Source organism: Amblyomma mixtum, chromosome 3 (genome assembly GCF_055824585.1).
Source record: "Amblyomma mixtum isolate Tamu chromosome 3, ASM5582458v1, whole genome shotgun sequence".
Taxonomy (NCBI): Eukaryota; Metazoa; Arthropoda; class Arachnida; order Ixodida; family Ixodidae; genus Amblyomma; species Amblyomma mixtum.
The window spans coordinates 89,652,603-90,173,616 of NC_143014.1; the positions used below are offsets into that span (position 1 = coordinate 89,652,603).

A 521,014-nucleotide genomic window follows, 5' to 3' on the forward strand; every position below is an offset into this window, starting at 1 on the left:
AGCCAGGCTTTCGAAACCAAATGACGAGCAAGCATGCCTGAGTATTTTGGAGCTCGCCTTCACCTGAATTTCTGTTACGAAAATGATGCCGAAAGCAAGACTTGAAAATTTTCAAAGCTGAGCTGACTATTTACCAGCAGTAACGCAAAGAAATAAAGGTACGTATTATGTTTTATTGGGCGCTGGCACGCTCTACTCCAGTTGCTTCTTACCATGTGTCAGGAGCACAATTTTTTCTCTGGGGTGCGGTTGTTTCCAAAAGTTTTCTTTTGCCTTTGGTTGGGGACTTAAGAAACAAGCGTAAGGCTGTTTGGGCCACGAATTTTCACATGTTCGATACCGACAGCGATAACAGTCACGGGATGTGTTCGAAACACCCTGACACTTGGTGTACGTACAACAACCTCCTCTCGGGTACTCGCCCGTATTATCTCTTCAGTGTTGGTCAAATGTTTAGGGGAATCCCCCAAGGTGGAGTAGATTTGTAATAAGGGAGTAATTACTCATTGACATCCACCCGAGCGCAGCCATACGGCTACAAAGTAAAGCTATAGAGCTTTCTCACAAACTTCCTAGTTAAAGAAAAATTCGTCCTGGTCCGGGGTTCGAACTCGGGACCACCGCTTCATCGGAGCAGTCGCTCTACCAATTGAGCTAACCGGGACGGCAAGCTTATGGTAGGGCGAGAGCGAATTGACCAATAACTCGAAGTGGGAACAGTGTTGGTCAAATGTTTAGCCCTTATTACATGTTTACTTATTAAATATTTACTCCCTTATTACAAATCTACTCCACCTTGGGGGATTCCCCTAAACCACTGGTATAAAACTTTCCCGGCTTTGTAACCGGTGGCAGAACATGTTTGTACGAGGCTTTGCGAGAACACCGAGAGGCTGCGAGAGCCTGGACAACTTCAGTTTACGCTGCCTACGAAGTACATGGCTCTTCCATCAATAAAGGGCACGATATTATCTACCAATGGCTAACAGGACATCGCAGCATCGCAGGAAATTGCCGCGCGAGCTGCTCACCCCGATGGCGTTTTTGTGTCGATCATCATTTCAGGAGCAGACGCAGCGGGCAGGCTTCACACACTTGCGCGTGAGATCACGCTTGTCTCGTGAATTCCAGCCAGTTTTCGAACTCGCGTCTACAGTACCAGGACCCTGACCTGAAGCTCCGGCTTCCACGACGTGAGGAAACTTTGCTGTGTAGCCTGTGGCTTGGTGTAACTTTCACCAATTATTACTTCTTTGTTATTAACAAGGCTAATAAGCTTACATGTGCTATCTGGGGGTCCGAAGAGACTATGCCCACCTGCTCTTTTTTTCATGCCCTGCATACAGTACCGAAAGGCAGAATCTTCGCCGTGCGCTGGAGCGTCTAGATCCATGCCCACTGACGGAGATGAAGATTTCAGATACTGGCCACGGTGATCGTCGGCGGTGAAGGCCTCCCGGGCACTGCGTCGCTTCTTGAGAGCGCCGGGCCTGACTTCGCGTACTCACTTCACTTTCCTATTACTCCCTCTTCTCCTTCATCTTTATATCCTCTAATCCCTTTCCCCTGTGCAGGGTAGCAAACCGGTTTCTTCTTCCTGTTAACTCCTCTGCCTTTCCTCCACTTCCACTTCATCCTGCCTACGAACATTTCATGGTGGAGCTGCTTCAAAGAATGAATTGAATTCTTTGAATAATGCCATCATAAATGGGCTCTTGCTCTCGCTACTTGTGCATTAGGGCGGCTCCACCGTTATCACTTAGGTCTGGGTGGTCGTCGTTCATTTGATCGCCGACTGCTGTCATAAAGCACCGTGCCCGAGTCGTTGTATGCGAACTTTTCTTTAGCGGTATACTACCTTCGCCCCTGTCAGAGAGGCGGCGAATAAGAAACATCTCCTTAGGCTGCTAGGTGCAAATGTCATGCAGTCGACATTGTAGTAGGCACTAAATTGTTAGAATCCACAGTTATCCCTTGAGACCGTGGGTGTAAACAGTGTCTTAGGTTTTTACAGAGGTATAGCATGGTTACAATAATTTGGGTGCAAAAACTTGAGTAAAATATCTTTTTTTTTGCTTCATTTCAAACATTTGGCTGCTTGCTGGCCAGTGTCCGGCACAAGCAAAATTGCGACTTCTTCCTATTTAAAAGCTCAAGAAGTTGGAAACGATGCCACTTTGACCATGCAGACTTGATGACGTACATGTTTTAAAAGTTTGCTGTAAACAGCTTTCTACGGCACAAAACCTTCTTCCGTGGCTGCAGCTCCTGCGATCACAGCAGCTAATATATTTGGCAAATTGTTCATCGCCGGGGATCGGGAGGTAATGTAGCGCGATCAGTAAAAATAGGCAATACAACAGCTTCTTGGCGCCGTTTGTAAATTACCTAGAATGAAAACAACGAATTATTTTACCCTTTGTTTTAACGGGACGAATAACTTCTCCAATGAACTCATTTTGGGCTGCAGCTTTGGAGTTTGGAGCTCGGCAGCTCCAGTGCCACCTAGTATAAACTCAGTGATTCAAAAACAGCACTCCTGAATTATACTATGGGAAGAGTCCACCCTGCCACCTACCAAATACTGACCCAGAACCCGCCCTCCTCCTGCAGCACTGAGCTCGTGCTCCTGCAGCACTCTGGAAACCCCGGCAATGGGGCTGCCAATTCTTTAGCCTGAGGGTCTAGAAACCGGACACAGGCAGACCTAATGGGGGGTTTCTCAAAGGAGCATGCGTGTACCTTCGCTGAACTCATTGCGAATGCTCGTGCCGAAAGGCAAATATACCAACCCTCCGACTCTTGCCTCACTACCAGGGAGCAACACCTATGGCGCCGTCTGCAAACGCCAGGGTGTCGAACCGGCATTTTTTCGGGTTTGGTTCGGGTTCAGGTTCACGCCTTTCGGGTTCAGCTCCGGGTTCGGCTCCACAGGGCCATTCCGTTCCGGTTCGAACCGGTTCGGACCGTCCCGAACCGGTTCAAACGGGTTCAAACGGGTTCAAGACAAAAAAATAAAACACAGATAAGTTTCAGTCAACCCTGCTATGCATTTTTATTTTTCTGGCACATCGGTATACAAAATAAAAAATGCAAAGATTTGCTTACCGTTACGAGAACATAAAAGAGTGCTAGTTGGTAAGAGTTCATGCTTAAGCAGCGCAGTAAACAGGACAAAATGACGACTGGAGACGACACAGACGCTGAATAACAACTGGTTATTACGTCCTCGGAAAAGTGTTTGAAGGCGCCAGACACAGTGAACAATCCAAAAAACAGAAGAACAAAGATGAAACTAAAAAACCATACGGCGCATGCACATCATAGTCAAGTCTTTTTCAACGAAATATGAAGACTACATTCCACAGTAGGCAGCACTCCGCTATCTCCTGGGCCTCACACAGTTGCCAAGAGAGCCTGACTCTCTACCACCAAATTGGTGGTTGGTGAAGCAGCACGCTCATCTGCTTCCTTCCCGATCATAAAGGCCTCCACCATCTCTCTACGAATTCGATCTGGGTGAATAATCAGGAGACTTGTCTTTCTAAGTGGGGAAGCAATGAGCATTTGTTCGAACATCACAGATGGCTGAAAAAAGTAGCGGTGTCGTACAACTTGGCTTTGCACTGCAGCGAGTGCAACGATTGCTTCCCCCAGTAGATAAGACAAGTGTCCTGTTTAATAACCCTGTTTGCGTATGTAGGGAGTTAGTCGAGGCCTATGTGATCAGGAAGGAAGCAGATGAGTGTGTTGCTTCACCATCTATTAGTTTGGTAGATAAGGAGTCAGGCTTTCTTGGCAATTGGGTGAGGTCAAGGAGATAGGGGAGTGCCGTCTACTATGGAAGATAGTCTTCGAATTTCGTTGAAATAGACGTCATGAATCGACTGTGATGTGCATGCGCAGTATGGCTTTTAAATTTTAACCTTTCTTCTTCTGTTTTTGGGGTTGTTTCCTAAGTACTGCGCCTTTATATACTTTTCTCAGAACAAAATAACCAGCTGTTAGTCAGCGCTCGTGTCGTCTCCCGTCTTCCTTTTGTCGCGTTTACTGCGTTACTTAAGCATGAAAAAACTACTTAATGCGACATGCTCTCACTTTACCCATTTTACTTATTGTCCGCAGCAAAGACGAATTTGCGGCAAGTGCCGCAAAATGAAATAAACTCGAAATTAATGAAAATCGGCTATGCGTATAAATCCACCTTATGAGGTGTAAGGCGAAAAGCCGGTGGATTTTGCGTCTACAAGACCCTCCTGCTTGAGCAGTTTGGGAGACCCCTTCGCGCGAGTTATAGGTCTCCCTTGAAGCTTGAGTCAGTTGGCACTTTCTTGTACGCAGTGTACTTACGTGGCCCCAAGATTGCCGCCGCACGCGCCCCCTACGTTCCCGCGCACTAGTGAAACGAAACTGCCATGTATCGGTACATACATACCGACGGACACCTTTCCGTCGCCCCGAAACCGACTTGCCAGTCCCCCCCCCCCCCCCCTACCTTAATAAATGGTAAGAAAATGTGCGAGAATCCCTCCACCGCCAATCTACCTCCCAACGAGAGCCTCGTGGGAGCACAGGCTCTCCCTAACATCCAGAAATATATTTTATGTAAATCACCTATTCGACATCGCCTTTGCGACCCACGTTATATATCCCGAACCCCTATAGCTCAGTATCTTCAAAAACACAGCTAATCGTGGCTTCTCACTATAGTACAGTGAGAAATTACGACATTGACTTATTATGATGACGTCAACCTCCTCTCTTCTGATAAAAATAGTATCATAAAAAAAAACACACGCTTGGATGGGTTGAGAACGCTTCGTTTTTGCACGGACACAAATTGTCAACAGCCTCGCCGCAGTGGCTCAGTGGTTACGGCGCTCAGCTGCTGACCCGAAAGACGTGGGTTCGATCCCAGTCGCGGCGGACGAATTTCGATGGAGGCGAAATTATATAGGCCCGTGTGCTGTGCGACGTCAGTGCACGTTAAAGAACCCCAAGTGGTCGAAATGTCCGCAGCCCTTCACTACGGCGTCTCTCATAGCCTGAGCCGCTTTGGGACGTCAAAATCCAATAAACCAAACGAAACCAAACAAATTGGCAACATGTTTGTTGCGACGTTGAGCTGCAACATTCTTGCAAGTGCAGCATTGTGCGAGGAAGGAGATATACTTGCACTATATTGAATGTTTGCGACTTCTCCTGGGGCGCTATCAAAGGGAACCTTCGCGTCAACAGAATTTTTTGCGCCCTTGATAGAGTGATAAAGAGTGGTTAATCTGGCGTGCACCATTTGTCCACGAACTTGTTTCAGGCATTTATTTTCAAAACTACAAACAACCCCTTTCTGGCAGCTATGCTTAATAGGCGACTAAGTGCTCGCCTATCTTTTCTTGACATGCTCGCGAGAAAACCCGCGTCGATGGCCTACGAGGGCAATCATTGCCTATGCGTTCGCCAGCTCGGCAAAGCATCCCGACTGGGAGAAGCGCGGTGCGCGTGAGATGGGGGCATCGTCGAAAGCGAAGCTACTGACCGTGGTCGCGGATCAACTAACAGCAGCGATTTGATAATTTTGAAATCCTTGCTGGCCATGCCGGTCACGGAGTATGCATAGCCTGCCTAGTCGTCTCCATCTTTCGCGCCGCTACCATGTGCAGGCATTGTCATACAGCGGACAGTGCAACGGATGCATTCTGCGCCACAAGCGCTGCGCTACTTTGTCGCTGCATCAGTCCAGGAACGACAGAAGAAGCTGGAAACACACGTGACCAGAAGCATGCAGATTTCTGGCAACGCTTCGTTGATCCATAGCCGACCAGATGTTTCCTCGGATAACTACGTTCCTACGGACCACAAAATCGCAGAAGCGCCTGCTCTGACGGAGACGTTGAACACCAAGTGCAAGCTCTTCCTACTGCCAGGAATCTCATTTATGTGGCCGCCCTGCCACCAGTTGCTATGCACATTTCATCAATGATTAGTTACACCCATCCCTAAATTTGATAGTTGGCAGCAAGGTGTCGACGAGGATTAAATGACCCCCTAGATAGTCTGGAAAGAGCAGCGACAGGCTGTGCTTTGCACAAGTATGCACGCATAACGTAGTTTTATAGAAATAAACCCCACTTTTTGCACCCTTAGTATTTTTGGCTGTTGTACGACAAATCCACTTGCTACGAACATCAGATATAACGAACGGAAGCCGCGTAACTGTCAGGTTCGTTATGAATGGGCTCGACTGTAGTTTCAATCGGCCACAAAAACCTTTTCCATGCTTCAGACATGGACTTTACATGTTAAGACGAACCTTCGCGCCAAAGGGACGTTTGTGCCGTGGTCAGTGCATTTCTACCTGTGCTAGCAACGAGAGACAATTTGAGAAATAAAATGATATTTCTGTCGTGATGCTGTGTTTTTTTCGGACATACTTAAGCAGTCTTTTAAAAAAACCCTTGACGTCATAGATTTCTTTAAAACATTTATGTCTGCGATGAAAAACTCCGGAATTCCATGCGAACTCTTCGTGTTGATGGACCGCTTAGCGTGTGGAAAACCCGCATGACGGATGAACACGCAGAACCGCCGCGTTCAAAGAGGTCACTGTTCAGACAACGGTGCACTTTAACACAGGAGGAATACGCTGCGCAAGTTCAAGCTCCTGACTGGTTCCCCTTTCTTGACGTGTGCACCGTCTGGAATTTTCATGTGCGGGCAGAGAAAGGGAGTTAAGGTGGCATGAGGCCTTATGCCGAGATCGCTGAATTCGACGGGGTCAAGTAAGGCATGAGGAGGGTCAGAGAGGTTCGAAATATTCCATGCAACAACCATAAAAGGAAGCCTAGAAGATAGCCGAGTAGCCTAAAGCATCTGTAAAGAGAGTTTTCTGTTGTGCCGCCATTGGTACGAATCCCACTCGGAGTCAGAGTATAGAGTATGCATACTCTTTTGCTTGTTCTTTTTACTGCGTTAACAGTATACCTTGCTTTCCCAAAAATAACCGCACTGTGTGTGTGTGTGTGTGTGTGTGTGTGTGTGTGTGTGTGTGTGTGTGTGTGTGTGTGTGTGTGTGTGTGTGTGTGTGTGTGTGTGTGTGTGTGTGTGTGTGTGTGTGTGTGTGTGTGTGTGTGTGTGTGTGTGTGTGTGTGTGTGTGTGTGTGTGTGTGTGTGTGTGTGTGTGTGTGTGTGTGTGTGTGTGTGTGTGTGTGTGTGTGTGTGTGTGTGTGTGTGTGTGTGTGTGTGTGTGTGTGTGTGTGTGTGTGTGTGTGTGTGTGTGTGTGTGTGTGTGTGTGTGTGTGTGTGTGTGTGTGTGCGCGCGCGCGCGCACGCGTGTGTGCGTGTGCAGCCTCCATCCTTGATGCACACTCTTGTGGGCGCCCATCCGGGCATTGACCGGTAAAAATCCACTTCAAAAACTTTCATCCATCTCTTCACCCCCCATCACCCATCTGTACCCCATATAGGCGAGGCAGATTGTTGTGAAGGTTCCACGTATTGAGTTACCCAAGGGTTCCACGGAAAAAAAACGCCAACAAACAATCATAAGTCTGTCGTGTCAGACACTGAGAACCGGAAGTATGACAGCGAGAAGTAGATATAAGTCGCCAGACAGAGAATTCAAGATCGAGCAGTGCGAGAACAGCGGATGGAGCCGCGCGCTGGCGACTGGCAGCAATTTTTTTTTCAGAAGCGGAACGATTTCAGCGAATCGGCATAATGAAATCAATTCATAGCAATTACATTTATTCGCAGCAGTATCTTTTTGGGCGTAATCACTATCGCATGCCAGCGAGAGCATATATTTCCGCATTGCCATTTTGATTATCCGGTATTTAATTTTTTTTATTAGTACATCTCCACCGTTGCCATGGACCCGCCTTTCGTTGCTTATTTCCGTCGCGTGCAAACAAGAATATGCGGATTCTAAAAAAAAAGAAAAGAAGCTGCACCAATTTATACATCCTTCTTTTGGTAATACTAGTAGTAATATCCCGGGTTTAACGTGTCGAGTAGACATTGAGGCTATAAGATAGACGGTATAGTGGAGTGCTCCAGAAGAACGGAGATCAGCTGGGGATTTTCGGCGTGCTACAGAGCACGCTGGTTTTTGTATTTTTGGAATCAGCAGCCGATCTCCACAGCCATTGAGCCATTTTTTTTCTTTGTTGCCCTACATCGTGAGGGGTTTTATTTAGAACCTGCTGTCTGAGACAATGAGCGCCTACAAGTGTTAATGTTACACTACCCACTGCGGTGGCACAGTTGTTAGGCGCTCGGTTACTTATTCGGTGTACCCGGGTTCGAACCCGGCCCCGGGGGCCACATTTCGACGGAGACGAAGCGCAAAAGGCACCGTGTGCTGCGCGAGGTCAGTGCACGTTAATTGGCAACTGAGCCACTTTTTGAGAATTTCGCGATACTCAAGGATTCAAACCCATATAGGCTGTAGGTAAAACATGCAATTTTTTTTCACTGCCATTTAAAATAGTCACGTAATTAACGATTAATTTTTGCACTTCTCCTCAAAGCAATAGAGGAGTGCAGGGAAGTTCAATGTGACATCAGGGAAGGTATGACTTCAAATTACCGCTGCCGTCAGCCACGCCCTGCCGTGCCTCGTTGGACGCTGCCAAACAACGTTCGGCGGGTTTTGCCTTCGGTGGCTTTGGTTTTTTCCTTCAAAACAGGCGTTTATGCGTTGGAACTGTACCGACACCTTCGATGACGTCATCATGCGCCCCCCACTTAGCGTTGTGCGCTGCGGAGAAGCTTGAAGGCCGTCGCAATTTTAATTGGTGATTACGTAATCGTTTCAAATGCCAGGCCAGAAACATCGCATGCTTTACCGGGAACTTTCACACATTCTACACTTTTAAGCTCGTCGATTTCTAAAATCTATGCAGTTGCTCCTTAGGGATCCCCAGCTGGTAGGAATTATTCCGGAGGCCTCCCCTACAGCGCCTGTTTCTCTTTTTTCTTTCACTCACACCTTCCTCCCTCCCTTACGGCGCGGTCCAGGTGTCCATCAGGAAGTGAGACAGTTACTCCTCCATTTCCTTTCCTCAAAAACCACCATCACAACGTTGTTGGATTCTCGCGCTAATATTTCATCTATTTGTGGCAAATGACGCAAATAAAAGGAAGGCATTCTCAATCGGTGCTTAACTGACTATAGACACCCACTTTTATAGCGTGTTTTCTCCTTTCAAACGACGCCATAGATATTAGAATACATGGACCACCGTGTAGTATTCGCCTGCTGCCACTAAATAATTTATAAAATAATTTTTTCTCCTATGCTGTCCCGTTTTCATCAACCGAATGATGGCTGTGACGTGAGTTCAACATAAGGTCACGTGAGGCACAGGAAAACTAATACAAACGCTGATACATTGTTTTGACTCACTATAGCACTTAAATCAGCCGGCTTCAAGACCTATATTTACAACAAACGCCGTATCAGCAGTTATATTGCCGTTTTATTGAAATTCACGCGACCTAATTTCTTCTACATGTCACAACCATCGTTATGTTGGTGAAACCGAAACAGGGTCATGAAGAAATTCAAATATAAATTATTTATTATGCGTTGGTGAAATACCACACGGTGCTCCGTGTACACCAATGTCTAACGCATCGTTTCAAAGAAGAAAGCACGCAAGAAAAAATTTGATGTCTACAGTACTTTATTGAGTTAGAGCAGTCCTATCAATTTCATTAAAGATTTACGCAAATATGTAAAAGGGGAGGAATAATAGCTCAAGATTTCACATAAACCTGAAGTACAAAGAATTGGCGGTAGTACATTACAGAAGCGTCAATTAGGCTTCTTCCCAGGCACCAGACTTCCTGTAAGTTTGCTGTCGCAAATACTGGGGACCATTTTCGCACTTCCCAGCGCAGACAGCTACGAGTTGGTAAATCTATGCGCTAGACCATCTCATTTTGTCCGGAAACAAGAAGTATGCCGAGATGCAAAAAAAGTGGGGCTGAACCGGGTCCCGAACCGGTTCGGAACGGTTCCTTTGAATAGTTCCGGTTCGGGTTCAGTTCCAAGATGGCGAAAAAATTATGGGTTCGGTTCGGTTCCGGTTCCGGGCGAAAATTTGGGTTCGGTTCCGGTTTCGGGTTCGGTTCCGGTTCGACACCCTGGCAAACGCGGACCATACCTACTCTCTGCTCTCTCACTACCGACCTATCCCACCTTCCTGCCCTCTGTGCAATGCACAGAAGGCAAACCTGACTCATATCCTCCTGGCCCCTGTCCGGCTTCGCCTCCACCCGGGGGGCTGGTGTCACTCCAAACATGGCAGAACCGGGAGACCTGACGACGCTCCACGGATCCGGCAAGACAGAAGATCGTCGCCAGCCGCGCTGCCATCGTCACGGACCTTTTAGGCATGAACGTTTGAGCTTGGTGGGGTCGTGCGGGGACCCAGGGGTCCTCGGAGGCCCGAATTCCTGTACAAAATAAAGGTTTTTCTCTCTCTCTTTCTCCGCTGGTCTCGTACTTTGTTTATCCGGGGTCAAATGCTTAGGAAATGGGTCTCACTACCCATCTTGAGTAGACGAAGAATATCTCGTGCCATGACGCTCTTTAGCCAAGCTGCCGTTGCGCCATAAAAATTAATCACCATCGATTGTGGTGAAAGTTGCAGCGTCTATGCTAGACAATAAGTTCCTTTGACTATGGTAAAGGCGAAAATGGCGCTATCAGTGGAACAAGGCTACTTTCAAATGGCATTCATCGTCTACCAGTTAGCGCCTAGTTCAAGAGGACAGGGGGTCGCGCTCCCGCTTTTTCCCAAAACACTAAAAAGATGGGCTGGAACTCCACTACGGAGGAAGAGCATGTTGACTACGCACAGTGTGGCCTTTGCGCAGGACGTTCTTTGGTGGGTTGTATCGTCGCATTCCTACCTGAATGGAATGCGAACAACGGGAAACAGGCGCGTCGAGTATAACGGAGTGTTCGTGGTCGTTCTTTCCGACGTGTGAAATTGCATGCCTTGCGCGCCATTTACTGAGACAATCTGTTCATATTCATTCACGAATGCCAGTCCGGGTAGCTGTTGCCTGTCCGTCAGAGAAGTTCCGCATTCTGTTTTTGCCCGCTAAGGGGCGTAGGAATGCAGCGTGCGCTTTGTGCGTTGGAAGCGACGGGTTTTCAAGCTGTATTGGGATGTGCGGACGTGTGGCCTCCGACCGTGCACGGCTACGACATTCTTGTAGACATCCGGACGAAATCACACAGTGGCAGGTATTCGGCGCAATGCGTGCATCGCAATTAGGTCGCCGACAGCCATTTAATGTTGTCTCTTGAGTACATGATGACAAAGAGAAGAAAAAATTGGCAGTGGTTCAGCTCTGGTTACACAGGGTAAATTGCGTTAGCAATGGTGCGCGCTTTCTTCTGGCGATTCTTTGGCGCGTTGCCTTCGCCTGGTAGCAATGCGGCGTTCGTGGGCAGTCAGGTATTGAGATTAATCGGTAAGCGATGACGTGGAACCACTCTGCGAGGCAGAACGTTGTCGCCGAGCGGCATCCTTAGCACGACGGTTTCCAAGACGTTCTTCACGCTGTTCTGGCGTCTCTTGTGCACGTTGTCGCTTTCTCGCTTCTTCCTGTCACTGCCACTTCTCCTTAGGGGACTGCATAGCAAAGCATTCACTGCAAGGCAAGCGCGCATTTATAGACGCTTTATAGCGCGAAAGCATGGGCGCCGCCATATTTGGTCAAGTGACCATTCTGCCACGCTGCCAGGGAGTCCACAGAACGCCATCGCCCGTACCGCTGTACGCCTTGCTCGTTGGTAAATTGGTTTTTGAGGAAAAGAAATGTATCTGCCTCGCATATCACGGTGGACACCTGAACCTCACTGTAACGAGAAGGGAGGAAGATGGGAGTGAACGAAGACACCGTATTCACTAGACGCGCCTTTGTTCATTCCAAACCATCGAGCTGGCATGGCGGAGTGGTTAGCGTGCTCGTCTCGCACTCCGGAGACCCTGGTGCGAATCCCCAACTCGCCCAATTTCCTACTCGGTGTTATTTATGTGGTCTGACTAGAAATTAGGCTAATTGCTTAACTATTATTGCTGAATTAATCATTATTTATCATGCAATTATCATAGAATGCCTTAAATCGCGTTCCAATATCATTCGAATGCCATCGATGCACGGCGCGACAATGCTGCTAACGCCGGCTTCGAAGGCCAGAAGTGGTGGACCTCCTAGTGGCGTCATCTGTTGTAGACAAAGGCAAACTGCTCGGCACCACTGCCGCGTGGCGCAGAGTTTCTTACTACAGTAAGAAACACTATGGCGCGGCGCGCCGCCGGCGCTGCCATCTAGCGGAGCGCGGCTGAAGCAACGGCGCGCCACCTGGTCGGCGCAGCGGCTGTTCAAGGTCATCCGTCCCTACTGACCGGGGCTACGCGACGAGGTGAAACCTACAGTAGTATTGCTAACGCAATAAAAGTGAGTCACCTTAGGCGTTTCAAAACATGAAGGCTTCAGTAGCGTCGACGTGGAAGGTACACAACAAAACTCCAACAAACGCCTCGGGAAGAATGTGCAATTCGTCAAGTCCTCCCTCGCCGGTCACAATTGCACTTCGCCAAATTGTCCTCTCTGGCGACTTCAACGCTGACGTCGCGAATTACGAGCAGTTCATCGTCGACGTCGCATCAGGGGATTTACCTCATAGAATTAGTACAGTATTAACACTTCTTCTTGGGCGAGTTGGTGGATACTTGATTTGAAGAAAGTAGCACCAGAGCATGCAAACCACGAAAAGACAAGGACGAGACACAAAGCGCTAACTCACAACTAATTTTATTGAAACCAGGCAGCGCCTTTATATGGCGAAGTTTCACTGAAAAAGAGGGAGGAGGGCAGGAAAGGTAAAGATTTCAAAGCGACCATCACAGCGAGCACACATGAGCAAGCGGTAACCAAAACAAAAACAAAAAAGTTAACAAAGATTATTTAAGGGCGGCATCTAAGAATTCGAACTCGGATGAAAAAAGTGAAACAGATGGGGTGCTGACACACCTCTTGCCAAGTTTCCTTATGTGAAAAGCCTCCAGACATTCACGTGCCTTCTTATCTGCGCTTTTGCCAAGAATCTTAGTCTGACTGAATCGTGCCTCGCATCCGTCGCAACCCATAATATGCGCTACCAAATGTGCATATTTATCCTTTAAATCTGATAAATTTCGGGCATGTTCCCCCAAGCGCTCGTTGATGCAACGCCCAGTCTGGCCAACATAGGTCTTCCCACACGTTAAGGGGATAGCATAGACCACTCCTGCGGAACACATAATGAATGGAGAGTCGTGCCTTATCTGGCAACCCCGCTTTCTTGAGCTGCAAATACGGGGGCACAGCTTTTTCAGCTTGTTGGCGGATATCCATCAGGTGTTCGCAAAAAAAAAATAAAGTCGGATACTTTTCTAACAGACCTCGTATAAGGAAGGGGCACAAGTCTCGTAACAAATAAATATTTTCGTTAAGCTAAATGAGGCAAATACTGAAGACAAGGTTCAAACACACAATACATGATTAAAAGAGAGAACAGGAGAAATTTTAGCAGGAGGGCTATGCGCAAAATTATGCTAAAAACAATGCGTATTATAGGATATTATAACACTATGGGATGCTCGAAAATGTATTGCCTGAAAGATTTCAGGAACGAAGTTAGAGAACGCGATGATTTAATACAGGAGGGAAGTTCGTTCCGTATTTTAATCATGGTGAAGCTGATAGAGCGAGACTTTGCATTTGACCGCTGCTAATTTCAGTAATTATGAGGATGCCAAGTTGTGCACTATACCTCCGCCCAAGAAAAAATTGTTCTGGAATGCAAGCGTTTCTCATGCCCTACCTCGTATACCTCGCATATGCATAAAATAGCGAAAATGGTCGAAGAGTTCTACACAAATCTGTACAGCAGCCAATGTAATCAGAACTTTATTGAGAGAGGCCGTAGCGAACAGCAGTGGGACTTCCCGCCAGTAAAGCAAGATGAAGAAAAGAAAGCAATGAAAAGGCGGAAAGCTGTTGGTGAGGATCAGGTAACAGCAGATCTCTTGAAGTACAGAGGGGAAATAGGGCTAGAAAAACTAGCCAGCCTCTATACGCAATGCCTTATGACTTGGAGCATACCAGAATCTTTGAAGAATGCTAACAGTATGTTAATTCATAAGAAAGGCGACGTCAAGGTCTTGAAAAAATTACCGAGCGATCAGCTTACTGTCCGTTTCCTAAAAGGTATTTACTAAGGTAATCGCAAATATAATCTGCACAACCTTAGACCGCAATCAACCAAACGATCACGTATGCTCTCCTAAAGGATACTCGACAATAGACCATAATCCCACTATGAATCAAGTGATAGAGAAATGTGAAGAATTTGTGGAAACCTCAGCTGTCATGCAGGCCTTGTGGATTCAGGGTGTAGAAGAGTGTTATGTGCAAATATTGGAAGATATCTATAACGACTGCACAGCTACCATAGTCCGCCATAAAGTCAGCAATAAAATTCAAATAAACAAAGGTGTCAGGCAGAGAATCACGATCTTACCAATGCTATTCGCCGTCTGGTTGTAGGAGGTATTGCGAGGCCTGAATAGGGAACAGTTGGGGATAAGAGTTAATGAAGAAACCTATGTAATTGTGATTCGCTGAAGACATTGCCTTGCTAAGTCACTCAGGACATGAACTGCAAAGCATGATCACTGAGTTAGACAGGCGAGCAGAATGATTGGTCTAAAAATTAACACGAAAAAAAACCAAAGTAATGTTCAACAGTCTAGCAAGGGAACAGCAGTTACAATTAGTAGCGAGGGGCTGGAAGTAGTAAGAGAATATGCCTACTTAGGGCAGGCAGTGACCGCTGATCTGGATCATGAGAGGGAAATAACTAGAAAGATAACAATGGGGTGGAGCGCATATGGCAGGTTCTCTTAGATTATGAATGGCAATTTACCGATATCTATCAAGAGAAAAGTATACAACAGCTGTATCTTATCGGTACTCACCTATGAGGCAGAAACGTGAAGGCTATCGAAGAGGGTTCAGCTTAAGTTAAGGCCAACGCAGCGAGCTATGGAAAGAAAAAGGATAAGGGTTACATTAAGAGATCAGAAGCGGGCGGAATGGGTGAGGGAACAAACACGGGTTAATGACATCCTAGTCGAAATCAAGATGAAGAAATGGGCTTGGGCAGGGCATATCGAAGTCAAGATAACCGCTGGTCCTTAAGGGTAACGGAGTAGATTCCAAGAGAAGGCAAATGTAGCAGGGAGCGGCAGAAAATTAGGTGGGCGGATGCGATTAAGAAGTTTGCGGGGATACGGTGACCGCAGCAGGCAAAGGACAGAATTAATTGGAGAGACATGGGAGAGGCCTTTGCCCCGCAGTGTGCGTAGTCAGGCTGATGTTAATGATGATGACCTCGTATATGTTATAATTCGTTGGTTTTCAGCCGTCTCGCTTTACCTGCGATTCCCGTGCACTTTTTGTGCGCGCGCTGTCCCGAGCAAAGCGAAATAGCCGCTGTCTTTTTCTAGCGTGAGTAGAACACCCGGGGACACAATAGCCCCTCTTAGCTCGATCCCCGAGTGCTACATCACACACGGAACATGAGCTCACTTCAAACAAAGGGGCCTGGGCCGCTGTGAAAATCTGCCCGCTTTCGCCTCGGTTCGCGTAGACAGATATATAATTATTAACATTCCCTTTGCATCGGGGTGGTGACATGTTTCACCTAGCCATTAATTCTTAGAGTGCTCAATATCTTCGAATTAATCAACTGACAATTTTCTCTCGTTTCTGAACTGCTCTCCTGACCCTTTTCACCAATCCTCTGGTCGTCTCTTACTTGTTTCTGCTTTTCTAAAATTGAGCATGTCCTGGCTATTCCGAAACTGTAGTGCTTCCCGGTTTCCTGCGGCGGCATCGTACACTGAGGGTTGGATGGTCTTACACTGGATAAGAATATGTTGTACCGTTTCCCTGTCTTGCATGCAACAACAGCAAACGTCATCCGTGGTGTCATATTTTTGCCGGTAGCGTTTTGTACTCAAGCGCCCAGCCCTAGCCTCTAAAAATAAACCACTCCCTTTGAAATTGTCAAAAAAAAAAAAAACTTTCCCTTTTCATCTCAGATTTAGCCGTCCTGTAGAGCTTCGAAGTCGGCTTATCCAGCAATTTCTTTTGCCTGTGAGTATTTTCTGAGGGTCGCACTTTCTGCCTTAAGGTTGTTTTACAATCGGTTTCTTCCCTTTGGCATTTGTATTTATTAGCAAGCCATGTAGTCATTCCCCTCTATGTGTACTGCATCGGTATAAGTACCTGAAAATTTTTGACGCCAATCGTTTCTCATTTATATGCCTCAACGTTATATGCCTCAACTGCACCTTACTTTATTGCCTCACGCGCTTCAAATATTGACCGCCCCATGCAACACTGAACTGCTTCCATGTGCCCCGAAGGCAAGCCTGCCGACTATCCTCTGCTTTATTTCAAGTGCCGAATTTGTGGCAGAGCCCAAGCACACCACAGCGTTTGCAAACGTCAAGCCTGGTACTCTTGCGCCTTTCAAATTCCCCGAATAACTTCATGATTTTTATATTCCCAGAACGCGCGGTTCTTCATGGCAGCGGCGTTTCTTTTTGCTTTCTTTATAGTTTCTTCCTTTTGGTCTCGCATGTAGTCTCTGCAATCGTTTATCCACATACCAAGATACCTGTACGCCTTAACTATAGGTAAGTTTTGTAGCGTGATCGTACCGGGTTCATCATTATAAACCACGACTTCCGAATATTCAGCGCTAAATCTCAGTTCCGGAGCCTTCGCGTCTTTTTCGCTGATGTCTGCCAAGTATTCCACGTCTCTCGCACCATCTGCTAGAAGAACGATGTCCTCGGCATATATCAATCCTGATATGCGACTTGTCTCCAGTTCGTCCCTTCACCATCACGACACAGTAAACCCTAACCGGCTTGTTTCTATTTCCCGTTCAATATCCCGGATGTAGAGCATAAATAGGAGTGGCGATAAAGGAGGTCCTTGCTTAAGTTTATTTTTTACCGCAACTTTTTCTTCACCTTCCTTTTCCTGCCAATCCACAGCTACTGTGTACTCTTTGTAAATTTCTTTTAATAATCAGTGTTCCACTGCACAAACCGTCCTTTTCCAAAATTTGCCATAACGCCATCGACAGTGGTCGTTCTTCGCTTGCAGCAATTTCGATGCATTGTGTGACTGCGAACCCCCGCAGGGAGTAATTACTAGTAATTACTCCCTTATTACAAATTTACTCCACCTTGGGGGATTCCCCTAAAACATTTGACCAACACTGTTCCCACTTCGAGTTATTGATCAATTCGCTCTCGCCCTACCATAAGCTTGCCGTCCCGGTTAGCTCAGTTGGTAGAGCGACTGCTCCGGTGAAGCGGCGGTCCCGGGTTCGAACCCCGGACCAGGACGAATTTTTCTTTAACTACGAAGTTTCTGAGAAAGCTGTATAGCTTTCCTTTGTAGCCGTATGGCTGCGCTTGGGTGGATGCCAATGAGTAATTACTCCCTTATTACAAATTTACTCCACCTTGGGGGATTCCCCTAAAACATTTTACCAACACTGTTCCCACTTCGAGTTATTGATCAATTCGCTCTCGCCCTACCATAAGCTTGCCGTCCCGGTTAGCTCAGTTGTTAGAGCGACTGCTCCGGTGAAGCGGTGGTCCCTGGTTCGAACCCCGGACCAGGACGAATTTTTCTTTAACTACGAAGTTTCTGAGAAAGCTGTATAGCTTTCCTTTGTAGCCGTATGGCTGCGCTTGGGTGGATGCCAATGAGTAATTACTCCCTTATTACAAATTTACTCCACCTTGGGGGATTCCCCTAGAACATTTTACCAACACTGTTCCCACTTCGAGTTATTGATCAATTCGCTCTCGCCCTACCATAAGCTTGCCGTCCCGGTTAGCTCAGTTGGTAGAGCGACTGCTCCGGTGAAGCGGTGGTCCCGGGTTCGAACCCCGGACCAGGATGAATTTTTCTTAACTACGAAGTTTCTGAGAAAGCTGTATAGCTTTCCTTTGTAGCCGTATGGCTGCGCTTGGGTGGATGCCAATGAGTAATTACTCCCTTATTACAAGTTGTCTATCTACATCCTTGTCTGGATCCATTCTGCAGTTCTTCCGAAACCTCTGCTCTTCTGTCCAACCTTGTAGTTGAGCTTTCGAGCGTTACCGCCGCCTTTCTTTTCCCGATTAGAGGCGCCTTGTTGCGCGTCGCAGACTTTCTTCACCCTATTACAGCCGCTTCGGTACACATCGCACTTTCTGCACCAGGCTGTCAGGAGTTGCATGCTTTGTCGACCAGACCAGAAGCACGCGCGCCGAGGACGCAGGCCCGGAAAGCTGAAAGGCGTGTGTTAAAACCTGCCAGGCTGCATCAAAATTTGCCTGGCGTTTTCCCCAGAGCTTGATGACAAAGACGTTTTCCAGCGAGGCAGCCGTATTGTTTGGGCGCTCTCGCTGGTGAGTATGTGAAGCTCTCGTCGCTGTATTTTTTTCTGTTTGCTTATTTGATCTTTATGCCAAGAAAGCATTCTATCCCCCCCCCCCCCCCCCCCCCTCAACTTCTTTGCGCCAGCTCATCCTGGCGACGTACCTACATCCAGCGCGTCAGTAAGCGAAGGAGTCGTGGCTGCCTGACGCCGACGAAAGGAGCCTTTTTTCCCCAATTGCGGTTCTTTTCCCCTTCCTTTTTGTATTGCTTTTACACGAACCACTACTGGGAATAAAAGCTCCATTTTGTTGGCACAACGCAGTCACATCAGTTAAATTCGGCACGCGGGTTTCTGGGTAGGCATGCCCTAGAGCTTACTTTTTTTTTTTGCCTCTTTTGATGTCAGCAATAGGGATAAGAGCTTGTCGGCATTGTTCACTCCTCCGGGTCTTTCTGGGCGCTTAATGTCAAACGTGATTTTCCCACTAGCCTAGACCCATACCTTAAAGAGATATCTATTGCATTTCCCGACAACTATCGAATGAGGCGGCAATCGAGCGTTTCTTGGCAAATGGAGCGGACGGTTCCGCGGAAGAGAGGAAGACGCTCTGTGTTTCTGCGACTCCTCTTTGTTAGTTTAGCCTGTCGGGGATAATGGGATTCAAATGAAGTGAATATTAAGGACTGACTTGGTGACGTTTCTTTGTGAACCAGTCGCTTTAAACTTTTTCCTTCATGTTTTGAAAAGAGAAAAATAAACATTTCCGTTAAATTTGTCCTGGAATAAGGCTACTTAGCAGCTACGAATCACCAAGACGTCGTAGTCAACACTGTCCAGAGGAAACCTGAAAAGTGTGCATGATTTTGTTGCGGAACAAGCCACTGAGGGAAGTAGTTGAGAAAATATGACAATTCGGTTACAGACGCGACCTCGGCTGACAATCCCAGGGCGGCGTTGAACCGTTTGGAAGAGAAATTTCTCTTTACTGCGTGGAGTTCTCCACATATGGTGCGATAATAAAACACGTTGCGGAGCTAGTTGGTGATGCATTTCTTTTCTCCCAATTTAAACAGCGCTAACTTTTCAGACGAATACACAGATAGACATGACAGGACGGGCGCTGTCAGGACAGCATCCGTCCTGACAGTGCTATCTGTGTATTTGTGTGAAAAGTTAGCGCTGTTTAAATTTGAAGAAAATAAATGCGATAATAAGGCAGAGAGATCCCAGAGAATGCGAAAAAAAAGCGGGTGTTAGCTACGCAAAAAATTGGAGGGAACACTTAAACTCCGCCTTAAGGTAATGACACGATAGCTTAATGGGTCAATGCCCACATATGCAGAATTGGTCATTCCCTACTTAACATTCATAGATCCCTGGGAGTCCTCACACCGCTCCTGGCGCAGTGGTGCAGCGGTTAAGCGGTGCGCCTCTGCCCTGCGACGGCAGGTGCTGCCACCGGTGGGACTTTTGCGATCCAGGTTGCTCTTCCCGAGCAAATCAGTCATTAATTTAAGTGCCGCCTGCCACGGTGCGCAGTTCGATCAATATCCGGTGGGCAGGTTGGGACGGCGCCACAAGGTTACGTTACCTAGGTGACCAACCTGCCTCCTAGGTAGCTTCTCTAGGGATTTTTGTGGATTTTCGCTTACGGTCAACTACGCCGACGACGCCGGATTTTCTGCGACACCAGATCCTTAGCACTATCCTGTACATCCAGTATTTGTATCCTGTATCCTGTATTTGGCAAGTACATCCTCCGCCCTGCTGGCATGCCGGAGAAACTTGGGGCCTTGTGAACAATTCTTATGTTCGATCAACAAATGAAGCATAATTCCACGGAATTCAGCGAACCTGATACTCTATATTGCGACTGTACTTTTTCAGTGCAACCAGTGACTGGAGAGCACAGCAGTCAGTCAGAACTTTTCGATTTTCGCGTAGTCGGAGCGACTGGGTCATGCATAAAACACACTCAAAAGTTTCAGAATATACTGCCACCAGCGATACAACTATGCACGACCTATTTCCAGTTCAGTCGCATTATTGCAGTTTCCACAGAACCGCACAGAATCTGCGCCACACTCACAGCGCGCTGTACGCGACCGGCGAGTGGGACCCAACATGTCGCCGAGAGGGGGAAACGGCGGCGCGGGGTGGTACAAAGGGTGCGCCCACCCTGAAAGCGAAGGCGAGTAAGACGTCCAGGCACCCTAAACAGCCTAACCTCTTCTCCGCAGGATGACGGGCTACTCGCAGGCGGAGCGCCGTGCCACTTTTGCTGTGTGATTGCGGTTTTGGCGAGCTGCGGATCAGGCTGAAAATATGCAGGCTGGCATACAGTCAAGCCTGACGCGTGAGTTCTTAATCCTCTGCGAGAAGGGACATGAGGAAAGTTAGGTTTATTGTCGCGAACGGGATGCATCAAGCTGGAGGAGCTAACGGAACATCCTGTTATCATATCTACCGCAGTGCTCAACACAGTACATAAATTGATGAAAGCCCGGAGGCCCTGCATTTAAAGCCACAATACGTGCCCTATGCTCCTTTTAGTTTCGTTCAGCGGGAAGGTGATTTCTCGGCTGTGTTGATTTCAACTCTCGAAATTTCAAGGAAATGTATCACCTAGTTCACCATAAATTATCGCAATTCTTTGCATTTTTTGTTTTTGCTTTATTTCGGGACGCTGCCTCTGCCGAACGGGCACGCGAAGGCGCTAAACCAAGCGCAACACCTGTCGCCCCAGAAGTGAGCGGGCGGGACGGGTTAAAATCACTTTAGGAGGGTAGAGTACGGGCGCCTAGCGGTGGCATAAAGCTAACTCGCTTGGAGAAGCTGCCATAGTGTCTGCGGATCGTGTGCAGGCTGTTCCAAAGAGTACGCCGCCGCCGCTCCAACCCGGGTGTTCAATTCAAGTTCTGGTTCGAGCTAGTTGGTTTATGTCGAACTGTTATAAATAGCGCAAAGAAGACGTTGACTAATAAAAGGAACACTTCAGAATCAGAATCAGAATTTTTTATTAGTCAATCATTTGAACAATGTATAATGATATGCAGAAGGAGGTTCCATAGTCGAATGACTGAAAGGCGACCTCCTGTTAATAATAACATTGAGTTAATTAAACTAAGCGCAGCATTTTAAGAATGAAACATGATGCCGAATTAAGACACAATACAAACATTTGTAAACAAATAACACACCTAAAGAACATAAACAACAAAGAAAAAGAAAAAAGGAAGAAAATAAAAAGAAAAAAGAAAGAAACAAAAAGAAACTAATGGTCAACTGTCTGCTATCAAGAATTGTTTCAAGGTCTGTTTAAAATTAAATACTGAACGCGAGTTTTTAACATTCAGAGGTAAGGTGTTCCATAGTGAAATCGATGAATACTGAACAGTCTGCTTGCCATAGTTAGTACAAACTTTGGGCAGGAGGAAATTGTTATTAGAAGCAAACCGGGTAGTGTTGGAATTGGTGAGTGTGGAAGATAAAAACTCAACTGTTGGTAATTGGTTGTTGATGATTCTGAAGAACAATATACCTAAATGAAATTTGATGAGCTCTGAAACAGTTAGGCTATTGTTCATATGGAGCAAAGATCTGGCATTAGTAATGAACGAGCTCGATGTAAAAATTCTTATAGCTTCGTTCTGGATTCCCTGAGTTGATGCAAGGTGAGAGCTGTAAGTACGAGGTCTGTTAGAAAAGTATCCGACTTTATTTTTTTTTTGCGAACACCTGATGGATTTGAAACAAGCACGCTTGCACCAGCCTACCTTGAACGTCCGTGCGCATGCACAAATTTTTTCCCGCCTGCCGATAGCGTCAGTCACTGGCACGCAGCGTTTTAGTGAGGCAGTGCGCAGTGCTCTCGTCGTTTTTTTATTCCAAGGAAAATGGCGGAGCGACAGGAGCAGCGCTACTGCATCAAATTTTGCCATAAACTGGGCGACAGCCAAGTGGAAACCATTCGGAATATTCAGGCGGCTTTCGTTGACGATGCTATGAGCAGCACACAGATTAAGCAGTGGTACAATTGGTTTAAAGACGGCCGCACATCGGTGCAGACAGAGCCACGCTCCGGTCGGCCATCAACATGCCGAAATGACCAGGTCATTGCCGAGCTGAACGCTGTGGTGATGCGGGTCCGTCGTGTGACTATCCGAGAAATTGCGGAAGAGGTGGACATCACCAATTTTTCTGCCCATTCCATTATCACCGAAGATTTGGCGATGGAGAGAGATGCGGCAAAATTCGTGCCGAAGCTGCTCACGGTGGAGCAAAAGCAGCTTCATGTTGAAGTCTCACAGGATATGCTGGATTCCACAAACAGTGACCCCGACTTCATCAACACCATAATCGCTGGTGACGAGTCTTGGGTGTACAGGTACGACCCGGAAACCAAATCCCAGTCGTCACAATGGAAGCATTCTACGTCACCAAGACCAAAGAAGGCCCGCCAAGTGCGCAGCAATGTGAAGGTCATGCTGGCTGCTCTCTTTGACTCCCTCTGTGTGGTACACCACGCGTACGCACCCCACAGGGTCAAACAATGACCAAAGAGTACTACAGGGGTTTCCTCCGTCGCCTGCGTGGTGCTGTGCAGCGCAAGAGACCGGAGTTGAGGTCAACAGGAAAGTGGCGCATCAATCACGACAATGCTCCTGCACATTCCTCGCACTAAATTCACACTTTTTTCGCGAAAAACCAGACTGCTGTAGTTCAGCAGACTCCTTACTCTCCTGATATGGCCTCCTGTGACTTCTGGATGTTTCCCAAAATGAAGAGGCCATTGAAAAGAGCGCGGTTTCAGACAAGAGAGGACATTATGGCTGCAACGACAGCTGAGCTAAACTCCATTCCGAAAGGGGCCTTTTCGGAATACTTCCAACAATGGCAGCACCACTGGGAGAAGTATGTGGAGTCCCAAGAAGACTACTTTGAAGGTTATTAGGTTTCCAACGCTCCAGTTATGCCAGTTTTTTTTCTTCGGCAAAAGGTCGGATACCTTTCTAACAGACCTCGTATTACCCCAGCATGTTAAGCCATAAGTGATGTGACTATGTATAAATGAGTGATATAATGCGATCAATGTGTTAAAGCTTAAGTAGGGTCATGCTTTGATAAGAATTCGTATCGCAGGTGCCATTTTTTTTATTAACATAAGTAATATGGTCATGATACTTCAGATAGTTATCGAGGTGTACACCAAGGAACGTAGCAGTGTTAGAGGGAAATATAGTTTGGTTAGCGATATTAATAGATGGAATACAGGCTAACTTTCTTTGGTGGGAGCTGAATACCATGAATTTTGTTTTAGAGGTGTTAATTTGAGGCATATTATCGTTATACCACCGAATGATATTTTGTAGGTCAATGTTTAGTTTAGAAATGAGACGAGAGAGGTCATTATCGGAGCTAAATATAGTAGTATCGTCTGCATATAAAATGCATTTTGAGGATGACAGATAATTAGGTAAGTCATTAATATATATAAGAAACAAAAGTGGACCTAGAATGGAACCTTGAGGTACACCTATATTAGTAATTTGAGGCTTAGAAAAGATGACTTACAGAATAATGATTTACAGACAGGAAGGGCGCTGTCTACCAGCTAATTTATTTAGCTAAATGGGCATATTTTATACGTACAACCATCACCTGTGCACATCTATCACAAGGTCAGGCGGTAAACCTATACTTTTTCCGTGTAGTCATTGCTTATTTACAACACATGCCACACTTCTACACAGCAAAAAGCAAGATAACCAATATAAAACCGACTCATAACCTGGAATAAAGAACAATCGTATGTATCTTAGCCAGGCTGTGCGTTAAAAGAGAAAAAGAAAATGGCGAAAACAAAAAAAAAACCTGTGCAGACAGTTAAATTCACTGTAAGAAAGCAGTGTAAAAAAACCGAAAAAAAAAAATAAAAACAGTTCCGGCTGTGCGCTTTAGTGTGGTGTAGTCATACACCGAGAGAAGGCATAAGCACCATTTCGTAACGCTCGTCCTGTGTTGCGGGATGCGCTTGTTAGTAATCCCGCATTCGTTCCAGAGTCAAGGCGCACAGCTCAATTTTTCAACAACTGCTGTCATCAAACGTACATCAACGTTTTTGGAAGGCCGCACTTTTATATGGGCCCTTTAAGTGTTTTCTTAGGATTGTGTGAGGTCCACCTAAACGTAGAGAGAGCATATTGTTAGAAGCACACCCGCGACGTTCACAAACATTACTTAGCTGCCAGATTACACAAACCTGTTTTAAAACTTTTTGTCTAACCTAGTTTTAGGCGAAAAAGAACGGTATCCAAGGTAACGAATTCAGATTAAAAAGAACAAGAAAACTTATATTCTCGAATATCGGTGTTACTAATGTAGTTAAAATAACACAAACTGAACAAAGGTTGAGGAAGAAGCTTGAGTCTGCTAGCCAATGTTTCGATTAGAGGACTTGTTTTCGTCTGGGCAAAGCGTTCATCAATGGCGGGGGCTAAACGGGGCCTGCGCACCGACGAGGAAGCCCCGATGAGAGGCAGGAGGGTGTGATGTGGGAAGGGTGATGGTATGGGAAATGTAAACTTGAAAATCGTTGAAAAGAGGATTAGTCCGTTTGACCTGAAAAACTGCGATAAAGGAAGTGGCCAGCTCAGCAGAACGAAATCCCGGGGATGGGGAGCTTGTCAAGGTAGCGAACGTGGACTTGAAAGGCTGTGTGTCCAGGCATAGAAGCTGCGGCACGTTGAAGGGCAGGTACTGGTTAGGTTGACCCAAAATACTTTAATAAAACTATTGAGCAGAACTAGATAACGGTAAATAATAAAAATTAAAAAAGGAGAGAGAGAGGGAAAGTAGTTAAGTTTAGCCACGCTCACAGTTTTGGACAGGATTGAGCTTAACCTATCCTGCGTCGCGTATGTCAATAGCTCTCGTGCCTATGAAGTTCACAAAGATGCTACGATGGCTCGCCCGAAGGAGAGAAAAAAAGAACATCGTATGGGTTGCATTTGGTGTATCTGAAGTGTGTTTTCTCGTTAATTAAACTATTTCAAGAACTTCTCTGATGGCTTCGCAAATTGGCTCCTTGGCTGGAGATTGAGTGCTTGCAGCGCAGACTATATCATAAAATATATCACACTTGTCGGGACCAGAGATGATAGCATGTTCTTAGGAAACGTTCAAAATATTTTGTTTCTTGCAGAGTTGTACTCACGACTGATAATTGTACACATTTTCGCTTGTCGTTAGTTCATGTACTCAAGGACTCCGAGAAGACAAATTCATTATCATCATCATCATGATTATCAGCATGACTACGCCCACTGCAGTGCAAAGGCCCTTCCCATGTCTATCCAATAAACCCTGTCCTTTGCCAGCGGAGGCCACCGTATCCTCCCAAACTCCTTAATTTCATCCGCTCATCTAACTTTCTGCAGCCCCCTGCTATGCTTGCCTTCTCTTGGAATCCACTCCGTTAAACCTTAAAAACCAGCGGTTATCTTGCCTTCGTATTACATGCCCATTTCTTCGTCTTGATTTCGACTAGGATGTCGCTATCCCGCGTTTGTTCCCTCACCCACTCCACTCGCTTCCGATCTCTTAACGTTACACCTATCATTTTTCTTTCTATACCTCGCTGCGTTGTCCTTAACTTAAGCTGAACCCTCTTTTTTATCCTCCACGTTTCTGCCCCATAGATGAGTACCGGCAAGATACAGCTGTTGTATACTTTTCGCTTGAGGGATATTGGTAAACTGCCATTTATGATCTGAGAGAATTTTCCATAAGCGCTCCACCCCATTCTTATTCTTCTAGTTATTTCCCTCTCATGATCCGCATCAGCGGTCACTACCTGCCCTAAACAGTTGCCTTGCCCTAAACAGGTCCCTACCTGCCCTAAACAGGTCCCTAAACAGAGGGACAAACAGTTGCCTTGACGGATGAGTGATAAGTTCCCCCGCCAAGCAACCATAAGTCCGCCTCGTGCGGCATAAGCCCAATTTGTGGCCCTTTTTTTCTGTAAGGCGCAGCTTTTCAATTTCTCAAGTTGGCGCAGTGCCACTGAGCTCACGTTAGAGCGAACTCGTTTAAACTTCATCGAACTCTCCAAACTCCGTTGAACCTGTAAAGTCTGAACTGAATCACGAACCACCTTTGCAGGCTGATGGTGTTCGAAACTGGTTTTGCCCCCGAAAGGACACAGCGGGGTTTGCGGAGCCTCTTCCAAGCGCACACCCCTGAAGAAGCCGACCTCCGATCTGACGTTCTTTTCGCCTGCCACGATGAGCCCACGTCTGGCCACTTGGGCTTTTCACGTACGCTCGCCAGAGTGCGGAACATGTATTACTGGCCTGGACTTTCTGCTGATGTCAAACGATACGTTAAAAGCTGCCGAGAATGCCAGCGCCGGAAAACGCCCCCACTTAAGCCGGCGGGTTTTCTCAAGCCCGTTACTACCCTCGTGCTCCGTTCGACCAGATCGGCATGGACCTCCTCGGCCCTTTCCCCTTGTCGCAGGGCGGCAATAAGTGGATCATAGTTGCTACCGACTATTTGACTCGCTACGCCGAGACCAAGGCGATCCCTCGTGGCACAGCTTCAGAAGTCGCAGAGTTTTTCATGCACAACATCGTCCTGCGACATGGCGCTCCTTCGCACGTGATTACAGACAGAGGGACGGCGTTTACAGCGCAACTAATCGACCACATCTTTCGGCTGAGCTGCACAACACACCGCAAGACCACGGCCTACCATCCGCAGAGCAATGGCTTGACCGAACGATTAAACAGGACCCTTGCGGACATGTTGTCCATGTACGTAGATGTTCAACACAAAACTTGGGATGAGGTCCTGCCGTATGTCACCTTTGCCTACAACACCGCCCTGCAGGAAACTACGCGCTTCTCCCCGTTTCGCCTTGTGTACGGACGCGAAGTCCAGAGCATGCTTGATGCCATGCTCCCGTGCCCAGAGGATGACCAACTCGCCCCAGACGCCCAACAGTTTGCCCAACGTGCTGAAGAAGCCCGTCAGCTGGCCCGCGTGCACATCGGGCAACAGCAGAGCTCGGATGCGCGCCGTTACAACCTTCGCCACCGACAGGTTGACTACAAACCCGGTGACCAAGTCTGGGTGTGGACTCCTGTTCGTCGCCAAGGCTTGTGTGAGAAACTGCTCTCCCGCTATTTTGGCCCTTACAGAGTGGTACGGCGTGTGAGTGAGGTTAACTATGAAGTGGTTCCGGGCGGTGCTGCGCAATCGCGACGCCAACAGCCCGACTCTGACATTGTGCACGTTGTGCGGCTTAAGCCGTACTATACACGGTGACGCAACCGTGCTGATGTTTTCGCGCGCTTCAGTTGCGGCAGTTTGCTTGTTTTTTTGTTTATTTTTTGTTTCACCCTTACGTCGACAGCGACAGCGCTCTTTTTTTTTTTCCTTCATAAGGGGGGAATAATGCCACCTAGTATTGCCAGGTGGCGCATACGAAGTAGGGCGATGACGACGAAGTAGGGCTCGTGCCGTGTGGAGTCTGTCGCTGTTGTTGCCCCAGCTTGCCTGGCCTTCCCTTTCGTGCCTGCTAATAAAGCCCCAGCTCGTCAGGAAGTACGTTACAATATACATATTCGCTTACTACTTCCAGCACCTCGCTACCAATTGCTAACTGCTATTTTCTTGTTAGACTGTTGAAAATTACTTTGGTTTTCGGCATGTTAATTTTTAGCCCCACTATTCTGCTCTGCCTGTCTAACTCACTGATCATGCTTTGCAATTCACGTCCTGAGTGACTTATCAAGGGAATGCCATCAGCGAATCGCAGATTAGTTTGGTATTCTCCATCAACTCTTATCCCCAACTGCAAACAGGCGGTGAATAGCATCGGCGAGATCATGTATCCCTGCCTAACACCTTTCTTTATTGTAATTTTCTTGCTGACTTTGTGGACAACCATGGTAGCTGTGCAATCGTGATAAATATATATCTTCCAATATTTTCACATAACACTCTTCTACACACTGAAATCCGCAATGCTGCATAGCAGCTGAGGTTTCCACTGAGTCAAATGCTTTCTCGTAATCAATGAAGGCTATATATAGTGGTTGGTTATATTATGCGCATTTCCCTATCACCTGATTGACAGTGTGAATATGGTCTATTGCCGAACATCCTTTACGAAAGCCTGCCTGCTCATTTGTTTGATTGAAGTCTAAGTTTGTCCTGACCCTATTAGCGATTTCCTTAGTAAATACCTTGTAGGCAACGGACAGTAAGCTGATCGGTCTGTAATTCTTCAAGTCCTTGACGTCTCGTTTCTTATGAATTAAGATAATGTTAGCGTTCTTCCAAGCTCTTGGTACGCTCGAGGTCACAAGGCATTGCATATACATGGTGGCTAGTTTTTCTAGCACAATCTCTCCTCCGTCCTTTAATACATCTGCAGTTACCTGATCCTAACCACCTGCTTTGCCCCTTTGCATTGCACCTAAGGCTTTCTTTACTTCCTCCCTCTTTACTAGCAGGATGTCCCATTGCTGGGTTCTACTGTCTCTCTCAGTAATGTTCTTAGTACATTAGCTTCTGTATATATTTTTGTACTCAAATTACATGGGCTGAAAATTAGATCGTTAGTGCCTTACATATGAATTCAACAAATTTCATTTTCAGTGGTATAGGGGATCCTTACAAGTTTTCGGTGCACATTCCCAACGCTGCGTATGCTCTCCTGAAATTTCTGAAGCTTCCGGGATAAGAAATGAACCGTTTTGCTAGACACTCGCAATGTTGTTCGTAATAAGCTTCAAAGCTGTTGTATAATTTCTTTCTTGCGCACTGGTTGCAAATTTTTTCGGTATATTTATTATTAAAATAACAACAGATTTAATTTTTCTATTTTTTTCTTGAGTGCGCGAGGATTACGCCCGCATTTTGCACGTCTTGATGCATGTGCGTGTGAATGTGAGTGTTATAGGGTGATTGCATGAGCGCATGAAAATTTGTCAAAGGAGGTGCGTTGCTAACGACTTCAAATAAGTATCGTCTGGAGTTAGCGTAACACTCTTTATTTTCTGCTGGTATTCACTGATGTAATTATACTTTTTGCCTGAGTGCCTTTTTAAGTGTGACACATAGCTGCGGTGTTGGGAAAATAATGAAAACTATATCTCTTGGATTGCTGCTCGAGGCTGTGTTCACATTGAAAAAACTTTGAGGGATATCATACTAGCGTGTGTATTTATATTCGACCATTTGTCGGCAAACCTGTGTCTACTAACACATTTTATTAGTTCCTATTCTATTCCTTTCTCTGCGGACCACTTCACGCTACTTCAGTACGGACGTTTCATCAATCCACGTAAAATAAAATGGCCGATGTTATCAGATGGTGCCGGTATAGACATGAAAAAAAAAGTGCGCAAAGAAGTTGTCGAAATGCTTTTTCGAGTCTGTTGAACAGCTCGTCATAGGCATTTGTGCTATGCTCTGAATTTCAGCTTAATTATAAACAAGCTTTTCGCACCCGAGTCCCAGGTTGTCGCTACTCTACAAAACGTTTCCACATTTTTTCTTTCCTCACCCTGTAAAGCTTGCTTTCTTCTGAGCCACACTGAAAGCGGTGAAGCCAAGAAAAGTGAACAGAACCATTCACAAATATTTCGTATGGGTGGCGCTTATGTGTCTTGCAGACAACTGAAAACAGTTGGCTAATAGGTCCAAGAGGTGTTTTACTGATATTAAAGATTTGCGAGATATTTTGAATTCTACTGCCAGCTACGACTGACCATTTAGCACAAAATGCGTATACCACCTGCATTATTCAGCGCCCCTTCCCCCGTCTCTTCCTCCAAGCGCATGCGCGCCAAACAACAAGAAAAAAAAGCCCGTTGCAATCAAAGTGCAAGGCTTGACAAGTTTGTGCGACATTATCAAGGACGTGAACGATCAGCGCCCTCTTTCTGGGCACCTTTGTTCGTCCATGTCCCTGCACTGTTCTGATAAAGCCGCTCTGATATAATAGGCACACCTGTCATATCGCATCATAGTGTTGTTGGAAGCCGGGCCTAACATTATATCACATCACTGACATTTTACTGCGTGTTTTAGGGAAAAGTTGATACAAACAAATAGGCATATATATCAGGAATAGTAGCACATGTTTACATTATTGCTTTATTTCTTTTCGCTCGACCACTTGGATACGCCGTAGTTTGCGCAAGAAAAAGAAATTGAAAAATTTATAGCTTTATTGAAGCTGTAATTTCATTTCCCATTTTTTTTAGACAATTCATTCTGGAAACTATTATACACATGGTCTAAGAGAATAACTGATAACATTGTCCACTGCTGGCATGTATACTTAGTGTAAATTTTATTTGCACTTGAGGTCGAAAAAATGGTAGTTTCATGAAGTTATTGTAAGTATTTTGAGTTAGTCTGCACGTATACTTCTCATACGCCATCATGAGCAGCAGAACGAAGACTATTTACTATCTTCTCCGCGTGGGAGGCTGTATTGTTGCAGGCGACAGCTCGGCGGACAACCTGAAAGCTTCTCAAGAACATTGCAAGGAGTTAACTCGTCATCGGCGGTAAAAGACGATTAGGAACCAGTCGAATCATTATAGCTGAAAGCACTTAGTGTGACTGCTTAGTTAGTCATCGGAACTTCAGGGGTAAAACCCGGCCGATGTTTCGATAGTGCCTGGCCATAATTCCTTTTTTTTTTTCATCAAAATCCCCGAGATTTCAAATTTAGTGAAGAGCCTCTTTTACAAGTTACTGTTTTCAGCGACTTAGATAATTTTCTTCATCGAATCCTGTTGAGGCGTATTACAAACGGCAAGCTTCACTAAATAATGAGGATGCATTTAAGCGAACGGCAGCCTCCTCGTTTAATTGCCGGCGGCTGAAGTATAATTTATTATGAATGAGAGATGATGTTTACTTTCTGCCTTTCAAATCCTCTGTAGGTTTTGAATGCCGGGAGTTCCGGCCATGTCCCATCGCCGCGCACATAGTGCCTTGAGAACAATCTTTCGTTCATTTCATGGCAAAAACAAAAGGAGGGAGAATATTTAGCAAAGGAATCCAAAGGGAAAGCGAGCGCCAGCGAAGACACTCCGTATACGTATCTGATTCGGAACAATCACATTCTATCGGGTTTGTTTAACAGCGTGTGTATACAGCGTGTCCCAGCAAAGTTGCTACGAGCACGTGTCCTCCCCGTACCACCCCTTCCGCCATCACAGCCGTACCGCAGGGTGTGTTCTTAGCGAGGATGGACGTGCGCGCCTATGGACAAACACTAGACACGTGCGACCCTTCGTTTTCTCAGTCGTCCCTTGCGAACAGCGCGTCTCCCAACCGTCTTGTTTGCAGTCAGCAGGCAGCTCACTTCTAAAGAGAACGTCCGGCTCTACGTGAGTCCCGTCAGAAAAGAGCAAATAGGACAACCGTGGACTCGTTTATTTACGCTCGCGTCGGTCATCTTTCATCCTTTCCGGCTCGTCGATTGGCGCTTCCTGTTGTGTCGGAGCTGTGCCGGGCATGGCCGTATTATGTAGCCGCCGAGCGTCCGATATGCCTCACCCCCTCCTCCGGCAGCAGTGGTGGATGCATTACGCCACAAAGATCAGCATCGCGCAGCATCAATCGCGTGACGGCCCTTGGTAATCAACTTTCGCTCCTGGCGAAACGATCCCTGGGTATTGTCTTACGAGAAAGGGCAATTATTATCGCGGACAGCGTTCATATCCCGCTGTATGCTAGGAACTTCACCGGCATTTCCTCGAACATACTGAGATTCATGTGTCGGTGCTGTCAGCTAGCGAGCTAAAGGAGGCAAAGTCAACGTACGCGTCAGCGGGTCAATGTTCGGGTATTAGTTGAACATTCAGCATTAAAGAATGTAGCTTTTCGATACCAGAGCTCCAAGAAGCTCAATTTGGTTCGAATGCCAATAGGCTGCAGCAGAGAGAAAAAAAATCCAAGCGAACATCCAAGATGCCTTGTGTTTCAGTTCTACCACAATATTACTTAATGCTCGCTTATCTGATAATGACGTTATGTGAGCTATCTTCTCAACCGCGAATGACTGCACAGGTAATGTCGAAAGTCCTCCGGCCGCACGGTTTCCTATTGAGCCATGTTGTGGGCAGCTTATTGCATCCCTGAGGTTCTTTCGTTCTTGCACAACCTGGCGCCCGTGATTTGCTCGGCTTGGAGCGTCACATGCGGGAGCGAGTGTATGCGCGCGCCGAAACAACACACGAGTAGAACAGGTGGCGCATGCGCAGTAGGGCAGCTCAACGCTCGTGATAAACGGGAAGCGCACGGAACACAGCTTTTTGCGGACTGCCAAGCTGGCTAGAAGAGATGCGTCTTCCGTTCGAAAACCGCAGGTTGCAGTCGGTTGCGTTGCGGGCTTGGATGGACGCGCTTACTTCCTAGATTATATATGTTCAAGCGACTACGACCCACTTGAATACGCAACCAATGCTCCGTGAGAGTAACAGTGACGCGTGGCCCCAAACCTTTGACGGCTGTGCTAAATGATTCCCGTAACGAGCGCGAGTTTGCTTTCGTTCCGAAGGCAGGGGTGGCTCACTTTTCACTCCGATGAGATGCTTTATTTCTGCGGTCGAGTCCAACGCAATGCTAGACCACGCGATGTTTTTCCTTTAATGCCTAATCGTTGTCGACAGATGGTTGTCAGCAGAAGGTTGCCAGCAGAGGTGTCACGCTTTTTCTAGTCAGACCAGAAAAAAAACCTCTGTGCACGATGAGATTCGAACCACCATTTTTTAGTTCCGTAGCCGAGCGTGCTAATGGCTACGCTGCTTCCTGCCAACGCGTATGTAGTTCTCCTTGTCTAGGACGCTGGAGAGTGTTTGCAGAAAGGCGTCGAATCAGACGGATGCATCCCAAACGCCCTCCAGTGTCTCCAGCATTTAAGATTCGCAAACAATTGTGTACTTAACATCTTTACCACACATCAGTGACACAAGCAGCAACACCGCGCTAAAGGCTTTCGCCTCACCGTACTTTAGGTCTACAAGTGCCCCCCTGAATTTTTGTTTCGACTGTGAAAAACCTGCCACAAAGCTGTTATGGGTTTGTTTCGTGCCTCGTCCAGTGAGGCAAGGCTCGCCGCCACCCAGACCTGGAATGCGTAATCATCAGTCTTTTGTAGCACTGTAAGGGTTCCACTATTAGGCCTCATAAGCAAACCATACGTGCTCTGCGCGTGGCACGCGCAGCGCACGCCGTGACCCATGTGACATCATTTTGGTGGTTGCCAACGAGCGGCGCGAATCCGGCCAACATTGCCGTGTACAGCTAGCGCCGTAATTAATATAACAGCGAAGAATGGAAATAGAAAGTGGAAGCTACTGATTATTCGCTGGTATACGCGTGTTTCTTTTTTCTTTCGTGTGCATCTTCCTTTAGGAGCGGGTTTTCTAAACCTACACAGGTTACGATTTATGCGGCTGGAAAATAGTCGCCATGCAGTGGTTTTTGAACGGATTAAGCGTGTGTTATAAAAACCGGCTCGTGTGTACCAGATGGGGTGTTTACCAGTCGATGCTGCCAGTTCATGCATCGGTAAATTAATGCATTTGGACACTAGGTGTTGCGAAATCGGTGGATTCTGCGATTTTTGTTAACTTCCCTGGCCTATGATGAAGGCCTGCGGTGTTGCATATTTCCGGTGTTGCATATTTTCCGCGCCTGGGTGCCAATGCGGACAACAAGCTGATACGACTGAGCGCTGCGGATGGCATTTAGTGCCCTATCACAAGGATTTCAAGGATTTTAACGTACTCTAGGCGTACGTAAGAGAACCGCCAATGACTGAGTCGAAGCCAGTGGCGGAGCGAACACCTCATTACGTGCTACAAGTAGGCCCACTGGACAGCCCAAAAACATTGCGCACGATGGGTGACAGCAGAGAGGAAGCAGATAGGGAAAGGTCGACTACAAAATCACCTGGATTGACATCCTAAGGTCGACGACGACAACACGATGAACATGAAGGTGAGAGGCGAAAGGAAGGTATAGGAGGCATATGGACGTTCAATACATCAGCTCGCAGCCAGAGTTGGTCAGTCGAGCTCAGAGAACGCAGCTTTGTTTTCACTGTCCTGTGGGCTTCCAAGGAGTGTGGTCGTTGGTCAGGTATCTTCTGCTGAGACATTGGCTAGTTGCTTCCGCTGCTGCCATGAACAATTACTGTCTCTCTGCGCTGTACCTGGGGCAGCAGCAAAACAGGTGGCTTGATGTTCTTCTGGCATCCATAGATATCGCAAAATGCTACATTACGCCGGATTATTCTCTGTTGGCGGAAGAAATGACGAAGCTACATTCCTCAGCTTTTGTGACTGCCATTCATGAGACCATTGCTTTTTATTGGCCACCCGAAGGTCAAAGCCCCGGGCTATAACAGAGCAGCCAGCTTAGCGTTAGGCTGTTTTTCTCCAAAGCGGCATCAAAAGTGAACGGTCGCAGGAATATAATAGAGGAATCAGACGGCCAATGCCGACGATTTAAGCATGAACATTCTTCTACAGTCAATGTGCTTGGAGAGAATAGTGTGCCTACGCTCGGTTGTGGTGGTGTAAATGTGCAGGTGCGATTGACCTTTCAGTGGCCGGTCGGTAATTTGTCCGCTCTAGTCAGCAGTGCAAAGCAACGATATGGATAGTGGGCGCCACCTCGCCTCTCGCATGCGCGCCCTTTTTTCGCATACTAGCACTTCGAATAACGGTTAGTAGATGGCGTCGTCTGTCCCACGCTACGAAATTATGCGCGTCAGGCGCAGAGACGCCTCTGCACGATCATTTTCTGTTTGTGGTGTTTAAACGTGCTCACACCTGAATTATTTACATTTTATCTTGAGTTCTGAAAGTGAAGACAGAAAATGACAAATGGGCAGGTGTCTCAGACGCTCTCCGGCGAATTTTACCGGTTCTTTTGCATGTGTCTCCCAGCCCTCGCCATGCCGTTCAACGCGCGTCACAACACTAATGCACTACCGTTGGCATGCTTCCTTGCCTGAGAAGAAAAATGAACGTGTTTTCTAGAGCATTTTTAAAGAGAATATTACAAAAGGAGAGGAATGGGAGGTGAGAAACTGCCGCGGGAACATTTTCCTGCAGCGACGTGCTGGCGGCGCGCACTGCTCTTGTCGTTTCGTGCGCGCAGCGAAGCTTGCTGCCGGTGACTTGTGTATGTGTACCTGCTGGAGGACGACGTCAATAAGCTTCTCCTTAGTGAACTTGAGGCCTGCTTCTTTGCGGCGAGTCGCTCTTCTCCCTGCGGGGTGCTATGTGCGCTGCAGCGGTGCCTTCCTCGCGCTTTCCCACCTCCTCGGGGTGCGTGAAGCCGCGGTGCCTGGTGGCTTGTGCCTGCTTGACCTTGAAAAACCGAAATTTAATTGAAAACCAAAGTGATAACGTACCGAATTCGCATTTGGCCTAACCGCGCAAGTCTGTCATTTTTTTGCTCAGCTATTCTTTGTCCGGCGTCCTCTCTTCTCCTCTAGAAGTGGAGAGAGGGTAAAGGGACAGCGGGAGAGCCGGATGGTTGGCTGTGGGCAGGTGGGAGAGCCGGATGGTTGGCTGTGGGCAGGTGGAAGCAGACAAACCCCCTAAACAGCAAATGGCACATCGAAGCTTCACACAGACGCCGGCATTGACGTCGCCGCACAGTTTTGGCCTTCATGGCTCTCCTAATACTACCGCATTAAAGCGACCATACAGAGCAAAAAACCAAGAAAAAATTTAGGGAGCGAGAAACTGGATTGATGCGCAGGAAATTCGATAGCATTCTTCTTTCATTCGCTAATTTATTTCTGTTCTGATTATATTCCAGTTCTGAGTTCATCGTCTTTCACTCGTCAACTTCTCCAATTCTGATTCTATTCCATTTCCGACTAAGCAACTATACACAAAACATGTCACGTTGTTAGATCGCGGCGACTCCTCATACCACTACCAGCACAGTGACGCAACGCCACTGTACTGGCTGGTGGCTCTTTCAAGCGCAGCCACTTGTGGGGAATAGACGATATGCGAAATTGCTTGGCGGTTCGGCAACACCGCGCCCACAACTTCCGGTTTCCATCTTGGCTCGGTCGAGCTCGTCGAGCTGGCGCATCGTTTGCTGTGCGTACTTTCTACTTGCGAGGGGAATTTCAACAGGCAAGCTTCAGCTGCTGCGTTGTTTTCACAGCTGATCTTTGACCAAATGTAGGTGCTTTCAATAAGCGCCAGCTTACTCCTACCGCGTCCTCAGCTTCGCTTGAAGTCTGGCGCTGATGATCGCAATAATCGGCACTCGAAAGTGGGTTGGAAAGTCGAACCGTGACCGTGTGCTGTTGTCGTTTTAATGCTCGCATTAAAGCACCAGTTCAAGCATCACGCATTATCATGGCTATTTTATTCCCAAGTGGACGCGAATTCATCTGGTAGGGTAGCGAGCGGTTATTTTGCGGTGAGTGCGCAAGTATGTTGACCAACTTCTGTGACAGTGCGAACTTTCGTTCGCGCCGACGACAGGAGCTTCGTGCATAGCAGTATAATCACAGAATACCCTCGGCCAGCTGCGTAATTCGATTCCTTTACTGTAATGTGCAATGCGCATCCGCGGTTTCAACGTCACCATTTCAGAGCCCGGCGTCGGTTGATTTTCGCCACAATTCGTTGAATCCGCGTCCTGCTTAAGACGCAGTCAGTCGACATTAACGAGAGGAAAGTAGGCATGCACATATAATTCAAAATATTGTAAGCAAAGGCGCAGCTTTTTTTTTTTTTCAGATAAGCACTGAGCCACCGCGGCGGCTTGATTAGAGAAAGATGCTACAGCTGTAGGTGCATGCACGGACTCGATACGCTGGTCAAGCTGTGTGTGCAGGGGCAAAATTAGCATGTTCGGTTGCTTCCGAAACTTAATTAGCTTACTCCCAAACTTGGACAAATGGCTTTGTTGCGAAGCAAGCTGTTGGAGCTTGCCACAACGATAATAAAATCTGATGGCTTGAAGCGTTTTCAGAACACTGTTGCACGTACTTTCTAGCTTAGAAATGCGTCCCTCCTTCATAATAAAGTAGGTATATTATTCGCTTCTTTTTTTTTTTTAGATTTTCGTCGCTGCAGATATCGAAGGTATAGGAAGCCTCAAGAAATAAAGAATTCGCACCTCAGTTTTTATACGTAGGGTGTATTGCTTCACAAAGACTCCTTAAAGCGCACAACATATGCGTATGGTCCAGAGAGTTTGCTCGCCCTTGTAAAACTAATTGAACACGGGAAAAACTAAACCGAACACGTAGCAAACTTAGCAGTAATCGGCATATGGTTCTTCGAGTGAACTTAATTCGCCACGGCACGAGCGATTGGCCCGCTCAAAAAAATTACCTTCTCTGTTACGTTGTTCAAGTATGCGTCTATATATATTCACGCCCGACCGAAGAGTTGATAAATGCACGAAATCGGCTTCTAATTTTGATCAGAGACAACAAAGGCTGTGGTCCTTATCTTAATTTAAACTCAAATCACCTCGAGAGATTTGTCAAAAATCAGCGCAGAAAGCGAAAGCTGCGCACTGATCCGCGTGCTGACACATGATACCTCGCATGGCGTTTTGTGTTACTAAAACGTTGGGACCGAGTAAAGAAAAAATAGAAAAGCGAAAAGCTTGAACGCACCTAGTTCTGGCACGCATCGTAGTGTCTTTTCACAGTGGAGAGGGTAGCGCAACACTGCATCGGCATTTTACTTTTCAAACGAAGCGCAGCCGTTTTAAACCAACGCTGGGCAGCGGTTTCGTTTTCTGTACCGTACCAACATGGAGGACTTAGTTCTCGGAGCGCCGAGAGATGGCGCTGCGCATTTCGCATATCGTCTATTGTGCGACTAAGCTTGCTCTTCCCTAGGAAAAGAAATAGCTCCCAGAAGCCTCATTTTGACAATTATATTTCTTCGGCAGGCTGCGCAGATATTTTGCACGTAGGCCTGCTGTTGACTTGAGTTTTTTTCTACTCGGTCATTTTCGTTTTTGCTGAGTAATTCTTCGTCTGGCGTCTCCCTCCTCTTCCTTACAAGTGTAGAGGGGCAGGGGTAGGGGGAGAGGGGTACAGATGACAAAAAAATTTTAGCGTCTAAGAAGACTAAAATTTAAGTTGATAGGTGGAAAGAGGCCAATCTCCCTAAACATCACCTAGCAGGTGGAGGCTTCACACAGGCGCCGACAGGCGCTTTCGCCTTGATGACCCTCGAAATGCGGTCCCATTAATATGTGACTACGTTGTGGAAGGATTGCTGTTCCAGGCTGCATATACGCTAGCGGAATCACGCACACTGGACTAAAGGTGACGAAAGAAGAAGCCTTATCGGTGGCACAGTGGGGCTGTAGCGATGATATACTTATAAAAGCAAGCAAGAAAACAGGCACCAGAACAAAAGATCACGATGCATGCAGATTGAGACAAATAAAGCATCAGCTCGTTTCAGGAATGTAGTAAGCGTGGAAAAGTGCCGGACTAAAACAACTGATAAAACAAAACGGTCGCATTTCGGTGTCTGGCGACGAAAGAGAGACAGTTGTCGCACCATGCTCCCGTGTACAGAACGTGAAGTCGTGTGCACTGCTCCAGTTAGGTAAGACGAGGGGAAAAAAATGTTCCAGCTCATTGCCGGGTGTTTTTGTCGTCAAGTACCCCAACCTGCTGGTAAACGTGCTTCGGCAGGCGTCCAGTAATGGGAGAGACTAACGGCTGAAGCAGAGTGTAGTGAAATGTGAGCTCGAAAATGGGAGCGGCAGCAGGTGGCATTACTTACGTACCTAAGGCGGAAAATATTAAGCGGGAACGAAAGCGTGATTAGTTTGACGGTGACGTTTCTCCTAACGCCAAATATTGCGTTCCGGTCTGGGCCAAGGACTACGCAGAAATATTTTCACATTAAGGTGGCTGCCTGTTATAGTCGCTAAGTAATAGGCATTGCAGGGACATGAAGTTTCAAGTAGTCGACACAAATTGAAGGTGAGCGAAGAGGCCCTGAGCGGAATAGCATTATTTAAGCCTCTAAGTAGTGTGATAATTAGGACGACGACTCGCACAAAAGGAAGACAATAGATTTTCGCTGCGGGCGCTGACGCACTCAGATGTGGGTACTATGTGGGAAGCGTAGCGAGAGACTGCTAAGGGGATCAGCATTGTGAGTAAAAACCGGAGAGGTAAAATAAGGGAACGATTTCTGCAGATGCTTGTGAGGTGCGTGAACATGGCGGAGTAGTAGCAAAGTAGTAAAGCACGGGCGTTGTTAAGGAGTCCAACTTGACGTGAAACAAAAAAGGACACACTCACGTGTACAAATTTGTCTTTGAAACACAGGAAAACGATTATCAATTGGTCCTTAGCCCGGAGAGCCTGGCTAGGCGTCACTACAGAAAAATAAAACAGGAGATTTTCAGGTTAGACGGACGAATTGCTGAAGAGCAAGACAGAAATAGAGTGACAGAGGGAAAGGAAAAAGGCCCACACCGAGAAAAACAAGAAAAAGAAAGGACTAAAAGAAGAGGGAGCGGGGGGGGGGGGGGGGGGCAGTTTTTTCTTGGAGCAGAAGCGAGAGGAAGCAGAGCAAAGCCGGACAATTGGCTCAACCGTCCAAACGCAAGTTTTTAAACGTCCTGAAGCTGTTATTTTATTTTTGCGTGACAAAAAAATGTATATTAGGTATGTACACGCGTAGAGTGGACAAGCATTTGGGGTCTTCGTAGTGCGATTATTGTAGTAAAAAACAAAACACCAACGAAGAATATTTTGCTAACGCATGACAAAGCCAGCATCGATTAGTGCTCAGTTTTTATGTTATTTTCTGAAACATTGATCAGGATTAAAATAAGTGAAAGCGGGTTCGCTAGCTTAGGAAGTACGCGCAAGCTCATTACTCTGCGCTTAAGCGAACAAAAAGGAGAGTGGACGGCGAGCACATTGTTCCGACGCTGAGCAGTGCAAAAGAAGGGCATACACCTAGGAGTGGTCGGCACAAGGGAACTAGCCAAAGATAACAAAAACAAATGTAGTTGAAACAGGCAGTTGGCTAGGGAAAAGTTAACTATAATGACTCGGCAAAAATGGCAAATTAGGAAGGAATTTAGAGAAATAAAAAAGGAGATGAGTGGTTGCGGGCGTAGAACTGGCAGAGGGAGGATAAAAGGAGAAAAGTGCAACAAGGCACGATGGCAGTAAAGCCGGGCGCGTGTCATCACAAAAGTGGCATGCCCATGGGTTTTAAGAGCGGACTGGCAAAAACAAAATCATATAAAATGACTGGGAAAAGTATTGAGATGGCAAGGAGCAACGTACCATCAGAAACGATTTAGAGGTCATCACATTAGGTCGTAGTAAACTCGGCTAAAGCGCCCAAAGGTCTTATTTTTCAGACGAGATGAGAAAATTATGCAAGTTTGGCGCGGTTCTTCAGCTGCTCCTCCCTGCACCGTAACTTTCACGGGTAGGAAAGGGAGGCGAAGTGACTTCAAGAGAGCCTGGCCCGGAGGCTCGGGAAAAACGGCAAAAGCTAGGCTTGTCAATGCTAGTATAGCCTCAGAAGCATCGATGAGGGGATGCTCGCTCGAAGCCAATGGACGTAGCGAGTTAAGTATGCTCAATGAGAAAGATTTCTTGAGATAAAAAGAATAAGTTGGGACAAAATTTCAGCACACGTTAGATGTGCTTTCGAATCACGTCTAGAGGTATTTAGAAAATAGGGGCAGAATGAAAGAGGAAATTTACCCATATCAAAATATAACACAAAACGCTACTGATGCATCATATTGGCAAAAAGACTACGAATGCAGACAATGCAGACAACAAAAGAAATCAGAGTTAGCTAAGTAAACTGCTGGGCTCATTGCTACGCTGCTTAAAAACAGAAACAAAAATAACAAAATGGATGTACACAAGCCTGCGCGTCCGTGCGTTTGTTTTTGCTTGCCCTGCGTCTTTTTTTATTTACATGTACACAAAAGGAGATGCTGGTGCCTGACTGAGACGCCGGATAATCCTTTTAGGATAAGAGAAGAACGTAAAGCTCAACAAAACACACCTACAACACACACAGTTCATAGCACAGATAATACAATCCATACGCCAGAAAGCTAACATAAAATCGAATATATTTATTTATTTATTTATTTATTTATTTCTTGTACACCTCAATATGTACACCTCAGCTTATATACTATAAGCAATGATAAGTCATAAATGCAATAAGCGATAAAGGATCCAAACATACAACAAATGAAAGAGAAACAGTAAAGAACAACACTAATAATGACAGGGCAATGTACTAGTCACATGATCGTAATACACTATATTGATTTCCAGGAAATCCATGATTATGTAACATGCAAGTGAACACTGGAAAGCTCGAGCAGAGCCAAAAAAGTACAGAATATACTCAAGCAACCAATCTAGTAACTCCCAAGGATGCCGCTGTCCTCGAGAAAATATTTCAGCGACATATGACTGCCCGTTTCTATAGCCAATGCGTCGGCCACGGAGCTAATATATTTTGAAGACAGAACGGTCCCCCTTCAGTGGTGTCCTAAAATTGTCGTGCCCTGGGTAGTCCAACAAGAGATAACTTGCATACTCGTCCTCGTGAGCACATACACATCGTGAGTTGTCTGCACGCTCAATTGTATGTAGAAAGCTTTCCATTTAGGCTGCTCCCTATCGTTAGTGGTCAGTGAGAGTTTCCAGAATGGTATTCAGTGGTAGTGGGATTCTAAACAGTGACAGGATGTCGATTCGATAGTGGTTAGAAGCTGTGTAATTTGTCCCGAACCACTTTCTTTCGCTCATACCACCTAGAATCGATATTAAAAGACTGCGAATTTTACATCTCGACACTGACAGTCTAGAAGTAGTAGCACTTGCAAGAGCTTGTGTTGCCGCTGCATCTGCCCCTGCATTCTAGGAATAAGGCAGTCTATTGAGTGACGACGAAATGCGGTTTCGTTTTTTCCTTCAAGAATTCAAGTATTTCACGAACAAACCTAATTGTCCTCAGTACTGAACCGGCGCCGTCGATGTATTTTAATGCGGTCAGTGAGTCGCTGATTATTACCCACATACGTAGATATCCTATGTATACTATGAACTGTAGTTCCAAATAAATAGCTGTCGTTGACGCTATTGTGCGGGCCAGTGTTAATGCGCGTCGTTCATTTATCTCTGGAATTGCAATTGCAGACGTCGATAGATTCTTATGATTTAAGCCATCAGTATATACACGAATGTGAGCAGGGTACCACATGTATTTTTAGTACAGGGCTAACCAGTGAGCAGCAAGTGCCGTCATGCCATCATCACGGACCATCCAGTTTCCGTAGCGCTGAAACTAACGGGCGTCTTTCATGTTGGAACATTACACGGAAAATGTGCCGGCAAGGCTCAGTTATTCACAGCACTTGCAATGGAGGCTGCCCTGCCTCTGCAATAACCAAAGAGCTAGTAGTGGCTTGCTTAACACTGTTGCGGTTGGGACGCGGCTTCTATCCCAGCGCTGCCATCTCTTGTTGCGAGCCGACTTCTATCGTACCCAGGCCGTCCATTTGTGAGCAGGGTCCGCAGTACGAGACGACGATGAGGGGAATGCGACGGACGAAGCAGCCGGGAGCTCTTAAATAGCGTTTTCGCCTCTAGTTCCCGCCTTTTTCCGCGCTGCTTTTGAACACTGGTGCTGAAGCTGAATGGTCCCATGGCTGTTGTTGGGGGACTTCTTTCTTCCGCTGTCCTTCGCGAATATCTGGCGTGAATCAGACGCGAACGCAGGCCGGTTCTTGGAGCCGCCTCGAGCCTCCAGGAACGGCAACACGGAGGTTGTCGAAGCTAGGCCATGGGTGGTTCGGCGAAACCACAGCTGCATGAAGGTCAGGTGACGGTGGGCTTCTTAGTAGAAGCGGTCCCTCGTGACTTCCGAGACGTCAGCTAAGTGGGTAATTGGTCTCTTCGCGCGCCAACGCAACCCGGATTAGAGCAGGGTCACAATAACACTCGAACACTCGCGAAAGTCCCCTGCTATCAGCCTGTGTAAGTGCTGTTCCGAGTTTCGCGAAAGTCCGTGCACCACCGGCGCAGAGTACGCAATTTTTTACATATGAGGGCACTGCTCACTTTGAGCAGAGATGATGTCGGACTGTCCCTAGATGAACTAGCAATTCCGCGAAGCACATTTACCACTGTGTTCTTCTAGAGTTTTTACGTGTGCACCTAAAGACAGTTCGTTCACGGTCAAGTACTACGGCCAGAATACGGTGCTGCTTACCAGTCATCTACGGTGCCCTAGACACAGGCGGAAATCCTTTAACTGCTTTCGAGTGAAAGGCAGAACTGCTCTTTTTGCACATAAAAGCAGCATCCCTATTCCTTTTAAAAGACTGTCTATGACGTCTAGGCCATCTTGTAAGAGTAGTTGGATGAAGTTCGCAGTAGGGTCAGAAGCCCAGATTCAGACATCAGCGTACAGAGAACACTACAAACCAGGTTAGAGCCTTAAATCCGCTATCCCGCAGTTAAAAAGAAAAGGGCTCAGTGCGCTGCCTGCGGAACTCCGTGCATGAGGCCATGCTCTACACTTTTTCCCTCAATTGTCTGAATGAATCTTTTACTATCACTGAGAAGTCTAGAAATCCACAGCGGCATCTTGTTCCACTGGTTCCGTCATGTGCTGGACGCACAGCACTTTGTTGGCACAATGACTGCTAAGGTTAGACGTCCGCATTGTTATAATTGATTGCTACGAATGAGATGAAGATCTCGCATCGTGAAAAACAAATGAAGTTAATTCTGTAGCTTTCAGACAGTTTTAAGCAAAGTGGACTGGTGAATGGAAAACCAAATAGCGGTTGCCAAATGCTTTTTCATGACAGTAAATAGAGCTTAAGAGGCACCATTTATGGAAGCATTATTTACCTAGTCATCGTCGCTGCGACGGTGACAAGGTACTTCTAAAGCGTTTTTTTTTAGTGGAGCGCTCGGCTGTATTGTAACCGCGATAGAACAAAGGCCGTTCTTAACGCATCTTTGGGAACGCAGTCGATTCGATGAAGCTTAGTGCAATGTATAGAGGCGTAAAGCGCATTCAAAGCAGCGACACGTAAAAACGAATGAGGAAGCTGAGCGTGAAACGGAAATATTTGCGACACTTCCATTGCAGCACCTATATACGGCCCTGACTTATGCGCAGTCTTTGAACCCGATCACAGGGATGAACGCTACACTATGGTTTTGCAGTGGTCGTTGAGTTGTCTGTATACTGGACGTCATGCCGCTGTTACAGTGTCGATTATTTTACGCGATGATGTCTGATCGCGCTCCCATTCTTGCACCGGAAAGCACAAAGCGTAAATTTTCCGCTTTACGAAAAATTTAATCAGCGAACAACTCATTGTTTGCATCCAAGCTAGATATACTTTTGAAATGCATAAGGGTTGAAGCTAAACCCTCCTGTTTTTTTAAATAAATGCCTCAGCATGCCAAGCGCTTCACACACGAAGGAATTAAATCCAGGTTTGGTTTGAGGTTTATCGGGGTTGAGCGTCCCAAAGTGACTCAGGCTGAGGGACGCTGTAGTGGAGGGCTCCGGAAATTTAAATAACCTGGGGTTCTTTAACGTGCACTGACATCGCGCAGTGCACGGGCCTCTCGCATTTCGCCTCCATCAAAATGTGACCGCCACGGCTGAGATCGAACCGGCGTTTTCCGTGACAACAGCCGAGCGCCATAACCACTGAGCCACCACGGCGGCTAGTCCAGGTTTCTATCAGCAGTGATACATTTATTTTAGTGATACATTTCGGATGAGGCTGACTGAGGTACATCAGTTGTGCTGGTGTTTCGTGTGCCTTCATTCATTTCCGCTGCATTTTCGGAAATGCAGTCGGTGAAACAAAAAAAAAAGATGAAGATTTTGTCAAGTTTAAGGTTGGTCAAATGTTTAGGGGAATCCCCCAAGGTGGAGTAAATTTGTAATAAGGGAGTAATTACTCATTGACATCCACCCAAGTGCAGCCATACGGCTACAAAGGAAAGCTATACAGCTTTCTCAGAAACTACGAAGTTTCTGAGAAAGCTGTATAGCTTTCCTTTGTAGCCGTATGGCTGCGCTTGGGTGGATGCCAATGAGTAATTACTCCCTTATTACAAGTTTAAGGTGCTGTGAAACACCTTTTGAAGGGAGCATGTAAACTCGCTCAGACGCAACAATGTCTCGTTAGAAACACCTGAAGCAAAAATACTTTTCTACACGCAGCAGAGAACCCACAATCGCGCGGAAAATTTGGCAGTCCTATTCGGGATATTTCGATGCTCGCGCCCTGCTCCCTCGCATGTTCCTGCGTAATTTTATTCAGAGATGGCTATAGGTTATATTCTTTCAGGCGTCACGCAGCTATCATGGCCGCGGCCAGTCAACCGTGCTACTCCGTCAGGTCAGGAAGCTCCGCTTTTTCCTATTACCACACTTTTATCAAAGAAAGGCTTACAGGTTTTTGACTTGCATGCGAGAATGTGATCACCCAGCGATCCGCCTTGCCCGTTTCTGTCGTTGCGAGCGTGTTCCATTAGGCGCTCGTTCAGATATCTCCCCGTCTGGCCGATATAGTGTTTCCCGCATGACAAGGGAATTTTATACGCAACACCTTCATCGCCAACACCTTCATCGCGCGTGACGTAGGGCTTCTGGTGCCTAGTTGCGCATCCGCGCGCTTTGTTGGTGTTCGTTTCTCCCACTTTGCACAACGTTGCAAGCTTTTTCGGCGCCGAGAACACGACGGTCGCATTCGCTCGTTGACCAATTCTTTTCAAATTGTGGAAAATCTTGTGCAGATATGGTGACACAATAAGATTTTTCCGTTCACGAGGAACCGATTTGGGTGACATTGATTTTCTGGTTTCATTTTCTTAACAAGTTTTTCGGCGACAAAAGCTTGAACATGGGCGGGGTACCCGTCATTAGTCCGCCTCTTGGACTGCTCTTGATTTCTGGAGATCATTTTGAAACCATAAATTGACAATACCTCTTTTTACAAGTTTTGAATGAGCGGAGTGATATGACAGCATTGGCTTGTTGCTACGCGGCTGGTAGGCCCAGCATATGTGATGAGCGTGAAAGGTGAAGTTAATATCTAAAAATCTAAAGGAGTTATTAATGGGCAATTCGGATGTTAAAACAAGCGCTTTAAAATGTTCTTTCATGATAGTTAAAATGCTATGAGCCTTTTGCTCAAGTGAGCCGTGGTCACACTTAACAAGAATAAAAAAGTAATCAACAAATCTAAGGACTTCGATTGCGTCCAAGCTTTCTAGGTGGCTATAAACAGCCTTGTCAAGTCTGGATAAAAGCAGATCACTCAGAATTGGCGCTATGCACGACCCGATGCATATCCCTTCTTTCTGAAGGTAGGGTTTCCCTTCCCAGTTAATGAACGTTGACTGCAAGTAAATGACTAAAATTTCTAAAAAAACTGCTCGTCGACACACCCGCCGAGTTCTGGAAAGCAACACACCCGAACTCATCTATGCACTCCTCTACACAGCACAGCACCTTGTCGTTCGGCAGCGATAAATATGGATCCTTAACATCCACAGAAAATGCAACAATGCTGTCATCAGAGTGCGACCGAACGAAGTCTAAAATTTCGTCAGATTTCTTAACCATAAAAGCGTCGTCAAGCGGCAAAAGGTTAAGTTTGCTTTGTAAGTACATTAAAACTGTTTTTTGCCATGTGCCAGTTTCAGAAATGATCACCCTGAATGGTTTTTCCGGTTTATGGGCTTTTGCACTGAAAAACACTTTTAAAAATCTTTTCGTGCATCGCCTATTTCTTTAGCCAGCTTGGTAAGGTTTAACTTGTTGCATAGCTTCTTCGCTTTAGCTTTCACTTTTGACATCATTATTTCGTTGCGGCAGTTAAATACAGAAGACACGGCTTCGTCAGCCTTGGACTTGTAAAGTTCACAGGATAGAATCGCAAAACCACCTTCTTTGTCAGCAGGCAGCACGACCAGGTCCTGTTCTTTGATGAAGGACTCGACGCGCTTGAGGGGTGTGTATAAAATTCCCTTGTCATGCGGGAAACACTATATCGGCCAGACGGGGAGATGTCTGAACGAGCGCCTAATGGAACACGCTCGCAACGTCAGAAACGGGCAAGGCGGATCGCTGGTTGATCACATTCTCGCATGCAAGTCAAAAACCTGCAAGCCTTTCTTTGATAAAAGTGTGGTAATAGGAAAAAGCAGAGAAAGGGTAACGCGCGAAATTATTGAAGCCGAAAAGATAAATAGGTCATAATGCTCGTGTGTAAGCACACCTTCCATGCTCCTTTCAGATAAAGAGCTCGTTTTTCTAAGGAATTGATACTGTTGGCACATGTTATTCCTGTTTTCTGGTGTATAAATGTGATGCTCCAGGAGAATAAAATCTGTTGGAAGTTAGCGCTCGTGGTGTTCGTCTCTCGTCTCTTGTGTCCTCGTCTTTTGCTGCTCTACAGTGTATTGGAACTATGTACCAACAAGCCCAAAAAGCCACGCTACTTTAACTAACAGGGGAGGGCGCTCGCGTCGCAGCGACACTAGAGCCACGGATGGTCTGTTTGCTGCGCGCGCGCGGGGGAGAGACTGGCCTCTTCTGCTCGGCACCGGGGAAAGCGCGCGGACGTGTCGCTCGCCGCTTCGCTCTTCGTCGGCGGGCGAACTCGTGGTGGAAACATGTTCCCGTGAACCCGTCCCGTCCGGCCTCGGAGTTTTCCCCTTGCCCTAGTGTGGGCGAACATTCGCTCGTAACCGTGCTGGTGAGTCGGACGTCCTCGATTCCTCAGCGTATTTTGTTGCTAGCTGGCGTTATTGTTGTTGTAGCAATAAATGCCTTGTTTGTGTCAGCCAGTGTGTCGTTCCTTTGTTCCCTCAGAGCATGGCCCGCCGTGGTGGGCATGCGCCCGGTAGCGTACGCGACCATGGGGGGGGGGGGGGGGGGGGGGGGGGGGGGGGGTCCGCGCTGTTTTTAACGGTGTCAGCCGCGGTTAAGCGGGGAGAACGTATTTATCTCCCCTATTTAAAACCCCACACCCTTTGAGCGTCCAAAAAGGGACGAGAAGGGAAGGATCCTGTATTTGTACATAGTGCATATTGCTGCACTGCTACTGACCTTCCTTACTATCACTCCCCCCCTTTCTTTCTTTCTACCTGTCCTTTTATGCCCACTAGCCGACACTCAAGTGCTTCGGGTTTCGATGGCAGATGCCACGGATAGCAATATCTGTTCCCTCTATATTTGTTTTTATTTTTCTTGACAATAAATAGCCACTGTCCACAACAACAAAACGCTGGCATTCAAATTTTTAATGAATGCAACTCAGCTTGTACAAAACGCATTAGAAAAAGTTCTTTACTGAGGATATTCGTGAACTGGCGTCCTTTAACATCCCAGAAATACCGCACATTTAGTGAAAGCCTCTTTCAGAGCCCCGTTAGTGAACACGTCTTGAGAAGACCTGATTAGGCTAACTCTGCCATCTGGTTGCATTAAAATATCTTTTTGACAGCGAAGGATCCTTACATGTCAAAGTTACGCCTACACTGCGAGGCAAAATGTAGCAGACGACTTCAGACTAAAATCCACGCGGTTTTTATCGTTCGCCAGTCTCAATATACGGGCGTATCTTGAATTTCGCCCACATCGGAATGTGGGCTGCGGCGGCTCTGACTGAATCTGCGAGTTCACGCAGAGCAGAACACTGAGCCACCGCAGTGTTATTGCTCTTTAGAGTGTGTGACGTAAGGTTTAGCATCAAAGCGCTGGAAAATGAAGTCCTTAATTGAGAAAACGAACGCCCACATATGTGCGGGATATGCATTTATCGATAAAACTTTCTCCACAACAGAAATAAAAAATATGTCGTTACTGCAAGCTCAAACTTTCCCACATATGCAAAAAAAAAAAAATGTAAAGCACTTTTTTTAACCGGTTGAGCACAAGTAGGCGTCATACTTCTCGCAGCGTGCATTGGACCTTGAAAAACATCCGGAAAGACTTTCTCTGCGCTTTTCTGATGCGGAAATAATCGGCCCCTTCTTGGTTGTTTCCTCGAACTAGCTGGACATTTTTACTTCTTATACCCTCGGAAATGTGTGGGAAGAGCCGGGACACGGCGATGTTTGCCTTAGGGTCCAAAATAAGTTTTCTTATTGTGCTCCCACAGGCTTGTGTGGGCAGGGCGGGAAAGGCTTCAGCTGGTTTTACAAAACGTAAAGTTGCCTCTCGAATGCTGCCGCTAATCCTCTGTTATAAGCCATGTCCAAGGCAAAAAAAACTGGCAATAATCGTGTGCTCGAGGCAAACTATAGCCACTGTATACCATTATCTCCCGAACTTGTTCGTGAATGAAGCTTCACTCACACCTTACGTACGCACTGCATTCAGTGCTGTAATATGCAATGGGGGCTGTCCGAGCGGTGCCACCATTGTATCGCCCACTTCCGGCAGGTAATTTAGGCTAATGTCAATGTATTACCCTTTGTTCGCATGACAATGCAATTATGGACGGCGTTAAAAGACAATGCCTGGATACGAGCGGCGCAGGTTAGCGCAGCTGAGTCTGTACCAGCATAGGGTGGTTCTGATTACGTGGGAAAAGTTATAATGTTAGCATAGACGACCATATATTCGCATAGAACTTCGACATGGATATTTCTCTATATTCCCCGCTATTCACGGCTGACGTTGTAGGCATTAAGAGAAGCAGATGAATGGAATGGGATAGGTTCCAGTCATTGTCCGGGTGAACATAGATCTCTGAAGCACTGAAAAGAAATCGGCTGAAGACTAGGGGAAAATGCCTCTGGGATATTATGTCCGGCGAAGAAAGGAGCTCTATAAATCCTCGTCGCTATTTGTGAAGAGGTAAATGCAGGCCTGGGAGCGAAATTGATCACGAAAAAAAAAAATTCCATACAAGTAGAAGTCCACGTCAAGCCTCGATTTTAAGAACTAGATTGACTTTCTTTTCTATGTTCGTTTACTATTGCTAACGACTTAGTTCCAGTAACATAACGTTGCAATTAAACCACTTGATTTATGCCGCCGACTGATTGCGTCAATGGAGCTAACTTTTTGGGAAATCAGCGGTTATTAACAACTCACGGATAATAATAGATGATACGCTCTTCATAGCGAGTATATATAGCATTAACACGTAGGTATGCGGCAGGTGAATGAATGGTCCGGTGTAGCATGTTTATGAAGTGCTGTAATGCCGTCTCCATGGACTTGTTATTTGCTGCTTCCAGACTGCTGCCAAGAAAGTATATGCTGCAAAATCTTGTGCCTCCGGTTATAAAAGGTTGTCTCAGCGAAAGTTCCTCATACGTCGTTGGTTTCGTGGAAGTTTAAAAGTTTATCCTTGGAGCTTATGCGTAATCCTTTGGAAAGGTTCAATGTATGGTGGACAGGTTAATTTCTTGCTCCTCTACCCAAAAGAAATAATTTTATTAGATTCAGTAACGTTGACGTTTAATGTGCACTTGAGAGAAGGTATCGCGTTGGATAAATTGAGTCTCAACTGCCACTGTATTGTGTTTCGAACTGAACGCGATGGCCAATTTGTTATGGTAACTGAATAGAAGACCTCAATATCGAGTCAATTTATTATCGAAATGTATAATTGAGCCGACTGAATTAAATGTTGCATTTATTCGCAAACTGCAGCTTGAAACACAACAGGGAAATATCGAGCCCGTTAAAAAAAAATAAAAATAAACGTAGCCTTTCACGATTTTATGCTTAGCCGAAGGGAGACGGTGGAATATAAGCCAGTAACTAGAAAAGTATTTAGAATGGAATGTGCATGTATGTGGGTGATTAATGCGCAGCTCATGGGCGCAAATAACGCACAGGAAAAAATCATAGGAAGCTTCATTACGCCGGCATAGCGGAGCGAGTCGCAACGCTGACGCAAAGAGTGCAATGAAACTCTAAGCCTCTGAGTAGGGATACCTGTTGAACAAAGAAAATTGGAAGGCAAAGCTGTCGTTTTACTGCCATCTATTAAAAATAATGAAAGCTGCAAAGGATCGAAGGGAAACTCGAGCAATTTGGAGAGTTCAGGTGCACGTCGAACAATTAGTGCAACCCGAGTGACCCGGGAGTATTGACAAATTGGCGGCGCCGTCGCTCGAGTCTTGGGGACCTGAAGTTCTCGACGTTCTCGAGCGAGGGGCAACTTGGGAAACGTTGCTTCGCGGGTCGACCCGGCAGATTAGGTAGGCTGTTTCAGAGTCTCGCTTTATTTTCTGAAGCTGTTCGATGCCTCTGGGGCCTCGCTTCGCGTCCGCGAAGGACGTCGCCTACGCTGGGGGTTCCCTGCTAGACGGTACGGGCGTTACATCTTAAATAAATATTTATTTCCTCGCGAAACTATTGAAAGAGACGTTTTCTTTTAAATGCGCTAGAATTTTTTAGCGATTTGCCCTCATTTATGTCTGGTGAGGAAGCCCAGAATGATTTCGTGTGATTATGCGCAGTGACACGGGAATCAAGCTCGAGGTTTATGCGTCATAGGCGGGCATGCTAACCACCTCATCTTCTTAAGCATGACGTGCTTTCAGCTCGAATTTCCGGCAAGCTCGGGTGAACATTGTCCTGATGTCAGCGCGAAGTTGACGCCAAGACGGACACTGAAATCGAAAGCCTAGAAAGGCAATTTTTTTCTTTCTAAACTGCATTCAGGAGACAAAAAATAAAGGAACGTTGTCAGTGATCTAAGAAGAATTCGAACCAACGCTGGCGCAAGTCAATGAGCTGAGTTTCCCTGCGCTTTAGACCACTCGGCCATCACCGGGTTTTTTTTCTTTATTAGGCCATCATCGGGTTTTCGTTTGTTGTGGTCATATTTATTAAACTGGTTAAGACAACTGCATAAGAATAGAAGCGACTATATGCAAACGCTACTTACAAAGCAGCCAACTAATGCCATACGATATGAACTAGCATAACAGAAAACACAACCAAACACAACTAAACACAGAACCGCTAAAAGGGAGGCAAGGAGAGACAACGCATCAACAGTGGCAAGCAGCCCACTGGAAAGTCGCTTTTGTCGGTTGTCTTTTACAGGGAGCATCATTTGACTGAAATTTTTTTAGGGGGAAATCACAGTTGAAGCACTGCGCTCCAACGTGCCCATTTTCCAAAGGCTGTGAAGTTCAATTTAAAAAGTCATGTCAAAGGGTTCATGATGATGAGGAGTTTCCACCAGATATCGAATACTGTCGAAATTTAAGACGAAGTTCATCTTCAGTGTCTTTCCGAGGATGTTCCAAAGCAAAACAGCATTATTGAATTATTACAAGTGTGTTTTATACGGTTGCGGTTGCGGTGCAAAGGCGATGTTAAAAGGGGAAAAAAATGCATTTTCTCCAGAGCCGTTTTTCTCCGGAGTTTCTCCGGAGCCGTTACTGCATTTTTTTTTTGTTACGGTGATAACATTACGTGCACTAAGCACTACTGTAAAAACGGCTATTTGCACATTAATTACTTCTACATAAACTAATATTGTTAACAATTAAACTATACCTTATTCTTTAGTGCAGAAGGGTGTCACGTAAGCACCCAGAAAAAAAAAAACACGTATTTATCTCTCGCAAAATAACATTCACAGAAAAAAGCGAAAATCGCGTTCTGAAATAAACATCGAAAAAAAGGCCGCCTAATTTTGAATGAATAGAAACCAAAAAGTCTAACTCCTAGTTGTGAGGGAGCGGGAAAGAGCACCGGGGAATCAGGGCAGGTTCTCCTTCAAGAGGACGACAATATGGGCAGGGCAGAGTGGAGGACAAAAGGGAGGCAGATGCGGGAAGCATTTTTGTCCGGGGCTTGGTATGTAAGGGCGTTTGTTCTCCTCTAGTCAACATTCTGCGCATATTTCTGTGTTCAGTGTATCTGGATGCGTTTTTTTATTTACAGAGAGTATGTATCGGCTGAGTTATGATTAGTGCCTTCGTTACTCTTTTGAGTTCTTTTATGACTGCTAAGATGCTTGTGCTTGCCTCCACAACATGGCGGATATCGTAGAGCCCTATGACAAGCGGGTCCGGGTAGTCCGATACCTATTCACGATCGCGCTTAGCTCAGCGTGTGTCGGGCTAGTAGCTGTAGTACCTGCTGCTTTATAGCACACTTTTCTATGAACAACGCCTCCATATGCTATAAACGTATGCTATACACGTTCCTCGACGTATGTCAACCAGTGTTGGAGTTCTCGGCTTGTCTCACGACGGAGTTAAGTCGTCTTGTTCGTAGTTATCGTCGCGTATGCTCATGGACGGGAGGGAGTCTGCGTGTTTTTGCGCTGTTCTCTTCACACTCCTGCCGTGTGAAAAGGTCAAGGTTGAAGGATGTGAACTGTACTATGTGTGGTAGTTACAGACAGCGGCAGTTGCTAGCGACTAACTTAGCGTGCAAGAAATTGTGGCACTGTGAGTGCGGGTCTAGATGCTTCGCGAGAGCACAGGCAGTATTCACAGCCGCTCTGACATAAAGGAGAAGGGCACGCATCGTCATCACCGCTGTTGTCATTCTTCACCCGTTTGGACTGCACTTTGCAGTGCTCGACCTCACAGTGCTGCAGCTGTACAGTGTCCCTGGATGAGTCAGGATTTATGAAGCATCTCTCTGCGACGAGATACAATGCAGTTTTTTGTTCCTGTTATCTATTGCAGCAACGAAAGGCTTCATTTATAGAAGTGAGAATCCATTCCAGTACTACGTGGACAGACTGAATACAGAGGGACCACCTAGTGGCGTTCCTGTGCACTAGCTAACACAGCGGGAAACAGCGCACAAGCGGGATGCGATAACATCGTACATTGCTGCCTCATTCACTTGAAGCTCTGAAGAGCTTCTTCTTGGTATCGACAACTAAAATGGAGGCAATAATGCAAAATTGGTCCAGAGTGACAACCGGGTCGAGAAAAAGTCACGTCGTGCTTTCAGCTACTAGGGAGTGACAAATGACAAGTCGGCTACATTGGCAAGCACACGTTGAAAAAGACGATGAAATGCTCTGCAATAGTTTGCTTTTTTACCGTGATAGCTGTTAGTACGCACCACGCAAAAGAAGAGTAGTGCAAGGGGGAGTTCGTGCATGGTTTTGTAAAAAGGCGAAGCGCAGACGAAGCGCCTCGTTTTTACGAAAGACTTTGTGGTCGCTACCACAACGGCGAGCCTATTTCCTCATCACTTCTGTCACCAAGTGAGCACATACGCGACAGATACGTCGTACATCTGCCAGACAAAGAACGTTGGAAAAAAGAAAACTGTCTGGGCCAGTGGCATTGGCATTGCTACTGCGTAATTCTACTCCATTCCTTTTTTCAGTGTGCTAGCGCCTGAGCTTGCACCACCGTTGACTCACGGCAGCCTCAAAATGGTACAGAATTTTTTTTTTTTTTTTGGGGGGGGGGGGGGGGGGGGTATCGAGTATCGTTAAAATGCACAATGCACTAGAAATGTATCTTCAATACCGATACTCCGGTACTTTCATTTTTGGCAAGTGATATCTAATACCGATACTCAAAATGTATCGAAGATACAGATATCTTCGATACAACCCATGACCGACCATACGCAGCGCCATCGCTTCGTAGTGCGTCTGCTAGTTCGATCAGCACCGCGTAGGGGGAGCCACGGTCGAACAGAGAGAGCAGGAGCGGTGACACAGGAGGGGGAGAGAGGTGATGGCCCTACCTTTGTTCATTGACGTGTGTTAGGAGGAAGGAAAGTGGCGCACCACATGATGATCTAGCACCGACTAAACTTTCAATGTCGTAGTGCTGGCTCCTTGTCGTCACAAGGTGAAGGCTGGTGTGCCAGGGGTAGGAAACTCCGGTTAGTTCCGGTTTCAACTGTTTCAGCGCAATGTATGACTGGAGGTGAAGTTGCGCTTAAAATTGAATTATTCCTGCCCACGCACGTAACGCGATGAAGCTGCGGCCGTGGCTAAATTGCCTGAGTGACCCGGCTATGAAGCTGCTTTTTTTTTTTTTGACGGCAGTGGTGCGAATCTCGCTCAGCGATGAAGTTTTTTTTTTGTTTTTCTGCTGGATACCGTTGTCATGACGGCGATACGACGCTGTAGTTGGCTCCCCTCCGGCCATGTGAGGAGTTGGCGCTGACGTCTGTATTTGTTTGTCAATGGTGTATATGAAAGTTTCCTACCCCTGGTGCACCTCGTCGGCATGCGCGTGAGAAGGCGCGCGCGAATTTGCGAACTCGAGACCTTCATACGGCTCGGGAGTGAATGAGTCTGCGAACGCAGCTTTCGTGGTTGCCCGCTTTTCTTATAAACCTGCCGACCCGCGCCTCCTCTTGCCGCGGCCGTCTCCAGATAATAACGCGCAGCATGTGACTAGGAGGAACGGTTCGGACTGCACTTCGAGTCAGTGTTGTACACACCTACCTCCACCCCATGACATCACGGAGCGAGCACTACAGCCTTGAAAGTCTAGTCGCTGCTGGTTGAGCGGGGCAGAACTGAGCACGGCGAGTCAGCGCGGCAAGGCGAAGCACCGTTAAAGTTCGGGGCAACGGGGAGATCTAGGTCCGCCAACGCGTTACGAGCGTAACGTCAAGGAGCGAAACAAGCACCACATGCGCGAACACAGCAAATGTCGCCGAGTTCAGCACATCCCGTAGCACAGCGTAAGCGTTGTCAGTTTTTATGAAGACTTGAATTCCTTCGTGCACATTCGTTCGGAACGTTTCTTGTTCTCTCTCAGAAATACCTTTTTTTTTTTTGCTCTGAAATTCCTGCCGCTTGTCTGAATGTGGCATGTGGTTAATGAATAGGGCTGCCAGAGGCAATTTGTTCTCGTAAGCGCTTTTCTATCTGAAAAATTCTCGCGTCTTGCAGGGAGTAACTTCTGCTATTTGGGGGGTGTTGCTTAGCATAAATTTGCTAATAGAGCATGTACAAATGTCTTAGAATCGATAAAAGATTTACTTCCATGAAAGTTGGAAACAGCAGTGGCCTAGGTCACTGAACACATACCCTTCTTCTGAGCAGAAGTCCTTGACGGGCAGAGTTTTATCTTACAAGTGTCGCGTTCTTCATAATGACCTGAAAGGCATGGTATTTCATGGTCAGAAAGGCTTATCAAATGTTCTGCTCGCACAAAAAGATGATCTATTCCCGCCTGTCAATCATGAATGCATGTGGGTAGTTTGACTATTTGTTGCAGACTGTAACATGATATGTAAATCGAGTTTAACTCACTCATGTAACTGACAAAAGATATTAGTTTATGACAAAAAACAAACTAAGTTCACTCCCGAAGCCCAAAGTCTCCACTGAGGGATAGCTTATGAAAAAAAAAATGTCATAAGGTATGGGCTGAAATCCCGCAAAAACTGTGACTGAAAATAGAGCGCTCGATATACATATAGCTAACCATAAGAAGAATGGTCCCCAGCAAGCAACCTATGACTAATGGTCTCTATTCGATCAGCCTGAGGAAAAAGAATAAACAAAAGAGATGCATTTACCTTTATCCGAACAGCCACTCCGCCTCCCCTAGTCCATTTGTCACAATGAAAAGCACGATGAAAAAGGTGAAAATGTGGCTATCAATAATATTTTATCGAACCAAGCATCTGTCGTGAACTAGCGTAGGCGTCTCAAGCTAGTCACATTTGATTACGATGCTGCGGGCATTAATATTTAAGGCTCACAGTTGATCATTACCAAATGCTATAAAGTCAGTCTTTTATCTAGGTCCACACTTCGTTTAACGTTAATCCAAGTGATATTTTTCCTTGGTGATTTTCATCTACGTCGCTGCCCATTAGAAGCTTGAACATTTCCTGGGCTTGATTCAAAAATCGCTTTTTACGATTATGGTGGTTCGTTTAAATTTGTGAGCGCTGGATGAGTCATTTCCTTTTGTAATCTCTTGTTTAAAATTTCACTGCGGAGCTTAGATGAAGCGATGATTTCTTCTGGCTGACTTGCACGCGACTCAAGCTTCACAAGAAAGAGTCAGTACAATTTTGTGGCAGGCCATAGATTCTCTTTCGCCTGCATACGCTGGTGGTACAAAAACGAGTGAACTCAAAACTTGTTCTCCTGCCCCGTATATCCGAGATCGATGCTTCTGATGGGTTTACTACATGCTCAAGGTCGTGCACACGTGAAGCTCAATTTTTCTGGTCTGTAAATCGAACGCAGCCAGCTGCTATAGTTTTTCCGTAGCATTTCAGCCCGAAGTAAGTGATTCATGTCAAACATTCGTGGACGAAAATTTTGAAAACTGAAAAACTGTCAGGTAGTGGTAGAGAAATATTGAAGGTAATGGTCCATTCTTCCGGTATGTAGCAAAATCCTTTTTTTATAGTGTTTCCATCACAGCACTTAAGACTGCCATAGCAAACCAATGGGGAACGTTTTTGACGATAGAAAAAAAAAACGTTAATAGCAAAAAAATTCGAGCCTGCCAACGGGACATCTGCGGATGTATTGGTTGTTATAATGAAAGCTTAAAAGATATGAAGAAAAGTTGCGCTCATAAACTTTTTCGCGTTCAAAAATGCTTTTCTCCAGAAACGTTGGGGATAAAGCGCCTGCCTGCAACTTATTTTGTCGCGGAAAATATTGTTTCAGCGAACCATGAATGCTAAATCTCTCCGTGTGAAGAATGCGATATAAAAACTTTCCCACAGAGGGGATACAATATATTAAATACACATCATATCCTACAGTCGCATACTGTGGGGGAGCATGCGAGACCAGAAGGCAACGGCGGTCTCTTTCAATCACGCCGTAGTGAGCACCAACTTGCGCAAGGCGGGAGAATGGCTGCTATGGTCAACCTGCCCCTCGTTGATCCGCCGCGCCTGCTTGTCGGTGCGGTGGACGATTGCGATAGAACAGCACTAAAAGAAGAATAACGATTTCATTACTCCGAGTCAGGATACAATTAGAAACAAGGCGACAACCATCTCCTGAAAAGCTTTTTGTGCATTTGCTAACGCTGTGCTTTCACCGAGTTTTTTTTTGAAAGAACTTAATTTGCTAATGAACACTCGAACACTCTGTGTCGATGCGGTACCTGTTTGTGCAAGCGAGCAACGAGGTTCATTTGCATCGTAAATCAATACTTCGCACGTACCTCAAATGCCCGCACATACTGATGAGAGACTGCGATATTTTCCCTCGTGGAGTACAGCGCAATAGTTCTCGAAAAACCTGCCCCTCCTTCACGTACAACTCGGCACCGAGCCGAACTTCCAGGTGGCATATATCTGTGATTTACTACTGTACTGGCCTTCCACTGCCGTATCAGAGAGAAAATAGAGAGTTCATCTGCAGAAGAAATGGCGTGTGCTGTCTTTGACTACATTGAAAAAAAAATGCGGCCTAGTTGTTATAAAGTTGTTTCATCATGTGACTTAATTTTGTGGTTTCTTTGAAAGAGCACACTAATTCCCAAGTTTTTATATACCGTAGGCCGCGAACTACACCTTCAAATCTGCGAAGCAAGTGCTACTAGCACTAAGGCACTGCGTTCTGAACCTTGATGTGGGACAAGAAAGCAGGAAATCTCTAAATATTCAAAGCCAGAGGGGTTAGAGCCCAAGTAATGTACACGGCCTAATGCCATTCTGCCTCCGTTACAAGCACCGCGTTCTGGGGGTTTTGTAGTGACCGCAGCGTTTTCTCATTCAGCGGACTTAGCGCGCACGGTTGCCGCAGCCTCGGCCAAAATCTTGTTACTTCATTCGGCCCGCTCTCGAGAGTGACGCAGCCCGAATATGCAAACAAAGAGCTCCCACGAAATGCGCGTGGGGGGAAAGGGCGGTCGCACGCTTTGCCCTTTTCTCCTCCCTCTGCCCACCCACTGGCTTTTCTATTTCCGAATGCATGCATATATTACGCTCACGCTGCGCCTCTTGCCTCCGGTGAGAAGTGGAGCGCTTATAGCCTAGTGGAGGCACTGGCGAACAGACGCTGTAAGAGGTGGCTCCTCGCCAAGCAGTGATCGCAGCCCTGTTGCGCTAGTACCAGATACAGCAGGGTAGAGCAAAGCGCCTATAAAGAAAAGGAGGAGTGGCCGACCTTTTCCTCTGGCTACTCGCGCTGTCGCCCGTTTGCATTCGCTTACGCCATGCGGGAGGACAGCTTACTTCACTTCCTCTGCCCCGGGCCCTTGTCTATGCTTCGGTTGTCGACGGAGCAAGCAGCCAGGCGTGCTTAGTAAGCCGGCTCGTTTTACAGGCGTGGTGTTTCTTTCGCGTTTTTTCGTGGCTTATTTTTAACTCAAGGGGAACATAACTTTACTAGGCCGACGGCACGAATGAAATAAGCAGTAAAATTCATTATGCGTCTCGGATGCCGTGTGCCAAGGGTTCCTTGGTATCGGAGTGAGCGTGCTTTCGACCCGAGCCTTCACCGACCCGCTGTAGATAAGCGCGGTCTCGTTGCCCCGCCGCTGATGCTGATGCGCCGCGTTCGATCGCGAGCTCTTCGCGTATGCGCACCTGGGGACTTGTTCTCACAAACAACGCCTGGCGCGCCAGGCATTGCTTGCGCAGGATGCTCAGAAGTGTGCAAATGAACGCTGCTACTGCTTGTTTTTGGCGGGCTGACCCAGCGACAGATATATATATATATATGCAGAAAACCAAAGTAATGTTCAACAGCCTAGCAAGGGAACAGCAGTTCGCCATTGGTAGCGAGGTGCTGGAAGTAGTAAGAGAATATGTCTACTTAGGGCAGGTAGTGACCGCAGATCCGGATCATGAGAGGGAAATAACTAGAAGAATAAGAATGGAGTGGAGCGCATATGGCATGTTCTCTCAGATCATGAATGGTAGCCTACCAATACCCCTGAAGAGAAAAGTATACAACAGCTGTATTCTACCGGTACTCACCTATGGGGCAGAAACGTGGAGGCTAACAAAGAGGATTCAGCTTGACTTAAGAACAACGCAGCGAGCTATGGAAAGGAAAATGATAGGTGTAACGTTAAGAGATCGAAAGCGGGCGGAGTGGGTGAGGGAACAAACGCGGGTTAATGACATCTTAGTTGAAATCAAGAGGAAGAAATGGGCTTGGGCAGGGCATGTAATGCGAAGGCAAGATAACCGCTGGTCCTTAAGGGTAACGGAGTGGATTCCAAGAGAAAGCAAACGTAGCAGGGGACGGCAGAAAGTTAGGTGGGCGGATGAGATTAAGAAGTTTGCGGGGATACAGTGGCGGCAACTGACAAAGGACAGGGTTAATTGGAGAGACATGGGAGAGGCCTTTGCCCTGCAGTGGGTGTAGTCAGGCTGATGATGATGATATATATATATATATATATATATATATATATATATATATATATATATATATATATATATATATATATATATATATATATATATATATTGTTACGGGACGGCGGGCCCGCGCAGAGAAAGGCACAGAGACTCAGACACAGGAGACTCAGACATAACCGGCCGCGGCGATTCACCTTTTTTCTCTACGTCACGCGCTAGCGCCGCGCGCTCTCCCCTCGCGCTCGCCCCGCGCCTCTTCTTTATTTTTATACCGCAGCGCGCTCTTGGTTGCGAAGGTCGTATGCCGTTACATCTTTCCACCGGGGGGGGGGGGGGGGGGGGGAAGAGGTGGAAGATAAGAGTCTCTTCCAGTCTCCAAGATAAGAGGGGGAAGACACCGCTGGTGTCCCCTAGCGCGTGCTTCGCTTTGCAGGCGGCATCGAACTCGTCCCGATGAGCCCGGGCTGAGGTTCTTCGCACCGGCGCAGCTTGGTGCGCAGGAGGCATCGTCACGTTGTGATGACAGTGTCGTCTGACACGAGACGGTCCCGGTAGATCCCGGGGCTGCTTGTAGGCGACTCCTCGCCGTACGAAAACTGCGAGGGCTTCTCGCACCGCGGGACTTGGGATTGCGTTCACGGAGCAGCGCTCCACTTAAGGGGCGACATTCAGGAAGGGAGGCCTGGTGCTGGTACGGGAGGGCGGCACTAGGGAAGACGTGGGAGCCAAGTCGGGATCACGGTGGGTGCCGGAGACATAGCTCTTCATGTTGGAGACATGTTCCGGAAAAATGTGGTGTACACCGCGTGGTCGAAGCTCGGGGAGGTCTTCTAGACGGTACGTAACGGGGCCGAGCCGTGAAACTACACGGTAAGGGCCGCGGTATCGGGGCAAGAGCTTCGCGGCACGGCCAGTCGCGCGGATGGTGCGGCGAACGAGGACCAAGTCACCGGACCGAAAGGAGGGAGGTGGTGGTGCTGCAGCATTGGCCACTTGCGCACGCGCATGGGCCGTGAGAAGGTTGCGCTGAGCGTCGAGGCGGGCGGAACGAAGTCGTTGGGCGCAGTCAGTCGGTGACGCAGTAGGATGGCGAAGGCCCAACTGCGCGTCGAGAGGGATGGAGGGCGTTCTGCCATAGACGACTGAGAACGGCGTGACATGCGTTGTTTCTTGAGCCGCAGTGTTGAGTGCAAAAGCTGCAGTAGAAACAAAACGATCCCAGTTTGTGTGGGACGGAGCGACGTAGGAGGCGAGTATATCCGTAAGGGTGCGGTTGACACGCTCCACGAGGCCATTGCACTGGGGATGATTGACGGATGTAGTGGAATGCGCAATGCCGAAGGAGCGGAGGGCACGCTCAAATTCTTGGGACATAAAGCAGCTCCCGCGGTCCGTGATGAGGCGTTGTGGCACACCATGCCGAAGAACAAGGTGTTGTTCCACAAACAAGACGGCATGAGCGGACGACGTGTCGGGAACGGGCAGTGCTTCGACCCACTTGGAGAAGTAGTCGACCGCAACCAGAATATACCGGTTACCGGCGCGTGTCTTCGGGAACGGGCCCAAATGATCCAGTCCAACCAGTTCGAAAGGTGAACTCGGCGGCGAAAACGCCTGCGGGGGTGGCTTGGTTACTCGTGTGGATGACTTCCTGAACTGGCACGTCTGGCAGGACGCCACGTGTTCCTTGACGTCTCTGGACATATTAGGCCACCAAAAGCGCTCCGACACTCGTGCGTAGGTTTTGCTGCGACCAAGGTGACCAGCCGTGGGAGCGTCGTGTAGGCCGCGCAAGATTTGCGACCGCAGTGTTGCCGGCACAACTGGCAACCACACGGGTGGTCGACCACGGAACCACTTCACATGACATAAGAGGTTATCCTTCATTTGATAGACCCGGCGCAGTTTGCGGAGACCTGCGCCGACGGCGGTGCCAAGGGAGTGGATTATGGCAGCAACGTCGGGATCTTGCGCTTGCGCAGTCCTGAGGTCCATCAAAGCTGTCACGGAACAAGGGTGGCGAGAAAAGAAATCGGCATCCTGATGTGCAGAGCCGCGCCGATGCACTATGGTGAAATCATACTCTTGAAGTTGCAGGGACCAGCGTGCAATCTTGGCATTTAAGTGTTTGGCAGACTGCAGCCAAGTCAGAGCGCTATTGTCCGTGACGATGGTAAAGTGACGGCCGTACAAGTAGGGACGGAACTTCTCGACGGCCCAGACAACGGCGAGGCACTCGAGTTCTGAAGAGTGGCGGCGGCGCTCAACGTCGGAAAGCTGGCGGCTGGCATAAGCTAGGACTTTATGGTCAGCAGACTCGTCTTCCTGCAGAAGGACAGCGCCGAGCCCATCTTGGCTGGCATCCGTGTGGAGGACGATGGGGGCCGATTCGTTGTAATGGGCCAACGTAGGAGGCTCGAGGAGCGCGTGCTTGACGTCAAGGAACGCGAGCTGTCGGGCCGGTGTCCAACTCCACGCTGCATTCTTCTTCAGTAGGGCGGTCAACGGAGCGCTTCGCTTGGCAAAGTTGGGTATAAAACGACGGAAGTATGAAGCAAATCCGAGGAAACTTTTGAGCTCCTTGGCAGTGGTGGGAGCTTCGTAAGCCGTAAGCGCTTTTAGCTTCTCCGGGTCGGGACGGATGCCATGCCGGCTCACAACGTGACCCAAGTACGTGACCTCTGCGAAACCGAAGAAACATTTCTTTGGTTTTTAGCGAAGCCCAGCAGAGGTAAGGGCTTCGAGGACGAGTTTGAGTCGCCTTTGGTGTTCATCAAACGTGGCCGCATAGACAATGACGTCATCCAGGTAGACCAGCGCCATAGTCCACTTCATATGGCCTAAGACGCGGTCCATGAGGCGCTGAAAGGTGGCTGGAGCATTTGAGAGACCGAACGGCATACGGTTGAATTGGTAGAGGCCGTCGGGAGTCACGAATGCTGTCTTTTCCACATCATCGGGGTGAACAGGCACCTGCCAGTAGCCCGAGAGCAGATCTAGGGTGGAAAAATAACGGGCCCCCTTCAGGCGGTCAAGTGCATCGTCGAGGCGGGGCAGCGGGTACACGTCGAGACGAGTGATAGCGTTCAACTTGCGGTAATCTACGCAGAAGCGGAGTGTTCCATCCTTCTTGCGCACAAGGACGACAGGGGAGGACCAAGGGCTACAAGAAGGGGCGATGATTCCCTGGTCAAGCATGTCGCATACGTGCTGCTGGATGACTCTGCGTTCAGCTGGCGCGACACGGCGAGGTTGGTGATGAATAGGCCCACGGGTTTCGGTGTTTATCCGGTGTTGGGCCCAGGAAGTGCACCCGAGTTCACTGGCGCTTAGAGCAAGGCAACTGCGATGCTCGAGCAGCAAGGCCTTCAGAGAGGCGAGCTCCGCGCAGGTCAGGGTGGGCCCAAAGTTAAATGCGTCCCATGATAGGACCGCCGGCGCTGGAGTGTGGTGAGATGGTTTTTCATGCTGCAAAGACGCAACCGGTGATGCTGAGTCCAAGACTGACGCTGCACCCAATTGCGTGCCGGGAGTCAGCACGAGCGGTGCGCGGCCGATATTAAGCATTAACACGTGGGCCTCTCCATTGAGCACCGACAGAAGGCTTCGAAGGGAGGTCATCTCTCGGGCCGGAGCCGAACACCGGGTAGGTTAGAAAATCACATCCGCTGTGATCGGATTGTCAGACTTGGCATGCACCCAAGTTGCCGCACCCGGTGGCAGAGTCACGGCGGTCGCCACAGTCACGGTAGTGACGTCGACTGGCTTGACTCGACGTGGCCACTTCGTTCCGAGGTAGCGCACAGATCCTGAAGCACGCTTGGTCGCCGACACCAGGGACTGCCACAAGGTGACACCGACGCTGGAAATCCAGCTAAGCCAACCCGGCCCACACAGAGTTTGGCTCGCACGTGGTTCTGTGGTGGTAAAATTGAGAACGACTCCGGCTTGCTGGCACCACCCGCACCCGAGGATCACTGGCCAAATAGGGCTGTCCGCGACAACAAACTCGGTGGAGATGGTCTTTCCGAGTGCTGTCACGTTGACGGTAACACGTCCGACTTGCTCCACCGGGGCGCCGTTAAAAGCTACGAGCCGGGTTTTGGCGGCTGGAAGAAGCAGGTGGGGCGCGTTGACAATAAGCGATTTGTCGAGCACATTAACAGCCGCTCCAGTGTCGACCAAGGCCGCTACGTGCCGATCAAGCAGGGCGACGTCAACGAGCACGTAGGGAGCTTCCGTTGTCATCGAAGCCGACGAAAGAAGGGGACACGGCGAACTAAGGAGTGCGGGGACGGACTTTATCCGGGGGCACCGTTCCACCGAATCGTTTTCCGACGTCGGAGGGCCAGCACAGTCCCTCGCGTAGTGTCCCCTCAGGCCGCAGCGGAAGCAGGTCGTGCGGGTGTCATTACGCCTGCGTCGGGTAGAGGCCGCTGTGGGGACTGAGAACCGATGAGCCTGCACCGGGACGCTGTGCTCGGAAGACGGTGGCGACCCCCGCGTGGCCAGCAAAGTCGATTCCGCCTCGACGGCGAGCGCCATGGCGGCGCGGACGGACTCAGGACGCCCAGAGCGGACCAAGCGCTGCACCTCAGGGAGTCGGATGGCGTCGACGAATGCCTCGGTGCCGACCAGGGCCACGGCGTTCTGAGGCGCCCCCGGCAACGACTGCAGAGCCAGGCGTTCAATGGCGGCGGCGAGGTCCTGGTATGTCTCCCCGGGCTCTTGACGGCGGACTCGCAGGCGGTGGTACTGCACACGGGGGTGACCTGAGGCACTGTAGTGGTCGGCGAGGAGGCCCGCCAGGACAGTATAAGAGCCCAGCTGGTCAGGCGGCACGTTCTGCAGCAGCTCAGTCGCGCGGCCCCTCAGTTTGGCGACGAGCATCCGTGCCTTCATCTGCTCGTCCCAGCCTCTCGCCGCCGCAATACTGTCCAGCTGGATGCGGTAAGCATCCCACGAAATGGTGCCGTCGAACGTGGGCAACTCCACGACGGCCAATGATGCGCCCGCGCCGAGCACGCTGTTGGCGGCTACGACCGCAGGTACAGCGACGGCAGAGCTGGGTACAGCGGTGGCGGGGACGTCCAGAGGCACCGGACCCGTGTTCGGCTCGACTGGCAGAAGGCGACGGAAGTCGCGCCGGATCGCCTCCATCTCCCCAGCCTGGGCAGTCAGACGGGCCTCCCATGCGTCCATCCGCTGAGTAAAAATATCGAGGAGGCGCTCAATACCGGCGTCCAGCCGCTGCGGAGAACCGAGCCCCTCCGAGCGCCCAGGTGTAGCGATGCCGGCCGCGGCGTCGTCGGCGTCGTCGGCTGGTGGCGGAGTCCTGTCGACTGGCACGTCGGGGACTTGATTCTGGGAGCGGGTGAGCGGCATGATCCCACCGCTGCCACCAAATGTTACGGGACGGCGGGCCCGCGCAGAGAAAGGCACAGAGACTCAGACACAGGAGACTCAGACATAACCGGCCGCGGCGATTCACCTTTTTTCTCTACGTCACGCGCTAGCGCCGCGCGCTCTCCCCTCGCGCTCGCCCCGCGCCTCTTCTTTATTTGTATACCGCAGCGCGCTCTTGGTTGCGAAGGTCGTATGCCGTTACAATATATATATAAGATAAAGTCACCAGAAATTGAAGAACATAAGATTTAAATCACGACTTTCCGGCTGGAGGACCAGCCTTTTTCAAGGCTGGTCCTCCAGCCGGAATGTCGTGAATTATATCTTATGTTTTTCAATTTCTGGTGACTTTATCTTATATTAATCAATCAGCTGCCAAGAAATAATATATAACAAAAAGATAAACGCACTTGGTTGCTAAATGCGAAATTGAGAAACGCTTCATTTAGGTAAACATTTATTGGGAGTCGATGTTTCGGACAGAGCCTGTTCTCAAGGAAGAGAGAAAATAAAAGGAACAAAAAAGAAAAAAAAGAAAATACACAAACGCAACAGGGAGGGGAGAGATTAAATCTCCTCGCCCGCCACCCACGTCTGCGATCGCGGGGAGAAAATACGAAGAAAAAAAAGGGGGGAAAAAAGGCGGGAGGGAAGAATGGACGGCGGTCTGAGTCCTAACGTTGCGGCAGCAAGTAAACTAGTAAACAAAAAATACAACGATGCAAATGTGGAAAGGGCGGGGGACTTCCTCCATGCGCAACTCCTTTGGCAGGATGAGTCAAGGCTGGCAGAGTGGAATTTAACTAGACACATGTGGCGTGTAGACGCGCTCACATGCACACAGCCACAGAAGCAACAAAAAAAAAAGAAAAGAAAAGGCCGGAAACGGAGGCGACTTTGGGGAAGAAAAGTCGCGTGGGGCCACTTGAATGGCGGGAGTGCTTAAAGGGCCACTGCCCAGGGTCCGGACATTTTTGAAAAACAAGCCCACTGCATAGATGAGGCATCGAAGATAACCTCTGCAAAATACTAGAGCCATGCGCGCCCCGAAAAGCTGCGAAAATTCAAATCAAAGCCCGCTCGTTCTTTCCTTCAACAAAAACAGGCCCGGCCCACTACTCTGAACCCCATTGACGTCATGGGGGGTTACTTTCGCTGAAGGCACTCCATTGGTGCATCGTTCTGACTGACGGGAGAAGATTGGGCGTAGCCTTGGCGTCGCGTCGTCTGCACAACGCTTTCCGCAGCGCCTTCTGTTCTGGCTCATGCCTACAAACCCGCATGAAGGAAAAAAAAAAACTGCGGAGGGAGCGTGCGGCCGACAGGCTTGAACCCTTGCCATAAAAAGTAAAAAATAGTAAAACTGAGGGAGTTGGTTCGCCCCCCCTCCCCCCGCCGTGATCACCTCACGAGACGCTCTGCGTACGCGCTCCCTTCTCAGATTTTTTTCTTCTATGCAAGCCCCCCAAAACAAGGTTTTAATTACTAGTGCAGCAGAGCCTTTCCCTCGCTCGCCCACTTGACCGCTCCGCACACACACCGCTTATCTTTCGTGCATCTTGCGTACGCCTTGACTCCAATGAATGACATATGCTTTGGAGCGGAGAAAAGACACAAACACACAGAACACAAACACGCATGGAGAAAAGCAAACGGGCGGTTGCCGGGTCCGCGCTTCGCCGTGTGTTTCGAACACAACCGACTTCCGCCCCACCGCTCGTGAAACGGTGGGGAGGCCTAAAAGAAAATGAAAAGGTGGCTCGTTAACTGGGAATGACAAACAGATGTATGAAAGGATGCGCTCGCTAACAAGTCTAGGTGGTCGAGCCGATCGCGCCTCTCGATCGTTCAGTGTGCGGAGAAAATGCAAAAACCAAGAAAAGAATTCTATTGAAGGCGGGGCCATGACGTCGCCCTGTGACGCACTCCACAGACACCACGCCTCCGGCTTACACCGGAGAACGAAGGGGTGATTTTGCCTTGCCGAGCCTACTCGACGAGGAGCGGGAGAGAAAAATTTCGAGGAGGGAATGGAAGGAGAGGAGGCTCGCTCAAAGTGAGGTAGAGAGTGTTTGGTACGATGGGGTGGGCAGGGGCCCTTTAAGGTTCTTTGATTGCGCCGCGCTAGTCAAGATGGTCGAACGGGGGAAGGTAAGAGCGCGGTGTGGGATGAAGACATCGGTGTAAGCGTGTGGGAGGAAGCCTGCGAAGGGAGAGGAACGGTCGAGGCTTGTCAAGCCGGCACTTAAAGGTAGAAGAAAATTCAGGCAAAAATTGCTGTACTTAATAGTTCACGGAAAAACGGGGATTGATTTTGAAAGTTACTTAAAACAGCCCTTTTACGTTTGTCAACGACATGACCATTCCCGTAAAATTAGAGAGTACCGTACCAGGACGAACTTGTTTGCAAATTCATTTTTTGTTAAAACAGTGCAACAGTGGAACCGGCTTTCCGAAATGCAAGTGTGCTCTGCAAGTGAAGATGTATTTTTTGCCAATCTGTAACCCCCCTGCTATAACGCCTTCGGGCAAATGCGGGGTAACTCTTGAATAAAGAAAGAATAAAGAAAGTACTGGATTTGCAGGGGCGAATTGAAGACAAAGCGCCCATGCATTCATTAATGCCTTGGGCAATTGTTCCAAACTTATCAAGTACGACTCACGTTGCTCCCGTTCCCGGGTGTTGTTCCCACCCTGTAAGTCTGTTAATTTAAATGCGTCAAATGGGTGTTTTCTTCTCATTAATGTGTTTTGACAAGGGGAGGTTGGGTAGAGATAGGGCATGAGCGCGGTGGTTATTAAAGCGAATTGCTTGCTTTAATTGCTTTTTAACAGGTCGCTCCCAATACACAGTAATCGACAATCATCCTTCAGGCACTACTAACGTTATCTCTGGCGTTCCCCAAGGTTCCGTTCTTGGCCCACTTATTTTTCTAATCTTCATTAATGACCTTCCTTCCGGTGTTTCATCCACTATTCGGCTTTTTGCGGATGATTGCATCCTTTATCGTCGCATTGTCACTAACAGGGATCAACTATCGCTTCAGAATGACTTACACATAATAGAACGGTGGTGTTCCGACTGGCTTATGCAGCTGAATGTCTCAAAGTGCCAATTCATGCAAGTATCGCGAAAACGTTCCAACATCAGATCTGCATATTCACTCCTGTCAAACACGGTAACCCAAGTCCAATCATATCGGTACTTTGGAATCACTATCTCCAGCAAATTAACCTGGTCGGAACACATCTTATATCAAGCATCTAGAGCATCAAAATCACTTGGCCTCATCCGAAGATCCCTGTACCTAGCCCCTCCTTCTGTTCGAAAATTAGCATACGAAACATTCACCCGTACCATACTTGATTATGCAGCGGCTATATGGAATCCTCACCAAGCATACTTAATTAACACCTTAGAAGCCGTTCAAAACCGAGCAGCCCGTTTTATATCCTCAAATTACAATAGACACAGCAGTATCACCAGTATTAAATCTTCACTTAACATCCCGCCACTAGAGCTCCGACGGAAAATCGCACGACTCTGCCTCTTTCATAAGTTATATTACAATTTTCCTGATCTTCGTGACACATTATTACTAGCTCCCATCAGAACATCGCGCCGCCTGTTTAACCTCCTCAGCATTCAACGTATACATGGATCGACCTTGGCATTTAATAAATCTTTTCTTCCAACTGCAATAGAAAATTGGAACCTGCTACCGGACTACAGTGTTAACGAGCGCGACGCTACTAAATTTCGACAGGCATTAATTAATCACTGTACTGAATAAAAGACACTGCTCAAACTTCACCCAGTTACACTTATTCTTTTTCTTGTTGTTGTTGTTACCGCCTAATTCAGCCTTGCGCCCTTCATTATTGACCAACGTTGTATTGTGATGTATCGTTTTTCATTTTATTGTATTGCATTATGTTTTGTTGTATTAACGTATTATTCTCAGTTGCATTTGCTTTGTCCCCCCCCCCCCCCTTATGTAATGCCGCAACAGAGGCCTTTAAGGGTAAAATAAATGATGATGATGATGATGAATTCGTAGATGGTTAACTGTCTGCCCAATGTACTGCATACTGCGCACACTACATTCTAGGAGGTAGATAACGTTGGAGGAGTCACAATTAAAGTTTCCATTGGTTTTCTATTTCAAGCCTGAGGCTGTGCTTATTGCACAGCTTGTTGTTTGCATATGCTTGCAGACCTGGCATCTACATTTTGCGCAGGATCGGCACCCCAACCTCAGGTGGTTATATGTTTTTGAGTGTACTAGAATGTTTTGAATGTTTTTCGGTCGTCTGTAGACTACGTGAGGGGGAGTAGTGAAAATTTTGGTGAGGCGCTTACTTTGTTCGAGAATGTTGAAATGTTTTTTAAAGATTTTGTTTACTTTGGGGGATTACTTGTGAAGGTGAGTACCAAGTTTGCCCGGTGATCTGTTTTTTCACTGCGTCGATGTCCCTCTAGTATTTCCTCTCGGTTGAGTTTAGATTCCCTTTGAATTGCATCGTCGACAATGGCGGGGGATATCTTTGCTTGGTGAGGACTTCTCGCATGCGATTCGAATTCCTTACGAAGTCTTGATCTTGTGAACAGATTCTTTTAAATCGATGTGCCTGAGAGTATGGGATACTTGTTTTGGAGTGACGAGGATGACAACTTTGAAAGTGTAAGTATTGTTGACGGGCCGTCGGTTTTCTATATACGCTGGTGGTAAGTGAGCCTTCCTTTACCGAAATCTCAACATCTAGGAAGTTAATTGTGCTGTGGGAGTACGCGTGAGTGAACGATAAGTTGGGGTTGGCAAGGTTGAATTGTTCAATAAAATGTAGGAGTTCCTGCCCTGTCTCAATGCAAATGAAAAAAAGTCATTCAAATAGCCTTCGTATAAGATGGGCTTAATGAGAGAATCTTGCAAAAATCTAGATTCAATACTATGCATGAAGATGTTGGCGTAGGTGGGGGCCATCCTTGTACCGATGGCTGTGCCATTAATTTGTAAGTAGTTACAAATTAATGGCACAGCCATGGCCACTATCTATTTTCATACACTTTACTTGCGGCCGCGACGTTAGGACTCAGACCGCAGTCCGTTCTTCCCTCCCGCCTTTTTTTCCCTTTTTTTCTTCGTCTGCGATCGTCTGCGTCTTTTCTCCCCGCGATCGCAGACGTGGGTGGCGGGCGACGACATTTACTCTCCCCCCTCCCTGTTCCGTTTATCTATTTTCTTTTTCTCTTTCTTTTCTTCCTTTTTTATCTCTTTCTTGAGCCGTTCTTCTCTCCCGCATCGTCTGCTTGTTTTGGCTGATGTGTCGAACACCTGTACAGAAGCAAGAACCATGTAACTTCAGTCTTGAAAAAGGACAGGCTCTGTCCGGAAGCGTTTCTCAATTTCGCATATATACATATATATATATATATATATTCTTCGTCAGACATTCTGACGAAGGCCGTTCCACGGTCGAAACGTCAATGAATTGTTTCAAGCGTTTCAAACGTTGGTCTATGTTCTTACTACTACATACCGTGCCAAGATTTTCCCTTTGTTTGCTGCATTATATATATATATATATATATATATATATATATATATATATACCTTACCTCTTTTGTGCCCAACCCTATAAAAGGGGATGCATTAACAAAGTTAAATCACTCCTGAAGAAGATCGGTCTTCCGATCGAAACGTCGGGTCGAATAAATATGTTTCCTTTAACGAAGCGTGTATACTTCGCTATATATATATATATATATATATATATATATATATATATATATATATATATATATGTATATATATGAAAAAGCCAACAGCCACAGAAACCAAGGGATTTATTTATTTTGTGGTGTTGATCAATTTAGAACATTACTGAATATGTTAACACTTAAGGCTAATTGATTAGAAAGGCAGAAGAAGAAACAACCACATGCCGTCGGTGGGATCCGAACCCACGACCTCCGAATTACGCGTCCGGTGCTCTACCTCTGAGCTACGGCGAGAGCTGTCAAACCTTCTGCTTTCGGGGGTATTTATGTTTACAAGTAAACTAACCTTGAGAATGTTCATCAGCGCCACCCACGTTCATAAGCGGCGGACGTAGAACGTCCTGAGTTACCGCAGGTGTGACGTAGAACGTCATCTAACGGAGAGAGTGGAACCTGCGTGAGAACCCTCTTATGCTTCATATGGCGTCAAGGCTGCCAGAACCGAGGCCCTCGGTTCTGGCCTCGGTTATGGCAGCCTTGACGCCATAGGAAGCATAAGAGGGTTCTCACGCAGCTTCCACTCTCTCCGTTAGATGACGTTCTACGTCACACCTGCGGTAACTCAGGACGTTCTACGTCCTCCGCTTATGAACGTGGGTGGCGCTGATGAACACTCTCAAGGTTAGTTTACTTGTAAACATAAATACCCCCGAAAGCAGAAGGTTTGACAGCCGTCGCCGTAGCTCAGAGGTAGAGCACCGGACGCGTAATTCGGAGGTCGTGGGTTCGGATCCCACCGGCGGCATGTGGTTGTTTTTTCTTCTGCCTTTCTAATCTATTAGCCTTAAGTGTTTACATATTCAGTAATGTTCTAAATTGATCAACACCACAAAATAAATAAATAAATTAAAAATATCCCCTGTGTTCCTTGGTTTCTGTGGCTGTCGGCTTCTCCTCCCTCTCTCTCTCTCTCTCACACACACACACACACACACACACACACACACACACACACACACACACACACACACACACACACACACACACACACACACACACACACACACACACACACACACACGCACACACACGCGCACGCACGCACGCACATACTATATATATATTCGTAAGAGGATTTGCGTGTAACAGCGAGCGAGTGGCGAAGAGGTGCATCATAAAGTGTACTGGGAGACTCTGGCTTCTCTGTATATGACAAGGCACTTGGTACCCGGTGAATACGACACTGTGCTACTCAAGTACTCCAGGCAAAAGCTTGTGAGAAAAGAGAATGCCAAAACGCGAACCACAGGATTCAAAGCCTGTGTACGCGGGGAATACTGCAAGGCATCTACTCCGACTCCCAATATTCACGCGGAAATACCTTTCAGTCGCCGAATAGAAGAGATCTGCGTACCATATAGATGCACAGATATTCCATTAGGTTCGTTGAAACCAAAGAAGTACTGTCCAGACTATTTCTTCTGAGGAAACGGCGTTTCACGGTCTTTTTATTTCAGCCCTGAACAGAGGCTTGTCCATGAGCGAAGCATATTCACGGCCTCCTTGCTGGCACATTCTTATTGAAGTTTGGAACCAAATAATAAAAAAAGACACGGACAAAGAACTCGGCTCGAATAAAAAAGAAACAAACGTGCCCGTGGCACCCGTATTGCCGGTGGCAACACGGCGCCTATGTGTATCGATCTTTTCGTAACCACTTTTTGTGCCCTTGTCTTTTCTTCTCGCGTTTCTGAGCAGCGATAAGAATTCGATCATTATTTGGTTTGGGGGATTTGTGGGACAAAAGTCCTGCGGATTGTTCGCCACGGAAGGAAAGTTGGGTAAACATTCCAGAACAATTCAGTAGGTGGAAAAAAAAAAAGGGATCGTTTCTCACAGGTTCCTGGCAGGGGGCGCTTACTTAAGGCTGGTGCGTAGATCAAAGGGCCAGAGTGGCTATCGACAAGATTGAATTCAGGGCAGTCTTGCTTTATGCGTGATTATTAGGCACCACCTTGTAACACTGACGCTCAAGAAGCTGATTGAAGTGCGGTAGGCGCGACACTTCGTGCCGGAAGGTGAATCCCGCCACTGAATAGCAGAGATGACAGCACATAGAGAGAGGTGTGTGTAGGTCTTTGTAATTGCCCGCATTTCACATTAGGCCGATCATACAGAACTAGAGTAATTTTTTAAGCATGAAATGCTTTTAGCCCCCGTTGTCGGCAGTATGGTGACGTCACGCCGAGACCGAGAGCCATCATCCGGGCACTGAAATCCACTCATCCGGGCATTGAAATCCACTCATCCGGGCATTGAAATCCACTCATCCGGGCACTGAAATCCACTCATCCGGGCATTGAAATCCACTCATCCGGGCATTGAAATCCACTCATACGGGCATTGAAATCCACTCATACGGGCATTGAAATCCACTCATACGGGCACTGAATTCCAGTCATCCGGGCTCTGAAACGAGAACATCCGGGCACCGTACGAGACTTAACGAGATTTAACGAGACTCTGTAAGCCCTCCTACGCGACCAGCATGCAAGCGCCGGTTGGTCTCCAAAGGAGACAAAAAATAATTGCTGCCAGTGCCTTCTCAATGTTTATCAAAATATCAGTGGAGCTGTGGGTTTGATAATGCACGGAATTATAATTTTCGATTTCTAATAACGCGTGCAAAAAGCACATAAATGCCATGTTACACTTCGTTGTCATACGTGATCCGGGGGAGAAGCGCTGCGTTCAAAGGGCAAGGCATCGCGCCGAACGGGTGGTGGCGTTCCTCCCTTCCTTTACGGTGCGGTTCGGGTGTCCACCGAGATGGCAGAGAATTACTGCGCCATTTCCTTTCCTCAAAAAACCTTGCGTTCAAATGGCAAGGCATCGCGCTGAACGGGTGGTGGCGTTCCTCCCTTCCTGTACGGTGCGGGTGTCCACCGAGATGACATTAGGCCCGTAAACATTTCATGCTTACTCTACTCTCGGTTACGGGAGAGGCAGAGATTTTTCTTTTCTTTTTCGATAAGTTCTTTATCGTTGCAGCAAGTAAAACTCCCAACCCCGAGGCGGGCCTCGCAGTGCTCTGTATCAAATGATGAGTGAGCGTTTCTTAGAAGTAAACTTTAGTGCAGCTACCACCGTTGCATGCCAGGAAGCTAAAAACATGTGCTGCGTTTTATCTGCGAATATTCGACATAAATTGAATTCATTGGCCTGCTGCTAAGGACTTAGCGGGAACGCAGTCAAACAGACCGCCATATTAGGGTGATGGCTGTGATGGCGGTGATGGCTGTGGCAAAGTGGGATCGAAATATTACTCCAGCTCTATTTATTGCGAGTAGTGTTTGACTGTGGAGTATTGATTTGACTGCGGTTTTTGTGCGTCAATGTACGAAGAAGGAAAGAAAGAAGGAAAGAGAGAAGGAAATAAGGAAGGAAAGAAAGAAAGGAAGGAAGGAAGAAAGAAAGGAAGAAAGAAAGAAAGAGAGAAAGAAAGAAACAAAGAAAGAGAGAGAGTCTAAGAAAGGAAGAAAGAAAGAAAGGAAGGAAGAAAGAAAGAAAGAAAGAAGGAAAGAAAGAAAGAAAGAAAGAAAGAAAGAAAGAAAGGCAGAAAGAAAGAAAGAAGGAAAGAAAGGAAGAAAGAAAGAAAGAAAGAAAGGAAGAAAGAAAGGAAGGAAGAAAGAAAGGAACAAAACAAAGAAAAAGAAGAAAAGCAAGACGATAAGGTTGGAAAAGTAAACGCGCGTTTACTCGACTTGTTTTTCCAGCCTCATCGAGGAACCACTGTGCGGCTGATAAAAATACTATTTCTCCGAATAACCGCTTCCCCGTGACGACAGATCTGACCCTCCAGGGGGGTGGGGGGGGGGGGGGGGGAATTAACGCGGTGGCCGTGGGCGCCGCGCGTCTCGTGGGAACCTTCTCGCGGCTGTTGCCTGGACGCCCTGCTTATGTGCGGACAGACACAATCGTTCATGAAGCCGAGCTTGCTCTCAGTGAGAGGCTTGTTTGTTGCGCGTTCAGCATAGGGGCGGCGGCGCGCGATCCATTGTTTGCCCAAAGTTGTTGGGCGCTCGAGCCCAGCAGGAGGCCAGCAGACGCCTTGGAGCGGCGCGCTGCCCTCTCCTGGCTTGCAATAAATTCAATAAGTCTTGTTGGATGACTCTCGCGGCGACGCCTGTTTAAGCCAAGTTGATTGAAACTCCGGGCCCCCGGGGCACGCAGGGATGACACCTTGCTTTCGTCCGCCATCGCAGCTCCGATCTCTCCGCTGTCCCTTCCCCCTCGTGCCCTCTTATGCCCTTTCCGCCAGCTTCTGCACTCATGGAATTTTTTTGTTTGTTTATTCTACTACGCCGACACCGGCCTGCGTCTGCTGCGGCTGCTTGCGTGAGGTTATGTATGCGCGTTTTTATCTTTTCTTGTTTTGTTCGTTCCGAAATGCACGCTGTGCATGCTGTGGGTGTGTGGTGCTTACCGGGATGCTATTGCTGCGACCAGTGCTCCCAACCGACGGCCTCGATTCTGTTCACATTCCCGAGACTTTGTTATTTAGCCATGTTGAGGCATATCCAGGCGAAATCGGGAACTAACTATCAATAGTAATAATAGGTTGATGACTGAGAGGCATTCTCATCGTCCGCAATGCGTCTCAGGCTGTCCACGTTAAAACTAGAAAACGGCATATTACCTTCTGCCTCAGATGTTTCATAGCAGTATGGGTCATTTAAATATAGCCTTTTATTATAACTCAAGCTACAAAAAAAAAACTGTAATAGCATGACTGTTCTTTAAAGAGACTAAAAGCTTTTAAGCGGCTCGTTGTACTGTTTACTTCGTATCTGTTACTGCCACGTGGATTTATTTTACTTTGAAAGTGTAGTATGAAGCTCGGAGAAAGAAAAAACACACATATTGAGGGTTTTGTAGACACGTTTCGAAGTCTGAAAAAAAAAAAAAAAGCCTCGGAGGGTTACGAAAGGACGTGAAGCTCATAGTGCGTCTATCAGGTGCCTTAACTTTGCACTCAACTCCCTTTCTTCCGTTAAATGATGGGGAAGCATTTCTGGACGCAGCAACTGCGCGACGAAATTACAACGCCGAGTGCACACGAGCTGGATGATCCACGAGCGCGACATCAGTGCCGTCGCCCCTGCGAACGCATTCCATGTAGCAGGGTGGAAGGCGAAAAGAATTCAGCTTTTAAACTGCCAATAAAGGCATTTGCAACGAATATAAAAAAATTCTCCATTTAAGCTTAGTTCTAGTGGCCGAACATGTACTTTTTATTTGAGGGCAAAAACATCAGAGCCAGGGTAGCGACTTATTCCCCCAACGGCAGCTTCCCTTTAAGCCAGTGTTTTACAAAGCGCTTTTTTTGGCATTGGAATTAAAGGTTCCATAATTAATACACAATCCAAACGAAGAGAATGAAACTTGGTAGATTACAAACTCACGCATGATGGGCACGCGTACTTTGGCTTCTTTAACGTACCATCACTCTACTCCTTGCAGAGCCTGAGAATGGAACGGCGTCAGTAGAAGTAGCACTAAGTTATCGTTGTCGCCGTGTATGCTAACGTAGCGGTAGTCCCAAGCGGACCTTGCATGCATGGGAACCTCTGCATGGCACTCTGAAGTGTGTGGATGCGTGGAATTCTGTGTGGGAAAGCTATATTTATATTTAAAGAATTTAGCGTTAGGGCATCCACGCCCGCTCTAAGCCGTGGATACTCCCTATCTTTGCGTTTCATCTTTTTTTGTCCCCCTATTGACTTCCTCCTACCCGGCGCGGTGGCTGAGTTGGTTTGGCATTCGGCTGCTGATCCCAAGGTCGCGGGTTCGATCCGACCGCGGAGGTCGCATTTCACTTGTGGCGAAATACAAAAAAAAAAAATTGGCAGTGGCTTAGCTCTCCTATGTCAGGATATACGTAGCGTGAGGTGAGGGCGAGGTGTCCACATCTAGGTGGACACCTGAACCAGAGGAAAGGTGCATAACTGCCCTCTTGGAACAGTGGACAGGTGTGCGCTGCATGCGTCGGCATTGACAACGTTGTGCCAGAAACGCGGGGCTGTTGCCATAGGCCGTCGGCGTTCGTTGTGTTCATTGGCGTTGACAACGTTTTACACTCCGATCATTTTAAAGAAAAGAAGTGCGCATAATGGATCCCTGGGTCAGTGGACGCCTGAATCGTGCTTGTAGGTACGTGGAGTGATGAGAGAGAGATGTGGGCTGCAGGCATTGACAAAGGTGTGCCAGAAACGCGGCGCTGAAGCCATAGGCCGTCGGCTTTCATTTTGTTCACTGGCGTTGGCGTAGTCAACGTTTTACACTCCGATCATTTTAAGGAAAAGAGGGCGAGCGCGCACGGCGAGGCACGCCAGCTGTGCGTAGTGACGTCACTGGCTCCTCGCTCATGCGCAGTATGGTCATGCAAGAGAGCACGCGAAACGGCGAGACTGTGGGCAATGTAGCTCACGCTACAAAACGCTCGTGGGCTGTGCGATGTCAGTGAATGTTGAAGAAACCGAGGTGGTCTGAATTAATCCGGGCGCCCTCCGCTACGGCGTCCCTCAAAGCCCATGTGTGGGTTGGAGACGTTATAACCCACAGTAATTTATATTTTTAACTCTCTGCGTTCCTTCCTTCCCGGCGTGGTTGAGGTATCTACGTAAATGCGACATACGCCGGGCCTTTCCTCTTTTCAGAACTTCTTGCCTCATCTCCTCTTCCACCTTAGTGGCAGCGCATATGACAAGGCTACGATTAGTTCCAATATTTCTTATTATTGGAATTATTAGTAGGTCCTTTATGAAATGTAAATCTTAACTATAATATTGTGCGGAAGATTTTTCTTACGAAAAAAATGGTGAATAGCGAACTAAACGTTTAATGTGCAATGCCTCCTTCCTAGACGCTAAAAGTGTCGGTCAAAAACTTAAAACGTGTATGCCTGCAAAAACCGAGGAAAAGGGAACAGGTGGAACAGACGTGCAACGAGCTCTCGACAGCTGATGCGTCCGTCGGTTCATGCTTAAACCTGACCATTACCTACGCAAAAAGCTGATCTGCTGCCTGGAGAGAAGCTGTTCCTTCGTTTCCTGAAACTATGCAGCCGGTATCGCAACTCTCACGGATGATCTCACTCTTTGACTTTCAGTAAAGCGGAAGTTTGCAAGAGCCAAGCCGGACGACTATATCTTTATTGATACTATCTACATCGACTAGAACTATATCGATACTGAAAAAGGCAGATCAGAAAGGAACTGCTCTATGATAACTCAAGAGGCAGTGCCCTACTCTTTGAAGCTAGGTCAGGGTGTCTTAGAACGCGCAGCTACAAAAAGAAATTTAACGAAAAAGATGACACATGTGCTTTGTGTGGTAGATCTGTAGAAACAATTGTACACCTCACACTCAAATGTGATGATATCCATCCGGATGTCGATGCAGGCACAGTAGCTCTTCCTGAGGCCTTAGGGTTTAGAGATAACAATGATCATATAAATAAAACTACGATGGAAGTTATCAAAAAGCGATTGGAAGATTGGTGGCTCAAAAGCAGAGAGGTGACATAAGGTTAGAAGTGTAGGAAACCGTAGTGAAAGAAAGTGGCGAATTTTAGTAATGATTTACAACACAAACCACAATAAAAAGCCGAGCATGGTGGCAACTGCCACCACCCCGTTTCAAAGGGGACGCTCCTATCTTCCATCCATCACTCGATGACAACGAACTCTGCGCGCGCGGGGGACGTTCTGGTGCGCTTGCTCGTCTAGGTCAGGCTGCGGACAGAAGCTCTGTGTTCCTAAATAAATCCTGTACCGGCCCCAACTCAGCCGATACAACATTTATACGGATCTTAAACTGTACGGGTTTTAAATTATGTTATTTTGGGAAGTTTACTCGTATACTTTTGCTCCCCAAGCCTTCACTGAAGCAACAGTTTGTCTGAGCGGCGTATGGCTGACCGTAGAAAAGCGGAATCATATGTAGCACCTCTTTTCTGCATGCCACGGACTTGTTTGCGTGTCGCACGCCTCATGCCTCAAGTATGTCGTTGCCGGACTTTTTGAGTTCACTCTGGTACAGACGAGGGCCAGTTTTATGGATTGGAGGAAATACAACGGGGGCGTTGTGTTTCAAGCCACTTTCTTCAACCTGTGTCCCAATTCATGTACTTAGGACAACTCACCTCGCGGTCTTCAAATACGCCCACTTGACTGCTCATCGCCTTTAGAGCGATCTTCAGTAGTGTTTTGGCAACCGCCACCGGCATTGGCAATGGAAACCTAGCTGCCTTTCCTGACGCTTTCCTGAATAGGCAGGTTGCTCCGCAAATTTCTCATCTTGTGTCGTAAAGTGTACCACAAAATCGACAGCAGCAACGCCCTTGGCATGGAAATAGGTTAATGACTAAAGTACTGCACTGCAACTTTCAAAAATAAAAAAAAGAACAACAGTGAAAAGGCACGCAAGCGCTGCTTGTGTGCGCTCCTTGTTTTTGGGTCGTTTTTTTTTTTCAGTGTTGTGTTGTACTTTAGTCATGGATCACCAACAAGGCCGGATCCTTTCCCTAACAGGCTCATTGCACGCAGGAAAGGAGTGCTATATAGGATTCCATTCCTCTGAGCTCAGGAGTACGTTGGCCAGACAGGCTGTTCCTTGTATATGAAAGGCTCAAGAGCACAAATACGTGTGCACACTTCTCAACTTTCCCACTAGCGCGCATTCCGCCAAATAAAAATTCATAGAATAGTTCATGCGGACTTGCATTCCACCGAAGTCAAAGGATAAGCTGAATCATGAGGTACATGAAGCATACTGCATGATTTCGGGAAGTGTGCGGAAGGGAGTAAGTGCACCTTCCGTTTCGCAGTGCAGGCAGAGGTCAACTTCTCGAATAGGCAGTAATCATGTTTGCGCAGACACAGGATACTTATCAGTTCGTCGAGATTTCCTTGCGCTTGCGTTGACCCTCGAGCTTCTCTCTCGGCACTCAACTGAGTTGTTTCACTTTTTTTAGTATTTTTGTTCGGCATTTTACGTGTACAAACAGGAGGCGTCCCACCATAAACGTAACTGTTATAGCCTTCGCTCGCCACCCTTTTGTAGGTCCCATTTTGTTTTGTCGTCTTTGTACCGGTATTAACCGCGTTAGTATTACCCTTAAATACGTTATGCTACTCCAATTAGCCTTGTTCGAACCCTATTAATTCTTCACTTCTCCTATGTAAAGTAAATCCGCTTTTCGTGGTGTTTATTTTTTGAAAAACACGTGACGAGTGACAATGTTTGTGCTCCGTACCGAGCAATTCTGAACAAAAGCATTTTTCAGCAAGAAAATATGTATGAACGCAATTTTTTCATATCTTGTAATCTTTCTCTAAAACAGCCAATATGTCCTGAAATCTCTCCTCGGCAATCTTGCACGTTGTTTTGCTATTAATGTTTTTTCTATCGTCAAAACTCTTCGCCATTGGTTTTCTACGGCAGTTTTAACAACACAATGCGAGCGATGGAAAAACTTTAAAGGAAAGATTTTGTGACGCATACAAAGAATGGACCATTACTTTAAACGTTTCTATAACAGCGCCTTGCAATTTATATTACAATATTCAAAACTTTTGTCCAATAATGCAGAACATGACAAGCCGCCGGAAAATACTCACTAGTGCACAATAGCAACGTGGCCACGCTCGTTGCTCGTCTCAAGGGTTCAACCAGTCACGACGGCTAAGCTGCTGTGGTGTTCGGCTGCTTTAGTACGCGGGTTCAACCACGACCGCCGCGGCTGCATATGGATGGAAGCGAAATGCAAGAGAAACATCCGTGTACTGAGATTGTAGTGCACGCTAAAGCACCCCACTTTCTCGAAATTGAGCCGTTGCCCTGTATAATAAAGGTGTGCCTCACAGCTTGCACTGCTCCTTTAGAACATGAAAGTAAATTATTCAGTCGATGAATTGATTTAAGGTGCCCACTAACCTAAGCACAGCTTACGCCGAATTCGGAATTCGTTTTCAAGAAAGGCGTTTTGCGTACATAAATACTCTGGTTACGCTTATAAAACAAAAAAAAAAAAACACGTGCATTGTATGCTTGAAGCTGTAAAATTTTTCACACGCGCAAAAGCATAAGGTGCAAGGGAAGGAATATGCTTGTTTCATTTTATCTTTCGAAAGGTCTACTGCGAGATCATCTCGTTGAATCTGGCGATGCGAACGAGACACTTACAGGCTTCGAATTATGACTTTGTTCTTTCTGTGCCGTTATCGTGGTCAAGTAGCGACGTTGGTAGTGGTTTGGACCCGACGGGCAAATTATTGAGGAGGTTACAGTCCCATACCTGAGCATAGCATCATTATCTGGCTTGATCTAACACTGGAATGTCGCGCGCGCACTCACGCACACAAGAACAGACACATTTATATGTATGCGTTTATACGCTAGTGTTTCTTTCAATTTTCTGGTGCCCCACTTCACCTCCAGGATACATTGACCGCACGGGTGGCTCGAATCTGATCCGGAGGACCCCGCGGCGCATCGACCGAACACTGCAGAAGACCACAATTCAGGGAGTCGCACGAACTGGGGCCATCATCACCGGCAGAATAACCTGTCATCGATGGTGATGATTGTAACCCAAATCTGTCGGCACCATCTAGCTGTGCACAAAGATCAAGCCTAGACGAGCAAAATTGTGCAGTTGCATGAGCTACAAATAGCTAGAATGATTCAAACCAGCGTCCTTGCCATCCCAGGTCCTAATGATACCTCACGGCACGCCATCACGCCACCCACAGTCAAAACACACGCAAGGAAACAAGCGGCACAATGTATTCTGCCATTTGTTCATATCCGTCACTTGCGTGTTTGCGGTCGGATATCTTTCTTTAGACACAAGAATGAAAACGCGAGTTTTCTTTTGATTTTTGTGCTGCCCAAATGGTTCGGCCTTTGTGCACAGATGGACTTCTCCCTGCTCGCCTCAAATTTGTTCCTTCTTTTTGTATGTTCCTGAGGCGGCCTAGGAGATTCGTTGCGATGCCCGTGCCCGCGCACTGATGAAGTCGATCACGCGCTGTAGAGATAAGTATTTCAAGGACATCAAACGACGCGTGTCGTGCACATGCGCGTAGGTAATCAAATTACGCTAATTTGAATATGTCCATGCTTTTTGTTTCCACTGAAATAGCAATGAAGCGTCATATATGCTACTCAACAATGTGCGTTGAGCTCATTATGGCATTGCTCATCTTGCACGTGAAATATGAATGATTAGCAGTGGTGTTACGGAGGGAGATATTCGTTTGCTTGCCCTTATAAAAGGAAATTGGTTAAATTGACGAAAACATGGAGCTTTGTGGTAAGGCACATGTGTGCGTGAGTGTGCTCCAAATGCGACATGTAGAAGGCTGGAATAATGGTTGTCGCAAGACTGCACTTTTCACAGCTTTTGCAATGAGCGAGGCAGAGTGCGACGTTTGTTCTTCAGCCTACCCGTCGTGTAGCCCACTCAGAAGTCTCCTGGGCAGAGTGTACGGGGTCGCCGAAGCGAAGGTTCTGGCAGAGTTTGTTGGTCCGCTGGCACCGTCACAAGTAGAGAGGAATGGTCTGCTAGATTCATGAGAAAGGTTCAGCGTTGTTATGAGCACCTCTGCCCGGTGTAGTCAAAGTACGGTTTCTTCGTTATGCCAGGATAGTCCTGGTGTCAACTGTAGATGAGTCCTTACTGCTTTGAAGGACTCTGGTTGTAGTAACAGGGAAGCTTCGGGTGAACTGAACCGAAAGTGTTTTTTACAGTGGCTTGAGATGATACCCGTAGTATGCAGTTGTCATCCTGCCATTTTTTTTAGACAAAACTTGACAGAATCAAAACGTATTCTATTAAAAAGCGTCCAGCTAGAAATCTGTATAAACGAGGCTTAATGTAAAAAGGAAAATACAGCACCCGGTTTTCACATTTCTTCTAGAAAAGTTAGGTGCTTGTTCAGGCAAAGCTAAAGATTCAATCTTTTGTAAAATAAAGCGGAAAATGGACAGGAGAAATGAAAAGGTTCATGTCAGAGACGTTAAGGATAGATCCCGTGGATATGTTTTCAAAGCCCTCAAAGTTAACGCTAGCTTGTTGTTTATATACACTGACATTTACGATTCTGTGCGTGCGTGTGCCGGTTTGTGGAAGTCATGACTGGATTCAGAATCAAGAGCAGCTATAAGCCGTACACTTTCCGGAACGCTAAGATGGCATTACTAGAGATCATCAAAGGGAACTCAATATACCCCGTCATGGGTCTGCCATTGAAAGCCTCCGATTCGCGGTGGCTGTTCATCGTAATACGAACATTGATCCTGGAAAAGCAGTGACGGCTGACACAGGAGCACGCATGCTTAGGCACCAGTTAGCTTAGCGCAAACAATCGGCTATTTCGCCAGAACCAATCCGGTCGCCTTCGCTGTTATTAAGGGCAACTTTCGGTGAAGAGTGTTTGCTTTTCTCAGCGTCTCGATAATTCAGTTTACCTGGCGCGCTCAACGGGCCGTCGTAAGCAGGCGCCCGGTCCTGACAAGCCCCGAAGACGACGCCACCGGCGGACGACGTGTTTACCAAGCGCAGCTCGGAGGAGACCAATAAAAAGAAAAAGGCGCTTCAATCAAGCCTGCTTCCGCACCGCGCTGCTGCCGTAAATTCACCCTGGCTCCGACGACGAACACGGGTGGCGCACTTTGCCGCGATAATGGCTGCTGACACCATGGCCCCGATTATGCGAAAACCAGCGCTACGGGGAAAGCGGTTGTCGGTCGCTCTATAAGAGCGTGAGGTTTGTGTGAGCTTCAGGTTTGCTTGCCCGAGATACAGCCAGTGCGTATTTTGGTGCTCCAACGAAATGTGATCTGCGCTGTCAAAAAGAGAGAGAAAAAAAATGACGAAACCACTCTTCCCGCGGGCGTTCTTTGCTCTTTAGTTTTGCCTGTCTTCTCGAGCCTCGGGAAAGTTGTTTAAAACATTGTTGGAGAAGCGGATTGCTCAAGTCACAAATAAGGGCAAGTTAAATTGTCTGGAATGTCGGTGTATGTTCTCCATAAAGTGTGCGCCGAATTGTTGAGGAATGCCCCATAGTCTATTCATTTCGAATAAAATTGCAACAGCGTTTGTCAGAGCCGATATGCGTCGGTATGTATGGGCGAACATCCTCCTGGACGAACGCCAGAAGCAAAACATGCGCAGTGAAATTCAAGTGTCATCGTCAGCGGCGATACAGATTAAGATAAGGTGAGAACTAAAGCAAAATGGCAGCCTGTTTGTTACCGAAAAGACATGAAATAACAATAAAAAAACATGAAGCCACCTACTGGTTGCAGCATGAAACCTCAGTTCCTGACGGCGCCTGTATTCATGATTAGCCAAGAAGTCCCGCTTGAGGCAGGAGTCGTGGAAAATTATATAATCAGTAACATAGGTCATTTGCTGATCAATCCAGAAAATAAGGACCAGTGACGTGTTTCAGCGTATGTTTACGGATGAGAGGGGTATGGCATGGTATGGTATGACGGTATGTGGTGTCCAGCGTGTCCCGAAGCTGCACATGAGCTTGAAGCACAGCGTTGTGGATGGATGAGGATTAATTTAGGCAACCTGTAATTCTTTAAGGAACACTGGTGGGTATTTCAATCCAAGTTTTTTTCAATATAAAAATAGATTCTATGGGTTTTCAGGTGTTTCTCGCTATGCTGAAATAATTCGATTTAATAACTTAGGAACACCTAATTCCATTATGTGTTGGCAAACCGATAGCATTAGAATCTGTTGATGACATTTCCTGATGTGACTGATGGGGCTTGTGACACCCAGGTTGCTCTTCCCGAGCAATCCCGAGCTTTTCCCGCACACCACTTGCCGCCTGCCTTGGTTGGCATGTGGAGGCTTCACACAGGAGAATCTGGTTGGTGACGTCACTTCCGTCTAGAATGAAGGACAGCGCAGAAAAAGACGAGACACTTGAAGGAACACACGGCGAGCGCTTACTAACAAAGAATGCGTTTATTCAAACCGCTCAGAATAAATACGAGGTAAGAAAAAACAAGGCAAAGAAACTAAGGAACAATCAAAGATTAGCTGTGACACTCTAGAAAAGAAATTTCTTCCTCCCGTTAGCGCAAGCGATGGCTCACTGATACAGTGATCAGTCTTGGCAATGTGGTATGCTTCAGCAATTCAGGAGTGCAAACTTCTGGGCTAGTCGGTTCATATTGCATAGAAAGGGAACCAGCGAAAACAGACGCCAGACAAAAACAAAGAAGGCACACACCACAACGCTGGACTTACAACTGATTTATTGCGATGAAGAATTGCTCATTTTAAAAGAATTTCCTGCCTGCGCACATGCCCTACAGACAATACACATCGCGCACCACAAGGTGAAATGGCTACTCTAATGAAAAAAACTTGCACTCCTTTTCGGTGATAATCACGGACGGCTCACTGACGCATTTCTGCTTATTCTTTCTGATCATGAATGCCTCCAATAGCTCACGCTCACGTTTAGATTTCCCCCGACCTTATCGACCCGACCGAAGTTATCTTCAAAGGCTGCCAGGCCAGTAGAAGTGCAAACAAGAAAGTTGGAAGTCATGCCTTACTTCCACAAGACTTCACATGGTCTGAAAAAAGTGACTCAGAAGTTTGGTGTCACTATGTCATTTTCTGCTCCTTGCAAACTATCCGGTTTGTGCGCCCAAACCTCTGCAGACCAGCGCAGAACTGGTGTTTACAAGACGAAACACCAGACTATGTTCACCACATGCGCAGTGGGCGTGGTGTATTCAATCCCATTGTCATGCGGGAAAATATACATAGGCCAAACCGGAGCATGCTTGAATGAGCGCCTGAGGCAACATCGCACAACTTTGGGCACTGGCACAGGCAGCAATCTAGCCTTGCATGTCAAGGACTGCAAATGTTCTAGTTTTCACACTGCCAGCATTATCGGTCGGGGGAAATCTAAACGTGAGCGTGAGCTATTGGAGGCATTCATGGTCAGAAAGAATAAGCAGAAATGCGTCAGTGAGCCGTCCGTGATTATCACCGAAAAGGAGTGCAAGTTTTATCATTATAGTAGCCATTTCACCATGTGGTGCGCGATGTGTATTCTCTGTAGGGCGTGTGCGCAGGCAGGAAATTCTTTTAAAATTAGCAATTCTTCATCGCAATAAATCAGTTGTAAGTCCAGCGTTGTGGTGTGTGCATTCTTTGTTCTTGTCTTGCGTCTGTTTTCGCTGGTTCCCTTTCTATGCTTCAGCAATCTCCCGACTCTCTTTATTCCGATTAGTAAAGATTACTGATGTTTGGTCCAATAGGGCTTCACAAATTTTATCAGTTTCCCGGTGTTTTCGCACATGACATGCGAGGTGAGTGCCTGTGTCATTCTTTCTATCTCTACGGTGTTCATTGAGGCGCGTAATGATGAAACGACCGGTTTAGCCGACATACAGCGCACCGCATAATACAGGAATTTTGTAGACATTTTTCTTGCAGGGTACCATCGGCTTTACATGTCATATATCGCATTCTCTGCACGTGCTCGCACTTTCCTCTTCGGCGGCCTTTTGTTCTACCTCACGACAAACTCGCCTGAGTTTTTTCGGAGCAGAAAACAAAACGTCAACGTTGTAACGGGCAGCAGCCACGTTTTTAAGCCCATGAGCCGTGCGATGAATATAAGGTACGGCTGCAAATTTACTCCGTTCCCTATCCTCTGGAGAATGCTCGGATGGTCCACTGACATTTTTTAAGGCGGAAGCCTTTAATGCCTCGTCGTTGTAAGCAGGAGTTGTCGACAGAAATGTCAAGCTTTTCAATTGGTCGACATGGTTTTAACGTCACAGTGCGCGAATTTCAAACGGGGCCAATTGTACTTTGGCTAGTAGCCATGCAACCAATTAAAGGGATCGTATAGTGGTGCTCCAAGTAAGTGGGACTCAGTTTAGTTAATTTCTTGATTAACCAATTAGACTGATTAACATTTGTAGTAAGACCAGATAAATAAATAAAACAGAGTAGGAAATTGGTCGAGTTAGGGAATCGAACCGGGGTCTCTGGAGTGCCAGACGAGCACGCTAACCACTCCGCCATGCCAGCTCGATGGTTTGGAATGAACAAAGGCGCATCTAGTGAATACGGTGTCTTCGTTCACTCCCATCTTCCTCCCTTCCCGTTACGGCGAGGTTCAGGTGTTCCCCGAGATATGCGAGACAGATACATTTCCTTTCCTCAATAACCAATTTACCGAAGAGCAAGGCGTAGAGCCGAATGGGCGATGGCGTTCTGTGGACTGCCTGGCAGCGTTGCAAGACGCTGTCGAGTTCCTCTCTTAGAGGCGAAGCTTAACATCTTAACCACACATCAGTGACAAAAGCAGCAACACCCCGCTTAAGGCTTTCGCCTCACTGCACTTTAGGTCAACAAAGTGCACCCCTGATTTTTTACCAATTTTGCCATCTTTTCGTGCGCCCAGGAAATGACATACTGTGGATAGCCAGCGGTTGACAGTCGAGAGACCTGTGCTTCGACACTTAAATTGCCTTGACTAAATGGTTACACGACTTGAATAATGCTGCTCTAATGCTTGACTAATTAGAAATGCCATTCTTCACAAGTTTCGAGCGTCCTGAGGAGAAGTGCAGCAGTGGTTTGAGCGGAAAAACCGGCGTTTGTCGGCGTTGTGACAGGAATATCCTGATTGGTCGAGAGAGAGGGTGGTGACGTTAGAGCCAGGCAATTTCACTTTTAAAAATTGGTTGGTCAAGAGCTGGAAGTCCCTTGGCTCGCGAGTCTGGCACGCTACCTCTAAGCCAGCAAGGAACGCTATCGCGTGGTAGTCTTAAGGTAAACTTAAGAGTCCGCTCAAGTTTTTCTTTGCATTGCCAGCGTCCAGAGAGTGAGCAGGTGATGATAGCGTACAGAACAGAATTATAGCCTAAAGATATAAAACACTAATTTGGCCTCGTCGGCTAGGGGAATCCTGGTATAAGAGAGCTCGGGCGTAGCGGTGGGCGGCATCATTACCTCCCGCGTGTTCCGTGTGGCCTGGAAACCATATGATTGAGGCTTGACTAGGAGGACGTTTGGCTAAGAGTGTGAGACCTGATTTATTGATTAGTCCTTTGTTTTTATTTCTGCAGAAATTCTGTGAATCTATCAGTACATTAGGGTGTCGGTTGGTAGCTAGCGCTAGCGCAATGGCTGCCTCCTCTGCGTGAGGGGGTTGGACGTGCGCACTGACGCGCAGTTGATCAGTTTGCCCTCGGGATTCGTTACGGCGATGGTCATCCGCCCTTGGATTGGACCGACTGCATCCACGTAGAGCGTGTCCGGGCGGCTATCCCATTTCTTGCGCAAGCTCTGGCGTTTCTTCTCTCCGCGTTAAATGTGGGATGCGTATTTCTGGGGATTTAGTGGACATGGATCTTCTTGCGGATCGATAGCGGAAGTTTCGTCCGTTGGTCGACCGTGTCGGGTACGGTGAGGTGCACCTTACTTAGAAGGGTCTGGCCTGCTCGAGCGATGGCCAGGCGGTTCAGCTGTGACAATCTTTGTGCCTCCCAGATTTCTGGAGCGTGTTGTGGATGCTGAGAGACATGAGGCGCGATGTTGATGCTGTCTTTGGGAGACCCAGTGCCGTTTTGTAAGCCACCCGTATCACTGATTCTAGTTTTGCTATTTCTGACTGGCCGAGGCTGAGGTAGGCAGTCCCGTACATTATTCGTGAGACCACAAAAGCTTGCACCAGGTGAATTGTATCCCTCTCTTTTACGCCGTGGTGCTTGTTGCAGGTGCGGCTGAGCATCCTGGTTATCTGCTGCGTAGTAGTTGCGAGCTTTTTGACGGTCGTGGTGTTTTGCCGCCCTTGTGGCAGGATCTTTTTCTTCCTCCGGCTTCCTTTTACATTTGAAATTCGGATGGATATAGCTTGAAAATGTGTGCAACACCATAGCATGTGCAAAACTCGCATCGTGAAGCTGCTTAGGCTCCCTATTCTCGTCATGCGCTTACACTACGTCTGAAAGTTACAGTATCTTGTCCTGTTCTGCACTCAGCACCATAAAGCTTTCCGGCAAAGCCTTGCGTACTTGTTTAGGGGCAGCAGAACCTAGAAGAAAGTATGCAAAGCTTGGAAATGCGCAGTTCGTATTTTTACAAAGCTAGTAAGAAGTCGCCGCTTAAAAGAACGAGGGATGTGCGAATGCTGGTACTTTTTCTAAACCGAATCGAATACGAAGAGTATTGTTAATACACAGAACAGAATATGAATCTGATAGTTGAAAGGACCGAATCGAATACGAAGAGTATTGTTAATACACAGGATAGAATATGAATCGGGTAGTTGAAAGGACCGAATCGAATACGAGTTTCATGTCTGTGTTAGTATTCGTACACAACGAATATTCATGCCAAGCAGCGGAACGCTCGTGACGGCGCTATAAGTCATGAAGTTAAAGCTGTAGCTGTCGAAAGACGCAGCATTCATCATCATTAGGGGACATGCAACATGAAGTGAGAATATTACCTCTACGGCCGTCATGTCATACGCACAGGAAAAATTTCTTTTTCTACTCTTCACGACAGCGATGAAGTCAGCGTCAAATCTCAGAAGACGAGAAGATGTGGAGTTTTAACAATGGCCTCCATGATATCGGGAATGAAGGCACGGCTTGTTAAGCCTGGCTGAACACTGTCGTGTCGGCCGACACACCAGTGGATCGCGTCGCGGTGCTAAACACTCCTTTTCGCGCAGGCCGATCGAAGACCGAGCATGTTGTGTGGAGTCGCACTGCAGCTTGTTTTACGCAGTAGCGTAAGAAGCTCGTTCTGCTGAACTCCCGACGTTGTCCGTCATCCTGCGTCAGTCGGCGAAAATACCTTGAGTTCCAATTTAATCTAATGAATTGGCGGAGGGCCCAAAGAAGCCGAAATTGAGGAGGAGGTTCCTTTAATAGGGACATTTCAGAACATACAAGTAATTCATTTAAATAAATTAGCAGGCAATGGGGTTCGAACACAGGCCCACAGCGTGCCAGGTGGGCACGCAACGTATAGGCCAAGAAGGGTCGTTGGATCAAGTGTTAGAGGGGCACCTAGTGAACGCGTTGTGGTGTGTATTTGGGATGTGTACTGATGTCATAGTAATTGCATGAGTATATAGTGACGTAGAATGCCGTGGAGTGCAACACAGAGGAGAAGGCGCTATCGCATCTGCTCTCAAGGCGAAGCTTAAGCATCCTCCTAATTTTTGTGGAACAGTAGTCGAGAAAAAAAAAACACTGCGTGTCCTATTCGAACTTCGTGCCCATCGTTCGAAGACTATTCCAAAACTTGAAAACGCATTAAATTTCTTTGGAATCATTTTGAACGTGCACTATTTGATTCGTTCGTCGAATGTAGTATATTCGATTCGCTATTTGAAAATTTCAGTTATTTGTTATGACAAGAACTAGACATATTGGAACAACGCAAAATGGTCTGACGACAGAAGATCAGGGGTGAATACAACACGCAGCTGAATAGAGGCTTATTTGTACTGGACACCGCTTGGATAAGTGAGTAAGTACATGCTTATTTTAGGGGACGGCTCTTGTGCCTAACGTGATGACTTAAAAGAAAACAGTGATACACGAGTGTGTAACCCAACCACGACGTGAAATGGCATAGTTTGCCATGATTACTGGAGAGGTAGTTTTCTGTCTAAAAAGTCAAAATCTTTTTTTACTATGGAGTGCTAGAAGGCTTTACAACACACGTGCTGCACGTCTTGACGGTCCAGTATGTCTCCACAGGAACTCAGCTCAGCAGATTTCTTTGTTACTTCAAAACTATATCTAAACCAATCCGCCCAAATATTCGTTCTTCTGCCCTATCTAGAATGCTAAAGTATACCAGGAAGATGTACGAGACGTGTGTGGCAACCTCACCAGTGGTTTAGAAGTAAATGGACATTGCCTTTTAAGATGGGAGACTACCTCTGAGCTAATCTTGCGAATCTTTGGCGTTTCTCGTGTTTCGGATACGTGCGCGCGTATCTTTTTCTCTGTACAAATGATATGCTTTTAGAAATCTAGAATACTCCTTAATAAGAAATGTATGTGGTCTCATGTGCCAGTAATTTCGTGAATTTCACTTATAAGTAACCGTGCAGAGAATAAGGGAGTTTACTCAATTTTTTTTTATTGTGTAGGTAACAGGTGTTGCAGTTACCAAGAAGAAGAGCATCAAAAGAAATGCCCACTCGCGCAATTTCCAACAAGACTCTGTCATCGAAGAAAGTGCGGAGCGGCTGATGTGAACATAGCGTGCGTCGGAGCACGCAGCGCTATGGGGTGCATGCACACGATCAGAACTGCCGAAACTGAGTGTGCTAGCCATCGGTCTCAAGCACAATATCTTACAGCATTTTGCGCGGTTGGCGGAGTGCCTGAAACAACAACAAAAAAGGAAGCATACCAGAAAAACGAGCCCGAAACAGCACTTACATTGACCAACACATTTTAAATTCACACCTGGGAGGGTACCCTTCTATGCTGCATGGCTTTGATAAAAAAAAGAAAGAAACGTAATCTTGACGGGTTCAAACTCCTGCTGGAAAGTGTTTCCAGTGATTTCACTTTACGAGGCAAGAATGATTTAAACAGACTGTGTAACATGATTCACTTTCAACTTTTTGAAGGTGGTTTACAAGAAGAGGTATATATTGTGATCGAAGGATGGGCTCGTCACGCAGTGACGGCTGGTGGAGCATTTTTTAAGAAGAGTTAAAGGAGAAACTTCACAGCGAGGTGGCGTACTGAAGGCCCAAGTTAATTTTCGTGTTTGATATGCTTGCGGTTATCTTAGATTATTTTAAACAAGCTCCAGCGAAGTAATCGAATTGACGTGGCTTGAGTCTCAAACTTCCTTAGCACCTTCCACTCTTGAAGAAACGCATTTTTTTTAAAGTAGCCGTTTTAAAAAAGACGAAACATTAGAGAAATACCAATGTAGGTATCCACGCATGCGGTTAGCGATAGTAGAGAGATTTAGCCTAGCGCGATCCACGATCCGGTTCCGTGGAGCGCTGAGTGCGCATGCGCAGAAGGCGCCGAGGGTCATCTGCGGGTGCCCACTTGCCTCATGTGCAGGCGCTACTGAGTTCCCGCGTAAGCGAATCACGGTAGCGGATTGCGGATCGCGCTAGGCTAAATCTCACTCTAACTACGTATCCGGAATGAGGCGTCTACGACAGTAGGTTCGATATGAATGACAAAGTGAGCTTCTAATGAAAATTTACAAATTGTAAGGCAATGTTACTTAAATTGTGATCAATCTCTGCATATTTAAAACATGCATTGTTCTGCCCCTGTTAATAATAAGTGATTATCTGTTATTACCACTTAGCTACTTTAGTGAACACAAATGGGGAATGAGTGATATTATCATCATTACTTCGAAAAATAACTCGTTAAGCAGAAAGTAGGCGTATGTTACAGGAAACTAGAAACTGATAGCCGTTAATACAAAAAAGACGCAAGTACAAGAGACGCATTCTCAGTCTAGTTTAAAAGAGAAGGCTGGTATAGTTCAAAGAAGTTTCGCATGCAACCGTACAGCTGCTGCGGTGTGGAATTCCTTTTCTCTTGCTTCTGAGGCTACCAACGCCCTGTTCGGTGCAACAATCCCCTGACCACTGGACATTTCTTGAACAGTGAACAGTGCATACAAACATCCTCAATAAGACGAGCCACACAACGTAGAACGTATCACTACACTGAACAGTTTTTAGGCATTGTGCGCCTGGTGACATGCATGCTACTATTTCATAACGCTGAAAGTATGGAAAACAACTTCACCGCTCACGAGCGCCCAACGATCCGCATGCATCAGCCATCAACGCTCTGGTCCACCCGCCATATACCAGATAAACTGATCGAAAGCACGTGTTCCCAGCACACTCATGCACATTAGCGACACGAAAGTGGTGGGGCGTAACTTCACCTGGCGAAAAAATTACCGTACATTGCCGCTGTTGCCTAGAAACCTCACCGAAGTAACCGCAGCTGAACTGTGTTCTCACATCGTCACCCGCTGTTGGTGGACACCATTCGACCTCCCCCACATAGTTCTCGTAAGCGGCCATGTTCATGAGTAGGAAACTACATAGATCTCTCTGCTATCTTTAACTTGGCCTTGTTTATATGGACCTGAACGGGACGAATCAGGCATCAGGCTGAGCAAGACCACCCCATTCGAGAACTACACGTTTACATGAACTAGATTATGGCGAGTCAAGGCTGGCGCATCTGCAGCGACTCCCAGCGTCGAGAAGAGCTACTGCGACTGAGCAAAGGCGGCGTCCAAGATCGCGGCATACTGCTGATCGCTGGGAGGCGAAACGGTGTCAATACGAAGCCTATCTCTTGTTCTCCTCTCTCCTGCAAGTAATTCAACCTCTTGACTCGGCTGCGTTTACATGCACTTCGGTGGTCGGTTCGGGCTGAGTCCGTTCCTTCCCTGCAATTGGGCTGGCTTGGCCCGAATCGACGGTCGCTAAACACTATCCGCTAGTGCTTACAAGAGCTCGACTGGCCAACTCAACCCGACTTTGTTGCATTTATGTAAACACCCAGTAACAGCAAAGAACTGGAGATCGTCGATATGAGTTCGAAAAACCTTCACCAGGTTCATGCATGCGCCGGAGTATATCGCCGGAAGGAGTCGAACAGTCGAGTCCAATCACCTCAACAGTCGGGCAAGGTTGATAGTGTTGACTCGCTAGTCCTCTCGAAGAATTGCACATAATCCCATTTAGAGCTTAAGAATAGGATTATCTGCGCGGGAGAGCAGGAGCAGCAGCTGGCTCAATACTCGCGCCCTTGCGGCTCACAGGGCGCACCGCGAACGGCTTGAATTGGTAGCGAGTTCTAATAAACACCCAGCATTCTAGTTTGGTTTACCTTACTAAGTCCGACGCCTGACTCGATCAGCGCCTCTTTGGATCATGCATGCACGGCTTAAGGGTACTCTGTGGCAGTTTTATCTATAAGAAATCTTAAGTAAGCACGAACAGGTTATCGATTTCAAAAAGGTAGCAAGGGTACAAGTGCAACTACAGAAGCTGGGTGTCGTGAAATAAAGTAGAATGCAGCTTTACGACGACAAAAAGGGTTGAGGAGAAACAGCAGTTTTGAAGACCGTGAAAAATCGTTAAAGCACTCAAAAGAAAAAAAAATATCTGGCGGTTTAGCATTTTCAAAGGAAATATTGTGCGAAAACACGTTTTTTGCAGGTGAACACCACCACCATGCACGTCAAAGCGTGATTAAGGCGTCCACTCGCCGAGGCAGCTGGCTAGGCGTCTTTCCTTTCCTCAAAATAAACTGGTCGCTGCTAACGCCAATGCCAAGGAAACCAATGAACGCCGGCGGCTTACTCGCGGCTTACCGCGTTTCTGCCACAACGTTGTCAACGCCAACACATGGAGCGCACATCTCTCTGTCACCATCTCCACGTACCTGGAAGCGCGATTGAGGTGTCCACTGACTCAGGGAGCCAGTTATGCGTCTTTCCTTTTCTCAAAATCAACGGAGTCTAAACCTTCAGCTGGTTTTAGAAAAGGAAAGACGATTAACTTCCCAAGTTTGTAGGTGGACATCGCCGCCTACTTACAGCGCTATTTTGGTGTCCACTTACCCAGTGAGCCAGTTACACTTGCTACTCGGAGGCTTTAGACAGACACACACCACTGATACCCAGGGAGTGCGGCCAGAAGTGCTTGCGCACTAAAAATTGACAGGGCGACCTGATGCGAGGCAGCAGCGCTAACAGTTGGATTTACCTTTGATGATTAATTGGATGGTTATACTCTCATAAATGCTTTACTGGGTATGTGTAGGGAAAAGGGGTTCACGGTTGGGGTGAGGTGGGGAGGTTGCGGTGTGGGATGCTTATGGAGTGCAGCTGAGAGTGGGCGTAGGTGGGCTGGTGGCGGGTGCTTGAGGGCGCAGTTTGGTGGTTGTCACTTGTGCAGGGAGGAAGCCTCACGCACCGTGGCTTCACAGATATAGTGCCGGCATTTCCATCAAGCGCCATTGTTGCTGCTACTGCAATAAAAAAAAATGCAACTACATAGTGCAACGAGTGTGCTGAAACAAGGTGGGTTTATTTTGTGAGCTTTCAAGGAGTCGCACTGAAGTTGTTGCAACTATGGTGTACACCTGTAAAATGCATATCTCGCGGTGTCTTCAAGATTTCAAGGTCATTCATTGCGTTTACAGGCAATGCGATTTTATTGGTTCGCAAGGTCACAAGACCGTCTCGACAGTGGCACGAGGCAAGATGCAATGGCTACTATGTAATACTGGGCATCCCAGATCGCCGAATGCCACCACGCCATCTTGACATGTCTCTTTTTATTGCCTCGAAAACGAAACAGGCACCTTGCGCAAGACTGAATGAAAAAAAAAAAGAATAATTGCGTGCGCTTGCCATATTGTTTCCTACACAGGTACAGTCCATTCACCACACACTATAAGACGTAATGTTATAGCGCGCAGAGTGTTCTAGAAGCATTTCGAAGCGCTTGGCGGCGTCTTACTATCGCGCGTCTCGTTCAGCGCGGCAAACACAAAAACCTGCCGCTTTTTTGCACGCTCAAAAAGTAAGAGACGGACGCCAAGATTTCATTTCTGCATTAATAACCTAACGTTTCTCCTAAGAATAAGGGAATGCAGAAAAATTCTCGTTTAAAATGCATAGGGCACTTATCATAGCGATTCATAACTAAGCAGTTGTGTTAGTAACCAGAGCCAGTGGAGATTTACTGGATGCAGCACCTGTCTCAATTCTCACTGGAAACCCGAATCTCGTCGTAGGAGAAGCGATAAATTAAAGAACTAAACAAGGTAGAAACAAAGGAAGCCTCGCAGTGGAGGGGTCCGAAATAAAACATAGAGTTTTTCGTTTCGCCTACGTCGAAACACGGCCAGTGCGACCGGGACGTCAGTGCACATCGTCAGGCTCAGCATCAGAGGAGAGAGACGGAGAGAGAGAGGTGTGTGTGTGTGTGTGTGTGTGTGTGTGTGTGTGTGTGTGTGTGTGTGTGTGTGTGTGTGTGTGTGTGTGTGTGTGTGTGCGTGTGCGTGTGCGTGTGCGTGTGCGTGTGTGTGTGTGTGTGTGTGTGTGTGCGCGCGCACGTGCGCGTGTGTGCGTGGTTGCATCAAGAACGGAAAGAAAATGAAAGAAAAGTGTACGGGCTTATAAACTGACACGAAAATGGCCACTATCACTGCCTCGTGCCGAAAGAAGATTGAAAGAATCAAGAGGTGAGGACAGGTGAAAGCCACACGAATTTTTCCGTGTCCATGAGGCGTTCCTTGTTGAATGTATACGCAGTAGAATTTGACAAATAGTCACCTATCACTTTCTGTTCCCCTCTGTAGACTAAGAGATTCAATATTATGTTGTATTTTGTTTTTGTTATGTTTTGTATCTGTGTTGTTGCTGCTTGCCGAATTATTTTGGTAGACTGATCAGTCGGTCCCGCCCCTAGCCAGTCAGGCTATGGGACCTAACCAGTATTGAGAAGTTCAGTGGAATTTGAAAATGAAAGTGTCCATAAAAAAAAAGAAACGGTGGGAACAGGCTCGCGCCAAAGCGACCTGCGCTGAAACATGCACAATGGCTGCGGCCAAGTCAGGTACCCCTAAGTGCCTGCTCCTCATGCTGCACCCCCAGCCATCTCAACAAGCGAGCACGCCCTAACCGCTTAGTCAATGCGGTAGGGGCACCATCCTGTATCAGGGATTCAACTTAAAAACGCCAAAATACCTTTGGGAAAACCAGCATTTTCTCATCTTTGAAGCATGAAACCTTTTTATACTGCTGCCTGGCATCGGAGCCTTATTTAAGATCAGAATTTAAAAGCGATGCTAGTATGGGGACACCATAGTAGGCACGAACGAATGGATGGGCTCAGAATCCGCACGCCCACACGGAAATTGCGGGGTGTAGCCCAGGGACCGAATTATGGAACGCTCTCAATCTGAAGACAGCCTCAAAGCCCCGCTGCTATTGGTCGGCCCTCACCACGGTTAGGGCGTGGTCAGGGTCGACCTATTGGAGCGAGGCTTTGAGACTGTTTTGAGACTACCTTCAAAATGAGAGCTGTCCCGTAATTGCACCCCAGGAATGCATATCTGCATTAAAAGGCGAATATTTCACAGTACAAGTGTTTCAGTCACTGCTGATATTGTTGTGTAAAGCAAGGAATGTTATACATGCCTAACTACGCACGAAGAGCACGCGCGGAAGGCAGAGGCACACATTAGCAAAAAAATGCAAGGCCCCACCCCCTCGTTTATCTTGGAAAGATTGAAACTGACACTAGATTTAGAATTAGAAGGAAGGCCTTTACGTCGATAAAGTCCAACTCCATCATGCCACCTTGCAGGAGCTTTGCGAACACACCTGTAATCCTCACTTCCAATATAAAACGACTTCACTAATTCACATATTAGCTGACTGTCAGGCTTCAATACCATTTCATTCGGTTCAGGATAAGACGGCCGCCACTCCTTCGACAAACCATAACCAAATGTGCTGTCTCAGGTCTTTTCTGTGAGGCATGGTGCTCTTTGAAACATACTACTGGAGGAAAAAATCTCCAGGAAGCCAGAAAAATTATCTAGGCGCATCAGTGCTGCGTCTGCCACTATCACCAGATTTTATTAGCGCATATTAGAGCCCTTGAGTTCGAATTATACTCTCACTAGTGGGGGCTCGGGCCACTCCCTCGAAATAAGAATATGATTGCTATTCCCACAGGTCGTGGAGACTTCTGCCCCAGTTAGTACATTGTACCTAGAGGTAGGACTTTCCGGCTTTTATTTTTTTTAATTCGGCGGATCTTTCTCGGTATGTATTCAGAACACATGTTTCGTTTTTTTTTCGGTAAATAATCATTTCGACGAAGGAATAACTGACTTTTCTCAGTGATTTAATGTGGCAATCGGGTTTGGTCAGAAGTTACTTAGAATCTTTATCAGCGTTTTTGGGCAGCATGAACAGTTTATTAAGGCGAAAGCCTTTAATGCCTCATACTATCCTGACCAGGACGTGTTAACAAATATATCCGCGTGTCGGATGCATGCCTTATATGGGCATATGCCAATCAATAGCCAATGGACACTTAATCGGGTGCAATCGAAAGATATTGGAACACGATATAAAGGGAATTTTTGATTATAACATTGTACTTAATAATTAAATGACTAATTGGTAATTAGGAGTAGTTAAGAAGTGGCATGTGGGACTGTGCACTGCGCTTATACCTTAACTAACACTAATTAATCAGTGTACTAGTTAAGGTCATGTTAACTGTCACTAACCATACATTAACTAGTATCACGAAATGTGCAAGCCATGCTTAACTATCATTAACCATCATTAATAGTTAGATGTTTCATATACATTGGGTCGAACATTCTAGTGAGTTCAATCACTTGACGGGTCAGTGACCGGACATGATGGATGGCATTACAACAATGGTAAAGACCAATTAGCTTAATTAACCTTTCTAGTCAGACCACATGAATAAATAAAATCGAGTAGGGGATTGGTCGAGTTGGGGAATCGAACCAGGATCTCCGGAGTGCGAGACGAGCACGCTAACCACTCCGCCATGCCAGCTCGATGGTTTGGAATGAACGAAGGCGCGTCTAGCTAATACGGCGACTTCGTTCACTCCCATCTTCCTCCCTTACCTTACGGCGAGGTTCAGGTGTCCACCGAGACATGCGAGAGAGATACATTTCCTTTCCTCAAAAACCAATTTACCGTCGAGCAAGGCGTAGAGACGAATATGCGATGGCGTTCTGTGGACTACTGGCAGCGTTGCAAGACGCTGTCGCGTTCCACTCTTAGAGGCGAAGCTTAAAATCTTAACCACACATCAGTGACACAAGCAGCAACACTACGCTTAAAGGTGCACTGAAGAGGAATCTGAACTTGTCTTTTTGCCGCGGGAACTCGATCTACACGTTCCGAGCTTTCTTAAAAACTTCGATTTATTGGCCTGTGTGGCCGATTTTCCTAATTAAATCCAATTAACGTCCAGCTCCTGCCTTTTTTTTGAATTCTCCCTCGTACGGCGGGCGGAGTCGACGAACGCGTCGGAGTCGACCAACAAAGTGCCCCCTGAATTTTTAATGAGTCATTAACGGTAAAATGACGGTACTTGGAGCTTTGTTTGTAGAAGAAATTGCTATTGTCTTTTAAAAAGTAGCGCGTGTTAAATGAGACAGCCGGGAGACAAAGACGCAAGTGAAAATTTACTTCCGAGAGCGGCCCCGCCGCGGTGGCTCAGTGGTTATGGCGCTCGGCTGCTGGCCCGAAAGACGTGGGTTCGACCCCAGCCGCGGCGGCCGCATTTCTAAGGAGGCGAAATTCCAGAGGCAAGTGTACTGTACGATGTGAGTGCATGTTAAATGTACGATGCATGTACGATGTGACTGCATGGTCGAAACTTCCCGAGCCCTACACTAGGGCGCACCTCATAGCCTGAGTCACTTTGGGACGCTAAACCCCAATAAACCAAACCAAAATTCCTAGAGCTAAGGTGCATGTTATCGTTGTCAGGGTATCAGAAACTTTCCTTTGAGTTGAGGGGGCAGGATTTCAAGTTTGTTTTGCTATTTATTTTGTCCATTGCATGTTTTATGTAATTAAATTTTATATTCCTTGTTGATTTTTTTTGCACTCTTCAAAGCTGTATTTGTTGAGGCATGTAAAACTTAGAATGAAATGCGCAGCTTTATAATGATATATACTATTAAGAGCAATATGAGCGTGAACACATGAGCGCGTGCCCCATAGCCTCCAACCCTACCTGTAGCGATACGTGGCGGCTGCTTTAAGAAACAAAGTGGAAAGGGAGGTGCGTTCTTCCATTTATTACAAGCCGGCAACACAGCAGAACCCTTTCCACGATGTTGTGAAAAGCGGCCGCCGTGCATCGCCAGAAGGAGGGTTTGAGGCTATGGGGCACGCGCTCCCATGTTCCTTCTCACATTGCTTATCATAGTACAAACGAGTAGTGATTGGATGCATTGAAAAAGATTGCACATAGTTTGTTTAATTCTTCTAATAATGCTCATGAACAGGAGAGAGACAATCAACGACTTCTACTGGGACATGATTAGTGCATATTACTGAGATGAAATGCTTTGCGACTGACTACGAAGGCAATCAGGTAAGCCCCACTGTGCCTTCCATTAATACAGTACTACAATCGAAGCTTTTCTCAGAAATCTAATCAGGGTGGTAGCAGGCAGAGACTGGGGGCGGTACTTCCTCTAGAGAAATGTTAGGGTGGTGACCGACCCCCTTTCCCACTCCTGTTTCGGAAACCGTGGTCGTTGGGTTTACGCGCTAAATTCAGCAAGAGAACACGGCACGACGTGCTGTGCGGCCTGGAGGTAGCAACTGCCGCTGAATCGTCGCGGTAGCACATCTGCACTCAGTGACGGCGCCTAGGGAAGGCGAAGCGGCGCGGCCGCTACTCAAAATATTTGCCAGGCCACAGAAAAATCTGCCGAGTGCTTCGGTGAGACCATGTTGTGGACGATGTTTCATAATAGTGCAGCCCCCGTTGGACTCCTTCAGTGGAAGCCCACCGCATTTTGGTGCGAAAGCACCATTTCAACCCTGAGAAAGATCTTGGGGTGTTTGTGGGTTTGTGCCAAGTGAAACTAGTAAATAAAAATAACTCAAATAAATATATAACTGCGTCCGGGATTCGAACCCACGGCGGCACGAACCGATCAGCTTCGCTAGCCACTGCGCGAGAGCACTATAGTCTATCGCCGCAGCCGAACGAGCCTCGTGTTAAACTGCTACTCACTCTCGTGCTGTGCATTGCGCATCGTCGTCTTCATCAACTAATACTACTGTCGAACTAATATTCGCGCTTTGAGCTATGAGGTGGTAGTGGCAGAGAGATGTGCGTTGCATGCGTTGGCATGGGCACCGCTGTGGCAGAAACACGGCACTAGAGCAATACTCGTTGGCACTGTCCACATTGCTGCAGAAATGCGGCGCTGGAGCAGAGGCCGCCGCAGTACATTGGGTAAGTTATCATTGACGATGAAAAAGTTGAACACGTGCATAACTGGCACCCTGGGTCAGTGCAATCCTCAATCGCGCTTTCAGGTACGTGGCGGTGGTGTTCACCCGCAAAAAACTGTGCTTTCGCACAATGTCTCGGTTTTAGAAATTCTAAACTGCAAGCCATTTATGTTATTTTATTTTTTATAAAGAGCAGTGGCACAAAGGCATTATGCCTGCCCAGTATTACCCACCCCACCACGGATGACCTGGCGCCGTTCCTGACTGCGCTCTTATCCAACAATGCCACCATTGCATCACGCCCCTGGCTTGCCTACTTGGTTCATTTTCAATTTTGACTAAAGTCTCACTCAACAGCGAGCTAGCTGTGCCTTGTAGACCAACAAAAGTGACTTTTTTCGGTTAAAACGAATTTGGAGAACTGAATTCGCCGTACTTTTATCAATATTTTTCGGTTTAACCGAAAAGTCGAACCCCTAATTGTACCCCAAATATACTGGTGTAGATCGGAGTATCGCAGTGAAAGTTTGAAAACTGTTGAACTCTCATACTGAGATCCACGGTGCTTTAGTATGCCTGTCAAAACATAAAACAACGCAAAGGCATCGCGTGAAAGATTTGCGAAAAGAGCTTGATTGGTGAGCACAATAAAGACGCAATTATTATCCACTGTTGTCAGGACATGCTTACGGACCACATGAGCATCGATCAAATTTCATCAGTGCGTCCCTGGTTGCCCACAATTTGCTATCGAACCTTTGCTGGGCACATCCATTACGTGCTCGCAACCGTAACGGGCAGACAGCGTCCGCGCAACGCCTTTTGCACATGTTACGTTGCGCTCCACCGCTGCCCTTAAATAATTTAACACCTTGTGACGCTAAAGTGAAATAACTGCTGCCTGTGCATTTTCGAGCGTAAATATGCAGGGTGATCTAAAGGTCACAAAAGAGTTAAAAATTCGATAATTAGAAAAGTCTGTAGACACTACCGCGATGCGGCTTTCACAGAAATTGCCACAAGGATATGGGAACCGCAGCAGTGGCCTAATGGTACGAACACCCGCCTCGGGAGGTGCGGGGTTCGGTGCCACGTAGCGCTGGGCACTCACCGGTGACACTACTGGTATAAGCTTTCCGCTGTATGGTGCTCGGCTGGCTTATCTGGTGGAAATGCTTGGGAATTGGGTATTTGACCCTGCCTTGTGTAATGAAAACTACCTTGTTCCATGGCTCTCTTTGGCCAAAGCTGCCCTTGCGCCGTAAAAAAATAATCGTCATCATCAGGAGAGTATTTTTTTCAATAGCGAAAAATTTTCCAGCTGAGTAACACTTTCCGCCGAAAGGTGGTGCTACAGTTGTGTCAGTAGTTTGTGGTGAGGCGCTAGACCTCTGCCTATGGGCGATTAATGCAAATATTGTGGTAATAGCAGGTTTTCATTACTAAAAAAGAACTTCGTGTATTTCCGAGTGTTTCTTTGAAAACCGCATCACGCTACAGTCTATACTTTTTGAATTGTTTGATGTTTACTTTTCCCATGACTTTTGGATTACCTTGGACATTGCAGCTCTCGGAATTGGGAAGAAAAAGAGCCAATTTCTTCGTTTAAAATGGTTGTTTCTCTGGCTATTTTTTCTGGTACTGGGTTCCTTGCATAGTGTTAGCGCTGAGTGAACTTTGCAATTAGTCCGCGGCTTCCATACGCTGCTGCTCGCTGCATACCTCGTAAAAAGACGGTCGATTTCCATTCAAGTGAAGATAGTTCGGTTTTGCCAAGCTTGGCCACGTCTCGATGATATAAATAATGTGAACACGTCTTGATGATGTAAATAATATAAGAGGAATTGATGAAGCGGTAGCATGCAGAAAAAAGGTACTGGAATATTCGGAAGAGCGATTTTGTTTGCCTGATTGCGGATGTGAGCTCGAAGCCTTATCAAAAGAGTAGCACTCAGGCATATGAGCTTTTAGATTGATTGTGGCAGGGGCCTTCTTGTAAAACCCACGAAAGGGAAAGCTGTCGAGCGAAAGCAGCCCGCCGAGAACCCCTGAAAGCATCAAATAAAACATTTGACTAATCGAATCAAGCATAATGTTGAATCGACTTTTGAGCAGATACCCCTCGAGCAGCCTGAATGCCCGTACAATCCGCGACAGCGCCATACCTGGTTAGCAGCATCTAGGACACCTGCAAGTAGATCATGCCACTCGCATGCTTCGCACCCCTTACAAGATATAGTTAACGCCAGGGACTAAGGTAATGGATGCTGGAGGGGAAAATTTGCACCTGTATAGAAAACCTCTCGGTGAAAAAACGCTCTTTTTATGCGCCATACTTGGATAAACGCTCAGATAGCTCGAAAGCACCGCGATACCAGCAGTAAGAAGCCCTGTTTCTGCTCACAACTCATTAAAGTTTGTTCCCCGCTTGTGCGCTTCATTATTCACGTCCCGCGCTTTTCATCCACCCACTTTCCTCGCATGGTTCAGGCTGTTCAGTCATAATTTTCTAAAGCTCTCAGAGATCTCTCTCACTGTGGCCCCTCTACGGCAGTGAAGTAACGGTGCTTCGCTTCGATGCGAAACTTAAAAGCTCTAAAAGCTCAAGCGCCCTCATGCTAGACCTACATTTGGGCACAAAAATAACACTTCGTTATTCTTCACTGAGCAATCGTGCATGAACTGCCGGTATATAGTCACGATCCCAGCGTTTGTATAGGGTTACGCCGAAAGCGGGAAAGCTCTTCTTGGTCATTTATTTCGACCGTAGACAGCGCCGCCTGGAGACTGGGCGACAGCGGGGAACTCCGGAACCACGAGGCTTCTCTGGGCGCCGCTTGTGCAAAGCGGCTGCTTTGTGCTCCAGAAAAGCAGTTTCAGCGAGTGGAGCTGCGACGCGGCGTTCTCTTGACAGGCAGCGTGGTAGAGCTGTGGAGCTATCTTTCTTCCGGAGTGGCCTTTTCCTGCTTGCGTCGCTGGGAATGTTGGCTATCGTTTTTCCGGTCCCGACAAGACGCGCTCTCAGGGGCATTGCGATGCTTGAGCACTTTGAAGATAAGCGTGAAAGCGCTTCTTGCGAGCGCGCGTAATTCGGGTAAACCATGCGCAACGCGCGGAGCGGCTTCTGAATGACGCTGTTTTTAGGGAAGTATCGCAGTGGTTCTTTGCTTTACGCGTAGTTTTGTCCTACCCTTTAAAATAAGCGTAGTAGTGCATCTGACTTCTTTGTTCTGCGTGCCCACTGAAGCGTACGCGCCCACTTCGCCAACCGCACGCCCAGTAACTGTGCCGAAGGATGCGGTTGTCCGGAACTTTGCGCTTTAAGCAAGAAAACTTGCTATCAAGCTCTTTTCTGCGGTGACAGCTTGGCTCTCACAAACGCTAAAGTTAAAGAATACAGGAGAGCGTATTTTTCAAGCGCCAATACTGCGAACCGAATGTGAGTAGCGTTGTGAAGAAAGTTCGTGGGAATAAATGTCAGAAACACATTGAACCAAGCATTTTTGACACGAGCATTATGTGCTGCACGTAGTACTCTTTGCGGCAGATCATATTGTACTGCGCAGCACTTGCTGATAATATATCAATAACCCTGCGTTTGGTCCATGATGGCCTAAGTTGCTAATGTGCCCTAAAGCACAGGGCGTGATCTCAAGGACAACTGTTGCTTACACAGCGCAAAATACGTCCGCTGGTCAAATTTTAGTAGGTGATTTAAAAATGAAGTTCCTTGCACAATTTGAACTGGAAGCAGGATGCCCTAATATTTTAATCCAGCGCGTGCGACCTCTTGGCTCCTGCAGGCTATTCCAGAGTCGCATCGCATTATATTGTTGGTTTCCCATACAGCGCAAAGCATAAAAGCATACATTCCTGCATCTGCGCTACGGGTCCTAAAATGTGCTGACTGGCCTGTGGTTCAATTGTGATTGTAAAAAATTCGCGTGAAATCGCGTGGTGAACTCTAATGTGGTGTATTTAATTTGCAGGGCATTACAACATTTTGTAAAATATTTGCTGAAAGTAGTCTCGACGTACCTTGTCATTCACAGCTGGCGGAATCGTTGTACACAAGTGTTGCCCGTGTAATGATGCTCACAAGTATTTTTTGAAAAAAAATATTGAAGCCGCATGATGCTTAAGATCCCACAGATGTTCTCAGCGAGCTGATGCAGAGAGTTTATACTGAAGAACCATCTACTTCAACACTTTTTCAAAGTTTTTGGCCGAGTAGCAACCTGGGGAGCTGACATTTGTCGCAAAAGTGCTGCAGTATTGCAAGTTTGGGCCATTAGGTAGCCATCAGCAATTTGCTGGCAATTCCTGACAAATATAATTGCGCCCTTACTGTGGTACAGATGGGGTTGAACTGTTTTGCAGCATACCTCTCTATGTCCAGCCTTTTCAAGCAAAAATTCTGAAAATTGGCAAATTGTAAGGCACTGTTGTGGAAACATTGAAGATAATGGTCCATTATTCTGAGATGTAGCAAAATCTTTCTTTTACAGTGGTTCCATCGATCGCATCGAACAGTTCAGACTGCCATAAAAAAACAATAGGGAACGCTTTTGACGATAACAAAAACGTGAATAGAAAAAAAAATACAGCACTGACGTCGTGTGATCTGTCGATATATTGATTGTTGTAGTGAAATCTTATATGAAAAAATTGCGTTCGTGAACGGTTTTTCGCTGAAAAATGCTTTTCTCCACAATTGCTGGGTATGTACCGTCTTTGCATAAGTAGCCGGGCAACGGTTGTTTGTTTCTTAGCAGCGTAGCGAAGCACTTATGGCAACTCTTAAGCTCTAAATCTGTGTAAAGTAAGGTCAACTATTGTCCTCTCGTTCTGACCCATTTAGGTCTTTAGAAGAGCCGTAAAGGCTCCGTTATATGGTTGAGAAGCAAAAACCTGTTGCTTGGTTACTTTTGGCAAAGGGGTACTTCTCTCGGAGCAGGCTTGGAAGTACTTTAGTTGGAGCAGGCCAGGGTCTTTTCAAGTGGATTACTTTCAGCAGCCAACGCCTTCAACTTTCGGTTCGAAACCTTCCGTTCGCGGTAGCCGAAGGTGTAAAGTGTTATGCATGAGGAAGTTTTAATCTGGCAGCTGTTTAATTCTGTCCAATGTAATCAACGCTTATTGTGTCATGGACCCGCCACGGTGCCTCAGCGGATTTGGCGTTGGGTTCCTGACCCCAAGGTCGCGGGTCCTATCCCGGCAGCGGAGGGCGTATTTCGATGCCAGTGAAATTCAAAAAATGTCTGTGTTCTGTGCAATGTCATCGCACGTTAAATTACCCCCTTCGGTCTAAATTAAACCGGAGCCCTCGACTACGGCATCCTTCTTAGACTGAGTCGCTTCGGGATGGTAAGACCCGCAAAATCCTCTGTCCAACCCTTAATGCGTCATCAGAAAATCTGCGTGCGCATCAACCCAGTGTGTTTAAAGTTAATCATACCAGATTATAACCATTTCTTCCGCACGTCTGCAAGCAGCAAAATGCAAGCAGCACTTCCCGCGCTGTACTTTCGTACAGTTGCGAAGACACTTGGTTGTAGAGTAGCGAAAGTGATATTCACAGAAAAGCGCTACAGAATAAAAAGCGATTGAGGATTCTCCGTGTAAAGTGGCCGTCAAACCGTGTACCTTCAGCGTACAAATAAATGGAGCAAGGTACTGTGCAAAATGGTGACGTCCGGATTATTGGGAACACGGGAACGCGTGCAGTATCGCTCAGAAGTGACAATGGAACGACCACACGGAAGAACAGTAATGATGCTCAGCTGCACACGGTCAAGCCCCAGTGCACTTTCATGCCACAACACTGTTGTACGTTGGCGACCGCAGGTACCGGAACTGGACGTTGGTGGCGCTGCTTGCTGCATCGACATCCGGTATCCATCCGGATGTCGATGCAGGCGCAGTCACTCTTCCTGAGGCCCTAGGGTTTAAAGATAGCAATGGTCATGTAAATAAATCTGCAGTGGAAGTCAGCAAAAAGCGATTGCAGGATTAGTGGCTGAAAAGCAGAGATGTGGCATAAGGTTAGAATTGTAGGAAACCGTAGGTAAAGATGGTGGCGATTCTTAATGAGAATTGCCAACACAGTAAACAAAAAAAAATAAAGAAGAAAAGCTGAGCATGGTTGCATTTGCCACCACCCCGTTTCAAAGGGGGCGCTCCATCCATCCATCCATCCATCCATCCATCCATCCATCCATCCATCCATCCATCCATCCATCCATCCATCCATCCATCCATCCATCCATCCATCCATCCATCCATCCATCCACCCATCCACCCATCCACCCATCCACCCATCCACCCATCCACCCATCCACCCATCCATCCATCCATCCATCCATCCATCCATCCATCCATCCATCCATCCATCCATCCATCCATCCATCCATCCATCCATCCATCCATCCATCCATCCATCCATCCATCCATCCATCCATCCATCCATCCATCCATCCATCCATCCATCCATCCATCCATCCATCCATCCATCCATCCATCCATCCATCCATCCATCCATCCATCCATCCATCCATCCATCCATCCATCCATCCATCCATCCATCCATCCATCCATCCATCCATCCATCCATCCATCCATCCATCCATCCATCCATCCATCCATCCATCCATCCATCCATCCATCCATCCATCCATCCACCCACCCACCCACCCACCCACCCACCCACCCACCCACCCACCCACCCACCCACCCACCCACCCACCCACCCATCCACCCATCCACCCATCCACCCATCCATCCATCCATCCATCCATCCATCCATCCATCCATCCATCCATCCGTCCATCCGTCCATCCGTCCATCCGTCCATCCGTCCATCCGTCCATCCGTCCATCCATCCATCCATCCATCCGTCCATCCGTCCATCCGTCCATCCGTCCGTCCGTCCAAAATTTGCGTGGTTTTCTTGCTTGCTTAACGTCTCTTCGCAGCAAAAATAATAACCATGTGTATTGTCACGGAACATTAATATATCAATCTTTTTTTACTCAGCGTTTGCATTTAGTGTACCTTTGGACTACTGCTACTAATCTGTTAAACTGATCGAAGTATGCTAATGCAGCACAATTTGCCGTTTTTCAAAAAGGCTGCTAAGAGGTTGGTACAAGCTGGCAGCATAGTTCAGGCATTTATTTCATTCCTTTGAACAAGAAAAGTCGTCGTCAGCATGCCTTCTTTTTTTTTGCATTAGCACTTCGAATCTGCAATGCTGGAGATGCGTAAATGAAAAACGTAGGTGTGCGCACACGGATAGGAGCGCTTACGTTCAACACACTTTTGCTCAGCAGTAACAAAAAAAGGAAAGAAACTGCCTTTTTGTCAATTCATGAACCACTTACGTCAAGAAGAGCTCCATGCAAGTCTGTTAGTTTTTACAAGTGAAAGTTTGAATGTAGCGCAACCCACAATATGAGGGGTAAATACATTGTGCCTAAGTATCAGTAAAATAAGAGACGTAGACGTGTACACTACGGGGAACTGCTGCCCGAGAGAGCGAGAGAGAGAACAACTTTTACTGAAGAAAATTGACGAATATATCCTTTGTGAGGGAGACAACAAGAAGAATAAGAACGGGATGGAGCGCATATAGCAGATTCTCTCAGATCGTGAATGTCAGTATACCAATATCCCACAAACGAAAAGAATCTCATTCGCCCACGTAAGTTTCTGCCGCCAGCTGCCACGCTTGCCTTCTCTTGGAATCCACTCCGTCACCTTTACGGACCAGCGGTTATCTTGCCTTCGCATTACATGCCCTGCCCAAGCCCATTTCTTCCTTTCGATTTAGACTAGAATATCATTAACCCGCGTTTGTTCCCTCACTCACTCTGCCCGCTTCCGGTCTCTTAACGTTACATTTGTAATTTTTCTTTCCGTAGCTCGCTGCGTCGTCCTTAACTTAAGCTTTTCGTTAGCCCCTACGTTTCTGACCCATAGGTGAGTAACGATAAGATACAGCTGTTGTATAGGTTGGTTGGTTTATGGGGTTTAACGTCCCAAAGCGACTAAGGCTATGAGAGACGCCGTAGTGGAGGGCTCCGGAAATTTCGACCACCTGGGGTCAGTGCACGTTAAAGAACCCCAGGTGGTCGAAATTTCCGGAGCCCTCCACTACGGCGTCTCTCATAGCCTTAGTCGCTTTGGGACGTTAAACCCCATAAACCAACCAACCTATACAACAGCTGTATCTTATCGTTACTCACCTATGGGTCAGAAACGTAGGGGCTAACGAAAAGCTTAAGTTAAGGACGACGCAGCGAGCTACGGAAAGAAAAATTACAAATGTAACGTTAAGAGACCGGAAGCGGGCAGAGTGAGTGAGGGAACAAGCGCGGGTTAATGATATTCTAGTCTAAATCAAAAGGAAGAAATGGGCTTGGGCAGCGCATGTAATGCGAAGGCAAGATAACCGCTGGTCCGTAAAGGTGACGGAGTGGATTCCAAGAGAAGGCAAGCGTGGCAGCTGGCGGCAGAAACTTACGTGGGCGAATGAGATTAAGAATTTTGCGGGAATACGGTAGCCGCAGCTGGCAAAGGACCGGGTTAATTGGAGAGACATGGGAGAGGCCTTTGTCCTGCAGTGGACGTAGTTAGGATGATGATGGTGTCCTTTGTAGGAGGGCCTCCTAGTCCAGCAGCCGTTTGGAGGCAGCCTCGGACTGAGTCCGGAAAACCAGGGCGATTTGGCTCTCGAAGACCGCGCCCCGCAGGGTCTCCTCCCAAGATGATGCACTGAAGTATGCAGTCTCCCTTTTCCATTGCCTCTCCTTCCCCAACTCCTGCCCGACTGCAACACCAGCATGCACGATAAAGAAGTGATGCGTTTCGTGGCGCCGACGTCCTAGTGAAAGTCAGCATTCGAAACATGAATTTTTTTTTGTACTCACGATACAAGTTACTACAGTGCGACGCGTTTTGCCGACGACTAAGGAGGTTTGCACTCGGTACGGCCTACCTGCCCGGCATCACCACCTTCGACATTGCAAGAAAAAGAAAAAAAAACAGACGGTTACCGCAATGGCATAGCGAGGGGCCAGCAGTATTTATTTCGATAAATGGTTCAAGAAAGGATGATGCAGTGCGTAAGGAGTTTAGTGATGGTTGCTGTTTTGATGATATGTTCATGGTCAAGTATTAAATGAAGAGAATGAATATAATTGCTTAATTATAATAAGCCACGAAATAGACGGCACAATTAGAGAACGAGACGAGGAGCACAAGCGCCTCACAAGGCAACACAATAGTCAGTGTTTCGCCTTGTAGTAATTAAACACGCAGCACCAGTTAGTCCGGAAACATTTTCTTACTGGTGTGTACCGTAAAAGAAGAAAAAATTGGCCTAGTTGTAGATATGGCGTTATTTTAAGTGATTTAAGCGTGGAGGGACCGGGACCCGAAGGAAAGCTCACGACAAGACCAGCGGTGTTTCACAACCGAATATCAGTCGGGAAACAGCGCCGGTCTTGTCGTGGTCCTTTTTCTGTGCTCCTGTCCCTTCGTGCTCAAATCATTTAAAATGACTTACTGGAGTATTATTACATTTCGCCGCAGCTTTTGTTCGCTTTTTGCGGTTTTAGTTTGATGATGATGATGCTGATGGATTTTTATGGCGCAAGGGCATGTGTGACCAAAGAGCGCCAGGGAACAAGGTATTTTCTTCTAACTCAAGGCGGGGTCAACGACCCATTTCTCAATCATTTCACCCTAAATAAGCTGAGCCCCACACCTCAGGAAAGCTTGTACCCACTGTATATCACCGGTGGGTGCCGGGCGGCACTGGGGACTGGATCCCGCACCTCTCGCATGCGAGGGGGATGCTCAGACCACTAGGCCATCGCTGCGGCCTGCGGTTTCAGTTACTTGCGTCCTGACTGCCAGCTTTGTGGGTGGAGAAATGCGGGCATTTCGGTGTAACCGCGTTTAAATTGCGCTGCCTCTTGAGATCCCGACCGATGAAAGCGTTTCGTGTCGTCGAATAAGTTGGGTTGGGTTGGTTTCGAGAGTGGAGTCCCTTTATGCGACATCGACAACGAATTGCTCGTGCTTCACGACGTCGACGTCGAAGTCACCAAGGAGGACTACTGGCGAAGTGTGATCCATACAGGTGAGGGCGAACTTGAAGAATTTCAGGACATTTTTTTGAAACGCGTTTCGAGGCGTCTTCTGGTCACCACGCGGCCCACCCGATGAGGACGAAGGTAAGACATGCTGCAAGACACAGGCGGCGGAGGCGTCGTGCTCACGTGACCCGGTCAATCCTACGGGGCGACGAGTATGCGGAGACTTGGAACCGATCAGCCAAATCGGCAAACTCTGCAAAAATAAATTATGAACCATTTACCTCTCGAAATACAACGACTGCTAAGACATATAGTTACGAGAAAACTGCCCATGTGAGGGCGATGGCCAAGTCAGTGGCATAAGCGAAGCTTGTGGTACAAGAAGGCTTCGACTCACCGCCCGTTAGTCATAAGAACAACCCGGAGGCCGACGCTGCGACACTGCATGTACGGCTAGCTTATGAACTCTCATTTCACTTGCGGCGTTGTATCGGCGAAGAGCTTACTTTTTAATTTGGAATGACCTTTCGAGCAGTAATCGGTGGAGAAAATACACTTTCTGTGGTTAGTGTGAGGGGTAGTTGTAAAGTGCCGCATGCTGCGACTGTGACAATGCGCAGTGACTTTTAATGCTAAAGCATTCGATGGCTCATCGGCACGAAAAGTGGCGTTCGCCCGAAAAGTGGCATTACAAAACTCGCGATTGGTCGAAATGGTATGGCGCCAGCAAAGGCGAGAAGATGCATAATGTTAACCAGTAATAGTTAGTGCTAGTACTTGCAACTGCACTATAACTACAAAGGAATAGAAGAAAATTAGAGTAGAATCCACGGTACAAAACTTAAAAAACAGGACAGCGCGTGAGCGCGAAACAGTGAGACGAAGCACGTGCCGCAACCACCTGTGTTTGCGGTAGCAGACAGATGATAGTGGACGCATTTTTTAAATAGGTCTCGTCCAGTTCATGCCACACCGCGCCACACCACTCCGCTCCACTCCACCATGGCACGCCACCACGCCAACATGTCCCACCACCCCGCCACCAGGCCACGCCACACCGCAAGCACATTAAAACGAAAGCTGCAATGACGAGATGCAGTCGCTGTCGCAGTGTAAAGGCCGTTTATTTCTCATGCTTGCAGCGCCTAGCGATTTCCGTCGGTGCGGCGTCAGCGGCCTTTGATTCTCTAGGAATAATTTACGGAAAATAAACATCAAACATCTTGTGATGGCTTTATTTTATTTGCGTAACTTTCTTTGTTGAATATATCACACGCTTTTCTGCGAGGAAAAAAAATACTTCCGTAGGTTTTGCTCTTTCTGTACGCAACTACGAGCAGGCGCGTAGTGTTGTGCTCCGGCGCGTGGGCTCAGTGGCTTCCTCGAAATGGAGACGTCCACCGCCTCTACTTTGTTGCTCCTAGAAGAGCACTATCTTCTCCAGAAAAAGAGAATTGCGATAAAGGCAACAAATCGCGCAGTGGCCGATCTGGCGGACTGCCAATCGGACGGGGCGGTGCACTCCAACCGGTTGTTGACACTAATCGTCGGTGCCTTCTCTGGCTCTTGGAGCAATATTATTTTCTGAAGAAAAGAATTGCCCTGATGAATGGGCCCAGCCCGAGGCGGTGGTGGTCAACGCCAGTTCTGCAGAACCGAAAACAAGAGTCGGAGTTTTACACGGTGGTGAGTTCATGCTGCCAAACCAAAAACCTTTCGCAGGTCTTCCTCGTGTGCCTGTATTCTCGTACTGCAGTTGTTATGTGCAGATGTCCTTACTTATGCAAGGTGACCCAACGTATTTAAAAAAAAAAAACTTAAAAATGACTCCTGAGATTTTGATCTGCACTCACTTTCCCAGGAACCGCTTACAAAACTTCATGTTTCGCGAGAGCCGCTGTCATCACGAGCAAGGCTTAGAATTACGCTCAGACGCGCTCGCTGAAGTGCCGTGAACTTGCCGGAATGTTTTCGCGTTTTTTTGTTCAAACTGTTCTTTTAAGTTCACCTAGCCTATATGTCGTAGAAAGGTGCCATTTAGGTTTTAATTTGCATAACTGTCTGGTTCCAGCGTTATGATGTAACGAGAGCTGCAGAGAAGTACACTCTAAACTCTAATAAGACTATATTGGAGTAAAAAGGGAGTAAACTGTCCTCTGGTGCACTCCCTTTTAGAGGTAGGGTATGCTACCCAAGTTACAGAGTGCACTACGATAATTAAATATCCGGAATGCTTGTACTTGGCAACAGAGGCATATCCCACCGCAAAGCGTAGTATTCTGATGCAGTTAGCCATATGAGGAGGCTTTTAACTCGGCACCGGAGGTCCTGAAGCAAACAATAGAGGAGGTTGACACTTTGGTTACAACCTTCGTAACTGCTAGAACTTTGCCTGTTTTGAAAAGGAAATTTTTTTCCGTTGCCAACCGTAAGTTTTCCCTATTTTAGTGGCGGAAATCTACACCAAGGCTTGAATGGCATACCCTGCCCCTTGAAAGCAGTACTCTAGATGACAGCTGATACCCTTTTTAGTCATTTCGTGTTTAGAGTGCAGCCTCTCGCATCGACACTACAAGAAATTCACGGAAGCAGGTAAGAATATAAAAATCGTGGTTCTGCCTTTCGCTACAGAAGTTAACTGCACTCATTAGTAGTTAACTGTTAGTAGACTGCAGATTTCAGTGAATTATGCCACATTTTCAAACGCAAGGAGACAGATAGTGGTAGCATATGCAATGCGTCTTTTCTTCTTTTCTTTTAGCCTGTTGTTAAGACATGGTTCAGTCACGGCCGGTCGATGGAAGGCACCAGTTGCGGCCAGCTGCATCCCGCCGCCGGCAATGGAAGAACGCGTCTTCGCGGAGTTTACGAGTTGCGACCGCTGCAAGGGGACAGGTTGCCGGGATTGCCAGGACTGAGCGGGCGTTGCTTCGTGTCAGAGCGTGTCTTCCTCTTGCCTACCGTACTCGCTTCGGGCTTTTTGCATTAACCCATTAACCTATGTTTGCATTAACCCATTAATACTTTTGCGTCATACGTTTAAGGTGGTGCTCAAGTGTGCGCTCCAATTTCTTGTAGGTGGTCCGACTTTTTTGAAGGGCCGAATCGGACACCTCAAAACTATATCGAAGGTCCAGACACCGCGAACATTTCTTATCCAACAAACGTGTTCCTATTTTTTCCTAACATCTGTCAGAAAATGACAAACACGAATTCTTGGACCCTAGCTGTAAGTTGCATATTTGCGCCCCGTTTACCTTCACACAGTTTGCCAACAGTGATTCCAAACATTTTTACTCAATAGCGCGGGATGGTGAGATGTTAACACCGAACTTTGCATCGAAGCTCTATGAGGGAATGAATACACAGCGTGCAAACAGCGAATTCGTCACAATGGGCTACACAGCTTCGGATGGTTCCCAGGAGGGTAACATTTTTCTTCGAAACCTCCATGAACGGAATGCACGACCACACAGGGAAGCGCGCACTTCAGTCCTGTGGCTCATTAGTTTTCCGACGTACGCACAAGCACACATCCCTGTTGGGCAAACGCAATAATGCCGCCTTGCTGGCATTATTCCTAAACCGAGACACTATCATAACTTGAATTTGTGCTCTCATATTTAGTGAAACAGAGCTCTTACATCCTGAAAATAGACAGCGCCGATCATTGTTTTTATAGTATAATTAGGTTGTTTTTAGTTGTTTTTATAGTATAAATAAATAATATTTAGAGGCCCGTTTTCAGTAGGTTGTAATTGATAACACCCTATCTGACCCCAAGCATATTGCTGCCGGCATACCCCAGGGTAGCATACTCGGACTGCTACTTTTTAATCTCTACATTAATGATATCGTAAACATTGACCCTAACACAACATTTGTTATCTACGCTGATCACACCAGCCTATTTTTCAGAGCGCCGAGTCTGGAAATAGATGCTACGAGGTGCCAACGTTCGCTACACCACTGTTCACTTTCCAGTTCGCTGAATATCAATATAAACAAAACAAAAGCTGTGCTTTTTAGACCCCGGAATAAGTATGTTTCTGAGTTAACGTTATCAATCGGTTCATCAAAAATACACGTATCCTCTTCCGTTAAAAGCCTTGGTGTCACATTTCACGAGAACTTATCTTGGGATGTTCATGTCGATAATACAGCTGCCGAAATTTCAAGAGTAGTAGGTATCCTGTCCAAGTTTCGGTACAACTTTCCACAATGCATAAACAAACTTTTGTACGACTTTTTGTTCACCAGTGTTATAACTTATTGCTTCTTAGTCTGGGGCACAATCACTGTCTCCAATATTACAAAACTCCATGTACTACAGAAAAAAGCTGTTCGTGCAATTAACAACATTCCAAATGCTGCACACACCAAACCTGTCTTTGAGGCATTACACATTGTACCTATTGTGCAATCGTACTCTGTCCTGCTGCGTAAACAGTACACATCAAATATTAATCAAAGAACTGCATTTCTCGCTGATTTGTCTAGACTAATATGCAGAGAACGCCCCTACAATACGCGCATCGGAGACAATTGGTATTTACCGCGAACGCGAACTAACTACGGGAGACAAGCGCTGTCCTATAATATGCCGTCCATTTTAAACAATTTGTGAAAAACTGTAATTGGTGAAGAGTAACAACATATAGTTTTTTTCTTTACTGTACTAACTCAGCCTGCTGTTATGCCTTCCCTCTTGACGTGATATGTTTGATGGTTATGCGTTTTTTGATGCAATGAACGTGCTTATTTTTGATGCAATGTGCTTTTGTTTTAAATATGTCACAGGCATAACAAATACTGTACCGTTGTGTGATTGTGGGTTTTTGTGTGCAATGTAGTTGCTGTAGGGGGCGGGGACCTCCGTCAAGCCTCCATAGGCTTTTTGTCCCCGCTCCTCACATCCTTGATGTGAAAATAAACCTGATTGATTCCGACGCCTAGGGGAGAGCGCAGCATTCCAGCAATGGATGGGACTTCGGAACGTTCCCTTCGAAACGGGGTTGTGGCAATTGCCACCACGCTTAGCATTTTCCCCCCTCTATTTTCTTTGAGCACAAACAATTTTACCGAATAGCGCGGGATGACGAGAACATGCCAACACCAAACAGACGTCCCGGAGCCGTGGCGCCGGGGCGGTGGCGACGCGAACTAGGCGTCTCCAGCCGGCTTCGGGCGATGCTCCAGTCCGCACTGAGCGGCCACGCTTTAGGGGTATGCGTGGTAATAGAACCTGTTCTTCGTGGTATGCTTAGAGGTGGACTAATGATGATTTTGAGTTCGTCCTTTTATCGCGGGAACTCGATCTACACACTCCGAGAATGTTAAGAAACTTCGAACTGTTATCATGAGTGGCCGATGTCGCTATCAAATCGGATTAAACGTCCCGGTTCCTGCTTTTTTTTTACTCACCGCAGAAAGTAGGAGGGGTCAACCAATATTGTTGCCATGGCGAAAACGACGAGCGGGGGTGCCTTTCAGCCAATCGCGTGGTGGGTTGCCGCTTCGCCATTGGATGAGTAATACGCGGAGTGATCCTTGGAAATGTGCGGGTTGCTGGTTGGACTATGTTCAGCAGGAGCAGACGGTCGGGCGAATCACCGCTGCGGCAGCAGACGAGGAGAAAGCATAGACAGCTTGCTTCGGGATGGTTATTACGGGGATATCTTCTCTGAACCACAAATATGTAGGGATTATCAAACTATTATGTTGTGTCCAAAAAAGAGTAATAAAAATTACTTAGGGTATTTTCACGGATTATGGTATTTTCATTGGACATTGCAGAGTGATGAGGTTGAGACTCGAGAAAGCAAATAGTCCAAGCGTACTTTTACTTCCGTGGGCTTAATTTGCGGCCGTGTTGTCTGCGGCTGAGACTGCTTATTCAAGGAGACCCTCCAAAAACAAAATATGAGCGATAAAGAATTTTTCCACGACGATCTTTAGTCCACCCTTTAAGGCAGAGTGTTAAATCGATAGCGTTAAAGGCCCCGTTGTCCAGAAAATCTGGCGTCGGCGTTGGCGGCATAGGCATTGTGAGCGAAAAATTGCGAGCATAACTGGCAGGTGGTGCCCACAGAGCAACCTACGAGGCAGGTGGACCACCTAGCTAGGTCACGTGACCTTGCGGAGTCATCACAACCTGGCTACCTGACAGCAAGCAAACTGCCCACCGTGGCAGGTGGCCGTTAAGTTAATGACTTGTCGCTCGGGAAGAGCAACCTGGGTCGCACAAGGCCCATCGCTTGGAGCACCTGCCACCGCAGGGCAGTGGTGCATTGCTTAACCATTGCGCCAGGAGGGGTATAAGAACTCCAGGGATCTATAAATGTAAAGTAGAGAATGACCATTTTCATACATAGGAATTAACCTACTACGCTATCGCGTCATATCCTTAAGGCGGAGCTTAAGTGCACCCCCCCCCACCCCCTCATTTTTTTTCTGAAGAAATCTTTACGAAGTACTTTGCGCTGCATCGAAAGGTACACATTGTGTTGTTTGCTACTGCCAATATAAAACAGATCTTTTCTGTTTTAATGCGATAGGATCAGAAGCGCCATTGGGCCCAAATGCGTTGTCAGCCATAAAATTCGCCCATTGGCTGGAAGGATGTGACGTTTCTTCTGGTAAAGGCATCAACAGATGATGCGATCACAATGCAGCACCTAATGAAATGTTATGTCTGTGCATTTTGGTCCCCTCGATGGTCGAAAAATCACCGTCATTTTTAGCTGGAAGAAAATCAATCTTCGTAGCCCCTGCATAAGGCAGCTTTTGCTTTACCGTCTGTCATTTTAATCCGGAAAATAGAGCAAATGAATTATACACAGAATCGAATAAGGAGGTGTGGAAGCTTAGCAATTGTCAAATAATTTTTTTCCAGGTATTTGGCTTCCGGAATGTACATGCGATATGTTGCATTGAGTTCGGAGTAGGAAGATCCACTGTGTCTACCACAGTGCTGTTAACATAGCGACTGCTTCGGAGAACTTTGAAACCTCTGTAACTCAAGGTAGGTATTGTGTATTTATGCGCAAACAAAGCTAGTTTTTTTTTTTGTTGATGTATATCGAAGTCCACCACCTTAAAGGGCCTTGCAACATTATTCAACAAAGATGCGGTATGCCTGAGATTTCAAAGGACGTCGCTTCATGAATATTTTCCTACTAGTAAGAATATTTTAAGGCGTTATCTTTAACTGGCTGCCAACGCGCAGAGGAATTCTCCGGGGGTCGAAACTTCCTGACGAGAGATGTATGTGCGTAAAAAAACATAAAAAATTTGGGAAAAAATTTTTTCTTTCAGCTTTTTTCACTACCAATAAGGAGGGAAAAATTGGCAGTGGTTTAGCTTTGGTTAAAAATGGAGGATTGCGAAAGCAATGAGGAGAGAGAGAGAGGCGATGGAGAGCGCGCGGCAGCGGCGGCGTCCCCGGCACGATATTTTATGCCCCGCTACTGCCCATGCAGAACTGGAGAGCGCGGCGGCGGCACCTCGTGAGTCACCCGCTCAGCGACGGCGGCGGCACGCCAGCTGTGCGCCGTGTGACGTCACTGCTCCTCTCGCATGCGCAGTATGGCCTTTCGTCAGCTCCGCGAAATGGCTCGGCGACTCGCGTTGTGTTGCTTTCGCAACAAAAAACGGCCGAAATTTCCAGGCGTAGTTTTCTGCAAAATATCACTTGACTACGCACTGTAACATTTGGTCTAAAAGAGCTGTTTGGGAGTCTGCTAAGAATTTGCAGCTGTCTGCGCGGTGGCAAGGTCTTTGTAGCAACCAACCGTTGACGTCAGTCGCATGTTGCTTACCTCGAATTCCCCCATCGTCTGCGCCGTGTGAAGGAAACTAGTCGCAGTTCGGCAATGTGCATACGCATCTGCGCAGCAGGCTTGCGAGAGAACGCGTGCGAAAACGTTTGACTCAACGCGCACTCGAACTTCAACCTGGTGAAAAGCGCAACAGCAAGCGTTTCCCTATCCAGCAGTCACGTGCTTGCTTTACGTAAATTTTATTGTATGCAATATGTCAGCATCCTTTCCTGAAAATGCTTTGCAACACCTTTGCTGCGGTACAAAAAATAACTATTTGTTCATTTCCGATTTACAAAATAAATGTCCTTAATGAAACTGCGCGTTCTCGTTTCTTTTTTGAAAGTTTCGACATCGTCGGAAAGGGCTCGCCGTCGTAGGAAAGGGCTCGCCAACTTTCGAGCGCAGTTGTAGGTTGTCTGCTGCGTGTAGAAAGAAGTGTATTATTTGGCTCAGGCGTTCCTGGCCACCGTGATTGAACTAGTTTATATACTATGCTAAAACGGTGTTGCAGGGAGCCTTTAATATCATCAAATGTCCTTCCATCTTTGTCTCGCAAGTTCCCTTCCCCATGCAGAATAGCATGGCAGTGATTTTTAAACGACGGCTAAATCCTCTGCTTTTCATTAAAGGGTTTCTCTCTCTCTCTCAAATGTATCGTAGTGTACCAACTAAAAGTATTCCTGCTTGGATCGCTGAACAAGAAGTTGCATCACATTACGAGTGTTCGTAACGCAGAAAAATGAGGAGGAGCTCCATTCTCACGTTATTTTGCATCTCCTTTAACCCCTTGTGCCATTCTCAGGTGCAACTACAGCAAGGAATGAGTAATGTCGTCTACGGGCTGTTGAGCTGCCTCAATTCTTGCATCTACAACCTCTAGTTCAGCTGCGGTACTTGTGCGCCTGCGTGATTTCTGTGAAGCATTCTGTGGGCGCCTCGGGGCGTGTGAATGTGTTTGTGGCCCACCAGAGACGGCAAATATAGGCTACGGGTCATCAGGTGGGGAATTTCCTGACTGTATGCCTCTTTTTGGTAGCATTCCAATTCAAGGATTATCTCCTGAGGCCTGCTTTCCCCGGGCATGCTTGCTTGGTGTGCAGTTTGTATGTAGTCATGTCTCCTGCCAGTCAAAAAAATTGTAATGCAAATTGCCGCAGTTACGTCAAGATTCTTGGTTCTGGATATGCTAATGTGAACAGCGGACTGCAAAAGAAAGTTGAAAGCAATGCTTAGATCCCACATGACAGTTTCGTTCCCAAAGTAAATGCAAGCAAACTAGCTGTGCATGTTAGGTGCACAAATGAAACTAAGTCGAAATTAACATGATCTTTTTTTCAAATTTTGTACTGCGGTTTGTATCTTAGATTTCTTCGCGATCAATCCACGAGGCCACCTACGCATTTGAGTGCATAAATTTCGTGCGCTGCATGTATTACTGCAGCGGCTTTATTAACCCGCTAGCCCTTTGAGGCGCCATTTTTTTCACACAAAACAAATAATTCTCTTTATATACAGTATATTGAGGCTAGTAGTTTTCCAGCGCAGAATTCCAGGGGATGATGTTTTACAGGGATGTGTAAATTTCGCCCAAATTGTCATAATTAAAATGGAAAAATCGAACTGCCAGCACCTGTGACGTAAAGACAGGATGGATCACGGAATCAATTTCTGCTTCACAGGGGCACAGTACAATTAAAATTGTAAAAAAAAACGGTGTTCTTACTAGCGGCAAAATCTGTCTGCACAAAAATGAAAGACGACAGGCTACCTCGCTCACTGTTTCGCGGAGTATTATTTACTGCGTTCGCTGTAGGGAGTAAAAGACCATCTCATTTGCGGCAAGAAGGATCTTAAATTCACCTGAAACAGGCGCAACACACACCGAGAAAGAGCTGTGAGTTCGTTGTGTGCACAGTTGTATACAAAGCGCATTAAAGGGCTAAACCCACTCCGTGTAAAATCTTTTAATTTTTCTAGCTTCCTTCGGCAGATGTTCTTGCGGCATCACCAGCATGCCTCAATTTCAACTATAGTGGCTGCAAACGAAAGGTTCACGACACGAAGTTTAGGGTAAAGTTTTTTCGGAAGCCTATACCGCGTTTAAAACTATGAGCCCCTGAAATAAAAAAAAAGCCTAACATTTCAAAAGCGCAATCGCAAACTTCGAGTTATATAATTAAATAAGAAGCCTTCATTTAATTTCGCGCACAGATCTCTGCACTGAAGGTATGTAGGAAGTCTTAGCACCGCGTTGTCATTTACCGCTACTGTAGCGGCTATACTGACAGGCACTAGACGCACGCGTGAGGCCTGCACACGCCTAGTTACGTGGCGGCTGGATAAAGTTGAGGTAACGTGATACCAGTAAATTGAAACTTTCTTCAATGGAATGATGTGAGTTGTACCAGTGCATATCTAGCGCATGAAGGTAGCAGTCTACGGTAACGGTACTTTTAGCATAGCGCGCAGCGCTGCCGCCGCTTGCCGCGTGCCGCGCCCTGCCACTGATCATACGCTGATTGGTCCCGACGCGCCAGGCTAGCACGCTGTTGATGGGAGCGTGGCGCCATCTAGCGCCTGCAGGGCCAGCGGAAAGTATCCTTCGGACGGAAAGTATCGCAAAGTTCACAAAGTTCGCTTCAGTTACGGCTCCATGCTCTTCCTCCGGTTCGCTCCGGTTACCGGAGGATGCTCACTTGAGTTTGCCGAGAACGGGAGTCAAAAGCCAATTTCATGCTTAAAAAAAAAAGAGAAGAAAACGTTGCCAGAAAGAGCTCCACTTAATTAACTGGAGGCGGCTACCGGCCCCCATTCTGTTTGTGACATTGACGCCGATGACGCCACTTCAGCGTCGAAATGCTACTTAGCGAGATCGCAGGCTTAGGCGTGCATCATTGTGACCCCACTCCTTTCCAGTTGTAGTTTTCGAGGCAGACGTCATGACATCGGAGAGAAAGGGAAACGCTCCGAAGTTTACTACATGCGTATATGGACTGGCGTTGCGAACCGTTCCGAATTTCACGGGACAGTCCCGGCTTTAGAGCAAATGTCACGATGGAAGGAAGTGCATTAAAGGCACACGCTAAAAAACTGGCAGCGGTTTAGCTCTGGTTAAACCAGGTAAATTGCGTTAGCAATGGTGGGCGCGTTCTTCTGGCGATTCTTCGGCGCGTTGCCTTCGCCTGGTAGCATTGCGGCGTTCCTGAGCAGTCAGGTGTTGAGATTCATCGGTGACCGATTACGTGGAACCACCCTGCGAGGTAGAACGTTGTCGCCGAGCTGCATCCTTAGCACGACGCTTTGCAAGACGTTCTTCACGCTGTTCTAGCGTCTCTTGTGCACGTTGTCGCTTTCTAGCTTCTTCCTGTCGCTGCCACTTCTCCTTAGAGGACTGCATAGCATAGCATTCACGCCAAGGCAAGCGCGCATTTACAGACGCTTTACAGAGCGGGAGCATCGGCGCTACCATATTTGGTTGCGTGACCATTCCGCCACGCTGCCAGGGAGTGTACAGAACGCCATCGCCCGTTCGGCTGTACACCTTGCTCGTCGGTAAATTGGTATTTGAGGAAAGGAAATGTATCTGTCTCGCTTATCTCGGTGGACACCTGAACCTCACCGTAACGGGAAGGGAGGAAGATGGGAGTGAACGAAGACGCCGTATTCACTAAACGCGCCTTTGTTCATTCCAAACCACCATTCCAAACCATCGAGCTGACATGGCGGTTCTGTCAAAACAGGCAATAAAGACAAAAAAAGCTGGCATGGCGGAGTGGTTAGCGTGCTCGTCTCGCACTCCGGAGACCCTGGTTCGATTCCCCAACTCGACCAATTTCCTACTCTGTGTTATTTATTTATATGGTCTGACTAGAAATTAAGCTAATTGCTTAACCGATAACATTCGAATGCCATCGATGCACTGCGCGCCAATGCTGCTACAGAGGCTAGAAGGTTTTCCTAGTGTCGTGAACGGCCGCCGTTTCAAGGGGCCCCTGTGAAACCGGTTTGGATGCACAGCGTAGGCGGCGCTGCAGCTGCCAGGTGTGCGGCTTTTGGCGCGCTATGCAAGCCGCGCCGTTCGCCCAGCCTGTTGGCAAGTGCGCGCGGGCGATTTGTGACATTGAAGGCGATGCCACACATCACGCAATCACATGTGCATCCAAACGCATTCGAAAAAATGCGAGTAAACCTTGCATTTCAGCTGTTCAGTCAGGAGGTACTAAAGGGTATTTTCTTTTACCGGGACCATTTGCAAAGGGACAACGTCAGAAACATCGAACCGACAGAACGGTTTGTAAAACTAATGGAAAGACTAATTTTTATAATGTCATCTAGAATCCCATCAAAAGGCCTTCGTGCTGATTCAAGAAGTGCACAGTTTTTGAATGAGTTCATTGTTTTTCTCAAGGAATGGGAGGAACATGCTGCACAGTATGGTGGCGGCTTTTTAAGTGCAGGAACTGCCCTTGGGCTGCGTGTAACGCTGCAAAGCACACTGTCGCTTGTAAAATACCTGACCACGTCGCTGCACTTGTTGACTGCAAACCTAAGACAGGATGGAGAAAGTATTTGGGATTGTGCGCCAGTTCTTCGGTTGCAATGATCATCCAACTGTGGGGCAGTTTTTGATAATTATCAACAACCTTTCTTTCTACAGCCTCGCAAAGCCTCCAAAAGGAGCAAACGTACCTGCAGAAGTCGTGACTGCCCTCTTGCAACCATATGATGTTCCCAAAGAAAAAAATGAACGAATAACTGAACTTGTCGATAATTTACTGGATGGCGGAAATTTGGCTTCTGCTGCAGAGCTGCTCGAGGAGCACAGCAGCCTGAGCGATCATCAGGGCTGTGTAGACAAAAAAAGTGACAGCAGACTAATTTTTTATGTAGCTGGGTATGTTGTAAGAAAAATCCTTAAAAGATTTCCTTGCCCCGAATGTGCAAATTGTTTCAGCACTTCGCCTTTGCAAGCCGAGTCAAACAACAATGCCTCACTTACTCGAAATTTTGACCATGGAGGCTTAGTTTATCCATCAAGGCCAATTGAACAGCTCATAGCTAAGCTTGAGGACGCATTTACGGTGTTTTTCAGCCGCAATGAGCTACACGCAGATAGCACGGTCAGCTTTCTGCATTTTCTTCAGGGACGTGAGCTTCAAGGTTTGGGCTGCGCGGAGCATGGACGTCGAATTACGACAGAAGTGGTCAAGTTTTACGCCTCGACTAGGATGCATTTCCTTGTAAAGTCGGTAAACAAAGAGAGCGGCGCGCAGCGAGAAAAAAAAAAGTTGCTGAAAATGAGGCGCTGTCAGTAGCCTCGCACAGGGCACGTCGCACAAAAAAAGGCATTAGTACATTGTTGTCATGGAATCTTGTGTAATAAAGACGTTCCACCCTGCAATTTGTGCCGCTTCCTTTTCTCATTTTGGTATCATGTACAAAATGCGTTTTTACGCTTCTTTACGGCGCAGTAGGTGAGGCCCGACGTGACGCTTGCATTTGCTCCTGCCGCGGCACACTGTCGGTGTTACAGCTAGTCCGTGTCGAATCTAAATGAGAAGAGAACCTATGCCAGTGTTTGCTTAACACTTTAACGCTTGTCAAAGCAGTGATAGCAACCCACACACGATCAACCGACTGAACCAGCGAGCACTACCCATAGGGGCTTCTTGCGCCCGCCCGCACGCCAGCGGGCGGCAGCGCCATCTGCCTTGAGCATAGCAAGTTATTTCAGCTGCGCCGGCCCGGTCGCGACACTAGGAAAACCTTCTAGCCTCTGTAATGCTGCTAACGCCGGCTTCGTAGGCCAGGAGTCTCGGACTAGTGTTCCTGTATATATCTCGGACTAGTGTTCCTGTATATGCTCCCACAGGAACTCTAGTCCGAGATAGTGTTCCTGTATATGCTCCCGCAAGGAGCAGAGTTGCGCGAAGGTCCGCCATCATGTTCTAAGCTGTGCGGGAAAGCCCCTTTTTGTTTGTACAGGGGCTGCGCTCATGAGCTCGCTGCGTAGAGCGCTGGGGCTTTTTTTTTTCGTTTAATTGCGTACAAATTGCACTCGATGGCAAGCTTCTAAACGTAACGCTGAAAAGTAATCTATGATTTGCCGACGGTATGCACAGAGCATGAAAAAAATCGCCAAAGGCTAACAGCAAATCTTAATCATGACAAACTGACGAAGAAAGACTGGAAATGGCCTACGAGTTTTTTTTTTTTTTCTGGAACAAGTGATTTCAGATGAACAAGCAGTCCGGTTTCGGATGAGACAGCGTCTGTCCCGTCCTGTGTTCCTGTGTGCTCGTCTTAGGAACAAAAAGAGTATAGCGATGAATTACTTTTTTTCACAACTAGCACCGCCGCATGTTCTGTGTGAGTTCTGCGTCGAAAATACGAAAACGCATCTCTCTAGAACCACATTAAATAATTCTGCAGCTTGTTGCAGGCAAGCAGACTAAAGCAACGCCAATGCATTGAACAGCGAGTCTGACATAACGAAAAAATTTAAAACTCAATTGCTTGACCAACAACCTTTCACAAAATGTACCCCTTTGCTAAATGTAGTGAAATGATGAATCTTTAAATGACCTTGAAAGTACTCTTACACGTTGATATTATTAACTTTCCTCATTTTTATTAAAAAGCATTATCTTTTCACAAAAGTTAATAAATTATAATAGTTGTTTATTACTCTCGTAGGTTTTCTTGCCTGTTTCATTCTTATTGCTCGGAAAAATAATTTGACCTTCCGCTTTGCATTCTCGTACTTCGTAGATTCCGCTTAGGTCGCAGTATCAAAACATTTCGCGATTCCTGGATTTTTTTTGAAGCAGAGATTTGCTGTCTTCTAGCCGAAATTATTCGCGGCATCAAGATTTGCGAAACTTGTTATCGCGGCCCATTCTAAAAAGCCATTTCAGTCGCCGACGTTCCACATGGCACTGCGTAAAACGGTTTGCAGTTTCCAGTGCGGTTGCTGCAGTTTGGCGCCCTGCACCGTCATAGCTGACGACTGCGCCCGTCACAACCACTGCATAACACCAAACCTGACGCCGCAGGTGTGCACGGAAAATGTATGAAATGTAGCCGACAGCGCGGGCTCACATGAGGCGTCGAGCTGACAAGGGTTCGCTCGGCACTGCGCCTGTGAAGTCTGCTTCTCCGCGGAGTGTTGAACACTTGACGTCATGAAAATCACGTGATCGCCTCTCGGCGAATGGCGTTCGGAGCGGCGAGGGAAAACAGACGCGCAACTCTGCTCCCTGCGGGAGCATATACAGGAACACTAGTCCGAGATAGAGTTACTGTATATGCTACCAAAGGTAGCAGAGTTGCGCGTCTGTTTTCCCTCGCCGCTCCGAACGCCATTCGCCGAGAGGCGATCACGTGATTTTCGTGACGTCGTGTGTTCAACACTACGCGGAGAAGCTGACTTCACAGGTGCAGCGCCGAGCGATCCCTTGTGAGCTCGGCGCCTCATGTGAGCCCGCGCTGTCGGCTACATTCATTTGTTTTCCGTGCACAACTGTGGCGTCAGGTTTGGTGTTTTGAAGTGGCAGTGACGGACGCAGTCGTCAGCTATGACTGGGTGCAGTGCGCCAAACTGCAGCAACCGCACGGGAAACGGCAAAGCGTTTTACGCAGTGCCATGTGGAAGGTCGGCGGCCGAAGTGCGTCGGCGCCTCAAGTGGCTCTTGAGAATGAACGTCTCCTGTTTGCGGAGAATCTCAAATAAGGAACATATAAGGAACATTCTCAAATAAGGAACAGGCAACGAAAATCTTGTTTGTCTATATCTTTTACTTAGTGTCCTTTTATGGATACTAGTTTGAGCCTATACCTGTCGCTCGAAGCAGTATTTGTAGCATGTCACTGCATTAAAATTGTACAGAATTTACAGTCTGCATCTGCAACTTTTTGGCCCTTCACTAGGGCAGGCTCTGCTTACTCTACTTCTGCTTCGAGCCTTCTGTAGTGATGGTTCGAGGTGAAATATAAGGGACAATGAATGTTCAAGAAGCAAATTCCATGCATAGTTTTGCTGCATTTTGATGCCAGTCTCACCTGCATAAACATTTCATTTGCCTATGCAGCGCTGCGTGGCTTAGTGGTTATAGCTCTCGACTGCTGACCCGTATGACGCGGGTTCGATCCCGGCCGCGGCGGTCGAATTTCGACGGAGCCGAAATTCTAGAGGCCATGTACTGTTCCCTGTCATAACCTGAGTCGCTATAAAGTGAGAGATGTGAGGATAGGATAGGCAAAAATCGCATGTAAACAAGTGTCGTAAATCTTGATGCCGCGAATAATTTCAGCTAGAAGACAGCAAATCAGCCTATAACCTCGGCTTTAAAAAAATCCAGGAGTCGCGAAATGTTTTGATACTGCGACCTAAGCCGAATCTACGAAGAAGGAGTACAAAAATGCAAAGCGGAACATTAAATTAGTTTTTCCGAGCAATAAGGATGAAGCAAGCAGGAAAACCTACCACAGTAATCAACAACAATTGTAATTTAATAACTAAGGTGAAACGATAGTGCTTTTCGATAAAAAACGAGGAAAGTTAAATAATATCTACGTGTAAGAGTACTTTCAAGGTCCTTTAAAGATCCGCCCTATCACTGCATTTAGCAACGGGGTACATTTTGTGAAATGGGTTGGGCAAGCAATTGAGTGTTAATTTTTTCGTTATGTCAGACTCGCCTCGTTCAATGCATTGGCGTTGCTTTAGTCTGCTTGCCTACAACAAGTTGCAAAATTATTTTAATGTGGTTCTAGAGAGATACGTTTTCGTATTTTCCGCGCATAGCTCGTACAGAACACGCGACGGTGCTAGTTGGGAACAAAGTAATTCATCGCTATACTCTTTTTGTTCTTAAGAAGTGCACGCAGGAAGACAGGATGGGACAGACGCTGTCTCATCTGGACCGTAACTGCTTGTTCTTCTGAAATTACTGGTTCCAGAAAGAAAAAAAAAACTCGCAGGCCGTTTCCAGTCTTTTTTCGTCAGTTTGTCATGATTACGATTTGCTGTTAACCTTTGGCGATTTTTTTTGTGCTGTATGCACACCCTGGACAAATCACAGATTAGTTTTCAGCGTTACGTTTAGAAACTTGCCATCAAGCCATTCTATTTAAAGGAGAAAGAAAAGCCCAAGCGCCCTACACAGCGAGCTACGCAGCCCCTGTACGTACGAGAAGTGGCTTTCCCGCACAGCTGGAACATGATGGCGGACCTTCGCGCAACTCTGCTCCCTGCGGGAGCATATACAGGAACTCTATCTCGGACCTGCTAGCGGCGCCATCTCACGTAGACAGAGCAAACTGCTGGGCGCCGGTGCCACGCGGCGCGCCGACTGCGCTGCCATCTGGCGGAGCGCGCCTGAAGAAAAGCTGTTCAAGGCCATCCGTCCCTACCGACCGGGGCTACGCGACGAGGCGAAATCTACAATAGTATTGCTAACGCAATAAAACACCATGAACACAAACCAAACAGCTATCACACCTATAGCACCCACTGGTGTCTACTGTAGAGGGGTAGAGGGCTGCAAGCAACTTGCTTTAGCCCCATATTTCCATAGGCGTCGCACGCCACGCTTCTATTATGGCGCTGCAGGTAAAACTTTCCAGGGGCCTCATTTCAGACCGTATCACACGGTAGCGCTGTTACGCTAAAAACAGCTAATTTGCCCTGACAGTGGAAAACTTAGCTTTGCTCCATGGTGTCCCCTTTTCTGGAAATTTCAATAGAGAAAAAAGAGGCTTCATTCGTGTTATGTTTTGATTTTTCTTTATGTCCAAAGTGATGGTTTTATTAATGTGAATTATGGATTACCCTCTCGAGTGATACCTTTGTTAGCCAGGAAGTTTGCTGCAGCCCTTTGTAGATTGCTACGCATAACTCATTTTGGTCTTGTTTCCAATGGGCAGAGGAGCTGCAGCGGTTGTCTTTATGTATGATAGCTCCGGACGGCATACTGGTGGTGCACGACTGCACATGTTCATCTCACCTCTCAGGGATATGTGACAAAGTAGGAATGAAAGCAAAAGACGTGAGCAAAACTGTAATGTGCAGGATATAAATACATAGCGTCTTCCCCCCTCGCCCCCATTCTTGTTGTGCCCACTTGCTTAATTGACGGGTTAACAGCTCCAATGTGCGCTGCGCTGCGACAGAGACACGTAATAAAAGCAAGCGGCGCGCACTGTGTTACTGGGTTTTAGTTATTTTAGCTAGCTAGAAAGACCTCTGCCTTTTCTGCTGAGCTCTAAATCTCTGTAAGGCAAAGAGAACCCTTGTCCTCAAATTCCAAGGCCTCTTGATCTTTAGGGTAACTGTGAGAGCTCTACTGTACAAGTCAGAAGCAAATCATGCAGCTTGGTTACTTTTTGGCAAAAATGGTCTCCTTTGACGAGTTATATGAATTTGACTGCTCTTTTTGCCGCAACGAACGTGTGTTGTCCAGTCACTAGCGTGTTTAGAGAAACTTTCTGCTACGGCGCCCCTCGCCATATCACGCAGAGTAGAAAAGAGAGCAAGAATCTTTACCGGGATCCTGTCCGATGTGGCAGGTCTTCCTGAGAACTTCCAATTACAAAACGGAATTAAGAGGCGATTACAGTAGATATTCATTAAAGTACTGCGACCAAACGAGTTGTTTATCCTTCTTTTAAGTTACAATCCTAGATGCCGGTGAGGTGATCTGGAGTTGTTTTCTTCTTATGTCGAGTTACTCTAGGATGATGCTGAACTGGACGAGTTGGAATGTCTTCAGAGTTAGAGAAGCACAAACAGATGACAACAACAACAAAAAAGATGAATGCAGAGGCGGCGCTCTTGTGCGCATTCAACTTTTTTGTCCTCGTTTATTTGCGCCGAAGTCTAGCTTAAGGCTCTTTGTGGCCTCTCCGCTAACATAACGATCGAGGAGAGTATGGACTCGTCAGAACGGATATAGCCCGTGCTTGCTTGATATGCTGCGACGGTATGTGCATACTTAGTTATCACTTGGGCAGCGCTGCAAAGGGTTCAACCTTGAATGCTACCTAATGTAGAAAGGGCAGCAGTGAGAGGGATATTCCACGTGCTGCATTCCTCATAGTAAGGAATCCTGCACGAAGGGAAGCACAGTGTTAATAAATTAACTTACAGGGTCTTTTTCCCGTTTCGTGTGGCGCAGTAGTCAACAAGACTTAATATTAGATTCATTTCTTTCACGTCAGCTAAATTCTAACATGCGAATTTGTTTGTTTGTTTTTTTTGCCCGAACACTCTGCGCGAAGCGAACACACCGCCCGACTTCCCACTCAATTCATCAGGGAGTCCGGTCGAAGTACTTTCATTGGCGAGAGGTTTTTGCTAGGCTCTTTCAAATAAAAAGAGGATAGTAGTTAAATAAAGGGACAAAACGCGAAGAGTGCCGGTGATAAGAGCGACGGTAAGCTGTCGTGAAGTGCTACGGGTTGCCGGCGAGCAGGTGGATGAGTTACAGGGGTAAAGGGCGGATGAAGCAGGGATGAGAGAGGAAACGGCGCACCGGGAAGGTTATGGGCTCTTTTCGCTTAGGACCGGGCGCATGCACGTTACTTTTGTTCGTCGTAATTGGCTTGCATAGTTCCAGAGAAATAGCTCAGAAAAAGAAGAAAAAAAAACTGAGGCATGACCGCGGAATCTCGGATTCCACCCGTGTGACTGCGCCCTATCCTACAGATTAAAAGGAAAGCGGCTCGTACGTTCGCTTTTCTGTTTTGAACCCTGCAGCGGCTCTTAATTGGCTCGATTTTGCTCGCGCACTGGGGAACGGAGGGCGTCATCGGGAGCGATTTGTGCTCTGCCATCATTTTATCAGCTGCGTCGAGTGCTAGCGAGTGCTGCATCCGGCTCACTTCGTGCGTTGCATAGATGGCGCGATGTTGTTGACGGGTTCGGGCCTCTTGTTGCAAGAACGCCGGAAGTATTACTACAGAAGATTGTGCGGCTCTTCAGGAAGTTGCTGTCCTTGACAAAACAGGAAACAAAAAAAAGCAGAGGGGGCTCGGGAAGTTATTCATCTCCATTTTGTGAACCGTACAGATTATTAACTGATGAGATATCGATCTAAATTGGTAAATAGGTTTTTGAGGAAAGGAAACGGCGCAGTATCTGTCTCACATATGTCGGTGGACGCCTGAACCGCGCCGTAAGGGAAGGGAGGAAGGTGGGAGTGAAAGAAGACATCTTCCATAATCCTCTTTTGAAGGCAGAACACTGCCCGTGCGTTACTGGCACACCGTGGCCATTCGTTAACCGGAGAGTTAAACAGCACTAGCCCCTAACGTATTGAGAGCCCAAGCACTGTGATTTTCCACAGTGCAGAATGCCGAGAACACAAGCTGCGTCTGCGTCTTAGGTATGGATCAGCGGTGAGCGCTATTTTTCTTAAGTAATCCCCGCCCCAATTAGCGTCGTAAACTGTGGAGGCACCCATGAAACCAAGAGCCACTCGATTCACGACGAATTCGCCTTTTCGTGGGTGACGCTAACGACAAACTAAAGCTCATAAGCCCATGATTTTTTGTAAGTTCTTCTTTACCATGCAATTTTCTGAATCACATACTTTTTTCCTGAAGACTGTATGCAAATTTGTAGGTGTACGAAGCCTATAATATGGCTGCCGAGTTCAGTCGTGACTTAAGTGCAGTTTCAAAAAGAGCTGAATGTTCAAGCAAATTTTTTTTTTGCCTTGAAACTGCCAAAGTAAAATGAGGTTCGCAATCAAGCAGATTTTTTTTACTATTTCCTCCTACGATACATCGCAAATTACAAGGTGGTGCATCACATTTAACTTTATAGCCTTGCATTAAAGCAAGACTGGTGTTGCAGGCGACTAACGCCTCAGACTTGGTGGAACATCAGTGTAAGACTGCGTTTTCGGCCCTGTCGCGGCTCTGGCGTTCCTAACATTCGTTCGCACCTCCAAAGTTTGGGTCTCATAAAACTTCCAACTGCGTACGTGACCATGACGTTCCTTTCATCTGCATTTGCGCTACCTTGATTTAATGGAACAGTGAGCAAGCACTATGAATAAACCAGCTCGCGGTGGCAGGCGCAGTCCCTGCAAAGTGTTGCGCATCATTTTCGGGGGGAATACAATGTGTAAGCGGAAAACAAAGAAAACGTTTTATTTCTTAAGAAGGAAGGACACCATACGCCGTTACTTCCTTTCGATAAATGTCCTGGCGATTAATGTTTAACGGAATCTAAGTATTTCGCTTCTCGAAACTTTTCCTTCCTGTTTTCAGCGCCGTGTCGTCGAAGGGGCCATGAAACTGTCTTTCCGACCCATTCGTGCTCTTCTTTCAGCTGTCTGCCGCTCTTCACGGCCTCGGGGTTCCTTCTGTTTACTCTTACCAAATAAAATGACGTTATTGACTGGTTTTCGTGTCAGAGAGGAGAGCAGAGCACATGCGCGAGGGTAGCTTCAAAACACAAGATAAAAGCAGATAAAAAGGACAGACCACTTGGAGTATCAAGGTTGAGGAGAGATGGGGAGCTTCAAAGAGAAAGAAACTGCAACCGTCATTGAAGGATGTTTCAGTTTTTTTTTTGCCACTTTGCAGTTCCAGCCCCAATGTTGTGCTGCTAACATTGAACTAAACTGGCCTAATATAATCATGATGCAGTGAAACAAATAGCTGACCGTTGAAATGAAACTCAGTTTAGTCAACACCGAGTCTTTTCTACCTAGAAGCCTCTGCAAGCATCAACTACGCAGTTGGCGACACTACAGGCCAAAAACAAGAAATACTGCAAGTTGTTGGGTTTAATGTCCTGAAGCGACACGTGGGCTTTGAGGGGCACAGAAGCGGAGGGCTCAGAATTAATTTAGACCACCCGGTTTTTTTTTAACATGCACTGCATCGCACAGCACGCGGGTGCCTTTTGCGTTTCGCCTCCATCGAAACGCGGCCGCCGTGGCAGGGCATGAAACCGGGCTCTCCGGCTCAGTAGCCGAGACCTCTAATCCCTGAGCCAGCGCGGCGGGTTGGAGGCCCCTCAAGCTTGATGCTAAAGTTCCTTTCTGAGCAATGGAGAGCAAGCCTCCTCGGCTCGTGTCTCAGGCGAATCTCAAGATGTCATTTGGTACTGGGGAAATAGGCTGCTTTTAGAGGACTGTAAGGTCCATAATTTTTCGCTTAAAGCTGGAGAGTTTACCTACACTCAGTGCCACAGACCACGCGGTGTTCTCCTCAGCGTTAAAGTACCGTACAAGCGATTCAGAGTTTGGCTCATTTACTGTTACCTTGGTGAATGGTCTTTTCATATGTCTGCATAACTGACGCTGCACGGTGTGTTGTCAGTGTGGTGGGGTTTCGTTGTTATTTTTTTGGCTTTGGTATCTCTGACGGCATTGAAGCAAAGCCCTATTGGCGCCATAATGAAGCGTCCCTATAACCATTGGCATTGTCAAATACTTCTTGGTGTTATGTCCGTAAAGGTGAGAAAGCACGCCTTTAAAATTGATTGGAAAACATGTAAAAAAAGTGCGGCCATATCCGGAAAGGATGAAAACACTCATGCGCTGGCATATCACTTGAGGCAGAGTGTGCCCAAAGTGAGCCGCTTGCATTAAAACTTTCGGAGCTCCAACACATGACGTCGCTGTAGTTAGGCGAAATAAGATTTTTCCCGAGGAAAAAAAAAAAATCAATCTGGTTGCAAAAATAAGGTCCTAGAAAAAAAAAGGCTTTTTCTTTTTGATTCGAGTGCGCTGGAACTCGTTTGAAAGCGGTTGCCATTTCCTAAGATCTGCGCTGTCACGTTCCTTCGCAGCAGGCGATTTTTTTTTTTAGCCGAAACACTCAACTGCGTACAGAAGTAGCTATAGAAATGTGGAGAGGCCTCGTTTATTGATAACTTTCTTTTACAGTACCGCATAACTTGTTTCCTTTTTGCGGTGGGCACATAAAGGATTTTCGCCGACGCCGGCTTGCAGCCGACTTTTTGCGACCGGGCAAGTTTCCCGGAAGTGTCAGAAGATGAATGCCGGCATTGATATCTAGAAGCAATTCGTGCGAAACCTCGACTGCAACTTTGCTTTGTAAATTGACTGATATGCAAGCCAGCCGCGTTTTGGAAACATGCTCACGTTATGCCGCAGACTTATAACCATGGAAGCAATGAACCTGAAGCGCACCTTAATCAACTTGTTAGATTTGGTTAGTTTGTTTATGGGGTTTAACGTCCCAAAGCGACTAAGGCTATGAGAGACGCCGTAGTGAAGGGCTCCGGAAATTTCGACCACCTGGGGTTCTTTAACGTGCACTGACATCGCACAGTACACGGGCCTCTAGAATTTCTCCCCCAAAGAAATTAAACCGCCGCGGCCGGGATCGAACCCGCGTCTTTCGGGTCAGCAGCCGAGCTCCATAACCACTGCGCCACCGCGGCAGCAATCAACTTGTTAGCGGATCAAAAAAAAAGCGTTAAAGCATTACAAAAAAAAAATTGCTGAGGCTCAGCTTGGCTAAGCCTGGGGAATGCGAAGCATATTAGTGGCTGGGCTTGGTAATACATGGCTTTCCTTGGTTGAATACTTGGTCATTTTAATACAACCACTAGAAGCCTTCGTCGTGGGGGAAGACAACGGCATGGCTACAGCGGAACGCCGACTAACCCCGAGACGCGCGTTGGGTGAGCGCCTGGATTGCCACGGAAGCCGCGTCTGCCTGCCCGGTGGAGCGAGCGTTTCACCTACACCGAGTGTGAACGCGCGTTCGAAATGCGCGGGAATGGGCGGGTGTGACGGCTAGGGGTCCCACGGCGACGGCGTGAGTGGTAGCTCTAGCAATATGCTTCGCATAAAAACACAACCAAAAGGGTTCGGGCCCAGTTCCGGAACGTTTTTGGTGCGCGGAGTCGTGGTCACCGATGCAAAATTAGTAAACCTAACCGACATTTTCAGTCTTTTAATATTACGCAAGCGCTTTCAACCTCTCCATTAAGTTATACGACAACACGTTTTGTTCCTGTCCTTAAAGGCCGGCTCCGGAAATGTTTTTCGCTAGAACCGATATTCGAGGGAACCTTGCTTCCGTTTATGAACACATCTAATGTGCTGAATAAGTGTTGCCTGAAAGAGTTCAGCGGACAATACGCTGCACAATCGACGGGAACTTCGTGGAAACCAACTTGGAGCCCTTAGCCGAATCAGACCTGAAAGCCTCAGCAGTTCGTATGTGCGCCTCATTCTGCTATGTCGCACGATTCAAGACCATAGCCATTTAACTAAGAACGCGGCGGGCGACAGGATACGTCTGGCGAAGAGAGATATGTAACATCCGTTGGCGATTTCATTGTTAGAATCAGCCGCAAGCTTCCCGCTGGAGCAACAATAATGATGCCTTCAACTCCTTTCAGCCTTTAGGCCTGAGTGGAAACAGCCATGTGGAGCTGCCAGTCTATAGGCGTCTTTGATTAACTTGCACTGGAGTCGCCCTGAAACGAATGCGATGCGCACTGCATTCCACACCGATACAGTTATCGAAGATAAAATGCGCACCGGTGTGGTGCAGTGCGCACGGGTGTCGTTTATCGAAGACGCTGTAAGGAGAAAGCTCTGTTTCGCACTGATCAAGAAATAAAATAAAACAAAACAAAAACCGAACAAGAATTACGGCGGGGATTACGAAGACCTTGAGAACGTGTGCCTTGTAGTCCTAGCAATCCCATGCATGTGGCAAGCTGCGTATTCTTAAGGAGCACATTTTCTCTGCAGAATCAAAGTTATTCCGGAGTTTTGCCATTTTTTAGCTTTGTATTCAATGTGCAAAATGGATATTGTCCTAAAATACTGCAGAAACAAATCAGCTATAGTAGCCTAGCGTCGAAGCAGATGTCAAATGTTTTTTTTTTAATCCTTAATTCCAGCGTCAGCACGTGCGATTGTCCGCCTAAAATCCTGCAATGATTCCTGAAATCATATTCATATTGACTGGCATGGGCGCGTGAATTTTAGAAGGGGGCACAGCACACTATCACTTTACGCCCTGATTCGCATAAGATTTTGAACGAAGTGAAGCTAGCATTGCGTCGAAAGAGGGAGGGAACTTTATTTGAACAGACATTTACTTTCAAGGGTGGGCCCCTTATCTAGTAAGCACGAAATGAGCACCAAGAACACCTGGTGTGAGATCCATGAATGCGAATCCGGCATGTATCATTATTTGCAAATTATTACTTTATCCCAGAAGGCACGCTGGCGCAATAAAAAAGAAAGAAGCGCGCTTTGTGAGTTTGTCTGGCTCCGTCCGCAGCTCTACACCCTATATCCCCCCCAAGGCCGTATGTTGTACAGCACTACGTAAGCCGACTTACCGGCGACGGCTGATCGAGCGTGGCCGTTGGATCACGGAAGCCAACGGAGCCCCGGACTAAGGGTGAAGAGGAATCGACTGCACCCATTCTTCCCTCTCCTTGGGGGCACTGTTTATAAGGAGCGCCACCTTGACCGTACCCTGGTGCCGACTTACGAGACCTGGATTCGGCCACCGGACAAACCTTCTAACTCTTCAAGGGCGCTGTTAAAGTCGCTTCTGTCTTTCGCCATGACGTCGGCCTTTTGCACCGCCTGTAACCCACCTCTTCTTTCTCATTTAGGCTCAAGAACCACCCCTTCTAAATAAACATACCTTCACTCTCACTCTTAATATATTTTTTCCCTCATCTCTTGCTGAGAAAAAAGGAAGAGGAAACTGGATGTACGGCCTGAAAAAGAAGAAAAATATATCTACTCGCATACTCACCTTCACACGAACCCCGGTTCCTCCTTCTCGGAGTGAGAGGTTTTTATATAGCCGCCGCTATTGATGACCGCAGATGTCCAGACGAAGAGAAGTTCTCTTGTCGAAACGTTGGAGAGTGCACTGAGGATCCCATCCTCTTCTTGTCAGTTTGTGTTTGAAGAATTTCATCTTCTTTCCTTTCTTCTACTCTGAATCACCTAGAATAGCGTTTTATTTTAGATACCAAAAGAGGTTAAAGCCTGCCGTTCGTCGCATATTCCCCGTATTTTTGTGTTAGGTTTGTCGGTCACAATACTTTTCTTGATGTTCAGTGTAAAAAACAAAAACGTGATTTTATTCTACGATAGTCACTTCTTTCCAGGAATGGAAAGCGAAGAATTCTGGTTTTACATTGAAGAGAAAAGAGTTTGCCTCGGGATACCACCCCTGGTACTATTAAGCAGAAAAACAGCTACTGGAACTGGTGCGTGACGCCCTTAGCGGTTAATGTGCTCTGTTTGCCACAGGCGGCTTTAAGGAATGCTGAGACAACTCTATTAAATTTTAGTTTTTAGTAAAAATCACCCTATGGTTCTTTCTGGGTATGAAAATGCTTGTCCGGCATCAAAAGACGCGTTTATGCTGAGAACGCAGCCTTTAAATGTTTTTCTTTTTTTAAATTCGTGACGTTTACACCGAAACGGATTCCGTGATCCTCGTTTTTAAATGAACGTTCTTGCTCAGACACCGCAGAAAAAAGCGTGTCGACGCAAAGCAGTTTACATGCGAAATCCACCAGTGACGGCGACACTTGAAGTTAATTTTTTTATCTTTATCTTTTTTATCTTTTTATCACGTTTTCAGCGAATTCAGCCGTCTTTAATTGTCGTTGGAATGCGACAGTATATCAGTACACGCGAAATATAATTCGTCCTCACTGTCCCTTTAATTGAGAAATTCCAGCAAAAGGTCAGTTCACGGTTGGCCATGCCTTGGCTATCAACTCGTTTCCGAATTTGACCGGCCAGTGCCAAAACACGGGCGGCCAGAGAGGAATTATTACGGGGGAATTGGTTCGTGAATCTGGCCGCCCATGAGGCGATGCCTGTTGGAAATATCACGTGCTGCATGGTTTCGGAAAACCCCCGTAGGTAGATGTCAGCCACTGTACTGTGTGCGAAGTCGCTTTATGGCTTCCAAGATTGATATTGGATCTCCACCCACCCACCTCTCCTTCTATTTCCTGGTCGCATGCATGAATTCAATCGAAAGCCGAGCATTTCCACATTTAGTGGCCGCAAATTATCATGATGAAAAATTAGTTCTCAATCACCTTCTTGCTGAAACAATATGTCGGAGTTGGCGTAAGGAGGAAATGAGCATGCTGGAGCAACTATTGGCTAACGCCAATGCGAGAATTCCTTTTGTTTTCAAAAAGGCTTTATGGTTCCTGATAGGCATTGCTTATTAATATTTCTGCAAATCCTGGGCATGTTGTATGAAAGAAAAACATACTGAGGCTTATTTGTAACTGCCAGACGTTTATTTGCGACACATGGGTTGATAGAGGCTGTGAAGAAGGCAACACAATAGACAACAAATTACAAGAATCCAAGCAAACAATAAGCAGATGAGTACCTGAAAAATTCATTCGCCATAATGTCTGCCAGCGGTGTCAGCAGCAGGACCGCTACGACGCCAGGCTTCCAACGTTTTGGAAACAACAGGGACACAAGATTATCCACTGGACATAGACTCATAGGCAAGACGGTTGAGATATTCGCAAGAAACAAGAACAACCAATATAACAAGAATGTTATGAGCATGAATTTCAAACATTCTTATGGCGACATGCGTTGTCAAGGCCTATTAAATAATTTCTATAGACAGTGCTTGTAAATAATTGCTCTAAAACTTATGCGTACGTTCTCTGAACTGCTTCTGTAATGCCCTCAACATCACTGTGTGCCCTGTTTAAAAATGGTCAAAATGAAAAAAATTGTCCCGAGGCAAGGTTTATTCTTTAAACTAAAGCATAACCATAGGGGAATGGCGGACTAGAACGGGGACACACTACCATGTAACGCCTTATACACGTTATGTGTTGTTTTTCACTGCTTCACGACACTCCGAGTACAGAGAAGCTACCGTGACGCATCGCCATCGGTCTTTGTTCAGCGCTACACACCACAGTACCCAACGTGTATCGCACACAAACAAGATCACTAAGCTAACATTAACTTTTCACTGAGTGGTCAAAGGAAAGACGTATGGAAACCGACGCGAGACAAAATGTCTGATGCTGCGTACTCGGAGGGCTGCCATCAGATCGAAATTATGCTCTCAGCAGCCTCCAAATCAGCCATGCATGTTGGGACGTAGAGGGCTCACTCAGTTCAAATATTTTCAGATTCTCCACAAGTTTAAGTCGCCTTTATATTCTGTAAGGAGCTACTGCGTCACGCCATTTGGAGGCGCAATGTTTGACACATGTTGCCCAACCTCGGCGATATTTAGCGCCACAGCTTTTAACATATATACATCTGATCAACTAGACATTTCGGCCCAGTGGGGCACGCTCTCGTAATGCGCAAAAGCATCTAACTGTTCGGATGGTGGAATTTGTACGACTTGCTTTACTTCATTTGCTGTTCCGGAAAATGCTGGTGACACTTTCATGCTTCTTATTGGTCTGCCGGATGCTGCGACAATAAAAGTAAAAGAACACGCCATGGACGTCTTTGTGCAAACGAAAAATCTTGTTGCTCACCTGACCGAAACTGTAGTCGGACCATAGGGTTTTTCCCCTCTAGAATTTCTGGCTGGGCGTGTGAGAGGCTGGGCGCTTCAAACCTATAGGTTTGAAGCGCCTTGAATGCCATATCAGCCCCGCAGCTTAGTACATGGTCTACCTGCGGTCACGAACGCCGTTAACTCTGGGCTTTTCACAAAGACTAGAGATTCACATTCATTGCCCAGGCGCACTGACCCTAATGCTTGTAGCAAGCCTAATGCTTTCAAGTGGGAAATACCGCGTGGTTTAGCATTCAGCTTTGTGATGGCTGTGTAAACGCGTGCGCCACTTAGTTGATGTTAGGTGGAAGATTCTTATTTCTATTTTTCTCTTTCTGCAGTGCGACTAAGCTCTGGTCACCAAAATGTTAGGTCCTTACTCGCCTAGAGGTTTGCTCCCTTCCGCGGAACGCTTCATGTTCTTCGAAACCATCATGTTAAACCATCATGATAAACCCTACAACTTTGGCTATTTAGGAGGTGTGTTTTTATTCTTTTTCGTCGTAGATAAACAATAACTTCTGTTGGAACTTACAACTTTTGTACCTTCCTCATCTAACTCTATAATTACCAGGGCCACAAGTTCGCGACATACCTTTTGCAAGCCATATAATCGTTAATAAAAGGAGCTTGTATGCAAAGTTTAATGTGAACATGTTGACAGTAGCCAGAGCTATCTAGTTAAACTGTTTGGTGTCACTGTGAGGAAGCTGTGTGAAGAAAAAGCGGTCGCGAATGTGCGACAACCACCAAACGTTCAGAAATACCTCGTCCCTTACTTTTTGATAACATTTGCTGGAGGAAGACGTTCCATGGAGAAAAACTCGGCTATTGTGCCTGGTCCTTCGAGTTGGTTCTAGACCTCCGATATTTCTTTCACACTACTCGGACGAACTGTTGAAAATAGATCAGTTGCTAATTGTTGCTAACTGACGACAGGCACGTTGATTTTTCAAATTTTAGTAGCGTTAACAAATTTTAACATAGCTTTTTGAATGTGGGTAAATTGGCTAGCATACTGTAAAAAATATTGATTTCTCTCTTTGATTCATTCATTATTTGGGTTAAAAGCTAAAAAAATATATCAGGGAGTGCTTACCACTCCCTGCGCAGTAAACGACTAAGATGAAAGTTTGATTTAAGCTTTTTCACCTTCCAATTTCACTATTACGGCTAGCACGCGAAAGTTTTAGCGGCACAAGACTATCTGTTTATAATTCCAGGTCTTCTTGTAACATTTAAACCCCTTTTCGACCAGGCGAGTGCACTTCACTTATTCTTCAATCCAAAAAGACTGAAATATTCCCTCGCAAAGCCGAGTTAACAGCTACATTTGTAAATTATAGTTACGGTAATTTCGTTATAAATTCTTAGCTGCGCCATAAATGTAAGCACAACAAAAAGCTTAACAAATGCGATAATTTCTGAGACATGCGCCCTCTGAGAGGTAACTTTTAAACTTGTTTATATGGCTCGGGGAAGCAAATTGGCATGCTTTCCGGCAGACTGATAGCCACAGCGAGTATAGCAGCACGAAATGTGACGTGATATTTTTGCTGGTTCAAATAAACTGCTGGATGTGACGTTATGAATGTGAAAAATTTGTATGGTGCTTTGAGACGGACAATTATTAACTTAAAAAAAAATGTGTGGTATTGGTGGAGAGAAGTTACGAAACTTGGTAGCTGAAGTGAAAGTTTTGGCACCATCCAAAACAAAGTGATAACTTGGTCAAATGTTTCAGGGGAATTCCTCAAGGTGGAGTAGATTTGTAGTAAAGTGGTAATTATTCATTGACATCCACCCGAGTGCAGCCGTACGGCTACAAAGGAAAGATATGCAGCATCCTAGCTAGACAGCTTTTTAGCTGGAATACTCTGCTGAAGCGGTGCTCCTGGGTTCGAACCCCGAACGAGGACGAATTTTTCTTTAACTACGAAGTTTCTGAGAAAGCTGCATAGCTTTCCTTTGTGGCCGTATGGATGCGCTCGGGTGGATGTCAGTGAGTAATTACTCACTTATTACAAAGTGATAACTTGTATTCTGAAGAAACAGGAAAGGACTGTGAAAGCCGCAAGACGACCAATAGCTGAGATGTTAAGTGATAAAGCCCAAAGGGCCGGTACACTGCACAAGCCGATCATTGCCAGGAAGCCGAGGACAGAGGAGTTCGTACATGAGAAAGGCATAAACTCTAAAGAAATAACACCCATGTAGTACAAAGACTAGTAAGTACAACACTGCAGGCGTTGTGAACGCCTTTACTTTGCTTCGCACAAAGATTGAGGGAGCGAAACGCAACAAGCGTTATTTATAGCATCTGATGTTTGATAGTACAATGCTTTCAACACGGGTGGAAGGTGACATTGAACAGCATATCTCAAAAGGCTACAGTTTTTAAATAAAGATGCATCCGCGCATGAAACAAACGCTTTTGAGCTTATGAACCCTTATGTGAAAGGCATAATGTTGGAGATCATGGCTCAAGGCTTACTGAACAATATAACAGCCTGGCCGCTCTCAATAAAGGTTATCATTCAAACCTTTCACGCGTGTACGCTTTCCTCGCCACAGGTCAGTAAATACGTTTGGATACACAACGACGTTCATACCAATAGCTATGTACATGTGTTGAACGATAAATAGACTTTGTAAATACGCAGGAAACAAGATGTGTACGTGAGCACGAACATGCAAACATCACACAGCGGCATACACTGGTATATGTTACACAATACACTGCACGTATGGTAAATGTCTCTGAAAAAAAAAAGAGAAACATCTGTTAAACGAATTAGAAAAAGGAGTTGAATGTGCGCAGTGCATGTGGTGAAGAGATTAAGATGAGTTGACGGAATATGGGGTACCAAGTATTTTGCAACATAACAGGAAAAGAAGTGGCTGGCGTTGCCTAAAATGCCAACAGTTCTCTTTATATACATTTAAATAAGGAACTTTCTCACCCTTTTCATTGAATTCGTGAACCAGAAAGTGCGCAAAAGATCAACGTTAAGCAAAAGTTTACTGAGTGCCATCTATAACTGTAAGTATATGAAAACAGATCACGTGGAAACCAACGCTCACGTGATAAAAGTAGTAGATTGAGCTCGATGCTTACGTGTACCTTCGTAGGCATTATTTAACTTCTGGCAAGACAGAAGCAGAAACAAGAGCGAGCTCGATTTTGTGCGCTTATCAAAATGTGCGCTGTGGCTGAAGCACTACGGTGATTCACTCTTCTGTTGCGATTCACAAAAATTTGTGTCGAGAAAATAGTACGTAGTGGCGAAACTGAACAAAGTACTTTCTAGCTTTATAACGTGTCCATTCACGTTTCGCAGCCGATTGGATAAAACACGCCTTTTTGCAGCTGTTCCCTCATATCGTCTGGGTTTAGCTGCACTAGAGAAAAGATATATTTTGCAGCCAAAAGTTAGTGAAGGCGGATGTATTCTAACTTCTCAGTGAATCAGGCGTTAATTTCTTCAATACAGCCCTTAAAACAGATGTGCACAAACGTGCGGAAGATAGTAAAAACAGCTACCCCTTACTGCGCTCAGCTGTGCTTTCTGAACACCTGCACCTTTCTCTTCAGCGCTAGAGTTGGAATGAACTCTGAAACGCTGAGCATGAGCAACGTTGTGGCATACTTTATGTGTACTGGTTTCTCGTTTCTTTTAAAGTAACTGTACAAAATCAAAAATGAAGCAGGTTCTGTCTGGAAATAGTTTGATGACGGACACCGAAGAAAACATTATTTTCAACTATGTTTGTTCTCGACGTTTTATTTGATCCTTATTTGCCGTTTTAATCTGCAGGCAAGTTTCCATCGTTCGCTTGTCTACACAGTTACGCTCGAAAGTGCATTTTCAAAACTCCTCTTGCGGAAGATCGGCATATGGCTGGCCACCGCGCAAGCCTTATCCAGTCATGATACCCACGGGAAATGGGCAGGCTAGTGTACAACTGCAATTACACAAGAGTAGTTTTGTGAACCTCTTAACTTTTCCAACGCATGTTATGTTTCCTAAAGAAACAGAACCAAGCTGAATTGCAAAATTTGCGCAGTTTTGTCTCCCCAGGTCAGTGATTGGCCTAGGAATAAGTGTTGCGTTGTCATGATGCGTGGAATGCAACTAATCGGTACAAATGAGCTCAGGGATATGACATGTACACAAACCCGTATGGTGACCAGAACAGCTCCGGCTCCGTAGGGCGCGGTACCAACGGACACAGCCAAGCACGCGACAGGCGGCTAGAAGGTGTCCACAGACGGTCGCTATAGGACGGCCTCCTCGATGCTGTGCGAGCGCAGGCTGGCGTCCTCCTTGATCATGCGCCGGAGCCGGTCGCGGCGCCGCTGCCGTTTGCGAAAGTAGCCGGGGCAGCAGCAACAGAGCACGTTGGCGAAGGCCCGGCGAAAGTCTCTGCTCCAGCAGGCGTAGATTACGGGGTTCATGCCCGAATTGATCCATCCGAGCCAGGTGACTGTGGAGAACACGAGGTCTGGTTGCATGACGCACGCCTCGCCGCAGATTCCCATCAGGATGTTCGTGACGAAGAACGGCAGCCAGCACAGGATGAACACTCCCATGACGATGGCGAGCGTCTTGGCGGCTTTGCGCTCTTTGGCGAGCTTGGCCAGCTTGCGGCTGAGCGAGAAGTTCTTGACGTTTCTGGAAGTGCCGGTCACATTGTTCCGGTCGAAAGTCTCGTTCGAGGTCGAAAAGACGGCTTTGTAGTTGTTGGCAGTCTGCAGCATGCCTCCGCGGTGGATCCTGAGCGTCACGGAGGTGGACTCTTCGCCGTTGCAGGACTGAACCTGCTTGCAGCCGAGCTTGAGATTTCGCGTCTGCTCGGCGGCGGCTTTGTAGATGCGGTAGTAGGTGAACACCATGACCATTAGCGGCGCGTAGAAGGATATGGTCGAGGAGAACACCAGGTAGCCTACATCGTCGGTGAAGGCGCACTGGAAAGCGGCGGGCGGCAGCTTGGTCACGGCGCGCCACCAGGCGATGGCCGGAAATGAGATGAGCGCGGAACAGACCCACACGACGGCGATCAGGGTGGTCGCCCTGGCCTGCGTCATACGGCACGGGTAGCTGATGGGATCGGTGATGGCCCAATAGCGATCCAGCGATATGACGCAGAGGTTAAGGATGGACGCGGTGCTGGCCAGGACGTCTATGGAGTGCCAGACGTCGCACAGGTCCTGGCCGAAAATCCAATATTTGTTCATGATTTCGTGGATAGCCGAAAACGGCATGACCACGGCGCCCACCAGACAGTCCGCCGTCGCTAGTGATGCGATAAAGTAATTGGTCACGGTGTGCAGGTACTGCTCCTTGGCTACGGACACCATGATGAGCACGTTACCGAACACGGTCGCGAAACAAAAGAATCCCAGGAGCACTCCGAGGGCCGCGTGCTGGACGTGGACCGACTCTTCGGTTGCTGCTGTCGTGTTCGCGTTGCTCTCCTCCAGCAGCGAGAGGTTGGCGTCGCGCACGATGTCCAGCACCGTCCCGTTGCCCAGGACCTCCAGCTCCACGGAGGACGCGTTGCTGCCATAGAGCAGCTCCAGCAGGCTGTACGCCGGGCTGTCCCACGAGCCGTTCGCTTCTCCGAGGGCTGGCATTGCGCAGCTGGGCCTCCTCTCACTCGCTCATCTCTGGCTTCCGGCACGGGGTCGCTGCAAAACAAAAGCAAAAGAACAGTCACTCTCTGCCGCCGCGACTCCGGCTTGCATGGAACGCCCGCCTTCAAGCACAATGGCATCGACGCGCGCCGTGGCAAGTTTAGTGAACTGCTCCGTCTCTCTTCGCTCGCTTCGACTGGCTTAGAACTGGCATGTATGGTAGTAGCGCAATGGCTAGGCTGCGGTGTCTTCCTATGGTTTTCTAATCAATAATTCAGTCATTCCATGACTCGGATGGTCTATATGCGTTATATTCCAACACGTCGGTCCAAGCAACGTTGTTCACTGTAACGGACGCACGTTGCTGAGCACAGTTACGGAATAACCGAATCCTATATATGTACTGTGTTGGACGGCCGTTCATTCTTAAGGAGTGTACTTTCACTTTACCTTCACCCCTATTTCCTAAGCAGAACTTGCCCGTAGCGTTGTCCTGCGGCGTGCAAGGCGAACGGGCAGAGGAAGGTGCAGTGCGAAGTGTTGCATATTGCGTTTAAAATACTGACACTATTATTTTCCTTTTGCAGGTGTCGCATCCGTTGCCTGTTACAGAAAGCGTGAACAATGGGACGCGTTGTGCGCCTGCCCGTATTGTTCATTAGGGTGACGTGCACAAATGAACAGCCCCCTGCTAAGCTAGTTACCAAGCTCTTTAAATTGGGCCCGAACCCCACTTTACCCGATGGGAATTGTTGAGAACGTTTTGTGGGAACACCGCTGGTTTTGCTAGCTGGATCAATATATTCGATACTCGACAGAGCGCCTTCTAATTCCGGATGGGTGCTGAGAGATGAAATAGTACATTTTATTGAAAGCCTACGTCATCGGCTGCTTAAAACAGTGGTATTGCAGGCACAGTGAATAAAATAAATCATGGGCTAGAAAGAAGGATGCCGTATAAATTAGCTTGGTTGGCTAATGGGTTTCTACATGCCAAACCACTGCTGCGGGCTGTGAGGCACGCCCCTAGTTGTGGATTGCGGATTAACTTAGACTATTTGTGGTTGTTGAGCGCTCATAGGAATATCAAGTCACGGACGCTTTTGCACTTCGCCTCCTCGAAGCGAGGCCGCTGGGGCAGACATCCAACCCTCGACTCAGCAACCGGGCGCCATGACCCCTGAGCTGCCGAGGTGGGTACTCGCCTAGCGACAGTCACCTGCAGTTACTGCTTGCAGCGCTTCTTTGTCTTTGAGTTATGCCTAACGCTGTTCTTTTCTGTTTGCAAATGACAAAAAAAAGCTGCTGTTTGCACTTAAATGCTATTCCTGCACAGCTTAGAGCAATCTTGAGGGTCTCATGGCAGTGTGGATATTAGCAAAACACGACGAGCCTAAATTCGCCGTGATTTCAATACTCATATAGCTAAACTGCCAGGACATAAATAAAAAAAAGTTATTATATCACAGCATTTTTCACACACTAGACTAGAATTTCAGTAATTACTTGCTTCATCTATGTCGAGGCATTAGTTCAGAAAGTTCGCAGATGTCGGCACGGGCGGCCCAATTCAAAGTGCGTTGCCCTTTTAAGGCCGCAGAATTTTTAACACCCTGACGAATCTGGAGGCTCGCTTTCATCGAACCGATTCGGTGGGCGTCGAGGCAATCACGCGGAGAGGCTGTTCAGGCGAGCCCGGTCTGTGTGTGTCCCTCGTACCGCGGCTTGCATCATAGTGCCTTCGAAGATGCTTGGTGTTGCTGACGCCACTCCCTAGAACGGATCGCTGAACGATTGCGTAGGTATATGGCTAGTAAACGTGCTTCCGTTGCTGCAGACAATGCACATGCAGTTGCCCGGAAAACGGAACGCTAGCTAGGTACGGCCGATAACGGTAGAAGGTGATGGGGCATCAAACCTAGCCGCTATTGAGGCTCCTACATGCGACGCCTGCCTGACTTCATAACTGAGACGCCAGGCGCACGAAGACAGCTTGTGCAACGGACCAATAGGGACAATTTCGGCTGCAACGAAACTCCGCTGGCATTCTCTCCCCGTTCCCTTGCTACATCTCAATGCAAGCGCTGGCTGTCGAACACTGCTTACGTTCCCGAAAAAAAACAGCAGCTCGCTTACTCTCGGTTTTTACTTTCGACACGCTACTAAAAATGAAATAGACTTCATACTGTGCGATAACCCTTTCATGACATCGTGCAGGATGTGGAGGTCCTCAGAAAGGTGCGTTGTACCTACTACAGGATGGTGAGCTCTCAAGTTAGCCTAGACTTGAAGAGGGAAAGAAAGAACCTAGTGAAGCGGAAGGATATTAGCGAGTTAGCAATAAGGGAAAGTAGAGGAATTCAGGATATCGCTTCAGGACAGACATTCGCATTCAACTCAGGAGAATGACCTTAACACTCGAGCAATGAGCGATCATCTCACAGTTATCAGTACGGAGTGCGGGGTAGAAGTAGGCGGTAGGATGGTTCGACAGGATACCGCCAGGATCTCTCAGGAGACAAGAGATTTGATTAGGAAAAGCCAAAGCATGGCAGCACCGAACCCCACAGACAGAATAGAACTGGAGGAGCTATCAAAGTTAATCAATAAGCGCAAGATAGCCGACATAAGGAAGTTTAATATTGAGAGAATCGAGCATGCTCTAAAGAACGGAGGCAGCCCTATGGATGTGAAGAGGAGACTAGACATAGGCAAAAACCCGATGTATGCACTGAGACAAAGAGAGCAAAGTGATTAGCAATATATGAATAAGAGTTAAAGTAGCCGGAAGGTCTACGCAATCTATACTGTAGCCAATGTAATCAGGATGTGAATGAGATATGCACTGTAACACAGCAATGTGGCATCCCGCCAGTAACAAAAGAGGAAGTAAAGAAAGCCCAGGCAGCAATCGAAAGGGGTAAAACAGCTGGTAGGATCAGGTAACCACAGATTTGTTGAAGGACGAAGGGGAGATTGTGCAATTAAAACTAGTCACCCTGTATACGCAATGCCGTATGACCTTGAGCGTACCAGAAGCTTGGAAGAACGCTGGCACCATCTTAATCCTTAAGGAAGGAGACGTCAAGGACTTCGAAAATTAGAGACCGATCAGTTTACTGTTTGTTGCCTATAAATTATTTACTAAGGCAATCGCTAATTGAGTCAGGAGAGCCTTAGGCTTCAATTAACTAAATGATCAGGCAGCTTTTGTGAAAGGTACTCGAGAGTAGACCATATTCACACTATCAATTAGGAGAAAGATAAATGTGCAGGATATAACCAACCCCTATATGTAGCCTTCATAGATTACGAGAAAGCATTTGGCTCAGTCGAAACCTCCGCAGTCATGCAAGCATTGCGAAATCAGGGTGTAGAAGAGCCTTATTTTAAAATGCTGGAAAATATCGACAACGGCTACACAGCTATCATAATCCTCCATAAAGTCAGCATTAAAATTCAATTAAGGAAGGGCGTCAGGCAGAGAGACACGGTCTCGCCAATGCTCTTCACCGCCTGTTTACAGGAGGTATTCAGAGACTTTGATTGGGAACAGTTGGGGATCAGGGTTAATGGAGAACGTCTTAGTAATCTGCGATTCGCTGATGGCATTGCCTTGCTAAGTCACGCGGGAGATGAACTGCAAAGCATGATCAGTGACTTAGACAGGCAGAGCAGAATGGTGTGTCTAAAAATTAATATAGAGAAAACTAAAGTAATATTCAACAGTCTCGGAAGGCAACAGCAGTTTACAATTGGTAGCTATGTTCTGGAAATAGTAAGGAAATACGTTTACGTAAGGCACGTAGTGACTACAAATCCGAATCATGAGAGCAAAATAACTAGAATAAGAATGGGGTGGAGTGCATTTGGCAGATTCTCTCAGATCATGAATGGAAGTTTGTCAACATCCCTCTAGAGAAAAGTATACGACAGCTATGGGGCAGAAATTTGGCTGATTACGAAAAGGGCTGAACTTAAGAACAACGCAACGAGCTATACAAAGGAAAATTACAAGTGTAACGTTAAGAGACAGGAAGAGGGCAGAGTGGGTCAGGGAACATACTCTGGCTAATGACATCCTAGTCAAAATCAAGGGGAAGATATGGGCTTGCGCAGGGCATGTAATACGAAGGCAAGATAACCGATGGAGGGTAATCGACGGGATTTCAAGAGAAGGCAAGCGCAGGCGGTGGCGGCAGAAAGTTAGATAGGCGGATGAGATTAAGAAATTTGCAGGGATAGGGAGGCCGCAGCTGGCACAGAACAGGGTTAATTGGAGAGATATGGACAGGCCTTTGCCATTCAGTGGGCGTAGTCAGGCTGATGGTGAAGCCCAACGATAAGTCCGTAAACGTTATCTCATTAGATTGTCCCCAGAGGTGGAGCACTGAGAGGTGCTGCCTACCGTTTTTTTTTTCCTTGCAGCGAGAGTTGTACGGTCTACACAGCGTCGTTCAGACATTTCGGTGGGCTAGTTGGTTCGCACACAGTGAGACCGAAGACGCTCAGTGAGAGACGAAGAGCACGAGCTGTGCGCTTCATGATGTTTCCGAACCAACTAGCCCCCAAAAACATCTTATCGTAGTTTATTTCTGTTCGTCAGGCCTTTCAGAGCGCAGCCCTTAGGCTCCAGTTCGTGGGTTGAGCCGCGTCGCCACCGTAGATGTAGCGGAGACAAATAATAAATAAATAAATAAAAACGAACATTGCCGCGACTGCGAATCGAACCCACGGTGCCGCGAAGAGATCACCATCGCTGGTCACTGCACGAAAGCACTAGACTATCACCGCAGCCCAACACGCCTCGTGTTAAACTGCAACATCCTCTCCCGCTGTGCATTGCACATCGTCGTCTGCCTCAGTTAATACTGCTATCGGACTGAAATACACATTCTCGCGCGCTGTGCGTTGTGCATCGACGTCTTTATCAATTAATACTACTATCGGACTAATATCGTCGACAGACTTGCCGACGACCAAGCAAAGCAAAGCAAAGCAAAAAATGAGCCTACAGAGCCTGAGAACCTACAGAGCTGCGGACAAATTTCACATTAGGGAGTATAGTAATCTTCCTTAGAATTTTTTGTGGGGTATTGTCCTGAGAGCGCTGTGTATCGTCTCCTGTTTTTTGTTCCGCATTTGAGTCTTCGGTTGGGCTGTACGCTTCGTGATGCTACAGTACAAACACTTCAAAACTGAAGCGCCTCATAGCGGCCGCTGCGCGAGCAGAGGAACAAGGAATGGAGACTGAACAAAAAGGAAGAAGTGCCCGAGAGCGCATTTCATACATGAATACTGAGAATGCAGAGAAACCGGCCACGATATTATGTTCGGTTACAATATTTAAAACAACATGGACGGATACGATGGTCTTTAGTAGAGTAGAAATTAGCTTTCCCCGTGCCCCGAACCGAATTCGAGCCCACATCGGCCTCCTAGGCTGATACCTTAGGCCGCTCGGCCATTGCCGCCACGCTGCAAACGATGCCTCTAACCGGTACCTGTATGCACGAACCACGTCTATCTGCTCGACAGTAGTGTTGGCAACCGCTGAGTGACTTTGAATGATTCGAAAACAATCAAGTGTCTTCAGAATCGGAAATGAGACGCAGGTTTGACGCCAGAGAACAGAAGAGAAATGCTCGACAATGGAGTTATGAACGAGAAAGGGCCGAAAGCGTTTGTAATAAGGGAGTAATTACTCATTGGCATCCACCCGAGCGCAGCCATACGGCTACAAAGGAAAGCTATACAGATTTCTCAGAAACTTCGTAGTTAAAGAAAAATTCGTCCTGGTCCGGGGTTCGAACCCAGGACGACCGCTTCACCGGAGCAGTCGCTCTACCAATTGAGCTAACCAGGACGGCAAGCTTATGGTAGGGCGAGAGCGAATTGATCAATAACTCGAAGTGGGAACTGTGTTGGTCAAATGTTTAGGGGAATCCCCCAAGGTGGAGTAGATTTGTAATAAGGGAGTAATTACTCATTGTCATCCACCCCAGCGCAGCCATACGGCTACAAAGGAAAGCTATACAGCTTTCTCAGAAACTTCGTAGTTAAAGAAAAATTCGTCCTGGTCCGCGGTTCGAACCCAGGACCACCGCTTCACTGGAGCAGTCGCTCTACCAATTAAGCTAACCAGGACGGCGAGCTTATGGTAGGGCGAGAGCGAATTGATCAATAACTCGAAGTGGGAACTGTGTTGGTCAAATGTTTAGGGGAATCCCCCAAGGTGAAGTAGATTTGTAATAAGGGAGTAATTACTCATTGGCATCCACCCGAGCGCAGCCATACGGCTACAAAGGTTATTGATCAATTCGCTCTCGCCCTACCATAAGCTTGCCGTCCTGGTTAGCTCAATTGGTAGAGCGACTGCTCCGGTGAAGCGGTGGTCCTGGGTTCGAACCCCGGACCAGGACGAATTTTTCTTTAACTACGAAGTTTCTGAGAAAGCTGTATAGCTTTCCTTCGTAGCCGTATGGCTGCGCTCGGGTGGATGCCAATGAGTAATTACTCCCTTATTACAAATCTACTCCACCTTGGGGGATTCCCCTAAACATTTGACCAACACAGTTCCCACTTCGAGTTATTGATCAATTCGCTCTCGCCCTACCATAAGCTTGCCGTCCTGGTTAGCTCAGTTGGTAGAGCGACTGCTCCGGTGAAGCGGTGGTGCTGGGTTCGAACCCCGCACCAGGACGAATTTTTATTTAACTACGAAGTTTCTGAGAAAGCTGTATAGCTTTCCTTTGTAGCCGTATGGCTGCGCTCGGGTGGATGCCAATGAGTAATTACTCCCTTATTACAAATCTACTCCACCTTGGGCGATTCCCCTAAACATTTGACCAACACAGTTCCCACTTCGAGTTATTGATCAATTCGCTCTCGCCCTACCATAAGCTTGCCGTCCTGGTTAGCTCAATTGGTAGAGCGACTGCTCCGGTGAAGCGGTGGTCCCGGGTTCGAACCCCGGACCAGGACGAATTTTTCTTTAACTACGAAGTTTCTGAGAAAGCTGTATAGCTTTCCTTTGTAGCCGTATGGCTGCGCTCGGGTGGATGCCAATGAGTAATTACTCCCTTATTACAAATCTACTCCACCTTGGGGGATTCCCCTAAACATTTGACCAGCCGAAAGCGTTTGTAAAGCTGAAGAGTAAACGCGGCCGAATTCTACCCTACGCATCTGGCTGAGACTGATTCAAAAGATGCGACTGGCAGTAGGTATGACCCTACCTAGAATGCGCAAGTAAACTCAGGCGAACAGCAAGTGTTCAGGAAATTTCTCACAGCTATCATTGTAACCTACGCATCACGTATATGGCCGGCAATGTTTTTTTTTTTCTTAAATTCTTTCAGCAGAACCACTTCAATTTTGTCTCAATGAACTTCGGCCAGAGGGTTTCATCCCGGGGAAAGTTAACGGTGGCTGTCCTGTAATTTATGGAGAGAAGTTGATACCGAGCCTGTAGATATGCGATGCCATTTTTCTAACGCTGTTTATAGGACTAAGCGAGGATCCAGGGTCCGATCAAAGGATACTCTTCTTAGTTAGGGCGCTGAGCACTGTAATATGTGCTAAATCGGTCTCGCAGTCACGTGCTCTAACCCAGAAAAGCAGCTTGGGCTTGCTGGTATTACATGCTGAAGTTAACAGCGCAGAACGTAGACGGGGACACGAGACTAAGACACAACAAGCGCTGACTTCTAATAACGTTTATTTGAAAGATACAGGGGCTTCTTATAACCTTATGTATGAAGGCAGAGCACGCGTGAATGTGATGTTTACAGCCGCATGTCTGTGACACCTTTTATGCCTTCGTACAGATGGTATCACAAGCCTCTATATCTTTCATATTAACGTTGTAGAGAGTCAGCGCTTGTTCCTTCGTCTCGTGTACCCGTCTACGTTCTGCGCTGTTAACTCCACAGTGTTCTAATCGTCGACAGAATTGGCTCGGTCGTTTGGAAACAATTACTAAACTTCTCAGTTTTACTGTCCACCCGTACATTCTTTTTTGTGTGTGACATGCGTCTACTTTAAATTAAAGTCACCATCCTTGAAAGCTGTTTTTATGCCTTTTGTCGTTCCACAGCCAGGGCTATGGCAGGAGAAAACGCTGCTTTGCACATGGGCAGACGCCTGACTACGCCGTTGCCATCTGCGCTACCCCTTCTCAACTAGCACCAGCGGCGGAAATATCACCTTATCGTTGCCTCGCGTGGTGCTGTTCATAATATTTCGGAAAGTATAGTATAGCAACTCAGTGGCTTACGACGTCTAAGCGCTGCGACCAAACGTGGTATCAGAGTTATTCTAAGCATAGAGCAGATAAACCTGAAGGCGATAATATATCAGCCTTTTCATTATAGTATACTCAAAACACAGCAGCTCACCTGAGGACCTCAGGAGCGGCTGAGGAAATGAAAGTTCCTAGGCAGCTATTTGCGTTCTTTATTGCGACTAACACTAAGACACCCTTTATTCATGCTGAAAAACTACATGAAGTAGTTCACATATATTTGCCGAGACACCTTTCCTGTCTTATCGAGTTCTTTAGTTAACCGAGAGTTTTAACTTCCGAAAATTATCAATCTAAAACCGTACTTTTAAAAGTACTTCTGCTTACAACTACTTCCGGCTGTTATCTATAACGTATCTGTAGCGTTTCTTCGGGAGATTGCCATAGACTATAGCCGAGGTGAGATTTTTACGCAACATGAACTTCTTTCCTGCAATCAAAAGCCAGACCCTAAACTTCAAATATCCTATTCACGGCAGTTGGTAGCCCTTATGGAACAGGGAGAAGCGTGCATATGATAGGAATATTCAGGAATGCAGCCACAGTGTCAGTAGGAAACATGGCAGTCGTTTGAACTATAAAAGTGAGACACTGAAGCAGTTTCGGTTTTGAGGAGCTCAGTGACACGAGCGCGAGCAGAACAAATACAAATTAAAAGCACTTGAGCTACCAGTGCATGTTTTAAACTCTGCAGACTCAGGCATAAAAAAAAAAAATGTGCACTCAGAGTGGCAGAGCTTTTGCTGAGACTAGCGAGAGGTCTTTACAGTTAAAGCCAGGCGACACCGCTGGCGTTTACATGCTATGTGATGTGGTACACAGAAAGAATTCCAAAAGGGCAGCGATGGAAACTGCATGTATGCGACAAAGACTCCTTGGGGACGCAGTCACAAGCCAGAACAATATTAAGGTACAGGTAAACGTAGTCAAGCTGGAAAAGGGCTGAAACAATTTTTTTTTCACGTAAAAATGATGAGATGATATGATAGGAGCCAAGTTGCGCCCCTCAACGAGCGCTAAGTCAGCCTGTATACGTACTATCAGAGATGAAAGTAGCTAAACTTTGAAGGAAAGGGGGGGGGGGGGGGTTCAGTTATGGTTGTCTCCGGTGGCACATACTACTCTGAACAATATAAACATGCTCAACTTAGAAACTCTTCCGTTACTTACAAAACAACTAGCGAGCACCGCTTCCGCATGCGGCATATAGTTCTTAGCGCCTGTTGTCTGCGGGCTGCGGTGTGCGGCATGAAGGAATTTCAGTTTGGCTCATATATCGACAAGCCATCACGTGGCCGGCAATGTATACGTAGGTACCTTTTTAAGGCGGAAACTTGGGCTAGTTGGAAAGCGTTTGGAATCATATTTAGTAGGTAGGTAGTAGGTACCTTTCAGTACCTACTATCTATCAGTAGGTACCTTTCGCTGATATAACAGCGGGTGTAGCATAATGCAAGGCGTATCACCAACCTCTCATGCGCAGTCATGAGCACTTTCCAACTTCCTGGTGGGAAAAAAGAAAAAAGAAAGGAATTCGCTGTACTGACAGTTTTTATTAAGGTTATCGCGCATATCCCTGAGTCTCAAACGTCAGATTACGCTTGTGAGCGTTCATGATGTCAAATACAGACTGACAAAAAAAGAACAATGCAGATAACATGAACTATTCAGCGTTCAGAATGTACCGAGTAGAAGAGGTGATAACACGTTGGCGCGTCCAGTACACGATGAATTCTCACCACCAAGAGCAGCCTGAATCGAGCATAGGAAGGTTTATTGCCGGGGTTTGTTTGCCGGTATTTGACGAGAACACAGCCGCAAAATGTTATGCCTTGCCTTCAAAAAGTTAGTAGAACGGAACCGTGGAAAGCTGTGTATGTATATATACGCCTTTTTTTTGTTATGCGAACAAATTTGATTTAAAAGCGTGGCTACCATTCTGGGCAAAAGCATTTTTGAGCGGGAAACCGTGTATGAACACAATTTTTTCATATAATGTAAGATTTCACTATAACAGTCAATATACCCGCAGATCTCCGGTCAAAAGGCCACGATTGTTTTGCTGTTAACGTTTTTGAGAACTTCCAAAGCGTTCCCTATTGTTTTCTATGGCAGTCTTACCTGCTCTATGCAAGCGATGGACAAACTAAAAAAAAAAAACACTTTGCTGCATCGCAGGAATGGACCTAGCATGAATATTTCCATGACAGTAGCTTACAATTTTCCAGTATTAAAAATTTTTGTTCAAGAATGTTGGACATGCTAGAGAATGCTGACTATCATTGTATTTGTTAATAAAGTTTCAGGGGTGGTATAAAAAGGATAGTTTTGTCTTCGTGGTATGTGAGTTAGCGCAGCCGTATGTACTTGGAAGCCGACCTGGTTACTGCATGACGTACTGCTCGTCTTAATTTCTAGGAGTGAAAAGAGAATTATAGGGTACAGAGGGGGTAACCTTACATGACATAAATGTCACCAAGTGTCAGGTCAACATGCAAAACTGGCAATTTAATCGTAAATTTTAGGTAATGGGCGTGTAGCGCCGTCCGGCAATAGTCCGAATGCCTTTTCGGAAAGGATGAAAGTGTCAAAAGTGGTTTGAGATGCTGTCAATCAAAATAAGCGAAAACAGTTCAGCAATTAATAAAGCAACGAACAATACAGATATAAGTCATTTGAGAAAGAGGCTTGTTTCTTCTTTCTGAAAAAATGCCTTCAGCACAGGGTAGGTTTTGTGTGATATCAAGTCATATGTTGGCGCCAAGGAAGTATTAAAAATAAGCGACTAGAAACTACTTTACGCTTTCAACGGCTTAAATTTCAATGGCTACAAAATAAGCAGTTCATTGGCGCTATAACTTGAATACAATTTATAATCCATTGTAGTTTAGTGGCATCATTCAAGCAATAAAAAAATTACAAAACAGTTCTTGGATCTGCAGCTAGGAGACGTCCAACACATAAAAGTGCACAGATACAGGCAATCTTTATGAAAGAAACAAATACGGGCCTGCCCTTTAACAAATGTGTAGGGATAGACATCAATACAAACAATAGAAATACTATTTACAGATGCAGGTAGCGGAACACAGTTCACAGAGGACACATCGTATACTAAGTAAGAGCAAGAATACAACATGGTGTTCCGAGGAGGAACAGATCACGGTATGGAGGAGTAGCATGTAAAAATACAAATTGCCTTTAATAACGAGTACATGGTTTGGCATTGAATATTGGACAATAGTTTTTATACTCCTCGAGGAAATTCTGTCCAAGCCTTAAATCAACTGGGGTTTTATTTCGAACTTTAGCGCAAACACACTGTATGAGATGCAGTATGTGCCATTTTACCCCGATAGGAGAGATACTGGCGGCTTTCATTACTCCCTGACGTTTTTCGCTGAAGGGCAAAAAAAAAATTTAAGTACGGTCATTCGCTCATGTCGCATCCAACAGATACAGTAAAGGTAACGCATGAAGGTACGAAAATATTAAAATTATCTAGAGCAAGTAGCTTAGTCTAAGAAATGGCTGCCTACTTATTGGTGTAACCGTTAAACTACGTGTTCTATCGAGAAGATATTGATATTTGAGGCGACGCTAATATTTACGTTATAGTGACTTAAGATATCCTATAATTTCTTGGTAATTTCTTGGCAAATTTTTCTTTCGTAAACTATAAGCAAGACGCTAATATTTACGTTATAGTGACTTAAGATATCCTATAATTTCTTGGTAATTTCTTGGCAAATTTTTCTTTCGCAAACTATAAGCAAGCTACTCTGGCCAAGAATATTACTGGCAACGAAATTGTGAAGTTCTGAGGAAAAACCTATAAACCACACAACGTTTTTACTTGCACAGCTGGACGTCATGAGCGACGCATTTATTAAGATTTCTTAGTTGTAGCGATGAAAAAGAGCAGAGAAACAGCAACAGTACATTTTACGCGTCATTGGGCGATCCTGTACGATATGAGAAGTACGCGAGCTGGTTTGCCGATGCATGCAACAACCTGCTGACTCCGGCTAGAGGAAGCCGAGCTCGGCCATGCGCGCTCTTGAACAAGCCTCTGTCAGCTTGCCCGCCGTCACGTCGCTTTTCTGCAAACGCTTCTGAGCGCAGCGCGTTTGTCATCGCACAACGCAGCTCGCGGTTAAAGCAGAACTGTGAACGAGTTGTCGAAGGCTTGGCACGCAGCGAGTGCCGCCGGGCGGACTGTGTCGGCGCCCGGGCGTTCCCACGAGTCCTCGTCGAGCCAACGGGCCAGTTGCTAATGAGAAGAAGCAAGAACTCGTTTGAAGTTCCGCTGTGCTCAGCAGCTGAATGGGAGCCGCGGCGGAAGCAATTCCAATGAGTGGGGAGGCTCCATTTACAGAGTCCCGACGTCATCACATCACGGCTGGCTGGGTTGCCGAACTGGCCGACACCCGAGATAAAGCGCCGGCCCGACACGGGGCCGCGCAAACAGGGCCCCCCGCGCCCACGCGCGCACCTGGTGGGGGCGCACCAATTTTTGGCACCCGCGTTGGCGGCGACTGGCTGCGCGCTCCCCACTTCCCGCCTTTTTCTTCCCTGGTTGTCTCCCTTGGCTCCGTACACGGACACCATTATGAATGTTAATACAGAAGAGAGCCGTGCCTCCAAGAGCGGAATCGGGCAATCGATCTGTGGCACGACAAAACGAACGGCCCTTTCTGTGTGCCCCCCCGCCCCGAGCGAGCCGTTCAGAGCAAACAGTCGGCCGAAAAGGCGCGCCAGCTCGGCGGTCTGCTTTTGAAGCCAGACGCTGTCTACGGCTGCTCGTCTTGGCGCTCCTTTTGCGCCCGGGCTGCGGCATCGGATTTGGTCCCGAGTGCGACTGGAAAAGTAAACGGACCGCGTAGCGCGCGCTGTTTTCGAAGAGCAGTGCGCGGTGAGCTGAAGAGCAGCAGGATGCTGCGGCAGACCTTAAGGAGCGTGACGTATGCCGCCTCCTGGCTCGATGAGCTGCGCTCGCATTGGTAGCAGTGGGCCGCCCAAGAATAGCGCCCATCCCGCTGCCACCACACGCAGGCAAGCAATGAAATAGTAGAAGGGCAGCCTTCTACATCTGTGACAACATCTGTGGCAAGCCTGCGCCGGAAAGCCCTTGACGCTTGCCTGCTAGTGACATAAAAGTCAGGACCAATGTCCAGACAACCGATGGATCACACGATTGACGTCTGCGACCTTAAGCGTTGGCAAACATTCTCCTCTTATCTTACTGGGAATACCCGCAAATATACCGAATGCCCCTCAATGTACTTTCCCTGGGAATAGATGAAAAAAAGAAAGGGGGGGGGGGGGGTGAGACAATAAGCGAGAAAACAGATGTAATATCTAGTAGGACGTAGTATCATGCAACGCAGTAGCAGTGAATGTGACGTTACTTGTCAGGAAAGACATCTGGCAGAAGGCGTAACCGTTTCTGATTTCGATACTTGCTAAGAAGCGTCTCTAATGAACGGCGCCAATCTGCCGTTGCTCGGCACTCTGATACAACGCTGCGCGTCGCTTCTCTGTCTGTACTTAGAAGCAGCAATATATAGCCCGATATTGCACAAGAATGGCCATTTCTTGCGAGGAGTGCACTATCTACAACTCTTCGTTCACTCGAAAACAAAAGCCACCCGTCGTTTCTGCGCGCCGATGAACTAGTTTTCCTGGAAAAATGAACTCTCATCAAAGGTAATCCCAGACACATCGTAGCGAAGCACACAGTTGAGACAGCTTCTCGAAATCAAGAAGAGCGTTTCCAATCCGCGTCCACTGATCGGTAAGAAGGGAGGAGTGGTACACTTTTTCACGGCGCTGTAATAAGCACACGGCGATGAAATACGCTGCTTTTAAGTATTAATGTTTTGAGTATTGCAACATTCTACCCGAGTTCCGCGACAAATGACCATCATTTAGCCGCTACTGCGGTGCAGAAATGCCGAGGAATTAAGCAAGCTCACGCTCACTGCTGAGCCTCTATTATTCATACTGAAATGGCAAGAGAATAGCATATCACCGCGACACAGTCACCGAGAAAACAGCTTCGTTCAGCGTCATACAACTCGAGTGTCTTGAACTAAGTAGTGCGTCAAATGAAGAGCTTTCGCGAACTCATATTTGAAGGTACAAACAGCGCGTGACTGCAGCAGAAACTATGCTTTCCAGCCACAGATAAGTGCCGCAGAGAAGGTAGGTGATAGGAACAAAGACAGACGCGAGCAGAAAAATGATAAGAACATGATTGAGGGAGATAAATTACTTGCGTGGTTAATAATAATTTACAAAGTGCAATAACCGCTGTTCGATAGCTAAACTGAACCACATTTGTTTTGGTTTATGACCACCTGGGATTCTTTAACGTGCACTGACATCGCACAATACACGGCCTCTAGAATTTCGCCTTCATCGAAATTCGACCACCGCGGCCCGAACCACATTTGGTATTTCTTCCTCGTGGTTCATTATTTGAACGTTTTCGCTTTCACTCGCAGTAATTTTATTCACATTTCATTCGGCTTCAACAAAACCCGCTCGGGAGCAAACGTGATGAATACCACATGCTTTCGCGTAACCAGCTTTTCGCATGACATGCTTTCGCGTGACGCTTTTCGGCGTTTCCGCCAAGTTGGAGCGCCACGGATTGAAACGAGACCGTTGACATGCAGATAACAACGATAACTTCGCCACCCGCCTCAACAGCAGACTCTCCTGCAAAGTGGTGCTACAATGCAGTTTATCCGAAGCTCGCTTGGTATGAAACCCTTTTGCGTCTCATAGTGCGTATACATCCCACCGTTAGCCATGATAGTGGTAATTAGGCGATTACATTCAAATTATCTTCAGGTTCAATTAGAAGTACATTGGTTTAACATCCTCCGAGCGGTTGTTGTTCCCACTATCGACCTGTCACCGCGGCGCTTTATAAGGATTGAATGCAGTAAGATAAAAAGAAACGGCGCGTCCTGCCGGGCGCAGGCTCGGCAAAAACATTATTTCACTCTAAAAGGGGAAAATCTGGCATTGAAATCCTTGAATCGTAATTGAGTTCTAATGCAGAAACTGAAACGTCCTTGTAGCTTTTTATACTGAGTCTCGGAGGTCCAAATACGTCATCATAGAGTATACAGTAAGGCGATTAGGGCTAGCTGGCGCGCCATTTCCTATATTCTGCGTTACGCGCATAATTGAATAAGAGCCAGCATTAAGCTAGCCCTCGTGTGTGCCCCCTTTTCAGCTTAGCGAATGTAACATGTTCCTTTGCGAGCATTCCTCATTTGCGAGTGCTGCTACCTTTTTGCAAAACTTTAAACACGACTTTTTCCTTTAAAAAAAAAAAGCAAACAAATCGCACCGATGGTAACCGATGGATTGATGGATCACACCGATGCATCGCACCGTGTGTTAATGCGGAGACTCTGGCAAGTTGGACATCATATTCAAGGAGGAAGAACAGTGCAGAAACACGGGACTGGAAAGAACACGACGGCACGGGAGTTGCTATATAGTATAGTCAGGGCGTTGTGCGTCGTGTTCTTTCTCGTCCTGAGTTACTGCGCTGTTTTTATTTCGTAAATACTTAGCCACGGATAAACTCATGAGGGAACATAAGGACACACGAAGATTGATCTCTAATTGTTGTACGCCTACATACAAGACAAGCAGAGAAATCGTACAATGAGTCGACTCACTTGCGCACGAAATGAAGGCTGGAGAGCACGAAAGCAACACAATATATTAGAAAGAGATAAGAAGCTGTTCCAAGCTGACTGGAATACGATCAGCGTACTGTTCCGTGCTATTCCCCGTGCTCCTCAGTAAGAAGGGGATTACGGCGCCAGGTATGGCTGTATATTCTATTAGAATGAAACTATGGGTTGTAGGATGACAATGTTCTGTTGCGTAGATCCACACTGGCAATTTACCCGAACGAGTCGGCCCTACGCAGCACGTTGATAAAGACAGGCCTAGAAAAGGACCTTGGCGTCGAAATTAGCTAAATTAACGGGAAAAGCCTCCTCGAATAAAAAAGATGAGCTCAACTTGTATGCAGAACGCAACAGTAGCGACATCGTCCTCATTTCAGACAACACAGGCTGTTAGCAGTGCTTGTGCTTGCGTTCCGTCTTCTTTCTAACATATATGGAGCCCATTACAGCTCGCAAATGATGCTGCGGCACTTTGTCCAAATGAAATGCCTGTATATAGATCCTGCTCCCGGCTACAACTTTGCCACGGGGACGGGAATAATTATTCTCATTGGCGATGAGGAGGCGTAAGTTGAAAGCAGCAGCAAGCACTGCCAGACTCGGCTGCGCAATTAATTCGTGATTTCGAGTCCCAGCTGTCCCGCATTTGTGCGGAAGTTTAGACAGAGACGACTTCATTTTTTTTGCTAGCGGAACAGAGTACGAGGGAAGGAGGAAGGGAGAACCGGCAACAACCCTTTGGAGACTCTCCGTGCGCGGAACATGTCGGGCTGATTTGTTTACGAGGCGGCACGAAGCAAAGGGGGGAAAAAAGAAACAAAGCAATTTTGCCCCAGAGCACCTCTCAATGAGAAGTCTGTTTTAGTGCCTGACCGCAGGGCACGGAGCGTGCGTCTCTCGTCGCGACTTCTTGGTGCATCCTTATATATGTAGATTTTTTTTTTCTGTGTGCCCGCTTCGCCGTTTTATGCGCGGATTAAGCAAAACAGCCGCAGGTGCCAACTCGGATGCCAGCTTATATTTATGAGTGTTTCTTGTCGCCGACGTGCCGTCCTCCGGCAGCTGGCTCAACCGCAGGAGCGCCGCCCGGGAATCGGTCGGAAGAGTAATGGGTTCACTTCGTCTCGTTCGCTTGCCTTCCGCGAAAGGGCGAGGAAAAAACAAAACAAAACAAGATATCCGTAGCGGAGGATGCATTTCACCGTAGGGCAGGTTTGTTAGAAAGTACGATACCAGAATTTATTGTGGTCTACAAATAATGAAAGATAAAGAAAAAACTATGAGCTTCGGTTTTTGTCGACGGCAATCGACCAGCGGTATACTGCTGGACACTGGATAACACGTGTGTACCGTCTGAAGCGTTCATTTTCATTTGGGGGCTCGGGCACAGCCTGCTCCAAATTCATCCAATGCAGGTCTCACTACGCGGCCTCGAACGCGATTAAAGGCCCGAGAGAGACTGGGTCAAGCAGACTCCAGGCCACTCGAATCTCAGGCGCAGCTGTGGCAGTGTCATGTTCATTCACTCCCCACGGTATTTCTGCGGGCTCTATATTAGCGCGAGCTGGCCAAGATATTCGAGCAAAGAGCTGTTTTCGCTGCGTCGCGGATTTCAAGGGCGACACAAAAGAAGGCCAAGCGCAAACAAGGAAACTGTTTCCGGCTCTGTCAAGTAATTACTAGACAGTCACGGACTTGGTCCTTCCAGCACTTCGGGCACGTACAGAAGGAGCTGGAATTGAAAAATTCTTTTTTTTTTGTTCGTATGTGCGTGTATGTGTATGGTATAATGCAGTACGTTTTTGAAAAAAAGCCGCGGCTCCTTCTCGAATGGCTGCTGAAATTCTTAACTCCTTGAAACCACGCACAAAAGAATTTATTACGCGGAGCTTCTTTTTTTTTGCTTCAAGGGAATGAAGTGGCGCACTGAGGCATGCATTCAACAGCAAAAAAATATCTATTAGCTTGCGGTTCTCGAAAAGGGAGCAATGTCAACGCGGAAACCGCGCGAAGAAAACATGTCGGATACTATAAATGCATATGAGACGAGACCACGGGGGGGGGGGGGGGGGGGGGGGGGAATAAGAAGTAGAAGACCACTGAATTGGCTTCCTACACCCATAGGCGCCCTTCCTTTCGAGACAAAGTAATTATAGGAAAGGGAGCAGCGCTATACCCGTTGTGGTCCCACTTAGTACAGTCCAATAAGGAATCGAGTTATAAAGGAATGAAAGGGACAGGAAAGACTGAGGGAGAGTAAGAATCGCATCAACAAGGGGTGAGTGAGGCCGCTACAGCAGCAGTAGCAGCATGATGTATAGAGCTTTGGGCGGCTGAGGACTCTTCTCATGTTTTTCTTTGACGCGTAGCCTGTAATTAAAGATTTAACTTGGGTGAGCTCGAACACGACGAAGACCTTCCCGCCACACGAATCGAGCTAGGAATAACCGCGCTACTAGCGCCGTTCTCAGGACTGGGTAATAATAGAGTGTTGGATAGCCTTTGAAATAAGATTGGAAGCTTTAGTTTAAGCAAACAGTCGTACGATTACCCGATTGCGGACGGGATTTCACGTATACTTGCGGATTGGGCTTGTTGGCCTGATTGTATGATTTTAGAAGCGCAGCGCGAAACGACGAGGCCGAACAAAAATGCAGACAGGACTGCCTTTGTCTGCTAGATCTTTACACATCGCTACAACATCCATGAAAATAAGCGTGGCTGTTTTTCGAAGCCAGTTCTCAAAACCTCCAGTGCCTTGCTTCAATAAACTGTACCCGATGCCTGTCCTCAGGGTTTTTGAACATTGTTTGTCTTGTAAAACGTAAGCAAAATTATTTAATAATGCCTCGTTTGCCTTTAAAACACTCCTCTTGGGATCTTTTACACTTAACCTAACGTTCCTTGCACTGTTTGATATGTACCTTGAAGCACCGATTTCTGAAGACCGGGTGTCAAGTTATTGTTTATTCTTTTAAAGTCTTGAAATTAACAGCTGCTCAAATAAGACTTCAGCTATTTTAGTGCAGAGAAGGTTCAGTGGAGTTGCAGGGAGGGCGCTTGCAGTCTAGCTGACAGAGCTGGCAGACCTGGCTGATATCGCAGTTGCGAAAGAAAGTCTCCATCATACGTGACAACGGGGAGGGGCATATTATTGTCATAGTGGGCATCTGCGAACTTTGCCGGCTGCATGTCGTGCCTTAATCCTGCATCATAATTCCAGAAAAGGAAATCATTGGAATTCTAAGAGACTGCTGTTCTCGGATTGTCAACCGGTGATTTACGTGATGGCGGCGACTTGATGGCTACCATCCAGCGTTTGTGTTGGGCCCTCTTCATTGTGCTTTTGTTCGAGCCTATGCGTTATTAAGTGTGCAATGTGCAGCGATTGCACATCGACTCATTTATTTGCTTGCTATCAGAGGTGGAGCCGACGCAAGCGAGAGTGTTGACTATATTTTGCGGATCATTCTTAGCAGTGTCATGAATGAGGTGCAAGCCAGCCACAGGTCACGGAGGCATTGAACCCGGTCGGACACCTTCCGGAGAGGCATTGCATGCTATGAAACTTGAACTAGAGACTGATTATGCGTATGCAGTATACTTAGAATCGTTTTTGTGGTTGTTTCTCGTCACTACGCAGGAGTTCCGTGATTTTTCACTGGCGCAAAGATCGTCACTAATAAGGAGTATACGTATTCGCATCTGTAAATATTGTACTGGTCATCTCTGCGGACGTGTGTATGAATTTCCTTTTTTTCTTACGCATTGTAGGCCTGCCTATAAACTGCCTGATTTTGGATGGTCAAAATTTACAGTTTTCTGTTCGTCATGCCATACATAGACTGGCGATTACTGCTATTTGCTATGCTTAAACAACAATATATGGAAAGAAAGGAGGTCGGAGCGAGGAAATGGAACACACGTGAGTGGGCCTTGCTCTCAGGTGTACGTCATTTGCCCGAACACTCGCTATATACAACCAAAGCCGAGCGCCATGCCATAGCTTCTTAGCCTTTGATTGATGCTTGTCTTTTGGTACTTTGAATACGTACTTTTTTCCAGAAAGGAAAAAAGTTGCTAAATACACTACGCGCACATAAATGTACATAAATGTGATGTTGCATAGTTAACGGGGAAAAGCAAAGCGGTGAACGCATTAAGAGGAGCGCCACAGAGAGCGAAGTGCTGCAGTAAAATGCTAAAAAAAAATAACGATGCACAAGCTAGATCCTGTATGTTGTCCGAATTGAAATGAAATGGGGCCCGCCTGCTTCTGATTCGAGCACCAACACCGCCGTGAAGGAGCACCAGTGCGGCGAGTAACTCTAGTCAAACGGCTGTTCGGAAGACCTTCAGAAAGGGGGAATGGCAGACTAACTTTTAGTGAGACTTCCGAGAACAAAGCGCTAGCCTCGAATTTCTGTAATTGTTCACCGAATATTTGGAAAAATACTCCTCGCCGTTCGGCAGGTCTTTCTGGAACTGCTGATGCAGTAAACACACTACTTTAAAGACTGCAAACTCGATGATTCGATACCAGAGTGCGGACGCGGATTGGTTGCAAGTACTTTTAAAGGGCAATATCTAGTGCTCCTATAGAATTCCGTTTCAATAGTAGCACTAAATGACATATGCTACAGAAAGGAGAGATAGAGGGCTTTTTCGCGTAGTATCACCACATTTCCTTTTGCCGAATATATTTAAGGACCGGCCTTGAACGCATCTCGTGAGCTGAACGCGAATTTTCCTTTTCGTGAAACAGCGGCAGGATGTGATGATATAAAGCGGACGACAAAGCCTGCCCCAAGGAAGGGGAAAATTATACCGTTTTGAGAACAGAAATATGCGAGACATTAAACAAAAAGAGAGATAAGCTGCCTTTCAAGCTGAGGTATGCGTATCCTGAGACGGTTATAAGCAGATAGACGAAGGGACTGTTACAGGTATTTAAAATCTTCCGCGTTTTTTTTTCTTAAACGCCTTCATAGAAATGGCAATACCTTCCGCTCCATTGGGCACCAATTCTGCGTAGCAGGTTTAAATTCTGAGTGCGTCAAGCCGAAATAAGCGGGTTACTATACAGGAAACCAAATCGCCGTGGAGGGTTATCTATTAGCTCTAGGGAGGACAAAGGTATGAGAATAAATGTGAAAGCCTAGATTTGAGTTAAATACTACGCTCAACAGAAAATAGAAGGCGAGCAGAATGTCAGATGTTCCGCCGTCGACTCTTTGAACTTTATGGGCACTCGATGATTGAACGAACTCCATCATGATACGGCCAGCGACGCGTGAAGTGTAGCGAACCTTGTACACGACTTCAGAAAGAATGGCGATTCTGCCCACGCATCTCAACGATATATGAGACTACCTTCACACATTATCTGGCTCAAAGCACGAATCAGTTTTAACGACGCAAGCTCAGTCTGCTTTGGGATTATTAGCATCGTGAAGATTTTCAGCGCTGTGCAGTTTTTAAGGTTACCACTATATACACAGGCTGCACACACGATTACGTGTAATGATATCTGAAGGCCACAGGTATTCGAAAGTTTGAACAACATTTTCCGTTTCAATATTGGATCTCTTATTTTTCATCTGTAATGCTAAGAGTGTGTGCGATACTATGAGCATTGTTCGGAGCTCGAACTAGTTGGGACGTACTAGGTGCGTACTCATGCCCTGCAAAGTGACACCTTTCTTACACGCAGGCTAGAGAGGAACGAACAGCAGCGCATCTGTTACCTTAACAGCGCGTCTAAACGTGTTACCTGTTCCTCTCTAACCTATGCAGGCAGAGCGGCCAGGCATTTTTACTGCTATGAGCGGGAGAACCCCTGCTATCGCGCTCCGCACGATGTTTCGTCGGGGTGACTCAGTCGTGCACGCCACTCATTGACCGCGTCGCCAGTCACAAGGGAAGATCTTGCAGTCATGTTCGCGCTAAAACCGGACTAGATTCCTGCAAGAACGAGCGTGCTTAGTCATGTTACGTTGCCACGCATATTCAACGAGCGTTTTAAAATGTACCGAGTGAAGCGAGGCGGACAGGTTTCGCGCCGCGCCTTCCCTGTTTTTGAAGTGAACGCTTCACTACGGGACCTCATGCTTCGATCTTCGGTTACCTAGTTTTGACCTTCAGCTGAGTTAGAGGTCAAACCACGAAAAAGAGAAAAAGAAATTGAATCAATATTCATGACTGGGAGTCGAACCCTTGGCTGCGCGAACAGATCTCCTTTAAGGGTCGCTCAGCGAGACCACTAGGCTGCCAACACACCTCGTCTTAAACCGCACCCCACTCTCGCGCTGTGCATTGGAGAGCGTCGCCTGCATCAACTTCCACGTGTTCCGTCCCGCGGCACTGTCTGCTCACCGTCGTGTTCTACGTAGCACAAATCCATGCTTTCGCTCTGATTCGAATGTAATTTTTTTCTTACAAGACAACAGGAACTTCTAAAGCTGCTACACTGCATCCTTTAAAGTGAGCCAACCAATCATGCAAAATTCAGCAACCCAGTAGGCTGGGCCGAATGGGCAACACACGAAAAACACTTCTGGTTGGTTTGGTTTGGTTTATGGGGTTTAACGTCCCAAAGCGACTAAGGCTATGAGAGACGCCGTAGTGGAGGGCTCCGGAAATTTCGACCACCTGGGGTTCTTTAACGTGCACTGACATCGCACAGTACACGGGCCTCGAATTTCTCCTCCAAAGAAATTCGACCGCCGCGGCCGGGATCGAACCCGCGTCTTTCGGGACTTCTTCTAGGGAAAACACTTCTAGGGAATATAATGCACTGCAAAACGCCAACCTATTGACAGAAAGAGATGGGAAGGAATGGCAAACGTTTGTCTAATTCCAACCGCCCCTCCTCCGCTCTTTTTTTTTTATCACGGACTTCTATATCTTGGAGACTTTCCTGTTTTTTTTTTCCCGTTCCTGAACTCTGTATACGCTACCGCACACTTTCCTGACGACGAACTTCTTATAATAAACTGATTCATCTCCTGTTTAGAAAAGCTCCGTCTAGTCCGCGCTCACTGTTCTCTTCAAGAAAACTAATCTACGGTAGGACTCAAGACGCCCTGTTAATACTCGTGTACGGTGTGACGTTGAACAAGCCGACTGCTCTGAGTGCAGAATATGTCGCAATCTAAAAGGTAATACCAATACGGCCTTGCGGCAAAGGGTCCTCCAGCGGTGTGCAGAACAATAACTTTAACACCGGTTAATATGTTACGCACATCGAATAATATAAATATCGAATGTCATAAAGGACTTGGCACTGCTTTCAGCGTTTGTGAGATGCAGCGTAATGTGATCCCCAGCGCTCATTCCTTTTTGGCGTCCGCAAGAAGTGCAGCATTGCGACTTTCGGTACACGACAGTCTTAAATGAAGTAGGAAATGCAGCACTGCACATACTGGTCCGAATACAAAATACTGCAATAACCATGTGGTTATTCACAGCATAAATAAAGAAATAGGAAGGATGCCTGCGCCGTGGCTGGATTAGTTAAGGTGTTGGCTTTAAACACAGTTGCAGTGTGGTTCCGTTATTTAAAGAAACACTAAACAGGACGTGTGCTCCAGAATCAACAGAAAGTACTGCAGAACCCATGTCTTAAAACTCAAGGTTTTTTTTTTTCCTGCTTTCTAAGCACACTTGCTTTCTTTCCCACCTACTCGTTAGGCCTGAATGCCCGATCAAGGCGATGCAGCAATTATGGCACAGGGTCTACAGTGGCCTACCTTCTTTAAGCATGAGCGCGACATGAATGGAGTCGTGAAACTATAGTTTTTAAATGTACGGTAGAGATTTTCTCATCTAGGGAAGCGCTGTCAATCCAATGGCGTTCAACAAGCACCAGAAACAAGAAGAGAGGTTGGGGAGTGTACTCCACTTTAATTATAAATCTTTAAAAGGACCGGGGCTCGCATCTGGGGGCGACATCGGCTACTCCTCTTCCTTGTCGCTCTTGTCCCCCTTCTCCTGTGCACAAGAAAAAGCGCCTTTTTTGTCCCCTTTCTTTGGTTTGTATTTTACTCTCCACAGCTCTAAAGAAAATTACTTCGCGTTTTGTGCTTTGAATAGCCGATCTGCTGTGCCTGAAGTGCCTAACACTCCATTTTCTCTTTTGGGAATAAAAGTGCTGTCCGAGGTAATCCGCAAAGACTTTTACTTCTTCTGGCACACCATGCATTAACTTTGCCTTTAAGCTCCTTAGCGAAGAAAATCTATTAAATTAACTAATTTTGGCTATTAAAGCTACATAATGGCAATGAAGGAGGTGTCACTGTTAATTAGGCGGCAGTATTAATTTAGTGCCTTTACCTACACGTCCACAAAAATACATTCTGGCTGTGAAGGAGTAACCAAAAAGCTAGAAAACAAATGGCTCATACATCAAACTGCGCGCGAACATCACCAAAGCGAGTGTAAAAGCTGGTCCAGGTACTGTGATCAGCCCGGCGTCTAGTTGCGCTGTTGATACGAAGGTATTTCCTCTGAGGAGAGGATAAAGATTTGATTAGTAAGGGTGACGAATCACCTGAATCTGCGTAAGCGTGCCACCAGCAAGACTGAGCGTAGCGAAGGAAATATTTCGTCGGAATACCTTTCCGTTCCACTCTGTCACCCACAGTCAAAACAACTTGTGACACAAAAGCTCATAGCTTTCGAGTAACACAAGTGCCCAACTCGGTGATAGATACGTTGCTGAAATAGCGAAGAGGCAGAAGAGTGAAAACAAAAACAAAAAAAAACTTCGTAAAATCGGCCGCAGGGGGCCGTACGGTTTTTATTTAGTATCATTCTTATGGTTATACTTTACTATCATATTTTTTCGCCAATATGAACGGTTCCCACAGCTTGTGATGTATCGAGTGAGAGCTATAGTAAGTAGTATGGGTTCTCCCGGCTCTTCCATCAAGACATGCTTATAAACGACCCAGAAAAAAAAAAGAAGCAGGAAAAGGCGTTGCAAAGTGCAACGTTCTCGTTCAAGAACAATTATATTTTTTCCCAAGAGCAGCAGCGCTCAAAAACATTGTGAATAACAAAAAAAGTAAATGAGACTATGCCTACCACGCAATCGGGAAAACTCAGCAATTTCAGAAAGTAGGCGAATACGCACTTCGTGGAATATTATCAAGAAGAGGATGATTAACCCTCTAGAGACAGCGCCGCTCTGTATATATTCACTGCATTCGGTGAAGACGAAATAGAGCTTTACTGACCGCAGAGAAGAAGAAGCACTGCGTGAGCAAGCGTGCTCCGTAGGGGGGTTGTCTGGTGTGTACTTGTGAAATGAGAACTGGATCCCTTTTTATGCACAAGAAATAGTGTGCCGCAGTTATTACACAGACCGTTCCTTGTTCAACGTTTCCAAAATTTTGAAAGGTATTCAGAATCGTCGAGCTGCTAACGTACAGCACAAATTATCCTTTAAATGCATCGCCTCATGTAACCCGTTGTTCGATACTGCTGCGTGTAAGTGCTGAGGGCTGAGCTCCGGAAGAGCCAGCGGCTCTCATTACCGCGTACGAACAGCGCTCGGAACTTTATTGCGCAGTGAATGCGACTCTAAACTACCTACGGAACGCGGAGCACATGTTAATGAGACCTCTAGCCCGCACGCTGGTCTGCTGCCTCGGCGCCTGCTACATTAGAGGGTACGAGCCAGGCTATTACGCATGGCTTCACATCGCTTCATGTAGTGGTGATGGGATGGGGAGCTGTGCACAGTTCGTACATTTGAGCTTTTTCCTACTGCTCTTTGTCTGATGGCGAGCGGGAAAAAAAGACCCAAAAGCAACACGCGGCCCTTGAACCACGCACTCGCGTATATTACAATATGATTCCACGTGCTTTTGTGTTACCGCTGCTATGTCGCTCTCGCCCAACCTGAGCTCTGCAAAATGCCCTTCGCGAACTGCACCAGCCGGGGCACTGGGCGCCCATGGCGTGTTCGTTCCATGCCCAGCAGTTCAGCCGCGGTGGTCGCATTGTGCGCTAGAAGACAGATTCTCGGCCTGCTGGACAAAAAGGGACGCTGTTTAATTGGGCACCGGTTCCAAGAAGGAAGAGAGATAAAAAAAAACAAAAAAACAAAAACAAAGCGAACGTAGAAATGCGGAGAACCGTTTGAGTCCTGCGACTTTGTAGAAAACACAGAGAAGTAGAGTGGATTACTTGAGCGAGATATATTATGCAGACAGCAATGTTAAAGCGTTAAAGCCAGCAGGAATCGAGAAATTTTCCGTCCGGATACTTTCCCGTGGATTAATGGCTGAATCGTCCTCTTGGAAAAGAGCCGAGTCTCCAAGGAGGCAATAAATAACGCGCCTTAATTTCGTCGTGGCGAAAAAAAAAATAAAACAGCGTGTGTTTGTACTTAAAGCGGGGATGTTCCTTCTCCATTATTATTTCTTCCGCTTGACATAGGAGCTTTAACGATGCCGGTAAAAGTTCTGGCACTGCGAATAGTGCGTCGTCTAGCTCCGTGCCTATTTCTGGAAAGTGGAGAGTTTTCGCCTGTCCGCAGTAAAAACAATGATAATGAACAAATGTGCGCATGTCCAAAAAAAGAAAATGGGCGCCCATTATGGCGGTACGATCAAACAGATCACTCTGTACTCAATTCCCTGAAATTGCCCTGCTATATAACCACTTCGAGATCGTGGGGCGTTCGTACATGTGATTCCTTTTAAACATAGGGATTCAGAACGTCGGTCATGTTCCGCGGAACTATATTTGAGAGGACTATATGTTCTCAGACTTCGTTTATCTCCACTTTTTGTCGTAAGGACTTTTACTCCACACACGCAGCGACAAATACCAAGGATGACGTTCGAAGGGCTTTTATGCGAGAGCGAAATTATGAAAAACGATCAGATCTCGTGAGGGAAGCGCAGTTGAGAGAAAATATATGCATGCCAAAGAGACGACCACACTTCTATGCGCGAGAAAGTCAAGAGCCTAACCTAACTGGAAGTTAAAACAACAAGATAGCTAGCCACCTGCTTGCTGGTGCTAAAACATGGCCGATATTTGGCTCTTTATTGGAAAAGTTCGGCGCATTTATTGAGAGCCCGGTATTGTCGAAGGCTGAATATGAATTTCAATCCGGCGTTCTCTTTAGTAAAGCAACCTCCTTATATATTCACTTTTCAGTGACTGAGCCGGGGGGCCGCAGCGTAAAAGAGTTTTTATTTGCGCCTACTCTGTTTGTAGAAATGTCATCAGTTCATTAAAGCGATCCTTTATAACAAGAAGAAAGCTTTGCATTTCCGTAAATGTTTTTTTTTTTTCGTACCTACTCACCGTGTGCTTGAAATCCGAGTTTCATTCAGCGCAATGTTCCTGAGGACAAGCAGATAAACTTCCCAACAATGAATTTGCAAGCCGCAAACCTCAGTCCGAAAGCCTTGGCCTAAAAGTTATTTGAGTTATGGTCCTTAAATTTCGCAAACATCCTCGTGTTTCAACACATTTTGGTTGCGTCACTGCAATAGCGTAGGTCGGATTTTGCACTTCACCCTATCATAACTAACCCTGCCCCTACCATCCTAACCCTTCAAAGACCATGCCTTCTCTAGTGTGATCTAAATTAGCGTGGCAGTACATTGACCAAAGCCCTCTGGGAGAATTTTTAGTTGACAGAAGTTAATGCCTTAGCATGGTTTACAAAATGTTAGCATGGTTTGCAGCGTTTGAATAGCTTCACCCGGTGTACACGTAAGCAGGTTGTTGAAGCCTCACTAAGAACGGCATCAACTAATTGAGTGTTTTTGTGCGTGCCTTGAAGTTTTCGGAGAGGAAAATCAGGCAGCGTGTTACCAAATAAGTCCGTCATATTACACTGTAAAGAGGGACATCTGGGTGTTTTTTTTTTTTTTTTGGCGTCCCAAGGAAGCTGAACATGAATTTTGATAAAGTGTGCATATATCAGAACAAGTTTGTAGGGCCCTATTTTATTCTTTGGTTGTCTCCGAGACGCATAAATAGAGGAAGCCATTGGCAGTGCTATCAGATATCGCACCAACTGCTCGCGTGATGTAATAGATGCTAAGTCAATATCGTCAAGTTCGTTTTAGTATGTTGGTATAAACCAACCAGTGGGTGGCGAAGCCACCATTATCTAGTCGAGCGAAAAAGACAGCTTCCATTTCAGTAAAGCAAGCAAAACCTCACTGATGGAGACTTCAATAATGACATCCAGAGGACGTAATCGGCTCGTTGAGAGGGCAGCATTGAAACAGCTTCATTGAAGATGCGTTTTCATGAACATCGTGTCTCTTACTCATGCGAAACGCTGTCAACGTGTAGTCTGGTGACACTCAGCTTATACTGTCTGCAGCCAATAAAGGGGGTAGTGTTGCTTAGATACCCCTTTGTAAAAACTGACAGTTTTGATGGGAAGGTTTAAATGTAAGCACCTGCCCGAGACTTTGCATTGCAGAGGCGGCTTTGCGGAAAAAAGGCAAACAACGCACAAACAAGAAGTATCTTCTGGCGGGCTAGCTGGTGCGTTTCGTTCATTTTCAAACTGACCGAAACAACGAGGACAGAGGAAGGAGGACACGCACACTGCGCTCTGTGAGTGTGCGTGTATCCTCCCTCGTTTGTCCTCTTTGTTTCGTGCAGTTTGAAAATGAACGAAACGTATAAACGAAAATAAAAAGTGCATGTATGTGCAAAATATCAGCAGACATGCAATCGATCAGTTCCAAACTCTAACAGACACGCGCACGCACGCACGCACGCACGGACACGCGCACGCACACGCACACGCGCGCGCACACACACGCACACACATACACACACACACACACACACACACACACGCGCGCGCGCACGCACACACACACACACACGCACGCACGCACGCACGCACACGCACACGCACACACACACACACATACACACACACACAGGCACAATTAGGGAGTAATTACCTATTCGCGCTTACCCGAGCGCAGCCATTCGGATACAGAGTACAGCTATACAGCTTTCTGAGAAACTTCTCAGCTGAAAAACTCGTCGTTGTCCGGAACACAAATACACACTCAGACACACACGCGCGCGCGCACGCACGCACATACGCGTAGCCATGAAAGCGCCAGGGACACATACAGAGAAAACACACAAGCGAATGTGAATGTCAAGTTCATTAAGCGGGTTAAAAAAGACCGCTAATATGCTGTATTGAGGTGTGCGTTTTTTCCACCCGTTTTTGATTTTCAGGCATTTTTCTTGACAGCAACTGCAACGAAAAGTGCGGGTTTGATAAAGTGGCACAAAGCCGGCCGATATTGATCTCTGTGCTTTATTTAAAATTGTGTCTGTTTTTCTGGTTTCCTTTTTATTGATCGGCTGTCTCATAAAAATTGAATAAAATTTATCATTTCCTTTTTCTAAGGGCCGGAAACATTTTGCTTTTATCAAAGTCAAATACAAAGTTTCCGTCATGCTCCAGGACTTGGCTGTGGTTCAGATGTTATCCCCATTTGAAATGATAAGCCTTCCGAGGAGTAAAATGAGAAGAAAGCCGGGGAAATATTAAGTTCGGAAAAGAACACGTAACGTAGAAAAATCAGAGGTCCTTTGTCACAAGTCGTATTCGTGCAAACACCCGGAAAAGCGGAAAGTAGACACAGGAAATCGAGATATCAGTCATAGATCTTCCCCGTCCTCAATAGCAGGGTAGGGCCCTTCTATTCCTTATTCCCCTCAGATTTTGTCCCAGCAGCCACAAAAGGGTTGTTGGGGCAAACAAAGTAAAATGAATACGTGTCTGCAACAAGAAAGACGGTTCACCCGGCCGTACTCGGGTCCTGCCTAAATTTTTGACGAAGGAATTGCTCTTCAAAAAGAAGAACAATAGCGGCCAGATAAAGTGCACCAAACGTTCAGGGAGAAGTAAATGGGATGTTTGCAGCGTATCAGTTATAGTAACGTGCCGATTGTGGAGTGCACCTCCTTGTGAATAATGGTGTTGCTGTTTTCAATGCGTGGGTGATTTGTTGAATTTCAATCACTTTTTCGTATCCGCGGAACTCCCGTGCGACGCACCAACTGCCGTAACTTTGATGCTTCTGCGGCAGGATTCAGCGTTGTTTTTCCTTAAAAGGAAAAAAGGATTGCAACACTTAGAATAAGTGAAGAGAACGAAAGGAGGGCATAGGAGCTCAACCCGGTTTACGTCTGGATGGTTTCTGTACACCGGCAGAGAAAGAAGTAAAAAAAAAAGAAAATACGGATGGCACTAAGTGCTTTGAAGGCTAAAGCATTATTTTTTTCTATGTATGTATTTTACCTTCGTTTCTAATGACACATGTACTCATCCGAATACAGTCGCCGTCGCGGTGGCTCAGTGGTTACGGTGCTGGGCTGTTGACTCGATAGACGCGGATTCGATTCCGGACGCGGCCGTCGCACTTCGATGGAGGCGAAATGCTATAGGCCCGTGTACTGTGCGATGTCAGTGCACGTTAAAGAACCTCAGGTGGTCGAAACTTCCGGAGCCCTTCACTACGGCGTCCCTCATAGCCTGAGTCGCTTTGGGATGTTAACCTCCATAAACGAAACCAAACGAAACCAAACCACTAGCACATAGTCGTAAGACAACCCATACGCAAGGTTCACTTTTATTCGTCTAGTGGCAACGCGGTTTGTGGCCTATGGATGGCGTGCTCGCCTCGCAATCTGAAGGTCCTAGGGTAAATTCCCTGCACCTTCTAGATAAATTTTTTTCCTTCGCTGATGAAGGCATTGGAGGTTTTATGGGTCGCTGTTCCTAGACGCTGACGCCGCCCTGTTTCGTTGCTAATGGGCCGTGCTGGCGATTTTCACAAAATTGACGCCGCGCCGCCGCGAACTAGTCTAAGAAGGATCGGCAGCGCGGTTTTCACGACATAGCCACACACTGTGGCGTTGCCGCGATCCCGTCTACGGGGAACTCGTCCGACAGGTTCACGCTGCGTGATTCCCCTAACGTCACAGCGAAAAGAAAGCTAGGCAGCACTGCTGCGCGTCCTTTTGTACGTAAATGAGGTGGAAAGCCGGGAGGTATCATTACATTGCTTAACCACTCCCAGCAGCCAGAAAACACGGCAGATTTGGGTGCAGAAACTGCGGATTGGCAAGGCAGTCACGGCGCTGATGGTCGTGTGTTCGCGGCATTTTCAGGGAGACTACTTGTTTCTTCCAGGTAAGGACTCGGTGCCATTATAGCTTTGGTTTTAATTGAACGACTAGGCTGGTCGTTGTAACTGCTGCCGGTCCGTCCATCTGTTCATTTGAAACAGTCATGCTTCACGGTCCGCATAATAAACCCTCAAATCGAAGATGCCCGTGCTACCCGCACCCTCGCGCCTCCGAGGGCGCGCTCCGACTCGATGGCATCGAGTTCACGCCGCAAGGTATAGACGTGTGTAGGCTTGTATCGGGGCGCTCGAGGGATCCTCTGCAGAGTAAAGGCAGCGAAATTTTACAGCAGGTACTGTATTTCACGGCTAGTGAAGCTGCTTAGAAATAAAAGCAAGGAACGAGCACACTGCCCTCAACATAGCACTTGAGCGCTATGATTTGTTCCGCACATATCGCTCCAGCTCTTCAAACAAGTGTGCTCACGAGTGTGCATACAAGAACTTGCGTGCTCGACTGAAGTGAATACCTCACTTATATGCTACTCAGGGTCAACTTACGCAATTGAGATGCAAGTACACTATGGTCGAAAGCGAAACCATTGTGAACCATTTCAGCTTTCAGCTCTATGCAGTGATTTCTCATAGTTCTGCTTACCTTAGCAATAGAACAGTAAACCTGAAGGGTGCTTGCATTTTTCTGACTTTCTCTCCTTGTAGGAAAACTCAGCCTTGGCGATCTTCACGTCCCTAAAAACATCCTGGAGGGGACGATAATCGTGTTCGGTTCTCCTTGCACGGGGGATGTTTGCAAACACAGGGCGATCATCGGTTTGTCATTGGTTCTGTGTTTTACAGCGACTAACACAAAGCATTTAGCTAAAACTAGGTGCTCATCCTCAGTGAAAAACATAACTCAATAGTACAGTGAAGGAAACTTGTTAATGCGCCCAGGCTGATCACAGACGGAGTCTTCTTTACGGTGCAATCTTGGCTCGACTGCAGCGCCGCCTATAGTTCATGAAAATCGCCAATAAGGATTTCTTCTTAAAAAAAAAAACACTTGGGCGATCCTCAGTGTATCGTTGAACGCGTTAGCAACCAAATGTTTTGTTATATCCCAGGGTGACAAAGTTAAGTTCTTTACATACGACTTAGGCTCGTGGTACACACGTAAGTGTGCTCGTGTAATGAGCGCATTAAGTTCATTTCATCCGAGGTCCAACAGGAAAGTTCGTTGTATTCGAGATGGCATGCTTAGGTTCGTTATATCCGAGGTAACGCAAGAACGTTTGCTATATCCGAGGTGGCACACTTAGGCCAGGTATATAAAAGGTTCATTATATCCGAGTAAAGTTAAGGTTCGTTATATCCGAGGTTATCACCCAAAAGTTCGTTATATCCGAGGTAGCATACTAAGTTAGTTCGCCGTGGAAGGTGCACCACCTGCCATTGGCGGCTGACAGACGGCGCTCGCCATTTCCGCTTGCGCAGACCATTCTAATGCCAACGTATTAATAAAAGCCGTGGGGAAATGGACACACAGTGTTAGAACACACGCTAATCTTCACCCCGTGTATAGGCGCGAATTTAGTATTGCGCTTTCTCACTCCCTGTATTCACAACGCAGGCGCAGCTTTTCTGGACGCAGTTGCAGACAAACGTTTAATGTTCCAGAAAAACTTGGCCCATACATTCCTGAGAGACGGACTAATACTGTCGTTACGCTTCGCATCTCTCCGCTGACAGCAATAAGAAAACAGAATATCCGCTTCTTCGGTTTTATGGGGTTTAACGTCCCAAAGCAACTAAGGCTATGAGAGACGCCGTAGTGGAGGGCTCCGGAAATTTCGACCACCTGGGGTTCTTTAGCGTGCACTGACATCGCACAGTACACGGGCCTCTAGAATTTCTCCTCCAAAGAAATTCAACCGCCGCGGCCGGGATCCAACCCGCGTCTTTCGGGTCAGCAGCCGAGCACCATAACCACTGAGCCACCGCGGCGGCTATCCGCTTCTTCGTTCGTTATAATGCTGAAATGCATTCTAGGCCGCCACCTCGGGCTTTTTGTTCGCGTCTAGACTGTGAGCCACGCAGCAAGTTCGTTGCTGCTAGGGTGTCTCGATGCTAGTGTCGCTTTTAAATATTGATTGAGATGCCTGGCCGCCGTATTGTACGATTTCATAACTCAAATATGCAAAAATGCTGCTTTCCGCTAATATATTTCGGTTTTGCAAAATGGAGCCCTGTTCCAGAGGCGGTGCTAAAGTGATGACCTTGTTTTTTGTCGGTTCCACTTTGCTTTGGCTGGTAGCACAGTTCCTTAACAATCGATCCTTATGGCAAGTGCGCTTTGTGTTTGAAACGAGTAAGTTATGTCGGTGCTCCTTCTGAGACCAAGTGTTATATTATTAATGTAGAAATCCATTTATAGCCTTCGCTTCAGACTTTTTGAGTATGCAAAAAAACGGAAGTTTTTTGTGCTCATTGCCGTAATCGTTGTCGTCGGTAGTAAGGCGCAGTCGGAAGAGGTCACCAGACTTTGAAACGCCTCTCGGACGCTCTTTGAACGTTTTTGTACGGGTTGTAAGTGAGTAGCAAAGGCGCGACAGCAGTCCGTTTTATAAAGGCGGTCACCTGGACCATAATATATATATATATATATATATATATATATGGAAGCCAGCAGCCACAGAACCCAAGGAGCATAGGGTATGTTCTTTTTTATGTTGCAGTTTTCATCAGTGGAAGATTAAGAAATGCAGAATATATATATATATATATATATTCCGCTGCATGACTCAACTGTATTCGTTCCTTATTCTCGTTAGTCGAGAATCTTGCGCAAGATGTCCTCATATGGCATTTCTGCATCAGTGGGTTTCAGCGGATCGAAGGCCTTCTAAATTTTTTCTGGACGAGCTAAGCTCCCACCAAGCTTCTCTGGGAGAAGAAGCCTTCTTAAATGCACTGAGAAGCGAGAAATTTTTCTATGTCCACCTAGCCACTTACCATCAGGTTGCAGGTGATTTATTCAGGCTTAAGTGCATGCCTTCTTGCGAAGGATACAGCCTTTGTCCCGTAGAGATAGTTTACTGCAAGACAACTAGTGCAAAACTTCGTACTTTCTCCCATGTTTTCCTTTGATAGCGGCGTTTGATCGTTTGGATCTCTCTCATCTGGTCACTCAGGGAAGTATCAGTTATGGTGCACCATATTGGAAACAGAAGAGGAGAGCGGTTACGTATTTTATTCTAATCAAGTGATGGCACATATTTTGATCATAAGCACGCTTATAACTTTGTCCGCCTTGTCAAATGCGATTGATCTTTTAAATTGGTTCGCATTACCTTTCGAGAAACCGTTGAAAAAAAATGTAGAGCAGTAATTACGTAAGCTTTCATCATCATCATAATCATCATCATCATTTATTAACCCTTAAAGGTCCCGTGGGGACATTCCATAAGGGGGGGGGGGGGATACAAGTGTCCGACGGTCATACATAAGAAAAGGCAAAAAAAAGAGATAGAAAAAAAAAGAAAGAAAACTAGGCAAAGCAAAATAGTAAACAAATTATAAAGTCAATCAAAGACAACGTGAAAAATAAGCAAAATAGTAAACACATTAATAAAGTCAATCATAAACAATGTGAAAAAGAAAACATACAGAAATACAGACCACAGTAATAAAACGTGTCCAATAAAGTGATTGTTTTGTAGCACATTGCAGCTGATACAGGGAAAGTTTTATTTTTCTTGGAAATGGTAGGTGAGTAGCTGTCAAAAGTTGGAAGGATTAGTTTCAACGACAATGTTTTCGGGCAGGTTATTCCAAAATTCGATCGCGCAAGGAAGAAACGATTTGTTGAATGCATTGGTGGAGCCGTGCAAGCGCTGTATGCTAAATTAATTATTAAGCAACGAGATGATCTTACCGGAGTGCGCAAAAGGTTTTCTCGAAGTGCTGGAAAGTTAAAATACAATTTGTGGAACAGGCAGAGGATTGAAATTTTTTGGCGAAGCGCTAATGATTTGAGACCGAGAGATGATTTCATGACAGTAACACTGAGCTGAGGTTTGTACTGCGAGGTGATGAAACGTGCTGCGCGGTTCTGGATGGCCTCTAGTGAGTCAATCAGGTAGGCTTGGTGCGGTTTCCATATTGTTGAGGCGTATCCTAGTTTGTTGCGAATATATGTTTCATATGCTAGTTCTCTGATGGCTGGGGGAGACATGGCAAGTGATATCTCCGGATGAATCCAAGTGACCTGGAAGCGCTAGCGCATAATTTCGTTATGTGATCTGCCCATGCTAGACTGGTCGTTATCTCAATGCCGAGGTACCTGTATGAATTAGTTTGAGACAAGGCTATGGAGTTCAGGGTGTATGGAAAATAAAGATTGGAGCGTTTGCGTGCAATGTGCATGAATTTACATTTTGAAACATTGAGCTGCATTAACCAGTCGGAGCACCACATCTAACAAGAAATATTCGCAATGCGGTTTTCTGTCTTAAAAACTGCTATTCCTGGTAGTGGCAGCGCCAAACTCTGAAATTCCGCATTTTTACCAGGAAGCCAAAGGTTTGAAGGCATTGTCTTTGTACATTTATAAACGCGACAAGGTCTGCACGCGCAGCTCGATGAGTTTGGGACGCGCTTATTGTTTTTCACCTCACATACAATGAGAGGTGACAAGTGTGCGCGCCAGAGAAAAAGGAAAGAAAGCCCATAGTGTTTACAAGTTGGTGATCGCAACAGAGTCAATAGATTAGTGGGGAAATCGCACTTAACTTATGCAGACAGGACGGAACATGCACACAACGGCAGACAGACGATGTGAGTCTGCATAAAAGCGCCGTACCATGTATGTAATAAAATCAGTTTAAAGCACTCGCTTCGTCTTATTGCCGTTCTGTGCATGTTTCGTATTGTCTGCATCAGTTCAGCCGGATATTTCCACTATGAAGCACCAACTAGCCCCCGTTCTTGCCTTGTTCCATAGGCTAAGTAAGAGGCCACTATTAGGGATGGAAGCGTAACGCCGGCGTACGCCAGGAGTCCAACGGGACCGGCAGCAGCGTTCAGAAGGTAGCGAAGGCAGCAGCGCGGGCAGATAAGAGGCAGCTGACGCATACAAGACCGATTTCAATTTACTTAAACGAGTGAATTAATCCTCGACCGCGATGAAATTTTAAACAATGTGCTTTGCAAAGGTAACGTATACACGGGGAATGCATCTAGTGAGAACTAAAGCAGCTCAGGGTGTTGCGTCAGAAAACTTTTATTGAATGCACTCTTCTGTACTCAGGTTGTCCTGTTTGATAGACATATAGCTTGTTTATATGAGCAAGCTTGCTGGTGCCGACCTTTCGCGAAATGTCCCAACACGGGAAATAATCGTAACGAGGTTCACTGTGGAGAAGACGTTTTGTCTCCTATTATTAGGGGCTCGACGAGCGGAGCGCCTAATCCTTTTTCAGTCCCTTATTAACGTCTTCTCCTTTGACCTGGAATCGTCGCGGCAATATAGGGCTTGTCCGCAGGGCATTGTGCCTCAGGCATCCGAGGGTCAACTGCCCACCTGCCTGTTGGCTGGGCAACCCCTGATTGGCAGCGGCATTGTCCTACCTGCGAATCGTAGCGAAGACCGGTTTTTCGCGGTGCCCTTACCGAAGGGGCTAAACTAAGTTTCACGATAATCCCCTGCTGCGAGCGCCGCTAAAAAGGAGCCAAGTCACCAGTTTAATTAGCTAGAAGCGGGGAAACCGGTTCTTTGGATAGACAGTTTGCGCAAAATCGGCTTAAGTGGCTCATTTAGCAACGCTGCGCGACTAGCAATGATCAGGCTTTAGGAGACAGCCTGCTGAGTCCTGACGCGGCGTGAAGGGCTCGCTGCGCCCGGGGCAAACTGCAGAACGGCGGACGGCATATAACGCAGCCGCGCCTCTTGGGGTTTTTTTTTTTATTCAAAGCGCAGTATGGATGCTGCCTTCACCAGTTCGGGCCACACACATATGTGGAAAGAACGGCGGGATTTTTCTGTCAAACGCTCACAGCCTCTTGCACTCGAAGATTAGAAACCGCTAAGGTACAGACGAAAGCTGCAATTGGTGCAGGGCAACTTGTTTTACGTGCAGTCGGACAAGCCATGTATGTTGCGCTGTCGTTGTAGGGTTTTGATAACGCGTTCCGGATACAGTTTTGTTTGCAAGGGCTGTCGCTTCGTGAAAAATGAAACGGTAAATGCAATTTTCATGTGTAACGCGTTGGCTGGTAAAAGGGTGTCGGGCTGCTTCTTCAATTTCGTTTCAAGTTTTTATGTCGTTTTGGATGAAAGCCGCAAATATACGCTTGATTTGAAACTACTCCATTCTAAACAAAACTTAAAGGGGTCTACATCAGAGGTGGGCAAATGCTTTTGTCGAAGGCCCGCATGAGGTCGGACTCTCTTCGAGGGCCGTACCAGTTGGCTGAAACAAACTTCGCCACTTTAATAAATAATATAGTTTTGAGTTTTTTTGCTGATAAGAATATCCTGCGATCAGAAAGTGTGGTACAGTCTTTGTGAATCCGCCAATGAAACTACGTGTTCAGCGGAAAACATTTTCAGTCTGCATTGCTATCAATGCAATGGTTGCTATCAATGCGCGATAGCAATGGTGGAAAAAACTGACAATATGTACTGTACAGTATGTGCAGCCTTGTTCAAAAGTGGTTTGGTTGGTTTGGTTTATGGAGTTTAACGTCCCAAAGCGACTAAGGCTATGAGAGACGCCGTAGTGGAGGGCTCCGGAAATTTCGAACACCTGGGGTTCTTTAACGTGCACTGACATCGCACAGTATACGGGCCTCTAGAATTTCTCCTCCAAAGAAATTCCAGCCGCCGCGGCCGGGATCGAACCCACGTCTCTCGGGTCAGTAGCCGAGCACCATAGCCACTGAGCCACCGCGGCGGCCCTTGTTCAAAAGTATTCAGGCCACATTGTTTACCTCCGATCCCTTCAGCAAGACACCTGCGATACCAACCACTAAATGCCACAAGGCCATGAAAGGAGATAACAAGGGTTGTCCTCACCTTGCGGAGGTTTAGAGCTTGACGAGTGCCATAAGTGTTTCATGTGTTCTATGCTAGTAGACTGCTGCTCGTGTATACAGTTGAGCAAAAGCGCCATATTGACACCATTTCCTATCTGGCTCCTTTGCATCAGTCCGATTCACCATATCCGCATCGCCACAAACCACAATGGGTTTACCATTTACAAGAACTAGCTACGGTCGTCAAAGAATTAATTGCCAACTACCGTATTTACAAAACCAGTTAATTGAGGCACGCGTAAACCTCCTTGAAATCACCACCTCCTCTCTGCGTAGTACGACTGTTCATTTGGTTAAATGCTAATACATCAACTCCTGTTTTATGAATTGCTCTCCACCCTTTTTGTTATTTGATGACTGGCCGTCTACTGTGCTGATACCACTTGTTGATTTCTGCGTATTCTGTTCGATTGTAGACATTGTTTATATTGATGTTTTTATTAATGTATGACGATGTTGAATTTAGTTCCTCGTTTTCTATAACTGCCGTCTGAACACGAGAGGAGAACTCCGTCAAGCGGATAGCCGCTTTTTTTCTCCCCTCCCCCATCAAATTGTATTTGATTTGATGGAAATAAAGTATTATTATTATTATTATTCATAACTACAGTTTCATAACTACAGCTCCAGAAAAGTTTTGGCGTTCTATTTCTCCGACTTCCAAGGAATGTGATGTATTTCATGTTGATGGTAAAGATGTGTGCGATGGCAACGAAATAGCAAATGCATTTAATAAACATTTTAAGTCCGTCTTTACTAAAGATAATGGCGTAATGCCGTCTTTCGAATTACCTACGTCACCTATACCCGATGTTAAAATAAGTGAAACAGGAATACTAAACATGCTTTTAAATTTGGACATTAAAAAGTCTTGCGGTCCAGACAACATTCCAAACACATTTTTAAAGCGGTATGCAGAATGGACCTCAAAATACCTGCACGTTCTGTTCACGAGATCATTGTGCGAGGGACAAGTGCCGAGCGACTGGAGGACTGCCAGAGTGAAGCCACTACATAAGGCAGGAAAAAACCAGTGCATTCAAAATTACCGCCCAATTTCTTTAACATCTACGGTATGTAAACTTTTGGAACACATAATTCATAATCATATCTCAGAATTCTTGGAGAAATATAGTATACTTACGAAGCATCAACATGGTTTCCGAAAAGGCTACTCTACAAATACCCAATTGGTTCTAACGGTGCATGACTTTGCTAAAGCAATTAACAATGGGAAACAAATAGACGCTGTTTTTATGGATTTTTCAAAGGCTTTCGACAAGGTGTCTCATAAAAAGTTACTTCACAAATTAGGCGCAATACTGAAAAATTCTCAACTAATTAATTGGCTTACAGCTTATCTTGAGAACAGAGAACAATTTGTTGTTTTTAATGACCACCATTCAGATCGACTTTCAGTTGGCTCTGGCGTCCCGCAGGGCTCGGTGCTTGGGCCTCTTTTGTTTCTTTTGTTTATTAATGATGTACTGCATGGTATTCCCGTTAAGGTTAAGCTTTATGCTGACGACTGTGTGTTGTACTCGGAAATAGAGAACGCCGCTGACCAGGAACTGCTGAACAATGCCTTAGGACAAGTTGTTGCCTGGTGCAAAGCTTGGCAAATGTCGATTAATTTTCAAAAAACTGTTTTTATGACCATTACACGCAAGAAGCACAAGCTTAAATATCCATATGCTACTAACGACATATTTCTCTCCGAAGTAACACACTACAAGTATCTAGGACTCTGGATCACTAATGATCTCACTTGGACTAATCACCTTGAATATGTAGTAGCTAATGCTAACCGCAAATTATTCTTCTTGAGGAGGGCTTTGAGACTTTCCACCCCTTCTGTCCGTCTGCTCGCGTACAAAAGTGTAATTCTGCCGATACTAGACTATGCATGCGTAATTTGGGACCCTTTCACCAAGACTAACATCACCAAGATGGAAATGGTGCAAAGAAAAGCAGCTCGCTTCATATATAATAGCTTTGGACGTACATCAGTAACCGAACTACTAATGAAAGCAAACCTGCCACCATTAACGCAAAGAAACCGTGTATCACGACTAAAATTCCTCTTTCAACTTATTAACGGTCATTATAAAACCGACCTCACGGGAATAATTAGTTTTTCATCTGGGTATTCTACAAGGCAGAGACACAGTCGCACAATAACCGCCTTTAGCACCCATAATAACTGTTTTAAGTATTCTTTCTTTCCCCGAACAGTAACTGAATGGAATCTTCTAACCAATGATCAAATTTCAAAATCATCACTATCGGCATTTGTTTTAGGTATTGTTTAGAAACGTGTTGTCTTTAACTGTTTATACGCTCCATGGATCTAATTTGTATTATATGCTTTGTCTGTGTTATTGTTTTTTATTATGTATTCATTGTATCCCACCCTGCTAAAATCCCCAGAGGGGATTGCAGTATTGATAAATAATAATATTCATTATTATTATTATTATTATTATTATTATTATTATTATTATTATTATTATTATTATTATTATTATTATTATTATTATTATTATTATTATTATTATGTCACGATTGTAAAGCAAACCATGCACGTGGCCTGATGACTTTCGACCAAAGCTGTACAATACATACACAAGCATAAAAAAAGTGAAATCAATTCTCATCTCGTTTCGAATCGCATACTCGCCCCTCTAAGTGTTACCACATAGGAGTCGGACAGCTTGGGCGGTAACGCCTTGGGTTTGGTGAGGCGTTTCGGGGCACGGGGAGGACCGTGAGGCCCGCAGGCCGTAGCTTTCCAAGGTCTGTTCTAGACAGTATCGTACGTCGTTCCATCACTGCGGTTGCAGATGTCCGCTCTACCCCGAGCATTCCAGAGGAGACGAGCCTTTTACTGGTAGCAGCGCAACTGCTTGCAGCTACTGCTCACAAATTGCTTGCACGATCGACGCGACATTGCTTGCGGAGCCAGCCGCTGGAATGAAGTCATTTTCAGATAGCTCTGTCGAAAGCACCGGAATATAATTAGTGCGGACAGAATGGGTATGAAGCCGTAATTTTCATGCTGATATATAGGTCCCGAAAGTATAAAATGAAAATTGAAAGGAACTCTCTGGCTACCTAACTACAGAAGAAATTCCAGCTGGGCTGATGCAATGTAACGATTGCTTTTCGGTTCCAATCCATCACGTTCCAATTTTCTTTTTCCCGCTCTTTCTGCTGAAGCAACGCCATGCCACCGCCATCGCTGAGCATGAGCCACGTGTCGAAGAAGGAAGGCGGGTCGTGGCTTCGCCTGACCCCGTCCCAAAGGGCGAAAGAAAAAGGGCGGTATTTAGTAGCGATTCATTTTCATATTAATTTCTTTGCCCCTTTATCACTGGCAGCTGGCTGCTGTGACGTGAGTGTTGCTAGCCGGCAACCATCGCCGGCTCTGTTATCGAAGTCGGGCCTGATCAATGGCAGAGGCAAAAGAAAGGGAAGGAATAAAAAAAAAGATTACGCGAATATAGCCTCGGGTATTCATTAACTGATGACGTTCGGTATCCGGATTTAATCTGCGCTTTTTTCTGGGGACCCCAGTCAAGTGCATACGTCAATGTCTTCCTGCTTGATCAATTTCCAGATCGGTGCACATTATTGGGTACGAAATACCGGGTGGCATCTCAGTGCTTTGTGATGTAAGAAGATAACAAGAGATCATGAACACGTGTCGTCTCTTCGCAAAAGATTACCAAGCGTATGTCGCCGTCATCCTGCTGTTCTTCCCCTCTAGAAAGAGTGTGGTGTGCGTGCGAATAAAGGAATGCATATCAAGAGAAACCTGCGTCCTCCATACTGGATATTCACAGAATACAGCTCAGTGACCACTGCATACCAGGCCAGCACGACGTTGCTTGCGCACAGAAAATAAATTCATCAGAAAATACAGCCGCACAAAAAAACACGTGCGCTGTGACTGAGAGACCAGGGTGAATAACGTGCACCGAATCTTTGAGTGCCTGCCAAGTAAAAGCCAAGGCTGAAATATTTCGTAATGCAGTACCTGACGGATATCATCAAACATGCATGCTTTCAGCGTTCTCCGAGAGCGCGTGATACTGGGGCTGGGCCTATCCGCGCATGAAGAGGAAAAAAAAAAACGACTACCTACAGTCGTCATTATTTTATGCCCCCGATGGACGACCACTAACAAAGCGATCAATAACATACGTTCCCTCCGTCGAGCGGCAAATACCTTTCGCTCACCGCACCGAATCCGAGGCCTGCTCTGAATTTCAACTCTTTCGTACAAGGAAAGAAAAGTGCGCGCCAGCAAAGGCTCATTTGTATACGTCCCTGTCGGGAAACGCATGCGCTGATCGCTTATTTGTGTGTAAACTTTAGAGGGCACGCTAAGGGGATAAAAATTAAAAAAAGGAACGACTTTGAGCATGTCACGAGGATCTCTCAGACCACAAGAAGTTCGCTTAACTGCGTTCGTTGTTGAAAGCAGCTATGCGAGGGATCTCTTCCGAGCGCCCATAGAGAGTTCCCGGCGAGCTACGTTTATCCTTAGCTCGCGCTGCCTCCACCTATGCAAATGAGTTGCGTGCGGGAACGTCGAGCCGCACGCAGTTCTTGCCTGCATTCGGCTCACTCTCGATAAGGGGCGTCGCCGTGGTGCGCACCGACGAAGTTCGTCCCCCCGGTGTGGACCGCGAGCACGGGGTGCAGGACGTGACCGATAGCCTCAGGAAAAGCCGCCATGCTCCATGACGTGCTTTTTCAGATAAGCTTGTCCGCGACGCAAACGCCGGGCTCGCCCAAGCATGAAAACAAAGATTGGTTCACAAGCACGCGCCTTGCATCTGTTTAGGGGATGGTGGCCTCACTGCCGGGATGAAAGGAAGGGGCTGGGGGAAGGGGGTAGAGGTTTATGCCACCTCGACACACCGGCGTCATACATCATTAGCCGCGCTCACTTCCCGTGTAATACAAAATACTGAAATTAAGAGAGAAAAAAAGAGAAAAGCTCACGTTTAAGTAACGAGTTGTTCTACTATCTGTAGATTGTTCGACTGTGTTATACAAGGGCTCATGGGATCTGCTTAGTGTTTCGAGGCAAAGTGGCTGCAGTACCTCAAGTTACGCCTTTGTAGCAATGGCGTCATAAGAAAAGTTTTAACGCTTTGGGATTGGAGAGGTTCCATTTAAAATTACCGTCCAGCTACGGGAGACATTGCAGTGACGAGGTAACGCGTTTTTTCCCTTGTGCGTTTCTATAAAATGACAGAAGATTAAGAGATAGAAGAACACTTATTTACTTCAACCCAGGTTCATAGCACTAAGTTCGTCCGAGAAAGTGAAAATCCGATGTGAACCAGCACAAACTGCTTGCAATGAAAAAAAAAAAATAGAGAAAAAAATCAAGGCGTCCAATTCAGCTGAACGGTCCTACATACTGTGCTTCTTTTGTCGAAGCGTTTCTAGACTAACAATAGGATTCTAGAATAATCTGTGCCTATCACAAAAAAAAAAAAATTCTGGCAATGAATGGTTTAGCACCCCGTATTTATCTCTGTTTGCGGCTGAGATTGACTCTTTAGAAGCGGTCAACTGCATCACCAAAGAAAATGAAAAAGTAAAAAAAAGCCTGATGTAGTGTGCTACGCCCCTGCTCGCCTCCGCATGGCTTCTGCTTCTTGGCTCTGCATCAACACTTGTCATCCATCTTTGCCATCTTCCCCACGCAACACTTCGGCCTATATAAGGTGTGGCAACCAGTTGACAGTGTTGGTTTGTGTGCCATCTATCTCGTGGTCTGTGTCTGTTTGCGCTAAGCTTTTTCAAGATCGATATGCATCAACTCTCCCAAAAGGAACTTTTAATGACGTTTACTGCTTTGTTCTTGAGTTGTATCCATACTCTATTTTTCCTGTGTCTGAAAAGGTTCTCTTTCTATATCTTCTTTCCCCGTTTTCAGTGAGAGGTAAACTGGTGATCATTGCTCGCGAATGTTATTCATGGTAGAGTTAGATTCTGCAGCTGACATACAACGCGAAGCAACTGCCAGTGCAATAAGGGGTACTAAACTGCTGGGCTCCGAAACAATTCCGACTAACTCTGGGGTTTCTGAGCTATAAATAAAAAAAAATCTCAAGAGTATTTCTGCGTTTCGCACTCGGCGAAACGCAGGCGCAGCCAATATAGAAACAGGACAAGCGATCACAGAGCAATAAAAAAGAGCTCCGATCGAAAGCAACGGCGTCAACTCCAGCGCGGAAGCGCCACTGACGCCAAGTGGAAACAATAATCTGGTTGGCCGTTTCTCTGAGAAGACAAGGAGGCGGAGAAGAATTTCATGGCAGTGGCAGACGGGATGAAAGCGTTCCGTTTCTGCATACGATCCCGACGGCTGCATACCGATGGAGGAGAATGCAATGCCGCCCGCACTGCGAGTTTCCCAATGCGCTGAGAAGCGCCAGCTGTAGTATAAATTAATCTGCGAGTTTCGTTCTGCAGAACCTTTTGCATGTCGCATGTTGCTCACAGAAGCTCGCCTGCTGTGATACCGGTTAACTAGAGGCAGTGAGATGATATCGCAGTCCTGCATAATTCTCAAGCACGGCCTGATCCATCTGTGGCCTCCAGAAAATGGAATGCCGTGCGGCGCTGACTTCACTTGGGGAGATTTCCTTGCTCGAGTTCTTTGAACTATTTTATCCGTGCGCCGATTCAATCAAGTTTTCCGCACTTTTTTTCATTTATTTCCTCAGGGATGGCTTCCCACTTTCAGTGATGCGAGAAATGTATTCGTGTGGAAGCAGTGTAGACAAAAAATAAATTACACTGCACCGCCACAAGATCGGTCGGCATGTGGTCTCGGTTCCTGCATGACATATGCTTTGGATGATGACTTGCGGTGTCACTTCAGACGCGCAGCGCAGTGAATCGAACTTACTGAGAAGCACTAGCGTCACTGCTACCGAGCAAAGCTTCCATTGCGCCCGGCACCCGAAGAGGAGTGTTTCACTGTGCCAAAATCGCATGCGCGGCTGGAATAAAGCCCCGCAAGAAACATGTACACCCACTTCCCTGCCTCCTTTTTAACCCCTCTCCGCAGTTTCTTTCCGGCGTGGTCCCGCTAATACAATCGCCGTGCAGATACGCTTGCGCCCACGTGCGACTAGCGCTATGCGGCCACGGTACGAGCAGGCCGCTTTTTCTGTCAGCACGCTGTTCTCGAAAGTTATTGCAGCGTTACGCAAAGCCAAACCTCCACAGACAACGACTTGAGAGTGCCTGGTACACTTCCTTTGCTTCGCCGAAAAGAAATGCGTCGCCGCCCCTTGCGAAACGGCATAGCATGCGCTCTGACGAATGCCGCCGACGGGTATGCCGCGGATATTGTGGAACGACGCCAGATGCGCCGTGCAAACCAGCTGGTCGGTTTTCGCGGCGCGTCACGATAGTCTGAATCAAAATATTGCGGAACAAATTCGGAGCTTTTAAATATAATTGGGGCTAAACCTACATCACAAACATGCGGAATGTCGTGTAGAGGAGGGCCCCCGCTTTTATTTTTTTTTTAAAGCTCTGAGACCTTTGCGTAATGGTGTTCTTGTTTCTTGTATTGACTCGGCGGCGAGTAAAGTATTGAAAATGAACGTTAATACGTTCGCATCCAACTACGAGTTGAGTTAGTGCTGGAAATTTTGAGCGTTTCACAAAAGTTTCTTTCTGTCTTCCCTGCGCAGAGCCCCAAATATTGCAGTCTTTTCGTGTTGGAGTGCAAAATGGGCCCTAAGTAAGAAATGGATTTAGGCACCACAGTGTTGATGAACAAGTAATAGTTAGTCGCTGCTACCGATAGCTAGAGTGGAATATTCGTTTAATGCATGGGTCTTCATCAATATAATCACCCTGCCCACCGAGCCAGGATGTCTTGGGGCTAACGGAGACGCTCTAACCGAAAACAGAGAATAGACAACGCTTTCATTTAACGCGAAGTGCTTCTGCGGAAAAATCTCCGCTGCCTGGTTTTTCTTTGCGTGCTGGGGAGCTTCACATTTGCATTGTAGCATTCGGCCAGCATGTCTTTGGAGTTCAGATCGCACCAGGAATGCGCAGGTCTGAACACAGACATCTAACCTTCCCTGTAGGGCCGATGCTGAAGCAGACTGGCAGGAACTTTGCATTAAAAGGGCGCTAAAAGTATCAATGGTAAATTTTTAGTATGTCCTTCTAAAACCCTTTCATACTTTTGCACCTATCGACTATAAGAAAAGTTAAGCAGAAAACCGGGGAGAGGGGTTCCGTGCACATGCCTCGGACTGCATGTCATAAGGTGGGCTGAATGGAGTGTAGTCTGCTCTAATCTAAGAAGTAAATAAGCTCTAAGAAGTAAATAAACTAGAAATGGTACAGAGAAAGGCAGTTCGTTTCATATTCAATTCATACCGCAGATTAGATTCACCATCGTCTCTAATGAGTGCTAACAACATTTTGACCTTAGAAAGCAGAAGAAAGATTTCCAGGCCGCGGTTTCTGTATCGGCTCTGCAATCACCAACTTGGTATCAACGCGCGATTGTTCATTCATCCACGTGAGGGTCGTCAAACTCGGCACTCCCATCTTTACAACCTGGAACCAATCTTTGCGCGTACTAACAGGTTTAAGAACTCATTTTTTCCACGCACTGTCTCCCAATGGAATGCACTCCCAATAGAAGTTTTTTCCGCGCATGATGTACAAGTTTTCGAAGAACGTATACGAAAAGCTCTGGGTTGATGTTACTCTTCGCTTTTGCTGATTCATTTCTTTTTCGTTCTTTTTTGTGTTTGCACTGCATGCTGCGCGTTTTATACCCTTTGATTGCTTATGATTGCTTGTGTTGCTTTTTTCTGATTGCTTGCTAACGGTGGCGCTGAATTGCGTTTACTTATGACCTGTATTGCCCTCCTGCTTGGTCTTCAATGACTGCAGTATGTTTTAAATAAACAAATAAAATAAAAAATAAATCTTAATAGCATCTTGTACACCCAAGTTGACCTGTTACGTTGTGTTAGCGTTAGCGCTCTAGAAAGGTGTCGAACACTGTAGTGAACGTAGTATACAACGTACGCAACATAAACAATTAATTTTTTACAATTCTTTCGACGTGTAAGCCACTCACACTAATTCACTTAATAGTTTACTCGCAGTGATAAAGCCAACCAGTCCACATTTCGCTTTCGCAGTGGCTCAGTAGTTGCTAGGTATAAGGTCACAGGATTGAATTACAGCTCGGGCGTCTATACGTTTCGACGGAGGAGAAATGAAACGCCGCCCGCGATATGTGCAATTTCAGGGCACGTTAGCGAACCCCATGAGGTCGAAATTAATCCGGAGCCTTCTATCTAGGCGCCCCTCAGAGCCCCTGCGCAGCATCGGGACATAAAACCTCACATGCCATGCCATACCACAGCCTGTTGACATTTTTACAATAATCATTTTTGTACGTTCACTTACCTACCACTATACAGAGGTGTAACGGAGGTATCTTTAAATGTTACACTGCACAGTATGACTGACCTCATTGCATGTCATGCACTAGAAAAGTTCAATTAAACGAAACAACGAAACGTGTTTTTGGGTATTTTGAGGAAACTGCCTCGATTTCCTTTTGTGATCAGGGAGCCGCAGTGCGAAACTCTTAAACCTGACAAGTGAAGCGTATCTCGTCCGGAAAATAACGTGGGCAGTTTTGCAAGGGAGAGTGGAACGAGTAGTGAATCCGTTACAGGTGCGGGCTGACGCAGCAAAAGGAAAGAAAGGCGTTATTCTTGGCCCAGGCCAGCCTCAGCTCTGGCTCGCTCCCGGTTCTCTTCAGTTTAGTTATTTTGTTTGTAGAGACCATAAACAGGGCCCTCGTCAGAAACGTGCATCCACTGAGAAAATGTCGCTCGGGAACGCACTTACGTCTTTTGGCCCATTTGGAATTTTTATTTTACTTTCCTATCGGTGGCGGGACACGATGCGCGAGCCAACACAAGCAGCGGCAAAGTCTCGGGCCATTCTCTTTGCATCGAAGGAACGGGGTGCGAAGGGTGCCGGAGGTTCAATATAAAGAGCAGAGACGGACCATCTGCCGCCGTCGGACCGGCGCCTTCCGCATCTGTGGACCCCGATTCGCGGATATAGGAGGGCCGTCGAGGGTATATGGACGGACCATCGCGGCCGATCGCGCACGCGCGCGACGCTGGGTGCAGGGGAGAAGGCGACGGGCAGGCGGTGAATCAACCAGGCTGAAGGGATACTTTGCAGGTCGCGACGCGAGACGACTTCGTAACGGCCACTCAGTAATTACAAGCTCCAAAATGAGATCAGGCTGTCTGCTTGCGCAGCAAAAGCGGTATGTTGACGCGGAGGTGATTCCAAGAGGAAATTAGGACGAAAGACGAACGTAGAAGAGTGAAGGAAAAAATAGAGCCTGCATTAACTGCTGCTCCACTACTATGTCAGCGCCCTATAATATCTTCATCGATGCTGTGTGCGCCCAAGGTTGGCCTCCTCATGCGAACTAGGTTCCTAACTTTACAGGAACGGCTCGATCGAGCTGTTCCTGTAACATTACGTGGCCGTGTCAAAATGAATAGGATAAACCCTGAGGAGCTCGAAAGCAAACTTTTTGGGAGATGTAGTAGTTGTGCCCACAAACAAGGAAGCATGGACGGTGAAGGTCTGAAATAAATGCCTTGGCTCACACCAACACACTTATCTGTAGTGCGGCATAGTACGTTCTTTCTGACCTGGTGGGTACCGCGACCTCTCCCTCACCACAGGCTCTCTCTCTCGTGTGCCTTGCGCGGGAGCGAAAGTACGGCGATGGCCTCAAAACTAAATGAGCATAGCGTACGTGCTCGTATTGCGCAGGCAGCTATGATTTGGCGTAAGGAGCAGAGAAAAAAAAATGTACGGTGCCATCGGAAACCTGCGCTGCCTTGGAGGCGCTGTGCAATCGAAAACTGCTGACGACGATTATCACCTCATCGTTCTAAAACTGTCTCCCCTGCGGTTATGCCCCCAAAGTGACGAAGACATTCTGGAAATAAATAAATAAATAAATAAATAAATAAATAAATAAATAAATAAATAAATAAATAAATAAATAAATAAATAAATAAATAAATAAATAAATAAATAAATAAATAAATAAATAAATAAATAAATAAATAAATAAATAAATAAATAAATAAATAAATAAATAAATAAATAAATAAATAAATAAATAAATAAATAAATAAATAAATAAATAAATAAATAAATAAATAAATAAATAGCTTCACATGAGAATGCCCGTTTGCTGTCGGCAGCCGCTAATAATACTGTTCAAGATTTATTCCTGCTGTTCGTGCTAGATAGTTTTCGTCTTCACGTTTTAGTTTTCCTCGGCTCCCGTTATGTCTAGCCCACCAGGCATATTGTTATACAGCACTTTGCAGGATAAAGCATGGTTTAATATTTATATACGTCCATAACTTCTTGCCGGAAAGGGCACTTCGCGGAACCCAGCACAGTTATACCCCTTTTGATTTGTCCGGATTCTGAGTGCATATCTATAGTTGTTTATTTATATTCGCACTCAGCCTGTCAGCAGAAATATCAAAAAGCACACCATCCGATTGACCTTGAAGCTCTCCTTTTCGACTACCTCTCCACAAGTAACAATGCTCAAAAGATGTGTGCAATCTTTAAGGCATATTAAATACAGCCATCAAACAGTCCTGTTCACGTTCCTTCAGAGAAAGACCCCAAGGCAATGGCGTAACGTCCAAACACGTGCATTCTGCGAGAGCGCTATAGGGTGTTTTTGGTGGCGTCCACAATAAAGGCCGATGTTATAATCTCTTTCAAGAACATTCTAACAGGCTTTTTTTTTTTCAGTATATAAATGGCGATCCTCGTCACAGAAACGCGGGAGTTGTATATCACCGCAATGCCGCGCTGTGAGCTCTTCCCTGCGCTTGCGTTTCCGGCTGCTTTTGATGCATGCGTCGCCAAAAAGTGCCTTGCTGCTTCCACTGTAACGAAACTGGAAGCCGAGCATTTCGGAAGAAAGTAGGTCAGATCCTTCGAAAAGACAAATGTTAAGAGGCTTGCTAGGCGGAGAAAAATGTGTGTAGAAGAATGAACACCTAGAATAGGAGAAGACTCGCACAGGCCGGATTACGTGGACAAAAAGCGCGAGCGTGTACTGTTTCTGCTTTATGAATGGTGGCCGCATACGAGTGACCGATACCATTCAGCTGCCACCACACAGTGCCTCTGCAAGCATCGAAAGCCAGCGCCTGCCACGGGCGCACATTTTCCACTTTGTACTGCTCGCGAGCGTATTTTCGTGGTATAAGTAAAGTTCCAAGTCGGCCTATGAGAAACCTCCGCGGTGCAACAAAACACACGCAAAAACGAAATCACCTACTTGCGCTGAGCTGTTATTCAGAACATCAGGCATTTTGGATGCCTGTAAGGGCTAAAAATTGATAGGTGGGCATGGAACAAAAACAAACTTGAAGCTAAGAAGCCGCGTTATTGAGAATTCCATTAACCCGTTCTTAATTAAGGTTTTGTTTAGAGATTTTGCTGTTCTGTGGAGCGCCCCTACGAACGGAATACGAATCGCTTCCTTAGAAACTTCGTGTGTGCATATATATATATATATATATATATATATATATATATATATATATATATATATATATATATATATATATATATATATATATATATATATATGCCACGCCCACTGCAGGGTACAGGTCTCTGCCCTATCTCTCCAATTAACCCTGTCCTGTGGCAGCTGCGGCCACCCGATCCCCGCAAACTTCTTAATCTCATGCGCCCACATAACATTCTGCCCTCCCCTGTTACGCTTCCCTTCCCGTGAAATCTAATAAGTTGTCCTTAAGGACCATCGGTTATCTTGCCTAGTATGTATATAGTATACCGGCTGTTTCAGCTAAAGTGAACCAGAAAGTTTAAATATAGGCTTCCTAAGGTATGACGGCAGCTTCTACAGCACAATAACAGCAGCGTTGGCAGCCATTAGAAAACAGGTGAATAAAGTTAACTACTTAGCCGGTTAGCTAATTTCTGATAATTAACTTTTTTACTATTAGAGTTAAACACCCGGTTACAATTAGAGATTTGTAGCTGGTCATTAGTAATACCCATATCAGTATTTAGAATTTCGAAAACGCGCTTATCCTCGGCACTGTGGCCCAACAAATTCTGACTAGATCGTGCCAAAATACATGCGCATTCGAAGAGCATACAGGCAAAGCAACCCCTCCATTGCACGTAACTAGTCGAAATAGCCGAATTTTGTCGAGGCACAGCGGCGATGTTAATCGCGTTTTCATAATTTTAAAAACTGGTGCGGCGGTTACTAACGACTGGCTACAAATCTTTAATTGCAACGAGGCGCCTAACTCTAATAGTTAAAAAGTGAATTATTAGAGGTTAGGTAACTATTTTACTGCTTAAGACAATTCACTGGATTTCTGGTGCCCGGCAACACTGGTAATACTATGCTGAAAAGCCATATTTTTACCCTAAAAACCTTTCTTTAGTATTACTGCGTATTACTTTATCTTCCCTGAAACACCTGGTATGCATATATATATATTCTTCAACTGGTCGAAGGTCGCCGTTCTACTAGTACGAGGCAACGAATGGTTTTGTCACAATGCGTTAGGATGAAGAGGCGTTAGCACATGCGGATTTTGGCGAAAAAATCTTCCATCGAATGTTGCGGCGTATACTCTTCGCACACATACGCTCAGGGCTAACCTCTGCGCGTCATCTATGAATCTAGCAGAACAATAGATAATTAGGTCTCCAAATTCAGCACCCATTCCGTCGTAGTTATTAGCGCGTTCAGTCGCATGCAATGTGAACATGAATAGAACCAAAGGTACTCAGCTTGCGACTCCTCTTAGTCGGTGCCTAACTTTTCCTTTTTGCCCGTCTCTTTCCCAAATAAGGATGGAGCAGACTTGCGGGAGTGCTGAGTATACACCAGCGCCGTATTTATCCCGGTGCCAACAAAAGACCCTTATTATGCCAGCCTATCCACATCCTTCGCAGAAATCAGTTTCGCCTCGGTGATTCTTGTGAGAGTTTCATTCGTACTGAATGGGCGACCCGGAAAGGGAAACAACAGAACAATATTATTCCGCTGGCCTTTGACGCGTCTCTTTCCTCTTTTATCTTTCTTGCGCTTCTCATTGGGAATGTGGGCACAACTGATTACAAAAGCTACCACCACCGTGTGAAAGAGTTTTTCTGACAGCGTATTTGCTGACGATAACGAAACAAACAACGCCACAGCACACGCACAGAGAAGAAAGGAAGGAACCCAATACAGATTTCATGACATATTTTCTGCATAATAAAGAACGGTTACTAGCCTCATTAAAATCACCGAACGAAAGCATTTAGACTGGTTTTTTACTTCTTTACGCCTTAAAAAAAATTGCAAAGCAGAATGCAGTCAGTGTATACGAACAATAAATGAATGCCTACTAAAAAAATCAAGCAACCCATTCCCTTCAGCAACTTAAAATTTTGTGTTCTATAAGCGTTGTGTTCTTTTGAACCGCAAACCTGTCCACTTTTCTTGGCCTTTTATTACAGTTGGTTGCCCTCTGTACAATTCGCGGAAGGCCACACGCACTTTTCTACTCCACGCTTGCTTCAGCTTGCCTGAAGCACGCGGAGCTGGATATCTTCCATTAAACGTGTTTAGGTAGATTCAAGGCAGTAATTACTCATCAGCACCGATCTAAAAGCATGTATACTGCAACAAAGGAAAGCTGCAAAAGTTGCTCATGATACCGTGATGTCCGGGCGATAGGTTAAACCCAGTTCTGTTTGAGAAGTTATATTTTAAAATAAAAAAATGACCTGATTGACCTCACCTTCTGTCTAGCTCGCAGGGCCTGCCTGTAAGAAAATGTTATTTCCGTTAGTACTAAGAAGAAGATAGAGCGGTAAAACCTCTGATTGGCCTTGCGATCGTTTTTATATGCGCACTGGTGACTTCAGTATCTTCCTGAGTGCCGGACAGAGCACCACGCAGCGCAAGAAATTGTGGAGGTCAAGCGCCCATGATCAGACACTCGCTTCATTTTTGGCTGAAATACAAGTTTAACCACCGATATTAAGGCACGATGGCGATGGAGGCACAGAGCAAGTTTCACCATAAAATGGCTACTAAAATATCGTGAAATGGTACTTGTATCTACTTACATTGATGGGCGTTAATGATCACAGAAAGAGAAACAAAGAAAGCCATAAAAAGCATGACGTGCTTGTATGAAAGGCGCGTAAATTTGCCTGTGTTCTATCAAGTATGTACTACATGACCTATTAGAAAATTAGTTTGTCAGAGAGACTTTCTTTTCATTCGCGCAGTTTATAAGCCAGCGTTGCATGTGAATCTTCGATTCTTGCTAGCGCGACTTGCTCACCTGAAGCAGAGGGAAGCGTTAAAATGTCAAAAACAGCGAAAGGGGTGAGGCGGCAGCTCTTTCCCATGTCCAGAACAGAATGATTCGTCGTGCCTTCTCACTATTCAGCCATCTTATCTCGCTATACGCGCTGGTGAACAAACGACAGGAAAGAGGAAATGGTTGGTTCGTCCGTTAGCAAGCATCTTTACCTTGGCAGCGGAGCCTCTCATGTTCTCGATTTTGAGACAAGGACATTTCCGCTACAGCGACACCGGTACTGTAACGCTATACTCTCACCGACCCCGCAAGCCTTCTCATTTTCTTGCGCACTTTAGTGGTTGTGTAAATGGGAAGCGAAGCATTTGAAAAAAAAAAGAAAGTAATGAAGAGGTATGCCTTCGCGGCCCAATCTTAGGGGGTTGTCTCATCCTCGGAAGCACTTTTATGGCCTTTCAGAAACTGCTTAAGCCGTCGTAAACGCTCTCGTTCTTTTTTATCAATCTTTACATTGTGTAGCGTCTTTCAGCATCCTTGTGCAGCGGGCCGCGCAGTGTGTCTGGTCTTAAATTCTAGCAGAATGGTGACGCCTTGCCTCACTACAAGTACAAGCTGTGACAAAAGCAACAAAAGCGATTGGGCCCCGGATAAGCCAGCTGCGCTGTTCTGGGAAATCCCCGCCTGTTACGTGGTCCCCTTAATGACCCAGAGCTGAAGAGATTCTTTTTACGTTGCACCTTTTTAACACAAGTGCATCACTCGTTCTACCTTTTATATAGCGGTCATTTTTACGGCTTCGTCAGCAATGTCTCTACAGAGTGATTCATGATGACACCAGATGGATTGGCAGTTTCGCTTTTTCTTGCCTCTTGCGGTCGCAGCACTATGCAAAACGCACAAAAGTGTAGCATTCCATGTTTCAAATAGACGGTAGGTGCTTTTCGCTCGGCAACCACATCATCGCGCCCGCAAAACATTGCATTGGTATGGTTTAAATTGTTTGACTTTATTGTTGTAGGTTTAAAGGGGTACATCCCAACATTTTCTTAAACTATCTGCACAAATTAGCCGCCTATGGCCGAACGTCAAGCACAGATTGCTACTTAAACTTCCGCACCTCATTGCTGTGAATACAGTTTTTTCAGAACACTCAGAAGTTTCCTCTTTGTCACAAAGCAGCTCATGAAAGCATGTAGCATGTGCCCGGTGTTTCGCTCCCCGTCCTGCCTTTTCTCTCTCTATTTTTTAAAGGCCCATGAATAAAAGTGAAGAGTGAGCTATCATAATATGTGCACCAAAAGTAAAGCAACAGTTTGCTGTTCTGCAATGCACTAATATAGCCGTGTTGAATAATATGTAAAGTTTGGATCTGCTATCCCTTTTGTAGCACATCAATTGCAAAAGCATAAGTATGCCAGCGCGCCTTTATGCCCAATATAGCCAAGGAACGCGAAAACATACGCCATAAATTGAATAAATTTTTCTCTCCTGCCCCAAAACGAGGCCAAGAGCCAATACTCTACACCGCCTTCGCTTAGAATGCGTAGTCTAATTCAGGCATGTGCGGAGAGGCTAAAGATACCTCCTCATAGAGGAGTTTTTGAGAGAGGATGGTGGAGTTCAGCGTAAGAGATAAACTGGTGGCGCGCCTCCCGTGCACAGTGCTAATATGGCAACTATGCCGTGGCGTACAACTTTCTGGCACAGGAGTGGAGGCTACAGATGGCGCCAGTAAGCTGAATAAAAACGAGTTCTTAACGTTGCTGGCACGTAGGAACTAGTTATTCTCGACAGCAAGGCATACACGACAAGGAGAGCGCCCGCCAACAATGGGCCGTTCTAACACCTAAAGAGCTTGGAAAATTCCGCTCCTGACGCTAGCTACAATTCCCAAATGAATGCCAGCAGATCTTGAGACAGGGTGCAAGGCGCACTGCACGCGTTATCCGTGCGACCAGTTAGAAGGCGTGTGATGGAAGTACGTGAGTCTATGCAGCGGCCAGAAGTTCGCAAAGTTATTATCGATCTGCAAATGATTCTGTGCATGCAACTACTACTGACTACTACTGACTTTGCCACGGTCGCAAGCATAGCAAGGACAATGAAAGAAATTTTATTAGGCTAGCGGATAAAAGCACGCTTTTCTTTAAATTTTACTACTTTGTGACGCGGAACGTATTATTATAAGACGTACGCTGAGTGATCTGTAATTGGAAAATCAGCCTCTTATTGGCAAAGGAGCCAATGGCAAAACAAACTTTTAACTAGCCCTGCAACCTGATCGCAGTTGACTTACAAAGTTTTGTCCTAAAGGCTATCGCTCTTCTTGACTTCGTTTTTTTTACATTGTTTTAAAGTTTCAGTGCATTCTTTCCTGGATATAATTTTGTCTGCCTAAAATAGAGAAACAGTTTAGGCCATAAAGCTCCGAGACTTCACAGGCCGGCTTCTTCCTTGCGCGCATTTTGAAAATAATTCGCTCTGTCCGCATTAGCCTAAGACGTTTTGCACCGTGCGCTAACGACACGGGTACACTACCTGCCGCCATAAGTGCCATGCCCGTCGATAGAGGCTTTCTGCGGAAATACTCGTGGTACGATTTTACTACAGCTAGGAGTTTAAGTTTTCTATTGTGAACTAAAGCAATAAAAAATGAACCAGTAGGTCAAAGCATACAACCTATCATTAACATGATATATGACTGAATGTTACAGACCTGGCACCTCTGACCCCATAACGCTAAGAAGTGCACTCGCACGTATCAGCCTGAAAAACACTATACACTTTCCAGTTCTCCACCTGTTAAGGCGTCTCGATGTCACTGAGCCCCTTTCCCTCCGATGAGCTCCCCAACCACACGTGTTCCTGTTTCATGCGCAGAGGCTTGTTCTCTTCGTCTTGCCTCAAATGAAGCCTAAAATAGAAGAAAAGATGTGTAGAGCACCCAGGAAACCTAAATAACGAATGCTGCAAGCGGAAACCTGATTTCATTCGCCGAATATGCTTCCGCAGGGCGCATCGGAAGCCACAGATTGGCCGGCGCACACACGCGAAACGCGCAAAGCGAAACAATAGACTGTAATCCGACCGTTATGACCATCGACCGGGGAAACGGCGGCTCCGTTCGTCTTTGAGCTCGTCTGCTTCTCTGCCGACCGGGGCCATCGGCGCCCCCCTCCCTCTCCTCCCCCCTTCCCTCTTCACTGCGCAACAAACGGGTGCCTGCAGCACCGAGCCCACCGTCAAGGCTAATAGCGTGCTCTCTTCGCAAGCCTCCTCGTTTGAACAATGACAGTAAGCTGTGTGCTGCCCTTGAAGCTGTGTCACCTGGCTGCGTACATTTTGCTTGTCTATCGCGACTTAATACGAGCAGCTTGGGCATCGAGTCGATGTGCTAACGCGGTGGCGGTGTTTTCTTTTCATATATATACCCTCAATGGTGTGCCTCCCCCCCCCCTCCCCCCCCCCCACTCCGCCCAGGGCTCGTGCAGTCAATTCTGGCCTTACTTTGGTCTTGGGCTGTGTTCACTGCTAGCGTCCTTCTCACCCTAATGGATCGTTTTCCGTCCACGAAGTGCTTGAGTAGCGTTGGACGAATAAAAATGGAATAAGCAGCTCGGTACGGGAGCCGCAGTTATGCTTCAGCAACATGAACGATCCCCTGGCAGCAGCACAGAGGCGCTCTTGCGGGGCATTTACTCCAGTTGTTGAAGTGAAATATTCGGCCCGTAAAAAGAAGCACCCTGAAATCAACGCGACTGTTGAGACGATAAGTTAGAGCGTGCGTCCGTGTGGTTTCATCTCCTTTCCTTTTTTTTTTTCGCATGACAAAGAGCGTTATTCTTTTGCATTTTCGAGAGCTTTTTTACTGTTGCGATATTTTCTGCGCAACGAAGTCCCGTGTTCAAGTCTACAAAATACCGGTCGCGAAAGCATGTGTTTTGGCAAACGCGCATTCACTGAGCTAAAGTTTGCGCGCGGCTGTTGCGTACGCTGTACCATATGTCTGAACAGATTAACTGAATAGCGACTTCCCACCGCACGTAGCAAACAAGCTATTTTTGCATTAGAAACCCCGATGTGCGACATTTGATTAGTGCTGTATTTCTGCAGACATTAACTGCCACCACAAAAACACTAATTGCTGTACTCCGCACTCGCACAGACACATTGCAGCTTGCTTTTCTCAGCGCATGCTAGGAGATGTAGAGGGCTAGACGCACGAAGGCAGTGCACAACACTGTTCACATGTTGAGCTTCCACTTAGTTTTGACGCTACTAAGGCTGTTATGAGAGTCTGTAGAGAAGGGGAGAAGTGCCCGCAATTTTTTACAAACTCCAAGCGCACTCTTTCACATACCCGGGCTTCCCAAGAATCATTTTCGATCCCTGAAGTACTAACCACAATTGGTATCAAAATAATCCTTGGACGAAAATCTAGCCAAAGTATTTTGTGCGGCTAAAGGCAATCGCACTGTTGCAGGTAAAGGCTCTCAGCTCCTTTTGCTACCTTCTACTAGATTGTTTACTTGTTAATTTGCTAGCTTTCCCAAGAACAAAATGGCATCTCTCCGAAGCAGTTGCAAAACGTATGCCGTCTGGCGATGTTCCACTGTCTGCCATGAGGTGGGCACTTGGTTTGTTCCCATATAGGAAACAAAATGTACGCAAGCCCACCCAACAATAATCACTAGGTTGAAGAATAATGAGTGTAGCTCGCTCAAGTCATCCTCCCCTGGTCTTGTTTTTAAATTTTTGCGCCGTTTGTGTTTCATGCTCACGCTACAACTTCCGCCGGTCTTAAAATTCTTTACGGACTGCGCTGCAACAGCACGTTAAATTTGCATTCTGATCTAGAGCCCTGGTTCGTTGTGTGCTTTGTATGGGGAAAGGTGCTTTTCAATCACTGTTCGAACGCAACGACACGACCAAGTAACACAAACGATATGCTATAGCAACTCCATTGTGCCTTTTTGCAGTCAAAAGAACCGCCAACGAGCACAAATGGCGCGGAACAGCGAATTTGTTTTGAATGCGGTGACCGTCACGAAGAAATTACTTATCGCTGCTGATGTCTAGCGCTCTATACGGCGTCACGTCACCTCGTAATCGATCAAAAAATAACTGTTCTGTTGTGTTCGATCGCAGTTCTTTTAACGCATTGATTCGCGTCTATTCGTATACGCCTCCTCGGATGCTATAGGGCAGCACGCAAATGAGGAATCGGTTACCGAAATAAACCAACAGCTACCCATGCGGGATATATAGGCACTGGAGTGCCCTTACTTTGTCAAATAATAAAAAGAACAAATCGATTCGGTTCGATTCGGTGCGACCTGTTCGTCCACGGTCGGTTTCGATCAGTGGCCCATTGACCATTTTTCACGTTGTACCTAGCGTGTGCGCGTGTGAGAAGGGCCGGACGTACAGGTCCTGCTGTAAAAATAGTCGTCGACGTGATGTAGCAGCTTTAACGCCGACCCTTCTTGCATAATTACGCCATGTGTGCATGCAGCGTCGGCTGAAGCCGGTACTTCCATTTGCGCCATGTAGCAGTGGAGAGATAAGAGTAAACACAGTCCTTCAACCTAAACTACCACTGTAAAAAAAATGTGGTCACTCAGCTTCATTGCTGGAAAGAAGAGAAGTTAAAAGTGGAAACCTGGATCCTATCATTACTTAAACGCCACAGACGGAGCACGCGAACAGGTGAATAATAGTGAATAGGGCCTAAATGACCAAACGTTTTCGATCTGACATTTCCACGTAGTCAAAATAAGAAAAAATAAAATTGCAGTTCAGTGAAATGTCCTGCGGCACCTCGTCTCGTAACTCTTCAAGGTGCCTGTGGCTATAACCACTATGAAGTCACCACGAGTTTAATTTAAATTATTGGTTGCTGCCTTTCACTGTCTTTTCGGTGCCGTAAATAATGGTGGGGCCAGTAGATTAGTGCATCGTGCCACTGTGGTTACTGTTTGTAGCTTTTATCAAATAAAATAGTAAGCACGCCATCGCCCTCTCCGGGCCCTATCACAAGCGCGATAACGCCTGCCAGTAAAGCATACAGATTACTGATGGGTGATGCGCACTGTTGGTTTAAGTAACAGGGGACGCCGCGTGATTTTGCGTCATATTTTAGGCATGAAGGTGACGCACTGTAACAATCGTAACGTGTTGCGAACTATAAAATAAGAAGACCCGACACATTGGCGCTTTTGCTGTAGAAATAGTATGCATTCACTTCCTGAGCCCTGTTAGGTTTATCCAAAATCTCAGCTACAGCGACCAGCCTAAACACATACCACATGAAATGTTCGAGCCTCTGAAGAGGCAAAGCGAATTGCGCATCGAGTCTCGCAAACTGCGGATTTGTATATGTGGCCTCTCGATGACCAGCAATCCGGCCGGCGCCCTTGTAATGCAGTTGCAATACGACGGCTACGCTCGAAGCACTTCCTAGAGGCGCTGTGGCTCGAGAGCCAACATAGGCCCGATGCAAGTTTTAGGGCAGAATAAACAAAACTCCCATTGAGTGCAGTAGGAAGGACGGCCCAAACTGCTCGCGATGTTTTGCTCAACGCAGTTTGCTGGCCGGGGCCATCTTCGATCTTGGCGTAGAAGAGGTGACAGCGCACTTTCCTGCCAGCTGTCACCGATTCCTTTCTCGGACGTTTTGCCTAGATGCGCCCAGAGCCTTGAGGGGATTCGGCTGCGCAGAATCGATAAGGAATTTCTCATTTTGGCTCCGAGGCTTGTGTACGCTAGCCTCGTGCTTCGTCCTTCAGTGTGATTTTTTTGGCAGAGTTGTGTTGATACCATAATGATATAAAAACAGTGCTATTTGAGCTCGGAGTAGCATATTCACCGACAGGGACTGCCATTCGGTGCTAGTGTGGCATGCTGTGGATGTGTGTTGTAATTAGGGTATAATGTACTATTTACTTAAAAATTGTTAGCCTTAAGAAATATTGCAGCTAGAAAAATGTAAGCGGTTGCAAGCTGCATAACTCATTTTTTAAAGAAAAAATGTGGAAAACGTTCTGCGTGAAATATGGCGGCGCTACCGCCAGCCCATGCTGGTTTATGCCAAGCGCACAGCCCCGTCCAGCCGCCTGATACCAATCTGTGTGATGATGTGTTTCACGCAGCTAATCTGCAGCACTTTCATAACTTTTTTTTTCACTACCGCATAGCCTCACCGTACCCAACCATGGCATTATATACCGCGCTCTTTTCTTGGGTATGCTGTCCATCATCTGTTGAAACCTGGCGGGAGCTGTTGTTATCGCTCGCACGAGGCGCGGGCCGGCAATGTTTTCCAAGCTGTTTCCGTTTGCGCACGCCTGCTTATTTTGTATTTTTTTTTTACAGAAATGGGCGTTACATCTCATTGGGAACGACCTCACTATTGCCTTTCCGAAATTGCTCTCGCATCAAGTAATTTAAAGTTACAACAAGAAGTAGTGCTTGTGTTCTTCAATTATTAGTTCGCTAGATAGAAAGCGTAGGAAATATAAGCGCCCAGAAAGCTACGGGGGAAAGCGTCACAACAAACTTCGCTGAGTAATCAGATTAGCAGCATCTGCTGTTTCTCGAGTAACTGCCGGAGCGGGTAACGCAACCACGAAGGTTCAAGTAACCGACAATCTGTGTGACCGCCATTTCCCCTCTCGTTCGCATTTTTATCTCTAGCGGCTCCATAACAGCCCGCGAGATTTCGAGAGCGATATTTCACCGGCTGGCTGGTTATTTGGTTTAAAAAGTTAAAATCACGTGAAGAAGAACGCGGAGGAAAAAACGAGCACGTGCATATGGCCGCGTCGTACGTGGGGCTTCGAGTTTGTTTTTTTTTTATCGCAATTTATACTCGGTACATTAAAGTGGCATGCAACAGCTGCGCATGAATGATGAAAACGACACACAAGGCAAGTAAGTGATATGCGCTCACGGTGCTTAACGAGGTCACTGGATCCTTTCAAAATAAAATGTCCTTCTCTGAGCAGACGAGACTGCTCTGCGAACGCAGCATTGTGCGTTGGACGGCCTCACCGTAGTTGCTGGCACATTGCGGGTATGCTTTCACGCTTATCTCCGAACCGGGGTGCGGCTTAGGCTCTCGTTTAGGCATCCGGTATTTTTTTATTTGTGAATTTATTTGAGCTTAAGTGCAACACAAAGTTAAGGAAACGGCATAGTGGATCATTACAAGGACGAAGGGAATGGGCTAAGGGGATGCAGAAGGGCGTTGGAGCAAATAACATATTAGAAGCAGCTAGACTCCATGATTTTTCGCATTCGTACTCATGCGGGGCCGTACCTCCAATGTATCCCTAAAATACGCGCTTGGTAGCCTGCGGTAAATTTTCAGCATTGTCACCATCTATTGCACTCAATAAAATAGCCATTAGATGGCGGATTATTAGATTGCGCAGTTTTAGCGTCCAATTTCACGTTTGCCTCGCGGTGTAGGAGGTAAACAACGCCTGCTAACTTTGTTCAGAATGGTTGACTTTAAGCTCGTTGCCGTCGCATCGCCATAGTAATCGCTCCGTTTACTCTAACAACATCTGATTGCCCTGTTAGCTACAAGCAGTGGTCTTCGGGCTAACCATTTTCTAGGCCAGTGTTTTCAACTGCAGCAGTACCATTCCTAGTCATTTTAACCTCACTTCCAGTTCCTTTCTTTTCTTTAGTGTGTGCTGCAAAGAAAGCTAGCAAAACCTTCTTTTTTCCCAGCAAGTAGAGCACGTGACGATATGTGCGGTTTAACTACCAGAAGCTGCACGTGGGGGCTCTGAGGGGCGCCGAAGTGGAGAGTCCAAGATTGATTGCGACAACCTGAAGTTATTTCACGTGCAGTGTTGTTGCTCAGCTCAAAGCTGCTTTAAGCACGAAATGCTTTTAGCTCAGATTCTGGGCAAACTGAAGTGAACATAAGCCGGAAACCATCGCAAACCTGATGCCGAGCATGAGGGCGGATGGACCGAAGCCGGACAAGATGCCAAACTTATTCGATATACTCCGAAACTTTCTGTGCGAATGGTATCCCGCTGAAAATAACTTCAGCCCTGCGCATGGTTCGGAAAAGCTCTGGCACAAACAAAGCAGCTTCATTTCCCCGTGGCTTAGGCCAATCGGCCATCGCCTCAGCCTCGCGCGCTGTGCATTGGACGTCGTCGTCATCATCATTCCTCATCCGTTCATTATGCGCTTCGAATGCGGAGGCGGCGCCAGAACGCGCTACAGGTCACGGTCGACTGAAAGACTGCAGCTGCGTTGACTTGGCGGTCGACAGAGCTGTGGCCACCGGCCGAGGCGAAGTTCCCAGCGTTCTGTGTAGCGCGTGTTGGCGTCCTGTCCGCTTCCGTAGCTTGACGACTCCGGCCACGTGGGTCGCTACACACCAAAAGCAATGAAGGAATACGAGAGCAAATCCAGCTAAGAAGAGCGGTTGATGACGGAGACTGTTCAAGACTCGAGTGTGGCTAGCAGACTCTATGAGCCGCTCTAGAATACTCTACGCCTTTTCTACAATGCATTTCATGCTTGCATCTGCTGTCTACGACGAGATAGACTCATGTTTTTGTTTTGTCGCCTCCATCGAAATGTTGCCCCTGGTGCCACATTATCACTCAAGGGGTAAAACAAAACTGCTCATGCCGTTTTATTTTGCATCGCCCAAATGGGTTGAGGTTTTATTCGAGGATCTTCGTACTTCGTAATTTACATCATTCCGTTAAACATATGCGTGTTCTCGAAATTCAGCGCTTTTTCTTGCGTTTCAATCCATTTTTTCTAAAAGTAGTGACTACTTCGATCTGAAGAGACGCACAACGTGGAATAAAAGAAAAAAAAACATCGAGATTAGTTGCTTTCATATTTTCTTCAGTGCAACGGTACAGGCTTGACGCTCATTATTTCCTGCATCACCTAGGAATAAACCCAAATATCTCGTTAGCTAGCCCATCAAGCTCAGCCACGGAATGGAAGCGTTGTATTCAGCTGTCTTCCCATTTACTTGGTGCGCGGCGTCCGGTAGCCTATCTTGCAGAAGAGAAAGAGCGAGAAAAAAACAAAAACAAAGGTAGCGTCTACTAAGTTGACGAAGGATAGTCAAGACGGAGTAAAATTCCTCGGCGCGCTTGCCGGGCGGCGAAAATTAACGCCGAGACACAGCCATCACGTGCAGCTGTCTGTCAGAGCTACGGAAGCAGCCGCAGCGAGAGGCCGCATCGTAAGAGCTGCAAATAGATGCCCAGCAGCGCCATCTCTTATGAAGACAGACGGCGAAGCAAGAAAAAAAAAAAGTGGCAGAAACGTCCGCTTTGGCACGTAATTCAGTTTTGCAACTTGCTTTCTTTTCTACTATTTTGTGGTCGACTTTTTTTCGGAGGATAAATAACTCTAGTGCGTCGGGGCATTTCAGGCAGTTGCTGTTCAGAGGAAGCGGAGCGTGGCTGCTTAGGTCGGAAATTGGACGAGCTAAATTGGCCGGCGTGCCGCACTGGTTCTGACGATTCGAAATGGAGCAACAAAACAGGGAAAGGAGAGCACAATTCCCGATGCTGCCGTTGCCTGACCACGTTTCTCTGTTCAGGGGCAATGTTGGTGTGTTGGCTCTCAAATATATATATATATATATATATATATATATATATATGAATGGGTACCCTGACGTAGCGTCGCATCTTCTCGCTGTTCGCGTGTTATTACTCTTGCCGTGGGCGTCAGTTGTCCTTTCAATCCGACCCTTAATTTCCGGCAAAAAGTGGCCTAAAACATGATCAAAAGGCTGTGCGCTAAGAAGACGTTCACAGGAACAGCCTTTTAAATATGAATATGTACCAACTAGCCCGTCAAAAAGCCTTACATGATCGCTTCGTATGGCAAAAAAAAAAGCAGCACTGGTAATTTAGCGGAGCCGTATGCGGCCAGCTTCTCAGTACGGCTGTTAAGGCGAAAGCCTTTAATGGCTCATACTGTGGTCCGTTAACAAAGCGTGTCCCACGAGGTTAACTCGGGAACTAAAAAATATAGAAGAAAATGAATTGTTGCTTCAGCTAGAGGAGGAAAAAGTGAACCTAGAAGCCAAGTTTGATGACTTTAGATTAATATGTTAATTAATTATAGGCAGAATGTCGAAATTGCGTCGATGTAGCCGCGGGAATGGTGTGACGTCACATCCGCCAGAAGTCGTCACGGCATAGTGAAAATTGTCACAGAATAGTCGGAAAAACGTCGAATTTGTGTGAAATTAGAGAAAAAAATGTGTAATTAAGCGTAATTAACACTTACAATCCCCGAAAGATGTATAATTTGGGTATCGATATACCCACGGGAACGGTGTGACGTCACATCCACCGTAAGTCGTCACGGCATAGTGCCCTCGTCTTTCATCTCTCAACACTTTAGTGGCCAAAGTATCCTCGCAATTCATTTTCTTTTGTTACTGGCACGCATTAATTGTGCTACCTATATGCTCCCCACTTTATGTGCATTCAACCAAGTAGAATGTGTTACGCTGCGTGGGAACATAGCCTCGGCTCACATTCCCTCCGATGTTTAGCTTCTATGCGTGTCAGGTTTTTGCTGCTGTAGACATGGTGCTGTTCGCCACTTACACGCAAACTTTCGAAGAAAAAAATCATTTGCTTCTTGAATTTCGAGCCTGAGAGCCATCTCTTTTTAATTTTTTCGCAACGAGCACAAATCTAGCAATGGCAAACCCAAAAAAGAGAGGCGTAAAATTCAGAGCGAGCAGTGATGCGAAAACAAGGCGAGGGTGAGGAAGAAAAAAATATTAGTAAACTAAATGCGTCTACTTTTTCGAGAACAAAAGGAGCGACATGACGTTCTATGCGAATGAGCCCTACTTTAAAATTTTTCACACTAGGGACGATATATTCTTCTGTAATGCACGTCGCGTTTCAACGTACACATGTTTCAGTTTGTCACGAGTAGTTTATTTGCTCTGCAGTTTTTAGAGCACGGAGTGAATGGCGATTTGAGGTAGTCAGGCTCGCTGAAATGACATTACTGCAACCATTGCACTAAAATTCACAAGACAAGCAGAAGTTCTTGCTAGATCTACATTATGCTCGGCTGCTCAATTTCTGTCTATTATTCATTCGTTCTTACTGGATAATATCCGTTAGCAAAGCTTTTTATATGGAAGTTACTGCGACATCTGCAAATTAATGGCACACCAAAACAACAATTTATGCAATGGTTTAGAAGGAATGGATCTCCGCTATGCTAACGTAAGAGTTAGGTGACCTCGCACGCCCTCTTTAGACTTATTCACCTAGAAAATTGCATTTGTCTAAATTTCAATTAATTCAGTAACAGGTGGTCTTATTTTTACGTGCCAAGGAAACTCTGTGAGCGGCGCGGCACGCTTCAGTGGGGGGCTGAAGTACAATTTCTACCGCTTGGTGTCCTTCATCGTGCTCCTTGTTGTACGTCCTAGGTACGTGGAACTCAGGACACGAAGTACATAGCGTCCATTAAGCAAGGAGTTCTATCTCTCTTCTTCTATCGCGTGCGCGCGTTTGTGTGTATCGCGCTACTTCTTCCTCTTTATTTCTGCCGCTGTTTAAACAGAAAAGTACTGGTAATGTCCTGATCAATGTTCTGATCCAGGATGTAATCTCTAAACTTTCCTGGAACTTTTTTTTGGACGCATACTGCGGCGAAGCGCTGGAGGGGAAGGAGAAGATACAGCAGGTGGGCTTTCTAAATGTTGACTGATGACACTCGGCTCTGGAGAGGGCGCAGTCGGCTGCATCTAGGCTCCAGGGCTGGCGGCGCTAGTGGAAAGGCGCCTGACATTAGTTAAGCTCTAACCCGTGTACTCCGTATGTGGAGCCGACGGTGAACGGCGAAGGTTCGGCAAACGGATCAGAATGAGCAGAATGTAGAATTTTCTGCTGGACGATGTGTATATGCATGACAGAGAATTTCGCTGCGTGCCAGACTCGCCCATCATCTAGCAGATGTGACGATGGTCCACGTCGCTCAAAAACTCTTCTCGCTTCCTAAAACTGAGGAGAAAGTTTGCCTCGCACGTACGGCTTCCGCACTCGCACCTATGTGCTGATTGCGAAGTCTGATTGCGAGTACAAATCTTGCTGATCCGCATAAGATTTGTACTTGGCCTGTTTTAGCTTCAGCGTCTATCTTAGGAGCTCGAGGGCTGTCGTGGGATCATTTGCAAAGCACCGACCAGGCAGGTGAACGACGTTAAGTCTTGTGCAGGGCAAACGGCCGTGGAGCAAGACCGCTGGGGCGAATCCTGTCTTTGCGGGTGGTCCGCAGCGGTAGACACCAAGGTAGTCCACAATAGTGGCCTACACGTCACGCATCTCTTTCAGGGCCAGCTGAACGTCGTTGTGGCGTGTACACTCGTTCTCTTGTCCCTCGTCTTTTGTGACTGTTTTCTTTTTTCAATTTACAATGTACCAACTGGCCCGCATTTCAACCCTTCTGAACATATAGACTTGAATACCCTGTTTAACCACTCGACAAATCCATCAGCCTGAGAGTGTTAAATCGAAGAAAAGCAATGACGTATCCCTCGTTCTTGCAGCAGGCTCTTGCAAGTGTGGTCTTACAACACTCCCGAAAGAATAGCGCAAAATACATTGCTCTAGGACTATAGCTACCTTGTTTGAGCCCAAAATGGAAGTGGCCAGAATAACCACTGCGGAAAATCACCCAAGCATGTAACCGTGCTTGCGCTTTGTGACACCCTAAGTAATCTATGTGGTCTCGCAGCTCTCCAACACACCATCCTTCCACCAGCAGGATCAGAACACACTGGCAAATTTCAGTGATGTCTGCGAATAATTATTCTGAAAAAAAAAAAATGCGAACCCAAGGCCAGCTGTAAATTCTGAAGCAGCATCTCATTGTCGCGTAGTATGATGGATTCTTCTTATGAGGTACCCTTCACACGATGCTGCATGGAAGAGCTACGCGTCGCCATGACAAATGCACGAGGTTACTGGAGCTGGCACCGTTTCACTAATCTAAAAAAAATCCATTTCCTTTTTCTCTACCAAAGCTGACGCATAAAGCGTGTGATGCTCGGACGTATGACCTTAAAATATTACAGCCTCAAACCACTGAAGGGTAAACAGCTACCCCTACTAACCAAGACGACAGTCTTTCGATCGTTTGGGGCATTCTCGCGCCCTCCATCACGCGCCACTGCGTGGTGCGGATCGCTGATTTTCGACAAGAAAATGAGGACATCATTGATCTGAGCGATGCATTTTCATTATCGTTGACGGATAAAAGTTCATTACAAATTTACACACGAGAGCTCCGCTTCGAACTCTGCGTTCAGCTCGCTTCGAAACTTTCTTGGACCATTCCCTTGTTTTTAGGTTGCCACCATCGTGCCTTCCGCACAATGATCCGCCAAAGATGGATGGTGTTCCTCGGTTCTGTTGCGCTGTTTTACGTCACAGCGCTCGGACGCGTGATAAAAGTAACTGCTTTCGACGAGCTCCCTGCAGTGTGAAGCACGGAGCGGGGGCTAGCCTCCGGGAAAAAATAAATCGATGGTAACGGTATATGAAGGTGAAGGCAGTCGCGCGGCCTTGTGCCTTGCACATCTTTCGGTCCGCCAATCCGCTTGAGAGCTGTTCGCTCGTGAGCTGTCGTTCGCAATACGAGGCAATTTATTCGTGTTTTTTTTTTTTTTCATAAAAAACTGCAGTCGCATCTCGATGCTCCTAGACTAAATAACACATGTTCGAGCCAGAGTATCGAAAAAAAAAAGCATTTTTGTTTGCCCGCAAAGCCGTTACTTTTATCCGTAAGAGCCGCGTGGCCATTTCCTCATAGCTCTGGAAGGAAGATAGAAAAAATCTGGACCACGCTGAATAACTGCAGCGTATACAAAGCTTATTAATTAAATGTCCGCGAAGAAGAAATGACGTTTTACGTGTGCGATCTATAACGTCGAGGTAACTTGACACGGTTGCAACAGAGTGTCATTGTTATTACAGGTATCAGGGACATCTTAATTTCCTGCTTTCACCGTCGTTCTCGTTAGGAAATCTGGTAGGTTCGAGAAAATTTCAGTCTGTTCGCACTCGGCTTCCCAATTTCTTACAGAGTTGGAACAAAAGTTTATATTCGTGAGGCGAAAACAACTTGATAAGTGGCTTGATTCATTTCTTTGTACCCACTAACTGTCATTTATGGTTTCCTCACCAAGAATGAACCCTACAGTTCGACAAAGATGGCTGTCGACTATGCTTCTATACCAATACCTATTGAATAACGTCAGCGGGTCAGTGAGTTCGTTAGCGGAATAAACAACAAAGACCCAGCTCAACGTAGTATCTTTAGATATGAGCATGAAGTCACGTGGTGGTGACGACCAGGAGTCCAGCAAACGAAGGCTTCAGCGGCACACGGTTTCTAGGGCGAACGTTTGCTCACAATATAGGGACCACTCAGCGCTGGCACCTGCCGTCGGAGTGAGAATGCCCGTAGCTTTTGGACGCTCTCTAACTAGAGATGTCTGGAAACGTTCGAGATAGGGTGCCTAAAACTCCGCGGACCGTCACGGCCATCTTAGACGCTGCTGCGTCTGTGGCCGCGTGCCGGCGCAGATGAACAAATTAACGTGCAAAGGAAGCATACGAAAGCTTCGTGCCTGTACTTTATTGAGTTTGGACTGGCTTTCGGGAAGAGAGTAAGTGATAAGATGACGTCCAAAACTGTGTCATTTGTAATGATATATCGTCTATGATATATTGGGTAATATCGTGGTTAAGCAACCTCGAATCATACCGTTGTTAACACTGGTTACCTTTCCTCTCGCTCCTTCGATGCCTGTTCGGCTCTTCCCTGGATGTAACCGTTACGCTACTGTGTTAATTCTAAAAAATTCCATTGGCCCGTGTACTGTGCGATGTCATTGCACGTTAAGGAACCCCAGGTGGTCGAAATTTCCGGAGCCCTCCACTACGGCGTCTCTCATAGCCTTAGTCGCTTTGGGACGTTAAACCCCATAAACGAAACCAAACCTAAAACCAATGTTTATATTAACGTCGATGCTTGTATTAACGGTCTCGTGCTGGCAGTAGAATTTTGAGCATAAATGAACTTTTCGCGGAAGGCTGCGTTATCTTCAGGTCTTTTCAACCTGCTTCGGACCAGCTCGTACTGAGCGAGAACTGTGGCGCCAAATTCGAACTGCCTGCTATATTGTACCGTGGGATGCACTTCTTTTGCTTCGTCGATCTTGAAAATAGCGGCCACGTAGCTGGCGATCACTATCATTTTCCTTGCACCAAGCGGCGAAGCAAGAGAGTGTGCGTGGCATGACACAGTGGCGCACGCAGATCGAATTGGGGGCCGTAATCACTGCAGCACGTCGTCAGGGGACGATGCCTTTATCCCGAGCTTCGTGCGCACCTCATGTGCTCAGTTTAAATTTTGTGGGGAAAAAGCACAGGATTTCCTCCCGGTGCCGATCTCTAGAGAATGACTTTTTTTTTTCGTCTCAAGAACTAGTATGGCACCGTCTTGCCCTTGGCTTCTAATTTCCAATTGGCATTAAACGCAACAGTTTGTTCATTCAAAGTTAATTAGTCATTTATGATAACTAGCAAGCTGATTTTTATTAATTTTACAGTAACTGACGCCCGCCGCAGCTGTAAGAGTGTTCCTGAGCAGATTTTAAACTTATTTTCAATTCCCAAATTTTTCGAACTTTTGAAGGTGTTCGCTAAAGCACTTGAATATATTTCAGCTGATAATTGTACTGGAAGGCATCATGGAAAAGAAAACTGCAAGGTGGCGTTTTAGAGAAGTTCCCAGAGCATTAACAAGCGAATTTTTACTGCGTTTTGCATATAAATACTTCTTTCCCGGGGCATTTACTGAAGAAAACTCATTGTCGAAAACCTCGGCGCTTCTCATTTTCGTCCTATAATTTGTATTCAAGCTAGAGTTTTTGGAAGGTGACTAAGTCAGATTTCATGTCAGATGTAGCAGGAAAATGCCTTGTAGCGGGCTTGAAGCCTACTACACCGACCACTCGCTTGTGGAAACTTGAGAGATTTGCCGCTCGAGTCTAAGCAAATTGCACCTGTAATACAGTGGGCCTTACCACGCGGCGTTTTTTCTAGAGGACATACTGTAATACGCCTTAGATCACTGCTCTCGAAAAAAGAAAAAGAAAGCTGTACGACGCATCGCTTGATTTATTTCGTTGCGCGAAAAAAGCCTCGAGAAATCTACACCTGTCCTTGTAGTTGAGGTTTAACGCGTTATATTTCATACTTATTCGTTAATTATTCAGAAAAGCTATGCAACGCATGTGCACGGCTGCGTTGCTGTCTTTTCATTGCCCCCACACGCAGATAGTAAGTGTTAAGAGCTCATTCGTGTGCTGTTATACTTAGAAACGGCGCAATAGATGGGAGCCCAGCGGCTCCACTGTCGGCAAACTGCTCTCAGGCAAGGTCGTCAGCTGGCACTGGCACAGATCTTGCGCAAAAGCGAAAACGTCTAATTGCTTCGCTCTTTCGCAAGACGTATCTTAAGTCTTGATTTATAGCCTTTCACCTCCGCATTCTTTTTCGTGCGCGAGAACAATTTTTCTTTCCCTTTCCAACTTGAAACTCTGCATGGGTCTGCATCTTTGTGTAAACAAGTGTATACAATCCGTCATCAGCCACCAAGAGCGGTGCATCAACAGTGGGTGCATTCTCACAAAGTTAGTTCCTAAAATGTTCTTGGACGCCCGGTTAATCGGAAGTTAGCAAACATAAATTCAAATTCTAGATCTTTAGAAGCAGCTGTTAGTTGCAGGAAACGCTAGATATCTCATCATAAAAAAAAAAGAATAGCGCTACGGAAGAGGACAAAGAAACAACAAGAGAGGACTTGCGCTAAACAGTGTCTCTGCGCCGCAACTCAAGCCTCTAGCCCGCCCACACAATAAGGAGCCCGCTGTACTGTCTTTAAACTTACAGCGCCACACACCCAAAGTGTATGTGCGTTTGAAATCTCTTTTCGTGCACCCCCTCGACAGTGAGTCCCCATTCAGTGCTAAACTCTGTGGCGAGACACTCACAGTGTTTGTGCAGCAGAACTAAATCTCCTAGGACGCCCCCCTCAAAAGGGAGCCCGCTCTGCACTGCCATGAGTGTTTTAACGCTCTCTCCCCTGCATTGCCCCCCCCCCCCCCCCACACTCCCCCACTCTTCCTCTACCGACTTGAACCTTCTCCCCTGCCCTCTACTTTCTCACCCCCTTACCCAGCGCAGCCCAGTTGTGGTGGCCCCTACAAGAAAGGAGGCAGTTACCGGGCTGCGCATCCCCCTCATTCTTCAAACTCCTCCCATTTCCTTCCCCATGAACCACATGCAGCTGAATTTATTGCAACGAATGCAGGTGCATGTACAGGGTGTTTAACCTAAATCTTTACACATTTTTAAAAATAGGATTTTTGAGTTAGAAGAGCGCTTTTTGAGGCATAGCATGGTCAGCTGTGCAGTACATCACAATACAGCAAAGATGTGGTAACTAGCAGGCTGGTTAGCTATTATTGAATAGTTAACTTTTTAACTATTACCGTTAGGCTCCTTAATTATTGAGAGGCGTGTAGCCCATGGTAAGTGACATCCATATCAATTTTTAGAATTTCGAAAAAGCAGCTACCCTCGGCATTGTGTCCCAACATATTTTGGCTGCATCGCGCCAAAATACATGCGCTTTCGAGAAGCTTGAAGGGAAAACAACCTCTCCAATGCACGTAACTCGTCGAAATAGCCAAAATTTGCTTTGCCATAGCACCGAGGCTAACTGCGCTTTAGAAATTCTAAAAACTGATATGGATATTACTAACGGTGGGCTACACGTCTCTCAATAATTAAGCAGCCTAACAGTAATAGCTGAAAAGTTAAATATTCAATTTTATTTATGCAGCCTTCTTGTTAGCACGTCTTAGTTGTGTGCTGATGTACTACACTGCTGGCAATGCTATTCCGAAAAAGTTCCCTTCTAACTCAAAAAGCCTATTTTTAAAAACTGTGTTAAGTCTTAGGCGAAACACCCTGTATACATTTCACTGGAACGTGCGCCCGCATAGCAGGAAGTGAAAAAACCCTATTGCTTCTTACGCACATGGCAGGCAGCACCCAAAATAAGCAAGCTCCTTACGTGACAGAGGAATGGAAGGTTTACTGACACATTTATCACCTTCCTTTCTAATCTGGCAGGCCTCGCGGATTTCCCTTAGCAGCATCGTATCCCCCCGCCAATTACCCGTGTTTCATCATGCACCCGCAACGCCTGCAATGTTTTGCTAAATATCCAGCTCCCGTTAACCAGTCGACGCCTACCCCCAATGCTCTCGGAGCCGCGGTCATTCAGGCACCCTCCTGACTGCTCCATATAGCACTTCCCGCAGGAAAGCGGAAAGCCACAGATGATGCCTTTTTTGAAAGGGAATACACCTGCATTCGTGGTGCATAGCGCACACTGGCTTTTTCCTCTTTACTGACAGCTGTGTACATGCGAGCAGTGAACGAGACGTCCACAGCACACTTGCTCCCAACTTTTTTGAGCCGATGCGACAGCTTATGCGCGTAACTCGCCTCGCACTTAGACCCCTTCTTTCGGTTGCCAGTACAGCGCGACCACCAGCCCCGGCCTGTTTTAGCATCGTATCGTACTAGAGCATCGTATCGTTGTCATGACAACGGTGTATAGGAAAACTTTATCACCGAGCGGGATTCGAACCACCGCCGTCGAAAAAGGAGCAGCTTCGTATACCCGTCACTCAGACAGTTCGGCGGCGGCCGCAGCTTTATCGCGCTACGTGCGTAGCAGGAATCATTCAGTTTTAAGCCTCAATTCGCCGCCAGTGAACAGGTGCGCTGATGTAGTTGAAACCGGAACTAACCACAGTTTCCTTCCCTTGGCCACGTTACTCAGAAAATCCGGCGTCGGCGTAGTGGGCGAAAAATCACGGGCATGGCTCTGGCAGGTGGTCCCCAGAGCCTGCCCAACCTAGGAGGCAGGTGGGCCACCTAGGTCACGTGACCTTTCAGCGTCATCGCAACCTGCCCACCGGATAGTGAGCAAGTTACCCACCGTGGCAGGTGACAGTTAAATTAAAGATTGGTCGTTCGGGAAGAGCAACCTGGGCCACACAGGGCCCACTGCTGGCAGCACCTGCCATCACAGGGCAGTGGTGCATCGCTTAACCGCTGCGCAGCTGTGCAAGGAGGGCTATGAGGACTCCCAGCGATCTATGACTGTAAAGTAGTGAATGACATTGTGCACATGTGAGAATTAACCCAATACGCTGTCGCGTCATACCCTTAATGCGGACCTTCGATGCCTCCTTCAATTTTTCTGAATTTTTTCTGGCGCGTCGGCGTACGAGTTGAGGGGCAAGAGGAGGGGCATCATTTTTATTCGCCGATATCGTCAGCTTTAATGAAGTCAGCTAAAAAAGTTTTCCCGCTGCGGTGACGACTGATAGAAACACATCATGCAAAAAAACAGCGCGAACAAACGGGGACGAGACGAAGAATACACAGGAACAAGCGCTGACTCTCGCACATCGCACATTGCACATCGCACGTGATCTTTTCCTAACGTCAGTCAATATCATTTCAGGCTCCATTTTACGGCGGGACACGTGCAGGCTCGCGCCTGCTGTATACTTCCTCTCTGACATTACTTCGACTATCATCTCGTAGTGGCATAGAGTTTCTTACTATTACCTAGAGGGAAAGCTGGCAAGCCGTCTATGGGAGTTTGCATGGAGACCCCACGTGACCACCTCAGCCACAATGGGCGCTCAAAGCATCATGGGGCGGTGAGCTACTTGTTGCGGAACTGTAACTTTTGGCCAAAAAATAATAAAAAAATAAAGCTGTTTGATAGCTACAAACGTCCTAACATTCAATATCTTGTCTAATGATTGCAACAAACGAGCAGAAAAGCATTTAAGTGCAAAGTTTGCCTAAAATAAGACATGACTAGCTTTCCTATTGGCCAAGTGATGAACACTAAAAAAACTAATATTTCGTAATTAACAGGCGCACTTTTAAAAGTAAATATGTTTTCAGAAAAAATGTTGTTGTTTAGATACTTTAAGAGGTTTTTTAATGGCATTTCGGAAGAGTAAAACCTTTTATTGGCGTCGTGTGTCGTCGCGTCTTCACTACTATGGCTTTTGCACACTGCGTTCGCGCGAAAGTCGTCTGCGCACACACGAACTACGTTTTCGGAATGAAACGCCTTAGTACTGCCACTCTGTGTTCCCGAAAAACTACGACTGTGCCGCAACAAGTAGCTCACCGCCCCATGATGCTTTGAGCGTCCATGTTGGCTGAAGTGCAGCGCCGCCAGCTTTCCCTCTAGGTAGTAGTAAGAAACTCTATGCGTAGTGGTGATGTAGGCGCCTAAAAGAGGAGGTCGTGCTCAGAGCGTCTCCGTGTACTAGGCTGCGCTGAACAAGCGTGGTATGTGGAAAGAGAGATGACAAATAAGAAAGGCGTGTACAGTTGGTGTTAGTCGTGATTGGTCGCTACTCCCATCGTACGATGCGAATGAAAGAAATCACCAATGCTTCGAAATAAGCGTACTGCCTAGCGTTTCTTCTCTCAGATGCGATTGGAAAGTCGGTGATAATAGAGCCTGCTGCTATACAAGCGTGACGCCTGTCGTATACGCGTTACACTGCTCTAAGCGTGGCGCCGACAACCTATACAATTGGACGACAGGGCCGTGTCACTGTAGTGTACGGGTTTCATGTCTTCGTACGAGTGTTTCTAAAGGTAGACGTAATTATATGTATTGTACTCTGCTAATCAGCGGGATCAAGACAGGTCAGTGTATATGCGGTAAAACCTCTTATGGCTGATATGAGACCTTGCTCTCTTCGGCGAAATCGGTATTATGAGCGCCGCGGCAAAGAAGCTTTCGTAAAAGAGGGACAAGGATAAGTGAAACTTTAGAAAGTAACTGCGTAGCAACATTGTACATGTGCGTCGAGAAAAGCTTCCACACTGAATTTATAGTTTTAATTAAAAGGGCGCCTTCAATTTCCTGCGTGGAGGAAGGGGAAGAGAATAGCCGCTCAGCTTGGACGTATATAGCCCTTAGGGCACCGGGGTAATGCGCACGTAGTTCCCTTATTTGCCCACGCACCTACGAGGGAGCCCGAAATTTACGGCTGATTCGATCGAACGGCCTAATTGCAGCTGTGTTTCTCGTGAGGGTAAATGCCTCGTAATGCTTCGTAATGCTGGTAACTTCCTGGCTGTAGGTATTCATGGCTGAAACAGTGTAATTGTGTTAGCAAGGTTTGTTTACCCCATTACACCGATCAGGCAGCGGAAAGAATAGAAGCTCACGTTGCATTAGTCGATATTGTGGCTGTGTAATTTAGGTATAGGCTATCGTCAGCGTCAAATGGCGTCGGTATTTAGTGACATGGGATCCTCAATACACCTGCGGCAAGGTAGGCCTTGAGAAGCATGTATACTATGTCGCACGTGCACTTACGCAGAACAGACTTGGTGCTGCTTCGCTTAATCGCTTACGGAGGCAGGCTCCATCAAGTCGACGGTGAAGCGCACGCCTTCATCGAGGCTTTAGAAGCATTCAGCGGTATAGCTAGTTGTGATCGTATTCCCAGCGGCGCTACGTGTAGGTGGCACACCGAAACCCTCCCTACATCTTCCTTTGTGCCCGTATCTATTGAGTCAGATAAAATGATTGAGCGCAAAAAAGCGCATAAAGGGCCGTGGGCCTAGTCAAGCCCATAAAGAGGCTTTTTGTCCACGACCCTCAGCATTTTTGCGGTGCTGAAATAAAGATTTGATTTGATTTGATTTGATTCGGACACAAACCCGATTGATATGGTATAATGCAAAGAACACAAGAAGTTATAAAGCTAAGCAGAGCCTTTCTTCGTTCTAAAAGTATTTTTGCTACTCTTGGTTTAATGAATTCAGTTTTAACCTTGCTAACACGAATGATGAACAGCTGTCATAATTCTTGTCATCATCATGAACAACTGTCAAAGCGCACAAGAATTTCCGTTCCGTGGAGCACGCCACCACCCATCATGCAATCGCAGATTGCCATTTAGCATCAATAGATTACGTGATTTGTCCACCAGCGCACTAAACAAAATGGCAGTGCATGACATCTCTTCTAACAAGCGAGCGATCGCAGAATATTTCGTCAAAAAGAAATTTATAACCGCTGAAGTTTACGAAAGCCTTCAGTGATATTTTGTAAACTTCAGCGCTGGTCCATTTTATCCTCTTCAGAGGCACCATTTATTTGAGGGTGGAGTGCAAGAACACACATGTAGCACGGTTACGGAGCGCGTTAAAAAAGCGCATAGGTCACCGAAAATGGCCCTGTGCGGCTGTCGAGGTCATGGGCCACTTGCCGCCTTCAGGCGTGGGACTGCCTTAGCCACGCATAAGTGCTTCCTGCACCCTATAGCTTAGAACGATATTGCCCTAGCATGCTCATAGTGTTCATTGCCGATATATTTCAACTGGAATGAACCCGTTACGAGAACAAAATTTGCACGGACCCTTCTGCCCCACACAGTTTCCAGACACCTTCCGGGTTAATAATTTCTCGACCACTTTTCCCACAACCAACATCTTGAAATACGCGAACTGGGAGCGCAGCATTTGGTGCAAAAACAACTGCTGCATTCAATGTCTTTTTGTGAAAAGTGACCCAGGCAGCATTTTTCCGTTGCACGGTGAAACTCGGCGGTCTCATTAACATCTGTAGTAAAGCCTGAGATAAGAACAAAATGGAAAATAGAGCAAGGGGAAAGAGGAATGACTAATGGTGGTAGCCAGGTTCCAGACTAGGCTGCTGTAGTCTGGTCATTTAAACTGTCCCGCGCTGCCCTCAGGCCACGAAATTAGCGCTGTCATGCACACTCCTGCCCTAATTGCGGATTCTGAGTACAGAAATGGACCTACTGGGGCGATATCGGGAATTTAACGCACGGCACGGGATTAAGAGGAGAGTACTCTTGAAGGAAAACGAGTCTTGCGCCAAAGTGGACTCCAGCCTGCAAGACATTCTGCTAACGGGGTCCCAGTGCCGCGCTGAAACGCGGCTTCGAGCCGCATGGTAACTAGTAGGCTAGATCCCTAACAATTATTTATACCACCTCTCGAATTCATTTTTGACTGTAAAAGGGGAAAATTGGTCCTCTGCCGTTTTGACGAAGTCGAGAAATGTGGGAAAAAAAACGATTCAGAAGAGTAGACGCGCTGTGTGTGTATGTCTTTCTGAGTCCTCGTCTTTCTTGCACCACGCTTTTACCCTTATAAAAAACGGATAAAGTCTTCAGTACACATCACTGCACTGAATGATAGTCGCAAGGTCAACACCCTTCAAATGCTTTCTCTTTATCTAGAATACCTGTGCGGATGTAAAGCATCAGACGACTGTAGCGTGCAGCGTTTACGATTAGATTAGTTAGTTTGCAAGACAAGATCATTAAATACGTCTTAGTGCCATCACTATAAATGATATTGTCGACATACTGAACAAATGAATAGGGGATAGGAGACGCCCGCAATACAATGGAAGATAAGGCTGTAGAAGAAAGAAGACGAAAGATCGAGGCCGACAGTGTGTGGGTGTTGAACACGAGCACGTGGCGAAGGTAGGTAATATTGAATAAAAGAGCAGAGGAAGAGGCTCTGCGGAAGAGAACACGTGTCATGCATAATTTTCAGTGAGGCAGTTTCAGACGGAACGAGATCCTAAACAGCGGTGATTAATAACACGATGGCGCGGCACTTCCAGCCAATAGAAGAACAAAATGCCGTGAGCACCAGGGCTGCGATGAGTGAAAGCTTTCCCAGGCACGGTCTTTTATGGTGGGAAATCTGAGCGCTCAGTTCCAGTGACAGCACGGGTGCATATTGCATGAAGGTTGCTGCTCATCGCGGCTATTTATGCGGTGCTGGCCTTGAGGTTGGGGCCTTGATGCGGGGCGCTCAAATACCCCGGTTCGAAGGAGCGATAGGGTGTGCACTGAGGGAAAACCCAAGGGATCATGGAACTCGAGAGATGGGAGGTGGTTTTTCCTCAAGCCGCGGAATAAGCATGCAGGCTTGTGTATATGACACAGACGCGAACTACAAAGAAAAACGCAACCGTATATATACCTTACCGAATCGGAGTAATGCGGCCAAAACTCGCTGTTGATCAGAGACAGACGCCAGGGATGGAGTGACAAATGGTGACCGCTGCGAAGAATTCTCGAAATGAAGCATGCTGTTCACCCACGAAAGCAATGTACTTAACTTTGAAGAATGAACTGCGCAGTATTTGAAGCATGGAGAGTGATCTCGTTTCCCTTTGTTTGTGAAGAAACAGCGCCCAAACGCGCAGAACACATTAGTTGACATGCGTGGTTCTATGAACGCCTTGTGCAGGAGGTGTACCCGAAAGATTGACAAAGGATTTAGGCCTAAGCTGCACCGTAGACTACGAGGGGTGCCGTGGAAAGCTCTGATTTATTTAGACCACCTGAGGTTCGTTGGTGTCAACTGAAATCTCACCACATAGGCGTTATCACACATTCTGGCTCTATTGTCTTTAACGAACAGTGACGTTTTATAGTGACTTCAATTTTCTGTTACTCTCCTTTCTCTTTATTTTTTTTTATCCCCTCACTCCTTTCCCCCTGTGTAATGTATCAAACCGATTATTCTTTCGGTTAACCTCCCTGCCTTTCCTCTTCTATATCCTCCTCCTCCTCCTGGCTCTATTGAAATGAGCCCGCTGCTCAGTAGGGCTCAACAGTAGTAGAACGCCAGAATCGCTGTGATAGGTTGGTGTTCACACAGTCTGCACAGTATGCACCTACTCAAGACGCGTAACAAAGCAATATTTTTTTTCTCCTGAATGTGCAGTGCGTGTGCTGTCTGTATATTTTGTACCACTTTTTATGTACCGCCTCTTCATTGTGCTCTGAGTTTAAAACGAAACGTGAGTACAAAAACACAAAAATATCAGCTGCTTGAAAACAAATTCAAGCAGGTTCCAGTGGGAGTTCCGTGTAGCTGCATATGCGCCAGCCAAGCGAAAACCAAATGCGCTATATTTTGCATCCTTTGCATCTATTTCAGGCTTCAAATGACGCCCCTCATGCAAAAACTTATGCACTATTTTTTTTCTGTGCTCATTATGCTAGCTGCCTGAGGTGCTGCAGGCCTAGTTAATCTACAGTGTTGGTGAGTTTTAGCCCACGGGCCTCCCTCCTTCTTAGAGAAATAAACGAAATGCCTTGAACACCCTCAACATGCGCACTTCCTTCCTCTTCTTAAATCATGAAGTATGCTTCTTTTTTTTTTGTACCTCAATGATCACCTTATCCTTACACTTAGCAGAGCGCATGACTGCGCGAAGCGGGTCTGCATCTACGCCTTGCTCAGTAAGGCGTAGAGTTACAAGAAGCTAGGAAACTTGCACGTGTTCTTGTGCTCCTTACGCCTTGCATTCAGGCAACGGTGTGTCTCGTCCACCTATCGCTGGTCACAGGAAAGCGGAATCGTATATACCGCGGCTTTTGTGAGTAACGACTTTGTTGGCGTGCTGTTCTCCGCCTGCCTCAAAGGGGTTTTTGCCGGCTCTCTGGCTATTCGATTCACCACAGGTGTCATGCGATTCCACTTGCCGCCATGCAGACGCACGCGGGACAAGCCATTGCCAGAATGGACGTTTCAAAGAGCACAAGCACATCTGGAAGCTTCCCAACTCTCAGAGTAAAACTCAGGCGCATCAACTGTAGCAATGCATACCACAGTTCGTGCAAGCTTTTATTGTGCTGAAGTAAAGGGGAAGCTGAATCGGGAGATACGGAAACCGTACTTCCTGGTTTCCGGAACGTAAGGTCAGTGTGGAAGTACACTGTCGGTTTAGCTGCTCAGGAAGCAGATTAATCTTATGATTAGGCAATGATAAGGTTTGCGCATTCGAAGGCTGGCGTATTAGCGCCTCGATACCTCTCTGCGTGTGTGTTCCTTCTCCTGTCTTCCAAACAATTTTAACTGGTTTCTTTCCGTCGTGTAATCTCATGCGCTGTATTTTACGCGTATATGCTATCACTGCTCCACAATAATCATATTTATTAGTTCGCGATTCTTTTTTGTCCTTGTCCCGGCTTTTAGCCTTTTGCCCAAAATCTATGCAGAACAGATTGGACCCATTCAACGACGTACTTGCAGAAAGAACAAAATGCAGCGTATTTGTATATAAAAAATAATATCGAGAAGATGCATAGGTAACCTGCAATGGCCAGATGGTGCCACTGGAGCGTAGCGTTCAGCGCCTCCAATGCCACCCCCGAATAACTTGCGGCGGCCGACGTGAGCGAGTTGCTTTCTAAGCGACCGTCAGGCAGTTGATCAAGACGCTTCATAAGGTGGCGGTGAACGATTTTTTAGCCTTAAAGAGGCTCTGAAAGGAGCTCTCAATAAAGTCGCGGTATTCCTCAGGTGTTCAAGGACGTCGCTCCATGAATATCCTCCAGCAAGAATTTTTTCAATGCCCTTCGTGGAAGCTGAGTTATAGGTAGTCCAAATTTCAGTTTCGGTGTCTTCTCGCCTTTCCTTCTCCTCTCGTCACTCTTTGCACGCCTAAAGGTTGGCGCTTCTTCGCTTACACCACCAATAGGAATCTCTCAACCGGCACACAAGGACACATCCGACACGCTCAACCGACACACTCAACCGGTCAGACACGGAGGAGGGCGCGAGCATGAAAAAGTCCCCGGAAAGAGCTCGCCAACTTTCTCACGTGATTGTGGGTTCTCCGTTGCGTGTATTATTTTGCTCAGGCTTTCATGACAACAAAGTGTAGTGAATGAGCGAGTTTATGCACTCTCCGCAGAAGATGTTTCAGAGACCCTTTAAGGTCATTGAGGATCCTTTCGACAACCGATATTGCCTCGAGCATGGCAACTGGATAAAAACGGCCACGTATAATCCGTGCAAGAACTGAACGGCAAGGGTCTCACGGCGAAGCACATATCGCAATGAAATAAGCACGCGTGCAACGTTGAACTTAGGAGTATTTTATTTACGCCTGCCTATGGACATGCTTTACATCTATAGCCCCAACAGATCGTTCCGTGTGATGTTTTGCCTGACAGAACACTGCAAGCGAAAATAAAGCTGAAAGGATATCAGTTGCTTTTTTATTGTTCTAGCTTCCTCGTGATTTCGTACTGTAATTTCCCATCATACCTGATATTTGAGTTTGCCACTCGCAGCCCGCGGCAGCACTCAGAATGTGAGAGGCCGGCAAGTGCAGCTGCTGGCATGACTGCCTTAATGATTGCAATCACTGCTTAGATGTAGCGAGCTTCGTTAATAAACCTGAGCGGGAGCCTCGAATCAGAGTGAAGCAAGCGCTGGGGAAGCTGGCCGGTAGGCAAGCGTTTAACGATAAAGCGTTAATCATAGAACTCTTTGCAAATGTGATGCACATGGTATAACGATCCAATGCACTACCGCCCACCGCGAGGCCCTCCGTCGCACCTAGCTCTGTGCTGCAGTTTTCTTCTTTTGCATCACATAACTTTTTTATGTTATGCTTAGTTTGGCTTGTCATCCAGTCGAAGTAGTCTCTGAAAAATCGTTGCACACCTGACTTCTACTGCGCTCAAAGTACGTGCTTGCGAAACCATGCGTAACTAAAAATCGCTATAAAAACGGTATGCAGGACTGTAAATGCCACATACCGCAAGATACCAACTTATCTATTATTACCTAATACCTAGTATTATCTCCTTTTTTGTTTTAGAGAACAATGCCTTTCGTCAATACAACTTGGGTTGGGCCTAGTTGGCACATGATGTTGTGAAGGTGTAGGTTGCGCAACCACGGGACGAACCACGAAGAAAGACACAGACACACACACAAGCGCACTAACAACTGTTTACTTCTTCCTGGGAACGCTTACTTATACACCTGCCACGCATGCTCAAATGCAATCTTTAACCACAATAGTCATGTCAAGGGCTGTTAACGCAGACGCGAACGCAAAAAATTGATTTCGGCTACGTACAGAGCCACGGACGTGTCACTGATACAGTCTATACAGCGTTTTCCTTTATTTGGAAAGCTTCCAAAGCCAAAGCTTCTAAATGCCTTTCGTCGACAGTAGAAAAGCAGACAAATCTTAGCAGTGTGACTTGCTGAAACGCGTTAAGGGTATTCGCACCCCTTCAAAACTGTGTGCGAATACAAGGCAAGGAGTAAGAAGTTGCCCACCAGGAAAGCAACGTTTAGCCGCAATCCACATCTGTCGCAAGCGCGTTCTTTGAAATCATGGCCTCGATGTCGGTGTCCATGACCGAGCATCCCCACTCCACGCACCGCTACTGCCGCTATTGCCGCTACCTCCCTCTCACGCAATCACATGGTTACTGCACCGCAATATTCAAACACTTTTAGCAAAAACGCATTCTCTCGCTCACGCGCCCGCTAATGCAAGGGGAGCGGCACAAACTCAACCCATACCAACACGTCTTCATCGAGTCACCAGACGCTCCGATTGGCATAAGCACTGCAGGCCAAACCAGCGGTTGCTGAAAGTTGCATGTGCACAACGGCAAACGTGTAAACGTCCGCTGAAGTATTCCCACAGCCTCGACAGAGTACGGTCATTTTTCCTCCTTCGCGACTGTGGCGTGGCAGTTTGTCACGCAGCAGTACCCCGGCGCTTATTCTTCTTCCGCCACGAGTCCGCGGCAGCTGAAGCGTCACAGAAGTCTGACAAGACCAATTAAGATGAGAGAGTCAAGTCCAAATCGATGCAAATGCTCACTGTCTAAGCAAAACGAAAACAGCGACCAATAACACGGGCACTTCTTGGCCGACTCAGCGTTGAAAGTGGCGGCCACTAGGCGGCGACACGAGTAACGCAAACTGCGTTAAATGTTGCCTATAGAAGATCATCCCCTAGCAGCAAGGAGCTCAGTAATAAAGTTCGGCTAGGCATGTTCATTTTTGCAAATGAAAATCCTTACCCGCGAGCTTCTTCCTGGCTGGAGGTATACAGATGGTTAAGCCAAGGCGCAAAAGTTTTCCCAAGGCGAAAGCTTCATGCACGCATTCCCTAACGGTCTTCTTTCCTTATGACGTTTTCTAGAAATGTGCATATATGAAGTCTACAGTAGATGAAATAGGCACCTTGCTTTCCTATTGGATGCGGGGTCGGGTAACTTATAGCGCGCCTTGAGTCCAGGCATAGTTCACTACAGTCACACCCGGAAACATCAAACTCAAAGGGGATCGCGAAAAAGTTCGATATATGTATAATTCAATGTATAAAAAGTGGGGAAACAGATAAGCTTATCAGTAACCTAGAAGCCAGAACACATTGCACCCGCGCTTGTCACAGGCTTCTTGCAGCGACCCGCCGCCTGCCGGCTACTGGCAACCCACCACTGCGGCGTTGTTAGGCCTAACCTGCTTCGCCACTGTGACGCTGCTTTGGAACTAGCCACTGCCTATCATAAGATGCTAATCCTGCTACAAGCACACTATAAATAGATTAATCGCTCATTGAAATTATGGGTTTATGGGGTTTAAGGTCCCAAAGCGACTATGAGGGACGCCGCAGTAGATGGCTCCGGATAATTTCGACCACCTGGTGTTCTTTAAAGTGCAATGACATCGTGCAGTAGACGGGCATCTAGCATTTCGCCTCCATCGAAATGCGACCACGGGTAGCCAGAATCGAATCTGCATCTTTCGGGGCAGCAGCCGAGCACGGTGACTACTGAGCCACAGCGGCGGTGGCTCAGGTACAGCCGGTTTCCGCAACGCCTTCGGCAGCGAAGGACACCACGCGAGGGCATTCGCTAGGCTTTAGCTGTTTATGTTGGCTTCACCTCATAATAGCGATGTGGCGTGGAAAATGAGCACAAGAGAACTAAGGCCACCCTCAAGCACCCAGCACGTTCACCTCGTCGCGCGATTTCACAGCGCTAGCGCTGCCAGCCGGTGCCCAAGGCCGCCCAGCCGACCCATCTCCACGCGTGGAAAGTGATTGAACAGCGCCGTCAGGAGGAGAGCCACTTGCAAGGTTGTATCGCGCAGTTCGATGTATCGAATGGCCGGCGAAATTGTAGTTCGATATACAGCACGACCTTCCCATTCTTTTATACGTACGTATAAAAAACGCGCATTCTTTTATGCATTCTTTTATGCAGTATTCTCAAGGGGATAATCTGTGTGTTCGATATAGCCAATAACTCGAAACATCCGGGCTCGACTGTTGCATTTTTCTTTGTGCTTTATGATCCTTAATTTTACACAGTCAAACGAAAACGGTTACACGTTTGTCAGTGTTTTGTCGTACGCACAGGAGGCAAAGTAAGTTACCTAGCATCAGGATATACAGGATGACTTTTTTGAACCTTTACAGATTTTCATCTTAAGAAATGCGAGTGACATGCCGTTGCGAATTGTTACGCTTGATGAGCAAGACGGACGTTATGAACCTCGTATTGATCAATAATTAGATGACTAATTACTGTAATTAAGTAACAATCTTTTTTACTTTAGTTTTTTGGGGACAGGTATGGAATTGAGAGCCGTCAACATCGAAGGTAAGCTCTATATTTAAATGTTCTTAATCGGTAATGTGTATCGAAATATCGAATGTCGAAAATACGCATTCGAAAGTTCGTTGGATTGGCTTTCCTGCATTGCATATTTATAAAATGGCGTCTCTCGCACTTCTTACGCATCAAAAAGAGGAACAGTCGGTGCACTTGATGATTTAGAAGAACTTCGTTTGATTTCGGCCTCGGTATACCACGTGCAGCGCTCATTTTATAATAAAGAAACGCGGAAAAGTCAGTTCAACCAGCTTTCAAATGCGTATTTTCAATGTTGAGTATTTCGAACCACATTGCCATCAAGAAAATTTAAAAGGAAAGGGTGAACCTTCGATACTGGCGTATCTCAATTTCGCATTATAACTTTGCCCCTTAGAATCAAAAATTAAAAATTTATTAGTTAATTCGGTATAATTGTCTAATTATTAATCCATACGAGGTACATGATGTCCATTATGCTGTACAATGAATTCAGCAAACCGGACCAACTCAGTTTTTAAAATAAAATTTATGTAAAGATAAAAAAAAATATCATCCTATAGATGACACGATTGGTATTGTCGCGAATTCAATTCATATACGTGAGCTCTCCCGTCAGGCCAGCTTTTTCGAAAGCGAAGCAAAAGAAAGATTCGGGAGTATTTTTGCTTGATCCCGAGCTGCAATTAACAACTAAACGGAAAAGAATACAAACAGTCGACATCAGAACGACGCCGACGATTCGGCTTTAAAGAACGTTGACTTTTCCCCGACTACGGCAATCTCGCGGAAACTTACTACATGAAAGCGCCGGTGCAGACTCTCTGCTCTGGCAGAGCATCGGACGTCGCGTTCCGCTTCCCGTTTGGATTATGACAATGTTCCGAAGTACTTTCTCCTGCTTGCCTATGGAGCGGCAAATTTTTCATCAGTATTCGCCGGCAAGATACAAATAACCGAGAAAACCAGAAGATTCGGCCGAATTCACATGTCCCCGTCACCGTGGCGGCAGCAACGCGATAGCCCGGCCGTAGTAATTATCAAACAGCGCCATCAGCAGCGAGTTCCGGACGTCATTGCTTGCTTTGTGCGCCAGCCCCCTCTCCCGCGCTATTACGCCACCTGGCAGCGTCTGCAGGTCCCGCCGAATTCTTCCTCGTCCGAGGCGAGCCAAGTGGGGCGTTAATACATGATTCCCTATTTTGGAATCAGCAGCGCCGCTCGTTCAGCAACATCGGCCGAAGGGTCCTCCCCTCTCCGTGCGGCTGGCGAGCGGCTCTCATTTGAGCGGCCAGGCTGGCCAATGGGGCCCTGCAGGCGAGGACGGAAGTTCTCATTCTCTGTCCGTTCCCGCTGAGCATTTCTTTGTGATCCCGGACGTCGCTTATTGTTCGCGGGGCCCGGTGCTCCGTCTTCATCTCTCAAGGCTTGTTTTCGGCCCAAAGGGAGGGCGCACGAGAAAGGTAGCGGGTTCCATATCTTTTGGCAGATATTGCGCGACTCTCGGTCGCTGCCAGTGTTTTGTCTTTTTCGCGCGACTCACCGGGGCCTCGTTAGCGGACCGACCACGCATCGGTCCGTTGAGGGCAAATTCAATAAGACTGGCCGGAAAAGGGAGAGGCGACGGCCGTCTCGCCCGGCATGCTCGGCCGCCGTTGCCCAGGGTACACACGGGAACCCCGCCACTGCCTGCCTACACCGGGACCGCTTCCAGGGGCCAGGACGCTGCTTTGCGGACAGCGTGGCAGCTATACAGAAAAGGAGATCGCGGAACACACGGAGCGCTTCTACGCTCTTCCCGCTTAGATGCTGCAGCTGTGAAAAGCCGAAGAATCAAGCATTTAACACGCCGTTCAAAGAGCAGTGAGGAGAAAAGTAAACGAAAGTTTGTGCCTTCCAATTTCTTCAGAAACTCGGCGAAATACCTAAAAAGCACGCAAATCAGTTAATCTATATAGAGGGCGTCATCTCACTGCCATTCTTACTTTAGAGGGGTTTTTTTAGGGCCAGAATTCGTCTTTTATGCGCATTTTATGAGGCTGCGTCACGCAGCACCAACCGAAATTAGTTTTTCCCGCGATCCTATTTATACGGCGCCACAAGATGCGACTCGGTCGCTTTTCAAGCATCGCGACAGACAGCAGAGCCGAGGCGAAGTTGCGACACCGCTTGTTCCGTCTACGACGTCCCACAGCCTTATCACTGTGAAAAGGATGCGGAGAAGCCAGCGCGGCGAAATAATACGCTGCCAGCGAGCGACGACTCATTCCGATCAAACAGGAAGAAGAAAAGGAGCAGCGCGAAACTTGCCTTCCGTCGTTCTGAAGGCGGGTCGACACAACAGCCCCGCAACTTTTGTTACGTTCCCGAACGCGAAGCGGCCGTGCGCATTGCGTGTAGATATTTATGTACAAGCGCGCGGCGTCAGTCGCCACACTGTGTTCCCTACCCGCACATCCTCCAGTATTTCACCTCACACCAAGGCGAAATGAGGAATGCTGACAACCACTGCATTACCCGAGAACTAGCTGCCGTTCCTTACGGGGCTGTTTCTTCAGCCTTCTAGTACTTCGCTTTCCTTAGTACACCGAACTGGTTGTTTCGCGGGCTCACAGTAAACGAGAAAAACAACGCTCGTTTTACCGAGTACAGGCACCGAAAAAAGAACGAAAACAACAAGATGGATATGTATGTAAAAAAAAAAAAAAGACGCGGCCCTGCGGTTCGCACGAACTAACACAAATACCCTTTGGTTATGAGCTTATTTCCACTGAACAAATGGCCTACTTTTCATGCGGCATGACCTCTAGGTTCCCACACGAGCTTTAAGTACACAGCTTCCTGGCGCATTTTATGCCCCAAATAGGCACTTTAGGCGGCAGCAAACACGAAACGAGTGGAGCTCAGAATCGAGAATGCTCTTGCGTGCCTTGGAGGTGGCGACATCAAATGTGTTTTCTGTCCCTGGCCGAACACGCAGGTTGCTATCTGTCTAATATTTTATTTCTTTTTGTGGCGTTTGTAGGATGTGTTGTGCTAGGTGTAGCAACGTAGCAATTCATCAATCCTGTAGGAGGCGATAAACTACGCAGTGAAATGTGAGAAGGACTGGTAATGCCGCAACCGCGAAAAACAAAATACCATTGAGGAGCAAGCATAGTAGACATACAGAAAGAACAATGAAATCCACTAGTAATAGTTTGCGCTCGAAATAACCCCGCGTACAACAGCCGTAATACAAAATGCCGCTAACATCCGTCGCAAGCGAAGATACGACAATCGACGACATTTGAGAAGAAGACTCGGTGTGAAAAAAGCTTTCCTCAGAGCCGACCCATCATCAGTAGTAGTATATAAACCAAAATGCTCTGCTTGCGCAGTGCTCAGGAAACAAAGTGGCACCAATGGGACGCTGTTGAACGAACGCGGTAAGCTGCAAAAGGCAGCCATTTCTCAAAATGGGCGCATAAAAAAATAAAACAGCTTCAAGGCCAAAGCACAGCGCGGCTCGGTCGAGCGCATCGATAATGTCGTCCGGCTTCCGTCAGCGAGATAAATGCCCCGAGAGAAATCCGCCGACGCAGTGAGCGAGAAAACATCGGCACTAGAAGAAGCCCGAATGCGCAGTGGTGCTTCGAGGGCCAAGTTCAAATTGCGAGCTCACGGCCCTGGAGTATTAATCTCCAAGAAGTAAGCGCAGATTCGCGAAATGTCAGGAAGAAACAAGAAACGCCCCATTGAAATTATGGCAGACTTATCTCAGAGGTTGGGCTTCGCTGGGCGTTCAGGGAACATCTCAGCCACCCAGAGGCTTCATGCGAAACGAGACGAGACGCCCTATAAATATAAAGCCATATAGGAAATGAGGCAGCGCACCGCTGAGGTTTCTTTCTTTTATTCTTTTTCAACATTAACCAAACTAACTAAGCAGAAGGGCCCGCTTCAAAAAAAAAACCTACTGAATGGTTGGAGCAGTCGCTTCAGCCTGCGGGCGAATCTTGGCAATGGCTTCAGTGACAGAGACGGAGGAGAGGTTTCTGGCCCATGGTGACAACCCGACTTCCCATGAACTCTGTGATTAGTTCGCGAATGCGCATTTTTGCCTTGAGCAGCATCGTAGGTTCACATGTATGACGGCAGCGAGGCTAGATTGTTCGAATGGGATGTGTAAGTACTTCCGGGGCATGTTAAAGTTTCTTCCACTTGAGCACTCACGTAAGCGCAGTTTCGCATGTCTCCGCTTAGTTGGTCTGTGTTTTTTTTTTTAACAGAAACAAAATAACATAACGTATCTTACGTGTCAACACCGACTCAGCAGATGTAGGTCACACCAGGTTAAACCACTGCGGACTTATTTCGAGTGCCTGCGGTTCTCTAACGCATACCGAAATTTCCGCAAACGAAGCGCTTTTTTCAGCCTCTATCCAACGGTTAGTACAGGGATGATGTGCAGCTTAATACGCGTCATAATATGCTGTAGGGCTGGCAGAAGAACAGATGAAAACAAAACGACGCGATGAATGCCAGATATAATGGAGGTTCAGTGCCTGTAGCGGTCAGCTATGAGCCCAAAGCAACGGATTAGATCCCAGTCACGGCGGTTGGACTCTGATGAAAGCGAAATGCGAAGACGTCCATGTACTCGTGCACTGACATTTCGGTGGACGTTTCAGCACACCAGGCAGCCAAAATTAATGCGAGCCTTATAGTACAGCAAGCCTGGTAGCCTTTGTTCTGCTGTGCACTTAACTCGGCTCGTGGTGAAGAGGATGAGGTGAGAAAAAGATGTCCGATGCGGAAACACAGAAAGATATGAAAGGACAGAACTTTATTAACACAACTGAGGAGTTTAGAGGCTTAAGAGCCCCCGTACGGCCACACTGCTCTCAAGAGTTTATGTTCCTGCGGTCGATAGCGATGACAGCCAGCACCGGCTGTTACATTTGCATTCACAAATAGACGGGTGAACAATCAGGGAAGGCCGAATAGGAAAGGAACTGCGAGATGTTGAAAAAAAAAAAAAAAGACATCGCCTCGGACACCTCCGCCATACGCATGAATTTTTTAAAATAAGCTTTAGGAGTTCATGCAATGCACCCACTCTGATTTATAGAAAGAAGTGAATGCATGCACCGGCAGAAGAGAAGAGCGCCACTTCGTACACTGGTCGTAAGCAGGCAACTCTTTTGTATCGCAGGACACGTAACTTGGACTTTACAAGGAAGTATTTCTGTTAAGGCAAGAGCTACTACGTCGGAGGCGAAAAACAAGTTCGTGCTCAGCATAAGAGCAATACGAGGGGGTACCCAAAAGAAACCGGACTAAATTTTTTGGTCGGCAAAGCTTCTGTGGTACCGCGTTTTGCCACTAGGAGCGCATAGAACGAACATTCCAGAGTCAGTAAGCCGAGTGCCGTCGTTGAAGGAGGTCAGACTAGTTTAGGCAGAGTTTTAGAGTGACGACTGTTTTGTGTGAATGTCGATTTTCGTGAACAGCGTGCGCCGGTGAAATTCTGGTTTTTGCTCGGAAAAAGTTGAATGGAAACTCTTGAAATATTAAGAAAGACGTACAAGGACGATGCTATAGGGACAACTCAAGTGTTCCTGAATCGAATCCTGAATCAAAGCAACAATCATGTCAATGGAAAACTTCAAATTCACCTCGCCTCAAGAAAGCTCGTCAGGTGAAACCAAACCTCAAAACAATGCTGATTTGTTTTTCGACGTGAGAGGAGTCGTCCATTGAGAATTTGTTATGCAGGGTCGGACAGTTAGCCAGGCTTTCTACTTGGATGTTTTGAAAAGATTGGGCAACAGTGTGCGGTGGAAGTGGCCAGATTTGTGGCGGTCGGGTGACTGGTTTTTCCATCATGGCAATGCCCCTGCTCACACAGCCCTGTCTCTACGACAATTTTGGACCAAAAATGGCATGACCCCTATTCCTCAACCCTCATACTCTCCCGACCTTGCCCCGTGCTACTTTCTTTGTTTCCTAGAATGAAAAAATAGGTGAATGGAAAGCGTTTCGCTGATGTTGCTGAGGTGAAGAAAAAAACGACGGAGGCACTATCAAGCATCACAAAAGATGAATTTAAACAATGCTTTGAAAAATGGAATGAAAGATTCGACAAGCGTAGCATTGCAAGAGGGGAATACTCTGAAGGAGATTGAAGGTCTGTGCTTAAAATGTGAACAAATAAGTTCAAACAAAAATAAGTCCGGTTTCTTTTGGGTACCCCTCGTAGAGTGTAAAAATGGCGCTCTTTCACCAGTAAGGAGCATTTTCAAAAACGTATATCTCAGAACTCAGAAGACTTCTACCACGAAGTTGGTCGCAGTGCCATTTTATGTAGCACTGCGACCAATGCAGCCCAATATCGGTACTGAATTTAGAGCTTTCACGCCATTTTTTCTTTGCTGTGTCTGAGATGTTTTTTTTTTTTTCCGCCAGCTTGATTCAGTAAAGCAAGCACTCAAATCTGATCATCAAGCCGCACTGAACCAATTAAGTTGTATTCAGAGCAGTGAAAAATCTTCCATGTTGGTGAACTTAATTTTAACTATCAATATTCACTTTAGATGTGTAGACGCATATGAAATGGACAAAGGTCTCCAAAGAGTCGTCATCCAAGCGAGAGTATTAATATGAGAAGCATGCTGAATGCTCAAATCAGCATTTCAAAGATCCATCTCTAAACCAACCTCACCAAATCAGCCTGTCATCTCATTTTATCAGTAATGCTACCAACCTGAATTTTACAGAGTACCAGGCCGCGCTAAAGAAGCTTTTCTGACTGTAACGGTGTGCCCCTTTTAACATTGGTTCTTACTATACATGCGTGCCTGACTGCCTGCAGCGTTCCATTTTAATGCATAGAAGTAGCGGTTGAGAGGTAGTTAACTAGCACTTCGCGCGTTTCTGTGATTCACTTAATTTGAGGTATTCGAAAAGTTTAATCCATTGATGGAAGAGTAAATGCAGCCAACTCTTCGGTCGCGTCATTATCTACGCATTCACAGACTTAATTTCTGAAATTCTGTTAATACCTCGAGTAGATTCTGTGCTAGAAGTACTCTTCTTCAGCACCTTAGTTACAGAATGCTTGCGTCACACACAATATCTTGAAAACAAAATTTTCTATTCACAAATATATTCTAACTGTTAAAGTTTCTGTGTTCAAGACCTACGCAGGGACCGTCGAAATCTTACTATTAATGCTATAGATGGTGTTTGCAGTGCTGTTAAAAGCCATCGACGAACTTCGTTCGCATTTGAACTTAAGAGTTTCTTTTTATCTTCTCAGATTGTGAAGCGCCTTGCACAATGTGTTACGTCGCTGCCCACTCCCGCAAGCGGCCATGTTCTCGTACCAGACCAATCTCCACTGAGTGTGGCCTGAGAGGCGAACCCTTTCACGTGACTGTACCCGTTTCACACCCAAAATCCTAGGCGCCATGAAGCAGCTCAATCGCGCTCGGCCGAGCAAAACATTTGGAGCAACAAAATCACCTGCTCGATTTTTTTCTCCTTTCGGGTGCAACGCTGGTAAAGCGGTCAGCTTTCGGAATTTCAAAGTTCGCGTACGAGATTGCGCGCTCTCCCGGAATCTCTCCGAACACGCGCACTTTATGAGCCCTTGATTTATTTTCTTTTATTCTCTTCACGAAACGTCTTTTTCTTTTTTTATAGCGTGGTTTAGGAATATTAGTATCGGCAACTCGTACTTGAAATGAAGGGCGTATTTTCATTCCATCTCGCAGCTCTCGCTCGACATGGCATGGCATGCGTGATCTACTTTCCATTTCAGCGCCGTTCCCACGCTCGAATATACGGAGGCGCGCCGCGAACTGGCGGACGCTGCAGAGTAGGACGGCTGGGTGAAAATCGCGCCCGTGTCCGGCGATACCTTTGCGCCCCTTGGAATTCCATTTCGGACAGAAGAGATCGGGCAAACAGGAGCGGCGGCGTGGACCACGGCGCGACGGACGAAGTGCTGCGCGCGCCTTCAACCCTAATCTGACTGAGAGGGGCCTATTTGTTTGGCCCCTTTTGCAAGTAGATGGAAAGCAAACTGATCGAAGAAAATACTCCTTATAGCGCGCCCTTGAACGTAACGTCGTGATGCAGCAGGTCATGGAAAAGATTCTCGCATGGTTCGACGAAATGTGCTTAGCGGCAAAACGCCCCAAGAAAGGAGTGCTATGGCACGGGCTGTGAGAGATGCCATAGTGGAGGCCTCTGGCTGAATTTCGACCACCTGGAGTTCTTTAACGGGCACCGACATCACACAGCACAAGTTTTTGCATTTCGTTTGCGTGGAAATGTGGTTTCTGCGGCCAGGGTTGAGTCCCCAGTTCTTAGGCTCAGCAGCCTAATGTCACTGGCACTAATCCACCGCGGTGGCTGCAAGACAAGACTGCTGACAGTATTAGCAGTAAAATAAAGTTTGTCCTTTGCGCATTAATTCATGCATGCATAATGAAGTGGACCCTACCGTTTATCCACGAGAAGCAAGCAGAAATTGTACCGGTCACTGAAGAAATGAATTTTTCGTTTTCCGCAGTATCCACGTTTCGGGATCAGCTATTTCGTAGAAAAACGCTTCTCGCATGTTTTACCCGCATGCATAGAAGCATAAACGCTGATTCGGGCTTAAATGTAGAGAAAAAAAAGTCGCAGTGCGTAATTATTTGATCTGCTTTAAAGGGATCCACTCAAGATAAATTTAGGTTGGCCTGTATTGATAAATTACCTTACTCTTACGACAAAGGCGCTACCTTCACTGAAAAAGGCATTCTTTCATGCTAGAAAAGGCCATAAAGTAAAATACACGTCTCGCCATCATCGGTTGATATCGGAAGTAAGCTACAGTGTGTATTCATTGCTAGGAAGCAGCGGGAAGTGACGACATACAAGAAAGGAGAGGACACACAATAAGGCGCTGTGTCCTCTTTATTGTCTGTCGTCGCTGCGCGCTGCTCTGTAGCAATGAATCTATACCAACTTACCCAATTAGCGGTTCTAGGACAGTGTGCAGTGGCAGTTTCTTGAAAACCGGTGCCAGAAACTAGGCTGCGGTTCTTGACTACACCGTCATTCACTTCGAAACGGTGATTGCCGCCGCATTGGCTCAGTGGTTATGGTGCTCGGCTGCTGGCCCGGAAGACGTGGATTCGATCTCCCGGATTCGCATTTCGTTGGAGGCGGAATGCTAGAGGCCCGTGCACTGTGCGTTGCTAGTATACTTTAAAGAGCCTGAAGTGGTCTAAATTATCTGGAGCCCTCCACTACGGCGCCCCTCAGATCCTGAGTCATTTTGGGACGTTAAACCCCCATAAAGGCAAAGACAAAACGGGGATTACGAAGGCCTTTTCGCTGCAGACGTCACTAGTCCGAATGAAGTGATAGGGAAACTTTTTAAATGCAACTTTCTCAGCTATGCATTCATCTTTTGCTGCGGGACAAACGTCAACGTACCCAGGAAGAGCCGTTGAATTCAAGAACTTATTTTGAAGAGAGTTGTCCTCAGTCTCCCTTTAAGCAAATTCTAGATCGAGACAACGTCACCGACATAAACCTGCTATGCCTGTACTATAACCAACGAATGAAACGCGAACAAAAGAATTGAAATGGTAACAACAAAATGGGATTTTAGCCGGGAGAAGTACTAGCGCAGGTTAATTTCTCTACGAAGGCGCGAATATTTTAGTCTAGAAGTGTTAATAAACGTCACTTGTATTTATTTTTGTTGAGAAAATATGTTTGGGTTTTTGTGTTGACACTACTTTTTTCTTCATCGCATTACATTTGTTGAAGATAGTACAATCAAGGCCATAATAGGACACCGCATTCTTCAGCGATAAATCTCTTGTCAAGCCTTACCTAACGATAGTTAGGAAGCACTTTATACATATTATGGCACATGCCAGTTCGCTCACGCATGAACCCAAGAAGCTATCGCGTCTTTTTTACAGACAACGTGAGAAAACTTCAAACGCCAAAAAGCGCTCCGTAAAATTTCGGCCGCCTGCCTATGAACATAGCACTCGTAATGGTGGGCTCTGCGCTGGCCTCACCCCAATCCGCTTGAAATTGGTGTCGTGCCTCGTTCATGATATAATTGTGGCATTCATAATAAATCGATGCTAACTGTACATTGTGTCATGAGCTAAAGAATGGTGCAGTAAACGAGGGAACCCGTAAGTCATGAGCAAAATACCCCGCTTCTTTGGAAAAACAAAAAAAAAGGCCGTAAAAACTTGCAGGCGATACACACGTGCCTTAAGCTAGACCTTTTTAATTACTAAGAAATCGACATATTACTCGTTTAAAAAAGCGTGTTGTATATTTAACTGATGTATTTCACATGCAACCGAAAATGTGCATGACTAAAGGAAGCCGTGAAGCCTAAGAATACAGAGGCCAAACGGCAGGAAGTGGCTTCTCTTGCACATCTGAGTTACTCCTGGGCAAAGAGCTGCGCTAAAGCGTTAATGTTCAACCAGGCTAAAACAGCAGGATAAATTTGGTTTTACATCGTTCCAGGATAGATGAGGCTGCGAGTGTAAACTAACTGGAACTGCGCAAAAAAAAAATGGAAATCGCATGCACCCTTGCAACGTTCTACTGAAAGGGTGCATCGGGTCCACTTTCTTCGCAGTGGATAAACTCTTCAAAAAGAGCCATTGGATGGTGCATGCCTCGTCAGATACAATTTAATTTTACCTGACGTTCACGCGCTTTTCGTGAACCTTGGACTGGCGCGCTGAGAAGAAGAGATTTCTTTTCGCCTCCTATTTTCGTACCGGTTGCTACGTAAATGTCAGCAGACAATAAACAGCGTTCTGTAGAAGATGAAGCAAGATATGCCGGGTCTGGCCTTCGTCGCGAGTACCGGGAATGCTGCATATACAGTCTCGAAGGATTACCCCTGCAGAACGACCATGCGCGTGGGTGGGCGTTCTATGGCAGCAGGATGCAAACCGCAGTTCCCCCGGGCGCGTGAGGTGCGCAGGCGCCCCTCAAACTGTGGTCAACAAAATCGGAAGCGGCGTCCGAAGCCAGGCGCTGCATTACCGGTGATGAACGACAACATCGATGGATCCCATGGCAAGTTCGGGTTACCGCCGCCGTGTAGCGCAGGCAGAGCTATCCTGCAGGCTGCTATCCACCGAGGGCAGCAGCCGTCCTCACAGCGGTCTGTTCGGCAAATGGGAAACGAGATATGACGGACCGGCTGCGCGGCTCCCACGCTGCTCCGGCCTGCACGGTCAACTCACCAGAACGGCGCAATTTGTCTTTCGCGCGCGAATGTGGGGGCATTGCCGGAACGGCAGTTGATAAATTGAGCCAGATGGAGACTTCACGCGATGAATGTGTCGGTTTGCCCCGTCGCCGGCGAGAAGTCACTCCGCATATCCGAAATGGGGTAGCCTATGCTACTGCAGCTGATTTAGCACGCGTCTTACTGGCTAGATGACTGCTGCATGAGCATTCTGGAAAACATAAAAGATGAAGCTGGATTCGGGAAGGATTCTGGAATTAGGAAGCGTGATTTAGGTAATAATCCTGCTGATGCCATGCAACACCGAGTGTTGGAAAATTCTGGGCAGTTAAGCTTGATCTTTCCCTGCATTAAACACTGAAAACGTGAAAATTTAAGAAATGTCATGAAGGCAAAACCAGGCCAGCTTGTTACCTGCTATTGTTACTTCCTTCAGAAAGGACTAAAGCGTGGTTGACTGGATTTGGGACCTTATAACCATCGAATAAGAAAATGGTCATAATTTTAGCGATAGTGATTGAAATCTGGACGTAAAAAGGAGCGTAAGACAATATAAGTGGTATTTGTGTTTTTTCTAAAGTTTAGGCCCACAAAAAAGTAAGAAAGTTAACCAGTTAGTGCCGGAAACAAGTGTGTAACATGGCGCTCACGTCGCTGGGCTCTAAGGCCAAATGTTTTTTGCTTTAACAACTTCCGCTGTGCAGTGTGTAGATCGTTTATTGAATTTATGATGCGGCATAAATTCAATAAATAGTCATGCGGGCCACTCCTGCAGAAGGTAGGATTTTCAATACATGCAGGTGACATCTCAGAAAGAGGTTCCAGTCCAGTTTCTGTCTTTTAAAAGGCCCTTGAGCTAGCATTGAAAAGATAAAGTAGCCTCTTGCTAAACGTACATTGTCACATGTCGATTAAATCTAGCTGGCATGCTATAAAATCAAATTGACCACAAAATTACGTAGTTTCTTCTCATTATAGTGGAGTCTTTGGCCAGTTGGTAAGTCATGATTTGCAGGTGGGCTTAGAGAGCGAGACAAAGGAGGACAGTACGAGAGCTCGTCCTGTGTCCTTCTCTTGCCCTCGTTTGCCTCGCGCTAAGCCCACCTGCAAATCAATTCCTCTCATCAGAATACCATCCATGGCACTGTCGGCGCTGCATCAGATCAGAGACTTAATTGTCAACTCACGCGCAGCCATCGGAGCAAATTGCAAATTGCTAACCGTGATACTCACACCCTGCGCAGCCAAAAGCTTTGAGAGGCGATTCGACAAAATCTTTCTTAGACCTGCCCGTAAATCTGATCATAACCGTTGTCGGGTTCTTATCCATCGCTTCTAAATTGGCTGTAAATTTTTACGGGAGGCTATTTATCTTCTTTTTTTCTTGTGCGCGGAGACAGGCGCATAAAATTTCTCTGTGCGTGAACGAAGAATTTAGGCAACCTTTCTTACAGGCGGAGCACCGAAAACGTCCGCCGCCTTCAAAACAGGTTGTATCTAAAGGAATATTATCAGCGCTCGAAGTAATTGCTCATAGTTGAACACTCTCAAACCAGAGGTAACCATCTAGCTTCAGCTCATAAATCTGTGAATCGGCTTACGGTCCCAAAGCAGTACTTGAATACCTAGGATGGTTGGAACATATCGCGGGTAAGAACAGAACCAATTGACAAGACAGCCATCAACGCGGGTATCTGCCGGATGTTTCCACTTCTTTTGAAGATCTGTAGCATCCTTAGATCTATACAAATTCAGGAATACTGGCACAAACAAATGTTTATTACCAGCCCAACGTTTCTGGATCCATTCGGTCCCTTCTTCGGAGGCGACTGAGAGATTAGCAAGCAGTAGCAGGGACCACACGGATTTCCGTCGAAGGTGTTCTCATTGAAATTATTCTGAGATATAAATTAGTCCACTGCTTATAACGTACCAGATTCCGAGGTTGCATGCTAAGCACCATTGTTTACGGTAATTACTACTGCGGAAAATTCCTCAGCGCGGGGCAGTTTCCGCGACAGAGCTCTAAGTTAACCCTTTGATATGCCTCCTCAGAGTACACCGTACGACTAGTCTGTCTCACTGAACTAAAAAAAAAGGAATTCTTCACGGGTTCTCCTTATATTTCTGATATGCCGGAAAAGGAGAGGCAGTTCACCGCCTCACAAGCGCTAACTATGAAGTTCGGCCCATTGGTGCTTATACGTTAATTTTTTTACACCACCCCCAACCACTGCAATGCAGTGGAAAGTTCATAGCACGAAAAAATAAATTTCTGCATACAGCTTGGATAACAAGCAAATAAATGCACTAGTGATGAAATACAAGGTAATGGAAGAACAACACAGATGAAAGCACATCATTAGGCCATTGTGGGTGAAATAGCGCGAGAACGGACGAACGACAAAGAAAAGGTAGACACAGACGATTGCTGTGTCATTCATTCGCCGACGACGAGCTCATTTGGTCACTCAATTTTACGGCAGGTAGATAATTTAAACAAACAAAAAACCAATCATTTGTAGGGAAATATCCCTAGCCTTGGAAAGCGCGAGGGGTTAGACTATCTGAGAAGGTTTTGGTATCTGTAACACGAAGGTTTTCTATGAGACGGAAGCACGAAGATAAGCAAAAGTGGACTGAGGAGTCTGTATCGCTATGCCAGGACGTTAGGCTTTGCGACGCGAAGAAATCGAAACTGAACAATCGTTACCTCGCATGTGGCTAGGGTGATAGTGCTTTGAAAGTTAGGGGATATGAAGAGCATAGAATTGTTTTGCAGTTTTCGTGATTGGTAAGCCTCAAGTCTAGATTTCCGCACTGGAGAGGCATACTTTAGTTTGGAAAACGCACAAGGCATTGAAGAGCAATTTACGATGGAAAATGAACGTTCTCAGAGATGCGGCTTAAGCGGCTAAGCATGTGGTTAGCGCTGAAACAAATACATGTTATCTCGTTGTCGTAGACGCCCGCGCTGGTCCAGCAAAAAGGAGAAAAAAGTAGGTCTTGCTCTGGTTTTAGATTTGAGATAATGAATGATACGGACGCCGAGCTACTTTTACGATGAATCTTTTTTGAGTGCGGCGCCGTCAAGTAGATATATCAGTGAAGTAATACGTGTGCCGCAGTCGCACATGATTTCATGGTGACTTATGAGTCATCTGCTACGATACCAGGCTCAGAAAGCACTAATGTCTAACTGGACTAAGCGCAGCAACTTTTGGGAGTCATCTTGCGTTGGAGAAGATAGTCGCCAGAGTATAAATGTACCCGAGGTGATAAACTATAAATGAAGTCATTATTGTCAGCGAGAAAAATATGGAGTCGAAAGTCATACTTTACAGAATGTGATACTTTCTGTAAATATTCTTCAAAGTTATACTTAATATTTACATGGTGTACCAGAGATCAATGTCTTCGAAATTGACAAGTGAGCTCCCGGCATTTATCATGAATACCTTTCCTAGCTTCAAGTCCGCACTTTTTCGCCAGCGGCCAAGGAAAGTTTAATTCTTTCAGATTTATTCATAATACCTACTCATATTGAGTCAGCGTGTCATCTCTAAAAGCGGAATCCGCCTTATCAACCCTCGTGCTTCGTCCCCGCCTCGCCAGTCTAACCCTGTTTCATAAGTTCTGTTGCAGCACCCACGACTACGCAGGCTACATTATACCACAAGCTCGCATAGCTCATCGTCGGAGCCATATCCTTCAAGTTGCCCGGCCTCGTGCCCATACGACCACGTTCGCTGCCTCATTCTTCCCCCGCCAGCATTAGAGCGGAACAGCCTTTCCCACAGCATCGCTGCTACCACCTGCCTACCAATTTTTCAAATCTGTAACAGATAATATTGCATGTTGAACTCCCGTAGCAAGCACTGTACTTATTTTCTCTGCTTTTTCACTCCTTATGTAAAGTCCCGCGGTGGCCCGTAAGATAATAATAAACTAGTAAGCATGCGGCTCGCTGGACGTCCCCTGGGTAGAAGAGGCTGAAAGCGCGAGGAGTGGCGTCGCCTGAATCGCTTGAGCGCTGAATAGCTTTCATTGAAAGTAATTTTGAATTACACGGCTCAAATAGAGCCCTCAAACATTTCCATGCTCAGAATGACCACCTTTAAAGATTTAGTCCATAGGCATATGATCGTCAAAACTGCTTGGGCGTCCCTTTAATTATGCTGGTGCAGTTATATTTTCACGTAAAAATCCTTGAAATGCGTTGCGCCACGTTATGGCTTTGAAGCATGCGGGGAGACTTGGGTTCTGGAAAGCTCTGAAAGGGGAGATGAAACAACATAAACACTTAAATAATCGTAGTGAGTACATAGACTGATATGCGAATGGGCCAGAGTAAGCAGAAGGGACGAGAGCACCAGTAAACAACTCAGATAATATCACAGAAGCTTCGCGCCTTTACTGCGGGTGGTGGAGGAAAAAGGCAAAAAAAAAGTACGCTGTTGACAAGCGGTAAGCGTAAACAAGAAACAAAGAATGTAGTTCGCAGCGGCAACGGGAGACAAAGGCACGAACTAGTGAGCCCCCCTCCCCAATTCCTCGTATTACGCGCTTGCGAGTGCGTGCCTGCGGGTATGAGATGAATTGCATTCTGGGTGCTGAGGACGGCGCACATGCCATGCAGAATTCCGAGAAGATGGAGCTTTGCGCGTTATCTCGCCAAGGGCAGAGTCTGTTGTCCTAGAGGGGAGAATATCTTAGCCGGAATGCCACTGCCGCGCGCTCTGCATTCAGATGCCTGCCCCCGGTCGCGTGTTTGCCGTTCACGCGGCCCCACGGCGGCGATGGAGGCGCGCAGCTCTCGAGCGCTCTTCTCCTCGGAGGTACTTTCGTAGCCCAGCCCCGCTAGAAAAGGATCCGATGTCCTCCCCTGACACAACGTCGAGTGTTTACTACCGGCGTGACTCTGGCATTACTTGCGGCTGACTGCGCCCGTCCCTATAATGGGCGCATATGGAAAAGGCCCCTAGCACAAGGTCTGCCTAACGCGATTCTTCATTACGTGGTTTTTCCGCGCACTTGGCCGAAAAGCCGTAGGCAAGTCCAGCTCCCTGAAATTCGGATTAATGCAAGAAAAAAGTGTCACGCATAGGTGGCTAAGCGCAAAAAAGAATGAGCATCTACAGTAAGCAGAGCTCTAGGAGGCGTCGTTTTCTATCACTTTCAGATTGTTTAGCGGAAATCTGCAGCAGCTGGCCTTGCGTCTGATATTACTGCCCAGAAAAAAACGTTTTGCAAGGGTCTATTCTCTAAGCCGTTGTTGATTTTAATCCCAGTAAAGAAAAAGCCACGATTTAGAGAAAAAGGCTCTAAGCTGTGTTTGTGGCAATCAGGGACTTTCTGTGTGATACTTAGTGGAGATCTGTGGAATATGAACGTTTCGAGAGTGCAAGAACAAAGTGTAATGGTCTCGGCGCACGCACGTGAGAAAGAGAGAAAGGGTGGAGAGGGAAAGATGCAGATGTTAACGAGGAGAAGATACCGGTTTGCTACCCCACACAGGAGGAAAGGGAAGAGGGTGTAGTTAAAGGCATTGGGAACGAGAGGGAGCTGCTGGGTTAAAATGAAGAGTGGGTGAGCACTGCTGGACGCATCACAATGGGCGATAATCACTATGCAAATGCTGATTCGTTGGCTTTCGTTACCTTTGAAATGTAAGTATCGCAATGGGTGAGCACTTTCTCTCCAGCCCCGCCGCGGTGGCTGAGTGGTTACGGCGCTCGGCTGCTGACCCGAAAGACGCGGGTTCGATCCCGGCCGCGGCGGCTGAATTTCTTGAAGGCGAAATTCTAGAGGCCCGTGTGCTGTGCGATGTCAGTGCACGTTAAAGAACCCCAGGTGGTCGAAATTTCCGGAGCCCTTCACTACGGCGTCTCTCATAGCCTCAGTCGCTTTGGGACGTTAAACCCCAACAAACCAAACCAACCAAGCTTTCTCTCCAGAACTTTGCCGTCCTTTATATCCCGCTATGCTCCAGAAGCTAGCGCTCAAATCTAAAACAGCTGTAAAATTAATGCAGCGGAGAGCCATCCACTTTGGCCCGCCCACACAACCGCGAAGCATGAAGTGCTTCACTTCAAGGCTAAGAAAATGTGGCGTGTAAAATAAGCAGTCACCTTTGATATGACTGCACCTAAGACCGATAAACACGTGCCTGCGATACTAAAGCGCCTGCTATTCCTGCTTGTAAGCATAAACTGGTCAGTACGGGCTCTTCCGACAGTGACTTCATTTATTATTTTTTGCGCCATTTTTTACTGACCTTGGATTGGTATTTTTGGCAGGAATGACAGCGAATGGGGAGTCTTAAAACAGAACCCAGAAAGAAAAAGTGAAGGAAGGCCAATGAGTATCGGAAAGAAGGGCGAAGAAGGGAACCCTCGTGTATTATGCAGATTCAGCAGCGTTGAATATCGACTGCCCCTGCTCACTACGGCATTAACGATTGGTGCTAGCTGAATCGGAGTCGAGATGAGCCTAAAAATATTCGCCGACAATGGATTGAGCGCTCGGCCGGTGTAATGCAGCGATTACTTCAGCCTGATTTCACATCTCGTCATCATCCGCTTTCTCCGATAGCCGACCTTCACCATAACGGTGGCGACGCGGTAGTCGGTCTATAGCCAGGACGAACGAAAGAAGTATAAAATGAGTGGATTTCGTGAGTGAAAGCTTCTTCACCAAGAAAGCCGAAACATTCTTTACGCAAACATTTCAAGCTTCTTAACGCTCCAGGTGCAAGTGAGTAACGCAAATTATTCGTCCAGATATCCTGCACACTTTGTCGCTACGTACCATATCGCGTAACTTAGAAGCATAAAATCACGCTCCGATCCCTGTACGAACGTTCTGGCACAGATATACAGACTATTTCTTCAATCCCTGTAAGTAGATTACTGCTATGGTTTAACTCTTGCCATTAGCTGACCCAAACTTATACTTGTTGCCGGTGCATATATGTCGATCTATAAAGGAATTTTCTGTATTTCACGGTCACAATGTATCCGGCAGCAGCTTCCAATACTGTACCGTCGCATATATTGCTAAGCAGCGCACTATGTAAAAATGAGTTACGGTGAAGTAAAATAAGTAACCTGCGGCCGAGTGGTGCAAGGGGCGCAAAAGACTACGAATATGAACACAGGGCGAGCATGCTACTTCTCATACTGCCACACGTAGTAGGAGCGCGTAGCTCAGGGAAGTGACAGTGAGAGGCGCAATTATAAGGGCTCAGTTAGTGCAGAGAGCCGTTAAATTTATGCATCTTCAATATTATATTGCTTACAACTGAAAACAGTGAATGAAAAGTGCACACACTTCAAGTCTTGACGTGGAGGCTGTTTAATGCAGTACTACACCCGAACGTACTACCACAACACAACCGGAGGAATATATACGGGAGCCTTAATATCCTAAACACGTCACTGGGAGAGAAAAATGAAAACTCGGAAAAGATTATCCTGGATGCCGCAGCCGTTAGAAGCAGCGGGCACAATTCGGGCGTCAGCGTGACCTCGGCGGCACTTTTTTACAAAAAGGCCCTCTCTATGATGACCACTCGATGGCACCAAAACCCGTCCAACGTGGCACTAACAGCCAACCGCAAAAAAAAAACAAAAAAACTTGAGACAAGAGGATAAACACAAAAGCTCTAGCTATTAACCAATACTTAGCTTTTGCAGACTATTCGGCAAACGAAATTATCACCTAGTGAGATTAACAGTGAAGTGAAACTCTTCTCCTGTCTCATTACTGCATTAGGAACGAACTTTCTTCAGGGAGCAGCGACATCTACATGTAGCTCGCGCATGCGTCACCGCTATTATAGATGTGGTAAAGCTTCACACGCCATCCGCGCGCTCCTATCGATAGGTGCAAAACTACACGCAACACAATAAACTTGCAAATGCTTTGAAAGACTTACTTTTTTTTTTTTTAAGTTGCAAGCGTGTTCGCGACGGAAATAGTTTATGCATGTTCTCTACACGTCATTGCCAACAACGCCGCATAACGTCAGCGAATTTTGCATGGTTTGATAGCAACAATGAGCAGGCCCTTTATTGAAGTTCGATTCATGACCGCTCTTTCGCGCCTTTTTATTCACTTTCTTTTACTGCCCTCGTAGCTATTGTTTGGCATAGGAGAGTAGTTGAGAGCCTGCTTTGCTAACAACCGCTGACACTTTTTTCGATACATACCGTACATACGTGATGCAGACATTGATATATTCGTGCGGCTGTTCTGGATTTGGGTGGTAGTTCTTCCTTTCCTTATGTCGACAAGAGAGACCATGGCGCAACCAGCGCCAACAACTGCTGTTTTTTTTTTCTTAAAACGAAGGGTTAAAGTGTGCACACACAAGCTGTTGCTTTTCCTGCGTTTGCCGGTTATTCGTAGCATGAGAATTGCCAGATCTCATGGATGGGAAATTGACAGTTGTTGCTAAATTGCTACTCGCCTTCATCTCCCCGCCCAACTGAGATCACTCAACGACAGACGACTGAGCCCTCTGAGCCGCCGCCACTACTTGGCTCGCAAAGCCTAAGCCCACCTGTAAAACAGTAATCAGCAGGCCATATTCCAGAAAGTGAATGCGGAAGCTTTCATCCACGCTCCCCGATGACGTAGGCGATGACGCCATAAATACTAGTGGAAGCCTTCTAGACCCCTATTTCTTTCAAAATGGAGACATCAAAAGGCTGTGCAAGGGAGAAAACTGTCGTAGAAGTATCGCACATGTAGAAAATATCTCGTCGACCCCGAAAGATTAGAAGAGAGCGCGATGTGAATGTAATATATGCTGCATTGTTAAGGGGGGATGTACTGGACGGGAGGATGAGCACTGTACTGAAGAGCGAAAGCAAATAATAAATTGAAAACTCTTAAGTCTTCACCGTGCCGAAGCAGCGTTAGCGTTTGCTATATCCCATCAGCTGTGCCACAGCGTTCCGCAATGCTTGTGCTGAATAGTTTTCCCTCGCTCCTGATTCCGAGTTACCTTCCTCCTTTTCAACATTTCGTCGCTTTCCTTACAGTTCTTTCTTGACTGAAGTATCCGCCACTGATATTTCGTTCGGGCAGGAAACGCGTAACCACGACGAAAACAACTTCATCTGATTGTACTTTGTAAGGAGACCTACCACAACAATCCTTCTTTACGCAAGTCCAGCAGAGGCGTGACTTGGAAGAACCAGAATATGCATGCTGTGCTTTTGTACCTGGTACTGCAATGCACACGGCTGCAGCTTCCATTATGTACAAACTGCTGAGCCACTTCCCTGTGCACCGGCACAGTCTTGTTGGCACCTATTTTTTCTTCTCATATATTGCGCGAACTAGCCCCAATGGCAAAGCTCGCTGCCGAAAAGTCGCTTCAGGGCTGAGAAGCAATCGTTGCTTCTCGCCAAGCACTTGCTGTTTTTTTTTTTTTTTGCTCATCACCCCAAGTTGCTTCGTTTATCCTTTTGTTGGTGCCGATAGGGAGGTGGTAACAGGCGATGGGAAGCGCATAACTGTGGCTACTCGCGCCCGTTGCAACTACAACGGAGCCCATATATATAGCTAGGAAGAAGGCATTCCTTTAGAAAGGAACGGCGCCAACCACAAAGGATGCTCGTTTCATCGCTACGGTGAAGAATAGGCGGGGGCGGCTCAAGATTACCTTTCAGTACCACGAGCAACTCCAGACGGCAGACCACAAAAAGCCTCCGGCAGCCTTGTAAAATAAGTGTGTTTTTCCACTGTCCTTCTTTTCTCCTGGGGGTTCTTTTTGTGTGGACGCAATTTTGCTGCCGCTCACGTCCACCCCGGCTTGTCCTCGACAAACGCTGTACGTCACACTTCCGGCCGCTTGCAGTTGATATACGTCATGACTGCAAGGAGTGGGATGCGGGGAGGAATTCTTTGAAGCGACTGATCCTAGAACTTTATTTCAATTGGGAAAGAAAATAAACAACTCGAAGTAAGCGCCCAAGAACTTAAGCATTTTGTTTTGGACTAGGTTCCGACAGGAGCACTTGGCTTTCAAACGTGACTTGATTGGTAAGGGTGGTGTATTTAGGCAGTGGTGTTGCTGTAACAGTTGCTTTATTTTTCACCCCATTAAACCGATGGCACCGTGGGCGCCGATACTACTTTTACGGTTTCAGAGCTTGAATCAAAGTCGTGTGCAAAAGAAATGGCAAAAGTGACAAATAAATAGTTGCAGTGAGAGTGACGACTCCAAATACGGTCTTTTTTGTTAATTTAAGACTGATTCCTGATGAAATAGAAATTTAGAAATAAATACTTTCTGGCAAACCACTCTGGCGGCAGTGTGTTGCTACGCAAAGAATTTGAAACTGCTGGAATTTCCGAAAAGTAGCTTAGCACTGTTACGTGTGTTCTACAAGTGAAATGTTGGAAGCTTAGAAGTGTGCGGTCGTGTGTGGCTGTCCGCGACTAACTGCAGCCTAAGTGGCACACGGGAGTGTAATAAATTTTGAGTAAAATCTGAACAGGGATCTACGAGGGCCGTACCATATTGATTTGCACTTTCATATCTGCCGCATGGCACGGCCTGATGTTTCGTTCGTTGCGCCTGTTATTAAAAGTGGGGACTCTGCTCCACCGCCAGACGGCAGCACGAGTCGGAGGCATCCATTTTGTGGTTTCCAGTACGCTTCATTCCTGTACATGTCAGCAGTCGAGCGGACAGAATAGTAGTGGTCGGCAATGGCAACGGTAGACGACATGGTTCTTCAAGACGACATGGCTACTGACATACACAGGAAGAAAGTACGCTGGCAACCACAAGATTGACGCCTCCAACTCGTGCTTATGTCTGGTAGTGGAACACAGCCCCACTACTGGCAGGTGCGACGAATGATACGGCACATTATGCAGTGCGGGAGATACAAAAGTACAAATTAATACAGTACGGCCCTCGTACTGAAAAGTAATGTATCTTAATGAACCCTTTGTTAGGGACGCATCTGTCCAGCTTTCAGTGTACGTTCTTTGCCACTGGCCTCAGCGGCTTCTTCGTGTATAAAACACAATTCCTTCTGTGTACATTTTGCACTATCTTAGCTAGACGTACGGATTGATAGGTATAATGAATACATTTTAGTGCTTAATGTTTAAAAAAATCGGGTAGGCTAGAACTGGTACGTAAATCATTTAGCATCCCAGTAGGCTATCTTTCGGAAGCAATACTTCTTCCGAGCTAGTCAGCATCCTGTGCAGCCTTTCGCGGGTGCAAAGGTCGTTCGCTAATATCCCTGGACTCTGATGACGTGTACTGCCGAACGCAAAGCAGTGGAGGCATTCGATTAGACAAAGCGAGTTTCGATTCTATCTTTGAAAGAGACGCCTGAACGACGCTCTAGAAACAACTGGAACGGGATGAAGCATAAATACTAACATCACGCCAACGTGAGAGTACTCGTGGTTTGCACAAGCGCAACCACTCAACTGCTGTGAACCAATTTGCGTAATATTGCATGGGTTCTGGATTCCTGTCGATCCAACCAGTAATTACGCGAGAGAATATTAAGCCAAGCGAAAATTCCGCCTGTTGACAAATTTCTTTTGTGACGTCAAAATCAGGTGCTGCTTCTGACTGGCACGCGCTCAGAATTATATTCCGGAAAATTATCGTTTCCGAATCCAGCACTAGTATATTATTTTGTGCGGCACTATGCGGCACTTTTGCCCCAGAAAAGCATTTTTTCGAAGGCGCATTTCGCTGCACTCGCTGAAATTAAATGCTTGAAGTGTTTTGGAACCCGCAGCTAAGAATAAGCAAATCAAGGGATGAGTTTTCAGAGCTCTCTGCACGTAAGAACTCTTTGTGGCTGGCTGGCGCCCATGAGTTTGGCAGTCGTGATAGCCGACGTTTGACAGCCTCTGTGCGGGTCTACTACGGACCATTGTGACATGCAAACGCTGTAGAAAGTTCTGACCAAGAGGTAGCTGGCAACGATAGGTATGGACTCCATGATGCGTCTATGCTTCATTGAAACAAAGTACAGGTATTGTGCCTGCTGAGTCGTATTCAATTATGTTTCCGCGTCACCACTGGTTCTTTACAGTCGATTCATGATGAAACAGGGTGTTGGCGTGACCGGCAATGTCGCAACGGCCATGGAATACGGCTGTGTTGCGAACTCATGACGCGTCTTACCACGCGCGCCACTTTCAAATTCGCGTCACGTCCGCGAAAAGTGCGCTTTTCATCTTCGATGACGCGTGCTCGCGTGAACGTATAGTGGTGCTCATGGTTAGCGCGAAGAGGGGGGTGCATTGCATCCGGCGAGCTCGGAGCAGCCTACCGGAACCCACCAAAGCTTCCCCACAAGCAGACTGTTTATGTGGCGAAGCTTAACTTCGTTATGGGACCGCCGCGGAATCTGCAAACACCGGGTTCGGTATCACGTCGAGGGAGCTGTTCGGTAACGCAATGCAAGCCACTGGAAGCCTCGCTAAATCGCTGCGCACGTGCGAAAGGTTTCTCAGAGTGCCGATGGGTGGCGCTGACAGGGCTGACGCGCGTTCCCTGGTTCCTCCTGACCGTGTTCATCGCTGTACGTGTAAGCCGAGTAACTACGACAAGCACAACCTCAAAAATTTTCGTCCGTATATTTTTATCTACTGATTTTATTCACTGACTATAACAACTTTAGAATATGCATATTAAGATTGACGCACGTATAAAGCTTCTGCTTGTGTTGTTAAAAGGGCAAATCAGCGTGTACAAATTTAATTGAGGAGGAAAGCTATGTTATTACTTTCCTTACTTAACTCACCACAGGGATTCAGTTGCCTTGCTGTTCGAATGCTAGTCCCAAGAACGCGGGATTGAAGTCGGCCGTGGCGGAAGCATTTTGATGGAGGCGAAACGCAAAAAGCCCGCGCGTTGTGCAATGTTAGCGCACGTTAATGAACTCTAAGTGGTATAAATTAATCCAGAGCCCTCCACTACGCTGTTACTTATAACCTATGCGTGGCTGCGGGACGTTAAGACCCGCATACCACAAAGTGCACCACCACCTTCACTACTGCCTAACACATTGCGATGCCAAGTTCTGTACACTTTAGCCTCTTCATTGTGGCTTGATGAGACTCAAGGAATAACCGGCCTCACAGAATATATTTCAAAATGCGGGAGTTGCACTGCAACCCTTATCTTCCCCCACATTTAGAAACTGCTAGTGCTACCCCATTATCAGCTATCCTCCCTATATGCTCCATGCGATCAAAGAGTCGCATAATCCGGATCAAACAGATAGACGCTGCCCGTAGACAAGGTTAGCCAAAGTAAGCTTCCCGTTGCTTAGGTGAATAAGCACACAAAAGGATAAAGCTGGTGCGGCAGTTATTACCTGTACTAAATGCAGATTAGTGTCTGTCCATTAGCGTAGCCTTATGTGACATGTGAAAATCATGAAACTTTGGATGTATGATAAACAAGCCCAAAAGAAATGATACGCACCTTACGAACGATGAAAGAAATACACGCTCACTAAAATTTTTGCGAGCATTAAGGTGCTCTGCCATGACGACTGGAAATCTTTTTTGTTCACTTGTTAGTAAGCACCCAGTGCATTTTCAGCTCTTATGCGCAGTTGAGACGGTACAACATGTTGCTCTCAAACCACATCTCTCACCCCTACTCAAGTGAGGGCTACCTGCTTCTGACCGAAAAAAAAATTATACTCAACTTAGACTTGATTCTATATTTGCTGCTTCTCACTTACTCCACATGGGAACACTAAGCGCGGCTCTTAAACACCCCTCGTTAACGATACACTTGCTAGGTGTGAGAAGTTTTCGCTCTTTCAGCGCAAATGTACTGCTACAGGCTAGTGTGCAGCGTAGTCTTAGCACACTGGACACTGCACGATGAGGGTAGGAGCTGGACGATTGAAACGCACGCAGTCGTCGCCGAACTGTGCGTCTGTACGCTAATCTTTCTGCCGTTTTTTGTTGTTCTTATTCTATTATCTTCAGAAGCGTAAACAGCGACAGGAACTTTCAGCTGCATTTCAGCTCCCTGCACCTCGTTACCTCAGTTAAGTTCCTTCAAGGCCGAGGGGCCAGAACTTTTGACGGTGTAGTTGTCGGATCCGTTTAGATCTTGCTCTGATCCTACAAGTCGGTTATAGGAGGTCGTTACTCCACGACTACCGCGTGTCGCGCGCAAAGGCATGTCGCTACTCATGACCGCTAACTTCATTGTCAAGCCTGTGAGCGGAAAAAACTTGACGCGCATGTTGTTTGCGACGTTAATCACCACCACTAGTATCGACGAAAAACAACATATTGTGATGGGCAAAAATGTCGACTCAAGCGTACAATGTGCGACATGTTCCACGTATTTCAGCGATTACACGGTGTCTGTTCGGCTCAGAAGGTTCGGAAGCATGCTGGAAGGTATACGCTTGGCTGCACAGTATCTCGACACGGCAGCAGGACTGATTCGGAGAAGAGCGCCAGGATACACGGCCCCCGAAATGGCTGCCTGTGCCCGTCTGGCCGGTGTACACCTCTGGATTCAGCTTGTATGAGCTTCAGGTTCTCCGGGTATCCAACGCGTGGATGGTGTGGATTATTATGCGAAGCATATTACTAGAGCTATACTACAGCCCGTCAAGCGCGGCGGTGGAGCTACCATTGACCTTTAGCGTGACCACGTGACACCACGTGACAACATGACGTCACAGCAGAGGGGAGAGGGGCTGCAGGCTCGCGCGGTCGGCCGCGGCGGTGGAGGCTCCACATCAGAGGCGCTGCAGCTGACCACGTGACGCTACAGCAGTGGTATAAAGCTGAGCTTGCCTCGCTCTCCGGGCACTTACGAGGCGGCCAGGTGTTGGGATGCCGCCTAGAAGCAGGGCTGATTTGAACGAGAAGCGAAAGCTTCAGCGTGCCACAGAGACCGATGAAGAGTGGGATGAACGTCAACCAAGGAAAGCCATGTATTACCAAACCTAGCCATCAATATGCTTCGCATCTGACTAGGCTTAACCTTAGCTAAGCCTCAGCCAATTTTTTTGGCTGCTGGTGAAGTTAAAATGAATGCCATTTACCCAAGTGTGACGTCAGCAAGCTAAGCAGGCTGACCGCGCTTATGATGCGCTAATTTGTCAGTGTATTTGTCAGGACACGGAAAACAGCCACGGAAGTTCTCGAAGACAGTTCTAGGATGTGATCCCATGTCCTCCCCTGCTTAGAAACCGGCCAATAGAGACATTGTTTCTCGTGACGCCGCAAATTATTTACGACGCAAAACAAGCTACCGAAAGAAAGAAAACGAAAGTGTACTTATACTTGCACGTCAATGGCTCTTTTGCCTTTTAACTGTGGCTGCTAGAGAAAGGCTTTGCAGCCAAATAACCTTCTTTTCTACGTAGTGATTCCTGAATATTTTCTGAGGCCGGAGTGTTTAACATAGTAGTAATTAAGCACAAAAGCAATTGTCACGTAATCGTGAGCATAGTCCCGTTGAGAAAAAAGTAAGTCACATAGCCCGAGTAAAGTTTAGCTATACATTTAAGGTTGAACCACCCCGATATTTGTTCAAGCGTGGAGAACGCGCAAGTGCAGTTTAAGTGTGATTTCAATTAGAAAAGCTCAAGGATTGTGAAGAAGTGTTCAGAAATGCCGAGAAAAATACCGCCGCGTCCTAACGAAGTCAAAGTTAGCACAAATGTTTGGATCGACCGTATCGCGTTTTGATGGCCGTAAATGAGCACACTCAGGAACAAAACTTTCACAAGCAAATGACCGTAAAACTGAAATCAGACGACATCGGAACGAAATTTGAACGGTAAAAAGAAAGGGCGTCACGTCTTTACCTCGCTTTACTGAAGGCTTATTTCAAATGCAGCAAAGATCTGTGAGACTTACTTTGTCTCTCGCTATTACTTGCATTACTGTAGTGAAGTTCCAAAAAAATAAAGAAAAACAGCGTTTCGGAATCGTGAGTAGGGCAACACGTTCAGGGCAAGCCGCTCGCAAACAAATTCGGCTTGCTTCTTGGAGACGAGATATTGCGGCAGCACCGTTGTAGTCGCTCTCGCGAGTTTCCCACTAGGCGTAGAGAGAGGAGGAAGAGGAGGGAGAGCGGGGCGAAGAAGCTTCAAGAGGCCTGCCAAGCGCAGGAGAAATCGAAACCAGGGACCGTGCCAACTCTATGGCAGTGAGAGCCTCTAGGCAAACGTTACAAGTCCGCCGCAGCTGTCGCTGTTCGCGTAGCCCGTACGTAAGGCGCTCGCGGCTGCCTTTCGCAATAAAGAGAAAAACAGGTACAATCCCGGTAGCCGATTTCGCCGTACGGCGTGCGAGGGCATTCGCGTTCAACCCGCGGATGCTACAAAGCCTGCCCTGCGGCGTGTACCGGTGGCTGGCGTCTCGGTACCTGGACTGTGTGAGGCCACGGAACCGCACGTTAGTCGAACCGCTTTCTTTCTCGTTGGTCGGCCTACGGGGCTGTGGGAACAGGACTTCCACGACAGACTTTTAGTCTTGGAGCCAGTTAGCTCGACTTGGAGAACCATTTTTTACACCTCAGAGAAGTATGGAGAGAGTTAACGACCTGAATATTGGCGCTCCAAAACCTTTAGTTGGCCTTCGCATAAAAGGAAGAAGACAAAAAGAAAAAAAAGTGGCTCGCTTTTTTTCTTTACGTTTATCCCACTGGCCAGCACTTCTGAAAAAAAAAAGATTAAAAAAGGAGTACGAGAAATTGAGCAACAAAACGTGGGAGGGGCGAGGAAGAACAAACAAAAAGCAGGGACGAAAGGAAGGAGGGTGTACGTGAGTTGAGAAATAGAAGAGAGCAAGCATGCCGCCGTCTGCCGATAATGTCACCACCATGCCAAGTGCAGGCGCTATGCAAGCTCATATGCTCGTGGTGCGCCTGAACCGACTTACTGACAGCGAGCTCGTAGAGTCTGCAAGCGAGGAGTTCCTGTGCCGTTTATAATCGCTTGGGCACAAAAGAAAACTCCGTTATATTGCACCGTGAGCGCAGCATGCAGTTCATAGCGGTTTCGACGAAAATAGCGGATTGTGGAAAAGAGCAGTTGTACTTCTCCAACCTTAGTGTGAAGCTCATGGAGCCAAAAGACTGCCTGGCGTCATCTCCCAAGAACTGACGTCGTGTAAGGGAGCGTCCCGAAGTTGCACAATAACTGCTCACTTTGAAAATTTATATGCATTAGACTGCCTTGCTGTAGAGATATAATAGCATGAAATTAGAGCTAAAAACAGTAAGAGCTACGCGCAGTGAAAGAAGCCTTTGGTTTTAGGGTTATTTTCTGACAACCTGTGGATCGTTAGCAAATATCCTAGAACACTCTTCTCGAAGGTTATTTCTCATAGTAGTTACAGTCATTCCACTTCTTAAAAAACGCCCTATAATGGAATCATGTAACTACGGATAAGGATGTTGCGGTAAATTGGGGCTACTGAAGGCAGCGCAGAAGGCATCCTCTTTTTGTACTGATGCAAGGCAAAAATGGGACGTATGAACATCTGTGCACTTGCTCACTTTGCCAAATAAAGCAGACAGCTTCAGTGCGGAAAACGAAAAAACCTTTCTGTCACCTCATGCCAGCAGCACAAGTCGCAAGAGTAGTGCCCATACCGGGGCAAAAATTACCCAGCTACGCCTCAGCTGGTATATCGCCACTGCATCGACGGTCACCGAACAAGAACGAAAAAAAGGAAACTGAGCCAAATAACACGTTACTACACGCAGGAGAGAACCCACAATCACGCACGAAAGTGGGCGAACCCTTCCCGGCGACTTTTTCATGCTCGCATCCTCCTCCATCGCACAACTTCTGCGCATACCAGTTCAGAGATGGCTATTGGTCAGATTCTCTCAGATGTCAGGCAGCTACCATGGTCGCGGCCAATAAGCGGCGTAGCTTCGGCGGGTCAGGAAGCTCTGCCTCCATCGGTGGGGCCGACGGGGGAACGCCGACCTTTCAGCGTGCAAAATGAAACTAGAGGAGAGGGTAAGGCGCGAAGACGCTGAAATTCAAATTTTAACTACAGGTAACTCAGTTTCTACAAAGTGGAGGAAAAAAAAATTATGTTGAAGGATATTCATGAAGCGGAGTCCTTTAACATCAGAGGCATACCTGCACTTTATTAGAGCCCCCTTCTGAGCCCCTTTAAATATCATGCCACATCGCCTCAGAAACAGTACGCGAAATTTGTACTCTGCCCCTCCCCGACAAACTCCGGCGTAACCGAAAGAGCCAATTGAGCGACGTGCCTGTGTCGTACGGGCCCGTAGCAACACCTCTCGTCTACCGGTGGCTATTCCTCTCCTGTCGACTGAAGCGCGAAGCATTCGTGCCGCACGGCTCACACTTCCACTGTCACAGGAAGGTCCTAGACACTCAACGCTTAAATACTGAAGCGGGCACACGTAAATGTCACCATCAACAACTCCGTTTCAGCGTTAAATAAACAAAACAGCGACCCTGCTACTCCGCACTTGCTGGTTCCAATACGACGACAACCTCTTTGTGGCGCGATCCTTGCGCATTCATGACACTCTCGCGAACGTAAGCCCAGACTTTCCACAACGTATGCCTGTTTGGTCTTCTCCAAACACCGCGGAAGGAAACAAAAAGAGCCCGAACTTCGTTGTTTAAAGCGGAACGGCACCTTTACGCAACGGCTCGCTTCTTCGAGAGCTTTTCAGAGTGTAAATATTACGCTTAAAAGGGCTTTTCCGCCCTGCCAATTTGTCCATTGTGGTTGTGCCACCATGCCACGAGTGCAGAATCACCGCGAACGTGGAACCTCAGTTACGACAGCCGCTAAGCGCCTCCTGAGTTATCGTTGCTTTTCCCTCTGGAGTGCTTCCGTTTCTGTCGGCGCGTCCGCCGCGCGAACGGCTTATTAAAATTCGGGGCACGTTGCCCTTCATAAAAGACGGCTTTCGTGTTCTGGGAACAAGTGGGAATTAACAGCCTCCGCGAGCTCCGCTTCCTTTGACGCTGGTTTGCAGGGACTTCGTTGCGAATGGTTGAAAGGAGTGAAGAAATTCTGTGGATGATTGCTTGTCGTTGAAAAGCGCCCTGCGGATTTTTCGCAGAAGTGTCTTAGCGCCAGAGGCATCAGAGAACGAAAGCCGCGAGGATTCATGGAGAGCGCCTACTTTTACTTTGGAACGCCCACTAGCGCACAGTTTTCGCATGACTGTCTAAACAGCTTTCACCGTCGCTCGCGTAAGTCTTCTCGCGCCGCGTGCGACAATCTGGGCACTCAACGATGCCTCCAAAGCAGATGTGAAGCAAGTTGATGAACTCTGAAAACATCTATGCAAATTTTGTCGACCAGTTAATTATTCTGAAAGAGTGCGCCGAAGGAAGGTACATTGCTCCGCTCGATCAATCAAGCAGGTGCGACCAAAGAATCTCGAAAAGAAAATTATGAAATGATTCACTTGACATAAAATGTGAATCTCACCGAAACACGAATGGCACAGGTTTTGGTGTGATGAAATGATTGCTTGGTTATCACTCACCACTCTAAGAAAACGATATCAAAGCGCACATCGTTTCATGCCGTTCAGCTGTTATTGTTGCGTTTTTGCGTACACTTTTTAGTTGTCATATTCGGATTTAATTTGACGCTGAAAGCGCGTATAAATGCTCACAGAAGGGCCTGATAAGAGACGATGAGTTTGAGCGGCTTCTTGCGCGTACAGTCGTGCCGTAGTTGCCTATTATCGCGTCCGGTAAAAGGTGGGTGCACCTCGTGGACGTATACTCGCAGATGAATTCGTGCCGTCGCGACAGTTCAGACTGCCATTTGCGCGCTCAAAGCGTTCACACCACGGATGAGGACAACAGGCAGCAAGGCAGCCGGAGCCGACTAGCCCTAAAGAGTAGGGCTGCAAGAAACGCAACCATCAGGCGTGCTGGACGTTTCTGAGTCTTGCTGAAAACATGCGGAGGTCATGTTGCTGATTGTAAGTGACTAATCCTCATTTTCATAGACCTGCTCTATGAAAAAGAGGGAATACAGCTAATATGTCTGATTGTCAGACACTGCGCTCTGGTTTAGTTCTTCTCGTAGATGTTAGAGCATTAAAAAAAAGGAAAACAAGATGCGCTTTCATATATATTGGTTCGTGCCGACCAGAGGCTCGCATCAGTTGACGCCAATCGGTGACATCGTACCACGTGATTTGTCTGCCTCCTGGATCAGAGATCCGGCGTGTCATCCGGATCCGCTGTTGATGACAGCCTCAACTATAAAGGGTGTTTCACCTAAGATTTTACACACTTGTTTAAAGATAGTCTTTTTGAGTTAGAAGAGCTCCATTTTTCGGCACAGCATTGTCAGCAGTGCAGTACATCAGAATACAGCTAAAACATGCTAACTAACTAGCAGGCGGGTAAACTAATATTGAATAGTTAACGTTTTAACTGTTACACTTCGTCTCCTTAATTATTGAGAGGCATGTAGCCCACCATAAGTAATATCCATATCAGCTCTTATAATTTCAAAAACGCGATTACCCTCGGCGTTGTGGCCCAACAAATTTTGGCTACTTCGACGAGTTACGTGCACTGGGAGGTTGCTTTGCCTGCAAGCTTCTCGAAAGCGCATGTATTTTGGCGCGACGTCGCCAAAATTTGTTGAGCCACAGCGCGGAGGGCAACCGCGTTTTCGGAATTCTAAAAACTGATATGGATATTACTTACGGTGGATTACCCGTCTGTCAATAAATATGGAGCCTAAAAGTAATAGTTAAATGTTAACTATTCAATATTAGTTAACCAGTCTGCTGGTTAGCACGTCTTAGCTGTAGTCTGATGCGCTACACCGCTGGCAGTGCTGCGGCAAAAAAAAGAGCTCTTCTAATTCAAAAAGCCTATTTTTAAAAATTGTCTGAAGCCTTAGGTGAAACACCCGGTATAGTAAACATACCTAAACGCCGGTACGACCCGACGCATACAACCCAAAAGTGCATGTTCCTCACTGAGAAATCGATCCCTTTGAACAAAAAGTGACCAGGCAACGGTGTTTGCTCACCCATACAATGGAGCCCTTCGAGACCTTTTGGTCGTCTCGAAAGGTGAGCACAAGGGTTCTCCTTACCTTGCACAGATTTAGAGCTCAAGGAGGGCCATAAGTGCTCCTCTACACGGATAAGAAACAAACACCGTTGCCTGGTTACTTTTGAGGAACACGGTGACATAGCAGTACGAAAAGGAGCGCTCCGCCTGGCTCTCGGAAACCAAATTTATTTTTACGAGCATGGAACCTGAAAAAAAAAAAGACATTTTCGGGACCATTTCGAGGAAAACTACTCAGAAAGGAACAAAACGTGTTTCTCGCACTAATTCACAGCCATTAATAGTTAATTACATCCTGATAAGAAGTTTCATTTAATATTCTTTCTACCTGCACCTACTATACGGATCTCCTTCGCGAATCTTCATGATTGATTATCTAGTTTGTTTTCTCGCGATCACTAGGAATATCAAGCTCAGCTTTAGCTGGGAGCCTTTCCTTCCCATAGACAAACTGACCAGGCAGCAGTAATTTCTTTCTGAAATTACTGCTTTTTAAGTTCGTCTCACTTAACGTGTAGAACCCAATCATCAGAAAAAAGAACCGTCATTGATAGAACGAACCCACGCGTATTTGTGGGTTGAGTTTTTTTTCTTTGATGAAATAGAAAACGCAGCAGATATGAAAGATGCATGAAGTTTCTTATTTATACTTTGGTGTGAAAAAAATGTGAAGCAGTTTCTTTCGCTGGCGAAGCAAAAGTAGTCGTCACACTTCTTGCAGCGTGCATGGTTCCTTCAACAGAATGTGAGGAGTTTTCAAGTCTGCGCTCTTTTGACGAGGGGATGAGGGGCCGATTTTTTCGCATTTCTCCAAACTAGTTTGACAGGTTACTTTTTTTTTTCTTTGATAAACGCTCTCAAACGTGCGGGCTGGGCCGGAATACGTAAGATTATTGTCTTAGGGTTCAAAAAAAATTATTTATGCACGCATACGTTAGTGTGGGCTGGGCAAAAAAGGGTATAAGTAGAAAAATCAGGCCCCCGGACTCACCGTTGCAATATTTTGTTTGCACGCAGTACCTCGACGCGCTTTCGTACGAGACAGACGGTGCCAGCAAAAACGCGAACTGCCCGAGAAAAGTTCCCGCCAGCGCTAAACGTAATTGCAATCGAACGCAACCTTCCCCTCACAATAAAAAACAGGGAACAGCGAACTCATTAACTGGTGTGAAACAAGCATCTCGCCCTGCCTTTTCAATGAATTCCTGTGCTGTGTTTAATAAGCGCCGAACGAAGACTTTTCTCGGTGTTTTGCTTTGCACAATGAAAACTTTCATCGGGACAAATCGAAAGCTCCTAATCGAGTCGCTGAACATGACGTCAGTCAGTTTAGTTTGGACGGTGTCGATGCCCTCATTTTGTACCGATGTAAGACAGAAAATAAATCAAGAACTGCTCACAATCGTCCGTGCTTCTCTGTTTGAAAGCCACTATGCAGTCGTTCGCATTTGTATAAGAGGGCCCGCAATATCGAGACTTCGCGCGGTTCAGGTGCAGGAGAAAAACAAAGAACCTAGTTCTTTGTCATGTCAGGAGGGGGACAACAAAATATTTTTGACTTCATCTCTTGAAATCCACATCAAATACAGACGTACGACTGGGAAAGTCCATTCCTGATCTTTTCAACCGTCAATGAAAATTGATCCTTCAAAGAAACCATATCGTATAATGAAGACTTGTTTCCTCTCCTTTTGTGGATCTTATAAGCATTAGAAAAGAAAGCAGTGCACATTGCACAACTGTACTTATTTTGAGTGTTTCGAGTGTTTTCGCGCAGCATAAGTGCCTGAAAACTTTCCCGAATAAAACTTGAGCTCTTCTTCAATTTCCTTTCTCGTCAGTATGACAATCGGTGCGCTCGTGGTCGAAGCCCTTACTGTGATAGTACTGGGTAGATTTGTCTACCATTTGCTTGGTCAGTCTTCATTCGAGGATAGTTTGTACATGACTAGTGCGGTTCGCGCGGGCACTGCGCTCCTAATGCAGAACCACTGGTTCCAGTGCGAATTCTGGGCACGGAATGAGAGCGCGAATAAAGCGGAACTTGGCCGGAATGCGAGAAAGCAGAGCGCAGTTCGGCGGGAATTGCTGATTTTTCTTCGCGGGTGTCGTGGCCACAGTGTGGCATTCGTGGTCGCGTGCCGTTAACATTTAATGCCTCGAAAGGCCATGAAAACCTAATTTCGACAGGACCGCCACGGGCCGATATCGACGCCTGCCTACAGAGTGGCCTCGCCTTACTGGCGACCGGGGAGAGTATACGAGCGGGGCCGCAGAGATAAAAGCAGGCAACACTACGCGACCTCAGTCTCGGCAGGTATAAGGGCTGTCCGCGCCTTCCAGCGCGTTGGGGCGGGAAGCTGGCATGGCTCCCTTTGATTTCCACGGGCGCACCAGTGTGCACTGGCTCTAAGCTTTCGATGGTCCTCCATCTGCGCTCTTGAACTCATCTATTATGGAGAGCCTAGGCCGCAGAAAAAAGCCGCCCGGTAGCTCAATTATGCAGCACAATGATCACGCTCACTTGATGAAGAGGCGTTGACGAGCCACGGTGCTTTGTCGATGAACGTGTTCCACCTGATCGACCTAGGCGCGGCGGTACCTGGCCGTGCGACCACGCACGATCAATGAAGACGTTGAAAGGCACGGGAACGCTTTCAGCCAGATGGAAAGATGAGCTGCGGAAGAATGGGGTGGCGGCGACTACCGGAACTTACCTGCCCAGCAATTAGTGAGAGCCGATGCTGAAGTGTGGAGTGGCACATTGCAGAATAACTTGGGTGCCCCTTAACGACATCAAGGGTGAAAAAGAAAACTAGCGAAGACGGAAGCGGAAAACTCAGCGAAAACGGAAAACTGGTTGAATGGAATGACAATTATTAACGTTTTTCATCTCTGTGTAAGTCAGACATATGCATCTGAGTTGCCGCACAAGCTCTTTCGTAGCTTCCTAACATGACTATATTCACTATAAGCCAAAAGGGTTTAACGCATTTTTTTAGGTTAAGTCACGAAGTAGTCCGAACAGACCAAAAATGGCTTTGTAGGTGTTCGTCCTCCAAAATTTTGGGCTTCATTCACAATGTTTCTTGCATCGAAAGGGGCAGAATCGCTTAGTTTTCGGTACATGTGTTAGCTTTAATCTGTTCTGTTGCACTAGCCGCTCAGGATATCCAAGAGAACATCAATCTGGTGGCATGTATAGTGGTTAACGAGCAGACAGGCGCCGCCCATTTACGAACGAACGGCGACATAGGAGCGAAGACGCGCTAGTAGTTTTGGGAATCTCGGGTGATGCTCCCAAGCGTTTTCTCACACAAGCCCAGTCAATGACTGACATGAACTTTCATATTTTCATATTTTAGAAGCTTGATTAGATTATCACATAGTGAACACTGGTGAATAAGCACTAGCAGCGCGCAGGCGCATTACGCAGCGCTCCCAGGTAAGAGGACAGAAAGTAGTGGGAGAAGAAAAGCAAGGAGTTAAAAAACATAATTCGGCACGGGTTGAAGATCCCAGGGAAAATAAAATGCGCAGACGATCATACAGTGTGACACAACATAAATGCGTTAGCAGTATTGGTTGTAAATTCCCCTTTTGCGTTGGTCGTCTTCGCATTGCTACTTTGATGTTGATTTCGTGGTTGCTGCCTCGTTCCTCTCCTGCGCGGATTTCTGGATGGTGGAGGCTCGTAAGTGGGAAATGAATGTACCCTGGGTGGTCTCCTGCGCTTGGGATGTGAGGCCACATGGGCACACGCCTCTGTGATCACAAGCGGGCGCACGCACCGACCACGGCGTTTTTCGTCGAAAGAGGACTATACTGCTAACGCAGTAAAAAGAGAAGGAGTGTAGAAGATGGCGAGCCGTGCACGGAAGAGAAATGTGGAGCAAAAGCTCTACAACAAGCGTGACCTCATTAGAATATGACACAGAGCAGTGCATAGAAGAATGCCTTCAGGGATGATGATCGCACAGCCACCGTCCGACGATTCCATTCTCCAGCATCGCGTGACTTTAAGAGCGGTCAGGTACACGGCACAGTGCTTATCTTGAAGTGCACCAAAGACAATTAAAGCTTATATGCACGCTGAATTGTCACGTCTCATCCACAGCTATCCCACGCAGGGCTGTTGGCTGTACTCATGACGTTAATTTGTTTCGCCGGTTTCTGTATTAAAGTTCGTAACTGAACAAAAAAGCATTGCTAACTGAAAACTTTGCTTTTCGAAACTACGCCACGAAATTAAACCACTGCCGTTTCAGTGTGCATGACGTACTTCAGCAAAAAAGGGAAGTGGAATCAGACAGCACGGTGCCCTCCCTCATACGGATTCATCCACAGAATTGCTAGGTTGTCCTTTTAGCAGTGGCCAATCGCCGGAACGACTGACACAATGCACGCAGCATTACTGCCATTGCCGAGCTAACAGTCACTTTGACTGGCCTTGATATAAAATGCTCAGTTAATAAACGCAGAACTACGAAGTCAAAGAGAGCTGTGGGAACGTTGGGACGGATTTTGGAAGTTGAAACTCAAGTTTATTTTATTTTCCGACGATATTATACCTAGAACGCGTACTTCTTTCCAGCGTCGCTAGCAGCTGCAGACGGAGATTCGCATTCTCAGTATTAGCTTGGCCGGAAAGCTCTTAAAAAGCTCTGATTCTGTGGCCAAATTTTTGCCTCTGTCGCAGTATTTTACGGCTGAACTGAAAGCTAATGCATTACAGGCCAGGGCTGTTGTAAAGAACTTCAATCGATTCTTACCGCTGCACTATGCAGACGATGGAATTGCCCGCCGGCAAGACGAGTTAGGCGCTTCAGATTAGGATTCTGAGGGTTCGCCTTCAAGCACCGAACGAGACGCTCGATGCAGCTTCTTGGCACGCTTCTAAATCGCTCCCTCGAAATGCCCGAGGCTCTAGGACTGGTTTAAACTAATGCGCCGGTGTTTATAGCTTTCGCAGGCCGTGCGTAGTAAACAAAGGTTCTGCTTTGTCAACGGTTTTTTAATCGCGAATTCACGTAAGAAGTCTCCATTTGTCGCTCCAGAACTGAGAATTCCAAGTAAAACTTTAAATCCGCGTAACTTACAGAAAAGATATGCTAACAACCTCGACAATAATTTCAGAAGCGGACAGGAGCGTAAAACCATGGGAGTTTTCGCAACCGCCTAGCCTCTGCAGGCTGCTTTCGAGTACTGCGAACCAGAGCGCGAGATTCTGGTTGGCAGCACAACGCTAAAAACACCATGAAAAGTAGACATCACGAGCGCTAAAGCACTCGACACAATTTCACTATTTCGACTAGTTGCATGCACTGGAGGGGTTGCTTTGCTTGTATACTTTTCGAAAGCGCATGTATTTTGGCACGATGTAGCCAAAATTTGTACGGCCCCAACGGCCAGGGTAATCGCGTTTTCTAATTCTAAAAACTGATACAGGTATCAATGACGACCTACTACAAATCTTTAAGTGCAACCAGGTGCCTAACTGTAGTAGTTAAAAAGTTAATTATCAGTAACTAGTTAACCAGCTAAGTAGTTAACTTTGTTCACCTGTTTTCTGATGTCCGCCAACGAGGGTAATATTTTGCTGCAGAAGTCGCCTTCACCTCTCAGAAAGCCTAGTTTTAAACATTCTTGTTCACCTTCGCTGAAACTGTATATGCGGTTTTAGCATGTTGACAGTTAATTAAAAATGCGCTTTCGTTCTAACAAACAGGCAGTCCTAGAAAACACATTTGCAGCAGACTTCAAGCTGCCGCAGAAGAGTTTAGTGCTCGAAATTGCGATTAGGGGAACAGTCAAAACAATTCCTTTTCCGCCGTCCTTCCGTTCATCATAACTACTAGCAGGTAGACAACCACCACCCTACGACCAGGCTTCACTCAGCCTGCTAAACTCATTGATGGAAGAAAACAGCGTTCTTAGTAGTAGTCCAGGATACTTCAAAGCAGATAGGAGCCTCATTTAAGCGTTGGCCTTGTGAATAGAGCTTGGAGGTGCTGGGTTCGATCCCCAGCGCCGCCGGTTGCCCATCAGTTTTCTAATGGGTGGAAGATTTTCCTAGCCAGGTACTCGGATCTTATGGGGTGAAATACTCAGGAAAATTATGGGGCACTTAATTACATCACGTGGGGAGAATGCGATACCACAGGACCGGCAAGTGCGTCTTGGGTATCTCCGAGTCTGTACAGTTGAGATTTCGGCGCCTGACAGATTCACGAGGAAAGTTGAAACAAGAAGTTCTGTTCTAAATCGCACGCAGATTGGAACGCGACCAGTTGTGCATCTATGCGACAATTTGTAGGCCCCCACTCCTTGCGCCAGATACGACACACCGGGCAAGATGGCGGGTCCTCTCTCGAAGTGAATATACAAGTTAAACCAAGTATTACGCATGTTAGGGAATTTCCAATTTGCTGACGTCGCTTTCGGTCGTCACGTACTGTTTGGTGACGCGTCTCCCGGTTAGGTGTCCTTGTTACGTCAACAAATTCTTGACCAAGGAGGTAATTTCACGACAGCGCAGGGTTTTCTTATGGATCGGGCCTCTAATACTATCGTATTAGAAGGGTCTCAGGCCAAGCCATTGCGCCGACGGGTCATCGATTCGTTCCGCCGTCGAATAACTTAACTCTGCCTGGTGGTGTAAAGCCCATTCGTGGCCCCTTAGTAAGCTGAATAACTGAATTTAATATTTTTAATGTGCGAAAAACATAGTGAGTGCGAAAAATTGTTATTCGTGACATATTTGTAAGTATGTTCATAGTTTTAGTCCAAGCATACTTAGAAAGCATTCGTTGTGGCGTTTAAGTAGAGGGACAAAATGTCTCAATGAAATCAATACATTTTGTTCGAAATAAGTTGTTAGCACAGCCTGTTGTTGCCAAGGAAGTGGGTGATGTTGAAGAGGAAAATTCTGTATTGTCCGCACTTCTAGACACTAACAAAGCCCATATTTTTTTTTACTTTAAACATGTACAGCCAATCTACCAAAGGTTGCAAACCCCTGTGCTCTCGGGAGCCATATCTTATTAATTTAATCAATGTGGCTGATTAATCAACTCAGTGTTTCATCGTTTGTGATAGTGATTCCGGTGAGGCTGCTTTCATTTAACGACTAGAGGTTAATGCATTCAAGTTTCCATCTTGAGAAGTCCCAAGTTTTCAAAGCCCGATGTGTTCAAGAAAAGGATGAGAGAAAAACAAAATGAAGTCAATAGTACATTCTCCATATCACATATTTCCACCGGCGCTTCACAGTTTTTATGCTGTGAAGCGGAATTGCATAAAGTGTCAAAAACAGGAAAATATAGCATATTCTGAGCGTATTTAGCACGACAGCTTGAGCTCAGGCTACCAAACAAAATGACAGGCTCTTGCAAGGCTCGAAGTCATATGAAAGGGTTTGCAAGAATTGTGTCGAACTCATTGCTACTATGGCTCCTTCAAAAATAAGTGCCTCAGCGTTTGCCAAGTATGGAATCGATTTTGTCAAGTCAGCGGCGCTCAAGATATCATTATTTGCTCAACTGCGAGAACTAATTTGACGCTTGACTGAGTGCAGACGGCAAATCGTGCATTTATTACTTTCAGCAGCGCACTTGACCTTCAGCGAGTTTTAGCACATGAAAATAAGAATAAAACCTAGCCTATGTAGGTTCAGCAGCAACGTTGGAAAATGATATCCTAAGCAATAAAACTGGGCGCGCGGTAGCCTACAAAAGTTCTGTGGGCTCTGAGCAATACGACAAGCAATATTCCGCTTTGATATCAAGCTTTTTGACGTACGCTTTTCTCGTGTGAAGACCCGAGTGTGGTTAGTTTTGAAGCTGAACTACAGCTTGCTTTACTAACGCGCTAGCATTAGAAAGATCTCTGCAAGCGGCCCACCAGGCTATGAAAGAACTTAGTATGCTACCTGTACGAACTTAGGTAATGCCTCCGATATAACGTGCGCTAGCGCACCACCTCGGATATAACAAACTGCGGTGTGTCAGCTGCTGATAAAACGAACGTCTGGCTGCCAACGCATTCAGACGATGCACTGAGGATTTTCTCTCTCCAAATTGTGCAAATTTACGGCGCTGTTGTTTCTTTAAATTGACTTGCTGCACCTGAATAGCTGCCACGAAAAAATGGTAAGTATACATGAAGTGCTCAGTCGCACACGCACAAATAAGTAAAATAGTCACATCTAGGCTCTCGCGCACGCTTGGTCAATATAACAGGCGTTACGAATATATGCGCGACTTTTCTCTAATTTACCCACCAGAAATTTATGGATTACGAATTGTGCAAGGCTTCATGCGCGTCACACGGTAGAGCAACTAAGAAAGGAACCCACGGAGAGAAACTCGAGCTAGATCCTTATATAACCATTGCTGAGGAAATGGTGTTCTATACGGTAATGCGAGACCAATCTCGTTCTTTGGGTACTAGCTTTAGTAATTTAAATTCCTAGTCTGCGCTGTGGTATTTTGAAGGTGCGAACGTTTCCCAAGGACTTTTAATCTTTCAGTGCTTCTGGCAAAAGCTCAGAAGAACCTTCTTAAAGTGGTTTCTTACTCCTAGATCTCTCTGTAAGCTGCTTCATAGGCTGCTTAGGGCGCACTTTGAAAGCTGTTCCTCCAGAATGGCATTGCGAAGACGTGGTATCCAAAATGAGAGAAAAAACTGAAAAGCAAATCAGTAGATTGCAAATATTACTGATTTTCAACGAAAAGGCAACGAAAAGAAACAGTAGCGCGCAAAGGTAGTCTTAAAAGATTTGAACCTCAAAAAAGCCCATTACATGACTGTATTTCTTAAAAATGCTTTTACCGACCCATTCAGGTGCCCAACTTCCATTGGTGGCTAACAACTGTGACATAAAAGCTGCAAGCAACGTTAGTCGTCGGCTCCAATACCAAAGCTGCAACTGACGAATGGCAAAGAGGCGAGAGAATGGTGAGTAGTCAGTTAAAGCGGCACTGTTGCGAATGCCTCTGAGGGCAGACGCGGCATAGTGCATGGAAATTTGAGGAAAGATAAGCTGCCCGCCTTTTCTTCTCCTCTCTTTCTCTCTCTGTTTCTCAGGAAAGTAGAACACCGGTCCAGTTCGTGCAGATTCATGTTTATAGAGCACAATTACTTAAATTTTGGTGCTCGAGCTTAAACGGACACGGTTGTTCCAAACCAACATGAAACCCTTCAGCAAGGCGCCTTGCATAGCCCACGGTACTGCTGCGGTACGCGCCACTAGCGCTCTGTTACGACTTTTTCGAAAGAGCGGGAGCAGGTTGGGCGTTCTTGATTGTTATACTAGCTCCTAATATAGCTCTTGCCTTGCGTCACGGTTATGCCCTATTGTCAACCTGCTGACTTCCATATGGCCATTCAGCGTCCCTGCACTTTATGTCAACGCCGCATAAGGTGCAACTAATTCTGACTGCTCCTTGCATTCTTTTCTCTCAGTGCTTTTACATATTCTTGAGACTGTGGTACTGAATTCGAAAACCCTATCATTAATCTAGCTTAAACCGCAGCTTCTAGCTCCAGTCAGCTTCATCGCAAACTGGGAGCGTTTCCTACCCTACCTTTTACGCTAAGTACGTCGTACACCCCACGAGCCGGTCGTAAAACACAGATGTCCTCTGAAGTGTGTTCTCCCCGCCTTCCATCGGATGCAGCGAGGCATCTGCTTAAACCCCGCACTCCGGCAACCAAGAATATGGACGGAGAGGAGCCATTTTTTGTTCCTTAGGGGAGTCATTGCGCTGCCTTAGCTGGCGCTCCTCTCTAAGCTCCCCCTCCACGTTAATTAACTGCTAGTCACCTCCCCCAATTTTCCATCAAAGTGGCCGCTTCGCTCCAGCCGTGCTCGCTTTCCATTCTTGAGAGTTTACGCCATCGCTGTGCCTCTTGTCAGGTTGGCCGAAGAGTGAAGTGAACGCATCTCGAAAGAGCTCGGGGCGCGGGCTTTGCTAGCGACGTATACATAAGCTCAGAGTAGAATCACATCTAAATACGCGCATAAGCGCGGTTGCGTTCGATAACTTTTGCGGGAAGATAGAAATAATTTTACAGTAAACAAAAGGAAAACATGATTGCGACTCTCTCTGCTCTTAAAGAACTATTATTCCTGGAGCGTTAGGACATGGAAACCTTTTCGTTAAGTGACTTTTGGTTGTGGTCCTTTGAATTACAGTAAAAACCAGTTCAGTCCATGTATGTTTTCGAGTATTTGCTGTAAAACTTTTTAAGGCGGAAGCCTTTAATGTCTCATCGTTGTAAGCAGCAGTTGTCGACAGAAAATGTCACGCTTTTCAATTGGTGGAAACGGTCGTGACGTCACAGTGCGCAAATTTCAAACGGGGCCAATTGTACTTCGGCTAGTAACCATGCAACCAATTGAAGGGATCGTATAGTGATGCTCCAAGTAAGCGGGACTGAGCTTAGTTAATTGCTTAATTACCCAGCTAGCCTAATTAGCTTTACTAGTCAGGCCATATAAACAAATAAAACTGATTAAGAAATTGGTCGAGCTCAGGAATCCAACCCCGGTCTTCGGCGTGAGAGACGAGCATGCTATCCACTCCGCCATGCCAGCTCGGTGGTTTGGAATGAACAAAGGCGCGTCTAGTGAATACGGTGTCTTCACTCACTCTCATCCTCCTCCATTCCCTTCCGGTGAGGTTTAGGTGTCCACCGACAAATGAGAGACAGATACATTTCCTTTCCTCAAAAACCAATTTACCGACGAGCGAGGCGTAGAACCGAATGGGCGATGGCGTTCTATGAACTCCTTGGCAGCGTTGCAAGACGCTGTCGCGTTCCACTCTTAGGGGCGAAGCTTAACATCTTAACCACACATCAGTGACCACCCTTTAGGTCAAAAAAGTGCCCCCCTGAATTTTGTGACACAGTCACTGCGTAATTTCCTTTCTTCAAATACAATTTTCATTTTCTTCATTACGGCTCCTCTTTATCGATCTTCTTTCACTCCCACTTCCTCCCTTCCTCTACGGTGCGGTTCAGGTGTCCACCGAGATGACAGAGAATTACTGCGCCATTTCCTTTCCTCAAAAAGCGTTGCGTTCAAAGGGCAAGGCATCGCGCCGAACGGGTGGTGGCGTTCCGTGGTCTCCCTGGCAGCGCTACAACTCGCTGTCGCGTTCCGCTCCTAAAGGCGAAGCTTAAGCGGTATTAATAAGCAGTTAATTAGTATTCAGGCATTAATCAGTAATTAAGCATTAATTAGTGATTTGTCATCACTTAGTAATCAGTAGTCAATTACATGTGACGCCACCAGTGCCGCAGAAACAGCGAAGGTGGTGCGGAAAACGCTTCCGCCTCTACCCACTTTAGAGAGTCAAAGTGCCCCCTGAATTTTTTACGCCTCTTAGATAAACTAGGTTTTAGATAGACTAGGTCTTAAATAGACGCGTTTTAGATAGGCGTCTTAGACGTTCAGTAGCCATATCCTATCACCAATGCCTTATAACTGATTACGCAGATTTTGTTGCCTCAAATCTACTGTTCGTTATTTCGAATGGCTTTGCTCACTAATGCCAAGCTTGGGGCTGTCTAGAAGGAGTAAAGTTATAATTATATCGTACGAAAATTAGTCGATTACCAAGCTGCTCAGCCATTGGCGCAGAATGCGGCCTATAATTTGACAATAAATAGGGGTGAAAGCGTCACCTTTATACGCTACAGATGGCGAACATATCAATAGGGAGTTCAAAATCGGCCTGTTTTTTCTTTTATGTAATGCCCTTTATTTAATCCAAATAAAAGATGTCTGCAATGTAGCACTTAGATATAAATTTGCCCAAGAATTGTACCTTTCTTTACAAATAAATTGCTAATCCTCCCTCTTTCATTAAAACGCAAGAACTGCGGTTCTGTATTTGTAATGAAGTTTGCTAAACGAAAGGCCGCACACACCTAGGAGAAAAATACCATGTCCAGTGCTATGCGTCCAATACTGCGTCCAGTGCTATGTGTCCCAGCACGGACGCTGCTGCATAAGATTTAAACAAGTGATTCGTAAAAATGCGTTCACCCCTATAACGAATGCTCCATATGCCTAAGGAAACCTCATCGCATAGAGGAATTATGCACGTAGCGAGTGAAATGGAAAGCTCGCTTCTCAATGGTAAGAGAACCGCCTGGAAGGCTGAGAAAATCTCATTGTTTGCCGTTACTTCAGAGAGGAACTTTAACAATGTCGCTATTGTATTCATGGAAAGAGGTCACTTTACCCTTCCACCGAAGAGACGAGAAACTTTGTGACAGAGAGGAAAAACTACTCGTCCTAAGGAAAGCCTCATTTACTTTGCAGCGACTCTCTTTTCGATCAGAATACGACCGCAGAATCAGAGTTGAAAGATTTGTGCTTTATGTAACGTTTTCTTTGAAAAGTCCACAAGTCGAACAATGGGGCAGTGAACTTCGCGTCAACGTTGTAACATAGTGAGGGAAACGGCACGGGTATCCATAGCTGATAGACTTTTTCAGGAATATTTGATTTGGAGGCAAGGATATAATGCTAGACGTGTATGTGGCCTATATACAGAAGAAAATGTTGTATCTAACAGTCATTTGCTCAACTCGACAATGGGCAAGAATTTGGGGAAACTGCAAACGCAAAAAAAAACTTTTTTTTTTTTGCAAACAGGGCATTCAGTCTACTGCATTTATGTACTCAGCGTCCAGCGTTAACCCCGTAGCCTTTAGAGCCAGCAAGTGCGAAGATTTTTTCCACATTAAACTGCAGTGAAGTACGGTTGGCGTCTTGCTTTTAGGTTCCTTCAATGCAAATGTAGGCCACTGTCATTCTATTAGGCGCCGTCATAAATGAAGTATATTCTTGTTTTTTTTTTTTTCACATTGTCTGCAATTAGTACAGCTCTTCGTATAGTAGACGTTTGGCATTTTTTATTCCTTTGCAGGCCTAATTCCATCCACTACGCTGTATCCTAATTCTATACAGGATATGTTGTGAACTGAAGTCACTGTTTGAGGTAAACAAAGCAACTGGTGCGGCACGTGACCATGAATAGGCATGAAGAACAACGGTCCCGGCCTTGTCGACGTTGTGGTAGCGGTCACGGGACGTCGTCATAGCAACAACGTACAGCACGGTGGTGTAAGCGTAGCTGCGCAGGGTAAAAACTACCGATCTAAAAATGCGCACCGCAGGTTATGCTTCATGTGACGATTAAGATTAGCTGAAGAGAAAACGCTATTCATTGTTTACAAGAGAAAAGCCCGATCATGAACGCAACCACCACGATTGATTCCTCGCTACGGTAGCAGTACTCCAGTCTCCGGACACTGCCATATTGATGAGCGCCAAACAGGAAAAAAAAAAAAAGACCAAACCTCCCTATTTCGACTCTAAGGTCGCAACAACTCCCGTATTCATCGAGCGCCCGAGACAAATACGTTACAAGGTCTGAACCTTGACAAACGAGCAGTTTCCCGAAGTAGCGCATTGGTACCATTTTGCTAGCCGTCTTTCGTCCGGTACGCGTCGCGTTTTATTCTTGTCATGAACCAATCAATTTCATGAAATTCGAAAAAGCGCTACCTGTTTTCGGCGCAACCGTTGCAGTTAGCCGCTGTTGTTTTCGTTCAGAGGACTTGAGGGCCGTCATAAAATTTTCACGTTACATGCACGCTTTTTCACGTTCTCTGTTTCCAGTTCGCAAGTTCAACAAAAAATATACATTCCAGAGTTTTCTGCTGCATTGTGCTCCAAAAACGTTACTTAGCCTCCTGTGAAATTGGGCAGCCAGGTTATTTCTTTCGTTTACTCTCTGCATGACACGAAAAAGACGCTTATTATTGCTAACTTAGCTATTCCCGAATCGGTGTTGATCGGAACAAAGGCGAACAAAGGCACTGCGTTTTTTTTTCCGTGCTTAGTATAAAGGAGCTCATTTTATGTCAACTTCCTTACTGACAAGGTTCATGACTCTTATTCTTTTGTGATGGCAGTTCTACGGAGCAGTCTGCGGCACATGAAAGGAACAATAAAGGCATACAGTTGTGATTGGAACAAAGCGGCTCACCACCTATGCGGGGTGTTTATTAATATTTTAGCCAACTAAATAAAATTGCTGTTCCGTGTGAAGCTGTTATCGGTAAGCCATGAAGAGACCACTCTACACAATGCGGGTTATATTTTATTCTGGCCCACCGGCTACTTACCTACGCAAATGGAGTAAATCTCATTAGCGTAGGAAGCGGTATTTTCAAAGCTCGTTTCAGCTTTAGAAAACTACTCGCGAAATGTACTCAAATTCATGCATAGTCGTCGGTTTGAGCATATGCTGACTGAAAGGGACGTTGCAGAGTCCACTGATGTTCTTCGTTGCAATGAACTGCGATCACATCAGCTTTGCTGAGCTAAATTAGCACTTCAGTGAAAGACTTTTGATGAAAATTTGATTTCGCTGTTTTCTCCTCCTGAACCTACATTACATGCAGCACTGCTGGCTAAGCCGCAGCTCTCTGCACTGGTTTTCATTTTTTGTACATCGTGCATTTTCCCCCGGCTGTCAGCTTGGTGTGCAGAAAATCCTAGATCAAAGCAGCGGAAAAAACTTCCGCAAACGGGGTTCCGTCAAAACAGCGCTCTAGAACGCCTCAAAACCTCGGGCTACTCACCCGGCCTCAAGTCAGCATGCTCTAGGCTGCCGTTTGGAAGGCCATCAGTCTGCCTGTTTTTACAAAATTCAACCAGAGGACTTCAGTACTTCAGTGATTTACCTGGGCTTCAGAGATAGACCAGGTGCATGCGAGGTTGAAACTTTCACTTCAAGATCTGCGGGAAAAATGAAACGGCGCAAATTGCTGATATTGCCGCAGAGCTTCGTAACTTTAATTTGTTAGTGCTCAAGGTCGCCGGCACGCGGATTTATCACTTCGCTTGTGACACTATCACTCTGCTCGTGACAAGTCGTACGTCAATATACACTCCCCACTGCCTGAACTCGATGTGGCGCCAGTTTTCCCGATATTTGCACCAAATTTGTGGCGCAACCGTTTGTAGTACAGCGTTCCGAATGATGTCATACGATTTCTCGTTGGATATAGCTTACACTTGCTATCCAAGTTGGAGGCCAGCTTACGACAGGGATTCGAACCAACGACATATTCACCTTCAATCATAGCCTTCCCAGAATTTCGTATCAAAACTGTGATGCAATCGTTCGTCGTGCAGCATTTCGGGTGGTGTCATACGCATGCGCGTGTGTATGGGCGGTGTCATACATCGCGCAATCAACACGCAAACCCAAACTCGTAAGAGGGTTTCAAATTGGGCTAGTTGGTAGTTAACATGGTCAAACATAATTGCGCTTTTGAAGAGACGGGACAAAACAGGGACGACACAAACTCTCGGGCGCCCGAGAGTTTGTGTCGTCCCTGTTTTGTCCCGTCTTTTCAAAAGCGCAATTATGTTTGACCATACAAACTCGTAGAAAAGAGCTTTAATGCATGTGCAAACATTACGCGCAAACAATGCACCAAGGGACAATAATGCTTTCGCATTCCCGCACGTAAGCAGTCTGAAGTGTCTCTGTCAAATTTTCCGTGCCACTAGACAACATGCATCTAAACTTGCATCATTTTTGAGAAAAAATTAATTGCGGACGTTGATAAGGAAGTAGAGTGCTGAGTCCCACAGGAAGCTGCTTTAGAGGCATACTGAGCTGAAAGCATCAGCGATGGGGTATTTATTTGAAGTTGGCGAGCACAAACAAAAGGAAAGTAAATCAACTTAAGGTCATACAACAACAAAAAAAAAAAGGGAAGCAGGACGCGTACGGAGCCTCATCGCGAGAAGCACGAGCACCAGACTTTGTCATGGCGACGCGATGATGGAAAGTCAAGTATTTTATTGAAACGCGTGCTTGCCGGAGCGAATTCCCCATTATGCCCCTCGTTTCTTCTTATGCAGTAAACTGTAAGGTTTACAGCCCGACTCTCCGTGCCTTTTTTTTTTTTTGAACTAGGAGGGCTCATCAGTTCAGGGAGAACACACTTTGGTTCGTTCCTGAGTGCGCGCAAAAAACAGTGCACTTCTTTTTTCTGATTGAAAGCTAGGCTTTTTATCGCCGTACGTCTCTCTGCTCTCCCACTGTTTGCGATGTTGGCGAGGATGTAGTTTCTACAGAGAAAGAAATTATACATTTCGATAAGACCAGTTGAAAAAGTTTTGGACTGAGCAGCTAATAGATTTCCAGGTAATTTTACCTCCAGTTTTCTGAACCTGCGTACATTCTGTCCATCCTCCTGTATTTCAATATCACGTTAAAAGTGAGGCAGGTAGATCAAAAAATAAATCGCGTTTAAGTGTATTTTCATTTTTATTGCTTACAAGACATCCAGGCCTGCATGAAAGCGCATAAGTTTTTTTTTCTTTTGAGCACTAGTTCGGGAATATATACCAGTTGAGCACCACCAAATATGGTTGTAAACTGTTGTGTTGGTGATTTTTTTTGTAGAGGGGGGGGGGGGGGGGGGGGGAGTTCTCCAAGATGGTATAATGGATGTACGGTACATCACTTCATAGAGCTAGAAACGACATTGGGTGCAGAGTTCACCAGAGAGGCGTGGACAGCATTTTCTGAATCGATCCAATGTGACCGCCCCACGTACGCGCCGCTGTAATGTCCCACGCGGTTCAGAGCCACGGTCGGCGTTCGTTTGCGCATAAGCCCGGTAAATCGACAGATTGTTTGCATGTGCGACTGAATTTACTAGTGACTGCGCTCTATCGGGAAAAGAAGTTTAAACATAACTTTGTTTTCAGAGTGTGAGCAGGAAAACCGGCTTTTCATATACGAAAAACACCGCTGTTGATTACAAAATATCACTGAGCCTACGTCTGTGATTATGAACAAGTTCTTGCTTCGGCGTGACATTCCTGGCTACCTGTGCTGACAAATACAATACCTGTAGCGTGGTAGCCACGCTCAGTTGCTGTGCTGAAAGAAGACGACGACCCCGAGGTATGAAGATCGCTTTCTGGCTGAACGCTGGGCCAGGACTGTTTTCGGACACCGTAAGTGACCCTGATTGAGCTGAGCCACAACCCTCGCACATACTCTATGAAGTTTGTCATGCACCGCTCGTCATTTCTATTCAGAACACATATTTTCTCATCTAAAAAAATATCCAGGCCTTAAGAAAAGTATTTCAATTCACCACTTGTAGAACAGAAAACATCAACAGGTAATTCATAACTCGCCTGTAAAAAGTTTCGTACAAAAGTTCAGAATGGTTGGAAACCACAACACTGAAATACTAGAATTTGTCCAATAAACTCCACAAAGATCCTGTAATCAATTTCACTTTCAGAGATGCCCATGACGGTGGATATTCAGAAGAGAAAAAAACATAGGACGGTTACAAGCTTCTAACCTAGTGTTATCTGGCTTGTGATCACGAAGAAATTTATATATTAGTTATACTAGTTATGTGTTATGGACTACCCACCAGGCCACCGCAGCGGTGGCCTAGTAGTTAGTGCATCTGCCTTGTATTCGTGAGGTGCATGGAGATGCGGGAGGGATTGGGTGGGAGGTGTTGGGTTAGTTGTCAGAGGCGCATTTTTAACAGTGGATGCCAGAAAGTGAATTTTTACCTATTGGTGCCCAGCGGTGGGCTTGTGTACGCTGACACCGACACCAAAGGCACGAAACTGAGGTACCCGGATGTCCACCCATCAGAAGGTGCTGCTCCGGGCCCAGAGGGTGCTGCTTCGGAAGGCCCATACGGACAGCGCCGCCGACGTCACATTCTTGAGGAACGAGCAAGAACAGCTAACGCTCAAAAAAATTTGCTGGTTGCAAAATCAGTCCGTATAAAAATGGCGGAGGACGTGCTACCATGTTTACTGTCATGAGCAATATTAATTACTACGCTCGATAGTTCGCGTGAGAAAGTACAATTCTGACTATATGAAGGATGCTGATTTCGCCTGAAGTAAGAAATCAGTGGCAGGTGTAGCACATTTTTGGAACAAGCTGCGAGTTCCCTATGTGCACGATAGGATGGATACAAATCGCCTTCAAGGGTTCTGGACGAGTGCGACAAAATGACGAACACTGGCTCTACTCACGACAGTTTAATGGGAGACGTAAAATCAAGCTTATATACGTACACAGACACACCTGCGCAGATGCACCAGTACAAGACATCCAGAAATGTGCTGGTTGGCTTATTGGAAAAGATAGAGAATGAAAGTTCATTTCAGCACAATGCAAAGCAATTGAATTATCGCTTACACAGTATGCTCCCGCTTTTTTAAATATAGAATGCTATCATGGTCTCGCGTGCTGTCTGCAGTTAACTCTTACACAAAATCTTCACGTCACAGAAACTTGGTTCATAACTAGTGCAAGACCCACAGTGCTCAGGAAAATGTTCACCGTCACCCTTACTTAGATTTTGTTCGTTAGTGCGTTATACGCTCCAGAGGCTCAGTGCCGCAGATGTGTAGGCCGTCACAGTCACCTAAGTTCTCAACGTTAAAACTGATGCAGCACGTGATCATTACAGCGGCTCCAGAACAGCTGTAGTATTATTTAGCACCATCTTGTGAATAACACTCCGGACACAGCTGCTTGCTGGTGCGCGGCGTGAGGGGATTCATTGAGACGTTGCCGACTAGACAACCAGTTGTCCGACCAGCTGGTTTCCAACAAGGCTGCCAACCAGAAAACCAAGCCACAAAAATCAAGATGGTTTGTGCGATGTAGTCATCTAATGTTTCACCTTCCCCACCATTGTTCGTTGCACTTGTTGTGCTCAGTTTACGGCTCGGGGACGCGTGTTTATTCGCAATCTGTGAAAGCACTGCAATAAACGACTGCGACATGCCGAGAGAAGCGTAGCTTAGTTCGCGTTTTCCTGCTGACGGCCAAAAGAAAGGGTATGCAGTGGTACACTAATGTACAGCCTTGGTCAAAGCTCTTCGTTCCACACTGTCTTCTTTCGTGCCATAAAGAGGGGTATTTAAGGTCCCTGTAAAGACCGAGAGGTCTTTACATAACAAGGGTTGTCCTGGCCTCACTCTCATTTTGAGCTTTATAAGTGCCGCAGCTGCTCCACTACATGCTTCAAAAGCAGAATGTATGATCGGAAGACATTTAACTAAGGGCGTGCGTTACTCGCGGCAGAGAGGCATTTATGAATTGAAGTCCATAACCCCTTAGGATAGCACGTGGTTGTAGGAAGTGATAACGTCCGGGCAGTGTCAAAATGACTCGTGGGATATTGATATGGTTCTGTATTGCCATGTCTGCGTGGGCGATTGCTCAGTCAAGCTTTAAAAGGAACGCTAAAATAAATTTTAAGTATGATAGCAAGTTGTAGACTCGCCGACTGGCCCACTCAGATCCAACAAATACGTGGCTGTTGTTCTACGCAGAGCCGCACGCGTACGCTCATTGCCTCTAAAGAGGTCGCATGATGTTTTGACGTCACTGCGAACAAGCTGCTTCCACGCAACAACCCATCAGAGGATGATCACGTGAAGTTTTAAATGTAAGCTTTTGGTTGCTGACATCACAGCAATGCTTTGGAACTGGAAGAACCTTCCTCCCACACTTTTCGTTACAAAAGAGAGGAAATCTTGTGATTCTATTTTCCCTTGCGTGGACTACTCAGAACGACGTAATGGTATCTTAGACGTTATTATGGCCAGTGACGTTGGCTAAATCAGCACAACCAAGCTGAACGAAGCGAACTGTTTCTATTGAAATGAATGCCTGCCGTGGTGCACTGATCACCGCTTTAATAAATCATTAATTCTATTATTCTCAATAATCTCAACACGCCACAAGGCATTACAAAGCGGTAGGCTGAGAACATATAATTAAATGGCACAAAATAAAACGCGGTGCGAATGTTTCAAGAATAGGCGCGTGAGGGCAGGCTTACACGATGTTTTGGCTTCAGTGGTTGGGCTTGAGACGCGATGATGGTTACAGGGTGCGATTCTTGTAGGCAAGAAAAAAAAAATCGGGCTTGGAAAGAGCGGGAGCTCCTTCCTCGAGTTTTCAAGTCTGGAGAGCCAAGTTATGATTTCATCAAGGTGACACTAGCACGACGAGAATAGTTAGAGAGGATGCAACGCGGTGGGATGTTTCGAACAAACTCTTCTGGGTTAATTCCACTAACTTTGCCGGATCCAATATTCCTGCTGCATATTCAAGATGTAGGCGCATTAATGTTTCATACAGAAGTTGTTTAAAAAGTTCTTATCTTTGACAAAGGTTTCGACGCAGGTAACCAAACAATTGATAAGCTTGGTTGATGATGTATGAGTGGATGGCAAGACGAGTTATAAGTTAACTGAATACTGAGATACCTCTATTGCATGACTTGTTCCAGTTGGATTTTATGAATTAGAAGACGGAAAAGGATGAGTAGAGAACATGAGAAATTTCAATGTTTTTGCACTGAGTTCTGCTGTTAGACATGTGCTACATAAGTTAGTAATGTCGTCAAAGGCAGAGCGTAGACCGAAATCGAACTTTTTTCGGTAATCACGAAGAAGAGGACGCAGTTCTCAGCAAAATAATTTGTGATCAAATAGTGCACTTAGAAAGGTCGAAGAAGGAACCTCGTGCGGAACCTTGGGTAACACGAAATTCAACGAAACAAGGAAACAAACGCAGTTATTTGCCATAAAATACAGAATTCAGTTACTTACATCGCACTGAGCACACTTCAGGATGCTAGGGGTTACATTTCGTGAGCTACGGTTAAGTAGCAGTTGGTGGATTTTTGTCCGTGTGTTATCACACAAGACTTAAAGCCTCGCGTTGAGAGCACGGGTATTAAGGCCTCATCATTGACGATTTCGTTTGAAGGACACGTCTAAACAAGCATAAAATCAGCTAGCGTGATATATAAACTCTGAAGACAGATTTATAAACGCGCATTAGTACTGCACAAAACTGTTTTAATCGTCCCTGTAAGCAGCGCATATCCCTGTCCCTGTAAGCAGCGACAAAAATGTAAACTTCCACCAACTGACAAGAGTTACACTCCTAAAAAACAGCTCTAGAATAGCCGCCGCGGTGGCTCAGTGGTTATGGTGCTCGGCTGCTGACCCGAAAGACGCGGGTTCGATCCCGGCCGCGGCGGTTGAATTTCTTTGAAGGAGAAATTCTAGAGGCCCGTGCACTGTGCGGTGTCAGTGTACGTTAAAGAACCCCAGGTGGTCGAAATTTCCGGAGCCCTCCACTACGGCGTCTCTCATAGCCTTAGTCGCTTTGGGACGTTAAACTCCACAAACCAAACCAACCAGCTCTAGAATAGTAGGCAACATGAATTTTTGCAACATGCTCTGTTATGCTGATGTTTTGCCCATGCATTTCAAAATATAAATCTGAAGTGCTTAACGCGCGTTTTCACTCCAGCGCTGGTTATGTACTTGATCTTTCCAGCAGCGGTGAAAATGCCCACCGAAGAAAGCAGCCCGGGGATGAATAAACGAGACGTCTTTCAGGAAAGCACTCCGCAACTGTCCGGTTCCACATTAAATACATCCCCTCGGGCTTTCATGTATCATAAAGTATGTTTTTAACGAGTGAAAAATATATTATTTTTGTTTTCTGCTCTCTAGCCTTTTCTTTCGAGACTTTAGTTCTGGTATGGGATCTTTTCAAATGATCTCAGTACTTTTTTTGCGCATAATTAACCGTATAGCTCACCCTCCTGAGGGCGAATATTTCTAAGGAAGACGAGACGAACGTTCTTTAGAACTGTCTTTGAAGGCTAAACATTATATCTGAATAGCGCAAAGAAAATAGCCCCTCTGCTCAGATGCTTTATGCATAAGTTTAAAAGTCATTCGTGGTCAATTTGAAATCGCACTGAAAAGAGATGCGCAATGTCTTTCAACTTTTCTGCTCCTTTCGGCTCGGCCCGGGCAAAAAGCTCTTTATTGGCTTCCAATTAACTAGGGCAAGACTCAGGCGGCTATCAAAGAGAGTACCCGCTACGCTTTGGCTCTGCTGCCGCTTGCGTTATTCACATTTGTGTGTTACCTTGCACAGTAACAACCCAACCTAATGATACAGTTAGTGGACTCTCCGTTCTCGTATTGCGCAGCAGCACTATACCCTAAAAAGGTTCAAGCGTTCATACGATTATATGTACAAATGTATTCGGCCCGATGTAGCATGTGCATTTTCGGTTTTAATGCCTTCCGGCGCAGCATTCACGCGCACTCAGTACATGACGGGAAGCGCGGCACTGCCAGTCGCAGTAAATAATTACGCGCTAATGCCTACTGCAGACAACACGTGCCTGCGCTGGCTGCTCCACTTTCATCAACGAATGAGATCTGGAAACTGTTAAATTGCCAGTTTTACAAGCGGTACCCTGGATTTAAGAAGGGAACACTCCTGAGCAACTTAGTGTTCACTTCTTTCTTGTTGCAGTTTTATTCTGTGGGTGCTATGCTTATCTCAGTATCGCCAACAGATCAAGGTTTTGACTGGCACTAGCCAAAAAATACACTGTTCAGTCTTGCGGAGTTGTGCTATCCTCTCCATGCGCTCTTAGCTGCTGGTGTTGCTTAGTTTAATCAGCACTTTTTTTTTTTCAGAAAGCGAGAAGATAATGTCAGTAGGTCGGCCGGTCATTGCAGCGTTTAAGAGAAGAATTCGTCAGAACTGCTTGATCCCGGTAGCGTATGGACTGTTAACTCTCTTCCGTCAGCAAGGTATCTTTTTTAGGGAATCCGATGTCCACCTATATCTATAACCACTTCTTTAAAGCATTAAAAAAAATAAAGAGGTGGAGGGCAAAAGGACGATAGGCTGCTGTTTTCTTTGGCCTATCATTTCGTCTTGCATGCTCGTATAGGAAGCGTGATGCCCAACTGTCTTTTTTTTATGTAAACAGTGAAGGTTTAGTGTTAGAAATGGCGCAGTAACTGAATAGATACTGTATTTTGGCGCACGTTGTTTGCGATTTGTGCGAAGTCAATGAGCTGTTTTAATCAGACAAGCGGTCGGGCTTATTGATCACTTAACCCTCCAAGTAATACCAAGACCGATTCTTAGTCGAGAAACGCGCAGGGATCCACAATAAATTTAATAGTACTCTTGGAACTTGCTCTAAGGAAGAGGCTAAAGCTTGCAAGTAGCTCTTTCCACTGGGAATTGATTACGATCACTGTCGGAAAAACAGACAACAAGAAAACAGCGCTGGAAGCCTTCAAGCATTGCGAGCTTCGAAAGGTCTGTTAACTTCTAACGGCTCTCGGTGTTGGAAGTTAAACTAAGTTTACTGAGTTAACTCCTTGAGTTATAGTACAGTACGCTTCCCAAGGGCTGAAATGCCACAAAAAGAAGAGGAGGAAATCTCATAGCGAGAGGATCGAACACGCGAACCACAGAATTTTTCTCAGAAAACATAATCTGGCACAGAAATCCGGAACGGGGACACAATGAAGCAAACAAGCAGGTGCCAATTACTAACCCACCTATTTAGAAAAAAAAAGGCTGCAGCCACTGCCCCAAAACATGAGGGAATAAAAGAAGCCAGAAACCTGAGAATATGGCCTAGAGATATATGTAGACATTTGCGCGCCAACTGCGTGCAAAGCATTAAGCATAAACAAGTGCAAGAAAGACCTTGTAACCAGAAGTTCAATCGACGGCTTAATGACCCGTACCTGTCCTCTGTACGCTGGTATAGCATGCTTCAACAACTGCTCTCTCTAATTTTGTTTCGCAGAAGAACGTTACATTTGAAATGAGCGGATAACAGTCGCAGCACTTGTACTGCGCCACTATGTGACGACCATTCTCATCATTCGCGCGCTGCCTGTGTTAGTTCTACCTGTAGTTTAAACACTGACCACTTTTGGTTGCACATTCGCATCCACAGCAAAAGGGAACCACGTAAAGTGACCAGCAACAAACTGAAGGATGCGCTTGCTTGGAACAAATTCCTTTTAGCTCCGCCTAGCGACCCAACCGCCTGGTACTGGTACCGGCGGGAGCTGCAGGGATGTTACCTCATACTTTTATTTCAGGCGATTGCCTTACGTGATTGGAATAAATAATATTCTTGCTCGCAGCCTCATACCGTGACCTTTCGCTGCCGAGTGTTCATCACACCTGCAAGACACACCCGTTGAATAGTCTCACGTTTATTTCCTGAATTATTTAAAATCTTTGCTCTGATTATGGCATGAATTTATGCAAAGTTCTCGCGCCTTTAAGACTTTTCTAGCCATGTCTGGCCCCTTAGCTGGAACAAGACAGCAGCCTGAGCTTTTGCTTGTGGTTGCTCGAAGTCCAAAACTTTGTCTCCTTGTAAGAAGGTTTTGACTTCGGCTTATATGGGGCTCTATTTCGGAGCAGGCGGAAACTAACAAATAATGCTCAGGACCGCTCTATAAAACCTATCTATACAAGTAGTACCCATATTTTTGCAATCACGAGTAACAGAAACCGCAGTTTCGATGTCCTATGTTCGAGAGTATATGTAGCAATTCAAACAAAAACAGCACAGCCACTAAACGGCGAAATGGACACTCAAATTACGATTTGCGCAACGTCAAATAAATGTGAGGAACACTAGGAAAGCATCTCTCGGGCATACATCTCTCATTATATCTCTTTCTTTCTTTCCTGCTTTCTTCCTTTCTTTCTTTATTTCTTTCTTTCTTTCCTTCTTTCTTTCTTTCTTTCTTTCTTTCTTTCTTTCTTCCTTTTTTCCTTTCTCTCTTTCTTTCTTTCTTTCCTTTCTTTCTTTCTTTCTTTCTTTCTTCCTTTCCTTCTCTCTTTCTTTCTTTCTTTCTTTCTTTCTTCCTTCCTTTCTTTCCTTCTTTCTTTCTTTCTTTCTTTCTTCCTTTCTTTCCTTCTTTCTTCCTTTCCTTCTTTCTTTCTTCCTTTCCTTCTTTCCCTCTTTCTTCCTTTCTTTCTTTGTTTCTTCCTTCCTTTCAGCCTTCCTTCTTTCCTTCTCTCCCGTTTCCTGCTTTCTTTCCTTCCTTCCTTCCTTCCTTCCTTCCTTCCTTCTTTCTTTGTTTCATATTCTTCCTCTCTTTCTTTCTTTGTTTCTTTCTTTGTTCCTTTCTTTCTCTCTTTCTCTCTTTCTTCTGTTCTTTCCTTCTTCCACTCTTTGTTTCTTTCTTTCTTTCCTTCCTTCATTCCTTCCTTTCATAGTTTGCCTGTTTCTTTTTTGCTTGTTTCTCTCTTCATTTATTTCTGCCTTTCTTTGCAGGCCCGGCTGAAGTTCTCGGCAAAATTCGGGAACATTTGTCAGAATGTTCCAGTCACAACTGGACAGCCTCATTCTTCTACACTGTGTCTTGGGCACTATTCACATATCGATATTGTGCGCACTGCCTAACTCTTTGGAAGGTCAGCAATTGTGCTTCGGTTAAAAGTTCCTCTTCTCTGAGCGTCACATTCTATTCCGCCACTAGCAACAAATTCTATCAAGCTGTTATCTAACGCCGAAAGTCATCTCATGCAGCACACGCCGTTCTCAGTTGAAGCATAAATAAACGTGGCGTTAGCCTTCTTGAATGTGCGTAACAAATCATTTGCGTTTAAATGATCACTGTAAACTTTTCTGCTGGTAAACCTATGACATGGTTTTACGGTGTACTGTACAATAAAGTAAATAGCGCCACGCACGCCGCCTCCATCGTCTTTTCCTGCAACGGGCTAACACATACGATGCGCGGGCACTTTTGCAATGTGCCTTGTGTGGTCCAGTAGCCGTGGTGACCAATTCTTACCGCGCGTTCCCCCAGCCCCGTTCGGCAACTGCGAAGTGGGAAATTCTTGCCGACTGTCAGTAAGCTTACTCTTCCCTGCAAACCTCTCCCCTTGTGCGCACCGACTTCCTTCCGTGGTGCCCTTGTCAAGACGTGCGGTCGGCGCCGAGACGGCACCCCCAGTCCCGCAGCAGCAGCAGCGCAAGTAACCGCCAAGCGCGCGTACCTGCGCGCAGGCGGCCAGCCGCGCCTCGCAACCCCTAGGACAACCGGCAGCGGTAGTCCCGCTGGCAGCAGCAGCACAGCCACCTGAATCAGGGGTTGCCGCAGGCCCCTTCCAGTGCGCCCTCAGCGCAAGCCTGAGACCACCGCCGTCACTAATGGCCAGCCTCCGGACAAGCGCGATTTGACCATCTCAATCACAGCACTCTTCCTGGAGGACACGGGCGGTGGTCGGCTGTGCCACCACCGCTGTGCCTGCACGGAGCGGGGCCCCTATCAGTGGTTGAACACCACCACTCTATAGGGAGCCTGCGGACTATGTGCAGTGTGCTGCGCGCCGTTTTTTTTTTTTCTGTGATGTGACGCTTCACACGCACTCACATGAGCACCTGCAGAGATTTGTGTACAGTGAACCGCGCGCGTACTCAGCCATTCTACTGGCGCGATGGCAAACACGTGTTAACTTACTCCTGTGCTGATGAACTTACTCCTCGCGATGCGGACAATTCTTCGTGGACAGACGCGCACGGGCCAGGGCCCGCCCGTCGGACGTGATAGCCCGCTGCATGGAAAGGCAGCAGCGGCGAGCGAGGTGCTATTTACTTTATTCTTGCAGTTCTGTATCAGCGTTCCATCCCCTGTCCTCTCTGTCTGCAACTTCCCCTCCTTTATTTCCTCCTTCCGCTCCACCCTCTGTTCCTTTCATTCCATTGGCCGCAGCTCAGGTGCTTCTACAGTTACGATGGCAGATGCCGCGGCCAGCAAAAATCTTTTCCTTCCTTTTGTATCGTGTTTTCGGAAAATAAATCAGTAATAATGTAAGTAGAAAACGTTAACCTTGGAAGGAAAATTAGCCTTTGCTGCTGCTCTGTGATTTAATCCGCATTCTTTTGGCACGCATATTGTTTCAATGCTCTGGTGTGCACAGCCCTAAACTGCATTTTCGAGTTCGGGGTTTTGAGCACGTACACGGCGTCCCCACCCCACTTTTGGGGAGGTAACGTGTGAAAACGCCCGCGTGCTTAGATTTCGGAAAGCCTTAAAATAACCACACGTGGTCGAAATTATAATGCGGATCCCTCTTCTACGACATGCCGCACATATAGCTCATAGTGTTGCTTTGGCAAGTGAAAACTCACTAAAGAAAGAGCCAGCCCGCGTGATTAAACAGCGGTGGTTGCCCTTTAGGTGGTCCTGAAACACAGAGCGCAGCGTGCCTATACAGTTTAATCAATAGCGGTTGCTACATGTGCGGCGAAGTGTATGGAGCTAGAGCACTTGAAAGGCTACTTGCATAAATGAGCTGAAAAGGCCGACATACGTGTTCACTAATGAAGAACGAAGGTCGAGGGCAAGAAGCCATTGACTGTCGTTGTGCTTTGATCATATAGCGCGCTGTGGGTTGGCAAATTGGCAATTTCTGGCGCCGGACACAAGTCAGGTGCGCATGCCCTTTACATGAGGAGTCGAGAGTATGACGGAATCCCGTCTGGCCGGGGGCATACAATTTCTGGCCGACGTCTCTGTTTCTTAAAATTTTGACATGAGCGCGTTGCATTATTTCCTAGCTTTACTCTATTCCCCTGCGTGCGGCTAAAGAACTGTTTTCTACTGCTTTTCTAGATGCATTTGCTGCACTTAACCGTTAACCTCAATCGAAAATTTTCAAATTTTCGGACTTTTACAAACTTTTACAAACATGCCTACACTGCGCACAAAAAACTCCTCCGTCGACGATGATTATTTATGTAATTTCTGTCGGGTCATCATAAATCCACATAATGACGCTACACTGTGCCCCAACTGTACTTCTGACTCAATTATGTCGCAACAATTCATCACATAAACAAGCCATCTTATTTTAGGATTTTTAAAGCGCTGACGCACCTGAGAGTCAGAAACGAAAACACACACTCTCCGGAGCCACAAAGACGCCTACATAAAACGCGTAGGCGTCCGTCTTACGGAGTTTTCTGCGTTCATTACACATGTTGGACTTGAGATGGCTCTTCGCGGTTCCATGCGGTTCTAAGCGGCTACGCTACGCCTCAAGGGGTTCGAAATATAATCTCCAGCCATTTGCTTCATATTAAATCCTAGCAGTAGCCAAAACCGGCACAAAACAAATTACGTAGACATATGGTGACACCATGAGCGAGGAGGATAATAAATGGAAGATATGCTCTTTCAAAAGATCACAAATGGTGGCGCTATGTGTGTGGTCAACAAGCGATTCTATAACTCCGCGACATCGTTCGCCCTGGTCCTGGTTAACGTGATATAGCCTCGTGTTGAATGCGTGTAAGTAATATGTAGCGAAATCTACCCTAAAAGAATGGGAAGCAGAATCCAGTTCCTGAGTCATCTACGAAGCACTGCCAAAGCGAGTACTGATGGATCGGGGTCTTGACCGAAATACCGGCTTATTCGGTGTCTAAGCCACGTTCATGTTTGTTTCTTTCAACAGTTGTTGCCTGGAGCAGCCACAGCCACTACAGATGTGGGAATGAATAAACTATTGCCAGGAAAAGTAAGGAATCGGAAAGAACCTTCTGGCAGTGTGTTAATGTGCCCAGTGCACCGACCAACCAACCTTACCAGTGTGCTCGACAGCGCATACCCACTACCGGCTGCATTAATCTACCAAGGATTATTTGTACTATGCACGGCTTATCGCGGGCTTTATTTTTTCCCTGATAATTCAGGAATTTTCAGGATCGCGCACGGAGGCTTTTTCCAAAATATACAATCAAGCCACCATACTGGGCCCTCAAACAAATCATTCATGATTGCTGAGCTCATGTGTATACCTATAGGCGCATACAGCAGAGAAGGAAGCATGCGAGACGCGACGGCTCGCACAGGCGAAGCGGTTTGCTGAATACGTGCGCAAATATCATAGCGTAGCCGAAATAGCAGGCTCGGTCGATAGGACAAACTCGGTATCGACTCGCACTTCGAGACTCTTCGGTCATGCATCACTTCTTGCTGCATCACAAATGATCGTTTATCGTACACGAAAACGCCATCAGTAGAAAGGACTGTATAAAGAAAAAAATCAAGGAAGTGGCGCAGGCATTTTTCTGGACAAAGCTCTTGTTATTTTTCATCTACGGAAGCGTAGCTTCAGAATCGTGCTCTGTTTTATTTGTAAACTAATGTGGGAGGCGTTTCGCGTAACCGTCTCGGCCATGTTTGATGTATACAGAAATACGGCCCCACGTGACAGCTGCACACCGTCGCTTTTGCTTACACTTTGTATTATATTAAGCATGTATGCGGTCCTTTCATTTCTTTTTTTTTTTGTCGCGAGAGCTGGAAAATCATTGGTCATTCAATGGACACTGAGGCCAACTCCATACAGTCTTTCTTCTTAGTAAAAATCGGTTCTGTGGCTTTTTGCGAGTATGTCGTGTTTATCCGCCAGCAAGAGGCTCATTTATTCCTGAGAAAATGGCATTAAATAATTTTCCCGCCGCTAGATTCTAACTCGTGACGTCTGCACTTCAAAGGACTCCGTGACCACCGTTTTGAATGACGGTGTAGCCTCTAGACTCCGGGATCCTCTCCAAAAGAGCTGCGTCGACACTCCAGAGTTTACTTGCGGCAATGGCCGGTGATGGCGATACCCGTCCTTCTATTTTTTTTTTGCCTTTTTCTGTATTATAAAAATATTTGAGTGAAATTAGCGTCTTTGTCGTTAAAATGCGGTAATATATCGATGCAGGCCAACTTTAATTTGTTCGCGCTGTCCATTTAAGACCTAGTACACCTGGGGCAAATCTACATTCAGCTATCTTGAGGTTCACTTGATGAATTTCACGGACGTGAAGGGTGCAACAGTCCCTTCGGAGTAATATGGAAAGAAGTGTACGTGAAACAGGCTTAGTCAAGTGGAATCAAGACGTCAGTGATAACCCGTAGTCGGCCGCAGGGTACTATACGCACAAGCGGCGATTATAAATATATTCTACGAACTAGACACCTACCGAGCATACATTGTTTTTGTGTGTGGCGAGGGTGGGGAGGAGTATCATGTCCAAAGAGAGCACTGCCAGGAGAGTTGAAGGGGGGAGGGGGGGGGAGGCGGTGCTTAAAATCAGACAGAAGAGGCTAGACTTCCTCAAGCTCACCCCACCCCTTCCCCCCGTCCTCCGATGAAAATTCATGTCAACGATCTTCTAAATTCTCGTTTCACGATATATCGAGTAAAGATAACGGTGACAATATCTCTTTTGGTATTTCATCTCCTTGAGCACAATGACGAAGACTGCCGTGAGCAGCGAGTCTCGTTATTCGGGAGGCAGCAGGAGGGCTCAACACTCGTACCAGACACGTGGCAAAGCTTGAGCCATTTGTGACTGACTGATGCTATGTAGTGGCGGCTGACATGAAGAGCACTCTGGGGTTGCGTCACGCGCACCTGCCTTGCCTTGGCGTTTCCCCGACGTGAAACGAGGGGGTTACTAACCCCCGCCAGCCGCCCACACATACACACACACAAGTATGGATTCCAAGGCCACGCCGCCCTTGAAGCTGTGTTCTACACCGACCGTTTCGAAACGCGACACTCTCATGGCGCTTGCGAAAGCCAAAGAGTGTCGAGGCGCACGCCTGCCGCCGCCACCCGGTGTCGGCAGAGGCAGCGCCTTCGGCAGATGTCACCTTGAGTGCGGCCCGACGAGGAATGCTTCATCGCCCAAACGAGCCGGGACGATCCACTGCCGGGAGGCATTACGCACGGCGACCCAGTTTTGGGCGGCCCCTCTGGCTGCCGGAAGGGAACGTAGCAAGCTACTCGCGCGCTCGCGTCCATCGTCGAAGCGCTGGTGCATGCTTTGTGCTCTTCGGAGTACGCTCGAACTGGCATTCACGACGGTTCTGCGTATGATTGCATGAGCTGTCGTGTCCGTCGAAAGTCATCTCACCGCGTGATTTCACAAATAGTTTTACAGGCCATTTATTTAAATTATAATGCGTTATCGGTTTCACCTTGTAGCCCTGTATTCATAAGTGCCAGACAATCATACCCTTGGTGCGAAGAATTCAACACGTAGAAAAAGTATTAAAGCAGAAATAGCCCCCGTCGTTAATTGGTGGGGTTCTCACCCCTGAAAAGCCCTTAATTTCATTGTAATGCGCTCGTATCCAGCACTGAATTATTTTCTTTTATAGAGTGAATTAACTAGAAACGAGCGTGAAAGGATAAAAAAAAATTTTGCCAATTGAAGTACTGGAAAACGTGATTACCTTCGGCGCAAAAGAAAGAAGAGTGTAGAATAAGGATTGCTGGCCTCTCGTTTAGTTATCATGCGGCGCTCATGCTCCAACTAGTCTATTGTCCACTTTCGCACGCACTTAAGTGCACAGTGAGAATTTGTGCTTTGCTTCACGAGAGGCAATTACTTTATTAATGAATGCGCATTTACAAGGGGTCACAGAAATGTACATATCTCGTCTTAAATTTTTTCTGCCTCGCATATCATTTAGCACACTGAAGAAAAGCACTGAACTGTCGGTGATTCGTAAATAAATATAATCGATAGAGGAGCTCACAGGTGAAAGGTACCACAGTTTCTTCAGTGGCAGGAAAAAGCAGTAATAAAAGAACTTAAAAATACACTTTGCGGCAATTGGGCCAGTAAGCTGGTATCTCCATGGAATAAAAAGAAATAAATTTCTCAATGGCCTTTACCTGACGCACTGGTGGCGATGACATTATCGGTTTTTCAGAAAACCACGAAGGCTTCTTTGTAATCCGCACTTTATATATATATATATAAACTGCCAGGCAGTAACGCAGTGTTTTTCATGCAGTTTTCAGCGTTGTACTGACGCTCTTCAGCTTACTGGAGCGCTTTCTGTATAACACCCATTTAACTGTCATGCGTGCATTGAACTGCTTACACGACTTCGTTTCAGCGAGTCCTTGCGCCACCGTTTTTATGCATTCTCCTTCTCTGCACACAAGGTCACGTTCTTTCGTCAGGGGCCGCATTTTTCGCTTTCAGAATGTCTAATCAATGACATTTTCGCGTGTTTTCTCCAGTAATTAATAACAAACGACATTGCCTAACCGTACCGTAGTTGCCCAACTTGAGAACAAGCTACAATAAAAAGCATTGAGCCAGTGAAGCGCTCTCTGAGAGCAAAATTCCTGAGCACGCGCGCTGCACAGCAATGACTGGTAATGAAATACAAACGACGTGGAGGCGGGAACAGGGTAAAAAAAATGAAGTTGGAAGGAATATAGACAGCGCATAGACGTGTCTATGGGGGAGGAGGCGAAGAACCCGTCGCGTTAGGAGACTCGTAACGTCACACCTGCGCTGGCATCCTGTGCGGCGCGGGCCCCCGTGCGAACGCCCCCGCGAGAAGACGCAACCTGACCGCGCCGCATCGCCGTCAGATGGCTCGTGGTGGCGCCCCGCCGTCGTCCTTTATTGCGCCGATCTGGGCAGTGCGTGAACAGCGCGCGGGTTGAAAGCCGGCAGCCTCCGCTGTGCCATCGCTAAATGCCCCCCCCCCCCCCCCTTTTTCTTTCTCGTTCTTTTTCGAAAGGCGCCTTTTATTGGCCTCTCCTTATTTCTGACAGGCTGTCCAGTCTTTAAAGTGCGTTGCCCCGTCGGTGGACGCGGCGTGGTTTGCGCGCTTGTCCTTTGACGGGAGAACAACGCACGAGGGCAGTGGCAGCATTAGGGGCAGCAGCCTGTTTAGAGCAGGCCGTTCAGAGCAGGCTGCGACACGTGGCGGTTATTTGAATTCAGGCTCGACCGCTCTCTTCATGCTTTTTTCTTTATTCCTCCCCTCTAGTCTCCTGGTCTCTTCGCTCTCTCTTCTTCTTTTTTTTTTCCTGGCTTGTCTGCGCGTGAAACGAGCCGCTTTTACTCGAGGAACCGTTCTGCCCACGGGTTTGTTAACCCGGGTATAAACCCACTCGTCTTCATTGCTCGTGCTGGTACAACTCGGATACTTCTGTAACGGCATCAGGAGAACGTCTTAATTGCATTTATTTTACCTCTCACAGCTTCAGTAAGCTTTAAAAACTGTGCTTATCCTAATTCCTGTGTGTGCTATACGTACGCAAAGTTACGGGCAAACGTTCATGGAGTGCGGGCTCGTGGAAAAAAACAACTTATTTCTGCGTGGTCAGGCAATGCGGGCGTGGCGGTACATGCGTGTTTCATCTGCTGGAAAGAATATCAAGTGACTGGCTAGAGAGCCAACGCAGAAATAAATTTCGTTCCTGAAATCCACATACCGGGGACAGAAGTATCCAGGACGCGCAAAAGGCAATCATAATCACACAGGTTCCGCTTCTGCCAACTACCACCTCATTTGACTACAGCTCACAAGAGCACGGAAGCTCAATTTTAAACTCCAGAAGTGCGGCCTCAAGCCAGGATAATAACGCAGCTATTCGCTTGGCTTGCTGCTCGCACGCCCTAGAGACTTGTCCTTGATAGCATGTATGCGCGCACGAATACATGTATGTGCCTTTGCAGTTTCCAAAATATTTAAGGCTAACACCAGAACACATTTTCATCTTATTTCTACCCTCATGTTTTCATTGAAGCTAACGCCACCGTTGCGGAAGACCTGAAGTGAGCAAAAAACGACCGGCATATATCCAGCTATTTTTTTTAAATATTAGCACTTTATAAAAAAATCACACTCGTGGTCACGTGGATGCAGCCTTCGCTGAGTGCGTGTTGGGTTCGTCGGATGCAAGGTAACGAGATAGCAGTCATGGTTATATGACTAATTAGAACAAATTTGTTAGCAGCATTTTTAATCAGTCACTGTTGTTGCACGTCGCAACAGAAATATTGAAAAGTGTAATCATTCGACACCAGTCCAATTTGCAGAACCTGGAAAGTGCAATTGGACTTGCGGTATTCAACAATAAATTCAATACTTTTTCGCACCTCATTCCGAAGATAGGCACTCAGCATGCGCCGGAGCTGGGCACAAGCTGAGAAAAAGCAGAGAATTGATTGAAGAATATCTAAGACCTACTGCGCTTTGGCAAGACTGTAAATTGTATTAGTATCAAATCAATACAGTCTTCAAAACTTCTGTTGCAGCATAGAGAATGCAGTGAATGATTAGAAAGTTAACAGATTACGGCTAATTAGTCGCATAACTGCGACCTCTTCCTCGTTATCGTGCGTCCGCTGAGCCCAATAAACAGTGAAGGCACCATTCACGTGACTATCAGCGTCATTTCTTTTAAAGCTTTTCTAAATACTACCATTACTTGCGCATTACTTGTGTACATAGCTGTCTGATGCCGTGCTGTTGAATGTGTGTCACTCTGAGCAAGTTGTATATCAACATTTTTGTCGCTTTATTAAAAAAAAATTTTTGTTACTTGTTTGGAGTGAAGGATCATTTATCTGTATTGTTGGCTCCCAATTTCACACACAACAACAACATGCTTAAGCGGCGCAAGACTATGAAAATGCAAATTAGTAGAATAAAACAATTACCATTACTAGAAATAATCTTCCGCTATGCAGTTCTTACGGGAGGCATTGCACTCTTCAGCAGCGGTGATTTTCTGACCCTCGTGTTTTAAACTTTATGCTAATTCAGATCAGCGTGATCATGTCTTCTCACTATAGTGCCACAGCACTCTTGCTTATTTTTTGTCTGCTTTTCCTGACGCGTACTGAGTACTCCACAGTCTCTTCAACGGCTTTCCTTCAAAAGAATTTGCCTGGAGAACTTATGAAAAAGAACCGCCTTGTTATTAAGTACACCTTTATACTTATTCCATTACTCTTTCAGACACCTGTAGGCCCTCTCAACTGCTGGGCTTTTATTTTTATTTTTTTTTTTGCGTTTGCTTAGCAGTGGCTAAAGATGTACTTTCTCATTCTTTTTTGTGGACCAGAGCGGCGCTCGTAGAGACGTAATTGCGACGTGGAGGGAGGTTCAAGCGATTAAGCCTAATTAGTAAAATGTGTTGCCGGGTCCATAAATTAAGGACCTGGAGCTTTGTCTTGGTCAAAACGTTCCCTCGGCACCAAATTTTGCGCGCAAGTTGTTCGCTCTGACGCGTTAATGTACGCGACACAATAGATATCGGACGATAAGTGCCCGAAAAAGCCTTGTTCTAAGAGTAAAACCAGCTCCTTTTAGCCTTTTCTTCACGGCTGTAATTACCCTGCAGGATGGTGCAAATAGATTCCCAGTAAGTTATGACACGTCGGCCAGGCAAAGCTGCTTGGTATAATCACACCATCTAACATCCCTGCAACTACTTTTGTTCAGTAAATTGCGCAGTTCCATAGAGAAGGAGGAAGGAGGCAATTATCCGCCACTTTCTACGAAGGAGGACTCTGGGCGTATCCCTGTTTTGTTGGAACGGAAACGGGAGCACGGGTCATCGCTGTTTTTACGCGGCTAAGCCTAGCTACGCTTAGAAGCTCCAAGGAAGCGGTCAGTTTAGTTTTTTACTGCCGCATTCATTCCGCATTCACGTGTGTGTCACAGTTCAGAGGTTATTCGAATACCAATGACACAGAACTAGTACCTGCTCACTGTGACCAGCAGGGAGCTGTTTAATTTCATTTGGGCGTCGCAGATATCGAGAAACCGGCGCACTGTTTGTGCTTAAAGCGTTCCTTGCACAGCACAACCATCGTACTACGATACAGTTTATCAGTTGTCTAAGTTTCGGTGTCTGAATTTTTAAATATCATTCATCGCAGTACAAGTGAATAAACGAATGAACGGATGACTCAAGCAGCTATTCAAGAAATCAGTCAGATAGGTCGTTCGATGGAACGAGCGGAAAAAGCTCCTGAAGACTCGTGAAACACGCAGGGTTGCCAAACAGAGTTGCAAAAACTAGTGAACGCTTTCCCGGAAGAGGGGTCGGAAGTCGGAAGCGGTGCATGGCGAACGACAGAAAGAATGCCTTTCATCACATAACCAATAAAGCTGAATTTTCGACTCCGTCGTTGAATTTCAGATAAGAGCAGGAAAAGATCTTTGCTGATGCGTACAGTGAGCTTTTAATGCTACATAGAGATCATTTTTTTCTTTAATGCTCGAGAATAGAACGGTTTCGTTCAAATGAGATTTCAAACCTGCGGGATTCTGTGAAACGATTATGAGAAAGTGCGCCCATTCCGGTGCATTCTCAAATCCGTTTTAGGTTTTCAAGCCAAAAGAAGGTATTATACTGGTGTTTGGCTCACTGCATTTACTTTCTCTCTTGAGCCGTACTTTCCTGTGACTGTAACTGTTTCTCGTTTGAACCCCGGCGCCCCGCTCCGGTTCTCAGTGGGAACGGCGAGGGAAGATATGCGGGACGTAGTGCAAGAAATGCGTCTTCTCAACTATTTCTGTTTGAGAGGCTGCCGCTAGAGGGAGCAAACGGAAATCCTGTTTGCATAAGCGTGTCGGAACATTGGCTGCGGTGGATTATCTGTCGTCCCCTTCCGTGTCCGCTGGCTACAGCACCAGTACAGCTGGCGGCAGTTTTAAAAGCACGTATATATGCGTTGGAGCCCAGATGGGTAGAGTGGCGAGTGCATGGAAGGATGTAGCAATGTCTTGGGTTCACATTAATGCGATAGGGCAAGGTGAGTTTCAGACTGACACCGCCGATTGGTGCCCGAGTGCGTCTAATATTAAGCTCTCTTTTAAAATTTTCATAAGTTCCCTTCAGCGGAAGCCGGTTATGGATGAACAATATGAAATGAGCGGATTTGGAATTCACGAATAACTAAATATTCACGACTTCTTTTGCGCGCTACAAGAGGTCGTCGATGCATTACGCGTTACTTGTGTAAAATAAAAGACAAAGCTAGGCGCTACGTTCTTACCTCCGGTATGTAAAAGCTACGCGCTGAAACACTAGGCAAGCACAGTGTAAGTAAATTTGGTATCTTATTCGCACATAAATTCTGCAAGTTCAGTTCACACATGGCTTTGAAACAAAGTAGCTTTATGGGATAATGATGCCCCTCTAGATGAACTGCTTGTGCACTTTCATCAGCGTACAAATGAATTGCACACATATTTATTTAATCAGAACACCTCTAATAAAAGAAGCACTTGTTGGCAAAAGATACGGGGCTAGAAGCACAAATGTATGAATGCCAGCTAAATAGGCAAATCTTTTGCACCAGATGTTAGAAAATATTGCAGTTAGATGAATATTGCGTCACGCCTTGATGTACATCCATAACATCCGGTCAGTGTATTACTAGCGTTGCTATGCCTTCGATACTGAACCCTTGTCTAACTGTAGACGGTTGGGCCAACGCTGATTATCTTGCCATTGCTGCCACGTTTATTCTTTGAAGTTCTCGTCACACATTGTCCACTTGCTGATTGACCACATTCCACCGTGAGGGCTGCCTTTGCATATTACCGTTAAAAGTGGTGCCGCACGTGCACTACCAACCCTGCTTTCTCAATCTTTAGAAAGCATTTTTTAGGAGCGTGAAAAGTGTGAATTTAAGAAAAAAAAACGTCATTTGAGCGTACGCATTCTCATGCATTTCGAATTTCTCTGCAACGCTTACTGAGCTGTCTGGGCAGGCGACACTCGACCAAAAAGCAAGAGGCGAACATATCACTCAGAGGTCCGAACACAACATCGGGAACATGGAATGAGGCGCGGCGCCAGGGAATGTACAGGTGCCGTCAAAAGTAATGGGAGGCAATATTAACTAAAAAAATTAATCATTGCCCCCCAATTCATGCATCTTTGAATACATATGTGCAGCCTAATTGTGATTTTGCGAATTGCACTGTGCACCAGCTAACATGGACCATTGTGCATTAGATTTAAAGAAATTAAATTGTTTTGAGAAAGTCGTCTTCCATTTACTTTTGACGCCCAGTGAACTTGTCTCGTTTCTCTTTTTTTCAGCAGATAACGAAGCAAGCTGTAGCCAGAAAATGAAAATGAAAATGCGTCGCATGAATAGCATGCGACGCATGCTATTCATGTCGAGACTGCATATTTCACGTGGTGGCGAAGGCAGACAGTGCATAAGTAATACAAGGCATCCTTGCGTTAAAGTCAAAAAGTTTATTTCGGGTGGACTCGTGGCCTGAAAAGAAACTGAGCTGACAGCAGCAAGTCTGCTCGGTGGGAGTCGAAGATCAGAGTGCTTGTCGTTCTCAACCGCACTCAATTGAGAGGCGACAGCGAACCTTCGAGATGAGGCAACTGAAACATCGGCGATAGCCTCGAGCAGTGCAAAAACTGGCAGGCCAGATCTTGAGAGAAGGTATCCTATAGCAAGAAATGTAATAAGGTCGCGTGCTGGAGGCGCTAAGTGAACATGAAAAAAAAAAAACGAAGCGAACAAACTTTCGCGGCAACAGCAAAAAAAAGCACGACATAGCTTCGCGGCCATATTTATTCAATTTTCGGATATTTCGGCGGCGGGTCTGTACTTACGCTTAAAAGGGGCTCAGCGTTGTGATGTCGGGGCAATCAGAATTTGCCTTAAGCACACAAATCAGGAGTATACAAGCACGTACTAAATATAAGCTTTTAACGAGAGCCTTTTAACGCTTTTAACGTTGAGGTCAGACAGATTTTAAACCTTTTATCCAGTGCTTTTAACGACTTACGTACGTGTAACGCACGTTAGTCGTTAACGTGCTGGCTCTCGAGCTCCAAAAATGACCTCTGAAACTCATCTCTAGCGTGTAGAACAAGGTCTCTGAGCGGTGAACAGATATCTACTTACGCGAACAGAAACAAGTTGGCTATTTTTTAAACTTTACCCGAGGAACCGTTCGTCGAGGTGGAGACCCCGCATCCTGCTATAGCCTTACCATGCAAAATTCATCATATTTTTTGTTTAATGAGTACCTGACTCAAAACGGAAAGAGCGACCAACCACCACCTTGCGCGGCGCATCGGGCATTTTGTCTGCCGAGCCCGGTAGCTGCTGTAGTTCCGAGCACAATTTGCGGTGGATCGCCAACGACCTAGTGGGCCTGTAATCTCTCAGCCGCTTTGCGGCAGTATTGGACGGTATGCCCATTAGAGGTCCCGGGGACATGACGCGCTCGTCTAGCGAGCCTCGGGCTCTTGCAATTAACGCCCGAAGGCCACGTCACCGTCGAACAGACGGGAGAAAAAAAAGCCAAAATAAAAAGGCCGACCAGCTGCGTACGGGCGGAATTTGAACAGACGGGCTGCTAACCCGCTTCCCCCGCCTTTCTCTTTGAGAGAAAACAAATTTGCGGAATGTTGGCGTACACGTGCCAGAACTGTGAGCCGATAATGGCCGCCGGCTGGAGACTCACAGGCATTCATGGCAGGCGCGCGGCGTTGCGTACAACCGAGTGCGTCTGCTCTTGACTGCGGGAGGAGCGGCCGCGCCTTCAATTTAGCTACTTTGACGGACGAACCGACGGGTGAGGAGCACAAAGCGATGCCCCTGCGGGGGAGGGAATGTACAGGCGGAACTGGGCGCCCAGAGAGCGCTAGCGTGTTTTCTTTTTTTTTTTCTCCCTCTTTCCCTCTTTTCACTCGCGCCATGGCCGATCTGTGAAGCCCGACGTGAAGGAACTTACTCTGTATATCGAAGCTAAGGAAAGGTTATTTTACGTGCCCTGCTTTTCCAGGTTAACGAGAAAAGAAGGCCGGGTTCGAACAAAATCTAAAGAACTTCGGCCCGTTGTTTTCCGGCTGACAGAATGTACCAGCTGAGCACAGAATTCTTTAAACTTTGTCACTAGTGGCAAAGCTAATTGCAACCGCGCGCGAGCTTGGGCGTCTCTGGCGACGTAGAGTCGATGATATTCGCTCGCCGTGTTTCGTTTTTCAGTCTTGCGATTTCTTTGCGTCTGTGCTTTTACGGTGGGAGCCTTGACAGTGAGATTTCCAGCTCTTTTTGGCTGCTCATTGAGTAGCCCATGTCCCAACTGGTGGTATAGAACGTGCCGGACTGCTCAGGCACAGTTTTGCGGTGGCGGCAGATTTGAACTCCCGGCGTCCTTGAAGGCGCTCAACTGTTTCCGCGGTGGCCGAGCAGATGCTCCTTGAGGTGCCCCAAACGACAGGACTAGATGAGACACCCAGGTTTCATGAAGGCAGCAGTCGGGCTCACCAATGTGAGCCCGAATGTGCCCGACGACCTAGTGGATGTGGCTTGCGTAATCCAGCCAATCTCGACGGATATATATTCAGTGCCAAATCTGCGCTCCATCTGCGCTCAAACTGGAAGCTTAATTAGTCTGCGGAGTACCGTCGCTACACAGAGTAGCACATTGTCCTCGTTCTTCTTTAGCGTTTCTTCGGACAGCAGGACTCAGACATTGTGAGTACCCTCGAGTGAGAATTTTAGATTGTGCGCGCTGCTCCCGTGTGCAGGGTCGCGTAGTTTCGATGAAACACTTCATCTGATATATTGATATATATTGATATTCATCTGATATATTGATATATATTGATATATGAATACGAAGTCTTCCGAAATGAGGACGCATTTCAATTCGGAATCAATGACGAACACTTTCCGCTTTGTAGCGTATGGCCCAGAGCCCTGGTGGAAGAGACAGGCTTGAATTAGTTTCAGTGAGGCAGAGTAGTGCTGAAGTAGGCTGCATAGGAACCGCGTGCACAATACCATCCGCATGGATGAGCTGTTGAAAGGGACCGAGTCCGCGACCGAAGGCTAAACTCAAGGACGGCAGACAAAAGGTGCTTTAATCCGAGCTGCCTCCAAACCCAACGCGAGGGCACGGGCACTCCACTGCCACCTGGGTTTTTTTCACTGACACGGTAGTGAAAATGGCGTCAAAGATTTCACACCAGCTGTTAATGATTGACCAGAGGCAAGGCTATCGTCACTAGTGAGTGCACGTGTGCCGGCCAGTCATGAGTTGCTTCAACATGGGAAGGTTATCTCATGCCTAATACAGCGTTCGCAACGCTGCTGTAATTGTATACGCACACTGCTTCAAATTCCGCCGCACGCCGACACAGATGGCGCACGTCTACGTAGAGTTCGACAGCCCTTGCTTTAGCGAGGTAAGATTAAAGCAATGTGCCAAGGCTCCTTTTTTTTTCTTTTCGTGCGTGGGCGCTCAAGAGACCTTATTTTGCATTTTACAAACACTGCAGCAGATAAAATGCCAGACAGTGAACTGTGGTGTAAGTCAGCGCTTAAATGATCTCAGAAATCTCCCGGGAGAAGTTCGCTTCGGCCTTAACGTATGGTGCATATGAGAGGAAGAGAATTTTCGATGATATAGTGATAAAACATCGCCGATCTGAAGATCTCTATAAATTGTCATATTTCCTGCGCGAATTGAGGCGCTGCATACAGGGATATGCGCAGTTTTTTTTCATATATATTTTTATCAATGAATAACTTAGATTTCGTGATTTCAGAGTTCCTAGGGTTTGTGGAAGCAACAGATAGTGCACACGTAGATTTTTGTTCTCGAACTTAGTTCCTTCTACGTAACTCAAGACTGCTGAAAGAGCGGAAATCTGGGCACGCGATTTCACAGAAGGCAAATGCAAAAAATGAAAGAGGAACCCACCAATGTGCCATTTGAACCACAGAAACCACACTCATAGCTGCCATTCAATAAACTAGGGCTTCTTACAGACATACAGCTCCTTACAGCCGGACAAGCGTATATGTGCGACTTAAGCGTCTCTAGGTTTCTCTAACATGTGTTGAAAGATTGCCGTTTATTCTTAAGACAAAAAGCTCAAGTCGCTGACACGGTTGAACTGACTCGCATGCTTCAATCTGACAATCGCTGTAAAAGTGAAAGGGCTGAAATTCGGGAAAATTTTCAAATCGTAAATTGTGGGGTTTAACGTGCCGAAGGTACAAATGGGCTATGAGGAACGCCGTAGTGGAAGGCTCCAGAATAGTTTGGACCATCTGAGGTTTTTTAACGTGAGGTGACACCGCAAAGCACACGGGCGTTTTTGGATCTGGGTTCTACCGAAATGCAGCCGCCAAGGTCGGGATTCACCTTCGCGACCTTTGCATAGGAAGCCGAACGCCAAAATCACTGAGAAACTGCAGCGGGTGGATGAAATAGAGTTGACTTTCAGCATGTGAGGCAAGTATAGGCCACTACCGATGAAGAAACATTGGCTTCTACACGTGATATTGCCTAACCACGCTCGTGGTGATTTTTTTTTAAAGTAACGCATCCGTACCACCGTCCTAAAATATGCTCGAGTGTTGCCGCCGTAGAATTCGTAACCTTCAGCGGAGCAGTGAAACCAAGAAGTTATTTTTCACAAAAATTAACAAATATGCGAACGCATCCTTTTTTTGATGAGGAAAGTCATGCTTCACCATTTTTGAACATCTCTCAATTTTTCTTTGGTTTCACAGTTTCATCAGAGCTCAAGGAAAGCATTCAAAGGAAAAAAAACTGCCTGCTGCTGGATATAAAATAACTACCTTGTAACCGCCAGGCTATTTTTCACGTGTGATGTAAAATTTTTCAGTGCTCCACGCGCTTTGCTCAAGCGCTCTAATGAAACTTCCGAACGAGTTGTGAGATGAAACGGTCTAGATTTTTCTGTCTAGTCTGGCTGAATGCCAGCTCTCTAGAATCATTTTGCTGCTCCTTGAAAACAGCAGTATCAGTGGACCGTTCTCTTCCCGCACTGAGGGCACGCAGGTTTCCAATGTGGCTTGCGTAGGAAGCTCAGGTCAATAAGGCGCTGTGCGCGTCTCTGTTTTTCAAGTACCGTGGCTGCTGGGCGAGCGCCCACTGTCTCTGGTACTTGTACTGCCACAAATACTTGCACGATGCGTGTCTAACATCCTAGAAATTAAAGAAAAGTGACCCACCAAATTTTCCTCGCAGTTAGGTGCAACATAAAAGCTTTGCACCGCTTGTTACCGTCTTCGTTATTTCTTATGTCTGGTTCACAGCATCAGGATTCACGATCGTCTCTTCGTTGATCCCACTATAAAATAGCGTACTGCCTGCGATCGCAACTAGGGTCCGTTGTGGTTAAGTTAAAACGTACGTATACGTCAGGACTTCAACCTTCGTGTTCTTTCTCTATGCTTAAATTTTAAAGCTAACCTGTTTCTTTCTCCGACAATCAAACTAGTTAAAACGGATCGGTACATCTAAACGGAAACAAAGCCAGTTTGTGGAACACAAAATAATTTGAGCAGGTATTCTGGGACCTGTCTAACAGAGGGTTTGCACGTAAAGTAGCTTCGCACTCTAACAGCATGTAGGCCGCCGTGAAGAGGAGTGCATGGGCGCTGGCCCTCTAACTAATAATATTCGACATCTCTATGTACTAATCGGGCAACATCCTACATGCCGCCTCAGCGGTGCCTCGACATAACCATACACAACTCAATTAGCGCTCCTCAGGCGTCAAAAATAGCAGTTCCACTCTCTCCTAGTGATGCACTGGAGCTGCGCCCATTCGCGTACTTCCAACCACAGAAACCTTAAAGCTGAATGGCCCCTCTCACGCTGTCGTGTAATAAAATATGTGTCGCTTGCAAACGTGGAAGTTTTCTTTTTGGGCACCTGAAATCCCAATGTATGCGCGCCTATATGATTCATGCGCCGCAAGCAATGAGGAAGCAGGGGTGCAGCTTCTTGCTTATGCTAAGCTGCCGCTTTGGCTCAGTGGATGCGGCATTGGGCTGGTAAGCCAGTGTTTGAGGGTTCGATTCGGACCGCGGCGCTGCACTTTGACAGGGAGGGGGTAGGGGGCGGAATGTGAAATCCGCTCTTGTACAGGGGATTCTGTGCGTGATGGGAGGACGAAATGAATCCCGAGCTTCTTTACTACTAGATTCATCGCGTAGACCGGGTGTAGCACAGTGAGCAGCAATCAACTCATTTTCTTGCTTATAGTAGGAGAATGTTTTTCTTAACAAATTACGAACAGCTGCTTACATAGTCTATATTGCCTACTTATAGAAACACAATACAATATGATTTTATTTACATCATTTTACATGATGCGGGAAGCTGCAGGAAAAGCTGTAAAAGCCATAATGACAAAGTAGCCGGCCGCCTTCGTTGGTAGCTCTCATAATGTGAAGAAAAAATATTATGAATAGCATCTTTATCACAGCGAATGAAAACACTGAAATACAGTGCATGAATAATGACAACCGCACTGAAAATGGCAAAAAAGAATATTAGATTCTGTAAAACAACATTTTTCCTATGAATCGCAAGCAAATATAACTTACTGCCTAAAACACACAAGCGAAGCATAATGACATGCACTACATTCTGAAAAGATCTCGCAGTGTCTTAAGCGCAATCTTCTCAAGCTGGATGTTTCTGGGCTTACTTTTAGCTTTCTTATATGCGCGAGCTTCCCTGCAGTAGCTGAAGTTTGGGGGGCTTACCTAGCAAGGTTCACCAAAGCAGCCACGTAGGTAACGCACTGTTTAATACCGCAGGAATTAAAATTGCCTCAGCTTCTGAATCATACTGGCGGTGAGTGGTAGCTCCACAACTTTAAATGCTCAGCGAAAACTTTAAATGCTCAGCGAAGTAACGGCGCTTAGGCCTCTGCAATGGAGCGATTCTTGTTCTTAGGATGCCGTAGCACTTGAACGAACAATGTAGGGCGGAAAGAACAAAAAGGAAAAATAATCGGAACAGCGGCGTCATGGTGTTCCGTGCACAGAGTGAAATGGGAACAAAATCGCTACATCATTCCTCCTGTGCTGCGGTTCATTGCTACATAGCATCAAAATATTTTCTGTCGTCCCATCTGACAGACACATTCGCCCAATCATGCTATCAAGCTGTCTGTGGCCCCTATTTTACAACGATCCTGCTCTTAGTCGCATTACAAGACGAGGAAATGCTCACATACCGGATCGTATGTCTTCGCACGTAACATTCCTGGCTGGCCCTGACCTCCCGCCTCGATGTTTATTATGACAAGCCAGGACCGGCGACGACCAATTACGAACCGATCACACGTGCCAACATCTTTCTGAACCTGTATTCGGGCTTCGCTCTCTCTTCTAGGCTAACTCATGCGCCAACACGGCGTCGTGATCTCTCGGACCATCCTGCCGGTAGTGTGGGTGTTAACGGAATAACCAACAACTGCATGCAAAGAATCGTCATAAGACATCAACGCTGATATTAGTGCATGTTTGAAATTTCATTTTCTACAAAGGAGCTTAAAAATACTTCGGAAGCTGTATTCAAAGTAGTTCTTTTTCGTACGATGAATTATTGACAGCCGACAATCTATCTACCATGACAATCTATCAGTCGTGGCCAAGTCATACAAGTTACGCCGAAATGTTATTGCTTATCAAGGACTGCACATCATCTAACAATTTTTTTTAATCCCTTTTCAGAATCTCAGCGTCAAAATCGGCCAACATAGGTTGTAATATTTCCTGCGCATTTGAACTGTTTGTACATAATCTTGTCGCATGAAACGGCTCTTTTTTTCCAGGTATTGATGGCTATATATTTGACCGCAATTTGTAACCGTACCACAAGTGCGCTTCTTGGAAAAACAGCACACAAGGAACTAGCCCTAGCTTAAAAAAAAAGAAAAACATTTTAATGCTTGATTTGCAATGATAAATCGGGATGTACACCGGGATGTACACGCTTAAACAGCTGCAGTAATCTGTTGTATACTTCAAATACCTCGCATACTTACAGTAATCACCCCTATACTATAGTTACTCCAATTCGCACAACCGCTAAACGGCAGCGCCATCACCACCACCGTGACTACGAACGGCCTGGGCGTTTAAATCCGTTGTAACGCACATTGCCTTTCGTCGTCTCATTCCTAATACAGAGCGAAAGGGAACACCAATACATGGGCGACAAAAATGACTCCCAAACTCTTTAATAAACGAGTCACACAGAAGCAATCCAGAGCTTGAAGAAGGCGGGCTTGAAAAAATGTAACAATCAAGATCTAAATACAGAAGGTGTTCACGCGTTGTCATCGAGGCTACGACGGAAGTGAGATGAAATTTAGCCTAGCATAACCAATACCTGAGAGAATGCACAGAAAACGGCCAACGCAAAAAGAAAATGATCTCATTAACATGAAGGATGAAGCGTGTTCTGCGCTTTCTCATCCGAGTAATTGTATATCGAGAGCTAGAGACTGACGGATGATTCTATATATATATATATATATATATACATACGGCCTCAGGCCATGACCTATACTACAAATACCACTGGCCAAATACTGGGCGCACCTGTCTGATATGGTCGCCTGGCGTATGTCAAGCAAGTCTGCGTAACTTGCACGTTCACCTCCCAACCCTTTCCCTTACCTTCTTACTGTAACACTGGATTACTTCAGCCGCTCATTCCTGTGATCTGTCACGTCGTCTGCGGTTGTCTATATACTCTCTCTTATGTGTCGAACTCGCTATTAGCGCAGGTGTCAGAAGGAGACTCCATAATAAAAAAAAACTACAGAAGGCTTCGAATGTCTAAGGGCTACCTGCACTTGCATATAATGTATCTGTAAAACTAAGCTTAGCGCCTGACAAAAGCGCTGCCAGGAGCCAACCGCTCCTCTATGCCAGTTTTTATTTTTTATGTTAAATGCAGCGATCCATTAACGAAGACAGTTTCGAAAATGTCCTTGATTGTCTTGTTCAATAGGTATTTTACATATTCTTTGTGGATGTGGCAGCATGCTTTGTAGGTTTGGCAGCATGCTTGTTACATTTCTATCTGGCGTGTACTTGACGCAGCCACGAAAATGCTGGTTCTCGATGGCTTCCCGAATAGCTGCATTTTATGTCGCTTTGTTCACCAGGTCTCTAGCCAGCATACCTGGTTTACTGCCCATAAAAGGGGATGATTTATTTAATTCCAACAACCTGTTTCAACTTTGCAACAGTGAATTCTTACGAGGACTTCTCAGTACAATTTCACTCTTAAAAACACTGATTTGTTCTAATATCATGGTCAAAACCTATTTACATCATTTTTACTTCGTTGACAAAGCGTTTTCAGGCTGTTTTCCTGGAAGCCATCGCAGCAGCACACGAACAATCAATAGAATACTAGTAGCCTCCACACATTAACATTTACTGTTGTGAATCATTATCTTTTACGACTCTTAGAACTTGCTCATAAATGAATGTGCATTCGTCCAACAGGTTTGTGTTTTGGAACAGTGGGCTCCTTTTCATTTACATAGAAATACAATTACTGCAGTTGAAGGGCTACCTTCTGGCCCTCTTGTCTTTCATTTTCCTTCTGAAACACGACAAAAGATAGCTTTTTATCCGCATAGTGCTGTAGAAAGGACGACATATTACAAATTAGAGAACTTTAGTTAGAGGGCTGAATACAACTAGATATCTAGTAGACCGAGTAGCCGCTTTTAACTTTTTCAAAAGGATTCCCACTGCCTACCTCAGCATTTTTATAATTAGGCTATCAGAGACACTTGAGAACTGACATATATCAATTTATGTTTCTGGTTTACTAGAGTTTCCTAGCACATTGTACGGAGTGAGTGCCAAACGCTGCTCATTTTTTATATGGCATATCATTAATGCCTTCGAAAACACCGCTATATGTATACTTTTACAGGACCCCGGCCGGGGTGGCTCAGTGGTTATGGCGCTCGGCTGCTGGCCAGAAAGACGCGGGTTCGATCCCGGCCGCGGCGGCTGAATTTCGATGGAGGCGAAATTCTAGAGGCCCGTGTACTGTGCGATGTAAGTGCACGTTAAAGAACCCCAGGCGGTCGAAATTTCCGGAGCCTTTCGCTACGGCGTCCCTCATAGCCTGAGTCGCTTTGGGACGTTAAACCCTAATAAACCAAACCAAACTAAACTTTTACAGAAACCATAAATCTGCTTCTCAATTTCTCGCATGTATACATTCTCCTCCAACGCAAACGTCGAATAACTCAACTAACTAGTTTCGCCCTGGCATGCTCTTTACCACAATGTGTGCTTTTTGCCTTTCCTGAATAGAGAACGAGCTCTTTCTAAAGCTCTTTTACAAAATAAACTCCCCATGTATAATGCACTTACCCACTAAAAAAGCTTGCTTTAACTGTGTAACTGTGGCAGAAGCTAATCACATTTTAGAGCGTGTGTATTTGAGCGTTTTTTTAAAGCACAGGCTATTTCCTACGCTATAAGGTATAAGCATGGCGTTCTTACTATTGACGTGGCACTGCTAATTATCAAGAACGTTAAGACACTCGGACCATGCTTTACAGTATGCCTTGACCGTCCAGCAGCACGATGAACTTTACTTTCCAAAGGTACTTATGAAACTAACTTGAACCTCATGCAGGCGAAAATGCGAAAACAATTGCTGCCCGTCCGAGTTGCAACACGTACGATATTCGCTTCGGCTTTTGCAAAGCCACTGTTTACACTTTGGCAACTCCAGACAGCACAAACGAGCCGGTCTTAATCTTTTGATAAATCTAGCACCTGTCCCGCCGGCTTCGAAGCTAGTTTTCTACTTCGTAGTGTACACACTATTACAACAGAAGGCTGAGCGTTTATGAGCCTCAGCGTGCTTTCGCGGCCAATGTCAAGGTCTTGAAAGGGTAGAGTTTTGAACGGAAAATGAGCCAGTACATTACAACATGTAATGGCTTTCGTCACCAAAAAAAGGCTTACCATATCACGAAGAGAGAGAGATTTAGAACATAGTACGTAAGCAGATGAAAAAATAAGTATCTGCTTGATCGAAAAACAGTCACTTCGCAAAACAAAGAAAAAAATAATAAATGCACATGTTGTTAAACGTTCTTCTGCAATTCTCACTCAAAAAGACAGTGCTTTTGCAAAAATCGACCGTCATCACTGCCGCATACCAGATTGTACAACCTATAACCACACGGCATTAGAATATCCCGTGAGCATGCGGTAAACATATGAACGCTAGCTATCATTTGTGTTAGACGCATAACATGGTTCGTGTGTCGCTGGGTGAACGAATTTATTGCAAACATTTTTTCTGCATCATTCACAGCTTTCGCAATCATGTTGTTGTACTAACAACTTTTCTTCGGTGCGTGCGTCTATTTCTATTTTTAGTTTTGTGCGTAGTAACCAGCGTGAAAATCGCAGCCTTATTTTCCATATGACAAATACAGAGAACAATTCCATTGCGGAAAATTGCACTGCTTGTGGTTGTTCTTAATGTCGCTATGGTGTATTTCTAAGCTAGTTGTCGAAAGGGTGAGTTCTGTTTTGAACGAAAGGATGAATTTTATGTGAAACAATACGTATCAAACAATACGTAAACCATTTATACATTAGGACAATATTTCGGAAACTCGAAAACGGCGATGACCGCGATAATAGAAAGAAGAAAAATTTAACTTTCTGCCAGCGTTACCATTTACCATTTACTAGTTATACAAAGGTGCTATTTTGTCAGATGAAACGAGAAAAAAAATAAAAAAAGAAGAATCTGGGCAAATTATGGCGACAATGAAAAACCCGATGTAGCGAAACTAGCTAATAGCAAGGTAGCAGGCAAGCAAGCTAAATGAACGAATAGTATTAAAAAAAAACGCACAAAATGAGAATAAAAAAAGAAAGCAAGACAGAGGAAGCTCACACGCAAAGTAAAAAGTGAGTAAGCAAGTACCGCTCCAGAACTGTCACAAACGCTATGTTCCCCTTATTACAGAGCGACAAGTGCAATAAGGTGGCCCACATATGGGAAGCGGGATCTAAACTCGATATTGCAGGTCGCTTTCGTTGCTTGTGGACTCGCCCTTACTTCCCTCTGCGCTGTCGAAAGACAGTGTCTACGTCGCATCTCTATATCTGAGCGCCTTCTTGAGCTCTCGAATCTGCTGGCGTGCCATGGTATTGCACCGGCGGCGGCACTTCGCAGATTTTTGAATGCCTAGCATCATTGTAGGCCAAGTGCCCAGAGAAAGTAAGGCAGGGAGGGAGATGGTGGGGGTACTCAAATACGGTTGCCTCATCCCCCTCCTCACCCCCGTGTGTACTCCACTTCCGGTTCACAGTTTCACTGCGCCGCCTTTGCGCCGGTTGCTCCGTTATCGCAACTAGGCACCTTGTCCGCGCACTTGAATTTCACGCGCTCAACTTGCCCCAGGCTGTGGCGCAGAGGCCGTCCTTCTTTCCTTTTGCTTGCGGCGACAAGGTTTCCCACTTTGGCTGCAGTTGGTTCCGTGTCCCTCGGAAGGGTAGCGGCTGGCGCAGTGCGTTGTGCCGGCAGGACGGATCGCCCGGAACCACTTCTCGGTATCTTTATGCATTAAAGAATTGTTTCTCCTGTCGCAATGCCATGAGTCTGTTCCTCCCCGTGGGACTGTCTTCCAGGCACTCACAAAGGAAAGAAAAACAACAAAAATGTGATCGCGAAGGGCCTTGGCTGCTAGCGCAAAGCAAGTAAGGAGAATTCGCGCTGCTTAAAGCAGCATTTGGGGGCAAGTTGCGACGGCCTAAAATGTCTCTTCAGTACGAACAACAATCAGTGAGGAACTGGTTGGTTTTCCATACTCCGAAGGACCAGCGCAATACGACTCACTTTTGACGTTGGTGTTTTGGGATATTTTAATGCGCGAGTTCCAAAGATGCACGATTGGCAACGAGAGACGTCGTAGTGGAAGACGCTGGTATAACTTCGGTTAGCTCTATTTTTACTTTGCGCTAAAATTTCCGCAAACGAACATTATTGCACCTGATGCCCATCTAGAAGCGGTTGCCGTGGACAGGTATAAAGCCTGATACCTCACCCTTTAGGTGCTTTAAACGCTGGCCCAGAAGTGATCACGATTCTCTATTGAACGGTCGAGTTGCTGAACTCATGAACGTAGCGGGCCGTACCTGTTCGCACCCGCAATTCGATGCACGGCTTAAAATCTCAAAATCAAAACGATATTCTAGAATTAGTCAAAACGAAATCGATTAATATTTAAGTGGCACCGAACCGCATGAAATTACACGAGAAACGAGTCTGGGGAGTGGTGTAGATCGCCCTTGCTACTCAAAGTCACCACGACCACAATGAACTTGCTTTGGCAACTGTGTTTCTGAGTTACCGTCAGTGCAGATCGCCAGGCACTTCTCCCAAAGGTCTTGCACCCATGACGGACTACAGGCACTAACCGTTGTTACCAAGAGTGCCCGTTGAATTCACTACGACCTTTCCTACCATGCTCAAAACAGCTGGTGAATTGCCATTTTGCTATGCGCTTTCAAAATTTTTTGAATCGCAATATGAAGCGCGAGGAATTCTATTCCAATCTGCTCTGCCTCAGCGCTTGCTAACCGTGTCAAGTTGTGTGCGCGCCGCTTTGCTTCTGTGCAGATAAAGCACTGGCTGCAGAAGACACCAAAGAAGAGGCGCAATAAGCCCGCTTATGCAAATACAACAAAAGGAGCGCCAAGGCAACCACCTCTGCTCTGTGCCGCATTTTGAGTAGCAGCTTAAAAATGCAATGAAATGGCTGAAGTCGCGGCATTTCGTAGGCTGCGATGGGGAACGGAGGTCACGAGAATATGCGACATAGTCGAGGATTTTTATGACTGGCCCCACTGTAAAAGTTGCATTCAGGAGATGCGTTCGGGTTTTTGTTTTTCGTAATTTTGGTTTTTCACTCACTGTTTCAGAAATTGCGGACAGTGACATGCTCTACATGCATGAACATCTCCGTTTCTTTGGATCGTGAAGGCAGTGTTGCTCTATATTGACGACCTACGGAAGGGCAACCCTTAGCGTTATTTTATAACACGGTGGATGATTTAAAATGGTGCACACTGTTCAGACTAACCAACCATCAGACGAATTCTCTTGATATTAGTTTTTTTTTTTACTCTCTCACAATACATTGTCCCATAGCGCGATCAACTTTGTCTCGACAGTGTATCGACGTTATGCTTGCAATGGTATGCCCCATATGTCCCAAGCCCCGTAGTACCATTGGGCATGCCGGAAAGTGGCGCTTACAGCAATTACGTTAATGCAACTTGCTCTTGAGCGAGGTGGACCATGCACATTCATACTGTTACGTGGCGGCAAGCCGACGAAGACAGGACTAGATGACAGATGGCTATGGCACGATTTAATGGCAGTGGGCCTAGCGCGAGCGCTCCGTGCCGCGTCACTGCCCACTTTGTCGTCTTCAGTCCGTGACACTACCCGGGGCCACCGAGCGATCGTCCCGATCGCGCGAACTACAAGAATGGTAGTGACGATGAAACGTTAGCGCGACGATAGGCGTGGCAAGAAGGATGAACACAGAAGAGAAGAAGATCTATAGGGCTTGCCGTCACAATGAAATAGATGAGGAGATGATCGGATAGCAATGGTTCACAAAGCTTCCGGCACACAGGTCACCTTGAGCCGACGGCCAAGGACCACGGGCGCACCAAACGGCATGGGCACGGGGGCGGTGTGCTCACGTGTCTGAGATCGGTCGGGTCGGTTAGAGTCGGGGCAGTAGGACCAGTTCGTCGTGTCTTGTGGTCGGGGCGGGGGACGGGGTTTTTACACGCTGTGCTGGCCAGCAGCATTCACAATGCTTCTGCACCCTAAGACCACTGAGTGGTTGGTGGATGGAAGGCAGCCGCGAGTGAAGCGAGGAGGGGTAACCTGAAGCAAGTCGCCAAGTTAATGGTTTTGCAAATAAATTCTGCAGGTTTTCGCATCGTTTCAGCGAGAGTTGTCGTTTTGCGGACGGTAAAGCCTTTATTGATTTCTTATTAATATTAGATTTTTACTAGCTGTTTTGTGGTGCTTGTATCTTTTAAGTTATGAACATTTTAAATTTCATAAAGTATTATCATCACCCGAATTAGAGCTCCGTAGCCTCTGAATGACATCATTCACGGTAGATGTCACGGTAGAGAGCTTCCGGACAAGTTCAACATACCTTGACTTTATTTGTGCGACATATTCGGGTTGGTTTCATAAGTTCACGTGTCAGGTGGGACTTGCGAAGTATGTACCTACAATGTTTCAGGAGAAAGTGACTACAGGACTTAAAGTTCACGAAAGTATGGTTACAGGAGGCACGCTCCTAGCACTCCTCCTACCTACGTTAGGAGTGGACTTGTACAGAGTACTGGGCAAAATGCAAAGAGGCAGACGTGGTATTCATGCGAATGAAAGTGTCTGCGGTCAGCAGCATAAAGCGTCGAAATTTCAGTCAGCTCTTTCAGTCACAAGTTTCTGGTAAAAAAAGGCAATAGTTGAAAGATATGAAGATATGCAATGTATTTCTGCGCACGGAAATATTTTTAGTCGGTGGGCTTTAGTCAAGAAATTAAACATGTACTCTCACTTGAGTTTCCTTAATAATAGGTGTCTTGCTTACAGGTTAAATGAAGGAGTGAAAGCTGCAAAACGTTCATCACACAGCGTTTTTTACATTTACTGATTTTTAGCGAGCTTCCTGAATCCTAATGCGTTTTCTTTTAAGTTTCTGAGTCGATAATAGTGCAGCTACTTTAGATTGTCGCAGAAAGAGAAAGGAAATAAAAGCTCCGAGAAGTAACGAACCGAGCTTACATAATAAATGTGCGAATCCTGTCCTTGTTTTTTTTTTAGTTTTGCTCTGAAGGCATTGCACACCAGAAATTTTTTTTAACACAGTCATGAAAACTCGTGCTCCGTTCAACTCTTACATCGCTTTGAAAAAAAAAATGAAGGTGCCCATTTTTTTCAGTATTGTGAATACTAGTCATTTTACTACTCTGACGAGGACGAGATTTGGGTTTAGTAGAGTGATCTTCCTTGTTGTTGTTGTTGTTGTTGTCCTCTAAATCTGTTTCACCTTATTAATGTATATCACCTGGTGTGACCACGTGCCGAATTGTGCAAACTCGCACTAATGGTCAGCAAAATACCAAAAGAAAGATTATTGCTTTCTTACGGAGTGCCATGAATGACCGACAACTGAGATTTTATGTGGTCGTTTACTGAATAAAAATTGTTTATGGCATCGAAGTTACCTATTGCTCTTAAGTGACGACAATTTTTCACTCATTCAATTAGTGTTTTTGACGGTTATTTAGGTGCTAGTCATGGTGACAGGATAAATTTTCAAAAGTTAGCTTACGTTTACTCGGTACATGGTAAGCTACATTGTCTTCAGTGAAAACAAGGTGCCTACCGAGATGCTTTGAATACAAAAAAAAGTGCTAGTATTTTAACTTTACACCGCATGAAGAAGTATACAGGAACTGAAATCTTTATGCCAGTCGTTCATGCAGTTGTTGAGAAAAGCGAAAAACAACTTTACGCTTAGTGTCAAATGTCACCTTTTATGCACCACTGAGGTGAGCAACTTAGTCTCATAAGGAGGGGGCGCATCACTGCGCCACTTATGGAAGGAAAAAATCTGCTATTATGCCATACCTCCACGTACCACTTCGGCATAATTGCTTCTTAAAAATTTTCCTTCAATAAGCATGTGTAGAATGTGACGCCTTAGTGGCTTACCAACTAGGCGAATGGTTCCATCTCATCCTTAGAAAACACCGAATATCAGCAAAACTCGGCTTACGAACCCAAACACAGCACATGCTGACCAAAAGTGTATGCGGCTTTCAGTTGCCTTTCAGTTCCTTCCTCTATTGTAGTGCTGCTTACTCGACTGTGAAGCGGATGAGGTGCGCGATGAATCATACACAAATACGCTTCCTCTGTAGTGAGATGCTGACAATGAAGGGCACATTGTTCGTCACTCAAATGGGTTTGCTGTTCTGGGTACCACACAGGAGCACTTCTTTTCTTTTTCATGCGCCACACCATGAAGGCTGTTCGGCAGAAGGCGAAAAATTACAGCCCCTCAATGCTTGAAAAAAAAATGTAATGCGCACCGCAAAAGTCAGCTCTTCAGTGGCAAATCTGTTGTTGGAGGGTGCACCTCTCTCCGATACCCCCACTGCACCAACGTCACGTTCCAATGATCCATTTCACCATACAGAAGGCACGCCTTTGCGCCAGTGACAATGCCCACACTGACCACTAACGACCACCCGCCTACCGACGGTCTCGCGTCCTATTGAAGCGTGCAAAGTGTCTTATGTTTTTTTCCCCTGATGAACAATGTGCCAAGGGAGAAGCCAACGCCAAGATGACAGATTTGGCATCCAAATCTCCTACAACTACCACGTAGCGCGTCCTAGGCTCGAGACCGACAAGAGAGTAAGAGGAGGGCTCAACAACGCACTTACACATACAAAAAATGATTGTAGTACAGGCACGCATTCGCAAGATCGCGAACACGCCCCTAATGTTCCTACTGTAGCAGCGGTTCAGGTTATCGAGCGTAGCTTTCAATGCAGTTATGGAACAGCTACCTACATCGAGGTGGAAGCTTTCGCGAGACGAACTCATCCTGCGTATAACTTTTTATCTGCAGTTACAAAGTATTAAAAATAGTCATTTATATGTTTTGTGCTGCCAACAGAGAGCAGCACGCTGTAATTACTGAAAATCCAGTTGGGCAACTTGCAGATGTTTATGACGCTAAGCAGTAGCATGGTTGCAACTTGCTTCTGTCGACGTACACTACGGGTACCTTGGAAAGTCATGCGCTCCGCAAAGTTGTCTGCGTACACTACCAATTTTCTAAAGCGTCGGTGAAAACAAGGGACCACAGAACTGTTCAGTTCGGTCGCCTCTTGTCTTCACTTGCGCTTTCAAAATTCGGGAATGCGCCCGACTTTGTTGAGCTGGTCAAGAAGCCACCAGCATGGCAGAGTGACAGTACTTTTCGAATTGTTCCACCAATATTCAGTAAGTTTTATATCTGGCCGACGGATGGCAACATAAGGAGGCCCCGACAAATTGCCTTCTGACATTCGTGTGTGTGCGAAGAAGGGTGCGTACTGGAATTCCTCCGCACGGATAATATTGCTCCCACTGACGGTCACGACCTTTCGGAAAGAAATTCTACGGATCGATAAGTGAATATACAAATAGTAAGGTGATAGGCGGCGTGTTTTAGAACTGGCGATCGAGGCTTGTAGGAAAATCTGTTGCAGGCCCGTCATGCAGAGCTAATTCGATGGTAAACGAACAGCCTCTTGACCAGCCGAATCTCACGAACCGGCCTCCTTCACCCACATAAGTACGTATGGGGCAGGTATAGACTTCAGTGCACGCGTTGGAAACAGACCTTTGCCGGCATGGCATTGCGGCACCGGTTCGTTGTTGCGCTGAAAGTTGTAACCGAGAGTGGGAACCGTAACAAAATAGTGTGTTCCAGCAGCTATTGTGCTGTGTGAATACATGTTGCCGCGCTGTTTCTATCTGCTCTACGTTTAAACAAAACAAACTGGAACCGTAACTTTGGGAGCGGCTCTTTTAGGCAAGAACGTTCGCGCCTCCAGTGGCTCCCTACTGGCATGTCAATACCACCCTTCCGTGAAAGCTAAAAAGAAATTGCCACTACAAAACCAAACCTGTGCGATCTGTTTTGAAAACTAAAAGCAACAAAGTAATTTTAGTGTTTCTTAAACGATAAAACATTGGCATAAACCTTTGATTTTGATCGAAAAACCAAAAATCCCTTCAAAAACGTAGAGGTCTAAATATATTCCTTATATATGAGGCAGATAGATGAGGAAAAAATGCTGGAGTGAATCTGCATTGGTCTTTGCTTTCGAAGCCTTTTAACGTATACCGAACGTGACACATTGCGCATATTTTGTTTCGGAGTGTGCTGAAGTGGTGCAGGGACCACTTGCAACCTCGGCAAACACATTTCAAACTAAGATAAAAAAAGCACGCCATGTAGTAAGTATAGCGTCAGCATGTATCCGCTGGAGAGACAGAGACAACACTGAAGTGCGGGATACCTTGAAGTACGTTTCCCGATTGAGCTTTGACGCCTGTTCCCTACACTTACACCAAGCATTAACAAGTGCCAGTTCTGCGAACAAAACTACCAAAACTGTGTGCTGTGGTAGTTGGTTAGAGATCCAGAGATGTCCTCTAGAAGTTCGTGGATGTCTCTCGAAATCGTAACTATTGTCGCCAACAGAACAATTCTAACATCAAGCTGCAAACGATGTTTCTTTACGCGGTATCTCATCTTACTGCACACAGTATATCCGGTATGTATTCTTCCTGTTGCAACTGCAGTAATAAAACTTACACTGCCGCTTATACCCTGTCTTTTCTGTGCCTTAGGTGAGGAAACAAGTTTGAATGCGCCATCAGCTATAAAAAGGCGAATGCTACAAACGCTTTTAACTGGGGCGTAAACGAGTGGTGGACTGTAGTGAACGTGTAATATAGAAAAGAGTGAAATGAAACAACACTTCACACGTACAGAAGCATAAAGACCACCCGTTAAAAAAGATATAACCCAAGACATTTTGCCATCGCCAGCGACACTTCTATTGTGAGTCAATGGCCGGAGTACACGGCGACAACATCTTAACTCAGCAGATCCTGCCAAAAGTGAAGTAACTTGGATACGACGGGGCCAGAGGGGCGATAAATGCCCCGCACCATACATGCAGACTACGCGCGACGTCCGCAGTCATTTTATCGCGCATTAACGCAAGCGGAGAAAGCAACGTCCGCAGCCTACTATTATGGAACTATAGTGGCACTCAGTAACGCTCTACTCTCACAAAAGGTTTCAGACATAAACACCGGCGGGACAGGGTTAGCGTCGCGGAAAAGTGGAACAGCGTTCTACACGCTCTACACCCTCCATTCATTTGTTCTTTCGCACGCTCCTTTTTCTTTCGTCGCTGCTGCGGTGATTTGTTATGCTAACAAGAGCTGGGGCGAATATAGTTTCGCGCGCGCTATCGCAGCTAATAGGCTGCGATGCGGCGCAGGCATCGTGCCAAGAGGCGCCTCCCGCGGGCGCAGAGGCGCGGCTGTGCGATGAGGGTCGCCCAACGAGGGGCCCGCTCCGCGCGCCGGACGGGTCGGGTCCGCTTCGTGCTGATGCGAGCGCGCGACTTCATCTCGTTTGGTCGGCCGCCCCCTCAGCGAGTTTTAGGGCACTGGCAAACGCGCTTTATTTTTGCTGCCGGCCCGTCGTCAGCGGGTCCCTACGACCGCGCGCACCGGGGCGCCTTGCCTACGCTGTTCAAAGAAATCTAGCCCAGGGTGGGAAGCGCCGACAGCAACGCTGATGAAACAAAGGCTGCGCACAGCGCCATCGCGGCCCCGAAAATGCCAGGCTATAAATTTTTCGCCGTAGTTTCTCTGCCTTATCGACCTGCACAGCTTAAAGAGAAGCACAAACGAAACAAAATGAGAAGGGAAGGAATAGCGGAAAGGGTGGTTAAGGCGAAAAGGTGTCGATCGGGTCGGCTAGTAGTTCTCGTCCGCTTCCCTCTGCCTCTTTTTCTTTCGGTAGCATTTCGACAGTCACCACTACGCAGATTGCCCTGTTTACTGCTTTCAAACGTTGAGTGCAATAGTGGGACGACTATAAATTGCAAGCGGGCAATCGACCCCGGTGTAGTTTTCTTTAGAATAAGTACGGCCGAGCCTTCGCTATAGCTGTAACGGTTTAATTGATTTCCCGTTACTTGCAACTTGAGTTCGCAGTTCTGGTACCATTAAGGAATAGCTGGTTCTTGTCAGCCATACAAGAACAGATATTTTTGTGGTAGAGGTTGTTAACGGCTTCCTAGTCCTGCCTAAGGCGTGTCGCAACCATGGCAACCACTCGAAAATGTGGAAAATAGCCGAATCATATACAGAGAAATAAGCAATAAGAAGTGAGCAAAATGATAGGTATAGCACACGTGGCACACTAAGAAAATACCAAAATTTGAAGAATAAAAATGCTTGGTGTGAAGTTCTCTCATGTATTCGTCCCGAGGAGAGACTTCACCGGCAATTTGTTTGGTGGCTTCAGGGCCAAAGTGAATGGCGACACGCTTTCAGCGAAAATTTTCTTTGCGTTTTAGAACTGACGTGATCTTTTTCGTCAGTTAGGTGCACATATTTACTAATCCAGAAGAAAAAAAATTGAAAAAAAGTTACCATGTGACCATAAAAGATGCTGTGAATTTCAGCGCTTGCTGCTAACATAACCTCGCCTGACTATGATGTTACTGACGATTTCAGCTGCTAAGCTTACAGCTCCTACTCAACTTCGCAGCTCCTTCCAGGGTCAATCCCATACCGAACCCGGAACCCAGAATCCCAGACCTTAAAACCGGACGGGTTGCATTTGAAGCCAGGTTCAAATGACCGAGCGGCATCATCGGAGTTCGCGTCTCTTGTATCAGGCGGCTTCAGCAGCAAGGGGACACAGTTTTCTCTGTTGTCTCATGTAATGGACGTCGCGAGCTCACGCGTCAGAATCCTCTTGACATTAAACCTCTTTCTCCGCTTCCCGGTCGTGCAACTGCGGATCTTCACGGAATCGCCGCTCACGCTCGAGTTCACGGCGATGTTTGCGAAGTTCTTCGAAATACTGCGTCGGGCGACCCATCTTCTGCCAGGGTAGCGAGCGACTGAGGCGCGCTCACGAGTCACGCGCCACGAGCGGCGCTGCCCCGAGTCAGGTGGCAGCTGTTTTGGCGCGCGCTCACTGATTTGGGCGAATTCACTTTCCCGGGCGACGACGAGGTAGCGCCTGGCGTCCCGCCAACAGCCCGAGCTGTAAAATGTGACGAATCTGGCTGGTGCTTCAGTGCCAGGCTACCGAACAAATATTGGCCATTTTTGTTTTTCGAGCGCATATTACAGCAGTGCTTGGAGAAGCTTTCAGTAGTTCTTACCAGTATGTAACGCCGCTAAATTTAGTACTCACGGCTTGCAACTCCCGAACTGATTTCGCGAAGTCGATATTGAGGCGTTCGACATAATAAATGCTGTCCCGAGTAGCCCCCAGTAACTGTCTGCAAATTCGACCGGCTGCGTAGCACAAAAATACTCCATCCTAAATCTATGATGGAAGAGTTGAGTTAAAAGTTTCCATCAATGTGTTACGGAACAAACGACTACAAAGCATGTCCAATAATTTTACAATACAAATCATTCAGAAGGGGCGGTACCTGGCAACAATTTCAAGCACTCGGTTTATAACCGATCGATATTCTCCACTGCTCCAGAAAAATAGTTACAAGAAGATATTTCAGAAGAGAGGAGACCACGCAACATTTCGCAACAACCGTAGCCGTCGGGATCGATAGCCTTTGAATTCATCGAAGCCATTAAAGCACATATCGCGCGCATGAATCACGGTGTCTTCTATGACCGATGCAGTGGTTCTGTCTGATTATTCTGGCTGTAACATAATTTTATCAGGGATGAAAACTCCGAGCTGAAATACAAATCAAGGTGCTGTACTGTGTCAGAGGCGGCAATAATGTCAGTAATGATGGCATCTAAGCTATGAACGGCTGTAAAGACAACGCTATCCTCATAATTTCTTTATATTTCTATAACTAATTTCTGTTGCATTTAGCGCGATTACAATGGTTCAGAGCAGACCACTTTCGCTCCCGCGGAAGAGCGGCATCCGTCGATGGTTAACGGTTTAAGCTTAAAGAAAAATCAGAGAACATGTCAGGAAAAAAAAATATAGGATGCAAAGGCGTTTTAAGTGCCAATGTAGTACGTTCGGTGTAGAAGCGTATACGCACCAAATTATCGAATGCACGGAAAACGCGCGAGATTGAGCACATAACATGACGCAAGAAAAAGATATCAATGAATGTTATGACGACGTAAATAAAAACATTTTCGGAACAATGTGCCAGGCAATATTGCAGTCATCATTCAGCCAGAAATCCTGACGATGACTGCTTATAAAAAACAACGTTCATTTGCCAGAGGCATGCCTTACGTGAACAATACAAAATAAATGGGCGCAGTACTGTAGTTAATCCACAATGTTTATGCCCCATTAGCCTGTCAGAAGCGCTTAGAATAACCAAGCAAGCGTTGTCTTCAAATCGTCTAGTATTTTTGTGAAGCTCTTGCGACTCTCGAATCATTTACGCGCTTTACCCCGCCACCGTGGCTCAGTGGTTACGGCTCTCGGCTGCTAGCCCGAAAGACGCGGGTTCGATCCCGACCGCGGAGGTCGAATTTCGATGGAGGCGGAATTCCAGAGGCCCGTGTGCTGTTCGATGTTAGTGCACGTTAAAGAACCCCAGGTGGTCGAAATTTCCGGAGCCCTCCACTACAGCCCCCACATAGCCTGAGTCGCTTTGGGACGTTGAACCTCAACACACCAATAAACCTAAACCAATTACGCGCTTTGTTTACACAGCCTTGAGGACTTGTAGTATAGAGCTTTCTTGGGAAGCGTTATCTTTAGCCCATTGAAAATTACCCAACTGTTCTTAGCCTCCCGTTCATCCACAGTAAAACTTGCTTTCAGGCCTACAGTCTTTGACAGAAACAGGCAAATGAGAGATATAATGCCTAGATTTTCATGTATCTGCTGATATTGTCTAATCAAAAAGGGTAAAAAAAAACTAAGAGCAATGAGATTTTCTTCCGAAATGCCTAGTGAAGCATCCTTAACTGCAATACAGTACTTATCTCACAACTTTATTGCCCACACCCTCAGCTGAAAGCGATAATTTTACTTTGTTACTATAAATATTGTACAAAAATAGAAAATAAACAAATACAACTAGGGCACTTTTTCACGTGGTGCGAACATTTAAGGGATATTATTAATGATTTCAGCTTGCTGCAGTTCATGTAAATGAGATTTTTAAAGCGAGATTTTGTGCTTGCACTAAAAGAAACAAACTGTTTTGTATGTATGGTACGGCACCTGAGGTTTAACTACCCGAGATTGCACATTGGGCTATGAGAGACGCCACGTAGTGGAGGGCTTCGGGTTAATTTTGACCACCTGGGGTTCTTTAACGCACGCGGGCATTGCGCATCACATGGGTGTCTCTTGTATTTCACCTCCGTCGATATGCAAAATGCATCGACTAGGATCTGATCCTGCGCCTTTGTGTTCAGCTCTCCAACGTCATAACCACTGAAACATCGCGGCCGGTGTAAGTTACTTGTAAGCAGTTCAATACATGCCAGCGTTTGCAAATGGAGGCGATGCAGGTTGCGAAGTTAAGTAATAAGGTGCAGAAACTCATAAAAACTGGCGGTATATTTGTATATGTCGAAAGAAATTGATTTCCTCCCTAAAAAAAAAGACAACAGGATAGAACTCAAAAAAAGACAATAGGATAGAACTCAGTCGCAGGCGGCGGAAATAAAGAGGGGAAAGGGGGGTAGGAACTCATAACGGGGAATAGCATCGCGCGCAGAGCCATTTACAGTCCTTCTCGATATGAGCTGTGCCGCGCTGGGGTTATGGCCGACCGCACTGCGTCTCTTGTTCACGGCGATTAAGTGCACCGCGATGGGCAACACCGAACGCGCATGGACAGCGCGGGGGCCCGTGTTCTGTCTAGCAGCAGCTAAATTCAAACCTTTCTAAGCGCCGCCAGGCTTATTCGGTTTTCTTGGTGAAATCAGCTGTGACGCACATCCGAAAACATCGAACTATACACAACGTGCTGAAAATTCAGGGGGACACAGAAACCTCCGCAGCATGGATGCCGCGACAAAAAAAAAAAAAAAGAACAAACTTCGCTTCCTCCAGTTAAACCCACGAATTCAGTGTTGTTAAGATTTCGGGCTGCGCATGTGCGCTGCAGAGACATTGGGCAAGCTTTAGTCGCCCAAGATGCACACCAAGGCAGTGTCCAGAGACCTTTTCCTCCCACAGGCAAGCACACAAAATCCGATCATGCGATCGTGAATGAATGAATTCCAAAGTGATCAAGTCTAAACGCCATGCGACGCTTACGATCGCCCACACGCGTATCCTTCCATGGTCGAAAGTATTAATTCCAAATGTAATCCCACTAGACAGCAGCCAACAGCGCTGGTTCAAGAAGAAACGTCGAGTAAACACATTGAGAATCCCAGCACGCCGTGGCGCTGTGAATTCGGCTACTATAAAAGAGGTTTCAGTGCTACTACAGTTAGGTTTTTTGTTTTGCTGGTCGCTCCAAGCATTCCCGGCGAGAAACCGAAGCAGGAACGCGCATCAGAAATGAACAGTCGTCACTAACCTGCTCATACCTCCAAACCACGAAAGAGCCGCGTTTCGGAACTGAACTGTTTAATTATACGTGGGCGTTATTTGTCAGGGCGCTTATCACTTGATCCGACTTCAACGGAAAGGATGTCTGCGTACTAGTAATAGCATCGTACAAGTTGCGCTTACCAGGCTTTATATGACAACTCCGGGCGCGTTAGACAAGACTTTCGAGGGCGGAGTATTGTTGTTCTGAATTTCTCCGGAATGCTGGTGAGCGGTAACGTGCCAAGCGCTTCAACTCGGAAATATGTATTTTTTACTCAAGCTTCCCGGTCGTGTCCGCATTTCCCTCTGGTGCTTGATACTGCTTGCACCGTTAGTGCGGGCTTTTTAGCTCACATTATACAACTCGCTGTATCGCACTTCACTGTTTCTTGGCACTGGAAATATTTTACTGTTTGACAAAAGCAGCTTTTCCCGAAATGATCATATCGTGCAAGAAAGTTTTCCTCATGATTTCTCCTTGGGTATATGACCATGCAAAACAACTAAGGGCTTCAATTAAACCCGGGATTATTACAGAATGGGATGGCGGAATCCAAACCGTGTGCTAGATTCATGCTACTCAATCGCCGAGTACGTGATTCCATTTGAGCTGCGTTCGAGCCCCCCCCCCCCCCCCCCCCCCCTCTTTTCTGTAACAGGCTTGAAGTTTTTAATGCCTCCCGCACGACATGCACCTGCGCTCCTTCTGCCCGTTCTTTTTTGACGTCCATCAGATGAGAGGTATGTGTATAGGCCACGCTTCATGACAAAGTGTGAGGCAAAATGAAAAAAAAAGGAACGATAGAAGTCAAAGCAGCCGCGCATACACAGCGTGGCAAAAGGGTTAGAATATGTTCTATATATATATATATATATATATATATATATATATATATATATATATATATATATATATATATATATATATACACATTGAAGGGGCCCGACAACTCCCGTACTCCACGTGAAATTATCGGCGTAAAAAAAAAGATGAAGGTGGCTTCCATAACAGAAGTTCTTGAAAGGCCATCCCCCTCCCAGCAGGGCTTCGGATGACTGATCTTTTGATCTTTTCCTTACGCTCAAGCATCACCCGTACCGCGGTTTAGGAGGTGCTTCCCGTATGATGACTGTTTACAACATCCTTACGCTAGTAAGTTCGTCTTTGCTGACGTAAAAGAAAGTTGAACTAATGTGCACTGACCGAAGGACGAAGAAAAAATACACACCAAAGAGGAAAGGAAGAGCGCGACACTGTGCGCCGCATTTGCCAACACACACAGGTTACGGGCAACTACAGCGAAAAAGAACGCCGCCCTAAAGTGGCGCAGTTCGCAGGTACTGACGAGGGTGCTTTCTCGAATAATGAGCGTTATCGTTGGCGCGCGTGATAAAGTTTCGACGGCAATGAGCCACGCTCCGGTTGCGCGGAACTATTCGGCAAGGGCATTTGCCGATACAGGTGTGCGGCAGGGGCACAATGGAGGCGCTTCTAAAGGTTGTACTAATTTGCCGCCGGTTCGTTTCACTGACAGGCGACGGAACACGCGAGTCGTCGACACCCCCGCCGGGCTGTTTTTGTTTTTTTCCCAGGCGGAACTTGCAAAGCAAGGAAGGTCGGCACCTGGCGCCTTCTTTTGGTTCACACTTTCCGCCTGCCCAGGCAGGTAGGCTAGAACACCAAATTTGCGGTGCACGCAAGCGGGACGAGGCATGGGGCGCGCGCGAGCAGCCAGCCGGCGCACGCGTTGATGCACTCACCGGAGGCTACTCGGGGGGCCGGCGCGATGCGCTGCGCCGAGGCGCACACTTAGGCCGCGCCATGGCGGTCCTGCGCGGCAGCGGGCTCCCAGCGGCGGGCAGCATGTGTGTCGTCGCACACACACGAGAGAGGAGGAACTGCGAGCCGTTGCGTGCCGTTGTGTTTACGCCTGGCCGTGGACTAGCGGCAGGCATCTGCTCGGCGACAAGCTCGTGACGTCACGGACACGCGCCCGCTAACGAGGTAGCGGTCTGGGGATTGCCGCCGTGACAGTGCTTGCGAGAGCGCCTTCGCTATGCCGCTAGAAAAATAAGAAAATAGAAACGAAATATGACGCGCAGTCCCCGCTCCTGACAGCGGACGGGGGAGAGTCCTGGGCCTCGTTGAAGCCTCCCTTCCCCTCCTACACTGGGCTTCTCTTCGAAGCGCCCTCTCCCACGGGATGCTTTCGTTTCGCTCCAACTCCAAAAAGCAGTCTGATATGTTTCGACGGCACGCGGTGTCTGGAACTCGAAATGCCACAGTATGGCGGTGCAAGTGACATGGGGGAAGCAGGCGGGGCGCTGGACGGAGTCTCATTTTACATAAGGAAATTACACCGCCAGAGTGCGTGCCCGCACGCGCGCTTACACACGCAAGCCTACGTGTCTAGCCTTTTCTATTCTTCGTTTTGCCTTTGTACGCTTAGTTTACTTCTAGTCTCGGTAACGTAACTACCCGTTTCAGTAACACTGTGTATGGCCGCGATCGGCATTCTGCTACAGTCGTTTCGTATTCTGTAATCGATGAAATTTCGACCTGCGTAAGGCAGGCAGTGAACTCAGGTCTGCTTGCTGCTGTCTTAATGGAGCGTTGTGAATAATCTCAAGGTTTCTCTGGCCGTATTGGAACTCCACACTACAGGTTCCGAGCCTGCGATAAATCGACAAAGAACGCTATACCAATATCATTTTCAGCCACACTGCGCCGTCGAACGGAATATCTAATGGCACTGAACGTGTGTGATTTTCCGTACGCAGACTGGGAATGAATGCTAAGCCTTTTATGCGCCTAGACGAAGAGGAAGGCGTAAGTTAGTGAAATCGATGCATTCCACGAAGCACATAACTCTGGAATAGAGCGCATATAATGAATATTCGCCGCTTTTAGTACGCTTATTAAAATGCACGGTCATGCAAATCTTGCATATCCATCCCCTTCTGCGTGTTTCCATGTCTGAAAATGAAAATGAAAATCCTCTGAGTTGAGTTTTTAATACTTCCGCCCTCTAGAGCCAACTAAAGCGCACCTTCTCTAGGCCAGAGCGTTCTTTTTAGCCCGTTTTCATACTTAAGCACCTTAAAAATTTGGGAAGAGGTCACGAGCGCCCTCAGAAAAGACGGGCACAAAATTTTGCAGCCGTCAAGACCAGGTGCATTACTACTTCAGCGAAACTAAGTGGCGTTCGTTCCCCGAAAAAGGCACAACGAATAAAGAGTGAAAACATCCGAGCCTTCAGAGAAGATGGGTTATGCGCGCTTTAAAATCTGCTCACCTGCTCCACTTGGCAGGTGAGCAGATAAAGTGCAACGGCGCAAAGATGACGCATGGTGAAATTCACTAGCGGTTGCAGGTCAATGCGATTGAGTTCGCTGCACAAGCGCTCTCTTGCTGCAAATAAGTACAGCGCCAACTCTTCAAGAAAATATCCTGCATGTTAAGTACCCTCCCGGACGCTTCTTATGCCTCAGGGGTCGGGCACGTTAGCGCAAACTTTGTCAGGCCAGCCTGTCTCAGCGCTCATTAAGAAGATTATTTTTTGTCGTTGACGAAGAGTTTTTAAGTCGCCCGGATTTCTACGCCTGGTCAGTGATGTATCAAAATCTAAAGTCTTCTTCGGAAACTTACACTCTCCTTAATCTCCCTCTTCCTGTCATATTCAACTGAGCAGCGAAGAATAATACGGGAGGGCCCACTCTTTCAAGCGGTTGCTGAGCAGTTGGAGGAACTTTGGGTGCTGAACCTCGAGACAAAAGAAGATAAAACTGCCTTTGGGGAAGCGAGCAGCCCTGCCATTTATCTACGCAATTGAATGGTCACATTTCAAGTACATAAAAACATACATGCGCGCGAAGGCTGCGCTCCGGAAATCGGCGTTTTCTCGGACAATCTTTTTTGGGGGAACGCGTTTTTTTTAATTTTCAATTCTTTTCTTCTTGAGCACTATTGGGGTTTTGTTCAGCCGACGCATGTGAATGGCTTAACATTTCGTAGAATAAAATCGAGCTGCAACAAATGATTTATTAGTCATTGGTTTTCCCTTTTTAATACCCCCCCCCCCCCCCCCCCCCCCCTCGCGGTCCAGGCAGCGTGCCCCAACATTTATGCTCCTGGGAAAAATACGGGCATTAATACTGGAAAGTCAGCCATGTCTTTTAAAGGGCATAAGAGGGCCGTTTAATAGCTTCGTGTGAGACGTTAGAAGTTAATAGTGTAAAAGAAGTCTTCCGGACTACGAATGAATATTTGCGAAATGTTTTGTGCCCTTTAGTCTTACGCACAGCCAAGCATCATACTCTGGGCCCTTCGTCAAGCAAACTTGAACGAAGTTATTAATAAAACATTAAGGGTAATATAAATAAAAATTGGTAATACAAGAAGTTATGGCTCACACTGGCAAACCTCCGCCATACAATCCACACATTCAAACTGATTTTGGTAAAACCCACAGTAGGTGCAATTTCCTAGAAATGTTGGCGAGGTGTTAGAGATGTACTAGTAGATGCATGCACTTGTTTCGAAGTGTGTCATTTGGCCTAAAGGAGTGCGTAAAGCAATCTGTGCGACTTCTTATTCCTTACTACATTCGAGGAGATGTCACCGGCTCTAGGCACCGGAGAGACTGGCTTCCAGCTGAATGAGGAAAAATATCGGGTGCTCGTCGGAGCTGCACTCTTTTTTTTCTATTCGTACTGCTCCTTTGCCTTTCAAACCACTTGTGAGCCTGTAACCGTTGTGCGCGAGGCGTATACTACATCGTCGCTTAAAATAACTGAAGAATGAAAAATATCACCCGTCTTCATCAATCTGGAGGAAAACAAAAACATGAGAGCGAGAATAGAACCTCCACAGCCCTCACAACAGCTGGACGAACAGCAGCTGTGGGCTGTACTGAAGGCTGCTTGACGCGAAATGAGCAAGAAACATGACAACTTGCAGCCCTACACTACATAGCTCCCCCCTTCCTCGGTCTGTTCGTGACCTGTTCTAATTTTTAGATCCCAGATGGCTTGAAATCAAATGCAAACGCGAAGAAAATGTAGTGTTGAAGACTAGTTCTCAGACGCGACCACTACTAGATGAGTCACAGCCACTACTAAAAATGAACTCTGTTTAAAAGAGGCTTTTTTTTAAATCGAAACAAGTTCCCCGATTGTGAATGCCGTATACTAAGTTTATATAAATGCAGACCAAACACCTTAGGCTCTCTATGAGATATGAATGTCGTCCATACTCAGCTGTAAACCCCCTCTTACACCCGCCCCCTGACAAACCGCTCTTTTGGCCACAGGCTCCGAAAACAGCTTAAACCGATCGAGAGGGCTAGCATGAAATGAGTCCTAGACTGAGTACTCTTTCCGGGAGGCTGCAGAAAACCTGCAGTTTCAATAAAGTTTGTTCTCTCTCTCGCCACAACGAACCGTTTGACGCTACAGTTTGGTTCTGCAAACAAAACTAGTGTTAAGTGCTTGAGGCTAATAAATAGCAAAGAAGTTAGAAGAGCAGCGCTTAATATTTCCAGATTAATGGATCTAGATTGTAGTATAGAATTTTCAAGGTGCAGTAAGGTTTTTCAAGGCGGAAAGCCCAGCAGCTACCATGTCTTTATAACGTCACGAAAAAAAAATTAAAACAAACAAAGTCTTGCAGTATACTTTCCGCATTAATCGGATGCCTAAATGAAAGTTGCAGTCGTTAAGGACCAGAAAGCCACCGCGAAGTTCCCTCTTCTTTACTGCGACAACTGCTGTCTTGAAAATATGTATCTACAGAAGGGCGGAATATAAACTGACCTTATGATGTCGTTTGATGCCCATGTTTTCTTTTTCATATCTTAGATGAATAATTCTTTTTTTTTATTCCTGAGTTCTTCGTCTTGAGGGGTGTTTTTCCTTTGGAAAGGTGCGGTAGCTCCGCCTTCCTCGTATACGCCACTGCGGTCTTGGATGCTAACGATCTCTTGCAGCCATTGTAAAATCGTGACGTTTACAGGAAGGAGCGTAAATGAGCCGAAACATGACTTCGCTATTTGCATTTTCGTCACTCCAGGTCATTACGAGGCGCGAGCGTTTTGAAAGCCAGAGAGCTATAAAAATAGGTGCTCCGGCAAAAATGACTATGCTTTCGTCTAGTATATATGCATTAAAAAGATTTTTAAATACGGCTATGCGTCCTAGATGCAGAATCAAGTGTGCAAGAGACTGCTAGGCAATTCTAAGGTAGTTCAGAGCTTTCGGGTGTTTGTAAAACGCAGTATTAAAATATATTTAGCAGAAGACACCGGCCCCAGCGTGACATTATAATAAGTCGCACGCCATTGTGGCCATGCTAGTTTCTTAATTTAAAACTGCAAACCTTGTACAGGTCCAAGCAGGGTGCGCAAAAAGATAAGCAAAGCAATGCAAACAAAGTTAATAAAGCCCCCGGCCGGGGTGGCTCAGTGGTTACGGCGCTCGGCTGCTGGCCCGAAAGACGCGGGTTCGATCCCGGCCGCCGTGGCCGAATTTCGATGGAGGCGAAATTCCAGAGGCCCGTGTGCTGTGCGATGTCAGTGCACGTTAAAGAACCCCAGGTGGTCGAAATTTCCGGAGCCCTTCACTACGGCGTCCCTCATAGCTGGAGTCGCTTTGGGACGTTAAACCCCAATAAACCAAACCAAAGTTAATAAAATATCGAAGTAGCAAAGCACGGCGAGAGGCAGTAAAGAATCATTCCAATCGCCTACAGTGCGAGGAAAAAAATGAAAATTTGAATAAATCTATTCCAGCAAAATACGGCGTCAGCGAATTTGGATGATGGCGGCAAGGGTGCCTCGACGTTAAAGGAGACAGATAAGGTGATGGCTTCATTGCTAGATCCTGATTCCAAAGCAAGAAAAGAAACTGCAAACGTAAATTTTGCCTTCACTGTTCGAGAGATTGAACGTCATCAGCCTGCATTATTTCAGAGGTTGAGACAGGTGGTGAAAATTTTGAGTAAGTTCACCTTACAGCTTTCCTTTGCGCCTTTTCGAGACGGGCAATATTGTGTCTACTAAACCGGTCCTAAACAACGCATGCGCATTCGTGTTTTGGTCTTTTTAGTGAATTGTAACCAGTAATTTACGCTATGGGGTGAATTTTTAGGATTGTGCCTTAAAAACATCGTTTACGGAAAGTGGATGAGCCGACGTATTCTGTACGTACTTTCCAAGATGAAGTATTAGAAAGCGTGACACCTAAGTACTTATATATTTAGTCTCTTTCTGCAATGGAGACAAGCCTAGCCTTAACGTAAAGGAAAGCGGAGCTTCTTGGACAGAGAATCGAAGAAAGATGGTTTTATCTGCATTGAGCTTCACATTCAATTTTTCGCACCATTCAAAAACGTTTGCAAGAGCACAGTTAAGTTGGTTTTGGTGGTTAATTGGAGCGATTTCCTGAAACAGCGCCCTATTATCCGCAAACAACTTGATTTCCACGTTAAGATCAATTACGATGACAATATCGTTGACATACAGTAAAAACAGTAATGGTCCTGGCACATTGCTTTGGGGGACCCCGGAGCCGATCGGAAGCCTGATTGTCGCTCATTAACTACTAGAAACTCATAGCTGTTGGTTAAATAGTTATCCATATGATCAAGATGTCCGGTAGGTCAATGCGTCTGAGTTTTATCATTAGTTCGTCGTGCAAAACTCAATCTAAAGCTTTGATAAAATCTAGAAATATTGCGTCAATCTGACCGTTCTTACCAAATCATGTCGCTAATTAATCTGTCACTAATTGTGTAATTGTTGAGAAGCCTTTCAGAACCCGTGCTAAAGGTTTGAGAGAACGGAGTGCTCATCCAAAAATTCATTAATCTAATTGGCAATAATGTGTTCAATTAGTTTACTACATGATGATGTAAAAGGTATTGGACGGTAGTTTTGTAACAAATCCCGGTCACCTCTTTTGCGTACGGGCAGAACTCTGGTTATCTTCCACTCACTCGGTAATTTCCCTTGAAGTAATGAGATGCGATATATAACAACAAGAAACTTTGCAATCAATCAGCATATCGAATCAGAAACAGGTTAGGAAGGTTGCCAGGACCACACGAGGTTTTAGTTTTTAAATTTAGTAGCATAGCAACTACTCCAGGGTATGCGTAAAATTCACATCGGAGGGATGAAATACCGCGTCATTAGATGTACAGATACAAGAATTGGAAAACACACTACAAAAGTAATCATTGAAATGACACGCAATGTCGCTATGATCGGTAATTCTAGAACCATCAACAGAAATTTGAGGCGCTGGTTTCCTTTTTTCGCTTACATATTTCCAAAACTTCTTTTGGGTCCTCTACTTTGAGGTTTGGCAGCACTGAATTAATGTAGTGTTCTTTCGAAGAAAGTACTGCGCATGCAAGGTTTTCTTTTTAATATCTTTAGATAACCAGAATGGAAGCACCGTTTCTTTAACCTTTTTATCCTTCTCTTTAAGTGGATTATTTCACGCGTCCTCCACAGTGTATTTCTATTAACTAGTTTTTTTTTTGCTCGACACGAAGTTGTCTATACAATATAGTGGCACATTTCTCTAAGACGGCGCCAAAGTATGTTCACATCGTCATCTGAAAAATCAGTGAGGCATGTTTGTAAATGTTGCGTAATAAATACATCGCATGCACGTGAGTAGCCTTTGAAAGAATACTCCACGGGGTTATTCTATTGAATAAAAGCGACAATGGGCAAGCAAACATTGACAGTAAGGTGATCAGAGATCCTTTCCACAACTTAAACACTATATCCAGGTACCAAAATATGTAACTTCACCTGCAACAAATTTGTTAGCGACACGGATATACCAAGCCGGCCTGAGCAGGCAGCTTCTTTCAAGAGATACGATCACAAACTCGAGTATCAGTTTATTTTTTGTTATAATAGTGCTACGGGAACGTCACCAGTCGCGCTTAAAATGGCCATAAAAAACGAGCCCTTCTTGGAGCAACTGAGAAAAAGTGCAAAAATGATGGCATAACACTATGAAGACAGAACGAAGAGAAAGCGGACCCCTAACGTTCTTTGTACCCGGTCGCCACCCTTTCCCGACAAATAGTTTCAATGTGAATCCCGCAGTTCATCTGGTTTAATGACTGAAAAAGTAAGAGTCAGTCACGCACTTTGCAATTAGCACAGGAGAGATACGCACTTTGCAATTAGCACAGGAGAGATACTCGAAGAAGCGCTCTTCTGAATACTGGTTGGCCAGCGAAAAGTATCTGAAATACTGGCGTTGTTTCTTGTGGTACGACCTCTAGTTGGCTGTTTGTTTCTTTCGTCGACATTCTGTCGGAACGTGCACTTCTCTTTCTAAACAACGCTCACTTGGGACGGGCGGTTTTCTTGCTCTGGCACGACGAGCACAAGAATGCTCTGTATGCCACACCTTCTGTACGGCGAGCTCCCCTTCAGTACGGTCTAGCGTCTAGCAAGGACTGACGCAGCTGGAGAGGGCGTCTCGCTTTTGTGCGCCACGTTCCGGCCTTACTAAGCCTCCCTCCTACGATGACGCATGCGCAGAGGAAGTGCAGTGCCGGATAGGGAGAGTAGGACAACACGTGTGCCTCACTGGTCCACAGTCTGCGCATGTGCTCCTAGTACGTAAGGCGAGTGCGCTGCTCACCACAAACCCCCTCCGTTCACCGTACTCAAAGAGGACAGCACGCTGAGAGAGCAAGCACCCGCTCTCCATAACATTTCCTCCTCTTCCATGACGCTAGTTCAGTGTGCTTGAAAGGGAGAGAGCTGCTTTATTTTTATTGTCGGCCCCAGGCAACGAAAAGGGGAGAGATGATCTGATGAAATGCTATAGTATATGATTCGAACGAATCAACTGAAGTCGCTTTACTCGAGCAGAACTGCGGAGAATTGAGCGTGGAATGCAGCGAGCGAGCAAGAGACGCTGCCTATTTTCTGGCAGAAAACTGAACTGTAGGGATCCCAACTACGTCCAGAGGGCGCTTCGGGAAAGAGAAGTTGGCGCCCTCGCTGGCGAGAAATGCCATAAAGTGGGAGCTGAGTTGGCCGGGTCTTTCCCTTGCAAGGCGGTGCCTGCACAAGAGTGCACGTTTTGTTTCGCGATTTCTACGCTCTGCTCGCACTGTTTTACTACATTTTCTAAAAAAATTAACTACAAAATCATCAGAACCGAAATAGCGCTAAATTGCAAACCCGCCTTGGTAGCTTGGTGGTCAGGGAGCTCGTCTACTGAACCAGAGCACCCGGCTTCGAACTCGACCACGGCGGCCGCGTTTAGGCAAAACGCAACAGGCGCCCGTGTGCTGTGCTATGTCAGCGCACGTTAAAGATCCCCAGGTGGTCGAACTTGTTCTAGAGCCCTCCACTATGGCACCTCTTTCTTGCTTTCTTCTTTCCCTCTCACATTCTCTTACTGCGCAGTTCGGGTGTCCGCCGAGATGTGAGACAGTTACTTTCCTCAAAAACCTTTCCTCAAAAACCAATTTTAAATTTTCAGGTTGCACAAAGGGACAAAGGATAGAGCAAAGAAAAACGACCAGTGAAGGACCCGTCTGCACTATAGGGCAGGCGGGTAGGTGCCTCCCTCAAAGACTAAGGGATCACAGGCCCGCATCTAAACAAGTCACGTATCCAGGCAATTTAGCGACTTACCGAGTGGAATTCGAATGCAGCCCACACCTGGAAAAACCCAAGTAAGCGCTGCGTCCTGTGATGGTCGTATTTTTTTTTTCTTTGGCCCCTTGCGCATTTAGCGCTATTTCGGTTCTAAGAAGGAATCACAATTAGTCCTAGTCTTTACTCTTTCAACTGCAAAGTTTAGCAACGTTATCCGGAGCAAAAAGGCAATCACAGAGCTGAAGAAACATTCATTCACTGCTAAAGCAAAGACGCCTTGCCTATCACGAAGGCCATTCAACTCCCGCTTGAAATCCAGATGATTAAAGTGCCTTACAGGCGCTGTCACCCGTAATACAAGCATAACTGCATAATAAAATTAAAAACGAGCGTTAAGGTTTGAAGCCAGCGCACTATGGTTTCACTGAAAAAAAAAAAAAGTAACTTCAGCAAAGCTTTTGCTGAACGTTAATGATAACGAATTGCTGGTTTACCTAACGTTATTATTTAGCTTTAAAAAGCCGCCGACAGTATGTTGGCCCTCCTAAATCAGCTGACGCCACTTCGATTCGAGCAGCAGTGACCAGCAGTGAGCAGCAGTGACGACACCAGTGTGAGGTGAGGGGTGACGGGCGCCACTTCCCGAAATTTGCGGTAGCATCCTTTATGTCACTAACGAGGAATTTATTTTGTTAAGAAGTAGTCCGTGCATTTGTCTGTTAGCTCTCGTGAAGCATGTGAAGCTCTCGTCGCTGCGTTTTGCCCTTTTTTTATTTTACCTTCGTGGGAAAACATGTCGGGACCCATCCCACATACCCAAAATTTGCCCCCATCCCCCACTCCTGTGCCAACGTACTGGGAATATCTGCATATCCTGACGCCGCCTCTGCTTATCAGGGAAAGCCAGCAATCACTAGTGGCGCTATGATGATCTCGTAATAACTACAAACGAAACGAAAACTGCCGCCAAGAGTCGTGAAGTGTCATTTTTTGCGTGAGAAGCACCACGAAAAACACGAAGCACTCAAACATGAATAATTTTAAGCGACACGCACACAGTACTGAGAGGGTGTCACTTTTTCCCTTTGCGTTCCGTGTTTTCACGCTGCTAATTCGAAATGGATCAATACAAACTAGCTCAACTATGCATCCTGTTTCTCTTTGCGTTACAATCATAATCGTTTAAACCTGCCTACTAAAGACGCGCATCGCGTTCGCGCGCTCGAGAAAAATTACTGAGCTCATCCACACCTTCAGCAAGCCATATGTTCGAGGATTGTGCTATCCACACTTTGCCTCTGCTTTTTGTACCATTTGCCTGAGAAGCGGTAAAATTCCACGGATGGTTTCCAGATCTTCGTGAGTTGAGCCGACTGCAGTACTATTCTTAAATACATGCAATGACTTCCAGCTTTCCGCGGAGACGAAAATGTTGGTGCCATTGCAAAAGTGCAAAAATATTACGCGCTCAGCGCATTTGACACAGATTAACTCGTCTCTGCACGCTGCTGACAACTTCGCCTCTCGCCGCCAGGGGAGTGACGTGGCGCTGCTGCAGTGTGCATGCCAAATTTGAGCTTTGGGCTCCATATGTAAAATCGCTTCTGGAGTCTGCTTTGAAACATTGACTAGTCTTACTTATGCTCATATCATTAGAAATTGTGTACACAACGTATGCCTCAACTGAATATCCTGCCGCCCACGTTTTCCAAGTGGCCGTGGCAGAGCTACCCGTAGCGTTGAATAGGCAGAGTACGATGAGTGTAACATGTGCAGACAACGTCAGCCCTTCTTCTCCTCGTACAAGTACGAACAACTGCCACTGAGAGCGCAAAGGACTCTTCATTCTTCCTTCCTGCCTCTGCGCCGGTATATGGACCTTGGTTTTATGATTGAAGATTTTAGCGCAGAAACATCGTTGAGGACCGCACCATGGTAGCACATTTATCGAGCATGCCAACCATGCGTGGTTCTGGGTATTTGCAGAGCACGGCGGCACGCTTAGGCGACCTGCCAGAGATGTTATCGGCTCCACCACTCGTGCACCGCCTCAGCGGACTCGGGAGAAAAACCGGCCCAAGCTTATTGAGAAGCATGGTAGTTAAGAGACTAGTGTGCGAATACATACGAAGAAGTAAAAAGGCGCTTCTTCAGGTGGGACACCAGTGCAGGAGGACTGCTTGCGAAAAGCATCTGTGTATTCGCGCGGCATTTGCAAACAGCCTCGTTATGAGGCGCGGACTAGATCAATTATTTCAGATTCCATCATTTGAGTAACGTAAAATGAGCAGAAGATCATATAAAAGTAAATAATCTCCAAGAAAAAGTCGACACGTGCGTCACCTGCGAGCTATAGACAAACACTTGCTTTGCAGTCTGTTGATATACGCCCTTCCCAATCTTGAAAGCTGAGAGCACCTATGCCTTCTCAGCAGATTGACCCCAAACAGGTCTGCTTCCTAAAATGTCCGGCTTAACGCTAAGCCAGTCTGAAGTGCCGCGACCCGTTCAGGTGGATGAGACTTCTGAAATGGTAATAGTGAAATATGCCGCAGCAGTTGCAGGATCGCAGCGACTTTAATAAAAATTGGCACAAAGAATGCAGAGAAACAGTAGTGACAAAAGGCGCAAAATTTGTTAAGAAAATGTTTATGATTTATTTATGTATTTATTTTATTTCCTCGCTATAGCTTCATCGCCTTGTCTAAATTGGATCGTCACATGGCGCTGAGGTTTGTAGCCCTGAAAGGCACACTTGTGTTATAAACTTAGAACAAGAATTAGAAGCGTAGAAGGAAAATTACATTTTCTAGGAGTTTTTTTCTTTTCACTTGCTCATTTAACAAAATTAAAATGAAGAAAGATTCTAGAAAATGGTGTTCTTATTATAGGCTTTTGTCTCTAGTTTCAGGTTTTTCTTTAAAAAAAAACTTGCGTTCCCGCACTGCTAATTATATCGTTATATGAAGATTCATTTCATAGAAAAGGATAGAACTGTCTAAAAAAATTTAAAAAATATATAAACATTTCTTTTCATATTTGGGCGTTTTGCAACTATGATTTGTGTGCATTATTTGTGTTAAGTTTCATTACCGTACTTCGATTATAATATTCCTGGAGCACATTTTAATATTACTACTTCTAAAGCCTCACCCCATCATAAACGGCAAATGAAAACGGACTGGAAATATGTGTTTGCGATACCATCACATAGATTTACAGTGGCATCGAAGCCCGACTGATGTTGATCGTCTAATAGCACCAAATTATTTCGTATCGGCGACTTCTTAAAAAAATTGCTTCTACACATCTACGCCGGGATTTCATTGAAGTGTTGTTTCTTACGTAATAAAAGTTAAATCAATCAATCACTTATTTAATTAATAAATTAATCAGTCAATCAATCAATCGATCAATCTTTATTTACACCGAAAAGGGGAAAGCTTGAAGTGGCAGCACAAGCTAGTTAAAGCTGTCAGAGCATCTAGATTATGCTCAACATTCGGATGAGCGAAAATTCTAATATCCAGATGAATTAATTTGTTCTTTGCCAAATAGGCAGTCTCGTTCCATATCACAATATAGAAAGCGTAAGCAGTGAGCCAGAACGCACTGTATGCCGTATCGTAACTCTAGCGTGCGGCAGTGCACACATCGTGTAAGGTTCTTAAGAAAACGACGTCCTAAAACGACACTATGAAAAACTCCAGCCAATTATTCTTCTCAGTAAAAATTTACTTGCCTCTCTCTAGGAACATTTTCACAGCAGCAAAAGAACATTTATGGCTGGTTCTTTATGCGGTGTCATCTTGACGCTGACTCTATAAAAGAGATGCAACTTTTATTTCAGACTAATAGGGTTATGCAATACCTCATTATTGGCAAGAGCTTCAATTTAATGTTCTCATCATCGCAGAGTTACTCGAAACACAGAAAAGAGTATCCCATCTCATCTCCCAGTGTTCGTTTTCTCTGGAAATTAGGCAATAGCGTAACGCCTGTTTGCAGTTTTTTGTTGCATAGGTGAATATAGAGCTCAATGTATTGTCTCTTCAGCGTTAATGTAAGCGACATTATTAGCGTCAGTTCACTATCAGTCTTTTGTTCCCTAGCATTTTTTTTCTGTTTTACTCAATGAACATGGTGTTCTGAGATCTCTTTCTTAGTTACTAAAAAAATTTTGGGCTTACCGCGGTGGCCCAGTGGCTTTGGTGTTCAGCTGCTGATAACAAGGAAGCGAGTTCGATGCCAGCCACGGCGGCCGTATTTGATCCAGACGAAATACAGCAACGTCTGTGTGCCGTGCGATGTCAGTGCAGGTCAAAGAACCCTATAGGTGGTCTGAAATTTCATCCGGAGTCCTCCCCTACAGGGTCCCTCATAACGCACCTGATGCTTCGCTAGTGTTAGAGTTTTTTGTTTTTTTGTGTATATCTCCTTCGGGCAACATACAGGTATTGCCCACGAGGCAAGACAAAAGGAGGTGCTGAACCTCCTGACTGGGTCTTGTCCTCGTCTGGGTACAGCAGCAGGAGCGGTATTGCATTATACAACAAAAAAAAAGGCTGTCTTTGCCATCACTTACACAACAGACGCATCATAAACAGTTCTTGTAAATATATACAGATAATAAAATAATAATAAGCACTAAATCATATACAAAAATGGTACAGAAATGCAATACATTAGGGTTGTTCGAACCTACATAACATTACATCAAACGGAACCAGAAGTAAGCACTTTGTCGTCTAGGACACAACGTTAAACAAAAAGAAAGACGAACAGATGCGTTTAAAACCCCTGGGCGTGGAACTGTTTTTAGCAGCATCTATTACAAACGGATGAGAATTACACATCAACATGATTTGGTGCTCAATTGATTGTGTTCCGTAGTTAGTACGAGGCCTATTTACCACAACAGAAGTCTGACGCAAGCTGTAACCAGTAGATCTATTTAGGTACGTGTTAAAAAAATTAATGTAATTTGTTTTTATTTCGTTATAAATAAACACACATATTTTGAGTTCATACATGGTTTTCACAGGGATCATTCGAGACTGTGTATTTGCCGAGCAACTATCTGTGTTGTCTCCTGCAGCTAAAAGTAACCGAGCTGCACGCGACTGCAGGGCTGATATTTTTTCTAAGTCAGTTTTGTTACAAGTACCCCAGATAAGAAGACAATAACTGATGCGAGAATGGATAAGAGAGAAATACAACTGTATTTTCAGCGAGAAAGGTATAAGATCTCGAAGCCGGGAAAGCATACCAATAGCTCTCGCTATCTTGACACGGGTGTGGTCTATGTGGTCGCTCCAGCCTAGGTTGTCATGGAATTTAACTCCTAGAAAGGAATGGGAGCTGACACGTTCAAGGTAGCAAGAGCCGTAGCGACGCTTAAAATCGTAATCTATTGGCTTGTTTTTTGCACAAAAAAGCATAAATTTAGTTTTTTTCTCGTTGAGTTCAAGACTATTTAAGTTTAGCCATACACTAAGATTTAGTAGCCACGTGTTAGCAGTGTTTTCAAGTTCATTAAGATTTGTTCCAGAGAAGAATACATTCGTATCGTCTGCATATAATACTATATCATCAGTTTGAGGAATGGTAACTATATCGTTTATATAGATGCATAATTTAAAACTACAGTTTTGAACAGAATTTAGGCAGTGATAAGGCGCGTAAGCTTAATTAATTGCTCGATAAACTGCAGCTAACATACCTGTAATTGCATCAGTATAAGTTGCTGTATTTACGGCGGCAGACGGCATGAATGAATTAAGTCGTTCTAGGAGCTCACTGCGCACGAAGCATGCCATGAAGCATGCGCTATTCTTTTCCTCGAACTAGACATTCGAGCGAAAAATGTGTCTGTATATGTTATCAGAATGGTAGGGCTGATTACCAATATGAAGGAAATTAACTAGGCATGTAATAAGAACTTATACTTTTAGATCACCATCGCGGAGTACTTACAGAGCAATGGAATATTTAAAGCAACATATTGTTTTAACCAATATCATCTGTGCTTAAACTACAACAAAAATAACTTCAAAAACCACAGCCAGAGTTTGTAAATTCTATACCATCACTGGAAAGGGAAATTACATTACAGCACGACGGTACTCTACGTAGAAGAGAACGGTTTCATGCTTTAATACAACTTTTATTCCTCCTTTTTTTCAACGCTTAGGGGAAAAAAAGAAAAAGAGATTTGAATTTTGCGTGTTGTTTATAGCCGAGTGAGCAGGCATCAAAAGTAAGAACAAAAGTGAGTAAAACAAGAAAAAAGGAAAGAAGGAGGGGGTGGGGGGGGCTAAAATGGCATGTGGCACTTCTCTTTGCAGCTGGTGAAAATCACCCGCAGATGTCTGGGCGCATCCCGTAAAGCTCAGAAAACTCTGAAAGCCGTCACGCTCCCCTCATCCCCCTTCGTCAGCTCCCCGAAGACGTTCGCTTAGAGGAACGGACGTGACGGCAACGGCATCCATTTCACTTTTTTCGCTTCGCCCTCCAAGCCGATTAACTCTGCGGGCAAGCTAATGGTGAAGCGCAAATTTCTCGCACTGCCATAAGCGTCCGCGTTCATTTCCTTTATGCTGATGTTACGCAGCAGAGACGGTTTTAACTTGGCCGTAGAGAGCTGAACATCGTTGCGGCGGCAACAGCTGCGTATGGCGCGAGGCCTACTTGAAAGGCTCAGCGCACAGATTCAGTAAACACGCCATTTACGAACCTAACATCAGTTTACCTTAACCTGGTCGCTTCCAATTCCGTGTATTTCTCGCCGAATGCTATCAGCGCTGTAACGTTAACCAAGGCGCGCAAACGGTCAAGCAGTCCACTTTCCAAGTGTTCCGAGTCTTCGTACGTACCCTGCAGATGTGAGAGAAGGCGAGGCTTGGCAAAATGACTCTGAGAACTAAGAAAATTGGCGCTGCTTTTCTTCTACTTCTTTTTTTTTTGCCTAGCGTCAGCTTGATAGCGCTTTGCGCTTGCCCTGTAATCGTCTCTGACAGCTCGTATACGAGCTTGGCGTTCAGGTGCGCTCCGGTAGAGTGCCGAAGGACGGGTGAAGAAGCTACCGGCTCTCGCGTAAGGACAACCCTAAACAAACACCGAGAGCGAAATTGGCTGACCGGAGACCACGCGGGCGGCCATTAAATCAGGCGTCCAAAGCCCAGCCCGACGGCACTGACCAAAAATACCCTGTCTCTGCCAAGTCCAAATGGGTCCACCGACCGTGCGCCGGGAGCGTTGATGTATCTCGCACCAAATCCCGGAGGTCCCGTTCGGTGCTCCCCCATTTCCACCCTATCAAAACGAACATGATCGAACGGCAGAACTCCGCTCCCCTTATTGTGAACATTTAGGCGCGTATTTCTTGTTCCGGACCTTGTGACGCATTAGCCCTGCCTCATTTAATGCGTTTCTCAGCGTACGCCGCTACCAGTGGCCGATCCGCAGGATCTGGCTAGTTCACGGCAACGTGACATCGTAAAACGGGATCAGAAACGCCGAGTCGCCCTGGGCCCGACCTCCTCTTCTCGACACGCAGCACCGCATCGATCGTGCCAAAGTTTGTAACGAAGATCAGATTTCCAACCAAATGGGATTGATTTTGCACCGTCTGCAGGCTTCGATTCGGCCGTTCGTTTCCCGAAGCGACTGACGCCTGCAGAAGCAGCGACGAGACCAAAGTGTCTGCGCACAGGGCCGTCATCTGGGTAATGTACGCGACGCCGGCGGCAGCTTGGGACACTCGGGGAGCATTCAGCGCCAGGAGCGAAGATTCAGGCCCAGCTTTCTCGACAACTTATGACGATGAACAACTCACAATCAATTTTTTTTCCTGCCGCTCAGCGGCTCTGCTTAGTTCGAAGAACTGTGTTCAGGAACTAACCGCCGGCACAGATATGTGTGGAAACGAAAAAGATAATCAGCACTCACATTCAGTGATGACTCTATTACGTACACTGGAAGCGACACATTCTAAGGATTTGGCGTCATTTTTTTATTGTTTAGTCATTTAAACACTATCTCAGATCTTAAGACTCGAGGCCTGCGTATTTTTCTGTGAAGGAAAGGGCAGAGGTGAAGGGAATGTAGGTCCGTTAACATTTTAAGAATGCATTTTTTTTCTTCAGCCTCAGGGAAGTACTTGCTTTAACCTACGTTCAGTAATTATAACATTACAGCCAATGAACTTTGTTCTAATGGCATTGTTTCGCAACTCAAGTAGCGCAGGACTAGGCGTATTGAAAGGGTTTAAATGTTACTTGAAATTACACCTCCTAAGAAAACAAAGGCATTTTGTAATAGAAAATCCTGAAAGAACCCATGGTGTTCGGTGCTTGCAGTCGCCTTTGAGTTATATCTCGCTTACTAGTAGTGCTTTCTCCTTGGTTATTGCTTATTAGACATCTTGATTGCAAGAGGGAAGGCAAACGCATGCATTTCAGTGCAAATCGGAGACACCTAAGTCTTTGCAAATAACTTTATTCCAGCATTTTGCCGCCCTCTAAATGTTTGTCTGCAGCATTTGTATTACGTATCGCCATGAGAGTAGGGCGAGCGGTCCTGAAGCGAGCAGAAAACTTACAAGCGAAGCCATCTCAACCTTCAGCTGCGAGCTTAGACGTTGAACAGGATACATCAGAGAACTCGCCCCAAAACAGCTTCCTACGGAGCGACAACGTGACTAAGCCTAGTTTTGTCCTGAATTCAGGCCCCATTCGTGAATTGCAGCGTTCTCCAGCGGCAAGCCTTATCGATCAAGAGGTGTCAGACGCACCACGAGAGTTACAAAGGGCTTGCCTATTGATGGAGAACCTTGCACAGCACGTACGGCGGAAAGTTCCCAGCTTTCTTTGCTCGTTCGCACACACTTTCTACAACTTCGAGAGTGAGTCAGGAAAAAGTGAATATCTACGAAAATAGGTCACAGGGATGGAATGATAGTGCTGAATATCTTTTGGTGAGAAAAAAACATTTTTGCACGCATCCTTTTTCCTAGTTAATATCACCAACCCGCGACAAATGTTCAGTATAGTAATTGTGTTTACGGTATAACTTCATTTGGCATATATCACATAGCTTACACTAAATTACACGATTTCTATCTTAGCTTCCAAATGTAAGCTGATGATGTACAGCGACAGAGTTATTGACAGCCCTCTGAGGGGGAAATAGGACAAGGACAGGGGTGGTCACACTCATTCATGAGATTCGTCCAGTATTTAGATCCTGTTTTACACCGACACCAACACGCGCATAAGAAAATATCTGTATGGGTTCATATTTCAGTAAAAGTTGCCGACATCATCTGAGTGCTCAGTGAGGAGATAAGTTGCGCTCTTTCTCTACTATCTCATGGTCGTACGCAGTAAGGAAACGCGTCAGTAGGCCGGATGCTGCTTGTCGTTCCTGGGACATTCAGCGGAATATTTCAAAAAGCTCACGGCCCACTTCTCTAACGTCTTTCATCGACATCGAACGTCTTCCTCGACCCTGCCACCTCTGCCTCAAGCAATTGCCGGCTGTACCCTTAAAGTTTTGACCTCGAGCGAGTTATTAACAGTTAAGGAAAATTAGCTACATTGTCAAGACAAAAGGAGAATTGAATTTTAAATAAAAGCCGCTTAAATACAACAAAAGTACTGCAGCCTTCTTGTTTCATATTTCGATAATACGAGTTTCACACTTTTTTCTGCCCTACAGAGGTGTACAACTTCTTGATGTGGAGCAAATTGAGTAACGCTTTGCGACATACTCAAAGTACGAATGGCGAAAGCCTTACCGTGATAAAAGGGACGTTTCCATTAAAATAACGCTCCAACATGCTATCTTCTTCATTGGTTTGGGAACATTTTATACGGCTGCGCTTACCTCATTACTGTTTCTCGGCCTAGGGGCTGCAAAAAAAGGAAAATAAAATTCAATGCCAGAGCGCGGCTGTTACCGTTAATTGCCTGAGGCAGTGTGCTAACTGGCCACATGGAAATTGGTTCTTATTTCTCAAGCGTTCATTCCGAAGGTATACGAGATCGGACTAATGAACACGATCTATATTACTACGCAGTGGATCTCTTTTACTGTTGTGAACCTCCAAGAGGATTTAAGTGCGGAATTTTGTCACACATTTTAGCATCCCAAAATAACTACAGAGTACTAGAGAGCAATAGCGCGAAGAGAACAGCCCCGGCAGTGGGGTAGATTGTACACCCGAGCTGTCTGGCGTCTCAAAATTGACTAAGTGCACATATTGTGGAGGATCCGTCGTGCTTGTAATTTTGGACGTTTGTCATTCTCCGGAATCAAAGAAAGCAAAGAGTAGTTTCTTAGTGCAGGCGGGCGCGCGCAGGCCATCGCGTGCACGTGAACGCTGTTCCAGTTGCGCGTGATGCGCACATCTCCGGGACCGAGGTTTCGCGGTTTCAGGCACTCACAGCTGTCGCTGTAAAATGCTGAAGACCCTGCACGTGTGAGCAGGTAGAAGACAGCCCAGCTCAGTGTACTTCATGCCGCCGCAGGATATTTCAAGTTGCTGCAAGTTACCCTTGCGCGTATACAGGTCATGGTCATGATTGTTGTGATGAATGACACCTCATTTGTGATGGACGACACGTGTTGTATCAATATCTTAATATTTTTTTAAGTCATAAGAAAAAGGGTATTTTCCCGACACTTCTATCAGTGGTTAATGGAATACGTCTCTTGTATTTTCTATCGTATAAAGTTTATAAGAACGTTAGAACAATCTACGGCTCGAACAGAGTTCAGATCAAGAAATTCAGAGGGCTGGAGTACAGGGGAGGTGCAAGTGGCAAGTGACGGGGTAGGAGCAGGGAGGATGAAGAGCTTTAGCGCTCAGCGGTCTGTCATTGGACCAAAGTGCGTCGGCATACTAGGGGAGCTGGAGTGCATGGCGGCGGCCTGCCGTTAGAATGGAGTGGCAGCATGTTTGCTGACTGATCGCGCCTTGTTACACGACTCGGTGGACATCCGAAGTGTTGGGTATGGCGGCAGGCTCAGTGCTACCGGCAAGGCGCTAAGGGGCGTCACGCTAGCGCACCTCAGCACACCGGCATTGGTGGTGCAGCCAGTTTGGTTAGCAGCAGAATAGCACCTGGGCAGCAGGGCTTGTGACGCGTCTGCAGGTGTCTGCTCAACGTGCTCATTTAAGCTTAGCGGAACGCAAGGTTTTCAGGGCTTACGACGCCATGTAACCGCGAGCGTGCGGTTCAGAGAAAAGCGGCTTACATGAGATTGTGTTCAGGTCGCGAAGGTGGCAATGTAAACTGGAGGTACCTTGCATTCCTCGGCGGCTGCCCGTGAACTTGAAGCATGAGGGTGGGGGCGTGACAGCTTTTGTTGCACCCCTTATTATTCATTGTACAGCAGAAAGTTACGAAATATTGAGAAAAATCTACGGTATAGTTCTTTAAACTTTACTGAATGGGCTTTGGCAGGCCTGCACAAATTAATCATGTGCATTCGTTCAGTGCAGTCACTAGTCTGCGCAACGCAGGCTTTACTTGAGCTAATTCAAGTACTACAGAAAAGATCAGCGCTTTCATAATGACATGTCCGTTTACAAAGCCTACGCTTAGGCCATAATACATGCGGTGAGTTCCATTTATAACTGCAGTATACGCAATCAGTGCGCATTACGCATCGTACTATTATCTGTACAGACGGCGCTTACATTTATGCTACGTTGAGGTCAAATGGCAGTGCAGTTTGTATGTAATTCACGCCACCCATTTGCTCATGGGTGAATGGGTGAAACCGAACGCCTTCCACGCACTCTTCACAGTACCGCGGAAGAAAACGTAGCAGCTGAGAAAATGGGGCAACCAAAGCACTATTAAGCCTTATACGCTGAGATTCCGATTGTATCGCGAACAAGTGGCCGCAAGCTTAATTAAAAAAACAAGCTTCCTGCAAGCGAAATGTGCAACCATGCACAGTGGTGTATGATACTGACCCGCGCTGCCAGCGATGACATTGTTGCAATATAACGGCCCCACTAGTCTTAGTAATAAGTCCGGTCACTTTCCACGGCTTTACACGTACCTTTCGCGATTGGATCTCTGATCTTCCTGCGACGCATTGCCTCTGAGGATGTGAGTTGGACAAAAAAGTGAGTGCGACGTTTTAGCATGGTCGGGATCCCTCAGCTTGTACCGGATAAATGCAACCAAAAAAGTAGAACCCTCCTTCAGCGAAGCTGGTTAACGAGATTTCCCATGCTGCGTCTTACTACTGCTACTGGACAAATAATCCCTCTCCTCGTTTTCAGAGCTAGTGGAAATGCTAATGATAAGGAAGATAGACATTACTACCAGCTTCAGCTCATGACATGAGAAAAGCCTGGGTTGCCCAGCTTTGCGCGAGGGATAAGGAACATGTTAGTGAAAGGGAAGTCTTAAACTTTCCTCGTTAGAGCGGTGTAGATGCCTGTCATGGGTCAAATGCAAATCTATGTTAAATAGCGGCCATACCTTCCTTCTCTTTCTGTTCGCAAGGGAACAAGCTGAGGCAGAAATCCGTCCACAAATTGCGCCCCTGTTTTCTTCGTTTGATATTCTCACCAAGGTGCACGTCTCGAAACTCCGAAGTCATCAAAGACGCATCATTAGAAGCGAAAAACAGCAGCACCGCTCCATCTTAGTTACGGGTCGCCGGTGTGTTTTTCAACGAACGCGACATACACTGCTAGTGAATTTCACAAGCCACAGAATAGCCTTGGTGGCAGATATAGAAAAGGCATTTTAAAGGATACAGGCCAGAGATAACGAGAGCAATGCACTGCGCTTTCTGTGGTTTCCCTTTTCTGCGGGACCGGATGTCTTTGGCGCTTTGCTCAGGTTCAACGGGTTCAAGGACTTTCACATGTGAGCTAGTACGATGACGTCCTGGCTGTCTAAGCATTTTTATTTTTCAGAAGGCTTTGTGATAGCACTGCGTTGTGGAGGAGGAAAGACCCTTCATCCTCTGGCTCCTTCGTCAGTCACCACAGAATGTGGTATCCGAATTTGTCGAAGGTGCCGATCGTTGTTTTAAGTCACTTTCTTCAACTGCTACCAAAATTCTTCCCATGGCAAGTCTTTGCAATCAAATTTTGTGACCTCTAACTTTGGAAGCTTCACTTGACAGGTCGTGGTTGCCGTGCCTGCGTCGTTGAGTGGTGATGGGGCTCTTCATGCAGGAGTAAATATCCGAAATGAATCGCGTTAGGCTGTGTCTTAGAATCAATTTAGGCAGTTGCGCTTCAACGCGCAATGCACAAAACCACGACCACTGCTCAGTTTGTCAGCGCTTGTGCACGAGGAGCAACTTCATTCAACGGCAGTAATTAGAATTAGGCTATGCCATTTATTAATCACACACTGAAGAGGAAGCTTTATAGAGAGCACCAAACAAACTGACTTCCAAAACCAGTGATCGCAGGTGCACCCCATATGGCACATGTCAATCACTAACAACGTGACTTTATTTTTTTTTAATTTCATACATTACGGCAGCATACACAGAAAGGTGCGCGATCAATGTGATGGGTTTGTCGCTTTGGTAATCCTCAAATGTGCATACCTTGTGAATATGCATCTCCTACGCTCTCCTGTGTACAGTTCATGACATAACTGACTATCAAGATAATGGGAAGTAGCAGCTTGAAACGTTAGCCCGTAAGCACTTTAGCTCACTGATGCTTAGTCATAACAAGGAGCGCGTTAACATAATGATTGCTCCCGAGCGCCTTGGCAATAAATCTGCTGGGGAGAAAAACGATAAGTGTCGGTACCGGAACTCGGTAGCTTTCAGCTGCGATATAGAAAAGCGCCAGGAAAGCTCCTTGATTACTCTCCCTGGAACTCCTCCGAACATTCGTGTGGTTTGTTAACGCTGCCGACGTGTTGGCGGCTACGCACACATCGCTGTTCCCGTTTACACACACCATGTTCTTCTGCTAAGGTCCTTATTTTACACGTTCTCATTATTGCGGCCTGTCCGTGCGTATCTGTACATTGCGCCCACAAACAAGCCTTCATTTCCTGTTCTTGATACTCTTTTCTTGCCAGTTGAGAGCGGCTGGCCGGAGCTAGTTTCTTGCTTCCGTTCGTTGTCTCCGATGTTTTTTTAGCCTTCACCGTGAGGAACTCAGCTCCGGCTTCGCTTCTCTCTGATATAGCGCTGTCGACATTTCCAGGTTGCTAGTATAATGAAGTCGCTTCACGAAGTACGCCGTCGTTCTCTCTATATCGCGCGCGCGCCATTTCGCTGAGACCCGTCTCCCTACTTGCGATAAATATTGGCGCTACCAGTTGTGCAATTACTGAAAAAACAAACAAACAAACGTAGTTTGCAAGCATACGCTTGCATACCGCAGCGGGCGTCGGGCAGCGCTCCCCGCAGCACAGCTCGGCTTTTCAAGTCTTCCAACCTCGGGCACAAGAGAGCAGCCCAGTGCGACCACAGCCCGTTTTGCTTTTCAGCTATCGAGTCCCCTTTAGGAGAAGTTCCTGAGTGCGCTAATAAGCCTCCTCAGCGGCCCCGCTGGTTTCAATGGACAGCTCGGTTCAATGGGCGCGCATTAGTCGGGCCACTTAGGAAAGGTGCGGTGTGTCGCGGGACGGCCAATGACCTGTAGTGCCTGATGAATGCCGGGTGCTACCGCAGCGAGTCCTCTTTCCAGGGCGCCGCACGACCATCACCCAATTAGCACTCGACCTAAGAGCTTGCCAAGAGCGTAGCCGGTGGAGATAAAGAGACAGAAAACGTCTCTGCACTAACTGAAGGTACAGGGTTTCGCTTTCCCTATGCCTCGCTCTTTTGGCGAGTGATCCCCCCTTTTGCAGGTTTGCGGAACAAGCCATTCAACGCAACTACGACCGGTGTATACGCAGATGCTGCTGGCGCACTGGTTATCTGTCGTGCCCGTTTCATTCGTTGATGACGTTAGGCAGCCCAGTCACCTCGCTCTTCGGTATACTGGGTCGCCGTTCGAACGATCTTTTGCGGTGTTTATTGGCAAGCCTGCCCAATTTGTTTCGGTGGCTCGCTTCTCCGATGTCCTGCTCGCTGCATACATTTTTCTGCTGCGTGCTTTTTAAAATATTTATTATGCCGAAAGCTCCTCAATTTTACACTCTAAGTACCTAGGCAACACTGCAACGCGTATAGCTCTATGGAGCTAAAAGGCTCGAGGCGCATGTTCCAATAGCGGTCACATGGAATCATGCATAGTTTCCTGTTAGCTATTCTTGTTCTTTGTGCGATTAAGCCGTGTTTTCTGGTCACGTGAACACGTGTTTTAAAAGACGCCGCTTTTAAGGAAGAGGAGATAAAAAAACAGTGTCCCTGAAAGGGATTGATTCGTGCAACATGTCTGTTTATTTTCTTTCTACTATGTGAGATGAATTCGACTTTCATGTACGTTACCTATTGGCTAATGCAGGCCGTATGCAGGCCGTATGATAATGAAGGCCGTAGGGTCCCTGGGAATGATGATTAGACTTGCACAGAAGAAGTACTCTTTTCAAAACCTCGGTCAGCCAACTGATTTTTTCCGCTCTCTCCACCTTTCACTCTCTTTCCCTCCCTTCCTGTCCTCCATCTCGCAAGACACTGCCTAGCCTTTTCATTTCAGAATAAATTGTTCGCTATCTCACCGCCACTTCCGTTAGCACTGAAAAGCTGCTATCTGCTTCGAGTAGTTTCAAGCATGAAATGTTTTTAGCTCGCGCTGTCGGCAAGCCGCGGGTGACCTTGGCGCAGGAGGGAGGCAGAACACTAAGACGAACCTAAACGAACTTTGGTGAAACTTTCAGTTCACTCCCGGTGCCTAGGCGCTGCGCTGCCGCAGGAGCAGCGCATGCGCCAGCAACTGAGTCTCCGTGGTCTCGTGGCGGGCGAAGCCATTGCGCAGCGCGAAGGAGCTTTAGTTCGACCGTGCAGTCCGAGGGACGCACGCGCGGTCTTGGTGATGCTTAATAAGCAAGGCGACTGCACTGCATATGGTTTATCGTTTAGGGGGGTTTAACGTCTCAAAGCGACTCAGGCTATGAAGGATGCCGTAGTGAAGGGCTCCAGAAATTTAGACCATCTGTGGTTTACCGTACACTGACATCGCACAGTACACGGGCCTCTAGAATTTTGCTTCCAACAGTTGCTGTCATTCCGTGATGCGCGTGAACCGTAAAAAAACAGGTCCTATGGCGCCATCCAGCAGCACGGCCAGCAACCAGCTCTAATTTCTTTCCTTTCGAAGCGATGGTTGGCGGAGGCGGTGACGACGACGTCGGCTGAGGTGAAAGTCCCAGCATTCTGGGTAGCACGTGCTGGCACCATCCCCTCCACTTCGGCAGGTGGCGAGCGCTGGTCGCGCGGGTCACCACTATTCATGACAGCGGCAAAGAAAGACGGTTGCGCTGTTGCTTGTGAAGGAAAGCCTAAGAAAGAAAAGTGGCTGACGAGGGACGCTCCTGAAGACTCGTGTGCAGCTATCAGTACCTGTGAGCTGTCGTAGAATACAGTAGTATGCCTTTGCAGCAATGCATTTTGTGCTCACATCTCTCGATGACGACATACTCTACGGATTTTTTTATGTAAGAAGCATCGAATGAATGTGAATGTTATTCATATGTTTTGAAGTATAGCCATGAAAGAAGAGCAAAAAAAGCAAGTCGAAGTTAAGCATCCCGGTACGGAAGCTTTTTTTTTTTGTTTGATTTTTCATCTGCCGATTCACCGGCTCTTTAGTCGCGAAACGCACAAGCTTTCAGGAACTTACCTCGAACGAATTCCTGACGTTGGTTGCGTTTGGGGAAACTGCAGGGTTGATGAAGTCTTCTTGTTAGGGCCCGATGAAACAGAAAAAAAGGAGGAAAAGCCGCACTGTGACCTGTTTTAGTTTCGTTTTGATGCAGTCATCAGAAAGGCTCCGATTCATTTGGGTCAGGAATGGAAAGGGTGGCTTCTTTTTTTTTACTTCCGCAGGTGTTCGAGTTCCAGTGAGTAAAAATTCACACGTGATTTCATCAGCTTCAATACAGCGGAACCAGCAGCAGGAACCAGCAGAATCTTCGAAAATGATGTTCAGTTTGTTTTGTTTTTTTTTTCACAGCTTTACCTTATCGAATACTTTTGACATGTCTATTCCGGTGTACAATTTATTATAAGTTGTAAAAAAAAAACTAAGAAAAGGTGAGAAGACTGCAAAACGTGCCTGTTCCCTCTATGCACTGCATTATGTCTGGGGACAGCGCTGATGGACATGGACGAAAGAAAGATGCGGACATGGCGTTTTCACTCCTCCCGTGTTTAAGGGCTCTGTTACCAGACATCGAACCCATCCGGTCAAATTTTTATTTTTCCTCTGCGAAGGCGCATTTGAGTAAAGCACCTCGGAAAGCATGAAACTTGAGACGCGCGATGGTTTGGCGGAGCTGGATCTGCATTGCCTGACACTTTAGCCCACACACTGAACGTAATGTAGATGGCAGGGGAATAATTCAGCCACTCCTGGCCTACAGACTTGCCAGACAGCAGTCGGAAATGTTGATATTTGCACTAATAGAGTATGGCCACAATTTATGTCGTTCTTTTTGTGCTTCGGCGTGAAATATTCCCCTTATTCTAGATAATCGCTGCTTAATGGGCACCTTTCCCTGACCATTAACGTGACAGGTTTTTCTCTCTCTTACCGGGAGAAAATTTAAGAAAGAAAGCTGAAATAACAGAAAATGCAATCGACTGAGCGGCCTCTATATACGTTGAAAATATGGGAGGCCAACAATCGCTTTCAGCCGCTCTTTTTTTTCCCAAAAACTATCCGTCAGGGGACCGACTGCCTTCAGCAGTTGTAGATATTTCGTCGAATGACGTATTCTATTCATATTTGTCCCATGTCACGCCGTTTCACGTACGGACACGGGATGCTTCCACATATCTACACACATCTTAAGTGTTTGCAGTCAACCTATGCAAAACGGTATCAGAATATTGTTTGATTAGTTTCCCGGGCATTTTTCACGTGCGCTGCCTTCATGCCTTTCGCTATTTTATTTTTTAAACATTTGCGCTGCGTTTTTGTCTTTTCCTTTAACATTAAACTGCATTTTATGCAGTTATTGTTACTTGTATTATACCCCTCCCTCCTTAATGGCAAATGGGCGCTGTAGGGCCAAGGTAAACAAATAATAAAGTTTGAATTAGGCATAAATTGTTCTGGTTCCAGTCAACGGAAGTAAACTCAATTTCTCTAACACGGCTCCTTTCAAATGTGTCAAGGCATAAGCGTAAAAGGTATTTTTGGAACAGTACTGGCGTGCGAGGGAATTGAGGTTCCGTAATGTTCGGTTTCCGCATAAACTTGGATGGTAATAGAAATCAGAAGAGACAAATATTACAACAAAAAATGTTTGAGCTAAAGCGTCCTTGGCCTGTTTCAGGACGCATAAAGGCGGTTTTTGCACACAAGCCATAAATTGATAATTTCCTAAGGCCTTCAAAGTATCGCTGAAAGTAGTAAACTTCATTTTAGACCTCCTGTAAGCTGCAATCATTTTTCGAAAGGTATTTAAATGCGCTCTTGAACATAATATTGCGCTGTAAATAAAGTCGTTCAATAAGCTACAGACGCGGTTATAAACGAGATTCTGTCCGAGTGAGTTGGTGAAATGAAACACGAAGTGTATTCGGTTGCGGGTTCGGAATACGTTTACGAAGATGTATGACATAACACGCGTGAGATCGGGTCCCATGCAGTCTGCCTGTCCCGACGAGCAAATTCTAACAGTGTAATTCATTATGCGATAGCATAGAGGCTTCCTCACGGCAAAAAGCCGGCGTTCCGCGTCCGCTGCAGCGTCACTGATTGGTTGGCGCGGGGTGTGACATCAGGAGGCCACGTCACATGCCGCTGGTGTGGAGGCAAGTGTGGCGGCAGCTGGCAGCTGTGCCCGGGCGTCGCTGATTCGTCGGCGTGGAGTGTGACGTCACGAACCACGTGGCCTGATGTAGGCACCCGTTGGCTCCGCGAGCGGACGCGGCGGCAGTCGGCAGCCTCGCTAAGATATGTGCACGCGTGTTTAGACAGCTTCACTTATCCGGTTGCTATCGCACTGGCATCATCATCATCAGCCTGACTACGCCCACTGCAGGAAAAAGGCCTCTCCCATATCTCTCAATTAACCCTGCCCTTTGCCTGTTGCGGCCACGCTATCCTCGCGAACTTCTTAATCTCATCAACCAGCCTAACTTTCTGCCGCCTCCTGCTACGCTTGCCTTCTCTTGGAGTACAGTCCGTTATCCTTAACTACCATCGGTTATCTTTGCCTTCACACTACATGCCCTTCCCAAGCCCATGTCTTCTTGATTTCGACTATGAAGTCATTAGTTCGCGTTTGTTCCCCGACCCATTCAATCCTATTCCTGTTTCTTAACGTTACAGTTATCATTTTCCTTTCGGCAGAGCTCGTTGCATCGCCCTCAGTTTAAGTTGAACCGTTTTCTTTAGCCCCCATGTTTCTGCTCAACAGGTAAGTGCTGGTAAGATACAGCTGTTATATACTTTTCTCTTCGCGGATATTGATAAACTGCTACTCATGAGTTCAGAGAACCTGCCAAATGCGCCCCACCAGATTCTTATTCTTCGAGTTATTTCACTCTCGTGATCCGGATATGCGGTCACTGTCTGCCTTAAGTAGACATGTTCCCTTACCACTTCCACTAACTCGCTACCAATTGTAAACTGCTGTTGCCTTCCGACGTTAATTAGGTTTTCTGAACATTAATTTTCAGACGAACCGGTCTGCTCTGCTTGTCTGAGTCATCCATCATGCTTTGCAATTCATCCCCTGAGTGACTTAGCAAGGCAATGTCATCTGCGAATCGTAGGTTACTAAGGTATTCTCTATGAATTGTTATCTTTATCTGTTCCCAATCCAAGCCTCTGAATACCTGCGGTAAACAGGCGAGATCATGTCTACCTACCTGACACCCTTCTTTATTGGAATTTTATTGCTGACATATGTGGAAGACTATAGTGGATGTGGAGCCGTTATAGATATCTCTCCCAAAAAGAAGTTTTAATGGAGATGATGTTTATCGAGTGACATGCTGGAGACCCAGACGCGCTTTGAATTTCTTTACATCCGGCAATAAGGCAGCTCGCAGTTCTAAATAAAAGTGTGCATAAAAACGCACGCAGTAATTTGAGCGCTACGTGCTACACTCAGTAAGGCGGGAGGACATTCGGTTGAAGCATAAATTCCATAATAATAAAAGTGTAGCATGTATATATGTCTTCACGGTTTTTTTCTATTTGTTTAAGACTCCAACAAAGCCACTTTTACGCACCAAAATCTACTAGCGCTGCTTCCTCTGGTTCAATAGAAGAATGCTTTCTTGAATTGCAACTCAGAGAGCGCCACACAAAATTTCGCCTCATTCGAAGCAATCGATAGAGGCCCAGAAATACATGCCTTAACCAAAGAAGCTATGTACAGGTAGTGAAAAGCTCGTTTCTTATCTCATGGGACAATCACTAGACTACGCGATTCTGTACTTTTTTTCCCCTTTCAGGGAAGAAAGGCTTTGCCAAAGGAAAAAAAAATAAAATTCAAACGACAAGAAGGATGAAATAAGAAGGTTTTGCGTTGCTAAATAATCGTTATGCGGAAACGAATCGCTTCAAGCACAATATAGCGTGACACCGCGTCCTACAATTATACGCGCTACCTCTAAGCGTCGCGGCAGAGCAGAACACATTTCTTTCAGGAGACTTAGATGAAAATTAGCTTTTTCTCATCTGCGTACATGCGCTGTTTTTTTTTTCTTTTGCCGACAGTACGCTGGTGCTCATGGAAAGCGAAGCTCCGCGTTTTTATCTATGTAATGTGGAATCATTTCATTGCAGGTTAGGCGGCGTAGTTTCCTTATCGCGTTAAAAAGATGAAGCTAGTTCGTCTAACAACCCGTTAAAAACCACCTGAAGCACCGGAAAGTACAGCAAAGTAAACATAAACATAATGAAATGAGGTGTATTTCCATATTATTCAAACATCCCATTTGGAAGGGTAGGTCACTGGAAGGAAGAATAGCTCGCTCATGTGAAGCATTCTTTCACAAAAATGTTTAACATTGGAATATTTTGAGGTACTGTTATAATGGTATATTTTTCAAATGCATCGTAATATCTTTCGGTTAAAGTTTTTCCGCCACTGACATCAAACAGTTAATTAGAACGGTAAACTGGGCTAGTTGGTTGATTGTGTTTCGGGTTGATTTTCGCGATTGTTGTGTTTTTTGTGCTTGTCTCACTGTGGGTAGAAGATACGTATATAGGCCTCTTCATGTGAATAAAAATTCAGTTGATAGTCTGCGCCCGTGTCGTGCCTTCTCGTTCTGTGTCTTCGTTTTTTTACGCAAACAGTTAAGGCTCCAGCAGAAAACCAATTGGGAGCGTTTTTGATGATAGCAAAAACGTTAATAGCAATAAAATGCAAGCCTGCCGATGGGACACCAGCGGATATATTGGTTTTTATACTCAATTCTTACAATATATAAAAAATTGCGCCCATAAACTCGTTCCAGTTGAAAAACACGTTTGTCTAGAATTGCTGCTGTGAGAATTTACACGGACTTAAAGTCGGTCTGTAGACATTTTCAGAAATCAGGTGGACTACTAGTTATTTTTACATTTGATATATTTAGGTGGCGTGTCCAGAAATATTTCTGTATTGATGGCCGGGTCGGGTGAATTCCCTCTTCGTGACTCGGTGCGAGAGGTCCCACTTGATAGTAACGTCCTTTTTGATGACTTCTTACTTCTAGGCACCCAAGATGTAACGTTTGTTGCTTGCCATGACATGTTGACTCTGAACTAGCAACAGTAGGCGAATATAAGAGAGTGAGTTATGGTGCAGGAACGGCCTCGGGGATATACACGACGCTTCTTCGGTTTGTTGCAAACTCTGTTCTACGCCTGAGGTCTGCCAGAAATCCTACGCTTGAAATACGGCATAGGGCACTCGGTAGGCTAGCTCTAGGTTAAGATGATGATAATAACGAATAATGAAGAAATTCAAAGTTGTATGGGTTGGCCGACGCTTGAAAAAAGGGGGGCTGAGAGCAGTAATCATTGTGAAGAACCATTGAGGCCATTTGAGCTGATTCATTGGGCGGAAAGCTTATATCGCCGTGGAGCCTATGGTGCTTGGAGGAAGCTTGCAAGTAAAGACAAATGAAGAAGTCGGAGAAGATAACAGGCTGAACTTGAAACACAACATAAACAACTGAAAAAAATACTCAGTGGCGAAATAAATTAAATTATAAATCAGCACTGAAACTTTATAGAACTGTAAAAATTAATTAAAAAAGAAATCTTTTGAGAAAATTCTAAATAAAACGCGTCAATTTTGAGAGTGTAGAGAGTGCTTCAGATTAAAAAGGGCCCACCAAAACCTTTACGGCATGCACTGACGAAATATTTCGGTGGTTGTAAGCAATGCAGGCAGACGACGGTGTATATCTATTGCTAACACATATAATATCACCTAGCTCCTAATACATAAGGCCAGTGCTAAGTCCTGAGTAGCACAAGGGTACTGTTGCGGGCTAGTTGGTTTGACATCAGAGAAAGGAACAGCGCGCACACAGGACGATGAAGGCGAACGATGCAGGCGCAGTGTCGTTCACCTTCGTCGTCCTGTGTCCGCGCTGTTCTTTTTCTGTCCTAGGTGCCGTGAAATTTAAATATGGTCAAGGTGCAGTCAGTTTTCAAAAAATAAAATAAGTGAAAGGAGGTTGGAGGCTTGATGGAGCAAGGCGAAAGGGTAGTCCAGCCAGGGAGAGGAAGAAACTGCCAGGATGCTTTCAAAGAAAGTCCGTTAGGCAGCAGCTGTCACCGCCCCGGATTTAAAGCGCAAGTCGCTATTTATCTGCCTCTATCTATATTATGTACAGAGCCTGGGAAGAATTTGCGCTCTGTCTCAGATTTCTTTTCGCGGGGGACGCGAGAGCGGAAGCGAAGTTTTCTGTACACAACAAGCAAACGGCGTATATGGTAACGTCGCGGTATATGAGGGTTCACCCGCTTAAACCACGCACTCTGCGACACAGTAATCCACTACAATGCCTAAAGCCCGCATGAATAATACATCTCCACGGATGCAGCGTAAGCGTCTAGATACCCCCAGAAGTATCCGACGCGTGCTGAACAGAAGCTTCCTCGAGCGCAAAGCCAAACTGGTTTTTCTCGGTCTCTCGGTTCCGACGAAGAGTCGCGGAACTCGCGAGCTTCAGGTCTGCCATGTCTCTGTGTTTCAGAAAGCACTAGCTACTACTGACTTGAGGTTTCAACTTCACCGCTGGTTGTTTCCTGGAACTTCGTCGCATACTTTCCTTTGATGTGGCTCCGATTTATTTAGTTATTTGCGGAATCCTGCAGGTCGAATCCAAAGCAGCAGAGGCATATATGGAACATAAAAAAGGGAAAGTGTTCGCAGTAAGCATATCAAAAAACACGAAAACCGTTGCACAGGAAATGGAATACTGAAGATGTAGAATTTATACAGTAGAGAAGAAACTGCGGTACTTTGAAATGTTGAAGGAAAAGCTCTGAGTACAGATGTACAGGCATGAAATAGAAGAAAGAAAAGAGTTCGGGCATTAAGCATGGTTAATAACGTACACGCATGAAATACAAGCAAAAAAAAAAACAGTTTGGCTGGAAATCCATGCAGTTTAGAATATGCGCCTCAATCATACTCAATGATAGAAGGAAGTTATTGGGGCGAGTTGGGAAAATAAAATATTGGAATGCGTTTTCCTTGCGAAGTAAGGCGTTAAAGACGGCGAATTAGTATATCGTGTTAACCTTGTAGCAAGCGGCTTTAAATATAGGTTGGCATCCAGTGCTAGTTTACGGTTTAATAACTGATAAAGAAATTTTAGGCGTAATAACTTGCGTCTGCAGATGACATGAATTTGCCTGGATGTCATTACAGCAAATATGGAATCTCTGCGACCCTATATAGAACATATGATGGGAACAGCTCGGCGCTAGATTCTTTCTAATGTGTCAAAAGAGAGGATCAGATGGGCCGGTAGAACCGACTAGTGTGTACGTCATGAAGATATCACGGATAATTTTGACGACAACCTGCACACGAGCGCAGATAAGCAGTTCCTGACCGATGATATCGTCGCACGAGACTGCGCAAAGAAAAAGCTCACTTTCCTTTACAGTCGGGCTTCCTGCGATGCCATTTGTATCCGAAGAGGGCTAGTATCAGGCCGACGCCCAGGTCTCGGTTCACGATGCGAGGCCGTTGGCCGCATCGCTTGGCACGTGCGTGGGCGTGGGTAATCACCGTCTGCTCTACATTTTTTCTTCGTTCCCAGCCAGTTCAGCCGACATTGATAGCGTGACTTATGTTCTCTATGTTCTCACCGAACGTTTTCGTGATGTGCACGCACAAACTACGGTATGACTCTCTCCTATAATATTGGGGCAGGTGCCAATTTAGGCGCGACATGGTGAGCTTGGCGGTCTGGCTGAAGAATGCGAACCTATCCTTTGCCGTCGTTCATGGCGGCCGGCAGCGCCTAGCGCTGATTTGACTAAAGCAGTCCTGTGGGCTTTAATGTACAGTTTCTGAAAATGTGGCTGCAATCCCGGCAAGCTACAATCTAAAGTAGATCACTTGCCTATGACTGTTCTGGAGCAGAGTATAGGCTGCCAAAATTTCGGTCAGGGCAAGTTTGGGAACATAAGCGCAATAAAGGCGCGGACAAGCCAACACTCAAGACAGGAGAAATGCTCTGTTGCTGGTCCGAAGGCCAGAAACTCTTGAGAAGATGACATAAACGTGCAAGAAGATTGTGAACAGATTAAAAGGAGAGTGAGCCACAAGAATAGAAGAAGACTGCTGAAGACGGATTAGCCTGCGAGAGAAGCGGTCGAGCATGTAAATGCGCCAAACATGCAATGGAACGAAGTTTCCGTGTCATTCTTGAATTTCGAGCGGCGTTGCCAGGCTATCTAAGCCTAGCAGAATTTTCCTTTCTTCCTTCCGTTCTTTTCTTTTTCTTTTTAAGGATACTTTTGCGCCACTAGTCGCACGTGCCTTGAGGTACGGAAAATTCTTGGGGCAAACGTGAGGACCGCGAATTTACTGCGCGCGGCGAAGATCTCGTTGACTGCTGTCGGAACGCATGGATATCGGAGGCTCCGCAAATACGTCGGTTATGTTGCTACATGCGACCTTGCACCCGACGGTTAGCAGTATACATTGTTGAAGGCATAATGGCGTCTCGAGTTTGAACTTCTGCATGTTATTGTTTCTTTCCGTTTGATTAAGGTAGGCAACCTGGCCATCTTGTGCTTCAAGAACTGCTGTGACGCGGCTGCGCTAACGCCAACATATTTGCAGTTACCAATGCTTCATAATGAAGCTTATGTCGCTTAATTTAACACTCCGAAATAGTTTCCGCATCGGTGTTGCGAACTCTATACGAACACTTACTGCCTGAAGGCACCTGAACCTGCCATGAATTGCGCGAAATATATGATTCTACAGCGCATATCAATCCGCTTCAACTTTCGTCGCTTGAGTTTGAATGGCAGCTGTCTGCTGTGTTTTCTTTCAGGCTCCCAGTTCATGTCTCACAATCCTCTGTGGTAAAACAATGCAGCGCGCACTTGTTCCCGCAACCCACGAATCCTCTTCGACTTCCAAGCTTCCTAAAGACAATGCAATAGTCAGTACAGAGGAAAGTAGGGCAAATACAAAAGTTCGATAAGAACTCCTTCTACCTGAGTATAACTAAACTTGTTCCAAATGTCTGGCCTGAATATATATGCAGCGTTAGGAGCAGGGAAAAAAATCGTAAAATCAGCGTCAGGTAAGTGTTTAAATAACTCGGAGTGAGGTTGAGTACAGCAAAAAAAAAAAAAGAAACTGCATATAAGAGTGTTTTAACTAGAAACCAATAGGAACAGTTACCTTACTAGAAAACATAAGCACTCCGGCCTTTCCTTTTCTTCGCAACATATCGAAATTCCCTCGACCACTTGATGGTATGCTCTCTTCCTATGTTATTTTCTGCTAGGCATGCACGCTAACAGCATCGCTCATGATTTATTCCCATCGGACGCACGCAATCTCTAGAGTGAGGTGTTCTCGCGATAGTAGCAAGTGAAACGGAGCCGTCAAATGAATAAAAATAGACCCCGCGTGAAGCACGCCAGTAGTCGTGAGAGCAGACGACCGAAGGAATCAATTCCCACTGCTAGACCACGTGCGCAGACGTCTATGCAAATTTGTTGCCTGGGGAACGAGCACCAGATTGAGGAGATGGCTCCCATCGCCGATGCACCAGTTTGTTGTGGGCGGTGGCGCCGTATCGTAGTCCTGAGTGTTTACTCCATAGCAATATTAAAAGCGCTTGCGATCGAAGGTGGTTGCCAATACTTCTATGCGGAAGAAACGTATTTAACTTTGCGACATTCTTCTCCAAAGTAGCAAAAATAGGTACGGTTGTTGACTTAAAATCTGGAGACGTCATAGTGTAAGAAATCCGACTACGTGCCCGCATCCAAGAGAAAAACATCTGTGAAGGATGCTTTGATCCTATAGAAATGATGTATAGCTAGCCAGCCTGTGAAGAAAAATGAATATATACAGCTTCCTCCAACATCTCGCCTTTGCTGCACGTCAAAAAAGTCAGTTTAACTTTAAAACTTCTTTGCATCGTGCGCGAAGCGCGGGAGGCCTTCTTACTGCTTCATTGTAGCGGCCATTATTGGCGTGAAAATTGAAAAGATTATTTCAAAAGTTTGAAATTCACTGTTAAAAATCGGCACCGAAAGCGCGCAGGCGTATCAGTGTTCCCTCACAGCAATATCATCGTAACTAACAAATTGGCCCTTGCCTTACATTCCAATTTGCGATTTTCGAAACTCAAGAGATGTGCTTGTGGTGACCTCCTCTGTCGTCACCTATGTATAGTTTTTCTTTCTTGGTCTTTCCAAGGGCAATAAACACCAACTTCTTGATTGTATCTACCAGGCAGCTACGCCACCACACTGCTTAAATAAACCTGAATCGATCAGACGTCGTACTGTGGCCGGGGGCGGAACGTACGAGCCATTTTAGGCATGCAATGCTAGTCGGTCATTAAGGGGAACCTGAGCGGCAAACAGCACACGCAATTAGCGTGAAAATGATTGCCTGCACGTACTATTAAGGTACATTGTGCGCCAGCCTCTGAAATCTCAGCGGAAGGTCTTAGGTCTCTCGGTTCGACAGCCATGGTGTTTTTTCGATACAAAGTTCGAAGTAAGCCTTTCGGATAAAGCATCTCGAGCTTAAATCTTGGAGCTTAGAAATAAAAAGGAATTTTGTGTAATTTCTGCAGGAATTTGAAAGCTTCATCGTTAACCCAACTTCCTTACAAGTTAAGAGGCCTAACGGGTGCATAGAGCCTTAGATGTGCGTCGTTTACGCGACTGTATTTTCTGCCATTTATTTACCTAATATGTAGCTTGAGAGCTGGGATAGCCTGCAAGTTTCACAAAAACGCAGGTGCATATGCTTCCAATCGCTTGTAAAGATAAAAGGTAGCCAATGCGAAGAAAACAGTTCAACCTTTTATTTCTACTTACTATCTTTGGTTTTTTGCTCTTTTATTTGCAGCACACGCGTTCAGTTAGCCTTCTTTGGGCAGGGCATGCTCATTAACCAGCAACTAGAATCGCCGTATGTGCATCTAGAACGAAATTACATCAGTGGTTCCTTATCAGCTCCAACCTTTATTCCTTTATGTGGCTGTTCCTGACGTGCCATAAATCTTATGGGCGTTAAAAGAAAAGCTGCCATAACGCGGTAGTAGCGAGATAACAGAAGAACGCATCTCATGATTTGTCGGTATGCGAACACTTTATTTTTTAGGTTGTGCGAAAGTTTAAGACCGCATAAAATGACCTTTTACAGCAGTATTTTCAGCAGGGATTGAAGGTATTTTTCTCGTTTCGTTGATGCGAAAAAAACTCTTTGCATGCTTTAATCGATTTGGATGAAAATATCATCCCAGCACACCAGCATACCAAAAATTACCAACGACCACTTGAAAACCCTGCAAATGGCAGCTCTGGAATTGGTAATTACAAGCTACGGTATACGCGCATAAAGGACTAGTGCTGGCGTTGGCATGATGATTATGTTGGTCGTTGGTGTTTTATTGATGGGTTCAGGCTTACCTATTAAATAGAGAGGATGCAAATTATTGCGTTTGGACTCTGCGTTTATTGGTTCTGTGCGGTTTCTTGATTATAACTGCTCTGTGACCAGGAAAATCAGTGTTTAGTAAGCGCAATCGTCTTACGGAATAGCCTGTTTCGCGATGTTGTTTACTGCGTTGGATTGGTTTCGAGAGTGAAGTCCTCTCATGCGACGTCGAAGACGAATGCCTTGTGCTCTATGACATCAGGTTGGCGAAATGCTATCGGAACCGGCGAGGGAAGACTTGAAGAACTTCAGGGAGATGACTATGCAGGTGTTTGGCGCGGCCTTACCGACGACGACGAAAATAACGCGAAACGCAAGACAAGGGCCGCGTGCATTCGGGGATCTCACCAGTAACAGCCTTACTGTTGTCACGGCGGTCTTTTCGGAAGGCACTTTGGCCTCGGTCAGCGGCCGTAAAAATATGTAAAGAAAATACAAGATTGTTAACAGGTATGCATGCGGTAAAATGTCGGTGAAGAGCGCACCATATACGTGATCGTAGTGCCAACTCTGCCTGTCCTGTGCCATGAATTTTCTCTCTATTTGTTGTACCATGCTCTCAAAAAACTTTCTAACCGTCAACGACATACGCTGCAAGCCTTATCTACAACAGCGAGACGGTGCCTGTCTTTTTGTTTGGACATCGCCTGGTTATCACTTCTAACTGGGTGATTCTCGTCGGAATATTCTGCGACCGTGCATAATAACGGGGAAATAGGCTTCTCAGATCCTGTTTTTTTTTCTTTTTTCCAAAGGCGAGGTACTTTTCATCGTATATCGGTGGCATGTAAACCCCAGTACAGTTTAGCTGGTAACTGACATGCATGTGCGCAGACGCGCGGCGGGAACTCAAATTTCAAGCGAAAAAAGAAATTACGCGTGTAAGTAAGTGGTGCTAGCAGAAAGCGCCTATGTTCTCGCAAATAGACCTATAGCTACAACGTTGATTAGTGAAAGGAAGCAAGGGGCCATAATCGTAAAAGATAATAAGGGAGTAATTACTCATTGGCATCCACCCGAGGGCAGCCATACGGCTACAAAGGAAAGCTGTACAGCTTTCTCAGAAACTTCGTACTTAAAGAAAAATTCGTCCTGGTCCGGGGTTTGAATCCAGGACCACCGCTACACCGGAGCAGTCGCTCTACCAATAGAGCTAACCAGGACGGCAAGCTTATGGTAGGACGAGAGCGAATTGATCAATAACTCGAAGTGGGAACTGTGTTGGTCAAATGTTTAGGGGAATCCCCCAAGGTGGAGTAGATTTGTAATAAGGGAGTAATTACTCATTGGCATCCACCCGAGCGCAGCCATACGGCTACAAAGCAGCTACCTCGAACCAGGACGAATTTTTAAGCATGAAATGCTTTTAGCCCCCGTTGTCGGCAGTGTGGTGACGTCACGCCGAGACCGAGAGCCATCATCCGGGCTCTGAAACGAGAACATCCGGGCACCGTACGAGACTGAACGAGATTTGTTGTTGTTGTTGTTGTTGTCACTGAGAGAAGGATGAAAAAGAAATTGCACGGGCCTGCTACTGGCTCGAGCCAAGCCACCACCGCTGCCACGTGCAGATAGAGGAGAGTTACAAGATCAGAGGAAGGAGAGAGAGGAAAGGAAAGACGCGCGTCGCAGCAACAACTGCGTCCGCCGGAGCGGACGCTCCTCAAAAAACAGATAAGCGGCCGAAGCCGCGCTCGCCGAAGCGAAAACAGATACTCCTTTTTTTTCTTTTTTTTTTTTGTGGAACGAGATTTAACGAGACTCTCTAAGCCCTCCTACGCGACCGGCATGCAAGCACCGGTTGGTCTCCAAAGGAGTCACAAAAAATAACTGCTGCCAGTGCCTTCTCAATGTTTATCAAGATATCAGTCGCTGTGCGTTTGATAATGCACGGAATTATAATTTCCGATTTCTAATAACGCGTGCAAAAGCCGCGCAGGCGCACAGGGGCCCGGGGGAGAAGCGCTGCGTTCAAAGGGCAAGGCATCGCGCCGAACGGGTGGTGGCGTTCCTCCCTTCCATTACGGTGCGGTTCGGGTGTCCACCGAGATGGCAGAGAATTACTGCGCCATTTCCTTTCCTCAAAAAACCTTGCGTTCAAATGGCAAGGCATCGCGCTGAACGGGTGGTGCCGTTCCTCCCTTCCTGTACGGTGCGGTTCGGGTGTCCACCGAGATGACATTAGGCCCGTAAACATTTCATGCTTACTCTACTCTCGGTTACGGGAGAGGCAGAGATTCTTTCTTTAACTACGAAGTTTCTGAGAAAGCTGTACAGCTTTCCTTTGTAGCCGTATGGCTGCGCTCGGGTGGATGCCAATGAGTAATTACTCCCTTATTACAAATCTACTCCACCTTGGGGGATTCCCCTAAACATTTGACCAACACCGTTCCCACTTCGAGTTATTGATCAATTCGCTCTCGTCCTACCATAAGCTTGCCGTCCTGGTTAGCTCAATTGGTAGAGCGACTGCTCCGGTGTAGCGGTGGTCCTGGGTTCGAACCCCGGACCAGGACGAATTTTTCTTTAACTACGAAGTTTCTGAGAAAGCTGTACAGCTTCCCTTTGTAGCCGTATGGCTGCGCTCGGGTGGATGCCAATGAGTAATTACTCTCTTATTACAAATCTACTCCACCTTGGGGGATTCCCCTAAACATTTGACCATCGTAAAAGATGAAAAAAAAAAGCGGCTACAGCAGGGCCAAGCAAGAAGTGATGCTTCGCAAATATTGTCGTCCCGGGCGAATAAGTTTTTTTGTGATAAACACTGGAGGAGGAGCAAAGAGGCGATACGTACAGAAAAAGAAGAGTAAAAATGATGAAAAAGGGACTAGAGAGGCCTAGCAATCAGCAAGCACGTCTTTTGTCGCACACGAAAGCAGCTAAATCCCTAAGGAGCACACGAATCGACGCCATGGGTCGAATATATATAGAACTACTACGCAAATGATGTTTATTTCTCGAGCTGTACGATGAAGCTCCGCTCTAGGAGGCGTTTTCCATTTTGATGGAAGCCCTGAGCAAGAGACAACGGGTGCGCGTGTTCGAACAAACCACGTGCATTTTAAGCGTCCTTTAATGATCTCCGCTTTGTTCATTTCCGGACAGGTCTTGACAAGCACCTTTTCAAGAGAGAGCAGAAAAAATAACCCCCACTGAAATAACAACAACGAGGCGACACTTTTTTTTTACAAAAAAAAATGTGTCCTTTCGAAAAGAAACATGTCCTTGCGGAGTGCAATGCTGAAAGCAGAAGGCGCTAAATGGTAAACAAGTATCGTTTTCAGGCGTAAATTCTTCGATTTTCTTCACAAAAGCATAATTTCTAACCCGGCTTTTTACTGCTTTCCAACAATAACTGCTCGGAGTTTGTGTGTCCTTTCTCTACTCTGCACTATACGCATCGGCATACTGTTTGTTTATGCACGTAGAAAACTCGATTTACTGAAAATAATACACGTACGTTGCAGGGTTACGCATTCTCAGTCGTATGAAGCTAATAATAATAATACCCATGAGCGTCATACATACGAAAAAGAGCAAGAAGGTATTGACACACTCTGAAGACCATGATGAACATAATCACATCCATCATCCACATTAAGTCCTCTAGAAGATTAAGGTAACCTTCGGTCATATATGGTTTGCCTAGACTTTCACAGGCCACAAGTACCTTACCCCACAAAACTTTCTAACCTCTACGCTCCACCTCAGCGCCTGTCTTCCTCGACAAAGCTTTCTTTCATTGACGTCTGCCGCAATGCAATAGCGCAGCTGTTACCTGACCTTTAAATTTGGATGCCTTTTTCATGTTCGTCTCTTTCTTTTAACTTGAACCAGAAATTCGCGTTCGTTCTCTACTCCGCGACACCCTCTGCGCTACCCTCAGTTCTCTTTCGAGCTTCTTCATGAGCTCCCAGGTTAGGCCTCATAAATGAGTACCAGTGGGATGCATGCGTCATGTACGCCCGCCGTCAAATATTTATGAATGCCGACTCAGCCAAAGAAGTTTAATTTCTTCGTATCCAAGGAGTACCGCATATGCAAGTCGCACAGTGACCATTAGGCTGCACATGTATATTGCAGGAAGCAAGGAAATACGGCGACGAAATTTAGTTTCTTTCGCTGATATTGGCTTCCATAAACTTTTTTTGACTGCAGGTTTTCTTTCCTTCTTAGGGACGTCTGCAAGCTGCTGCTACAACCAGGCATTACCTGCAAAATGCACTCCAATCAATTCTCATTTTCCTGTTAACTCCATTTTGCACAGCCTGTTAGGGCGTCAGTGCTTTGCCCAGGTAGGTGCAATCTACTAGAGTAGTTTCATTATCGTTCCTTGTCTATTGCGAACCATCGTTCCTCTGCAAGAGGGATAACATTATTTTAGTTTCTTTCAATTCAGAAGCCTGCGCTGTATTTAGCCTGTTCATAATCTCTTTCTCCCCTCGCGTGACGGCGGTTATCGGGGCGAATATTTTGCACCAATTTTATTCCAGTTACATTCACTTTCGATTCTTTCTATCCCTGGCCACAAAGTGTACCATCGCTCCACGGAGGCCGGTACGCGCAACGAATAGCGGCTATACAAAATAGAATCTAATGAAGCGAATCTTTGAAAATGTCTTGCCGCGAAAATGTCTGGCCGCTTTTATACCATTGAAGTTCTTTTTTTTTTCGCTGTAAATTTTATATTGACTAGTCCCGTCTCGTGGTTTTCTTTTCCATCTCCACCAGATTTATCGTCGCCGTCTGCTGCGATGTAGCAGTCATGTCTTCCCAAGCTGTTCAAAAGCCGTAAGGTTTTTGCTTGCCCGAATTCTTTTTGTCCGTGCACTCTTTCCTAATGGTTCGGATGTTTTTTGTTTTTGTTTCTGATATCTATTCATTTGCTTTTCCCCGAGACCACGTAGGCTTTCGTCGAGGTTCATGAGGCTGTGCGCTACGTGTCAGCCTGCTTCCTACCGGTGTCTTTCTTCTTTGTGCCCAGCGTGCTTTCGCGGAGCGCAGGTCTCCTTTATAGTAACCAGCGAAAGATCTTTGCTTTCTTGCTGGCTACGAATTATTGGGGAGAAGGGCGCTTCGCGTGTTGACCTCTGGAAAGAATGAAAGCGCAGCGCAGCCGGGCGGCAGAGGTTTGTCCGGGCCGACTCTCGATAACGGCCGAATAATGCCCGCTGCGTTCAGATGCAAAACGCCCATGCGTGTCTGGAATGAAGTGGTCGCACTGAAATTTTCTACGGTACAAGGAGCATAGTGCACTTTTGGCTGCCATTATGATGGTTTTCTCGATATTTATCGACTGAAGTGCGGCCGTCAATACACAAGCCGAGGCCATTACCCATTCTTGACACTCTTTATCTGTCAAACGATTTTTCGGTGCCCAGTGCATGGACTAGTAAGGAAATCGTTATGCTCGCAGTATCTTCGGGTTGTCGGCGGCATGGGCCACACGACCTATTTCTGCACACCAGGAAGCACTCCAGTCAATGGGACTACAACGACCCGTGCACGGTCAATACGGCATCCGCCTTTTCTGCTGAACAACGATGGCCGGTGTCTTTGTCGGTCGCAATGCGACGGGCAGCAATCGCCATCTGCGGATCTAAGTTCGCCTACACGTGCGTACGCGCAGTTGCTTTTGGGGTTGCGTCAGTGCAGTCGATGGTAGGCGAGCATTCGGAAATACTCACACCTATGGGGAAACTGTCATCGGTCAGAACAAAGGAAGCGTTAGATTTTTTTTTCTGCAGGGAAAGCTGTGATTACCGAGAGAATAGCTGCACGAGGCGTCCGTCTTGGTTGTGCTTCACTAAAAGAAAAAGTTTTGAAATGTTGGCTATCTAAAGCACAGTATGTATTGACGGCACTTCTAAGCAATTAGGATCACATTGTATTCCGCACTTTTATATTCACTTAAGAAATTATAACTTTCAAAGCTACCGCATAATGATATTTAATTCCCGGGACCATTTCCGGGTTTTCACGTTTCGTAGGAAATGCGCCATACGCCCGATAAGCGTCTGCGGCCGCTTGTTCTTCTTTGCTGAGTGAACTTGGCTGCTCCCCGTCAGCAGTTATTAGGCGTCGCAGGGTGTTTAAGACACGCAATGCTGCCGTGGACGCTTCATTATTCTCGCGCTTTATTTATAGCGCAGAAACCAATTCAGCAATAGAGGTGTTATTGCAAAAGCGCACCCAATTGTGGTTTCTTTCAACGCTGTTTACCTGTATGATTTGAACTTCTTGCGCACCTACACTGGTTTAGGGGTGGAAAAAATAATTTAACCGCTCCAAATAAAGCTGCTAGAAGTATAGAATAATCCTGCTTGCTCTAGTTTACAGACGACAATGCTGCTCCTGTTGTATTGCGGCAACGTGCGACAGTTTCTAATGGGATTGCTGTTGGAGGTACGTCTGACAGAGTCACGCTTTTCGTCCTTGCGGTCTCAGGCTCGCACTCAGGCTCTCACCGGCTGCGGTACATCCCGGCCGCGGCGGTCGAATTGTGTACTGTGCGATGTCAGTGCACGTTAAAGAACCCCAGGTGGTCGAAATTTCCGGAGCCCTTCACTACGGCGTCTCTCATAGCCTGAGTTGCTTTGGGACGTTAAACCCCATAAACCAACCAACCAACCAACCAACCAACCGGCTGTGGCACTAAGCTCGCGTTACAACTGACGCTAACACAGTCGTTTTAAGCCTTCCGGGTGCATACGCAGTGTTTTATTTTGTTTGCTCGCGCGCACATAAACCGCCCGTGGGGATAGGCAGATTTGCGTCGTCCCAATCTATATGCACCCCTTCCACTCTGTGGGCACTTACGACGTGCTGTGGATGCCATTTCATTTGCGACTTTACCTTCGTCCCTCCAGACCACACACACAAAAACAAGGTGAAAAAAATGCTCCTTTCGTTTCCCGACGCACTGTACATGGCGTTGCGCATAGCGTTTTCTGTCGACAGCAATACAGCCCCTAGTATGACTTTTGAGCAGCGCTACGCATCACCATCTGCCTTTATGCCACGCGCCGCGGTTTGAGGTCGTCACCGAAACGACCGCGTAATGGTCCTCACATTTACGGGCTTTGCGTTTCGCCGCGTGATTTTCGCAGGGGTCATCGTCGAACGAGCCGATGCAGTGGGCTTAGCAGTCTCAGCGACACCTCCGACGCGAGTAACGCGCTCGTTTCACAAACGTCGATAAGACTGTTGCGCGGGGACTGGCAGGGCACATCATTGCGCACAGTGGCCACGGGAGCTTCAACAGCATACCTTCAACCCGACATCTTCTCAGACACTTCGCAAGCGGTTCTGCAACGACTGCAATTAGACCTTGCAAACATAAAGGCCGTTGTAAACGCAAACAGCCCTAGGCAAGTATCAATCATGCGTTCAAGAACGCCTCAAGATAGCTCCGCTAAAAAAAAAAAACTTACAAAACCTGTGCCATGCACAAGAACCTGGCAGCAGAAAGAGAGAGCAAGGCAGAAAAATTGCGGACGCTTTCCGAAAACAATAGAATTTACACTTAGCTTCATGGGGAGTGACGGCATAGAAGGAGCGTTTTTTTTTTTTTCGAATTGAGCCAAATCCACCTAAACGGGAGCTGATAAAAATGAGAAAGTTTCACATCTGCATAAACCGTATACTGTCCAATTGGTCTTATTGTATGATTTGCGTGCAAGTTAGAGCAACGCTTGACCATGATTTGTTGAAAAATTACGCAAATTATTTCGTCAATACCAGCACATAAACTTTAGATGTGGTTCTATTCAATGTGAAACTCTAGCTTTGAGCCAATTTTGTTTCAAAATGAATATGCTGTGAGTTGAACAGAAAAATTATTAGAATATCCATTTTGTGAAACCGGGGGCATTATAGTGCTTCACCAACACGAGCGAGAAAATGTGAATGGCATGTTTCTGTCACAAGCGCTGACTTGACAGCTTTCTTTTTTTGTGGCCCACTTTGGCAGCAGAAAAGTAAACTAGCGAGAATGCATGAAATCTAAAATTAGTTCGACTTTTTCCTAAATGCAGGATTAGCAGCGAAATGGTAGACGCAGACGCTACAAAAAATGACAGGACAAACGCTACTTCTGTCCTTTCATGTCTACGTCTGCCATTTCGCGAGTAATAACAAATTTAGGAAATTAGTAGTGAATAGTCCAACTACAAATTTTAAACTGCAATGTAACAGAGGCGCATCCTTCTTTCCTCGGTGACAGGGCTAACGATCCCTTCGTTATCGTCGTCTTCTGGGTTCAGATCTGCCGCCGATCTCTTCATATTCTGCGCAGTCGATCGCAAAGTAGCGCTGGAAAAGGAATAAATGATATCACGCTCGAAAGAATACAAGCTACGAGTCTCAATCATAAAAAGAAGGCTCTCACGAGCGGTTTTGGCTCATTTTGATCCGTACATCACCAGAATCTGGCTCATTCTTGATTTGAAATAGGATTTGTTCGCAAGTTTTCTTGGTTTTACAGGGCCTCTTTCGTTATCATAGTTTTTCCATAGACAAAATGTATGGATGTGCTCGCCACTGCAGTACAATTTGGCTTAGTTTCGTTCCTGAATTTAGCTCATTAAAAAAAAAACTCCTCATATGCGGAAGGTTTCAGTGTGCATTAGCTGCGCATTTAGCTTTCACGTTTTTCCCTCCACCTGCTATGCACTCCCCATCAACGTAGTGCCTACTTTCCTCTTTGCAAGTTAAGTACACTTCATCGTTTTGTTTGTTCATTGAACAAATCCTCAAGCGCCCCATCACAAATGCTATTACCTGGCCCGGAGTTTTTCGTAAAAACGCGTTTTTCGCCTTATAAAATGAAGAAAAGCTTGCCGAGATATAAGCTGGCTCTCTGCCACGGCGCTTTTGAGGCTACACAAATAAATATACTTCGTCAAAAGGGTGTCCAGAATAGTAAAGAACAGAGCTATGAAATGACAGGCACTGCAGCATAGCGGAATGACTCCTGCATTCGTGTTCAAAGTATGTGCTGTGTACTTACATGCGTCAGCATCAAGTGACTGTGTGCTTCCACAATAGAGTGCAAATAAACATTGGTTTCCACTTATATGCGCCTTCGCACGTCCTGTGTTCTCTCCCTGAAGTTACAAAGTCTGGCACTTCTCTTTCAGGCAATGTTTGTGTGAATTCAGTGCTATTCTTTCATCATTTGATCAAGCAGTCGCCGTTCTTTTATTGAATTGAATGTAATAGTCTTTACTGAGCAAGGTCACAGAAGGCCACACGGGGTTAGGGAAGCAAAGGACTCTCTCCGCGAAGTCTCATTATGTGATTTCCGTTTCAGAGTCACAAATATTTCACCATCTTTCTTCTTGGTTCCACTGAAATTTACTTTTTTAATATTTTCGCTATTCTTGCTTTTGAAGAATGGGCTTCTAAGTCAATTCGTGGGCATAACACTCCGCTGAGTGCTACTAAACTCTCTTGAAGCTGCAAATGCTTCTTGTTTCTTCCCCCACGAAATGCGCTCATTGCTGTTAGCAACAATAGGTGGCAGTGCCCTCAGCCTAAAAGCAGCTTGTGATTACATGTAAAAGAAAAGAAAAATTTGCAGTCTTCAGATGGGGATAGTATTACTAAGAGCTTGTCTTCCGTGCGCTGACGCCTTCTTGCGTTATTCAGTTATTGCTGTCCTTTTCGGATGCTGGAACCTGCGTCCCGAGTTCTGTTTTTCCCGCAAGCAAGCACATCAACGTACCGGCGACCGTTCTCATTCGGTTGCCTTCAAGATACACCAAGCATTTCACTACTATCGACGTAGAAGTGCCCAGCCTAAAGTCAAGAAAGGAATGCTGATGTGGGCGATAGATTTTTTTGTTTGTGTATGATTACCACACTGGATATACGAAAAGATGGAACGTGAAAAGTTGAGGCCAATCCGCGCGAATTAACATAAGAAAAAAAAATTAAGAACAGAAAGCATCAATATTACGCATCCCTTGTCACTTATTGACGAAAAAGCGATTACTCACCCTCTGAAGCCACGAAACAGGAACGTGCAGAAAGGCTCAACGGCCTTTAGGAGAAGGAAAGCTCAGTTTCTTAAAAGAAAATAAAAAAATAGAAGGCACGTAATTTCAATGCTAATGTTCCCACTCGAAACTGTGAAAAAAAATTGCACAAACTGGGGTCTTCTCTGGGGTTGCGTGCAGAAGACGTCATCAGTGAACATTTCGGTTTCTTGTCTTTTGCGAAAGGCTTCCCCATCAAGTGCGCATGGCACATATGCGACCTTATACTGAGGTACTGGAGAAATGAGCGGCGACAAGTGCTGAAACTGATTCGACGGGACATTTCGCTCATTTTTGAGCTGGAGGGGAGTCCTTACGCTCTGTGTGCTTTTCTCAGAATTTTTCAGCCAGATAAGTTTCCGACGCTTCTTCCCCTTGCGCAGTGTTTTGAGTAAGCTTTTTGGCAGGTTTGTTGCACAATCGAGGCATAGTAACTAGCGCAAAAAGACAATGACAGGGGAGAAACGACAGGACGCTCGCTACATTGTGTAGTCGTTTCTTTCCTGTCTGTGTGTTTTTGAACTATTTGCTATGTCTGGATTCAGTAACCAACGAGCCCAATTAAGAGCATGGGCTGCGTAGTGCTCAGCAAAGCAGAAGACGATATACTGATCCCGTTAGTTATTTTGAGTCAATATACACATAACTTCTTCTGCTGGTGGAAATACGGAGGATATAACTGGAAATCTTTAGTGGATAAAAAGCATCGCAAAATCCTCGGGTACTCGGAATCATGGATAGCATACGGTTCTGTTTAATCTTCGCAGCAATCAGCTATACAGTCAGAAATTCCCGATGAGAAAGCCCGTCTCATTTGATATTTCAGAAATAAGGGGAAAAAAATCATCAAGCTATGTTTTTCGACTTTCCAAGCATTATGGCTTCTGCACTTAGATGACATATAGAAGCACATGACACTTGTGTGTGCGAGGAAAACATGAAAGAAAGTAAAGTTTTAAAGAATCCTCGCCAACGCTGTAACTGCAGCGGCGTAAAGTAGGGCGTAGTTTTTGTACGTGAAAACTTCACGTTCCCATTAGTTGTCCACACTACCGTATCCGAAGTCTGTCCTCGTGTAAAATAATTGAAGGATTCCTCCGTTTTCTCCGGCACAGAGCGCAGTGTTGAATGGTAGACGACCAGAGCCGCGGGTCCCGGCCCACCAAGCACAGGATCGGAGCTAGGAAAAACAAACGAGGGGCGATCCGGGTGAACCTTCGAAATTGAATTACGCCCAATCAATAAGGACGACCGAGAGGGCCCATCTTGTGCCTGCAAGCGTTTGAACCATCTAGCAGGTCCCATTCCAGCGAGGCCCGAAACAGTCCGTTTTCCTGGCCTCTGTCCGGGGCAGCCTGTACCCGAGTCGAAGGATCGCTGCGCACAAAAGTAACCGATGGCCCATCCCGAAACATTGGCCTCGAAGAAAAACAAGTGCTGCCCCCGCAAGCCGCTCCCGCGGCAGCTATACGCTTTGCCAGTTTCCCGGGTGCGGGCGAACTTAAGGGCGACCTTTCTTTCGGGCGCCGAGGGCGCGCTCCTTGACACCCAATCGACGAGCCTAGCTTGAGGGCGCGCACGGGCCCGCGAACGTGCGGGCTGTCTTCTGCGGCAACCTTGACGTGCTTGGCTTCACAGGCGTCACGCGCAAAGGTAGCGCCGTAATTAGGGCCGCAATTAAGAGAGGCAGCTTGCTCGCACGAATCAGAGACTGGGCGGCTTTACTCTATGCGCACACAAGCCGCGAGTTCATTGGTTTTAACCGTCGTGTACTACGGCTACAACAGCCTTCGCCCCTTCCTTTTCTCTCCGTTTCGCGTTGCCTAATGAGTTCGACAGTCTTGCAGGTCAGCACTTAGGCATGCATCAATCGCTTGCGTATAAAGAAGGCCCGCTGAGGCTTCCCCCCATCTTCACTCCTTTCTTCTTTTGCTTTGTTGTCACTTCACGCCACGACAACTTCTGCGCCGCCGCGCAAGACGCGCGACTCATGTGTGTCACGCAAGGGAAGAGTAAGGAGGTGGTGTAAAGCTTTCGTGGCGGAACTTTACATGCGGTGTGGGGTGTTTATTTTTCATCGCGCATCGTATTTCCATTAACAGATTTCAGCATGCATGGTAGGAGCACTAACGCTACCGCAAGTCAAGGAGGAGTCTCCTTTATAAAAAGACACAAAGACACGCTACTTAGTATGTATTGTGATGGAAAAAAAATTGCGAGAAGTCAGGAATTCTTTCACGTGGTAGGAGATGACCCTGCAGCTACCCTTTAGTTTACTAGTAGCTGTTCGCGGCAAGTATAATTAACCTTGTTTCGTCACTGCTTGCAACGGCGAAGAACAAGTTCCAACAACGAGCCAGCGACCAGCTCCTTTCTTTAGGATGTCATTTCTGCCGTGATCGTACTTTGCGCCGCCAATGGAGAGTTTAGCATGAAAAAAAAATAAAAGAAATCGAAGGAGGCTCTTGGCTTTCTTCAGCATGAAACAACATAAAAATCGCAGTTTTTTTATGGTGCTCCTTTCGTTTTCAATTTTCCGTTTTTTTTTTTTCTAATCATAAAGTTTGCGACGTACATTCTTCGCTGTACTTTGAGAGATACCAAGACAAACTCCTGCGAACAAAACATTGCGCAGTGCGGGAGCAGGGAAGGTGGGTGGACACGGATGTATAACTTTCAGCATCGCCTTTAGAGTAGGCAGGCGATATTCTGCTGGCAAACAATGTGACGTGGAAAACACTCATAACCGGTTGGCCTCGTTCTCATAAAGCCCAAAGTCTCGGTACCAGTTCTTTTCATAGCGGGACTTTCAGCTTTAATAAAACGAGGCATTGTTTTAACAATCTCAACCTGCGTAGCTAAGGAATTCAAGTTGTCACTAAGCAGCATAGGACATTTTTTCACCATAGTATTTCTTCAGCGCTAGAAAGTTTTCTCGTAAGCGTAGCATAATATTTGAAAAAATCACGCTAGCATAAAAAAACTTCAAAGTGCAAACCCGCGATTGCGCATGCACTGCGCTCGTTATTATTATTATTATTATTATTTTTTGCATGGAACTCGACTTGTAGAACGAAAGGGGCAAAAAAAATGCAGCTCACCTTGGTTGCAGGTGGCACGTTGCGCTCTAGCCGCCGCCGCTTTCCAGGTTTGCCTTGTTGGATTCGATAGACAGACGGGATGAGGAAAAAGACGAAGAAAATCAAGGAACGCACGGAACGGGATACAGGGAAAAGAAAAGTTTTTTGAAGAGGAGAGAGCGAGAGAGAGAGGGAGAAAGAGGGAGGAAAGAAAGTCGGAAAACTGGCCCCTACAAGTGTTCGCCTTCACCGATCTTCAATGCCAACGTCCACCGCTCACTGCCACTTCTACAGAGACCGCCTTGTCGTAACGGGAACTCGCTTTAGGCCCTGGGTGTGGGTGATGGACGCAGAAAAGTTTCTTGCGCGGTGTCGCGCTCCGAGGGAGAGGAACAGGGGGGTGCGCCTATTGATTGCGGCTGAGAGTTGGGACGGCGCGCAGGGACCGACCGATCAGGCCGAGCATTCGAGCGGCGATGACGGGACCCCGTCGCCCCTGCGCCACCGCTTCACGGCGCGATCGGCGGCGAAGAGGGGGGCGCGCCCGCAGTCAGCGCCCTCCCGGGGCGGCCGACGAAGCCTCGGCGCCCAGCGCTGCCGCGTACGCGCGCGCTCCCGCGCAGCACTTTCTCAGCAATACCCTGTCGCGAGGACTCTTGGAAGAAACAACACATCGGCTGCCACTCGCACATGTTACAGAAAGCAGAGCGAAGAGCACGAGTTCGCGAATTTGGGGCAGCTAGGCTACAATTTTGTTGTCACTTCGAGAAATTTAGTCCTTTTTTTTTTTTACAAACCGGCGGGCTTGTTCATTTTAGCGAACGGGCAAGTATCTATAGGAAACTGGTATTTTGACAAGGATAGCGTTAGTGTTACATCGTTGAAAGGTGGATGCGGGCGCTAGTTCACTAGCTCGTATGCATGCGCCAGTGCCCAGTTTCTGGTGTATCTCACCAAATAAATATTGGGAAACATAAAATACTAAAGTTCGAACTACAACCTTTTTATTATTCCGAACACCTTCGTAGTCGCAGTCGCATCTACCAATTAATACATATTATTAATGTATATTACAGAGTTAAAACAGTTTTGGCCTTGAAGTCTTTTATTAGGGTCCTCAACCTTAAGCTCTGCACATCTAGGATCGTTCGCCCCTTACAGCCAAGATGAAATTACGGCGCCTTCAGTCTCACTGTTTTTTTTTTTTTAATTTTTTTCTTTCCACTGCCGATAAATTCGGCAATGAGCTCACCGCACTTCCCTTTGCCCCGTCGGTTTTATATAAGGCCTGAGAATTAAAAAACGGCAAGGCCAAATTAAGGTCCACGTGAAGTTAATTTATTCCTGTCAATTTCTTATCATGACAGGCATGAAGTCTCAAGGAAGTGCAGAAAAAGTGAACAGAGGCCACTTTTCATATTTTTTCAGAATACCACCTCCATTTAGCGGAAACAAACTTAGGAGCGCTTCAGTCTCTAGTGTCGTTAGACGCCAAATATGTGAGCAGTGGTGTTTTCATCGTTGGCTGAGAAACAAAACGAGGGTGGTTCGCACAGTGGAGCGCATATTTATAGACTGATACTGCCATGTAGTGGTGACGGTGCAGAGGCAGGCAGGCGGAATAACACTTCGAAAAGTAAACTCTTTACTAGGCTCACTTGTGCTCAAAAAGAAAATTTTTCGGTGGCGGTTTCAGTAGACTTGGCGGCTGTTGGTTGAGAATGGCCTCGGCTCTTGGCTGCTCTCGATGCAAACGTGGCTCAGTGCTTCCTACTTAATGGACGCCCATATCTACACGAACAGTCCCTGCACATAGCAGAATGTCCCGCATTTTACTGCGATTTTCAGCAGAGAATTAGGAGCGTCTAGTGGGCATATTCATTCATTTATTTATTTACAACGTCAATGGTCTCAAATTGAGACTTTATTTGAGACATATGCAAGATATAACTCCTATTGCGTCGCAATCCCAAAATGATGAAGACGTGCCCCGGAGGCTATAAATAGAGCAAACCGATGGCCAAACAAACATAACAATGATTCGCAGCAGTACCTTTACAAAAGGCATTTTCGAGCTTCCCTCAAATTTAGCCTCATTTGCGTGTGTGTGTTCAGAGCCCAGGGCTGGGCACGATACTTCAAAAAAGTACCCTCGATACCGATACCCGAACCCACAGAAATTGTGTTTCTCACAGAAATACAAGATACAGAACCGAAATTGATTTCCGATACAGATACTCGATACGGTATCGCCGGTACTTCGATACATCAGGAGCGGATTTTTGGGCGAAGGGGGAGGGGGTGGTCGACCCTCCTAAGCGAGAAATTTTATATGGGAAAATCATGCTGACAGCCATTTTTTTTTTCGACGAAAAAAAAGTCGAAGAGATACATGGTTTATACTGGACCCCAACCCCCACCCCAAGAAAAAAAATACCGCCCCCTCCAATATTGGTTTGCTTTGCTTTATGGGGGTTTAACGTCCCAAAGCGACTCAGGCTACGAGGGACGCCGTAGTGAAGGACGCCGGAAATTTCGACCACCTAGGGTTCTTTAACGCGCACTGACAACGCACAGTACACGGGCCTCTAGAATTTCGCCTTCATCGAAATTAGACCGCCGTAGCCGGGATCGAACGCGCGTCTTTCGGGCCAGCAGCCGAGCGTCGTATCCACTGAGCCACCCACGGCGGGGCACCTGTGGGGGTACGCACCTGCGATACATTACTGAATTCGCCAACAATTATAAAGCTGGAAACATTATTAGCTAAGTTAAGAAATTTCTCCATGATTTCTGGGATATTTAATGCATTCGATATAGCGCACTGTTTTTCAAAGGTATAAACGAATCCGGCAGCACGGATTTCTTCACGCTGCAATTTCTGAAAGCTCCAATGTTGGCTGGAAAGGGTGCTTTATAACATCAGCATCGCACTAAAGCTATGGTGGCGTTCAAATGGTCACCTTCATAAACAGCCTAGTGAAATACACTTTTTTAAGGCAATGCACTTGATGCGAACCAGTCTGTGAGCACTTGACTACACGAAAGAGATTGAGAAAGTTTTTCTGATGTTTTTATTTGCCGGGTTGCCTCCGCCTTTGCCCTGTGCTAAAAGCTGCATGCTTCGTGCACTTGGGTAATCAAACAGTTATTTCCCCAGCCCTGTGTTTAAAACACGCTTGAAGTTGAACATTTTGCGTTAAAATTTAGAAGAAAACAACGAAAAAAAGTAACAGGTCTGAAAGTTTTTATTAAGAAAACCATACCTTGTTCATCTATGTTGTTTAAATGTTCTCTTTAAGGGTATTAAGTAACAGCATTTGCTCAAACCACTGGTCCGGAAAAGCCTCACGATGCGGCCATGCTATAAGCGAGGGAGGTGAAAAAGAAAAAGCCTCTTCGCAGGAGCAGACGAGCACATTGCCCTAGTGTATTTGATGAAAGCGCCTTCTACCAAAGGATAAGAGTGAAGCATAGCAACTTCGACTCGAGGACCCTTCAGGTATAGTTAAAGGGCAACTTCGTTTTTTTTTTTTTACATTCTGAGTTCATGGTCGCATCACATTCCCCACAGTTCCCTCTCTCCGGTAAAAAAGAAAGAAAAACTGCTTTTAAAAATACCAAGCCGAAGTATTTCGAAAGAGCAAAAACATAAAATCAAAACTGAATTTCAGCCAAACGATTACGCCACGACAGACCAACTTATGGCGTCACAGATATTGCCTAAACTGGCGGTTGTAAGGGACAGCTTGGGTCACTATTAGTCTGAAATTACCCAAAACAAGCTCGAAATCTTTTTCTTCTGCGCACACAGAGTGAATATCGACGGCCGTGCGTCCAGAAATCTTCCCGATTAAAGCAACGAAATAGGAAATTTTTAAATTCACTTGCGCTGCAACAAAACACCGCCCCTCTGCGAAATATTCAGTGAAGGACCAGAAACTTGCGGAGAACGTACCGTGAACGTTTCAGGAAAATACGAGAAAGTGGGGAAAAAAAAACGCCGGAGCTGCCCTTTAAGCAACTCAAGTTTCACTAGCTGCTTTTGAGAACTGCGGCCTGTTGTAGGGCTTGCTTCTCTGACCGAAAAGAATATGCCCCCTGATGCATGTGACGCTGCCGGCGTTGATGGCCCCATTGATCTGCGTGTGGAAGAGTGCGCGACCTTTATCGTGTTTACACAGTAAACAAGAAATATTCTTTAAGCGCCTGAGCATGACGGCGAAAGTCTTCCATTTCTGTCGGCATTCACCGCAACTTGAAATAGGGGTGAAGGGGTGATGCTTCCATCACAATAGCGAGCATGTCTCCTCGTGCTTTTTGCCACCGAGTGTGCCGGAGCGCAGCGTGTACGTCGTCTATGTGCCAGACAAGGAATGCAGGAACAGAGACTGGCCGGGCCAGCGGCATTGAACTCGCCTCTTCCTAATTCCGCTCATCCTGCTTTTAAGTGTGCTACTGCCTGAACGAGTTCCTCCAGCCTAAAGTCAGACTCACAGCAGCCTCAAAGCGGCATATCTTTTTTTTAGTATCGTGTATCCCTGAAATACACGTCACACTAAAAATGGATTTTCGATATCGATAATCCGATAATTTCATTTTTCGCATATAACAGCTAATACAGATTCATAAAATTTATCGAAAGATAGTACCAAAGACAAGTGTATCTCCGATGTTGCCCATGCCTATCAAGGGCAGTACTGGTTCCAAGAGAAGTTGCTCCGCTGATCCGTTGCTATCCGATAGCTGATTCCAGCGGCTAATATGCTTCATGCAATAGCAGGCAACAATTCTTGTCATGGTCTGTCAGTTGACTTTTATAGTTTTCTTAAAGTTTATTAGAGTGTACCGCCATAAATTTCCATTTAGACATCTGTGAAGCGCTTTGAGTGTCTTTCTTACAAATGGATTACCCTTCTAAATATGTTTTCAAGGTTATATATTGTAAATTGTGGGATTTGGCGCCTCGAAGCAAACCGTAAGCTATGACGGACGTCGTAGGCTGCTGGACCCCGGATTAATTGACATCACCTGGGGTTTTTTAACGCACGCTGGCACTTGGGCGTTTTTTCATTTGGTCTTCAAGAATTGTGACCGCCGCAGCCGAGATTTGATCCAGTGACCCTGGGATCAGCAGCCGAACGCCAAAAGCCGCTGAGTAGCCGCGAAGAGACTTCTAGATTCTATTATAAGCCCCTTAAAACAAAAGGTTCCTTGCGTGTGGTCTGTGCCGCCATCATCCCCGTGTTGTCGACTGGATACCTTGTATAGGATGTTGATGTGGCATCCATGGATTTGAAACTCCGGAGTGCCCTTTAAATTCTGCAAAGGCTGTAACCGACCATATCCGGCGAAACGGGCTTAGCCTCCTTTACCGGCTCAAGAAAGCGTTATGCATCGCACCTGCATGGTTGACCACATTACACCTCTACTTTGGCAGCAAAACACTGCGTATGAACGAAGCCTCGCTAAAATTGTTGTCACATCACTGTCTCTGTAAAGACCATGAATGTGGCGACGCAGTTGATGATTACATGCGCAGTTTACAAGACTCAATCTGAATGCACTGATGCGGCGTCTGATTCAGAGTGGATGTAGTACTCTCCTTTCACGCCTCAGTATCTCCTCCGCGAATACTCCGCGCTCAAAAAGCGGCAAGTGTTGCGCATCGTGTTATGCTCCGAGCAGGACAGTAACCGGCTGGAATAGGGGTAATGCGACGCCGACTAACCGCTACAAGAGCCGCATAAACCAAGCTAATTCCAAGATTATACGAGAACGAATTCGCCGGCGAGCACCCAGGGCCACGCAAGCCCTCGCTGCAGCGTCCGGAATACTCACCCTCGGTAAGTGCCGCAGCGTCGGTACAGCTCTGCATGACGATGCGTGCATGTTTGGGAGACATACGGGGATTACGGAACTGTCGACGTACGCCAAGCGCTGGCAACACGCATATCATCAAATACGGGGAGTAGTGAGGCTCGGGCGCAACAGTTTGAATGTGCAACTGCACTTTTGCTAGATTTAAGTGCTCTGGTTGTCAGAGATTCTTCAGTATAATGATTGAAACACGCGTGCTCGTTTTCTAAGGCGTCGATCCAATGGCGCTTGCCGTGGCGCCATCACTAAGAAAGCTAAAAAAAATCAAGCGCGAAATGGTGCATCAAAACGGCAGATTTTTTCGGCGTATGCCGATTAAAACTCGACGGCAAACATTTGAAACTGATCGCTAAATTCGACTCAGGCCTAAGCTCTATCTCTGCTCCTTTCAGACGTGTAGTGCATACAAAAGCACTGGCACTGAAATAAGCGTGGTACAAACTCCATAAGAGGCCTATGAAAAGTATACTTGTCCAGGCAAGAGAAACTTTCCTAAAATAAAACATATTCTTATACACTCAAGTCAACGAACAATCATCCTCCATAAACGACGACAAGGACCTATCGCACTATTGCTGTAGCCGCGCAATCGAATGCGGCAATTCCGAGCATCCAAAGCGAATGTGAAACAACAACAGAACATAATGACGTGGGGTACAATGGGTCCTTTGTGATAACGTTGTCGTTGCCTAGGAACCAGACAAAAAAAATAAAATCGCTGAAGTCACCCGTTGTGGTTCTTCAAGGCAGCTGTGTCACAATCTTATAGCTGCGGGACCTTTCCCGAAGGCGAGCCTCCGAAGATGAGGCCCACTCATACAGCCAACTCGCTTTACAAGCTTCTGCAGTATTCTTTCTCTTTTTTTTTCGCGCCGAAGAAACGAAACAGGAATGCAGCGTTGAGCGCCACTTGATTGTCACGGAGGTTGCGCAAACAAGAGACCTCGCCTGTTTTTATTGTGTTTCCCAGGTTGTTGCTCCGAAGAGCAGCCATAATGGAAAGTAGCAGAAAACGCATTGATCGGGCGTGTATCTGCGCGGCTCCTGCGATGTTTGCCGCCACTGTGTGCCGGCCGATCTTCGAGCAGCAACAACCATAAAAACACACATACACGAAAAAGCGACCAGGCTACTAGGAGACTTCCACCGGCCTACTGACTTTGCAGTGCTGCCAGCTGTTTGTTGAAAGTTGACTGATAAATACAAATTGCCCTTGCCCCATCTTTCAGTGTCTGATAAATACGATTCTTGTGCCTGGGTGCTGCGGCGCTTACAAGCTGTGTCGTGAAGTCTCTCGCCTCGTCGCCCCTCACTTTTCTGATTATGTTTACCCTGTGGGCTGATTGGAACGCCGGCACATGTGTCTGCGTTCTCTCAATCTTTATTTTCGCCCTTGCCTCCGCAAGCGATGATGGCACTGCCGGGCATTGATTGGATTCGACAGCATTAAACTGTCGGAACATGCACCGTCTATGTTTGAACATGTGCTGCTATTTTTATTCGCTTTTTCTCCTTGCAGCCATTCATTTGAACATTTTGCTTAACAACAAAAAGGAAACTCGCTGTTCTTGCGATCATCATGTGGGAAAATCTAGGCAGAGCAGTATGGTGTTATGAAAGTAGGTTACAATTGGAGGTTTTTACTATCGTGCAGGAACAATTTCTGGCTTGATCGAACCATTTATCGAATTGCCGAATGATCAGCGTAGATATCTATACACACTCATAACGTTCGTATTTTTCATAATATCAGGCCATGCGGCTGAAGCCAACTACTTCGCTGAGTACAAAATCGCTTTATTGGCGCTGCCGCAAAGCCCGAAAAAAAAAAGACGTCACGATGGAGTCGCCAGTAGCTGGCGGCGCTACTGTAGATAAAAGTTTTACCTGGACTCGACAGTTTGATTCGGACAATAACGCTGGAGAAAAAAAAATTCTTGCTTTCAATGCAGATATGTGTGCAGGACATATCGCACCACGGAAGCCATAAAACGATCGATTTGCTCAAAGCTTGTAGCCGCGGACTGGAACTGAGAGGCGAGGAAGGGGGGAAGGGATGTGCCGGTCGCGCGATGAATTGCAGAGCGCTCCCTTCCTATTTGTGGCTGCCTGCTTGGAATGCCAGGAAATAAACTTTGTTGTTGCATCCATGTTCTGAAAATGTCGTCGGACAGTCTGTACATATTTCTGAACGCAAGATGAAAGTCGCTCTTTTTGTTTGTTTGTACTGTAACTATGTTAGCTGTCGCATTACGCAGCAAAGTTAAAACCTCTAGCTGAGAGAAATCTTGAAGCCGGGAATGCACCTTTAATGTGCAGGTAAATGTAGCCAGTAAACGAAATGCCAGACCTCCACACTTTGCTGAACCCCTTGCAGCTGACAGTGTTAAAGCAGGAAAGCATCAATCGGGACATTAGGTGCTGCAAAATAAGGCTTCACTTTGCTTTGAGTTTCTTTTACCTCACGTTCCTGCACGAAGTATATAGCGCGTCGCTTGAAGGCCACGCCGTCGAGATTTCGTGGTTCGCGAGCCATGCTCTCGCCCGACGAATGGCGCAACCACAAGGAATGGAACAACATCGGTTTAATTAAGGCTTCGATCCGGGTGCGTTTGTATTGATTCATGGTTAAAACAGCGCATGAAGCACGCACGAAAAATTAAGGAACACACACGCACAACACAAGCGCTGCGCTCATACACACAGTGCTTTTGTTGCGTGTGTGTGTTTCTTCATTTGCCGTGTGTTCTTCCCGCGCTGTTTTAACCATGAAACATCAGTTTATTCGGGGCCATCGGAAAAGTTTTGAAAGGTACAACACAAAAATGTAGTGGTTGTGCAAATGATGCAATCCCGTGCTCCCACGACCATAAGGCTGGCTGCAACCAATGATGCAACCATGATTCAATACGGAGAAACGAGTGCCTGCTCCAAGGAGACAATGCGCCTCCAATTGAACGCGGTACAAGTGACGGGGCTTCAGGCGTAGCAGCAACTCACGCCAGGTACTCCGCTTGCTGTGGGTCCACCGTCGCTGTGCAGACAGGAAGGACGCCACTCCCACAGGCACCGTCCGTGAACGTGTAGCAGCGGCTGGCCTACGCCTCCCGAATCCCGCCGTTCGCCGGCAGCGTATAAGCACAACCCCGCAGCTGTGTCTCCAGAATCTCCTCTGTGCGTGGCGTGCTGAGCATTTATCTACTCGAGCGGCGCCGCCAGGATCAACCGCATGATCGCGGCACTTCCATCGAATGGCAAGGCCTTATTTCGATGGCCAATGTCGCCCTCGGGTACTCTCGTTCACACGCTAACAAGGGTAAACTCGCACGGTACCACGCTGTCTCGTGCGCAGAACTACTGGGGGACCTTGAAACGTACAGACTGCGACCAGTGCTAGCTTACATTAATCCTAGTTCCTTTTCATCAAAGTACGGACAAAATATAAGACGCTGAAGCACGGTTGCCTTATTTATTAATTTTTTTTTTCACAGGTAAATTCAGTGCGAGATTTCCACTGGCAATATTCAACTGGTCTATAGTGCTCCGCGAAGCAACATTGCACAATCATTCTAATGTCTTTCTTTTGCGCTACAGCTTCGAATAAGGCGGGGCAACGTTATTTTCATTTTAGCCTGCTCAGACAGCTCAGTTCGCAGCCATATAGCAGCCACTATAAGCCACAACGGTGAAGAGGTTAAGGCAATTATTCGTTCTTTATTACCGGCGCTCTAAATTTATAGCCTGTACTCTGGCGTGATAGCGCCAGCATACTAGATCGTTGAAATATGCCTAATCAACCCATAATGGAACCCACTAATCAAGAGAGCAAGCTCTCGCTTTTGCCTCTTCCTATGCCCGCGCTGAGGTTGACAATAATTTTATGACAGCTACGATAAATTGTGTCCGGACGCTAGTTGTAGGGCCGCAGCAGTAAGTAGCGAAGGCCAGCGAAGCGCCAGGGAACAAAGGCAAGAAGAGCTCGCAGCGGAAACATCAGTTATTTACCCTTTTCATGGGGCCAGAGATGTCAGAATATCGCCCATGGTGTTAAAACACTGGATTTTTAAGCCATGTAATGCCCCCTAGGTTCCTAGGCAGGAAATCCGTTGTCCTTGGACATGGGCTAATCAAAGAGGGCAAACTGTCATTTTTGCACACTACCCCATGCAAATAGACCAGCCTCCCAAATTCCTGCACGTACGTACCACTGGCATTCTACAGGCAAGCACGCTTTGTAACGCTGCGGAAACTGCAGGGAAATCGTGTTGCCGATGCGTCTGTTCATCCCAGCGTACGCCTTTTAGTATAAGCATCCTGCTATACAGCTCGTCTCTGTTATTCTAACAGGCGTCTAACGGTAGACCCCTGCTCGAAGCCGGCGAAGATTGCACCACGTATCTAGGCCGCTGAGCCATCCCTGAACTGTCGACGCCGCCGTACTAGGGTAGATTGCCGTTTTAAAGGCTCCCAGACTGACGCGCGCCTCGCGGTCTCCCGTAGCGTCCACCGCATTCGGATATCGAACACACCGGCGCGCAGTGTACGGCCATGCCAGAGGGCAGCCCTCGTCAGAGCGTGCTTGCTTGCCAGTATGGCGATACGCTTCTAAAGTTCTCCGAAGGTGCCCGTGGCGCACGATTAAGACATACCAGCGTCTTCGCAGACATAGCAGCAGGTACGCAGGGGCGGCAAATTGTAAGTAATGTACATTTTCCGTTTTGTCATCGATGGCGAAAAGCTCAATATAGTGATGCAACGAGCTCCAGATAGTAGTCTTCGTTAGTTAATAGTTTTTATTAGTCTCTGATAGTTGGCAAACAAGTTGCTCGCTTTTAATATTTCAGCAGCGCTTGGCATCTTCACGAAATTAGAACTGTTGTCAGTTCCCGTGTTCAGAGAACATTGTTGTAGCGACTGACGAATAAAACACTTAAATGGCGTTCGAATGCTTAAGTGGTTATTGTTACAATTACCTCCTTAGTGTTGGAATCGCTGACAGCTATCTCTGCCTATTAGCGCTCCAACTAAAGGTAAGACATCATCCGCAAACAGAACGCTTCAGCATACCATTAGTGCATGCGGCTACCGTTAAAATCGGGCGCTGGCTTGATTCCTGTTTTGTGCGTACGCGCAATTAACAAGAAGGTTAAGCGTTGTGTTACATATACCGCCACGGAATGAGAGCCAGCAGCCAACAGCGAATGCGCAGAATTTCCCGATGGGTCATATAGGGCTGTATACCTGGCCCGTGGGAGTCATCTGCGTATGCGCTGTTAGAGGCTGGGTCACATGACAGCGGTATACGTTAGTGCTATGCTCAACTAAATATAAAACTCTATAGTGGAGACGTTTTAGCTTGCCGCCAACACACGACAGCTACCGTCACTTCTCCATGTGTTCACTACCCCAGCGCTCACTATATGTCTGCCGGCGCGCCCGGCAGCATGCGAAGCACTTTCCTCCTATTCCCACGTTACCATCCTCTGATGGAATGAGTAGAATAAACAGAATGAATAGAGGTGTGTGCAATTCATGACGCGGAACGAAAAGCACACGTACCACGGCCGAGCGTTGGAATTCTCTCAGAACTTCAAACCCTGCCTCTTGCAGCAATGTACTGAGCGGCTTGCCCACTCTCTGTAGTTTCTTGCGTGACGGGCTTCACGGTGTACGGTATAATAAATTTACTACGTTATTAAGTATGAGAAGTACCATGCATTTAATCCTGTTCGACCCCGTTCGATTTTCCACTTTCACAACCGTTGCTTACCGTCTGGCTACTTCTAGGATGAAAATAAAAGCGTTTCTCACGCATGCAATAATATGTTGAAATGTTTCACAACCAACGACACTGAAGAAGCGACGCAGTCTAACTTCCCGTCTGCGAACTTTGAAAACCAAAAAGGCGAAATTGCCACAGATTTCACCAAATAGGCCAATCAGTGTTACTTTTGTTTCCGCGGAACTCAGATTTAAACGGGGATATTTGCTGTCTCTCCTTGTACAAATTTAACGGGCTTTGAGCTTACCCTTAAGAACTGCGTGACTAGACTATGTGAGCGCCCCCTTTCGTTCTGCAAGAGATGAACTGAGGTCAGGAGAATAATTTCCGTTCTCTTTCGGAAAGGAAATCATGTTCTCAGTCCGTCTGTACTCAGCAGAAAGTGAGAAGTAATGAACTGAGAGCGCAAGCAGCTAGAAAAGAAAACGCTTCTAAAGTCTAGCGCTCTAACTAGTTTAAAGGGAGCTGTCGCAAAGAATCTTAAGTGCGTTCTAAGTAAATACGCAGTAGAATGTGCACTCTTGATGCACCCTTTCAAGAATCTGAACGCGAACGTAGGCACGACTTCAGCCTTCAAAAAACATACAGACTTTAACGGACCAAAGTCTCCCCCCCCCCCCCCCTCCCCTACGCTTCCAAAAAAAAAAGTAATCTACCGGAATCGTGTGTGTCTGCCTTTGATCGGCTACCTGAACACAATGAAGATTTTTGAGCTCCTGTCGCGAACTCCTCAAAGACACTTATAAAAGCAACAACCAGAGTACTGAAATAAAAACGTCGCAATTTAAGAGACTACTGTAGCAGTGTTGTATTCTTCTTTTGTGTGAGTACTTATGAGAATAACATATCGCAGTTTGTTCTCTCCCATGAACGGTGTGGTGTTCAACAAAGAGTCACAGCCGCATATATGCCCAGAGACTCTGCGACTTATCAGAAAACTATCTTTTTGGAAAAAGCTGGCCTGTAGCCACACCTTCAAAACGTGAGCGCAATACAATGAGACTTAGGTAGAAGGTAATGCAGAGGCCAAAACGCGCTTTTATATGAAATGCGGCATATGTGTTTTAACGTCTCGAAGCGACACATTGTACATAAGAGACACCGTAGTGGAGTGCTGCGGCTTAATTTCGACCACCTGGGATTCTTTAACGGGCGCGGACATCGCACAGCGCACGAGCATTTTTTTTAATTATTATTATTTCATGCCTATCGAAATGTGGCCGCCGTGGCCCGGTGGCAGTGCCCACTGTGGCGGGTACAAATACGTGTCTGTGTTATTTTACGTTGTTTTCAGCTGTTGTTTTCATATTGCAAAAATTGTCTAATCTAATCATACAACTAAGACTTTAATAGCCTTCGAAATTATTACGAGAAAATAACGGACAATGAATAGTTGAATATGCGAATCCAGGCAACCGATGTGATGTATACCCCGTGCGTTATCACAGTGTTGTCTTAATTTTCCTAGGCGGGTAAAACTGGGCTACAAAAAGGGACCACATCAGCACTCTGACATCTTACAACTCTGACTGTCCCCGCAGCAGTTTAAATGAATTGTTGATGAGGGCTCGTTTTCTGGTTCCGCAGCCCTGGCGTAATACAGCGCCACGCTGACTAGTCAGCGGGCAGCGCACCATGACAAGGCGCTACGCTTAGTGGTTCGAGCATAGTGACGTCCAGACTGACATCTCAGTGACGTCACGAGCCCACTGGCAGAGAAGCACAGAAATAATAACCAACCGCCGCAAACAGCTACCGCTGAACCTTGCATCACACGGTGGTACCCGTTCCGTGAGGTTTTTGTCAGAACGGCCGGAATTTACGCTCCGACTGCTGAAAATATCCTGCGAGAACTGTTCATCTACAAGGGTGTGTTACGCGGGCTAAAAATGTTCCATGATAGCTCAACAGCGCAAACAAACAAAATAGAAAAAGGAGGAGGAACTTAGACAAGTAACAAATGTTACTGGAGTATACTTAGATCCTAAAAAAACTTACAAGTGTGCTTGCAACTACAACTGTATTTGCAACTACAAATATCCACCGCTGAAAGTTTCGGTTGAGGGTTTTGTCTTATTTCTGGTGCATCTTTTATTATCAGATCCCAGTCGCTTATGATCGTGAACTTGCATGACGATGCATCTTTATTCTTGAAATATTCTTGACAGCCAGAAGTTAAACGAACTATCAACTACATAACATGAAATCAGTGCAGCAGGCGCTTCCCGTGAGCGGAATCCCTCTCTCCGGCATCTCTTAAAAGAGACATGGCTATTTTCAACAGGACATTACTTAACAAGTGGATTAGGGCAAAGGGTTCCCTTTGCGCTGCTTCAGTCCGGTGCAGCTGTAAAGCGATACAAAGATAACCCTATCGCTTTTACGGCGTCTTCCCAGAAGTCATATGCGTGCAGTCTTAACTTTCCTTTGCCGTTTTGTCGATGGCAAGTCCATTTGGGGCTATTTTGGTAGTTGGTGTTTTACGCAATTTCAGAGTGAAATGCGCACGGGAACAGTGTGATCAGGGCGTGAATTTTTAATCGCACTGCTCGCTGACGCTGCGGGGCTCAATCTTCAACACTGGTTAATTTTTCTTTATGTATTCTTTGCGCCTTTTATTTGTCGTACCTTCCATGAATTCCTTCAAATTTACGCTTAAACTTGGCTGGAAAGAACAAAGCACAGAGAGGATAGAAGTCAAGGCAGTAAAAAAGAAATGCTGTGTGCCAAATCCGCCACCAATTAGCACATAAGAACGAAAAACAAGGAAATTTTCTATAAGTGCTCAAAGACGGAGACGGGGGTAGGAGCGTTTGCACGAACTAGGCTTTAGGCTTCAAAATATTTCAGGCACGCGTATATCTTACCAAACGGGTCCGTACAAGCGATGGAGTTCCCTTTGTAACGTTTCGGTGCAATGTTGCATCGTCGACAAGGCCACTCGTCACAGTGTCGCTTGAGTCCTATTGATTGATTCGTTGTCTATTTGTTGATTTTTGGTTTCAAGCTTTCTCTTTGCAAAGGGAGGAGCAGCAAAGGCTAACAATTCTTAAGCACCCATCAACATTAACAAAACGTTGCTTCTCAGCCCCACGCGCCCTAACGCGGCACACTTAGTGGCGTAAGGAGTCAAGACGGACGCTGCACCGCCTTTTTCGCGACTTCATAATAAAGAAAAGCGAGAGAGAGGAACACAAGCGCTCTCAGCATTTATCCCCTCTAGGGTGCCTCGATGCGCGCCCGCTCTCACCCTAATCCCCTCCGCCGGCTGGCGCCACCGCGGGCCTGCGATGGAGCGCTGAGATAGCGGAGAGCAGCCGCTTCCGCTGCCGGTGCAGCGGCCTGGTAACTTTTGACAAATCCTGTACGTACTGCTGACATGGCTTCTAAACGCATGGCTGTAAAGAAAACAGCCCCGCTAGTAGTTATGAATCTTTGTGGAGACCGGTCTGGAGACCTCTGGGCTCTCTGTAAAGTATTCCAGGTGTTTCTGAGAAGCCTCTAAGTAATTATCAAAAAATAGGTTTCTTTTAGGCGAAAATATGGCTTTTTCAGCACAGTATTACCAGTGTTGGCGGAAACCAGAAAACAGGTGAATGGTTTGAAGGAGTAAGCTGGTTAAGTAATTTTTAATACTTAACTTTTTAACTATTAGAGCTAGGCCCTCGGTTGTAATTAGAGAGTTGTAGCCGGTCGTTAGTAATAGCTCTTTCATTTTTTGTAATTTAGAAAACACGATTACCCTTGGCGCTGTGGTTTGACAGAATTCCGCTTTTTTTTTTACTAGTTACGTGCACCGGAAAGGTTGCTTTGCCTGCCTGCTTTTCGAAAAGGCATGTATTTTGGCGCGATGTAGCCAGATTTTGTCCAGCCACTGCGCCGATAATAATCGCGCTTTCGAAATTCTAAGAACTGAAATGGCAATTACTAACGACTGGCTACCAGTCTCTAATTGCAACCAGTCGCATAGCTGTAATAGTTTAAAAGGGAATGATAAGAAATTAGTTAACCACCTTACTATACTTAACACAATTAACCGGCTTTCCGGTGTCTGCCAACACCGGTAATAGTTTAGTTTAGTTTATGGGGTTTAACGTCCCAAAGCGACTAAGGCTATGAGAGACGCCGTAGTGGAGGGCTCCGGAAATTTCGACCACCTGGGGTTCTTTAACGTGCACTGACATCGCACAGTACACGGGCCTCTAGAATTTCTCCTCCAAAGAAATTCCAGCCGCCGCGGCCGGGATCGAACCCGCGTCCTTTGGGTCAGCAGCCGAGCACCATAGCCACTGAGCCACCGCGGCGGCATCAACACCGGTAATAATATTCCGCAAAAGCCTTACCCGAAAAGCCATTTTAACCCAACAAGCCGATTTTTGAAAATTACTTAATCTTCCCTGAAACGCCTGGTATAACCATTCATGGTCAAATGTTTAGGGGGTTAGCTCAATTGGTACAGCGACTGCTCCGGTGAAGCGATGGTCCCGGGTTCGAACCCCGGACAAGGACGAATTTTTCTTTAACTACGGAGTTTCTGAGAAAGCTGTATAGCATTCCTTTGTAGCCGTATGGCTGCGCTCGGGTGGATGCGAATGAGTAATGACTCCCTCATTATAACCATTCATTTTTCATGAATATGATGAGGCTATTTCATAATGCTGCATTGACTTATGTTGAATACGTCAACAATCAGATATTTTACGATGGTGTACTCTCAACCGCCAGTGGCATGCTAAAACATGGGCGTATTAAATTTTTTAAAGGCATCATAACGGCATTCTCAACGCCGAATACAGCGGTGCCGTAATATATGAATGAAAAGAGAAAAGGGAAATTTTAACCACAGGAGACGTAAAATGAAGGCGCTGTCCGGCAGAGTTATGCATTACAGGACGAATTCCATAGCTCCTTTCTTGTTCCCGGTTTTACAGCTTCCATTGCTGTGAGCAAATTTGTGTGGATGCGCACTGTATGTGCGTTCCTTTCTCTCCTTGGGAAGGTCAAGCGAAATAGAACCGCTCGAACGTACAAGGGCTATTCAGCGCATAGACCAATTTACACGTAGACCTGACAGCTTTTTTGACGCCAGGAACTAATGTGCACAATCTTACAAAGAAAGTAAAAAAGCCACAACAGATCGACATTTCAATGACCTGTCTTGTCATCGACATTGGGGCAAAGGGATTGCACAATGCTCCGGACGGCGGCCTTTTATAGGCAGTTATTTCCGAGCCCCTTAGAGAAGTGCGGTGACAAAGCCGCACCATATGTTGCCAAACATTTCTTTTTCTCCCTTTACAGCGATTTGTGATTGGTAAAGGCGTTTCGGTGACGTTACTCAAGCCTACACATCTGCACAATGTTTTTTTTTTTTTGGACAGAGGCTGTTCCGCGGTCGAAGAAGGCTTTGAACAGTACAACATTCGCATTCTGGGGTGCGCAGGGTCGTTCGGTACAAAGTTACGCACTGAAGCGTTGTATACATAGTACCTGTTATTGGAGTTGACATTCTGTGCGCGGGACAAGGCGAATTGCGTCACAGCCTAGCGCCATTTCATTGCTTCCCCTTATTATACGCTTGAGACCGACCAAGTACCTCGTGGAAAAACAAAAATAAAGGCATTTTCGCGAAGAAACAAGTTCGTAGGATTCGTGAGCTTTTACGCAGGTGCGTCCGTTATTTCCTCATTTTTATATATTTTTGTTTGCAGCCAACAGCAACGCTTGTTGCATTAGACCGCATATGGCTACCACCATCACTGCGAACAAGCGAGCCATCTTTGTACCTAAGACTGAATTCCTTCGCTTTATATTCTTAACGCAGCTTACAGGTTTAGAAAGAAGCACGGGAATTGCTCTGTCTGCGCCGGCCTGTGCCATCGATGGAATGGCGCGACACATGTGAGTGCTGACAAAAGGACGGGCGCCTCTTGCTTAGCCAACGGCATGGAAGACGATACCAGTTCGGACAGGTCGCTGAGAAGCGGGAAAAGAATGTCGTTGTTGCGTTCAGCCAGATGTACAAGTTGGGCTGCAAATAGACATGTCACTGACCGCTAGCAAATTTGTAGCGAATAGCGCCACTATTGAACTGACGATCACACTGCCAACGTTAGTTGATACTCATTGCCACTGTACGCAGTTTTTCTTTTCTTCTCTCTCTATTGCAGTAGAGTTTAAAAAATTCAGGTGTCGTTTTTCAGAGAAAATAAAGGGCATGAATGACTTCACAGCTGCCACACAAGTTAACGAAGCGTCATGTTGTGTTTTGACCCGATTTACATAATTCGTAATGAAAGTCCAGAGGTTTGGCACGTGCATGCAAGTTGTGATGGTTGGTACTGCCCTTAGAATAAAACATTGCGCTCCGTTTACTTGTGTCCGAACCTGTACTTCAAATCCGCCGCTATCGGTAAGCCCAATTCAAGCCCGTGTTTTAAAGCCCGCTGAATGCAAGAGCTTGTCAAAAAATTCTTTTTCAAAGTTTTTAAATGTTCAATATATTTTTAACATGTTATGGGCAAAGGATACGGGAACAGAGAATCTTGAAAGTTTTTCATTTCGTAGACATATAATAGACAGACACTGCTCCTTTCTGAGTCAACAGCCTGGCTGAAGTATTCCTACCCCCTTGAGATTATTAATTCAGAAACGAAGTCGCTACCTAGAGCAATTTTCCAGCGTCTAAACCGTTTCAATAATCATGAAAATCACAACATATAGTCTGATGGTTCCATCGTTGTATCATCGACCGACCATTGTGAAGTTAGCGAAAAATATGCATAGTAGTAACGTTTCATTGTTGCTACACGCCAGGAAGTGGGCGCCTTAGTCAGTTCGAAGATAATTTTTGCCCCAAATACTTATTCCTCACATGAAAAAAAAAAAAAATGAGAGGAAAAGAGGCGGTAATTTTGCTCTACACCAAAAGGCTTTCCTCCACCTGAAGGACAAATTTTGAAGTTCGGCAGCTCAGAAAAAAAACAAATTTGTTGGTCCTGTCTTCTTATGAGCTTGGTTTGTGGCATTTTTCTCTCAGTAGCGCAACTTCTAATGTAGAAAGGGCACCTACTATCCCAGTCCTGAGCCATAGCGAACAAATTTAAGGGCTTACCATTTGTAAGGGTTGTCACGGTGTCAACACCTAGCCTGTCAGCGAAGTATTTGTCCGACGTAAACTGCAGCAGGTAAGCATGGTCGTTTCGAAGCGGTCTGCCGTAAATTTTTCCCAAATTTTGCTGCCATTTGGCAGAAACAGTGTCTCTTCACGGCAGTGTATGCAAGCGATGAAGCCTCTCGCAAAATAAAATTGTTCGAAATTCAGCGAAACAGTATTGCTTAATAGTGATAAATTGTATCAGAATTCCGTTGTAATTCTGATGAGGCCGCATTGAGGACGCACTGAGATTTTCTTAAAACTGGCTCACGCTTTATCTTTCAACCTTTGTTAATTTTGCTAAGTTTAGAGTTTGTTGTTTTATTACTGATATTTTCTTAAAATATATGAAAACTGTCATTAAAACCAAATTGAATTGTTTTAGAACTACTGCTGGGCTGTTTAAATACAGAAATGTCATTGAATTGTCGTTGTGCTGAAACCGGCTTTGTTTATAACATTGCAGTAATATCCAGCCTCTGCGTTTTATTTCTACCAATCCAAGGGCTCAAACATCAAAGCCCTCAGTCAGCATTATACCCCCGTAAGAAATAGCTTGGCACAACCCAGATTTACGCTGAAAAACATATTCTTGTGAAAAGAAATGGGAGATTACCATTTTTAACCCATTTTAATCTTTCCTTAGTTTCACACGAAAAGAGAACTACTAACGTTTTCATTGCAAAAAAAAAAGAAAATGATTGCACGGAAAGCGCACATAGAAATTAGTATAAAGAACATTTGAATGCGACGAGAAGGCAGGACGTCTAATTATTCTAGGCACAAATTTCATTTGAGAAAAAAATTTCATTCATCAACAGAAAATGTCTCCTCAATCAAAAAAGAGAAAAGAAAGAGATGGTGGTTACCATGTTTGCTGCATACCAACGTGTGCGTGAAGGCAGATATACAAACACGAACCACGCTGAATGTGCCTACAGCACAGAACTAAAAGTGACTCCATTGTCTACGATGGTGCAAAGATCAGCATACCGTGCTGCGTTTCAGACCTGATGGGAGGAGTGCCGTGAGCTTCTTTTCCATTTGAGGAACACTGGAGGCCGGGAATTTCCGGCACGTGTAGCCTGTGAGAAGAAAACGGAAGCAGGAACTAATATATGCCGATACGCGCGGAAACCTGCAGAAACCTCGCAAAAAAAAAAAACACTACTACGCAGCAATGTTTTTTTCACTGCCGTTTTTCACTTAAAAACGACACAGTATGCTTATCATGGCCACAAAACAGAGCAGAAACGGACCAGGTTGGAAAAAAAAAATGACATATACGGTAGCTAACATCCTAGAACGTGTTTTGCGAATTTGTTTTGCTTTTATTTTGCATTTCGCAGAATAAATCCTTTGGAGTAAATGCTCTGGTTAGCCAGCGTCTGGGCAGTTTTTCTTTCACCCTGTTCGACTTCAGCATTTTTTTTTGTTAAATAATGCTCTTTTCATGTTACGGTTTTTTTTTTCGAAAGATGAAAATTTCAGAATAAGGAGGTGTCCAGCGCAAAACAGTGGAAGTTCAAAATTCACGTACTTTATAAAATTAAAGGCTTAAAATAGCGTTTCAGTTACTATACTCAAAGGCATATTCGTGTAACGCGAAGCCCCATTATTACAACCCTCGCTAGTATGTTTGCGCATCGAGTGATGGACAGCTTTCTCTGGGGACCAAGCTTTTTGAGGGTATTGAATTACACCTCATAAATACGGAAACTCACTGTTCGGTCTAATGGACTCGGTGGAAATGCACTGAGCTAATTGCGGCCCATATGATTTTGTCCCGTATTTGATACGGAACCCATGTGAACAAACTTCGACAGCCAAAATTAGACACTATACGTAGACAGGAAGGACTGCTGAATCTGTTCGGAATTAGGTGTGACTTAGTGCAAGCACGGAATGAAATTACTAACTAGAACTCGCATCGCTCTACCAGTCGAATTGTGCACACACGGACTGGGCCGTCATCGAAGCGCCATGCGCGGACTTCTGGTCGTACGCTTTCTTACTGCCAACAACCTTCTTTTTTCTGCTGTCCGATTCGCCGCTAGGGAGTCGCCTCCGAACGGCTCGGCAATTCGGGTGGTTGGTGCTCGTCGGTTCTACTATACTTATGGAGCGAAGCCCTTTAAAATTAAAGAGCAAAGCTGATCGCGTATAGTATGGCCGTTCTGAAAACAGTGCACGGGCATAAAAATAAAAACAGAAGATGCCTCGAGAACTTCGCGCTGGTCTGTCCTGGGCCAAGACGGTGGTGAAGCGCCAAACCTTAAAGCAGGTGTAAATAGAGAAATCTGTGAATGCAAGCAATAGCTGCTCGACGCCACTGAAGGACCATTTGCGCAGGAGCAGCGCAGCGACGCGGTTATTAGGGGTGCAACAGCATATGCGTAATCGAACGCCAATTCATCAAGTAGTAAAAACACAGAAAGAAAAGCAAATCTTCATTCTACTCGGCTAGGCAGGATACGCTGCTATAGCATTTCTTGCCGTTTATAGCGACGCAACCATATGAGGGGTTCTCTGGAGGTCGACGCGCTACCCTGTGACCCTGAGGTAGAAGACTGTCGCCGTGTCGATGACCTTCTGGAGCCTTCAGAACCAGAAGCGCTCGCACCTACAGCATTTCTTTGAGGATTGAGACACCGCGCGTGCCGTGAAGCATCTGCAGCACGGCTCAGCCGCCTAAGTGGGTTACTAAGGTGTCGCGACTATCGAGTGCCGGCCATTCTTATTTCTTTTTCTCTTTGTTGACATTTGCGGCGAGGGATTCCAGCATGGGGCAAAGCTGATGATCGCCAGCGCATGCAGGGCGAGAAAAATGCACACTTATCCAAGGTCCCGCGATAGGTCGCCAGTAAACGGCGGTTTGGGGCCGAATAGCGTTAAATCTTGGTCTGCAAAAATGCACTTCACTCCATGTTTGTCATCCTGGGCTAAGTTTTGGCGCACTGCACCTTCGGCAATTCGAGAGTGGAATTCTTTCAGTTTAGACGGATCCACATTGCGTTATTTCGTTCCCTTGTTGCCGTTAGGTCAAAATTAAGTTGTGCTAAACCTTGTTTCTTCTAGTGTCCTCCGCTTCCGGCAGGTTTTGTCTCACACTGGTGCACTCCTGCTGCTGCCTCGGGAACAAGACAGTACGCCAGCTTCGTTAAAGGCAACGGAAAGACCATAATTCTCGCTCCATATCTTCAGATTTTAGTTATGTTCCGAAGCACACTGATCGCCAGTAGTCTGCAGGGTTTCCACCATTCACACCTTTCACGGACAACCGCGAATCACACAAAACTATCAGTCGACATATAGCAGGCAAAACATGAGATGTTCAAAGAACGCTTTTCTTTTGCCCGCTTTACTTCAAGCCTGGCTTCCTTTTGGTATCAAAGCCAAGAGAAGGAGTAAGTCTGTTTCTGAGTCATCGCATGTCATCGCAGCATGTCTCTGAGTCATCGTAATTTTGTGTTTTTGCGTGCATATTGTTGGTTTGGTGCTTTTTTTCACCGCTCCTCGCATTTTGCCTCTGATAACAATTAAATACATAAATTAGTTCGACCAGGCACTCCGAAATAAGCAATAAGTGACATTAAACCAATCTGGGAGTAACCAGCTTAAAAAGCGCACAGTGATAAAAACGGCCGATGATAAAAAGAGCTGATTGGAGAAGGCTGAATATAAAGTACAGAAGCTGCGCAACTCGAGCAAAAAAAAAATTGGCGGGGGCTTAGCTTTGGTTAATACTGGTAGGTTGCGAAAGCAGGTGTTTTATACTGCATACGCAGCGCCTCTAGTGGGAAGAGCGCGGCGCGCCGTGCCAAGCGGCCGCCGTTGCCCGACGAGCCGAGTTGGTAGCTTGTCTCTCGCTCCTGGTATGACGTCACGCTGTGACGTCACTAGGCATGGTATGACGCAGGGGCCATTCTAAAGGTCAAATGTGCCAAGTGGCCGCCGCTACGCGAAAGGCCGTTCTTGGGAGTAGTATATTGCTTTTTGAATAATAACAGTGCCATGAAAAAGAAAGCAGGAAGCCAGATTCAAGTCGGGGGAGTACAAGCACTGGCTTCCTTTGCTGCGTACAGGCCAGTAAGTAAGGTACAAGAACTTAAATGATTAATGTTAGGAGAAGGTAAGTGACGCCAACCAAGTAAAATACAGGAAAAACACGACGTTTCGGGACCGGCTCGGCCCCTTCTTCACGGTGTGACTACGGGCGAGCGCAGCTTGGCTTTTTAAGCCCCTGTGTGGAGGACCTGCGGGTCAATGGCCGCAGCCCATGGACGTAGGATGAGGGGAGAGTCCCCAGGGAACGATTAACATTCTCTCGTGTTTGCTGTATGTGCCACGACTCGAGTAGAAGCCTCCTGCGTGGGTTAGCTTCCGTTTCCAATACAATGGTGCTGTCGAAGTCAATTGGGTGGTCACACCCTTCACAGTGTTCGGCCACGGCGCTGCGTTGACGATTCATGTGACGGACGTCCGCTTTGTGTTGGTTCATCCTTTCCGCGAAGTTCTTCGTTTCCCCTATGTACGACGCCGGGCAGACGGAACACGGAATTTTGTACACGACGCCCTGGGCCTTTTCTCTGGGCTGCCGGTTTTTTGGGCGGGGGAGAAGGCGACCGATAGTGCTGGTCGGTTTGTGCGTTGTCAGCACCCCCTCTTTTCCGAGAATGCGACCGAGCGTCTCGCTCACGCCTCTCACGTAGGGGATGCAAACACGTTTCCGCTTCTGGCATGCGTCTGAGGAAATAATAGACCGGATTTTGTTTTGCCTTTCTTGCTTCCTGATAATGCGCCGGATGAATGAGCTTGGGTAGCCGTTCTTTTGGAGGTCAGAAATGACTCGGTTCTTCTCCTTCCTTTTATCTTCACTTTATCTTCACCAGCACTATCGGTCGCCTTCTCCCCCGCCCAAAAAACCGGCAGCCCAGAGAAAAGGCCCAGGGCGTCGTGTACAAAATTCCGTGTTCCGTCTGCCCGGCGTCGTACATAGGGGAAACGAAGAACTTCGCGGAAAGGATGAACCAACACAAAGCGGACGTCCGTCACATGAATCGTCAACGCAGCGCCGTGGCCGAACACTGTGAAGGGTGTGACCACCCAATTGACTTCGACAGCACCATTGTATTGGAAACGGAAGCTAACCCACGCAGGAGGCTTCTACTCGAGTCGTGGCACATACAGCAAACACGAGAGAATGTTAATCGTTCCCTGGGGACTCTCCCCTCATCCTACGTCCATGGGCTGCGGCCATTGACCCGCAGGTCCTCCACACAGGGGCTTAAAAAGCCAAGCTGCGCTCGCCCGTAGTCACACCGTGAAGAAGGGGCCGAGCCGGTCCCGAAACGTCGTGTTTTTCCTGTATTTTACTTGGTTGGCGTCACTTACCTTCTCCTAACATTAAATTTCCCAACCAGACAGACTTCTGTCGAATGTTTTCTTTTTTGATTTTAAATGATTAAGGCCACCAAGAGACTTCCCTTCCTTTCTTTGTAAGAGCAATTGGGAGCGCACTAGCACAGCTTTAATCTGCTTTATTTTTGGTGGGGAGGATGAGGGAGAGGTTCAGTTTTGTTTTTGTCACTTCTTTAGAAGTTTCCCTCTAGTAATCAGTTGCCTAACTACAAATTTGTTGCCGTAATCAACGACATTACAACCGCATTGCTGCGCACGCTGAAATTGTGCTCATGGGACCTGTCATTAAAACTCTTTCACTCCTGATCACGAAGAGTAATCGAAAGCTTGGGCGTGGCCGATGGCGTCAAAACTAAAACGCACCTCGCATACGGCGCCTGGCTTGCGGCATGTGAATCTGATTTTGTTCCCCTTTGTACACACTTCCGCTCTGCGAGCAAATATTACTTTTTCTTTAGATTTAACCTTTTATACGGTGCCGGTGTGCCTCGCACGCCATGCAAGCTAACATTTCAACACCGAACAGATTATCGGTGGGAACAGTGTTGTGTGGCAACCATCAGGCAACCATCCTTGTTTGCGTTTTAGGTCGGTGACTTAAAATTTAAGGCATCGTAAGCGTGGAGTAGGCTTCCCATAGGCAGTAGCAACTAGTTTTTTTTTTTTTTTTTTTGTAAGACAACCATGAAGGTCCTCACCTAGGTCGTGCAATGCTTAACCAGCGATTTCTTACCGCTGCTTCTTTCTCCCTGGCTATTCATTGGCATTTAATGCGAGTAAAAGAAAAGCCACTGGCTCACTATCCGCAACGGCTAGCATCAGAGAAGCATGGAGCGCGGTCGGAGGCGTTACCCCAGTTCGCGGCTAGTCCATCAACGAGCACCCAGGAGTTTACGCAGCATGATTCCCGCTTCGAACGGGTACCCCTAGGATGTTTCAGTAAATGAAACAGCCAAAGCAACGCTAAAATAACTGCTATAAAAAGACAGAGAAAATTTCAGATCGATCTCTGGCAGCCGGTCTGCTAATCGGTTTTAAAGGAAAAGGTAACAAGAACCGCAGGCGAAAGGCGCCGTTACAGTATTCGCAATAGTTTGAAATATAAGTGAAATCTGAATTATTCCTATCAAATAATAAGCTTGTTTTGTAAAAGGGAATTTTGAAATTCGGATTATATTATTAATATTTCTGCTTTTTTACGTATCCCCGAAACTAGCAGCTTCTTTTCCGCCCCGCGGGAAGAAAGGAAAGAAACCACATACGATTAATGACATTGCCATTCACTAAAACTAAATCATTACGAATATCTTCCGGGGTAGTGGTTTTAACCCTTTAACTAAAGCCCAGTATTGCAAATTCGGTGCATACCAAAAGTACGCACTGTTCTGATCATTTCCACACAGAGGTTTGACAGAAATTTAGTTATATGTTACTCGTAGCCGGCGCATTTTGCTGACAGTGTTCTGTGCCAATGTGCAGAAGCTATGTGAAGGATTAGAGGGCTTTGATATTTAACTACATCAACGACTGTTCGTGGCTCATTTTGCGAAAACTGTTGCCATAAATGTAAGAAAAAGTGGTTTGCATCAAATATTGCTTACGCTACCTCAGACCTTCATGGTTGTCTAGGTTGCTAGCAGATGGTTTAAAAGCTTGATTTTGGTGAATAACTCGTTGATTTTCGTTTTTCCATGTATTCGCGACAGTGGGAATTTCCGCCACTTTGTGTTCGTTCAAGAAAATACAGTGAAACACATTCCACCGAAGAATTTCTGCTTTCCTCTTGGCACCTGTTACTTGGGGTACAAGTTTAAAGTCAACCACTGAGTGGTGCCCTTAGTCCGGGTCCCCATTTGGCGCAGCCACTGCCTGGCACGATCCACCAACCACTGCTGTCCGGTCGTCGTGGAGTCGGGCAACCGCTCCTCCCAGGTAGTCGGTGAGGGACTGGGAATGTGCTATAGGAGAGGGACGGCCTGGCATTGCTAGAAAATGTGCAAGAGGGAGGAGCAGTCACCAGAGTGTAGACACGGCGGTAGACCAACTGTGGGGTAAACGAAGGAGGAGAAAAATTGGACGGGACACTCAAGCTCCGTCTTAAGGGTATGACGCTATAGCGCAATTAATTCCCATTATACATAAGGCCATTCTATGCTTTACATTCATAAATCACTGGGAGTGCTCATACCCCTCCCTCTTGGCGCAGTGGTGCAGCGGTTAAGCGATGCGTCACTGCCTGCGATGAGACGTGCTCCAAGTGATGAGCCTTGTGCGGCCAAGGTTGCTCTTCCCGAGCAACCAATCATCAATTTGACTGCCACCTGCCACGGTAGACAGTTTGCTCATTATACGATGCGCCGGTTGGGATGACGCTGCAGGGTCACGTGACCAAGGTGGCCCGCCTGCCTCCTAGGTTTCTTTCCACCTGGTGGAGTCATGCTCGTCATTTTTCGCTCACAACGCTGACACCGGATTTTCCGCACAATGAGGCCTTTAACTCTACCGCCTTAAAATGAGTGTAGGATTGGAGCCCCTCCTCAGCCGATGCCATACAACGACCTGCCGTCTGGAGAGGAAATAGTGAGGAGTAGGAGAGTGTTGTCAAGCTCGGCGAAGCTCGGCAAGCTGGGTTGAGAAAGGGAAGGGGGCATTGTGGGTGCTGACAGAGTCATACCTGGGGCAAGGCAAGAGTACTCTCAGGATAGTGCATGATGAGCCGAATGGTACGGCTAGTGGAACGTGGGTAGGGCTCCACATGGGGAGGCAGTAGATGAAGGGAGGGAGTTGTGCAGAAGTCGGTGACAAGCCGATTGTTAATCCGCCAAAGTGTGGACGGTCCGGGGAGGGGTGAGTAAAGAGGTGGATAGAATGACGCGAACTATATTGCGTGATTCAAGATCGGTAATTTTGGTGGCATAAGTTACGTGGCTATTTGGAGGACGTCGAGGTCTGCGTTGACCACAGTGGAGAAGTGGGGACACCACGCTGTAGTACACCACAATAGTACAACGTCCAGTTCTTCCATAAACCAAATTAAAAAAAAGATAACATAACAACTCCTACTTACTGCATTTTGAGATAAATGCCTGGCGTTTTAACAGCGGATCAACCTAGAAATAGTATTCTCTCGTTTTGCGTGCGAGAAGAAATCTTGGCACGCGACTCTCGTCCACAGATTATTGTTCCTTGATGAGTTCAAAAATGTTATTTACAGTGTGCGTAGACCCTTTAGGTAGCGCCGCCGCGGTGGCTCAGCGGCTATGGTGCTCGGCTGCTGACCCGAAAGACGCGGGTTCGATCCCGGCCGCGGCGGCTGGAATTTCTTTGGAGGAGAAATTCTAGAGGCCCGTGTACTGTGCGATGTCAGTGCACGTTAAAGAACCCCAGGTGGTCGAAATTTCCGGAGCCCTCCACTACGGCGTCTCTCATAGCCTTAGTCGCTTTGGGACGTTAAACCCCATAAACAAAAAAAACAACAAACAAAAGACCCTTTAGGTAAGTTCTTGCCTTTTATTTCGAGATTGCTTGTTCGACTCTGCTGCTGAGCTTTCTACGTCTTTGCGACAGTTATTTTTCCTCTTCAGAGTTTGGTTTATTAATTGCAGATGTATATTTTCGAAGACTTTCGTTGATGCCTTCTATACAAGTCTGACGATGTACCGTTACTTGAGAGCTAAAAGGCTTTGCTTCATTCCAAGGGTTGACACAAAAATTCACGCTATCTTCGTCGCTAATAACCTTTATAATACGTTCAGACATAGTTCAATGAATGGGGAAAACTACTGGTCAATTTTTGGAGCATTGCACAGTAGGCAAATTAGCAGTACCACAGTGACAATTTATTTCCGACAAATACAGGATGAACAGATTAGTTTTTAAGTTCTGATGGATTTGCGCCCAACTGCCGAGTTCGGGTATAGCTTTTTAAGGAAGCTGCAGTTGACTACCAAGCGTTGACAGGTTGTAGGACCGAGGGAACAATTGTTTCACCAGAAGATTTTCGCGCTAGTTTTGGGGTGGATCCTCGCAATTATCGCGTGTGAAATAGGTAGCGAGCGATCCACTGGACAACGGGGTAACCGTAGTGCCATGACGAAAAGTGTAAGGTAAATTTATAAGCTAATGAGCTGTGATGAATTTGCGCATTGCTACCAGCCTGTCAAAGCAATTCGCGGATCTATATCTGCCGCAAATACGAATAATCATGCTTGCCTTCAAAATTGTGTAAAGGGCACGGGGTGATTATTTCCTTATTGCAAACGGATATAACATTTATATGACACAGTCGCTTGATGTTCATAGGAGACGACTGCACTTCTCGGCGAAAATAGACGCAGAGGTTTTTATAACCCAGCAACAGCGACTGCCCATTTCAGCATTCTGCGTGTGCTTCAGTTCGACGCAGGGCGGGAGCTTCTACAGCCATGACCATCTCGCCTGAGGCGCTTGCCGCGCATAGTGCAGCAGGGAGGAAGGTGTGTGGCAGGCAATGCGTGGTATGTACCCTTCCATAATATAGGCATCGTGCATGAAGGCATTTGCTCACAACTTGGTCCGTCAGTGGAGAAACGTCCTACAGTGCCTAACAGAGTTTGCAGCGCCTACTAGCTCTCTAGTTTTTTATTTAAATAGATATATATGATCCGTCACTGTTAGCGCCCGTAAATGCTGTACAGTAATGACTTCTATTTCCAGAAATGCATAGTGTCACTTTAGAGAAGCCTATAAAATACTGTTTTGACTATCACAAGTTATAACTTTTAGTGTCCGAAAGACTGCAGTAAATCAGGCTTACCGCAAACAGGACAACCGCTGTCAGGTTTACGGACAGTATGCGCAAGAAATGAGCTGGAATCAATCATCAAGTGAAATGCGCTGATAGTAGGTTTTTGGTTTACAAAGCGATCAAAATGGGTTTTACTCTCTTTGTTTTCACACGGCTCTCTGATAACAAAATGAACCTTTAGACTGAACAGAATACCTGAAGGAGAAGGTTTTACTGCACCTTCTTGCAGGAACCGATAGATAATGCGTTCTTCCCAGTCATTAAGCCCTCAGAATCAGGTGAATAATGGCAGTCTCCCTACAAGATGGCTGCTTACTATTTTTTTTATTTCTGTTACTATTAGGAAGTTACTTGGGATAAGTCCGCATGGCTGCATGTAAACTTGGCCTCAGTACTCGCAAGGGACGGTGTTAGTGAAGTTTGGGGATTCTCGCCGTTCGCAAGTGTTGTATTATGCACGCATCATTAGCACGGGAGTAATATTTCAAACAGCGCATTAGGAAATCTAAACCAATGAATTTTCCAGAGATTTTCTTTGTATAATATAATATTACTTGAAAGAAGAGGGCGGCGCGGGCCGGGTAGTTTTCGCACTAGGCCCGCCGGCCGCCAAAAAATTATGTAACCGCCATTTCTCATGTGAAGAAATTCTCTGGCTTGAAGAGGCATATATCTTCGTGGAGGTTCCTCCGCAATCGTCACGCAAGCATTCCTTGTCCACGCCACCCAGCTCAGCCCCAGCCTGGCTTCACCAAATGGAGTCTCGCCGCTCTCTTTAGCTCTTTGCCTGTCGTATCACTACACGCGATGATTCGGCGACGACACAGTCAAAACAAACAAACGATGGCGACTAGCTAAAGATGCCTTGACGAGACGAAGGCACCTAGCAAGTCAGCCCCCCCTGCCCCTCCGCTCGGCGCGACCACGCGCCTTAGCCGCCTGCTCGTGGAGACCGCTGGGCCTGAGGCCTCTCGGCCAGTAACCACTTTACTCCTCTCATCACCTTTCACAGTGGCATACCATTATCTTGCTCTTTTTTTTATTTTCCAACGACCAGATCTATGTCATCAATGCCATCTTCAATCATCGTTCGGGGCGATCGTTCTGGGCCTCGGGGTCATATTACAAAACAGAACAGGACGATGTGGGCAACGGCGCGTGGCGAAGGAAGCGAGCGAGGGAGAGAGGACATGCAATCAGGCGGTCGCGCGAGTATTCAGGTGTGCGGTATGAGCATCCCCTTTGGAATAGGGCAGCGTCGGAGGACAGCGAGCTGATCTTTACGGGACCTTCCCCTATCAGGATCCATGGTTCTCTATGTCGTTTATGGTTCTGGGCACTTAGTGGCCAACATTTCCTCACTTTCTTCGAAACGAAAGAAAAGCAATTGTGAACAAACTTTATTTCTTGTTTTCCCTACCTTCACGCCACCACTGTTCATGCCGTCTTTTAGAATTTTATAACGGAGGAGCGTTCACGATTTTCCGCTACTCCTAAATGCGAAGTCCTCGGCAGTGTAACAGAAGCCGCATTTCTAAATGGATAGGGACTGTGGCGTCCTAACAGAATGTTTTCAATAATGTCAGTATAGCTTTCACACGCTATGAATCAATTATCTTCTTGGAATAAATCACGCGTGACAAAGTCTAAACGGATGCTTCGCGGTGTTTAGTGCAGCCAGCGAGCACTTCACCAAGCGATAAACTGTACTTCTCAATTATGTACATGCTCAAAATCTAGAGTTTACTGACTTCAGAACTATCAGGTCTCACCAAAGTTCATGAACCTGAGTGGAAGCTAATTCTCCGTGAATAGAAAATTTGCATTATTTATCTATGAAATTAACTAACTAAGCGAACTTCAAAAAATTTACGAGGAACTTTAGCGGCTAAAGTGGTGAAAGGCGAAAGCCTGAGTGCTGCATTCTGCTACGCAATTGTTCACTGCACATTTTGTTGATGCATTAATTAACTGCCAATTAATGACGCTTAATCTTAGCTTTTAGGAGTGGAACGCGACAGCGTGTTGTAGCGCTGCCACGGAGTCCAAGGAACGCCACAACCCGTCAGGCGCGATGCGTTGCCCTTTGAACGCAACGCTTTTTGAGGAAAGGAAATGGGGCTGTAATTCTCTGTCATCTCGGTGGACACCTGAGCCGCACCGTACAGGAAGGGAGGAAGTGTGAGTGAAAGAAGAAAGAGGGGCTGTAATGAAGTAAATGAAAAGTGTATTTGAGGAAAGGAAATGCGCAGTAAATGTCTCACATATTTCGGTGGACACCCGTCAAAATTCGCGCGCGATGACGTCACGACAATTTGGACCAATCAGAAACGCGGACAAATACGCCTTGCTTGACGGTAAATTAGTTTTTGAGGAAAGGAAATGTATCTGTCTCTCATATCTCGGTGGGCACCTAAACCTCGCCGTAACGGGAAGAGAGGAAGATGGGAGTGAACGAAGACACCGTATTCACTAGATGCACCTTTGTTCATTCCAAACCATCGAGCTGGCATGGCGGCGTGCTAGCGTGCTCGACTCGCACTCCGGAGACCGGGGTTCGATTCCCAAGCTCGGCCAATTTCTTACTCGGTTTTATTTATTTATCTGGTCTGAGTAGAACGGTTAATTTAACTAATTGGTTAAGTAAGCAATTAACTAAACTCAGTCAAACTTACTTGGAGCATCACTTACGATCCCTTTAATTGGTTGCATGGTACAATTGGGCCCGTTTGAAATTCGCGCACTGTGACCTCACGACCGTTTCGACCAATTGAAAAGCGTGACATTTCTGTCGACAACTGCTGCTTACAACGATGAGGCATTAAAGGCTTCCGCCTTAAAATGCTCTGAGGAGTGCCACACAACGGGAAACAATATGTCACTGGATTCGCCCCAGCTCCGGTGAGCCACTTTTTTTTTACATCCTTGGTTCATGTTACGTGAAACCCACTGTAGTTTGTAACGTAGGACTTCACCGTCCAGATTTATTCCAACCTGCAGCCAGAGACGCGCCTCGAGCGAACAGCCCAAGCGATGACGATGTGTATGCAGAGGTAAGAAGGATGAACTCGCATACAGATAGGTGAACAGGACGAAACCGCACACAGTGCTCACACTCTATGACTCATTTAAATGAATCAGCTGATGCTTTAACGAAGTCAGCCCTGAGTGGTCCAATCGTATTCCTCCTTCCAACCTGTGCGTTCATTACGACGGCACGGTTTCATACGGACACTTTTATGAGAGAATTTGGCGCATCAGCGCATGCTTTCTTGGGCGATTTTCAGCACCTCCTGTTTCTTTGGAGGAGTAAAGCTTGGCGATCTCGCAGACTTGAAGTTTCCTTCACCACGCGACTACGTTGCCGTGTGCCGCAACTAAATTTTTACCTCTACAGGCTTGGTCTTGCGATCACCCCATTGTGTCCGTATTGTGCCCAGCCGGAAACAGTAGATCACCTTCTTTTCTGTTGTCCTCGCTACTCATCTCTAAGGAGGCGACCGTTAGAAGTTCCATTTCCAGAAACTCAGTTCATGCTTATCTTATGCGGCACATGCATACCCATTGTTCGTATGTGCCGCACAGGGCATGGCACATATGTGCCGTTTTATGAGGCCAAAAAATTCAGGGGGCACTTTGACTGTCTAAAGTGGGTAGAGGCGGAAGCGTTTTCCGCACCACCTTCGCTGTTTCTGTGGCAGCGGTGGCGTCACATATAATTGACTACTAATTACTAAGTGATGACAAATCACTAATTAATGGTTAATTACTGATTAATGCCTGACTACTAATTAACTGCTAATTAACTACGCTTAAGCTTCGCCTTTAGGAGTGGAACGCGACAGCGCGTTGTAGCGCTGCCAGGGAGTCCACAAACACCACCCGTTCAGCGCGATGCCTTGCCCTTTGAACGCAACGCTTTTTGAGGAAAGCAAATGGCGCAGTAATTCTCTGTCATCTCGGTGGACACCTGAACCGCACCGTAGAGGAAGGAAGGAAGTGGGAGTGAAAGAAGATAGATAAAGAGGAGCCGTAATGAAGAAAATGAAAATTGTATTTGAGGAAAGGAAATTACGCAGTAACTGTCTCACAAAATTCAGGGGGGCACTTTTTTGACCTAAAGTGTGGTCACTGATGCCCCTAAGAGTGGAACACGACAGCGTCTTGCAACGCTGCCAAGGAGTCCATAGAACGCCATCGCCCATTCGGTTCTATGCCTCGCTCGTCAGTAAATTGGTTTTTGAGGAAAGGAAATGTATCTGTCTCTCATTTGTCGGTGGACACCTAAACCTCGCGGGAAGGGAATGGAGGAGGATGAGAGTGAGTGAAGACACCGTATTCACTAGACGCGCCTTTGTTCATTCCAAACCATCGAGCTGGCATGGCGGAGTGGATAGAATGCTCGTCTCTCACGCCGAAGACCGCGGTTCGATTTCTGAGCTCGACCAATTTCTTAATCGGTTTTATTTATTTATATGGCCTGACTAGTAAAGATAATTAGGCTAATTGGGTAATAAAGCAATTAACTAAGCTCAGTCCCACTTAATTGGAGCATCACTATACGATCCCTTAACGTGGTTGCATGGTTACTAGCCAAAGTACAATTGGCCCCGTTTGAAATTCGCGCGCTGTGACGTCACAACCGTTTCCACCAATTGAAAAACGTGAAATTTTCTGTCGACAACTGCTGCTTACAACGATGAGACATTAAAGGCTTCCGCCTTAACAACAGCAACTACCCGCGAGGTCAGAAGCAGCCAGCCTTGCCGCGATTAGTCCGACGCGGTGCGCTGAATAAAGGGCTTCAGGCAGGCGGCGTGGATAATTTCAGTCTCGAGTGACGCGTTTGTTCACAGAAGTTTGGTCGAACACCAAGTGTGGACCAATGAAACGACGCCAAAAATTCAGGGGGCACTTTGAATGTCTAAAGTGCGTAGAGGCGAAAGCGTTTTCCGCGCCACTTTCGCTGCTTCTGTGGCACTGGTTGCGTCACATATAATTGAGTACTAATTACAAAGTGATGACAAATCACTAATTAATAGTTAATTACTGATTAATGTCTAAATATTAATTAACTGCTAATTAATGACGGTTAAGCTTCGCCTTTAGAAGTGGAACGCGACAGCGTGTTGTAGCGCTGCCAGGGAGTCCACGGAACACCACCACCCGTTCGGCGCGATGCCTTGCCCTTTGAACGCAACGCTTTTTGAGGAAAGGAAATGGCGCTGTAATTCTCTCTCATCTCGGTGGAGACTCGAACCGCACCGTACAGGAAGGGAGGAAGTGGGAGTGAAAGAAGACAAAGAGGGCCCGTAATGAAGAAAATGAAAATTGTATTTGAGGAAAGGGAATTACGCAGTAACTTTCTCAAATATCTCGGTGGACACCCGTCAAAATTCAGGGGGGCACTTTTTTGACCTAAAGTGTGGTCACTGATGTGTGGTTAAGATGTTAAGCTTCGCCTCTAAGAGTGGAACGCGACAGCGTCTTGCGACGCTGCCAGGGAGTCCATAGAACGCCATCGCCCATTCGGTTCTACGCCTCGCTCGTCGGTAAATTGGTTTTTGAGGAAAGGAAATGTATTTCTCTCTCATATCTCGGTGGACACCTAAACCTCACCGTATCGGGAAGAGAGGAAGATGGGAGTGAACGAAGACACCGTGTTCACTAGACGCGCCTTTGTTCATTCCAAACCATCGAGCTGGCATGGCGGAGTGGATAGCATGCTCGTCTCGCACGCCGAAGACCGGGCTTCGACTCCCGAGCTCGACCAATTTCCTACTCGGTTTTATTTATTTATATGGCCTGACTAGAAAAGTTAATTAGGTTAATTGGGTAATTAAGCAATTAACTGAGCTCAGTCCCACTTACTTGGAGCATCACTATACGATCCCTTCAATTGGTTGCATGGTTACTAGCCAAAGTACAATTAACCCCGTTTGAAATTCGCGAACTGTGACGTCACGACCGTTTCGACCAATTGAAAAGCGTGACATTTCTGTCGACAACTGCTGCTTACAACGATGAGACATTAAAAGCTTCCGCCTTAAAACTTGTCGGTACAAGCAGCGGCTAACAGCGTGGACACTTTCGGTAACGATGCGGTGCTCGGCAACAGAAGTCTTTCCTGCAGGGTAGCAGAAGACACGCCAAACAAAAGAGCCTCCGTGCTTGCGAAGCAAGTCCACCAACTCCTGGCAGTGCGAAGCAAGGAGGTCTGGATTGATGGTGGTGGAGCGGACAGATAGGGAAACATCCGCTGAAGGTAGTGGCTGAGAGAAGGGTGCTGTAAGCACGACTAGGGAGACCAGTTGAAGGTCCAACACGCAAGAAAAAGGGGTCCCTTTGGTCAGCACGAGAGGTTCAGGGGTGGTGTTCTGGACAGCGGCGACGGCTGACCCGTCTTAGAACCGAACAGGAAAAGAGGGGAAGGCAGTTCCTCCGGAGAGTGACAAGTTCTCGACACCCAGCGGCCATAACCGAACCAGCTGCGGAAATGAGGCAATGACAGGGCTCTGGAGCATCAGAGGAAGGGTTATTCTCGGCAATGTGGACAATGCGGTAGCGGCAAGAATTAAAAGCACATGGGGAGGACAAGAATTATGAGCTAAAAATGAGGTGTGTGGATAACCTGTCCCCCCCCCCCCCCCCCCCCCCCCTTTGTGGTCGACGCGGTCGACCATCATCACCGTGCGTCAAGCCAGTACCGGCTGGCCGAGGGGGTAGGTTTCCCTCTTGGGGTAAGGGAAGCAGCGACGGGAGCGCCACCTCGAAGGCTGCGCGGAGCTCTGCAGAGCCGTTGAGACTCTCTTCAGGATCCGGTCAGCGTCACGAGCGGTTGCAAACGCGCGCTCTTGTCACCTTCCGCGGCAGGCGCACGGGGACCCGTCGCGCCATGCCGCTGCACTTCTGGTTGCAGGCAGCGAAGCAAGCGCAGCAAACGCGCGCTCTCCTCACCTCCCCCAGCAAATGCTCGGGGATGGCTTTGCCCCAAAGAATGCGGCGCGCACGGGAAACCCCGGCCGCCATTGTCGGCGCGTACAAACGTTTGGCGCCGATACCTCCGAAGTAGCGCCCCTGCCCCAGCCGGTAAGTCGGAAACCCTTTCTACGTTAGCCTTCTATTTCCGAATAACACATCGTTGATGTTTTGTAGCTAGCTGGCCCGCTCTGTGTATTGACTGCAAATGTAATAAATAGCATATGAGTGTTAAAGCTTAGTCGTCCCTCCCTTTGTTCCCTCGAGCACGAACCCCTCCGCGGTTAGCGAGCGGAAACGCTGCATCCGCGGTGTGGGAGTGCGTGGTGCTGAAGGCGCGACCTCCCAGATTTCCACAGGTGTGAGCAAGGAGACAGCAAAGAAAATTGCACATGATGACGTACGGACACCTTCAATAGAAACCCGCACAGGGCACTTTGCTGATGGCCGAATGACGACGGCGTTAGCTCCGCGCCGTTGCATGGGGTTCATCGCACGGGGTTTTCACCTTCCGCAGGCGGGAACACAAGTCAGCGTGAATTACACACACGCCAGCAATCAAAGCAGCAATTCGTAAACTTTCAACCAATGCTTAGATGCAGCCTTTAAAGATATACAATCCTTAAAACTGTTCGCACAAGACAACGCGATGTCAAAGGATTAAAAGGACGCAAATGTAGTTCAGCTAGCAGATCTTCCTTCATAACATTTTTAATAAGCAGAAAGCACCAGTCATTCGCTCCATGAACTTTATAGCAGATTGATATTGCGCAACTACACTTTGCAAGAATGCCAATGCAGTGGGCGCCACAGAAGAAATCATCTCATAGAATGCAGTTACGGTGCTTCGCTTCTCTTCAGGGCACTACGCTAACTTGTATTTCTTAATACAATTTGCTTTCCTACCAATAGAGGAGGTACGCCACACCTCTGATTGTTATGACGTGTTGTCTTTCGCCTTGCACACTAGTGACATACCGAATACTGCAGCAAAGGCATTCAATAATATTTAAAAACAGGGTATTTGAGGTAAACGCCTGTTTTTGTGAGAGAGTTCCACCGGTACTGCCGGACGTAAGAAATCAAGCTCAATTGTGTCAACTAGCAAGCTGGTTAACTCGAGTTATAGTACCTAACTTTCAACTAATAGTTTGGTGAGTTAAGTGCCCGGTTTGATTAGAAATTTGTAGCTGAACGTTAGTAATAGCGGTAGCAGTTTTTCAGCATTTCGAAAACGTGTTTCTGCTCGCCGCTGCGGCACAAGTTATGGCCTTCCCGGGGCGACAAAGCGAACCCGCGTGACCGTGAAGCTCTGGACCCACGAGCCCACCTCGCTTGGCGTGAGTGTCCTTAGACCTTCTACGTCTCATCCGGGCGAGAAAAGTGAGACCATGTCAGACGCTTACTGCTCCACGGCATAGCAACTATAAACCTGATATAATGACTGAATCCCCTGGCATTATCCGCCCTATTAAGCTTAATGCCTTCTTGCTACTGTATCTGACTGACAGCAGACGCTGCGTCTATATAAGTAAATGAACACACATACGCGCTTCGTTCAAAGTTCGAGTTTCACCACTCTTGCATGCAACATTCGGCGTGCTTTTAACGCGAACTTTCAGTAGTCAGTCTCAAAGCCTTTACCTTAACTTTGCCTTGTCAGTTGGAAGGGGAAACAGCACTATAGATGCTGTCGCCCATAAAAGTTGTCTACAGATACTACTGTTTTTGTGTTTCGACTTGAGCAGTAAATTTAATGGTAGCACTTTACTATGGTGAAACAAGTGAGGTGAACGCATCATCTTCGCATTTCGCAAAACAGCATTTTAGGCTTGAATATTCGAATACGTGGGCGCTTTCTTCTCTTAAGCGTTTTATTTCTTGTACTAGTCTTCAAAATTCTTTTTTCCGGTAACGTCTACTCAACGCTTTTATCCAATATACAGATTTGAGCAAGGACAAACACCGCGCGGGATGGCGTTCATTATTGTTTCGGAAGGTTTGCGGCATCTTTCGAGATTCCTACTGCGTGCGCGCAAGTAGAGAGGGATAGAGGCGCAAATCTTCCCCGACCATCATCCACGCGGATTTGGGGCCACGCGCAGAGGCCGCCATAGTCCGAGAGGTGGCGGCCTATATGCAACCCATCGTAATCCCGGAATCTCGTTCTCTTCTCTATAAACGCACCACACAAAGAGAGAAGAGACGCCCCGCAAAGCCGCGCTTTGTAAACACGACCGAGGCAAACCAAAGAAGTACCAAACTTTCCGACCCGGTTGGTCATGCCAGGATTTCTCGAATTCCAGGAGCCTTCCGACTGTCGTTGTTTGTTCGCTTTTTAAGCTTTCTTTTTTCTTGTCTTAGCTGCTCAGCGGAATCCTCTTCGCTATTGTTCGCCAAAAAGTATTCGGTTCGTGGAATGAAAGCATTCGATTCAGTTGCCCGGAGTCTCGAGAAGCAGCGGGGAACGCGACGGCTGCTTTCTTTACTTCGCTCGCTTCCGACCTGAGAGGACGCCCTAGAATGCTTTCTCTGCAGCGCCGTTTGCATGCTGTTTTCTGTGGCGGACCGAGAGCTATGCGCGATCCTGCAGATCAACGTGAAGATGCAGACGATCGACGAAGCTTCGTTTGATTATTGGGGCGCGCAGGCTGACGACAGTTTGCTACCCGCGTTGTCAACAGCGTGTGTCGGATGTCACCGTAGGCATGCCTTTTCGATCTCTGTCCCCCGGCGCGTGCCCAAGAAGTCGGCAAGTCACGAGTTTGCGTGCTGCGCTTTAGGTCACGGTCCTGTCTGCGAGAGATTCTTCCACTGGAAGTAGCGAAGTAAACAACTCGATGCTTCATCGCGGCTATTAGAAAATGCCTTTTTATTGACTATAGTTCTTCGTTCACATTACTTTCTTCCTATTTATCGGTCTTTGAAAGCACCAAGAAAAGATTTTCATCAGGTAGCCATTTTGTTGACCAGAACAGGAGCTGAATTAATCTGCGAAACGCGTAAACATCAACACAAGGGGCCCTCATGGTAGTCAATCCCTGAAGATTTGTAACGTAAAACTTCACCTCAGAGCGGCCTTTACGACTTGAACGGTGATTAAAAGAGTCTGAAGGCACTCCTGCGTGAAAAGCAAAAGCAAGGGGGAGGAACTAAAATAGAGCAAGGCTGAAGGCTGGATGTTGCTCGATCAAGACCTCTTTGTGCTAATGCTTCAATTATCTAGATAGGCTCAACTGTACCGGTACTTGGCCTGGAGACAGGAAAAGAAGCTTACATGAAGAATCCACAAACCTGCAATTCCAATTTCATGCCTCTCAACGCCAACAGATCTTTCGTGCACAGGTACGCGACCAGTTGCCAATATAACATGAAAGGCTGAAGAGCACCAACTCTCAACGTGGTTTGCGCAGTAAGCCCATTGAGCCAGCGAAGTGATGAAGGAAGGAAATTTATTTCAGAGGGGCACCAACAAGCAAATACTGCCAGCAGCTTCAACTATTTCTGCCGGCATTGGAAGAAGATCTGGGACCAAGAAGATAATGCGAAGAGAAGCTAGAGCATACTCTGCTGGTGAAATTGATTGATTGATTGATTGATTGATTGATTGATTGATTGATTGATTGATTGATTGATTGATTGATTGATTGATTGATTGATTGATTGATTGATTGATTGATTGATTGATTGATTGATTGATTGAATGAATGATTGATTGATTCAATTTTTATTTCTCAACATTCATACAAGGCATGCTTGTGAAAACATCTGAATCCCTAGCTGAAATCTAGTTGGGATCCATGCAATTCAGTTTCAAAGAAAATTGCAGGCATAACAAAAATGAATTACATACATATAAAAGCTCATGAAATTAGAAAGACATAAATGGGTACATAGAACAACAATATTCAGAGCACCAAGCCTCTTTTACAAACAGATACAAACACACATAAATACATGAAAAGAAAAAACGCTGGCTTCACTCATTGTTTATAATATTTCTTCAGTGACACAGGAAAAGTTTTACAATATTTGAGTTCACTTGGAAGCTTGTTCCACAGCTTAATACCAACATAGGCCATCCTTCTTTCTCCATAGACATTTTTTGTTTTCGGAAGAAGGAAATTTCTATGAGTGGCGCTGCGAGTGCATAGTGGTGGGATACAGAATAGCGATGAGTGTAATGGGTAATTGTCTGTAAGACATGTGTGTATTGTCAAGACAGTCCTGTATTCAAGTAATGATTGTAGTGGCAGTATATCCATCTGTTTAAAAAGAGGAGCAGTGTGGGCGTTGTATCCTGAATGTGAAATGAATCGAATAGCCCTTTTTTGCAAGAACCTAAGTGGTTCAAAATAAGATCGGTAGGTGTGGCCCCATGATTCAATGCAATATGATAACTGGCTTTGAAAAATTGAGAAATAAATAATTGTGAGTATGTCATTACCAAAATAATCTCGGCATTTGTACAGTGCAAAGCATGCTGCAGCTAACTTTTTACAAAGCGCCTGAATGTGTGGCTTCCAGTGTAGGTTCTGATCTAGAATTATTCCAAGATAAGTGATGTTATTGGCAAGTGCAATAGGTGTTCCCAGCCATTGCACGGAAGGCAGGTTTTCATGTATTGTTTTTCTGGAGCCCCTAAATATTATGCATTTTGTCTTATTAACATTTACAACAAGTTTATTTGAAATAAACCAGCTACACAAAGTTTCCAATTCTCGGTTTGCGGTGCTAATAAGTTCCGTTGTAGATTGATGAGCACATAGAAGAGCAGTGTCGTCAGCATACATAAAAACAGAGAAGTGTTGTGTGAAATGCGGCAGGTCATTAATATACAAGGTAAAAAAAATCGGACGAAGGACTGCACCCTGAGGCACACCAACCGTAACTGTTTCAAAGTCAGATTTTACACCACTAAGTTGGATCATTTGCCGCCGATTATTGAGATAACTTAAAAATGAACTGCATGAACTTGCATACACGTATGTGGAGAGAATCAAGGGCAGTTTGGTAACTAAGCACCTATATATACCACTCAAGACATCTGACAAAGTACGCAGCTCACAAGATGGACAAAATGAACAAATTTGCCGCGGAGTAATGAACAAGATGGGTTGAACTCTGTGAGGGGTTCAGCCATACCAATTTCAGAAGCTTCTAGAAGTATAACATGCATTTTCTTTGTAGAGAAAGGTGCATCTCTACAATTCGCAATAAAAACTAAAGGGAAAGGTACATATTCACTGTATAATTTAGAAACATATACCACAGCCTTGGTTGTGCGAACAACGATGTTGTCTGATTTGTGTGCATGGAACCCTTGCCCATAACAACCCGTCAAATCATTTCAATACCTATATTAGCTCTTATAATAGTGACACAATAATTTTAAACCCGGTCACGACAGCGGAGGTTATATCAGTCATACAAAACCTAAATAACAGCCATAGCTGTGACATTGACGGCATTCAAGTAAGGCCTGTCAGGCACGTTGTAAGAGTTAATGCCCCTGTTCTAGCAGATATATTTAACTTACGCTTTACTACGGGCGGATTTCCTAAAAACAATGCAAAGAGCCAAAGTAACGCTTCTGTATAAGAAAGGAGACCGCAATGATTTAGGAAATTATAGACCAGTATCGATACGCCCGGTCTCGAAAGCTTTTGATAAAGTTCTATATACACGGTTGTCTGATTTTATCGATAAACATGACCTTTTGTCACCTAATCAATTTGGGTGTTGTAAAAATAAATTTGCCGAGTTAGCACTACTGGAATAAAAGGAATATATTAACACAGTTTGAAAACAAGACCTTTATTATTGGTGTCTTCCTGGACATCTGGAAGGCATTCGATATAGTAAACCACACTGTACTCCCAAAAAACTTACAGCGTTGTGGTATTCATGGACAGGCTCAAGTGATCCTGATATCATATCTGTCACACAGAAAACAGGCTGTATGCATAGACAACATGAAATCTCAACTAAAACTTGTTACTTGTGGCGTTCCACAGGGTAGTATATTGGGACCATTACTTTTTAATATATACCTACATGATATTTCGAACGTTTACTCCGCCGCTAAATTCATTATCATTATAGTGTCATCTACGCTGATCACACTAGCATCTTTTTCACTGGCAATGATCTTGAACTTCTAGTTCGGGAATGAAATGACACCTTGAGTGATTTACAAAAGTGATCCGAATTAAGATGTATGCGTATAAATGAAAATAAACAATAGCTGTCATATTTCGTCTTAAAAATAAAGTGCTTCCTTCTTCCATCGAGATTAAACTAAACTCACGACTTATAGACTTCGATGAACAATTTGAATGCCTTGGAGTAATTTTTTTTTCAAGATGTCTTGGGAACACGACACGGACCATATTGTAACAAAACTGGCTCAAGTAACCGGGGTCACAAGTCGGCTGAGATACCTTATTCTAAGAACAGTAAAGTTACAACTCTATAATTCACTTTTCTACTCCTATTTAAACTACTGCCACTTAGTGTGGGGCACAGCTACGGTTAGCTGTCTTCAGCGTTTCTACATTTTACAGAAAAAGTTTCTTCGTCATGTTTACAATATCCCCTGGGACTCGCCAAGCGCAGACCTCTTTCTACAAAAGCGATGTGCCAAAAATACACAACTTGTATAATATCGCTTGAGTGTCCGGTTTAAAATCGAAACACGTAGAAATGTAAATTACAAACGTAAACTTGCTGAACTACATGCGCGAGATGCAAGCTACACAACAATATACACGGAGGCATGGATAGTCCAGACCCCTCGAATAAATTCAGGTAGAGAACGCCTGCAGTTCACTCTTCCTTTACTGCTAAATACCTATGTATGTAATAATTTTGGTCTTTTCAGTTCGTCAAACAGGCCTGTGCGTGCTTTGTATGTTAACATGTAGGATTTTTTTCCCTTTTACTGCGAGTATCTGTGTTTACCCAATGTGAATATTGTGTCACTATTGTATAATGTTGTTTCGTTTTCTCTTGTACCTGCTCATTATTGTATACCTCTTATCATGCTGTGCAATTTTTCTTTTGTCTTAAAAGCCTGGCTGCCGAGTGAAAGAGGGCTGCGGCTTAGTCAAGCTGTCTCTCACAGCTTTCTATGCGCCTCCGCTGTCTGTATCTTTACAAGGCAGAAATAAAGAATTTGAATCCCAATTTGAATTTGGATTCAGGGTTCATCAACGTGATCTGGAAAAGCCTACCAGGCCTGTGATTAGGAAAATGTCTCGAATTACGGTAAAGAGTGCCTCCTCCTAGATTTAAAATAAAAAAAAAGCCGTGCAGTATGTTCAGGGATTGAGGTAATGGGTTCGCAGCGGCTATTTAGGCTTTCCCAAGCCCAGGTGTAAACCATCAGTCTTCCAACAACCTTTTAATGATGCATTATATGAAGCAATGCACTCCTCGTGATTAGACGAGGAGAACGGCCCTGGTGGCCCACTGCCATGCGCTGACGGTACGACTTGGTCAGTAAAAACACTTTTCCAACAAAACCTACATATTATAAGCTTTCCAAACGGAACAAACTTTTCGGCAGAAGCACAAGAGGAGGCAAGGAAGCCCGCCAGCATAGATGCGAAAGGTAGTTCGAGCACCTAAAACATAATTCGACCTTTCTACTTTGAACAAACATTGGTCTGAAAGAGCTTGCACTGACTCCGTTTTGACATTCTTGGCAATGTTACGCTGCATCGAGTAGCTTAAGTCCCATTTTTTGTGTTTTTGCTTTTTTTTTAGGATAACGCTAACATTCACTGCTGCCTGATGTCTCCATCTTTCACTGCCTTCGAAATGCTTGAACACGATGCGTCAAGCTGCTTGGTAGACCGCGCAACACAAACTTAAGCCATATCCTTTTTATTAGCAACAAATATAAATTCCTTTTCAGCGCCACGATGAACAGCGTCGTTGCTTGGCAACATCGGCTTGTAAAATGCTTTGAACCTCAAAACAAAAAATGAGTATTATAATATTACTTCTATTGCAGCCTGACACAACGGGAGCCACGAACTCGTATCTGGGAAGAGCTTTGAATTGAACAACCTGAGCAGAAAGCATCCTCATTTACCATCGAAAAAAAAATAAGGAAACCAATCACTGCACGCAATAAGAGCCCCGAGACAAACTGAATACAAAAACTAGTTCCCTTATCCACATCAAGAACGAATTATCACGACGCCATATGCAGAAGGGACCATGCGGTCGACCGGCCACGCGAAGGTCTTTTGTAAAGCGAAATCCTATGTTTGCATATGCTTTTTGGCTATGAACACACAGTGCTGGAAGCGGTTCTAACTTCAAGAGCTTATTGCTCAGATTCTTCAAGTACACTGAGGCGCGTCGACAGTGGGGGGGACGCGCGAAACTGGAAAGTTTTTTTGACAGTGGAACGATTTCACGTGTGCGTGCTCAGGGAATGACAACGGTTGCACAATGATGCTCCTCGCGAAAAGAGTAATTTTAGCAACATGCGGATTAGGCGTTAAATACTTAGACAGAAACGATCGCTTATGCCCTTGTGTGCGTCCATGAATTGAAATGCGAAGGGAGAGAGTGAACGAGGTGCGCGGTATTAGACAGACGTGGTCATGTAGAGGAATGCCCACAAGATCAAAGCAGAGACAGGACACGTTTGCACTTGACTGTGCTGCATGGTATGGTATGGTATGGTATGGTATGGTATGGTATGGTATGGTATGGTATGGTATGGTATGGTATGGTATGGTATGTGAGTTTCAACGCCGAAAGCTTCCCGTGGCCTATCAGAGACGCCTAAGTGGGGGGGGGGGGGGGCTCCGGATTAATTTCGATCACCTGGGGTTGGTATGGTATGGTATGGTATGTGAGTTTCAATGCCCAAAGCTGCCCGTGGCCTATCAGAGACGCCTAAGTGGGGGGGGGGGGGGGGGGGGGGGCTCCGGATTAATTTCGATCACCTGGGGTAGGTATGGTATGGTATGGTATGTGAGTTTCAATGCCCAAAGCTGCCCGTGGCCTATCAGAGACGCCTAAGTGGGGGGGGGGGGGGGGGGGCTCCGGATTAATTTCGATCACCTGGGGTTGGTATGGTATGGTATGGTATGTGAGTTTCAATGCCCAAAGCTGCCCGTGGCCTATCAGAGACGCCTAAGTGTGTGTGTGTGTGGGGGGGGGGGGGGGGGGGGGCTCCGGATTAATTTCGATCACCTGGGGTTCCATAACGTGCACATATATAGCAAATCACACGAGCGTTAGTGAATTTAATCTGCATCAAAATGTGGTCGCCGTGGCCGAAATTCTGATCCGCGACCTTGGACTCAGCCGCCTAACCATGGTCCCTAAGTCACCATGGTGGGTAAGTTATTACTGGCGTCATGGAAGACAATCCTGCGCCAGTCTGTCTCATTTGTGACCTTGAAAAGACATGACGTATTATCTGGAGTGTGTTGTTATTAAGGCGGAAGCGTTACTAGCCACATTACGAGAAAAGCCGGCGGCGTGTGTTAGTTTCTCAGTGTGTTCGTGCATTCGCAAATCGTACAGGAAATTCAATCGATGACAAGGAAAATAGGGTGACGTCATCAAGCGGCCGTAAGACGCACACGGCAAGCTGAGGACAGCCATTTCAGGCATTCACAAAAAAATTATTTCATCCATATATACCCCCCACCCCCCGGCTGACCTAAATGTGGCGCCTGTTTTTCCGACTACAATAGTACCAAAACTGTAAGCAACCGTTTGTCGTACAGCGTTCCGTGTGGTGTCATGATTTCTCAGTGCATATAGCATACATGTGCAAGTTAAGTTGGAGGCTAGCTTGCGACAGGGATTTGAAACGGCAGAATATGCACCTTCAATTGTATGCCTTCCCCAAGCTACCTCTTCCCTTAAGGCGCCATCGAGGTGTCTGCCGAGATGTGAGAATTACTGCGCCATTTCCTTTCCTCGAAAACCAATTTTCGTATCAAAATTGGGACGTCATACGAGTTCTCGCTGCGCACAGCATAGATCTGCTAGTAAAGTTGGAGGCCAGCTCGTGACAGGTGTTCAAATTGAGTGTGCGAGTGTTTCTCCCCGACCTTTGTGGATTCAGCGTTTGTGGAGTAAGCGTTCGGAGGCGCGTCTTCGTTTCATCTCTCAGTGGGCAACCTGCGTCGAGGTCGAACGCTCACGATGACACACCAATGCTTTCGCCTTCACAGCACGTAAGCAGTCTTAAAGGCGCTCTGAATTTCTTTAGTTAAGTGTAGATGGAGCCTTGTGCTTCCCTATCTATCTCATAGCGTTAAGCCAAACTATAATTGAACTTAATTGGATCCGTGTGCTCTTCCCTTTCTGAAAAAAATTATTTCACTTCTGGTATTATTCGCTTCCCTATCTGTACATTTGCATGCCTAATTTTCTCGTGACTTCTTTCACACTTTTTATATTTTTGTACAGTCGTCCACAGACCTGTCTAGAGCGCTTGAACTGCGTGCTCCGCAGCGCGCAGAGCGACGTCTAGCGGCTGCGCCTGGTTCGAAATAGTGTATCTCTGAGTGTGGTCTGGGCATTACACATGCGCTATCTCGAACCAGGCGCTGCCGCTAGACGTCGCTTTGCGCGCTGCGGAGCACAGGTGGCACGGAATTCGAGCGCACTAAAAAGGTCTGTGGACGACTGCACACCGGCATAAAACGTACTCATCTTAATTCTGTGGACACTTTTATTTATGTACATTTTCTTTTTTAAACAATTTTTTCTGGTCTAAGCTACAACATTTCTCTCCCTAAATTGCCTCTCCAACGTAATGTAGTATGTTGACAGTTTTTGCAGCCCAGGGTTTGACGGAAACCCGTCTGGTCGAGTATGCTGATGGCGGAAATTCTTCAAGCGCCGACCCTTCCTTATAAAAATGACGTTTCGGCCTAACAACGGGAGCCTTGTTCGGAAATTCATCAAGCGCCCACCATTAGTTATAAAAATGACGTTTCGACCCCACTACGGGGGCATTGTTGAACAAGTCCTTGTTCAACGGGGGCTTTATTTAACAAGGCCCCCGTAGTGGACGAAAACGTAATTTTTATAACGGATGGTAGGCGCTTGAAGAATTCCCGACGTTTACGGTTTTTACGCGCCGTCCATAATCTGTTTTTGTCATTTTAAAGAATCTTCTTCATCTCTTGAACACTATTGGACACTGCAAGTGAAGGATTTTCGGCTTGCTTTTGACAATGCTTATCGAAAAAGGGGTATTCGAGCACAGATGCAAAAGACGGGCAGCAAAGATTTTTTTTTCTTTACAGACCACGTGGACGTGCTTTCAGGCTGTACAGGTAATAGGAACCACGCCCGCAAGATGAAACATTGCTCTTGGTATATCCATAACCAGACATTATATAGCATTCAGCGAGTTGCAACACATTGAAACAAGTGTATCCAGCAAGGCTGGCTTTGTCGACGAGCTGTGGCTACTTTCCTTTTATACCTATACTTTTCGGCCGAGGATACACTAAGCCTTCTCTGACCTCATGCCGGTCATTAATTCTGCTAACGAGCGGGATCGGCTTGACGCATATGGCTACCAGAACCGCATTTCGGTATATTGCGGTGGAAACCACCAACACTCCTCTCGTGCTGTGTATAATACTCCCACTCTCCAAGGCCGCCGCGCTGCGCACGTCAGTTTTCGGCCCACGATCAATCAGTGCGCCTCTTGCAGCAACGTTCTAGCTTATATTAACACTGTGGACAATACGAAGGTGAGCAGCCATCGCCCGAACCTTCTTTACATAAACAAAGACAACAGCAAAAAACTAGGCGCAAAGCAAGAACAGTAAATCATGGTTATGGTTATGGTATGGTATACAGGGCGTAACTTGCATAGACTGCACGTGAATTGAACGCCGCAGTTGAGTGCTCCGGATTAATTTCGACGACCTGTGGTTCTCTAACCATATAAAACACATTTACTAACGGTGTTGAGTGGCAGGGGGGATCGAAGGTGGTAGTGGTGTATATGTAAAGGCGTATTAGCCTTAATGTATAGCCTGCCGGCAATCGCTTCACTTCAGCCACTCAGTTCAATGAAGGTGTCTCTACCACCGTCCCATAAAGACAGTGTCCTCTAAAAATTTCAATAACATTTTCGCAACTGTCCACCACACAGTTCGCGAGCCCTCAGGATGCACGATGCGAGAGGCGTTGTCCAGCGTAATGTTAATTTCCTTAAGTCGCGCAGGGGTCTATCACGCTTTTCTCCCCTTCGGTCGCATCTGCTCCTCCCTTGCAATGCATGTTGTTTGGCGCGCCACAGAGCTACTCTCATGTATTGCCTGCGCGCCTACTCCGCCTACACGCCGACATAGTTACACAAGATGCACCCTGCAACCTCACTGTGCTTCAACTGTAATGTCGGGGATGATGTGAATTATCGCCTTTCAGTGTGACGTGAAGTGGTAAAGCTTGAGAGCAGGTTGCCGTTTTTTGTAGCCTTTGTTCATTTTTTTTCCTGGCATAATATTAGCTTTTTGCTCCTGCCAGGCTGCCCAAAAAGAGCCTGTTATGATCGCGCTCACTTTTCTGGACATCCTATTTTATATCGCTACAAAGTGTTCCTAGGAAACTTGACAATGTGGAAAATAATACTGCGCACAGTGTAAGGTTTCGAGGATTTTTTAAGGCAAGTAACCGCAGACACTCTTCAGATAAGTAAATCTAGGCTGTTTTTTTTTTCTGAACAGTATGAGACGTCTTTCATCAGACGTTCTGAGGGTTCCTCAAAGGTCTGTGCTAAGTTTCCATATTATTTTTACGTTATTAATACGAAAGCATTACCAGCCCCATTAAGAGAAAAGCAGGCGGTGTGTGTGTTAATGCATTCGCAGATGGTACAGAAAATCCCAGCGATGGCAAGAAAAATAGGGTGACCTCATCAAGCGGCCGTAGGACGCACACAGCAAACCGAGCACCCTACTTGAGACAGTCATATACATGTCGTTCGTCTATATATACTCCCCACTGGCCGACCACGATGTGGCACCAGTTTTTCCGACAACATTCATACCAAAATGTCGAACAGCTTTCCGGATGGTGTCATACAATTTCTCGTTGCATATAGACTACATATGCGTGTCAAGTTGGAGGCTAGCTTGCGACAGGGTTTCGAACCAACCACATAACACTTTCAATTGTATGCCTTCAAAGATTCTTTACCTCTTCCTTTAAGATACGGTTGAGGTGTCCACCGAGGTTTGAGAAAGTTACTGCGCCATTTCCTTTCCTCAAAAACCAATATTCGTATCAAAACTGTGACACAGCCCTTCTTCGTACAGCGCTCCGGGTGGTGTCATACGCGCCCATATGTGCGTGGGTGGGTGTCAGTGCACTCAGAGACAGTAATGATTTCGCATTCCCGCATTAAGCGTTTCTGCCGAGTTTTTTTAAACGACACTAGTGTCTCTCTTCCGCCCCGTTACAGTCCCGACTCCCTCAGCGTAATCGCTGCACTCCACTCCAGCAATGCAGTTCAACCCATAATTGGAGACAAAATACATAATGTAACATTAGCTCAAACACAACGCCGTACATGAAGTTTTGCTGAGCTCCTAGGCACTTGAGAATCAGCTATCGCCAGAAACGTTAAAAGCGAAAAAATGCAAACCTACCGAAGAAAGGTTTGCTGATATATTGATTGTTAAAGTGGAATTTTACGATACATGAAGAAATTTCGTTCTTAAAAGCACTTTTACAGAATTTCTGTGTATGTGTGAGGTACAAGCAACAGCGTTCATGTTCCCGCTGATTCTCAAGTGCCTAGGAACTGATTGTTTTTATTCATTAGGAACTCAGAAACTTATTGCTTTTTTTTTATGACTGTCTTGACTACTGGATGCGAGCGATGGAAAAATTTTAAAAGAAAGATTTTGCTACGCATCGGAAAAATGGAGCATTACCTTCAACATTTCCATAACAGTACCTTAAAATATTCCGCAGTTACCACACAATTAAAATGGATATCCAATAATCCTGGACTTGTGCCCGTAGTTGCAAAATAAAACAAGTAAACATACCTCATAAAGATTGCATGAAGTTTTTGAGAATAAATTGAGAACAAAATGGCAGGATTCATGGACCGATGACGCAAACAACAAATGCCCTTCGTGAAGCCCATCATAGGAGAATGGAAACTATGTAGGCATAAAGACCGCTTCATAGAAGCAACTTTTTACCGTCTTTGTATGGATACACGCACCTGACACATTTTTTTTTTTGACAAACAAGATAAGTTCTATGAGAAAAACGTGAAGATGAACTCACAGTAAACCTTGTCTTATTCCTGCGCAGAAAGCTTGAAACACTGAGAAAAAATATTTTACAATAAAAAGATTCTTTTCCACCCCATGCTGCTCTTAAGAGAACATACACTTGTTGCTTTGCCAAGTGTTTCAGGTTTTGGCAGAAACTAGATGTCTTTAAAAAAGACTACAGCTTCGATAAACTATAGACAATCTGTTGCAACAAACAGAGTTTTTAAAGCTTGTGTACGGCGCACATGATGGCCTTGGTTGCCTATTTGTCACCAAACCCAACACAACATACCGGTGTTACAGTGCGGCTATTTTTGGAAGATTGTTTAATGTGCTTGGCTATTTCGAGGCAAGAAGACCAGTTCATCTTAAATTTGAAACTGCAAGCTAATAATTAATCGTGAGTAAAGCCCAACATGATAATTATTTACACATAACTTCACATAATGCAGTGGCAAACTGAACAAAAATATATTTTCTTAGATTACCCAAATAGACGGGCACTACAAAACATGTGACAGCCATTTGAAATATCTAGTGTCAATATATCTCGATACCTAAGCTGGAATAGTGATTTTATTAACATATGTTTAAAAGCAGAAACGAAGGTATGGTTTATAAGAAGAAAAAAAAACTGACGCTTGCTTGCACACGAGCAAAACGAACCGCCTATCTCACGCTAGTGCGTCTGACATATGAATACGGGAGCGTCATATATGTGATCCTACCAAAAAAAAACAAGTTCACCAATTTGAAAATTCAGGTTAACAGCGCCTAAGTTCATTTTGCCCAGATACAAATTTACTTATTCTTTGACTGGCATGGTATGTGAAATAAACTTAATTCGCTTTCAAAACGAAGGATGTTTGTCAGGTGAATATTTTGTTATCTGATGCACAATAATTACTTCAGCTTAAAAACAAATGGCTATTTAAAACAGAGTTCCTCTTGACTGGTACCAATTACTCATAAAAAAGAGGTTACACCCATGACGGCCTGAATGAACTTATTTAAATATTCCTTTTTCCAGGAGAACAGCTTAACTGAATTCCTTGCCTCAGGTTTTTTACAAGCAGAAAATCCGAAAATTGTTTGACCGTCTCCTGCTGGTCGCGTTTTCAGTGGCGTGAGAAGCAAATTTTATTGCGAATATTTTTCTCGTAAATTACTTTAAAATGGATTTGCTCTTGATTCATTTATTTGCAAAGCAGGAGGCTGTGCTCTGGTGATTAGTTGATCCTGAGTTGATTGTCCTAGGTTTGCGAGAAGTTTATACTTGTGGCTGCGTACACCGGTTGAGTTGTGTTCATAGCCTTACGGCCTGACAGTATCAATAAATAACCATGTAATACACCTTTATTATTGCGTTTTATAGAAATTTATCAATATATTTATTAAATTCAATACATATTAATTGAAATATTTTAATAATATTGTTACGTATTAAGTATTAGGGCAAGGAAAGGCCGTGAATCCTTGAAACCGTTCTGACAGATCGAAGCCTGTAATCACCTATTTGCTTGATTTCTAAATTTGGCACCCTCAAATGAACCACCGGCACTTTATGTTACACCGCATAGCACACAGTGTCACCTTGCGGCAGCCGTGTATTCAAGCTTCTAGCAGTAGAGGCAGATACTATATGTTGTTTATATCGAACAACAGCAGGAAGACACACGGAGCTCGCTCTAAAAGGCGATCCCATGGCCGTCCCTTTCGAGTACACTATTCAATTATTATTGGGCCCACTATTTTGCATGCTCCACAGGAGACCTGAGCTTCTGGTAATCTGGAACACGTGGTCAGGCAGCGAAACCAGCCACATTATTTCTCACTTATGCATTGTGTGATGCAGAAAGCCCCAGAGCTAGGAGCAAACACGCGCTCATTTTTTTTTTTTTTTGACTTCCTAGCGGTGCGCGTTCTGCGCTACTCTTCATTATCGCCGTGAAATTCACTTTACGTTCAAGGCTAGAGTTCATCACTTTTCAATCCAATGCTGATTTCTACGTCCAATGGTGATTTCTTTGTCATTTTACCACGTGCAACATTGCCGCAGTTTTCCCATTACCCAGAAATGGATGTCACTTTTTCACCGCCTCTTAATCGATAACTATGAGCCGAGAACAGCCGAGGAGACCACTAGCCGCGAACTCCAAGCTTGATTTGCCGGAAGCATTCAAGCCTGAATTGGTCCGTATGTTACATTTTCTGCCAGCTCTCAAGTTTATGCGGATTGGAAGGAGATCCTAATGATGCACCGCAGATGACCACATTTGCGGCGGGCACGTGTCGGTGCAGCGACCTCTACGGGGCCGCTTGGCGGAGCTGGCTGCTTTCTCTGGTAGTTCTGCTGTGCCTTTATTCCCTTTCTCTGGTGCTCTCCTGTGTGGCGGTTTGGCAACTCCACAGTTGACAGAATGAAAGCGGTGTTTGCATTCCTTTATCAATGCGAAATCATTAGATGGCTTATCGACACGAGAACACGGCGTTACACAGAAGTGGCGGCATTACAAATCCAGCGATTGGTCGAAACGGTGCGACGTCATCAAAGGCGGGAAAACAAGAAATTGTAGGCAGTAATAGTCGGTACAACTTATAAACTGCCCCAACAACAAAAGTATAGAATACAATGAAAATAAAATTGCAATAGAATCACAATGTAATTAGAATATAATTGGAATAGAATAGTGCGCAATGCTTTCGCATTACTCGCACGGACGTTGCTTAAGTGACCCCGGTAATTCTTAATTACTTTCAAAACAACTCTTTCGACTGACTGTGGACGGCTCCGTCCGAAAATCAGGCTCCAATGATTTCTCACACTTGTCATCGTAAAAGCAACACAGCCATTTTGTAATGAAACCAAAAGTCATAAGCGTAGCTACAGGCAACGGAGGCTTCTGGAAATGAAGTATACACGATAGACGAAGTGGCAGAGACGCATAAAATTGTGCCTTGTGCGAAGACACGCCTTTCTCTGTAACGTTCTTAAATTGCCGACGCAGGCTCTTCGCAGATGTCAGTAAGGAAAGAAAACAATCAGAGAGTTAAAGGAGCTTTTGGTTTATTTTCAAGGCAAGGGTTATTGACTTGTGTTGGTAATTAGGTTCGCCACTGCCGGCTTAGAACATTTTGATTAATACCTTTGGCAGTGCTGAAGTTGAATGAAAAAAGGCTTATTGTTATTGGAAACGTTCCCGTTACATGTAACCAAAAAAGCTGCATCAATTCGGAGCACGGCTGCGAACGAAAGGGGTACTTTCATTTTTACTTTTTCATTTTTCTTTTGCGCAATACCCTTCCCTTTAATGCTCAAACGAGGTACTTGAACCCGCACTTTTTCTTGTTTGCTATCACGGAAATATAAGATAATAACTGCCTCATTAACTTTCGGGCAGATTATGCGCACTCGGGGCATAGACTTTTCAACGTCAACATCTGCAAAGCCTCCCGGCAGCTCAGCGAGAGCTACAAAAACAGTGAAAGGGTATTTTTTGCTCCGCGATGCGGAGTAAGCCTGCTCGCGTCTTCTTTCGTTTTCAGCAGAAAGAGCCAAAGAACACGCATATTTTCAAAATATTTTGCTATGTTTTATAGCCACGCGGGAGCCGCGGTCGTCGAGTGTGTAATCCACTCTCGTGTTTTCCTTTCCATCTCTTGCTTGGGCCTACTTGTGGAATCCCGCGCACTTCTTGCGGAAGACTGAAAAAGCCCAAACATGAGAGGCAAGGAATGACTAACGTTTCCAAAATAATCACAGAAATTTTTGGAGTCTCTGACTTGCAGTCGCAGGTTAGCTGCAGCAACCTTTACGCTCGCTCAGCTATGCTTCCGTACAGTGCTGCATTAATTCCCTTCGTCGTGCTTTCCTGATCTTTCTCTGCTTACGTTCAGCTTTTCTCTTTCTTGTGTCTTACCAAAACTCTACAAGGGGACGTACTCTTCTGCCTTCTTGCTTTATTCCCCTTTCGGGGATTAAAAAAAAAACGTCATATTCAGAGGAGGTTATTCCCCTCGTCGGATAGAGACGCTTTCTTATTCCCGGTCCACCCACAGGCACCACACAAGTAAAAAAATTGTTATACAAGAATTTCTTCGAATCATATAATGAGGGCGTTGAACTAACGGAGCTACTTGCCACAGTGCCGCAATGCGAGCCAACATGTATATGTCACCTAGAAAGCACACTGCATCACGGAGCCCGGCATACCGCAATTATTCACCAAGATGCATAAAGAATCGTCGTTTTTGGTGTAATAGGAGAGAATTTTAGAGCCTTTACAGGATTTGGGGATAAGGACTGCTGCTTCTGACGTTTTTTTTTTTTTTTTCGAAATGGCAATGCAGTTTTAGGGTTGTATGGACAGGTAGGTTTAAGGGATTACTATTTCTTCCATGATATACGACACAGCGGATGCTACATAGCTACTTTTCTTTTCAGCTAATGACGTGCCTATGAAACAGTGGAGAGCATTCAATAGCACCTTATGCAGCACGTATGCGTTGTTGGTTTTTATGGAGGCGTCAACAGAAGCAAACAGGGTATACTGTCTGAGGGATTACTATTTCTTCCATGATATACGTCACAGCGGATGCTACATAGCTACTTTTCTTTTCAGGTAATGACGTGCCTATGAAACAGGGGAGATCATTCAATAGCACCTTATCCAGCACGTATGCGTTGGTTTTTATGGAGGCGTCAACAGAAGCAAACGGATTATACTGTCGTACTCTTACTTCACACACAGGATTGAAATCAGAGACTGATAATCATTCTCTCAATGTACAAGAATGCATAGCGGATACCATCGAACACGTGCGCAGTGTGCCTTCCACTCCGTGCAACGACCGCGGTTGCATACTTCGATATTAATATTTTTAAAGCCGCAAGTCCTGCTATGTTCATTCACGTCTGGGCCTATACAACGTTAAACACCTCTGCAGCGTTTTAATATGCATGACAGTCAATTTGTTCAACGCAAAAAAAACTAAATAAATAATATATTCAGCGATGGTGACCCAATAAAAACTTGAACTCTCAACTTCCAGTATATCGCCTCCTCTATTTAGTGCTTACTTAGGTGAAGCGCTTGCAAAGTTCCTCATTTTCTGGTTGAATCTCGCACATTCGTGACAATTCTCACAGAGTCTCAGCGGCGTAGTGTACCAGATGGTCGAGAGTATCTATCGGCGGCATACAGCTGCAAGCAACTTCCCGTGGCAAAACGCATAGGGTACTTCGATCGGAATCGCAGACGCGTTCGCATCGGCGAGTCGCAGAGGTCGCGCGACCTGTTCGCAACCAGCAAGAGAGAACAGGCGCTCACAACGGCGACCACTGCGACGGGCGATACGCAAAGCCTCTCGGTGTGGTTTTGTGAGCCAGTGGCTGGTGCGCCCCATTTTTTACTCCGACTAGTGCTCATCACTAACATACGCAACGCGCATACGGTTGCGTTTCGCGCCCAGCGTAGTTTGAGCATGTCAGCACTTCATGCCACCTTTATCGTTCACCGCCAGGCAACGTCGAAATGATTATTCATGACGCGTTGTTTCCACTGACCGCGACAAAGCCTCAACTGAGCTCGGTCAGTTGTCGCCTTCTAATCGTAAGCGCGCTACTATTGCGACGACACCATTAACGCGACTTGTGCTTCCAGCGCGGAGATGAACACGATGTTTTAAGTGCGATCGACATAATGCTTCGCCGCTGGAGGACTCATGACACGTCGTCCGAGTCGAGTGCGCGATGCCCGGGGGCACGTATCCGCGCCTGGCCATGCGTGCGGCATGCGGCCAGCTGGAACCCGGGGTGAGAATAATGGGCGCTCACTCGGGCGCTCCATCCGCCGTCGCCGGGCGGCGCCCCCAGCGGCTGCGTCAGCGGTGTGTGCGCGCTGCCGAAACACCGTCGGCGCCGCTCTTAAGCCGCCGATGGGACGGCGGTAGAGCGTTCACCTTTCCCGATGGTTGCGCCTAGCGCCGCTGTCGTACATCACGTACAAACGGCAGTTTCAATTAGGCTGCGTGACGCTGTGCAAAAAGAAAAAGGTCTTGGGACGACGAAAGTTTCGCGCCTCTCAGAGCGTTTGCCGTTGAGCTGTACCGCTGCGCGCTCCGTTTGCGGCTCCCGATGACGCGCACTTTGGTTACATTGTTGGCCGCGGCGGCGGGCTTGCAGCGCACGTGCACGGGTTCATTAAAAAAAACAGACGGGACGCGCGGGGAATATAAAGAAGCGCCTCACGGCCTGCCTAATTGCGCCCTTCTTAAGATGAGCTGAACCCCCTTACTCCGAGGAAACGGCCCAATCGTCTTGTTTTTTGTTTTTTTTTCCTGGGTTGCTTTCATATGTCCTTCGAAACTGGACTTGATGCGGACTTTATATTGAGGCCGTTTGTTGCGAGCCTGCCTATGTCTTTTATATTTCATTCCATCCATTTGTTTTTTTTTCTGGATCTTCGTGTTGCTTATCCTTGCAGGCGCCATTCATCATTCCGATTGAAAATAAATATTACGCGACAGCGTTAAGTTCGCGCTAACGGAGAAACGGCCCAAGTTGCTGGCGTTGGCGTTGGAATTTCGAGAAAATCCGGATTGGTCGAAAAAGCACGTGACGCCACACGTTGAGCTGTGGAATGAAAAGATTAAAACTTAGCTAACTTGTGGTTACGAGGTCGTAACCTGAAGTTAACTCAGGGTAAGTTAAATAACTCAGTCCACCCCAGCCGACTCACCGAAGAACACTAATTGCGGCACGCTCATTCGACTGGGTTAAAAGGAAACCTTGTGTGTCTTGTGGTGTATCCTGTGGTATAGTAGGCTACTGAAATATGCTCATCAAAGTGTGTAATTAGAAAGAGGCACTAATTAGAAAAATAAAGTAGCAAATAACCATTAACGCCGTCACACCATACCCTTCAGTCCCCCTAATTTTTTTTTCCGCTTAAATAGAATGTCCAGGTATCAATAGAACAAACGAAACACATCAACGGTGAATTTTTCACACGCATGCACAAAATTTCACGCAAACTGTCATAATAGTTAAAAAGTAATATTAAAACGCCAGGATTTGTTAAAGTAACATACTAGTGATTTTGGAACCATTGTCGCTTTCGAAATGCTCATGACGCTAGAAACTGCGAAAAAAGAAATTGTCATTAGAACTTTGGCAATATGCGCCTGCAAGAGGTTGTTGGAGGACGTGCTATCACGCTCATTGTTTTGAGAAATATCATTGCTGCGTTCAATAGCTGTTGTCAAAAAGGCGTAATATATTTGCAATAGGAAGAACGCGAAATTGGGCTTAAAAAGAAACGAAATGAGTGCAAGGTAAAGCACACTGTGAGAAAAAGCTGCCGTTCTCAATGTGCACAGTTGTGCAGAAAGCGCCTTAAAATGTTGTAATATTCTAGAAATCACGTGACAGCCTAACCATACACTTAGCATGAGCTAGTCTTGCGATCACGCCGGCAACGTCGGTCACGACTTAGCTCCCGGCTTTCTGGTTTAAACCGATGAATCAGAAAGTTTGACCTAGGGCGTTGTGGCTGACCTCTTGTCCAGGTTATTCGTGACTTTGGTCATGGTGTAGTGTCCATACTTGCTTTATGTGCTTGACTGAAATTCGCTGCCTGCTAAAGTTGCGGCGCGAGTAAGCTGTAGCTGAAAGCAGGGAAACATTTTCTGGAGCTGATTTTGCCAGTGATCTTATTTAGTTCTGGGTGATTTCATAAAATATGCGATAAGTATCTGTATCTAAAATAACAGCGAAATTAGGTTAAACCAAAAGTCGATGGCTCTTGATTAATTTCGGCTAGCTAGAATTCTTTAACGTGCACCTAGATCTCAGTGCATCGGCGTTTTTGTTTCCATCGAAATGCGGGACTCGCGATCCTTCAGCGAGCTTTTGATATATTCCAGGTGATGACAAGCAGGGCTGTTGAAACCTATAATTGTTTAAAAACTTCATGCATCTCACCGCTCAATCATCATCGTACAATTTAAGACTCCTCGTCTGCAGCGCTAATGTTCACCAGGTGTTAGCGAAGGTGCAACTCGCTGGCACACTCAAAAAACAGCTCGCACCTCGAGTGAAGATCCTCCCTTACAGGGTAGCATTTGCTAAAGTGTAAGCACACGCTGCAAAGATTTGATGAGAACGCGTAAAATGTCACAAGAAATATCACATATCTTGGTTTGAGTTCCTAACACTTGACTGACAACGTTCTTTCCGCCGCGACAATGACTGCTTTTATCATTTCTATGCGACCGCACAACGAAATAAATCAACTTATGAACAAAAACACAAAGACTGGGCACGAAAAACCTGATCCATTTTTTTTTCCTTTGTCAAAACAAACTTAGCAAGAAGCCCGGCCAGTTATAACAAATTAAGTTCGAAAAGATGGAGCCATCAGATATTTTTTTGTAGTCAAGAAAGCATGGGGCCGTTCGTTGGGAATACTGCACGGATGTTCAAATACATGCACAATTTGCAAAACAACCTGTTTGGCACTGCGAACGTGTTAAGCCCTCTTTTCCTCTTGTCCACTTTCGTTTGTTATATATCACTATTAACGAGGGGACTGCTTGTCATCGGGTGATTCTGTTGTTCTTGTTACCTTGAAATGAGTAAAACACATATTGCTGCCACACATGCGTTGCTCGTATGAAGCGTAAAGTTATATTTTTATATTATTAATCGGCCAAGTGCTTTTTGAGCCCTCTCCCATTGGATACCAGCCGCGCAAATTTGAGCGTATGCGTGAAGCAGCTCTGGCTATGCTGTCTTGAGGTGCGTTTTGTCGCATTTGTAGTCACAGTATTCGGCAATACAAAAGCGCGCTTGTATGAACGCTCACTCGATTCAATGCAAAGCTGTTACGCTAACGCCATACCATTCTTCTCTGGGACTAATGTACGTGACATTAGTCTCACCTTCGTTCCCTTTAACGATGACATCAGTGCTGGCTATAACATTAAGGTGCAAACGGCGCGGAGCGCATCACGTGTGGACTTGTTAGGGCTAACAATGAGTTGTTGTAAACAGTCGTCTCTTTGAGAACTGGTACTATGGATATGAACCTAATTAAGCTTAGCGCCAGCAGACCGGCACTCCTGATAGGACGACAGCTTGGTCGATTATTCTAAAGCAGTACTAAAGAATAAACAAAACACACACACTGATGTCAGTGGCAGTGACTGTTAGTGATCCGTGCACTCAGGACATGTGCGAGCACGCATGACGGAACGCGCAAACATCGCAACACATGCCAAGCAGAAGTGATTAAGCGCCGTCTTTATATTTGTCTTTACAAAAATGGAGATCGAATTCAGCGGCCGAATTTCGTTTCATAGAAGTGCCCTTCTCATTAATCGTCCACTCCGCTTTGGTGTCGCGGACATCTGGCAACAGCTGATGTATAGTAAGCCATGGCCGTGGTACAACAGGGACTTCCGCATTTGTTTAAACTTTTTCGAACAAAGAGGTTAATTAAAACTTGTCTACGTGCGTGGTTAAAGACAACCCTCTGCGCCCGCACAAGAAATATGCGCTTTCCTTTCAATAGTGGCCGTGCTATTCCCGCCAGTGAGCCGCTTTTCCGCCCATTTCACCGCCGCCGCTTTTTTTTTTTTCGGGAAAGCGGCTAATCTTTGTACAGAAGGATCGCTTCTGGCATGGTTCCAGACAACACATACGATAGTGGCTTTTATTCGTCTCACAAAAACGTAAAGGGCAGCACGAAAAGAAGCATTAGGAGGCTCCATATAACAGCAGAATGTCGAAACGTAAACACATGGGAATTCATCCGTCCCTCTGACTGGCCAGCGCTAGTAGAGACTCTGTCGGTGATGGTGTGCTGACACTGTGCTCTGTTCATGCTGCGGGAGAGGGGGAGGGTGGGAGGGATGATGACTTTGCCGAGACGCGTCTCTTATAAACATACCGAACGGGCGCTCGCAGTGAAACTCAAGCTGGAACAATAAGCGGAACGATATGGCCGCAAGCAGACCGCAGCAATGCGTCACGCACGCTTCCAATATACGGCATACTAGCTGTCGTCTGAAATAATCGCGTCCAAATTAATGCGGCGACTGTTGTTGAAATGTATGGCATTCGTGTGCTCATCGCAGGCTTAAAGTGCAAGGTGACACCGACACCCTATATAGGGCTAAAACGCACTACACTCTCGTCAAGAACGCTCTTCAGGGCCTCACTGTGTGGCAGCTCGGGCAGCTTTCTGCAGCTTGGGTTTCGGATTCCTACACGAGAAGCAACGGTACGTTCAAAGCTTGTGAAGGATGCCCCACTCACGTGCAGCTCAGGTTACCGCTCCTAGTCCATTCCGCGCGCTTTTTAGCCTGTTTGGCTATCTCTACAGAGAAGCCGGAAATGTATGACGCGCAGGAGTGGTAACGGCCGCTCGCTTTGACACCAGTTATCTTCCACAGGTCTTGACCAAACGTGGATTGCGTTGACGGCAGCGCGTTTCCGTTTACACCTGCGCGAACGTTCTGCTCCCTGTCGCTTGCACTTAATCGCAGCGGCGTGCACTTACTTAACCGCACATTGATTCAATAATAAGCAGTGCTAACTGCGTGATCGGGTATTTGCGTCGTAATTTCCGCAAGGTATGAGTTTCATTAAAAACGCTACTTTACAAGACACTAGTTCGGTCCAAACAAGAAAATGCCGCTTCCATATCGGACCTTATAACCAAGCTAACTTAAGTCAGCTGTCACTTGAATTTCTCCAGAATAACGCGGCCCGTTTCATTCTACCTCACTATAATGAGACAGCTAGCGTAACAAGCATGAAAAACAGTCTGTCATTACCCTTTTTGCCTCTGCGCAGACATTTCTTTCGTTTATGTCTCGTCCATAGAATGTACCATCATTCATCTCTAAGAAGCCAGCTCATTTTTGAACCCGCATATCGCTCATCACGAATTGGGCATAAAAATAAGGTTGGATACATTCTTTGTAACACGAACACGTTCTTTAACTCCACTTTACCGCGTACATGCAGCGACTGCAACAGCCTCCCGGCTGATATCGCACGCGTCAATGGTTATGTTCTTTTTCGAAAAGTTTTATCCGCTTTTATTTCTTTTATGACGTCATCGGAGTGCTTTAGTCTGGTTTTTTTTTCTTCCGCGCATTTCTTAAAGCGTGAACGTCACACTTTTTATTTTCTGTGCTTTACTCATCTAGCTGTGTCATAAGAAATATGTGAGCTTTATTACGTGGTCTTGTATACTTTGATTTACATGGTGTGCCACTTAATCCTTTATTACTTGATAAATATCGGGTTTGAATGTGCTGTTTGATTACTTCGTTTTTGTATTTTTTCCATTCTGTGTTTGTCGCTGATATATGCCGCTTTCCAATGGTTTGCTATTCTTGAAATTAATATTGTCACGTTGTAGTGACGGCAGTCCAGCGGTCAGGAAGACACCAGAAATACTTGCAAACGAAGCTCTTTATTTGGGCTGACTTGCGCCCTCAAAAGAACTGAATCACTCGGCGGCGGCGTAAGCAACAGGCGTGCTCGGCGGTCGTCGAACTACGAATGTTCGCCGCTCGCGGCATCGCTCAATTTAAAGCCGGCAAGGAACTTTCCAGATAACAGGTAAAGATCATCTACGGTAATCTGGAAAAACCTAGATGCAGCCTTTCATGGCTGCGAACAATCGAGATTAGTCTGGTCGCTTCTCGCGCCACGAACAAAAGTGATAACGACCCTTTCCTGCTGCCTTGAGCGTGAACGAACACACACTGCAATGATACGTGGCATTACCCCCCTTCCAAAGAAGCATCGTCTCGATGCTTTAAATTGAAATTAAACACGGAGAATGCTTTGAGAACTTAGAGTCCTTTAGCGTTCCTAATAAGGTGTAAGGGCAGCGGTAAAAGCTTCAAGTCTGGCTGTGTCGTCGTCGTCGTAGTTGTCGTCGTCGTAGTTGCCGTCGTCGTCGTAGTTGTCGTCGGCGTCGTAGTTGTCGTCGTCGTCGTCGTCGTCGTAGGGGTCGTCGTTGTAGGGGGCGTCGTCGTAGGGGTGGTCGTCGTAGTCGTAGGGGTGGTCGTCGTAGTCGTCGTCGTCGTCGTAGGGGTCGTCGTCGTCGTAGGGGTCGTCGTCGTCGTAGGGGTCGTCGTGGTCGTCGTCGTAGTCGTCGTGGTCGTCGTCGTAGTCGTCGTCGTAGTCGTCGTCGTGGTCGTCGTCGTCGTCGTAGGGGTCGTCGTGGTCGTCGTCGTAGTTCTCGTCGTAGTTCTCGTCGTAGTTCTCGTCGTAGTTCTCGTCGTAGTTCTCGTCGTAGTTGAGGCATAGTCTTGTGTTTTCGTCGATGGAGGACCTTAGTTCTTGCGCTCAGGCGGCTTGGCGATGAGCATTCTTTCCGACGCTAAAAACTCTTCTGTTTCGGCTGGTCGCTGGCCGGGTCGGGGTCGCGCCGTAAGAGAACCCTCGGATGCCCATTCTCCTGTATGGGCAGTACCGGAGAATGTGACCGGCTTCGCCGCAGTGGAAGCATAGCGGGTGGCGCTGGTCGGGTGTTCGCCACTCGTCACATTTCCTCGGCCGTGTGCGACGCTCGTAGGACGGGCGAGTTGGGGCGAGAAGGCGGCGCTCCAGCGCAGCTGGCTGAGGGCGATAGGGGCTTGGGTCCCGTCGTCGAGGTGCAGGACGGCGCACTGCTGCGGCGTAAGTCATGGCTGGAGGCTCCAGAGGCTGCGTGGTAGACTGGAGTCAGTTCCTCCGGTGAATAACTCAAAGGGCTGGAATCCCGACTTGCAGGGGTTGTCCGGTACTTGGAAGGCTACCCCGCACCTCCACCAGATGTCACGTTGTAGTGACGGCAGTCCAGCGGTCAGGAAGACACCAGAAATACTTGCAAACGAAGCTCTTTATTTGGGCTGACTTGCGCCCTCAAAAGAACTGAATCACTCGGCGGCGGCGTAAGCAACAGGCGTGCTCGGCGGTCGTCGAACTACGAATGTTCGCCGCTCGCGGCATCGCTCAATTTAAAGCCGGCAAGGAACTTTCCAGATAACAGGTAAAGATCATCTACGGTAATCTGGAAAAACCTAGATGCAGCCTTTCATGGCTGCGAACAATCGAGATTAGTCTGGTCGCTTCTCGCGCCACGAACAAAAGTGATAACGACCCTTTCCTGCTGCCTTGAGCGTGAACGAACACACACTGCAATGGTACGTGGCAATATTGTTTCACTTGGTTATCAAAACAGCTTTTAGAAATTGTTTGTCGACGCCTTGCCAGTCTTCTAGCAAGTTGTTTAGCAAATTTTCACTCTTGTATCAAATATTTCTGCGTATTTATATTCATTTACTTTGCCTGTAATATATTTGTTTAAACCCCACTCCCCTCTACCATGCTTTGGCGATTGAGGGTACTGTAAATAAATAAATAAACTGAGATTGTCCAAGAACTTCACCGCACCAAAAAAAAAATAGTTAAATACTTGAGAGTAGAGTTCGTAGCCTCAAATAATTCCTTCGTGCATTGGCGGAGGATAGGGCGCATGTGTTCCAATATATAAAAAGGTGCACGCTGTTAATTTGACTGAACACCAGACGCGCACGGACATCAACTGGGTTGAAACGCTTTTTAGAGGCTGTCTCTTGATCTGCATTTTAAACTGGCAAGAAAAGACCTAATTGCGTCCTATTTTCTCTGCGATGTACTCGTAGCTGTAGCCTGGCCGGGTCTCGCATTTCGGTAAGAATTACGCGCAACAATATTCCTTCGTACTGCTAACACCTAGCGGTGGTGCACGCCTTATGAGAAGCCTTGCTTCTTTTTACTCGAGGGCTGTTAATTCCCCATCCCTGTGTTTTACGGTGGGGATGGCGATGTTGTAACCGTAAGAGGGGGAGCAGGAAGCGAAGGAAGAGGTTAAGGCAGGAAGCTGGAGGGTGTGCGAGAGACGGCGGGGGGGGGGGGGGGGGGGGTTCCATAGTGGCACAGCTACGGCGTGAGCGCGTTGAATTAAAGCATAATGCACACCAACGTTGGCTGCGCGTTTTAGCGCAAGCAGTTATTGCTCGTTATCGACCGGACTTTCTGTGTATAAAACGAGCAGTGTGGAAAAGCAATGGGAGGCACTGAAAAAGCCCGTCGACACGAATGTGAAGAGGTCCGTCCGCGTGAACTGTGCATACCCGCCTGCACGCGGGACGCTTTAATTTTTTAAAAAGCCTGCAGCGCTACTTCCGGAAAGGTCAAGGACGAATGGGAGACGAAAACGCCAGGACTTGTGCTGCGCTATTTAGGCGCCAGCAGTATTCCTTATTCATGGGCCAACTAGTGGACATAGAACCCCTTCGACCTGTATCGACCCAGGTATATGCCCCAGGATCAGTTAGCGATGCGCATGTAGCTCTTGAGTGCATGTCAGCCACGAACGAGCTAGCTGAGCGCCCTGTCAAAACAATATAATTAACTGGTTTCTTTCGCACGCCATGTACGAAATAGAAGGAGAGTGAGCGTTCAGGCTACCAAAAACCATCCACAATAGCCCTGAAGGTTTGTCCTTTCACTGAAGGCACGTGTTGTGAGAAAAATATCTATGCTCAGCAACTATTGCGTTCAAATTTTAAACAGAAAAGCCTGCGGACTGGCACAGGAAAAACACACTTGGGCATATTTTTTCTCGAGGAGAAGAGCGTTGTACAATCAATGCTAGCGCGACCCTTAGCGAAAAAAGGCTGTGCTAAAAATGCATTTCGAACATATTGTATTTATTTCATATTAATTTCGTACTTGTTGTCCCTGTGCTTAAATTGCGATAGGTATGCTTTCTATGTACAGTACGGGTAATATTTTGACCTTCTTGCAAATACGTAAAAAATACACCTTTCGCCCGCTTAGTATATATATTATACATTAAAAATATTTTAAAATAGACATTAAATACATTACATTAAATTAAAAATACACTAAAATTACGCATTCAATGCAATAAAAATATATTCACTTCGGCTTAAAAAGGTTTACTAGTCGGCTTCACTGGATGAGACTGGTTAATGTTGTCAACAGCCAAACTAGTGAGTGACCCGGCCATAAGCGATGGGCATAAGGAGCCCACCCCTGAGAAAACGCGGAGTTGTCATCAATCTAGAGGTCTATGACATCGCAAGGTCACGTGACGGAACTTGAACGGGAAAGATGCCGCCGCACAGCAAATGCAGGCAGAAAGTGACGTTAGTAAAGAGGAAGTTCTCCGACAAACGTGATACTTGGCCAGCCTTATATACGTATACCCCTGAGAGACGGCACATTAATTTGCTCGGTGAGGCGTTTTTTGCGCAAAGACTGTGGGCCCCCAAATTGTCGCACAGTTGCCGGACTGCTCGCGTCCGAATCTGGGGGCGATCTAGAACCGAACTGCTAATGGTAAGTTGCTTCAGGCATCGGTCAGGAGTCGAAATGTCAACCAATAAATGCATGGGCGTCTAGAGGAGCCGGTCGGCCTTGCCAGTCGGGGCCCTTTCCGTTGGCATGTTGGGGCCCGGAGGTGCCCAAGGTGCCCTTGCCGGTATAATGCTATCACGTTCTCTACACGTGGAGAATAAGTAGTGATTGCCTTCTTCCGAGAAGTTATCATAAAGCAAAGGACCACAGAAAAGGAGGGAGTTTTCACTGTTCCCAGCAACGTCATTTCGAGCGCTAGATTGTTCTACGGCGGCTTGAAATGTGCCGCAAATATGTTTACTCGGACTGCTCATTTGTTAGAATTTAAGTATACTTTAGACGGATTAATTGCGTATTTACGAAAGCACACTTCAAATACATTGCCAACAATCAAATGCGATTTCCCAGAATACAATTTCCAGCAATTTCCTACTACAGTGCGTCCCTGCGATGATGATAAAGACTGCATGCAGTTCGATCCAGATCAGGTTGCGTACAGAGCAATTATTCTAGGGGATCTTGAAGAGTGCTGAAAATATATTTACGCGGACTGCTCATATTTGTTAAAAGTGAACTATAGTTGGACGAATTAAATTCGTATTTACGAAAGTACACTTTAAATACAATGCCAACATGCATATCCTGAAACGCGATTTCGAGCACTAAATTTTTCGAAGGCGGTTTGAAGTGCGCTGCAAATATGTTTACGTGGGCTTCCCATTTGTTAGAATTGAAGTATACTTCGACCGAAATATTTTAATATTAACGGAAGTACATTCTTAATACACTTACAAGATGCTAAAACCGCATACACATTTTTTCACGTATTTGAAACATGCTCGAAACATGCTTTAAGTGGGGTATTTTTGGCAAATATGATGAGTATATTTCGAATACGAAGCATGAAATTTCAGGAAAATATTTCCTGCATATTTTTACTGCATTCGTGAATACGGAATATGTTTAAAATACAATACAAATATCCCACTGTATATTCCAAATGTATTGGCTGCCGCGAGTAATTATAATGGCAGCACGTTTCAAAGGCATTAGCTCTCGTTACAGCCCAAATCCGCCCTCAGTGGCAGAAGCACGTGTTCTGCGTACTGATTATCAGTCTTTATTTTTGCATGTATGGCGGCTTCTCTATCAAGCACGTGTCACTAGGCTGCAAGAATAGAAATATTGTGTCATACAATTTTTCCCCTGGAAAATGAGAACGTTTGCTCTTTCAAGCATTGCCATTTGGCCAAGTTTGAAGTCTAAGCCAATGAACTCTCAAACCAATAATAAATCGAAGTGTGTCAGACCAAGGAACAAAAATAAAAAAGAACAGGCAGGCAGGCACAGGGTGTGCAAGGCCGTCATTGTACACTGACGCAAGATCACGCGGTTCCCAGACACGTTTTCTGCGGCTGCGTGATGTGGAAACACATCTGCGCACTCTGGTATTCCGCTCCTCACGACGCTGTCGCGACACAATCCAGGCCGGAAGATTGATGGAAATGGACGAAAGCTTTTCCCATGGCGTCGCTTGCGTATCAAATGCCGCGTTGTTGTTTTATTGTCCTTCACTCTCGCCTCTTATTTGTATTAGCCTAAGAACAGAGGGAAAGCAAACAAAAACGGACTATCGCTGCCAAAAAAGGAGTTGCTCTGCCCCACTTTCGTCCTTTCACCAACTGGCTGAGCATATAAAGGTATCACTTTTATAAGCAGTCCCTCGCGTACATTGAGCCATATCGCGTTTCTGTTCACGCCAGCTTGGGCTAAGAGATTTTTTTTTTTTTTGCTCTTTCAGCACTGCTGGGAAATGCCTCAACTTCCCTCTAGGAGTTGACTGACTGCCTGAGTATTTAGAAACCACAGCAGCCATCGTTTTTGGTTCTCACTGTAGTAGCAGCTGCCCATGAACGTTCGCAGTTTAGGAGCTACGATTTAGGGGCTATTTTACTTCTCTCACTGAACCAGGCAGGGTTATTCTCGCGGCAGTGCATAGGTCAGGCGTGCGATGCACTGCGATTTTGACGTGCGAACCGGCTCAGAATATAAATAGGCCTTTAATGTACTTCTGTCTAATATTCTCAAACTCGATCGCACTTGGTCGTCATGCAATCAATTTACGTCTGGACGAGGCATCGGTGGTGGTCTTATTGCTCACTGTGAATTGAGAAGACATAGTGGTAGCGCTAAAAAACAGGGACAAGGGTAGACGAAGACAACATAGGTGCTAGACATCAAGCGCTAGAGTTGATGTCTAGGTCCTGTGTTGACTTCGTCTACCCTTGTCCCTGTTTTTTAGCGCTACTACTATGTGTTCTCAATCCAAACACCAACTAGCCCAGCTTTCTGCCTTAAACCACTGTGAATGCTTAGCCAATAGATGTCGCTCACTCGCGATCAAATCTCACGCGCGGAGGAACAAAATGTCATTGAATTTTGCTCCGAACTCACAATTTCGCCGTTAAAATAACGCGCTTACACATAAGGGTGTGCGTGTGTTTTACTTCACTTTAACGGGTGAACAGGTGAAGCATATATCTACAGCATATGGAGATCAGCACTAAAGCAAGAACTGTAATAATGATTAACTGGTTTTCGTGCACTAAACATGAGCCCATTAAAAAGCCCCTATGGCAGCGTTATTTCTGGAACAATATTTTTCGACGCAATAGGAAATGGTGCCGCGAGAGCGAGTCTCAACAAACCTAAAATCGCTGCTGGTTCGACTGCCAGTTTTTCGCAAGGAGTTCAGTTCTCAGCCAGCAACGTCGCATTAACGCTTTCTACATAATGAAATGGTTAAGAATTTTGAACACCGAATGCAGCGCACGTCCACGCACACGTAAAAACCAATAAGTGAGTCTTGTACACGAAAACAGTTGAAATCGCTAACTGAAATTGGACGGCAGATATCATTTACATTTCTCAGATCTAATGGAGTCGCTGTTTGTTCGGATCGTTCTGCAGACATCGGATGCGGAAGAACGAGAATGCTCTCTTGCTGGTACATAAACATTTAAACCATGCTTCACCAAATGCATGAAACAAAACAATGGCACCTCTAAATAGGCCTCAACGCTCCGCTTGCACACATGCTTCGGTAAGCAGGCACGGGGGCATGGTTTATACGTAAGGCACGGGTGAAGAAGGCATCCTACAGAGATGCACTTCGAGTTCCGAGTTCACAAGGATTGAGCGTATAGAAGCAAATTAGTATTGAACTGGACACATGATGAATCCCCCATATGGTTGAGTCAAAGAGAGCGGTGCCTTTGCACGTGTAACGTTGCCATTGTGTAACTGATAAAAATGCAGTTTGACCTACATCTTAACCGAGGAATATAAGTAGTGGAGAGAGAGAGAGAAAACATTTATTTTCCATATCGCCCAACACGTAGACGATATGGGCAATCAACAGTGGTCACAGTATTTTAAGAATGACATTCTGCGACCCCGAATTATATACTAAAACGGGGCACCCAACCATGAGGTAGGTAGACATTATTTTTTGGTGTGGGGAGCGTACGACATCTCCAGACCTTGACGGAGGAGGTGAGGAGAAAGCGGCGCTGCTTATGTATAACCTAAGGCGTCGTTGGGGACAGCATGCATTTAGAACAGCAAGGAGACCCCGACGCCGTTTTCAACCTCGTCGATAGATATTGGCTTACATATTTCAGGAAAGCGTACCGCATATTGCTGCCACAGATCAGAGCTAGGTCTATGATTTTTTTTTTTTACGCGAAACAAGTGATATGGCCCCGAACGTTGTGCTTTTTGCGAGGGTACAAAATATTGGAACTCAACGAATAACTAAGAAAATTTCGCAGCTGTATATAATGATAGCCTAGGATATAAACTGTATTTTGTAAACTGTGCTTGCCGGGTTTGTAAACGCAAGCCCTTCTTTTCAAGAACTACTATTCTTTTCCGCCATCAAGACCAGGTGACCCGTGAGGTCATGGAAGCCTTTTTTATTAGAAAAATTCCAACCGGTGCGTCAACGAACCTTCCGTGACCACATCAGATAAGGAACTCTGCTATTTGGACAACCGGCAGCACTCCGCTCAAGTTTGGTAACCTGTTATTGCCACACCCGTTAACTTGCGCCCACGTGGTTATGACGTGTGCAGTTTCAGGTGGTTACTTTGCTCATACTTGTTAGTTTTTTCCATTAAACTTCAGTTCCAAGTCAGCGCTGGCCGTGCCTCTCTTCTTGGTCTTTGTGTTGTGTCCAAGTGCGCCCTGTATCTTCATCATTATTCTGCACATATTTAGGCGGATTAAAATTCCGACGCTTCAGTTGTACTTCTGCGTTAACTCTACACGCCGCGAAATTCCATGGTAGCGGCTGGCTGTACGGGTAAACAGCCAGTAGGTACAGTAGGATGACGATTTCTTTGTCACGTCTCTCATCAGTTTGTGAGAGTTGATTAGTCTAAGTTTGCGTGAATTTCAAGAACGACCATCGAGAGGTGACACTTTCAGTTAAAAAGAAACTTCGTTATATATGGCATAAAACCCATACCCATGCGGACAATTTTTGTATTACAGTTTCCGCTCCTATGTGGCAAGCGCAAATCAGACACCAAGAAAGTGCGTTGCAAAATGTACTCACCCCAAAAAAGGCAACATAAATCACGACTTTGGTTTCACAGGCCTAATTGACATTCCGTTATGATGCATGCTTATATAACTGCCTTCGATCAATCTTGCTTGTGTGACGAAACGGATACGGACGTTGGTCACGAGCTGCTCTGCTATCCACGTTATTGTAACTGGAGGAGACACCTACCCCCCCCAAAAAAAAAAAAATTGACAGCGTTGGCAGTCATCCGTTGTGTCGGAGGCCTACTTTTTACCATGACCTATTTCCGGCCTTGAAGAAGGGCACTCATTCAGGTTAAGAACTTCTTCGTCATTTCCGACGGGGCTTCGAAATCCTAAGGTGTGTTGTGATCGACTTGAAATGCTTGTTTTTGTCTGTTTCTGTGGCTCCTTTTTCCACATATCCTCGCGGGAAAATTTCTTGTCATCGTGAATTTATTCGTTACCTCCTTTCGATGATTATTGAAAAGAGTAGCCGAAATAGGGTAGGGCAACCTTAACCGATTGCTATCCCCCATCGATCGAACAAAATGTGCTTTTCTGACGTTTTTCACAATTCGGGTGATCTTGAGATGCCATATCGGAGAAAAATTTTATTGATAACCTATCACTAATACCCGAATAACTTCGTACGTATGAGATAAATAGCTTCTTTTTTTACATCGTTCTTGTGCTTGGCTGTATGCTTTTGTTTGAAACCAGTTCACTTTGAGCGTATGTTTTTCTACCCCCCCCCCCCTTCCCCCCTCCCTTACACTAATTCTTTTTGTGATGCTCCAAGTACTTGTATGAATAGTAAAATAAAGTGGGGAACACGAAAAATTTAGCAAATCCGGAATAGAGCATGACTATGCCAAAGGTAGCTCACATATAAAATATACGCGACCGGAATGCTGTGGATGTATTTGTCAACGTAACGAATGACGTCGTTCGAGTCCGTTTTTATTTCAATAATTTTTTTTTTAACTTCCGCTTGCTTCCTAGGTCAACTTCTATGCAAAGTCATCGCCGCATCCATCACCGTCGTTCTTCATTTTGCTAAAGGTTGAGCAAAGGGCGTTTCCGCTGCTGTTAACGCATCCATCTCCTCATAATCTTTGTCAAAGCCTCGTTCTCCTTAAGCTTCACCGTCAAAAAGGAAGTCTACCCCCTCGGTATCCAAGGCACGTGCGACAACAGAAACGTGCTCTTTGGCAACAACGAAAGAATCGAAGCCTTTCTCGTACGTGTGTCCCACTGACAATAATATTTGCAACCGGTCGATATATACCGTCGCTCTGATCAGCGCTTGTTTCTGCCCGAGAGCCGAGCATTTGCTCATTTGCTTCAGCGGCGCAGCGAAGACCAACCTGCACTGGGCCAAGTGCTCGTCGCTGCGGCGTCGATTCCACTCTGAGTCGTTTGCTGTCCGACCCTCTTTGGCTGTCAGAGAAGAATGCTGGAAAGTGCAGGTCGCGACGGGTGCATCTCAAACGTGCTAAATTTTACAGCTTCTATTTCCTTCGCTTAGTGCAGGGGGGGTCGCTGTGTCTTTGGAGTAACCTGGTTCGAAACGCGTGCAGGCGCGGCCAGGACTGAGCAGAACTGTGAGAAAAAGCAACGGGGCGCTGTCGTGCTTTACGAAGACGGTTTTCAAAGGAAGTGCCGAATGGAGAGTTGACAAATATGGAGCTTTTAAGCATTCCAAAAAGCACCGAATGATAAGTCTGTTGTTGCTCTTGGGATCGTCCAAATCAATGCTACCCTATAACGGACGTTGTGCCTCCGCCCGTTCAAAACTATCATTACTGTATACACACGAGACAAGCGCACCACTTGCCCAGCATTTCATGCTTGTTATTTTCGCTGCTGCGTCAGCGAATTTCTTGCGCAATTTACTTTTTATTTCGCTCCCGTTTCGCTCGGACGTCGCACGCTCCCGTCACGCGCAGCGCCTGGACCGGACCCGATCCGGCGTCGTTCCGGACCCTTCGGCGCTGCGTCACAAGCGTTCGCGTGCACGCCCGGAACAAAACGCAGTGGGCACGTACAGAACCGACGCTGCCTTTCTTCGGCGTAAACGCTTTTAGCGCGAGGCTGTGCGGGGGCGTCGAACGTGTGCGCGCTCGCAGCGACGCGCGCTCCCGGCGCGTGATCCCGGCCGCAGGTATTGGCCCTGATTAGAGCGGCTGCCTCGTTAGTGGCCCAAATACGGAGGCCGACTGCGACGCAATCACGCCCGAGGCCTCCTCCCTCCCGCGCGCGGAACAATTGGCGGGTGGGGGAAGGAAACCCCGTGGCTGCAGCGGCCGGCCAGCGGGGCTATCGGCCGCCGGGTCAGACCGCGCTGCGACAGTCACGAAGTCCTTGCGCTTCGCGGCTCATTAGTGCTCCGCGGAGTGGCGCTGTGCGCTCTATCTGCGCGTACGACGTATTGGCCGGCTGGAGGCGCTGCTGAGCTGCCAGGAGAGGATAGCCCGCGCAGGTGACTGGGCTGAAGGCCGTGCAAATCACTGCCGCATGCCCAGCGAGGGCTCGCTGCGACTTTTGCGAAGTGACCGCGGAGCTGGTGTGGCTTCAGAGAAATGGGGCCTCGCTGTTCATGAGCTAAAACAGTAGGTTATAACGAGGGTTGGATGAAAAGCTTCGTGCTTAATGGCCACGTGGTTGTCCAAGAGCGACGAAAGTTCAGGGCTATTCCATACAGTCAACCTGGGTTTCCACATCCTTTCGTCATCTGTGCTCAGTGTTTGCTAAGACTTGAAAAAAAAAAAGGAAGGGGGAGGGGGTTGCTCTTTAGAGCAGAATCGCTGATGGACAGCGACCATGAGTGCATCGGTACTTGGTAAATTATTTTCTTTAGGCTTTACTTTGTGGCAGAAGACAAGTTTGACCGCGCGTGTTCAGGGAACAAAGGGGGGCGCGGAAATAGTTCCAACTGGCAAGCGTTGATTGCTTACACCAGCCTGCGTTGCGTTGCGGGGTGCGTATTTTTTTTTTTTTTTGGGGGGGGGGGGGGGGGGAGCTCAAATATTTCCCCTTTTATGACCGCCGCTTTGTTTCTGGGCCAGACGAGGGCACCCACGTTTCGCAATGGGTGACCAAACGACCCATGAAGGTCTCCCCGTTGGTTTGCGTAGCGGCAGGAGGCTCGGAAACTATAGTAGAATTATTTAATCAATAATTCCGCTCTCAAGTAGCAAGAACGGTAATAATCGCAAATCTAAACAATTAAAATTTGCTCAATTACACAATGCTGACCGATATCCAATACAAAGGCTTCAGAAATCATTGTTTTCGCCGCTCAAGAGAAAGGCCACCCGAACGAGCAAGTATTCTTCAAAAAACCTCAAGATTTTTCCATTTGATTTTTGTTCAACGACGCATGCGTTCCAGCAGATATACTTTGTCCATGATTCGGGCTACTGAATACTGACGACGCATTTTAACGTTCGACAATTGCAATTAGGTGAATGAAAAGAGCGGAAAAACGGTTGCAGGACGGCCGAAAAAATTCTTCGTTAGACCTTTTAAGCAAGCCAAGCAGTCTTTCTGCCCCGCTTGGCGTAAATTTCCTGGACAAAGTGAGAAATCATACGCTGCCAGGGGATTCAAAGCACGTAAACAAGGAGCTTGCGCGGACGACCGTTTTCAACCACCTTAATTAAAATCTGAGTAATAACCACTTGCTCAACTAGCGCAAGGAGCAACCGAAGCAGTTTCTGCTTTTGCTGCTGGTCTAGAGTGTCACAATCACCTCCTCTGTGATTGTCAATACAGTTGAGGGTGTACGAACAGCGAAAGCGGGAGAAAGTTATTAGCTAGTAATATTTCTTGTTTAATGTGGGAACCCGAGAACTTTACTTGATATGTGAAATAAAAAATATAATGCAAAAAGACAGGCTTTGGCGGAGTATAGTAATGATTATAGTAGTCGACGAAAACTTGTCTGGTCATGTACAGTCAAAATAAATGTGAAAAAGCAGACACCGACCATAAAATAAACGAAACCAAAAGACAAGACGTTTCGTCTACGAGCATTAAACAAGAACAGACATTTTACTTCGACAGAAGGTACATAAATACCATTCCGTGACAGATGCGCACGCTGGATTAAAACAAAGCAAGAAACGAAAATCACTATTCCACACGTGGCAAACTGTTTCCCAGATACATCTTTTCTTTTCTGGGACAAGGCAAGAAAGGGCGTGCTGACGCATTATCGCCTACCCTTTTAATGTGATAGGCCTCGCATATCTCGCGACGTAACCTCGTGCCTCCCCAAGCACACACGTGGCATCAAATGCTGGCACGCACCCGCAACGCTTGCAGCGTTTGGCCAGAAAACCGCTCCCCCTCCCCCGCTAATGAATCAACCGCTGCATGACGCTCTCGCGGCCGGTCGTTTACGCAGCGCCCCGACTGCCCTACATAATAACACTTCCCACAGGAAAGCGGTTGCATACATGGTTTATCGTGCAGGCTGGCTTCTTTTCCTCGTTCACGTCTGTGCACATGCCCACGAGCTCTTCTGGAGCAGTGAACAACACATCTGCAATGCACTTCCCTCTTTTTTCAGCTGGCGGGGTGATAGGTGGTGCGCGCACGGTATGGCCGTTCGCTTCGGCCTTTTGCAGCCTTTTTCGGCTCCCATGATAGGGCGGCCACCTGCCCTGATTTCTTCCATCAATTTCAGTTCACGTTTAGCGCTTGTCCTTTCCTTTTTCTACTTCTTTGTCCCAGTCTTATGCGCTACTCTTTTTAATTGATCAAGAACCACCAAATAGCCCAACTTTATGCCTTGTCAACTGCGTAGCCTCCTATAATTGTGTATATCAGGTCTTTGTTTCTCGCACCGCAAATTGGAAAAAAAAAAAGCTAGTAGGTTGCCTGCGTGGGCACGGTTAAAAAATAGGCTCAAGATATAAATGGACTCGGTTTTTCTTTACCGTTGAGTACAATTTCGGAATAGGATATCGTTCATATTCAATACTCAACGTATTGATTGACTTAGTTAATAATTCATGTTTGGCTAGGAATTTTCTTCGATCCCATGACATTTAAGAGAAAATATTTTTAAGAGCGCGTTCTCTTTGATATGTATATGAGCGTGCCCGCGCAGTAAATGCAAGTGTGAAATCAGCTACACATATATAGTTAATTTCGTGTTACCATCGTACGCTAAAGCCTTTGTCAGAAGTAAAGCGCCCAAGGGGTCCACCTCGAAGCTGCGTAGGGAGGCGCTTATAGCATCTGTAGAAGTTCTATCGTACAGAAGAGTAATGACGAGAGTACCTTTCTCCATTAAGAGGTTTGGAGCGCTGGCGATCCATAACAATTCGCAGAACACGACTCAGAAGCTCACCGCTTGGTCTGTATACTTATGAAGAAGTCCTTGCATTATCAGGCAAAAACGAAATTTAGACTCGCAATATTGCGCTTTGGTAATGACTATAAAGGCGCGACTAATTTTTTTGCAACAACTAGGTTCAGCGAAAATTTTCACGTGCTTTACTCCCTAAAGGAAATTATATTGTCACGCGCTACCCATGGACCCTGTAGGAACAGCGAAGTGGGCACGCAGAGAGAGGAGGAAGTTCGGTATCTCGCTGCTGACGCGCCAGGCTCGGTTCGACCTGCCTATGTAAGTAGCCTTTGTAAATAGAACCTGTAACAATATCTATAAAATGCAAGGCCTTCTTCAAGGCAAAGAAGTAGCCCAGAGGGAATAAAGCAACGAGGGGAAGGGGTCAAATTATTCATATTGGTGATATTCTCACTTTGAATGTAAATGAGTCAGAAATTTACCTGGCTTCTCTTACATCCAATTTACTTGTTCCAAGATGTACAGTTGTTACTTTTTGAAAACATTCATACGTTTTTCCATCTCCAGCAGACGAGTGAGGAAAGCTTTTCCTGAACCTTTAGGCTTAGTTCAGTAATGTACACGAGTAGAGAAAAACCTGACCTACTCGACAGAAGGTCAACGAATTACAATAAAACTTGGGTTGGGCCTAGTTGGTACATGATGTTGTGAAGGTATAGGATGCGCAATCAAAGGACGAACCACGAAGAAAGACACAGAGACACACACAAGCGCTTGTGTGTGTCTCTGTGTCTTTCTTCGTGGTTCGTCCTTTGATTGCGCATCCTATACCTTCACAAGGTCAACGAATTTGCACAACTTGCTTCAGCAAATCCATCTGCAATATACAGCACGAACTACTATAGACCACTCTACACCACATTCTAGTAGAATCTTATAACAGCAATCCTAACATTAAAATCACCCTGCGTTGGATACCTGGTTATGCTGGGATAGAGGGAATTGAGTTGTCTCATCAACGGGCCCGCGAAATCAACATCCGGGTGCCTTTGATCCCCTGGCCAAATCCAACGTCAATGGAAGACGCCGTCACAGGCTAAGAGCAAATAGCTGAACGCTACCAGAACACCAGGGAAAATCACACAATTTCACCCGTCACTGAACACGGAACAACCGCACGTCCTTCGCAAAGTTCAGACTAACACTCTCCTCCCTCCACTAACGCTCTACATCTTCGGATGGCGTGACACAGCTCACTGTCCCAACTGTCCAGAGATCAAGGCAGACACATAACACATTCTCTACTCATGCAACACTGGCAACACTCCCTTACCCTCCCCGGCCGCCGCGGTGGCTCAGTGGCTATGGTGCTCGGCTGCTGACCCAAAAGACGCGGGTTCGATCCCGGCCGCGGCGGCTGGAATTTCTTTGGAGGAGAAATTCTAGAGGCCCGTGTACTGTGCGACGTCAGTGCACGTTAAAGAACCCCAGGTGGTCGAAATTTCCGGAGCCCTTCACTACGGCGTCCCTCATAGCCTTAGTCGCTTTGGTACGTTAAACCCCATAAACCATAAACCATCCCTTACCCTCCCCTCCTTTCTGGAGTGCTCGGCTTCGCTCGGGCATTGGCGGAGCAAGCGCTCTTTACTCGGCCTTAGTGCTGGCCTCAAATAAAGTCTTTTTTCCCTCCCTCATTGCTTCAAGAGAGGAGCAACAGGAGGACCCAAAGGCAGGGAAGTTAACCAGGCGATGCCGAGTAAAAATTGCTGGTGGTGAAGGAAGCCCGATATGTTTTTCAATATTATCATCGGAAATTATGAACGATGAACTGTTTAGGCACAATGTTTGCGGCATTTTGCCACACGCGGAGAAGGTATGTGTTATTCTAGTGATTTAAGTTTCCTTGCACTTAATGCAGTTATACGTCCTATTCCTTTCTCGACACATTAGTAGTGCTTTTTCTTGCACCGAGTCTGTGGGCTTTTGCAGTTTTTTCCTACGCTTACCATGAAAGTAATTGCAGTGAAGTTCTTAGGGCAGTACTATGAACGGCTGGGGCAGTTGGTTTGTGGCTGGCACTGAAAAAAAAAAAGCGGAAAGATGTGTGTGCTCTCCGCTTCTGTATGACAGTTTTCGCCAATTTTAAATGAAACACAAAAATTCATTCAAATCATTGCAGCAGGGGCTAAATCAGAGCAGTTGGACAATTCAATGGGCGCATAAAATAACAGCATATCAAGAAACAAACATTCGCCGAAAGTCATACAAGAATAAAACAACATAACAACATTGAAGTTTCGGCACCGCTGCGGGTGCCTTGTTCACAACAGGAACAAGGCACCTTGGAGCCGAAACGTCAATATTTTTATATTTGTTTTTTTCTTGCATGACTTTGGCGAGTGTTTGTTTCGTGATATACTGAATTTCACTCGCCAGACGGATTTCCGTCGAACCCTCAAAGAACCCTCAACTATACTGCATAAAATAACATTTCATGATCAGACAGCACACAACCCTGTGTCCAGTCTAGGCACTTATTTCATGTACGTAAAGTAGGAACTGGCCATTGTCCACCTTTTCTACCTGGGTGCGTTTTGTAACACCTGAACGACAGCAAACAAGGGGTTCACAGCAGTTCTAAGGATGTTGTTTCTCCATTTCTCTCTTTCTTCCTATGCCAGGAGAAAAAAATGAAAGAAGAGCAAGCTGAATGATGACAGAACACCGATGTTGGAAGCAGCGCAGGCCCCCATCTCCCTGTTACGCATGGTGCGCGATATCGCGCGTCCTCTTTCGTGTTCGTCTTTTGATTGTGATGGAAACACGCAGAGAGCTTGTCTGCGTCTTATGCTTCAGTGGCGCGCGACAACGTTGCGCCTATCATGGCCTCATGTCCTGGAATAGGCTTCACTGAAACCGTCATCACGTCTAGAAGTTGAGGCGAGGCTTTCGATCGCAGAATGCGTTCCACTCGCGATGAGTGGAAGTAGGCAGCCGACAGAGATTTTCATGCGATGGACGACACCTCTCGGCCAATACCCCAGGTTTGGGTGCGCACTGCGACAGCCTGCAAGAAGCCTTCCGCGAAAACCAACGACCTCGTGTTCCGGGGACAAACGTCACTGGTCTCTAATGCACCGGTTATAATGGCCTCCACTTCTCATCCTCTTCAGTGAATTTCTGTGCACTTTTTGCCATCGTCTTTCAGTTTGTGGAACTGTTATTTTATTGACTCTTTTTCTTTTACATATGAACTGAATCACAATTTATTTTTTCACAGCCACTGCGGTGGTTAAGTGTTTAAGGCGATCTGTTGAGCGACCTCGGACCTCGCAGACTTTTGTGCCCGGTAAAGAAACCCAAGTGATCGATACTGACCCGGAGCGCTGCACCTTATAAAATGCGTCACAAGACCGGTGTAGCCTTGACGGGTGACAGTATAGTAATAATTTGAGAACACTAGCAGCGGCCACCAAAGAAGAAAACGGAGACTCTTATGTTGACCGTTACTTCGAAAAGTCAGCATTAAAAGCGCTGAACTCGCTCAACAGGCATTCTTTCTAGCACATTGCATAGAAAAATACGAGTCTACTTGCTAAGTTTGTACGTGTGGACCGGCTCTGTATAAATAAGTTAAGATTGAAACAAAGCCTTCTGGAGAACAGCAGAGGCCTCAACTTCTTTGACGATGCCTTGCTTTTATCTTTTGCTCTTTATATGCAAGGCGTGCATTCAGTAGGTTTTCCATACCACTCTTTTGTGTCTTTGTTGCAAAGCGTCCATAAATTTAACTTTATTCTTTAAACGGACTTCCTTTTATTTTTTCCTCATATTAACTTTTTCTTACCTTCTGTAGTAATTCAAACACAGTGCGATTGAAAGGCCGCCATTTAATAATAAACATCCAACTTAGTTAAGCACAAATACAAAAAATTGAAGCAGTTCGGGACATTAGTTCCGGAAAAGTTGCTAAATCAATGAAAAGCAGAATAATATTTTTCCCGTCGGAAATTCGTGTCTTAACACAATGACTGCTCCGAACCTCAGCCAACTGCCACAACTTCCTTGACAGACCTTCCACCATCTGTCTCGTCTAGGCCAGATGCAATTTACCGCTTCAGAACTTCTGAAGCCGTCATGATTAGGAACGTCATAGGGCAAAATCTGCCAGCTGAAGCGGTAGGCACTCGTTCAAATAACTCGTGCTCGACGCGGCACAGACTTCTGTCCATCGCTTGTCGAGCAGCCGGTGGTATTAATTAAGGTAGGCGCGACGAGATGCGGCGATCGCTTTAGGACCCCGCCGCGGGCGAGAGAACAACGGCGCCGAGATTATTTCCTCACCCGCCCAGTACAGTAATGTCCACAAGAACTTCAGGAGACAGCGGCTTATCTCTTTAAATATCTTCCTAGTCGGTTTAGGGCTGAAAACTTCTCAGGTATGACAATTCCTTAAATTCTCTGCATGAGAGCATATGCATTGTATGAACATCAGAGGCATAAAATCGACAAACTTCACGTGTGGCCGGAAGGCAAGCTTTGTAGTACATCATATCTACGGAACGTTGAGCTGGCTAATGTAAACTTTAGCCCGCTCTGACCTCCTCCCACTTTAGTACGAGTTGCCGAGTTAAGGGTCGCGCTTTAACGACTCGCACCGCATGTCTCACAGACTTGCGCCGGCTTTCCGCGGCAAAGTTGGGAAAGACACTGATAAGACCGAAGTTAGCAGTTGTATTTGAACCGACAGCGCCAACCTTGCCTATTCCGCGTCCAGTATTTATCATTGCAGAGGTGCACAAAGTATCACATATTATAGCCTCCCAGTTTAAGTAGCTTCCTGCAAGATTTCTGAGCCAGTACTGAGCAGAAACGCGCTTTTGTTCTGCAGCTTCCTCTCTGCCCATTCGTTCAGAAAGCAGGGCGCTATCATCACGTGCAGGAGTAGTTTCTTTTTTTTTTCTGCTTCAGCGATAAAAATTGGAGAGGGCAAATAAGCTCCGCCTTATGGGTTGCTCTTTCCGAACAACCTCTCGCGGGCAATCATTAATTTAACGGCCACCTGCCAAGGTGGTCAGTTTGCTCAGAATCCGGTGGTCATGTTGTGATGACGCCACAGGGTTACGTGACCTAGGTGACCCACCTAGGTTGTTTCCCGGGCGATTTTTTGCTCACAACGCCGACGATGACCCCGAGACGCTGGGTGTTCTGCAGAACGGGAACATTAACGCTATCTGAAAAACGTAGGTTTTGCTGAATTCGAAACTTTCTTGATTATTCTTTCACGCGAGGGCACTGCAAAAATTTTGTACTTATTTTGGAACAGAATGCATCTAAAAATGTGCTCTAGACGCAGAGTTCACGTCTCAGACAACCGCAACCATCGTCAAAATTATTCAGGCTATATAGCGTATTACTTTTGAGGCATGTAGTTTAGCAGTTAAGACCAAACGCAAGTTATAAATCTCCTAAAGGGAGCAAAATTCTTGCCCTCACTCCTCCGGGTGTTTACAGCATCAGGGATACCATAACTGCACACCTACAAGGCTCTAAAAGCCGCCGCAGTGGCTCAGTGGTTGTGGTGCTAGGCTGCGGACCCGAAAGATGCTGGTTTGATTTCGGCCGCGGCTGTCGCATTTCGATGGAGACGAAATGTTAGAGGCCGGTGTACTGTGCGATGTCAGGGCACATTGAACAACTCCAAGTGGTCGAAATTATCCAGAACCCCTCCTATACGGCGTCCCTCAGAGCCTGAGCCACTCTGAAACGTCAAACCCCCCAAAGCGAAGCACAAAGCAAGCTGCACGTCTCGAAAGCGACAACCCAGTGGCCTGAATAATTTCGACGAAGGTTATACAAAATGTTCGTACTGTGCCTGCCATTTAGCTGATGTCGGCGGCATGAAGAACTGAATGTATCTTGATCAGTGTTTATTATCTTCGGCTTTCATGCGAGAAAACGGAAACGTTTTTAACGTTGTGATGCATAGGTCCTTGTTTCGAAAAGTCCGTTGTGGCACGTAAAATAAAGAATAATGAAATAGTCCTTTTTCTTCAAACAAACGTTCGCGAGCTAGTGCTTCAATCATTTAGATCTGGACCTTGACTGAGCCAACCTTTTGCATATCACACAAGAAACTCGACTTCGTTTCTGCGGTAAAAGAAGCGGAGCAACTGAGAGCAGGCACAGACATATAGGAGGGACACTGAGGCCGTTTGCCCCCTAACAACGACAGATGTCAAGAATCTGTTGCTTTTATAACAATGCCACCGAAAGCTCAGATTTGAGCACATTATTTATCATATGTATTTTAGCACTTCTTACATAGCCTCAAGCAAGCAGACTCCACACGCGCTCTATGGTCTATCGCGCGGTCCTTCAATGCTTGTATGCATTTGTTAATGCCTCTCGATTATTACCTCGTAGGTGAAGCTAAAAATTACGGGCGAAATGTTTCTTGTTTTCGTCTGAGATCCTCCTGTCCCACAGTGGTTACTGCAGTCCGCAGAGCAGGAAGACAGTGAAAATGGCTTCTAAACAAAACTCTCTTTTTTGGGCTGACTTGTGCCCGCATAGAACTGAATGGGTCGGCGACGGCGTAGCAACAAGCGTGCTCGGCGGCCGTCGAACCGAAATCCCGCCGCTCTCTGCCGTGGCAAATTTAAAGCTGATAGCGAACTTTCGAGATACGGCGTGCAAAGTTTCTAGAACATCCTGGAACAACGTAGAATCGTCTCCGCCTGGATGCGATCATTCGAGGTAGATTGGGTCACGTCTTGCATCACAAACAAAGCGATAAAGCGGCGTGCCGGCAGCTTTGAAGAAGGAACAAACACTACAAAGATTCGGGCATTACTCCCCTCTCAAAGAAGCATCGGCCCGATGCTTTAAAACATAAGGCAACTACAAAGAAATAAAACAGATTGTGCAAAAATAAACACCCAGTGTGGAAACACAGCCTCCTTTAGCGCGCTTATAGGGCTTTAGAAGGAGAACATGAACAACTTTTGGTCGTACGCGGCGTCGCTGGGATGCAGTCATTTCGTCAGGGACGACTTCATAAACCAGTTCACCCAGCTGACGAAGAACCTTGTATGGGCCGAAATTGCGGCGCAAAAGCTTTTCACTCAATCCGGGGCGGCGAATGGGCGTCCAAACCTATAGACTCGGTCTCCTGGCTTTATTCCGCGTTGCGTCTTCGTAGGCTGTAGCGTCTGACGTCGGTCCGCTAGTGGTCTTTGATCCGTAATCGCGCAAATCTTCTGGCTTCTTCTGCGCGTTGAAGGTAGGCGGCGACGTCTACGTTATCTTCGAAGGTAATGTTGGGCAGCATGGCGTCTAGCGTGGTCGTGGCCTCCCTGCCATGGACGAGCCTAAAAGGCGTCATCTGAGTGGTCTCCCGCACTGCGGTGTCGTAGGCGAAGACGATGTAAGGCAGGATGACGTCCCAGGTCTTGTGTTCGGCATCGACACACATGGCGAGCATATCGGCGATGGTTTTGTTCAGGCGCTAGGTCAGTCCGTTGATCTGCGGATGGTATGCAGTTTTCCTCCGGTGGATGGTTTGGCTGTAATATGCGTTGTGGGACTAGTTGGTTCATTCTCAGAATTCTTTTTTGCACACACAAAGACGGCACAATAAGACAAGGGAGACAGGACGGAGCGCAATGTCCTGCCTCCTTGTGGCGTTCCGTCCTGTCTCCCTTGTCTTACTGTGTCGTCTTTGTGTGCGCAAAAAAGGATTCTGATAGGGTTTGGCTGTAACACGGGATGGCTTGCGTCAGTTCCGCCGTGAATGCTGTTCCTCTGTCCGTGATCAGCACATCGGGGCGCCATGTCGCAGAAGAATGCACTCCATGAAAAATTTGGCGACTTCTGCTGCTGTTTCATTCGGTAGGGCGTTTGCCTCGGCGTAGCGGGTCAGGTAGTCGGTCGCTATGATGATCCACTTATTTCCGAACATTGACTTCGGGAAAGGGCCAAGCAAGTCCATGCCGATCTGTTGAAAGAGCCTTGAGGGGGGTTCAATGGAGCTCAGAAATCCTGCTGGTCGACTGGGAGGGGTCTTTCGTCGCTGACGGCAGGTTTTCACATAATGTGCGCATCGGCAGACAGTCGGGGCCAGTAATACTTGTCTTGAATGCGGCGGAGGGTGCGATAAAACCCGAGATGTCCAGCTGTCGGCTCGTCGTGTGAGGCCTGAAGAACTACTTCACGCAGACTAGCAGGTACAACAAGGAGGCGGGCTGTTTTGTTCGCTGCGAAGTTCTTCACGAGGACATCATTCTGCACACCGAACGAAGACAATCCTCGCCCGGTGAACTCTTGAAAGTGGGCGGCAGTCGGGACTGGGGTGAAATAATGGGGACTGCAGTCGTAGCCATGGTTGACGTCAGAATTGAGGAGTCCTTTCTGTGCTCGCGTGCGGTCCGGCAGAAGTGCTTATTCCGGTGAACGCCTCTGGAGACGACGGCTGCTTCGCACTTCGTCTTCGGTTGGGACGGCTTCTGCGGCTTTCTCGTGATCTGCTTCTTCGAGACGGCTCGGGCTGATTTGGCGGCTCCCAGTGGGTGAGGGCGACAGGGACATCCATTAGCACCTCCACCAGATATCACATAATGGTGACTGCAGTTCGGAGAGCAGGAAGACGCCGAAAATGGCTTCTAAACAAATCTCTTTATTTGGGCTGACTAGCACCCGCAAAGAACTGTATGAGTCGGCGGCGGCGTAGCAACAAGCGTGCTCGGCAACAAGCCCTCTATGGTCTATCGCATGGTCACAATATTTATATGTTTGTTAACGCCTACCGACTATTACCTGGTAGGATAAGGTAAAAATTGCGTCGAAATATTTCTTGTTTTTTTTTCTGAGATCCTATCATCATCAGCCTGACTACGTCCACTGCGTGACATAGGCATCTCCCATACCTCTCCAATAAACCCTTGTCCTGTGCCAGCTACGGCCATATTATTCCCGCAAGTTTCTTTATCTCATCCGCCCACATAGCATTCTGCCGCCCCCTGCTACGATTGCCTTCTCTCGTTATGCAGTCCGTTACGCTTAACGACCATCGGTTATCTAGATTCGCATTACACGCCCTTCCCGAGCCCATTTTTTTTTCTTCACTTCGACTAGGATGTCATTAACCGGCGCTTGTTCTCTGACCCACTCTGCCCTCTTCCGATCTCTTAACGTTACACCTATCATCTTCCTTTCCATAGCACGTGGCGTTGTCCTCAATTTAAGCTGAACTCTTTTTGTTAGCCTCCACATTTCTGCCCTCATAGGTGGGTACCGGTAAGGTACAGCTGTTATATATTTTTCTCTACAGGGATACTTGTAAATCTCCATTCATGATCTGAGAGAACCGGCTTAATGCGTTTCACTCCAGTCTTACTCTTCTAGTTATTTGCCTCTTGTGATCCGGATCTGCGGTCATTACCTGCACTAAGTACACGTATTCGCTTATAACTTCGAGCTCCTCGTTACCAAATCTAAACTACTATTCCTTTGCTAGACTGCTGGAGATCACTTCGGTTTTCTGCATGTTAATTTTTATACTCACCGTTCTGCTCTGCCTGCCTAAGTCATTGATCATGCTTTGCAATTCATCCCCTGAGTGATTTAGTAAGGCAATATCATCGGCGAATCGCAGGTTACTAAGGTATTCTTCATTGACTCGTATCCCCAGTTGTTCCAAATACAAGCCTCTGATTACTTCTTGCAAACAGGCGGTGAATAGCATTGGTGATATTGTGTCTTCTTGCCTGGCACCCTCCCTGACTGCAATTTTATTGCTGACTTTGTAGAGCAGTATGGTAGCTGTGCAGCCGATCTTCCAGTATTTTTACATGAGGGTTAACTACACCCTGAGTCAGTAGCTCTGCCAGTTCTATTCCGTCTGTGGGTTAGATGCTTCCATGCTCTGGCGTTTCTTAATCAGATCTTTCGTCTCCTGAGAGAACTTCCCGGTATCCTGTCTAGCCATCCTACCGCCTATTTCTACTACGCACTCCGTAATCATAGCTGAGAAATTATCATGTATTGTTTAAACATTAAGGTCGTCTTCCTAAGTTCAGAAAGGCTGAACGGTGGGCCTGTTGGTGTGGCGTGCTGAAAAGGACTTTTTTACAGCCAAAAAAAAAAGATGTACGTGCAAATGAGAACCCCACAGGACAAAGGAAGGCCTTGTCCCGTGTGGTTCTTCCTTACGTATACATCTTATTTTTTAATCTGAAAAAAATCTTGTTCCTCAGTGAAAGCCGAATATCTGTTGATGGGTTTCCGCCTGACTAGTTTCTTCCATTCCCTCCTCAAGTCTAGGTTAATTAAATACTTCACTTTCCTGTGGTCGCTATAACGTACCTTTCCGAGGACATCCGCATCATGTACGATGCCAGGGTGAGCGCACAGTAGGAAGTCTATTTTATTTTTAATCTCAAGATTGGGGCTCTTCCACGTCCACTTCCTGTTCTGTCATTTGTAAAAGAAGGTATTCGTGATCCGTAAATTATTTCTCTCGTCGAACTCTACTAATAACTCCCCACTGCTATTCGTGCGTATCTTATAAATAGCCCCCTACTCCCTGGTCCGCAGCTTGCTTCTTGCTTACCTTGGCATTGAATTTACCCATCAGTAGTGCACTGTTTTTTGTTTTTTTTTTTGCTTAGCTTATTGCCGATTCCATGCCTTCAGAGAAGTTTTCGACAATCTGGTCATCATGGCTGGATGTAGGCGCGTAGGCCTGTACCACCTTCAGTTTGCGCTTATTAAGCTTAATAACGGTAACTGCCACCCTCTTGTTAATACCTTATAATTCCTCTATGTTGCCAGCTGTATCCTGATCAATGAGGAATCCCATACCTAATTTTCGTCTGTCCACTAATCCATGATTGCATAGTACCTGCGCCCTTTAGTACTTTATACGCCTTATCTGTTCTTCTAGCCCCACTAAGCCCTATGATATCCCATTTAATACCCGCTAGTTCCTCGAACAGCAGCCTCACTGGAAAAGGTTCTAGCATAAAACGTTGCCAGGTTCAGTTTCGAATGGTTCCTGTTCGGAGCCAGGTGTTCTTAGCACCCTCCGCGGAGTCACAGGTCTCACCGCCGCCTTAATAAGTTCCTCCGCAGCCGCTGGGGACTGAGGAGAGAGGATGAATTGATGCATTCATATAGGAAGTTTTGGACAAGTACTGCACCAGGGCGGCCAAATGCTGCTTTGGTGAGGGAGTGCCTTGTCGGTTCTGGTCACCGAAATGAGGCCGCATCCTAGCCTGGTTATGCAATTCCATCGACACGGAGTTTTTTTTTTCAATCCGGTAAAGATTTTGCGCGGCACCGGGATTACAACTCCGGTCCTCTTGCACGCGAGGCGGATGCTCTACCTCTACGCCATGCCTGCCTCCTATACATTATCATATAGCTAATTCTCTCTGTTGCTAGTAAATATTTATTACGCTCTGAAAAGTAAAGGTACTAAAAATTGGCAATTACTACAATGTTCATAACCGTTCGTAGAACCTTTGAAAAGGAAGTTGTAGACGATAAATGATACGTATAGTTTAGTGAATAAAACGGTTTTATAATTAAACACATCTGTAACGTCACACGCCCGTGTGCATTTGCCGTTTGCGGAATCGCAGGTTCATTATTAAGGGTTGGTATCATAGCTCAACGGGTGAGAGGCACAGGCTTTGGCGGTCTTGCTACCTTTCCAGTAACAGCAACCGCTGTTTGAAAAATACTTCAACGCTCTCCAAATATTTCAGGGGCTATTTGTTGTGTTCCTGCAGCTCTGACTGGATGAGAGAGCTGTAGCTTCCACAGTGATACAAACTACTTATGAGATGGAGCACAGGGACGCTCTCGATAATGGATCGGTTTCGGCGATGTGATTCAAGTGCTCCTGGGAGTTGGCGCTCCGTAGGGGAAGATGGGGAGTGAGGGAGGCAATACAACTACTATCGCTGTTACTTGTTCCCCCAGAACGGGAGAGCATATAACAGCATGCATGCATTTATTTATTTTTTTTTTCAGTTTCTCCCCTTTGGTTCGTGCCGGATTCCAGAGCGCAGCGCACCAAGTGAACCTGTCGAAAAAGGTGTCGAGAATAAATTCTTCAGCAGAATGGACCCTCAGCTACGCGTCTACAGTTCCGTGACCACAAATTTCTCATGAAATAACGGTTGCTGGTGATATCGCAGCTCCTGCCTCTTGTTGACTGTCACGAGCCTGCGCTCGTGCGCGGTCACGCAAGCACCATTATTGCGCAAGAGATGTTTTGCAAATAGGGCCGAGAGTTGCAGTTCTTATGCACACAATTTTTTTTGTTCCGATATTTTGGTGCGCATAAATGCCTTAATTATACTTCCTCCGAGTGGTGTGCTTCTGCATAGTAAGTTTGTTTCGCTTGCCGCCGAGATATGGACCGTCAATTTTGCACAACACATTTCTGAAATGAGAAAGTATATTCACATTAGTAATTAGAGTGTTTGGTTACATTTGGGGAAAAATACCTGCATATAATCAAGTCTTCAAATCGATTCACCTCCTCCACTCAAACTCAACAGCTTTTCCATCTGCGTAACAAGCACGGTCCTGTTGAAACTTCAATTATTGGAGACCAACGTGCGCAGAGTTTATTGTGATAAAAACAAAAATTTTCTCCTCTTAAAGTTAGCTGCCGAACGAGTCCGTGCTATTGGCTGTTTGGGGCGAAAACAGGTGACACAATACTGGAAAGATGGGATCGTGTATTTGTTCACTAGACATTATCATATTTTCGCACCCGGGGAAAAGTATTATTCAGCCAAAAAAAAATAAAAAGGCTGTTTTGTTTTCTGTCTCATTTCGTCACTGTAGGCGCATTTGTCGACTGTATGATCCTACGCATCTCTCCGACCATTTTATCGGAAGATGTGCAATGCTGCACACAAGTTAAGGAATGTACTTTACGCCAAAAGTTTCCCTTTTTCCTCAACGTAAGTTTTGCGTTCACTTAAAAATAACGGGACTTACAATGGCTTTCAACAAAGCCTTTTTGAAGCATTCATTTTTTGCTTTAACGTTCAGATCAATTTTTTTTTTCTTTGGAATTCGTGTTTTAACGGGCACAAGAACGCTGCGACAGCTCCGAGTTTGCAGGTCTATCGGACTCAATTTACTTACTGTCTCCTGCATTCGTTCCTGTATTTTTGATGCGTGGGAAATAAACAGCTGTTTACATTTCATTCCGTGTCTTTGCATTCATTGATAGCGTCTGTTACGAATCAACCCCGGGGTCATCAGATTGCAGATAAATGTGCACAATCGAAAGAACCGTGTGTCGTTTTTCTTGAAGTCGAATGGAGCGGCGGCAGGCCAAGTCTCGGTTCTGATCACCTGATCTGGCTGCCCACGCTTTCAAAATGACGGACTCTTCGCTGAATCCATGAATATCAGAACGTAGTTCCTCCGAGGTCGCAGTTTCAACCGCCATCACAACCGCCACCTATGGCAAAAAAGAATGAGGCGGAGACACCAATAGCCTGCATTGCCGCTTCTCTTTCTCGTCACCTCCGTATCACGGAGCAGGTCATCACCATAAGTTTTCCCGCTTCTCTTACAGGCCTCCCCAGTAGTACACAGGAGAGGCCTTCTCCCTTTAGTGTGCAGCGTTCCCATTAATGAGAAATGGATGGCACAATATTTCACTGCTTCATCTTTGGCCATTGCGCACGCTACTCGGGCACATATATGTACCACGTCCACGGATACCGAAGATCAAGCCATCTGATTCGTTATTGTAACGCAACAGCGTTAAGGGCGCCGTTGAGAAGAGAAACCGCTGTGGTTGTTGGCGCAGACATTGGCGTTGTCATGTCGAGGTAATGGGGATTGGTCCAGAGGGTCGTGACGTTACAGCCACATCACCTCGAGCGGGTAATTCAAACGTCCCACAACGATCACACAATGCAACAGTGATGGTATTTTTCTCGTGGTAGACAAAAAATAAGCAAAAAGTAAGATAAATGACAGATCAAAATAAAACAATAATAAAACTAGAAGAACAAAACCAAGAATGAAATAAAACATATCGAAATAGAATAAAGTACGGTGCCCGGATATGCAAAGAGCACGCCAGGCTCATACCCTTCAGGCAGCGCTTTAAGTGTCCCTCGACAGATTAACACTCTCACCACTCTCAGAGCGATCAAGGATGGCCCTCGGACTATCAACAGGCATTTCAGCGGCAGTCAGCGGAGCATTTCTTTTCCGTTTGCGGTTTTTTTCTGCCTGCCCTTCCAGGTCAACGTTCACCTGCCTTATTTTGTTTTATTATTTTCATCCCATTTTCCCGTACGTGGGCGCGCGAACGTGAATTCATCCTGGAATCCGTAGCACATTAGACAGGACTGGTGATAAGGATATTTAATCGCAGTTTAAGGTTGGGAATAGACCCGGGCAAGCCATAGAATGCATAAAATCTGACTATTGCCGGTCAATTAGAGCGCCAGAGTAGATACCAGGAGATGGAAAAAGTAATTCATGACGTCTTAGGGCCAGATGGAGGAACGAGCTTGCGATGTTTGATAAAATAACGTGACCATAAGTGCAGCAGAAGAGGAAAAATAGACAATGATGGCCAGGATGTTGTGACCATACCCTTTGTAATGGGTGATATGCGAAATGCACAGCGCCATCTCTTGGCGCTCCAAGAACAAGGTCCACCATGTTGGTTCGGGCGAGAAAACGAAACCGCGGTCCGGCGTTGAGTAAAGATGGCTGCGCTTCGTGTGAAAGGTGACATAATCGCGATACAATGTTGCGCTGCGCCATGCACTCTGCCAGGACACTATGGTGTGTGCGGTAACCAGGTACGTGTCAGCTTTTACTTTATTATTTGTTTGTTGTGCGCGATGTGTTTGAACACCAAATGCAATCAGGGGTAGCGTAAGCACGCAGACCGGTTTGCAGATTTCGCATTCTGGGCTTATTTTCCACGGATGTTGATATGTGATTTGTGTTCAACTTACGGTAAGGATCGGACCTTTTGTTGTTTGTGATCAAAATGAGGAGCCAACTACGTGCATTTTATATATCTGTGGTAGGGCATAGTCGGTCGGCACGTGAGCACATCGACACCTACTTCAAGGACGAAATAGGTCGAAGAACTTTTTCATACGCCCGTGTTGCTCAAGCATGCAGTCCACCCACAAAGCTGAGCTTTCGTTAGTTTAGCGGTAAATCATGGCCATTGCGCTTCAGCTGCAAACCTCATTCGCATGAGGCAAGGTGTACTACAGTGCAATCAAAGAACCATGTGCTGACTACTGCATAGTTCTCTAGGTTTTCAGATCTTTTTCCCGTGTTAGTTTATTTTTAGTAACTCTACTTGACGGCGCAGCTGTCGCGATGTGCCACGCACTGCTTTCCTCTAATGTACGATCGCGCATGCATGTTATGGGCGTTGATGCGTCATTTTGATGGAATATGCGCCGCGTATAGAAAGTGGTGCGTGAATATTTTATTTTGTCGGGCTTCCTACAGTCGATGTCTACTGGATGCAAACTTGTTAAAAAAAAATTGATAGTGTAGCATGTCAGAGTTACTAAGTACGAGAGTCGACTGAAAACGGTCCAATGAAAGTTTTCTGTGTCTGAGAAGTTGTTCCATGCCAACGCGTGTGTGCGCGCAGCACAAAAAAACAACCGCTCACTGCCCTACCAGGGGAATTTTCGTCAGCTTAAACATCAAACAGCCGTGATAACGCGTGACGCTCGAACCGATACCTAAAGGCGCGCATTAAAATGACAATGGCGCAAAGCTCGAAATTCCGACGCACTTTCCATTGCCGATCCTTTGCATCTTTAGCGCCAAACTTATAGCGAAATTGAGGACACGGTGGAAGCATGCTGGCACTAGCGAAACAACAAAAACGAACCTCCATGTTGTAAGAAATGAGCTGTACAAGCAGCGCTGTGGCTGAAGCCTGTCCTGTAAAATTCTGCTCGCGAGATTCATGGAAGATTCACCGTTATGAAGAAAGCACGCACAGAAAACGACTCACCAGCTGGACCGAGTCAAGATTGCGACTGGAAGCTGCGGGCGGGTTGTTGCCAGCGCACCCACAGTTTCGTATATCATCTATGAAAGGCCATTTGGAAAAGACTTTGACCTACCTTTCCACTCCACAGGAATGATGATCGAACGCACCGCATGGTGCTTATTTTTCTCGTCCTTTGCACGAAGCGCAGTTCCATTTCAACTGGTTTCACGTCTCACATCCGCGCTGTTGTCCTACAATATCTCTTCATACATTGTTATAGAAGATGTTTTCAAAGAAGTTCAAATAATTAGCTTTGGGGAAGGTTATAATAACAGCGCATTCACTGCGATGCAGTGGTGTGAACACAACATTGGATGGTTACCTTTATTTTTATTTTGTAAGTTTTTAATAAAGATGTAAATCCGTTTTCGCAGCTCGTTCGTGGCTGACAGTTAAAACCGCAGACCCCTCCTCGTGCTCTATGAAAACAAGAAAAAACAATACTAGCTGAAAACAAAAAGGCATTTATTGCTCCAACAACAATAACACCAGCTAGCAACAAAATACGCTAAGCAATAAATGACGTCCGATTTACGAGTAGGGTTACGAGCGATTGTTCGCCCACGCCGGGGCAGGGGAGGCTTTCCGAGGCCGGTCGGGTCGAGCTGGCGGGATAGCTATAGATACGGATAGGCCTCACCCCTCAGGCGGAGAGCGGAGCCTGCGCTGAAACGTATCGACGTGTCGAGTTCCTGTGGACGAAGAGAGTTGCCTCCCCCGCACTAGCAGCAGTGTCGATGCCACGCGGGCGCCCTCCCTTGATAGCTAAGGCGTTCAAAACAAACTCAAGGAGGCGGAGCAGGAGTGAGTCCCCCAGCTTTAATATTCAAACACAGTATGTGCGAGAACTAGGAAAAAAATGAAATATATTGTTTAGGGCATCTGTTAATATAGAACACTTGAAGCCAGCTATTCGTAAAAGAACGCTTGCGCTCCGAGGTATCTACACGGAAACAAGCCTCAGTTTCGACCTCATCGAGTGCCGCTAGGCCTGAGACTCCCTCGTATGGTCTCCTCTCCCTCTTAAGGAACTACGGCGAAACGTAATTATATGCATGCCGTTCACTGGCGTCAGTGAGAGGAGAGGCCGTGCGGCGTACTTCCCGCACCGGGATGCGGGATAAAGAAGAATGTGAGAACAATTTCCCGGCTAATACAGGGTCTTCAACCTAAGACTTTAAACAATTTTTAACAGAATTAGAAGAGCGCCTTATTCAGCATAACATACTGAGCGGTGCAGTACATCAGAATACAGCTAAGACATGCTAATTAGCAGGCTGGTTAAATAATATTGAACAGTTAACTTTTTAACTATTACTCCTGGGCTCCTTAATTTTTGAGAGGCGTGTAGCCCAGCGTAAGCAATATCCATACCAGTCTTTAGACTTTCGTAAACGCCGTTAACCTCGGCGCCGTGGACAGCAAATTTTGCAAGCCAAAATGCATGCGCTTTCGAGATGCTTGCCGGTAAAGCAACCTCTCCAGCGCACGTAACCTGTCGGAGCATCCAAAATTTGTTGGGCCACAGGGCCGACGGTAATCGCGTTCTCGAAATTCTAAAAAATTGTATGGATATTAATTACGTTGGGCTACACGAGACTCAATAATTAAGAGGCCTAAAAGTAGTAGTTAAAAGTTAACTATTCAGTATCAGTTAACGAGACTGCTAGTTAGCACGCCTTAGCTGTATTCTAATGTACTTCACCGCTGAAAACGCTATGCTCAAAGAAGCCCTTCTAACTCAAAAATCTAATTTGTAAAAATTGTGTAAAGTCTTAAGTGAAACACCATGTATATAAAAATAAACAATTATCCGTTCAATAATTACCATGCGACTGTGTAATACAACTTCATTCACGTAGATGTCCGGGCTTTTCTAAAACAATTCTCTGGTTAAGTTATATGCGGACACAGGGTATATTGTGAGCGTCCCGTAGTAAGTGCTTCCGACCACCATTCCGCAATGTTCCTATCGCTCTGCGCCGACGTACCCTCGAGACCTCCGAAGCGCACTTCCTTAGCTCCGCCTTTTTCCCAAAGGTGCTGTCCATCTTCCTGCATGGCACAGCACAGCCTGGCTCTCTACATCGAGCGCTCGCGGTCGGTATGGGAGCGTAGATCCTTCTGCCTTTGTTAGCCAAGCTGTTTCTCTTTTCTTTTTATTTTTTTGAAGCTGACGAACGTACTCAGAAAATGGCTGAAAGGACCCCTAAAGTCTTTTGGAGCTCAACGTTTTGTCGCGCACTGGCAGTGTGCCTTTTTCATACACACAGTATAAGGAAGACGCACTTCCAAGAATACCAAAAGCCAAAAAAGCTCAGTTAGAGCGCAATCACTCTCATCGCAAACGAACAGTTTCTCATCACCTTTCACGGCTATGTCGTCTTCAGATACTTTATGCCGCCCATCGGTAAGTAGCCGCTGGCAGTGAAATTTCTTCATGTAACCGATGTCACAAGACTGTCTCACACGCTCAACGTGCCCGTGCGCTACAGTAGCTGCTCGTCTGCCCCTGTCACCTTTACATATGAAGCCGATCACGGCAGCCTATTGCACAGTGCGCTATGATAAAAGCACAGTTACGTAAACACCAGGGCGGGAAAGCATGGTTAAGTGCGAGCACTGAGACCAGAAGCGCGCTATACGGGTATACGTTAACTTCATACAGATATGGTGGGCTTGCGCAGCGTAGTGAAGATATGAAGCATAGGAAAAATGACGACCAATTTGCGGGGAAAAAAAAAGAAGTTACTGGTTTTTGACGACAAGAAATTCCACAGTAAATGTCTCACTTTTTGGTGGATATTACAACCGCGTTGTGGGTGAAGGGACGAAGTCGGGAGTTAAAGGAGAGAGAGAAAAAATAGATGCCCTAGTGCAAGGTTCCGGAAAATTTTCCTGCCACAAGGGGAATTTTAACATTCACTTATATATCGCGCAGTACACGGGTGCATTTTGCGTTTCGCCTCCATAGAAACGTGGCCGCCCTGGTCTGGTTCGAACCTGGGTACTCCGGATCGGTTGCCGAGCACTGCAACTACTGAGTCAACGCGGCGGTGCGTGGTTAGGCCAAATGCGAATTAGGTGAGCTAGCACTGTGTTCCCATTGTTTTGCGTTGTTTATCGTGGTTATCCTTTGTTATTAATGATACTGCTATGTCATTAAAGCGGTATATCAAGAGTTATCTGTGCTCTGCGTGTTTTCATGGCATGGATGAAGCGCAATAGATACATGACACACTGTTTATTGCACTCGTTCTGTGCATGCATATCACTTACTGCTCCCGCTCTGCATCCGGCATCGTCGACGTTGTCGTCGTCGCCGTCCTCGTCGGTCGGCGGTGTTGTGTGCGGAGAAGAAGGTGGCTCACCTGCCACCGTGAGCCACCTCCGGTGTTACCAGATGCAAATTATACATGGCGACCTAATATATATATACATATATATATATATATATATATATATATATATATATATATATATATATATATATATATATAGGAAAAAGGTTCGACGATACGTGTCGGGCACTGCACGGGACTTACATGTGTGTATATATATATGGCTTAGTGGTTATATTACTCGGCTGCTGACCCGAAAGACGCGGGTTCGATCCCAGCCGCGGCGGTCGAATTTCGATGGAGGCTAAATTATAGAGGCCCGTGTACTGTGCGATGTCAGTGCACGCTAAAGAACCCCAGGTTGTCGAAATTGTCCGGAGCCCTTCACTACGGCGTCCTTCATAGCCTGAGTCGCTTTGGGACGTTAAACCCCATAAACCATGTACTATATATATATATATATATATATATATATATATATATATATATATATATATATATATATATACATATATACATATATATATATATATATATATATATATATATATATATATATATATATACACACACATGTAAGTCCCGTGCAGTGCCCGACACGTATCGTCGAACCTTTTTCCTTCCCACGGGGCCCTCCTCGCCCGTCGGTTCTTTCATCGTTGATTTCCTCCAAACGGCAGCGGGTCCCCGTCAAGTTCATGGGAAACTGTTGCCATTGGAACTTCCCTCACATCGAAACCACGCAGGCCGCTCTAGGGATAGCGAGAAGATCCGCTGTCGCCGCTTTCCGCCTTTGCTGCAAGCAGTCTCTACGACGTCAGCTGGCCGACTCCTTCGACGAGAGCCCACGCAACAACATGCACAAGCACATAAGCGCTCTTCCGCCCGTACGTCGGGGTGCTTCGACAGACGCGCAGGCCATTCGCCACATGGAATCTGCCAGAGCGCTGTTATTAAGTTCTACCTGAATATTTTCTCCATTGCAGTATTAGTTTCAGTTTGAGCAGCAAAACGGTGGCTTTACCGTCTCAAGTTCGTTTGAGATCACGCGAGACACAGGAAAACTTATTAACATTACGTTATTTGCCCACTCACTATGGCTGCAACTCCTGGAGCAGGCAGGCATTAGGCTTTGCGCAAATTGAACTGAAGAAGCAGCAGCTATATTGAACTTTTTGTATGCCTCACGAAATGTCAAACCTACTTATGGTGTTACAATAACCGTTAAACCCCTGAATGAAAAAAAAATAGATAGGAGAAGAAATTCAATTATAAAATATTTATTGGGTGTGAGCGATCTACGTGGTGGTTCATGCTAAATAATGTATTGTGCCTTATTCCAAGAAAAGAACACACAGCGGAAATTAATTAGTGTCTTCAGTGTTTTAAAGTGGTCAGGGGTTTCCTTGAAAGCGTCCGTTTCTTGAGTGCCCCAAGCGAAAACTCTAGTTGCAGACCTATTAGCATGTATGCTTATCGACAACCAACAGTCAGTTCGTCTAATAAGCATCAAATGAAAATCTGAGTGGCTATGGTTAATAGATTCCCTGAAGCTGCCAAGCAGCATTTCCAGGGTGAACACCATGACAGAGGTCTGTATTTGCAGCAAGCTTTAATTGTTGCGTGGATCCGCAACAGCGCTTTCTCCGAAGTTTCTAATGTTCTAGTCAGTGATCTTCAAATAATACATAATGCCTTCCTGAACATTTTAAGTCAGTATTTACGGAAGACAGTAACAGTTTCCTAAATTTTGAAGCGCCTCTCCCGCCTCTGGATGGCCTTGCAGTTAGTGAGATTGGTATCTTAAAAATGCTGCTTAAGCTGATGTGAAGAAGTCACTTCGGACAACACATCCAATTCCTTTTTGAAAATATATGCGCAGTCAACATCACAGTATGTTTGTGTTATTTACAAGGGTCTTACGTGATGGCGAATTTCCGAGAGACTGAGGGACTGCCAGAGTGGAACGCTTCACAAAAGTGGAAGCAAGTGATTGATCAGAAACTGCCGCCGAATTTCACTCACATTGACAGCTTGTAAACACTACTTGAGCACACAATTCAGAAAAATACATCGAAATTCCTTGACGTTAACAGTTTCTTTTCCTAACTATCAACACGAATTCAGAAGAGGTTGCTTAAATGTGTGCACAACTGGAAAAAGTTATGCCTGACATAGAATCATCAACTAAAAATCGAAAAAAGCAGTGTGATACAATCTTTATCGACTTTTCGAACACCAGCGACAGGGTCACTCAGGAAAAGTTAATTTACAAACTAAACTAAACTCAATCTACCCGATAAAAAAATGGCAGTGGCTTAGCTCTGCTATGCCAGGATATACGTAGCGTGAGGTGAGGGCGAGGTGTCCACATCTCGGTGGACACCTGAACCAGAGGGAAGGCACATAACTGCCCGCTCGGAACGGTGGACACCTCAACCGTGCTTTAAGCTAAGTGGCGGAAGTGACAGGTGTGCGCTGCATGCGTTGGCATGGACAACGTCTTGCCAGAAACGCGGCGCTGAAGCCATAGGCCGTCGGCGTTCGTTGTGTTCATTGGCGTTGGCGTTGACGTTGTACACTCCGATCATTTTAAGGAAAGGAAGTGCGCATAATGGCTCCCTGGGTCAGTGGACGCCTGAATCGTGCTTATAGGTACGTGGGGTGATGAGAGAGAGATGTGGGCTGCAGGCTTTGACAAGGTTGTGCCAGAAACGCGGCGCTGAAGCCACAGGCCGTCGGCGTTCGTTGTGTTCATTGGCGTTGGCGTTGTCAACGTTTTACACTCCGATCATTTTAAGGAAAGGAAGGCGAGCGCACGCGGCGAGGCACGCCAACTGTGGTTAGCAACGTTAATCACTCCTCGCGCATGCGTAGCATGGCTCTCCAGGAGCCACGCGAAACTGCTCAACCTCGGCCAGTGTAGCTCACGCTACAAAAACAGCTAGTAAAATAGATTTCAGCTTTTCTTTGAGATAAAGAACAATTCGTTTGTTTTTAAAAGTAATTGTTCTGAAAGGCTTAGAGTTCACCCTGGTGTCCCTCAGGGTTCTGTTTTTGAGCTTTTGTTGTTTGAGTGGAGGAATATGTTGCATTTAACGGCTATATTTTCATCTCTTTGTCGGAAGAATTTTGACCTTCCGTCCGTCCGCCGCAACCACGAGAAAATAGTCATCTCCAGCCAAGGCCACTATCGCTGCCGCGTGAACACAGAAGGGAGTTGAAAGATGTAGATGCGAAAGAAAAGATTTAAAGAATAGGTCCGTCACAGACACGCAGCGAAGCACAAGAAGGAACACACTTTACGAGACAAATTTTATTCGCTTATGAATGCAGTAATATTCTCATGAGATAACGAAATAGAGACTCTGAAAACATTGCAGCTTTGATGCTTTTGGAACGCGCCGTGCCTTTCTTTGTGATGCATTCTCTCTAGCGTTGGAGCACAAGCTCGTAGCTTTCCTCGCACGTAGCTTTCCTCGCAGTTTTCACGATTCTTTCTTAGAGTGTGATAGTCTTTGTGTACTTGGTTAGCTCGTCGCGAGCATAAAATAGCTATAACTATGCTTTTGCCGACGCTATGCTTGTGCCGTCGGACCAACAACAGCTGGAACGCGTGAAACAACAGAAAAGAAAGTGACATTAAAAACAAATGCTTGCGCAAGGCGCTGATAGCAGGCAGCGATACGTAGACATGTCGTAAACGCTACCTCTTCACTGGGTGCTTACAAGGGACAACGAACGAAACAAGTACATAAAAAATTATAAATTAGAGTTCTAACATCCCGAAGCAACATAGGGGCTATAAGGAATGCCATTAGTGGATGGCTCCTGATTATTTTCGACCACCTCGGGTTCATTAACGTGCGTTTATGTCGCACAGTACGCGAACGCCTTTTGCGTTTCGCCTGCAACTAATAGCGGTGGCAGTGACCGGGATCGAACCCGGAACCTCCAGCTCGTTATCAAAGCGCCCTAAACACCTGAGCCACCGCGGTGGGCACAAACGCATAAAGGTCTCTTCAGTGACAACATTTCTTGTGGTGTTCCTTGTGTATGCATGAGGTCAAAACCTTGAACAGCACGCATTCATTCCTGCAGTGGAGTAATCTCGGCGTAGCATGTATTACACAATTTTTTAGTTGATATAATAATATTTTCGCTAAGATTTCTGCGAAAATCTAAATTTACGCTAACGTTTACTTTATTTACACAGAAGTGAGAAGTGTCTGATATTGCTTACTACTAAACAATGCTTTGCAAAAACTGTGTGCATGGTGTGGATCATATAAAATGTCTTTTAGTTTCGAGAAACCTTTTTTGATGAGCATCTAGGTGTAACACGGATTAGACAATTTCTCAGTATACACATATTAAAAACATTTTCGCTAAGATGCCTGTGAAAATCAGACTACACAAATGATTTTTTATTTACATAGAGGTAAGAGGTGTCCGAGATTAACTACTACTAAATAAAGCATAGACAAAAGTGCGTGGTGGTGGGAATCATAGAAAATGTCTTCTTAAGTTTGAAAAAACTGTTTTAAGCAGGCTCACTCGCAAATCCTTAACGTTTGGTTACAGTACTAACGGCGTGATACTTTGAGAATACAGGGAATATAAATATCTCAGGCTCTCGGTCGCTATTTATTTTAGCTGTATAAACATGAACTCGTAATGCCCAACGCTTTTTCTTAATTTTTTCCGAAGAAAGGCATTCAGGCTGTCCACTCTATCTGTCCGCCGTCTTGCTTAAAAGCTATTGTTTTGCTTACATTAGATTAGGCTGCTATCATTTGGGACCCCTTCAGTAAGACTAACATGAACAAATTAGAAGGGTTCAAAAGAGGCCGGCTTGGTACGCGCGCGCGCACGCACGCACGCACACGCACACGCGCACACACACACACACACACACACACACACACACACACACACACACACACACACACACACACACGCACGCACGCACGCACGCACGCACGCACGTACCAATTTACGGCGTCCATCACTGCCACATCTTTTAATCAAACGTGGCCTACCTACTGTAACAGCGAAATCGTTTTGCCCACCTTTAATTCGTGTACGAATTAATTAAAGGAACTTAGAGAACTGAACTCGTTATTTGTTTTTTTTCTTGTCTGGATATGCAACCAAACAACGATATCAGCTAAATTTAACTCCATTTTGTGCCCGTAATAACTGATTTAAATACTTATTTCTTCCGTTTGGAATCTCCTCACTAGCAGTGAAAAGTTAAAACCGTCACTGATATTCCTTGGATAACATATTGCGTAGTGTAATTGCATTCTTTATATTGCTGTTTTATTGCATATTTTATGCTTACCCTTGTTTACTTCGTGTTCTAATCATTGTATTGCTGACAGTGAAAGCTAAATCTTCAACTTCTATTTTTGTTTTATTGTTTGTTTTTGCCTGTTTTGTGCTACTGCTTTAATAACTGCTTTATTAACTGCTTTCCCAGCAGTAACTGCTTTGTCTTTCCCTCCCTGCTATAATCCCAACACTAAGGGATTGCAGTATCAAGATGCAAAATAAACGCAGCAAATACAGGTATGTATTAGGCCAATACACACTTGTTTTAGAAATTGTGCTGGTGTGTTGCTACCGCAAGGGCATGCTTGCACGTTTATTCTTTGTTCGTTCAAGCTCAATATTCCTATGAGCTCATTTTCTCACAGTCACTTTTTTTTTCTCATTGTATCGTCACTTCGTTCTGAGTTTTGTTTCGTCGGCGTAGATTTGATCGTCTTGAATGAAATGCCTCTCCTCCAGATGTTCGACACGGCTACCCTAGTCCCGTGTTCACTGCCATCTTGTGCCATTGAGACACATTAAGGAGGTCATCAGGTTCTGCATGTGGAGATGTTAAAACTTTTCTTGTGGGTTATTTTAGCAACCCCTTTTTGCAACACTGTTCTTGTTCTAAACTGTGCGTTGGGCGGTTGTGAAACGTAAATGTGATTTTTAATCAAATTTTGCACTGAAGCCCCTTTTCATATCAGGAAAGTTCAATTAACAGCATTTTGTCACCGTGCATTGTCCGCGAATTAGTGTGTTCTGGAAACCAACTTCTCGAGTAGAAAGTGTGATATGCCGCAAATTAGAGACGAGGACAAAGGAAGAAGAGATGACAAAGGCATCAGAGTAATTGTTTTATAGTCTTCATAATCAGCGCTCGTAGTTCCTAGCTCCTTCCTTTGTGCTCATCTCACGTGCTGTGCTCAATGTCTATGTGCTCGAGAAATTCTTCCTTCAGACCAGATGACGCTTATGTTCTTATGTCTCTTTTAGTTTCATGGGTTTTTTTTTTCGCTTAGTAATGGCGTCACTTTGTGTTTATCTTTGCTTCTCCTGAAATGCCCGCGCACCTCAGAGATAGTGCGAAGCTCATTAGCCGTCATGTTTAGGACGACTGGAGTTCATAGAAATCTTCGCTACTGGTGTCCGTACACTGCTGCCCGCCTTTGATACCACAGCCGGCCAGAGAAACTGCACTCTATGAGCCTCCATGTCACAGGCTGCAGCAAATCTGCTTAAAAAGGCGAGACAATGGTTTAGGAAAATAACTGGCAGAAGAGTCGTATAACACATAAGTCGACCACTTCTACTGGCAAGTACTTGCGGTCCCTTATTACATACGTAGCGTCCTGCATAACACACCATTTTGACCTTGGTTTGAATACACGTGTTTAGGCTTACATATGCCCATTTAGGACATATGCATGCGCTAACACCAAGTCGTATATTAATATGCCCAGTCCTCTCCAATATCAAAAAGAAATGGTAATTAGTATCAGTATTCAACCAAAGTCTGCTTTGTAAGCATATGCTTGGTCCTGGCTTGTCTAAGTCTATTGGGCGAATTATGTCATGGAAGAAGCGTCGCGACACTTTCAGAGCCGGACTCCGAACTGTGGAAATATGAATTTTGGATTAATTCCTTGCGAATTTATATTGGCTTACATCTGGTCGCCATCAAAGAAGCCAAAGTGCCTTAAAGGGGCTCTGAAACACCTTCAGAGGAGAGCACATCACCTCGTTCAATCACTGCATTGTGTTGTCATGAAACCCTGAGCCAAATAATACACTTCTGCCCACAGCAGAGAACCCACAATCATGCGTGAAATTTTGAGAGCCTTTACCGGCGACTTTTTAATGCTCGCACCCTACTCCGTCGCTCGCACCGGCGTGTACAAGTTCAGAGGTGGCTATTGATTAGGTTCTTTCAGACGACAGGCAGCTAGCATGGCCGCGGCCAACAAGCCGCGTAGCTATGGTAGATCACGAAACTCCGCACCCGGAGGTAGGCCCGGCGGAGGAGCGCCGACCTTCCAGCGTAAAGAAAGTGACGAGAGGAGAGGAAAAGGCGTGAAAACGATGAAATTCCAATCTTGAATGCAGATAGCTTGTACAATGCGGCGTGCTTCAACCTCCCAGGCATGCTGCTAATTTACTAGAGCCCATTTCAGAGTTGTCCTTTATATATATATATGTATATATACACACACACACACACACACACACACACACACACACACACACACACACACACACACACACACACACACACACACACACACACACACACACACACACACACACACACACACACACACACACACACACACACACACACACACACACACACACACACACACACACACACACACACACACACACACACACACACACACACACACACACACACACACACACACACACACACACACACACACACACACACACACACACACACACACACACACACACACTGGGTGTCCAGGCTAACTTAACTTTAGCCGACGGTTAAGAATAAGATATTTGAGGCAGGCCAGTGAACCCACTTACATGCACCTACCAACCGGCTTGCGTATCTTAGGCAATTTTTTGTTTTGCGATTAATTAGCAATTAAGATAAGTTTTCTAAATGCGTAAAAATTGACTTTGGAGCAGATGTGAATAGCAAAGTTGGAGAGAACCTTCAGAAACCCAAATTCCATTTACTTGCGACAAAGAAAGCCTCACGTGTCTCTTTTTTTCGAGCTCCAAAGAAAGCCCGCGAAATACAAAAAAAAAATCACGTGACTACCGAATTCGCGCGCCACGATTCTGCTGCTCTCAACCGTGGCTTGAGTGAACGAAATCAGCTGCTGGTATGGTGCGACGACCCCATTGCTCCGGCCGGCCGATATGATGACGGTGGTTGCGGCACCCGCGCGAGCCAGTCTGCAAGCGCGACGGTGCGGGTTGCAAAGTCACGCTTACAGACTGGCTCGCACGATCGTCTCAACCACCGTCGGCATATGGGCCTGCCGGAGCAATGAGGTCGTCGCGCCTTGCCAGCAGACGATTTCGTTTGCTCAAGCCACGGTTGAGAGCAGCAGAATCGTGGCGCGCGAATTCGTTAGTCACGTGATTTTTTTTATATTTCGCGGATTTTCTTTGGAGTTCGAAAAAAGACACACGTGAGGCTTTCTTTGTCGCAAGTAAATGGAATGGGGGTTTCTGAAGGTTCTCTCCAACTTTGATACTCACATCTGCTGTCCAAAGTCAATTTTTACGTATTTAGAAAAATTATCTTAATTGCTAATTAATTAAGCGCAAAACAAAAAATTGCCTGAGATGCGCTAGCCGGTTCGTAGGTGTATGTAAGGGGTTTCACTGGCCTGCCTCAAATATCTTATTTTTTAACCCTTGGCTAAAGTTAGCCGGGACACCCTCTGTGTGTGCGTGTGTGCGTGTGTTCACACACCAGTAAAAAAAAACAGTAAAGTCTAATATTGAGCACCCTGTGTGTGTTGAACACACACACACACACACACCCGCACACACACACACACACGCCATAGGAAGCCTTGACGCCATCGGCATAAGCCTTGACGCCTTAGGAAGCATAAGAGGGTTCTCACACAGCTTCCACCCTCGCCGTTCGATGGCGTTCTACGTCACACCAGCGGTAACTCAGGACGTTCCACGTCCGCCGCTTACGCACGTGGGTGGCGCTGATGAACACTCTCAAAGTTAGGTTATTTGTAAACATAAATACCCCCGAAAGCAGAAGGTTTGACAGCCGTCGCCGTAGCTCAGAGGTAGAGCACCGGACGCGTAATTCGGAGGTCGTGGGTTTGGATCCCACCGGCGGCATGTGGTTGTTTTTTCTTCTGCTTTTCTAATCAATTAGCTTTAAGCGACAACATATTCAGTAATATTCTTACTTGATCAACACCACAAAAAAATAAATTAATTTAAAAAATCCCCTGTGCTCCTTGGTTTCTGTGGCTGTTGGCTTCTCTCATATTTATAACGAGCCCCTCATTCCCCTTCCCTTGTTTGCTTTACTGCTTAGCGAGGGCCTCGGTTCTGGCAGCCTTGACGCCATAGGAAGCATAAGAGGGTTCTCACACAGCTTCCACCCTCGCCGTTCGATGGCGTTTACGTCACACCAGCGGTAACTCAGGACGTTCCACGTCCGCCGCTTACGAACGTGGGTGGCGCTAATGAACACTCTCAAAGTTAGGTTATTTGTAAACATAAATACCCCCGAAAGCAGTAGGTTCGACAGCCGTCGCCGTAGCTCAGAGGTAGAGCACCGGACGCGTAATTCGGAGGTCGTGGGTTCGGATCCCACCGGCGGCATGTGGTTGTTTTTTCTTCTGCTTTTCTAATCAATTAGCTTTAAGCGACAACATATTCACTAATATTCTTACTTGTTCAACACCACAAAAAAATAAATTAATTTAAAAAAATCCCCTGTGCTCCTTGGTTTCTGTGGCTGTTGGCTTCTCTCATATATATATATATATATATATATATATATATATATATATATATATATAGGTCAAATTGCATCTAAATATAAACGCCTGTTCGTTTTTAGATAATGAACGTGTCCAGAATCTGGAAGTGCGTGGCCGCCAGAGCAGTTTTAAGGCTCCTGTAGCCATGCCATGGACACCTCCCGTTCTGGGATACGACCAGCTATACTGAGGAAAAAATTAGGAGTCACTTTGGCGACTAAAGTGGTGCAAGGCGAAAGCCTGAGTACAGCATTCTGCCACGAATGTGGTTGTGAATGATGATTCAAGTGCTACCAGCGAATGACGCGTCCATTGCCTGTCTGCGTGTGTTACAGATGTGTGGTTAACATGTTAAGCTTCGCCTGTAAGAGTGGAACGCGACAGCGTCTTGCAACGCTGCCAGGGAGTCCACAGAACGCCATCGCCAATTCGGCTGTACGCCTTGCTGGACGGTAAATTTATTTTTTGAGGAAAGGAAATGTATCTCTCTCGCATATCTGGGTGGACACCTGCACCTCGCCGTAAGGGAAAGGGGGAAGATGGGAGTGAACGAAGACGCCGTGTTAGCTAGGCGCGCCTTTGTTCATTCCAAACCATTCAGCTGGCATTACGGAGTGGCTAGCGTGCTCGTATCGCACTCCGGAGACCCTGGTTCGATTCCCCAACTCGACCAATTTCGTTCTCGGTTTTATTGATTTATGCGGTCTAACTAGAAAGGTTAATTAGGCTATTTCATATTTATATCATTGCATTTCTATCCATCGTGTTCTGTCATTCACCTGTCAAATGTTGGAACTGTCTAGGATGTTCGACACAACGTATATGAAACGAGCAACGTCGAACTGAGTGGGGAAGTGCGTTGTGGTGGAGCGAACGCGGCTTCGTACTTGTCTGTTTTTTCAGCAGCGTCTCCTTCCGCGGACGCTGTTGTCGCTGCGACGCGCGTCTTTCTTTTCTTCTCCTCTGTCTTCTGACCTCTTCATGCTCCTCTATCTTAATTAGGCTAATTGATTAATTAAGTAAACTCAGTCCCACTTAGTTGGAGCATCACTATACGATCCCTTTGATTGGTTGCATGGTTACTAGCCAAAGTACAATTGGCCCCATTTTGAAATTCGCGCACTGTGACGTCACGAGCATTTCGACCAATTGAAAAGCGTGACATTTTCTGTCGACAACTCCTGCTTACAACGATGAGGCATTAAAGGCTTCCGCCTTAATATCCATTCATTCCACTGTACTCAGTATCATCCCGGGCACCACTGGTACTTAGAGAATACAGGACGTTCTGGAAGCGACAAGCCGTCCTGTAGCGCGTCTGTCACTGCCGCAGACGGCACTGAGGAAGCGAGAAAGCGGCAAGAAGTATGGGGGCATCCTAGTTCCGCAAGGACGTCGGGGCTGCAGAGATTCCGTCCGGCCGCTTAAAGACACACCCGGCAGCTATAGAGATGTAAACGACCGCAAGCCTGCCGCTGCTGCTGCTGTTGCCACCGCCTCTTAGCCAGAGCCTGCGCAACATCGGCCGCTTGAGCGTGCCGGCATGCCTTGCGGCCAGTTCGACCGCGCGCTTCCCTAACCTTGTTTTTCCGCGGGACAGCACCGAGGCGGCTCCTCTCTGTCCGGACACGCTCCGGCGGAGAAGCGAGCAGCGCGCGCCATCAGCGGAATTCGGTCCGCCCACTCGAAAGCCCGTCGCGAAAGAGGAGGAAAAAAAGTGCCACTCGGGTTTCCGCAGGCCCTTCTCGGTGCTGCGGCGACAGCCGGACACGCGCGCTCACGTCTGCCCCGTTGCGGCAGGCGCGCGTCTCCTAGCCGGGCCCAGTTTTGATGCTCGGCCGCGGGCAGGGTCCTCCTCCTGAGCCAACTCCCATTACCGCTGCCATATCGATTAGGGACATTTGTGAGCGGGCCACAGCGTCCCTGCAGGCCCGCCCTGTGGCTACTTCCGATCAGAGCACGCAAATGAAGGATTCGTTGGGAAGCTGGCCAAACTATGAGCATTCTTTCTTTCTTTTTTTTTTCCACCGTGCTAGACACGATATCGTTTTTATTTTTTGCGCTGAAAAGCAGTCCGCTTTACGCTTACAAGCATGATCTCGTCAACTTTTGCTGCCGCGTTGGGCGTACTGATGGCAAAGCGGAAGCGTTTATGCGCCGAGATGAAATGTACGTACACGGGGGGGGATTGACTCTAATTACTCATGATGCCCTGCTACCTTCTATCTTCTTGGATTCTAGCCAGGCCATTTGTCCTTGTTATTCTGCTTCTTCGCTGCTTTTCATTTTCATGGCAGCGTGAGACTGTACAACAGGAATCGCTGCTGCGATCGGCAGAGTTTAAACTACCGGAGAATGTCGGTATGGTTACCTATGATGGGAATTTACAGCTTTAAAATGCGCACTTAAATCCTTGTGGTTTGTATTTCCCATATCGTTGCAAGTACAGTTCGAAAAAAAAAATCAGCTTATCTTGTCCTATCCGCCACTGATGTTAAGAGAGTGAATCTCTCCACGCGGTTTGTGAATGCGGTAAGATGGCCGTTGAACGAATGCAGTTGGATTTGAATTACGAGACACAATAGAGGAGGACAGAGAGAACAATTTATCAAAGGGAAAGGCAGACATGTCAGCCTGGGATATTATTCTGGCCTAGGGAGGGAAGAGTACCAAAGTCTATAACTCGAGCCATGGAGAGAAAATTCAAAGCGGGGAAAGGGAGACAGCGATTCGCCAAATGCGTGGCGTGCAAAGTGGCAACAAGTATATCATAAGCGCGCCTATTCACAATCGCAGAACCGAGACTCGTGTTGTGCACGAAACGAAGGAATGGTCGCGTTGCCTGCTGAGCTTTCCGAGCCGTCACAAGTAGACTTCTTTTCAAAGGGAACACGCAAAGAAGTTCCAAACGCAGCCATTTTTTACTCGCCATCTCATCGTCATCAGCAAAGGCAAATTTTATTCGCCTATAGGCGAAAGAAATCAAGTTGAGGCTATTTCATGAATTCATTAATTATCGCATGTTCTGCTGGGCCAATGAACAGTAATGCAAGCACAATTCCTACGCTGTGCCATCTGACAGCGGCTGTTCAGCGCATTATGTTGATGTCGGGTGGTAGGAGAGCACGCGTGAGAGCGCAATTTTCAGCGTCGCTGATCCGAAGAACAAGGGAGCTCAGCGACTAACCAAGAGCGCTGCTTCCCGGAGTCTAATGGTCGAGTCGGCAAACACTGTATTTCTCACGCAGCCAAAACTGACAGAAAATTTTTGATCAGCTTAGTTCCGGCCTGGTCAGGAACGACTGGTGGAAAAAAGAAAGTAGAGCAAGAGAAAGGTTAGGGTACATGAATGGATATATCTCGTGATTTCGTACTTAGGCTAATATTTATTGCAGTAGTCCATAACTTCTTGCATCTACTGACAGAAGGTGAAACTTTTATTGGATAACTTCAGATAGGGAAATAAAATACTAGTGGAACGTGTCACTTTAAGCTCTTGGCGTGTCTTCACTACTAGAGCACTCTTTGGCGCCCTCTGTAGCCACTGGAAGTAGCCTAGCACGCTACACTTCAGGATTCCAGAGCTGCCCCGTCGTGCACCAGCTTAGCGTGCCCCAACAGCGCGAGTTTCAAAAAGAGTCATTACAGCGAAAAATAGTTTAAGCGACATTATCTGAGATAACCGACAGTGTAACCAGTCGCTTCGTGAGAATAAGAAGCAAAGGATGTGGGAGAAGAACGAGTATAAGAATTATAACAGAAAAAAAAACGCGAGAAACGTCATAAATCATTTATTGTGCAACGCACTACGCAGTGAAAAAGCAAAATGAATAAAGCAACGACAACACAACACCAAAATTTGTGTGTGTCACTTGCATTTAATGTCAATATGTACATTGCTCATCTAAGACAAAAACTTAAAAGCAGCCATAGAAGACACGAAGCTTACAACTTTATTACAGCTTCTCGCTGAATCAATCGCGGTCTACGCGTTCGGACATCCACACGCGATATGCACCACTTCGAGGGAGCGAACGTATAGTCATACAAAACTCCCAAGCCTGGAACGTTCACAACAAGCCACCTGGCCTGATTGTTTTAACTTAGCAACTTTCCTCTGGCGCCATAAAGTATTCCCACTGAAAAAAAAACGTTTGACAGGCGCCGATACAGTGAAATGAGGCGTTTCTGCATCAGCCGTACCATTCTGACTGTCGAATTTTCTGAGTCGCTTTTAACATTCGCCCTTTATTAGCGTCCTTAAGATTTCGCGCCCGCTAGAACCTGTATTGCTGCGCGCCTCCTGCTCTGTTACCCTCTAACAGTGCTCCGTTCGCACCGACGGCGCCGGCTCCCACGCGAGCGAGGTAGACGCAAAATTTCACTGAGAAACCTAGCGGACCTACACGAAACTTGGCGCGCACACACGGATGTGCTGTATAAAAAACGCAACTGTGAAGTTGTTCGTGTAGCTTCTGTATGTGCACTGCTTTTCTTTTAAGTGTGTTCTGTTTTTTCTTCCTCAATTTCAAAAGTTCCGCAACTAGCCCACCTCACCGCCTCACCGATTAAATGGGCTTGCCCGAGCGCCGATAAACATACCTACTTCATTAAATCCGTTTTTCTTAGTGGGGCCGTGGAAGTGAAATGCTTGTGATTAGCGAGTTTAGTAACTACCATTCAGCAAGAATGGCCAGGCCATCGGGAGACGCGGATCCATAATTTAATGCCTCAAAATCAACAGTGCACAGAGTTTCACCTAACATTGAGCCCTATTGGATAAATAACAGAGTACCATGCGCTGTGATTGACTACTTATAGTAAACCTACCTGCATTTCTACTAGGCTTGAACCGGACTGAATAAGAGAAAAGGGCAAGCATTCTGAGTGCTATTTGGTCCTAGATTCATTTCTGCCCCCCCCCCCCCCCCCCCCCCCCATTAAATATTAAGACTGTAGGACAACAATTTCTTTAATAAATTTTCTCTGCATTCGCGAATGGATAGCTAGATGTACCGCACGTAAATGACCCCCCATTTAATCATCCTTACGCAGCCAGAAATCGTGCGTTCATTTTCTTGGTACGAGTAGCGATGGTTTGAAATCCCTCCTTTTGTTTTTACTTCAATGTCAGTGTATAGTGAAACAACAAACTGACTGCACGGATACATTCTAAGATTACCTTTTACCGATGTACGAGTACCTTTCTGCAGTTGACTGCAACTTAGTGTTCCATATATATCACGCGATGGCTCAGTGGTTGTGGCGCTCGACTGCTGACCCGGAAGATGCGGGTTCGATCCTGGCCGCGGCGGTGGAATTTCTATGGACGCGAAATTCTAGAGGCCCGTGTTCTGTGCGATGTCAGTGCACGTTAAAGAACCCCAGGTGGTCGAAATTTCCGGAGTCCTTCATTACGGCGCCCCTCATATCCTGAGTCGCTTTGGGACGTTAAACCCCATAAACCAAACCAAACTTTTTTTTATCAGGTTAGGCCACAAGGAATTATTGTTTTTTAATCGGAACATATTTTGCTGCCGCATTTACAGGCGTGCCTGTCCAGAATTCGTGTTCTCACTAAAAATTGATTTTTTTTAGGAAAGGAAATGGCGCAGTATCTGCCTCACATCTCAGTGGACACCCGAACCGCGCTGTAAGGGAAAGGATAAAGGAGGGAGTTTGGTTTCGTTTATGGGGTTTAACGTCCCAAAGAGACTAAGGCTATGAGAGACGCCGTAGTGAGGGCTCCGGAAATTTCGACCACCTGGGGTTCTTTTACGTGCACTGACATCGCACAGTACGCAGGCCTCTAGAATTTCTCCTCCAAAGAAATTCAACCGCCGTGGCCGGGATCGAACCCGCGTTTTTCGGGTCAGTAGCCGAGCGCCATAACCACTGAGCCACCGCGGAGGCTATAAAGGAGGGAGTGAGAGAAGAAAGGAAGAAAGAGATGCCATAGTGGAGGGCCTCGGAATAATTTCGACCACCTGGTGTTTTTAGTTAGTTATATGGGGTTTTATGGCGCATAAGCAACTAGGGCTATCATGCGCCAAACACAAGGTTAGATGATGTTATGTCAAGTGTACAGAGGTTACATTATAATAGATTTAAAACATTGGCTTTCTTTAGAAACTTACAAACAAGTGAAAATTCGACAAGTGTTTGCTCGCCTAAAAGCAATGCGGGATGAAATGGAATGTGTTCATTGTAAAATACCGTAAAGAAATTTTTTCTAAGTTCTTCGAGATGTGAACAAGAAATTAAAATGTGATTTACTGTGAGGTCCTCACCACACATTTCACACACAGGTTTGTCTTTTTTTGTTAATAAGAAGTTATGGGTGATGCGTGTGTGACCTATGCGTAAACGACATAAAATTACTTCGATAAAACGTTCTTTATGGCGGCATGATTTCCATTCTTTTAAAATGGGCTTTATGGTATGCAGCTTGTTGTGTCCTTCATTTTCCCAAGAAGCTTGCCACTTGGCTCTTAGTCTGCTATGCAATAACTTCATGTAATCCCTAGGAGGCAAATTCACATGTTTTATTTCCATGGTTCTGGTTTGTGCAGCACACATTCGGCTCTCTCATTGTCCCTAATGCCAATGTGACTGGGAACCCAGCAGAATTTTACATGTTTTCATGTTGTGACCTTTACTATATTGTGTATGATGCTTCCAATCAGTGGCTCTGTGGCATTTTTGGAGTTTAATGCTGTAAGGACGCTCAGTGAATCTGTATAAATGATGCTGTTTTTGATGCTTTCATTTGTTATTTTCTGTACCGCAACACTAATAGCATAACACTCCGCGGTGAAAACTGTAGCACATGAGGGCAGTCGTACTGCATTTTCATTTTTTCCTTGTATTACGGCGCTTCCTACATGAGCATGAGTTTTTGACCCGTCAGTATAAAATGCAGTGTAATTTCTGTATTTTTCTTGTAGTCCTAGATATTCTTGTATTATATGGTCGTGTGTCGTACAGGTTTTACTGAAGCGTGTTAGTGTGACGTCACACACTGTGGGGAGAGTGTACCACGGTGGTAGCGCTTCGTGTCTTGGGGCAATATTTTTAATTTCGTTTAGTATGTTCAGAGCTTGGCATTTTTCTTCGAAGCGCAAGAGCAACGGCTTAATCGCGTGAGGCTTGTTATTGAAGAGTATTCGGGATGGGCATTTCGTCACAATTGGGTAACAGAGATGTTTGGGCTGAGAAAGGATTTTGAGGATGTATGTACAAGTTAGTGCAGTTCCTCGATCCTCTAAGGAAGGTTCATTCGTTTCCACATACAGACTTGCTATTGGTGAAGTTCTGTAAGCACCGGAAGACAACCTTAAACCAAGATTGTGGATAGGATCCAGTCGTTTTATGTAGGATGGTCTTGCTGAGCCATATACGATGGACCCATAGTCTAACTTAGAGCGAACCAGAGAACGATATATATGTAACAGGCATGCCCTACCAGACCCCCAGCGTTTTCTTGACAGTAGTTTCAGTATACTGAGGGCCTGGGAACCTTTTTTCTTTAAGCTATTTATATGTGGCAAGAAAGTGAGCTTTCTATCGAAAGTTAATCCTAGAAATTTATGCTCTTGTTTGACAGGTAATGGGGTCTGGTTTATATATAGTGTGGGGTCGGCCTGTAGGCCTCGTCTCAAAGAGAACAGAACCGCTACTGTTTTCTGAGGGGAAAATCTAAATCCGTTTCTATCTGCCCAGGTAGCCAGTTTATTTATTGTTATTTGTATCTGTCGCTCACAGGTAGGTATGCTGGAAGACGTGCATGCTATTTGGAGGTCATCTACGTAAACTGAGTACATTATGGATTTTGGGATTACTTTTCCTATGGAGTTCATTTTGATGATGAATAAGGTCGTGCTGAGGATGCACCCCTGGGGTACGCCAGTTTCTTGTATAAAAGTGTTGGAGAAGGTTGCGCCTAGGCGGACTCGGAACGTGCGGTTGGTTAGGAAGTCGTTCAAACAGCTCAGCATCCTGCCGCGGATACCTAGGTCCGCTAGGTCACGGAGGATACCGAACCTCCACGTGGTATCGTAAGCCTTCTCCAGGTCGAAGAAGACCCCGATACAGTGTTGCTTGCGGATGAACGCTTCCCGGACTGTGTTCTCAAAGCGAACAAGGTGATCGGTTGTGGAACATGTCTTTTTAAACCCGCATTGGTGTATATCTAAAAGTTGCCGGGACTGAAGTATGAAGGTTAGTCTGATGTTTAGAAGGCTTTCGAATGATTTTGCTATACAACTAGTGAGTGCTATTGGCCTGTAACTGGTGGGACTAGTTGGTGGTTTGCCAGGTTTTAGAAAGGGTACTATGATTGCTTCTCTCCATGCTTGGGGGATTTCTCCACTCATCCATATTTTATTGAAAAATTTTAGGAGAGCCTCTATGGCAGTCTCAGAGAGGTGAGCAAGCATGGCATAATGTATATTGTCTGGACCTGGTGCTGTCTTTTTACCGGATGTTAGTACTGCGTTTAGTTCCTGCATTGTAATAAGCTGATTGTAGTCTTCATGTATGCATGTTCTGAAGGGAAGTTTTTGTTTTTCTACTATTGTTTTGTGCTTTTGAAAGGAGTGTGTGTAGTTGGCTGAGCTTGATACTGTAGCAAAATGCTCACCCAATATGTTGGCCTGCTCTTCTAATGTTGTTTGAGTACCGGGTGTTGTTAGCATTGGAAATGTGAAAGGAGTAAAATTTCCAGTGAATTTCCGCACCTGCTCCCACATTTTTTTTTATGTTATTGAGCTGTTTATCGAGGATATGTACTGTTGCCATGATGCCCTTTCTGCGTTGCGTCTGATGTATCGTGCTTTTGCTCTTGCTTTTTTAAAGTTAATGAGATTCTCATGTGTTGGATATCTCAGAAAAATGCCCCAGGCTTTGTTTTGTTTCTTTTTTGCATCTTTACATTCTTTTGTGCGCCAGTATTTGTGATTTTGTTTTACTATTCCAGAGGATTGAGGAATAGCTAAATGTGCGGCAACTAAGATACAATTCGTGAATTTTTCATTTATCTCATTGATGTCAACATTTTCTAAATCTATTTTCTCTAATGTAGCTTGTGCTGTAAAAAGTTGCCAGTCAGCTAAATGTAGCTTCCAACACCGTGGTTTTGTGGGAATAACTGTTAGCGAGGATGAAAGACTTATTACGACAGGGAGATGAACACTTCCATATGGATTGTCTAAAACACTCCAGTTAAAATCGTTAAAAACAGACGGTGAACTAAAAGACAAATCTAAAACACTCATTTTCCCCGAGGTTGGGGAGCAGTATGTAGGTTTATTAGAGTTGAGTAAACAGACGTCATTGCATAAAATAAAATCCTCTACGAGATGGCCTCTAGTGTCAGTTTTCTCGCTTCCCCAAAAACATGAATGCGCATTAAAATCTCCAACTACCAGGTATGGCTCTGGTAGCTGCTCTAAAAGATCCTCTAAGTCATGTAGTGTTAAATTAAAGTGCGGATCGATATATAGTGAGCACACTGTGATGGTTTTATGGGCAACCAGAGTGGCTGCGGCAGCTTCGAGTCTTGTTTTTAGTTTAAGCTCTCGAGCCGGGACACCGTTTTTCACTATGATGGCTACGCCTCCCGACAGCCGGGTCGCCTGTTCCCGATCGCGGCGGAAAACAGTATAATTCTTAAGAAAGTTATTTTTTTGGGGACCTAAATTTGTTTCTTGTAGACATAAGGCGACAGGAGCGTGTGCTCCTAGTATGTCTTTTATGTCACTGTAATTGTAAAACTTCCAGTGAATTTCCGCACCTGCTCCCACATTTTTTTTTATGTTATTGAGCTGTTTATCGAGGATATGTACTGTTGCCATGATGCCCTTTCTGCGTTGCGTCTGATGTATCGTGCTTTTGCTCTTGCTTTTTTAAAATTAATGAGATTCTCATGTGTTGGATATCTCCTAAAAATGCCCCAGGCTTTGTTTTGTTTCTTTTTTGCATCTTTACATTCTTTTGTGTGCCAGTATTTGTGATTTTGTTTTACTGTTCCAGAGGATTGAGGAATAGCTAAATGTGCGGCAACTAAGATACAATTCGTGAATTTTTCATTTATCTCATTGATGTCAACATTTTCTAATTATGAAAGCCATCTTAATTTTGTGTGTCTATAGGGTGGAAAGGTAGATCAAGTTGTTGTTGGCCCCGTGACTCGGGCCCTGTCTTTTTTTGATCGATCCAGAGAGCTCCGCCGACCGTCCGACGTGGACGGCGCGGGGCTGCCCGGGGCCGTGTCCATCGCCTCTGCGGAGGCGCTGGACAACCGTGCAGGAGGCACGTTCGCGTTCGAGTTTGACCTCGACCTGTGGGAAGAGGTCTTGAGGCCCGCCGACCCGGGGGTCTGCGCAGCCTGACTTGCAGTTGGCGGAGCAGCGTTAGCTACTCTGCCTTGGGGCGCGGATGGCACCGCCACAGGCTCACTGCGTGTGACCTGGACGGGTGCCGAAGCCTGGAGTGGTGCGCCGCGCCCACGCACCACATCGGCGAAGTTTTGTTTTGTTGTGAAGGAGAATGAGTTCGTGAGTGAAAAACGCCTTCTCGCTTCTTTAAGTGAAATGTTTTCCCTTGTCTTTATGGTGATTATCTCCTTTTCTTTTTTTCCAGGACGGACACGACCTGGAGTACGCTGCATGGTCTCCTTCACAGTTTGCGCAGTGCGGGGCTGCGTCACATTGATCAGAATGATCCTTCGAGGCGCATTTCGCGCACGTTTTCCGGCCGCGGCAACTTTGTGAGCCGTGACCGAACCTTTGGCAGTTGAAACATCAGCTAGGGTTGGGAATGTATGGTCTTACATTAACTTTTAGATATCCTACTTCGACTGTGTCAGGCAGTGTGCTGGTGTTGAACGTCAGGATCATGTGTTTTGTGTCTATTTCCTTATTATTCTTCCGGATCTTGATTCTGTGAACATCTATCACGTCTTGGTCACTCAGACCTTCGAGCATCTCTTTTTCAGTGATGTGGACAAAGTCATTTTCGGATATAACGCCTCGGACGGTGTTCAGAGATCGGTGTGACGTCACGGAGACAGGAATATCCCCAACAGATACAATGTTTACAAGTTTTGAGTGTTGGACGTTGTCACGCAGTTCGAGCAGTAAGTCACCGCTGGCCATTTTAGATACCTTGTAGCCAATGCCCAAGGCTTCTGTCAAACACTTTGACACTAGGAAGGGGGACAGGATTCTAGCTTGCTTATCTTGTACTTCACTATGAATCACATGGTACTTAGGAAAACTGACTTTTCTTTTTTGAAAAAACTGTTCTGCTTCGTTCCGCCCTCTCTTGAGAGAGCGATCTGGTTTGGAAAAAGGGGGAGCCATAAAAATTCTAGTTTTTCGGTCATGGCGCCAGCCACCCACCATGGAGCACAACAAGGGGACGGGACAGGAACTTGCGAGCAAGTCCTGCCCACGCCAGCTGTACACCTTAACTATAACCTAATATGACTCAACTCAGAGTAGTTGGTCACACACGGTTAACCCTCGCCGCCAGGAAAAAGAGGAAAAAACGAAGAAAAGAGGAGGAGACAGGAGAGTTGTAAGAAAGAGATAGATAGAGGGGAGGATAGGAAAAGGCGACTGCTGATTTCCCCCGGTCGGGTCAGGCCGGAGGTGCCGTCTACAGGAATCTGGGGCCAAAGTGGTGTGTTGCCTCCGCCGAGGGGCCTTAAGGGTCCAAACGCTCGGCATCGGCTCAACCACCAGGATCCCCTTTTCCCCGGACACGGCGATGTCACGCACGGCTAAGCGCGGATGCTCGGGTTCGTGGTGACGCATTGTTCACCATCATCCCCCTGCGGGGATGCCCGTGGTGTCGCCACTCACCAACGTCTGCATGCTGCAGACGCCCCCCTGTGGGGACCTGGTGTTTTTGAACGTGCACTGACATAGCACAGCACACGGGCGTCTTTTGCATTTCGCCTTCATCGACCGCCGCGGACGGGTTCGAACCCGGGAACTCCGGCTCAGTAGCCGAGCGCGCTAACCATTGAGACACCGCGGCGGGCAATGTCCTCATGTATAGTAAATTTTCAATGGGTTTATAATCGCTCAGGAGTCGTGAGCCGCATTTCGTCACAGCTGCCGCTTCTCCCCCTTTGAGTCTTTGTGTCAACTTAATATTCCACTTATGTGCTACATGCTAGGCGCATACCCGACGACGCAAAGCATGAAACACTCCCAACTGCGTGCGAGTGATATCTAATTGTTTTGGGCCTTGCGTGTCTCATTTTGCGGTTGCACTTGTAACGACGAACTTTCTGCTTCCCTTTTTCAAGAAGACCGCCTAATGGTAGATTTTTTCTGTCAGTGTCGGTGACGAACAAGCTTAGCAAAGGACAAACAATTTCAGTTCTTTGGTCCTAGGTCTGAAATGCAGGAAATTTTGGTGATGCTCAGGTATACGCAGCAAAGCAGCACCGTGAGTGCTTTGTGCCCTTTTAAAGAAAGGTGGTCAATTCTGTCTTAGAATTGCGTAGGTTACGCAGGTGGTCGCCGGAAATAGATAGCGCATTAGTCTATCAGCGGTCGCTTACTAACTAGCGCCGGCGCAGTGGCCAGTCAGAAGTGAAGACAAGATGATAGTAAATGTTCCGGCACGTTATGAGCATATCAGACGTGTGGGAAGTTAGGTTACTTCGGACGCAGAACAACCTAAATAGCGTTCCCAGGCGAGAACTTCGCCTCTAAACGTTAACTTCCGCTAGCCAAAGGAACATTTTCTTTTATGCGAAGCATATTACTAGAGGTACACTACAGCCCTTCGCCGTGGTTACGCGCCGTGCACACCACGTGGTGCAGTGACGTCACACCACGTGACATGCCACGTGACACATGACATCACGACAGAGGAAGACGGAGGTACACTACAGCCCTTCGCTGTGGTTACGCGCCGTGCACACCACGTGGTACAGTGACGTCACACCACGTGATATACCACGTGACACATGACGTCACGACAGAGGAAGACGGAGGTACACTACAGCCCTTCACCGTGGTTACACGCCGTGCACACCACGTGGTACAGTGACGTCACACCACGTGACATACCACGTGACACATGACGTCATGACAGAGGAAGACGGAGGTACACTACAGCCCTTCGCCGTGGTTACACGCCGTGCACATCACGTGGTACAGTGACGTCACACCACGTGACTTACCACGTGACACATGACGTCACGACAGAGGAAGATGGGGGTCCCCCTCGCGCCGTCGCTGTGGTTGCACGCCGTGCAGACCACGTGGTACAGTGACGTCATACCACGTGACACATGACGTCACGACAGATCGCCGTCACGCGCTGGGAGAGGGAGAACGATGCCATCGCACAGACACCGAAATGTCCTCGAGCGGCATTCCCGCGCATTCCGAACGCGCGTTCACACTCGGTGTAGGTGAAACGCTCGCTCCACCGGGCAGGCGGACGCGGCTTCCGTGGCAATCCAGGCGCCCACCCAACGCGCGTCTCGGGGTTCGTCGGCGTTCAACCAAGGAAAGCCATGTATTACCAAGCCTAGCCATCAATATGCTTCGCATCTGACCAGGGTTAACCAAGTTAAGCCTCAGCCATTTTTTTAAAAACAAAGATGCAAAAGCTACTCTTACGAAAATCTGAGCGGTCGTATAAAGAGAGAAGGTAACTCCATGGCAAAATCGAAATAAATTGACTCTTTAGTATAAACGTGCTGCAAGTTGTGAATTAAAAGAAAAATGCTGGGAAACTTCTGCGTCCAGGAAAACTGAGAAAGGCCAAATGGATTTGATTGCAGGTGTCTTTCTATTTAGTTTTTATTGTTTTTGAACTAATACAAACCTACTTATCGACCCGAATGATCCTCAAAGATACTCCAAATTAATGCTAATTCGACGTGCTCACAATCCATCGTTATTCATCAGCGTGTTATTCACCTCCACTCATCGAATGGTATTGTCAAAAAAGGAAAATTAAAATTACATTCTCAAGTATTTAGCAACCGGTAATACCACTGAAAACGGTTTAGAAAAGCTGCTTACCAAGAATATCGGCACAATAGACGATATGTGAAATTGCTTGGCGGTCTGGCAATACCGCGCCCACAACTTCCGGTTTCCATCTTGGCTCAGTCGAGCTCGTCGAGCTGGTGCATCGCTTGCTATGCGTACTTTCTTCTTGCGATTGGAATTTCAACAGGCAAGCTTCAGCTGCTGCGTTGTTTTCACAGCTGATCTTTGACCAAATGTAGGTGCTTTCAATAAGCGCCAGCTTACTCCTACCGCGTCCTCAGCTTCGCTTGAAGTCTGGCGCTGATGATCGCAATAATCGGCACTTGAAAGTGGGTTGGAAAGTCGAACCGTGACAGTGTGCTTTGTTTTAATGCTCGCATTAAAGCACCAGTTCAAGCATCACGCATTATCATGGCTATTTTATTCCCAGGTGGACGCGAATTCATCTGGTAGGGTAGCGAGCGGTTATTTTGCGGTGAGTGCGCACGTGTGTTGACAAACTTCTGTGTTCGCGCCGATGCCAGGAGCTTCGTGCATTGCAGTATAATCGCACAAGACCCTCGAGAGCTGCGTAATTCGATTCCTTTACTGTAATGTGAAATGCGCATCCGCGGTTTTCAACGTCACCGTTTCAGAGCCCGGCGTCGGTTGATTTTCGCCACAATTCGTTGAAACCGTGTCCTACTTAAGACGCAGTCAGTCGACATTAACAAGAGGAAAGTAGGCATGCACATATAATTCAAAATATTGTAAGCAATGACACAGCTTTTTTTTTCAGATAAGCACTGAGCCACCGCGGCGGCTTGATTAGAGAAAGATGCTACAGCTGTAGGTGCATGCACGGACTCGATACGCTGGTCAAGCTGTGTGTGCAGGGGCGAAATGAGCATGTTTGGTTGCTTCCGAAACTTAATTAGCTTACTCCCAAACTTGAACAAATGGCTTTGTTGTGAAGCAAGTTGTTGGAGCTTGCCACAACGATAATAAAATCTGATGGCCTGAAGCGTTTTCAGAACACTGTTGCACGTACTTTCTGGCTTAGAAATGCGTCCCTCCTTCATAATAAAGTAGCTATATTATTCGCTTCTTTTTTTTTAGATTTTCGCCGCCGCAGATATCGAAGGTATAGGAATCCTCAAGAAATAAAGCATTCGCACCTCAGTTTTTATACGTATGGCTTCACAAAGACTCCTTAACGCGCATAACATATGCGTAAGGTCCAGAGCGTTTGCTCGCCCTTCTGAAACTAATTGAACACGGGAAAAACTTAACTGAACACGTAGCAAACTAAGCAGTAATCGGCATATGGTTCTTCGAGTGAACTTATTTCGCCACGGCAAGAGCGATTGGCCCGTTCTCTATTACGTTGTTCAAGTATGCGTCTATATATATTCACGCCCGACCGGAGAGTTGATAAATGCACGAAATCGGCTTCTAATTTTGATCAGAGACAACAAAGGCTGTGGTCCTTATCTTAATTTAAACGCAAATCACCTCGAGAGATTTGTCAAAAATCAGCGCAGAAAGCGAAAGCTGCGCACTGATCCGCGTGCTGACACATGATACCTCGCATGGCGTTTTGTGTTACTAAAACGTTGGGACGGAGTAAAAAAAATAGAAAAGCGAAAAGCTGGAACGCACCTAGTTCTGGCACGCATCGTAGTGTCTTTTCACAGTGGAAAGGGTAGCGCAACACTGCATCGGCATTTTACTTTTCAAACGAAGCGCAGCCGTTTTAAACCAACGCTGGGCAGCGGTTTCGTTTTCTGTACCGTGCCAACATGGAGGACTTAGTTCTCGGACCGCCGAGAGATGGCGCTGCGCATTTCGCATATCGTCTATTGTACTGGGTGAAAAAAACGCGAAACCACGACTTCTTCCGCTGCCTGCCAAACCTCCTCAACTGCTTAAATTGTTATCTTCCCTGTCTATGAGCATAGGAGAGCTTAGGGGTAGGTATCGCTTGAAAGAAAAATTTGCGAAACATCGTTTCGGCGCACAATAAACACGGACGAGGAGAGAGCAGAGAACACAAACGCCGGACGTGAGTTCCCTTGCACTACATGCGGTGACGCAATAAAGGTTGACGAGCGTCGAAGAAGGACTTGCACATATAAAAGCATGGATGGCAGAGCCCAATGTACTACACAGTATATCGCTAAGCTTAGGCAGCTTGGCTAGTTTCTTTATGTATTCATGTTTTTTTGTGCGCCAAAACGACAATAACGCCATTCATAAAGCAATAATTGCAATGCACAGCAAAGCAATCACAATTTAATTCATAATGCAATTCAGAACCAACTAGCCCAGTTGTCTACGTTTAGCAATATACTGTATAGTAGATTGAGCCCTGTCATAGCTGCTTTTCTGTGTGCGAATCCCTCTTCGACTCTCGTCAACCTTTCAGCTATTTCAGCCGTGACACAATGTCGTGCAAGGGAACTCAAGTCCGGCGTTGTGCTGTTTGCTCTCTCCTCGTTTGTGCGCCGAAACGATGTTTCATAATGCAACTCGGAATCAACTAGCCCAGCTGCCTAAGCTTAGAGAAATTTACTCCTTAATTTCAAAAACCGCACTGTTCAAAAAGACCGACAGCCTCCCTTGCATTACAGCACGGTAGTGCACTACTTTATGACTCCATGGCACCACCTAGTGGCGCCGTTCGGGAAAAAGAAGGGTCAAATGTTTCTTCAACAGAGTACAGATGGCGCCAGTGCGCAGAATTCTGAAGGGAGCACAAGTGCAAAGCCGAACGCAACACAAAGCCGCTACGCCCGAATAAACGCTGTCATCAAGCTTTGTACACGCCGTCGCTTTTTCCTCCTGTTATCGTTCACATCCCTCCGGCATGAGTGATTGAGCACCACTTTCTTGTAGGCGTGCACATACTGCCATTCATACTTAAGTGCTTCGGTGGTTTGAAAGCAAACAGACAAGGAAAAATCGACCCTATACTGGACAGCGAAAATAATCAAGAGACAAGAATAGCCCTAACAAATTAAAAATAAATATCAAGATCCCCGTGTTCACTCAGTGCCACATAATGCACTTGCGTGCGTTATACACATCTTGCAAAAGCGTATCACATCAAGCTTTTGTGTTTGCCTTCACGTGCATAGACACGTCGGTGCCGTAAACTGAAAGGGTGCTACGCCTTTCCGCAGTGCATTTCATGTTTACATTTAGCATGACGACGAGATAGATTGCAAAATTTTATTACAGACTCACTTCATTACTGGAAGGACGTAACTATGAATACTCAATGTTCATGTTATGCTGTTTCAAATCGCGGAAGTCGGAGGGAGCTTCGTGACATGTAGGGATGTAATGCATTTAGCGATGTCGGGAATTTTGATGCTCCGTTTAGTATTATTACCCTAGAATAATATCACATACTTTACGCTGTCACAGCCACCCCTTATGCTCTTACAACTGACGTCACAACTGCATATTACGTGCCTATATACACCACATAGAGTCTAGCTTCGCGACAGTGTTATCTCCTCGATACTGCCCGGGTTGACTGAAAAGTTCTGAGTCCAGCTTATAAAGAAAAGAGGTAGGAATCCCATTGATTACCCGTTTTTCTACATAGTCTCCCTTGGCTTCCAGGCAGATATATCTTGGCTATAAGCTTTTAATGCCCTCCAAATATACGGTTTCTTCCTGCATGTTCAAATAGTCCTCTGAGGAATTAATCACCTCGTCATCTGATGCGAATCTGGTCTCTGCTAGGTGTTTTTTTTTTCAGTTCAGGGAAAATACAATAATCTGAAGGAACCAGATAAGGAGGTTATGGAACATGCTTAACAAGTTGAACCCCCCAGTCACGTACTTTTGCCATGGACGACAGCGCATGCGTTATCGGCCCACAACACCACTCCCTTTCTCACCAATCGTTTCCTTTTTTGCTTTAGGACATGCTTCAATTTGTCCAAAAGGTGCCCATAGTGTTTTCCTGTTAGTGTTTAACCCTTTTTAAGGTAGTCTAGCAATAGCACATCTTTAGAATACCAGAATGTTAGCGCCAACACTATAGGCCAGCTGATTCAACCACCTTTGCCTTCTGGGGGGTTGGATGTGAGGGACGTTTCCACTGCATGCACTGTTGTTTATATTCTCTTTGGAAGTGGCGGAGCCGCGTCTCATGCATAGCAATAAATCTTGCAAGAAAATATTTAGTATCTGCATCAAACATACGCAAATTTTGTTTTGACATTGGCCCTCGATCATGTTTGCGATCACGGCTCAACAACCTTAGGACCTAATGCAATGACACCTTGTTAAAAGCATTGAATATCATGAATAACACGGTGAATTATTTCTTTGCATATGGTGAATGCCTCAGAAATTTTCCAGGTTGTGATGCGTCGATCATCCGCAACCATGCTTATCCAGAATTTTATGAGCACTTCCTTGGGTGGCTCCTGTGGGTGGTCGACCAGCACGGGGTTCGTCTTCAAGCGCATCTACCACGCCTGAAATTGGCAGAATATTTTCACCTGCTGCTTGTCAAATACAGTCCATCACCAACGTTAGCACCTTTTGCTCATGGATCTCCTTGGGAGTCATTCCTTCTTTTCATTTATTTTCCCGGGTAGAAGATAGCAGCACTGTATTAAATTGCCTCCATTACTGCAATCTATTTTACATACTCCTGTTGACTTATGGTTTTCACTACACATTAATAAAGAGATACTAAAGATTTATGCCAACTTTCAGCCCATGATTTCAACTATTTCTATGTTGAGTTTGAACTCTTCAGTCAAGCCTATTTTTCCCCCATTTCCCGCACGTGTACTCATTGGTTCGTACAGTAAGCGCTAGTGCATCGACAAGTATACCTGTGAAGTTTGTAACTTATGCGCGGCACAATTAATTTATCAGTAGCTTATGCTGTTGCACCGCGAGTAAACAGCTTATAGTTGATTTTTCAGTGCTGTAATTGTCTTTACAAAGTGAACGTCTTGACCCAAATGAGCTAGGACCCACGTGGTACCTAACGGGATTTGCTTCTCATCCGCGCGATGGGGCTCTTTAGCTGCCCAGGACATCCTTAGCTTCGTAGGGGGAGAACGAGAGTTTCTCTAACCTTCCAGTGATTTCGAGCCCTTGCGATGGAAACCGAGCCACATCGCATGACCCAGAAAAAAAAAAAAAACAGTTGGCTAGAGATTTCTGACTAGGACTGAGCAGTCACTGGCACCGTCGCGTCTCCAAAAAAATTCCAGAGTACTTGAGCGAAATTCCAACGCTCAGCTTGTTCATACTCTGTTACAAAGCACAAATAAAACACCCGCGGGACGCAAATCTACGTGGAAGGAAATGATGAGGAATAAATTCCGTCGCAGCATTGCTGGCATTGATATTATATGAATGTGAGCCCTGCGCTATCCATAGCAGCATTAGCCCGGGGTTTACTTACGCTTGAAACTTTTGTGACCGGGCCCAGTGATGTTGACATTATTTTCGAAGAGAAACCTTGCACCTCAATCAAAGAGTAATTAAGGCAACAGGCAGGTTACGAAAAGCCGATCGAGCTTCCTTTCTTCAGTTTTGAGCATTTCTACCCTCCGTACTCTTTGATTCATACGCCAGGCGCACAGTAAACGGAAAAGTGGCCCTAATTATAATTGAACAAGGAAGTTAGCGAGCCAGAAATTGTACTTGTTGCTAGTGCTTACGGCCGCGCAGATTTGGCGCGTCGTGGATGTGGCTATATGCCGGGTGTTTCACTTAAGAATTTATACAATTTTTTCAAAAATAGACTATTTCAGTTACAAGAGCGCTTTCTTCATTCAGCCTAGCATTGTCAGCGGTAAGATACATCAGAATGCAGCTAAGATGTGTTAACTAGTAGTTTGGTTAACTAATATTGAATAGTTAACTTTTTAACTATTACTGTTAGGCTCCTTAATTACTGAGAGGCGTGTAGCCCACCGTAAGTATTATCCATATCAGTTTTTAGAATTGAGAAAACGCGGTTATTTTTGGCACTTCGACGAGTTACGTGCACTGGAGAGGTTGCTTTGCCTGCAAGCGCCTCGAAAGCGCATGTATTTTGGCGCGATGTAGCCAAAATTTGTTGGGCCACAGCGTTGAGGGTAACCATGTTTTCGAAATTCTAAGAACTGGTATGGATATTACATCTCAAATTAAGGAGACTAAGCGTATTAGAAAAAAAGTTTACTATTTAATATTAGCACTTCAAGTAGCGCTTGTGTGTGTCTCTGTGTCTTTTCTTCGTGGTCCGTCCCGTGGTTGCGCAACCCACACCTTCACAACAAAATATTCAATATTAGTTAACCAGCCTGATAGTTAGCCCGTCTTAGCTGTATTCTGATATACTAAACGACTGAGAATTCTATGCCTTATTTTGCTGTGTGATTGTCGTGATGCTCGCTGAGTCTTGACTTCAACAACAGCAACAAAATAAAACGGTTTGGTTTGGTTAATGGGGTTTAACGTCCCAAAGCGACTAAGGCTATGAGAGACGCCGTAGTGGAGGGCTCCGGAAATTTCGACCACCTGGGGTTCTTTAACGTGCACTGACATCGCACAGTACACGGGCCTCGAATTTCTCCTCCAAAGAAATTCAGCCGCCGCGGCCGGGATCGAACTCGCGTCTTTCGGGCCAGCAGCCGAGCACCATAGCCACTGAGCCACCGCGGTGGCCCAAAATAAAACGAATGATCGCGAATGCACATCCGGATATTCGATTGGTCTCGAATATTCGAAACACCCTAGAGAACTGTCGGATTTTATACGAATATTTCAGGTTTCTGAGGTATGCATTGAAAATTTTGAAATATTCGCGTGCACTTGAAGTTAAAAAACCATGGCGCCCGGTTATGGTTCTGGATTACCCCCTTTCCGTGATTGAAAATTGGCGCCCAGCACCTTTGTTTGTTTTTTTCTTTTCTTCTAAGAGTTTGCGGTAGTGCCTACCAGGTGGTGCTAGCCGCTCTTAATGAGGTAGCCATCCATCGTGGCTTCTCCGACGCCGCTATATAGATGGCGTGTTGGTTCCGGCAAGCGACTTGCTCGCTGCTCAAGATAGCCAAAGTAGCTGTTACAAACGGCATAGATAACATGATTAGCATGCTGCTACTCAGGACGCATTTACTTTTCTTTTTACTTTGTTGAACCCTGAATGCTAGAAGTTCCGCTCCTTGAAGCTGTTATCCTAACGTTAAGGCGCTGCTCAATGCAAGATCTGGGCTGGTTTTTGAAATGAGCCTGTTAGTCTCGAATAAGTTTACCGCCTTCTGAACACGCACCGAGAAATTTTCCCAATGGTGTCACTGAACTCCGTGTTTTGTAACAGGAATAATGGCTTCATTGGGAATGGCATTTTTAAAAATTTTGTAATACAACTAGCTTTGTGCCGCAGTAAATAGGGCGTCTCTTTGTCAGCAAGGCCTCTGAATCATCCTACCCCCTTCTCTTGACACCACCTCTCTTCTGCTGCTAGACATTTCCAAGTTGGGCGTGGGCATATGCCCCGCTGGACTGCTGCGTTGTAAACGACACTATACATACAGACACTTTCGCATTAATCTGTCCTGAATTTAAAAAATTCCTGTGCGCCAACTACTTCCATAATCGAGAGCAGACATCGCTCGCGAGGTGCCATATCATTGTTTACGAAATTTCGTTCAGTAGAATGGCACCTCAATTAACGGACAAGGCTTTGTAGGCAAATCTGCGCGTTACGTTGAAGAAGCATCCTAAGCTACTGAAGTCTAGTACAAATTTGTTTAGATTGCTCTGTTCACTTGCAATTATCCATCGATGATTAAGCGGAGACATGCGCAGCGCTTCTGTATTGTAGCCCACGCGAAAGCAGCTTTTCCTACTGTGCGCTGACGGATATTTCTGTTCCTACAGTGACGGCGTGTCCACTCCTGCTCATGGCCGTGCATTGTTACTTCATCATTACAAAATTCTTCTCACATATACCGACGTTCTTTTCCGTGACATATCATGAATTATTACAATGTTAACTTGTTATCTTTGAGAAAGGCCCGAGAAGGAGACAATGAACACAGGTCAACTCTCGGACTAAAAAATAATTGTTATTCTATATCCGTGGCACATTCACAAAGCAAAAAAAAAAACTCATTAAAATGCGCCAGGTCGAGAAGCAACTGCATATTGCGATTTGCTTGTGGTTACCTGAGACGTGATTTCTTCTGCGAAACGCAGCACGGTATTTTCAGAACTAGGTTGCGTATTAGCTCGAGGGGCAAACGCTTCGAATCTTGCAGTGCCGAAGATAATTTATCGAGCGAGCTCAAGCTCTAAAAATAAACGAACGATTCAGCGCCAGTGGAACTCAGGTGCGCATTCAGCGCAGCGGGCGAATCGAATGCGGCGTGTCTCGGGCGGGCGCTATTTATGCCCGGTCACAGCGGAGTCCTGAATACCCCGCGTCATTGGGAGCCTTTCGCCCTTCCCTCTGCAAAGGTCTCGGCAAACACGCACGTTGCCCAGGGTCGATTGGAGCATAGATCACAAGGGGGCTTGGCGCGGACGCACTGCACAAGGGCCTGACTCGGGTGAAAAAGCTGGTCCTCGTTGTATCTGTACTAAGTAAGCCCTGACAATCAAGCGCGACACGCATTGTGGAAAATATTAAGCGTAGGAAAAGATAAGGTATGACAGGAGTGGACCAGACAAAGGAGGGCGGCTTTGCCATGCTTGAGAAGAAAGTCATCGGTGCGAAGGTTAATGAAGTTACGAACGACTTCAAACCCGCGGCTTTGTAACCGGCCGAGGCGAATAAGAAGGCTTTGTACTACATCACGGGGAATGTGGGCGTCTAAAAACTATGGAGGGAGCACGGAATTCGAGGCCAAGGGCATTGAAGGCTTTTTTTGTGGCCAGAACGTCGTCTGTATTCGTCCTTTTATGGCCACGGTCATTGAACGCGGAACCTGCGTAGCAATCATTGTCCGGCGCACTTTCAGCGGCAGTTCTGGAAGTTATACAAATCCTTCATAGAACGCTTGTCTTGTCCAGTCCTGTCGCTCTCGTCTTCTCCTGCGCTTCGAATTTTCCAAAAGCTGTACCGACTGGCCAAACAGTCAACTTTTTCAAGTCCTACCAAGTGACGTTGGACGGAGCGTGCATAGGCAATTAGCGGATGTACGAGGTCTGTTAGAAAAGTATCCGACCTTTGGCCGTTGAAAAAAAACTTGCATAACTGGAGCGTTGCAAACCTAGTCATCTTTAAAGTAGTCTACTTGGGACTCCACACACTTCTCCCAGCGGTGCTGCCATTGTGGGAAGTATTCCGAAAAGGCCCTTTTCGGAATGGAGTTTAGCTCAGCTGTCGTAGCAGCCATAATGTTCTTCCTTGTCTGAAATCGCGCTCCTTTCAATGGCCTTTTGATTTTGGGAACCAGCCAGAAATCGCAGGGGCCATATCAGGACAGTAAGGAGTCTGTTGAACTACAGGAGTCTGGTTTTTCACCAAAAAATCTGATTCGAGTGCGAGGAATGTGCAGGAGCATTGGCGCGATGGGTGCGCCAATTTCCTGTTGACCTCAGCTCCGGGTTCTTGCGCCGCACAGCATCACGTAGGCAACGGAGGACATCCCTGTAGTACTCTTTGGTCATTGTTTGATCCTGTAGAGTGCGTACTCGTGGTCTGCCACACAGAGGGTGTCAAAGAAAGCAGTCAGCATCACTTTCACATTGCTGCGCAATTGGCGGGCCTTCTTAAGTCTTGGTGACGTGGAATGCTTCCACTATGACGACTGGGATCTGGTTTCCGGGTCGTACCTGTACACCCAAGACTCGTCACTAGTGATTATGATGTTGATGAAGTCGGGGTCACTGTTTGCGGAATCCAGCATGTCCTGTGAGACTTCAACACGAAGCTGCTTTTGCTCCACCGTGAGCAGCTTCGGCACGAATTTCGCCGCAACTCTCTCCATGGCCAAATCTTCGGTGATAATGGAATGTGCGGAGAAATTGCTCATGTCCACCTCTTCCTCCATTTCTCGGATAGTCACGCGACAGTCCCGCATCACCATAGCGTTCAGTTCGGCAATGACCTGGTCATTTTGGCATGTTGATGGCCGATTGGAGCGTGGCTCGTTCTCCACCGATGTGCGGCCATATTTAAAACAATTGTAACACTGCTTAAACTGTGTGCTGCTCAAAGCATCTTCACCGAAAGCCGTCTGAATATTTTGAATGGTTTCCACTCGGCAGTCGCCAAGTTTATGGCAAAATTTGTTGCAGTAGCGCTGCTCCTTTCACTCCGCCATTTTCCTTGCAATAAAAAACCGACGAGAGCACTGCACACGGCCTCACTCAAACGCTGCTTCCCAGTGACTGACGCTATCGGCGGGCGGGAAAAAATTCATGCATGTGCATGAAGGTTCAAGGTCGCCTGATGCAAGCGCGCTTGTCTCATATTCATCAGGTGTTCGCAAAAAAAAATAAAGTCGGATACTTTTCTAACAGACCTCGTATGGCGAATTGAACACTGTCAGGAAGTTAACACGCTGCAGGAAGCCGTACGATGGTCTCGGGAAAGGCGAGCTTTGAACGCCCACCGAGTAGGAGGCGTTTAGATACCAGTGCACAATGGGAGCACAGTTTTTCCAAGTGATTCTTTTCTAGACGCTTCATTTCAAGTTCAGAATGGCTTTCGCCGTCACTTGGGCACTGAGGACGGATTTTACCACCTTTCAAGTATGGTGCTACTAGGAGGCAGACCTCGCAGAATCCGCACGCTTCTAACCATGGGCGTTCAAAAGGCCTATGACAACGTCATCCACTCAGCCGTCTTGGCCATGATACATTGGCTTCATCATCCACCCCGAGTGTGCAAATTTGAGAGTTCGTACTTGCAAGATCGTTCCATCGCCATACGCATCTGTAAAGAACCGCTTGTCCACTTCACCGTAAGGGTCCGTGCTGGCCCCATGGCACTTTTTCCTTTGCCACGGCAAGCGGCTATCATTCCAGATATCTTTTATTTGATGTATGAGAACAAAATAATGGCCTGGTTAGTTCACACGAACATTCGCAAGTAGGCCTTGAGACCACTCTGGACAAGACCTCTCGGTGGTGCACAAATATTAGCCTGGCGCTGCCGGTTGAAAAGATAGCTTTAGTTCTATCACAAACCGATGGGGTGTAAGCCGCCTTTTGCAAAAGCCTATACAGCTGTCCATTAACGACCAACTCCTTTCGACATCCTCGCCGATGCGTGTGCTGGGTGTCGAACTGGACAGCTATGGCTCTGCAGCACATTGGGTTCAATCTGCAAGACAGAAGGCCTCTAGTACGCTGCACCTATTTCGCCGCATTGCCCAGAAAACGAGTGGTGCATCCTCTAATATGGTTCGAACGTTATGCGCTCTGTGTTACACCCCCGGCTTGTTGGTCACGCCCAGTTCCAACGCCTTACCCTGAGAGATTGTGACCACTGGGAAATAGTCAACAGAGAGGCCATGCGGGTTATCACTGGCCTTCCTCGCTTGAGCCCTTTTCACGCACTCGAAGCGGAAGCTAAACTGCATACTGTTAATGAGCTCGTGGAGCAGCGTCGTAGTGCGCGCAGCCTGAAACGTCAAGCAACGCCTAAAGCATCTGCTCTGGCACATTACTTTGACCCGACTTATCCGTTTCTTTATGTCCACACCCCCGGAACCTCCGCCCCCCCCCCCTCCCCCCCTCTCTTGGCGGCGTCCCCAGGTGACCGATAACCGACCACTAAGTATCATGCGTAACGTTCACCGTTCCGTGACAGCAGCAGAGCCCCTCCCCCTCCGAGCAGACTCCATCGGCGCTCTTCAAACTTGCGTGGACGCAAGCATGAAAGACCGCATTTTGCACGCCAGACTTATTTGTCCAGCTATCCCTGGTGTACGCCTGACATTGTCTTGTATCACAGAGGCGTCGCTTCCTTCTCTGAAAGCAGAATTCGTAGCCACTCATGACCGCCTCTGTATTGCGTCACTCAACAGTATTCGCCTGTATAGAGATTCCACAGAAGCAGTTCAGGCTCTACGACTTGTAGCCAGTCCCATGGACACCGTCGGCGATGTGTGACACATTGCACAACCGTATCCATGCCTTTAGGTTTAGGCTGTTGCAAGCTACAGGTGGGGTTATCCTTGCTGATTCTGCCGGCAATTGCTCCACCGTAGCGACACTTAAATGTTAAATGAGGTCCCCAAATCAGGCACATACGTGAGTCCTGACTGATCTACATTGCTATAAACACAATCTGTCATAACAGTCAAAAGTCTACTGCTTCTGTCATCGTCTGGACTCCAGATCCGAGTCCTGGAGCAACTTTAAAAGAAGGCATGCCGGCTCCTTTCAACATGACTGTTTTCCGCGCGGGTAGACGACGTCCTGAAGAGAATTGCGAGGGGTTCCTGTTCTGTATCACCGCACACACCACACGTGGAACACAGCGGAGACGATACCAGGCCCGTCTTATACATCCACGCAGGGGTACGAGCAGAGCCCGCGCGAATGCGATGTACTAATGCGGCTTGAGATCTATTTAGTCCCTTGGTCACACATGGCTTGTTGGGTGAACTTTACAGGGTACTGAAATGACTGAGCACCGGTTCTCTGAAGAATATTTTGGCATTTTGAGGGACTTTCCTTGATGGATTACGTGACAGCGCTTTATGGGTGCGGCTGTCTGCCACCTCCCTATGACACCTGTGTGTTAGGACACCCACTGGAATAGTATGGAGAAGCCTATGCTGCGCAGATTATGCACCATTCCTACATAGCTAAGAGACAAGGCATCAGTAGGGAACCCGAAGTCCAACCTTTGAATGGCGGATTTTGAATCCGTCAGGATCATAACAGGTTGAGCCTGGCAAGACCCTAGCCTTGATAAGCAAGCCTCAATTGCAGCGCTTTCGCCCGTTGTGGATGACACGAATTCAGTAAAGCGCACAGACCAGGCAGTATTCAAAGAAAAAATGTGCAAAACTACTGCGCTAGCTCCTCTGGCCTTATCCACAGAACCATCAGTGAAAATTTGAAGTTGGCGGGCATACTTTGTTTCTAAATTTTCAAGTACGAGCGAAGGCGTTGTCGCCAAGGGAGAACAGAGTTTAGCGCCCACATGAGGAATAGAGACCATACAGTCGAGGCTCGCAAATGACCAGGGTGGTTTCAACCGCTTGCTTTGTCTTCGAACATCAATGCATAGGGAACTAAGAGTATTAGTGCCAAGTGGGCTCGGGACTAAGCCGTCTTTCGAAACCGCTGCAGAAGGGCTAGCCCAGCTACCGTCTATCCGAGGCGGCCAAGTTGCATTAGTAACCTTTGGTTTGGTTTGGTTTATGGGGTTTAACGTCCCAAAGCGACTGAGGCTATGAGAGACGCCGTAGTGAAGGGCTCCGGAAATTTCGACCACCTGGGGTTCTTTACCGTGCACTGACATCGCACAGTACACGGGCCTCTAGAATTTCTCCTCCAAAGAAATTCCAGCCGCCGCGGCCGGGATCGAACCCGCGTCTTTTGGGACAGCAGCCGAGCACCATAGCCACTGAGCCACCGCGGCGGCGCATTAGTAACCTTTGTGAAGCTACAAGGCTAAGAGGTTTTGATAGTAACTCATGAATAACTGCATTGTTCGCTGCCGCCTGCGGAACTCCAAGAGCTCTTCTTAGGCCCTTTCAGTGCAAAATTTCGAGACGGTCAAGCTGTAATGCTGAGGGGGAAATTAGAGTCAGCTGGTACATTATGCGACTAATCACCAGTGCTTCGTGAAGTCTAATCATTGAGGAAGGGTGGTTTCCCCATTGCTCACTTGCGATTCTACGGATCGCTTTGAAACGCGAAGATAGAGACGGGACAATCGAGTCCGCAGTTAGTCGTCACAGTAGATGGGAATCAATAATGACACCCAAAAAGCGCATATTACTGTATTGACGAATGATATGGTGACCAAGGTCTATCTGCAACCGCGCATAGCGTCTTCCTATACCTGGAAACAGGACGAAGACACATTTTTACACTGATAGAGATAATCCCGCACCTTTAAAGCAATCTTGTACCGAAAGTAGCGCCAGTCGAGCTATCAAGGCCAGTCGCTTTTGTTAGCAGGTAAACCAAGACAAATGTCGTCTGCATATATCGACGCCTGCACATGCATGCACTTTTTCCGCAGTCAATCGGGAGGCCAGCCAAAAAGCGTGGGAAAAAAAACACTTCCCTGTGGCACACCTCGCTATAAAACCTTTTCAGTGCTTATGGTACTTCCTAATCGCACTCGAATTGCCCGATCACAGATGAAGGAGTGAATGAATCTTATCAAACGACGCTGTACGCCTATGCCTTGAAAACTATTCAGTATTGAGCTCTGAAAGACACTATCATAAGCCTTTTCAACGTCACGGAAAATTGCTAGTGTGGAAAGGCCGAAAGCGCTCTGATGTTCAATGTGGCTTACCAAGTCCAATACGCTACCTTGCGCACTTAAACCTCGGCGAATTTCAGTCACACATGTTGGTAGTGCCTTGCTGTCCTCGCGACACCATGATGAGCGTTCACTTGCTAGTTTCTCCATTCTTTTAGCCACAGAGGATGTCAGTGACACAGCACGATACGAGGCCAGGTAAATCATCTCTTGGTCTGGCTTCAGCACTGGAATAACACAAACCATCTACCATAACGAAGGAACATCGCCAGTCTCCTAAACTCGATTGAAGTAGTTTAGAAGCGTCTTCCCGTGTTGTCGAGGCAGGTTCCGCAGCATTTGGTTGGTGATGCTGTCGGGGCCTGGTGAACACCTACGCCGCAGGATTCTGAGCGCTGTCTGAAGCTCTCTAAGCGTGAACGGGGTGTCCACGACAGAAGTGCAGGAAGCAGGTGGAGGACAGAGGTCCATTCCAGAATTTGCACGTACAAACGCATCGGCAATTTCCTCTGCGAAGCACACAGGAGGTTTCTGCTTGTGTGTAGCAAGAACTTCGAAAGGCTTCCGAAGGCGAAATTTTTCAGCAAGGCTGCCAATTAGTCACCATATAATCGTCATCGGCGAGATTACAGTCCAGCTAGCACAGAAGGAGGCCCATTGCGACCTGCAGAGGTTGTTAGTGGGTCATCGATTGGCAAAAATCAGCCTACTGAAGGCAGTCTTCAAGGTTCTGTCGTCCTTCCGCCGGATAAGTTGTCGCTTCGCCCCTCTGCGCGCTGAGCAAAGGTTCTTCAGTTTTAAATCCGGGGCCGGAAAATGGTGAAGTAACTTGACCGCCGAACTTGCTGCCACCTGACTAGAGATCATTTCGTCAATATGAGGAGGAGGAGGATTAAGAGTAAAGGCAGGGAGGTTAACCGAAGAATACTCGGTTTGCTACCCTACACGGGGGGAAGGTGCTGAGGGGATAAAAAAAAAGAAAGAGAAAGGAGAGTAACAGAAAATTGAAGTCACATGGAAAGTCAGCGTTCGTTAAAGACACAGCCTATCATGCAGGCCAGAAGTTCGCAAGAAGCGGAGCAGTGTTTGGAGGCCTTCACCGCCGACGACCGTCGCGGCCAGCGGCCGAGAATCTTCATTCCTTCAGTGGGAGTGGATCCAGACGCTCCAGCGCACGGCTGAGAGACTGCCTCTCTGTACTTGTCCCATTTGACAACATGTATGGGCGATTCTAGAGCTACGCATACGGAAGTCGGCATCAAACACAAAAATCGGGTAGTGGTCACTGCCCATGCAGTCAGGTGCTGTTGACCACTTCACCCGGACGTCAGGTGAATGCAAAGTCAGGTCTACAGTTGTGGCAGAGGATGGAGGTCGGAAGAGAGTGGTGCTCCCGTCATTGGCAACACAGAGGTCCAAACTGTCAATGATATCGACAAGTTTTCGTCCATGAGAATCAATGTTCCCGTCACCTCAGACGAAATGATGGTCATGGAAATCACCTCAGATAATTCCAGTAGCTGGGGAGCGATTACAAAGCTTCTGTAGAAACAAATTCAATGCTACCTTCTACCACGGAGACATGTACAGTCTTTGTCAAAAGTTTAGAGCCCAGGGGGTTCACTTCCAAGCTTTATATTGGGACTCCAGGAGCATTCATGGAAGTCTTACCTATTCCAGGAGGCAGTACCAGAAATCTTCTCATGTCCAGGGAATTTGGAGCGCTAGAGATCGACTAAGAACGACACAGTGTGGCTCAAAAGAAATCCCCCTGGGCTCCAAACTTTTGACAAAGGCTGTACATGGATGCAACAGAATGAGTTCGAAAGCCAAGCTGTATCCTCAGAGCCGCTACCTCAATGTCATCCGTGCAAAGATCTGTGACGTTCAAAGAAACGTGGTATCTCCCGACGTATGTAAAGTGCGGCACTTCCTGCAGGAAAATACTTTATGTTGCAGTTTTTATGGGCGACATATCCAGTCAAAGATCGCCCGCTTGGCAGGCCAGCATCAGAGGGCCAGTATTGCAACACTAGTTTCTTTAAAAAATAGTTTAATTTCAGCTAATCGTCTTAGAATCCGAGCGCAATTCCACTGCATTATAAATGGCACTTTTCGATGCTTTTTAGTTCCTGTGCGGTTCCGTCGGGTTGAACACTAGGCATATTAGAGGGAAAGGAAGTTCGCTGCGAAGGCGGTAATTATGTCCTCAATGGAAATTGCACCAGCTGTTGGTAGTTCTACAGTGTGCCAGGCGGCATGGCTCGAACATATGAAAGGAGGGCCTCGAATAAAACGCGCAGAAAGTCGGACATACACTGATTTCTGAGGCCCTTATTTTGCTCTACGCACTGGCTCAAAACGTCGACAAAAGATGCGGATCGGGACACACTCTTAGCCCCTTTAGTTGATTTTCTCGTCGCTTGTGAGGCGTGGGAGAGGCCTCCCTACCGTCGAGTCTGGCTGTGATCCGGTCGGTCAACAACATGGACACTCTTTGCTGAAGCAGCTCGAACAACCGATTCGCACGCGGGGACCTTGGCGTCTTGCTGGAATAAGGTCTTTCCGGGACACTGCTTGTTGACGCGGCGCGAACATCCGACACCAACGCAGGGAAATCGTCACTTAATAATTCCAAGCAGAGGCTTCTCAGTCAGCTTGGTGTAGGGTCCAGTAATGAAGGACTTTCGACGGCGTAGGGCGCTCACATGGAAGGGGCAACTGCCGAAACCCTCTGGATGGTCATGACCGCAGCTGGTACAAGCAAAATCTGCTTTGCAGGCTTTAAAATTGTGGGCGCCTCCACAACGCTTGCAGCGTTGATCTTTGGCGCAAACTTTGGCCACATGCCCATAGCGTTGGCATCTAAAACACTGGAGAGGAGTTTCAGTGAACTCGGTGAGTGCATGTTTCGTAAATCCTAGGTCATTTTTTTGTGGGCGCTCTATGTTGGGAGCGAATGTTAGCACAACTGAGTTGGTAAGTTTTACTGCCCATTTCTTTCCTTCAGACTCCACAGGACGCATAAGTCGTGTCACCTGCAGAACACCTTGCGGCTTCAAGTAATCAAGAAGGTCGCTTCCTGAATACCACTTTGGCACACCCTTAATAACATAGGTGTTCTTCATGTAGGAATGGGGCAACCGGACTTTAACTCTTATGTCACCAATCTCAGAGCGCTTCTGAAGAATGCGAACCTGCTCTTTTCTAGAGATATGCAGATGAAGTGCCCCTTGCGTGGTATATCGGCTGCGAATCAGAGCTTATCCTAGACGTGACTGAATGGCCGCGAAAAGCATGATGGGGTTTCGCTCTTTTAAATCAATCCTTTTCTCCGTAGACGGAACTATCCCTGGAATCCCGACCGTTCTTTGCGTCCGATGACTTTCAAGCCCTCGTTATCCATGTCGGCCGTATCGGCTACTAACTCGCCAAAGCCCACGATCGTTGATTCGGCCTCACTGCGCGACGATGTCTCGCTGGATTGGTAATCGTCGACGAGGTTTGGCCGCCCACACCCTGTGAAGTCATGGTCGCACGCTTCACGCTGGCCTCCTTCGAGTGGCGCGGTCCTTTTAGAAATGCCGCTGCCGGAGCAGCCGCACCCTTACCATAGGGACAGCACCGCCTTGAAGATGCAGCCGATTCAAAAGAAATAAATACAATAACGGAATATAAGAAATTGGAAAAAGTAACAGAGCTGATCAAGGCAACTACGGATCGGACATCTTCTTCGTCTTCTCCCTCTCCATACCCTGTCGTAGTTATGTGGGCACGATGCACTATAAGCACCATCTTAGGCAGGGTGTCGAACCGGAATTTTTTCGGGTTCGGTTCAGGTTCGGGTTCACACCTTTCGGGTTCAGTTCCGGGTTCGGTTCCAGAGCGACATTCCGTTCCGGTTCGAACCGGTTCGGACCGTACTGAACCGGTTCGAACCGGTTCAAACGGGTTCAGGGCAAAAAAAAAAAGCTAGAACGTAGATGAGTTTCAATCAACCTTGTTATGGTGTTTACCTTTTTTTGTTGCATCGATATATAAAATAAAAAATGCAAAAATTTGTTCAATTAGAGATTTTCTCACTTTACCCACTTTATTTATTGTCCGCGGCAAAAAGACGAATTTAAGGCAAGAGCCGTAAAATGAAATAAACTCGAAATATAATGTACGGCTATGTGTATGCTATAATCCGTCTGATGATATATGAGGAGAAAAGCCGGTGGATTTTGCATCTACAAAACTCTCCAGCTTGAGAGATTTCGGAGACCCCGTCGTGCGAGAAATTGATCTCTTTGAAGCTCGAGTCAGTCGGGAATTTTTCGCACGCAGTGCACTTACGCGGGCGCCGACATGACCGCCGCACCCGGCCTCTACGTTCCCGCGCGCTATTGAGAAACGGAGCTGCCATGCATCGGCTCCTATATACAGACAGACACCTTTTCGTCGTCCCGAAACCGACTTGCCAGTCACCCCCCCCCCCCCCCCCCGCCCTTTGCGAGAACCCCTTCTCCACCCATTCCCCCCCCCCCCCCCCCCCCCCGAACGAGAGCCTCGTGGGAGCACTAGCTCTCCCTAACACACTGAGCATACCAAAACATATTTTATTGAAATCTCTTCGAAATAGCCTTTGTGACTCGCGTTATATATCTAGAGACCCTGTAGCTCAGTATCTTAAAAAAGACAGCTAATCGTGTATTCTTACTAGTACAGTGGGAAATTACGACAATGAATTGTTATGATTACGTCGACCTCTTTTATTCTGATAAAACGAGTATGATTAAAAAAAAAACACGCTTGGATAGGTTAGGTTGAGGCGCTTCGTTTCTGCGCAGACACAAATTGGTAACATCTTCGTTGGGATGTTGTGTTGCAACATTCTTGCAAGTGCAGCATTCTGCTAGGAAGAAGGTGTACTTGCACTGCGTAGAATTTTTTTAACTATTCCTGGGGGCTATCAAAGGGAGCCTGTGCCTCTACAGAATTTTTTGCACCTGGTAGAGTCTGGTGAATGTGTCGTGCACCATTTGTTCACCAACTTGTTTCAGGGAATTTATCTTCTAAACTACAAACAAACCCTTTCTGGGAGCTGTGCTTAATAGGCGGCTCAGTGCTCGTCTGTCTTTTCTGGACAAGGTCGTGAGAGAACTTTGTGCTGGTCCATTCGGTTTTCGCCCTCTTCGCTTTTCCTTGGGACACCTGTACGACCTCTCCACAAGGCAGACGACAAATTTTGTGATCGGTCATTAATTCCTCTACCCATATATCTGCAGCCTTACCTAGCCTTTCTTGATACGAATTCAGCGGATGTAGTCCAGCCCAACGGCCGAAGATATAACGAACGCTCGCTTATTACGAACGGGTGCGGTGTTACCGAGAAAATATGCATAAGGGCAAAGACAATTCGTCGCAGATACAACTAAAAACTTTTGCCGCACCACTCGGTTATAGCGAACGAGGAGGCGCGGTAAACTATCCTCGAAGTTGAAGAGGTCGTGCTTCCAGTAAGCGCGGATATGAGAGAGCGCCTCTCAACCTTCACGACACCGCTCCGGAATGAACATGTCGACCCAAAAATGCGATAAAAGGCGGCACTGCAGTGCGCAGCGCTAACCGGAAAATCCGGCGCCTGGGAACACTGTACACAGTAACGTAAACACGGTAATGAGATGCTATAACTCCCTATTCAAACAGTAAGTAACCGCAGGCCAAGCCCGCGTCGACGGCAAATGAGGGCCGTCACTGCCTGCGTGTTCGCCGGCTGGGCAAATCCTCTCAAGTGGAAGAAGCGCGGTGCGTGTGAGAAAGGGGCATCGTCGAAATCGAAGCTACAGACCATGGTCGTGGATCAAGTAACAGCAGCGATTTGAGAATTTTTAAAGCCTTGCTAGCCATGCGTGCTAGCTACGGGCTGATCACGTGGTATGCACAGCCTGCCCAGACGGCTCCATCTTTTGCGCTGCTTCCACGTGCAGGTAGCGTCATACAGCGGTCAGTGCAACTGATGCACTCTGTGCCACGAGCGCTGCGCTACTTTCGTCGCTGCATGAGCACAGGAACGACAGAAGCAGCTCGAAAACACACGTGACCGGACGCATGTAGATGTGTGACAACGCTTCGTTGATCCATGGCTGGCCAGATGTTCCCTTAGATATATATATAACTACGCTCCTGTAGACCAGAAAATTGCAGAAGCGCGGGCTGTGACGAAGACGAACACGAAGTACAAGCACTCCCGTACTCTCAGGAATCTTTTTTATGTGGCCGACCTGCCACCAGCTGCTGTGGACACTTCAACCACGATTAGTTATACACCCGTCGCTAAATTTGATAGTTGGCAGCAAGGGTCTCCACGAGGATTAACTGACCTACCTAGATAGCCTGGAAAGAGCCGCTGCAGGATCTGCTTTGCACAAGTAGGCGCGCATAAAGCAGTTTTATAAGAAATAAACGCCACTTTTAGTGGCCGTAGTATTTTTGGCTTTTATACGAAGAGTCCACTTACTACGAACATAAGATATAACGAACGGAATCCGCGTGACCGTCAGGTTCGTTATAAATGGGCTTTACTGTAGTTTCAATCGGCCGCAAAAACATTTTTCACGCTTCAAACGTGGATCTTACGTGTTAGGACGTGTTGCCCTAAGGAGGCGTTTGTGCCGTGGTCAGTGAATTGCTACCCGTGAGAGCAACGAGAAATCGCTGAGCAACAAAATAATAGTTTCTTTTTGTCGTGATGCTGCGTTTTTTGGGGCATACTTCAGCAGTGTCTTAAAATGGACATTGAGATCATGCACTTCACAATAACATTTCTGTCTGCGACGAAAGACTCCGGAATGCCGTGCGAATTCTTCGTGTTCGTAGACCGCTTAGCGTGTGGAACACCCGCATGATGGATCAACACGCAGAACACCCGCGTTCAGCGAGGTTGCTGTTCAGAGAAGAGTGCTCTTTACCGCTGGTGGAATATGCTGCTCAAGCTCAATCTCCTGACTCATTCCGAAATTTCGATGAGCGGGCGGAGTAAGGGAGCCATGGTGGCGTAAGGACTTATGCTGAAATCTCTGAATTCGACGAGATCAAGTAAGGCACGAGGAATGTCATAGAGGTTCCTAATATTTCATGCAACAACAATAAAAAGAAGCCTCGGAGGAGTAACCTAAGGCATCTCCAAACGGAGGTTTTCTGTTGCGCAGCCACTGATGCGAACCCAACTCGGAGTGTGCATACTCGTTTAGTTGTCCTTTTTACTGCGTTGGCAGTTTAGCCTCCCTTCCCAAAACGCAGATGGAGATATGTGCTGCATAAGTTCTCTGTCTCTTCAGCCGGGCTCGGTTGGCATGAGCCTGTAAAGCAAGCCAAAGGCTGGCTGAGATTGGGTTCCTAAGCGCATGAGTGAGCTCTCACCCGAGGCGGCCCTATTAAAATAGGGCTAATCTGTGCTCCCTAAAGGGTGTACGGAGCCTCGGGGCTGGCGGTGCTCGGTGTGTGGTGAGCCGCAGTCCCACCCAAAACGTTAGCAGCCTCGTCTTAGGGCTGGATTGACTGGGGTGTTGTGTCTTTTCACTTCACCGCGGCCGTTGTCGGCTGCCGACCGCAGGGTTGGCTACCTGGCCACAGTCCAAAGGCTGTGGCTGGGGCTGTCGAGTACGAGGTTTGCTCCCTGGTCGGCTAACACTGGGAGGCGTAGCGCCCTCCTGTTACCTAGCGGGGTGTGATGGCCCCGGCGATGAAAGCCCAATGACAGAGCTGGATTGACTGGGGTGATGTGTCTTTTCACAGCGCCACCGCCTGCTGTCGGCTGCCAACCGGAGGGTTGGCTACCTGGCCTCAGTTGAAAGGCTGTGGCTCGGGCTGTGGAGTACTCGGTTTATTTTATTTCAGATACTGTCAATCCCATTGGGATTTTTACAGGATGGGCACATAGTAAGAAGGTACAAAGCGAATACAAATGGAATGGTATACATTAAAAACACTGTTATTTGCAAGTAATTACATGAGTATGGGAAAAAAAAACAGGATGGGCACATAGTAAGAAGGTACAAAGCGAATACAAATGGAATGGTATACATTAAAAGCACTGTTATTTGCAAGTAATTACATGAGTATGGGAAAAAAACATAGATAACAGGAAATAAAACACATAACGAAAGAGTATTTTTCACAGAAAAGGATGCAATTTTAAACATTGTAAGTAATATGTTCATACAGATGCTGTTATATGCAGTGATACGAGTGGTCTGTTGTACTTGAATAATTATGATTTAATTATCTATTTAATTATCGCGCAACTGTTCTTCTACAGTGTTGCTCCCAGGTCGGCTAACACTGGGAGGGATAACGTCCTCCTGTTACCTAGCGGGGTGTGATGGCACCGGCGATGAAAGCTCCGAGGGCAGGATTGACTGGTGTGCTGTGTCTTTTCACAGCACCACCGCTTGCTGTCGG

The 521,014-nt window shown here is 46.3% G+C and overlaps 1 protein-coding gene and 2 non-coding genes across 7 annotated transcripts; 2 read left to right on the top strand and 1 right to left on the bottom strand.

Annotated features, from left to right (window-relative positions):
- The first annotated feature begins 17,985 nt into the window (after nucleotides 1-17,985).
- On the top strand, nucleotides 17,986-18,059 carry TRNAT-GGU (transfer RNA threonine (anticodon GGU)). Its single transcript has one exon. It is a non-coding gene; the product is annotated as a tRNA-Thr (tRNA).
- Nucleotides 18,060-139,416: 121,357 nt separating this feature from the next.
- LOC149350915 (dopamine receptor 2-like) lies at nucleotides 139,417-379,676 on the bottom strand. 5 transcript variants are annotated; one of them, XM_089580071.1, is made up of 3 exons: nucleotides 379,241-379,676; nucleotides 278,890-278,944; nucleotides 139,417-146,374 (listed from the first exon to the last, which is right to left on the bottom strand). In XM_089580071.1, exon 3 carries the CDS (start codon nucleotides 146,318-146,320, stop codon nucleotides 144,962-144,964), a length of 1,359 nt encoding a protein of 452 aa, XP_089436197.1. In that variant the 5' UTR covers nucleotides 146,321-146,374; nucleotides 278,890-278,944; nucleotides 379,241-379,676; the 3' UTR covers nucleotides 139,417-144,961. The 5 variants fall into 5 exon arrangements, with proteins under 5 accessions (XP_089436197.1, XP_089436196.1, XP_089436195.1 ...); XM_089580070.1 differs by lacking the exon at nucleotides 278,890-278,944 and adding an exon at nucleotides 354,594-354,649; XM_089580069.1 differs by lacking the exon at nucleotides 278,890-278,944 and adding an exon at nucleotides 354,594-354,652.
- TRNAT-GGU (transfer RNA threonine (anticodon GGU)) lies at nucleotides 153,231-153,304 on the top strand. Its single transcript has one exon. It is a non-coding gene; the product is annotated as a tRNA-Thr (tRNA).
- Nucleotides 379,677-521,014: the final 141,338 nt, after the last annotated feature.

Coding starts and splice junctions, on each gene's coding strand:
- LOC149350915 (XM_089580067.1), bottom strand. CDS start 146,320: ATGCCAGCCCTCGGAGAAGCGAACGGCTCGTGGGACAGCCCGGCGTAC.